This window comes from Pseudopipra pipra, chromosome W, assembly GCF_036250125.1.
Source record: "Pseudopipra pipra isolate bDixPip1 chromosome W, bDixPip1.hap1, whole genome shotgun sequence".
In the NCBI taxonomy this organism is placed as follows: Eukaryota; Metazoa; Chordata; class Aves; order Passeriformes; family Pipridae; genus Pseudopipra; species Pseudopipra pipra.
The window spans coordinates 42,121,622-42,569,372 of record NC_087580.1 but is presented as its reverse complement, the minus strand read 5'-3'; the positions used below and the strand labels follow the sequence as shown (position 1 = coordinate 42,569,372).

Below are 447,751 nucleotides of genomic sequence, written 5' to 3'. Positions count from 1 at the left end.
GGCCACGGCTTTGAAGGTTTTGCTTCCTGCACAGCCCTAGGGAATAGGCACAGCATCTCCCTTCCTTCTTCTCAGGATGACAGGATATCCTTGGGATGAGCCCAGTGTTGGAAGAGTTAAACATTAACCTGGCTGTGCCCTGGGCACTCTCATCTGGCTAAATGAAAAGTTCTGGAACACTGGAGAAATCCTGAGTTGCAGCTCTGTGATTAAGTACAGTCTTCTTTAGAAGCTGAAGCTCCAGCCCCTGAGGGGAGGATCCTTCCCACCACTTCTCCCACTGACAGTCCCCCTAAGCAATAAAATATCAAACATAAAAGGACAGTGGCATTCATCCTCCACAAAGACAGGACCAAATCCTGCAGCCAATTTGATGACAGAAAAAAAATTTAAAAGGAAATAAAGAATACACAGAAAATTTCTTGATCCTTAGTTACATTTCCAGTATATGAAGAACTACACAAACTGTCAGTAGAATAGTGCTCAGAGTACATAAAGGAGTGTTAAATATTGGTTTTACTAGATTTTCACATCTTGTATTTCTTTGAAAATATTCACGTGTGAGATTGAAAAAGTGTTTCTTTCAAAAACAGCTCTAGAAACCAACCCAGAATTAGGGGGAGAGGGGTGAAAGAGCAGCAGTCACACGTACAAGAATGGTCTGAATAAATCAAGTCACCTCCTGCCCACCCATCCTGGCACCTGATGGGAAGGAATTTTGCAAATGCTTAGGAACAAGCCAGCACTACATTTTAGATATGACTTTTTCATCTCTACATCTACAGGGCTTTAAACTGTTTCATGTCTGTAAGGGGGGTACTTTTGGATTAGATGATCAATGGAGCATAGAGGCGTGAGAAAGAAATCATATTAGGATGTGAAACCAGCCAGAGTATGGTACAATGTAACTTATGGCACATGCGAATTGTAAGGTCCATTGTGCTTTTTAGCAAGTCAGCTTGATATCCCCTATTATCAGAGCTGAGTTCTTCCTTGGTTTTGCTACATATTGCAAGATAGATACATCTACCCTTGAAACACAGTGGTAGAGGTCATACATAGGGGTGAGAAAGATGATGATGGGAGGAAGATTCTGTGGGCAGGGGTCACTCGCCCCTTGCCCTACAGCAGGGCATGCACAGACTGTTGCTATCAGGTGATGAACAGGCGGGGTTTGGCTGCCACTCAGGCATCACCTTATACTGTGTACTGGCCCTACGTGGTGCAATGTAGAGATGATAAAATGGGGTGTCAGGACTGCTGGGGTGAGCGATCCTCATCCTGCCATGGAGACTGTGTTGTTCTACCGGGACGCCTGCTAAGCACAGGCACCGACCAGCTGCTGCAGATCCTGGCAGCCCTGGCCTGTCTGTGTGGGTAAGCACAGTTTATTGAGAGGAAACAATTGAGAAAGCCACTGTTTTATATCCTTTTTTGATATCCTTTTAATTCCCTTTTTACTAGTTAATACTGTATTAAAAGCCACTCGTAGTATTGTTTTAATATCCTTTAAATTTTCCCTTAATTCCCTTTTTACTAGTTAATACTATAATAAAAGCTGTTCATAGTATTCAGAAAGTGCATTGCCATATCTGACTTGGCCATGCTGATCCTCATGGCGTGAGATGATCATTTTAAGGAATTTAGGGGGACAACCTAAACATTCCAAAATCTGCCACAGACCTTTTCTGCTCGCAGTATTGAAAGCCTTGGTGAGGTGCCGTTTCCTTTGATAATGCACACAGGATCACTCTTGAGGAGAAAAGACAATGCAGAAAGAATCGTATCCTGCTGAATACACCACCTAAGGAGTCTTTCTGCTGTGCCTTTTGCAATCAGACATGTCTATCTCATATTGGCCTCATAAGTCACCAGCGTGTCTGTAACAAACGTGGATAGTGCCTTCCTAAATCTTCGTTCACAAAGCCCAGCCATGACTATATGACTGACTATCATAGTATTCTGTGAATGCCAACCGATAAAGCAGTTTTTTTGTATTCTTTTTTAGCTTTTGATTCTCTTTGCTAGTTTTTTATTCTTACTGCAATAAAAGATTTTTTGTAGTGTTGGAATGTCTGTTGTACTTGTCTTTATTCTGGGCATGTATTCAAATGAACTAATACACAGGGGCACAGCTCTTTGGGGCAGGAGACGAGCAGCACCCTTGCCAGGACTCGGGGCAGTGGCAGGTCTCCTTGGGCCAGGACTTGCCAGAGCTGCTGATTTGGGTGCAGCCCTGGCCAAAGGGCTCCCAGCAGCACTGGTGCCCTTGCCCACACCTTCCTTCTTGGTGTCAGCCCCCCTGTTTAGGATGGCCACCAGCCAGCACTTCTCCCAAGGAGGCCGTGCCAGCTTGTGTGGAAGGCCCCGTGCCCTTCCCGCTGCGACTGAGTCGGCAGCCGAGTGGGCTCCTTGTGCTGCCGTGAGCAGGCACAGGAGGGGAGTGTTTGCTCATTTCTTGAGCCGTTCCTACAGTTCAGGTCCAGCCAGATTAGATACTTCAGAGAGTGGATTCCCTCCAAGGTGGGGCAGGTTGGCGGGGCTGGGGGAGGCCCCAGGCCACGTGGCACTGTGTCCCAGGGCCCTTTGTGACACGCTGGGCATGGTCGGTGGGATGGAAGGGGGCAGGGTGTCCAAGGGCCCTTTATGACCCGCGGTGACAGAGGTGCTGCTGGTGACACGGCCACAGTGTCAACAGTGCTCCTCGGAGCAGGCGACGGGACAGGACGGGACAGAGCGGTGCTGTGCGGAGCCCCCGCGCAGCCAACTCGTGCCTTACTGACCCGGAGCGTTTTAGAGGATTTTCTCGTTTCCAGGTGACCTCGAGGCATTTCCACAGGATTTGGAGACCCGGAGTTTCTCCAAGGTGTCTCTAATTCCTGTGGCAGGTGCCCTTGAGACCCTTTTGCAGGACTTGGAGACCCGGAGCTTCTCCGAGGTGTCTCCAATCCCTGCGGCAGGTGGCCTCAAGGCCATTCTTCAGGACTTAGGGCCCGGAGTTTCTCCGAGGTTCTCTTTCTCTCTTGCAGGTGCCCTGGACACCAGACTGTGGCATGGCAGGGAGACGCTTCAGCCTGCTCAGGCTGTTCCGGAGGAAGAAGGAGGAGGAAAGCCCTGGGGCTGCTCCAGCACAGCAGCCTGAAGAGGTGCAGCAGGTGCAGCCCCCGCAGGAGGGTGAGTGCTGGAGCTGGGCCACAGGGCTGGTGGCTGCAGCCCCCTTGGACTCATCCTGTCCCATCCCCTCTGGACATGCCCAGGGAAAGGGAGGGGGGCAGAGGGGCTGAACTCCTGGCAGCCGTGCTCCATCCACTGGGCATCTCAGAGCTGGCCCTGCCTGCTCCTGGAGCCCAGGCCTGGGCTGTGTTCTCCGGCCTCTCCCGCACACCCTCAGCTCTGAGCACGCTCGCTCTTTGCCAGATGCAGTCCAGGAGCGGACAGAAGAGCAGCTCCGTGCCCGTGGCCGCTTCCGCAGGGCAGCACAGGTACCTGCAGCCATCCCCGCCTGGGCTGGGCCTGCTCTCACTGCTCAGCCCAGCACCGCTGTCGCGGCCCTCCAGGGGAAATCCCTCTCTTCCCTGCCCTTCTTTCTCCTGCAGACATTTATGAAATTCATGGGCAGTCGGCGTAGAAAGGCCAGGATCACACCAGCTGATGTCCAGGCCCAGCCTGACACCATCCCGACCCAGCTGACAAAGCCTGATGTCAGCACCGCGTCGACTGCTGTCCCAGCAAAGTGTGACACCGCAACCAGTGATCACACAACCCACTGGGACACCACGTCCATCGATGATGAGTCAAACTGTGACTCTGTGCTGCCTGGTCTCACAGAGGAGGCCGACGCCACGACGGAGGGCGTGGTGAGCACTGATGCCGCGCCTGTTCAGCGCCTGGCCGATACCCCCAGCCTGGAGTTTCTTGAGGAGAGAGCTGTCTCTGCTGAAGTAAGCAGCCTGTGGCCCCCCAAGCTGGGTGCGCTGGGCCCCCTCAGCCTTTGAGGCTGGCACAGTGTGCTGGGAAGGGAAGCATTTCTCAGGGGAAGCTGGGCAAGTTGCTCACTCTGGCAGCTCTCCACCTCTCCCCTGTGCATCCTCCAGGCCAGACTGTGGGACCTGGGGACCTGGGGCTGCTCAAGGCATCTCCAGTCCCTGGGGCAGGTGCCCTTGAGGCCAGACAGTGGGACTAGATGAGGCGAGGCATTTCCCAGGCTTCTCTCTTGCAGCTGCCTTCAAGGCACGACTGCAGGACTTGGGGAGCCAAAGCTTTTCCATGGCATCTCTGCTGCAGGTAGCCATAATGCCAGATGGAGACATGCAGCAGAGACCCCCTACGGTGCCCAAGCTGGCCTGGGTGAAGGAGGAGGAGAAGGAGGAAAGCCCTAGGACTGCTCCAGCACAGCAGCCTGAAGAGGTGCAGCAGGTGCAGCCCCCGCAGGAGGGTGAGTGCTGGAGCTGGGCCACAGGGCTGGTGGCTGCAGCCCCCTTGGACTCATCCTGCTCATCCCCTCTGGACATGCCCAGGGAAAGGGAGGGGGGCAGATGGGCCAGGGCTGATCTCCCGGCAGCCATGCTCCATCCACTGGGCATCCCGGGGCTGGCCCTGCCTGCTCCTGGAGCCCAGGCCTGGGCTGTGTTCTCCGGCCTCTCCCGCACACCCTCAGTTCTGAGCACGCTCGCTCTTTGCCAGATGCAGGCCAGGAGCAGACAGAAGAGCAGCTCCATGCCCATGGCCGCTTCCGCAGGGTAGCACAGGTACCTGCAGCCATCCCCGCCTGGGCTGGGCCTGCTCTCACTGCTCAGCCCAGCACCGCTGTCGCAGCCCTCCAGGGGACATCCCTCTCTCTTCCTTGCCTTTCTCCTGTAGCTGGTTTGCAGATTCATCAGGTGCATTTGGCGTGAAGAGGCCACTTTCATGGCCACTGGGGACACGGCAAACTCGGACCTCTTCAATGCCCAGACCAGCGCTGCCCTGCTGGATATGCTGGTGGAGAACGGTGTCTACAAAGCAAAGCAAGTAAGCAGCCTGTGGCCAGGGCTCGAGTCCCCCAGGGATGCTGTGGCCCCTCACGTCGGCTGCGCTGGGCCCCCTCAGCCTTTGAGACCAGCAGAGATTGGTGGCAAGGGGAGCACTTCTTGGGGGAAGCTGGGCAAGTTACTGGCTCTGGCAGCTCTCCAGCTGTCCCCCGTGTCCCCTCCAGGTGCCGGCCATAGTCAGGTGCATCCACCAGTGGCTCACATCCAATGTGTCTGATGAGCACAGGCTGGACAAGACTCTGGTCCTGCTGACCGAGGCACACCCCACGGATGTTGCAGTGACCCTGCTGCGCTCTGCCCCAGCCTGTGACAGGTATGGGGCCCACCTGCCTTGAAGGCTCACCTGCCTTTAGACCCCATCCCCCTGGACAGCCTGTCCCAAATGGTGTGCCAGAGACATGGAGACTTCCAGGACACTCCAGCTCCTCTCTTTGCCAGCTTTGGCATGTCAGCCTCCAATCCTGAGGCCAGCCTGCCTCCCTGCCCCACAAGGCACCGTGGCTCTGTCACCTGGGCCCCGCAGCTGCCCAGGCCACAGAGCTGTGTTCCAGACCCCCCTGAGCCAGAGCTGTGACTCCACAGAGCTGCTCGTACCATGTGGAAGACACTCATCTCCTCCAGATGGACTAAGGAGCCGGTGCTGCAGATCCTTTTCCGTGTGCTGGAATACTGGCCAGCGCACAGGAGACGCACCTCTGATGGGGATGAGAGGGATGTCTTTGCCCTGGCTGTGAGTTTCTTGAGCTGGCCTCTGCTCGCCCCCAGGTTGCCTCTGGGACGCCTTTCCATCCTCCCTCACCACTGCTTCTCCCTGCCCCAGGCACTGGGCTGCAAGCCTGGCTTAGGGGCAGGTTCAGGGACACCAGGCTGGGGGATCCTCCTGTGTCTCCCCTGGCCTGTCCCTGCCACGCTTGGGCCCTGCCACATGGACATCTGGGCCCTGAGAGCTGTCTCTGGGTGCTTTGTCTTTGGCAGGCAACTGTGGCACTCTGGGAGATCCTCCAGCTGTCCCACTCCTGGTGCCCAGGGGGAGTGAAGGACAATTTCCCGCGCCTCCTTCTGACTCTGCTCTTCCAAGTTTTCATCAGCACAGAGGAGATGTCAGAGGAGGTCGAGACCTTCTGGAGGCGATGCCGGGAGCAGCGCAGCCTTCCCCCCAACCCCAACAGGTGCTCCATCCCAGTCCCCTCTCCCTGCCACGCCCTTGGGGCTGAGGCCAGGGCTCTGTGCCTGACCTGGGCTGTGCTCTGCACACAGGTTTGCAGTGCAGACCGTTAGAGCCCTGCTGCGCCAGCTGCTGGATGAGGACGTGCTGATGGCGATCGGTCGCAAGTGTGGCTGGGACATGCTCCTCAAGGCTGACAGCCACCACTATGCAGTGGGTCTGCTGGCCAGGTGAGAGCCCTTTCTCCCCACTGCCCCACACCCCCACAGGTCATTTCTGCCCTGTGCACAGGCCACCCCTCACAGTGCCCGTGCTGCTGGGCCAGAGGGCCTTGGCAGCCAGGGATGGCTGAGCAGAGTGGAAAAGGCAGAGAGGGGCGGCTGCACAGGAGGAGCCACCTCCCAAAGTGCCCACGTCCTCTCCTGGGCTGGTGGCCAAAGACCAGGCCTGTGTGAGTCAGTCCCAGGAGAGCTTTGCCCACCTGGCTCAGGGTCTCTGGCACCTTTATTCCCCCTTGCAGGGAGCTGTGCCGTGTCTCCTGCTCCTTCAGTCGCAGCATCGCCGTCCGCCTGCTCCCACGGCTCAGCAGGGGAGAGCCCCTGTGGGAACTGCCTGCCCTGGCGTTCCTGGTGGAGGTGAGCCTGATGGCGAGCGCTGCCTGGCCCAGCTGCCTCCCCCTCTCTGCCCTCTCACAGCCACAGCTGCCCGGGACGGTGCCTGCACCCTGTGCTGCTGCCTGGGCCCAGCCCCGGGCGGGTCCGGGCTCCTGCCGGCCGGGCACCCTGTCACTGCTCCCTGCCTTTCAGGTCCTGCACTGCCTGAACCCCAGACAATATGGGCCCAGCGTCCTGCAGATTATTTCCAGGCACCTGCGCAGTCAGTGCCCGGAGAGGCGTCGCCTGGCGCTCCGAGGCCTTGTGGTGCTCAGCAGGGATCCCGCAATGGTGAGCAGGGGGCAGGGGCTGAAGCCGGGCCGGCAGCGTGCGGCTGTGCAAGGCAGTAGCTTGGCCTTGGCTGGCCTTTGGCAGCTGTGGCAGCTGCTCCCAGCTCTCCTCCTCCCCGTTCAGCTGCCCGACTCCTTTGGGATGCACCTTTGGCCTCTGGGCCCCGCGGCAGCAGCGTGGGGCTGCACCACAGCATTGTGTTCCACACAGGCTAAGAGCATCCGGAGCCTGAGTGAAAGCCTCCTGGAGCTACTGCAGGATGCAGACACAGATACGGTTCAGATGACCCTCTCCGCGTTCATCAACGTGCTGCACTTCCAAATCGTCAAAATATCCAGCCCAATAGCCCTGAAGTTGCTTGAGGCGCTGCGGCCACTCTTTGACAACGTAAGGCTCTGTGCCCCTCACTGTGGGCACTGAGTGCTGCCAGGAAACTTTGGGCCCAATGTCTTTTCAGGCCTGTGCCCCAGTGGGCCTGGAGAAGCCAGTTCTGAGGTCTTTTCCTCTTCCTTTGCACCAGGAGCACAGCCAGCTGCAGCAGCTCTCCATGCTCCTCTTCCAGGAGCTGATGGAGGCGACAGAGAGGAGCAGGAGCCTAAAGCCACACGTGTACCTGAGTCTGGTGCCATTCTACTTCAACTGGCACAATGAGAACCGGCGTGTGGCAGAGGTGAGGACTCGTGGGCTCTGTTGTCCCCATGGCAGGAGGCTGCTGTGCCTCCTGCCCTGGCCCATGGTCGCCTGCAGCCTCCTCCTGGCCTTGGTGCAGGGATGCGGGTGCTGTGCCCTGGGCTGCGGTGCCATGGCCCGCTCTCTGTTGCTGTGCAGGCCTCTTGGAGAGCACTGTTTGGTGCAGCCAGGTTCCTGAAGTGGTGGGATCTTGAGGACTTGGTGACCATGGAGCAGCCGTGGAGGTTTCCCGAGTGCCTGGTAAGGACGGCCCCAAAGCCCCAGCCCCTGATGCCCAATGTGTGGGGCTGGCAGGGTGCCTGTGTCCACTGCTGCACCCACAGACACCAGCCTGTGCCCCACACACTGCTCCCTTCCCTGGGGCGTGCGGGCTCTTTTCCAGGCTCCCTTGCCCCCGCAGCCAGGCTGCCATGGAACTCCGGCCCAGCTGGGCTGTGGGGCAGGGCTGCCCCACGGCTCCCCGGGAGCACCCAGCCCTCTGCTCCCCCCAAAGCCCGGCCCCAGCAGCTGCTGACCAGGCCTCAGGGCTCTGTGGGCAGGGGAGCCCCGTGCTGGGGGCAGGGAGCGCCCGGCCAAGGGGCAGAGCCTGAGCCCAGCCTTCCCTCCGTGCCCTGGCGCTCTTTGCAGCTGGAAAAGGACAGGAGCCGAGTGGGCCAGTACGTGCGCCAGGCCCTGCCGTTCCTGGAGAGCCCAGAGGAGCCCCTGCGAAAGCTGGCCATCAAGTTTCTGGGTGAGCCACAAGGCCGGGGTCCCTCCCCACCCCGCTGCAGCTTGGCCCCAGCCCCGGCTGCTGCAGCGGCAGCAGGATGCGGCCCAGGGCATGTGGAGCCCCGAGTGGCCCCGAACGCCTGCTGCCGCCCTGTGCCAGCCCAGCCCTGGGGCGTCCCCATGCGGGAAGGCCCCGGGCTCAGCCCTGCCAGGGCAGGAGGCCGTGTGGCCGGGCTGGCAGCGCCGCTGCGGGGGACCTGTGCCTCTGGGGCCTGACAGGCTCTGTGTTCCCAGGGATCGCCGCCAGGTCCATGAAGCAGGAGCAGCCAGAGCTGCAGCTCATCTGCCAGGGTGAGCGAGGGCACCTTCCAGCTGATCCCCTTGGGCCCTGCTCCCTCCTGGCCATGGCAAGAGCTGGCTGGGATGGCCCTGGCAGGAGGGGCTCCTCACGTCACCACACCACTGGCCTCTCACCTTGGCTCTCTTCCTTTCTCTTTCAGCCCTTCAAGACATGACTGATGACAGCCCTGCCGTCTCAAACCTGGCCATTGAAACGCTCCACATCATCAGAGCTGTACGGAGAACTTCATTCTTCCCATTCTGGTAGTCTCCGTTGCTGCCTCTTCCAGCCCGTAGAGGCATGACAGAAGACATCAGACTCGCCATGGCAGGCCTGGCAATTCAACACTGCTACGTGCTGAGAGCTGTACAGAGGGCTCCCTACTGCAGATTCCAGCAGCTCCAAGACTGGCTGTGCTGAGCATGGCAGGCCCGGCCTTTTCTGCAGGGCAGTGTCTGCCTGTGCTGCTGCAGCTCTGTGGAGAACTGATGCAGGAAGCTCCTGTCCAATCTAATTGTCCTGTGAAACTCAGCAGCTGATGGTGGTTTTGTGCTGCTGCTAATCACTTCCACCCAAAAATCATGCCAGGAAGGAGCAACAGCTTCTGACAGATGACAAGTCTTGCCACTAATTGCTCCAGCTGCCGCTCCCAACAGCCACCTGCAAGAGGGCAGACCTCAGTGCCCCTTGGCTTTGGCTGCCCTCTGGTAGTGAAGTCCCCCGGGGGCACAGCTCTTTGGGGCAGGAGACAGGCAGCAGCCCTGAATCCAAAAAATCGGTCTGAAAAACTGCTCAGAGACTTTTTTATCTTTAAGCAGCAAGGCATTTTTTTATTCAACGTTGGGAGCAAGCCAGCTCGCGCTGGACAAACTTGCTCGCCGGCTCCTCAGAAAATCAACACTTTTATACAATTTTCAGATATGATTAAATGCATATTCAAGTGATTACAACATCTATCAATGCATATTAATAATAGGCGGAGTATAGGTGGAGCTCAGGCGGGGCTTGGGGCGGTGCTTCTCTTGGCTCCCCATTTCGGAGGGTAGTTCCCATCTTCCTCCATAGGGGAGGGGGCTTCAACTCATCTTCCTCAGCTTGACCCTTCTTCTTTTCCATTGTTCTTGACCCGCTCACTGAAGCTTGGAAAAAGCCCTGGCTCCAGGCCTATTTCTCCTATTCAAATGTCTACCTTATCCTACTGCATTTCTAATTTATCACCTCTAGGCCTATTACATGTTCCTGTACTATTCTCTTAAGCTTTGGTCCAGTAAGTAGAACAGAACGAGCACAGATCATTTTGGATGTTGGTAGCTTGTTAGCAGGCCCAAATTTCTTAGTTAACTCTTTTGGGCCTAACCTCCTGTTTCATTCCCCCCTTTTTGTTTAGAATTTACGAATTCTTTCGACAAGTTCCAATGGATTTTGATAGGTATTCATCACAGCCCACATTATCTGCATCCTTCTAACCATGATGCTTGATTTGTACCATAGCCAAACAATTAGGACCAGTAGTAGAATCATGCTAGCTCCTAATACCAATATTGGATGTATCAAATAGTGGAACACTTGTGATGCTGTAGGGGAGTATCCTGTAAAGATGTCTCACCAGTGGTGCTCTCCCACTTTTTCTACTTTGGTTAGAACAGTTTTTATGCTCTCAGTGTCATGTTCTACTTGCCAGAGCATTCGTTTAGTCGTTCTGTTTACTTCCTGGACCAGTTTTTCTATATCAGGATGTTTAAGCATTGCTTTAGAAGATTAATGTTCATTCCTATCTGCAATTTCGGCACATCATGATACATTGTATAATCAGCTTCAATCAGTTGTCTAGTAGTCACTAGAATGATATAATCAAAGTCACAGCCTATTATTTTAGTAAAACAAAAAAATTAGTACCACTGACTACTTCATGTCAAGTATCTATGGTAAAATTAACACAAAAGGTTCTAACACATCCACAACTATTTCCTACATAATAGACTTGTGATTGGGTTTTAGTATGGGGAAGCATTTCAAAGGTACACACACTATCTTCAGCATCTAAGCATAAATCTTCATTTCCTACTACAGCATTTTCACAGATATATCCTAATTGTCCTTTAGGAATACATGCCTCAGGACTGACTGATTGTCACTTTTTCTTGGTGTGATCATAACTTGCCCAAACATTATGGTCTATGGGTCTGACAATTACATTTTGGTGTATGGCTCCTAATGTCAGGATAGGAAAGATGGTCTTTTCTTTAGCTGCACTGATAATGAGTACATAAGCTTCAATTTGTTCATGTTGAGGGTTGTAAGTGAAGTTCACTAACTGCCACCATGCTTGGTAATTTTTCTCAAATTGTGTAGTAGAACTGTTTCTAGCTATTATTTCTCTTACTTCTTGTGGTAATATTCCTGAGGTTCCTTCCCTTAATATTCTTGCAGCTACAGATTGTACCCACTGTTGAGTTTGGAGACATTGTATTGCAAATGCAAACCTTTTATGGATGACACCAGCATTGTCAATAATCTTGGTGAAATCCTTTGCAGTATGGTTAGCTACTAATGTTAACAATTTAACTGCCAATGATTGTGTTTCTGCCAAAGTGAGCAAAGATGATCTCAAAGGGACTTTGAATTTTCCTAGATCAGATGTGACAGCACTTAGTTTATTCACTAATACTTCTTGATCTATGGTGTTTAATACACCTAATCCTGTGCCAAACCATCCGGTTACATCTCTTTGAATTCTGGTACGAGGGGATCTGGCCATCATCTATGCATGCCAGCCTTTAAGGCTTTGTTGAATACAGGGCTCACAATCTTTTTGTATGTTTGATATGTTTACTTGAAGGTTTATTCGAACCCTCTTCAGTGAATATGTGGGATCTAACAACAGCTTCTACTCATTTGAGTGTCTAATCATGTAAGGTCCAGCATAAGTTAAATTGTGGACACTCTCACAGGCTAAAGAAGGAGTTGTAGAACTGGTGGTGGTCTTAGTCAATGGGGTGGTAGGAGATTTGCTGGTTGGAAATCTCCTGGTTATATTTCCTTCCCTGAATGTCCACTGACACATCACAGAAACTGATTTATCTAGAGTGAAGGTGTGCCAACACTGATCAGCCACTAATTACATTTCACAGTAACGTCAATTTTGGGTGACCATCTGATCTGTGCCTATTAAAACACTTGCATCGTATGGGGTACCAGGATTTTACCAATTATTCAGTACCCTCGTTCCTTGGAGGACTATAACAGATGCATTGTATTGGTTCAGTTCAGATGAATTCAGAATATCTGTATTTATAGCAAATCATAGACTAGAATTCCCATTATAGGCCTGAGACCATAATAATTTTTGGGCAAGAGTTTGATTTAACACCAGTGTACTTATCAGTCCAAAGATCAGCATTGAGGAGGCTTGATAGTAGATGATTCTTCTCCCGAGGTCCATGCTTCCTCTGGAACTCTCTTGACTCAAGAGTAGTGGATCCACGTGGGTTTCTCTTTCACCCAGATCACTGTGAAGGTGGTCATCAGCACCTGCTGGGGTCCGTCCCACTTCTCCCGTAGTGGATCTCCTGAAAGATTCTTAACATATACCTGATCACCAGGGTTGAATGGATGTAACTCACAATCAGGCTGCTTGGGTTGGTGTTCTAACACCACTGTAGCATTTTTCTGCAATTGTTTTCCTACAGCCATAACATGATCACACACATATTGATTACTGATTTGATCTACAGGTTCACTATTCACAGCTTGCATCATGTAGGGTCTGCCCAATAGAATTTCAAATGGACTCAGTTTCTCTTTTGATCTTGGCTTGACCCTTAGCCTGATTAAAGCAATAGGTAAAGCTTGATACCAATGAAAATTTGACCCTTAGCCTGATTAAAGCAATAGGTAAAGCTTGATACCAATGAAAATTTGTTTCTTGACATATTTTAGATTCATCTTTTCTACTTGCCCACTTACTTGCAGTGTGTAGGGCATATGCAGTTGCCAATTGATTTTTAGTGCTTTACTTATTGCTTGTACAATTCATGCACAAAAGTGTGAACCTCTATCTGAAGAGATGCTCTTAGGCATTCCAAACCATGGTATAAGCTCATTCAACAAGACTTTAACCAGTCCTTTTGATTCATTTTTTTTCTACATGGGAAAGCTTCAGGCCATCCAGAAAATGTGTCAGTCAAAACTAAGAGATAACAGGACTCTCTCCCCTTTTCTTGGGAGCTCAGAGAAATTAATTTGCCAAATTTCACCTGGGAAATGCCCTTTACTTATTGCCCTTTGGTGTATTTCTGTTCCAGTATTTCAGACAAAGATCACATTGAGATGTGACTTGCTCTATTGTGGTAAATAAATTTGGTCCTGCTACTCTAGTCCTTAAATGCTAATAGAGTGAGTCTAAGCCCCAATAGTTTTATCATGTTTTACTTTTACAAATTGCCACACTAATTTTTCTAATAGTATTAACTGACCTGTTGTTAATTAACCTCACCCATTGTCTAACACCTTACCTTCATTTTCATGTATCCACTTAAGTTTTTTGATATTCTACCTGTTGATCTGTGTCTAGTTCTTCTAGCACTAAAGCTGCTACTGATAGTTCTTTACTTCTTGCAGCAGCTAATTCAGCTTCTGCATCAGCTTTTCTGTTTCTTATTTCCAGGACAGTGTTACCTTTCAAGTGTCTTTGGCAGTGCATAATTGCCACCTGAGAGGGGAGTTGTACAGCTTCTAATAATCATAGAATTTCTTCAGTATATTCCACAACTTTTCCTTGAAGAGTTAAAAGTCCTCTTTTTTCCAAATTGCTCCATGAGTGTGAACTATGCCAAAGGCATATTTGGTACTGTCCATTGAACACATTCTCCTTATTTTTCAGTAACAATCAATAGATCATTCACATATTATAAAAGTACACCCTTTCCTGGTGGTGACTGCCATTGTTCCAATTCTTTAGCTAATTAATTCCCAAAATTGTGGGAATATTTTCTAACCCTTAAGGTAACACTGTCCAAATGAGATGAGTTTTCCTTCCTGTGGTGGGATTTTCCCACTTGAAGGCAAATATCCTTTGACTTTCCTGTGTTAAGGGAAGGCAGAAAAAGGCATCTCTTAAGTCTAATACTGTGAACCAAATTACACTTTCTTTTAATATTGTTAATAAGGTATATAGGTTTGCAACAGCTGATGTATGTTTTAGCTATTTTATTTACTGCTCTTAAATCCTGAGCCAACCTATGTGTTCCATTTGTCTTTTTGACTGGTAAAATTGGCGTGTTGCAATCCGACTCACACTCTACTTAACCTTAATTTCAAAAAGTTGTCTATTATTGGCTCAATTCCTCTTCTATCTTCCAGCTTCAGTGCATATTGCTTCCTAACTACTGGGTTTGCTCCTGTCTGTAATTCTGCTTCAATGGGAGCTGCTCTTTTTGACTTTCCTGGTGTTTCAATAGCCCAAACTCCTGGGTATACCTGATCTAAAATTTGATTGACATTTGAATTACCCTGGCTTGGCTCCACATAGCTCATTGCTAAACTCAGAGCTGCTATTAATTGTTCTTCCTTTACCTTAAGTTCAATTTTACCTTGTTTGAATTCTATTACAGCTCCCAGATTTTCTAGTAGGTCTCTGCCCAATACCAGTTTGGATAAATTTGGTAAATACCAAAACTGATGCACTCCCATTTGTTTTCCAATTTTGAACTTTAGGGATTTCAAAAGAAAGCTTTTCTGATTGGCCAGTGGCACCCACGACTTAAACATATTTATCACTTTTAGGTATTAATTCAAAACAGAAAATGTAGCCCCAGTATCAATTAGAAAATCTAATTCTTCTTTTTCTTCCCCTAGCTTAATTTTTACCAGCAGGTCCCCTAGCACTGGCCTGCAGGCCCCCCCCTTCACTCAGTACTCTGTAAGCAACAACAGCCTCTCCTGTGCCTGTATTTCCACCTGTTAGTTCAGGGCATTCTTGTTTCCAGTGTCCCTCTTTTCTGCAATATGCACACTGGTTCTACCCAACCTTGTCTGTCGGGGAGGCAAACCTTACATCTGTTACACAAGGCTCATACATATAACTAACAATTGCAAAACTGACAAATCTTAATTCTAGGTCTTATCCAAAGTGATGTGCTTATAGTTAACTCTTCAGCACTACCTCTCGTATGGCAACTCTTAGCATGATAATACCTTTAACTATGTGCTCCTGGATGTTTCAAGGTAAGCAAGATATATCAGGTACACAATAACAATACTTGGCCAAATACAAACAAAACCAGACCAGAACACCAGACTAGAGGGGATATTCCCCTGGGAGAGCGTCCTCTCCCGTGTCCCCTGCGAGACGGCGTCCCGCCTCGACTCACGGGTATCCAGAACCAGAATAAACAAAACCAGAAACCAGATACAAATACCTTTTATCAATAGGCAGTGTTCTTGTCCAGCCCCCGCAAGAAGCCACCAAAGAAGGGAGCCCCTTCGGGTAAAAAGACTTACCCGAGGGCGCTCAGGGGGGGTCCCGTCCTCCGGGGGATTCCGCAGCCGGGTGGAGAAGGTGTGTGCTGCTGCAGGTCGCCAAATGAATCCGAAAAATCGGTCCGAGAAACTGCTCAGAGATTTTTTTTTATCTTTAAGCAGCAAGGTATTTGTTTATTCGATGCTGGGAGCAAGGCAGCTCACGCTGGACAAACTTGCTCAAAGGCTTCACACAAAATCAGCATTTTTTATACAATCTTCAGATGTGATTAAATGCATATTCAAGTGATTACAACATCTATCTACGCATAGTAATAATAGGCAGAGTATAGCTGGAGCTCAGGCGGGGCTTGGGGCGGTGCTTGTCTTGGCCCTCAATTTTGGTTGGTCTGGGGGCTTAAACTCATCTTCTTCAGCCTGACCCTTCTTCTCTTCCATTGTTCTTGACCCGCTCACTGAAGCTTGGGAAAAGCCCTGGCTCCCGGCCTATTTCTCCTATTCAAATGTCTACCTGATCCTGTTATAATTCTAATTTATTGCTTCTAGGCCTATTACATGTTCTTGTACTATTCTCTGAAGCTTTGGTCCAGTAAGTAGAACAGAACGAACACAGATCGTCTTGGATGTTGGTAGCTTGTTAGAAAGCCCAAATTTCTTACTTAACTCTTTTGGGCCTGGCCTCCTGTTTCAGTGAGATCGGCCATTGCAGCGCAGGGCAGAAAAAAGGGAACAGCAGCTCTTTCCAACAGGAAAAAAAGACTGGAAGCTTTGGCTTTGAGGTGCAGTTGTTGGGGCAGCGTGGGGCACTTCTTGGGCAGGAAGAGTTTTCTGTAGTGGCACCTTTTGTCTGGCAGGAATCTTCAGCTGGATTCCATTTTCCAGGAGGTGGGACAGGCCATTCCAGCGCAAAGGGCTGAAAAAAGGGAACAGCAGCTCTTTCCACCAGGAAAAAAAGTCTGGGAAGCTTTGGCTTCAGGTGCTGTTGTTGGGGCAGCCTGGGCACTTCTTGGGGCAGCAAAGAACTTTCAGTGGTGGCACCTTTTGTCTGGCAGGAATCTTCATTTGGAGTAAATTTTCCAGGAGGCGGGGAGCGGTCATTGCAGCGCACGCCTGAAAAAAGGGAACAGCAGCTCTTTCCACCCGGAAAAAGTCTGGAAGCTTTGGCTTTGAGGTGGTGTTGTTGGGGCAGCCTGGGCACTTTTTGGGCAGGAAGAGTTTTCTGTGGTGGCACATTTTGTCTGGCAAGAATCTTCATTTACATTAAATTTTCCAGGACGTCAGAAAAGCCATTGCAGAGCAGGGCTGAAAGAAGGGAACAGCAGCTCTTTCCACCAGGAAAAAAGTCTGGAAGCTATGGCTTTGAGGTGCAGTTGGTGGGGCAGCCTGGGCACTTTTTGGGTAGCAAGAGCTTTCTGTGGTGGCAACTTTTGTCTGGCAGGAATCTTTATCTGGAGTCTATTTTGGGCGTTACTTTGGCCTATTCAGGAGTGGGCTAAAAAAAACGGAATTAGCAACCCTTTCCCTTAGGAAAACTAGTCTGGAAGGTTTGACTTTGAGGTTCAGGTGGTGGGGCAGCCTGGGCACTTCTTGGGCAGCAAGAGCTTTCTGTGGTGGCAACTTTTGTCTGGCAGGAATCTTCAGTTGGAGCCTATTTAAGAAGTTACTGTGGCCTTTACAGGAAAGGGCTAAAAAAAAGGGAATTAGCAGCTCTTTCCCTAAGGAAAAAAAGACTGGAAGCTTTGGCTTCAGGTGCAGTTGTTGGGGCAGCTTGGGCACTTCTTGGGCAGGAACAGTTTTCTGTGGTGGCACCTTTTGTTTGGAAGGAATCTTCATTTGGATTGAAGTTTTCAGGAGGTGGGACCGGTCATTGCAGCGCAGGGCTGAAAAAAGGGAACAGCAGCTCTTTCCACCAGGAAAAAATGTCTGGAAGCTTTGGCTTTGAGGTGCTGTTGTTGGGGCAGCCTGGGCACTTCTTGGGTAGCAAGAGCTTTCTGTGGTGGCACCTTTTGTCTGGCAGGAATCTTCAGTTGGATTCAATTTTTCAGGAGCTGGGACCGGTCATTGCAGCGCAGGGCTGAAAAAAAAAGGAAGAGCAGCTCTTTCCACCAGGAAAAAAAGTCTGGAAGCTTTGACTTGGAAGTTCAGTTCGTGGGGCAGCCTGGGCACTTCTTGGGCAGCAAGAGCTTTTTGTGGTGGCATCTTTTGTCTGGCAGGAATCTTCAGTTGGATTCAATTTTTCAGGAGGTGGGACCGGCCATTGCAGCGCAGGCCTGAAAAAAGGGAACAGCAGCTCTTTCCACCAGGAAAAAAAGTCTGGAAGCTTTGGCTTTGAGGTGCAGTTGTTGGGGCAGCCTGGGCACTTCTTGGGTTGCAAGAGCTTTCTGTGGTGGCACCTTTTGTCTGGCAGGAATCTTCATCTGGAGTCTATTTAAGGAGCTACTGTGGCCTTTACAGGAAAGGGCTAAAAAAAAGGGAATTAGCAGCTCTTTCCCTAAGGAAAAAAAGACTGGAAGCTTTGACATCAGGTGCAGTTGTTGGGGCAGCCTGGGCACTTTTTGGGCAGGAACAGTTTTCTGTGGTGGCACCTTTTGTTTGGAAGGAATCTTCATTTGGATTGAAGTTTTCCAGGAGGTGGGACCGGCCATTGCAGCGCAGGGCTCAAAAAAGGGAACAGCAGCTCTTTCCACCAGGAAAAAATGTCTGGAAGCTTTGGCTTTGAGGTGCAGTTGTTGGGGCAGCCTGGGCACTTCTTGGGCAGCAAGTGCTTTCTGTGGTGGCACCTTTTGTCTGGCAGGAATCTTCAGTTGGATTCAATTTTTCAGGTGCTGGGACCGGTCATTGCAGGACAGGGCTGAAAAAAAAAGGAACAGCAGCTCTTTCCACCAGGAAAAAAAGGCTGGAAGATTTGGCTTTGAGGTGCAGTTGTTGGGGCAGTCTGGGTACTTCTTGGGTAACGAGAGCTTTCTGTGGTGGCACCTTTTGTCTGGCAGGAATCTTCAGTTGGATTAAATTTTTCAAGGGTTGGGACCGGTCATTGCAGCGCAGGGCTGAAAAAAAAAGGAACAGCAGCTCTTTCCGCCAGGAAAAAATAACTGGAAGCTTTGGCTTGGAGGTGCTGTTGGTGGGGCAGCCTGGGCACTTCTTGGGCAGCAAGAGCTTTCTGTGGTGGCATCTTTTGTCTGGCATGAAATCTTCATTTGGATTGAAGTTTTCCAGGAGGTGGGACTGGCCATTGCAGCGCAGGGCTGAAAAAAGCAACAGCAGCTCTTTCCACCAGGAAAAAAAGGCTGGAAGCTTTGACTTCAGGTGCTGTTGTTGGGGCAGCCTGGGCACTTCTTGGGCAGCAAAGAACTTTCAGTGGTGGCACCTTTTGTCTGGCAGGAATCTTCATTTGGAGTAAATTTTCCAGGAGGCGGGAGCGGTCATTGCAGCGCACGCTTGCAAAAAGGGAACAGCAGCTCTTTCCACCAGGAAAAAGTCTGGAAGCTTTGGCTATGAGGTGGTGTTGTTGGGGCAGCCTGGGCACTTTTTGGGCAGGAAGAGTTTTCTGTGGTGGCACATTTTGTCTGGCAAGAATCTTCATTTACATTAAATTTTCCAGGACGTCAGAAAAGCCATTGCAGAGCAGGGCTGAAAGAAGGGAACAGCAGCTCTTTCCACCAGGAAAAAAAGTCTGGAAGCTATGGCTTTGAGGTGCAGTTGGTGGGGCAGCCTGGGCACTTTTTGGGTAGCAAGAGCTTTCTCTGGTGGCACATTTTGTCTGGCAGGAATCTTCATTTGGATTCAATTTTTCAGGAGGTGGGACAGGTCATTGCAGCGCAGGGCTGAAGAAGCTGAACAGCAGCTCTTTCCACCAGGAAAAAATCTGGAAGCTTTGAGGTGCAGTTGTTTGGGCAGCCTGAGCACTTCTTGGGCAGCAAAGATATTTCTGTGGTGGCACTTTTTGTCTGGTAGGAATCTCCATTTGGATTCAATTTTTGAGGAGGTGGGACAGGCCATTGCAGAGCAGGGCTGAAAAATGGAACAGCAGCTCTTTCCCTAAGGAAGAAAAGACTGGAAGCTTTGAGGTGCTGTTGTTGGGGCAGCCTGGGCAGTTCTTGGGCAGCAAGACCTTTTTGTGGTGGCACCTTTTGTCTGGCAGGAATCTTCAGTTGGATTCAATTTTTCAGGAGCTGGGACCGGTAATTGCAGCTCAGGGCTGAAAAAAAAAGGAACAGCAGCTCTTTCCACCAGGAAAAAAAGTCTGGAAGCTTTGGATTGGAGGTGCTGTTAGTGTGGCAGCCTGGGCACTTCTTGGGTAAGCAAGAGCTTTCTGTGGTGGCAACTTTTGTCTGGCAGGAATCTTTATCTGTAGTCTATTTTGGGCGTTACTTTGGCCTATTCAGGAGTGGGCTAAAAAAAACGGAATTAGCAACCCTTTCCCTTAGGAAAACTAGTCTGGAAGGTTTGACTTTGAGGTTCAGGTGGTGGGGCAGCCTGGGCACTTCTTGGGCAGCAAGAGCTTTCTGTGGTGGCAACTCTTGTCTGGCAGGAATCTTCAGTTGGAGCCTATTTAAGAAGTTACTGTGGCCTTTACAGGAAAGGGCTAAAAAAAAGGGAATTAGCAGCTCTTTCCCTAAGGAAAAAAAGACTGGAAGCTTTGGCTTAAGGTGCAGTTGTTGGGGCAGCCTGGGCACTTCTTGGGTTGCAAGAGCTTTTTGTGGTGGCACCTTTTGTCTGGCAGGAATCTTCATTTGGATTCAATTTTTCAGGAGGTGGGACCGGCCATTGCAGCGCAGGCCTGAAAAAAGGGAATAGCAGCTCTTTCCACCAGGAAAAAAAGTCTGGAAGCTTTGGCTTTGAGGTGCAGTTGTTGGGGCAGCCTGGGCACTTCTTGGGTTGCAAGAGCTTTCTGTGGTGGCACCTTTTGTCTGGCAGGAATCTTCATCTGGAGTCTATTTAAGGAGTTACTGTGGCCTTTACAGGAAAGGGCTAAAAAAAAGGGAATTAGCAGCTCTTTCCCTAAGGAAAAAAAGACTGGAAGCTTTGGCATCAGGTGCAGTTGTTGGGGCAGCCTGGGCACTTTTTGGGCAGGAACAGTTTTCAGTGGTGGCACCTTTTGTTTGGAAGGAATCTTCATTTGGATTGAAGTTTTCCAGGAGGTGGGACCGGCCATTGCAGCGCAGGGCTCAAAAAAGGGAACAGCAGCTCTTTCCACCAGGAAAAAATGTCTGGAAGCTTTGGCTTTGAGGTGCAGTTGGTGGGGCAGCCTGGGCACTTCTTGGGCAGCAAGAGCTTTCTGTGGTGGCACCTTTTGTCTGGCAGGAATCTTTATCTGGAGTCTATTTTGGGTGTTACTTTGACCTATTCAGGAGTGGGCTAAAAAAAGGGAATTAGCAGCCCTTTAAACCAGGAAAAAAAGTCTGGAAGCTTTGGCTTGGAGGTGCACTTGTTGGGGCAGCCTGGGCACTTCTTGGGCAGCAAGAGCTTTCTGTGGTGGCACCTTTTGTCTGGCAGGAATCTTCATTTGGATTCAATTTTCCAGGAGCTGGGACCGGTCATTGCAGCGCAGGGCTGAAAAAAAAAGGAAGAGCAGCTCTTTCCACCAGGAAAAAAAGGCTGGAAGATTTGGCTTCAAGTGCAGTTGTTGGGGCAGCCTGGGCACTTCTCTGGCAGCAAGAATTTTCTGTGGTGGCACCTTTTGTCTGGCAGGAATCTTTATCTGGAGTCGATTTTGGATGTTACTTTGACCTATTCAGGAGTGGGCTAAAAATAAGGGAATCAGCAGCCCTTTCCCTGGGGAAAAATAGTCTGGAAGGTTTGACTTTGAGGTTCAGTTGTTGGGGCAGCCTGGGCACTTCTTGGGCAGGAAGAGTTTTCTGTGGTGGCACCTTTTGTTTGGCAGGAATCTTCATTTGGATTGAAGTTTTCAGGAGGTGGAACAAGTCATTGCAGCGCAGGGCTGAAAAAAGGGAACAGCAGCTTTTTCCACCAGGAAAAAAAGGCTGGAAGCTTTGGCTTCAGGTGTAGTTGGTGCAGCCTGGGAACTTCTTGGGCAGGAAGAGTTTTCTGTGGTGGCACCTTTTGTCTGGCAGGAATCTTCATTTGGATTCAATTTTCCAGGAGGTGGGACCGGCCATTGCAGAGCAGGGCTGAAAAAAGGGAACAGCAGCTTTTTCCACTAGGAAAAAAAGTCTGGAAGCTTTGGCTTTGAGGTGCAGTTGGGGCAGCCTGGGCACTTCTTGGGCAGCAAGAGCTTTCTGTGGTGGCACCTTTTGGGCGGCAGGAATGTTCAGTTGGAGTAAATTTTCCAGGAGCTGGGACAGACCATTGCAGCGCAGGGCTGAAAAAGGGGAACAGCAGCTCTTTCCATCAGGAAAAAAAGTCTGGAACCTTTGAGGTGCAGTTGTTGGGGCAGCCTGGGCACTTCTTTTTTAGCAGAGATATTTCTGTGGTGGTACCTTTTGTGTGGCAGGAATCTTCAGTTGGATTAATTTTCCAGGAGGTGGGACAGGCCATTGCAGTGCAGGGCAGAAAAAAGGGAACAGCAGCTCTTTCCCTAAGGAAAAAAAGTCTGTAGCTTTGGCTTCAGGTGCAGTTATTGGGGCAGCCTGGGCACTTTTTGGGCAGCAAGACTTTCTGTGGTGGCACCTTTTGTCTGGCAAGAATCTTCAGTTGGATTCAGTTTTTCAGGAGGTGGGACCGGCCATTGAAGCAAAAGCCTGAATAAATGGAACAGCAGCACTTTCCACCAGGAAGAAAGGTCTGGAAGCTTTGGCTTCAGGTGCAGTTGTTGGGGCAGCCTGGGCACTTCTTGGGCAGGAAGAGTTTTCTGTGGTGGCACCTTTTGTCTGGCAGGAATCTTCATTTGGATTCAATTTTCCAGGAGGTGGGACCGGCCATTGCAGAGCAGGGCTGAAAAAAGGGAACAGCAGCTTTTTCCACCAGGAAAAAAAGTCTGGAAGCTTTGGTTTTGAGGTGCAGTTGTTGGTGCAACCTGGGCACTTCTTGGGCAGCAAGACCCTTCTGTGGTGGCACCTTTTGTCTGGCAGGAATCTTCATTTGGATTCATATTTTCAGAAGGTGGGACAGGCCATTGCAGAGCAGGCATGCAGAAAGAGAACAGCAGCACTTTCCACCAGGAAAAAATGTCTGGAAGCTTTGGCTTTGAGGTGCAGTTTTTGGGGCAGCCTGGGCACTTCTCTGGCAGCAAGAGCTTTCTGTGGTGGCACCTTTTGTCTGGCAGGAATCTTTATCTGGATTCGATTTTGGATGTTACTTTGACCTATTCAGGAGTGGGCTAAAAATAAGGGAATGAGCAGCCCTTTCCCTGAGGAAAAATAGTCTGGAAGGTGTGACTTTGAGGTTCAGTTGTTGGGGCAGCCTGGGCACTTCTTGGGCAGGAAGAGTTTTCTGTGGTGGCACCTTTTGTTTGGCAGGAATCTTCATTTGGATTGAAGTTTTCAGGAGGTGGAACAAGTCATTGCAGCGCAGGGCTGAAAAAAGGGAACAGCAGCTCTTTTCCCCAGGAAAAAAAGGCTGGAAGCTATGGCTTCAGGTGTAGTTGGTGCAGCCTGGGAACTTCTTGGGCAGGAAGAGTTTTCTGTGGTGGCACCTTTTGTCTGGCAGGAATCTTCATTTGGATTCAATTTTCCAGGAGGTGGGACCGGCCATTGCAGAGCAGGGCTGAAAAAAGGGAACAGCAGCTTTTTCCACTAGGAAAAAAAGTCTGGAAGGTTTGGCTTTGAGGTGCAGTTGTTGGTGCAACCTGGGCACTTCTTGGGCAGCAAGACCCTTCTGTGGTGGCTCCTTTAGTCGGGCAGGAATCTTCATTTAGATTCATATTTTCAGGAGGTGGGACGCGCCATTGCAGCGCAGGGCTGAAAAAAGGGAACAGCAGCTATGTCCAACAGGAAAAAATGACTGGAAGCTTTGAGGTGCAGTTGTTGGTTCAGCCTGGGCACTTCTTGGGCAGGAAGTGTTTTCTTTGGTGGCACCTTTTGTCTGGCAGGAATCTTCAGCTGAGATAAATTTATCAGGAGGTGGAACAAGTCATTGCAGCGCAGGGCTGAAAAAAGGGAACAGCAGCTCTTTCCCTAAGGAAAAAAAGTCTGGAAGCTTTGGCTTCAGGTGCAGTTATTGGGGCAGCCTGGGCACTTTTTGGGCAGCAAGACTTTCTGTGGTGGCACCTTTTGTCTGGCAAGAATCTTCAGTTGGATTCAGTTTTTCAGGAGGTGGGACCGGCCATTGAAGCGAAAGGCTGAATAAATGGAACAGCAGCTCTTTCCACCAGGAAAAAATGTCTGGAAGCTTTGGCTTCAGGTGCAGTTGTTTGGGCAGCCTGGGCACTTCTTGGGCAGGAAGAGTTTTCTGTGGTGGCACCTTTTGTTTGGCAGGAATCTTCATTTGGATTGAAGTTTTCAGGAGGTGGAACAAGTCATTGCAGCGCAGGGCTGAAAAAAGGGAACAGCAGCTCTTTCCACCAGGAAAAAATGTCTGGAAGCTTTGGCTTCAGGTGCAGTTGTTGGGGCAGCCTGGGCACTTTTTGGGCAGGAACAGTTTTCTGTGGTGGCACCTTTTGTTTGGAAGGAATCTTCATTTGGATTGAAGTTTTCCAGGAGGTGGGACCGGCCATTGCAGCGCAGGGCTCAAAAAAGGGAACAGCAGCACTTTCCACCAGGAAAAAATGTCTGGAAGCTTTGGCTTTGAGGTGCAGTTGGTGGGGCAGCCTGGGCACTTCTTGGGCAGCAAGAGCTTTCTGTGGTGGCACCTTTTGTCTGGCAGGAATCTTTATCTGGAGTCTATTTTGGGTGTTACTTTGATCTACTCAGGAGTGGGCTAAAAAAAGGGAATTAGCAGCCCTTTAAACGAGGAAAAAAAGTCTGGAAGCTTTGGCTTGGAGGTGCACTTGTTGGGGCAGCCTGGGCACTTCTTGGGCAGCAAGAGCTTTCTGTGGTGGCACCTTTTGTCTGGCAGGAATCTTCATTTGGATTCAATTTTTCAGGAGCTGGGACCGGTCATTGCAGCACAGGGCTTAAAAAAAAAAGGAACAGCAGCTCATTCCACCAGGAAAAAAAGGCTGGAAGATTTGGCTTTGAGGTGCAGTTGTTGGGGCAGTCTGGGCACTTCTTGGGCAGGAAGAGTTTTCTGTGGTGGCACCTTTTGTGTGGCAGGAATCTTCATTTGGATTCAATTTTCCAGGAGCTGGGACCGGTCATTGCAGCGCAGGGCTGAAAAAAAAAGGAAGAGCAGCTCTTTCCACCAGGAAAAAAAGGCTGGAAGATTTGGCTTCAAGTGCAGTTGTTGGGGCAGCCTGGGCACTTCTCTGGCAGCAAGAATTTTCTGTGGTGGCACCTTTTGTCTGGCAGGAATCTTTATCTGGAGTCGATTTTGGATGTTACTTTGACCTATTCAGGAGTGGGCTAAAAATAAGGGAATCAGCAGCCCTTTCCCTGGGGAAAAATAGTCTGGAAGGTTTGACTTTGAGGTTCAGTTGTTGGGGCAGCCTGGGCACTTCTTGGGCAGGAAGAGTTTTCTGTGGTGGCACCTTTTGTTTGGCAGGAATCTTCATTTGGATTGAAGTTTTCAGGAGGTGGAACAAGTCATTGCAGCGCAGGGCTGAAAAAAGGGAACAGCAGCTCTTTTCCCCAGGAAAAAAAGGCTGGAAGCTATGGCTTCAGGTGTAGTTGGTGCAGCCTGGGAACTTCTTGGGCAGGAAGAGTTTTCTGTGGTGGCACCTTTTGTCTGGCAGGAATCTTCATTTGGATTCAATTTTCCAGGAGGTGGGACCGGCCATTGCAGAGCAGGGCTGAAAAAAGGGAACAGCAGCTTTTTCCACTAGGAAAAAAAGTCTGGAAGGTTTGGCTTTGAGGTGCAGTTGTTGGTGCAACCTGGGCACTTCTTGGGCAGCAAGACCCTTCTGTGGTGGCTCCTTTAGTCGGGCAGGAATCTTCATTTAGATTCATATTTTCAGGAGGTGGGACACGCCATTGCAGCGCAGGGCTGAAAAAAGGGAACAGCAGCTATGTCCAACAGGAAAAAATGACTGGAAGCTTTGAGGTGCAGTTGTTGGTTCAGCCTGGGCACTTCTTGGGCAGGAAGTGTTTTCTTTGGTGGCACCTTTTGTCTGGCAGGAATCTTCAGCTGAGATAAATTTATCAGGAGGTGGAACAAGTCATTGCAGCGCAGGGCTGAAAAAAGGGAACAGCAGCTCTTTCCCTAAGGAAAAAAAGTCTGGAAGCTTTGGCTTCAGGTGCAGTTATTGGGGCAGCCTGGGCACTTTTTGGGCAGCAAGACTTTCTGTGGTGGCACCTTTTGTCTGGCAAGAATCTTCAGTTGGATTCAGTTTTTCAGGAGGTGGGACCGGCCATTGAAGCAAAAGGCTGAATAAATCGAACAGCAGCTCTTTCCACCAGGAAAAAATGTCTGGAAGCTTTGGCTTCAGGTGCAGTTGTTTGGGCAGCCTGGGCACTTCTTGGGCAGGAAGAGTTTTCTGTGGTGGCACCTTTTGTTTGGCAGGAATCTTCATTTGGATTGAAGTTTTCAGGAGGTGGAACAAGTCATTGCAGCGCAGGGCTGAAAAAAGGGAACAGCAGCTCTTTCTACCAGGAAAAAATGTCTGGAAGCTTTGGCTTCAGGTGTAGTTGGTGGGGCAGCCTGGGAACTTCTTGGGCAGCAAGAGTTTTCTGTGGTGGCACCTTTTGTCTGGCAGGAATCTTCAGTTGTATTGAATTTTTCAAAAGGTGGGACCGGCCATTGCAGCGCAGGGCAGAAAAAAGGGAACAGCAGCACTTTCCACCAGGAAAAAAAGTTTGGATCCTTTGGCTTCAGGTGTAGTTGATGGGGTAGCCTAGGCACTTTTTGGGCAGCAAGACCCTTCTGTGGTGGCACCTTTTGTCTGGCAGGAATCTTCATTTGGAGTAAAGTTTTCTGGAGGTGCGACCGGCCATTGCAGAACAGGGCAGAAAAAAGGGAACAGCAGCTCCTTCTACCTGGAAAAAATGTCTGGAAGCTTTGGCTTGGAGGCGCTGTTGGTTGGGCAGCCTGGGAACTTCTTGGGTAGCAAGAGCTTTCTTTGGTGGCACCTTCTGTCTGGCAGGAATCTTTATCTGGAATCTATTTTGGGCGTTCCTTTGGCCTATTCAGGAGTGGGCTAAAAAAAAGGGAATTAGCAGCCCTTTCCCCCAGGAAAAATAGTCTGGACGGTTTGGCTTTGAGGTTCAGTTGGTGGGGCAGCCTGGGCACTTCTTGGGCAGCAAGAGCTTTCTGTGGTGGCAACTTTTGTTTGGAAGGAATCTTCATTTGGATTGAATTTTCCAGGAGGTGGGACCGGCCATTGCAGAGCAGGGCAGAAAAAAGGGAACAGCAGCTCTTTTCCTAAGGAATGAATGTCTGGAAGCTTTGGCTTTGAGGTGCACTGTGTGGGAAAGACTGGTCACTTCTTGGGTAGCAAGAGGTTTCTGTGGTGGCACCTTTTGTCTGGCAGGAATCGTCATTTGAATTTTTTGTCATTGAATTTCGTCATTGAATTTTTCAAAAGGTGGGCCCAGCCATTGCAGAGCAGGGCTGAAAAGATGGAATCAGCAACCCTTTCCCCCAGTAAAGAAAGTCTGGATCCTTTGGCTTCAGGTGCAGTCGTTGTGGCAGCCTGGGCACTTCTTGTGCAGCAAGAGCTTCCTGTGGTGGCACCTTTTGTCTCAGAGGTGTTTGTTCCCTGTTAGCAAGTCCCTTATGGCATCAATCACAGAACACTGGGACTGCTCACAGGGCATGAGGAAGGAATACAGCAGCAGTGCGGAAAGAGGAGGTAGAAAAATACATTCCTGTATCTAATATACTTCCTCAATTAGAGAAATTGCTAATCTTGTCACATGATTTGTACTGGACCCTTCTAAGGATGTACTTTTACCCAGACCCTTTGCTCCAGATGTGCCAGCTACACCAAAGGAAACCAGAGAGAATCTCAGCGAAGCCAAAAATCAGCTCTTATGGCACTTGGCACTCTATGGGGTTTAGCACTGGAGCTCAATCTCTCTGGGATGGCTGGTCCAGAACAGTTCATTTAATGAATGGTGCTGTTGCTGAACTTCCCTGGGCATGTTGCAATTGGCTACTGAGGCTGAAAGGTTTCCTGTAAGGATTTTTATCTTTTGAAACTACAGGCTGAATTTGAGGGATAAACTCCAGTATTCTGTAAGTGGAAAGTTGATAAAACAGAAAAGAGTGTTTCTTCTACAACAGATTTGAAATAGTCCACTTGTAAAAATCACAAAGCTTGAAGCCTACTCAGCAGAGCTGATTCCTCATCTGCACTGATCATCAGCAACTGGACTCTCTCCTACTTCAGGGTCTCATCTGTGTACACTGGATTAAGGCCTCGTAACTTCTCAAGAAAAGTAGTGTTATAAGCTCACAGTTCTGGCAAGGTTTCCTTAGCAGATGGGTTGAAAAGCAAAACTTTGTTGCCATGACCAACAAATGCAGAGCCCAAGGTTGTTTGTGGTGCTAGCTTTGCTCCACTCTCTAATAACTTCTGTCCAGATCAGTGCTGGCAACAAGAATTCCAGGTTAACGCTTGTTTCATTTTTCAGGCTTTGCATTTCAAGAATGGGGAGTTGTTATTGGAAACTCTGCCATGGCTGTCAGTAACAGCCTCGGAAAACAGTTTGTCTTATTTCTGAGGGAGAAGTTTCCAACCCAGCTTTAGAGTATGCAAATAGCTGAATGACTTGTTGTACAATTGGAAATAAAAATCAATACATTTGCTCTGATTAAGGTCTTAATTTATATTTGGCTTAAGAGTTCTTTTCTTGATACCTTCTTTAAAAAATAGAACCCACAAGCAGAAAGGTGATCTCCTAAAGTGTTGTAACCATTTAAGTCCACCTGTTGCCACACAACAATAGCATGCCAATATCACATCCAAAGATACAGAATCTTACAGAGATACACACAAATATATACCTATACATATCTATGTATGTATATCTACCTACCTATACATATCTATACATATCTATACAAATACACACAAGAAAGTTTGGGGTTCCTGATGAGAGTTCTACATGGGTAACAGCGGACTGGTTTGATGTGTCATACAACTGTGGAGACCATGAACGTATGTTCTGAGCTTTGATTTACTGTCCTGGTTTGTAACTGCCTGCCTTCCCTTTGGGGGGAACACAGGCCTCTATTTTGCACGGTCTGTTTTGTTTTACTTGGCAGTGTAGACTAGGGGCAGAAGAGTTTTTGGAGCCAAACAGCTCGATGCAGATTCAGTTCCTTTAGTGGTGCCTAAAACTCAGGAGCTGGACTCCACGGTGCCGGTGGGACCCTCCCAACTCAGCATGTTCCATGATTCCATCAAGTCCAACTGTCAGCCCAGCACTGCCCCAGCAACCCCCAAACCACTAAAGCCTGTCAACCATGGCCAGATGCAGGCGCCTCTGAAACACCTGCCGGGGTGCTGGCTCCGCCCGGGCAACCCATTGCAGTGCCCGAGCCCCCCCGAAAAACACAGGGAGAAACCTTTCTCCAGGAGCTGACCTGAAGCTCCCCTGCCTCAGCCTCGGGCCACGTCCCCCGCTCCTCCCAGCGCAGGCTCCTTTCCAGCAGCCCCCTCGGCAGAAGGCGGCTCAGGGCTCCCCTCTGCCCCCCCGGCCGGCTCCGCTCCGGCCCCGCTCCCGCCACGGCCCCGCTCGGCTCTGCACGGGGAAGGAACGCGCCCAGCCCCGGACAGACACCCCCGGGGGCCGCGCACCGGGGGTCCCTGCCCGGGGGTCACTTGCCAGGGGTTGTTCACCGCGGGTCATTCACCGGGGGTCCCTCCCCGGGGGTCACTTGCCAAGGGTTATTCACCGCGGGTCGCTCACTGGGGCTCCCTCCCCAGGGGTCACTTACCGGAGCTTCTTCCCCGCGGGTCGCTCACTGGGTGTCACTTACTGGGGGTCGCTCACCGGGGGTCGCTCACCAGCGGCCACTCGCCGGGGGGCCGCGCACCGGGGGTCCCTCCCCCGGGGCCGCGCACCGGGGACCACTCGCCGGGGGTCTCTCCCCCGGGGGTCGCTGCCCGGGGGCCGCTCAGCAGCAGCGCTCCCAGCCCCGCCCGCTCCCACCCAAACCCCACCAACCGCCCCTCTCGGCCCCGCCCCCGCCCCGCCCAATCCCCGCCTCGCCCCGCCCACTCCGCCGCCTCCCATTGGCTGCGCACGTTCGGCCCTGGAGCGAGGAGCGCGCGGGGAGCGTTGCCTGGAAACCGCCGAGGGAATCCCGGGAATCCTCGAGGCGCCGGCGCTGCCCCCCCACTCCTGGAGCGAGCGACCGTGCCCGCCCGGGAGCGGGCACTCAGCGCCTGGCTGCGGCCGCCACAACGGGCAGGGAAGCAGGCGCGCGGAAGGCGGGCTTCGGGCCCCGGGCAGCGAGGAGCCCTAAAAAGAACAAAAGTGTTGAAAGAGAGGGAACTCATCGCACCATCACAGAACATGCTGACCACAAGGAGCGTCGAGTCCAAGCCTTTGTCCGGCACAGCACCGACCCCAAGAGTCACACCGTGTGCCTGAACTCTGCCAGCCTTGGTGCTGTGACCACTGCCCTGGGGAGCCTGGTCCAGTGCCAACCACCCTCGGAGGGAAGAACCTTTCCCAAATATCCACCCTCACCCCACGTGAAAAAAACCTATTTGCAACCAAAAACAAAAGTTTCTATTTTCTTCCTTCCCCTTCTCCTTATTTAGTGTTTACACAGCAGTACTGCAGTGCCCTACTGGCTCCAAACTGAAATACTTGAAGTCCTTGCTGTATAGGCTGGATTTTGTCCCTTAGGCAGAGGCTTATCTGCCTGCAGTCCACCAGGACTGCCAGAGCTTGGGGAAGGGATGGAGGCTATCGCAGGACGGAACAGAGATGCGGAGATATTCCCTGATATTCTACTCTAGAGGCGGCTCAAGAGACAGCCCTGGAGTTGGAAGCACTTGCCTTTGTCACTGGACGATCTTGTCCAGCACCACCGGTCAGATGTGTGGGGTTTATGTCCCACAGCAAATTAAAAACACCACAGCCATTATGTAAATGTGTATTTGTTTGAGTATTCACCCTGATGGTGTTCAGGCAGTTAGGCTGAGGTACTTTGTGGATTTTTGGAACAGAAATAACATCTTTTAATGGTGTCTGTGACCGGCTGAGGTGCAGGATGTGGCCTCTCTATTTTAAGCATCTGCTGGTACGCCCATCTGTAATGAGAAAACATCCTGTGAGTGTTAATTTAGGTGATGCAACCTTTTAAGTCTGGAGAACTACTTCCTTCTTCAAAGCTTGCTAATTCTCATGAAAGAAATAAAGAGAATTTCATGACAGTGACCTATTTTTCACTTTGAATATCCCAACTATTGGTGAGCATTTACATTAAAATATTTGAAGTTTAATAAGTTTTGCAAAATGTCCTGGATGTTGAGGGATGTAGTGATGAACTGAGAATTAGAAAGTGGAGATTGTCTTCTTTTTCTTTGAAGCTCACAGGCCTATAAAAAAAAAAGCTTTCTAGAGAAACTTAAATTTTTTTATCTAATTTGTACACATTTCTACAATTAGGACAGCTGCAGGTTCACCCCTAGCAAAATCTCTCTGCTGGTAACCCAGCCACATGCTGATTAATCCTTATTTCATGTTCAAGTGACCATGATATTTTGGTCAGCTGGCGACAGAGCGGTCCAGGTGGTAAAGGAACAAGGACTGAACAGTATGAGCAGCATTTGCCTTTTTCTCTCCTCCATCCCCCTTTTCTACATATTATACTTTGCCACTTTCTCTGCTCAGCGCACAGGAACTTGCTGGATGCATCCATGAATGCAGAACCCACTGGAATCACGACATTTGTTCCAAAGGATCCAGCTAGTGCCAGGGAAGCAGAAGTTATGACTGTGTAACAACCACACTGTGAGGAGGAACAAGACTGAAAACCACATTCCGTAAAGGGAAGGATTTGAACTGGTGTTGGAGATGTGCAAGGCTCTGTTCTTCTCCCTCCTTAAGTTGTTGACAGGACACAGTCCCCTCTCTTACCTGTCATTGAAAGGTCCTTCTAGTTACACTTATGGCAGTGTAACTTTGTACCAACATCAGCCGTGCACTGTAAGGCTGCTGAGGTTTCCAAAATCCACCTTTTTTATTTCTGCTAGTTCTGCTTCGTATCCTTCAAGCCAGTACACAAGAACAAAGCTTCAGCAAAGCCTACCTAACATTTCCTTTTGTTTCTGACATCATTAGCCAACGTAAACCAAACCATTAACGGGCATCTAAAAATATTTCTGGAAGTTTTCACGTGCTCGGTGAGGATTCCAAAGTTTTCTTTGAGGGAGACTCAGGGAGACTCTAGAAGAAGATTTTTGGTCCAGGAAAAAAAAAATAAATAACGCAGCTGAAGCCCAGGCACCGTCGCATGAAGCAGATTGATTAACCTTAGTGCTGCTGCATTCCCACTGGAATACACACTGGAATGACACTGGAATGCCGCCGGATTTCCTACTGGCCGCCCGGAAGCGGCTCCTCCCGTGACTCCCAGCGCGGCAGGACCGCCTCCCGCTTCCAGCCGGCACATCCTGCCTGGCCTTGCCTCCCCTCGCCCGCCCCGATCCATCCCGGCCCGCCCCGATCCCACGCGATCCTCCCTCCTGCCCGGGTGAGTGCAGGGCCGCGGGACGGGAAGGGGCTGGATGGAGGCGGCGGGAGCCGGGAGGGGGGAGCGGGGACACCGCGTGTCCTCGGAGCCGCTGTGCCCGGCGGTATTCCCGCTGTGCCCGGCAGTATTCCCGCTCTGCCCGGCGGTATTCCCGCTCTGCCCGGCGGTATTCCCGCTGCGCCCGGCGGTATTCCCGCTGCGCCCGGCGGGATTCCCGCTGTGCCCGGCGGGATTCCCGCTGTGCCCGGCGGTGTTCCCGCTGTGCCCGGCGGTATTCCCACTGCCCAGGAGTTAGTGGGCCAGCAAGGGTGTCCTGCTGCACAGAAGAACTTAGTACTGCATGTAAATACCAGAACTGGAGTTTAAGTTTCAAAATACGGGATCTGTGTAAATAAAAGTATCTCAACAAATTGATAGCATTTCCTATCAAATGGGTGTAGGGAGTAGAGCTGTCATTTTTACTTAGAAATTATGGCATCAGCACGTTCAAACTTCTCAGGTGTTGGCTTTCCAGACTTGCACAGTTACCTACCGTTACTTGATTTTCCCCTTAACTTTCCTGAGAATTTGGCAGCCAAACCATTTGTAGATCAACTTCTTTATTTTTGCATAATGGTACACAATCATACTATCTACCTGGGAAAAACAAAGTAAATGACTTCCAGCTTTAAAATGAAATGTCTGTGCTTGTATGAAAGAATTCTTTTTGTTCTACATAAACAAAGTTTGACAGCTCGACAGGACTGAAAGCAGAATCTTGGCCTTTTAGTCCTTAAACTGGTAAATTTTACAAGTTTTAAACTTGTAAATGTAGTAATTACAGGGCATCAACAGGAAGGCCTAACAATGTTCCCTGTCTTCTGTAAACTGTTAATGCTTTGGAGCAAATAGTGAGGCTCTGAAACCAGAGCTGTTCCCGGGATACTCTGATATCCCACTGGGTAGGGTAAGAGTTGTTGCTCTGGGCCCGTGAGCTCCTGAGGTTGTGTTGCTGGTTGATTGTTTTGGTCCTCTCTCCTCTTGAACAGGAACCATGCCCAAGAAAGGAGGGAAGCATGCTGAAATGGGAAAAGAAACACAGGCACAGTGTAAACGAGCAAAGCTGGAAGCAGCTTGTTCTCCCTCAGTCCTGAGTTTTGAGAACCCAGACAGCCTCTTCGGGAGCTTGATCTCCCCCATCAAAGAAGAGGTGTTTTTCAAGGAGTACTGGGAGCAAAAGCCACTGCTCGTCCAGAGCAATGATCCCCTGGTGGCTGCTTACTGCCTGTCCCTGTTCCAGCTGTCAGACTTGAAGGAGCTGTGCAGCCAGGGCCTGTACTATGGGCGAGAGGTGAATATCTGCAGGTGTGTGAATGGAAAGAAGAAGGTTTTAAATAAAGAAGGCAAAGTGAATTACATGCAGCTGAAGAAGGATTTTGACCAGAAAAAGGCAACAATGCAGTTTCATCAGCCTCAGAGATTTAAGGTGGGATTGTTTCACTGGATATAATTGATGCTGGCTTAATAATGTGGTGTGTTTTGCTTGAGTTGCACTAGACATGGCTTCATCTCTGTCCCCAGGGGAAGTGGTTGACATTGATGACCTGCTGAAATCTTTACATGAGCTGTATTAAAACACAGTTTATACTTTTGCACTGTCCATCATGTTTCACTGCTCTGCAGTAAGAACAAAATCTGATTCATGCTATAATATGTATAATAATATATTCTTTTTAAAATTTTGCTCTGTCACATAAAAGTTTGGAAACAAAAACAAATGCACAAAATTGATGATTAGGCATCCATGCTTAAATTATCCCTTCTGCCCCACTGTTTCCTTGTGCAAACTTTGTGGCTTTTGAGCCACTTCCCTTTAATGGAGGGTAAGGTGTGAAACCATGTGAAATATTTCCAGTGTTCTTGCCAGTGAATTGCACCATGGAAAGGTACCAGCCCATTTTAGCTGAGTGTTCTCAGTCCTTGAGTTTGAGAACGAGACAGTGGTGCTGCACAGTTGTGTAAAGGACTTGGATTCTTGGAGGTGCTTTGATTCAGGTAGTCTTGAAGGTGTCAACACAATTGAATTGTGAGGTGGACCCAAATAAGATCCCAGATACAAGCTGAGTCCCAGGTATAGTGTTCCTGGCTGATGTCAGCTTTAATGGCCAAGCTGCACTTGTGTGGATCTGGTACTTGGCACGTTCTGCTGTTTCCCTTCGGTGCCTTGTCTGTCACATGTGGGGTGTGGATGAGTCAAGTTTGGTTTTGAATATTCCCAAATGATTGGAGTAACTGATGAAAGGTCTCTAACCTCTGTATGTTCTCTCTGTTGAGAGAATGCAGGTCCTGCATGTGCTTATTGTCTTATGGTGTTTTGCTGTTTGTGGGATTATTTTCCTCTGTTCAGCCTTGTCTGTCTGGTTGTGCAGCCTAAAGATGGCACAGGGAAGAGAACAAACCCAGGATGGGCCACCAGACTTTTTGGCTTAGCAATGACTCTCATGGCAGATCCCCTTTGCATCTCCAGTGCTCTCCTTCAGGAGAAACACTGGTACAGAGCACCTTCCTTCCCAGCCTCTGTGTCCCTGAAGTGATCATTCTTCCCAAGCCATCGGGAGGATGTGGGCTGGGCTTGGCTGAGCTCTTCAGCAAGTAACAGCATCTTTTTTTTTTTACAGGAGGAGCTGTGGAAGATTCAGGAGAAGCTGGAGTGCTCCTTTGGGTCTCTGGTGGGGTCCAATGTTTACATCCCTCCCCAGGGATCCCAGGGCCTTCCTCCTCACTATGATGATGTTGAGGTAGGACAGCACAACCTTGCCTGTGAAATTGTGCATGGGCTTTTGCTGATGGCAGTGTTTGCTGTTGTGTGTGTGCTTCTAACCCTCCCCCCCACTAAACATTATAGGAAAATGTTTTTTTTTTTTATTTGTGTTTCCTTGTAGTCGTTTTTCTTACGTATTTTTGCTGAAAATTTACTAATAGTAATATCTAATCATAATATCATGTAAACTGGGTTTTCCAGACCTGGTATTTCCATTAGATAAAAAGAGAAGTTTGTTTTCACAGCTGCAGAAGCTTTCTAGCACCTGTTTTTTCATTTTCACTTCATTCAGGCCCCAAGAATTTACAAGTCCTTTTTCCTTTACTAAGTACTTGCTCTTTCTTCAGCTGGACTGTAACAGCAGACTGGTTGTGCTTGTTGGTCCTGCTGTTTTTAAGAAGTTTCTGATATGATGAATTCCTGTGGTCCAAATGCATTTTAAATCAGCTTCTAAAAGAAACATACAAATATACACTGCGTTATAAAGAAAAAAATTGGACTATCCCACTTAAACCAAATCAAAAAATCCAATCCTTATTTGTATATTTTGCTTTTTAATATTTTCATTTCCATTAAATACACCTGGAGTTTCATTTTCCTTATCCTTGTTATTCAGCAGCCTCACATCCAGCATTTCTAACTCATGCCATCTACCCCCATTGGGCACCCTGTAGAGGTTTCTGATGCTCTGTTGGGGATAAGCCTCTTTCACCTGAAATTTTGGATATTTGTGTGGCAGATGTTCCTTTTGGGTTAGTTCTCTAGCACTTACTTAAGTGACTGGAGAGAAACAGGGATTTCCAAATGCCTGCCTTAGGATAAAACAGATCCCACTTCACAACTCCTCTGTCTGTTGTCTCTAAATAGAGACAAAAAAAATTAGTTCAAATTTAAATTTCTCTGAATTGTAGCTATCTAAAAATTAATGTGAAAGGAATTACTTCCTTATGGATTTGGATTTATGGTCTTTTGCAGGTGTTTATCCTTCAGCTGGAAGGCGAGAAACACTGGCGGCTCTATAAACCAAGGGTGCCTTTAGCTCGGGAATATGATGTGGAATCAGAAGATAGGATTGGGAATCCCACACATGAGTTCATATTAAAGGTATGAGAATTTCATTGCCTTAGGTGGTCTGGGCTGTGATTGCCAGAAAAGTTAAAAGTGGTCCATTTCTTGAAGGCAGTGATTGTGGTTGTGAAACTGAGGGGAGGGTTTGCACACTGCGAGCACGAGAAATTTGGGTGATAGTTGTCTGTATCCTTTTTTAAAGGTATCCTTTGCTTCTAGTATTTAAATAATGGGCCAAAACCCCCAGTTATTTCTGTAAATTGACTAGTACTCTCCAGGTTGGGCACCCTGACTCCTAGGTCATGTTTGTGGAGTTGTGTGCAGAAAAAACACTGGGTTTGTGTATGGTTCTAAAACATTTTTATGCTTTTACATGCTGCCTGTAATCCCTCAGGCTAATCCTTCTGTGCACTGAGACTTACTGCTGCACTGAACCTTGTCACTGTTCTGGTGAAGGAGATTTAAATCTGATAAAGAAAAGCATGAACCAAACCCCATATAAACTTGCTGTATTAATTGCTCTTCCTTTTTCCAAACGTGAAATTCAAGTGTTTGGTTGGTGGTTGATTTTTGGAATAAAAGGAACATTTCATGAAGATTACTGAGTGTCAGCAGGGAATCTGGTGCTTGTCCTGTTCTGTTTGACCTGCTTTTGAAGTGTTACTTGTCCAGCTGGTGGTGCTGCTCCATGTTGGAATCCTCAGGAGTTTCTCTGCCTTTTGGCCTGTTATGGAGCCTCTCTCTGCTCTTCTCAGTGTCCAGAGCTGCATTTGGGTGTAGGTGTTTTAGGAATAGTGTGACATGTTGGATGGTGTAGGTGTTTTAGGAATAGTGTGACACATTGGATGGGATGCTGACATCATGAGCTGTGTTGTTTGACAGAGGGGAATATTCAGTCGTCATCGTGTTCTGGGTAATGCAAAGTCTAGTAAATTACAGTTCCCTTTTTCATTTCTGGAATATTTTGGACCAGACTTCAGTGCCTTTCATTTTTATGGAATAATGATGGGCTTAAAAGTTATCCAAGTTTTTAATTTATTTTTCTTCTGTTTGCTGTTGTTCACTTCCTGTGACCCAATTCTTCTGGGTGGCTGGTGTCAAAGTTTGGTTGTCTCTTTGTGGCTGCCTCTGAGAGGGATGCTGTTGTTTGACTCTATTTCCTCCCTAAACATCTTTCTAGAATATTTCCTTTCTCCATCTTTCAAATGAAGAGAATTCAGAATACTCTTGGTTGGTGTAGTCCCCACTCTGGTAAGGAAGGCAGTTTTCTTTGACTGTGCTGTCCAACTCTATAGGTGTTTACAGGACAAGCCATAAGTAAACTTTTATTTCCTTCTTGGAGGCAATTTTATGTGCTTTACACCTTTCTTGCCTTGACTTTCCTTATCTAGGTTTTTTTCAGTGTGGAGTTTTAATTTACACAGGTGAGAAGAAAGATAGGGAGGAGGAGGAGGAAGGTCATACCTGTTTTTTAAGTGCTTTAACTGAAAATCTCAGACAACAGTATTGTAACAGATTACCATTTTTACAGAATATTTGGCTTTTCTCGTGGAATACTAGCCTTTTCTTTTGATGTGATCTGACCAAATCCCCATTTCACTGCTCCTCTGCCAGCCCACTGTGTTGCCAGCAGGTCCATCTCAGCTGCTTCTTTGTCCTCTTCCTGCAGCTCAGTGGGAGTCTGTGTGTTCTGTGATGTTAAAAAGCTTGTTTCACGTTTTCAGTAAATATTGACAGCAGGTTGGAAAGTTTAAGGTTCTGAACTTCTGGGTTGGTGTTCTTTATGTTATTAAAGTGTACATTGCAGGACTGCTCCATTTTGTGATTCTAAAGGATATATATTGTCAGACTGTCTGCTCAGAGAGTATTTTCTCTGACTGCAGTAAGGTTTGACCTGGTGCCCTAAACATATCAATTTTCTTGCAGCCAGGTGACTTCCTGTACTTCCCAAGAGGGACCATCCACCAAGCTGACACTCCTCTTGGGACCTCCCATTCAACACACGTGACCATCAGTACCTACCAAAACAAGTAATTATTCTTTATCTTTTGTTTTGTGTGGCTTTCCTCTGCCAAGTGATGTGTGTGAGTAGTACAGACCTGAGATGTGGTGAAGTTTTGGGGCTTGGGGGAAGGAGCGGAGCAAGAAGACTGTTGTTGTTTGAAGCAGCCTGTTTGAGAGGTTTTCCTGCAGCAAGCTTGATTGCTTTTTAATTGCTTATTTTATTATTTACCAGCTGTAGGCTTTAATGTGGAAAATGCTACAACTGCAAACTCACTTCTGTATTTAAAAAAATCTCTCATCAGTGGCTGAAGTTACTGTTCATTTCATAGCTCAGATAAAGAGTCATGAGTTACTCCTTTCATCATGTTTTCTCCTGTATTTGATAGCCACCTGCACTAATCTTCTGACAGATTTGCTGCCAATTCTTCCTTGCAAACATTTTCTGCTTATCTGTGTTTTTTTTTACCTCCTACCCCATGTATGCAAGTCAGATTTCTTATGACACACTCCCAGTCCTTGTGCCCACACTGTTATCACACAGGGAAATGTTCTTGCCAACCTAATCAGCCTCCCAGATGCTGGGTTTGGAGCCATTGGTCTGAGTTAGGAATTAGGAAGGGCAGAACAAGTTTGGGCATATTCTAGATAACTGTGAGATGAATCTCTGACCACCAGCTGTGCCATTCTGGAAGCCAGGATGGGCTGGTAACTCTTCATCTGGCCACTCCTCCAACATGGAGAGAGGGTTAAGAGGAAGCTGCTCAAAGGTGTCAGTCTTCTTAAAAGTTGGGTTCAGATTATTTCAATTTACACATGTGTTCTTTTATTCAGAAGGTAAAAAAAAACTAACCCCCAAAAACAGGAGAGGAAAAGGAAAAGCTGCTCTTCTTCCAAGGTTAAAAAGTGGAGTCATCCCCCGTTAAGGCTGTTGGTAATGAAGTGCTGACATCCTGCCTCTGCACCTCCTGTCAGCAAGTGCAGGGAAAACAAGCAGGAGTCCTGGTGCAGGCTGCTGTTCTGACTTGTAGATGGAAGTATGATCTGGAAGCATTTCCTTGGCAAATTGAAGAGAAATCCTTGAAAGCAGCTGTGGAGGAAGTGCTGGTGGAGGTGGCACTTTCAGGTATTTTCAGGTTTGTCTGGGCCAGATCCCAGCAGGAGAGAAGTGTGCACATGCGGGATAAGCAGGGCAGTTTGGAAAAGCAGTCCCTTCAAAGCCCGGCTCCCCCCAGCTCCCTTTGGGGGTGACCCCCCGCCCCTCGCGCTCCCTTTGGGGTCCCCCCCGCTCTTTCCCCCCCGCCGCTTTCCCGCCGTGCCCGCCCCGCTCACCCGACAGGGCGGGGCCGGCAGGGACGGGGCGGGGACGGGCCGAGCGCTGATTGGCTGCGGCGGGGGCTCGAGAGGCGGGGCGTGCGCAGAGCGCCATGTTGTCTGCGGGGCAGCGGTAGCGGTGGAGGTGCGGCTGCGCTCGGAGAGCGCGATTCTGGGGATCCGCTCGGGGCTGCGGGGAGCGCGGCTGTGGATGGAAAGGCTGGAGGGCTCGGGAGGGTTTAGCCGAGGGGTTCGGGGGTTCCCGAGGGTCAGAGCGCGGGGCCTGGAACCCGCGTCGGGGGGGTGGGGCTGTCCCAGCGCCCTGGCTGGACTGCGCAGGCGCGCCGGCGTTACCCGCCGGCATGACCCGCGACCCGCCATTACCCCTCCCGCAACAGCGCCCCCTGCCGGCCCGGCGGACCGACCCCAGGGAAAGGGGATCCCAATGCCCCCCCGAACCCCAGAGACCCCCAACACGCAGCACACAGAGACCCCAAAGGGACTGGGGCCCGGGGTCCCCTAAAGCCCAGCAGTGGGGTTCAGGGGATCTCCCAGCCCCCAGGGGAAGGAGTCCTGGGGGTGCCCCCCAAAGTCCGGGGGGGAGATGTACCACATCTGGGTAAGGGGATCCCAGTGCCCCTCAGTACGGCCCAGTAACCCCCTCAGTGACCAGCCAGTGTGTCCCAGTGACCTCCCACTGCCCCCCAGGATGGCCCAGTGATGTTCCAGTGAGCACCCAATAGCCCCCAGTATGGCCCAGTAACCTGCCAGTGTCTCTCCCTCTGTCCTGATAATCCCCCAGTAACTCTCCAGTCCCTCCCAGTGCCCTCCCAGGATCCCTCAGTAACCCTCTAGTCCCTCCCAGTGCCCTCTGGTTCCCCCCAGTGTGTCCCAGTATCTTCCAGTAATCACCCAGTGCCCTGCAAAGCCCCCCAACTGTCCCCAACGTGTCTGCAGATGCCCTTGTCCTTTCTGTGAGCGTGTGGGGGGGCATTTTTGGGGTCAAAAGGGCCAGGGGGGGCTCCTGGGGTGAGATGGAGGGTTGGGGACATCAGGGATGGGCTTGGGGCCAGTGGAATTGGGGGTGTCAAGGGGGGAATAATGGCAGTGGGGAGGCCCTGGGGACACTGGAGACACCAGGCTTGTCTTGGAGTGTCAAGGGGGAATTAGGAACACCAAGAGGGTCTTGGGGACACCGGGGAGGTCTCAGGACTCAGCTGCTCTTGGTGCAGCCCCTCATCTCCCCCCCCAGACCTCTTTAACCTCCCCATATGTCCCTTAACCTTCATTTTCCCTTTAGTCCCCTCCCCCCACAGATCCCTTTGATGCCCAAAGGCCCCCAAAACCTGTTTTAACTCCCCCAAATACACCCAAAAGACCCCTAAACGCCCCCAATTCCCCATCCAAACCCCCAGATCCCTTCAAAGCTCCCCCAGCCCCCCCCTCAACTCCATTCCAACCTCCCCAAAGAGGGGGGCACCCTGGCACCCTGGAACAGGAACACAGTGGGCTGTACTGGGGGCACTGGGCTGTACTGGGAGGGCACTGGGGGGGGGCTCAGGTGTCCCAGGACAATGTGGCCCAGCTCCAGGAGAGATCTGGGGAGCAGTGAGGAGGTACTGGTCTGTACTGCTCTGTCCTGGTCTGTCCTGGTTTGTACCCCCAATCCCCAAAGCCCCTCCCCAGCTCCCCCAGGACCCTCCCGCACCCCAAAGCCCCCCAGGCCCCTGAGTTGGTCCTGCTGCCCCTTGAGCATCTGCAGCTGCTGCAGAACCAGGCATTTCATCAGCAAATGTGCAGGTGACACCAAGCTGGGGGTGTGTTGATGTGCTGGAAGGCAGGAGGGCTCTGCAGAGGGACCTGGCCAAGCTGGATCCATGGGCTGATTGCAAGGGGATGAGGTTCAAGCAGGCCAAGGGCCGGGTCCTGCCCTTTGGCCACAAGAAGCCCCGTCAGCCCCCCGGGCTGGGGCCAGAGTGTCTGGAGAGCAGGCAGGCAGAAAGGGAGCTGAGAGTGTGGATGGACAGGAAGCTGAACAGGAGGCAGAGTGTGGCCAGGTGGCCAAGAGGGCCAGTGGATGGTGTCCTGTGTATGGAAGAGTGTGTCAGCAGGAGCAGGGAAGTGATTGTTGGGCTGGACTGAGCGCTGGTGAGGCCACCCCTGGAGTGCTGTGTCCAGCTCTGGGCCCCTGAGTTGAGGAAGGCCCTGGAGGGGCTGGAGCAGGTGCAGAGAAGAGCAGCGAGGCTGGGGAAGGGAGTGGAGCACAAGTGGTGTAAGGAGAGGCTGAGGGAGCTGGGGGTGTTGAGGCTGGAGAAGACGAGGCTCAGGGGAGACCTCCTGACTGTCTGCAAGTCCCTGCCAGGAGGGTGTAGCCAGGTGGGGGTGGGGCTGTTCTGGCAGGAAGCAGCAGTAGGACAAGAGGGCTGGGTCTTGAGCTGTGCCAGGGGAGGTTTAGGTTGGATATTAGGAAGCAATTTTTTTGCTGAGAGAGTAATCAGGCCTTGGAATGGGCTGGGCAGGGAGGGGGTGGAGTCAGTGTCCCTGGAGGTGTTGAAGGTGAGAGTGGATGTGGCCTCAGTGCCATGGTCTGGGAAGCACGGCGGGGTTGGATCCAGGGTTGGACTTGATGATCTTGGAGGTCTTTTCCAACGTGGCTGATTCTGTGATTCTGTGATTGCCATTCCTATGGCAGCACATGCTTGACGCTCTATCCCCAGGGTGATAGAGATGTCTGTCCATATATATCTCCAAGGTTAGTCTGTAAATGTGTGGTGTTAGAAAAGCAGGCTAAGTTCTGGGCTGGTTCTAGAAAGAAAAGGAACCCCACAGACCAGTGCAAGCAGGCAGCCCTGAGCTTGCACATGATGTCCCCTCCCTGCAGGTTCCTGTCCTTGAGCCCAGGCCCTGAGGTGAGGCTGAGAATAAGTGCAAGGCAGAGGTGCTGCTGAGGAAGGACAGCCCTGTGGTTGGGAAGAAGACAAAGCTGTGAGTGCCCATCCCTGAGAAGGTGCTGTCTCCATCCCCTGTGTGCCAGGTGAGCTGGGGCTTTGCTGCAGAGCTGTGGGCGCTGATTTGAGCGTCTCCAAGTGCTGAGATGGTGGGCACCCAGGAACACAAACTGTGCCTGGCCACGGAGCCTGCAAGGAGGGGCAGAGAGAGCCGTGGCAGTGTGGGGGGCCAGGTTGTCCCTGTGCCTTCCCCTACAGGCCCTGGCTGTCCCTGCTGGGCCCCTGTCCATCCCCATCAGGTTCCTGCCCGTCCCCCCCGGGCTGAGCTCCCCCCAGGAAGTGCCGTGGAGCTGAAGCTGCTGCCATCCCCCCCTGCAGCCGCTGCCCCAGCCAAGGGAGCAGCAAAGGCAGGGCCAGGAGCAGAGGCAGCAGCAGGGGAGCCCTGGGGGGGCCAGGAAGCTCCTGTGTGGGTCACGAAAGAGGCGCTGGGCACGAGGCCGGGGCTGTGCTGAGCAGGCCCAGCCCTCACATCCCCCCAGCCAACGCCGGCTGCCCGGGGGGCTTGGGAGGGACCCCCAGCCCGTGTGCCTCACACTGAGCTGGCAGAGGGAGAGCCAAGGGACAGGGCCACGGGCAGGGCCACGGGGGAGGGACAGGCAGGGCCATTGCAGGGCCACGGTGAGGGCACAACCTGTGGCAGCAGAGCTGCCCAGGGCCGGGGGCAGCCGGGGGGGTTGATACCAGGCAGTGGTGGGGCCGAGCAGAGCAAGAGGCCTCTTGCAGACCCCTGGAGCAGCCTCCCACTTGCCAACCCCGCCCTGGTGGGGTGACACTGTCCCCTCCCTACAGGAGACTCCCCCCTGAAATCTTCGTGGGGGCCTTTTGTGTCTATTCCTGGTTGCTGATTGATTCTGGGGACCTGAGGGAGCCTCTGCCATCCCATGCGTGGGACACAATCTCCTCTGCAGAGCTTGACTCACTGCAGACTTTGCAGGGAAATCTGTGCTGGCAGCCCGAGTATGTCCCGATCCCCCACGCTCTCTCCAGGATATTCAGCATGAGTTCCTCTATCCGCGGGCTGGCAGGGGGTGATTGTTCTCCTGCTGTTGCTGCTCCACCCCTGTCCCTGCCCTTCCTGCCACTGTCGGGTGAGCAGAGTAGCCATGATGGGAAAGGGGCAAGAGAAGCGAAAAGAGCGGGTGGGACCCCCAAAGGGAGCGTGAGGGGCAGTGGGTCACCTCCAAAGGGAGCTGGGGGGAGCCGGGGTTTGTGGACCGATGGGAACAGGGTTGGAGAGGGGAGCTAAGGGGTGGGAGGAGAGCGGGAGTTGGGTTGCCGTGGGGGTCACTGTCTCCATGCCTTGATCCTTGGAGAGCGGGGGAGGCTGAAGAGAGGGGGGAGCTGCGAGAGCCTGGAGAGGGGGGAGCTCGGGCCCCCTGTGCCGAGCCAGCGGTCGGGGCCGGGCTGTTGGTGCCAAATTGCCCCTGGTCAGGCTGAACCCAGAGCCCGCCCACGTGTCAGGGGGCCCGATCCACTCCCTGCTCTCGTTGCCCTGGCGAAGCCTCTGGTGTCCCCCTGCCTGTGGGGCTGTTGGGTTGCCTTGGGCACAGCCGGCCCTTGTGCAGGGCTGTGCCCTTGGGGGCTCTTGGGGGTGGGCAGGAGGTGTTTTTTGGGGTGCTGGGCTGGGATGGCGTCAGAGCCCCGGCGGTGGGCGGGGGGATGCAGGTACCCCCACGGTGGGGGTTGGTGTTGCTGGGTCAGGCCCCGCCGGCTCCATTGTCAGCCCGGTGCCGGCGGGGGGGACACAGCGGGTTTGGGGCCCCCTGGGAGTGCCGGGGGTGGGTGTGGAGCCCGGGAGCTGCTGAGTGTGGAGGGCGGAGTGGGGCGATGGTGGAGCTGGGGGACCCCCGGCAGCCTGGAGGGGGGAGCACGGAGAGGGAGGAGCCCTGGGACCCCCGGGAGCCTGAAACGGGGGGCGTGGAGAAGGGGAAGCCTGGACAGTGGGGACCCCTGGGATCCCTGGGACAACAGAGTGGAGAACCTGGAGAGGGGGATCGTCTGGGAATGTGGCATCTCAAAGGTGAGAGGCAGAGGAGAAGGGACCGTTGGGACCCCCAACACTGCCAGCATTCCTAAGTGGGACCCCCAGCATTCCAGACTGGGGAGACCCTCTAAACCCCAGAGGGGAGGGACCAAAGGGGGAACTTCTGGGAGAGATTTTTTTAAATTGAATCTTCATATTTTGGAGTATTTTTTATCTGAATCTCATATTTTTGCAGTTTGGGGGGACTGGGGTCTTCTCGCTATTTCTGAGGGGTTTTTTTCCTGAGTCTCTGTGTTTTGGGTTTTTCTGGGCTGAATCTTGGTTTTTTGGAGGATTTTATGGACACAGGATGCTCGGTGAGTTCTAGAGATGGACTTGGGCAGGAAGAACCCCCAAGCCAACGTGCTCAGCCCTTGTTTTCCCCTCATCAGGATTTGTCCTTCCCAAAGCTTGGGTGGATGGAGGAGGAGGCTGCGAGGAAGAGGAAGATGCCTTGGGCCCCCCAGGCAGGTGAGGAGGAAGTCAGTGTCCCTTTGGGCGGGTGTTGTGCTGGCTCTGTCAGCCGAGCATGGCCCCGGCTGCAGGACAACCCCGCTGGCGCCGCCGTCCTGCCGGGGCCGGAGTTGGGGGGATGTCCTTGGCCTTCCCTGTGGGCCGGAGGCAAATCCCCTGCCTGTCCTTCTTGCTTCCTGCCCCAGGCCCCGAGCTGAGGACGGAGAGCCCGGAGGACAAATCCCCCCATGAGACCCTGGTGGGAGAGGCCGTTTTGAAGGGCTCCCCGGCGCAGGAAGGCAGCGGGGAGGGAAAGGGCTGGAGATCCCCCCTCAGGAGGGGCTCCAAAGCCATCCCAGGAAGCTCTGAGGAGGAAAGAGCCAGCCTGTGCCGGGAAGGCAGCTGGAGCTTGAACCAGAGCTCTGAGCTGGTGGTCCCTGATCAGCCTCCCAGCAGGGAGAAGCCCTTCAGGTGCTTGGAATGTGGGAAGAGCTTCAGGAAGAGCACCAACCTCCTCACCCACCAGCACATCCACACTGGAGAACAGCCCTACACGTGTGGGGAATGTGGGAAGAGCTTCAGGGACAGTTCCACCCTCCGCAGACACCAGATGATCCACACTGGTGAATGTCCATACATGTGTGGGGAATGTGGAAAGAGTTTCAGTGTCAGCTCCACCCTTTGCAAACACCAGCGCATCCACACTGGGGAACGTCCCTACATATGTGGAGAATGCGGGAAGAGCTTCAGGCAGAGTTCCAAACTCCACACCCACCAGCGCATCCATACCGGGGAACGGCCCTACTTGTGTGGGGAATGTGGGAAGAGCTTTAGCCAGAGCTGCAGCCTCCGCACCCACCAGCACATCCACACTAAGGAATGGCCCTACAAGTGCTTGGAATGTGGGAAGATGTTTAGGACCATCTCATATCTCCTCAGGCATGAACAGATACACACGGATGAGAGGCCCTTCTGCTGCACTGACTGCGGGAAGACCTTCAATGAGAACTCCAACCTTGTCACCCACCGGCGCATCCACACTGGGGAACGGCCCTACACGTGTGGGCAATGTGGGAAGAGCTTTAGCCAGAGCTCCAACCTCCACACTCACCAGCTCATCCACACTGGAGAACGACCCTACAAGTGCTTGCAATGTGGAAAGAGGTTTCAGACCAGTGGGAATCTCCTCCTGCATGAGCGGACGCACACGGATGAGAGGCCCTTCCGCTGCACCGACTGCGGGAAAGCAGAACTCCGCCCTCGTCACCCACCGGCGCATCCACACCGGGGAGAGGCCGTACAAGTGTGGGGAGTGTGGGAATAGCTTCACCCACAGCTCTGCCTTGACCAGACACCAACAGACCCACCAGTAGGGGAAGCTCTACCTGTGCCCCAACTGCGGGAAGAGCTTCGGCCACTTCTTCCACCCCAAATGAACCCCCTGATGGGCAGGCAACCCCTGGAGTCCAGTGACTGTCAGTCCATCCCTTTCAAACAGAAAGGGCCAGTCCCCTTTCACCACCAGAACCCTTCTTGGGGTGTGGGTGGAGATTCCTGGTGACCCCCCCAAGGTCACTGATGGAGGTTGAGAGCAGAGATCTCCCCATGAGCATTGCATCCGTCTCTGATTAAGAATTACTGGGTTTTACCAGGTCTAGTAGAATTGCTTCAATAATTGCTTGAGCACCATCCTATCTTATCCTATACTCCTGGTAGTTTTAGTGTTTCTATTGTGCAGTAAATAATTCTGATGAAGATCTTTTGTCAGATCATTTGTGACCCTAAATAAATTCATTTCTATCAATAGATGTGATTTGCTACCATTAAACATGTGGGACAAAAGTGGTTCACTCACACCTCTGTAATTCCTCTAAACTGCAACTGCTGGCATAATGTAAGGCTGAGATTGGATCCTGCAGCCCCCAGCACCCCACAGCAAGTTGGGAGCTCAAGGGGCCACTCCCCCTTCCCAACCCCTTTATGCCCAAAGACCCCTATGGGACTGTCGGATCCGCCAGACCACCCCCTCTTTTCCACTCTTCTCCCTGTTCCTTGCACTTTCCCATTGTCCCCTCAATCCCCATTTTCCCCCTGAACAGTTTTGGGGTCTGAACCCCCATTTTTTACCCCCTTTCCTTTGGTTGTTGAAGGATAAAATGAGTCTGCACACACAGAGTTCCATTGCAGGACTTGTTTGCCGACACTTTTCTGTGTCCCCTTTTATTCCTCTTCTCTCGTGAGCAGCACCCAGTGTTTGTCTTTTAGTCCACCAGAATTCCCAGCATGGCCCCAAAGCAGTGCCCTGATCCCACACATTCCCCTGGCCTCATGTGCTGGCTGTGTTCAGCCACCAGAGAAAAGCACACCCTGGTCATGCAGGCTGGTTCAAGTGCATTTCCACTTGGAGAAACAACCTTCTCTCTCTCCAAGCACTCAGCCAAGGACCATCCTCCCTTTGCATTCCCAGGAACTCAGGGCAGGTGCAGAGTGACTCCGCTTGGTCCCACCTCTGCCCCTGTTTTGTTTGGACACTCAGAGTTCACGGCCAAGAGGGCCAGGACCTGGGCTTCTTGTCTTGGGGCTTGTCCCATATGCTCCCAGAGGACTTGGAATATTGAAACCAGGCAGATTCTAAAACCCCTGCTCCTGATGCTGCCACAGTGCCCATACACTGGCATTGCAGGCATGGCCTGCACTGAATGGCCAGTGCAGCAGGAGCCGTGGCTGCGGCAGCTGCCGTGATTGCTGCAGAGATGATCCAAGCAATCAGCCATCCACTGAGGATTTCTGCATTTCACAGTTTCCTTCATTCACTGTATCCTGCATCATCCTCCCAGCTTCTGCTTAGGTTCCCTGGGAGCCACAGTTTGGCTCTTCTGCCCATGGGAATTATTAATAATAAATGGAGGGCAGATACGTTTTGATCTTTGATACAACTAAAATAACAAGGAATATTTACAGGGATGTTAAAGGTATTGTCAGTCACATGAATCACAACATCAGGTGCGGCCAAGAAGGGATCTGAGTGACAAGGACACACCATGGCTGAGTCAATAAGCCAGTCAGTAAGAGTTGGTAGACCCAGTGAATTCCCCCTAGAACAGTGTCTTCCAGATGGGACATCCAGGTAGAGCTTGCTCTGCTCAGCATTCCCTGCCTGCTCCTGGGATTCTTGAGGGACAGCCTCTGGCAAGTCCTGGCCCAAGGAGACCTGCCACCGCCCTGAGTCCTGGCAAGGCTGCTGCCTGTCTCCTGCCCCAAAGAGCTGTGCCCCTGGGGGACTTCTCTACCAGAGGGCAGCCAAAGCCAAGGGGCACTGAGGTCTGCCCTCTTGCAGGTGGCTGTTGGGAGCGGCAGCTGGAGCAATTGGTGGCAAGACTTGGCATCTGTCAGAAGGCAGAAGCTGTTGCTCCTTCCTGGCATAATTTTTGGGTGGAAGTGATTAGCAGCAGCACAAAACCCCCATCAGCTGCTGAGTTTCATTGGACAATTAGATTGGACAGAGAGACTCAAGCTTCCTTGTGTTCTTTTTGCTTGTTTTTTTGCCTTCTGGAAAAAAAATCAGCCCAGTCTCGCATGTTCAACACTCCAGTGTCTGTGTGCTCAGCTGTGGCCAGCAGCTGATGTCCAGTCCATTGGGGAAGTTCAGGGGACAGGGAGAAGTCTGGGATGAGAAGCTGTTGTGTGTCTCCCCTGAAGGTGCCACCCGCCTGAAGGAGCAGCCAAGAGAAGTGCTGGAAGCAGAGACATTCTGCCAGTTTCTGCTCTCAGGTGGACACAGGGCCCACTTGTTGCCAGGGGTCCCGGAGATTGGATCCAGGAACAAGGCAGGGCCGTGCACTGGTAGGGAATGGGCTCCAGCAGGACCAAAGGAGGAACATCCAGCAGCAAAGTGTGAGCTGGTGAACTGGGCCATCTCTTCAGCAGACACCACGGTGCTTACTTCCCTCCATCCCTGAAGCTCCGCCACATGAGGCCCTGCTTTGCTTCAGCTTCTGCCGATTCTTCCTTTGTTGCCCTCAAGTGCTGGACGTAGAGTTTAGAAGCCCATGGCCGTGTTTTGAAGGTGCCTGCGTGGAGGAGAGGTTGAACAGCTGCAGCCCAAGGCTGGTGTCCCAGCAGAGTCTCTAAGGATGGCACCAGTGGTGCTGGCTGGGGACAGCTGAGTGTGGAAGGTGTGTCCAGCCTCAAACAGGGCCACTGAAGTCAGTCAGGATGTCAGGCTGCAGCTCAAGCTGCCAAGGGTTGCTGTGAGGCTGGGGAGTCACTGGAAAGCTGTGGTGGCCACTTGCCCTGAAGCCTTTTGCCAAAGTGGGTGCAATTGTGCCCACAGTCTGCCCACTTTTGGTGTCCTGGCGGGTGTGGGTGCCTGGGTGAGGAGGCCCAGGCGTTGTGGGTGCTGCTGCTCCTGGGCAGCCTCTGGTGCTGTTGTCTGTGGGGCGCGGAGCCGCTTGGGCAGCAGCGAGTGCGCAGCCCTGCCCGAGGAGCCCAGCGCCCTGGCCGTGGTGGCAGCAGCTCTGCGGGCCCAGAGCTCTGGCTCTGGGGGGTGTCGGCCACAGCCCCGTGGCCTGGGCAGCCACGGGGGCCCGGGCTGGCCGCCAACCCTGCCTGTGCCACTGCTCCTCACCGGCAGCACCCGGCGGACGTGCCCTGGCAGGGCCCCCTTGCCCTCCTTGTCCCCAGCCAGGCCAGCCTGGCCCCCTTGGGGGTGTGCCCACCCTGCTGCTGAGGCCTGGCCTCCAGGGCTTCTGCCACAGGGCTGGGAGAGGCCTCAGGAAAGCACCAGAGCAGCCGGCTGGCAGGGAAGGAGGTGGCTGCCTGGGGGCTGCTTATGGCCTCTGCCCCCCAAAGTCCTGGGGGCTTTTCCCTCCACCCTGCCCCTTGGGGCCTGCGCCCAGTCTGTCCCCTCACAGCCTTCTGCCACCCACCCCCTCACAGATTCCCCTCAAGGCTTCCTGCTCCCTTGTCCCATCAGGGCCTCCACAGCACCTCACCCCTTCCTGGCCTCCCAGCGCCCCCTCCCCTGCTGGTCTTTTGCTGGCACGCTGCACAGCGGGGCAAGTGTAGCTGAGCACAGGGAGCTATTTTCCCCTCTTCCCCAAGGCCCTGTGCACAGTGGACATCAAAAAAAAACTCCTGGGCCTCTGTGCGTGATAACATGTTGGTCATGTTCCCATGCTGGGCTTAAAGGAGGTGCTTGCAGGGAAGAGGCATCTTCCCCACAGGCTCAGGTGGCCCCAGGAGATGGAGCTTCCTGCATCAGTTCTCCACAGAGCTGCAGCAGCACAGGCAGACACTGCCCTGCAGAAAAGGCCGGGTCTTCCACGCCCTGCACAGCCAGTCTTGGAGCTGCTGGAATCTGCAGTAGGGAGCCATCTGTACAGCTCTCAGCACGTAGCAGTGTTGAATTGCCAGGCCTGCCATGGCGAGTCTGATGTTTTCTGTCACACCTCTACGGGCTGGAAGAGGCAGCAACGGAGACTACCAGAATGGGAAGAATGAAGTTCTCCGTACAGCTCTGATGATGTGGAGCGTTTGACGGGCCAGGTCTGAGATGGCAGGGCTGTCATCAGTCATGCCTTGAAGGGCTGGAAGAGAAAGGAAGAGAGCCAAGGTGAGAGGCCAGGGGTGTGGGGATGTGAGGAGCCTCTCCTGCCAGGGCCATCCCAGCCAGCTCTTGCCATGGCCAGGAGGGAGCAGGGCCCAAGGGGATCAGCTGGAAGGTGCTCTCGCTCACCTTGGCAGATGAGCTGCAGCTCTGGCTGCTCCTGCTTCATGGACCTGGCGGCGATCCCTGGGAACACAGAGCCTGTCAGGCCCCAGAGGCACAGGTCCCCCGCAGCGGCACTGCCAGCCCAGCCACACAGCCTCCTGCCCTGGCAGGGCTGAGCCCGGGGCCTTCCCGCATGGGGACGCCCCAGGGCTGGGCTGGCACAGGGCGGCAGCAGGCGCTCGGGGCCACTCGGGGTTCCACATGCCCTGGGCCGCATCCTGCTGCCGCTGCAGCAGCCGGGGCTGGGGCCAAGCTGCAGCGGGGTGGGGAGGGACCCCGGCCTTGTGGCTCACCCAGAAACTTGATGGCCAGCTTTCGCAGGGGCTCCTCTGGGCTCTCCAGGAACGGCAGGGCCTGGCGCACGTACTGGCCCACTCGGCTCCTGTCCTTTTCCAGCTGCAAAGAGCGCCAGGGCACGGAAGGAAGGCTGGGTTCAGGCTCTGCCCCTTGGCCGGGCACTCCCTGCCCCCAGCACGGGGCTCCCCTGCCCGAAGAGCCCTGAGGCCTGGCCAGCAGCCACTGGGGCCGGGCTTTGGGGGGAGCAGAGGGCTGGGTGCTCCCGGCGAGCCAGGGGCTGGGGCTTTGGGGCCGTCCTTACCAGGCACTCAGGAAACCTCCATGGCTGCTCCATGGTCACCAAGTTCTCAAGATCCCTCCACTTTAGGAACCTGGCTGCACCAAACAGTGCTCTCCGAGAGGCCTGCACAGCAACAGAGAGCGGGCCATGGCACCGCAGCCCAGGGCACAGCACCCGCATCCCTGCACGAAGGCCAGGAGGAGGCTGCAGGCGACCATGGGCCAGGGCAGGAGGCACAGCAGCCTCCTGCCATGGGGACAACAGAGCCCACGAGTCCTCACCTCTGCCACACGCCGGTTCTCATCGTGCCAGTTGAAGTAGAATGGCACCAGACTCAGGTACACGTGTGGCTTTAGGCTCTTGCTCCTCTCTGTCGCTTCCATCAGCTCCCGGAAGAGGAGCATGGAGAGCTGCTGCAGCTGGCTGTGCTCCTGGTGCAAAGGAAGAGGAAAAGACCTCAGCACTGGCTTCTCCAGGCCCACCGGGGCACAGGCCTGAAAAGACACTGGGCCCAAAGTTTCCTGGCAGTACTCAGTGCCCACGATGAGGGGCACAGAGCCTTACGTTGTCAAAGAGTGGCCGCAGCACCTCAAGCAACTTCAGGGCTATTGGGCTGGATATTTGGATGATTTTCAAGCCCAGCACATTGATGAACACGGAGAGGGTCATCTGAACTGTGTCTGTGTCTGCATCCTGCAGTAGCTCCAGGAGGCTTTCATTCAGGCTCCGGATGCTCTTAGCCTGTGTGGAACACAATGCTGTGGTGCAGCCCCACGCTGCTGCCGCGGGGCCCAGAGGCCAAAGGTGCGTCCTAAAGGAGTCGGGCAGCTGAACGGGGAGGAGGAGAGCTGGGAACAGCTGCCACAGCTGCCAAAGGCCAGCCAAGGCCAAGCTACTGCCTTGCACAGCCGCACGCTGCCGGCCCGGCTTCAGCCCCTGCCCCCTGCTCACCATTGAGGGAGCCTTGCTGAGCACCACCAGGCCTCGGAGCGCCAGGCGACGCCTCTCCGGGCACTGACTGCGCAGGTGCCTGGAAATAATCTGCAGGACGCTGGGCCCATATTGTCTGGGGTTCAGGCAGTGCAGGACCTGAAAGTCAGGGAGCAGTGACAGGGTGCCCGGCCGGCAGGAGCCTGGACCCGCCCGGGGCTGTGCCCAGGCAGCAGCACAGGGTGCAGGCACTGTCCCGGGCGGCTGCGGCTGTGAGAGGGCAGAGAGGGGGAGGCAGCTGGGCCAGGCAGCGCTCGCCATCAGGCTCACCTCCACCAGGAACGCCAGGGCAGGCAGTTCCCACAGGGGCTCTCCCCTGCTGAACCGTGGGAGCAGGCTGATGGCGATGCTGCGACCGAAGGAGCGGGATACACGGCACAGCTCCCTGCAAGGGGGAATAAAGGTGCCAGAGACCCTGAGCCAGGTGGGCAAAGCTCTCCTGGGACTGACTCACACAGGCCTGGTCTTTGGCCACCAGCCCAGGAGAGGACGTGGGCACTTTGGGAGGTGGCTCCTCCTGTGCAGCTGCCCCTCTCTGCCTTTTCCACTCTGCTCAGCCATCCCTGACTGCCAAGGCCCTCTGGCCCAGCAGCACGGGCACTGTGAGGGGTGGCCTGTGCACAGGGCAGAAATGACCTGTGGGGGTGTGGGGCAGTGGGGAGAAAGGGCTCTCACCTGGCCAGCAGACCCACTGCATAGTGGTGGCTGTCAGCCTTGAGGAGCATGTCCCAGCCACGCTTGCGACCGATCGCCATCAACACATCCTCATCCAGCAGCTGGCGCAGCAGGGCTTTAACAGTCTGTACTGCAAACCTGTGTGCAGAGCACAGCCCAGGTCAGGCACAGAGCCCTGGCCCCAACCCCGAGGGCATGGCAGGGAGAGGGGACTGGGATGGAGCACCTGTTGGGGTTGGGGGGAAGGCTGCGCTGCTCCCGGCATTGCCTCCAGAAGGTCTCGACCTCCTCTGACATCTCCTCTGTGCTGATGAAAACTTGGAAGAGCAGAGTCAGAAGGAGGCGGGGGAAATTGTCCTTCAATGCACTTGGGCACCAGGAGTGGGACAGCTGGATGATCTCCCAGAGTGCCACAGTTGCCTGCCAAAGACAAAGCACCCAGAGACAGCTCTCAGGGCCCAGATGTCCATGTGGCTGGGCCCAAGCGTGGCAGGGACAAGCCAGAGGAGACACAGGGGGATCCCCCAGCCTGGTGTCCCTGAACCTGCCCCTAAGGCAGGCTTGCAGCCCAGTGCCTGGGGCAGGGAGAAGCAGTGGTGAGGGAGGATGGAAAGGCATCCCAGAGGCAACCTGGGGGCGAGCAGAGGCCAGCTCAAGAAACTCACAGCCAGGGCAAAGACATCCCTCTCATCCCCATCAGAGGTGCGTCTCCTGTGCGCTGGCCAGTATTCCAGCACACGGAAGAGGATCTGCAGCACCGGCTCCTTAGTCCATCTGGAGGAGATGAGCGTCTTCCACATGGTGCGAGCAGCTCTGTGGAGTCACAACTCTGGCTCAGGGGGGTCTGGGACACAGCTCTGTGGCCTGGGCAGCTGCAGGGCCCAGGTGACAGAGCCACAGCGCCTTGTGGGGCAGGGAGGCAGGCTGGCCTCAGGATTGGAGGCTGACATGCCAAAGCTGGCAAAGAGAGGAGCTGGAGCGTCCGGGAAGTCTCCATGTCTCTGGCACACCATTTGGGACAGGCTTTCCAGTGGGATGGGGTCTAAAGGTAGGTGAGCCTTCAAGGCAGGTGGGCCCCATACCTGTAACAGGCTGGGGCAGAGCGCAGCAGGGTCACTGCGACATCCGTGGGGTGTGCCTCGGTCAGCAGGACCAGAGTCTTGTCCAGCCTGTGCTCAGCAGACACATTGGACGTGAGCCACTGGTGGATGCACCTGACTGTGGCCGGCACCTGGAGGGGACATGGGGGACAGTTGGAGAGCTGCCAGAGCCAGTAACTTGCCCAGCTTCCCCCAAGAAGTGCTCCCCTTGCCACCACACTCTGCTGGTCTCAAAGGCTGAGGGGACCCAGAGCAGCCAGCGTGAGGGGCCACAGCATCCCTGGGGGACTCGAGCCCTGGCCACAGGCTGCTTACTTGCTTTGCTTTGTAGACACCGTTCTCCACAAGCAAATCCAGCAGGGCAGCGCTGGTCTGGGCATTGAAGAGGTCCGAGTTTGCCGTGTCCCCAGTGGCCATGAAAGTGGCCTCTTCATGCCAAATGCACCTGATGAATCTGCAAACCAGCTACAGGAGAAAGGCAAGGAAGAGAGAGGGATGTCCCCTGGAGGGCTGCGACAGCGGTGCTGGGCTGAGCAGTGAGAGCAGGCCCAGCCCAGGCGGGGATGGCTGCAGGTACCTGTGCTGCCCTGCGGAAGCGGCCACGGGCACGGAGCTGCTCTTCTGTCCACTCCTGGACTGCATCTGGCAAAGAGCGAGCGCGCTCAGAGCTGAGGGTGTGCGGGAGAGGCCGGAGAACACAGCCCAGGCCTGGGCTCCAGGAGCAGGCAGGGCCAGCTCTGGGATGCCCAGTGGATGGAGCACGGCTGCCAGGAGTTCAGCCCCGGCCCCTCTGCCCCCCTCCCTTTCCCTGGGCATGTCCAGAGGGGATGGGACTGGATGAGGTCAAGGGGGCTGCAGCCACCAGCCCTGTGGCCCAGCTCCAGCACTCACCCTCCTGCGGGGGCTGCACCTGCTGCACCTCTTCAGGCTGCTGTGTTGGACCAGCCCTAGGGCTTTCCTCCTTCTCCTCCTCCTTCACCCAGGCCGGCTTGGGCACCGTGGGGGGTCTCTGCTGCATGTCTCCATCTGGCATTATGGCTACCTGCAGCAGAGATGCCATGGAAAAGCTTTGGCTCCCCAAGTCCTGCAGTCGTGCCTTGAAGGCAGCTGCAAGAGAGAAGCCTGGGAAATGCCTCGCCTCATCCAGTCCCACTGTCTGGCCTCAAGGGCACCTGCCCCAGGGACTGGAGATGCCTTGAGCAGCCCTAGGTCCCCAGGTCCCACAGTCTGGCCTGGAGGATGCACAGGGGAGAGGTGGAAAGCTGCCAGAGTGAGCAACTTGCCCAGCTTCCCCGGAGAAATGCTTCCCTTCCCAGCACACTGTGCCAGCCTCAAAGGCTGAAGGGGCCCAGCGCACCCAGCTTGGGGGGCCACAGGCTGCTTACTTCAGCAGAGACAGCTCTCTCCTCAAGAAACTCCAGGCTGGGGGTATCGGCCAGGCGCTGAACAGGCGCGGCGTCAGTGCTCGCCACGCCCTCCGTCGTTGTGGCGTCGGCCTCCTCCGTGAGACCAGGCAGCACAGAGTCACAGTTTGACACATCATCGATGGACGTGGTGTCCCAGTGGGTTGTGTGATCATTGGTTGCGGTGTCACACTTTGCTGGGACAGCAGTCGACGCAGTGCTGACATCAGGCTTTGTCACCTGGGTCGGGATGGTGTCAGGCTGGGCCTGGACATCAGCTGGTGTGATCCTGGCCTTTCTACGCCGACTGCCCATGAATTTCATAAAAGTCTGCAGGAGAAAGAAGGGCAGGGAAGGGAGGGATTTCCCCTGGAGGGCTGCGACAGTGGTGCTGGGCTGAGCAGTGAGAGCAGGCCCAGCCCAGGCGGGGATGGCTGCAGGTACCTGTGCTGCCCTGCGGAAGCGGCCACGGGCACGAAGCTGCTCTTCTGTCCGCTCCTGGCCTGCATCTGGCAAAGAGCGAGCGTGCTCAGAGCTGAGGGTGTGTGGGAGAGGCCGGAGAACACAGCCCAGGCCTGGGCTCCAGGAGCAGGCAGGGCCAGCTCTGGGATGCCCAGTGGATGGAGCACGGCTGCCAGGAGTTCAGCCCCTCTGCCCAACTCCCTTTCCCTGAGCATGTCCAGAGGGGATGGGACAGGATGAGGCCAAGGGGGCTGCAGCCACCAGCCCTGTGGCCCAGCTCCAGCACTCACCCTCCTGCGGGGGCTGCACCTGCTGCACCTCTTCAGGCTGCTGTGCTGGAGCAGCCCCAGGGCTTTCCTCCTCCTTCTTCCTCCGGAACAGCCTGAGCAGGCTGAAGCGTCTCCCTGCCATGCCACAGTCTGGTGTCCAGGGCACCTGCAAGAGAGAAAGAGAACCTCGGAGAAACTCCGGGCCCTAAGTCCTGCAGAATGGCCTTGAGGCCACCTGCCGCAGGGATTGGAGACACCTCGGAGAAGCTCCGGGTCTCCAAGTCCTGGAAAAGGGTCTCAAGGGCACCTGCCACAGGAATTAGAGACACCTCGGAGAAACTCCAGGTCTCCAAATCCTGTGGAAATGCCTCGAGGTCACCTGGAAATGAGAAAATCCTCCAAAATGCTCCGGGTCAGCAAGGCACGAGTTGGCTGCGCGGGGGCTCCGCACAGCACCGCTCTGTCCCGTCCTGTCCCGTCGCCTGCTCCGAGGAGCACTGTTGACACCGTGGCCGTGTCACCAGCAGCACCTCTGTCACCGTGGGTCATAAAGGGCCCTTGGACACCCTGCCCCCTTCCATCCCACCGGCCGTGCCCAGCGTGTCACAAAGGGCTTTTGGACACAGTGCCACGTGGCCTGGGGCCTCCCCCAGCCCCGCCAACCTGCCCCACCTTGGAGGGAATCCACTCTCTGAAGTATCTAATCTGGCTGGACCTGAACTGTAGGAACAGCTCAAGAAATGAGCAAACACTCCCCTCCTGTGCCTGCTCACGGCAGCACAAGGAGCCCCCTCAGCCGCAAACTCAGTCGCAGCGGGAAGGGCACGGGGCCTTCCACACAAGCTGGCACGGCCTCCTTGGGAGAAGTGCTGGCTGGTGGCCATCCTAAACAGGGGGGCTGACACCGAGAAGGAAGGTGTGGGCAAGGGCACCAGTGCTGCTGGGAGCCCTTTGGCCAGGGCTGCACCCAAATCAGCAGCTCTGGCAAGTCCTGGCCCAAGGAGACCTGCCACTGCCCCGAGTCCTGGCAAGGCTGCTGCTCGTCTCCTGCCCCAAAGAGCTGTGCCCCCATGTATTATTTCGTTTGAATACATGCCCGGAATAAAGACAAGTGCAACAGACATTCCAACACTACAAAAAATCTTTTATTGCAGTGAGAATAAAAACTAGCAAAGAGAATCAAAAGCTAAAAAAGAATACAAAATAACTGCTTTATCGGTTGGCATTCATACAATACTATGAACAGCTTTTATTATAGTATTAACTAGAAAAAGGGAATTAAAGGAAAATTTAAAGGATATTAAAACAATACTATGAGTGGCTTTTAATACAATATTAACTACTAAAAAGGGAATTAAAAGGATATCAAAAAAGGATATAAAACAGTGGCTTTCTCAATTGCTTCCTCTCAATAAACTGTGCTTACCCACACAGACAGGCCAGGGCTGCCAGGATCTGCAGCAGCTGGTCGGTGCCCGTGCTTAGCGGGCGTCCCGGCAGAACAACACAGTCTCCATGGCAGGATGAGGATCGCTCACCCCAGCAGTCCTGACACCCCATTTTATCAGCTCCACATTGCACCACGTAGGGCCAGTACACAGTATAAGGTGATGCCTGAGTGGCAGCCAAACCCCACCTGTTCATCACCTGATAGCAACAGTCTGTGCATGCCCTGCTGTAGGGCAAGGGGCGAGTGACCCCTGCCCACATAATCTTCCTCTCACCATCATCTTTCTCACCCCTATGTATGACCTCTACCACTGTGTTTCAAGGGTAGATGTATCTATCTTGCAATATGTAGCAAAACCAAGGAAGAACTCAGCTCTGATAATAGGGGATATCAAGCTGACTTGCTAAAAAGCACAATGGACCTTACAATTAGCTTGAGCCATGAAGTTACATTGTACCATACTCTAGCTGGTTTCACATCCTAATAGGATTTCTTTCTCACGCCTCTATGCTCCATTGATCATCTAATTCAAAAGTACCCCCCTTACAGACATGAAACAGTTTAAAGTCCTGTAGATGTAGAGATGAAAAAGTCATATCTAAAATGTAGTGCCAGCTTGTTCCTAAGCATTTCCAAAATTCCTTCCCATCAGGTGCCAGGATGGGTGGGCAGGAGGTGACTTGCTGTATTCAGACCATTCTTGTACCTGTGACAGCTGCTCTTTCACCCCTTTCCCCCTAATTCTGGGTTGGTTTCTAGAGCTGTTTTTGAAAGAAACACTTTTTTCAGTCTCACACGTGAATATTTTCAAAGAAATACAAGACACAAAAATCTAGTAAAACCAATATTTAACAAAATGGTGAAATCACACTCCTTTATGTACTCTGAGCACTCTGCTACTGGCAGTTTGTGTAGTTCTCCATATACTGGAAATGTAACTAAGGATCAAGAAATTTTCTGTGTATTCTTTATTTACTTTTAAATTTTTTTCTGTCATCAAATTGGCTGCAGGATTTGGTCCTGTCTTTGTGGAGGATGAATGCCACTGTCCTTTTATGTTTGAGTTGATATTTTATTGCTCAGGGGGACTGTCAGTGGGAGGGGGTGGTGGGAAGGAGCCTCCACTCAGGGGCTGGAGCTTCAGCTTTTAAAGAAGGTTGTACTTAATCGAAGAGCTGCAACTCAGGATTTCTCTGGGCCTTCCAGAACTTTTCATTTAGCCAGCTGAGAGTGCCCAGGGCACAGCCAGGTTAATGTTTAACTCTTCCAACACTGGGCTCATCCCGAGGATATCCTGTCATCCTGAGAAGGAGGAAGGGAGATGCTGTGCCTGTTCCCTAGGGCTGGGCAGGAAGCAAAATCTTCAAAGCCGTGTCCCTTCTGGAGGAGTTGATCTTGTGTTAATCCTCAGTAGTCAGCACTGAAAATTCTGTATCTGAGACACTGAATGAAAAGGAGAGTTGCTGAGAGGCTTGTTTGGGGGAGGGTGTTTTTTTGGTTTGTTTTTGTGGGGGTCTTTTAGTGCCAAATGAAGGTTGGGTCATGAAAATCAGTCTTGTCACTGACAAAAACTGTAAAGGCATTTAAATGCTTTCAGACCCTGTTACCATTTTCCTTTCTTTCACTTTCTCACCCCTTGCAAATCAGAGACAATTCCTAGAGGACAGGAGAATGAAATAAACAAAAAAAAGAAATTATTTTTCTACTCTTGAGGCCTGTGTCAGCTCTGTTTTGAATGCATTTGAATCCTGCTGCTTCCATGCTCTTTTTAAAGTAGCACCAGATAAATACCTATGAACTGCTGAGATGAGAGTGATCATTTTTACTCCACAAAATGTTTCTCTTTTTTTTTCCTATCCTGTGTCCCCTTTGTGTTACATGCTATGGAGTGACAATACTTTTGTTCTAAGCTAATTCACTGCTGCTGTTTTGGGTACAACTAATGTCAAACAGAAAACCTGTAACATGCCAGAAACAGGCTACAGTGGGTTGAAGACACAGCTTATGTTTGATGGTGTGTAAATACAGAGAGTTAGTTGGGTTTATCTGATAGCCTGGCAGAAGGAGAGAGGAGCAGGACAAACTGTTTTCAGTAACTGTGCTGTTCAGACACCTGATAAGATGGAGAGTGCTTTGGAACTACTGATGTGCTTTGAATAAGAAAAGAATAATCAGGTCCATTGGCACTGGCTTATCAGGAAGGAAGTAAAATGCCAGCACTTTTACCTGAGCAAAAGGAAATGTTTTAGACATTTTTGGCCATTTTTCCATTGACATTAAATAGCAGGGTGCTTTTGAGTGTGCTGTAAGGAGTGGAATGATTTATTACCTTGACAGAATTACAGGTGAAGGTGTTTAGAGAGGAGTTCTCAGCAACAAGAACAGCTCTTTGGATAAGTGGCCACATCTATTCATGCTTTTTTTGGTAGAGATTCAGTATTTATTTATTTATCTACTCTCACCCACAGATGATGATAGTCCAGCTTTGGAATCAGCAACACACTTCAGCCACTAATACAAGGCAATATGTGAGCTGCTGCCACTTCCAAAATGCAGTATCCTGGCATTTCAGTCAACTTTATAATCAGGCAAAAACCCACTTGGCAATCTTAAAATCTAGCTTCTGAAGCACTTTTATATCTGAAAGCTTTTGATGTCTTTTTATATCTTTTTAGCATATATTGAATTTCTTGGGAGCAGTGGCCAGGATGTTCACTTGATGGATGACTGGGGTGGGGACTCTCCCCCCACCTCCTGCTTTTTTTTCCCTCCCCTTTGATTTTAAAAAGAGGTGTGATAATTGTGCATTAGGTAAGGCTGGAACGTGAATCCTGCAGATGCAGCTGTTTGACGACATTAAAGTGGGGGGTTTGTACCATTGTTAGGTAATTTAGCAGAGATTTTCCAAGCTGAGAAGGACAGCCTGCTGCCAAGCTCTGGCATCTCTCTTAAGAAATCTTTTGCTTCAAGAATGCCCAGAGGAAAATGATGACCGGATACTTTTCTGAAGGCACAAATGGCCTGTTTTCTCTTCCATAGCATTCAGAATGGGACTCCTTGGTCCAGACTGCCTGCTCAGGTTTTTGTGGTGCTGGGTCAGGGTTTTCATGTGGTTTTTCTCCTGGGATAAAGTTGTGTACAGTGAATATTTATTATTCATCCCATGTCTGGTTCACTGTCTACATCTTGAATTTGACCCAGAGTCTGGGTAAATGAGGAATGCGTTGAAACAAAGTCAAGGATCCTTCAGTGACTTGTTTTTGTGAGTTCAATCTTCTGAGACCTCTGATGAGTCTGGCAGGGCAGTGCCTGTGTGCAGAGGGGCAGGGAAAGAGAGTCCCAGCACAGCAGCAGTGCCAGGGAGCAGCAGCATTTGGCCTGTTGAGAGCTGCTCTTTTTCTCCTGCCACCCTCCCCTTCTGGGCCTCGGCTGAGGCCTCAGTGCTCTGGGCCTTGGTCCCTGGGCTGGGCTGGGTCAGTCCTGTGGCCATGGCACTGCTGGCATGAACTGGGCTCCACTGCACTCTTTCCACCACACAAGGGGCTCCATTTGCTCCAGGTACAGCCTGAAGCCTCAGCTCTTCTTCTCAAGGGCTCTCAAGGAGAAGCCCAAGGACCAGGCTCTCCAGAGGGTCCTTGCCTTGCTGGTTTCTCCCTGGAGTCCGTGTGCTGCCCTCAGGGTCCCACTGTGGGGGCTGGAGGGGCTGAGGCTGCTGCAGCTGGTGCTGGTGGTGGCCAGTGCCCCTGGAGATGGCAAATGGGGCCTGAGGAGCCCGGGGCCGATTCTCTGCTGCTGTGCTGGGGAGCGGGGCTGGCCCTGGGGCTGCAGGAGCTGCCTGAGCTGATGATGTGCTGAGCATTGCAGACCCAGAGGGCCTGTCCCTGAGCTCCATGGCCTCCATGTCCTGCTGCAGGGTCAGACCTGAGTGTGCTGCTCTGCTGGGCTGGGGCAGGGGCAGGGAGATGGGGGGACCAGGGAGGGGCTGGACTGGGCAGTGCCAGGGAGGGGAAAACCCCAATGTTGAGCTGAAGTGTGTGAGTGGGCAGGGTGGGGGCTCTGCCCCACCTAGGGCACCTCTGGAGTCAGCGTTTCCTTTGGCAGCACACCTTATCTAAGACCAAGTAGTTTTCCAGAGTTGGCTTTTCTCTCTCTTTGTCATGGTTTTCTTTTTTGTTTTCAGTTCCCCTGTCGGGAAAAGGGGGAAGGGAAGCACATGTTGATCCCTGGGTTTATCTGTATACAAAAGGGAGTTGGGGCGGAGGAGACAAAGGGATTTCTCTCTCTATTCTCTCTCTTTTATCCCATTCCCGCCTCCCTCGCCACACCCCGGGCGACTGTTTCACCGCCGCCCCTCCTCGCCCGTCCCGCGGGGCAGCTCTTTTAGCTCCGGGGCGGCGGAGACTCCCCCGGCGCGGCCCTTTGGTTTTCCTTGGTTTATTCTCCGGAGCTGATTCCGTTCCGAGCTCGCCCCCCCTCTCTGGCGACCCCCGCCAGGGCCCGTCCCGGGGCGGCTCCTTCAGTGCCACGGGCGGCGGGGACCCCTCGGGGCGGCTCCCCCAGGGCCCCGCCCGCCGCCGCCGCTCCCCGGGGCCCTCCCCGCTTCCTGCCGGGATCGGACACCGCCGGCGGCCCCGGCCCTGCCGGGCTCCATCAGCCTGAGCAATTGCTGCCAAGGAGGGGCCGGGGGCTTCCTCTTGGCCTTCGTCTCCCTGGCGCTGGGGCTCGGCTTCTACCTGTGCCAGAAGGTGAGGGGGGTCCCAGGGGGGTCGTGTGTCCCCCCCAGAGCGTCTGTGCCCCCCCGGGGACCCCCCACCCCGGTGTCACCCCCTTTTCTCTCCCCACAGAGCTCCTGAGCCGGCGGCGGCCGCAGCCCCTCCCCAGGGCCTCGGGCCCAGCCTGGACCCCTCCTGTCCCTGTGAGGATTTTGGAGGGTCGTGTTTTCCCCCCTCCCCTCCTGTCACTCTGCCTCCACCCGGCTGCTCCCAGTGATCCCAGTAAAGCTTCCCAGTTCTACCCAGTCCTGGTTATTGGGGGGCAGTATGGGGGACTCCGAGGGGTGGAGCCGAGTTCGGGGGGGGCAGAATTGGCCCCAGGATGGATCGGGAATGGGGACCCCCCTGTGATTTCCCCTCTCAATAGGCACCCAGCACACCCCAAAACGTGCCAGGATACCCTGAAAGCTTCCCCAGAGCTCCCTAAGGACCCCCAAACACACTCAAAGCCCACCCAGGACCCAACCCAGCCTTTTTTCTGGGGAGACTTCTCTGGGCATTGGTGATGCTGGGAGGCCCCCCTGGCTGCAGGTGAGGAGCTCTCGGGTGAACAGGGGTTGAGAAGGGGGAGGTCACTGGGAAAAGCAGGGGTCAGAGGGGATAAAGGGGTGGTGGGACCTGAAACTGAGCATGAGAGGGCGGGGGACTGGAGAAATGATATGGAATTGGTGAGAGAAAGGGAAAAAAATAGGGGTTAGGACCCCTAATCTGCTCGGTGGGGGGCTGGGGATGAGGGGACCATGAAAAGGTGGAAGGAACAGGGAGAAGGGTGGAAAACGGGGGGGGGGGGGGTCTGGTGGGTCTGACAGTCCCATGGGGGTCTTTGGGCAGAGAGGGGCTGGGAAAGGGCGATGGCCCCCTGAGCTCCCAACTTACTGTGGGGTGCTGGGGGCTGCTGGATCCAATCTCAGCCTTGCTTTATGTCAGCAGTTTCAGTTTACAGGAATTACAGAGCTGTGACTCAACAACTTTTGTTTCCCAAGTTTTAATGATGGAAAATCAGATTTATTGATAGAAATGAATTTTTTAGGGTTCCAAATGATCAGACAAAAGATCTTCATCAGAATTATTTACTGCACAATATACATACTGAAACTACCAGAATTACAGAATAAGATAGGACAGTGTTACAGTGTTCTACACTAAAGCAATTGTGAAAGCAATTCTACTCAAGTTAGCCCAAAGCAATAATTCTTAATTAGAGATGCATGGAACTCCCCCAGAACAATCCTCTTGTATGGCCTCTCCCGGGTGTGGATGCGCCGGTGGTGGAGTTCCATTTGAATCCCTTCCCACAGTAGGTGCAGTGGAAGGCCCACTCCCCTGTGCAGTGGAAGGCCCACTCCCCTGTGTGTGTCGGCTTGTGCTTCAGGAGATCGTAGCTGGTCTGAAACCCCTTGCCACATTCCCCACACTTGTAGGGCCATTCCCCAGTGTGGATGTGCTAGTGTCTAAGCAGGTTGAAGCTGTCCCTGAAGCTCTTCCCACATTCCCTACAGGTGTAGGGACATTCACCAGTGTGGATGTGCTGGTGTCTGAGCAGGTTGAAGCTGTCCCTGAAGCTCTTCCCACATTCCAAGCACCTGAACGGCTTCTCCCTGCTGGGAGGCTGACCAGGGACCACCAGGTCAGAGCTCCCCCTCAACCTCCGGCCACCTTCCCAGCACAGGCTGGCTCTTTCCTCCTCAGAGCACCCTGGGATGGCTTTGGAGCCCCTCCTGCGGGGGGATCTCCAGCCCTTTTCCTCCCGCTGCCTTCCTGCGCCGTGGAGCCCTTCAAAACGGCCTCTCCCACCAGGGTCTCACGGGGGGATTTGTCCTCCGGGCTCTCCGTCCTCAGCTCGGGGCCTGGGGCAGGAAGCAAGAAGGACAGGGAGGGGATTTGCCTCCGGCCCACAGGGAAGGCCAAGGACATCCCCCCAACTCCGGCCCCGGCAGGACGGCGGCGCCAGCGGGGTTGTCCTGCAGCCGGGGCCATGCTCGGCTGACAGAGCCAGCACAACACCCGCCCAAAGGGACACTGACTTCCTCCTCACCTGCCTGGGGGGCCCAAGGCATCCTCCTCTTCCTCGCAGCCTCCTCCTCCATCCACCCAAGCTTTGGGAAGGAGAAATCCATCTGGAGGGGAAAACAAGGGCTGAGCGCGTTGGCTTGGGGGTTCCTCCTGCCCAAGTCCATCTCTAGAACTCACCGGGCATCCTGTGTCCATAAAAACCTCCAAAACACCAAGATTCAGCCCAGAAAAACCCCAAACCACCGAGATTCACACAAAAATCCCTCAGAAATTGCAAGAAGACCCTTAGCCCCTCAAACTGTAAAAAGTTGAAATTCAGCTAAAAAATACTCCAAAATATGAAGATTAGCCAAAAAAATCTCTCCCAAAAGTTTCCCCTCTCTGGTCTCTCCCCACTGGGGTTCGGAGGGTCTCCCCTGTCTGGGATGCTGGGGGTCCCACTTAGAAATGCTAAAAGTGTTGGGGGTCCTAAGGGTTCCTTCTCCTCTGACCCTCGCCTTCGGGGTGCTGCGTTCCCAGACATTCCCCCTCTCCAGGTTCTGCACTTCATTGTGCCGGGGATCCCAGGGGTCCCCACTGTCCAGGCTTCCCCTTCTCCATCCCCCCTTTCAGGCTCCTGGGGCTCCTCCCTCTCCATGCTCCCCCCTCCAGGCTGCCGGGGGTCCCCCAGCTCCAGCATCTCCCCGTTCTGCCCTCCACACTCCGCAGCTCCCAGGCTCCACACCCACCCCCAGCACTCCCGGGGGGCCCCAAACCCGCTGTGTCCCCCCTGCTGGCACCGGGCTGACAATGGAGCCGGCGGGGCCTGACCCAGAAACACCAACCCCCACCGTGGGGGGGACCCGCATCCCCCTGCCCACCGCCGGGACTCTGCCACTAACCCAGCCCGGCACCCCCAAAAAATACCTCCTGCCCACCCCGAAGAGGCCCCAAGGGCACAGCCCTGCACAAGGGTCGGCTGTGCCCAAGGCAACCAAACAGCTCCACAGGCGTTGGCTGGGGGGATGTGAGGGCTGGGCCTGCTCAGCACAGCCCCGGCCTCGTGCCCAGCGCCTCTTTCCTGCCCCACACAAGAGCTTCCCGGCCCCCCCAGGGCTCCCCTGCTGCTGCCTCTGCTCCTGGCCCTGCCTTTGCTGCTCCCTTTGCTGGGGCAGCGGCTGCAGGGGGGGATGGCAGCAGCTTCAGCTCCACGGCACTTCCTGGGGGGAGCTCAGCCCGGGGGGGACGGGCAGGGACCTGATGGGGATGGACAGGGGCCCAGCAGGGACAGCCAGGGCCTGCAGGGGAAGGCACAGGGACAACCTGGGCCCCCACACTTCCAGGGTTGTCTCTGCTCCTCCTTGCAGGCTCCGTGGCCAGGCACAGTTTGTGTTCCTGGGTGCCCACCATCTCAGCACTTGCAGACGCTCAAATCAGCGCCCACAGCTCTGCAGCAAAGCCCCAGCTCACCTGGCACACAGGGGATGGACACAGCACCTTCTTGGGGATGGGCACTTACAGCTTTGTGTCTTCCCCACCACTGGGCTCTCCTTCCTCAGCAGCACCTCTGCCTTGCACTTATTCAGAGCCTCACCTCAGGGACAGCTCTGGGCTCACCTCCGCGCCACTTCTCAGCCTCACCTCAGGGCCTGGGCTCAAGGACAGGAACCTGCAGGGAGGGGACATCAGGTGCAAGCTGAGGGATGCCTGCCTGCACTGGCCTCTGGGCTTCCTTCTCCTTCTACAACCAGCCCACAACTCAGCCTGCTTTTCTAACACCACACATTTACACACTAACCTTGGAGATATATATGGACAGACATCTCTATCACCCTGGGGATAGAGCCTCAAGCATGTGCTCCCATAGGAATGGCAATCACAGAATCACAGAATCAGTCACGTTGGAAAAGACCTCCGAGATCATCAAGTCCAACCCTGGATCCAACCCTGCTGTGCTTCCCAGACCATGGCACTGATGCCACATCCACTCTCACCTTCAACACCTCCAGGGACGCTGACTCCACCCCCTCCCTGCCCAGCCCATTCCAAGGCCTGATGACTCTCTCAGCAAAAAATTCCTTCCTAATATCCAACCTAAACCTCCCCTGGCACAGCTCAAGACCCAGCCCTCTTGTCCTACTGCTGCTTCCTGGGAGAACAGCGCCACCCCCACCTGGCTCCAACCTCCTGGCAGGGACTTGCAGACAGTCAGGAGGTCTCCCCTGAGCCTCCTCTTCTCCAGCCTCAACACCCCCAGCTCCCTCAGCCTCTCCTCACACCACTTGTGCTCCACTCCCTTCCCCAGCCTCGCTGCTCTTCTCTGGATCCTCTGACCCCAAAAACGCTCCCCCTCCCATAGAAAGGCCAAGGGCATCTGGGGAAAGTTGGGGGGCTTTGTGGGGCACTGGATGATTACTGGGGGATACTGGGACACACTGGGGGGAACCAGAGAGCATTGGGAGGACTGGGGGGTTACTGAGGGACACTGGGAGGGCACTGGGAGGGACTGGGGGGGAACTGGGGCACACTGGGGGGCACTGGCATTGAACTGGGGAGTTAGTGGGGGATACCCGGACAACGGGGGGGATACTGGCAGGTTACTGGGCCATACTGGGGGTTATTGGGTGCTCACTGCAGGATCACTGGGCCATACTGGGGGGCAGTGGGAGGTCACTGGGACACACTGGCTGGTCACTGAGGGGGTTACTGGGCCATACTGAGGGTAACTGGGAGGTCACTGGGATATACTGGGGGCACTGGGATCCCCTTACCCAGATTTGGTACATCTCCCCCCCTGGATTTTGGAGGGCATCCCTAGGTCCCCTCCCCTGGGGGCTGGGGGACCCCTTGAACCCCACTGCTGGGCTTTAGGGGACTCCCTAAAATCCCCTCAAAACCCCTGAAATCCCCCCCTCGATCCATCGAAACCTCCTCAAGGGCCCCTCATCCCTCCCCAGCACCCTCTAAACCCTCTCAGTGACCCACAAAACCCACCTGAGACTCCCCAAGCCCATTCAGGGACCCCCAACTACCCCCACGGGCCCTCCAAACTGTCTGGGACACCTTAAACCCCCTAGAGACCCCAAAGCTGCCTCAAAGGTCCCCGCAAAGCCTCCCAGGAACCCCAAACCTCCCCAGAGACCCCCAAAGCCCACCTGGGACACCCCAAATCTTCTCAGAAAACAAAACCCCCATCAGAGCCCCCCAAAACCTTTAAGGGACCTTCACCCTCCCCCCCGAGTCCCTTCAGGGACCCCTCAAAACGTCCCCGGGAACCCCTGAACCCCCCGCGCTAAACCCTCCCGAGCCCTCCAGCCTTTCCACCCACACCCGCGCTCCCCGCAGCCCCCGAGGGGATCCCCAGACCCCGCTCTCGCCCCCCCCCCGCCAACTCACCCAGCGAAGTGCAGCGGCCGCAGGCGAGTCCTCCTCACTCCCGACCACGAGGCCAAAATGGCGCCCGCTCCGCGCGCCCTCCACCTTTACAGACCCGCCCCGCAGCCAATCAGCGCGCGGCCACGGCCCCTGCCCGCCCTTCGCCACGCCCCCACCTGCGCGGTGCATTGTGGGAGTTGTATTTCCTGCGGTGGGGGAGGACCGGACTTGTTGGGGTTTAGTTTTTCTGTCTTCTTTTATTTTCTCTTTTTTATTTCTTTCTTTTCTTTATTTTTTCTTTCTTCTTTCCTTTTTCTCTACTGTTTTGTTTTCTATTTCTTTTTTGGTTTTTTTCTCTGTTTTCTTTGTTTTTCTTTTTTTCCTATTTCTCCTGTATTTTTCTTTTTTTTCTCTTTTTTCTCCTTTTTTCTCTTTTTTCTTCATTTTCTTCTTTTTCCTTTTTTTTTCTTTTTTTATTTTTCTTTTTATTTTTTCATTGTTTTCTATCCATTGTATTTTAAAGGAAGATTTAAACACATATCAAAACAATCTCTAGGTACATATCGTACAAGAACAGATAATCCGCCATTGTTCCAGGTTTGTGAGGATTCCCAAGATCAGAAACACTGAGACACCAAGGGTGGAAGTGAAGCAACTTTATCCTGTCCCTCGCCACAGGCTTCAATCCACACCCAGCCCTGGATTTCTGCAAAGCCCCTGGGCAGGAGCAGGAGATGGAGCTGGTGCTCGGCGGGAGGGGCAGCAACAACAAACCTGTGTCTTTGGCACAGGGGAAGGAATTTAGTGCTTGAGGGGTTACATTCCACAGGCTGCCCTGGGGATCAGCTTATGCTGGGACAGTGAGAACAGCAAGAACATTCCTAATAAAAATGCCAGAGGGAAGGGAGCGGAGGGGGAGCAGGGGCAGGAAAAGGAAGCAGAGCGATGGAAGATGGGCTGGGGCGGTCGGGGCTGGGGGAAGGCAGGCTGGACAATGCCTTGTTTGGTCCAGCAGCTGGACCAGCTCCAGGGCAGATGTCGGGGGAGCCTCTGCCACAGGGACATGGACAAACAGACGCTACAAAAGCTCTCAGAGGGGTTGGGGGCTCTGGGCGGGGCTGCGCTCTCGCCTCAAGCCAGGATATCCCAGGACAGTGGAACAGCAATTCCTGTCAGCTCCCAGCAAAGATTATTGGGGTTTGCACTGGGGAAATATTGACGCTCCAGCTTCTTCTTCTCTTTTTAGAACTTTGAGCTTGCAGTCGGGTAGAAGGGCTGGTGGGGGAGTGGGAAGAGACCCATGAGGGGCACATCTCATCCTTCAGTTAGATGGAGCTAAACCCCTAATCTTGCTTAGGAATAGCTGCTGATGCTCAGTTGTCTTCTTTCCCTTCTGCTTTAGTGGGATATTACATTTCCCTGCAGTATTGGTGATAGAATGCTATGTCAGCTGGAATGGTTTGGTTCTCACAGAAAGCATAAATGCATTTTAAGGAAGGTATTTTTAAATAGGGGAAGCCTCAAAAAAAAAAAAAAAACAAACAAAATCCCAAAGGTAATATAAGTGCAGAATCAAGTGAACTTTGGGGTTTCCTTTTTAATTCTTGGGTAGAAAAGCCATCCCAGTCAGGGACAGCAATTTCTTGCATTGCTGAAAAAAAACCCATCAACAAACAAAAAAAGAAATCTGAATTTGTTCTCCTTCAGATTTGGTTTTGATCATAAGAATCCTTCTAGTGAAAAGGGCTAATTTACTCTTTCTAGAGGAATATTTTAAGTGTGATTATCATAATATCACAGCTGCTGACAAGGTCTAAAATAGGACATTGACCTTGAACGTGTTCCTGCGTTTAGGATGTGGTGCTTAACATTCAAGAAACAATAGAACTGCAAATCATTTATTAAGGTATCATCTCAAAATGTTCACTCTTGCTCTGTAAAGACATGCCACAAGGATTGTAGAAAGCTTGCAGTACTCCATGAAGTACATGTGGTATTTTATCAGTCTAAATATGCATAAGATTTTCAAGATTTCTGCTGGCAATACTCCATAACTAAAGTAAGTTTTCCCTTTGCTACTGCACTAGTTTATGATTTAGTTGTTACTGACATTCCACCAATCATATTATTAGCTTCACCAAATGAAAGGGAAATAATCCTGTATTAATTAAAGAGAGCAACTGAATTCCCTCAGTCATCTTATCCTTGGCTGTCTGAGACAGGAATGCACTTCAGTTTCCCTACAGAAACTTCCACTAAAAAAGAGCTTGGGGTGATAGTGAGAGATCCATATTGAAGGGTGTGCCTGAATTATCTTTAGGGAGGAGACTATTTTTGGTGGGTGACAGGCAATGTGCCTATGGCTCCTTTTTTCTGCCTGGGTTTTTTTTTCTCTTTCTTTTTGTCAGAGGCTTTGGAAAAGGTGTTTTGTCAAGAGAATAATATTCATTTATAGCCATGTGAATGGTTTCTATGCTGTACCAGTGAAGGCAGTCACCTAAATACCCATACCCATGCCCTTGGAAATAAAACAAGGAGAAAACAGGGAGTGTTTGTTTGAGACCAGATACATTGAATGTAGTTCAGTAACATGGAAAGGCAATTGCTGTTATTTCACAGAGACATTTCTTTGTATACTGGAACTGAGAGTAGCAGCAAAAGCTAAAAGCCTTGCTCTGTGTCTTGTGAACACACTGTGGATAAGTTCAAAGGAGCATTCAGAGATTGTGTTGTGTGAGCCTTTTTCCCTCAGATCAAAACAAGGAGAAATTAATGTTAAATACAGCAGGTGGCTCTCAAGTAATAACTTGGTCCAGTTTGTCCAACTGTGTCCAAACAGGTGAGGAAAATCTGGAACTTTAGAAGGGTTAGTTTTTTACCTCATTAGCAGGATATCCAGGGGTGCACCAAGTGCCTGCCAGTGTGGAGCACAAGAGACAAATAGACAGTGACAATATTGTTCTAATGTTGATCTCACTGGAGCACAGAGTGAGGTCACTTCTGAGTTATGTTTCTTTAATTAGTGATTGGGAATAAAGAGAAAATCACATATTTGATGACACTTTAGGATTTATTTCACACTTTTAACAAGAAGGTATTTTCCAGCTGGACTTTGAATAAGGTTCCATGGTATATTGCAAATTTCTACCTCAAGTTAACAGTCTACTTCTTCCCAAAGAAATTCTCAGCAGCTGACACCCTTCCATCATCTGGCTCTTTCCCTGATGCCTTGAGCTTGTTGCTCCTTTGGGTAAATACCCATTTGACACAATGCACTGGGCAGCTTCTGCCAAGTGCCACTGAATCTCACTTCTTCCCTTGCCTTGAGGTAGTTGTGCTTTAAGAATCTGGCTGTTCAGATGCCCTGAAATGTCTATAGTATTTCAATGGGAAGAAGCTTAATGATGTGCTGTTTGGCACACATGAAAAATGACCTGCCCAGAGAGCCATGGAAATGTAGGTGCTGCTCAGTAATGCCCCTTGACTGGGACAGGCACTGCTGATGATGTTTTCTTTTCCCTCTCTGATTCCACTCCCACTGTTTTCTGCAGACTCCTTGTGGTCAGATTTTGCACTGTACAGTTTGAGAAGTTAGTGCAGATGTGTGTTTGCAGGCATGTTCTTATTCTGTATTCCCTGATCAAATTCAGTAAACTGATACCTGGCTTGAGCTTTTTTTTTCCTCCATGGTACTATATTTATTTCTAGAGAACAGCTGGAGAAAATGAAGGTACACTTAGCCCCAGTTTACTTGCTGCTATAATCTCTTCACCTTTTTTTCTTTTCCCCTCCCCCAAACTGATGGGTAACTGTGAAACCCAAGGTCAGGAATGTGGTTGGAATTCCAGGCCCCAGTCTGGGGGAGGTGACACTTTTAGTCCCCAAGGGAAGAAGCCACTGCTTTGTTTATCAACAGGCAAAGGACAGCCCAGGATTTCTGGCTCTCCAAGCAGAGTAGCAGGAGTAGCCTGAGAGGTCTGGAAGGGGGGTGTCAGAGCTGGTGGAGCTTTTCTTCCTGTCAGAAAACAGCCTAAGAAAGAACTAGTGCCACCAAGGGCAGTTGGGGTGGCCTAGACTGGGGACAAGAAGTCAGAAATTTCCCTCTGAGGTCAGTGTTGTGGTGCAATATGTCACAAAGAAGAAGTCTGGATGAGCCCAAGTCTTTGTGTGTGCAGGAAGAGCCAGGGAGGACACAGAGATGTCAGTGCAGGAAGGTGCCAGCCAGGTGGGGCAGCCGGGGGGATGACGACAGCCTGCAGGGAAAGGGGCAGGGCATGGACACCGTAGGACAGCCTGGGCTGGAGAGGAGACAGGGATGGGGAGAAGCTGAAAGGCCCTGACAGAGCCACCTTCTGCAGGCCTTTGGCCAGGGCTGCTGTCTGTGCCCCTGATGCCAGGAGGAGGGGAGTGGCCCTTGCAGCCCTGGGGCCTCATGGCCTCCTTGTCCCTGCTCAGCAGCCTGGCAGGTGCCACACCTTGCTTGTCCATCCTTGTCATCACTGTCTGCAGTTTTCTGCTCTAACTGGAACCTGGGGACACATTCTCATTTGTGTTCCTCAGTGAGACTCATTAGCACTACAGGAAACTTTCCTGTTTCAATCTCACTTAGACTTCTTGAGAAGTTGTTTGAACTTACTCTCAGGGACTGAGTCTCATGTAAACAACATCAAATCCCCCTGAGGGTCATGAAATGCCTAGGGCTGTTGCTGTGCTGCTGAGCTGGGCCGGGCTCCTGGCACACAGGGAACTCCTGGCAAGCAAGAAGAGCTTCAAAGAGACAGCTCTGCTGGTGAGCAGCTCCTCTGCACAGCCCAGCAGGGCTGAGGGCACTGCCAGGGCAGCTCAGGGACACCAGCAGGGCACAGACAGAGCTTCAAGGGGCTCAGCACTGGCAGGAGGACTGAGAGCTCCCTGCAGGAGGAATCTTGGCAGGGCTGCACATGGTGAGTCTGTGGCTGCAGGGCAGTGCAGGGGCAGCTCCTGGAGGCATCTCCTAAAGCTGTCCCAGCCCCAGCTGATGGGATGGGTGAGCAGGGGCTGTTTTGGGGCAGTTTGGAAGAGCTGTGAAGCCAGGGGTGCAGGCAGGGGTGCCCAGGGCTGTGGGGCAGGGCCCTGCAGCCCAGGGTGCTGTGCTGGGCAGGGACTCTGCTGCCTGCCAGGGGCAGCTCTCAGCCGGCCCGGGGAGCTGCTGCCAGGGCTGGGAGAGAAGGGCTGTGGGCAAGGAGCAAACCTGGCAGCTGAAGGAGGATCTTTTCCATGTATCGCTGCAGAAAAGACAGGGGCTACAGGAAAGGAATTAGTCCTGAGGTGTGTTTCCTGCTTAGGCATTGTAGCATAGACATTGTTCTCTCCATTCAGGAAGCTGCACTGAAATTCAAACTTTTACTCTCAGAGGTGAATATTTCAGGCAGTGTCAGAAATGAGCACAGGATCCTGGGCAGTGCTGAGCCTTCCCTTGGGGGTGGGCACTCTCCTGTCCCAGCCCTTGGCTTCTCTGTGGGAGGGCTCCTGTCCTGCTCTGTCCAGCACAGCTGCACCTCTGGGCTGGCACAGGGGACACTTCACAGAGCTGCCCTTTCAAGCAGCGCTGTCCTGCTCTCAGCACAGATCTTGGTGGGGTTTTTAAAGATGAATCTGTGTGTGAAGTCATCTTCAAGGCAGCCCAAGGGAAAGTGCAGGGCAGATGAGAAACAGACTGAGAGGCACTGCAGCTCTCCTGGCTCTGCAATAAGCAACGGAGAGCTCAGCCCTTCTGCCTGTCCTGGCTCAACACTCTTCAGATTTGTCATCAGAAAAATTTGCCCCTAAAAAAACACCCCCAGGTGTTATCATTGTAACCAAAAAACCCAGTGAAAATTATTTTAAGGATACTCTGTGCCTCTCTTCTGCAGCCCAAATTACTCCAAGACAGCAGCACAGGATTTTAACTTTTCCATCAAAGCTGGATTCCATGTGACATCCCCTGTGATCATGAGAGCTGTCACAAACCAGTTCAGTGTCTGCACTGCAGCAGAGCAAAGCTGACTCCTTGGCAGCACATGGGCAGAGCTCCTGCTCCTCACAGCACCCTCAGAGAGCACAAACCAGAGAAAAGAAATGCTATAACTTGGAGGGGATTTCCCTGAAAACTGCACTGGCTTTGCTGAGAGGGGGCTGTCTTAATAGTTCCCTGTGCTTTCCTTTTCAGAACAGACCCTGTCTTATAGAGCAGCAAATGCCCAACAGCAGCTCCATGCCCCAGTTCCTCCTCCTGGCATTCGCAGACAGGCGGGAGCTGCAGCTCCTGCACTTCTGGCTCTTCCTGGCCATCTCCCTGGCTGCCCTCCTGGCCAACGGCCTCATCCTCAGTGCCGTAGCCTGCGACCACCACCTGCACACCCCCATGGGCTTCTTCCTGCTCAACCTCTCCCTCACAGACCTGGGCTGCATCTGCACCACTGTCCCCAAAGCCATGCACAATTCCCTCTGGGACACCACAACCATCTCCTACACAGGATGTGCTGCACAGCTCTTTTTCTTTCTATTTTTCATCTCAGCAGAGTTTTCCCTCCTCACCATCATGTGCTACGACCGCTACGTTGCCATCTGCAAACCCCTGCACTACGGGACCCTCCTGGGCAGCAGAGCTTGTGCCCACATGGCAGCAGCTGCCTGGGCCACAGGGTTTCTCGATGCTCTGCTGCACACAGCCAACACATTTTCCCTGCCCCTGTGCCAGGGCAATGCCCTGGGCCAGTTCTTCTGTGAAATCCCACACATCCTCAAGCTCTCCTGCTCACACTCAGGCTACCTCAGGGAAATTCGGCTTCTTATGGTTATTGCCTGTTTAGTGTTCAGTTGTTTCATTTTCATTGTTTTCTCCTATGTGCAGATCTTCAGGGCTGTGCTGAGGATCCCCTCTCAGCAGGGACGGCACAAAGCCTTTTCCACGTGCCTCCCTCACCTGGCTGTGGTCTCCCTGTTTGTCAGCACTGTCCTGTTATCCCACCTCAAACCCCCCTCCATCTCCTCCCCATCTCTGGATCTGGCACTATCAGTTCTGTACTCGGTGGTGCCTCCAGCACTGAACCCTGTCATCTACAGCCTCAGGAACCAGGAGGTCAAGGATGCCATAAGAAAAATGATGATTGGATGCTTTTCAGGAGCAATTATGTGCCAGGTTTCTGATGTGTAGCATTCAGAATGGGACTCCTTAATGGCCCAGCCTTCCTGCTCAGGTTTGTTGTGGAGGTCATCAGGTTGTTCTTGCAATAATTATCTGTGCAATGAAATATTATTATGCATCTGCCTTCTAATTTCATGTCTACCCATTGAATTTGACCCAGAGATGTATAAATGATGAATTGTACTGACTGAGTATTTAAACAAAATAAAGAACCCTGCAGTGCCTTCTTTGTCCAAGACCCTTCTTCTCAGATGTTCCTAAAGGACAGCACACTGCAGGACAGGGTGTATTTGCAAACTGGGAAGGGGACAATAATCCCAGCCCAGCAGCACTGCCAGGGAGCAGCAGGGCTTGGTCTTTGCAGAGCTGCTCTCTTGCCACTTCCACACTGTCCTCCTGAGCCCCTTTCTCGCTGTAAGGCCTGAGTGCTCTCTGAGCACAGTCCTGTGGGCTGGAAGCCCTTGGAGCACGTAGGGACAGACCCTGGGAACTTGTGAAGCAGAGCTGGGCTCCCTTCCAGCATCTCCAGGATGCTGTGGGATCTTCTGAGGGCAGTGCATGTACTGGGTCACTTCTTCTGTGACCTTGCTCCAGGGCTGGAACTCTCCTGCAGTGACACCATGAAACTCCTGCTCTCTGCTTTCCAGGTTTCATTTTTAGATCCAGTCTTCCTCTCCTGTTCACAGGGACATCCTGTGAGTGCTTCAGAGCTGCCATCCTGGGGCAGCTCCTGCCCAGTGTTGGCAGGCACAAGGTCTCTCCACCTGCTCCTCTCACCTCCCCAGTGCCACTGTTTTCTGCAGCCTCCTCATCCTTGCCCAGCACAGCCCTCCTGGCACAGTTGGACACAGCCCTTGTTCTACACCCTTCTCAGGCACCTGCCCAACCCCCTCAGCTCCAGCCTGATGGCCAGAAACCTTCAGGGCAGGGAGGCACCAGGGAAAATGGTGAGCAAACCTTTCAGCTGCACTCAAATCCAATTAGAGGGGTTGGTCTCTAGGAAGAAATCCCTTCTAATCCTCCAGAACCACCAGGACAACCTGTGTTGTGTCCTAGGCACTCCTCCGGAAGTGTGGGATATGGAAAAGGTTTTGGTGTCAGGGATACTGAGAAGGCTGGGCAGTGTCCAGACCTCTCCCAAACCCTTGGAAAGGCCAGAGCCATCCCAGAGCTTCCTGGGGCCTCAGCAAAGGCAGACATGGAACCAGTCTGCAAACAGGGCAGTAAGGAGGGTTGGGAGAGTTCCAGACTGCTCAGGCTCAGTAGGAAAGGGGATAGGGCAAGTCCTCCTGCAGCCATTGCCAGGCATTGAAAGGACAAGGCAGGGATTGCAGAACCCCTGTGGGAGGGAAAAGAAAGGGATGTTTTGTGCCCAGACTTTATCAAGGCCTTTGATATTGTCTGCTGTGATCTCCTTATGGCCAGACTGGTGAGAGCTGGACTGAAGAAGTGGAAGATGTAGTGGATGGGATGTTGGCTGAATGAAGAGTGTCCAATAAAATCCATGGTACAAAAGCCTCTTGTCAGCAACTTCTGGATGAAATCCCTCAGTGACCAACACCTTGAACACCACTGTAGAACATCTTTATTAGCTCTCTGTACATTGGGACAAAATGTGTTTTCAAGTCCTTTGTGAATGATGCCAAATTTCAGGGAGCTCTTGAGCAACCTGTCCTGGTTTAAAGACACATACTGGGGCAGGAAGTCCAATGAAATGAACTCACTCCCTTTTTATTCCCCACCACTACAGGGAGACAAAATACAAGGAGATATAAGTGAAAACAATAAGAGTTTACTGACAGGAAATATAGCAGCAAAAACAGCAATACCAACAGAACTATTCAAAGCAACAGCAGAGAGAGAAATTGTCTCCTCTCTCCCCCCCTACCCCAACTCTCTTTTGTTGGGAGATGAAACAGGGATCAACACGTGCCTCCCTTCTCCCTTTTCCCCCTGAATGAACAAAGAACAAAAAACAAAACCACAGGAAAGAAGGGGCAAAGCAAAATGTGGGCAACTCTCTGGTCTGAGATCAGTTGTGCTGCCCAAGAACACACTGACTCCAGAGGTGTCCAAGCGGGGCAGAGCCGGCGACTCCGGTCCGTGCGGTGGCAGGGGGGAGGCAGCGGCTCTGCTTGATTCCATGGAGTTCTGGGGAGGCACAGTGGCCCCTTGGTTCCAGGAGGTTCTGAGATATCTCAGGGTTCCTTTTATTTCAAAGAGACCCCGCATGTCACAATGGTCCCTTGGTTCCATGAGATTCCACAGTGTCCCTGCATTCCTTTGGTTCCATGAGGCCCTGCAGTGTCAGGATGCCATTGATTCCATGACCTTACAAAGAATCAGAATGGCCCCTTGATTTAAGGCCAACTGCACATGGGGCTGCCTTGGGGGGAGCGTGGCCATCCAGACAAGGGAGTTGTCACCCCCCTGGACTCAGCCTTTGGGTCACCACATCTGGACTGGTCTGTCTGTCTGTGAGGTTCCCCATTCTGGAGGAATGAGGAAGAACTGGAGAGGGTCTAGAGGAGATTTGACAGGATGGAGCTTTTGTTCATATTGGAAATAGAATGAAATCTCCACAAAGAGTAGCATGGAAGGTTCAGACTGAAGGTGAGGAAAAAGAAAGGTCACTCAATGGGGACCCTTGTGGTGCAAGAGGTCACCCAGAGGGAGTCAGGATCAGCCCATGGCTTTGTGTTCCAGGGAACAGCCAGAGCTGGTGCAGAGACATCAGGGAGGGTCTAGAAATGCTGCTGGAAGGGGGTGGGAAAGCAGGAGGGGTGTGTGCAGCCTGCAAGGCCAGAGCAGCAGCAGGGCCAGGGCAGGACAGCCTGCAGGAGAGATGGCCAAGGGCTCTGGCAGGGCTGCAAGGCCCAAAGGCACCCAGGCCTTTGTCCCCTTGCCTCTGGCAGCTGCCTCTGCCACTCAGGCCACCACAACCAACTTGCCTGGCAGGTTCTGCACTTGGTTTCTGCCTCGCCCCTCCCTCAGGAGCCTGGCAGGGGTTGCCCAGTTTTGGCCTTTGTTGTTCCTCCCCCTCCCATCCCAGTGCCCCCCAAACAGCCCTGAGCCAGCCGGGAGGGACAGGATCTGCTGGGCCAGGGCCTGGGGCTCAGGCCTTGGCCTTTGTGCTCCACAAAACCAAGGCAGGCTTTGCTCAGCATTGCAGGGGCCTGCCCAGAGCCTTTGTCTGCCTGCACTCCTGGACTCCAAGGAGCTGCTCCAAGGAGTCCCTGGGGAGGCTTTGTCAGGGCCTGCCCTCAGTGGGGCCCAGCAATGCTTCAAGGCACTTGGAGTTTGGCTTCTGACTTCTTCAGCAGCTGCTTCAATCTTCTCTCAGTACCTCAGGATCATGGGCTGGGCTGCAAACACACCGTGGGGCTCATTAAATTCCAGAAATCCCTCAGGATCTCTTTGTCTTCCTTAAATTGTCTTCAAGGCAATTTCAAAACAAGTCTTTAAAGTTTGTACTTTTTTTTTTTAATTCAAGGAGAAATATTTTGTAGTTCAGAGAAGAGGTGATAGAGGTGTTCTCCAAGTGATCTTGATGCTGAATGTCTCCTCAGAAGATCCACACTGACCATGTATGATCAACATTTCTCCTCATCCCCCAACCTCACCAGTTCTGACATTGCCCATCTTGGACTGACAGCTGATGCAACTCCAAACACACTGTGGGACCCATTAAAACACTGAAAAACAAATTATTTTCATTCCTTTAATTGCCTTCAAGTCTTCAAGACTTCTAGAGCTAATTGGAGTTGTTTTGTAGTTTAGCTAAGGAGGAAGATTTTAAAGTGAACGTCATGAAAAATATATATTTTTTGATGAAAGGGAAAGACATTAGTAGCACTTAATCATTGACCAATTGAACAGTTATCAGTGATTCAATAGCATGTGCTACAATTTTAACAGTGACTGAATTATAGATTCACAAGAACAACATTCCCACCACAGTCAATTCACACCCACACCCAGGCAGAGATGTGTGGACAGATCAATAGCTGGGGGTGGAAAGGTCCCTCTCCCAAATTCTCCTTGTTGTCAGGGAAACACTCCCCCAAATCCCTTTGTGTTTGCCAACAGACAAGGGTCACAGCTGGAGGAGTGTTTGTGGAGGGGGATCAGAATTGTCCTGGGCATCAGTGAGGGTCTTTGGAGTGTTGCAAACTGGAGGGTTCCCAAGCTGGGAGAGGCTGCCAGAGGTGTCCCACTGAGAGGGAGGTGCTGGGGAGCTGCCAGGGCCTCCCTCAGCCCTGCTGGTTGTGGGCTCCCAAGGGGACTGGCTTTAGTGATCTGCTGAATTTCCATCCTGGTGTCAGGAATGACTGGAGTTTCCAAACTGTTTAGGAATTGGATCCAAACTGTTCCATTTGGGTTCTGATTCAGGCAGGGAGCGTTCAAAGGTTTTCAGGGGATGAGTCATTATCCTGTATACCCCAGTTCTTACACCCATCCCAGTCAGCTGGATGGTTTATTGACAATGTGTCCCGAGGGGCAGCACCTCTGATGCCATAGAAACCCCTCCCCCTGGATTAGGAAACATTTGGAATTCAGGAGGTGTTCCAGTGGAGCATGACAATGAACAGCAACTTTCCTAAAGCCCAGACCCCAGCAGAACAAAGCCAGGCCCCATCAGTGGCAGAGCAAAGGTCCCCCATCCCTGTGTCCCTGTGGCCGCTGAGGCGGCAGCGCAGGCCCGAGGCGGTGCCGGGTCCCGGTGCAGCCGGGGCAGAGCGGCGGCTGCGCGAGCGGCAACCCCGGCGGTGAGTGCGGCAGCCCCGTGGGAGCGGCGGCTCCGGGCACAGACGCCGGCGGCAGCCGCTGTGGCGGCGGAGCAGCGACTCCGAGGCGCTGCAGGAGCGCCGGCTCCGCTCGCAGGCGCCGGCAGTGTTGGGAAGCCGGTCCCGGGCGGCTGCGGGGCAGCGCAGGCCAAAAGCGGCAGCGGCGGCAGCCTCGTGGCAGCGGCGGCTCCGGGCAGACACGGCCCCGCTCCAGCGCTGCCGCCTCAGCGGCGCTCAGGGGACGGCGCGGCGGCTCCGGGGGCAGGGCCGGGGACTCCCTCTCGGGGCAGCCCCGGGCACCAAAGAGGACCAGGGCCCGCCGTGTTCTCAGCTCGCTTCTCTGCAGTTCTCACGGCATCTGAGCACAGCAGGGGATGGGGAAATTGAGCTCAACCACAACAGGAGCTCCTGGAACCGAGTGGCCATTGGGACACTGCAGGGCCTGCTGGAATCCAGGGGCCGGTGGGACACTGGGGAGCCTCTTGGAGCCAAGGGAACCCTGGGATATTTTGGAACATCCTGGAATCAAGGAGCCATTGTGACACTGCAGGGCCTCATGGAACCAAAGGAGCTCTCAGAGTTTTTGCAACCTCATGGAATCAAGGGGCCATTTCTGGAAGGATGCTCTGCTCTGACAGTACCTAAACAATGGTCAGAGAATGCAAACAATGCAAACTGTGATGAGTTACTGCTGCTGTCAATATGCTGTTTTTAATGTTGAATTATGCTAAACCCAAAAGGCTTCATGAAACTTCAAACACACATCCTGCTTTCTGAAGCAGGATTTGACAGTTAAGCTGCTCCCTGGCCTGCAAATATGTCTGGCAGTCAAACCCTTGATAACACTAAAAGCCCTGTCCAACTGTCATGTGGTAGATTCTTCCACAGACTTCCTTGAAATGTGTGGAGCTTCTGCCATGAAGCAGGGACAGCTCTTCATGGTCACTGCCCAGGGGTTGGGTGGAAGAAAAAAGAACTACCCCCTGTCGTTGTGGGATGAGTTACCTCAATCTCTGCTTCAGGATTGTTTCTTTTTGCTGGCTTTGATCCAATTGCTTTAATAGAGTTACTTTGATAGACTCCACTGTCTTATCTTACACTATACTACTAGGGGTTTTTGGCTTTTATACTGTGTAGGAAATAATTCTCTTTAAGGTCTTTCATCTGTTCACTTTTCTGATCAATTTTTTGTTCATTTGTCATAATAAATCATTGTTTTTATAGAAATATTTCTGATTTGCCATCACTAAAACCTGCAGGACAAAGTGATTGAATCACACCTCTAGAATTCCTTCAATCGAAACCAAAATCTGGGCCTGAGATTGGATCCAGCCACCCCCAGGCTCCTCTCTGAGAAGGAATTTAGAAAGCAAGGGGGTCCTTTCTGCCCCTCGTAGCTCAACGAGACGGCTTCTGCCACAACTTTGTCTAAGCCTTCCACCCCCCAGCCCCAAGCCGTGACACATGGGCATGTCTTGAGCATGCAGTGCAAACATGGACTCCTGAGCTGGTCATTTGATGTCCCTCCTTGGAGGGAAGAACCAGCCCAATGGCCTGGGGTGAGAGGCTAGTGCTGGGAGCGGCGCTGGCTGTGCCAGGGCACTGCTGGGTGCCCCCACCCTGAGCACTCCCACCCTTGTGCTGGTCACTGCTGTTTTCCTCTGCAGGGCGTTGTGTTGGGCACATCCTGGAGAGCAAAGTGGAAAGCAGATGGAAGCTTTGAGGCCCTGGCCTGAGGAGATGCCCCTGCAGGATGGCAGTGCTGCTGCAGAGGTCAGCTCTGTGCCAGCAGTGCCCGTGGCTGTCCCTGCCTGCAGTCCCTGGACAGTCCTGCAGCAGGACTGGGACCGACTGCCAGAGCACTGAGGCCTCCAACAACACAGGGCTCTGCAGGACAGTGTGGAAGGGAAGGGAGAGGAGGCCACGCAGGAGAAGGGCTGCTGCTCCCTGGCAGTGCTGCTCTGCTGGGACTCTTTTCTGGCCCAGCTCTGCACAGAGGCACCGACCCTGCAGCTGCAGAGAAGTCAGAGAGGAAAGATGTCAGGCAAACAAGCCAATGCAGAGTTCTTTATTTGGTTTAAGCACACAGAGAGTACAATTCCCAATTTGTACAACCTCTGGGCCAGGCTAGAAAGGCAAACACTGAATTGAAAATGGTGTTTATATACATAAAGACAGAAACATATATCCTTATAGATATATTTATAGATATAAAGAATTTTTGATGTGAACAAATTCTCACAAAAATAACACTCCTATCAGGAGTAAAAAAATCAAAGAAGACATGGTGGGCCTTAAATGAAGTCCATAACAGGATTGGCCTTTAATGAGGAACATAACATGCAGAAGAAGGAGAGTTTATTGCTTCTGAAAAACACCCAGTTATGAGTTTCCTCAGGGCATCCTTGATCTCCTGATTCCTCAGGCTGTAGATGAGGGGGTTCAGTGTTGGAGGCACCACTGAGTACAGAACTGACACCACTAGATCCAGGGATGGGGAGGAGATGGAGGGAGGCTTCAGGTAGGCAAAGAATGAGGTGCTAATAAACAGGGAGACCACGGCCAGGTGAGGGAGGCAGGTGGAAAAGGCTTTGTGCCGTCCCTGCTGAGAGGGGATCCTCAGCACAGCCCTGAAGATCTGCACATAGGAGAACACAATGAAAACAAAACCACCAAACATTAAACAGCCAATAACCACAGTGAGCCCAATTTCCCTGAGGTAGCCTGAGTGTGAGCAGGAGAGCTTGAGGATGTGTGGGATTTCACAGAAGAACTGGCCCAGGGCATTGCCCTGGCACAGGGGCAGGGAAAATGTATTGGCTGTGTGCAGCACAGCACTGAGAAAGCCAGTGGCCCAGGCAGCTGCTGCCATGTGGGCACAAGCTCTGCTGCCCAGGAGGGTCCCGTAGTGCAGGGGTTTGCAGATGGCAACGTAGCGGTCGTAGCACATGATGGTGAGGAGGGAAAACTCTGTTGTAAGCAAGAAGACAAGCAGAAAGACCTGTGCAGCACATCCCATGTAGGAGATGGTTGTGGTGTCCCAGAGGGAATTGTGCATGGCTTTGGGGACAGTGGTGCAGATGGATCCCAGGTCTGTGAGGGAGAGGTTGAGCAGGAAGAAGCCCATGGGGGTGTGCAGGTGGTGGTCACAGGCTATGGCGCTGAGGATGAGGCCGTTGGCCAGGAGGGCAGCCAGGGAGATGGCCAGGAAGAGCCAGAAGTGCAGGAGCTGCAGCTCCCTCTTGTCTACCAATGCCAGGAGGAGGAACTGGGGCATGGAGCTGCTGTTGGACATTTGCTGCTTCCCAGCACAGGGACACTGTTCAGAAACATGAAAGGACAGGGAGAAGTTAAGACAGACTCCTCTAAGCAAAGCCACTTTATGTCTCACTGAAATCTCCGAACTAAGAGGTTTTTCCTTTCCCTTTTTTGTGCTGGCTGAGAGTGCTGTGAGGAACAGGAGCTCTGCTCATGTGCTGCCAAGGGCTCAGTTTTCCCCTGCTCCAGTGGGGACATGGAGCTGCTCTGCCACAGCATCAAACCTTCCCAAGGGATGTCAGGCATCATCCACCTTGAATGGAAAAGTTCAGTCTCCACTCTCAAGACATGGAGCAGTGTGGGCTTAAGTGGGAAGGCTTAGCATGCCCTTAAAATAATGTTATCTGTGTTTATTATTTTTGATGGTTTCATCTGGTACCTGTTCTTGTCAGGAGTACAAATCCTCATTTTTATGATACAAAATGTAACAAAACTTTAAACAGGAGAGGACAAACAGCTCAGCTCTCTGTAGCTTAGTGCAGAGCCAGGAGAGCTGCAGTGTCCCTCTGTCTGTTCCCATCTGCCCTCTGCTTTCCCTCGTCCTGCCTGAACATAACTTCACATGCAAATTAATTTTTAATAAACCCAAATACCTACAGTCTGATGAGTGCAGGGCAGCACTGTTTAAAAGGGCAGCTTTGTTAAATCTTCTCTGTTTCAGCCCAGCAATGCAGCGTTGCCCAGGGGAATCTCTGGCTGTGCAGGCTCTGATGGCAACATGAGAGCAACCCTGAGGAGGCTGGAAAAGTGACCCAGAGCTACATATAATACACAGATGTGGGGATTTCTGCTACTGCCTGGTCTCTTCTCCTCTAAGAGGAATAGATTTGGCGTTTCAGTGCCTCCTCCTGAACTGTAAGATTAATTTTTATGACCAATTTCCCACCCAGAAAACACATATTTGAAGATGGAAAGAACAGGATCCTACATTGTCACGTATCCCATGACTTGCGGTGCTTTCTTAAAACTCCTCTGAGAAATGTTCTGTAATGACCTGGAGCTGTGAGGAGTCCTCACAACCTGCAGCCTATTCTAAAAAAGTTAAGAGTCCTTCCCTGCCCTCCCAGGGATTGCTCCTTGCCCCAGCCCTTGTGCCCCAGCCCTGGGAGCAGCTCCCCGGGCCGGCTGAGAGCTCCCCCTGGCAGGCAGCAGAGTCCCTGCCCAGCACAGCGCCCTGGGTTGCAGGACCCTGCTCTGCCCCACAGCCCTGGGCACCCCTGGCTGCACCCCTGGCTTCACAGTTCTACCAAAGTGCCCCAAAACATCTCCCTGCTCACCCATCCCATCAGCTGGGGCTGGGCCAGCTTTAGGAGATGCCTCCAGGAGCTGCCCCTGCACTGCCCTGCAGCCACAGACTCACCCTGCGCAGCCCTGCCAAGAATCCTCCTGCAGGGAACTCTCAGCCATCCTGCCAGTGCTGAGCCCCTTGAAGCTCTGTCTGTGCCCTGCTGGTGTCCCTGAGCTGCCCTGGCAGTGCCCTCAGCCCTGCTGGGCTGTGCAGAGGAGCTGCTCACCAGCAGAGCTGTCTCTTTGAAGCTCTTCTTGCTTGCCAGGAGCTCCCTGTGTGCCAGGAGCCTGGCCCAGCTCAGCAGCACAGCAACAGCCCCAGGCATTTAGTGACCTCAGGGGGTTTGATGTTGTTTACATGAGACTCAGTCCCTGAGAGGAAGTTCAAACAACTTTTCAGAAGTCAAAATGAGATTGAAACATTGAAGTTTCTTGTAGTGCTAATGAGTCTCACTGAGGGACACAACTGAGAACGTGTCCCCAGGTTCCAGTTAGAGCAGAAAACTGCAGACAGTGATGACAAGGATGGACAAGCAAGAGAAAGGTGGCTCTGATGCTGAGGAAAACTGGACTTATTTTCTTAATCCAAAAGGCTAAGCCCTGACCTTCAGCCCCTGGGAAGGCAGATCCTGTCCCTGCCTCATTCCTCAGGGCTCTTCCTGGGGCACTGGGATGTGGGATGTGCAATGCCAAGGGCATTGCCATGGGGTGGCACCAGCCCATTGCCCAATTGCAATGCCGAGGGCAATGCAATGCCATGGGGTGGCACCTGCCACGCTGCTGAGCAGGGACAAGGAGGCCATGAGGCCCCAGGGCTGCAAGGGCCACTCCCCTCCTCCTGGCCTCAGGGGCACAGACAGCAGCCATGGCCAAAGGCCTGCAGAAGGTGGCTGTGTCAGGGCCTTTCAGCTTCTCCCCATCCCTGTCTCCTCTCCAGCCCAGGCTGTCCTACGGTGTCCATGCCCTGCCCCTTTCCCTGCAGGCTGTCGTCATCCCCCCGGCTGCCCCACCTGGCTGGCACCTTCCTGCACTGACATCTCTGCGTCCTCCCTGGCTCTTCCTGCACACACAAAGCCTTGGGCTCATCCAGACTCCTCCTGGGTGACGTGTTCCAGCACAGTGTTTTCCATGGAGTGAAATTCCTTTTTCCTCATGTCCACTCAGGACCTCCCCAGCTGCACTTGGCATTAATTCTTTCTTTCTCATGCTCCTTTCTGCTCTGACAAAAGGATCCACCATCTCTAAATCCTCCCTTCAAGCCCTCTCAGGGCGATCCTGTGTTGTCCTCAGTCTCCACACCATTGAGACCACAGCTCCTCAGCCCCTGTTTAGTGCTCATGTGCTTGAGAACTTTAAAGCCCATCTTGGGAGATCTCTGGGCACTCATTAATGTTTTTGCAGATGAAAATATCGTGCTCAAAGGCTAAGTAAATCACAGTTGCCATGACAACCAGCATGCATTCCCACTGCTATGGTCAGTTACCATGGCAAATAGAATACATTCCCATTGCCACCGTCAGTTACCATGGCAACCATAATACATTGTCATTGCTATGGTCGGTTACCACGGCAACCATAATTGCTACAGTCAATTACTGTGGCAAACAGCATACTTCCCACTGCTGTGGTCAGTTACCATGGCAAACAGCATATATTCTCATTGCCACGGTCAGTTACCACAGCAACTACCATACATTCCCATTGCTAAGGTCAGTTACCGTGGCAACCATCACACATTTCCATTGCTACAGTCAGTTACCGTGGCAACGATCATACATTCCCACTGGTATTGTTGGTTACCATGACAACCAGCATACAGTCTCATTGCCATGGTCAGTTACCACGGCAACCATCATACATTGCCATTGGTACAGTCAGTTACCTTGGCAACTATCATACATTCCCGTTTCTACGGTCAGTTACTACAGCAACCATCATACTTCACACTGGTACAATCGATTACCATGGCAACCGTCACACATTCCCATTCCTACAGTCAGTTACCATGGCAAATATCATACATTCCCATTGCTACACACAGGTACCATGGCAACCATCACACATTCCTATTGCTATGCTTGGTTACCATGGTAACCATCATACATTCTTGTTGCTATGGTCAGTTACCATGGCAACCATCATACATTCCCATTCCTACTGTCAGTTACCATAGCAAACATCATACATTGCCATTTCTAGGGTCAGTTACCCTGGCACCTATCATACAGTCCCACTGCTACTGTCATTTACCATGGCAACCATCATACAGTCACGTTGCTACGGTCGGTCACTATGGCAACCAGCATACAATCAAATTGCTATGGTCGGTTACCATGGAAACCATCATACATTCCCATTCCTACAGTCAGTTTCCAAGGCAATCATTGTAAAGTCCCATTGCTATGGTCAGTTACCAAGGCAATCATCATACATTCCTGTTGCTACGGTCAGTTACCACGGAAACCACCATACATTCCCACTGTTACGGTCGGTTACTGTGGCAACCATCACACATCCCCATTGCTGTGGTTGGTTACCATGGCAACCATCATACAGTCCATTGCTACAATCCGTTACCATGGCAACCATCATACAGCAGCATTGCTACGATCAGTTAGCATGGCAACCATCTGAATTCCAGGTTCTATGGTCAGTTACCATGGCAACCATCATACATTCCCGTTCCTACTGCCAGTTACCATGGCAACATCATACATTCCCATTGCTACAGTCGGTTACCATGGCAACCATCATTCATTCCCATTCCTATGGTCAGTTACCATGGCAACCATCATAGTTCCCACTGCTGCGGTCAGTTACTATGGCAACCAGCATACATTCCCATTCCCATGGTCAGTTACTATAAGAACCACCATACATTCCCATTGCTACAGCAGGTTACCATGGCAACCATCATACATTGTCATTGCTATGTTCAGTTACCATGGCAACCATCATACAGTCACTTTGCTATGGTCGGTTACCATGGCAACTAACCTACATTCTCGTTGCTACGGTTACTTCCCACAGAAAACACCATACGTTCCCATTGCTACAGTCAGTTACCATGGCAACCAACATACTTTCCACTAGTACAGTTCGTTACCATGGCAACCAGCATACATTGACATTTCTATGGTCAGTTACCATGGCAACCATCATTCATTCCCGTTGCTACAGTCAGTTACCATGGCAACCAAGAAACTCTCCACTAGTACAGTCCGTTACCATGGCAACCACAATACATTGTCATTTCTATGGTCAGTTACCATGACAACCATCATACATTCCCGTTGCTACAGTCAGTTACCATGGCAACCATCATACTGCCCCTCTGCTACGGTCAGATACCGTGGCAAACAGCATACATTCCCATTGCCATAGTTGGTTACCATGGCAACCATCTTACATTTCCATTGCTATGGTCTGTTAACATGGCAACCATCATTCATTCCAGTTGCTATAGTGAGTTACCATGGCAATCATCATAGTTCCCACTGCTGCGGTCAGTTACTATAAGAACCACCATACATTCCCATTGCTACAGCAGGTTACCATGGCAACCATCATACATTAGCATTGCTATGGTCAGTTACCATGGCAACTAACATACATTCTCTTTGCTATGGTCAGTTCCCACGGAAAACACCATACATTCCCATTGCTACAGTCAGTTACCATGGCAATCAACATACTTTCCACTGGTACAGTCCGTTGCCATGGCAAACAGCATACATTGTCATTTCTATGGTCAGTTACTGTGGCAACCATCATACTTCCCACTGCTATGGTCAGATACTATGGCAAACAGCATACATTCCCATTGCCATAGTTGGTTACCATGGCAACCATCATTCATTCCAGTTGCTAGGGTCAGTTACCATGGCAAACATCACACATTCCCCTTACTACAGTCAGTTACCATGGCAACCATCACACATTTCCATTGCTTTGGTCTGTTACCATGGCAACTATCACACATTCCAGTTGCTAGGGTCAGTTACCATGGCAACCATCATACATTCTTATTGCTATGGTTGGTTACCATGGCAACCAGCATACATTTCCATTGCTACGGTCAGTTACCACAGGAACCATAATACTTCCCGCTGGTACAGTCAGTTACCATGGCAACCATCATATAGTCTTATTGCTATGGTCAGTTACCATGGGAAGCATCACATATTTCCCACTGCAAAGGTCAGTTACTATGGAAACCATCATACAGTCCCATTGCTATGGTCAGTTACTATGGCAACCAGCATACATTCCTGTTTCTACAGTCAGTTACCATGGTAACCATCATACTTCCCACTGCTACGGTCGTTTACCATTGTAACCATCATACATTCCGGCTTCTATGGTCGGTTACTATGATAACCATCATACATTCAAATTGCTACGGTCAGTTACCATGGCAACCATCATATTTTCCTTTGGTGCAGTCTGTTACCATGGCAACCAGCATACATTGTCATTGCCATGGTCAGTTACCATGGCAACCATGACACATTCCCATTGCTACGGTCGGTTACCGTGGTAAGCATCAATCATTCCCATTGCTACAATCACCATGGCAACCATCACACATTTCCATTGTTACGGTTTGTTACCATGGCAACCATCATAGATTCGCATTGCTATGCTCGGTTACCACGGCAACCATCATAAAGTCACATTCCTATGGTTGGCTACCGTGGTAACAAGGATACATTCCCGTTGCTACAGTCAGTTACCACAGGAACCATCATACTTCCCACTGGTACAGTCAGTTACCATGGCAACCATCATACATTCTCATTGATAGTATCAGTTACCGTGGGAACCATCATAACTCTCACTGGTACAGTCAAATACCATGGCAACCATCATACATTGCTGTTCCCATGGTCAGTTACCATGGCAACCATCATTCATTCCCATTACTATGGTCAGTTACCATAGCAACCAGCATACATTTCTGTTGTTACACTCAGTTACCATGGTAACCATCAGACATTTCCATTGCTATGGGCAGTTACTATGGTAACCTCTTGATTCCTCTTGGAGAGAAGCAGATGCAGATGAGCCTCCCTGTCTTCCACCAACCTGGCAGTTGTGCTCTAAAGGCCTGTGTCCCAAGGGGTGTCTTCACCAAGACCCTGCACAAACCTCTGGGACTCTTTGCATCCTGTCGTGGTGCCTTTCCAGTGAATTCCAGGGTTATCAAAGACAACTGGAATGGGCTCTTTGTCTCACTCCACAAGGTCACCCAAACCACTCTCTCCTCAGACCCTCACCCACAAAAGTTCACCCAATTTCTTCATCTCCTACAGCATCTTCACAGGTCCAAGAAGCTCCTTCCCGCTGAGGACACCTCTCTCCTGCTCTTTCTCTCCAGTGTCTCCTTGGCCTTCTCTCCCAACCCATCACAGCCCTGCAACCTGGGAACTGTCTCAGCAGGCCTGGGCTGTTATTGCCTGCAAGTGGAATGAAGAGAGACTTGGGGCTGCAGCTCCTCCTGCCTGTGCCCCACACGCAGGGCATTGGGGCCTGTCTGGCTGCAGTCCCTCAGTGGGGCACCGGGGGTAAGAACAGACTTGCAGTGGGGAAAGCTGCTCTGAAAGCCCCGAGAGCTGGGCTGTGCAGAGGCTTTGCTGACAGTGGCCTTGGAGGTGGACGTGCTGGGACTCAGGCCCAGGGGGAAAATCACAGGCCTGATCCCTGAGGAGATCAGCACATGCTGCTGAAATGCTAGGGGAGAGAAGAGCCAGCAGAGGGAGGAAACAAGTGGGGACAGCCTGGGCTGATGTGCTTTGGACTCGTGCCTGGCCCGGCCTTGGCTGGGCAGAGAAGGGACAGCCTTTGTGTCCCTGCAGGGCTGGGATTCACTCCCTGCCCCAAAGGCCCCCAATGTGTCTGATGATCCCTGGGTGGTGCCTCTCACAGAACTGCTGGGAATGGGGATGGGGTTCCTGCACAGGCCCTGTGCTGTCCAGGGCAGCTGCTGCACTTGTGCTGCAGAGCCCGGGCACCTCCCCTGGCACTACAGGCCCCTCTTTGGCTGTTCAATCCAGGCTCTGCTGCCCTGAATTAGGTTCAGCAGTGAAGGCATGTCCAGGAGAAAACTGCCATTGTACTCTGAGGACATGTAGAAAATGCCCTGATAAAGAACAGGAGAGAGATCTCTCTCCCTGTGCCACCTGACTCCATTTGGTCACCTGAACACCTCTAGGGGCTACCCTGGACAGAAGGAACAGTGACAGGTTCCCCTGTTCTACATATGGGCCTCTTCTGCCACTGAAGTTGGCCAAAGCAATGTCCCAGCAGCCTCCAAGAAGATCCCACAGCTGCTGCCCTGTCCCTAGGAACTGCTCCATTGGAGCCTGCAGTTCCCAGCAGGAATCTCGGTCACCTCTGGCCCCTCAGAAGGAACCAGGGCTTTGTGTCCCAGCAGGTCACTCCTGGCTTTGGTCTTCATTCATTGCCATGGGAGCTGGGACAAGGAGTCACCTGCAGGGGCCTGTTTTGTGCCCACTGAAGTGGGGCAGGAGGAATCCCAGCCCATGGGGGTTGTGGAGGGAGCTGAGTGTCCTTGTGGCTCCAGGTCTGCAGAGCCACAAGGAGACACCTCTGTTGACTCAGCTGAGTCCCTTCCCTCAGTGCAGGTGAAAGAGATCCCTCCTGGGCACTGTCTGAGTTTCCTGTCTAATGATGGGACATGAAAAGGGGACTCTTGGACTTAACTCTGTGTGTGTTTGGAGAAATGACAGTGCTGAAAGAAGTGTCTGTGCCCAGCTGAGAGAAGGAACATCATTATTTCCTTCAGCTGTGTGCCAGCAGGTTCCCCTGGAGCCCCAGGGACAGCTGGAGGGAGCCCAGAGGGGCAGAGAAAGGGCTGCCTGGGGCTGTTGCCGTGCTGCTGAGCTGGGCCGGGCTCCTGGCACACAGGGAGCTCCTGGCAAGCAAGAAGAGCTTCAAAGAGACAGCTCTGCTGGTGAGCAGCTCCTCTGCACAGCCCAGCAGGGCTGAGGGCACTGCCTGCAGCACCCGAGGCACAGGAGAGAAGGCAGAGAGATGAGAGGCAGCCAGGCCTGGGAGGTGACTGAGCTCTCACTACAGAAGAAACCTTCCCAGGATTTGAAGGAAGAATTCTCTGGCTGTAGGAAAGTTCAACTTGCCTTCCTGGAGGCATCTCCTAAAGCTGCCACATCCCACAGCTTCCAGGATCTTTCAGCAGGACTCTCCCAGTTGCTGCAGTGCAGGGGAAGTGGCCATATGGCAGAGCAGGGCAGGAGCTGCAGGCAGCAAGGGCAGAGAGGAGAAGGGAGCAGGAGGTTCAAGGGATCCTGGGGTGGGAGGACAGGGCAGAGCTGCTCAGGGCAGGAACCTTGCCAGCCCTTTGCCATGGTCAGGCTGTGGCTGCAGAGCAGTGCAGGTGAGTTCCTGCAAGTGCCTCTCCCAGCTGCCAAATGCTCCCAGTGGCAGGAGCTGTCAGGATGGCTCTGCTGGATTTGCTGGGGTGCAGCAGGAGAAGCTGCTGCAGAGCAGGACTTGCTGCTGCCCCATCAGAGGCCCAGGGCCAGAAGGTTCCCTGTGCCAGGGCTGGCTGTGGGGTGGGAAGGTGGGGGTGCAGCCAGGGGTGCCCAGGGCTGTGGTACAGAGCAGGGTCCTGCCCCCAGGGCTCTGTGTGCTGGGGCAGGGACTCTGCTGCCTGCCAGGGTCAGCTCTCAGCCCGGCCAAGGAGCTGCCACGGGGCTGAGGGAGAAGGGCTGTGGGGAAGGAACAACTCCTGGGAGGGCAGAGCAGGGCAGAGTCCTTCTGATCTCCAAAGTGGGCTGCAGGGATGAGGGCTGGTCACAGCTCCAGATCAAAGCAGGAAATTTCCCAGAAGGTATTTGCAGGAGGCACAGACAGACAGGGGGTACCTTCAAGAGAAGGAACCAGTTCTTTCAGTGTTATACTCTGGGTTGTCTGGGTGCTGACTGTGACAGGGAAATGAATCTCTGAGCACAGGAGGAGACACTGAAACTTGAACTCTGTTAGATTAGAGGGGATTGAACCTGACAGTATTAGACATCAAAACTGTCTTATAGACAGCAGCAGTGTCACTTTTCCAGCCTCCTCAGGGTTGCTCTGACATTGCCATCAGAGCCTGCCCAGCCAGAGATGCCCCTGGGCAGTGCCCTGTGCTGCTGGGAGGGCTCTGCAGGGCAGAGTTGAGCCCCCAGGGCTGGGATGGGCTCTGGCAGCACTGCCAGGGCCCAGCCCTGGGCCCAGAGAAGCAGCTGCTGGCAGGGACAGCTCCAGGCAGCAGACCCCTGGGCAGTGAGTGGGGGGCAAGAGCCCCCAAGGCCTGGGGGAGGGGGTGTTCAGGCAACTCTGCTGGGCACTGTGTGCTGGGCCATAGAAATGAGGATTCCTGCAGTGGAAAAGAACCTTCCCCAGATGTGATGATAAAAATAGAAAACACAGGTACAATATTCTAAGCACAGACTAAGCTTCTGCTCTGTAGCTCCAGCTCTTCTGAATCATGGGTGTAGAGAGGGAACTTTTGTATTCAAGATGCGTTACAACTGACATTCCTTGTGTGTGTGAGAGCTCTACAAAAAAATTCCATGTCCCACTGCAGCAGAGCAAAACTGACTCATGGCAGTGCATTTGGTGACATTTGACACATCTATTTCTTTTAAAAATGGAGTTGCTCTTTCACAGAGGTCTGTCTTAACCGTTCCCTGCCCTTTCCTTTTTTGAACAGACCCTGTGCTAAGAAGCAGCAAATGCCCAACAGCAGCTCCATGCCCCAGTTCCTCCTCCTGGCATTTGCAGACAGGCGGGAGCTGCAGCTCCTGCACTTCTGGCTCTTCCTGGCCATCTCCCTGGCTGCCCTCCTGGCCAACGGCCTCATCCTCAGCATCGTAGCCTGTGACCACCTCCTGCACACCCCCATGGGCTTCTTCCTGCTCAACCTCTCCCTCACAGACCTGGGCTGCATCTGCACCACTGTCCCCAAAGCCATGCATAATTCCCTCTGGGATACCACAACCATCTCCTACACAGGATGTGCTGCACAGCTCTTTTTCTTTTATTTCTTCATCACAGCAGAGTATTTCCTCCTCACCGTCATGTGCTACGACCGCTACGTTGCCATCTGCAAACCCCTGCACTACGGGACCCTCCTGGGCAGCAGAGCTTGTGCCCACATGGCAGCAGCTGCCTGGGTCACTGGGTTTCTCTATTCTCTGCTGCACACAGCCAGTATATTTTCCCTGCCCCTGTGCCAGGGCAATGCCCTGGGCCAGTTCTTCTGTGAAATCCCACACATCCTCAAGCTCTCCTGCTCACACTCAGGCTACCTCAGGGAAATTGGGTTCATTGGGGTTAGTGTCTGTTTAGTGTTTGGTTGTTTTGTTTTCATTGTTTTCTCCTATGTGCAGATCTTCAGGGCTGTGCTGAGGATCCCTTCTGAGCAGGGACGGCACAAAGCCTTTTCCACGTGCCTCCCTCACCTGGCCGTGGTCTCAATCTTTGTTAGCACTTCGTTTTTTTCTCACCTGAAGCCCCCCTCCGTTTCCTCCCCATCCCTGGACCTTGTGGTGGCAGTTTTGTACTCAGTGGTGCCTCCAGCACTGAGCCCTCTCATCTACAGCCTCAGGAACCAGGAGCTAAAGGATGGCCTGAGGACAATAATGAGTGGATGTTTTTCAGCAACAATAAGCTCTGTGCTTTCTTCTGTCCAGCATTTAAAATGCAACTCATGAGAGTCCCAGCCTGCCTTCTCAGCTTTTTAGTGGTGGTCACTGGGTTCCTCTTCTCATAATTTTGTGCTCAAAGAAATTTTATTATTCATCCCCCACCTCATTCACTGCTTACCTCTTGAATTTGATCTAGAAACTCTGCAAATGATGAACTGTATATTCATCTATTTCTGTGTTTTAAACAAAATAAACTACCATTCAGTGCCTTGTTTATCTAGGATCCTAACTCTGAGAACAGCATGAAGTTATAGGGAAGGAAAAATGTCCCAGCACAGCAGCACTGCCAGGGAGCAGAGGGGCCATGGAAAGAGGCTGCCCTGGCCCTGGAGCAGCAGGAGCTGCCTGAGGAGCCCGGGGCCGATTCTCTGCTGCTGTGCTGGGGAGCGGGGCTGGCCCTGGGGCTGCAGGAGCTGCCTGAGCTGATGATGTGCTGAGCATTGCAGACCCAGAGGGCCTGTCCCTGAGCTCCATGGCCTCCATGTCCTGCTGCAGGGCCAGACCTGAGTGTGCTGCTCTGCTGGGCTGGGGCAGGGGCAGGGAGATGGGGGGACCAGGGAGGGGCTGGACTGGGCAGTGCCAGAGAGGGGAAACCCCAATGTTGAGCTGAAGTGTGTGAGTGTGCAGGGTGGGGACTCTGCAGTGTCCTCACAGAACCAGCCCTCCTGGGAGGGATGTGAAGGAGCAGCAGAGCAGGGTCTGGTCTGTTCCATGTGCTGGACACCCTGGGAAAGCTCTCCCAGGACAGTGGTCCCAGAGCAGCCAAGAACAATCACAATTGCCTTGTCCATCCCTCAGGCCATGGGGCATCTCAGACTAGGCAGAGCAGGCGACACCTTGCAGGGCTGAGGGGCCTCCAGCCCCTGGCAGTGGCAGCAGGAGCCAGGCAGACACTGCCCCTGCTGCCAGGAACTGGGGGTGTGTGTGCAAGGGAAGGACTCCTGTCTCTGCACAGCCCTGGGGGGGTGAGCAGGGCAGGAGCCCAGCTCAGCTCCGGAGCCCTCTCAGAGCCCTGACACTTCTGGGGTGACTCCAGGAACAGCCTTCACTGGCCCAGGGACATTCATCTCCCCAGCCTCACACACATCCCCTGCAAATGGCCCTGTCTCCTCCATCCCCCTCCTCTGCCTTTCTGGTCTGGCCCTTTCATTCCACACCAGCAAAGCAGCCTGGGCACCATCTCACCGGGGCACTCAGAGGGGTTCTGGGACCAGGACTGGCGCTATTCTTGAGAACATTTATCCCCTTTCCCATGGCACAGGGCACAGCTCACTGGTATGACAACACTGCCAGGGACACATACCTTGGAGAGACCTTTGACAGAAAAAATAGGGAGATGAAGAGCAAAAGAGGCAAAATTAGAGATATGAAATGTGTTCAAAAAAATTCAGCAGCTCCTCTGAGCAATATTTCTTCATTTGAATCATTGGTAGGAAATTTATTTTACTAAATAGCTGTACAAAGTTGTTCATTCAGTGAGTGAATCAGGTCATAGAATATGGGTTTGGTTTTTCAGTGAAAAAAACCTATGAAACAATTATAAAAATTTAGAAAAATAAAAAAAATAACTCTTGAAATGCTGAACAGGAAACCTTCAGCAATTACCAAGAGTCCTGTTCTGCAGAGGTTTCCACTCTCTCCTAAATTCCACACTCGTGGCTTCAGGCCATGACTTGCCAGAGCAGTCCCAGAGCTGGCCACTGCCCAGAGATGCCCTGGGGCAGCTCCAGTGCCCAAGTGGGACAAGTGGCCCAGGGTGTGTGGGAGCCCTTTGGAGCAGGAGCTGGTGGGCAGGAAGGGCCCATCTGGGGAGGGGTAGGGAATCCCCCCCCTGCAGCCCTGCTGCCCAGGCTGAGGAGGGTCCTCTCCAGCCCACAGCCCATCGTGTGCCCTTGGGGGCTGCGCTGCCAGGGCTGTTACCAGGAACTGACTGGCCAAGGAGGGCAGGCAGATGCTCAGGAGTCCTGAGGGTCATCACAGAGCTGAGCCCATCCAGATGAAAGGTTTTGGGGAGGTAAGGAGAACTGAGAAAAAATGGATGGGATATTTGGATGAGGAAAAAGCAGATGGCAAACAGAGAAGAAAGATTTTGATGAGGTAAAACCAGGTTCAGTTAATGCTGAAGGTGCTGAAACACTGAGTGTGAAAACCCTCCTGGTAGGCCTTTACCCTCTTTGTAACCTCAAACCCCAACGCTACCCAGAAGTGCTGCCCCTCCCAAGGAAAGCAATCCACTGCTCTAATTCCAAACCAGAAAAAGCCCAAACTCAGAACTCCAGACTCTTATTTGTCCTCTAATGCCCACCCCAATCCCAAAACTGTATTACCAGTGTGAAAAGTCAAGCTTTAATGCTAACCCAGCGCAAAAAGCTCTTCCCCTAATCCTGAACCAGACACTGCCAGCAGAACAACAAACCTCCCAAAGTTCTGCCTAATCCCCACCCTGAGCTCTAAACCCCAAGCCCTGACCATTAAGCACCCCCACAGCCCTTGGGAGCAGGGCAAGGACCTGGAGGGCCCAGAGCAGGCCCAGGGGGTTGGCAGAGGAATGGGAGGTGACCTGGATCTACTCAGATCTGGAGTGACCCCCAGGAGAAGGGCCTGGGCTCTGGGAGGGATGTCCTGTGGCACAGGGGCTCAGGATCCAAGGTAATAAGGCCAAGTGCACATGGCAACAGCCAGAGCTGGTGCAGAGACATCAGGGAGGGTCTAGAAATGCTGCTGGGAGGGGGTGGGAAAGCAGGAGGGGTGTGTGCAGCCTGCAAGGCCAGAGCAGCAGCAGGGCCAGGGCAGGACAGCCTGCAGGAGAGATGGCCAAGGGCTCTGGCAGGGCTGCAAGGCCCAAAGGCACCCAGGCCTTTGTCCCCTTGCCTCTGGCAGCTGCCTCTGCCACTCAGGCCACCACAAGCAACTTTCCTGGCAGGTTCTGCCCTTGGTTTCTGCCTCGCCCCTCCCTCAGGAGCCTGGCAGGGGTTGCCCAGTTTTGGCCTTTGTTGTTCCTCCTCCTCCCATCCCAGTGCCCCCCAAACAGCCCTGAGCCAGCCGGGAGGGACAGGATCTGCTGGGCCAGGGCCTGGGGCTCAGGCCTTGGCCTTTGTGCTCCACAAAACCAAGGCAGGCTTTGCTCAGCATTGCAGGGGCCTGCCCAGAGCCTTTGTCTGCCTGCACTCCTGGCCTCCAAGGAGCTGCTCCAAGGAGTCCCTGGGGAGGCTTTGTCAGGGCCTGCCCTCAGTGGGGCCCAGCAATGCTTCAAGGCACTTGGAGTTTGGCTTCTGACTTCTTCAGCAGCTGCTTCAATCTTCTCTCAGTAGCTGAGGATGATGGACTTGTCTCTAAACACACTGGAGCTCATTAAAACATAGAAAAACAATTTCCTTCTCTTCCTTTAATTATCTTCATATCTTCAAGACATCAACAACTAATTAGAGTTGTTTTGTAGTTTAGCTAGGCAGGAAGATTTCGAAGTGGACATCACAAAAAATATATTTTTTTTATGAAAGGGACTGATTTACACAAAGCCTTGGGATGCAAGAGGATCAGGTGCAAAGGATTTTGAGTCAAAGATAAGGGGGCAAAAGAGATTAGTAGCATTTAATTACTGACCAGTTTAACAGTTATCAAGTGATTCAATAGCATTTGCTACAATTTTAACAGTGACTGAATTATAGATTCACAATAACAACATTCACACCACAGTCAATTCACACCCACAGCCAGGCAGAGATGTGTGGACACATCAATAGCTGGGTGGGTAAAGGTCCCTCTCATTAGCATGGGACCCTTGTATAACAAGGAATGATTGATGCTCCTCGTGCGATGGTGTGGTCAAAGAGAGTTTATTCAAACTCGCGCGCTCTTTTATCCTTACATACCATGTGACTTTCTTAGCCAACCAGCTTACTAACTCTGGGGCATGCTCCTTGGGCTCTGTACCTGGGCACATCCTCTGTGCCACCTTGACCCGCCCCTACACATCCCCTCTTTTAATTATATTAAGAAGTCACAAAAACAGTATGAACAAAAATGCAAACAACAATGCAAACAACAATTTTAACAATCAGAACATTATAAAACTACTAAGCTTCGCAGTGATCCGGCACATTGCTTGCTCAGTTGCTTAACTCTAATGTAAACCTTTTTAAAACCTTCTTATATTCCTATAGGGTAGTGCAACTTGGATAATTACTTTATTAACTGGGGGCTTATCTTAACTGTGTATAAACTTATAACTTTTTTAATCTGAGGGTTTTTTAATAACTGGGAATTTCAAACTTTATTTAAGAACAGGGTAATCTTAGCAAACTACAATTCCTTAAAAGCGACCTGTGGCTGAGGTAGTGTTATTTGTGAGGTGTTTGTCTTTTATTATTTGACCAATTACACAACCATTTTCATTCACACACTCATATCATACATCGGTGGCCACCGCACACTGCACACACACATGAACACACACACACACACACATTCCAGAGACTGCTTTTCACCACGTTGGTCATTTCCTAATGTAAACTTGAAAACATAACATAACTCTTTTCCAAACTTCTGCGTTGCTCTGGTTCCTGCTGCTGTGGTCACGTAGTTGAATAGGGTTTTACACACCTGGAAGAAACCTGCTTGAGTTCTTTCTTATAACTTTTAGGCATAGCTTTCTCTCCATGTCACAAACCTAGGTATTTCATCCATCGTCCTGAAATCAAATCTTACTATGATTAGCAACTTGGGAGAAACAAACGCCTGAGGTGTGTGCTGCTTTTCAGACCTGCTTCTTTCAGCACTGTCACAACTCAAAAATTGATAACATACATGGCTTTATACAGATGTTCTTACAGGTTACACCAGTTCTCCCCCCTTTTATTTAAACTTAGCACGTGTTTCAATATGTGTCTTTACTGTTTTATGGATTAGTGTGAAATGCTTGACGTGAGAATTTTCCTATTTCATAGGAAGTAAGAGCTTATTATTAATGTTAATCCATTTTAGAGTACCAAAGGTTTGCTAAGCAACTAACTCATGTGTTTTACACTTTTGTGTTTTGTCTAGTGAATGTAGTAGCAGTTATGTTTTGTGAATGTATATCTATTTGCATGTACAATTTCAATATGTCCAATTCAAAAATGTATATCTCTGATCGCCAAGCCTCATTTGCTATTAACTCTCTAGGGTGGTTTCCTGACAGTGTGGCATACTTTGATGATGTAGCTTTATTGATTGTTATTTTGAATGGTCTCTTAGAGAACCTGTATTCTGATGGAGAATGAATGAGGCAATTGCTTGCCTTAAAACTCTGGGTATGGTGTTAAACATTGCTGCTTTAGCAGCTTTTCAGTTTCTGTCAGTCATTGGCTGTGGCAGGTCAGGATGTGATTTTGCGTGCATTTGTATACAAATCATACCTTTTGTAACTCACAGGAACCAACTAGAACGCATTTCAAAAAAAAAACAGGTAAGGGTTAACAATATCTCAAGGAAATTAACTTTCAAAACAGATTATCAACCTCATAGTATAATAAGCACAATCATAACATCAAAGGATTGTTTTAAAATTTTCCCAAGGTAATGACAATCAGTCCAGAACTATACAGAAGCTTAGTTCATGGCTTGTAGTTTTCTCACTGTTCCGTGGCAGGATTTATTTAAGTCTATTGCAGCATATTGTGTTTTCCTAGATGCATGTGTGAAGGCCCTGAGGCCTTTCATTGGTTCAGTTTTGCATCTGGTGTGGCCTTTAAAGGTAAACTGTTGATTTCTGCCACAATCTGTGCTTAAGGAGATGGATTAAAATATTACCACCAAAACTTGCCAGGGCATCTTGAAATCCAGCGTCCTCAGCTGTCATCCTATCCAAATTGTCCTTTCAAGGCTGGAATGTTGGTAAAGGCAGGATTTCTTCTGTCCAGATCCTCAGTCGTGCTCTGCCCTAAATGACAAGCTTACAAACTCAATAGCAACTTACACAGATTTAGGTGGTGGGGTATGACTGAAAGAGCTGTTTTAGAACTAACAGCGGCTTCTCTCAGTTTGATCCCACTGAAACAAAGCTGCAATGCTTCATACCTGCTGGAAACAAAAACTAGGCAGATTTGCCTTTCAGGATCTCTTCTGATTTGTTTGCTTTTCATTACCTCGGTGTAATTCTCTAACATTTGGTTTGCCTCTGTAATCAACAATTTGTCAGACTTTAAGTTGGAGTTCTCCCCTAGCAACACAAAGAGAGGGTGTAGGTTCCCTCTGTTTATGGCTAAAACCGGTTTTAAGCAACTGGTAGTTCTCTGAGGTTTCTGCAACTCCTGTAAACACAAATGTTTTTTACCTCGAGCTGTGTCACCTGTGTAGAGCTTTTTTGCTGTGTTGTCTTGTCCATGGCAAGTCCAGAATTGTGGTTGTTGGATTCTTCCTGAAACAAACTGAAGATCTGCACCTTGGGCAGTTTTGGTTAAAACAGCAGGAACAATTAGCAGTTCATTTTTTGTGGCATTGGTTATTAATGTGTCCTCTGCATAATGATGTATTATGGCTGTCTGATACTTCATCGAGGTATTTTGCATCTCCCGAGGAGGTACAGCCCAGCAGTGAGTTTGAATAGTCTGTGCACTGCTTAAAACCATGATGGGAAAGAGGGGTTTCTGGGCATCCTCAGGGTGACAGAGAATGGTAAAGGAATTGTTTTTTGAATCAGTTACCACTTGTGACAAATTTGCTAGAAACCCTTTAAATAGAGGCAGTCCAATCTGCAAGGCTTCTGCATGTGTTTTGACTGCGTGTTCTGCTGTTAGCATCTGCAATGTTTTCCACCTGTCACCTTTCTTTGGGGTACAGGGTACATGGTTATTTTGGGGGCTGGTTATTGGTATATTGTGGCTTGCCTTAAGTAGTTTTCTCTTTTGCACATGAACAGTAGTGCTAAAAAAGAGTACAGCTAGCAATACTATTACAAGCAATACAATACTTGTAGCATATCTTTTGTTTTGCGTACGGCACCCTTGGTACAACTGAGTCATTTCTCTGCTGCTAGGGTGTTGTCGTGGTTTGGACCTTGTTTTCCCCCAGAGGCCAAGAGAAGTGGTAGACCCCAAGGGGTGGAAACCCTTGGAAGTTTTGAAGTTCTGCCCAATGGGCGCTCCTGCAGAAATGTAAACATATCACAACCAGACCGGAAGAGAAGAGTTGTAGTTTTGGTTGTTGTAGGAGAGGTGGCCATGTTGTGAGCCACGAGGAAGGGGCTCTGTGCCCCTTGGGGCCTCTGGCCCCCTCCCAGCCCCGGCTGGGGGGCTGCAGGGACCTGGAACAGCATAAAGCTGGGCTAGGTGCCTGTAGTTATGCCGGGAGAATGTTTTTCTCCATGGGCACAGAACAGCAGCCGGGACTGACCAGAGAAACGGTGGCAGAGAGCCAGAGAGATAAGACCTGAACTGAAGAAGCAGCAGAAACATGCAGCACCGCAGAGAAGACTCCTGGAAGACAGAGCCAGGAGAAAGAGAGCCAGCAGCTGAGAGACAGAGTTTGGGGTAAGAGACTGTACCAGATTCCCCAAAACTCCCTTGGAGACCCTCTTGGAGAAGAGGGACATGGACTCCTATTTAGGAGAAGAGTTTTAGACATGCAGCACCGGAGAGAGAGGAGCTGAGAAGCTCAGAGCGTCCCGGAGCTGGACCGGGACGGCCAGATGGAATGTAGGGGGAGTTGACCTTGGCTCCCCCCCCTTGCACTGCTGCCGCGGTGGCAGCCTGAGAGACAGGGCACAAAGGCCCTGCAAGCAAGGAGCTGAGTCTCCTGCAAGAGATACCAGACCGTCACGGAGATCCCCCTGTGTCTTCGTGATATGACGTGGTGATACGACCTTGTCTGGGGTTACGAAGTCCACGGAAGACCCCTCGGTTGAGGCGATGGGGCCGAGGGAATTTGATATCTCCCTCGTTGAATGCTGGAAGAAAGCCAGCTATCAGCTGCTGCATGTGGAGAAGACAGACAGACTGCTGCCTCAGAAGATGCTGCTGCTGCTTAAGGACTGGAAGGGATCTGTCCTTCTTTCCCTCCTGGACTTTTATTTGGAGGGGAGAAGAGATCTGGTCCATTGTAAATACTATATGTCATGGTAGAGATAGCTGTGATCATGTGTATAATGTGATATGGTATTTATTTGTACAGTCATTGTAATATATTCCCTTTCCCCCACTTTGAGTTTGGTGTGTTTTGTCTGGAAAAGCCCATCTCACATTGGGTTGAGATGTGGAGGGGGGATGGAACTAGGGAATTGGATTTCGGGACTATCTCAAACCATGACAGGTGTTTATGGAATGTTGCAATTAGGGGTTTCCAGGGACAATTCTCCTGATAGTGATTCATTTCTCCACAACTAAAACAACTAGTTGTGTGTCTGACTTCTTTGTGTTTTCTTATCTGGGCATCTAAAGCTGCAGCTAGAGAGGCAGGTAGCTGCTTCTCAGAGCTAGCCTTTTGATAGGGTTGCACTAGCTCAGTAAAGTCACAGTTCTCACTTGCGGGAGAGCTCTGCAAAGCTCTTGCATTTTCTCTTTCAAAAGCCAATTGCTTGTACAGCATCTCTCTGGCTTCATTGTATTCAATTTGCTTATTTAAAGTCGACTGCAGCTGGTCCAAACATCTTAAATTCAACTCAGTGTAACCTTGTAACTCTTCACTGTTGGACAGATAATCATTTTGATCTGCAGTGATAATGTTTTCCATAGCCTTTAGGGCTTGCCTGGCTATCTCTTTATGGTATTTTGATTGTGAATCTAAATTATAATTTGCTTTTCCGCCTGATTGATGTGCCGTGGTGTCTGCCTGTAGGTATTTAATATGAATAGAGCAATTTTTCTGGAAATCAGCTAACCAGACTGTATATTGGGTGTCACTGAGAACTAGTTTTATTAGTTCTTTCCAGTCATATGTAGTGAGTGGGTAGATGTGACTCAATGCCTCCAAATATTTTAAAATATTGGTTAAGGACAGACCATAGCCTCTTACCAAATGCCTCAGGTTTTCTGTGGCCATATACAAGGCTTGACTCTGAGGGGGCTGGCTTTGGCTCATATCGTCTGGGCATGCTTGATTAGGTTCTCCATTCGAATTACCTTGTCCAGACATTGTTCCCACATGTTAGCTGAAATCTCCCCCTGTGCCCTATTGATCCCTCCCGTTGGAACTATGTTTGGCTCTTTCTCCCCCTCCTTCTCCCCTTCCTTCTCCCCCTCCCCCCATTCTTCCCATTCCTCCCATCTCTCCCCCCTTGCGGTCTCGGCAAAACTGGTTCCTTGTGGGGGGATGGTGGGCGGTGCAGGCGGCGAGTGGGGGGCGGGGTTGGGCTCTCGGCCGGGAAAGAAAGGTTGGAGTTCAGTTTGTGTGGGGGAGGAAAATGGCTGCGGCCATGGCTGGCCACGTGGTCGCTGTGCATTTGCAGCGAAAGGGGATGAATACATTAAATTACTCTCCCCATCACTGTAACAGGACTGCCTTGTGTGGACCCGGGGGTCAGAAGTTCGCATGGCAGTGTCTGTCTCTTCCCAGCGACCTGTTTTACGTGGCTCCCGTGTCTCCCGGTATGATCCCTGAGTTTGTATTACCATGTTGTGCTGTGCTTGCTTTCAGCAGTGTGTGTGGGGGGGTGTGGTGTGGGCTGTTTTGTCTTTCTCTGTGTGCCTCGTGCAGGCAGAGTTTATCAGAGTAAAACTGCTTTATGTTGCAAAGTTTAGCAAAGCGCTAGAGTCTGAGTTTTGTTTCAATGTATCAGAGGTTTCTATGGAAACAGGTGTCTTATGTTACCTTATCTCCAGCGGTTGGGAGCACACGTTTTGAGTCCTTTTGTAGCAGATTGGGCTAACTGCAGTCTTTTTTCTGCTGCTTTGGGAGGTCCGGGCTGTGTCGGCTGCGGTGCAGGGGTGCGCTGTGTTTCTCCGGCAGCGTGGGCGGTTCTGCACACGGCTGGGGGCAGCTGCAGCTCTGGGCAGGTCCCGGCGCGGGGGCAGGCTCGGCAGATGCTGGTTCGGCGATGGCAGGCCGTGGGGTTCCGGCGCTGGTGGCTGGTGTCCCGGTGCGGCTGCAAACTGCGGGCTCGGGACAGCGGCGGCGGCGGGCCAGGGCAGGACCCGCGCGGGCAGCCCCGGCGGCGTGCTCGGGGCCGCGGCGGTCCTAGCACTGGGCCGGCGGCGAAAAGCGGCGAAAAGCGGCGGAAAGTTCTTTTGGGGTTTCCGCGGTTTCTGAAAGGGTTTTCCTCAACTTGAAGGGTCTACACTGTTCTCACAAACAGGCAGGGGTCCGCAGGAGGCGGCCAGACTCCTCCGGTGCGCAAGACGGCGCAGGGGGCGGCCAGCACACGTGCTTGGCTCGGCTGCTTCTCGGGTACTTTCAAACTACGGGTTTAGTAGTTGCTAGGCAACAGGCACTAGGTGCCAGGCCGGCGGTGCAGCGGCACGGAGCTTTGCGCTTTCCGCTAGGCAGAAAGGCAATGCGGGGGTCGCGCGGTGGGGCTGGGATGGTACGGGCGGCAGCGAAAGCTTCTCGCACGTGATCCAGCAGCAGTCGGTAGCGGAATACCGCTTTTACCAGATGACCGACACTTAGGGAATCAACAGGCTTTTCCCTGACGATCTTAAGGTACTCCGCAGCTCGGGGCTCCGAGCTGCAGCCACGTCTCGCCCAGGGATCAGTCTTAGACGTGCGGGTTTGTTCCAGACAGACTCACCGCTTTTGATGTTGCATGGACCCTCTCTGCACTCTCCGGCTGCCTGCTCTGACCTCTCGGCTTCTTCCTTAACTCTTTCTTCTCTTCTTCCGTGCACTACCTAATCTTTTTCGAGCTCGCTAACTAACTATCCGTCTCTTAGATGCCACTAAGACCACGGGGTTTACTGACGTCAAAGTTTTTTGTGGTCAAAGATTCCCAAGTCAAACTAATAGACCTGATAACCGGAAACTACCACTTATATACCTGATCCAGGGTGAAATATCTCGCTTAATATAAGCTAAATTTGTCCCTGTTCGGGCGCCATATTAGCATGGGACCCTTGTATAACAAGGAATGATTGATGCTCCTCGTGCGATGGTGTGGTCAAAGAGAGTTTATTCAAACTCACGCGCTCTTTTATCCTTACATACCATGTGACTTTCTTAGCCAACCAGCTTACTAACTCTGGGGCATGCTCCTTGGGCTCTGTACCTGGGCACATCCTCTGTGCCACCTTGACCCGCCCCTACACCTCTCCAAAATTCTCCTGGTTGTCAGGGAAACACTCCCACAAATCCCTTTGTGCTTCCCAGCAGACAAGGTTCCATGAGACCCTGCAGTGTCACAAAGGCCTCTTTATTCCCTGAGATTCCACAGTGTCACAATGACCCCTTGATGCCATGAGTTTCTGTGCTTTCCATGTTACCTTTGGTTCATAGAGAACCTTCATTGTTTCACTGGGCTCTTGACTCTGCGAGGTTTGGCAGTTTCACAATGGTCCCTTCAGCTCCATAAGGCCCTGCAGGGTCACAATGGCCCTTTGATTCCATGGGATTCAGCAGTGTAATAATGGTCCCTTCATTCCATGAGTTTCCAGTGTCACAATGGCCCCCTTGACTCCATATGGCCCTGGAGGGTCACAATGTCCTTTTATTCCAGGAGATTCCTCAGGATGACACCTGGGAGGTCACCATGGAGCCCTGTGACATCCAGTGACCTCATGGCTCTTTAGGAGCCCAGAGAACTTCCACAGGGGGAAATGCCGGATTCTGCCCTGGGATGGGGCAACCCCGCATGGACGGACAGACTGGGAAGGAGAGGCTGGAAAGCAGTGGTGGGAAAGGGCCCTGGGGGTGCTGGTGGGTGGCCAGTTGGCCCTGAGTCAGCAGTGCCCTGGCAGCCAGGAGGGCCAAGCCTGTCCTGGGGGCATCAGGCCCAGCATGGCCGGCCGGGCCAGGGAGGGGATTGTCCCGCTCTGCTCTGCCCTGGGGCGGCCTCACCTGCACCATTGGGGCAGTTTGGGGGACACAATGGAAGGGAGAAATTGAGCCATTAGAGAGTGTCCAAAGGAGGGCAAGGAAGATGGGGAAGGGCCGTGGGGGGAAGGCGTGTGAGGACACTGAGGGCACTTGGTGTGTTCAGCTGGAGAAGAGGAGACTGAGGGGAGACCTCACTGCAGGTCCAACTTCCTGGGGAGGGGCAGAGGAGGGGCAGGCCCTGAGCTCTGTTCTGGGGAGACCAGGGACAGGACTGAGGGAATGGCCTGGAGTTGTGTCAGGTCAGGGTCCGGTTGGGTCTTAGAAAAAGATTCTTCCCCCAGAGGGTGCTTGGGCACTGACCAAGCTCCCCAGGGCAGTGGGCACAGCACCAAGGCTGACAGAGCTCAAGAAGTGTTTGGATGATCCTCTCAGGCTCATGGTGTGACCCTTGGGGATGGTCCTGTGCAGGGCTTAGGGTTGGACTGGATGATCTTTGTTGGTCCCTTCCAACTCAGCATATTCTGTGATTCTGTGATTATCAACCCTGTGTTCAGCACAAACCAAAACACAGCCCTGCACCAGCCACAGGGAAGAAATTTAACTGTACTCCCCCTGAAACCAGAACAGCCTTTAGGGGCTCTCCCAGAAACATCCCACAGTCCATTTGCCACCTGTAACCAGTGACTCTGAGTTCCTGCTTCCCCAGCCCCAGAGATGGTCTCCTTGTCTGCTCATTCCTCCACACTCTATTTTCAGTGTTGGCATCTTAAGCAGACAAGCCCCTTGGAGATAATTTACTTGTAAGTCTTCATTTCTTTTGTGGTTAATTAGATCTCAGAATCTCAGAAGTGCATTCAAAATAAATATATTGTATTAAAGAAGAAATGAGAAAATACTTCCTTTTTTTGTGGCCTGTTTACATTTTTCCTGTTTATACATTGATATCAGCCATCTCCATTTGATATTGATCCCAGGCATGTCCCAGTTCAGCCTGAATAGATAAGAAAATCAAGACCCTTTTATGTCTGACAATCCATCAGACTTTATCCCTATCCCCACCCCACCATTCCCTCATCAAACCCCTGGCACTCAAAGCAGCCTTGGGCAAATCTCAGCTTCCTCCACTCAAGGCTGGACCTGCAGGTTTCAGCTCCTTGGCACCAACTCCCACCTGCTTGGCTTGGAGAAAGAGCTGCCCAAGACACAGAGGGATGTTCATTTATGGCCAGCAAACAAAAACAGAGGAAGGCACAGCTCAATAAAAAACAGAAATCCTTCCCATGCTATATATTAAGTCCACATGGCCTCCACTGAAGTCCACTTTGCACAGTAGATAGTCTTAGACCAATGGCAAACACCTTCTGTGCCAAGCACAGATCCCAAGATCCCCCCAGCACTCCCTGCCCTGGATTCTGTCCATATTTGCCCTTTGCACACAGTGAATCACACACTGAAGTCACAAGTTCCCTTGATCCACAGAGGGAGGAAAAGAGAAAATGAATGAATTTCTGTGTTGTGCAGAGTTAAATCTCCATTTATTCCAATATTCTGGGGCTACAGAAAAGTTATCAAACATCCTCTGTAGTATCTGTTCACTGGGGAAACATCTGTGTGGATGGCCAGGCCCAAGGAGTGGTCAGATCTACCTGAGACACTTTCATCTGGTCAGTCCCATCCCCCTGTCCAGTGTTGGATGTCACTCAGGAGCCCAACTCTTGGCTCCCTGTGCATCTCCAGGATGGACTTTCACAGCCAACCTCTCGACCCGGGTGGCAGGAGGGCCTACCCTGATAAGGCCTAAAATCCCATCAGACAATGCCAACAGTGCCAGCTCTCATGCAAGCTGTCTGTGAGATCTGGGAATGGTTTTGGTGTTGGATGATGCTCAAACCAGCCTGGTTCACCCAACTCCAAACACACATCCTGCTTTTGGAAGTTGGATGGGACAGAGAAGCTACTAACTGGCCTGTCCATTTGTGAGGAGCAGTCAATCCCTTCATCCTATAGAAGTCCAGTCCCCTTTCATCCAGGTAGGTTCTTCTAACATAGCCCTTCTTGGGGTAGATGTGTGGAGATTCCTGCCTTGGGTGGGGACGCCCTCCAAGGACACTCCTCAAGGCTGAGCAAAAGAAATCTCCCCATTACTGTTGGTCTGGGTGAGTTACATCAGATCTCTACATAATAATTATTTCTTTTGTCTAGTTTTAATATAATTGTTTCAAAAATTGCTTCAATATAGTGCACTATCCTATCCTGTACTGCACTACTAGTAGTTTTAGCTTTTCTATTGTGTAGTAAATTATTCTGATTAAGATCTTTTGTCTGATCACTTGTAACAATAAATGATTCATTTCATATAAATATTCTCATTTTGCCAATCATTAAAACCTGTGGGACAAAAGTGGTTCAATCACACTTCTGTAATTCCTTAAATTTAATTTGTTTGAAAAAATCTGAGGCAAAGATTGGATCCCTTATTCCTTGAGGCTCCGCAGTACCACAATGGCTCCTTGATTCCATGAGGTTGCACTGTTTCTCAGTGTTCTTGGGCTCCATAAAGCCCCACAGTGTTGCAATGGCCCACTGATTTCATCATTTCCCCCACTGTCACAGTGGACCCTTGATTCCATGAGGTTTCCCAGTGTCACAATGGTCCCTTTGACTCCAGAAGGCCTTGCAGAATCATAATGGCCCCTTGATTCTGTGAGGTTCCAAAAGGTCACAATGGACCCTTGATTCCATGAGATTCTACAATGTCCCATTGGTTCCCTTTGGTTCCAAAGGTTCTGGGATGTCACACTGGTCCCTTGATTCCCTCACATTCCGCAAAGTCCCAAGGTCCTTTTGATTCCATGAGGTTCCGCAGTGTCCCATGTTCCCTTTGGTTCCAGGAGGCCCCAGTGTATTCCAATGGCCCCTGGATTCCATGAGATTCCACAGTGTCCTGGGGTTCCCTTGTCTCCCTGAGTTTTGGCAGTGTCCCGGGGTCCCTTTGTTCCCAGGAGGTTCCTTTGTTTCCATCAGGTCCTTCCACATCCCAGACTCCCTTTGGTTCAATCAGGTGCTGCAGGGTCACAATGTCCCCTTTATTCCATGAGATTCTGCCATGTCCCAGGGTTCCTTTGGATCCATGGGATTCCACAGGGCCCAAGCTCCCTGCTTCTTATCCTTCCAACATTTGTGGGCCCATTCTATCCCTGCCTGGGATGGAGCACCATTGTGTTTCTGCAGGAATGGATCCATGGCCATCCTGCCACTGCCCCAATTTAATGCTGCAAAAATGTCACTGCAGGCCCGACCCTGGATGCAGGAACAGTCTGGGAACTCCAGGCCTGCTCCCATTCAGCAGAGCCAGTCGGGGTCACAAAGAGCACAAGTGATTGACTGCAACCCCTGCAGGTCTCTGGCATTGCTGGGGACAAACGCAGGAACTGCCAGGAGCTCTGCAGAGCCCTGACAGTGCCACTGCAATCCCAAGCTGCATTGCCCGGGGCAACCCTCAGCACAGCCAAGGCCACAACCCTTCCTGAAAGGTGTCCCTTCTGGGCAGGGCCAGGGGGACAAACCCCTCCATCTGTCCCTGCACATGTTGTGTCCAATTCTCAGCCCCCACTTAGGGACAAAGTCAGGCTACATTGGGTGTTTAGCTTTGCATTTGCTTCACTCTTTTCTGCTTCCAACACACACCCCCCAGTCTGGGCAGAGTCTGGCCCCCCAAAGAACACCAGACCTGACTAGTTGTGGCTCCTGCTGCAGTGGCTGCAACTTGGGCCACAATCTGTGTCAGGAGCAGAGAGGTCCCTGGACAGAGAAACTTCTTGGCAATGGAGTTCTTAAGAAAATGGGACAGGGTGTGGGGATCACTTGCAGGGCACAGCCAAGGATATGTCTTGACCAGCCTCCTGTTTAACATGACCAGCTTCTTCAGCCTCTTTTCTCTCTGTTTTCTCATGCTTGTTCCTCCAGAAACCACTGTGATCCTACCCTTGCTTTGGTTCTTTCCTAGACATCCCATGACAAGTCTTGCCCACTCCCCAAATCCCTTTTCTGGCTGCCCATCATGAGTCTCAGAGCCCAAGGCCGAATCCCCCCTCCTCAGCTGCAAGGTCACCCTCAGAGGTTCTGCCATTGACCCACTTGCTCAAAGTTTCATACAGATACCTTGGAACTTCCTTGGAATTAATTTGTTACCTTTTGGGCTTAGAATGGTTTCTCCAAGACTTGGCAATTCATGTCCTAGAAATGGAAATTCTTTGGAGAAGGAGTTTGGGACTCAAAGAATCACAGAATGGTTTGGGTTGGAAGGGAGCTAAAAGGTCATCTGGTCCAAATCCCTGGAGGTGGGCAGTGACATCTTTTACTCATTGAGGTTACTCACACACCGTGACCTTGGACAAATGCAGGGATGGGACATCTACTTCTCTGAAAACCTCTTCCAGTTCTTGCTGCCCTTATTGTTAAATCTTTCCTCCTGTTATCCAGTATAAAACTCTTCTCTTTCAGTTCAAAGCCACTGCCCCATGTTCTGCCACTACAGGCCTTGGTAAAAAGTATCACTGAGATTTCCTTAGACTAGGAGCATGACATTTTCATCTGCAAAAACATCTGTGAGTGCCCAGAGATCTCCCAAGATGGGCTTTAAAGGTCTCAAGCACATGAGCACTAGAGAGGGGCTAAGGAGCTGTGGCCTCACTGGTGTGGAGACTGAGGACAGTACAGGACAACCCTCAGAGGGCTTGAAGGGAGGATTTAGAGATGGTGGATCCTTTTGTCGGAGAAGAAAAGAGCATGAGAAAGAAAAAATTAATGCCAAGTGCAGCTGGGGAGGTCCTGAGTGGACATGAGGAAAAAGGAATTTCACTCCATGGAAAACACTGTGCTGGAACACGTCACCCAGGAGGAGTCTGGATGAGCCCCAGGCTTTGTGTGTGCAGGAAGAGCCAGGGAGGACGCAGAGATGTCAGTGCAGGAAGGTGCCAGCCAGGTGGGGCAGCCGGGGGGATGACGACAGCCTGCAGGGAAAGGGGCAGGGCATGGACACCGTAGGACAGCCTGGGCTGGAGAGGAGACAGGGATGGGGAGAAGCTGAAAGGCCCTGACACAGCCACCTTCTGCAGGCCTTTGGCCATGGCTGCTGTCTGTGCCCCTGATGCCAGGAGGAGGGGAGTGGCCCTTGCAGCCCTGGGGCCTCAGGGCCTCCTTGTCCCTGCTCAGCAGCCTGGCAGGTGCCACCCCATGGTCCTGCCCTTGGCATTGCACATCCCACATCCCAGTGCCCCAGGAAGAGCCCTGAGGAATGAGGCAGGGACAGGATCTGCCTTCCCAGGGGCTGGGGATCAGGGCTTGGCCCATTGGATTAAGGAAACAAGTCAAGGTTTATTCAGCATCAGAGCCACCTTTCCCTTGCTTGTCCATCCTTGTCATCACTGTCTGCAGTTTTCTGCTCTAACTGGAACCCAGGGAGACATTCTCAGTTGTGTCCCTCAGTGAGACTCATTAGCACTACAAGAAACTTCAGTGTTTCAATCTCATTTTGACTTCTTGAGAAGTTGTTTGAACTTCCTCTCAGGGACTGAGTCTCATGTAAACAACACCAAACCCCCCTGAGGGTCATGAAATGCCTGGGGTTGTTGCTGTGCTGCTGAGCTGGGCTGGGCTCCGGGCACACAGGGAGCTCCTGGCAAGCAAGAAGAGCTTCAAAGAGACAGCTCTGCTGGTGAGCAGCTCCTCTGCACAGCCCAGCAGGGCTGAGGGCACTGCCAGGGCAGCTCAGGGACACCAACAGGGCACAGACAGAGCTTCAAGGGGCTCAGCACTGGCAGGAGGACTGAGAGCTCCCTGCAGGAGGAATCTTGGCAGGGCTGCACATGGTGAGTCTGTGGCTGCAGGGCAGTGCAGGGGCAGCTCCTGGAGGCATCTCCTAAAGCTGGCCCAGCCCCAGCTGATGGGATGGGTGAGCAGGGGGCTGTTTGGAGGCCCTTTGGAAGAGCTGTGAAGCTGGGAGTGCAGGCAGGGGTGCCCAGGGCTGTGGGGCAGAGCAGGGTCCTGCAGCCCAGGGCACTCTGCTGGGCAGGGACTCTGCTGCCTGCCAGGGGCAGCTCTCAGCCCGGCCTGGGGAGCTGTTCCCAGGGCTGGGGCAGAAGGGCTGTGGGCAAGGAGCAAACCTGGCAGGGGAGGGAGGTTCTTTTCCATGTCTTGCTGTTGCAGGGTCAGACCTGCTCAAAGCTCCGGATCACTGCAGCATATTGAATGGAGAATGTTTTGCAAAGCTCAGAAAAGACAGGGGCTACAGGAAAGGAATTAGTCCTGAGGTGTGTTTCCTGCTTGGGCATTGTAGCATAGACATTGTTCTCTCAGTTCAGGAGGCTGCACTGAAATTCCAACTCTTTTACTCTCTAAGGTGAATATTTCAGGCAGGATCAGAGATGAGTACAGGATCCTGGGCAGTGCTGAGCCTTCCCTTGGGGGTGGGCACTCTCCTGTCCCAGCCCTTGGCTTCTCTGCGGGAGGGCTCCTGTCCTGCTCTGTCCAGCACAGCTGCACCTCTGGGGTGGCACAGGGGACACTTCACAGAGCTGCCCTTTCAAGCAGCGCTGCCCTGCTCTCAGCACAGATCTTGGTGAGGTTTTTAAAGAATAATCTGTGTGTGAAGTCATCCTCAAGGCAGCACAACAGAAACTTCAGGGCAGAAGGGAAACAGACTGAGAGGCACTGCAGCTCTCCTGGCCCTGCAATAAGCCATGCAGAGCACAGCCCTTCTGCCTGTCCTGTCTCAAGACTCTTCAGATTTGTCACCAGAAAAATTTGCCCCTAAAAAAACATCCCCAGGTGTTATGATTGTAACCAAAAAACCGAGTCAAAATTATTTTAAGGATACTCTGTGCCTCTCTTCTGCAGTACAAATTGCTCCAAGACAACAGTACAGGAATTGAACTTTTCCATCAAAGCTGGGTTCCATGTGACATCCCCTGTGATCATGAGAGCTGTCCCAAACCAGCTCCATGTCTGCACTGCAGCAGAGCAAAGCTGACTCCTTGGCAGCACATGGGCAGAGCTCCTGCTCCTCACAGCACCCTCAGAGAGCACAAACCAGAGAAAAGAAATGCCTTGACTTGGAGGAGATTTCCCTGAAAACTGAGATGGCTTTGCTGAGAGGGGGCTGTCTTAATTGTTTCCTGTGCTTTCCTTTTCTGAACAGACCCTGTCTTATAGAGCAGCAAATGTCCAACAGCAGCTCCATGCCCCAGTTCCTCCTCCTGGCATTTGCAGACAGGCGGGAGCTGCAGCTCCTGCACTTCTGGCTCTTCCTGGCCATCTCCCTGGCTGCCCTCCTGGCCAACGGCCTCATCCTCAGCGCCATAGCCTGTGACCACCACCTGCACACCCCCATGGGCTTCTTCCTGCTCAACCTCTCCCTCACAGACCTGGGCTGCATCTGCACCACTGTCCCCAAAGCCATGCACAATTTTCTCTGGGACACCACAACCATCTCTTACATGGGATGTGCTGCACAGGCCTTTCTGCTTGTCTTCTTCATTGGAGCAGAGTTTTCCCTCCTCACCATCATGTGCTACGACCGCTACGTTGCCATCTGCAAACCCCTGCACTACGGGACCCTCCTGGGCAGCAGAGCTTGTGCCCACATGGCAGCAGCTGCCTGGGCCGCTGGCTTTCTCAGTGCTGTGCTGCACACAGCCAATACATTTTCCCTGCCCCTGTGCCAGGGCAATGCCCTGGGCCAGTTCTTCTGTGAAATCCCACACATCCTCAAGCTCTCCTGCTCACACTCAGGCTACGTCAGGGAAATTGGGCTCACTGTGGTTACTGCCTGTTTAATGTTCGGTTGTTTTGTTTTCATTGAGTTCTCCTATGTGCAGATCTTCAAGGCTGTGCTGAGGATCCCCTCTCAGCAGGGACGGCACAAAGCCTTTTCCACCTGCCTCCCTCACCTGGCCGTGGTCTCCCTGTTTATCAGCACCTCGTTCTTTGTCTACTTGAAGCCCCTCTTTTTCTCCTTACCATCCCTGGATCTGACCCTGTCAGTTCTGTACTCAGTGGTGCCCCCAGCTCTGAACCCCCTCATCTACAGCCTGAGGAATCAGGAGATCAAGGATGCCTTAAGGAAACTGAAAACTGGGTGTTTTTCAGAAGAAATAAACTTTCGTTCTGCTGCATGTTATCTTCCTCATTAAAGGCCAATCCTGTTATGGACTTCATTAAAGGCCCAGCATACCTTCTCTATTTTTTGCTCCTGATAGGAGTGTTATTTTTGTGAGAATTTGTTCACATCAAAAATTCTTTATATCTATAAATATATCTATAAGGATATATATATATCTGTTTATATATAACCACCATTTTCAATTCAGTGTTTGCCTTTCTAGCCTGGCCCAGAGACGGTAAAAACTGGGAAATGTACTCACTGTCTGCTTCAACCAAATAAAGAACTCTGCATTGGCTTGTTTGCCTGACATCTTTCCTCTCTGACTTCTCTGCAGCTGCAGGGTCGGTGCCTCTGTGCAGAACTGGGCCAGAAAAGAGTCCCAGCAGAGCAGCACTGTCAGGGAGCATCAACTCTTCTCCTCCATGACCTCCTCTCCCTTCCCTTCCACACTGTCCTGCAGAGCCCTGTGTTCCTGGAGGCCTCAGTGCTCTGGCAGTCGGTCCCAGTCCTGCTGCAGGACTGTCCAGGGACTGCAGGCAGGGACAGCCACGGGCACTGCTGGCACAGAGCTGACCTCTGCAGCAGCACTGCCATCCTGCAGGGGCATCTCCTCAGGCCAGGGCCTCAAAGCTTCCATCTGCTTTCCACTTTGCTCTCCAGGATGTGCCCAAAGCAATGCCCTGCAGAGGAAAACAGCAGTGACCAGCACAAGGGTGGGAGTGCTCAGGGTGGGGGCACCCAGCAGTGCCCTGGCACAGCCAGCGCCGCTCCCAGCACTGGCCTCTCACCCCAGGCCATTGGGCTTGTTCTTCCCTCCAAGGAGGGACATCAAATGACCAGCTCAGGAGTCCATGTTTGCACTGCATGCACAAGACATGCCCATGTGTCACGGCTTGGGGCTGGGGGGGTGGAAGGCTTAGACAAAGTTGATGGCAGAAGCCGTCTCTTTGAGCTACGAGGTGCACAAAAGACCCCTTTGCTTTCTAAAGTCCTTCTTAGAGAGGAGCCTGGGGGTGGCTGGATCCAATCTCAGGCTCAGATTTTGGTTTCAACTGAAGGAATTCTAGAGGTGTGATTCAATCACTTTGTCCTGCAGGTTTTAGAGATGGCAAATCAGAAATATATCTATAAAATGAATGATTTATTATGACAAATGAATAGACAATTGATCAGACAAGTGAACAGACAAAAGACCTTAAAGACAATTATTTCCTGCACAGTATAAAAGCCAAAAACTCCTAGCAGTATAGTGTAAGATAGGACAGTGCAGTCTATCAAAGCCATTCTATTAAAGTAATTGGATCAAAGCCAGCAAAAAGAAACAATCCTGAAGCAGAGATTGAGGTAACTCATCACACGACGACAGGGGTAATTCTTTTTCTTCCACCCAACCCCTGGGCAGTGACCATGAAGAACTCTTCCTGCTTCATGGCAGAAGCTCCAGACACTTCAAGGAAGTCTGTGGAAGAATCTGCCACATGACAGTTGGATGGGGCTTTTATAGTTATCAATAATTTGACTGCCAGACATATTTGCAGGCCAGGGAGCAGCTTATCTGTCAAATCCTGCTTCAGAAAGCAGGATGTATGTTTGAAGTTTCATGAAGCATTTTGGATTTAGCAGAATTCAACATTAAAAACAGCACCTTGACTCCAGCAGTAACTCATCACAGAGAGCTTGCATTGTTTGCATTCTCTGACCATTTTTTAGGTATTATCAGAGCAGAGCATCCTTCCAGAAACGGCCCCTTGATTCCATGAGGTAGCAAAAACTCTCAGGGTTCCTTTGGTTCCGTGAGGCCCCTGCAGTGTCACAATGGCTCCTGGATTCCATAACGTTCCAAAACATCCCAGGGTTCCCTTGGCTCCAAGAGGCTCCCCAGTGTCCCACCGGCCCCTGGATTCCAGGAGGCCCTGCAGTGTCCCAATGGTCACTCGGTTCCATGAGCCACAGCGGCTGCCGCCGGCGTCTGTGCCCGGAGCCGCCGCTCCCACGGGGCTGCCGCACTCACCGCCGGGGTTGCCGCTCGCGCAGCCGCCGCTCTGCCCCGGCTGCACCGGGACCCGGCACCGCCTCGGGCCTGCGCTGCCGCCTCAGCGGCCACAGGGACACAGGGATGGGGGACCTTTGCTCTGCCACTGATGGGGCCTGGCTCTGTTCTGCTTGGCTCTGGGCTTTAGGAAAATTGCTGTTCATTTTCATGCTCCACTGGAACACCTCGTGAATTCCAAATGTTTCCTAATCCAGGGGGAGGGGTTTCTGTGGCATCGGAGGTGCTGCCCCTCGGGACACATATCAATAAACCATCCAGCTGACTTGGATGGGTGTAAGAGCTGGGGAACAGGATAAAGAGTCACCCCATGAAAACCATGGAATATTCCCTACCTGAATCAGAACCCAAATGGAATAGTTTGGATCCAATTCCCAAATAGTTTGGAAACTCCAGTCATTCCTGACACCAGGATGGAAATTCAGCAGATAACTAAAGCCAGTCACCTTGGGAGCCCACAACCAGCGGGGCTGAGGGAGGCCCTGGCAGCTCCCCAGCACCTCTCTCTCAGTGGGACACCTCTGGCAGCCTCTCCCAGCTTGGGAACCCTCCAGTTTGCAACACTCCAAAGACCGTCGCTGATGCCCAGGACAATTCTGATCCCCCTCCACAAACACTCCTCCAGCTGTGACCCTTGTCTTGTGGCAAACACAAAGGGATTTGGGGGAGTGTTTTCTTGACAACAAGGAGAATTTGGGAGAGGGACCTTTCCACACCCAGCTATTGATGTGTCCACGCATCTCTGCCTGGGTGTGGGTGTGAATTGACTGTGGTGGGAATGTTTTGATGGTGAATCTCTAGTTCAGTCACTGTTAAAATTGTAACAAATTCTATTGAACCACTTGATAATTGTTCAATTGGTCAATGATTAAATGCTACTAATGTATTTTGCCCCCTTGTCTTTGGATAAAAATCCTTTGCTCTTGACCCTCTTGCATCTCAAGGCTCTGTGGAAATCACTCCCTTTCATCAAAAAATATATATTTTTCATGACTTTCACTTTAAAATCTTCCTCCTTAGCTAAACTACAAAACAACTCCAATTAGTTGTTGATATCTTGAAGACAATTGAAGAAAGAAAAATAATTTGTTTTTCAATGTTTTAATGGGTCCCACAGTGTGTTTGGAGTTGCATCAGCTGTCAGTCCAAGATGGACCATGTCAGAACTGGTGAGGCTGGGGGGTGAGGAGCAAGGCTGATCATACAGGGTCAGTGTGGATCTCCTGAGGAAACACTCAGCATCAAGATCACTTGGAGAACACCTCTATCACCTCTTCTCTGAACTAAAAAATATCCATAATTGAATTAAAACAAAAAAATTACAAACTTTGAAGACTTGTTTTGAAATTGCCTTGAAGACAATTAAAGGAAGACAAAGAGATCCTGAGGGATTTCTGCATTTTAATGAACCCCACAGTGTGTTTGCAGCCCAGCCCATGATCCTGAGGTGCTGAGAGAAGATTGAAGCAGCTGCTGAAGAAGTCAGAAGCCAAACTCCAAGTCCCTTGAAGCATTCCCGGGCTCCACTGAGGGCAGGCACTGACAAAGCCTCCCCAGGGACTCCTTGGAGCAGCTCCTTGGAGGCCAGGAGTGCAGGCAGACAAAGGCTCTGGGCAGGCCCCTGCAATGCTGAGCAAAGCCTGCCTTGGTTTTGTGGAGCACAAAGGCCAAGGCCTGAGCCCCAGGCCCTGGCCCAGCAGATCCTGTCCCTCCCGGCTGGCTCAGGGCTGTTTGGGGGGCACTGGGATGGGAGGGGGAGGAACAACAAAGGCCAAAACTGGGCAACCCCTGCCAGGCTCCTGAGGGAGGGGCGAGGCAGAAACCAAGTGCAGAACCTGCCAGGCAAGTTGGTTGTGGTGGCCTGAGTGGCAGAGGCAGCTGCCAGAGGCAAGGGGACAAAGGCCTGGGTGCCTTTGGGCCTTGCAGCCCTGCCAGAGCCCTTGGCCATCTCTCCTGCAGGCTGTCCTGCCCTGGCCCTGCTGCTGCTCTGGCCTTGCAGGCTGCACACACCCCTCCTGTTTTCCCACCCCCCTCCCAGCAGCATTTCTAGACCCTCCCTGATGTCTCTGCACCAGCTCTGGCTGTTCCCTGGAACACAAAGCCATGGGCTGATCCTGACTCCCTCTGGGTGAGCTCTTGCAGCACATGGGTCTCTGTTGAGTGATATTTCTTTTTCCTCACCTTCAGCCTGAACCTTCAATGTTACTCTTTGTGGAGATTTCATTCTATTTCCAATATGGAGAAAAGCTCCATCCTGTCAGATCTCCTCTAGACCCTCTCCAGTTCTTCCTCATTCCTCCAGAATGGGGAACCTCACAGACAGACAGACCAGTCCAGATGTGGTGACCCAAAGGCTGAGTCCAGGGGGGTGACAACTCCCTTGTCTGGGTGCCCACACTCCCCCCAAGGCAGCCCCATGTGCAGTTGGCCTTAAATCAAGGGGCCATTCTGATTCTTTGTAACGTCACGGAATCAAGTGGCACCGTGACACTGCAGGGCCTCATGGAACCAAAGGAATGCAGGGACACTGTGGAATCTCATGGAACCAAGGGACCATTGTGACATGCGAGATGTCTTTGGAACAGAAGGAACTCTGAAACATCTCAGAACCAAGGGCCCACTGTGCCTCCCCAGAACTCCATGGAATCAAGCAGAGCTGCTGCCTCCCTGTTTCCATCTGTTTACAATAGGGAGTCCGGGGGGGGAGAGAGAGGAGGCAATTTCTCTCTCTGCTGATGCTTTGAACTGTTCTGTTGGTATTGCTGGTTTTGCTGTTATATTTCTTGTCAGTGAACTGTTATTTTTGTCACTTGTACCTCCTTGTATTTTGTCTCCCTGTAGTGGTGGGGAATAAAAGGGGAGAGAGTTCATTTTATTGGAGTTCCCACCCCAATATGTGTCTTTAAACCAGGACAGGTTGCTCAAGGGCTCCCTGAAATTTGGCATCATTCACAAAGGACTTGAAAATACATTTTATCCCACTGTACAGAGAGATAATAAAGATGTTCTACAGTGGTGTTCAAGGGCTGATCACTGAGGGATTTCACCAGGAAGTTGCTGCCAAGAGGACTTTGTACCATGGATTTTATTGGACACTCTGCATTCAGCCAACTTCCCACCCACCACATCTTCCACTTCTTCAGTCCAACTCTCACCAGTCTGGCTCTAAGAGACCACAGGAGACCATGTCAAGGGCCTTGATAAAGTCTGGGCATACAACATCCTCTTCTATTCCCTCCCACAGCGGTTCTGCAATCCCTGCCTTGTCCTTCCCATGCCTGGCAATGGCTGCAGGAGGACTTGCCCTATCCCCTTCCCCGCTGAGCCTGAGCAGCCTGGAACTCTGCCAACCCTCCTTGCTGCCCTGTTTGCAGACTGGTTCCATGTCTGCCTTTGCCAAGGCCCCAGGAAGCTCTGGGATGGCTCTGGTCTTTCCAAGGGTTTGGGAGAGTTCTCCCAGTGACACTGCCCAGCCTTCTCAATATCCATGACACCAAAACCTTTTCCATATCCCACACTTCCAGAGGAGTGCCTAGAACACAACAGAGCTTGTCCTGGTGGTTCTGGAGAATGAGAAGGGATTTCTTCCTTGATGCCAACCCCTCCAATTGGATTTGAGTGCAGCTGAAAGGTTCCCTCAGCATTTTCCCTGGTGCCTCCCTGCCCTGAAGGTTTCTGGTCATCAGGCTGGAGCTGAGGGGGTTGGGCAGGTGCCTGAGGAGGGGGTAGAACAAGGGCTGTGTCCAACTGTGCCAGGAGGGCTGTGCTGGGCAAGGATGAGGAGGCTGCAGAAAACAGTGGCACTGGGGAGGTGAGAGGAGCAGCTGGAGAGACCTTGTGCCTGCCCACGCTGGGCAGGAGCTGCCCCAGGATGGCAGCTCTGAAGCACTCCCAGGATGTCTCTGTGAACAGGAAGGGAAGACTGGATCTGAAAATGGAACCTGGAAAGCAGAGAGCAGGAGTGTCATGGGGACACTGCAGGAGAGTTCCAGCCCTGCAGCAAGGTCACAGCAGAAGTGACCCAGTACATGCAGTGGCCTCCGAAGATCCCACAACATCCTGGAGATGCTGGAAGGGAGCCCAGCTCTGCTTCACAAGTTCCCAGGGCCTGTCCCTGCCTGTGCTCCAAGGGCTTCCAGCCCCCAGGACTGCGCTCAGAGAGCACTCAGGCCTCACACCGAGAAAGGGGCTCAGGAGGACAGTGTGGAAGTGGCAAGAGAGCAGCTCTGCAAAGACCAAGCCCTGCTGCTCCCTGGCAGTGCTGCTGGGCTGGGATTATTGTCCCCTTTCTGTTTGCAAATACCCCCTGTCCTGCAGTGTGCTGCCCTTTAGGAACATCTGAGAATAAGGTTCTTGGACAAAGAAGGCACTGCAGGGTCCTTTATTTTGTTAAAATACTCAGAGAGCACAATTGATCATTTATACATCTCTGGGTCAAATTCAATAGGTAGACACTAAATTAGAAAGCAGAAGGACAATAATATTTCATTGCACAGAATATTATTGCAAGAAGAACCTGATAACCTCCTTGAAAGCTGAACTGGAAGGCTGGTCCATTAAGGAGTCCCATTCTGAATGCTAGCCACCAGAAAACCAGAACTTTATTGCTCCTGAAAAGCATCCAGTCATCATTTTCCTCAGGGCATCCTTGAGCTCCTGATTCCTGAGGCTGTAGATGAAGGGGTTCAGTGCTGGAGGCACCACCGAGTACAGAACTGACAGGGCCAGATCCAGGGATGAGGAGGAGATGGAGGGAGGCTTCAGGTGGGAAAACACGACAGTGCTGACAAAGAGGGAGACCACAGCCAGGTGAGGGAGGCACGTGGAAAAGGCTTTGTGCCGTCCCTGCTGAGAGGGGATCCTCAGCACAGCCCTGAAGATCTGCACATAGGAGAAAACAATGAAAATGAAACAACCAAACACTAAACAGGAACTAACCACAGTGAACCCAATTTCCCTGCGGTAGCCTGAGTGTGAGCAGGAGAGCTTGAGGATGTGTGGGATTTCACAGAAGAACTGGCCCAGGGCATTGCCCCGGCACAGGGGTAGGGAAAATGTATTGGCTGTGTGCATCAGAGCATTGAGAAAGCCAGTGGCCCAGGCAGCTGCTGCCATGTGGGCACAAGCTCTGCTGCCCAGGAGGGTCCTGTAGTGCAGGGGTTTGCAGATGGCAACGTAGCGGTCGTAGCACATGGTGGTGAGGAGGAAATACTCTGCTCCAAGAAAGAAGACAAGCAGAAAGGCCTGTGCAGCACATCCCATGTAGGAGATGGTTGTGGTGTCCCAGAGGGAATTGTGCATGGCTTTGGGGACAGTGGTGCAGATGGAGCCCAGGTCTGTGAGGGAGAGGTTGAGCAGGAAGAAGCCCATGGGGGTGTGCAGGTGGTGGTCACAGACTACGGCGCTGAGGATGAGGCCGTTGGCCAGGAGGGCAGCCAGGGAGATGGTCAGGAAGAGCCAGAAGTGCAGGAGCTGCAGCTCCCGCCTGTCTGCGAATGCCAGGAGGAGGAAGTGGGTGAAGGAGCTGCTGTTGGACATTTGCTGCTTCTTAGCACAGGGTCTGTTCAGAAAAGGAAAGCACAGGGAACAATTAAGACAGTCCCCTCTTAGGAAAGCTGGTGCAGTTTTCAGAGAAATCCCCTCCAAGTCAAAGGCATTTCTTTTCTCTGGTTTTTGTTTTCTGAGGGTGCTGTGAGGAGCAGCAGCTCTGGTCATGTACCGCCAAGGACTCAGTTTATAGTGCCCACCCCCAAAGGGAAGGCTCAGCACTGCCCAGGATCCTGTGCTCATTTCTTAACCTGCCTGAAATATTCATGTCTGAGAGTAAAAGAGTTGGAATTTCAGTGCAGCTTCCTGACCTGAGAGAACAATGTCTATGCTACAATGCCTAAGCAGGAAACTACCAGCAGGACTAACTCCTTTCCTGTAGCCCCTGTCTTTTGTGAGCTTTGCAAAAAATTCTGCATTAAATATGGTGTAGTGGTCTGGAGCTGTGAGCAGGTCTGACCCTGTAACACTGAGACATGGAAAAGATCCTCCCTCCCCTGCCAGGTTTGTTCCTTCCCCATAGCCCTTGTGCCCCAGCCCTGGGAGCAGCTCCCCGGGCCAGCTGAGAGCTGCCCCTGGCAGGCAGCAGAGTCCCTGCCCAGCACAGCACCCTGGGCTGCAGGGCCCTGCTCTGCCCCACAGCCCTGGGCACCCCTGGCTGTACCCCCGGCTTCACAGCTCTTCCAAAGTGCCCCAAAACAGCCCCTGCTCACCCATCCCATCAGCTGGGGCTGGGCCAGCTTTAGGAGATGCCTCCAGGAGCTGCCCCTGCACTGCCCTGCAGCCACAGACTCACCATGTGCAGCCCTGCCAAGATTCCTCCTGCAGGGAGCTCTCAGCCATCCTGCCAGTGCTGAGCCCCTTGAAGCTCTGTCTGTGCCCTGCTGGTGTCCCTGAGCTGCCCTGGCAGTGCCCTCAGCCCTGCTGGGCTGTGCAGAGGAGCTGCTCACCAGCACAGCTGTCTCTTTGAAGCTCTTCTTGCTTGCCAGGAGCTCCCTGTGTGCCAGGAGCCCGGCCCAGCTCAGCAGCACAGCAACAGCCCCAGGTATTTCATGACCCTCCAGGGGGGTTGATGTTGTTTACATGAGACTCAGTCCCTGAGAGGAAGTTCAAACAACTTCTCAAGAAGTCAAAATGAGATTGAAACATTGAAGTTTCTTGTAGTGCTAATGAGTCTCACTGAGGGACTGAGAACATGTCCCCAGATTCCAGTTAGAGCAGAAATCTGCAGACAGTGAGGACAAGGATGGACAAGCAAGGGAAAGGTGGCTCTGATGCTGAATAAACCTTGACTTGCCTTCTTAATCCAAAGGGCCAAACCCTGACCCCCAATCCCTGGGAAAGGACATCCTGTCCCTGCCTCATTCCTCAGGGCTCTTCCTGGGGCACTGGGATGTGGGATGTGCAATGCCAAGGGCAGGACCATGGGGTGGCACCTGCCAGGCTGCTGAGCAGGGACAAGGAGGCCATGACGCCCCAGGGCTGCAAGGGGCACTCCCCTCCTCCTGGCATCAGGGGCACAGACAGCAGCCATGGCCAAAGGCCTGCAGAAGGTGGCTGTGTCAGGGCCTTTCAGCTTCTCCCCATCCCTGTCTCCTCTCCAGCCCAGGCTGTCCTACGGTGTCCATGCCCTGCCCCTTTCCCTGCAGGTTGTCGTCATCCCCCCAGCTGCCCCACCTGGCTGGCACCTTCCTGCACTGACATCTCTGCGTCCTCCCTGGCTCTTCCTGCACACACAAAGCCTTGGGCTCATCCAGATTCCTTCTTTGTGACATATTGCACCACAACACTGACCTCAGAGGGAAATTTCTTCTTGTCACCAGTCTAGGCCACCCCAGCTGCCCTTGGTGGCACTAGTTCTTTCTTAGGCTGTTTTCTGACAGGAAGAAAAGCTCCACCAGCTCTGACACCCCCCTTCCAGACCTCTCAGGCTACTCCTCTACTGTCCTCAGTATTTGCACCACTGACCCCTGAGTCCTCAGCCTCCATATACAGGTCATGTGCTTGAGGCCCCAAATTCCTTCCTGAGGGATCTCTGGGACCTCTCCAAGGTTTTGGAAGATGACAATAGAGTGCTCTAATCCCAGTAAACACAGACTGACACTTTTTTCCAAGGGTTGTCTTGGCAGAATGAGGCACAATATCTTTAAACTTTCTGGGACAAGGGAGCTCTGAGCTCTGGGTACGGAGGGAGGTCCAAGTGCCAACCACTGGAGTGGGAGCTACAAATCATCAGGGCTTGTGTTCTTTGGAGGGCCAGACACTGGTGAGAGTGGGGTGTGTGTGCACATGGAAGGACTTGAAGGGCACAATGAACTGTCTCAAAACACTGTCAAAGAAGGAAAATCCCATAAGGCACCACAACACACAAGCACTGGTGGCAAACAGGAAGGCCTTTAATTCCAAGGCCTAAACACAGGTGAAGCTTTGGAAGTAGCCCCCAGGACAGAACCGCACTGTGCAGACTGTGGGAAAGAGCAGACAGCCCCAACAGGAAGCCAGGGCTGGTAAGGCAGGTCTGGGGAACCCCTCCAGACAAAGATTCCCACCTGCAGACTGGAAGCACAGCAGGCAAAACTCCCACCATGGTAAGTTGTGGGAAAGGAAGCAAGTCCTTGTAGATGTGCCAGCCGAAGCTGTGGGAACAGCATCTACCCCCCTGAATACCCGGAGCTTGGGCTGGATAAAAGTGATAGCCCAGAAGCACAACTTGGGGACCCTCCACCGAGCAGAGCAGGGTGAAGAAGGACCGATGGGAGCCTCAGGGATCTCCATGGTGTGATACATTTACTTCATCTCTGTCTCTCTCTCACTGACTTCCCACCACCCCCTTCTTCTCTCTCTTTCTACTTCTTTCTCTTTCTCTCCCTCCTAATTACTGTTAAATCAAAGCTGGACTGCTGACTTTGGCACAGGATCTCCTTTGCAGCTGAATTTGGGCAGAGGCATCTTTTAATAATGGGAACTTGAGAGTATCCATGAGGTTTTACAGTGTAGGAATGGCCACTAGATTCCATGAGGTTCCACAGAGTCGCAGGGTCCATTTGGCTTCGTAAGGCTCTGTAGTGTGATAATGAACCCTTGATTCCATGAGTTTGCAAAATGTCTCAGGACTCCTTTGGTTCTAGGAGGCCCCACATGTCACAGTGACCCTTTGTTCCATGAGATTCCACAGTGTCCCAGGAATCCTTTGGTTCCATGAGCCCTGCAGTGTCAGAATGGCCTATTGTTTCCATGAGGTTCCACAGTGTCACAATGGCCCCTTGATTCCATGAGGTTCCACAATGTCACAGGGATTCCTTTGCATCCATGGGACCCTGCAGTGTGACAATGGCCCGTTTATTCCATGGGGTTCCACAGTGCCAATACGGGCCCTTGATTTCCTGAGGTCCACAGTGTCCCAGGGTCCCTTTGTCTCTATGATGCTCTGCAGTGTCACAGTGGCCCCTTGATTCCATGAGGTTCTGAAAAGTCTCAGGGTTCCTTTGGTTCCATGAGGCCCTGCAGTGTCACAGTGGCCTTTGAGTCCCCGAGGTTCCTCAGTGTCACAATAGCCCCTGATTCTATGAGGTCCCGAAATGTCTCAGGGCTCCCTTGTTTCCATGAGGCCCTTCATGTCACAATGCTCCCTTGATTCCATGAGATTCCACAGTGTCCCAGGGTTCCTTTGGCTCCAGAAGGCCCTACAGTGTCACAATGGCCCCTTTACTCCAGGAAGTTCCACAGTGTCCTTGCTGGAACACACATGGCTGTAATGTTGTCACCCCTGCAGAGCTGCCTCCAGCTCTGGGCTCCAGCACAGGAAGGACATGGATCTGTTGGAGAGAGTCCAAAGGGGAGCAGCAAGAGGATCAGAGGGATGGAGCAGCTCTGCTGTGAGGAAAGGCTGAGAGAATTGGCATTGTTGAGGCTGGAGAAAAGAAGGCTTTGGGGTGACCTAATTGTGGCCTTCCAGTGCCTGAAGGGAGCCAACAAGAAAGATGGAGAGAGACTTTGGACAAGGGCCTGGAGTGACAGGACAAGGGGAATGGCTTCACACTGAGAAAGGAAAGGGTTAGATGGGATATTACGAAGAATTTCTGGACTGTGATGGTAGTGAGATCCTGGCACAGGCTGCTCAGAGAAGTTCTGGCTGCCTCATCCCTGGAAGTGTTCATGGCCAGGCTGGATGGGGCTCTGAGCTCTGGGTCTAGTGGAAGGTGTCCCTGCCCATGGCAGGGGGTTGGACTGAGATGCTCTTTAAGGTCCCTTCCACCCAAACCATTCCATGATTCTGTGACTGGTGGGGGATGTGGTGGTCGGAGCCGATGGGCACAGAGACCCCAAAATGATGGAGTTTTCCATTCTGGGTGGAGGAGGGAGGGGGCAGCAGAACTGACACCTTGGACTGCTGGTGGTCAGAGTTTGTCCTGTTTGGGAGACTGACTAAGCTGGGTGTGAGTGTGGATGTGCTGGAGGGCAGGAAGGCTCTGCAGAGGGATCTGGACAGGCTGGATCAATAAGGCCAAGTGTCAGGGCCTGCCCTTGGGTCCCAACAACCCCCTGGAACGCCCCAGGCTGGGGGCAGAGGGGCTGGTGAGCTGCTCAGCAGGAAGGGACTTGGGGGTGCTGCTTGACAGGGGCTGGATATGAGGCAGAGTGTGTCCAGGGGGGCAAGAAGGTCAAGGGCATCGTGGCCTTTGTGGAGAAGAGTGTGGCCAGCAGGAGCAGAGAAGTGATTGCCCCTCTGTGCTGGGCACTGGGGAGGCCCCAGCTGGAGTGCTGTGTCCAGTTCTGGCCCCTCAGTGCAAAAAGGCCCTTGAGGGGCTGGAGCGTGTCCAGAGAAGGGAACGGAGCTGGGGAAGGCTCTGGAAAACATGTCTGCTGAGGGACGGCTGAGGGAACTGGGCTTGTTGAGTCTGGAGAAAGGGGAGGCTCAGGAGGACAAATAGCTCTCTACAAGGCTATTTGAGAAGTGGCTTGTAATTTTTATAATCTGTGTATATAGATACATATGCCTTGTATTTGTGGAAAATAAATCCATTTCATTCAATGTCCCATTTCACCAGTGAGAACCTGTGTTAAACTTTGATTGTATTTTGTACTTAATGAGTTCGTATCATTAAGGGTTGGAATATTGTAGAACTCACATTTGACAACAGTAACAGCAGTAACAGGAGACTTCAGGTATTTGTAGAGGAGATTTTTGGGGCCTGTTTCTTGGTTTTGGGAACCCAAAGGCTGATGGTTGGCAAGGATAGAATATTGGTATTGTAGTGTAGGTCACATTTTTATGTATTGATGGATGTCCTGCAGCAAACAGGGCTGATGTGCAAATGTGTGTGTCAGTGTGTTCTGGAACTTGGTTGTGTAACTGATGGGATCTGTGAGAACTAAGAGTTGATGTTTAGAAATGATCTCATACCTTGAGAACAACAGAGCATATCTGAAATCCCATGGGAATTTTCAGTTTAGAGGGTCAAACCCATAGATATTGCACAGTCTGTTACAATGAAGGCAAGACCAGTCTGATGTAATGAGGGGACTCAGCCTGTGAGACCCAAGACTTGTGTTCCTAATGTTAAATCCTGAAATGTCTAAAGCTGCAACTTTTAACTGACCTGCCCTTTAAAAAATAGCAAAATTAAAGATTAAAATTAAACCCCGCAGTGTCAGGAGCAGATCTTGGCTGACCTGCATGTTCCATGCTAAATACAAAATTGAGCACTTCAGTCATAATGGTCTGCACCTTTCCTGTATTGCCCTGATGCTGTTTGTGCTGAACAGGTGTTACAATAAAGGCAGTTTTACCTGTCCCTTGTTTACTTTTCTGAGCTCTTTGGAGCTGTCTTTTCTTGTAAGAGCAATATGTGGTTATCTATGTTTGTCTGGTGGTAATTTCTCAAGGGATTTGTGTACAGGACTGGGCCTGAATTTCTTGGGTGGCTTGCACAGGTTCTTTGATAACACATTCCCTGGTGATACTTGAAAGTTTTTTATAAAATGTCTTTTGTAGCATATGCTGTCATCTATAATGCTTGTTTGTTTTTTTTTCATTCAGGGATGGGACTTGTGTAATACTCAGAGGCTAATGCTTGGTCCTTAGGATTTCTTTATTAGTTTTAATTTTAATTCAAGTGTTTTAGTATCCCATTTTCCCTACAGATGTGTGGAGCAATTGATTTGCTCACTGTAAGCAAAATAGCTGCTCTTGGTTGAAGGGTTTGGTAAGTTGTAATTCCTAATAACATTTACTTTTTAGCTTTTTAAAAACACCCGGTGAAGCAGACAAGGCTCTAACATTGAACTGGCTGCAGCTTTTGGTTGAATACAGTCAGTAACTGTCTCCTGTTCTACAGTTGTTCTGTTGCTGTTTTTCATTCACAAAGGTCTGGCTTTGCCCAAAATGATCTGTAATGCCAGGACAGTTTGGTATTTGTTTGGTTTTGTTTTTTTTTAAATTAAACTGCTGGCTGATAGACTTCAGATCATTCCTCACATAGTCAAAAAAACCACAACATTGGCAGGCTTGAGTAGAAAAAATAAAATTTAAATTAATAATTAAAAAATTATTCATCTCTACTGGATGAATACGGGAACAGAATCTTTTCCAGTTTCCTGAACTAAAAGGAATTTGGTCTTGACCTTTTGTTGTCCCTGGCACATTTTGTGACTTTGGACCAGTTTTATCACCAAGTTCAGTCCCGAAGCAAAAAAGTGGAATTCATGAATTGGAGGAATTCAGTTTTTAATGTGTGTCCATGAGCTTAGTTTTGATGTTTTTTGGCAAGTATTGAATCTCTTCTGCTCCTGGGCTCTGTGAGTTTTACTACTTTGTTCCTTCAGAAGTCTTAAACTGTTTTTCCCACTTGCAGGTCTGTGTAGAACAGCAGATTTCTTGCCATGTTTCTCCTTCCTGCTCTTCCTCAAAACTCTTCCTGCGCTATCCACTGACGCCTTTCTAGCCCCCAGTCATCTGCTCGAATCTCTAAAACATGTGACTCCTGTTCCATTTTTATATTCATCTTCACATGACTCCTAAATCTTTCTGTATGCATTTTTGTTTGTTTTCTCACTGGGTTGTAAATGAGCTATTGTGACATTTGGTTTCTTGGGTAGGACTTTGGCCTTTCAGTTACACACCGAGCAATTCTTCCCTCCTTTTCTGCTTTATAATCCTTACCTAATGGAAGGGGGTGAATGTGAAAGCCTTAATTTACTTAATGCAACAGTTGTCTACAAAAGAAGTTGCTTCAAACACCAATTGCAAAAGCATCCAAATGTGTGGATCCTGAAAGATCTAGTATTGCCCTCTCTGGTTAGCGTAGATAATGTTTAGTTGAAGCACTGATGTTTATTTTCCATTTTTTTAAGAGAAGAGGGAAAATACTTGAAAACACCAGGAGCTTTATTGAAGTGGACATACTTTGCTTAAGGCAATACAGTTTATTATTTCAAAATAACACCCAAAAAAGAGTGCATCTGTGAATAAAGTCACATCTTACTGGGAATTCCTCTCTAAATCTGAGAAACCTGGCAAACAGCCTTAGCTAAAAATACCCAAACCTACGTGAGTTGTGCTTTGACTGCTGTGCTTACAGAACATCTGATGGTGGTAAAAGCAGAACTAGGGCTGTCCAGAGCACTCATGTTCTGTGCAGTCTCTGACAGGAACTCGTGATGGACTTTGCTGGCCAGAAAGGACACGTCTGCTCTTTCCTGCAGTGTCAAAGTTACCAGGGATGTGTCTTTGAGACTAAAACCTTGCTTTAATGGACTTTGAGAGGCAGACCTTGAGGTTTGGTTTGTTCACAGCCTCATTCTGTCCATTCAGCTCCCTCTGTTGGAGGCAATTCAATTTCCAGGGGAGGTCACCTCAGTTTTAAAGTTGAAGCCTCAGATTTCACTCTGGAAAACTTGGTCAATGTGTTGGTGTCATGCATGGGTGTTGTACATGTTGGATTTCAGTCTCCCACTTGAGGAACAGAAGGTTTCAATAGACCTCAAGTGGCTGAAGCCCTGGGTTTGGCCATCAGGCCTTGTCTTTCACTGCTGTGGTCTTTTAATAGAGCAACAGAGAATTGCAGCAAAAAACTGAAGAGAAAAACTTTGTAAATTTTGTTTCAGAATCGTTGCCTTGAACCTTTGGTCGAGGTTGGGAATGGTTTGTCTCCCTTGGCAGGGGGTGTCAGTACTCTTTGTCATTCTGACATGACTGCCCAGGTCCCTGATTTTATCGTGGCCAAAATACTGGGCTTGGAAACCAAAGCAGGAGCTGGTAGATAACAGCAGCTTGAAAAATGGGCTGATGCCTAATTGATGTGACAGAAGGAATGAAAGACTCGTGACAGCTAAGAAAAAAATTGGGCTTTTCAGTGCCTACCTCAGGTTAGGAAGACTGCCTGTGTCTTAGTGGAGGAAGATGTTTTTGTAACTTTATTGAAACTTGTTAGTAAAATGTGCCTTAATTCCTAAGGAAACAACCACTGTGAAATCTTTTAAACCAAATGGAGATTTCCAAAGAGTAGAGGTTGCTATTAATATTTTGGCCTTTCTGTGGCATCTTTTTGGTGTATGAATGACTTTGAGAACAAGAACGTGTTCTTAATTATAACACATTGTCAGGTCTGTTTACTGCTAATTATTTTACAAGGTTGAGAGAAGAGTTTAAGATGAAAGTTGTGGGGTTACTTGCAAAGTTTTTGGTACAACCAATGCGGTTGAACCTGGTGGGGAAATTTGCCCTTAAATTGGTTTTGGCAGATCTCATGAGTGTCTAAGGCAGAGGCCAATCCAACTGGAAAGAGCCTTTCAAGGGTGACTAAGATGTAACTAAATTACCTTTTTGGGAGGTGGGGAAAGCTGATGTCAGTAATTAAATTTCCTTATGTTAAGCTTAGTAAAAAATAATAATATACAAATATTAAAATTATTTTAATGGTCTTATTTATGGGGTTTTAACTGCACTCGTTAGTACTTCTGAGTGTTTGATTGTGACAATAATGGACAGTTTCGTGGTGGTTTTTTTTTTTTTATTTTTCATGTTTTGATTCTTTGTTCAAGGCATTAACATTAAAAATCATTCAAAATTTTAATTCATCTTCAAACACCGAAATAGATTTGAAATGAGGTTAATGAGAACAGTGAGGGGGGAAAAAAAAAACCTGAGCCCAAAACCAAAACAACCCCAAAAACTGTTCATTTTTCCATTGTATTTTAAACAAGGAAGTCTGTAGAGCAGCAGAAAACAGGACACGTGGGCAGGTGTGAAAGTCAGACTGGGGCTTGTTGCACTGGTTCCAGTGCTCTTTGCTTCAGTGTAACTGGTCATTTTGAGATGAGACCGGGGAAACTGGGCTGCCAGGGCAGAGACCACTGGCTGGCCCCACTGGTTTTTGCTGGGCAGTGGGTAATTTCTGCCTCACTTGTCAGAATCAGCCCACGGTTATCAGGAAACGGGGTAGTGGTGAATTTGGCTTTCAGACTAAAATGAGATTAAACTTACACATATTCAAAAGAATAAACTGATGTTGGAGTGCAGATACTCAAAATCCCAAAGACCTTTTGAAACATTTTTTGTGTGTCAGTCCTACGGCCGAAGCTCTTCCCGCAGTCGGGGCACTGGTAGGGCTTCCCTTACTGGTGGGTCCGTTGGTGTTTAGTGAAGGAAGAGTTCTGGGTGAAGCTCTTCCCACACTCCCCACACTTGTAGGGCCTCTCCCCGGTGTGGATGCGCCGGTGGGTGATGAGGTTGCAGTTCTGCTTGAAGCCCTTCCCGCAGTCAGTGCAGCGGAAGGGCCTCTCATCCGTGTGTGTCCGCTCATGCCTGAGGAGATGTGAGCTGGTCTGAAACCTCTTCCCACATTCCAAGCACTTGTAGGGCCGTTCCCCGGTGTGGATGCACTGGTGGGTGCAGAGGCTGGAGCTCTCACTGAAGCTCTTCCCACATTTCCCACACGTGTAGGGCCGTTCCCCAGTGTGGATATGCTGGTGGGTGAGGAGGTGGGAGCTCTTCCTGAAGCTTTTCCCACATTCCAAGCACCTGAAGGGCTTCTCCCTGCTGGGAGGCTGCTCAGGGATCTCCAGGTCAGAGCTCCCCCTCAAGCTCCGGCCGCCTTCCCGGCACAGGCTGGCTCTTTCCTCCTCAGAGCACCCTGGGATGGCTTTGGAGCCCCTCCTGTGGGGGGATCTCCGGCCCTTTTCCTCCCCGCTGCCTTCCTGCACTGGGGAGCCCTTCAAAACGGCCTCTCCCACCAGGGTCTCACGGGGGGATTTGTCCTCCGGGCTCTCCGTCCTCAGCTCGGGGCCTGGGGCAGGAAGCAACAAGGACAGGCAGGGGATTTGCCTCCGGCCCACAGGGAAGGCCAAGGACATCCCCCCAACTCCGGCCCCGGCAGGACGGCGGCGCCAGCGGGGTTGTCCTGCAGCTGGGGCCATGCTCGGCTGACAGAGCCAGCACAACACCCGCCCAAAGGGACACTGACTTCCTCCTCACCTGCCTGGGGGGCCCAAGGCATCTTCCTCTTCCTCGCAGCCTCCTCCTCCATCCGCCCAAGCTTTGGGAAGGACAAATCCTGATGGGGGGAAAACAAGGGCTGAGTGCGTTGGCTTGGGGGTTCCTCCTGCCCAAGTCCATCTCTAGAACTCACCGGGCATCCTGTGACCATAAAAACCTCCAAAACACCAAGATTCAGCTCAGAAAAACCCAAACCACCAGGATTCAGGCAAAAAACCTTCAGAAATAGCAAGAAGACCCTCGCTACCCCAAACTGCAAAAAGTTGAGATTCAGCTAGAAAATACTCCAAAATATGAAGATTCAGCCCAAAAAAAGGTGATGGGGACTGAATTTAACCCTCCAGCAGGAAAGTCATTTCATTTCAAGCTTGACTTCAAGGGGTGCCCTGGGATTGGAGCCTGGGCTCTAATTAACCTCTCCTGTGCTGCCAAACAGCAGGAGCTGTATGGCCAAGGGACAAACTCTGTGATCCCTGTCAGTGTCCATGGCCCCTGTCAGTGTCCTTCAGGGAAACTGAGAGTAGGAAATGAAGAAACCGGTTTGGAACTAAACCACCTGTGCTGGTTTCTTTGGACACTCGTGTTCCTTCAGAGAGCCCCTGGAAACACTCTGCTGTTCACTCCCAGTGCCACCAGTGCCTGGGTCCTGTCTGCAGCAGCAGATTGCAGTGGGAGAGGAGAAATGCTTTTCTGAGCCCTTGGGCTGGACACAGGCACAGCCTGACCCTGAACCCAAGGGAAACAAAGACAAATTCCACAGCTTTAGCTGGAGCAAGGCTGGGGGGGTTTCCTAAGGGCAGCACTACACCAGACTCTTTGTGTGTGTGTGAGACAGGCAGAAGCACAAATGCCTGCACAGCCCAGAGCAGTCAGTGTGGGGTTGTGCTTGCTGCTGCAGAGACCCCCAGGGAACAAACCCAGGCAGGAGTTTGGGGGGTGGTGGGTGTGTGTCCCTAAGGAGGACACTTGCCTTATTACTGCTTATTATTTGTAATATCTTACAGATCTATCATACAACACCTAAGGATGGACTCTGTAGAATATGTGCCATATATATGATACAGAATATATCTGATTATTGCTTTATCTGTCTGTCCAGACAGATATTGTGTATGCACAGAGATTGTATTTGAGGGATATGTTCCTCTCAACACCCTGTGAGCTCCACTCCCAAGGCGAGCAAATTCCTGAAGCTCCCCCTTCTGTGCCCTGCAGGTTTTGGCAGATTTGCAAGAGCAGGGGAATCATTCCCTGCAGCCCCTTTGCACTGTAGGAAATGGGAGCACTGTGCATATCCTGCTGCCTCCAGATTCCATTCTGGGTGTGGGAAAGACCCTGTGGGGAGCAAAGAAATGCCTGGTTCTGCAGCAGCTGCAGATGCTCAAGGGGCAGCAGGACCAAGTCAGGGGCCTGGGGGGGCCTGGGGGGCTTTGGGGTCCAGGAGGGTCCTGAAGGAGCTGGGGAGGGGCTTTGGGGATTGGGGGTACAAACCAGGACAGACCAGGACAGACCAGTACCTCCTCACTGCTCCCCAGATCTCTCCTGGAGCTGGGCCACCTTGTCCTGGGACACCTGAGCCCCCCCAGTACAGCCCAGTGCCCCCAGTACAGCCCACTGTGTTCCTGTCCCAGGGTGCCAGGTGATCCCTCTTTGGGGGGGTTGGAAGGGATTTGAGGGGGGGCTGGGGGAGATTTGAAGGGATCTGGGGGGGTTGGATGAGGATTTGAGGGGGGTTGGGGGTGTATATGGGGGAGTTAAAAAGGGTTTTGTGGGCATTGGGGCATCAAAGGGATCTGTGGGGGGAGGAGATTAAAAGGAAAATTGAGGTTAAGGGACATTTGGGGGGAGTTAAAGAGGTCGGGGGGGGGAGGGGCTGCACCAAGAGCAGGTGATTCCTGTGACCCTCACTGGTGTCCCCGAGACCTTCTTGGTGTCCCCAGATCCGCCCTGGACACCCCGAGACCCCCCTGGTGTCTCCAATGTTCCCAGGACCTCCCCATGGCCCCAATTCCCCCCTTGACACCTCCAATTCCACTGTCCCCAAACCCCTCCCCACTGTCCCAAACCCCATCCCTGATGTCCCCAACCCTCCATCTCACCCCAGGAGCCCCCCCTGGACCCTCTGACCACAAAAACGCCCCACACACACACTCACAGAAAGGCCAAGGGCATCTGGGGACACGTTGGGGGCAGCTGGGGGGCTTTGGGGGGCACTGGGTGATTACTGGGGGATACTGGGACACACTGGGGGGAAACAGGGGGCACTGGGAAGGACTGGGAGGTTACTGAGGGACACTGGGAGGGCACTGTGAGGGACTGGGGAGTTACTGGGGGATTACCAGGACACAGCGGGGGACACTGGCAGGTTACTGGGCCATACTGGGGGTTACTGGGTGCTCACTGCAGGATCACTGGGCCATCCTGGGGGGCAGTGGGAGGTCACTGGGACACACTGGGTGGTCACTGAGGGGTTACTGGGCCATACCGAGGCTTACTAGGAGGTCATTGGGATATACTGGGGGCACTGGGATCCCCTTACTCGGATGTGGTACATCTCCCCTCCCGGATTTTGGGGGGCATCCCTAGGACCCCTCCCCTTGCAGATGGGGGACCCCCTGAACTCCACTGCTGGGCTTTAGAGGACACCCCAAAATCCTCTCAAAACCCCTGAAATCCCCCCCTCGACCCATCGAAACCTTCTCCAGGTCCCCTCAAATCCCCTCAGAGATCTCATCCCTCCCCCGGACCCCCCAAACCTTCTCAATGACCCGCAAAACCCACCTGGGACCCCTCAAGCCTATTCAGGGACCCCCCACTCCCCCTCAGGGACTCTCAAAAACGTCTGGGACCCCGTAAACCACCTAGAGACCCCAAAACTGGCTAAAAGGTCCCCAAAAATCCCCCAGGACCCCCAAGCCCCCTCAGAGACCCCCAAAGCCCATCTGGGACACCTCAAATCCCCTCAGAAACCAAAACCCCCTCGGAGACTCTCAAACCCCTTCAGGGACCTTCAAACTCCCCCCTGAGTCCCCTCAGGACACCGAACCCCCTCAGGGACCCCTCACAAAGACCCCGGGAACCCCCGAACCCCCGCGCTAAACCCTCCCGAGCCCTCCAGCCTTTCCACCCACACCCGCGCTCCCCGCAGCCCCCGAGGGGATCCCCAGACCCCGCTCTCGCCGCCCCCCCCCCCAGCACTCACAGCTCAGCGCAGCGGACGCCGCCTCTTCCCCACTCGTTTCCACGCGGACAAAATGGCGCTCGCTCTGCGCGCGCATCGTCCTTAGAAACCCGCCCCGCAGCCAATCAGCGCGCGGCCACGGCCCCTGCCCGCCCTCTTTGGGCTTCCGCCCCGCGCGGTGCATTGTGGGAGTTGTAGTCCTTGCGGCGAGAAAGGATAGGACTTTTGGGGTTTAGTTTTTCTGTCTTCTTTTATTATCTCCTTTTTCTTTCTTTCGTTTCTTTCTTTTTTTATTTCTCCTTTTTTTATTCCTCCTTTTTTTATTCCTCTTTTTTCTTTTTTCTTTCTCTTTTTTTTTTCTCTTTTTTCTTTGTTCTTTGTTTTGTTTTGTTTTGTTTTGTTTTTTTCTTATTTTTTCCTGTTCCTTCTTTCTCTTTTTTCTCTAAAGTCTAGACAACTTTAGGAATAAATTTAAAAGCCAACACAGTGCCACACATGTAGGATGTGAACGTAATGAAGTAGTAATGAAATCTTTGGCAAGACTTCAATCATACTGTGCTCACTAATACTTATCACATCATAAAAATCTGCTTTCTTAAAAATGTTAGAACACAGTTGATCCAGGGAATAAAACTTATGAGCTGGGAAGACAAGAACAGAAAAGCCCTCCTTCTGAAACAGTCACAGAAAAGGCAAATAACGGAGACACAAATATGAAGTGATGAAAGGGAGGTCACACAAAGAAATATTTTACATATATGCAGAAGAATTACAAGCATTGCCCCATTTTCACTAATTCTTCCTTACTTTATTTGCTGTGATAAATAGCACAACTCCCTGCTTAAAACTGGGAGAATTTTACTCATTAATACACTACAGACTATGGAGAGTTTGTGTGCCAGTTCTGCTTCTCACTTGTTCAGTAAAGCTGAGCAGAATTTCTGATTATACAGAAATCCCAAGTGGCTGCAGACTGGGCTAGAAGGGAGCAAATCACCATGAAAAACAAAGTCCCAGTGCTCCCTGGGAGTGCAGAAGAGCAGGGACGGTGTCAGGAAAGACACCTCCTGAGAGGAACACAAACTGAACTCAAGTCCAGTTTTCTTTTTCCTTCTATCAAAGTTATTTGGGAGACAGTTGTGACAGTTTTTCTATAAAATGCAGGGAAAAGGCCAAATCTTGATTTCCTTGGCTTTGGCATGACTGACATATTTGGGCACTTTTTCATTCCCTCACTTCAATTATATGGCAAGACAGCAGAGAACTCTGGAAAAAGGTTCTTTAACACAAGTTGAAAATTAAGAGGTTATTTTTAGTTGGAAAAAACATTGTACTCTTCGCTTATTTTGCATAAAGGTCATATTCACTCACCTGATGACAGTAAAAAAGCCAACAAACAACATCAGAAATCTCAGACATTAAGGTATGTTGGGCAAGTATCATTACTATGGAAAAGAATAAACTGCTGTATCTTCCCTTTCTCTCTCCTTTTCTCTCTTCACTCTCAGTGGCCTTTCTGTCTCACTGTTGTAGCATGGGTCCTTGTATAACAAGGAATGAAGACGCTCCTCGTGCGGTGGTATGGTCAAAGAGAACTTTTATTCAAATTTCCCACTCTTAAATCCCTGTGTACCATGTGACTTCTTCAGCCAATAGAATTGTATGTGACTGCGCATGTCCCCTCGGGCCCCTCGGCCTGGCACATCCCCTGTGCATCCAGACATGCTCCCCACACATCCCCTCTCTCAAATATTTAAAGAAGTCACAAAAACCAGTGTAAAAAACAGTGCAAACAACCAGAACATTGTAAACTACCAAGCTTCGCAGCGACCCAGCGCATTGCTTCGCTTAGCTTCTAACATGAACCTTTTAAAACCTTATATTCCTATAGGGTAGTGCAACTTGGATAACTATTTTATTAACTTGGGGCCTTTAGCCCAACTGTGTGTAAACTATAACTTTTATTAATCTGAGGGTTTTTTAATAACTGGGGATTTCAACTTTATTCAAGAAACAGGGTAAGCATATCAAAACTCAATTCTTTCAAAGTGACCTTGTGGTGTAGGTAATGTGGTTTTGTGAGGTATTCTGTGTTTTTATGTTTTCCAGTCACACAATTCTCTTATTCATTCACTCAACTCACACACGACGGCCGTCATCATTCACACACAAACATACACACACCAATATTTGCAGTTTGCTTGTCACCACATTGGTCATTAACATAAACTGAAACATAACATAACTGTTTTTAAACTCCTGAGTTATCTGGTTCCTGCAGCTGTGATTGTGTATTCAAATAGGGCTTTACACACCTGGAGGGAATCCACTTCAGTTCTTTTCCTGTTGCCACACAAGCGTAACCTCTCCCCCAAGTCATAAGATCTAAAGGTCCTGTCCACTGTCCCGAAATCAAATCTTTTACCATGACTAGTGGCCTGGGAGAGGCAAACGCCTGAGATTTGTGCTGCTTCTCATATCTGCTTCTTTCAGCACTGTCACAATTTAAAAAATTGATAACATATGTGGCTTTCCACAAACGTTCTTGCGGACTACATAGCTTCTCCCCCCCTCTTTGTTTTATTAGCATCTCTTTCAGTGTGCGGTGTGCTCTTTCTACAATTGCTTGTCCCGTAGGTGAGTGAGGAATTCCTGTAATATGTGAAATTCCCCATTCTGATAGGAAGTTCCTTACCTTTTCAGAGACGTATGCTGGTCCATTATCACTTTTAATTTGTTTTGGAGTGCCAAGGGTAGCAAAACAGCTTAGCCAGTGTCTTATTACATCCTTGGCTTTCTCACCTGTGTGTGCTGTAGCAGTGATGTACTGTGAATGTGTGTCTACAGTTACATGTACATATTTCAAGGGGCCAAATTCTGGGATGTGTGTAATATCTGATTGCCATATTTCATTGGATACTAACCCTCTGGGGTTAACACCTTCCTGAGATGGCATAGGGGTGATTTTTTGACAGTCTGGACAAGACAATATGATATCTCGGGCTTGATTGATAGTAATTTTGAATTGTCTCTTTAGAGAGCGTGCATTCTGGTGAAAAAATGAATGGGACAATTTTGCTTGCTCAAGGGTCCTAGGTACTGTGTTGAACATTGCTGCTTTGTCAGCTTCCCGGTTCCCTTCAGCTATTGGCCCTGGCATGTCAGTGTGAGACCTGATGTGCATTATATAGAAATCAAACTTTCTGTGATTGACAAGGAACCAAATAGAACGCATTTCAAACAACAAATGAGGGTTAGAAACATCCCGAAGAAATGAACATTCTAGACGTGAAACTAACCCTGCAGCATAACAAGAATCAGTGACAATATTAACAGGTTGTTCAGAAAACTTTTCCAAGGCAATACGAATAGCAGCCAGTTCCAGAACCTGTACAGAGCATTGGTTCATGACCTGCACTTTTTGTTCCCATTGTCCTGTATCAGGATTCACCCAAGTCACTGCAGCCTTTTGTGATCGTCCAGATGCATCTGTAAAAACTGTGAGGCCTTTTATTGGCTCACTCCTGCATCTAGTCGTGGTTCTTAAAGGTAAATTACCGATTTCTGCCCAAAGTTTGTGCTTAGGGAGATTAACTGAAATGTTACCATCAAAACCTGCTAAGGCAGCTTGGAACTCGGTGTCCTCAGCCAGCATCCAAGCTAAATTGTCCTTCGTGGCTGGAATGTAGATGACCGCTGGATCCCTTCCATCTAGTTCCTGTAGTCGAGCTCTGCCTTTAATAACAAGCTTAGCAAACGTTTCATTAATTGTCCATACAGTTTTATGTGGGGTGTGGGGCAGAAATAGCCATTCTAGAACCAGCAGTGGGTCCTTTTCAGTCTGGTCCCACTGAAACAAGACTGCAAATGGCTGGTACCTGCTGGGAACTAAGGCCAGGCAGATTTGCAGTTCAGGATTTCTCCTTCTGCTCTGCCTAGATTCTATTGCCTTGGCACAAATGTCCAACGCCTGTTTTGCCTCTGCTGTCAGAGACCTGTTAGACGTTAGATCAGAGTCCCCCTTCAGTAACACAAAGAGAGGGTGTAGCTCCTCTGTGGTTAAGCCTAGAATAGGCCTTAACCAATTAATAGCTCCCAGGAGTTTTTGCAACTCATTTAAGGTTAAAGTGTCCTTTACCTCGAGTTGCAGTGGCTGTGGGGAAATCTGTTGCTGCGTGATTCTCCATCCAAGATAGGTCCAGGGCTGCGATCGCTGGATTTTCTCTGCTGCAACCTGCAAGCCTGCTTCTTGGACAGCATTAGTCAAGGCAGTAACAACAATTTGCAGTTCATTTTCTGTGGCCATGCTTATTAGAATATCATCCATAAACTGATATATTATTGCAGAGGGGAAACGCTTTCTAATGGGTTGAATAGCTTTTGCAACTACTGTTTGGCATATGGTTGGACTGTTCTTCATCCCTTGAGGGAGAACAACCCAGTGATACCTTTGCATAGGCTGTGAGTTGTTTAATGCTGGAATGGAAAATGCAAACCTTGGGGCATCCTCGGGGTGCAGGAATATGGTAAAAAAGCAATCCTTTAAATCAATTATTGTCAGAGGCCAGTTTGCTGGGAGCATCGCAGGTGAGGGTAATCCTGGTTGCAATGTTCCCATAGGTTCAATGACTGCATTTACTGCTCTGAGATCCTGAAGCATCCTCCATTTGCCAGATTTCTTGGGAATGCAAAATACAGGAGTGTTCCAGGGACTATTTGTTGGCACAATGTGTCCTGCTTCTAATTGTTCCTCTACAAGCATTTTTAAATGATCAAGCCTTTCTTTTTTCATGGGCCACTGGTCTACCCAGACCGGCTGGTCACTTTTCCAGACCAGCTTAATCGGTGCTTGGGACGGCTGACCAATGGCCCCTATTGAAAAACCTGGCTGCTTGCAGGAGGTATTTGCATGACTGTGCCAAACTGTGAAAGTATATCACGTCCCCACAGAGAGCAAGGGATTGGAGCTATGAATGGAGCTACCTTTGCTAATTGTCCCTCCGGCCCCAAGACAGTGAGTATTTGAGCACTCTGTCTGGTTCTTTGTGTACCTCCTACCCCTTGAATGGTTGCAGCTGGGCAAACAGTGGGCCAGTCAAGTGGCCACTCCGAGTCCCTTATGATGGAAATATCGGCTCCCGAATCCACAAGGCCTGTAAATCGGTGCCCATTAACCTGGCACGTCATGAGCGGCTGTGTGGCTGTGATGGCTGTTGCCCAGTAAACTTGTGGTTGTCCCGTGCTACCAAAGGCCCCTGAACCCCGCTCCCTCCCCCCCTCCCCTGCAGGCGACGCACTGTAGAAGGGAATTAACTGAGCAAGCTTCTGTCCTTTCGGGATGAAGCAGGGGGGTGAAGGGGTCCATGCCATTATTAGAATCTCACTATGAGAATCTGAATCTATTACACCTGGCAGCACAAACAAACCCATTCTGGTAGTGGAGGACCTTCCAATCAGTAGTGCATGTACCCCTGGATTAAGGGGACCCCAACACCCAGTCGGGATTAGCACTACTTCAGTGGAAGTTATGAGGACTGTGTCCCTGTTGGATAAGTCCAGCCCAGCGCTGGCTGCGGTGGAGGAACGCAGATTGCTGGCTGGGGTGTAGGGGCACAGAGCGCTGGCTGAGCTGGGGGGGCGCAAATCGCCAGCCTGTTCCCTTGTGTCGCATGTGATTGCTGTAGCGGGGCGTGCGACAGCGCCCCTCGCCTCCAGTTTTTTGGCATCCTCCTTGCTTTGGTTTGCTTTCGAGGTACCAATGCTAGGGGTCCCTGAGGGCAGTCCCTTTGGAAATGGTCGGGGGCCCCACAAATGAAGCAACCTTCTCTGGGTCTGGCCCCCTGCTGTGTCCTTAACTGAGTACTCAGTGCTACTGCTAGCAAATCTGATTGATGTGTTAAAGAACCTACCTCCTGGCAGGCACGAACTAATTCTGAGATACTGCAAGTTTCCCTCTTAGGAAGGGTTTGCAGAACTCTCTTACAATCCACATTAGCATTTTCAAAAGCCAGTCTTCTGCTAAGGATTTCTCTGGCTTCCTCATTTTCAATCTGCCTATCCAGAGCAGATTGCAGCCGATCTAGGAATTTTGTATAAGATTCTGTTGGGCCCTGTACTATTTTTGTAAATGACAAGTTTGCGTCTCTGTCTGATGAGGGTAATTTCCTTATTGCCCGCAGGGCATGCTTTGCAATGACTTCGTATACCTCTCTATTGTAGCCGGTTTGTGCGTCTATGGAACGATAGTTACCATCCCCTGTGAGTTGGTGTGCTGATACCCCTGCTTGTGGGTCATTAGCATAGGCAGAACAGATTTCTCTAAAATCGTTCAGCCATACATGTGTGTTAGAAAGGCTTATTTGTAACAGGGTTCTCCAGTCATGAGGCATGAAGATATATGTGGAACTTAGTGATTCTAAAAATGCAAGCGTGTTAGGGGATGAAACACCCGTTTCTCTTATTAACTGTCTCAGTTCTTTGGTTAGTTCATGTGGTAATGGTTGGAATCTGCGGCTTTGACGTGGGCCGATAATTACTGGACATGCTTGTATAACTTGTAAGTCCCCAGTACGCAATGCCTCTTCCCTACATAAAGCCCACCTATCAATTGTGCCCTCTCGGTATGTCGCTTCATCCTTTGCCGGCGGAGCTATCCCGAAATCCCCCTCCTCCTCCCCCCACTCCTCCCAATCCCCCCCCCCTGCAGCTCCGGCGAAAGCGGCTGCCTGTGGGTGGGTGGTGGTGGTGGTTGGGGAAGACGGCGCAGGGGCGGGGAAGGATGGGTCAGCGTCCGTATCGCGTGGCGGGCGAGATGGTGGTGCCCGCCCCTGGGCGCGTACTCGGCGTTCATACGCGGGATGGGTTGGCAAGTATGTTGGGCTAGCCCCCCCACCCCCGTCACGGGACCCCCTGCTGCTGTCCCACGGACTGGAACTTCGCATTTGAGGTCCCGCTCCCTCCCGCCGGTCCGTGTCCCTTGGGTTTCCTGTTCCCTTCCCCAGAGTTGAATTGTGAACGGCTCCACCCCCTCCCCCCGCCGCAGTTTGTGTGTTTGAATTGCGGCGCGTAAAAGTGGGGCGGCTGGTTGCAGCGTGAGTGGGGGTGTATGAGTTCGTCGTTCTTTTATGGGATCTGCTTAATGCAGTCATTATAGCTTGCCAGGCTGGATAAGCATTGTTTGCCTGGGAATCTCCTCCCTGAGCCCTGAGTTTGATAAGGTTGCCTATTTTGTCCCATATGTGAATGTTGAGGGCTTCAACTAGAGGCAGTTCTGGTACGGCTGCTTTAATGAGCCGCACCAACTCTGAGAGTTCAGCCCTTGTAACCTGAACATAGTAAGGATTCAGCAGAGCAGCCAGTGCTTCTGTGTCTCGTGATAGTTCGGTAGGGAAAAAGTTTCCCATGTTACCTTTGAGCCTCGGCGCTGCTGGGGTGCGCTGCTGAAGAGGGTCTGTCGGTTTGTGGATTTGTGTTGGCTCACTGTCGGCTGGGCTGTGGCGTCCCGTCGGCGGCGGCTGATGTCCCGGTGCAGGCGGCAGACGGCAAGCGGCGGCGGCGGCACGGGCAGCTGTAGCGACGGACGCGGGGGCTGGCTGTAGAGGCGGTGACTTGGGGTTGCGGCGATCGGCGTGCGCGGGCTGCAAGCGGCGAACAAAGCGGCGGCGCTGGCGGCGGCCTCTCAGTCACGTGGCGACGGCTCGGCGTGGTCCCGGCTCCGTCTCCGGTGAGCGCGGCGTTCGCAGCGGTGGCAGCGGCGGCTCCGGGGGCTCCCGCGGTTCGCTGGGCGGCGCGGGGGTCGGAGCGCGCTGTATTGGAAGGCGCGGCTCGGCGCCTTGGTAAAGCCCGCGCGGTCTGAACACGGCGCAAGGGCTTTTTGCTGGCAGTGCTTTTTAAGCACGCCGCAGGGTCAGTCAGCAGCAACGAGCAGGCGGGGAGCCGCGGCCAGTTTCTGCAGGACAGAAAACTGGAACGGGGCTCCGCGGGGGTCAGCGGTGGCTGGGGTTGCTAGGACGCGGCAGCGGCAAGCCGCTTTTGCACGTGGTCCACACAGTCGGTAGCGAAGGGTCGCTTTATCAAAAATGACCGACACTTAGGGAACAAACAGGCCTTTCCCTGACGATCTTAAGGTGCTCCGCAGCTCGGGGCTCCGAGCTGCAGCCACGTCTCGCCCAGGGATCAGTCTTAGACGTGCGGAATGCGTTCCAGACAGACTCACCGTCTTTGATGTTGCTTTGACCTTCTTCGCTCTCTCGGTGGCTGTTTTGACCTCTCGGTTTCTTCTTCAACTTCTTTCTTCTCTTCTTCTGTGCACTATCTTACTATTTTTGAGCTCACTAAACTAAACTGTCCGTCTCTTAGATGCCACTAAGACCACGGATTATTGACGTCAAGGTTTTTTGCGGTAAAGACTCCCGTCTCCGAAAAATCGAGACGATCCCGGAGTCACCGGCTAATCTCCTGATCCAGGATATTTATCTCACTTAATATAAGCTAAAAATGTCCCTGTCGGGTCGCCATTTGTAGCATGGGTCCTTGTATAACAAGGAATGAAGACGCTCCTCGTGCGGTGGTATGGTCAAAGAGAACTTTTATTCAAATTTCCCACTCTTAAATCCCTGTGTACCATGTGACTTCTTCAGCCAATAGAATTGTATGTGACTGCGCATGTCCCCTCGGGCCCCTCGGCCTGGCACATCCCCTGTGCATCCAGACATGCTCCCCACACACTGTCTCAGAATTTTGCAGGGATTTACATTTTCCACACCTTACAGCACAAGGATATCCCCTTTGACATGGTAGCCAAGCTAATGTTTGCTTGGAAACAAGCTATATGAAGGAAAAATATTTTAATTATGCAAAGGGTTTCCAGAATTCAGATATAAAATTTCAGATTTTTAAAATTCAATTTCAGCTCTTTTTCAAAACTACAGAGAAAAATCCCACAGAGTAATTTTTAACTGTGCATAGAACCAGCAAAAAAAGCAAAAGCACTTTTATGGCTGTCATGTTTAAGAAAGATCATCTGTTTTTTTCCCCAGCTAAAGATGGGAACAAAGCAGTGATTTGATTCCCTCTACATTTCAGTCTCAGCAAGATCTTAAAAGAACCTTCACTTTCCCCCACTTAGGCTTTTTTTTTTTCCCCCCTAATCTGGAAAAGTGATGAAAATGTAACAGGGTGACAGAACTTTGCTGGAGGAACACAGAGTTCATTGCAAGCAGAGGAACTTCAAAGCTTCCTCAGCTGTGCAAAGTGGCTCAAACCTTCAAACCCTGTCCCTTTACTCAAGTGCTTTATGATGACCAGGCTCACTTCCATAATCCAGATGCTTCAAGTGCAAAAAATACAGAATGACATGACAAAAAAACCCCCAACCAACCAACAAACAACTCACAGACATTTGCCTTTGCTGACAGTTAAAATGCCATTTTATTCTGAAAACTGTAGGGGCAGGAGTTGTCAAAAATAAAAAATATTAAAAAGTGAGCTTTTTAGAAAAGCAGTGCAAATCACAGGAGTAAAGTAACATTAAAACTGATCCAATTCCTAATACTTACATATATGTGGAAAATGGTTCTAAAGAGAAATTTCAAAGTGTGATTTTCCAAATGTCTTCTGTAGATTTTCACCAGGAATTTCAGTGTCATTTTATTGTAAAATTCCTTCAGCAGAAGAACCTAACTTGTCACATAAATAAGGTTGACTTTAATTACAGTACTGAAAAGTCCAGTTGATTTACACAGAATGAAAAGAAAAACCAAAACAAAAAACCCTAAGCATGAATACTCTTGAGATTATATAAAAATGGCATACTTCATCTAAATTGTGTCCTTTTCTGTATAAAATTGAAATTGGTCTAAAATAGGTTAATGTGATTGTGGGTAGTAATTTTAAGTAATAATCTACAGCTAGATTTCACATGACCCTGGATCTCATGCCAAGGTTGAGGTTTTGGAAAGACCTGGAGTGAGACCTCTACAATGAGGTGAATTCCCTGCTCACAGATGATCAGTCAGCTCTTCCAAGCTGTTGTGCAGTTTTCCCTTTCTCACCTGGCTCTCCCTAAGCAAGCAAAACCATCCATGTTCTCCCAGGCAACTCCAACTGCTGTTTGGATCTTCGTGTCCCAACTGTCTCCTGCAGCTCCAGAAGACAGAAAGCAACCCCAAAGCTGATCAGTGCAGGTGCCACATGTCTGCAGCATGGAAAGGGCCCAGCTGGAGCTGGGGGAGATCTGCCCAGCCCCAAAAGCACAGGGGGTGGAGGCAAAGGGAAGGAGGGAATCGGAAGAGAAGGACACAGTTGGAGTGTCACTGCCTGCTGGAAAAACTCTGCAGTTTGATGAGCAGGGACTTCCATTAAGCCTCAGTTTAAAGCAACCTTGAGGTGGCCCTTTATGATGTGTGGTGTTGGGCTGAGCCCCAGCTGGCTGCAGTTTAGGAAAGGGAGCAGCAAAGAGGGCACCTCTGTGCCTCCCACTGCCAGAGGCTGAAGACACAACTGTTCAGGAAGGAGACTCACTCCTCTCCTCTCTTGCCCTCCACAACACCCCCCCAAAACCAAGAACAGACACAGGGTGACCTCACTGAAAGATGTGCTGAACAGCCTGGGAGAGGGAAGAAAAGAAGAAAGTACACTGAGGAAAATGACAATCAGTTCAATACTGCAGAGCTTAGAGAAGAATTATGGTTTCATTAGAACAACTCCTAATTTTCCACATAGGCACTTTTGCAATCCTACCCTTGTATCCCCATGAAATCATCTTTCTGGACAAAAGGAACTGGAATGGACAATGCACAGCTTGCCACTGACACTATTTAATTAGCTGGGTCACTGATGAGAGATGTAGGAGAGCTCTTTCCTCCTCCCTGCTCTATCCTGCTGTCCCCTTAAACTGCCTCTAGAAAAGAAATGGTCACAATTTTTCATTTAAGAACTTTGTTTCAAACATTTCCTGCTCTTCATCAAAATCAGAGATTATATTATTCTGAAGTTAGATAGACATCATGCAAATGTTTGAGAATTTGGAATATATTTAAATGTGATTTTTTTCACAAGGAGCTTTTAATTTTTCTTTTCATTTTTAAATTCACATGAAGTAACATAAGAAAGTGTAAGAGAAGAAAAATGAAAAAGAAACAGAAGACATAGAATAAAACAAATCCCATTGGAAAAGAATCCTGGTGGAAAGAAGGAAAGAAGCAAAGAAGAGAAAAAGAAGAGAGAGAGAAGAAAGATGAGAGAGGAGAGAGAGAGAGAGAGAGAAAGGAGGGAAAGAAGAGAGAGAAAAGAGAGAGAGAAAAAGAAAGAGGAGGAGGAGAGAGAATAACAACTGTTGTATCCAAAGGACTGAAATTTGACATAAAGGAAATCTTTCAAAAAAAAGTTTTGTGATGTGACTCTCAATGCAATATTAAGCAAAATGGAAAAAACAAATCTGTCTCACAGGGAAAAATCTCGTATATCCAGGCTTGATCTTTTCTCCTAATTAATTCTGACCTAACATCAGTTTGCTGTGTTTACTGAATACTCATTCCTCTAAGGAGGTCTGTTGGCTTCAGTGATCCACTTGCATGAACAAATTCTTTCAGATGCAAATATAAGCTGTATGATAGGATTCCTACTTGTTTCCATGATTAGATCAGGGATCCTATGATGGGGTTCAACATCCAATCCCAGAGGTGTTGCTGCCTAAACTAACAGTGGTTGAGATCCCCTGGCTGCAGGAACCATCTCCTGTAGAGATTGAACCAACAGCAGCAGCTACAGGTCCGTAGGGTCAATGTTGGCTGCTGGGAACAAGCCCAAACCCACAGGCAGAGGCAGTGCAGTATTCCATAGGCAGAGGCAGTGCAGTATTCCATAGGCAGAGGCAATGCAGTATTCCATAGGCAGAGGCAGTGCAGTATTCCATAGGCAGAGGCAGTGCAGTATTCCATAGGCAGAGGCAGTGCAGTATTCCATAGGCAGAGGCAGTGCAGTATTCCATAGGCAAGGGCAATGCAGCATTCCATAGGCAGTGCAGGATTCCATAGGCAGAACCAATGCACTATTCCATAGGCAAACAGGCGGACAGGAAAGGGCAGGTGCTAAAGAGTCCAAAGCAAAATCTCACATCTCTCACTGCTGAACATTCCCGTGTTGTGCAAATCACACACAGAGCACATGAGAGCTTAAAGAAGCACTTCACTGCTCAGGCCATTCTTTTTTCAGAGTATCTTCCCTTTTTCATATCTTCTCTGAGCCTTGCCTGATGCAACTTCAGGTCATTTCCTCTCTTCCTGTCACTAAAGGCTTTGCAGAAGAGACCAACCCCCACCCCACTAAAACCTCCTTTCAGGTCACTGTAGAGAGCAATGAGGTCCCCCTTGAACCTCCCCTTCTCCAGACTCAACAAGCCCAGTTCCCTCAGCCGTCCCTCAGCAGACATGTTTTCCAGAGCCTTCCCCAGCTCCGTTCCCTTCTCTGGACACGCTCCAGCCCCTCAAGGGCCTTTTGGCACTGAGGGGCCAGAACTGGACACAGCACTCCAGGTGGGGCCTCCCCAGTGCCCAGCACAGAGGGGCAATCAGTTCTCTGCTCCTGCTGGCCACACTCTTCTCCACAAAGGCCACGATGCCCTTGGCCTTCTTGCCCCCCTGGGCACACTCTGCCTCATATCCAGCCGTTTTCAAGCAGCACCCCCAAGTCCCTTCCTGCTGAGCAGCTCTCCAGCCCCTCTGCCCCCAGCCTGGAACGTTCCAGGGGGTTGTTGGGACACAAGGGCAGGCCCTGACACTTGGCCTTATTGATCCGGCCTGTCCAGATCCCTCTGCAGAGCCTTCCTGCCCTCCAGCACATCCACACTCACACCCAGATCAGTCAGTCTCCCCAAAAGACCATAGTCTGACCACCAGCAGTCCAAGGTGTCAGTTCTGCTGCCCCCTCCTTCCTTCACTCAGAAAGGAAAACTCCATCATTTTGGGGTCTCTGTGCCCAAGACAGTTTCGACCACCACATCCTCCACCACAGAATCATGGAATGGTTTGAGTGGGAAGGGACCTTAAAGACCAACTTGTTCCAACCCCCTGACACTACACAAGGTTGTTCTGAGACCCATCCAGCCTGGCCTTCAACACTTCCAGGGATGGGGCAGCCACAGCTCCTCTGAACAACCTGTGCCAGGATCTCAACACCCTCACAGTCAAGAATTTCTTTCTAATATCCCATCTAACCCTTTCCTCTGTCAGTGCGAAGCCATTCCCCCTTGTCCTGTCACTCCAGGACTTTGTAAATAGTCTCTCTCCATCTTTCTTGTTGGCTCCTTCAGGCACTGGAAGGCCACAATTAGGTTACCCTGGAGCCTTCTCTTTTCCAGCCTGAACAATCCCAATTCTCTCAGCCTTTCCTCACAGCAGAGCTGCTCCATCCCTCTGATCCTATTGCTGGTCCCCTTTGGACTCTCTCCAACAGGTCCATGTCCTTCCTGTGCTGGAGCCCAGAGCTGGAGGCAGCTCTGCAGGGGTGACAACATTACAGTCATGTGTGTTCCAGCAAGGACATTGTGGAACCTCCTGGAGTAAAGGGGCCATTGTGACACTGTAGGGCCTTCTGGAGCCAAAGGAACTCTGAGACACTGTGGAACCTCATGGAACCAAGGGTTCATTGTGCCATGAAGGGCCTCATGGAACCAAGGGAGCCCTGAGACATTTCAGGCCCTCATAGAATCAAAGGGCCATTGTGACACTGAGGAACCTCGGGGACTTATGGAACCAAAGGAACCCTGGGACAATGTGGAACCACATGGAATTATTAGGCCACTGTGAAACTGCAGGGCCTCATGGAACGAAAGGAACCCTGAGACTTGTCAGAACCTCATGGAATCAAGGGGCCACTGTGACACTGCAGAGCATCATGGAGAGAAAGGGACCCTGGGACACTGTGGACCTCAAGAAATCAATGGCCCATATTGGCACTTTGGAACCTCATGGAATCAAGGAGACATTCTTATGCTGCAGGGTATTATTGAGCCTAATTGACCACTGTGACACTGTGGAACCTGATGGAGTCAAGGGGCCTTTGTGACATGCGAGGCCTCATGGAACCAAAGGAACCCTGGGACATTGTGGAACCTCATGGAATCAAGGGCCAATTGTGACACTGTGGAACCAAATGGAATTACTAGGCCACTGTGACACTGTAGGGCCTCACAGAACCAAAGGAACTATGAGACATTGTGGAACCTCATGGAACCAACGGGCCATTGTGACACTGCAGGGCTCATGGAACCAAAGGATTCCTGGGACACTGTGGAATCTCATGGAACCAAGGAGACACTGTCAAATGTAGGGCCTCCTAGAACCGAAGGAGTCCTAAGACATTTTGCAAACTCATGGAATCAAGGGTCCATTATCACACTGCAGAGCCTTACGAAGCCAAATGGACCCTGCGACTCTGTGGAACCTCATGGAATCCAGTGGCCATTCCCACCCTGTAAAACCTCATGGATACTCTCAGGTTCCCATTATTAAAAGACGCCTCTGCCCAAATTCAGCTGCAAAGGAGACCATGTGCCAAAGTCAGCAGTCCAGCTTTGATTTAACAGTAAATAGGAGAGAGAGAAAGAAAGAAATAGAGAGAGAGAGTGAGAAGAAGGGGGTGGTGGGAAGCCAGTGAGAGGGAGACAGAGATGAAGTAAATGTATCACACCATGGAGATCCCTGAGGCTCCCGCCGGTCCTTCTTCACCCTGCTCTGCTCGGTGGAGGGTCCCCAAGTTGTGCTTCTGGGCTATCACTTTTATACAGCCCAGGCCCCAGGTATTCAGGGGGGTAGATGCTGTTCCCGCAGCTTGGGCTGGCACGTGGACAAGGACTTGCTTCCTTTCCCACAGCTTGCCACGGTGGGAGTTTTGCCTGCTGTGTTTCCAGTCTGCAGGTGGGAATCTTTGTCTGGATGGGTTCCCCAGACCTGCCTTACCAGCCCTGGCTTCCTGTTGGGGCTGTCTGCTCTTTCCCACACTCTGCACAGTGCAATTCTGTCCTGGGTGTTACTTCCAAAGCTTCACCTCCCTTTAGGCCTTGGAATTAAATGCCTTTCTGTTTGCCACCAGTGCTTATGTGTTGTGGTGCCTTCTGGGATTTTCCTGCTTTGACAGTGTTTTGAGACAGTTCATTGTGCCCTTCAAGTCCTTCCATGTGCACACACACCCCACTCTCACCAGTGTCTGGCCCTCCAAAGAACACAAGCCCTGATGATTTGTAGCTCCCACTCCAGTGGTTGGCACTTGGACCTCCCTCCATACTCAGAGCTCAGAGCTCTCTTGTCCCAGAAAGTTTAAAGATATTGTGCCTCATTCTGCCAAGACAACCCTTGGAAAAAAGTGTCCCTCTGTGTTTCCTGGGATCAGAGCACTCTACTGTCATCTTCCAAAACTTTGGAGAGGTCCCAGAGATCTCCCAGGAGGGAATTTGGGGCCTCAAGCACATGACCCATATATAGAGGCTGAGGACTCAGGGGTCAGTGGTGTGAAGATTGAGGACAGTAGAGGAGTAGCCTGAGAGGTCAGGAAGGGGGGTGTCAGAGCTGGTGGAGCTTTTCTTCCTGTCAGAAAACAGCCTAAGAAAGAACTAGTGCCACCAAGGGCAGCTGGGGTGGCCTAGACTGGTGACAAGAAGCAAGAAATTTCCCTCCAAGGCCAGTGTTGTGGTGCAATATGTCACAAAGAAGGAGTCTGGATGAGCCCAAGGCTTTGTGTGTGCAGGAAGAGCCAGGGAGGATGCAGAGATGTCAGTGCAGGAAGGTGCCAGCCAGGTGGGGCAGCCGGGGGATGACGACAGCCTGCAGGGAAAGGGGCAGGGCATGGACACCGTAGGACAGCCTGGGCTGGAGAGGAGACAGGGATGGGGAGAAGCTGAAAGGCCCGGACAGAGCCACCTTCTGCAGGCCTTTGGCCATGGCTGCTGTCTGTGCCCCTGATGCCAGGAGGAGGGGAGTGGCCCTTGCAGCCCTGGGGCCTCATGGCCTCCTTGTTCCTGCTCAGCAGCCTGGCAGGTGCCATCCCATGGTCCTGCCCTTGGCATTGCACATCCCACATCCCAGTGCCCCAGGAAGAGCACTGAGGAATGAGGCAGGGACAGGATGTCCCTTCCCAGGGCCTGGGGGTCAGGGCTTGGCCTGTTAGATTAAGGAAACAAGTCAAAGTTTATTCAGCATCAGTCACCTTTCCCTTGCTTGTCCATCCTTGTCATCACTGTCTGAAGTTTTCTGCTCTAACTGGAACCTGGAGACACGTTCTCAGTTGTGTCCCACAGTGAGACTCATTAGCACTATGACAAACTTTAATGTTTCAATCTCACTTTGACTTCTTGAAAAGTTGTTTGAACTTCCTCTCAGGGACTGAGTCTCATGTAAACAACACCAATCCCCCTGAGGGTCATGAAATGCCTGGGGCTGTTGCTGTGCTGCTGAGCTGGGCCGGGCTCCTGTCACACAGGGAGCTCCTGGCAAGCAAGAAGAGCTTCAAAGAGACAGCTCTGCTGGTGAGCAGCTCCTCTGCACAGCCCAGCAGGGCTGAGGGCACTGCCCGCAGCACCCAGGGCACAAAAGCAAGGCAGAGAGAGGTTACACACAGCCTGAGCTGTGAGGGAAGTCAAGAGGAAGATCCACTGGAGGACAAATCTTTCCAGGCTTCCTCACGGTAAGTCAGCATGAAGGGCAATGTGTCTGCAGCTGGTGCAAAGATCTCCTAGTGCTGGCACATCCCACTCCCTGCTGCACCATCCCAGGCACATCCCAGCAGGGTTTCCTTCTCCCAGGGATGGCTGCAGGGTTGTGAAACTGGGCTGTGCCACCCAGGCTGCCCCAAGCTGTCCTGCAGAGCAGGGTCCTGCAGCCCAGGGCTGTGCCGGGGCAGGAGCTCTGCCACTGCCAGGGGCAGCTCTCAGCTGGGCTATGGAGCTCCCTCAGGGCTGGGCAGAGGCTGGGGGTGGAAAGAGCAAAGCCTGGCAGGGCAGGGCAGGTTTCTTCTGCTATCAAGCAAGACTTCCATGGATCAGGGCTGCTCACAGAACCAGAGCACCCCAGGATATTTTCCAGGGGATACTTCAAGGGGAAGGTCCAAGGAGGGATTTCTCTCAAGCTCTCAAGCCACATGCTTGGTGGTTTGAGTTGCAGAGGGAAGTGTGAGGAGCTGCTCAGGGCTGAGAACAATTTGCTGGTACTGTTGGTGTCTGGGAGGTGGCCCAGCTGGCTCAGGGTGATGCTGCCCTGATGCCCAGTGGGCTCTGCACTGGCCTCTCCCAGCTGGACCCTCCCTGTGCGTTTCCTTGGTTCTCAGCTTGCCCCTGGTCCTGAGGTTGTTCCCTCCTTCTCTCAGTCAGGCTCACTGGGAGGGGAGTTCAAGGTACACAGTCCAACACTGATCCTGGGATTCCCCTATGGCAGGTGTGTCCCTGGGAATGAGACATTCCACTTGTCTTCTGCCCTGTGGGATGTGGGCAGTGAAGTCTGTGGGCCTGGGTAAGGAGCTCTTTTTCCCTCAATCAGACCCCGTCATTAGGACACTTGGCTCTTTTCTGAAGTGTCCTTCCAAGCTGGGAGCTGCCCTCGAGAACGCAAATCATCCTCACAGCACAGCTCCCTTTTGCACTGGGAGCAGTTTCATCTGACACAGCTGCACACCAGGACGGGCCCCTGTCCCCACCATGGCCATGACCCCACCAGTGCAGAGCAGGGCTGACCCCTCACAGCCAGTGGGCAGAGGGTCTGCTCCTCATGGAAGATGTAATGAGCCCCAATCAGGGCTCCAGCCCTGGAGCTGAAGGAGAGACTCCTAGAAAAGGAAAACCAATGGAGCAGTGAGAGGGGTGCTGGAAAGCAGCTTTGATTTTTCTTAGAATGTTCTGCCCTAACTTGTCACTGTTATTTCCTCCTTGAACAGGTCCCCGTGTCCAGAGGCAGCAAATGCCCAACAGCAGCTCCATGCCCCAGTTCCTCCTCCTGGCATTCGCAGACAGGCGGGAGCTGCAGCTCCTGCACTTCTGGCTCTTCCTGGCCATCTCCCTGGCTGCCCTCCTGGCCAATGGCCTCATCCTCAGCGCCGTAGTCTGTGACCACCACCTGCACACCCCCATGGGCTTCTTCCTGCTCAACCTCTCCCTCACAGACCTGGGCTGCATCTGCACCACTGTCTCCAAAGCCATGCACAATTCCCTCCATAACACCACAACCATCTCCTACATGGGATGTGCTGCACAGCTCTTTTTCTTTTTCTTCTTCCTTGGAGCAGAATTTTCCCTCCTCACCATCATGTGCTACGACCGCTACGTTGCCATCTGCAAACCCCTGCACTACGGGACCCTCCTGGGCAGCAGAGCTTGTGCCCACATGGCAGCAGCTGCCTGGGCCACTGGCTTTCTCTATTCTCTTCTGCACACAGCCAATACATTTTCCCTGCCCCTGTGCCAGGGCAATGCCCTGGGCCAGTTCTTCTGTGAAATCCCACACATCCTCAAGCTCTCCTGCTCAGGTTACCTCAGGGAACTTGGACTCATTGGGGTTAGTATCTGTTTAGGATTTGGTTGTTTCATTTTCATTGTTTTCTCCTATGTGCAGATCTTCAGGGCTGTGCTGAGGATCCCCTCTCAGCAGGGACGGCACAAAGCCTTTTCCACGTGCCTCCCTCACCTGGCCGTGGTCTCCCTATTTGCCAGCACTGGCATATTTGCCTACCTGAAGCCCCCCTCCATCTCCTCCCCATCCCTGGATCTGATTGTGTCAGTTCTGTACTCGGTGGTTCCTCCAGCACTGAACCCCTTCATCTACAGCCTCAGGAACCAGGAGCTCAAGGATGCCCTGAGAAAAATGATGACTGGATGCTTTTCGGGATCAATAAAGTGCCGGGTTTCTGGTGTGTAGCATTCAGAATAGGACTCCTTAATGGCCCAGCCTACCTGCTCAAGTTTTTCGTGGATGTCATTGGGTTTTCTTGCAATAATTTTCTGTGCAATGAAATATTATTATGCATCTGCTTTCTAAATTAGTGTCCACCTTTTGATTTTGACACTGATACTGTATAAATGATGAATTGTGCTCACTGAGTATTTAAACAAAATAAAGGACCCTGCAGTGCCTTCTTTGTCCAAGACCCTTCTTCTCAGATGTTCCCAAAGGACAGCACACTGCAGGACAGGGTGTATTTGCAAACAGGGCGGGGACAATAATCCCAGCCCAGCAGCACTGCCAGGGAGCAGCAGTGCTTGGTCTTTGCAGAGCTGCTCTCTTGCCACTTCCACACTGTCCTCCTGAACCCCTTTCTCAGTGTGAGGCCTGAGTGCTCTCTGAGCACAGTCCTGGGGAGTGGAAGCTCTTGGAGCACAGGCAGGGACAGGCCCTGAGAACTTGTGAAGCAGAACTGGGCTCCCTTCCAGCATCTCCAGGATGCTGTGGGATCTTCTGAGGGCACTGCATGGACTGGGTCACTTCTTCTTGTGTGACCTTGCTCAAGGGCTGGAACTCTCCTGCAGTGACACCATGACACTCCTGCTCTCTGCTTTCCAGGTTTCATTTTCAGATCCAGTCTTCCCTTCCTGTTCACAGGGACATCCTGGGAGTGCTTCAGAGCTGCCATCCTGGGGCAGCTCCTGCCCAGCGTGGGCAGGCACAAGGTCTCTCCACCTGCTCCTCTCACCTCCCCAGTGCCACTGTTTTCTGCAGCCTCCTCATCCTTGCCCAGCACAGCCCTCCTGGCACAGTTGGACATAGCCCTTGTTCTACCCCCTCCTCAGGCACCTGCCCAACCCCTTCAGCTCCAGCCTGATGACCAGAAACCTTCAGGGCAGGGAGGCACCAGGGAAAATGCTGAGGGAACCTTTCAGCTGCACTCAAATCCAATTGGAGGGGTTGGCATCAAGGAAGAAATCCCTTCTCATTCTCCAGAACCACCAGGACAAGCTCTGTTGTGTTCTAGGCACTCCTCTGGAAGTGTGGGATATGGAAAAGGTTTTGGTGTCATGGATATTGAGAAGGCTGGGCAGTGTCACTGGGAGAACTCTCCCAAACCCTTGGAAAGACCAGAGCCATCCCAGAGCTTCCTGGGGCCTTGGCAAAGGCAGACATGGAACCAGTCTGCAAACAGGGCAGCAAGGAGGGTTGGCAGAGTTCCAGACTGCTCAGGCTCAGCGGGGAAGGGGATAGGGCAAGTCCTCCTGCAGCCATTCCCAGGCATGGGAAGGACATGGCAGGGATTGCAGAACCCCTGTGGGAGGGAATAGAAGAGGATGTTGTGTGCCCAGACTTCATCAAGGCCCTTGACATGGTCTCCTGTGGTCTCTTAGAGCCAGACTGGTGAGAGCTGGACTGAAGAAGTGGAAGATGTGGTGGGTGGGAAGTTGGCTGAATGAAGAGTGTCCAATAAAATCCATGGTACAAAGTCTTCTTGGCAGCAACTTCCTGGTGAAATCCCTCAGTGATCAGCCCTTGAACACCACTAGAGAACATCTTTATTATCTCTCTGTACAATGGGATAAAATGTATTTTCAAGTCCTTTGTGAATGATGCCAAATTTCAGGGAGCCCTTGAGCAACCTGTCCTGGTTTAAAGACACATATTGGGGTGGGAACTCCAATAAAATGAACTCTCTCCCCTTTTATTCCCCACCACTACAGGGAGACAAAATACAAGGAGGTACAAGTGACAAAAATAACAGTTCACTGACAAGACATATAACAGCAAAACCAGCAATATCAACAGAACAGTTCAAAGCATCAGCAGAGAGAGAAATTGCCTCCTCTCTCTCCCCCCCCCCGGACTCCCTTTTGTAAACAGATGGAAACAGGGAGGCAGCAGCTCTGCTTGATTCCATGGAGTTCTGGGGAGGCACAGTGGGCCCTTGGTTCTGAGAGGTTTCAGAGTTCCTTCTGTTCCAAAGACATCTCGCATGTCACAATGGTCCCTTGGTTCCACGAGATTCCACAGTGTCCCTGCATTCCTTTGGTTCCATGAGGCCCTGCAGTGTCACGGTGCCACTTGATTCCGTGAGGTTACAAAGAATCAGAATGGCCCCTTGATTTAAGGCCAACTGCACATGGGGCTGCCTTGGGGGGAGTGTGGGCACCCAGACAAGGGAGTTGTCACCTCCCTGGACTCAGCCTTTGGGTAACCACATCTGGACTGGTCTGTCTGTGTGTGAGGTTCCCCATTCTGGAGGAATGAGGAAGAACTGGGGAGGGTCTAGAGGAGACATGAACGGATGGAACTTTTCTCCATATTGGAAATAGAATGAAATCTCCACAAAGAGTAGCATTGAAGGTTCAGACTGAAGGTGAGGAAAAAGAAATATCACTCAACAGAGACCCTTGTGCTGCAAGAGCTCACCCAGAGGGAGTCAGGATCAGCCCATGGATTTGTGTTCCCAGGAAACAGTCAGAGCTGGTGCAGAGACATCAGGGAGGGTCTAGAAATGCTGCTGGGAGGGGGGTGGGAAAGCAGGAGGGGTGTGTGCAGCCTGCAAGGCCAGAGCAGCAGCAGGGCCAGGGCAGGACAGCCTGCAGGAGAGATGGCCAAGGGCTCTGGCAGGGCTGCAAGGCCCAAAGGCACCCAGGCCTTTGTCCCCTTGCCTCTGGCAGCTGCCTCTGCCACTCAGGCCACCACAAGCAACTTTCCTGGCAGGTTCTGCCCTTGGTTTCTGCCTCGCCCCTCCCTCAGGAGCCTGGCAGGGGTTGCCCAGTTTTGGCCTTTGTTGTTCCTCCCCCTCCCATCCCAGTGCCCCCCAAACAGCCCTGAGCCAGCCGGGAGGGACAGAATCTGCTGGGCCAGGGCCTGGGGCTCAGGCCTTGGCCTTTGTGCTCCACAAAACCAAGGCAGGCTTTGCTCAGCATTGCAGGGGCCTGCCCAGAGCCTTTGTCTGCCTGCACTCCTGGCCTCCAAGGAGCTGCTCCAAGGAGTCCCTGGGGTGGCTTTGGCAGTGCCTGCCCTCAGTGGGGCCAAGCAATGCTTCAAGGCACTTGGAGTTTGGCTTCTGACTTCTTCAGCAGCTGCTTCAATCTTCTCTCAGTACCTCAGGATCATGGGCTGGGCTGCAAACACCCCGTGGGGCTCATTAAATTCCAGAAATCTCTCAGGATCTCTTTGTCTTCCTTTAATTGTCTTCAAGACATTTTCAAAACAAGTCTTCAAAGTTTGTACTTTTTTTTTTTTATTCAAGGATGGATATTTTGTAGTTCAGAGAAGAGGTGATAGAGGTGTTCTCCAAGTGATCTTGATGCTGAGTGTCTCCTCAGGAGATCCACACTGACCCTGTATGATCAGCCTTGCTCCTCACCCCCCAACCTCACCAGATCTGACATTGCCTATTTTGCACTGACAGCTGATGCAGCTCCAAACACACTGTGGGACTCATTAAAACATTGAAAACCAAATTATTTTTCTTTCTTTAATTGTCTTCAAGACGTCAACAACAAATTGGAGTTGTTTTGTAGTTTAGCTAAGGAGGAAGATTTTAAAGTAGACGTCACGAAAAATATATATATTTTTATGAAAGGGAATGATTTACACAGAGCCTTGGGATGCACGATGGTCAGGGTGCAAAGGATTTCGACAAAAAGATAAGGGGGCAAAAGAGTTTAGTAGCACTTAATCATTGACCAATTGAACAGTTATCAAGTGATTCAATAGCATTTGCTACAATTTTAACAGTGACTGAATTATAGATTAACAACAAGAACATTCACCCCACAGTCAATTCACACCCACACCCAGACAGAGATGTGTGCACACATGAAGAGCTGGCTGTGGAAAGGTCCCTCTCCCAAATTCTCCTTGTTGTCAGGGAAACACTCCCCCAAATCCCTTTGTGTTTGCCAACAGACAAGGGTCACAGCTGGAGGAGTGTTTGTGGAGGGGGATCAGAATTGTCCTGGGCACCAGTGAGGGTCTTTGGAGTGTTGCAAAGTGGAGGGTTCCTGAGCTGGGAGAGGCTGCCAGAGGTGTCCCACTGAGAGGGAGGTGCTGGGGAGCTGCCAGGGCCTCCCTCAGCCCTGCTGGTTGTGGGCTCCCAAGGTGACTGGCTTTAGTTATCTGCTGAATTTCCATCCTGGTGTCAGGAATGACTGGAGTTTCCAAACTATTTGGGAATTGTGTCCAAACTGTTCCATTTGGGCCACGATTCGGGTAAGGAATGTTTCAAGGTTTTCATGGGATGACTCATTATCCTGTGTTCCCCAACTGTTCCACTTCAGATTGTTCCTACCTTTATGATCCAGGAGCAGCTGGTCCAGTCCAGGGACACTTTCCCACAAACCCTGGTAGTCCAGGGACACTTCACCACAGCCTGGTCCAGTCCAGGGGCTCTTCATTGCTCAGCTGGTTTGGTCAAGGCTTGTCAGGAGCTCCTGAGATCATAATTATAAGAAGGATGGGAACAGACTTAGTTGTAATTAGACAAGTGATAATGGTTTTCAACTAAAAAAGAGCAGATTGGAACTAGATATAAGGAAGAACTTTTTTACACTAAGGTGATGAAACACTGGCACAGGTTGCCCAGAGAGGTCATAGATGCCCCACCCTTGGAAACATTCAAGGCCAGGTTAGAAAAGGCTGTGAACAATCTGATCTAGTTGAACATGTCCCTGTTCATTGCATGGTGGTTGGATTAGATGTCCTATAAAGGTCCCATCTGATTCAAACTATTTAGGATTCTATAGTTCTTTCCTACAGAGCCAAGGTTGACAAAGATCACACAGGTTTCAGACCCAGCTGAGCATCCCCTTTGATGCCCCATCAGGCAGCTCTGCTAAAAAGCTGCTGCAAAGAACCTCCAGACCTAAAGGAGCTTTGTGCTGGGCTCAGCTGTGGCTCTCAGGGCTGGGGGTTGGCTTTTGGCTGCCAGGTCCCCACCAAGGCTCTCTCTTACTCCTCCTTCTTCTCCACTCCCCTTGGTGCCTGCAGGGTTGTTTCTCCCGCATTTCTCTCACTCCTCTCTGGGCTACAGCACCCTGGATTTTATCCTTTCTCCAAAGGGTTATCACAGAGGTGCCTCTGGAATTGCTTTTTGGCTCAGCTTTGGGCACTGGCTGGTCCATTTTGGAGCCACCTCAAACTGGCTCTCTCTGACACAGAGTCAACTCTTGATCTCCTCTTCCCTGAGGGAAACCTGCAGCCCCCTCCCTGCTACCAAACCTGATCCACAGGGTCATTCAAGTGCCCAGGAATACAGGAGGTCTTTGATCCCATTATTCCTCAGGCTGGTCAAACAAGACTTTGTCCTCTTCCTGTCCCTCACTGCAGGTTCTTTCTGTCAGAGCAGAGCTGTGACTGGACCTCAGCCGTGCTTTGCTCCAGAGCCTACTGGGGTGGGGGCAGATGGCAATGGAAGAGTTGGGTTGGACTGGATGATCCTTGTGGGTCCCTTCCAGCTCAGCATATTCTGTCATTCTGTGTTTGTTTGGGTTTGGTTTGGTTGTGTTTGGTCTTTTTCCCTCCTTTTGATTTTCCTTTCCTCTGATCCATGAGTTTTTTCTTCATTGTCTTGGGCCTTGCTGGGCACCTGATGACAAGACAAGTTTATCCAACTCAGTCATCTTGACCACATTTTTTGTACAAGTCACCATTAACTAGACGAGGTTTCTCACAGACTCGCTGCAACTTGGCATCATCCACAAAGGAGTGGAAAGTGCATTTCATCCCATCATCCAGAGACATAATAAAGATGTTCCACAGGAATGGTCAAGGGCTGGTCCCTGATGGATGTCACCTGGGAGTTGCTGCCAAGAGGAATTTGTGCCATGACTTTTTACCCTCATCAGTCATTCAACTTCCCACTCACCACATGTTTCAGTTGTCCAGTCCAGCTGTCACCAGTCTGGCTCTAAGGAGACACAGGACACCATGTCAAAGGCCTTGAAAAAGTCTAGGCACAGAATATCCACTTCTTTTTCTGCCCACAAGTGTTCTGCAATCCCTGCCTTGTCCTTCCCATGCCTGGGAATGGCTGCAGGAGGACTTGCCCTATCCCCTTCCCTGCTGAGCCTGAGCAGTCTGGAACTCTCCCAACCCTCCTTGCTGCCCTGTTTGCAGACTGGTTCCATGTCTGCCTTTGCCAAGGCCCCAGGAAGCTCTGGGATGGCTCTGGCCTTTCCAAGGGTTTGGGAGAGGTCTCCCAGTGACACTGCCCAGACTTCTCACTATCCCTGACTCCAAAACCTTTTCTATTATCCCACAGTTCCAGATTAGTGCTCAGGACTCAACACATATTCTCATGGTTTTTCAGGAGAAAATTAGAAGTAGTTTCATTATAGAGGTCAACTGGTGGAGCAGCCCAGTCTGGTCTGGCCCCACAGCAGTGCCCAGCCCAGGGTGCTGCAGAGCTCTGGGCACTCCCCCCACAACCCCAGCCCCTCTGAAGCGCACAGCAGCTCCTGGGGCACAGAGAGGAGTCTCAGCATCCCCATCAGCTCAGGGGCTGGACACTCAGCATGGCAGGAGGAAATGGTGGTCAGGGAAACTGCAGGAGCCCTGGTGTCACCTCCAGGAGATGCCCAGCACAGCCTGACTGTGCCCCTCAGTGCCAGCCCCTCTGCCCAGCCCAGCACAGAGTCCTGGCCCAGGGACAGAGCAGCCTGTCCCCAGGGGGGGCTGCAGAAAGAGGTTTCTCTGTGTCAGGGATTCCTCTCTGCAGGCCCAGAAATGCTCCCTTGCTCTTCTCCAGGGACATCCCTTTGCCCAGGTCAGTGTGTCCAGGCTGCCTTGGCCAGTTGCAGATCCCAGCCTGGGATCCCTGCAGGGCCCTGAACTGGAGGTGCTGCTCTGCACATGGAGAGGCTGTGGCACCCAGGGCTGACCCTGCACTGGCCATGCTGGTCAGGGTGGGGAGCAGACCCAGCAGGATGGGGATCACTCCTCTCCACCCTCTGCCATAGTCCTGGGAGGCTCAGTAGCCAAGAACAAGGCTGGGCAGGACCATGGGCTGTTTCCAATGGCACAAAGGGCAGGGCAGGGCTCCACTCCATGCAGCCTGAGGGCTGGAGAGTTCTTCAGGACACCCTCCTGGAAAGCCCACCCCTGGCTCTGGTACAGCCCCCCCTGAACTGGGGAGGCACAAGGGGAGTTCACTGTGGGTGAGACAAATCACTGGCCAGAGTCCTTTCTCTGTTCCTGCTGCGGCCCCTGGGGTTGCAGAACTCTCCTTTACCAGTTCACAGGGAGATTTAGAACTTGATCTCTGGTAACTCCACCCTGGGCAGGATTCTGCTCCAGGGCTCCATTCCCTGCTGACTGGATGGGACGGGCTGTCCCTGCAGATCCTCTGTGCTCTCCTGCACTTCCTGAGTTCCTACAGACAAGTCCTCACCTGCCATCAGAGCCCTCACAAGCTGCAGAGCCCCAGGCAGGTGACTTGGAGACCATTTGTCACTGGCCACCAGCACAGAACATCTGAACCAGCCCTCAGTCCCTCAAGTACCCCAGTGAGTCACTTCTCTCACTGCAGGGACTGAATGGGGAAACAAGCAAAGCAATGAGACTTTGCAGAGTCTATTCCTTGGCCTTGTTCTTTACACCAACCTTTCAAAAGAACAAAGTCTTCAGGAACTGCCCATGGGGATCCCCTTTCCTGATGGAAATGATGTCAAGGAGCCCAGCTCTGTACCAGTAGTGCCCAGGGCCTGTCCCTGCCCATGGTCACAGGACTGACACACAGCAGGGACTGAGCTGCCAGAGCACTCAGGCCTTGGGCAAGGAGCAGAAAGGAGAGGGAGGCAGTGGAAAAAGAGCATCTCTGAGAAGGCCAAGAGCTGCTGCTCCCTGGCAGTGCTCCTGTACCAGGACTCTTTACCCCTTCTCCTCTGCACACAGGCACTGCCCTCCAGCTTCAGGGAAGTTCTTGCAGTGAGAATCTGCATTCAAAGAAAAAGAATTCAAGTCCTTTATTCTACTCAGAGATTGTGATTCCTCATGTACAGAATAACAAAGACAGAATGTTTGACAAAGAAGACAAAGGAATATTTATTTTGTTTAAGTGCACACAGAGAATGATTCCTCATTTACACAATTGTGGGTCAAAACAAAGAGGTAAAGAGTGAATTAGGTATGAGATGAAGAATAAATTTCTGTGTTAACAACATCAAACGATTAAAAAAAAAAAAGTAGGAAATCCCCACCACCACCACTCTCAAAAGCTTTAGAAGACAGGCTGGGTCAGTAAAGGGTTCACAATGAGTGCTCTGCAGAAGGAAAGAGGCAGGTTGTTGCTCCTGAAAAGCATCTAGTCATCATTTTCCTTATGGCATCCTTGAGCTCCTGGTTCCTGAGGCTGTAGGTTAGGGGGTTCAGTGATGGAGGAACCACCGAGTACAGAACAGACACCACAAGGTCCAGGGATGTGGAGGAGATGGAGGGAGGTTTCAGCTGAGAAAAAATACCAGTGCTGACAAAGACTGAGACCACGGCCAGGTGAGGGAGGCACGTGGAAAAGGCTTTGTGCCGTCCCTGCTGAGAGGGGATCCTCAGCACAGCCCTGAAGATCTGCACATAGGAGAAAACAAGGAAAATGAAACAACCAAACACTAAACATACAGTAACCCCAATAAGCCCAATTTCCCTGAGGTAGCCTGAGTGTGAGCAGGAGAGCTTGAGGACGTGTGGGATTTCACAGAAGAACTGGCCCAGGGCGTTGCCCTGGCACAGGGGCAGGGAAAATGTACTGGCTGTGTGCAGCAGAGCATTGAGAAAGCCAGTGGCCCAGGCAGCTGCTGCCATGTGGGCACAAGCTCTGCTGCCCAGGAGGGTCCCGTAGTGCAGGGGTTTGCAGATGGCAACGTAGCGGTCGTAGCACATGATGGTGAGGAGGGAAAACTCTGCTGATATGAAGAAATAAAAGAAAAAGAGCTGTGCAGCACATCCCATGTAGGAGATGGGTGTGGTGTTCTGGAGGGAATTGTGTGTGGCTTTGGGGACAATGGTGCAGATGCAGCCCAGGTCTGTGAGGGAGAGGTTGAGCAGGAAGAAGCCCATAGGGGTGTGCAGGTGGTGGTCACAGACTACGGCGCTGAGGATGAGGCCATTGGCCAGGAGGGCAGCCAGGGAGATGGCCAGGAAGAGCCAGAAGTGCAGGAGCTGCAGCTCCCGCCTGTCTGCGAATGCCAGGAGGAGGAACTGGGGCATGGAGCTGCTGTTGGACATTTGCTGCTTCTTAGCACAGGGTCTGTTCAGAAAAGGAAAGCACAGGGAACATTTAAGACAGCCCCCTCTCAGCAAAGCCAGTGCAGTTTTCAGGGAAATCCCCTCCAATTCAAGGCATTTCTTTTCTCTGGTTTGTGCTCTCTGAGGGTGCTGTGAGGAGCAGGAGCTCTGGCCATGTGCTGCAAAGGACTCAGCTTTGCTCTGCTGCAGTGCAGACACGGAGCTGGTTTGGGACAGTTCTCATGATTACAGGGGATGTCACATGAAATCCAACTTTGATTGAAAAGTTCAATTCCTGTACTGTTGTCTTGGAGCAATTTGGGCTGCAGAAGAGAGGCACAGTATCCTCAAAATAATTTTGACTGGGTTTTTTGTTTGCAATCATAACACCTGTTTTTTTAGGGGTAAATTTTTCTGATTACAAATCTGACGAGTGTTGAGACAGGAGAGGCAGAAGGGCTGAGCTCTCCGTTGCTTATTGCAGATCCAGGAGAGCTGCAGTGCCTCTCAGTGTGTTTCTCATCTACCCTGAACTTTCCCTTGGGCTGCCTTGAAGAGGACTTCACACACAGATTCATCTTTAAAAACCCCACCAAGATCTGTGCTGAGAGCAGGGCAGCGCTGCTTGAAAGGGCAGCTCTGTGAAGTGTCCCCTGTGCCAGCCCGGAGGTGCAGCTGTGCTGGACAGAGCAGGACAGGAGCCCTCCCGCAGAGAAGCCAAGGGCTGGGACAGGAGAGTGCCCACCCCCAATGGAAGGCTCAACACTGCCCAGGATCCTGTGCTCATTTCTGACACTGCCTGAAATATTCACCTCTGAGAGTAAAAGTTTGAATTTCAGTGCAGCTTCCTGAATGGAGAGAACAATGTCTATGCTACAATGCCTAAACAGGAAAAACATCTCAGGACTAATTCCTTTCCTGTAGCCCCTGTCTTTTCTGCAGCGATACATGGAAAAGATCCTCCTTCAGCTGCCAGGTTTGCTCCTTGCCCACAGCCCTTGTGCCCCAGCCCCAGCAGCAGCTCCCTGTGCCGGCTGAGAGCTGCCCCTGGCAGGCAGCAGAGTCCCTGCCCAGCACAGCACCCTGGGCTGCAGGACCCTGCTCTGCCCCACAGCCCTGGGCACCCCTGGCTGCACTCCTGGCTTCACAGCGCTTCCAAAGTGCCCCAAAACAGCCCCCTGCTCACCCATCCCATCAGCTGGGGCTGGGCCAGCTTTAGGAGATGCCTCCAGGAGCTGCCCCTGCACTGCCCTGCAGCCACAGACTCACCATGTGCAGCCCTGCCAAGATTCCTCCTGCAGGGAGCTCTCAGTCCTCCTGCCAGTGCTGAGCCCCTTGAAGCTCTGTCTGTGCCCTGCTGGTGTCCCTGAGCTGCCCTGGCAGAGCCCTCAGCCCTGCTGGGCTGTGCAGAGGAGCTGCTCACCAGCAGAGCTGTCTCTTTGAAGCTCTTCTTGCTTGCCAGGAGCTCCCTGTGTGACAGGAGCCCGGCCCAGCTCAGCAGCACAGCAACAACCCCAGGCATTTCATGACCCTCAGGGGACGTTGAGGTTGTTTACATGAGACTCAGTCCCTGAGAGTAAGTTCAAACAACTTTTTAAGAAGTCAAAGTGAGATTGAAACACTTAAGTTTCTCGTAGTGCTAATGAGTCTCACTGAGGGACACAACTGAGAATGTCTCCCTGGGTTTCAGTTAGAGCAGAAAACTTCAGACAGTGATGACAAGGATGGACAAGCAAGGGAAAGGTGGCTCTGATGCTGAATAAACCTTGACTTGTTTCCTTAATCCAGAAGACCGAGGTCTGACCCCCAGCCCCTGCGAAGGCAGATCCTGTCCCTGCCTCATTCCTCAGCACTCTTCTTGGGCCCTGGGATGTGGGATGTGCAGTGCCAAGGGCAGGACCATGGGATGGCACCTGCCAGGCTGCTGAGCAGGGACAAGGAGGCCATGAGGCCCCAGGGCTGCAAGGGGCACTCCCCTCCTCCTGGCATCAGGGGCACAGACAGCAGCCATGGCCAAAGGCCTGCAGAAGGTGGCTCTGTCAGGGCCTTTCAGCTTCTCCCCATCCCTGTCTCCTCTCCAGCCCAGGCTGTCCTACGGTGTCCATGCCCTGCCCCTTTCCCTGCAGGCTGTCGTCATCCCCCGGCTGCCCCACCTGGCTGGCACCTTCCTGCACTGACATCTCTGCGTCCTCCCTGGCTTTTCCTGCACACACAAAGCCTTGGGCTCATCCAGACTCCTCCTGGGTGACGTGTTCTAGCACAGCATTTTCCATGGAGTGAAATTCCTTTTTCCTCACATCTACTTGGGACCTCCCCAGCTGCACTTGGCATTAATTCTTTCTTTCTCATGCTCCTTTCTGCTCTGACAATTAGATCCACCATCTCTAAATCCTTCCTTCAAGCCCTCTGAGGGCTGTCCTGTGCTGTCCTCAGTCTCCACACCAGTGAGGCCACAGCTCCTTAGCCCCTGTTTAGTGCTCATGTGCTTGAGACCTTTAAAGCCCATCTTGGGAGATCTCTGGACACTCACTAATGTTTTTGCAGATGAAAATATCATGCTCATGGTCTAAGGAAATCACAGTTGCCATGAAAACCAGCATGCATTTTCATTGTTATGGTCAGTTACCATGGCAAAGAGAATACATTCTCATTGCCACAGTCAGTTACCATGGCAACCGCAATACATTATCATTGCTATGGTCGGTTACCATGCCAACCATAATACATTCCCATTGCTACAGTCATTTACTGTGGCAAACAGCATACTTCCCACTGCTACAGTCAGTTTCCATTGCAACCATAATACTTCCCACTGATACAGTCAGTTACCATGGCAACCAGCATACATTCCAATTGCTATGGTCAGTGACCATGGCAACCATCATACATTCCCATTGCTATGGTGAGTTACCATGGAAACCATCATACAGTCGCATTGATACGGTCGGTTACCACGGCAACCATCATACATTCCCACTGCTATGGTTAGTTACCATGGCAAACAGCATATATTCTCCTTGCCACAGTCAGTTACCACTGCAACTACCATACATTCCCATTGCTAAGGTCAGTTACCATGGCAACCATCAGACATTCCCATTCCTACAGTCAGTTACCATGACAAACATCACACATTCCCACTGCTACACACAGCTACTATGGCAACCATCACACATTCCCGTTACCACAGTCAGTTACCATGGCAACAAACATACTTCCCACTGCTACAGTCAGTTACCATGGCAACCGGCATACATTACAATTGCCAAGCCCGTTACCATGGCAACCAGCATACATTCCCATTGCTATGGTCGGTTACCATGGTAACCAGCATACATTCCCATTGCTATGGTTGGTTACCATGGCAACCATCAGACATTTCCATTGTTATGGGCAGTTACCATGGAAAACAGCATACATTCTCATTGCTGCAGTCGGTTACCATGGCAACCATCATACTTCCCACAGGTACAGTCAGTTACCAATGGCAACCAGCATATATTCCCATTGCTACAGTTAGTTACCATGGCAACCATAATACATTGCCATTTCCACAGTCAGTTACCCTGGTAACCACCATACATCCCAACTGTTACAGTCGGTTACCATGGCAACCACCATACATTCCCTTTGCTATGGTCGGTTACCATGGCAACCATCACAAATCCCCATTGCTGTGGTTGGCTACCATGGCAACCATCATACGGTCCACTGCTACAATCAGTTGCCATGGCAACCATCATACAGCCACATTGCTATGATCAGTTAGCATGGCAACCATGCGAATTCCAGTTTCTATGGTCAGTTACCATGGCAACCATCATACAGTCATCTTGCTACAGTCAGTTACCATGGCAACATCATACAGTCCTGTTCCTACTGTCAGTTACCATGGAACCATCATACATTCCCATTGCTACAGTCAGTTACCATGGCAACTAGCATACATTCCCATTGCTACAGTCAGTTATCATGGCAATCATCCTACTTCCCAGTGCTGCCGTCAGTTACTATGGCAACCAGCATACATTCCCATTCCCACGGTCAGTTACCATAAGAACCACCATACATTCCCATTGCTACAGTAGGTTAACATGGCAACCATCATACATTAGCATTGCTATAGTCAGTTACCATGGAAACCATCATACAGTCGCGTTGCTATGATTGTTTACCATGGCAACTAACATACATTCTCATTGCTACGGTCAGTTCCCACGGAAAACATCACACATTCCTATTGCTACAGTCAGTTACCATGGCAAACAACATACTTCCTACTGGTACAGGCCGTTATCATGGCAACCACAATACATTTTTGTTTCTATGGTCAGTTACTGTGGCAACCATCATACATTCCTGTTGCTACAGTCAGTTACCATGGCAAACATCATACTTCCAGTTGCTACAGTCAGTTTACCATGGCAACCACGACACATTTCCATTGCTACGGTCAGTTACCGTGGCAATCATCATACTTCCCACTGCTATGGTCAGTTACCATGGCAACCATCATACATTCCCATTGCTACGGTTGGTTACAACGGCAAGCATCAATCATTTCCGTTGCTACAGTCACCATGGCAACCATCACACATTTCCATTGCCACAGTTTGTTACCATGGCAACCAACCATCATAGATTCATATTGCTATGCTCGATTACCATGGCAACCATCATAAAGTCACATTCCTATGGTCGGTTCCCATGGCAACAAGCATACATTCCCATTACTATGGTCAGTTACCACAGGAACCATCATACTTCCCACTGGTACAGTCAGTTATCATGGCAACCATCATACATTCTCATTGCTACTATCAGTTACCATGGGAACCATCATACCTCTCACTGGTACAGTCAAATACCATGGCAACCATCATACATTGCTGTTCCCATGGTCAGTTACCACGGCAACCATCACACATTCCCATTGCTATGGTCGGTTACCATGGAAACCAGCATACATTTCCATTGATACAGTCAGTTACCATGGCAACCTTCAGACATTTCCATTGCTATGGGCAGTTAACATGGCAACCAGCATACATTCCTGTTGCTACAGTCGGTTACCATGGCAACCATAATACATTCTTATTGCTACAGTCATTTACCATGGCACCCAGCATACATTCCCATTTCTACAGTCAGTTACTATGGTAATCTCTTGGTTCCTCTTGGAGAGAAGCAGATGCAGATGAGCTTCCCCCTTGTCCACCAACCTGGCAGCTGTGCTCTAAAGGCCTGTGTCCCAAGGGCTGTCTTCACCAAGACCCTGCACAAACCTCTGGGACTCTTTGCATCCTGTCATGGTGCCTTTCCAGTGAATTCCAGGGTTATCAAAGACAACTGGAATGGGCTCTTTGTCTCACTCCACAAGGTCACCCAAACCACTCTCTCCTCAGACCCTCACCCACAAAAGTTCACCCAATTTCTTCATCTCCTACAGCATCTTCACAGGTCCAAGAAGCTCCTTCCCGCTGAGGACACCTCTCTCCTGCTCTTTCTCTCCTGTGTCTCCTTGTTCTTCTCTCCCAACCCATCACAGCCCTGCAACCTGGGAACAGTCTCAGCAGGCCTGGGCTGTTATTGCCTGCAAGTGGAATGAAGAGAGACTTGGGGCTGCAGCTCCTCCTGCCTGTGCCCCACACGCAGGGCATTGGGGCCTGTCTGGCTGCAGCCCCTCAGTGGGGGCACCGAGGGTAAGAACAGACTTGCAGTGGGGAAACTGCTCTGAAAGCCCCGAGAGCTGGGGTGTGCAGAGGCTTTGCTGACAATGGCCTTGGGGGTGGACGTGCTGGGACTCAGGCCCAGGGGGAAAATCACAGGCCTGATCCCTGAGGAGATCAGCACATGCTGCTGAAATGCTGGGGGAGAGAAGAGCCAGCAGAGGGAGGAAACAAGTGTGGACAGCCTGGGCTGATGTGCTTTGGACTCGTGCCTGGCCCGGCCTTGGCTGGGCAGAGAAGGGACAGCCTTTGTGTCCCTGCAGGGCTGGGATTCACTCCCTGCCCCAAAGGCCCCCAATGTGTCTGAGAAGCCCTGGGTGGTGCCTCTCACAGAACTGACTCCATTTGGTCACCTGAGCACCTCTAGGGGCTGTCCTGGACAGAAGGAACAGTGACAGGTTCCCCTGTCCTACATGTGGGCCTCTTCTGCCACTGAAGTTGGCCAAAGCAATGTCTCAGCAGCCTCCAAGAAGATCCCACAGCTGCTGCCCTGTCCCTAGGAACTGCTCCATTGGAGCCTGCAGTTCCCAGCAGGAATCTCGGTCACCTCTGGCCCCTCAGAAGGAACCAGGGCTTTGTGTCCCAGCAGGTCACTCCTGGCTTTGGTCTTCCTTCATTGCCATGGGAACTGGGACAAGGAGTCACCTGCAGGGGCCTGTTCTGGGCCCACTGAAGTGGGGCAGGAGGAATCCCAGCCCATGGGGGTTGTGGAGGGAGCTGAGTGTCCTTCTGGCCCCAGGTCTGCAGAGCCACAAGGAGACACCTCTGTTGACTCAGCTGAGTCCCTTCCCTCAGTGCAGGTGAAGGAGATCCCTCCTGGGCACTGGTTGGGTTTCCTGTCTAATGATGGGACATGAAAAGGGGACTCTTGAACTTAACTCTGTGCCTGTCTGGAGAAATGACCCTGCTGAAAGAAGTGTCTGTGCCCAGGTGAGAGAAGGAACTTCATTATTTCCTTCAGCTGTGTGCCAGCAGGTTCCCCTGGAGCCCCAGGGAAAGCTGGAGGGAGCCCAGAGGGGCAGAGAAAGGGCTGCCTGGGGCTGTTGCTGTGCTGCTGAGCTGGGCTGGGCTCCTGGCACACAGGGAGCTCCTGGCAAGCAAGAAGAGCTTCAAAGAGACAGCTGTGCTGGTGAGCAGCTCCTCTGCACAGCCCAGCAGGGCTGAGGGCACTGCCTGCAGCACCCAGGGCACAGGAGAGAAGGCAGAGAGATGAGAGGCAGCCTGGGCTGGGAGGTGACTGAGCTCTCACTACACCAGAAACCTTCCCAGGATTTGAACGAACAATTCTCTGGCTGTCGGAAAGTTCAACTTCCCTTCCTGGAGGCACCTCCTAAAGCTGCCACATCCCACAGCTTCTAGGATCTTTCAGCAGGACTCTCCCAGTTGCTGCAGTGCAGGGGAAGTGGCCATATGGCAGAGCAGGGCAGGAGCTGCAGGCAGCAAGGGCAGAGAGGAGAAGGGAGCAGGAGGTTCAAGGGATCCTGGGGTGGGAGGACAGGGCAGAGCTGCTCAGGGCAGGAACCTTGCCAGCCCTTTGCCACGGTCAGGCTGTGGCTGCAGAGCAGTGCAGGCGAGTTCCTGCAAGTGCCTCTCCCAGCTGCCAAATGGCAGCAGTGGCAGGAGGTGTCAGGATGGCTCTGCTGGATTTGCTGGGGTGCAGCAGGAGAAGCTGCTGCAGAGCAGGACTTGCTGCTGCCCCCTCAGAGGCCCAGGGCAAGAAGGTTCCCTGTGCCAGGGCTGGCTGTGGGGTGGGAAGGTGGGGGTGCAGCCAGGGGTGCCCAGGGCTGTGGTGCAGAGCAGGGTCCTGCCCCCAGGGCTCTGTGTGCTGGGGCAGGGACTCTGCTGCCTGCCAGGGTCAGCTCTCAGCCCGGCCAAGGAGCTGCCATGGGGCTGGGGGAGAAGGGCTGTGGGGAAGGAACAACTCCTTGGGAGGGCAGAGCAGGGCAGAGTCCTTCTGATCTCCAAAGTGGGCTGCAGGGATGAGGGCTGGTCACAGCTCCAGATTAAAGCAGGAAATTTCCCAGAAGGTATTTGCAAGAAGCACAGACAGACAGGAGGTACCTTCAAGGGAATGAACCAGTTCTTTCAGTGTTATACTCTGGGTTGTCTGGGTGCTGACTGCGACAAGGGAAATCAATCTCTGAGCACAGGAGGAGACACTGAAACTTGAACTCTGTTAGATTAGAGGGGATTGAACCTGAGAGTGTCAGACATTAAAACTGTCTTTTAGACAGCATCAGTGTCACTTTTTCAGCCCTGGGCCCAGGGAAGCACCTACTGGCAGGGACAGCTCCAGGCAGCAGAGCCCTGGGCAGGGAGTGGGGTGCAAGTGCTCCCAAAGGCCTTGGGGAGGGGGCATTCAGGCAGCTCTGGGGGCCCTTCCCTGCAGCTCTGCTGGGCACTGTGTGCTGGGCCATAGAAATGAGGATTCCTGCAGTGGAAAAGAACTTTCCCAGGTGTAATGGTAGAAATAGAAAACACAGGTACAATTATTTAAAGCTCAGACTAAGCTGCTGCTCTGCAGCCCCAGATCTTCTGAGTCATTACTGTAGAGATGGAACTTTTGTATTCAAGGTCTCTTACATCTGACATTCCTTGTGTGTGTGAGAGCTCTACCGAAAAATTCCATGTCCCCCTGGACCAGAGCAAAACTGACTCCTTGGCAGTGCATTTGGTGACATTTGACACATTGATTACTTGTAGAAATCGAGTGGCTTTTTCACAGAGGTCTTAACTGTTCCCTGTCCTTTCCTTTTTTGAACAGACCCTGTGCTAAGAAGCAGCAAATGCCCAACAGCAGCTCCCTCACCCACTTCCTCCTCCTGGCATTCGCAGACGGGCGGGAGCTGCAGCTCCTGCACTTCTGGCTCTTCCTGGCCATCTCCCTGGCTGCCCTCCTGGCCAACGGCCTCATCCTCAGCGCCGTAGCCTGTGACCACCACCTGCACACCCCCATGGGCTTCTTCCTGCTCAACCTCTCCCTCACAGACCTGGGCTCCATCTGCACCACTGTCCCCAAAGCCATGCACAATTCCCTCTGGGACACCAGAACCATCTCCTACATGGGATGTGCTGCACAGGCCTTTCTGCTTGTCTTCTTTCTTGGAGCAGAGTATTTCCTCCTCACCACCATGTGCTATGACCGCTACGTTGCCATCTGCAAACCCCTGCACTACAGGACCCTCCTGGGCAGCAGAGCTTGTGCCCACATGGCAGCAGCTGCCTGGGCCACTGGCTTTCTCAATGCTCTGATGCACACAGCCAATACATTTTCCCTACCCCTGTGCCGGGGCAATGCCCTGGGCCAGTTCTTCTGTGAAATCCCACACATCCTCAAGCTCTCCTGCTCACACTCAGGCTACCGCAGGGAAATTGGGCTCACTGTGGTTAGTTCCTGTTTAGTGTTTGGTTGTTTCATTTTCATTGTTTTCTCCTATGTGCAGATCTTCAGGGCTGTGCTGAGGATCCCCTCTCAGCAGGGACGGCACAAAGCCTTTTCCACGTGCCTCCCTCACCTGGCTGTGGTCTCCCTCTTTGTCAGCACTGTCGTGTTTTCCCACCTGAAGCCTCCCTCCATCTCCTCCTCATCCCTGGATCTGGCCCTGTCAGTTCTGTACTCGGTGGTGCCTCCAGCACTGAACCCCTTCATCTACAGCCTCAGGAATCAGGAGCTCAAGGATGCCCTGAGGAAAATGATGATTGGATGCTTTTCAGGAGCAATTATGTGCCAGGTTTCTGGTGTGTAGCATTCAGAATGGGACTCCTTAATGGACCAGCCTTCCTGCTCTGGTTTTTCGTGGAGGTCATCAGGTTCTTCTTGCAATCATTTGCTATGGAATTAAATATTATTTTGCATCTGCCTTCTAATATAGTGTCTCCTCATTGAATTGGACCCAGAGATGTATAAATGATGAATTGTGCTCTCTGGGTATTTAAACAAAATAAAAGACCCTGCAGTGTCTTCTTCGTCCAAGACCCTTCTTCTTAGCTGTTCCTAAAGGACAGCACACTGCAGGACAGGGTGTATTTGCAAACGGGAAGGGGACAATAATCCCAGCCCAGCAGCACTGCCAGGGAGCAGTAGTGCTTGGTCTTTGCAGAGCTGCTCTCTTGCCACTTCCACACTGTCCTCCTGAGCCCCTTTCTCGCTGTAAGGCCTGAGTGCTCTCTGAGCACAGTCCTGTGGGCTGGAAGCCCTTGGAGCACAGGCAGGGACAGCTCCTGGGAACTTGTGAAGCAGAGCTGGGCTCCCTTCCAGCATCTCCAGGATGCTGTGGGATCTTCTGAGGCCACTGCATGGACTGGGTCACTTCTTCTGTCACCTTACTCCAGGGCTGGAACTTTCCTGCACCATGACACCATGACACTCCTGCTCTCTGCTTTCAGGTTTTATTTTTAGATCCAGTCTTCCCCTCCTGTTCACAGGGACATCCTGGGAGTGCTTCAGAGCTGCCATCCTGGGGCAGCTCCTGCCCAGCGTGGGCAGGCACAAGGTCTCTCCAGCTGCTCCTCTCACCTCCCCAGTGCCACTGTTTTCTGCAGCCTCCTCATCCTTGCCCAGCACAGCCCTCCTGGCACAGTTGGACACAGCCCTTGTTCTACCCCCTCCTCAGGCACCTGCCCAACCCCCTCAGCTCCAGCCTGAGGGCCAGAAACCTTCAGGGCAGGGAGGCACCAGGGAAAATGCTGAGGGAACCTTTCAGCTGCACTCAAATCCAATTGGAGGGGTTGGCCTCTAGGAATAAATCCCTTCTCATTCTCCAGAACCACCAGGATAACCTGTGTTGTGTCCTGGGCACTAAACAGGAACTGTGGGATATCGCAAAGGTTTTGGTTTCAGGGCTATTGAGAAGGCTGGGCAGTGTCACTGGGAGACCTCTCCCAAACCCTTGGAAAGGCCAGAGCCATCCCAGAGCTTCCTGGGGCCTTGGCAAAGGCAGACATGGAACCAGTCTGCAAACAGGGCAGCAAGGAGGGTTGGCAGAGTTCAAGACTGCTCAGGCTCAGCAGGGAAGGGGATAGGGCAAGTCCTGCTGCAGCCATTCCCAGGCACTGGAAGGACAAGGCAGGGATTGCAGAACCCCTGTGGGAGGGAAAAGAAGGGAATGTTTTGTGCCCAGACTTTATCAAGGCCCTTGACATGGTGCCCTGACCTTATGGCCAGACTGGTGAGATCTGGACTGAAGAAGTGGAAGATGTGGTGGATGGGAAGTTGGCTGCATGAGGAGTGTCAAATAAAATCCATGGTACACAGTCCTTTTGGCAGCAACTTCCTGGTGAAATCCCTCAGTGATCAGCCCTTGAACACCAATGCTGAAGAGCTCTCTATATAATGGGACAAAATGCATTTTCTAGTCCTTTGTGAATGATTGCAAATTGCAGGAAGCCCCTGAGCAACCTTTCCTGGTTTAAAGACATGTATTGGGGTGGGAACTCAAATAAAATGAACTCGCTCCTCTTTTATTCCCTACCACTACAGGGAGACAAAATACAAGGAGGTATAAGTGAAAAAAATAAGAGTTGACTGACAAGAAATATAGAAGCAAAAACAGCAATAATAACAGAACAGTTCAAAGCTACAACAGAGAGAGAAATTGCCTCCTCTCTACCCCCCTGGCCCAACTCCCTTTTGTAAAGAGATAAAAACCAGGGATCAACACGTGCCTCCCTTCCCCCTTTTCCTCCTGAATGAACAAAGAACAAAAAACAAATCCACGGGAAAGAGGGGCAAAGCAAAATGTGGGAAACTCTCTGGTCTGATCTCAGTTGTGGTGCCCAAGAACACGCTGACTCCAGAGGTGTCCAAGCAGGGCAGAGCCGGCGACTCCGGTCCGTGCGGCGGCGGGGGGGAGGCAGCGGCTCTGCTTGATTCCATGGAGATCTGGGGAGGCACAGTGGCCCCTTGGTTCCATGAGGTTCTGAGATGTCCCAGGATTCCTTTTGTTCCAAAGAGACCCTGCATGTCACAATGGTCTCTTAGTTCCATGAGATTCCACAGTGTCCCTGCATTCCTTTGGTTCCATGAGGCCCTGCAGTGTCACGGTGCCACTTGATTCCGTGATGTTACAAAGAATCAGAATGGCCCCTTGATTTAAGGCCAACTGCACATGGGGCTGCCTTGGGGGGAGTGTGGGCACCCAGACAATGGAGTTGTCACCTCCCTGGACTCAGCCCTGGGGTCACCACATCTGGACTGGTCTGTCTGTCTGTGAGGTTCCCCATTCTGGAAAAATGGGGAAGAACTGGAGAGGGTCTAGAGGAGATCTGACAGGATGGAGCTTTTCTCCGTATTGGAAATAGAATGAAATCTCCACAAAGAGTAGCATGGAAGGTTCAGACTGAAGGTGAAGAAAAAGAAATGTCACTCAACAGGGACCTTTGTGCTGCAAGAGGTGACCCAGAGGGAGTCAGGATCAGCCCATGGCTTTGTGTTCCAGGGAAAAGCCAGAGCTGGTGCAGAGACATCAGGGAGGGTCTAGAAATGCTGCTGGGAGGGGGTGGGAAAGCAGGAGGGGTGTGTGCAGCCTGCAAGGCCAGAGCAGCAGCAGGGCCAGGGCAGGACAGCCTGCAGGAGAGATGGCCAAGGGCTCTGGCAGGGCTGCAAGGCCCAAAGGCACCCAGGCCTTTGTCCCCTTGCCTCTGGCAGCTGCCTCTGCCACTCAGGCCACCACAAGCAACTTTCCTGGCAGGTTCTGCCCTTGGTTTCTGCCTCGCCCCTCCCTCAGGAGCCTGGCAGGGGTTGCCCAGTTTTGGGCCTTTGTTGTTCCTCCCCCTCCCATCCCAGTGCCCCCAAACAGCCCTGAGCCAGCCAGGAGGGGCAGGATCTGCTGGGCCAGGGCCTGGGGCTCAGGCCTTGGCCTTTGTGCTCCACAAAACCAAGGCAGGCTTTGCTCAGCATTGCAGGGGCCTGCCCAGAGCCTTTGTCTGCCTGCACTCCTGGCCTCCAAGGAGCTGCTCCAAGGAGTCCCTGGGGAGGCTTTGTCAGTGCCTGCCCTCAGTGGGGCCCAGCAATGCTTCAAGGGACTTGGTGTTTTGCTTCTGACTTCTTCAGCAGCTGCTTCAATCTTCTCTCAGTACCTCAGGATCGTGGGCTGGGCTGCAAACACACGGTGGGGCTCATTAAATTCCAGAAATCTCTCAGGATCTCTTTGTCTTCCTTTAATTGTCTTCAAAGCAATTTCAAAACAAGTTTTCCAAGTTTGTACTTTTTTTGTTTTAATTCAATGATGGATACTTTTTAGTTCAGAGAAGAGGTGATAGAGGTGTTCTCCAAGTGATCTTGATGCTGAGTGTCTCCTCAGGAGATCCAGACTGACCCTTTTTGATCAACATTTCTCCTCACCTCCTAGCCTCACCAGTTCTGACATGGCCTATCTTGGACTGACAGCTGATGCAACTCCAAACACACTGTGGGACCCATTAAAACACTGAAAAACAAATTATTTCCCTTTCTTTTATTGCCATCAAGTCTTCAAGACTTCTACAGCTAATTGGAGTTGTTCTGTAGTTTAGCTAAGGAGGAGGATTTTAAAGTGGACGTCACAAAAAATATATATTTTGATGAAAGAAAATTATTTACACAGAGCCTTGGGATGCAAGAGGGTCAGGGCACAAAAGAATTGAATCCAAAGACAAGGGGGCAAAAGAGATTAGTAGCATTTAATTATTGACCAATTGAACAGTTATCAAGTGATTCAATAGCATTTGCTAATATTTTAAAAGTGACTGAATTATAGAGTCACAATAACAACATTCACACCACAGTCAATTCACACCCACACCCAGGCAGAGATGTGTGGACGCATCAAGAGCTGAGTGTGGAAAGGTCCCTCTCCCAAATTCTCCTTGTTGTCAGGGAAACACTCCCACAAATCCCTTTGTGTTTCCCAACACACAAGGGTCACAGCTGGAGGAGTGTTTGTGGAGGGGGATCAGAATTGTCCTGGGCATCACTGAGGGTCTTTGGAGTGTTGCAAACTGGAGGGTTCCCAAGCTGGGAGAGGCTGCCAGAGGTGTCCCATTGAGAGGGAGGTGCTGGGGAGCTGCCAGGGCCTCCCTCAGCCCTGCTGGTTGTGGGCTCCCAAGGGGACTGGCTTTAGTTATCTGCTGAATTTCCATCCTGGTGTCAGGAATGACTGGAGTTTCCAAACTATTTGGGAATTGTATCCAAACTGTTCCATTTGGGTTAGGATTCAGGTAGGGAATTTTCCAAGGTTTTCAGGGGATGACTGATTATCCTGTGTTCCCCAGCTCTTACACTCATCCGAGTCAGCTGGACAGTTTATTGACAATGTGTCCCAAGGGCAGCACCTCCGATGCCATAGAAACCCCTCTCCCTGGATTGGGAATCATTTGGAATTCAGGAGGTGTTCCAGTGGAGCATGAAAATGAACAGCAATTTTCCTAAAGCCCAGAGCCAAGCAGAACAAAGCCAGGCCCCATCAGTGGCAGAGCAAAGGTCCCCCATCCCTGTGTCCCTGTGGCCGCTGAGGCGGCAGCGCAGGCCCGAGGCGGTGCCGGGTCCCGGTGCAGCCGGGGCAGAGCGGCGGCTGCGCGAGCGGCAACCCCGGCGGTGAGTGCGGCAGCCCCGTGGGAGCGGCGGCTCCGGGCACAGACGCCGGCGGCAGCCGCTGTGGCTCATGGAACCGAGTGGCCATTGGGACACTGCAGGGCCTCCTGGAATCCAGGGGCCGGTGGGACACTGGGGAGCCTCTTGGAGCCGAGGGAACCCTGGGATGTTTTGGAACATCAAGGAAACAAGGGTCCATTGTGACAGTGAGGGGCCTCATGGAACCAAAGGAACCCTGAGAGTTTTTGGAACCTCATGGAATCAAGGGGCCATTTCTGGAAGGATGTTCTGCACTGATAATACCTAAAAACTGGTCAGAGAATGCAAACAATGCACACTCTCTGTGGTGAGTTACTGCTGGTGTCAAGGTGCTGTTTTTAATGTTGAATTATGCTAAACCCAAAATGCTTCATGAAACTTTAAACACACATCCTGCTTTTTGAAGCAGGATTTGACAGAGAAGCTGCTCCCTGGCCTGCAAATATGTCTGGCAGTCAAAGACTTGATAACTATAAAAGCTCCGTCCAACTGTCATGTCTCCGATTCTTCCACAGACTTCCTTGAAGTGTGTGAAGCTTCTGCCATGAAGCAGGAAGAGCTCTTCATGGTCACTGCCCAGGGGTTGGGTGGAAGAAAAAGAATTACCCCCTGTCATGTGATGAGTTACCTCAATCTCTGCTTCAGGATTGTTTCTTTTTGCTGGCTTTGATCCAATTGCTTTATAGAATTACTTTGATAGACTGCACTGTCCTATCTTACACAATACTGCTGGGAGTTTTTGGCTTTTATACTGTGTGGTAAATAATTCTCTTTAACGTCTTTATTCTGTTCATTTGCCTGATCAATTGTCTATTCATTTGTAATAATAAATCATTCATTTTATAGAAATATTTCTGATTTGCCATCACTAAAACCTGCAGGACAAAGTGATTGAATCACACCTCTATAATTCCTTCAGTTGAAAGCAAAATCTGAGCCTGAGATTGGATGCAGCCACCCCCAGGCTCCTCTCTGAGAAGGAATTTAGAAAGCAAGAGGGTCCTCTCTGCACCTCGTAGCTCAATGAGACGGCTTCTGCCATCAACTTTGTCTAAGCCTTCCCCCCACCCAGCCCCAAGCCGTGACACATGGGCATGTCTTGTGCATGCAGTGCAAACATGGACTCCTGAGCTGGTCATTTGATGTCCCTCCTTGGAGGGAAGAACAAGCCCAATGGCCTGGGGTGAGAGGCCAGTGCTGGGAGCGGCGCTGGCTGTGCCAGGGCACTGCTGGGTGCCCCCACCCTGAGCACTCCCACCCTTGTGCTGGTCACTGCTGTTTTCCTCTGCAGGGCATTGTGTTGGGCACATCCTGGAGAGCAAAGTGGAAAGCAGATGGAAGCTTTGAGGCCCTGGCCTGAGGAGATGCCCCTGCAGGATGGCAGTGCTGCTGCAGAGGTCAGCTCTGTGCCAGCAGTGCCCGTGGCTGTCCCTGCCTGCAGTCCCTGGACAGTCCTGCAGCAGGACTGGGACCCACTGCCAGAGCACTGAGGCCTCCAACAACACAGGGCTCTGAAGGACAGTGTGGAAGGGAAGGGAGAGGAGGCCACGCAGGAGAAGGGCTGCTGCTCCCTGGCAGTGCTGCTCTGCTGGGACTCTTTTCTGGCCCAGCTCTGCACAGAGGCACCGACCCTGCAGCTGCAGAGAAGTCAGAGAGGAAAGATATCAGGTAAACAAGCCAATGCAGAGTTCTTTATTTGGTTTAAGCACACAGTGAGTACAATTCCCAATTTGTACAGCCTGTGGGCCAGGCTAGAAAGGCAAACACTGAATTAAAAATGGTGTTTAAAGATTTTTTGATGTGAACAAATTCTCACAAAAATAACACCCTTCCCAGGAGCAAAAAATAGAGAAGATATGGTGGGTCTGTAATCCATAACAGGATTGGCCTTTAATGAGGTCCATAACATGCAGAAGAAGGAGAGCTTATTGCTTCTGAAACACACCCAGTTATGATTTTCCTCAGGGCATCCTTGATCTCCTGGTTCCTCAGGCTGTAGATGAGGGGGTTCACTGTTGGAGGAACCACCAAGTACAGAACTGACAGGACCAGATCCAGGGATGGGAAGGAGATGGAGGGGGGCTTCAGGTAAGTAAACAAGCCAGTGCTGGTAAACAGAGAGACCACAGCCAGGTGAGGGAGGCAGGTGGAAAAGGCTTTGTGCCGTCCCTGCTGAGAGGGGATTCTCAACACAACCCTAAAAATCTGCACATAGGAGAACACAATGAAAACAAAACAACCAAATGCTAAAGAGCAACTAACCACAATAAGCCAAATTTCCCTGATGCTGGAGTGCGAGCAGGAGAGCTTGAGGATGTGTGGGATTTCACAGAAGAACTGGCCCAGGGCATTGCCCCGGCACAGGGGCAGGGAAAATGTATTGGCTGTGTGCAGCAGAGCATTGAGAAACGCAGTGGCCCAGGCAGCTGCTGCCATGTGGGCACAAGCTCTGCTGCCCAGGAGGGTCCCATAGTGCAGGGGTTTGCAGATGGCAATGTAGCGGTCGTAGCACATGATGGTGAGGAGGGAAAACTCTGCTGACATGAAGAAGAAGAAGAAAAAGAGTTGTGCAGCACATCCCATGTAGGAGATGGTTGTGGTGTTATGGAGGGAATTGTGCATGGCTTTGGGGACAGTGGTGCAGATGCAGCCCAGGTCTGTGAGGGAGAGGTTGAGCAGGAAGAAGTACCTGGGGGTGTGCAGGTGGTGGTCGCAGGCTACGGTGCTGAGGATGAGGCCGTTGGCCAGGAGGGCAGCCAGGGAGATGGCCAGGAAGAGCCAGAAGTGCAGGAGCTGCAGCTCCCTCCTGTCTGCGAATGCCAGGAGGAGGAACTGGGGCATGGAGCTGCTGTTGGACATTTGTTGCCTCTAGATGTGGGGCACTGTTCAAGGAGGAAATAACAGTGACAAGTTAGGGCAGAACATTCTGAGAAAAATCAAAGCCACTTTCCAACACCCTTCTCACTGCTTCATTGGTTTTCCTTTTCTAGGAGTCTCTCCTTCAGCTCCAGGGCTGGAGCCCTGGTTGAGGCTCACTACATCTTCCATGAGGAGCAGACCCTCTGCCAACTGGCTGTGAGGGGTCAGCCCTGCTCTGCACCAGTGGGGTCATGGCCATGGTGGGGACAGGGGCCCGTCCTGGTGTTCAGCTGTGTCAGATGAAACTGCTCCCAGTGCAAAAGGGCTTGTCAGCATCTGCACTCCCAGTTTCTGAGAAAAACCAGGACAGCAGAAGGCAGTGTCACAGGTGTGTTTTGTTTGGGTTTGTTTTGGTTTTTTTTTCTACTCCCTCATCTCTACTGAGGAGTGTTCCTGGATGTCAGAACCCCTCAGTACTACTGATGCACTCAGGGAGAACAGAGCAGGTCCTGCAAGGCAGGAGGATTCTCTGGGGCTTAGTGCAGAGTGAGGGGAGCTGGTCTGTCCCTCTCTCTTGTTCCCAACTGCCCTGGCTTTGCTTCTTCCTGATTTGGAGATTGATCACACTCCCTTTTTGGTCTGAAAAGCCACCAGACACTGTTGAGAGCAGAGGGATCCATCCCAGACCCCTCAATGTCCCAGCCTGTCTGAAGGGCACAGCAACCCACTTGGAGCCAAGGACACCCGTGGCTCATCTCCCCAACCCAACAGCGTCTCCTGGCACGGGCACAACATCTCTGCCCCTCTCCACTGGGGCTTTCAGAGAACACAGCTGTGCTGGGAGGATGATTTGCATTCTCCAGGGCAGCTCCCAGCTTGGGAGGACACCTCAGAAAAGAGCCAAGTGTCCTAATGATGGGGTCTGATTGAGGGAAAAAGAGCTCCTTACCCAGGCCCACAGACTTCACTGCCCATATCCCACAGGGCAGAGGACAATGGGAATGTCTCATTCCCAGGGACACACCTGCCTGGGGGGAATGCCAGGATCAGTGTTGGACTGTGTACCTTGAACTCCCCTCCCCAGTGAGCCTGACTGAGAGAAGGAGGGAACAACCTCAGGACCAGGGGCAAGCTGAGAACCAAGGAAACGCACAGGGAGGGTCCAGCTGGGAGAGGCCAGAGCAGAGCCCACTGGGCAGTCAGGGCAGCCTCACCCTGAGCCAGCTGGGCCACCTCCCAGACACCAACAGTACGAGCAAATTGTTCTCAGCCCTGGGCAGCTCCTCACAGTTACCTCTGCAACTCAAACCAGCAGGCATGTGGCTTGAGAGCTTGAGAGAAATCCCTGCTTGGACCTTCCCCTTGAAGTATCCCCTGGAAAATATCCTGGAGCGCCCTGGTTCTGTGAGCAGCCCTGACCCATGGAAGTCTTGCTTGATAGCAGAAGAAAACTGTCCTGCCCTGCCAGGCTTTGCTCTTTCCACCCCCAGCCTCTGCCCAGCCCTGAGGGAGCTCCACAGCCCGGCTGAGAGCTGCCCCTGGCAGTGGCAGAGCTCCTGCCCCGGCACAGCCCTGGGCTGCAGGACCCTGCTCTGCAGGACAGCTTGGGGCAGCCTGGGTGGCACAGCCCAGCTTCACAACCCTGCAGCCATCCCTAGGAGAAGGGAACCCTGCTGGGATGTGCCTGGGATGGTGCAGCAGGGAGTGGGATGTGCCAGCGTTAGGAGATCTTTGCACAAACTGCAGACACATTGCCCTTCATGTGACTCACCGTGTGGAAGCCTGGAAAGATTCGTCCTCCAGTGAATCTTCCTCTTGACTTCCCTCACAGCTCAGGCTTTGTGTAACCTCTCTCTGCCTTGCTTTTGTGCCCTGGGTGCTGCAGGCAGTGCCCTCAGCCCTGCTGGGCTGTGCAGAGGAGCTGCTCACCAGCAGAGTTGTCTCTTTGAAGCTCTTCTTGCTTGCCAGGAGTTCCCTGTGTGCCAGGAGCCCGGCCCAGCTCAGCAGCACAGCAACAGCCCCAGGCATTTAGTGACCCTCAGGGGACTTTGAGGTTGTTTACATGAGACTCAGTCCCTGAGAGGAAGTTCAAACAACTTTTCAAGAAGTCAAAATGAGATTGAAACACTAAAGTTTCTTGTAGTGCTAATGAGTCTCACTGAGGAACACAAATGAGAATGTGTCCTCAGGTTCCAGTTAGAGCAGAAATCTGCAGACAGTGATGACAAGGATGGACAAGCAAGGGAAAGGTGGCTCTGATGCTGAATAAACCTTGACTTGTCTTCTTAATCCAGAGGACCAAGCCCGGACCACCAGCCCCTAGGAAGGCAGATCCTGTCCCTGCCTCATTCCTCAGAGCTCTTCCTGGGGCACTGGGATGTGGGATGTGCAATGCCAAGGGCAGGACCATGGGGTGGCACCTGCCAGGCTGCTGAGCAGGGACAAGGAGGCCATGAGGCCCCAGGGCTGCAAGGGCCACTCCCCTCCTCCTGGCATCAGGGGCACAGACAGCAGCCATGGCCAAAGGCCTGCAGAAGGTGGCTCTGTCAGGGCCTTTCAGCTTCTCCCCATCCCTGTCTCCTCTCCAGCCCAGGCTGTCCTACGGTGTCCATGCCCTGCCCCTTTCCCTGCAGGCTGTCGTCATCCCCCCGGCTGCCCCACCTGGCTGGCACCTTCCTGCACTGACATCTCTGCATCCTCCCTGGCTCTTCCTGCACTCACAAAGCCTTGGGCTCATCCAGACTCCTGCTTTGTGACATATTGCACCACAACACTGACCTTGGAGGGAAATTTCTGAATTCTTGTCACCAGTCTAGGCCACCCCAGCTGCCCTTGGTGGCACTAGTTCTTTCTTAGGTTGTTTTCTGACAGGAAGAAAAGCTCCACCAGCTCTGACACCCCCCTTCCAGACCTCTCAGGCTACTCCTCTACTGTCCTCAATCTTTGCACCACTGACCCCTGAGTCCTCAGCCTCTATATACAGGTCATGTGCTTGAGGCCCCAAATTCCTTCCTGGGAGATCTCTGGGTCCTCTCCAAAGTTTTGGAAGATGACAATAGAGTGCTCTGATCCCAGGAAACACAGAGGGACACTTTTTTCCAAGGGTTGTCTTGGCAGAATGAGGTACAATACCTTTAAACTTTCTGGCACAAGGGAGCTCTGAGCTCTGGGTACGGAGGGAGGTCCAAGTGCCAACCACTGGAGTGGGAGCTACAAATCATCAGGGCTTGTGTTCTTTGGAGGGCCAGACACTGGTGAGAGTGGTGTGTGTGTGTGCCCATGGAAGGACTTGAAGGGCACCATGAACTGTCTCAAAACACTGTCAAAGCAGGAAAATCCCATAAGGCACCACAAGACATAAGCACTGGTGGCAAACAGGAAGGCCTTTAATTCCAAGGCCTAAAGGGAGGTGAAGCTTTGGAAGTAGCCCCCAGGACAGAATTGCACTGTGCAGACTGTGGGAAAGAGCAGACAGCCCCAACAGGAAGCCAGGGTTGGTAAGGCAGGTCTGGGGAACCCATCCAGACAAAGATTCCCACCTGCAGACTGGAAGCACACCGGGCAAAACTCCCACCGTGGCAAGCTGTGGGAAAGGAAGCAAGTCCTTGTAGATGTGCCAGCCCAAGCTGTGGGAACAGCATCTACCCCCCTGAATACCCGGGCCGTGGGCTGTATAAAAGTGATAGCCCAGAAGCACAACTTGGGGACCCTCCACCGAGCAGAGCAGGGTGAAGAAGGACCGGTGGGAGCCTCAGGGATCTGCATGGTGTGATACATTTACTTCATCTCTGTCTCTCTCTCACTGGCTTCCCACCACCCCCTTCTTCTCTCTCTTTCTATTTCTTTCTCTCTCCCTCCCTCCCTGCTATTTACTGTTAAATCAAAGCTGGACGGCTGACTTCGGCACATGGTCTCCTTTGCAGCTGAATTTGGGCAGAGGTGTCTCTTAATAATGGGAACCTGAGAGTATCCATGAGGTTTTACAGTGTGGGAATGGCCACTGGATTCCATGAGGTTCCACAGAGTCACAGGGTCCATTCGGCTTCGTAAGGCTCTGCAGTGTGATAATGGACCCTTGATTCCATGGGTTTTCAAAATGTCTCAGGACTCCTTTGGTTCTAGGAGGCCCCACATATCACAGTGGCCCCTTGGTTCCATGAGATTCCACAGTGTCGCAGGAATCCTTTGGTTCCATGAGCCCTGCAGTGTCAAAATGGCCCGTTGGTTCCATGAGGTTCCACAGTGTCACAATGGCCCCTTGATTCCATGAGGTTCCACAGTGCCAATATGGGCCCTTGATTTCTTTAGGCCCACAGTGTCCCGGGGTCCTTTGTCTCCATGATGCTCTGCAGTGTCACAGTGGCCCCTTGATTCCATGAGGTTCTGAAAAGTCTCAGGGCTCCCTTGGTTCCATGAGGCCCTGCAGATTCACAGTTGCCTCTGAGTCCCCAAGGTTCCTCAGTGTCACAATGGCCCCTGATTCTACGAGGTCCCAAAATGTCTCAGGGCTCCCTTGGTTCCATGAGGCCCTTCATGTCACAATTCTCCCTTGATTCCATGAGATTCCACAGTGTTCCAGGGTTCCTTTGGCTCCAGAAGGCCCTGCAGTGTCACAAGGGTCCCTTGGTTCCATAAGGTTCCACAATGTCCTTGCTGCAACACACATGGCTGTAATGTTGTCACCCCTGCAGAGCTGCCTCCAGCTCTGGGCGCCAGCACAGGAAGGACATGGACCTGCTGGAGAGAGTGCAGAGGAGACCATCAAAGTGATCAGAGGGATGGAGCAGCTCTGCTGTGAGGAAAGGCTGAGAGAATTGGGATTGTTGAGGCTGGAGAAAAGAAGGCTTTGGGGTGACCTAATTGTGGCCTTCCAGTGCCTGAAGGGAGTCAAGAAGAAAGATGGAGAGAGACTTTGGACAAGGGCCTGGAGTGACAGGAGAAGGGGCAGTGGCTTCACACTGAGAAAGGGAACGGTTAGATGGGATATTAGGAAGAATTTCTGGACTGTGATGGTAGTGAGATCCTGGCACAGGTTGCTCAGAGAAGTTTTGGCTGCCCCATCCCTGGAAGTGTTCCTGGCCAGGCTGGATGGGGCTCTGAGCTCTGAGTCTAGTGGAAGGTGTCCCTGCCCATGGCAGGGGGTTGGACCGAGATGCTCTTTAAGGTCCCTTCCCACCCAAACCAGTCCATGATTCTGTGACTGGTAGGGGATGTGGTGGTTAGAGCTGATGGGCACAGAGACCCCAAAATGATGGAGTTTTCCATTCTGGGTGGAGGAAGGAGGGGGCAGCAGAAGTGACACATTGGACTGCTGGTGGTCAGGCTTTGATCTGTTTGGGAGACTGACTGATCTGGGTGTGAGTGTGGATGTGCTGGAGGGCAGGAAGGCTCTGCAGAGGGATCTGGACAGGCTGGATCAAGAAGGCCAAGTGTCAGGGCCTGCACTGGGGTTCCAGCAACCCCCTGGAACGCTCCAGGCTGGGGGCAGAGGGGCTGGAGAGCTGCTCAGCAGGAAGGGACTTGGGGGTGCTGCTTGACAGTGACTGGATATGAGGCAGAGTGTGCCCAGGGGGGCAAGAAGGCCAAGGGCATCGTGGCCTTTGTGGAGAAGAGTGTGGCCAGCAGGAGCAGAGAACTGATTGCCCCTCTGTGCTGGGCACTGGGGAGGCCCCACCTGGAGTGCTGTGTCCAGTTCTGGCCCCTCAGTGCCAAAAGGCCCTTGAGGGGCTGGAGCGTGTCCAGAGAAGGGAACGGAGCTGGGGAAGGCTATGGAAAACATGTCTGCTGAGGGACGGCTGAGGGAACTGGGCTTGTTGAGTCTGGAGAAGGGGAGGCTCAGGGGGGACCTCATTGCTCTCTGCAATGACCTGAAAGGAGGTTTTAGTGGGTGTGGGGGTCGGTCTCTTCTGCCAAGGCTATAGTGAAAGATTGTGAGGGAATGGCCTTAAATTGCTTTGGGCAAGGTTCATATTAGATATTAAAGTAACCTTTTTCCACAGAGAGTGTTCAGGCATTGGAACAAGTAGCCCAGGGAGGTGGTGCAGTCTCTGGAAGTGTTCAGATGAGTGGTGGGTTGACCTTGGCTGGACACCAGGTGCCCTCCCAGCCGCTCTATCACTCCCCTTCTCAGCAGGACAGGGGAGAGAGTGAGGTGGGAAAAAAAATAACCGGTGGGTAGAGATAAGGCAGTTTATTTAAAGCAAAAGATAGCAGGGTTTGTTCTCTACTCTCCATGAGCAGCCATGGTCGGCCACTCCCGAGGAGCAGGGCTTGGGTCCGCGGGACGGTTCCTCAGCAGGCAGCCATTAGACAATGAATGCCCCCCTCCTGCTCCCTGCCTCAGCTTTTAGAGCTGAGCTGACCTCCCATGGTCTGCAATGTCCCTTGGGTCAGTTGGGCTCAGCTGGCCTACTTGGGTCCCCTGCCAGGCTCTTGGCCTCAGCTAAGGAAGGAATGTCCCATTGTTGGTGCTGTGTTCAGCAGTGGCCAAAACACTGGGGTGTTTTCAACCCCCTTCCAGCTGCCAATGCCAAGCCCAGCCCTGGGAGGGCTGCTGTGGGGAACTGAACTGCAGCTCAGCCAGACCCAACCCAAATATCTATGGCACATATTCTATAGAATCCATCCTTAGGTGTTGTGTGATAGATCTGTAAGGTATTACAAATAAGAAGCAAGAATAAGGCAAGTGTCCTCCTTAGGGACACACACACAGCCCCCCAAACTACTCGCTGGGTTTGTTCCCTGGGGGTCTTTGCAGCAGCAAGCACAGCCCCACACTGACTGCTCTGGGCTGTGCAGGCATTTGTGGTTCTGCCTGTCTCACACACACCCCAACCTTGGGATGGATCTGGATGCGACTGGCTGTGATGTCACAGGGGAGATGTGATGTCATATCATGGATGTGATGTCACAGAGGAGCCTTGATGTCACAACAAGGATGTCATATCACAGGGGAGGTGTGACAGTCCCATGGGGGTCATTGGGCACAGGGGGGTTGGCAAAGGGGGGTGACCCCCCTGAGCTCCCAACTTACTGTGCGGTGCTGGGGACTGCTGGATCCAATCTCAGCCTTGCATTATGACAACAGCTTCAGTTTAGAGGAATTACAGAGGTGTGACTGAAACAGTTTTGTTCCCCAGGTTTTAATGATGGAAAATAAAATCTATTTATAGAAATGAATTATTTAGGGTTACAAATGATCAGACAAAAGATCTTCATCAGAATTATTTACTGTACAATACAAACACTAAAACTACCAGAGTACAGGATAAGACAGGACAGTGCTCTACACTAAAGCAAATGTTGAAACAATTCTACTCAAGCTGGCACAAAAGCAATAATTCTTAATTAGAGATCGATGGAACTCCCCCAGACCAATGCTCATGGGGAGATCTCTGCTCTCAACCTCCAGCAGTGACCTTGGGGGGGTCCCCAGCCAGGGCAGGAATCTCCACACACCCCCCAAGAAGGGTTCTCTTGTAAGAAGCAGACCCTGTGAAAGGGGACTGGCCCTTTGTGGTAGAAAGGGATGCACTGACAGTCACTGCACTCCAGGGGTTGCCTCACCATCAGGGGCTTCATTGGGGTGGAAGCAGCGGCCGAAGCTCTTCCCGCAGTCGGGGCACTGGTAGGGCTTTTCTTACTGGTGGGTCCGTTGGTGTTGGGTCAAGGTAGAGTTCTGGGTAAAGCTCTTCCCACACTCCCCACACTTGTAGGGCCTCTCCCCGGTGTGAATGTGCCGGTGGGTGACGAGGTGGGAGTTCTGCTTGAAGCCCTTCCTGCAGTCGGTGCAGCGGAAGGGCCTCTCATCCGTGTGCGTCCGCTGGTGAACGAGGAGAGTGGAGCTGGTCTGAAACCCCTTCCCACATTGCAAGCACTTGTACGGTCGTTCCCCGGTGTGGATGAGCTGGTGGATGTGGAGGCTGGAGTTGTGCCAGAAGCCCTTCCCACATTCCCCACATGCATAGGGCCGTTCCCCAGTGTGGATGCGCTGGTGTCTGCGGAGGTTGGAGCTCTGAGGGAAGCTCTTCCCACATTCCCCACACGAATAGGGCCGTTCTCCAGTGTGGATATGCTTGTGCAGGATCAGGTTGGAGCTGTCACAGAAGCTCTTCCCACATTCCCCACATGAGTAGGGCCCTGCCCCAGTGTGGATGCGCTGGTGTTTGCAAAGGGTGGAACTCTGCCTGAAGCTATTCCCACATTCCCCACACGTGTAGGGCCGTTCCCCAGTGTGGATGTGCTGGTGGCGAAGGAGGGTGGTGCTCGTCCTGAAGCTCTTCCCACATTCCAAGCACCTGAAGGGCCTCTCCCTGCTGTGAGGCTGCTCAGGGATCTCCAGGTCAGAGCTCCCCCTCAAGCTCCGGCCGCCTTCCCGGCACAGGCTGGCTCTTTCCTCCTCAGAGCACCCTGGGATGGCTTTGGAGCCCCTCCTGTGGGGGGATCTCCAGCCCTTTTCCTCCCCGCTGCCTTCCTGCACCGGGGAGCCCTTCAAAACGGCCTCTCCCACCAGGGTCTCACGGGGGGATTTGTCCTCCGGCTCTCCGTCCTCAGCTCGGGGCCTGGGGCAGGAAGCAAGAAGGACAGGCAGGGGATTTGCCTCCGGCCCACAGGGAAGGCCAAGGACATCCCCCCAACTCCGGCCCCGGCAGGACGGCGGCGCCAGCGGGGTTGTCCTGCAGCCGGGGCCATGCTCGGCTGACAGAGCCAGCACAACACCCGCCCAAAGGGACACTGACTTCCTCCTCACCTGCCTGGGGGGCCCAAGGCATCTTCCTCTTCCTCTCAGTCTCCTTCATCTGGCCAAGCTTTGGGAAGGACAAATCCTGATGGGGGGGAAAACAAGGGCTGAGCACGTTGGCTTGGGGGTTCCTCCTGCCCAAGGCCATCTCCAGAACTCACTGGGCATCCTGTGACCATGAAAACCTCCCAAACACCAAGATTCAGCCCAGAAAGACCCAAATCACTGAGATTCAGGTAAAAACCCCCTCAAAAGTAGCAAGAAGACCACCACCCTCCCAAACTGCAAGAAAATGAGATTCACCTAAAAAAAATACTTCAAAATATTAAGAGCAGCCAAAAAATCTCTCTCAGAAGTTCCCCCTCTCTGATCTCTCCCCTCTGGGGTTCAGAGGGTCTCCCCTGTGTGGGATGCTGGGAGTGGTGGGGGTCCCAAGGATCCCTGTTCCTCTGTCTCTCGCCTTTGGGGTGCCGCGTTCCCAGACATTCCCCATCTCCAGGTTCTGCACTTTGTTGTCCCAGGGATCCCAGGGGTCCCCACTGTCCAGGTTTCCCCTTCTCCATTCTCCCTGTTTCAGGCTCCTGGGGGTCCCGGGGCTCCTCCCTCTCCGTGCTCCCCCCTCCAGGCTGCCGGGGGTCCCCCAGCTCCGCCATCTCCCCGCTCCGCCCTCCACACTTGGCAGCTCCCGGGCTCCACACCCACCCCCGGCACTCCCGGGGGGCCCCAAACCCGCTGTGTCCCCCTCGCCGACACCGGGCTGACAATGGAGTCGGCGGGGCCTGACCCAGCAACACCAACCCCCACCATGGGGGGAACCCGCATCCCCCCACCCACCGCCGGGGCTCTGCCACCAACCCAGCCCGGCACCCCCAAAAAACACCTCTTGCCCACCCCCAAGAGCCCCCAAGGGCAAAGCCCTGCACAAGGGCCAGCTGTGCCCAAGGCAACCAAACAGCCCTACGGGGGGAGGACACCAGAGGCTGCCCCAGGGCAACGAGAGCAGGGAGCGGATCGGGCCCCCTGACACGTGGGCGGGCTCTGGGTTCAGCCTGACTAGGGCAACTTGGCACCAACAGCACGGCCCCAACTGCTGGCTCGGCACAGGGGGCCCGAGCTCCCCCCTCTCCAGGCTTTTGGGGCTCTCGCAGCTCCCCGTTCTCTCCAGCCCCCCCCTGCTCTCCAGGGATCAAGGCATGGAGACACAGAGGCACCCCCACGGCAACCCCACTCCTGCTCTTCCCTCTTCCCCTTAGCCCCTCTCTCCCACCCCTTTCCCTGGCTGTTTCCTTGTGTGGATGCGCTGGTGTTGGATCAGGTGGGAGCTCTGTCTGAAGCTCTTTCCACATTCCCCACACAAATAGGGTCGTTTCCCAGTGTGGATGCGCTGGTGTCGGATCAGGGTGGAGCTGTCCCTGAAGCTCTTCCCACATTCCCCACACGTGTAGGGACGTGCCCCAGTGTGGATGTGCTGGTGGCGGAGAAGCTGCGTGCTCTTCCTGAAGCTCTTCTCACATTCCAAGCACCTGAAGGGCTTCTCCCTGCTGGGAGGCTGCTCAGGGATCTCCAGGTCAGAGCTCTGCCTCAAGCTCCAGCCACCTTCCCGGCACAGGCTGGGTCTTTCCTTCTCAGAGCACCCTGGGATGGCTTTGGAGCCCCTCCTGCGGGGGGATCTCTGGCCCTTTTCCTCCCCGCTGCCTTCCTGCGCCGTGGAGCCCTTCAAAACGGCCTCTCCCACCAGGGTCTCACGGGGGGATTTGTCCTCTGGGCTCTCCGTCCTCAGCTCGGGGCCTGGGGCAGGAAGCAAGAAGGACAGGGAGGGGATTTGCCTCCGGCCCACAGGGAAGGCCAAGGACATCCCCCCAACTCCGGCCCCGGCAGGACGGCGGCGCCAGCGGGGTTGTCCTGCAGCCGGGGCCATGCTCGGCTGACAGAGCCAGCACAACACCCGCCCAAAGGGACACTGACTTCCTCCTCACCTGCCTGGGGGGCCCAAGGCATCTTCCTCTTCCTCTCAGTCTCCTTCATCTGGCCAAGCTTTAGGAAGGAGAAATCCTGATGGGGGGTAAAACAAGGGCTGAGTGCGTTGGCTTGGGGGTTCCTCCTGCCCAAGTCCATCTCTAGAACTCACTGGGCATCCTGTGTCCATAAAAACCTCCCAAACACCAAGATTCAGCCCAGAAAAAACCCAAACCACCAAGATTCAGCAAAAAACCCTTCAGAAATAGCAAGAAGACCCTCGCTACCCCAAACTGCAAAAAGTTGAGATTCAGCTAGAAAATACTCCAAAATATGAAGGTTCAGCCCAAAAAAAGGTGATAGGGACTGAATTTAACCCTCCAGCAGGAAAGTCGTTTCATTTCAAGCTTGTCTTCAAGGGGCGCCCTGGGATTGGAACCTGGGCTCTAATTAACCTCTCCTGTGCTGCCAAACAGCAGGAGCTGTATGGCCAAGGGACAAACTCTGTGATCCCTGTCAGTGTCCATGGCCCCTGTCAGTGTCCTTCAGGGAAACTGAGAGTAGGAAATGAAGAAACCGGTTTGGAACTAAACCACCTGTGCTGGTTTCTTTGGACACTCGTGTTCCTTCAGAGAGCCCCTGGAAACACTCTGCTGTTCACTCCCAGTGCCACCAGTGCCTGGGTCCTGTCTGCAGCAGCAGATTGCAGTGGGAGAGGAGAAATGCTTTTCTGAGCCCTTGGGCTGGACACAGGCACAGCCTGACCCTGAACCCAAGGGAAACAAAGACAAATTCCACAGCTTTAGCTGGAGCAAGGCTGGGGGGGTTTCCTAAGGGCAGCACTACACCAGACTCTTTGTGTGTGTGTGAGACAGGCAGAAGCACAAATGCCTGCACAGCCCAGAGCAGTCAGTGTGGGGTTGTGCTTGCTGCTGCAGAGACCCCCAGGGAACAAACCCAGGCAGGAGTTTGGGGGGCGGTGGGTGTGTGTCCCTAAGGAGGACACTTGCCTTAGTATTGCTTATTATTTGTAATATCTTACAGATCTATCATACAACACCTAAGGATGGATTCTATAGAATATGTGCCATATATATGATACAGAATATATCTGATTATTGCTTTATCTGTCTGTCCAGACAGATATTGTGCATGCAGAGAGATTGTATTTGAGGGATATGTTCCTCTCAATACCCTGTGAGCTCCACTCCCAGTGCCAGTAAATTCCTGAAGCTCCCACTTCTGTGCCCGGCAGGTTTTGGCAGATTTGCAAGAGCAAGGGAATCATTCCCTGCAGCCCCTTTGCACTGTAGGAAATGGGAGTCCTGGGCACATCCTGCTGCCTCCAGATTCCATTCTGGGTGTGGGAACGACCCTGTGGGGAGCAAAGAAATGCCTGGTTCTGCAGGAGCTGCAGATGCTCAAGGGGCAGCAGGACCAAGTCAGGGGCCTGGGGGGGCCTGGGGGGCTTTGGGGTCCTGGAGGGTCCTGGGGGAGCTGGGGAGGGGCTTTGGGGATTGGGGAGACAGACCAGGACAGACCAGCACAGACCAGTACCTCCTCACTGCTTCCCAGATGTCTCCTGGAGCTGGGCCACGTTGTCCTGGGACACCTGAGCCCCCCCAGGGCCCTCCCAGTACAGCCCAGTGCCCCCAGTACAGCCCACTGTGTTCCTGTCCCAGGGTGCTGGGTGATCCCTCTTTGGGGGGGGGGGTTGGAAGGGATTTGAGGGGGGGGCTGGGGGAGATTTGGGGCGATCTGGGAGGGAGTTGGATGAGGATTTGGGGGGTTTTGGGGGGATTTGGGTGCATTTCAGGGAGTTCAAAGCGGTTTTGGGGGTTCAAAAGGATCTGTGGGGAGAGGGAATTAAAGAGAAAATGGGGGTTAGGTGACATTTGGGGGAGGTTAAAGGGGCCTGTGGTGGGAGAGGAGGGGCTGCACCACAAGGAAGTGAGTCCTGAGACCTCCCCTGGTGTCCCCAAGACCCTCCTGGTGTCCGCAGTCCCCACCTCTGACATCCTGAGACTGCTCTGGAGTCTCCAGTATCCCCAGGGCCTCCCCATGGCCATTATTCCCACCTTGACACCCCCAATTCCACTGTCCACAACCCCCTCTCCACTGTCCCCAAACCCCGTCCCTGATGTCCCCAACCCTCCATCTCCTCTCAGGAACCCCTCTGGACCCTCGGACAAAAACGCCCTCCCCACTCACAGAAAGGCCAAGGGCATCTGGGGACATGTTGGGGACAGTTGGAGGGCTTTGCGGGGCACTGGGGGATTACTGGGGGATACTGGGACACACTGTTGGGGAACCAGGGGGCACTGGGAGGGACTGGGGGGTTACTGGGGGATTACCAGGACACACGGGGGGACACTGGGAGGTTACTGGGCCATACTGGGGGCAGTCGGAGGTCACTGGGACACACTGGCTGGTCACTGAGAGGGTTACTGGGCCATACTGAGGGTCACTGTGATATACTGGGGGCACTGGGATACCCTTACCCAGATGTGGTACATCTGTCTGCAGCAGCAGATTGCAGTGGGACGGGAGAAATTCTTTTCTGAGCCTCTGGGCTGGACACAGGCACAGCCTGACCCTGAACCCAAGGGAAACAAAGACAAATTCCACAGCTTTAGCTGGACCAAGGGGGGGTGGGGGGGTTCCTGAGGGCAGCACTACACCAGACTTCTCTGTGTGTGTGTGAGACAGGCAGAAGCGCAAATGCCTGCACAGCCCAGAGCAGTCAGTGCAGATTTTTGGGGGCATCAACAGGACCCCTCCCCTGAAGGCTGGGGGACCCCCTGAACCCACTGCTGGGCTTTAGGGGACCCCCAGGCCCCCTTCCCTGTGGGGTCTCTGTGTGCTGAGTTTTGGGAGTCTCTGAGGCTCAGGGGGGGAATTGGGATCCCCTTTCCCTGGGGTCAGTCCACCGACATAGAGACCCCATAAAGTCCCCTCAAAACCCCTGAAATACCCTCCAAAATCCACCTCTGAACCCATCCAAACCTCTTTAAGGACCCCACAAATCCCCTCAGAGACCTCATCCCTCCCCAGCACCCCCTAAACCCTCTCAGTGACCTGCAAAACCCACCTGGGACCCCCCCAGGCCCTTTCAGGGACCCCAAAAAACCCCTCACGGACCCTCAAAACTGTCTGGGACTCCCAAAATCACACTAGAAACCCACAAAACTGCTTCAAAGACACCCCCAAAGCCCCCCAGGATCACTCAATTCCCTCGGAGACTCCAAAACTCCCTCAGGGACCGTCAACCTCCCCCTTAAGTCCCCTCAGGACACTAAACCCCTTCAGAGACCCCCCAAAACCTCCTCAGGGACCCCCCAGGGACCCCAAAACCACAGAACAGCAGAAGAGCTTTCTGTAAAGGAAGGGAGCAGAAAATCTGAGAAGGAGGAGACCAAGGAAAAACTGAAGCAAAGCAATAAAATCATCCTGGCTCTTGCAGTTTTTCCTTCACCTTTTTCTCACTTTTCCTTTTTTTAGGGTTCTTTTTTTCGTTGGGTGGTTTTGATTTTTTTTTTTCCGAGGGACTTTCTCGGCAATCGAATCCAACATCCGGGTTCTTGGGAGGTCCCCGGGCCCCGCGGCCCCCGACAGGGTTGCAATCCCGCGCTCTGCCTCTCGGGAACCCCCGAACCCCCCGCGCTAAACCCTCCCGAGCCCTCCAGCCTTTCAACCCACAGCCGCGCTCCCCGCAGCCCCCGAGGGGATCCCCAGACCCCGCTCTCCCGCACTCCCCGCCAGCTGACACAGACAAAGGCCCCGCCGCCATCACCGATTCCCGCTCTGCGCGCGCACCGCCTTTAGAGAACACCGCCGCAGCCAATCAGCGCGGGCCACGCCCCCTTACGTCTGCCGTCACTCCTGCGCGCCGCGCGGGGCAGCATGGGAGTTGTAGTCCTTGCGGCGGATCATAGCGGCCCTTTGCAAGTGAGCGGAGGGAGCATAATACTTTTTTGGTTTTATTGTTTTTCTGTCTTTTTTTTTCCTTCTGTTTTCTCTTTCTTTTTTTTCTTTTCTTTTTTCTTTCTGCTTCCTTTTTTTCTCTTTTTTTCTTTTTTCACTTTTTTCTTTTTTCTTTCTTTTTATTATTTGTCTCATTTTTTCCTGTTTTTCTGTGTTTTTTTCTCTTTTTTCTCCTTTTTCTCTTTTTCCTCCCTTTTTTTCTTCATATTGGCTTTTTCCTCTTTTTTTTTTCTTTTCCCTTTTTTTTTTTTTACATTGCTTTCTATCCGTTGTTTTTTCAAAGAAGATTTAAACACAGATCAAAACAATCTCCAGGTACAAATCTCACAACAACAGATAATCTGGCATTGTTTCAGGTCCAAGAGGATTCCCAAGATCACAAACACTGAGACACGAAGGGTGCCCACACAAAAAACAGCTTTCCCTGCTTTTTTCCACAGGTAAAGCAAGTGTGGAAGGGGCACTTGGCCCCAGGCAAGATGCTTTTACAGCCACTTTAAGCAGCCCAGAGTGGATCTGGCTGGCAAATGGGATTATGCCCATGCTTTCCTGGAGGATTTGCAGAGTACATTGAGGGGAAACATTGAGGGCCATTTCTTCATGTCCTGAAGGGATGAGAAGAGGGGGGAGCAGGTGCTGTGGCCCCAGAGCTTCTCTCTGCTTTGGGGACACTTCTGTGTGTTCCTCTGTCCATTGAATTTCCAACAAAGAAGGAAAAAGCTACAGGAACTCCAGTCTGGAGTGCTCAGGACATGTGGAAGCAGGGGAATTTTTCTTCCCAGCTGGGATTGAGAGTGCAATTTCACACTCCTTTGGAGAGCATCGACTAAAACATCCCACACACACCCACAGCCACTCAGACACAGCCAAACACACCCACACCCACTCACACCCACACAAGCAGCTCATCCTGCACTTCAGTAGGATGAGCCCTGACCGAGCAGAGGGACCCAAATCACCTGGAAACACACCCCAGGGACCCCAAAACACAGTCAAAACACACCCAGATCACCCCAAAACACACCTGGGGGGCCCCCAAAACACACCCAAACACACCCAAACACAGCAGCTCATCCTGCATTTCAGCAGGACGGCCCTGACCGAGCAGAGGGACCCAAAATGCACCCAGATCACCCCAAAACACACCCCGGGGACCCCAAAATACACTCTGGGGATCCCAAATCTCTGGGAGACCCCAAACCCCCAAACACACCAGATGGCCCTGACTGAGCAGAGGGACCCAAAATGCACCCAGATCACCCCAAATCCCACCAGGGGGACCCCAAAACCCCAAATCCCACAAAATAGCACTGGGGGAGTGGGGACAACCAAAACCTGGGTGGGGACCCCAGAATCCCACCGGGGTGGGTGTTGGGGGTAACCCCCACCCCTGGGGCCCCTCCTGGGGGGCTGTGGGGGGTCCCTGCCCCCCCCAACCTGTGCCCCCCCCCCAAATCCCACAGGCAGCTGAAGCAGAATCACCTGTACACGGCCTACGCTGGCATCATGGCCAAGGTGGGACCCCCAAAAATGGGGTGGAGGGGTTTGAGGGGGGCCCTGGGGTTTGGGGGATCCCCAGGAATTCGGGCGAGGTGATATTGGGACTGGGGGGGGAGGGTCCCCAGAATTTGGAGGGGGAACCTGGAGATTGGCGAGGGTGTTCCCAGGGGTTTTGGGGGTCCATGGAGGTGGGGGGTCCCCAGAGATATTTTGGGAAGGATCCAGAGACTGGAGGGTCCCCAGAAGTTGGGGGGGGGCAGTGATTGGGGGGGTCCCCAGAGACTGGGGGGGTTCCCAAGGGTGGGGGTCTCAAAGATGAGGGGACTGTGGGTGGGGGACAGGAACTTTGGGGGTCCCCAGGAATTGGGGGGTTTCCATGGTTATTTTGGGCATCCCCAGAGATTTGGGGGTCCCCCCAAAAGGCTGGTTGGGGGGGCTAATTTGGGGAGCCCCCCTTTAAATTCCCCCCTCCTCCCCCCCGAGCTGTCACACGGGGGAAGGGGAGGAGGAAGAGAAGGAGGAAGAGGGCAAGGAAGAGGCCGAGGACTTGTTCAAGGTGAGGGGTGGACCCCAACACCTCCCTTGACCCAACCTGACCCTTGTGACCCCCCTGACACCCCCATGCCCCCCCAGGAGAAGGAGATGGAGAAGCAGAAGCTGCTGAACCTCCCCCTGTGACCCCTCAACCCCCAACCCCTGACACCCCCTGACCCCTGTGACTCCTCCTGTGCCCCCCAGGAGAAGGAGAAGCAGAAGCTGCTGTCCCAGCAGGCCCGGTTGCACACACAGGGGGCGGCCGAGATGGTGCTGCAGATGATCAGTGCCTGCAAGGGTGAGACCCCCGGGGAGAGACCCCTGAGAGACCCCCCTGTGTGAGAGAGACCCCCAGGAGACCCTTGGGAGAGATCCCTGTGAGGGTGAGACCCCCCCAGGAGAGACTCCTGACAGACCCCTGGGAGAGACCCCTGAGAGACCCCTGTGTGAGAGAGACCCCTGGGAGAGAGACCCCTGGGAGACCCCCCTTTGTGAGAGAGACCCCCAGGAGACCCCTGGGAGAGATCCCTGTGAGGGTGAGACCCTCGGGAGAGACTCCTGACAGACCCCTGGGAGAGACCCCTGAGAGATCCCTGTGTGAGAGAGACCCCCAGGAGACTTCTGGGAGAGATCCCTGTGAGGGTGAGATGCCCAGGAGAGATCCCTGACAGACCCCTGTGTGATAGAGACCCCAGGGAGAGAGACCCCCAAGAGTTCCCCTGGCACGTGACCCTCGTGTGACACACACATGTTGTCCCCAGGTGAGCAGTGGGGCCGTGGGGGGGCTGTGACACACACATGACACACACATGACACGTGTGTCCCCAGGTGAGCGGGGGGGCCACGAGGGGGCTGTGACACACACACACACACACACACACACACACAGGGATGCTCCAGGGGTAACTAAATCCGGGCTGTGGGCAGGTCCCTGCAGGGGCAGCAGCTTCCTCTGCACACTTGAGGTGATAAAGCTGCTCTAAACCTGCACTCCAACTACTCCACAGCTCTGGGCTCACCTCCACACCACTTCTCAGCCTCACCTCAGGGCCTGGGCTCAAGGACATGAACCTGTAGGGAGGGGAGATGATGTGCAAGCTGAGAGCTGCCTGCTTGAACTGGCCTCTGGGCTTCTTTGTCTTTCTAGAATCATCCCAGAACCTATTCTGCTTTTCTAACATCACACTGGGCACACACTGCCTCCTCTTCAGCTTCCTGTCCATCCACACTCCCAGCTCCCTTTCTGCCTGCCTGCTCTCCAGACACTCTGGCCCCAGCCCGGGGGGCTGACGGGGCTTCTTGTGGCCAAAGGGCAGGACCCAGCCCTTGGCCTGCTGGAACCTCATCCCCTTGCAATCAGCCCATGGATCCAGCTGGGCCAGGTCCCTCTGCAGAGCCCTCCTGCCTTCCAGCACATCAACACACCCCCAGCTTGGTGTCACCTGCACATTTGCTGATGAAATGCCTGGTTCTGCAGGAGCTGCAGATGCTCAAGGGGCAGCAGGACCAAGTCAGGGGCCTGGGGGGACCTGGGGGGCTTTGGGGTGCGGGAGGGTCCTGGGGGACCTGAGGAGTGGCTTTAGGGGATTGGGGGTACAGACCAGGACAGACCAGTACCTCTGCACTGCTCCCCAGATCTCTCCTGGAGCTGGGCCACGTTGTTGTAGGACACCTGAGCCCCCCCAGTGCCCTCCCAGTACAGCCCAGTACCCCCAGTACAGCCCACTGTGTTCCTGTCCCAGGGTGCTGAGTGATCCCTTTTTGGGGGGGGTTGGAAGTGATTTGGGGGGGGGGGTGCTGGGAGAGATTTGAAGAGATCTGGGAAGGGGCGGATGGGGATTTTGGGGGGGTTGGGGGTCTTTGGGAGCATTTGGGGTGTTAAAATGGGTTTTAGGGGCATTGGGGCATCAAAGGGATCTGTGTGGGGAGGGGATTTAAGAAAAAATGGAGGTTAACAGACATTTGGGGGGGTAATGGGGCTTTAGGGGGGGAGGGGCGGGGCAGCTCCATGAACAGGTGAGTCCTGAGACCCCCCCTGGTGTCCCCAAGACCTTCTTGGTGTCCCCAGTTCCCCCCTTGACACCCCAAGACCCCCCTGGTGTCTCCAATGTCCCCAGGACCTCCCCATGGCCCCAGTTCTCTCCTTGACATCCCCAATTCCACTGTCCCTAAACCCCTCTCCACTGTCCTCAAATCCCATCCTTGATGTCACCAACCCTCCATCTCACCCCAGGAGCCCCCCCTGGACCCTCTGACCCCAAAAACGCTCCTCCCCCCCCACGCTCACAGAAAGGCCAAGGGCATCTGGGGACACATTGGGGACAGTTGAGGGGCTTTGGGGGGCACTGGGTCATTACTGGGGGATACTGGGACACACTGGGGGGAACCAGGGGGCACTGGGAGGGACTGGGGGGTTACTGAAGGACACTGGGAGGGCACTGGGAGGGACTGGACGTAAACTGGGGCACACTGGGGGTCACTGGCAGAGAACTGGGGAGTTACTGGGGGATTACCAAGACACATGGGGGGACACTGGGAGGTTACCAGGCCATACTGGGAGTTACTGGCTGCTCCCTGGGATACACTATGTGGTCACTGGGGGGTTACTGGGCCATCCTGAGGGTCACTGGGAGATCATTAGGATATACTGGGGGCATTGGGATCAGCTTTACCCGCATGTAATATATCCACCTCCTCCGATTTTGGGGGGCACCCCTAGGACCCCTCCCCTGGGGCTGGGGGACCCCCCAAACCCACTGCTGGGCTTTAGGGGACTCCACAAAATCCCCTCAAAACCCCTAAAATCTCTCTCTCGACCTACTGAAACTTCCTCGAGGTCCCCTCAAATCCCCTCAGAGACCTCATTCCTCCTCAGCACCCCCAAAACCCTCTCAGTGACCCGCAAAATCCACCTGGGATTCCCCAAGCCCATTCAGGGACCCCCCAGTCCCCCTCAGGGACCCTCAAAACCGTCTGCGACCCCTTAAACCCGCTAGAGACCCTAAAACTAGCTAAAAGGTCCCTGTAAAGCCCCCCCGGACGCCCAAACCTCCTTAAAAACCCCTAAAGCGCATCTGGGACACCCCAAATCTCCTCAGAAACCAAAACCCCCTTCAGAGACTCTCAAACCCCCTCAGGGACCTTCAAACTCCTCCCTGAGTCCCCTCAGGACACCGAACCCCCTCAGGGGCCCCTCACAACGTCCCCGGGAACCCCCGAATCCCCCCGCTAAACCCTCCCGAGCCCTCCAGCCTTTCCACCCACAGCCGCGCTCCCCGCAGCCCCCGAGGGGATCCCCAGACCCCGCTCTCGCCGCCCCCCCCGCCCGCACTCACAACAAAGGAGAGACCCCGCCGCCATCACGGATTCCCGACAGCCAACATGGCGCTCGCTCTGCGCGCGCACCGCCGTTACTGACCCGCCCCGCAGCCAATCAGCGCGCGGCCACGGCCCCCGCCCGCCCCCCTGCCACGCCCCCACCCGCGCGGGGCGGGTCTCTGAAGGCGGAGGGCGGGTAGAGCGGGCGCCATGTTGGCCGCGTGAGAGCGGTAGGGGAGGGGGTGGCGGTCGCTGCGCTCGCTGTGTGCGCTGGCAGGGGTTTCGGTGAGAGCGGATCTCTGGGGATCCCCTCGGGGGCTGTGGGGAGCGCGGCTGTGGGTGGAAGGGCTGGAGATCTCGTGGAGGCTTAGCGGAGGAGTTCGGGGGTTCCCGAGGAGGTTTTGAGGGGTCCCTGAAGGGATTCAGGGGGGAGGTTGAAGGTCCCTGAAGAGGTTTGGGCGTCTCTGAGGGGGTTTTGTTTTCTGAGTAGATTTGGGGGGGTCCCAGGTGGGCTTTGGGGGTCTGTGAGGAGGTTTGGGGTTCCTGGGGGGCTTTGAGGGGACTTTTTCGGCACTTTTGGGGTCTCTAGGGGGTTTAAGGGGTCCCAGATGTTTTTGAGGGGCCCTGAGGGGGCTTGGGGGGGTCCCTGAATGGGCTTGGGGGATCCCAGATGGGTTTTTCGGGTCACTGAGAAAGTTTAGGGGGTGCTGGGGAGGGATGAGGTCTCTGAGGGGATTTGAGGGGACCTTGAGGAGGTTTCGACGGGTCGAGGGATGGATTTCGGAGGGTATTTCGGGGGTTTTGAGGGGATTGTGAGGGGTCCCCTAAAGCCCAGCAGTGGGGTGCAGGGGATCCCCAGCCCCCAAGAGAAGGGGCCTTGGGGTGCCCCCCAAAATCCAGGGGAGGAGATGTACCACATCTGGGTAAGGGGATCCCAGTGCCCCCAGTATATCCCAATGACCTCCAAATGACCCTCAGTATGGCCCAGTTACTTGCCAGTGTCCCCCCATGTGTCCTGGTAATCCCCCAGTAACTTCCCAGTTCTCTGCCAGTGACCCCCAGTGTGCCCCAGTTCACCTCCAGTCCCTCCCAGTGTCCTTCAGTAACCCCCCAGTCCCTCCCAGTGCCCCCTGGTTCCCCCCAGTGTGTCCCAGTATCCCCCAGTAATCCCTCAGTTCCCCTCAAAGCCCCCCAACTGTTCCCAATGTGTCCCCAGATGCCCTTGGCCTTTCTGTGAGCGTGGGGAGGGGGCGTTTTTGGGGTCAAAAGGACCAGGGGGGGCTCCTGCGGTGAGATGGAGGGTTGGGGACATCAGGGATGGGGTTTGGGGAACTGAGATGGGGTTTGTGGACAGTGGAATTGGGGGTGTCAAAGGGGGGAATTGGGGCCATGGAGAGGCCCTGGGGATGCTGGAGACACCAGGGGGGTCTCGGGATGTCAAGGGGGAAATTAGGGACACCAAGAAGGTCTGGGGGACACCAAGGGGGATCTCAGGGTTCACTTGCTCATATTGCAGCCCCTCCTCTGCCCGCCCAGGCCCCATTAACCCTTCCCAAATGTCCCCTAACCCTCATTTTCCCTTTAATCCCCTCCCCCCACAGATCCCTTTTACCCCCTGATTGCCCCGAAGACCTCTTTTAACTTCCCTAAATGCACCTAAAGCCCCCCCAAAATCCTGAAATCCCCATCCAAACTACCCAGATCCCTTCAAATCTCCCCCAGCCCCCCCTCAAATCCCTCCCAACCCCCCCCCCAAAGAGGGATCACCCAGCACCCTGGGACAGGAACACAGTGGGCTGTACTGGGGGCACTGGGCTGTACTGGGAAGGCACTGGGGGGGCTCAGGTGTCCCAGGACAATGTGGCCCAGCTCCAGGAGAGATCTGGGGACCAGTGAGGAGGTACTGCTCTGTCCTGGTCTGTCCTGATCTGTACCCCCAATCCCCAAAGCCCCTCCCCAGCTCCCCGAGGACCCTCCCAGACCTCAAAGCCCCCCAGGCCCCCCCAGGCCCCTGACTTGGTCCTGCTGCCCCTTGAGCATCTGCAGCTGCTGCAGAACCAGGCATTTTATCAGCAAATGTGCAGGTGACACCAAGCTGGGGGTGTGTTGATGTGCTGGAAGGCAGGAGGGCTCTGCAGAGGGACCTGGCTGAGGAAGAGTGTGTCAGCAGGAGCAGGGAAGTGATTGTTGGGCTGGAGTGAGCGCTGGTGAGGCCACCCCTGGAGTGCTGTGTCCAGCTCTGGGCCCCTGAGTTGAGGAAGGCCCTGGAGGGGCTGGAGCAGGAGCAGAGAAGAGCAGCGAGGCTGGGGAAGGGAGTGGAGCACAAGTGGTGTGAGGAGAGGCTGAGGGAGCTGGAGGTGTTGAGGCTGGAGAAGAGGCTCAGGGGAGACCTCCTGACTGTCTGCAAGTCCCTGCCAGGAGGTTGGAGCCAGGTGGGGGTGGGGCTGATCTGGCAGGAAGCAGCAGTAGGACAAGAGGGCTGGGTCTTGAGCTGTGCCAGGGCAGGTTTAGGTTGGATATTAGGAAGCAATTTTTTGCCAAAAGAGTCATCAGGCCTTGGAATGGGGTGGGCAGGGAGGGGGTGGAGTCAGCATCCCTGGAGGTGTTGAAGGTGAGAGTGGATGTGGCCTCAGTGCCATGGTCTGGGAAGCACGACGGGGTTGGATCCAGGGTTGGACTTGATGATCTCAGAGGTCTTTTCCAACGCAGCTGATTCTGTGATTGCCATTCCTATGGCAGCACATGCTTGAGGCTCTATCCCCAGGGTGATAGAGATGTCTGTCCATATCTATCTCCAAGGTTAGTGTGTAAATGTGTGGTGTTAGAAAAGCAGGCTAAGTTGTGGGCTGGTTGTAGAAGGAGAAAGAAGTCCAGAAGCCAGTGCAAGCAGGCAGCCCTCAGCTTGCACCTGATGTCCCCTCCCTGCAGGTTCCTGTCCTTGAGCCCAGGCCCTGAGGTGAGGCTAAGTGCAAGGCAGAGGTGCTGCTGAGGAAGGAGAGCCCACTGGTGGGGAAGAAGCTGTGAGTGCCCATCCCCGAGCAGGTGCTGAGTCCATCCCCTGTGTGCCAGGTGAGCTGGGGCTTTGCTGCAGAGCTGCGGGCGCTGATTTGAGCGTCTCCAAGTGCTGAGATGGTGGGCACCCAGGAACACAAACTGTGCCTGGCCACGGAGCCTGCAAGGAGGAGCAGAGACAGCGGTGGCAGTGTGGGGGTCCAGGTTGTCCCTGTGCCTTCCCCTGCAGGCCCTGTCTGTCCCTGCTGGGCCCCTGTCCATCCCCATCAGGTCCCTGCCTGTCCCCCGGGCTGAGCTCCCCCCAGGAAGTGCCGTGGAGCTGAAGCTGCTGCCATCCCCCCCCTGCAGCCGCTGCCCCAGCCAAGGGAGCAGCAAAGGCAGGGCCAGGAGCAGAGGCAGCAGCAGGGGAGCCCTGGGGGGGCCAGGAAGGTCTCGTGTGGGGCAGGAAAGAGGCGCTGGGCACGAGGCCGGGGCTGTGCTGAGCAGGCCCAGCCCTCACATCCCCCCAGCCAACGCCGGCTGCCCGGGGGGCTTGGGAGGGACCCCCAGCCCGTGTGCCCCACACTGAGCTGGCAGAGAGAGAGCCAAGGGACAGGGCCACAGGCAGGGCCCCGGGTGAGGGACAGGCAGGGCCATTGCAGGGCCACGGTGAGGGCACAGCCTGTGGCAGCAGAGCTGCCCAGGGCCGGGGGCAGCCGGGGGTGTTGGTACCAGGCAGTGGTGGGGCCGAGCAGAGCACGAGGCCTCTTGCAGAGCCCTGGAGCAGCCTCCCACTTGCCAGCCCTGCCCTGGCAGAGTGACACTGTCCCTTCCCTACAGGACACTCCCCCCGAAATCTTCGTGGGGGCCTTTTGTGTCTATTGGTGGTTGCCGATTCCTGCTGGGGACCTGAGGGAGCCTCTTCAATCCCATCCATGGGGCACAATCCCCTCTGCAGAGCTTGACTCACTGCAGACTTTGCAGGGAAATCTGTGCTAGCAGCCCGAGTATGTCACGACCACCCGCACACTCCCCAGGATATTTGGGATGAGTTCCCCTTCCAGAGCACCCATGAGATGGGGGGGGAGGTGCTGGTTTTGCTGCTGTTCGTGTTCCTGCTCCACCCCTGTCCCTACCGTTCCTGCAGCTGTCGGGTGAGCGGAGCGGCCACGATGGGAAAGGGGCGAGAGAAACGACCCAGGAGCCTGAGACGGGGGAGAGGAGAAGGGGAAGCCTGGACCGTGGGGACCTCTGGGATCCCTGGGACAACACAGTGGAGAATGTGGAGAGGGGGAATGTCTGGGAACACGGCACCCGTAAGACGAGAGTCACAGGAGAAGGAACCCTTTGGACCCCCAACACTCCCAGCATCCCTCAGTGGGACCCCCAGCATCTCAGACAGGGGAGACCCTCTGAACTCCAGAGGGTAGAGACCAGAGAGGGGGAACTTCTGGGAGAAATGTTTTGGCTAATCTTCATATTTTGGAGTATTTTTAGCTGAATTTCAACTTTTTGCAGTTTGAGGGACTAAGGATCTTGCTATTTCTGAAAATTTTTTGCCTGAATGTCAGTGGTTTGGGTTTTTCTGAGCTGAATCTTGGTGTTTTGGAGGTTTTTATGGTCACAGGATGCCCAGTGAGTTCTAGAGATCGACTTGGGCAGGAGGAACCCCCAAGCCAACGCGCTCAGCCCTTGTTTTCCCCCTCATCAGTATTTGTCCTTCCCAAAGCTTGGGCGGATGGAGGAGGAGGCTGTGAGGAAGAGGAAGATGCCTTGGGCCCCCCAGGCAGGTGAGGAGGAAGTCAGTGTCCCTTTGGGTGGGTGTTGTGCTGGCTCTGTCAGCCGAGCATGGCCCCGGCTGCAGGACAACCCCGCTGGCGCCGCCGTCCTGCCGGGGCCGGAGTTGGGGGGATGTCCTTGGCCTTCCCTGTGGGCCGGAGGCAAATCCCCTCCCTGTCCTTCTTGCTTCCTGCCCCAGGCCCCGAGCTGAGGACGGAGAGCCCGGAGGACAAATCCCCCCTTGAGACCCTGGTGGGAGAGGCCGTTTTGAAGGGCTCCCCGGCTCAGGAAGGCAGCGGGGAGGAAAAGGGCCGGAGATCCCCCCGCAGGAGGGGCTCCAAAGCCATCCCAGGGTGCTCTGAGGAGGAAAGAGCCAGCCTGTGCCAGGAAGGCAACTGGAGCTTGAGCCAGAGCTCTGACCTGGTGGTCCCTGAGCAGCCTCCCAGCAGGGAGAAGCCCTTCAGGTGCTTGGAATGTGGGAAGACCTTCAACAGGAGCAACACCCGCCTCACCCACCAGCACATCCACACTGGGGAACGGCCCTACCCTTGTGGGAAATGTTGGAAGAGCTTCAGGCAAAGTTCCAACCTTATCCAACACCAGTGCATCCACAGTGGGGAATGGCCCTACACGTGTGGGGAATGTGGGAAGAGCTTCAACTGCAACTCCAACCTCATCACCCACCAGCGCATCCACACTGGAGAACGTCCCTACACATGTGGGGAATGTGGGAAGAGTTTCAGACACAGCTCCACCCTCCACTCCCACTGGCACATCCGCACTGGGGAACTGCCCTACACGTGTGGGGAATGTGGGAAGAGCTTCAACTGCAGCTCCAACCTCCTCACCCACCAGCACATACATACTGGGGAGCGGTCCTACATGTGTGGGGAATGTGGAAAGAGTTTCAGTGACAGCTCCAATCTTCACGCCCACCAACGCATCCACACCAAGGAACGGCCCTACACGTGTGGGAAATGTGGGAAGAGGTTTCAGACCAGCTCTCATCTCCTCAGACATGAGCGGACGCACACGGATGAGAGGCCCTTCCGCTGCACCGACTGCGGGAAGGGCTTCAAGCAGAACTCCACCCTCGTCACCCACCGGCACATCCACACCGGGGAAAGGCCCTACAAGTGTGGGGAGTGTGGGAAGAGCTTCACCCAGAGCTCTGCCTTGACCTCACACCAACGGACCCACCAGTAAGAGAAGCCCTACCAGTGCCCCGACTGCGGGAAGAGCTTCGGCCGTAGGACTGACACACAAAAAATGTTTCAAAAGGTCTTTGGGATTTTGAGTATCTGCACTCCAACATCAGTTTATTCTTTTGAATATGTGTAAGTTTAATCTCATTTTAGTCTGAAAGCCAAATTCACCACTACCCCGTTCCCTGATTACCGTGGGCTGATTCTGACAAGTGAGGCAGAAATTACCCACTGCCCAGCAAAAACCAGTGGGGCCAGCCAGTGGTCTCTGCCCTGGCAGCCCAGTTTCCCCAGTCTCATCTCAAAATGACCAGTTACACTGAAGCAAAGAGCACTGGAACCAGTGCAACAAGCCCCAGTCTGACTTTCACACCTGCCCACGTGTCCTGTTTTCTGCTGCTCTGCAGACTTCCTTGTTTAAAATACAATGGAAAAATGAACAGTTTTTGGGGTTGTTTTGGTTTTGGGCTCAGGTTTTTTTTTTCCCCCCTCACTGTTCTCATTAACCTCATTTCAAATCTATTTCGGTGTTTGAAGATGAATTAAAATTTTGAATGATTTTTAATGTTAATGCCTTGAACAAAGAATCAAAACATGAAAAATAAAAAAAAAAAAAACCACCACGAAACTGTCCATTATTGTCACAATCAAACACTCAGAAGTACTAACATAAGCACATTGTAAACCTCATAAATAAGACCATTAAAATAATTTTAATATTTATGTATTATTATATTTTTACTAAGCCTAACATAAGGAAATTTAATTCCTGACATTGGCTTTCTCCACCTCTCAAAAAGGTAATTTAGTTACATCTTAGTCACCCTTGAAAGGCTCTTTCCAGCTGGGTTGGCCTCTGCCTTAGACACTCATGAGATCTGCCAAAACCAACTTAAGGGCAAATTTCCCCACCAGGTTCAACCGCATTGGTTGTACCAAAAACTTTGCAAGTAACCCCACAACTTTCATCTTAAACTCTTCTCTCAACCTTGTAAAATATTTAGCAGTAAACAGACCTGACAATGTGTTATAATTAAGAATACGTTCTTGTTCTCAGAGTTGTTCATACACAAAAAAGATGCCACAGGAACGGCCAAAATATTAATAGCAGCTTCTACACTTTGGAAATCTACATTTGGTTTTTAAAGATTTCACAGTGGTTGTTTCCTTAGGAATTAAGGCACATTTTACTAACAAGTTTCAATAAAGTTACAAAAACATCTTCCTCCACTAAGACACAGGCAGTGATCCTAACCTGAGGTAGGCACTGAAAAGCCCAATTTTTTTCTTAGCTGTCACGAGTCTTTCATTCCTTCTGTCACATCAATTAGGCATCAGCCCATTTTTCAAGCTGCTGTTATCTACCAGCTCCTGCTTTGGTTTCCAAGCCCAGTATTTTGGCCACGATAAAATCAGGGACCTGGGCAGTCATGTCAGAATGACAAAGAGTACTGACACCCCCTGCCAAGGGAGACAAACCATTCCCAACCTCGACCAAAGGTTCAAGGCAACGATTCTGAAACAAAATTTACAAAGTTTTTCTCTTCAGTTTTTTGCTGCAATTCTCTGTTGCTCTATTAAAAGACCACAGCAGTGAAAGACAAGGCCTGATGGCCAAACCCAGGGCTTCAGCCACTTGAGGTCTATTGAAACCTTCTGTTCCTCAAGTGGGAGACTGAAATCCAACACGTGCAACACCCACGCATGAGACACCAACACACTGACCAAGTTTTCCAGAGTGAAATCTGAGGCTTCAACTTTAAAACTGAGGTGACCTCCCCTGGAAACAGAATTGCCTCCAACAGAGGGAGCTGAATGGACAGAATGAGGCTGTGAACAAACCAAACCTCAAGGCCTACATCTCAAAGTCCATTAAAGCAAGGTTTTAGTCTCAAAGACACATCCCTGGTAACTTTGACACTGCAGGAAAGAGCAGACGTGTCCTTTCTGGCCAGCAAAGTCCATCATGAGTTCCTGTCAGAGACTGCACAGAACATGAGTGCTCTGGACAGCCCTAGTTCTGCTTTTACCACCATCAGATGTTCTGTAAGCACAGCAGTCAAAGCACAACTCATGTAGGTTTGGGTATTTTTAGCTAAGGCTGTTTGCCAGGTTTCTCAGAGAGGAATTTCCAGTAAGATGTGACTTTATTCACAGATGCACTCTTTTTTGGGTGTTATTTTGAAATAATAAACTGTATTGCATTAAGCAAAGTATGTCCACTTCAATAAAGCTCCTGGTGTTTTCAAGTATTTTCCCTCTTCTCTTAAAAAAATGGAAAATAAACATCAGTGCTTCAACTAAACATTATCTACGCTAACCAGAGAGGGCAATACTGGATCTTTCAGGATCCACACATTTGGATGCTTTTGCAATTGGTGTTTGAAGCAACTTCTTTTGTAGACAACTGTTGCATTAAGTAAATTAAGGCTTTCACATTCACCCCCTTCCTTTAGGTAAGGATTATAAACCAGAAAAGGAGGGAAGAATTACTTGATGTGTAACTGAAAGCAGCAGCAGCTAGAGAGAGGGAGAAAGGAGCTGAAAACCCGGAGTTGTCCTGAGAGCTGAGCCAGGACGGAATGCGGAGGAGGTGGCCGTGCCCTCTGCTGCTGCTGTTGCTGCTTCTATTCTGCTACTGAGCTGAGACAGAGCAGAAGAGCTTTGGTAAGACTGAACTGAAAGCTGCCTTCAATGTTCTAACCCAAGAGGAGTGAAGATCTACAAGGAAATTCCCCAAAGGCTTGGGCTCAGGGTTGAAATTTCCACAAAGTAAGAACAAAAATCCTAACTGCTATATTTAAATCTGCTGCCCTTGGAAAAATGGAGGACACTAACCAGTGCCACAAAAACCTGAAATGAAGGAACTGTGCCCTGAGAAGTGATAAAAAGACTCTTTTCTTCTTGGACTTTTATTGAAAAAGAGGAGAAATTTAATTTAATGTAAATATATATGTGGGTGTAAATAAACCTCTGTAAATATTTTCCCCTTCCCCCAATAACGAATGGTTGTGTTTTGTCTGAAAACTCTCTCCATGGGGTGAAAAAGATATCAAGTCCATACCATCACTAAACCCTCTCACAGGGGCAAACTGTGGGAGGGGGGCTTGAACTTAAAAATTAGATTTTGGGAGTTTCAAACCACCACAACCTCACACCAAGGGACCCACAGTAAGAGAAGCCCTTCGAGTTCCCCGACTGCAGGAAGAGCTTTGGCTGCTGCTCCAACTCCATCAGCCATCGGAGGTCCCCATTGGATGATCCACAGGGACCCACGTTGGGCACAGACCTGGTGACCCACGGTCCAGGTGGTCCATGCTGGGCAGTGTATTGGGTTTTAGATGGCCATGTTTTGGTTCCTGGGGGGCTCCAGGGGTGGGTTTTGTGAGCAGCTGCCAGAAGCTTCCCCCGTGTCCAGCCCCTGTCCCGACCCCCTGACAGTGAGGGTGACTCAGGGTCTTCTTAACTGATCTCTTGGGGCAGATTAGAGTTAGTTTATCTATATCTATGTCTGTATTTATATCTATCTATATATGTAGGGTTTAGTTTAGAACAATTTTGTCTCCATGCAAAGTAGGTTTGGGGCAGTTTTGGCTCCTGTCTATAGTGATATAAAAACACAAAAATAGCACTTCCTCTCTCTGGCTCCAAGCCCAGCCTGTCCCCTCCAGGGGTGGGTGTTCCCCCCTCTGCCCCGGGCGGTTCCATTGCCCTTGGGCAGCAAAGCCCCCACTGCTTCTGCAACTGGAGAGTGTTGGAGCCATGGACCATTAACATTCCAGTTTCTCTCAGCTCTGCATCCCAAAAGTCGAGAGGGATCAATCTGTCACCTCAAAGTGGATCAATCCCCCTGAAAATGGCTCAATCCCATCCAAAAATTCCTCTGTTTCTTATTTTCCCTATGTAATTCTGGGGCTGCCGGTGCCACCTCTCAGCTTTCCACAGGCTGAGGGTTGGCCTTGCACTTTTGCCTTTGCTGGATTTCTTCATCAAATATTCTTCTCTCCCTGAAAACAAAAATATGGAAGGTTTTCAATAATCTGGACATCTTTAGACCATCTGGACAAATTACAGGTTGCAGTGTTGGAACGGAACATTTTCCACGTTTAATCATTTGTTCCCATCCCTCCCAGGAGGGAGGACACTGAACTCTTCCACAGAAACAGAAAACTAGTAACAGAAATTCAGAGACTACTGAAAATGAAAAATACCTTTTGCTCACAGGTGGCCCTTTCATGTCCTTCTCTTTTGCCTTCTTACAGTCGATGTTATCCGTGGCAGCAGTTGCCTAGATGATGGCCAAAAAGCATTTAATTAATTTAGAATCATTCCAGAAAACTGAATCACAACTGGGGATTTGAAACTGCCTCAGGGGAGCACATTTGGAGAAAAGGGTTCCTCAGTCACTTAGAAAATTTGGCTGAAACTGCTCGTTGTGGGCCTGAAACTCTTAAATGAATAATACCAACTCATCCTACCTCCTTCCCAGGGGAATATTTTTATCCCCAGATTAAGATATTCTCCAGGGATTTTGTCTCTACACAAATCAATGTTCTCCTGGGAAAAGCACCAAGTATGTGAGACAAGTAACTGTAAAAACAAGCAACCCACCCACCCCACACACAAAGAAAAGCCCAAGAAAACCCCAAGAACTTGCCAAATTAAATAAACCCCTGAAAACCAGGCTTTGAAGCATTTCAGAAGTAATAAAAATACATGAGAAATCAGTCCTTCCGCATTCAAAAGCAACAAAGTGCCTCAAGCTTCTCCTTTCTGTGCTTAAAAATCAGCATTTCAGTGACTCAGGCTGTAGACAGGTATGAACTTTGCTGCCCAGCTCAGCCACCAGTGCCCCTAAAGGTCCCCCAGAAAAGGGGATTGAGGGGGTCCTGGGTGGGCTCTGGATGGATTTAGGGGGTCCTTGGGGATCTGAGGGGTGGTCCTGGCACCTTTTCGAGTGAGCTGGATGCCCACTGAGGGGGAGGTGCCCTCTCAAAGCCCCCCAGAGCAGGTTGACACAGGGGAACACAGGGGGGGTCCCATTCCTGTTCCATTCTGGGGCCAGTTTTGCCCTCCCCAACCTCGGCTCCTCCCTGCGTGACATTATTATATGACATCACATCCTCCTCTGTGACATCACATCTTGTCTATAACATGATATCACACCTCTTCCGTGACATCACATCTTCCTCGGTGCCATCACATCCTCCATGTGACATCACATCATCCTCTGTGACATCACATCCTTCTCTGTGACATCTCAGCTCTGCTGTAACATCACATCCTTCCTGTGACATCACGTGCTTCCTGTGGCATCACATCCTCCTCTGTGACATCGCATGTCTCTGATGACATCATATCCTCCTCTGTGACATCAGAGGATATGATGTCATCAGAGCTCCCCTATGACATCACATCCTTTTTTGTGACATCACATACTCCTCTGTGACATCGCATGTCTCCTATGACATCACAGCTCTCCTGTGACATCACATCCTCCACTGTGACATCACATCCTCCTCTGTGACATCACATCCTCCTCTGTGACATCGCATTTCTCCTATGACTTCACAGCTCTCCTATGACATCACAGCTCCCCTGTGACATCACATCCTCCTCTGTGACATCACAGCTCTCCTATGACATCTCACCTCTCCTGTGACATCACATCCTTCCTGTGACATCACATCCTCCTCTGTGACATCACAGCTCTCCTATGACATCACAGCTCTCCTGTGACATCCCACCCCTCTCTGTGACATCACAGCTCTCATGTGACATTCCATCCTCCTCTGTGACATCGCATGTCTCCTAATGACATCACATCCTTCCTAATACATCACATCCTCCTCTATGACATCACATCCTCTTCTGTGACATCACAGCTCCCTGTGACATAACATTCTTCTCTGTGACATCACATCCTCCTCTGTGACATCACAGCTCTCCTATGACATCCCATCCTCCTCTGTGACATCACATTCTTCCTATGACATCTCAGCTCTCCTATGACATCACATCCTCCTCTGTGACATCACAACTCTCCTGTGACATCACATCCTCCTCTGTGATCTCTTCTCTGTGACATCGCATGTCTCATGTGGCATCACATCCTCCTCTGTGACACCACAGCTCCCCTGTGACATCACATCCTCCTCTGTGACATCACAGCTCTCCTATGACATCACAGCTCTCCTGTGACATTTTATCCCCTCTGTGACATCGTATGCTTCCTGTGACATCACATCCTCCTCTGTGACATCACAGCTCTCCTATGACACCACAGCTCTCCTGTGACATCACATCCTCCTCTGTGTCATCACATGCTCCTCTGTGACATCACATCCTTCTCTGTGACATTAAATTCTCCTCTGTGACATCACATCCTCTTCTGTGTTATCGCATGCCTCATCACCGTCTATAACTACCTGAAGGGAAGTTCTAGCCAGGTGGGGGTTGGTCTCTTCTCTCAGGCACTCAGCAATAGGACAAGGGGACACAGGCTTAAGCTCCGCCAGGGGAAATTTAAGTTGGATATCAGGAGAAAATTCTTTACAGAGAGAGTGATCAGGCATTGGAATGGGCTGCCCAGAGAGGTGGTGGATTCACCATCCCTGGAGATTTTTAAACGCAGATTGGACGTGGCACTGAGTGCCATGATCTAATAAATGGACTGGATTTGGACCAAGGGTTGGACTCGATGATCTCGGAGGTCTTTTCCAACCCAATCGATTCTATGATTCTATGATTCTATGATTCTATGATTCTATGACATAACATCCTTCTCTATGACATCACAGCTCCCCTGTGACATCACATCCTTTCTGTGACATCACATCTTCCTCTGTGACATCACATCCCCCTCTGTGACATCGCATGTCTCTTATGACATCACATCCTCCTCTGTGACATCACATCCTCCTCTCTGACATCGCATGTCGCCTATGACATCACATCCTCCTCTGTGACACCACAGCTCTCCTATCACATCACAGCTCTCCTGTGACATCACATCCTCCTCTGTGACATCACATCCTCCTCTGTGACATCACATCCTCGTCTGTGACATCGCAGGTCTCCTATGACATCACATCCTCCTCTGTGACCTCACAAAACTCCTGTGACATCACATCCTCCTCTGTGACATGACATCCTCCTCTGTGACATCACAGCTCCCATGTGACATCACCCCTCGCCTGTGACATCACATCCTCCTCTGTGACATCACAGCTCTCCCATGACATCTCATCCTCCACTGTGACATCACATCTTCCTCTGTGACATCGCATGTTATTTATGACATCACAGCTCCCCAGTGACATCACAGCTCCCTGTGACATCACATCCTCCCTATGGCATCACATCCTCCTCTGTGACATCACAACCTCCCATGTGACATCACATCCTCCTCTGTGACATCACAGCTCCCCTATGACATCACATCCTTTTCAGTGACATCACATCCTCGTCTGTGACATCGCATGTCTCCTGTGACATCACATCCTCTTCTGTGTTATCGCATGTCTCCTATGACATCACATCCTCCTCTATGACATCACAGCTCCCATGTGACATCACCCCTCACCTGTGACATCACATCCTCCTCTGTGACATCACATCCTCCTCTGTGATATCACATCCGCCTCTGTGACATCACAGCTCTCCTATGACATCACATCCGCCTCTGTGACATCGCATGTCTCCTATGACATCACATCATCCTCTGTGACATTAAGTTCTCTTCTGTGACATCACATCCTCGTCTGTGACATCGCAGGTCTCCTGTGACATCACATCCTCTTCTGTGTTATCGCATGTCTCCTATGACATAACATCCTCCTCTATGACATCACAGCTCCCTGTGACATCACATCCTCCTCTGTGACATCACAGCTCTTCTGTGACATCACATGCTCCTCTGTGACATCATATCCTCCTCTGTGACATCACAGCTCCCTGTGACATCACATCCTCGTCTGTGACATCACATCCTCCCTGTGACATCGCATCCTCCTCTGAGACATCACAGCCCCCTGTGACATCACATCTCTCCTGTGACATCACATCTCTCCTTTGATATCGTATCATCCCTGTGACATCATCCCTGGTGGCTGCCTGGGGAATTTTCCAGTAGTAGATGTTATCACAAAAAAGAAACTGTCTTTTTTACAGGCAGGAAAACTGGAATCCTGATGCCTTCAAATCTTCAGCAAAATCCACGATTCAAACTACTAGCACTGCTCTTCTGTTCCCACTGAGCCAGTTGGAGGCGGCTGTGATTTAGTAAAGCAGCAACAACGGGCCCAAACCCATGGTGTCCTTCAGATGTGCTGTGCCCTGAGCAGACTGAGTCCTGCTTGTCCTGTCCTGGTGCCTCCAGGACAACTTCCCCCTCGGCACACCCCCAGCCCCAGCCTTGTTTGGGAAGTTGAACTCTGGCTGAGCCTTTCCCCAGGAGAAGCCTCATTTGTCTCTCCTCAGGGCAGTCCTCCCAGCACCCAGCCAGGATAGGGCACAGAATGAGTGGCCCCAGCTCTGCCTCCCCAGGGGTGTCCAGGCATCCCACGAGCCGTCTGCTGTTGCTGCATCACCACCTCCCCTCACCAGAATGGATTTGGAAGGCTTTCCAAGCACAGGGAGCCAGAGGAGACCAGAAGGAAACCTCAGGGCTCCCAGAGGGACTAGAGGACAAACAGGGAGTCTGGGTCACCGCCCCCAGGGCAGAGGATGGGCCTCCGCTGTCCCTCTCTTGCACCAGTAGCATGTTTCCATCTTTTCTGCCCTGGGGGAAAAGAAGTATCCTTTGACTTGGAAGAGCTGATTAGCATCATCTTGTGATGCCCTGGGAGGGGATTAGTTTTGACGGAATCACCTACAGGAAAGTTTGGAGACCTCCCTCAGTGTGCCCTGTGCCGGTGCTGAGCACATGGAGGGAAACACACCAGGAGTCAGACGGGAGCTTCCCTGTGACATCACATCAGCCCTGTGACATAACATCTCCCATATGACATCACATCCATCATATGACAACACATCTCTCCTGTGATGATATATCATGCCTCTGACATCACGTGCTCCTTTGTGACATCACACCTGCCCTGTGACATCACATCATTATTGTGACAAGGGGCATCTGTGACGCCAGGTCATCCCCTGTGACGTCACAGCTCTCCTGTGACATCACATCCTCCTCTTTGACATCATATCTCCTCTATGTCCTTGCATCCATCATATGACATCACATCCTCCCTGTGACATCACACCTCCCCTGTGACAGCACATCCTTGTTGTGACATAACATCTCCCCTATGATGGCACATACATCACATGACATCACACCTCTCCTGTGATATCATATCATCTCTGTGACATCACGTATCCTCGTGATATCACATCCTCCACGTGACATCACAGCTCCCCGTGTCATCACATCCATTTTGTAACTACACACCCTTCCTGTAACATACCATCTTCCCTATGATGTCATATCCATCATATGACATCACATCCTTCATGTGACATCACATATTCTCTATGACGTCACATCCATAATATAACATCACACCTCTCCTGTGATATCATATCATCCCTGTGACGTCACATTCTCCCCTTGTGACTACACAACATCCCTTTGACATCACAGCTCCACTATGATATCACACCTTCCCGTGACATCACAGCTCCCCTGTGACATCACATCCTTATTGTGACATCACATCTCCTCTGTGACATCACATCCTTGTTGTGACATCAAGGCTCCTCTATGACGTCACATCCATCATATGACATCACAGCTCCCCTGTGACATCACATCCAGTGACATCCAGATCCATCCCAAGGCTCTGTGTGTGTGTGAGACAGGCAGAACCACAAATGCCTGCACAGCCCAGAGCAGTCAGTGTGGGGCTGTGCTTGCTGCTGCAGAGACCCCCAGGGAACAAACCCAGGCAGTAGGTTGGGGGGGTGGGTGTGTCCCTAAGGAGGACACTTGCCTTATTATTGCTTATTATTTGTAATATCTTACAGATCTATCACACAACACCTAAGGATGGATTCTATAGAATATGTGCCATAGATATTTGGGTTGGGTCTGGCTGAGCTGCAGTTCAGTTCCCCACAGCAGCCCTCCCAGGGCTGGGCTTGGCATTGGCAGCTGGAAGGGGGTTGAGAACGCCCCAGTGTTTTGGCCACTGCTGAGCACAGCACCAACACTGGGACATTCCTTCCTTAGCTGAGGGCAAGAGCCTGGCAGGGGACCCAAGTAGGCCAGCTGAGCCCAACTGACCCAAGGGACATTGCAGACCATGGGAGGTCAGCTCAACTCTAAAAGCTGAGGCCCGGAGCAGGAGGGGGGCATTCATTGTCTAATGGCTGCCTGTTGAGGAACCGTCCCGCGGACCCAAGCCCTGCTCCTCGGGAGTGGCCGACCATGGCTGCTCATGGGAAGCAGAGAACAAACCCTGCTATCTTTTGCTTTAAATAAACTGCCTTATCTCAACCCACAAGCTGTTTTTTTCTTCCACCTTACTCTCTCCCCTGTCCTGCTGGGAAGGAGAGCAATAGAGCGGCTGGGAGGGCACCTGGTGTCCAGCCAAGGTCAACCTACCACACACCTGAAGACTTCCAGAGACTGCACCACCTCCCTGGACTGCTTGTTCCAGTGCCTGAACACTCTCTGTGGAAAAAGGTTACTTTAATATCTAATATGAACCTTGCCAATGCAATTTAAGGCCGTTTCCTCTCTTCCTGTCACTAAAGGCTTTGCAGAAGAGACCAACCCCCACCCCACTAAAACCTCCTTTCAGGTCATTGTAGAGAGCAATGAGGTCTCCCCTGAGCCTCCCCTTCTCCACACTCAACAAGCCCAGTTCCCTCAGCCGTCCCTCAGCAGACATGTTTTCCAGAGCCTTCCCCAGCTCCGTTCCCTTCTCTGGACACGCTCCAGCCCCTCAAGGGCCTTTTGGCACTGAGGGGCCAGAACTGGACACAGCACTCCAGGTGGGGCCTCCCCAGTGCCCAGCACAGAGGGGCAATCAGTTCTCTGCTCCTGCTGGCCACACTCTTCTCCACAAAGGCCACAATGCCCTTGGCCTTCTTGCCCCCCTGGGAACACTCTGCCTCATATCCAGTCCCTGTCAAGCAGCACCCCCAAGTCCCTTCCTGCTGAGCAGCTCTCCAGCCCCTCTGCCCCCAGCCTGGAGCGTTCCAGGGGGTTGTTGGGAGCCAAGGGCAGGCCCTGACACTTGGCCTTATTGATCCAGCCTGTCCAGATCCCTCTGCAGAGCCTTCCTGCCCTCCAGCACATCCACACTCACACCCAACATGGTGTTGTCCACGATTTTCCTGAGGGGGTACTCGATCCCCTGGCCCAGATCATCCACAACAATGTTAAACAGGAGCAGCCCCAACCCTGAGCCCTTGGGAACCCCACTAGTGACCAGCCTCACCTGGATTTCCTTCCATTCCACACCACTCCCTGGGCCATCAGCCACTTCGTCACTCAGCAAACAGTTCTCCAGGCAAGCCATGAGCAGCCAGTTTGTGCAGGAGATGCTGGGGGAGATGGTGCCAAAGGCTTTCTGGAATTCCAGAGAGACACATCCCCAGCCTTTCCCTCAGCTGCTGAGTGGGTCCTTTGTCAGAGAAGGAGATGAGGTTGGTCAGGCAGGACCTGCCTTTTCCCAACCCCACGCTGGCTGGGCCTGATCCCCTGGTTGTCCTGCCCCTGCCATGGGATGGCTCTGAGGAGGATCTGCTGCATGGACTTCCCTGGTCCTGAGGTCAATGGGACAGGCCAGGAGTTCCCCAGATCCCCCTTTTGGCCCTTCCTGTGCATGGGCATCCCATTTGCTTGTTGCCAGTCAGCTGGGACTTGTGCAGTTCTGCAGCACTGCTGGAGATTTACTGAGAGTAGCTTGGCCAGCTCTTTCTCCAGCTCCCTCAGGACTCTTGGCTGCATCCCGTGTGGGCCCAGGCACTTGGGGGGGTCTCATTGGCAGAGCAGGTCACTGACCATTTCCTCCTGCATTGTGGGGGCTTCACTCAGCTCCCCATCACCAGCTTCCAGCCAAAGCCTGCCTGCCAGGTGTCCAAGGGGTCAGTTCTGCTGGCCCCTCTTTCCTTCCCCCACAATGGAAAACTCCCTCATTTTGGGTCCCTGTGCCCCAGACGGCTCCAACCACCACCTCACCCACCAGTCCCACAATCATGGAATGCTTTGGCTTGGGAGGGGCCTTAAAGAACATTTCAGCACCCTCAGACTCCTGAATTCCTTCCTACTATCTCCTCCAACCCTTCCTTCTAGGCATGTGAAACCACTGCCCCTTCTCCTGTCACTCCAGGCCCTTGTCCAAAGTCTCTCTTCATCTTTCTGGTTTGCTCCCTTCAGGCACTGCAAGGCCACAATTAGATCACCCTGGAGCCTTCTCTTCTCCAGGCTGAACAACCCCAATTCTCTCAGCTTTTCCTCACAACAGAGCTACTTCATCCCTCTGATCCCTTTCGTGGTCTCCTCTGGAATCGCTCCAACAGATCCATGTCCTTCCTGTGCTGGAGCCCAGAGCTGGAGGCAGCTCTGCAGGGGTGACAACATTACAGCCATGTGTGTTCCAGCAAGGACATTGTGGAACCTCCCGGAGTAAAGGGGCCATTGTGACACTGTAGGGCCTTCTGGAGCCAAAGGAACTCTGAGACACTGTGGAACCTCATGGAACCAAGGGTTCATTGTGCCATGAAGGCCCTCTTGGAACTAAGGGAGCCCTGAGACATTCTGGGACCTCATAGAATCAAGGGGCCATTGTGACACTGAGGAACCTCAGGGCCTCATGGAACCAAAGGAACCCTGGGACAATGTGGAACCACATGGAATTACTAGGCCACTGTGACACTGCAGGGCCTCATGGAACGAAAGGAACCCTGAGACTTTTCAGAACCTCATGGAATCAAGGGGCCACTGTGACACTGCAGAGCATCATGGAGACAAAGAGACCCCGGGACACTGTGGACCTCAAGAAATCAAGAGCCCATATTGGCACTGTGGAACCTCATGGAATCAAGGGGCCATTGTCACACTGCACTGTCCCATGGAAGCAAAGGAATCCCTGTGACATTGTGGAAACTCATGGAACCAACGGGCAATTGTGACACTGCAGGGCTCATGGAACCAAAGGATTCCTGGGACACTGTGGAATCTCATGGAACCAAGGGGCCACTGTGATATGTGGGGCCTCCTAGAACCAAAGGAGTCCTGAGACATTTTGCAAACTCATGGAATCAAGGGTTCATTATCACACTACAGAGCCTTATGAAGCCAAATGGACCCTGTGACTCTGTGGAACCTCATGGAATCTAGTGGCCATTCCCACACTGTAAAACCTTCATGGATACTCTCAGGTTCCCATTATTAAAAGACAGCTCTGCCCAAATTCAGCTGCAAAGGAGATCATGTGCCAAAGTCAGCAGTCCAGGCTTGATTTATTAGTAAATAGGAGGGAGAGAGAGAGAAAGAAACAGAAAGAGAGAGAGAAGAAGAGAGTGGTGGGAAGCCAGTGAGAGAGAGACAGAGATGAAGTAAATGTATCACACCATGGAGATCCCTGAGGCTCCCACTGGTCCTTCTTCACCCTGCTCTGCTCGGTGGAGGGTCCCCAAGTTGTGCTTCTGGGCTATCACTTTTATACAGCCCAAGCCCCAGGTATTCAGGGGGGTAGATGCTGTTCCCACAGCTTGGGCTGGCACGTGGACAAGGACTTGCTTCCTATCCCACAGCTTGCCATGGTGGGAGTTTTGCCCAGTGTACTTCCAGTGTGCAGGTGGGAATCTTTGTCTGGATGGGTTCCCCAGACCTGCCTTACCAGCCCTGGCTTCCTGTTGGGGCTGTCTGCTCTTTCCCACAGTCTGCACAGTGCAATTCTGTCCTGGGGGCTACTTCCAAAGCTTCACCTCCCTTTAGGCCTTGGAATTAAATGCCTTCCTGTTTGCCACCAGTGCTTATGTCCTGTGGCGCCTTATGGGATTTTCCTTCTTTGACAGTGTTTTGAGACAGTTCATTGTGCCCTTCAAGTCCTTCCATGTGCACACACCCCCCACTCTCACCAGTGTCTGGCCCTCCAAAGAACACAAGCCCTGATGATTTGTAGCTCCCACTCCAGTGGTTGGCACTTGGACCTCCCTCCATACCCAGAGCTCAGAGCTCCCTTGTCCCAGAAAGTTTAAAGATGTGCCTCATTCTGCCAAGACAACCCTTGGAAAAAAGTGTCCCTCTGTGTTTCCTGGGATCAGAGCACTCTATTGTCATCTTCCAAAACTTTGGAGAGGTCCCAGAGATCTCCCAGGAAGGAATTTGGGGCCTCAAGCACATGACCCGTATATAGAGGCTGAGGACTCAGGGGTCAGTGGTGCAAAGACTGAGGACAGTAGAGGAGTAGCCTGAGAGGTCTGGAAGGGGGGTGTCAGAGCTGGTGGAGCTTTTCTTCCTGTCAGAAAACAGCCTAAGAAAGAACTAGTGCCACCAAGGGTAGTTGGGGTGGCCTAGACTGGTGACAAGAAGTCAGAAATTTCCCTCCAAGGTCAGTGTTGTGGTGCAATATGTCACAAAGCAGGAGTCTGGATGAGCCCAAGGCTTTGTGTGTGCAGGAAGAGCCAGGGAGGACACAGAGATGTCAGTGCAGGAAGGTGCCAGCCAGGTGGGGCAGCTGGGGGGATGACGACAGCCTGCAGGGAAAGGGGCAGGGCATGGACACCGTAGGACAGCCTGGGCTGGAGAGGAGACAGGATCTGCCTTCCCAAGAGCTGCGGGTCAGGGTTTGGTCCTTTGGATTAAGAAAACAAGTCAAGGTTTATTCAGCATTAGAGACACCTTTCCCTTGCTTGTCCATCCTTGTCATCCCTGTCTGCAGTTTTCTGCTCTCACTGGAATCTGGGGACACTTTCTCAGTTGTGTCCCTCAGTGAGACTCATTAGCACTACAGGATACTTTAGTGTTCCAATCTCACTTTGACTTCTTGAGAAGTTGTTTGAACTTAGGGACTGAGTCTCATGTAAACAACGACAAACCCCCCAGGGGGTCATGAAATGCCTGGGGTTGTTACTGTGCTGCTGAGCTGGGCCGGGCTCCTGGCACACAGGGAGCTCCTGGCAACCAAGAAGAGCTTCAAAGAGACAGCTCTGCTGGTGAGCAGCTCCTCTGCACAGCCCAGCAGGGCTGAGGGCACTGCCAGGGTAGCTCAGGGACACCAGCAGGGCACACACAGAGCTTCAAGGGGCTCAGCACTGGCAGGAGGGCTGAGAGCTCCCTGCAGGAGGAATCTTGGCCGGGCTGCACATGGTGAGTCTGTGGCTGCTGGGCAGTGTAGGGGCAGCTCCTGGAGGCATCTCCTAAAGCTGTCCCAGCCCCAGCTGATGGGATGGGTGAGCAGGGGCTGTTTTGGGGCACTTTGGTGGAGCTGTGAAGCCAGGGGTGCAGCCAGGGGTGCCCAGGGCTGTGGGGCAGAGCAGGGTCCTGCAGCCCAGGGTGCTGTGCTGGGCAGGGACTCTGCTGCCTGCTAGGGGCAGCTCTCAGCCGGCCCGGGGAGCTGCTGCCAGGGCTGGGGGAGAAGGGCTGTGGGCAAGGAGCAAACCTGGCAGCTGAGGGAGGATCTTTTCCATGTATCGCTGCAGAAAAGACAGGGACTACAGGAAAGAAATTAGTCCTGAGGTGTGTTTCCTGATCAGGCACTGTAGCATAGACATTGTTCTCTCCATTCAGGAAGCTGCACTGAAATTCAAACTTTTACTCTCAGAGGTGAATATTTCAGGCAGTGTCAGAAATGAGCACAGGATCCTGGGCAGTGCTGAGCCTTCCCTTGGGGGTGGGCACTCTCCTGTCCCAGCCCTTGGCTTCTCTGTGGGAGGGCTCCTGTCCTGCTCTGTCCAGCACAGCTGCACCTCTGGGGTGGCACAGGGGACACTTCACAGAGCTGCCCTTTCAAGCAGCGCTGTCCTGCTCTCAGCACAGATCTTGGTGGGGTTTGTAAAGATGAATCTGTGTGTGAAGTCATCTTCAAGGCAGCCCAAGGGAAAGTGCAGGGCAGATGAGAAACAGACTGAGAGGCACTGCAGCTCTCCTGGCTCTGCAATAAGCAACGGAGAGCTCAGCCCTTCTGCCTGTCCTGGCTCAACACTCTTCAGATTTGTCATCAGAAAAATTTGCCCCTAAAAAAACACCCCCAGGTGTTATCATTGTAACCAAAAAACCCAGTGAAAATTATTTTAAGGATACTCTGTGCCTCTCTTCTGCAGCCCAAATTACTCCAAGACAGCAGCACAGGATTTTAACTTTTCCATCAAAGCTGGGTTCCATGTGACATCCCCTGTGATCATGAGAGCTGTCCCAAACCAGCTTCGTGTCTGCACTGCAGCAGAGCAAAGCTGAGTCCTCGGCAGCACATGGGCAGAGCTCCTGCTCCTCACAGCACCCTCAGAGAGCACAAACCAGAGAAAAGAAATGCTATAACTTGGAGGGGATTTCCCTGAAAACTGCACTGGCTTTGCTGAGAGGGGGCTGTCTTAATAGTTCCCTGTGCTTTCCTTTTCAGAACAGACCCTTTGCTAAGGAACAGCAAATGCCCAACAGCAGCTCCCTCACCCAGTTCCTCCTCCTGGCATTCGCAGACAGGCGGGAGCTGCAGCTCCTGCACTTCTGGCTCTTCCTGGCCATCTCCCTGGCTGCCCTCCTGGCCAATGGCCTCATCCTCAGTGCCATAGCCTGCGACCACCACCTGCACACCCCCAGGTGCTTCTTCATGCTCAACCTCTCCCTCACAGACCTGGGCTGCATCTGCACCACTGTCCCCAAAGCCATGCACAATTCCCTCTGGGGCACCACAACCATCTCCTACACAGGATGTGCTGCACAGCTCTTTTTCTTTCTATTTTTCATCTCAGCAGAGTTTTCCCTCCTCACCATCATGTGCTACGACCGCTACGTTGCCATCTGCAAACCCCTGCACTACGGGACCCTCCTGGGCAGCAGAGCTTGTGCCCACATGGCAGCAGCTGCCTGGGCCACCGGGTTTCTCGATGCTCTGCTGCACACAGCCAACACATTTTCCCTGCCCCTGTGCCAGGGCAATGCCCTGGGCCAGTTCTTCTGTGAAATCCCACACATCCTCCAGCTCTCCTGCTCACACTCAGGCTACCTCAGGGAAATTCGGCTTCTTATGGTTATTGCCTGTTTAGTGTTTGGTTGTTTCATTTTCATTGTTTTCTCCTATGTGCAGATCTTCAGGGCTGTGCTGAGGATCCCCTCTCAGCAGGGACAGCACAAAGCCTTTTCCACGTGCCTCCCTCACCTGGCCGTGGTCTCCCTGTTTGTCAGCACTGTCCTGTTATCCCACCTCAAACCCCCCTCCATCTCCTCCCCATCCCTGGATCTGGCACTATCAGTTCTGTACTCAGTGGTGCCTCCAGCACTGAACCCCTTCATCTACAGCCTCAGGAACCAGGAGGTCAAGGATGCCATAAGAAAAATGATGACTGGATGCTTTTCAGGAGCAATTATGTGCCAGGTTTCTGATGTGTAGCATTCAGAATGGGACTCCTTAATGGACCAGCCTTCCTGCTCAGGTTTGTTGTGGAGGTCATCAGGTTGTTCTTGCAATAATTTTCTGTGCAATTAAATATTATTATGCATCTGCCTTCTAATTTCATGTCTACCCATTGAATTTGACCCAGAGATGTATAAATGATGAATTGTACTGGCTGAGTATTTAAACAAAATAAGGAACCCTGCAGTGCCTTCTTTGTCCAAGACCCTTCTTCTTAGCTGTTCCTAAAGGACAGCACACTGCAGGACAGGGTGTATTTGCAAACGGCAAGGGGACAATAATCCCAGCCCAGCAGCACTGCCAGGGATCAGCAGTGCTTGGTCTTCCCAGAGCTGCTCTCTTGCCACTTCCACACTGTCCTCCTGAGCCCCTTTCTCACTGTAAGGCCTGAGTGCTCTCTGAGCACAGTCCTGGGGGCTGGAAGCCCTTGGAGCACGTAGGGACAGACCCTGGGAACTTGTGAAGCAGAGCTGGGCTCCCTTACAGCATCTCCAGGATGCTGTGGGATCTTCTGAGGCCACTGCATGTACTGGGTCACTTCTTCTGTGTCCTTGCTCCAGGGCTGGAACTCTCCTGCAGTGACACCATGAAACTCCTGCTCTCTGCTTTCCAGGTTTCATTTTTAGATCCAGTCTTCCTCTCCTGTTCCCAGGGACATCCTGTGAGTGCTTCAGAGCTGCCATCCTGGGGCAGCTCCTGCCCAGCGTGGGCAGGCACAAGGTCTCTCCACCTGCTTCTCTCACCTCCCCAGTGCCACTGTTTTCTGCAGCCTCCTCATCCTTGCCCAGCACAGCCCTCCTGGCACAGTTGGACACAGCCCTTGTTCTACACCCTTCTCAGGCACCTGCCCAACCCCCTCAGCTCCAGCCTGATGGCCAGAAACCTTCAGGGCAGGGAGGCACCAGGGAAAATGGTGAGCAAACCTTTCAGCTGCACTCAAATCCAATTGGAGGGGTTGGTCTCTAGGAAGAAATCCCTTCTAATCCTCCAGAACCACCAGGACAACCTGTGTTGTGTCCTAGGCACTCCTCCAGAAGTGTGGGATATGGAAAAGGTTTTGGTGTCAGGGATATTGAGAAGGCTGGGCAGTGTCCAGACCTCTCCCAAACCCTTGGAAAGGCCAGAGCCATCCCAGAGCTTCCTGGGGCCTCAGCAAAGGCAGACATGGAACCAGTCTGCAAACAGGGCAGTAAGGAGGGTTGGGAGAGTTCCAGACTGCTCAGGCTCAGTAGGAAAGGGGATAGGGCAAGTCCTCCTGCAGCCATTCCCAGGCATGGGAAGGACAAGGCAGGGATTGCAGAACCCCTGTGGGAGGGAAAAGAAAGGGATTTTTTGTGCCCAGACTTTATCAAGGCCTTTGATATGGTCTGCTGTGGTCTCCTTATGGCCAGACCGGTGAGAGCTGGACTGAAGAAGTGGAAGATGTAGTGGATGGGATGTTGGCTGAATGAAGAGTGTCCAATAAAATCCATGGTACAAAAGCCTCTTGTCAGCAACTTCTGGATGAAATCCCTCAGTGACCAACACCTTGAACACCACTGTAGAACATCTTTATTAGCTCTCTGTACATTGGGACAAAATGTGTTTTCAAGTCCTTTGTGAATGATGCCAAATTTCAGGGAGCTCTTGAGCAACCTGTCCTGGTTTAAAGACACATACTGGGGCAGGAAGTCCAATGAAATGAACTCACTCCCTTTTTATTCCCCACCACTACAGGGAGACAAAATACAAGGAGATATAAGTGAAAACAATAAGAGTTTACTGACAGGAAATATAGCAGCAAAAACAGCAATACCAACAGAACTTTTCAAAGCAACAGCAGAGAGAGAAATTGTCTCCTTTCTCCCCCCCTACCCCAACTCTCTTTTGTTGGGAGATGAAACAGGGATGAACACGTGCCTCCCTTCTCCCTTTTCCCCCTGAATGAACAAAGAACAAAAAAAAAAACCACAGGAAAGAAGGGGCAAAGCAAAATGTGGGAAACTCTCTGGTCTGAGATCAGTTGTGCCGCCCAAGAACACGCTGACTCCAGAGGTGTCCAAGCAAGGCAGAGCCGGCGACTCCGGTCCGTGCGGCGGCGGGGGGGAGGCAGCGGCTCTGCTTGATTCCATGGAGTTCTGGGGAGGCACAGTGGCCCCTTGGTTCCAGGAGGTTCTGAGATATCTGGAGATATCAAAGAGACCCCAAATGTCACAATGGTCCCTTGGTTCCATGAGATTCCACAGTGTCCCTGCATTCCTTTGGTTCCATGAGGCCCTGCAGTGTCACGGTGCCACTTGATTCCGTGACCTTACAAAGAATCAGAATGGCCCCTTGATTTAAGGCCAACTGCACATGGGGCTGCCTTAGGGGGAGCGTGGCCATCCAGACAAGGGAGTTGTCACCACCCTGGACTCAGTCCTGGGGGCACCACATCTGCACTGGTCTGTCTGTCTGTGAGGTTCCCCATTCTGGAGGAATGAGGAAGAACTGGAGAGGGTCTAGAGGAGATCTGACAGGATGGAGCTTTTCTCCATATTGGAAATAGAATGAAATCTCCACAAAGAGTAACATTGAAGGTTCAGGCTGAAGGTGAGGAAAAAGAAATATCACTCAACAGAGACCCATGTGCTGCAAGAGCTCACCCAGAGGGAGTCAGGATCAGCCCATGGCTTTGTGTTCCAGGGAACAGCCAGAGCTGGTGCAGAGACATCAGGGAGGGTCTAGAAATGCTGCTGGGAGGGGGGTGGGAAAGCAGGAGGGGTGTGTGCAGCCTGCAAGGCCAGAGCAGCAGCAGGGCCAGGGCAGGACAGCCTGCAGGAGAGATGGCCAAGGGCTCTGGCAGGGCTGCAAGGCCCAAAGGCACCCAGGCCTTTGTCCCCTTGCCTCTGGCAGCTGCCTCTCCCACTCAGGCCACCACAAGCAACTTTCCTGGCAGGTTCTGCCCTTGGTTTCTGCCTCGCCCCTCCCTCAGGAGCCTGGCAGTTTTGGCCTTTGTTGTTCCTCCCCCTCCCATCCCAGTGCCCCCCAAACAGCCCTGAGCCAGCTGGGAGGGACAGGATCTGCTGGGCCAGGGCCTGGGGCTCAGGCCTTGGCCTTTGTGCTCCACAAAACCAAGGCAGGCTTTGCTCAGCATTGCAGGGGCCTGCCCAGAGCCTTTGTCTGCCTGCACTCCTGGCCTCCAAGGAGCTGCTCCAAGGAGTCCCTGGGGAGGCTTTGTCAGTGCCTGCCCTCAGTGGGGCCCAGCAATGCTTCAAGGGACTTGGAGTTTGGCTTCTGACTTCTTCAGCAGCTGCTTCAATCTTCTCTCAGTACCTCAGGATCATGGGCTGGGCTGCAAACACACCGTGGGGCTCATTAAATTCCAGAAATCCCTCAGGATCTCTTTGTCTTCCTTTAATTGTCTTCAAGGCAATTTCAAAACAAGTCTTCAAAGTTTTTACTTCTTTTTTTTAATTCAAGGAGAAATATTTTGTAGTTCAGAGAAGAGGTGATAGAGGTGTTTTCCAAGTGATCTTGATGCTGAGTGTCTCCTCAGGAGATCCACACTGACCCTGTCTGATCTACCTTGCCCCTCACCCCCCAATCTCACCAGTTCTGACATGGCCCATCTTGGACTGACAGCTGATGCAACTCCAAACACACTGTGGGACCCATTAAAACACTGAAAAACAAATTATTTTCATTCCTTTAATTGTCTTCAAGTCTTCAAGACTTCTAGAGCTAATTGGAGTTGTTTTGTAGTTTATCTAAGGAGGAAGATTTTAAAGTGGAAGTTAAGAAAAAAAAATATTTTTTGATGAAAGAGAATGATTTACACAGAGCCTTGGGATGTAAAGGACACAAAAGATTTGGATCCAAAGACAAGGAGGCAAAAGAGATTAGTAGCACTGAATCATTGACCAATTGAACAGTTATCAAGTGGTCCAATAGCATTTGCCACAATTTTAACAGTGACTGAATTATAGATTCCCAAGAACATTCACATCCCAGTCAATTCACACCCACACTCAGGCAGAGATGTGTGGACACATCAAGAGCTGGGTGTGGAAAGGTCCCTCTCCAAAATTCTCCTTGTTGTCAGGGAAACACTCCCCCAAATGCCTTTGTGTTTCCCAACAGACAAGGGTCACAGCTGGAGGAGTGTTTGTTGAGGGGGATCAGAATTGTCCTGGGCACCAGCGAGGGTCTTTGGAGTGTTGCAAACTGGAGGGTTCCTGAGCTGGGAGAGGCTGCCAGAGGTGTCCCACTGAGAGGGAGGTGCTGGGGAGCTGCCAGGGCCTCCCTCAGCCCTGCTGGTTGTGGGCTCCCAAGGGGACTGGCTTTAGTGATCTGCTGAATTTCCATCCTGGTGTCAGGAATGACTGGAGTTTCCACAGTATTTGGAAATTCCATCCGAACAGTTCCATTTTGGTTATGATTCAGGCAGGGAATGTTCCAGGTTTTCAGGGGATGACTCATTATCCTGTGTTCCCCAACTGTTCTTACACCCATCCCAGTCAGCTGGACGGTTTATTGACAATGTGTCCCGAGGGGCGGCACCTCCGATGCCATAGAAACCCCCCCCCTGGATTAGGAAACCTTTGGAATTCAGGAGGTGTTCCAGTGGAGCATGAAAATGAACAGCAATTTTCCTAAAGCCCAGACCCCAGCAGAACAAAGCCAGGCCCCATCAGTGGCAGAGCAAAGGTCCCCCATCCCTGTGTCCCTGTGGCCGCTGAGGCGGCAGCGCAGGCCCGAGGTGGTGCCGGGTCCCGGTGCAGCCGGGGCAGAGCGGCGGCTGCGCGAGCGGCAACCCCGGCGGTGAGTGCGGCAGCCCCGTGGGAGCGGCGGCTCCGGGCACAGACGCCGGCGGCAGCCGCTGTGGCTCATGGAACCGAGTGGCCATTGGGACACTGCAGGGCCTCCTGGAATCCAGGGGCCGGTGGGACACTGGGGAGCCTCTTGGAGCCAAGGGAACCCTGGGATGTTTTGGAACATCGTGGACTCAAGGAGCCATTGTGACACTGCAGGGCATCATGGAACCAAAGGAATTCCTGGAGAGACAGTGGAAACTCATGAAATCATCAGGGCCACTGTGACACTCCAGAACTTCATGGAACCAAGGGTCCGTTGTGACACTGAGGGACCTCATGGAACCAAATGAACCCTGAGAGTTTTTGTAACCTCATGGAAATCAAGGGGCCGTTTCTGGCAGGATGCTCTGCTCTGATAATACCTAAAAACTGGTCAGAATGCAAACAATGCAAGCTCTCTGTAGTGAGTTACTGCTGGTGTCAAGGGGCTGATTTTAATGTTGAATTAGGATAAACCCAAAATGCTTCATGAAACTTCAAACACACATCCTGCTTTTTGAAGCAGGATTTGACAGATAAGCTGCTCCCTGGCCTGCAAATATGTCTGGCAGTCAAATCCTTAATAACTGTAAAAGCCCTATCCAACGTCATGTGGCTGATTCTTCCACAGACTTCCTTGAAGTGTGTGACGCTTGTCTCATGAAGCAGGAACAGCTCTTCATGGTCACTGCCCAGGGGTTAAGTGAAAGAGGGAGAACTACCCCCTGTTCTTGTGGGGTGAGTTACCTCAATCTCTGCTGCAGGATTGTTTCTTTTTGCTGGCTTTGATCCAATTGCTTTAATAGAGTTACTTTGATAGACTCCACTGTCCTATCTTACACTACACTACTAGGAGTTTTTGACTTTTATACTGTGCAGTAAATAATTCTGTTTAAGGTCTTTCATCTGCTCACTTTTCTGATCAATTCTTTGTCCATTTGTCATAATAAATCATTGTTTTTATAGAGTTATTTCTGAATTGCCATCACTAAAACCTGCAGGACAAAGTGATTGAATCACACCTCTATAATTCCTTCAATCTAAACCAAAATCTGAGTCTGAGATTGGATCCAGCCACCCCCAGGCTCCTCTCGAGAAGGAATTTAGAAAGCAAGGGGGTCCTTTGTGCACCTCATAGCTCAACGAGTTTAGCACAGAATCCCCCTGCACACACACAAACACACAGGCATGGGAATCTACACACACACTCCTGTTCATCCCTACACAGACACAACCCAGACAGACTCGCAGGGGAACTCCACACACCATTCCCACATCACAACATGAGAACGGTTAGAAAAACATAAAATATGTACACCAACCATCACTGCACTGCAGCATTCACAGGATGTGACACCTGTGTCCACTTTTGAAATGTTACAGCCATTCTACACAACCTTTATTTCCTGTCAGCTGAGTATTCTATCAGGTGCATTCTAAGATGAAACTCCAGGCACATGAACAGCTGAATTTGTTCCACATTTAAACGCTGTTGCACATTTTTAAATGGAGAAAGTAGGGAAACTGCTCAGTGTTCAAATGAATGAAACACAGTGAGCCACAAAAGGCAAATGTACATAGTGTGCAGCAGCTTTCTGGAGTTACAGATCTGCTCAATTTTTTATGTTTGGCATTCAGAGACCATGTTTACATTTATTAAACTACTCTCGTTCTGCCCCCCCCCCCCTTTTTTGGAGTGTTTCAATTGCCTTTCCTTTTCCAACAGCTGTGACAACTGTTAAAACAGTCAGTAAAATAAAGTCCCCTCTATAATCCTTTTGTCAATGTCACATTTTAATCAGAGGTTGAGGAAGATTTCCTGTTACAAGTGCACTGATTCATTTAAAATTATTAAACTGACACATATGTCAAAATGAGCAGATACATTTATTGCATGTTACCTCATTAAATATTAGTAATTATTAGTGCTATTGTTATTGCTGAAAAAGCAAAAATTCAAGACTCCAGTTGGCTAAAAGTTACTGCACTCTTTAACATGCTCTACCTTAAAATCAAAGCATACCTAGTGATGGTCAGACAGATGTCTCTGCACTCTCAAAATGTTCAGACAATTTTTAGCTCGAATCCTCTCTACCCTCACCCATAACACAAGAACTGCAGAAACTACAACACCTATTTCCTATGTCCTTATGCTCACATGTGCATATGCAGGTCACAATATATTGTCAAATCACAATTGCTATGGATATTATTAATGTGTCAAACTGTGGGATATATTAATTAAGTCAGAGAAGCAGATATGTTTCTGAATGTTAGTTCTTTCTCTGTGTCCACACAATCCCACACACCTCAAGCCCTGTACTCACACAATATATTGGCACTGGAAGGGCTTCCCTTACCGGTGGGTCCGTTGGTGTGAGGTCAAGGTAGAGCTCTGGGCAAAGCTCTTCCCACACTCCCCACACTTGTAGGGCCTGTCCCCGGTGTGGATGCGCCGGTGCCTGACGAGGGTGGAGTTCTGGTTGAAGCCCTTCCCGCAGTCGGTGCAGCGGAAGGGCCTCTCATCCGTGAGCGTCCGCTCATGCTGGTAGAGACTGGAGCTGGTCATAAACCTCTTCCCACATTCCAAGCACTTGTAGGGTCGTTCCCCACTGTGGATGCGCTGGTGGGAGCGGAGAGTGGAGCTCTGCCTGAAGCTCTTCCCACATTCCCCACACGTGTAGGGCTGTTCCCCACTGTGGATGTGCTGGTGGGTGCGGAGATTGGAGCTGTCACTGAAGCTCTTCCCACATTCCTCACACGTGTAGGGCCGTTCTCCAGTGTGGATGCGCTGGTGGTTGAGGAGATCAGAGCTGTCTCTGAAGCTCTTCCCACATTCCCTACACATGTAGGGCCGTTTCCCTGTGTGGATCTGCTGGTGCCGGATCAGGTGGAAGCTGTTCCTGAAACTCTTCCCACATTCCAAGTACCTGAAGGGCTTCTTTCTAGTGGGATGTTGCCTTGGGGCCACGACCTTGGAGTTCCTGCTCAAGCTCCTGCCACCTTCCCGGCACAGGCTGCTGGCTCTTTCCTCCTCAGAGCACCCTGGGATGGCTTTGGAGCCCCTCCTGCGGGGGGATCTCCGGTCCTTTTCCTCCGCGCTGCCTTCCTGTGCCGTGGAGCCCTTCAAAACGGCCTCTCCCACCAGGGTCTCACGGGGGGATTTGTCCTACGGGCTCTCCGTCCTCAGCTCGGGGCCTGGGGCAGGAAGCAAGAAGGACAGGCAGGGGATTTGCCTCCGGCCCACAGGGAAGGCCAAGGACATCCCCCCAACTCCGGCCCCGGCAGGACGGCGGCGCCAGCGGGGTTGTCCTGCAGCCGGGGCCATGCTCGGCTGACAGAGCCAGCACAACACCCGCCCAAAGGGACACTGACTTCCTCCTCACCTGCCTGGGGGGACCAAGGCATCTTCCTCTTCCTCGCAGCCTCCTCCTCCATCCGCCCAAGCTTTGGGAAGGACAAATCCTGATGGGGGAGGGGAAAACAAGGGCTGAGCGCATTGGCTTGGGGGTTCCTCCTGCCCAAGTCCATCTCTAAAACTCACCGGGCATCCTGTCTCCATAAAAACCTCCCAAACACCACGATTCAGCCCAGAAAAACCCAAACCAATGAGATTCAGGCAAAAAACAATGAGATTCAGAAACAGCAGGAAGACCCCTGCCCCCCCAAATTGCAAAAAATTGAGATTCAGCTAAAAAATACTCAAAATTATGAAGATTAGACCAAAAAAAATCTTCCAAAACAAAATTGGGGTGAGCGGCGACACCCTGGGAAACCAGGGCTTTGCTCCCATGGCTCGGCAGGGGCTTACCACGGGCTCTCAGCCTCCTTTGGGCATCCCCTGCTCCAGCGTGGGCTCCTCCCGGGCTGCAGGGGGGTCTCTGCTCCATCCTGGACTCATCCACAGGTCACAGACACTTCAGCTCAGGGTCACCCAGAGCTCCAGCTGGTTCCATGGAGCAGCGATCCCCTGGTCCCCTGACAGTGTGGGCACCTCGCCAGGGCTGTTCCTCGAGGTTATCTGGCCCCCTGCCAGCCCAGGGCTGTTTCTCCAAACCACCAAACCACGTGTGCCAAACGCCCTGGTTGGTCAGTGCCGGCTGGGGGAGCGGGCACTCGGTGAGGGGATGAGAAAACTGCACCCAGGGCTGGGCTGAAAGAGGCTTCAGCACCACTTCTCATGGCCCAGGGGCAGCATCTGGCTTCTCCCAAACAGAGAGATGGCACTTGTTCCTCTGCAGGGAGTCAAGGGCAGCAGGGTGACTCCTGCTGCATGGATGGAGTGGCAGAGGATACCCTGGGTACCCAGGATGGATCAGCACTCGGGGATACAAACTGCCCTTGGACTCAGGATGCAGCTGCCAGCACAGATTTCTCTGCAAAGTCTGCGGGGAGTCAAGCTCTGGAGAGGAGATTGTGCCCCATGGATGGGATTGCAGAGGCTCCCTCAGGTCCCCAGAAGGAATCAGCAACCAGGAATAGACACAAAAGGCCCCCCCGAATATTTCAGGGGGAGTGTCCTGCATGGAGGGGACAGTGTCACCCCACCAGGGCAGGGCTGGCAAGTGGGAGGCTGCTCCAGGGGTCTGCAAGAGGCCTCTTGCTCTGCTCGGCCCCAGCACTGGCTGGTACCAACACCCCCGGCTGCCCCCGGCCCTGGGCAGCTCTGCTGCCACAGGCTGTGCCCTCACCGTGGCCCTGCAATGGCCCTGCCTGTCCCTCACCCGTGGCCCTGCCCGTGGCCCTGTCCCTTGGCTCTCTCTCTGCCAGCTCAGTGTGGGGCACACGGGCTGGGGGTCCCTCCCGTGCCCCCCGGGCAGCCGGCGTTGGCTGGGGGGATGTGAGGGCTGGGCCTGCTCAGCACAGCCCCGGCCTCGTGCCCAGCGCCTCTTTCCTGACCCACACAAGACCTTCCCGGACCCCCCAGGGCTCCCCTGCTGCTGCCTCTGCTCCTGGCCCTGCCTTTGCTGCTCCCTTGGCTGGGGCAGCGGCTGCAGGGGGGGGATGGCAGCAGCTTCAGCTCCATGGCACTTCCTGGGGGGAGCTCAGCCTGGGGGGGATGGGCAAGGACCTGACAGGGATGGACAGGGGCCCACCAGGGACAGCCAGGGCCTGCAGGGGAAGGCACAGGGACAACCTGGCCCCCCACACTGCCAGGGCTATCTCTGCTCCTCTTTGCAGGCTCCGTGGCCAGGCACAGTTTGTGTTCCTGGGTGCCCACCATCTCAGCACTTGGAGACGCTCAAATCAGCGCCCGCAGCTCTGCAGCAAAGCCCCAGCTCACCTGGCACACAGGGGATGGACACAGCACCTTCTCGGGGATGGGCATTCACAGCTTTGCCCTCTTCCCCACCACGGGGCTCTCCTTCCTCAGCAGCACCTCTGCCTTGCACTTATTCTCAGCCTCACCTCAGGGACAGCTCTGGGCTCACCTCCGCGCCACTTCTCAGCCTCACCTCAGGGCCTGGGCTCAAGGACAGGAACCTGCAGGGAGGGGACATCATGTGCAAGCTCAGGGCTGCCTGCTTGCACTGGCCTCTGGGCTTCTTTCTCCTTCTACAACCAGCCCAGAACTCAGCCTGCTTTGCTAACACCACACATTTACAGACTAACCTTGGAGATAGATATGGACAGACATCTCTATCACCCTGGGGATAGAGCCTCAAGCATGTGCTGCCATAGGAATGGCAATTACAGAATCACAGAAGCAATCAGGTTGGAAAAGACCTCCGAGATCATCAAGTCCAACCCTGGATCCAACCCTACTGTGCTTCCCAGACCATGGCACTGAGGCCACATCCACTCTCACCTTCAACACCTCCAGGGACGCTGACTCCACCCCCTCCCTGCCCAGCCCATTCCAAGGCCTGATTACTCCCTCAGGAAAAAATTGCTTCCCAATATCCAACCTAAACCTCCCCTGGCACAGCTCAAGACCCAGCCCTCTTGTCCTACTGCTGCTTCCTGGGAGAACAGCCCCACCCCCACCTGGCTCCAACCTCCTGGCAGGGACTTGCAGACAGTCAGGAGGTCTCCCCTGAGCCTCCTCTTCTCCAGCCTCAACACCCCCAGCTCCCTCAGCCTCTCCTCACACCATCTGTGCTCCAACGCCCTCCTGCCTTCCAGCACATCAACACAGCCCCCAGCTTGGTGTCACCTGCACATTTGCTGATGAAATGCCTGGTTCTGCAAGAGCTGGAAACACTCAAGGGGCAGCAGGACCAAGTCAGGGGCCTGGGGGGCTTTTCGTTCTGGGAGGGTCCTGGGGGAGCTGGGGAGGGGTTTTGGGGATTGGGGGTACAAACCAGTACAGACCAGTGCAGACCAGTAGAGACCAGTACCTCCTCACTGCTCCCCAGATCTCTCCTGGAGCTGGGCCATGTTGTCCTGGGACACCTGAGCCCCCCCAGTGCCCCCAGTACAGCCCAGTGCCCCCAGTACAGCCCACTGTGTTCCTGTCCCAGGGTGCCAGGTGATCCCTCTTTGAGGGGGATTGGAATGGATTTGAGGGAGGGGCTGGGAAAGATTTGGGGGGACCTGGGGGGGTTGGATGAGGATTTGGGGGGGGTTGGGGGTCTTTGAGTGTATTTGGGGGAGTTAAAAAGGGTTTTGGTGGCATTGGGGCATCAAAGGGATCTGTGGGGGGAGGGGATTAAATGGAAAATTGAGGTTAAGGGACATTTTGGGGGGGTTAAAGAGGCCTGGGGGGGAAGAGGAGGGGCTGCACCAAGGGCAGGTGAGTCCTGAGACCCCCCCAGGTGTCCCCAAGAACTTCTTGGTGTCCCCAGTTCTCCCCTTGACACCTCGAGACCCCCCTGGTGTCTCCAATGTCCCCATGGCCTCCCCAACCCCAACTCCCCCCTTGACACCCCCAATTCCACTGTCCCCAAACTTAACCCCACTGTCCCCAAACCCCATCCCTGATGTCCCCAACCTTCCATCTCACCCCGAGGAGCCCCCCTAGACCCTCTGACCACAACCCCCACCACCACCCTACTCACAGAAAGCCCAAGGGCATCTGGGGACATGTTGGGGACAACTGGGGGGCTTTGTAGGGCACTGGGGGATTACTGGGGGATACTGGGACACACTGGGGGGAACCAGGGGGCACTGGGAGGGACTGGGGAGAACTGAGCGATGCTGAGAGGGACTGGGAAGTTGCTGGGGGATTACCAGGACACAGTGGGGGACACTGGGAGGTTACTGGGCCATACTGGGGGTTCCTGGGTGCTCACTGGAGGATCACTGGGCCATACTGGGGGGCAGTGGGAGGTCACTGGGACACACTGGCTGGTCACTGAGGAGGTTACTGGGCCATACTGAGGGTCACTGGGAGGTCACTGGGCTATACTGGGGGCACTGGGATCCCCTTCGTCAGTTCTGCTCCCCCAGGACTTTTGGGGGCATCCCCAGGACCCCTCCCCTGGGGTCTGGGAGATCCCTGAACCCCACTGCTGGGCTCTAGGGGACACCCAGGTCCCCCTTCCTTTGGGGTCTCTGTGTGCTGAGTTTTGGGGGTCTCTGGGGTTCGAGGGGGAATTGGGATCCCCTTTCTCTAGGGTCAGTCCGCTGGGCTGGCAGAGGCGCTGTGGTGGGATGGGAAATGCCTCATAGGAGTTTTATTTGGCCGTGGCCAGACAGGACTGACACTGTGACCCCCCAAAATCCAGGCAAAACCCCAGAAACCCCCTCAGAAATCCACTTCTGGATCCATCAAAACCTCCTCAAAAACACCCCAAATCCCCTCAGAGACCTCATCCACCCCCAGGACCCCCTAAACCCTCTCAGTGACCTGCAAAACCCACCTAGGACCCCCAAGCCATTTGAGGGACCTCAAAAACCCCCTCTGGACCCTCAAAACTGTCTTGGACTCCCGAAATCCCCCTAGAAACCCACAAAACTGCTTCAAAGACACCCCCCCAAAACCCCTAAGGACCTCTCAATTCCCTTGGAAACTCCAAAACTCCCTCAGGGATTCCCAAACCCCTTCAGGGACCTTTAACCTCCCCCCTAAGTCCCTTCACGACACCAAACCTCTTCAGAGACCCCCCAAAACCTCCTCAGAGACCTCTAAAAGCCCCTAAGGGACCACAAAACCACAGAACAGCAGAAGAGCTTTCTGTAAAGGAAGGGAGCAAAGAATCTGAGAAGGACGAGACCAAGGAAAAACTGAAGCAAAGCAATAAAATCATCCTGGCCCTTGCAGTTTTTTCCTGACCTTTTTCTCACTTTTCCTTTTTTTAGGGTTCTTTTTTTGGTTGGGTGGTATTGAATTTTTTTTCCGAGGGACTTTCACAGGAATCGAATCACCCTTCCGGGTTCTTGGGAGGCCTCCGGGCCCCGCGGCCCCCGAGAGGGTCCTCCGAACCTCCGAACCCCCCGCGCTAAACCCTCCCGAGCCCTGCAGCCTTTCCACCCTCACCCGCGCTCCCCGCAGCCCCCGAGGGGATCCCCAGATCCCGCTCTCCCGCACCCCCCGCCTGCACTCAGAGCTCACCAACCGACCCGCCACCATCACCGATTCCCGGCAGCCAACACGGCGGGGGCGGGTCTGCGGGGGCGTGGCCGCGCGCTGATTGGCTGCGGCGGCGTTCTCTGAACGCGGTGCGCGCGCAGCCGGGAATCGGTGATGGCGGCGGGGCCTGCGGTTCGCTCTGAGTGCTGTGAGTCCCCCCGGGGGGGCTCGGGAGGGTTTAGCGGGGAGGTTCGGGGATTCCCGAGGAGGTTTTGAGGGGTCCCTGAGGGAGTTCGGTGTCCTGAGGGGACTCAGGGGGTGGTTGAAGGTTCCTGAAGGGCTTTGGGGGTCTCTGAGGGGGTTTTGGTTTCTGAGGAGATTTGGGGGGTGCCAGGTGGGGTTTGGGGCTCTCTGAGGATGTCTGGGGGTCCTGGCGGGACCTTTTAGGCAGTTTTGGGGTCTCTAGGGGGTTTACGGGGTCTTAGACGGTTTTGAGGGTCTCTGAGGAGGATTGGGGGGTCCCTAAAGGAGACTGGGGGGTCCCAGGTGGGTTTTGCGGGTCACTGAGAGGGTTTAGGGGGTGCTGGGGAGGGATGAGGTCTCTGAAGGCATTTGAGGGGACCTTGAGAAGGTTTTGATGTGTCGAGGGGGGGCTTTCAGGGCTTTTGAGGGCATTTTGGGGGATCCCCTCAAGCCCAGCAGTGGGTCCAGGGGGTCCCCCAGCCCCAAAAAGAAGAGGTCCTAGGGATGGCCCCCAAAATCCGGGGGGGGGGGAAATGTACCACATCCGGGTAAGGGGATCCCTAGACCCCAGTATATCCCAGTGACTTTCCAGTGACCCCTTCAGTGACCACCCAGTGTGTCCCAGTGACCTCCCACTGCCCCCCAGGATGACCCAGTGATCCTCCAGTGAGCACCCAGTAACCCCCAGTATGGCCCAGTAACCTCCCAGTGTCTCCCCGTGTGTCCTGGTAATTTCCCAGTAACCCCCCAGTCCCTCCCAGTGTCCCTCAGTTCCCCCCAGTGTGTCCCAGTGTCCCCCAGTAATCACCCAGGGCCCTGCAAAGCCCCCCAGCTGTCCCCAATGTTTCCCCAGATGCCCTTGGCCTTTCTGTGAGTGTGTGTGGGGGTGTTTTTGTGGTCAGAGGGTCCAGGGGGGGCTCCTGGGTTGAGATGGAGGGTTGGGGACATCAGGGATGGGGTTTGGGGACAGTGGGGAGGGATTTATGGACAGTGGAATTGGGGGTGCCTAGGGGGGAATTAGGGCTATGGGAAGTCCCTGGGAACATTGGAGACACCAGGGGGGCCTCGGGGTGTGAAGGGAGGAACTGGGGACACCAAGAGGGTCTTGGGGACACCGGGGGGGGGTCTCAAGACTCACCTGCTCTGGTGCAGCCCCTCCTCTGCCCGCCCAGGCCTCATTAACCCCTCCCAAATGTCTCCTAACCTCCATTTACCCTTTAATCCCCTCCCCCCATAGGTACCTCTGACCCCCCAATGTCCCCAAGACCTCTTTTAACTTCCCTAAAGGCACTCAAACCCCCCAAATCCCCATCTAAACTCCTCAGATCACCCCAAATCTCCCACAACCCCCCCTCAAATCACTTCCAACCCTCCTAAAGAGGGATCACCCACACCCTGGGACAGGAACACAGTGGGCTGTACTGGGGGCACTGGGCTGTACTGGGAGGGCACTGGGGGGGCTCAGGTGTCCCACAACAAGGTGGCCCAGCTCCAGGAGAGATCTGGGGAGCAGTGAGGAGGTACTGGTCTGTGCTGGTCTGTTCTTGTCTTTACCCCCAATCCCCAAAGCCCCTCCCCAGCTCCCCGAAGACCCTCCCACACCCCAAAGCCCCCCAGGCCCCCCCAGGCTCCTGACTTGGTCCTGCTGCCTCTTGAGCATCTGCAGCTCCTGCAGAACCAGGCATTTCTTTGCTCCCCACAGGGTCATTCCCACACCCAGAATGGAATCTGGAGGCAGCAGGATGTGCACAGGGCTCCCATATCCTACAGTGCAAAGGAGCTGCAGGGAGTGATTCCCCTGCTCTTGCAAATCTGCCAAAACCTGCAGGGCACAGAAGGGGGAGCTTCAGGAATTTGCTGGCATTGGGAGTGGAACCAACTGGGTATCGAGAGGAACATATCCCTCAAATACAATCTCTCTGCATACTCAATATCTGTCTGGACAGACAGATAAAGCAATAATCAGATATATTCTGTATCATATATATGGCACATATTCTATAGAATCCATCCTTAGCTATTGTATGATAGATCTATAAGATATTACAAATAATAAGCAATAATAAGGCAAGTGTACTCCTTAGGGACACACACTTCAGAAGGGAACTTGCACTTGCCCCCCCCCTCTCTTCAGCTTTGAGCCACCTGGTGCCACAGAGGGGGACAGAGCTCCTGTGGAACATTCTATTGCACTGACACAGAGCAAGGAATAAACCCAAACTATTGCCTGGGTTTGTTCCCTGGGGGTCTCTGCAGCAGCAAGCACAGCCCCACACTGACTGCTCTGGGCTGTGCAGGCATTTGTGGTTCTGCCTGTCTCACACACACACAAAACAGTCTGGTTAGTGCTGCCCTCAGGAAACACCCTGAGCCTTGGTCCAGCTAAAGCCATGGAATTTGTCTTTGTTTCCCTTGGGTTCAGGGTCAGGCTGTGCCTGTGTCCATCCCAGAGGCTCAGAAAAGCATTTCTCCCGTCCCACTGCAATCTGCTGCTGCAGACAGGACCCAGGCACTGGTGGCACTGGGAGTGAACAGCAGAGTGTTTCCAGGGGCTCTCTGAATGAACACAAGTGTCCAAAGAAACCAGCACAAGTGTCCACAGAAGTCCCACTCCTTCATCCCTGAATGAGCTTGTTCAGCCCAGGAAAAATTAAGTTTTATTTCCATGGAAGGAGGTTTTTCCCACTTTAACACCAGTTTAGTTCCAAACCGGTTTCTTCATTCCCTCCTCCCAATTTCCCTGAAGGACATTGACAGGGACCATGGACACTGACAGGGATCACAGAGTTTGTCCCTTGGCCATACAGCTCCTGCTGTTTGGCAGCACAGGAGAGGTTAATTAGAGCCCAGGCTCCAATCGCAGGCCATGCCTTGAAGACGAGCTTGAAATCAAACAACTTTCCTGCTGGAGGGTTAAATTCAGTCCCCATCACCTTTTATTGGGCTGAATTTTTGTATTTTGGAGTATTTTTTAGCTGAATCTCAGCTTTTTGCAGTTTGGGGTGGCGAGGGTCTTCTTGCTATTTCTGAGGGTTTTTTGCCTGACTCTGGTTGGTTTGGGTTTTTTCTGGGCTGAATCTTGGTGTTTTGGAGGTTTTTATGGTCACAGGATGCCCGGTGAGTTCTAGTGATGGACTTGGGCAGGAGGAACCCCCAAACCAACGCGCTCAGCCCTTGTTTTCCCCCCAACAGGATTTGTCCTTCCCAAAGCTTGGGCGGATGGAGGAGGAGGCTGCGAGGAAGAGGAAGATGCCTTGGTCCCCCCAGGCAGGTGAGGAGGCAGTCAGTGTCCCTTTGGGTGGGTGTTGTGCTGGCTCTGTCAGCCGAGCATGGCCCCGGCTGCAGGACAACCCCGCTGGCGCCGCCGTCCTGCCGGGGACGGAGTTGGGGGGATGTCCTTGGCCTTCCCTGTGGGCCGGAGGCAAATCCCCTGCCTGTCCTTCTTGCTTCCTGCCCCAGGCCCCGAGCTGAGGACGGAGAGCCCGTAGGACAAATCCCCCCGTGAGACCCTGGTGGGAGAGGCCGTTTTGAAGAGCTCCCCGGTGCAGGAAGGCAGCGGGGAGGAAAAGGGCCGGAGATCCCCCCGCAGGAGGGGCTCCAAAGCCATCCCAGGGTGCTCTGAGGAGGAAAGAGCCAGCCTGTGCCGGGAAGGCGGCCGGAGCTTGAGGGGGAGCTCTGACCTGGTGGTCTCTGAGCAGCCTCCCAGCAGGGAGAAGCCCTTCAGGTGCTTGGAATGCGGGAAGAGCTTCAGGGGGAGCACCCACCTCCTCACCCACCAGCACATCCACACTGGGGAGCGTCCATACACGTGTGGGGAATGTGGGAAGAGCTTCAGTGACAGCTCCAACCTGAATCGACACCAGCACATCCACACTGGGGAACGGCCATACCCATGTGAGGAATGTGGGAAGAGTTTCAGGGTCAGCTCCGACCTGATCCAACACCAGCACATCCACACTGGAAAATGGCCTTACACATGTGGGGAATGTGGGAAGGGCTTCAGTGACAGCTCCAGACTCCGCAAACACCAGCGCATCCACACTGGGGAATGGCCCTACAAGTGCTTGGAATGTGGGAAGAGGTTTCAGACCAGCTCACATCTCCTCAGGCATGAGCAGGCACACACGAATGAGAGGCCCTTCCGCTGCACAGACTGCGGGAAGGGCTTCAACCAGAACTCCGCCCTCGTCAGGCACCGGCGCATCCACACCGGGGACAGGCCCTACAAGTTTGGAGAGTGTGGGAAGAGCTTCACCCGCAGCTCTAACTTGACCAGACACCAACGGACCCACCAGTAAGAGAAGCCCTACGAGTGCCCTATCTTCGGCCGCTGCTTCCACCCCAAATGAAGCCCCAGATGTTGAGGCAACCCCTGGAGTCCAGTGACTGTCAGTCCATTCCTTTTGACCAGAATGGGCCAGTCCCCTTTCCCAGGGGCAGCTTCTTCCAACAGAACCCTTCTTGGGGATGTGTGGAGATTCCTGCCTTGACTGGGGACCCACTAAGGCCACTCCTTGAGTCTGAGAGCAGAGATCTCCCCACCAGTGTTGGTCTGGGGGAGTTCCATCCATCTCCAATTAATAATCATTGCTTTTGTGGCAGCTTTAGTAGAATTGCTTCAACAATTGCTTTAGTGTAGAGCACTATCCTATCTTGTCCTGTGCTCGTGGTTGTTTTAGTGTTTGTATTGTGCAGTAAATAATTCTGATGAAGATGTTTTGTGTGATCATTTGTAACTCTAAATAAATTCATTTCTATCAATAAATCTGATTTGCCATCATTTAACCTGGAGTACAAAAATGATTCAGTCACACCTCTGTAATTCCTTTAAACTGAAAGTGCTGGCATAATCCAAGGCTGAGATTGGATCCAGCACCCCTCAGTATGTTGGGAGCTCAGGGGGGCCACCTCCCTTTCCCAACCCCTTTGTGCCCAAAGACCCCCATGAGACCATTCGACCCACCAGACCACCTCCCCTTTTCCACCCTTTCCCTGTTCCTCCCACTTTCCCATTGTCCCCTTAATCCTCATTTTCCCCTCAAATCGGTTTTTGGGTCCCAACCCTCACTTTTTGCCTCCTCTCCTGTGGGTGCTGAAGGAGAAAATGAGGCTGCACACACAGAGTTCCATTGCGGGACTTGTCCGCCCATCTTTCCGGTGTCCCCCTTTCATTGGGGTTCCTTTGGAAACAGCTTCTTGAGTTTGTCTTTTAGTCCACTGGAATTCCCAGCATGACCCAAAAGCAGTGCCCTGATGCCACACATTCCCCTCCCCTCATGTGCTGGCTGTGTTCAGCCACCAGAGAAAAACACAGGCTGCCATGCAGAGCGTTCCAAGTGGTTTCTACTTCGGCAAACAGCACTCTCTGGATGGAAAACACCAGTCAAGGCCAAAACACTCCTTGATGATTCTGATTAACTGAATGCAGCTGCTGCTGCCTTAACTTGTTCCCACAGACATTCTCAGGGTTCCTTTGCTTCCAGGAGGCCCCACATGTCACAACGGCCCCTTGATTCCATGAGCTCCCACAGTCTCCAAAGGTTCCTTTAGGTCCATGAGGCCCTGCAGTCCCCAAATGCCCTTTGGATTCTCGGAGATTTCTCACTGTCCCAGGGTCCCTTGTGCTTCAGAAGTAGCTGCAGTGGGACAGTGGCCCCTTGGTTCTGTGAGCTCTGCAGTGTTCCAGGAATCTTTGGGTTCCAGGAGAGCCTGCAGTTTCACAAGGAGCACTTGAATGCAGGAGGTTCTGCAGGGTCCCAATGGCCCCTGGATTCTGGGAGGTTCAGAAATATCTTAGGGCTGAGATAACTGGGATTGTTCAGGTTGGAGAAGAGAAGTCTTTGTGCTGACCTGATTGTGGCCTTCCAGTGCCTGAAGGGAGCCAACCAAAAAGATGGAGAGAGACTTTGGACAAGGGCCTGGAGTGACAGGACAAGGGGCAGTGGCTTCACATGGATAGAGGGAAGGGTTGGAGGAAATAGTAGGAAGGAATTCTTTTCTATGAGGATGTTGAGATGCTCTTTAAGGCCCCTCCCAGGCCAAAGCATTCCATGATTGTGGGACTGGTGGGTGAGGTGGTGGTCGGAGCCGTCTGGGGCACAGGGACCCAAAATGAGGGAGTTTTCCATTGTGGGGGAAGGAAGGAGGGGGCAGCAGAACTGACCCCTTGGACACCTGGCAGGCAGGCTTTGGCTGGAAGCTGGTGATGGGGAGCTGAGTGAAGCCCCCACAATGCAGGAGGAAATGGTCAGTGACCTGCTCTGCCAGTGAGACCCCCCCAAGTGCCTGGGCCCACATGGGATGCAGCCAAGATTCCTGAGGGAGCTGGAGAAAGAGCTGGCCAAGCCACTCTCACTCATTCCCCAGCAGTGCTGCACAACTGCACAAGTCCCAGCTGACTGGCAACAAGCACATGGGATGCCCATGCACAGGAAGGGCCAAAAGGAGCATCTGGACAACTCCTGGCCTGTCCCATTGACCTCAGGAGTGGGGAAGTCCATGCAGCAGATCCTCCTCAGTGCCATCCCATGGCAGGGGCAGGACAACCAGGGGATCAGGCCCAGCCAGTGTGGGGTTGGGAAGGGCAGGTCCTGCCTGACCAACCTCATCTCCTTCTCTGACAAAGGACCCGCTCAGCAGCTGAGGGAAAGGCTGGGGATGTGTCTCTCTGGAATTCCAGAAAGCCTTTGGCACCATCTCCCCCAGCATCTCCTGCACAAACTGGCTGCTCATGGCTTGCCCAGGGAACTGTTTGCTGGGTGACAAAGTGTCTGATGGCCCAGGGAGTGGAGGGGAATGGAAGGAAATCCAGGTGGGGCCGGTCACTAGTGGGGTTCCCAAGGGCTCAGGGTTGGGGCTGCTCCTGTTTAACATCATTACTAATGACCTGGGCCAGGGGATCGAGTGCCCCCTCAGGAAAGTCGTGGACAACACCACGTTGGGTTTGAGTGTGGATGTGCTGGAGGGCAGGAAGGCTCTGCAGAGGGATCTGGACAGGCTGGATCAATAAGGCCAAGTGTCAGGGCCTGCCTTTGGCTCCCAACAACCCCCTGGAATACTCCAGGCTGGGGGCAGAGGGGCTGGAGAGCTGCTCAGCAGGAAGGGACTTGGGGGTGCTGCTTGACAGGGGCTGGATATGAGGCAGAGTGTGCCCAGGGGGGCAAGAAGGCCAAGGGCATCGTGGCCTTTGTGGAGAAGAGTGTGGCCAGCAGGAGCAGAGAACTGATTGCCCCTCTGTGCTGGGCACTGGGGAGGCCCCACCTGGAGTGCTGTGTCCAGTTCTGGCCCCTCAGTGCCAAAAGGCCCTTGAGGGGCTGGAGCGTGTCCAGAGAAGGGAACGGAGCTGGGGAAGGCTCTGGAAAACATGTCTGCTGAGGGACGGCTGAGGGAACTGGGTTTGTTGAGTGTGGAGAAGGGGAGGCTCAGGGGGGACCTCATTGCTCTCTGCAGTGACCTGAAAGGAGGTTTTAGTGGGGTGGGGGTTGGTCTCTTCTGCAAAGCCTTTAGTGACAGGAAGAGAGGAAATGGCCTAAAGTTGCATCAGTTGAGGCTCAAATTTGATTTTAAAAAAACCCTTTTTCCACTGAGAGAGTGTTCAGGCATTGGAACAAGTAGCCCAGGGAGGTGGTGGAGTCTCTGGAAGTGTTCAGGTGTGTGGTGGGTTGACCTTGGCTGGAGACCAGGTGCCCACCCAGCCGCTCTATCACTCCCCTTCCCAGCAAGACAGGGGCGAGAGTAAGGTGGAAAAAAAAAACAACTCATGGGTTAAGACAGTTTATTTAAAGAAAAAATTAAAGTGATGCGCACGCAGAAGCCAAAGATAGCAGGGTTGAGATAAGGCAGTTTATTTAAAGCCAAAGACAGCAGGGTTTGTTCTCTGCTTCCCATGAGCAGCCATGGTCGGCCACTCCCGAGGAGCAGGGCTTGGGTCCGCGGGACGGTTCCTCAGCAGGCAGCCATCAGACAATGAATGCCCCCCTCCTGCTCCGGGCCTCAGCTTTTAGAGCTGAGCTGACCTCCCATGGTCTGCAATGTCCCTTGGGTCAGTTGGGCTCAACTGGCCTACTTGGGTCCCCTGCCAGGCTCTTGCCCTCAGCTAAGGAAGGAATGTCCCAGTGTTGGTGCTGTGCTCAGCAGTGGCCAAAACACTGGGGTATTCTCAACCCCCTTCCAGCTGCCAATGCCAACCCAGCCCTGGGAGGGCTGCTGTGGGGAACTGAACTGCAGCTCAGCCAGACCCAACACCAATATCTATGGCACATATTCTATAGAATCCATCCTTAGGTGTTGTATGATAGATCTATAAGATATTACAAATAAGAAGCAATAATAAGGGAGATGTGACGTCATAGGAGAGATGTGATGTCACAGGGGAAGACGTGATGTCACAGGGACTATATGATATCACAGGAGAGGTGTGATGTCATTTGATGGATGTTATGTCAGCTGGAATGTCATAGGGGAGGTGTGATGTCACAGGGGAGATGTGATGTCATATGCTGGTTGTGACATCATAGGGGAGAACGTGATGTCATAGATGAGGATGTGATGTCACAGGGATATTGTGATGTCCCAGGGATGATGTGATGTCACAGGGATGATATGATATCACAGGAGAGATGCGATGCCATATTATGGATGTGACATCATAGGAGAGATGTGATGTCACAGGAGATATGTCACAGGGGAGGATGTGACATCACAGGGATGATATGGTATCACTGCAGAGATGTGGTGTCATATGATGGATGTGAAGTCATAGGGGAGATGTGATGTCAAGGGGAGGTGTGATTTCACAGGAAGGATGTGATGTCACAGGGAGCATGTGATGTCATAGAGGAGTGACACATCCTCCCCCCAACCTTTCTCCAGCTAAAGCCGTGGAATTTCTTTGTTTCCCTTGGGTTCAAGGTCAGGCTCTTTTATTTCCATGGGTGTCTAGAGATGAGTTAAGGGGAGCTCAGACCTTTTGGTGAGGAAGGAGTTGTTTACTCTGGAGCATTTGAACTCAGCCTTTGTTCCTGGTTTCTTCCCACTCTTTCAGAGCAGTTCATTTCCCAGGGGGAAAGCTCTGATTCCCCAGCACAGTCAGGTTCTCCTGAGCTCGGGATCTTTCACTGGTCTCATTTTTCTCCGGTATTAATTCTGTGCCAAATTCTTGCTTCCTAGGTCAGTGAAATGTTAGAAGAGAGAGAATCTCACCTTGATCTTGCACAGAACACTTATAGACTTCTTTATTCTCTTGAATTCTTCCTTTACAGTTATGGATGTCAGGATACCCATGTGGAAAAGTCCCTTTTCAGGTTTTCAGGACTTAAAAGAGATTCTTTTCTGAGGTCGGTATTTATTGTGGTGTTATTTATTCAGCTGCAAGGGTTGAATTGAGTGTTTCTTGCACCTTTAATCTATTGTTTTAAAAACCATGCATTAGACGTCAGACGACATACAGACAGCAAAGGGATTTCCAAGGCTTTGTTCCAAGGCTGGGCGCACATGGACTGGGGAGAACTTTGCCTGCCGGAGCCGCTCTCCCTGCACCGCCAGGAAGAGCAGGGACCGCATCGCCCCGGCCGCAGCGGCGCAGAGGCTGCTCGGCAGGTGACAGTGTGCTAGAGGGAGATGCCCACTCGCTGTCCTTACTGCCTGCACAGCGCAGGGCTGGGGGGAATTGAACCAGGCAGGAAAAGGGAATGGCGGCCATCGCACGGTGCTGAAACGATACGGGAAGTAGCAAACAGCCTGGCTGGGGGGAGCACAGTTTGGGAAGGGGGTGCAGGGAAAACCCACCGCGATGTTCCGGGGTAAATAACAGAAAATAAACAGAGGAGGGTCCCCTTTCAGATATAGTTTATAGATCAGTGCACTGTGTATAGTGTAAGAGAGCTTCAGAAATGTTAGAATGCAGTTTCTACAGCTTTTACTACAGTGACATGTTTTTTTATAAAATATGTAAAGAGACGATAAGTTGGGTGTTAGGTTGGGCTTTTTTTGGTGGGTTTTTTTTGGTTTTTTTTTTTTTTTTGTGGATGCTTTTTCCCCCCAAGCCTCCCCAAAGGAGTTTTCTTGAATGTACCTTCTCATAGCTAATTTGAAGGATTAGTTTAGATAAACCTCTCAGAATAGATGCATTTCAATTAAATTGGGGCACGTGTCTTTTTGGCTCTGGTGCAAGATTCAAACTAACTTTTTTCTTCCTCTTTGGCTCAATTAAAAGCCATCTTAAAACACCCCCAGTATATTGTGTGAGTGCAGGGCTTGAGGCGTGTGGGATTGAATGGACACAGAGAAAGAACCAACATTCAGAAACATATCTGCTTCTCTCTCTCAATTAACAAACCCCACAGTTTGACACATTATTAATATCCATAGTAATTGTGATTTGACTATATATTGTGACAGGCATATGCACATGTGAGCATAAGGACATACGAAATAGGTATTGTAGTTTCTGCAGTTCTTGTGTTATGGGTGAGGGGAGAGAGGATTCGAGCTAAAAATTGTCTGAACATTTTGAGAGTGCAGAGACATCTGTCTGACCATCACTAGGTACGCTTTGATTTTAAGGCAGAGCATGTTAAAGAGTGCAATAACTTTTAGCCAGCTGGAGTCTTGAATTTTTGCTCTTTCAGCAATAACAATAGCACTAATAATTACTAATATTTAATGAGCTAACATGCAATAAATGTATCTGCTCATTTTGACATATGTGTCAGTTTAATAATTTTAAATGAATCAGTGCACTTGTAACAGGAAATCTTCCTCAACCTCTGATTAAAATGTGACATTGACAAAAGGATTATAGAGGGGACTTAATTTTACTGACTGTTTTTACAGTTGTCACAGCTGTTGGAAGAAGGAAAGGCAATTGAAACACTCCAAAAAAGGGGTGGGGGGGCAGAACAAGAGTAGTTTAATAAATGTAAACATGGTCTCTGAATGCCAAACATAAAACATTGAGCAGATCTGTAACTCCACAAAGCTGCTGCACACTATGTACTTTTGCCTTTTGTGGCTCACTGTGTTTCATTCATTTGAACACTGAGCAGTTTCCCTACTTTCTCCATTTAAAAATGTGCAACAGCGTTTAAATGTGGAACAAATTCAGCTGTTCATGTGCCTGGAGTTTCATCTTAGAATGCACCTGATAGAATACTCAGCTGACAGGAAATAAAGATCGTGTAGAATGGCTGTAACATTTAAAAAGTGGACACAGGTGTCACATCCTGTGAATGCTGCAGTGCAGTGATGGTTGGTGTACATATTTTATGTTTTTCTAACCGTTCTCATGTTGTGATGTGGGAATGGTGTGTGGAGTTCCCCTGCGAGTCTGTCTGGGTTATGTCTGTGTAGGGATGAACAGGAGTGTGTGTGTAGATTCCCATGCCTGTGTGTTTGTGTGTGTGCAGGGGGATTCTGTGCTAAACTCGTTGAGCTACGAGGTGCACAAAGGACCCCCTTGCTTTCTAGATTCCTTCTCAGAGAGGAGCCTGGGGGGGGCTGGATCCAATCTCAGGCTCAGATTTTGGTTTCAATTGAAGGAATTCTAGAGGTGTGATTCAATCACTTTGTCCTGCAGGTTTTAGTGATGGCAAATCAGAAATATTTCTATATAATGAATTATTTATTATGACAAATGAACAGAAAATTGATCAGAAAAGTGAACAGATGAAAGACCTTAAAGAGAATTATTTACTTCAAATTATAAAAGCCAAAAACCCCTAGTAGTATAGTGTAAGATAGGACAGTGGAGTCTATCAAAGTAACTCTATTAAAGCAATTGGATCAAAGCCAGCAAAACCAAACAATCCTGAAGCAGAGATTGAGGTAACTCATCCCACAACAACAGGGGTAATTCTTTTTTCTTTCACCCAACCCCTGGGCAGTGACCATGAAGAGCTGTCCTTGCTTCATGGCAGAAGCTCCACACACTTGAAGGAAGTCTGTGGAAGAATCTGACACATCAAAGTTGGACAGGGCTTTTAGAGTTATCAAGGGTTTGACTGCCAGACGTATTTGCAGGCCAGGGAGCAGCTTAACTGTCAAATCCTGCTTCAGAAAGCAGGATGTGTGTTTGAAGTTTCAGGAACCATTTTGGGTTTAGCATAATTCAACATTAAAACCAGCACCTTGACAGGAGCAGTAACTCATCACAGTGTGCATTGTTTGCATTCTCTGACCATTGTTTAGGCATTGTCAGAGTAGAGCATCCTGCCAGAAATGGCTCCTTGATTCCATGAGGTTGCAAAAACTCTGAGAGCTCCTTTGGTTCCATGAGGCCCTGCAGTGTCACAATGGCCCATTGATTCCAGGATGTTCCAAAATATCCCACAGTTCCCTTGGCTCCAAGAGGCTCCCCAGTGTCCCACCGGCCCCTGGATTCCAGGAGGCCCTGCAGTGTCCCAATGGCCACTCGGTTCCATGAGCCACAGCGGCTGCCGCCGGCGTCTGTGCCCGGAGCCGCCGCTCCCACGGGGCTGCCGCACTCACCGCCGGGGTTGCCGCTCGCGCAGCCGCCGCTCTGCCCCGGCTGCACCGGGACCCGGCACCGCCTCGGGCCTGCGCTGCCGCCTCAGCGGCCACAGGGACACAGGGATGGGGGACCTTTGCTCTGCCACTGATGGGGCCTGGCTTTGTTCTGCTTGGCTCTGGGCTTTAGGAAAATTGCTGTTCATTTTCATGCTCCACTGGAACACCTCCTGAATTCCAAAGGTTTCCTAATCCAGGGGGAGGGGTTTCTATGGCATCGGAGGTGCTGCCCCTCAGAACACATTGTCAATAAACCATCAACCTGACTGGGATGGGTGTAAGAGCTCCAGAACACAGGATAAGGAGTCATCCCCTGAAAACCAAGGAATATTCCCTACCTGAATCCTAACCCAAAGAGAAGAGTTTGGATACAATTCCCAACTATTTTGGAAACTCCAGTCATTCCTGACACCAGGATGGAAATTCAGCAGATAACTAAAGCCAGTCCCCTTGTGAGCCCACAACCAGTGGGGCTGAGGGAGGCCCTGGCAGCTCCCCAGCACCTCCCTCTCAGTGGGACACCTCTGGCAGCCTCTCCCAGCTCGGGAACCCTCCAGTTTGCAACACTCCAAAGACCCTCCATGATGCCCAGGACAATTCTGATCCCCCTCAACAAACACTCCTCCAGCTGTGACCCTGGTCTGTTGGCAAACACAAAGGGATTTATGGCAGTGCTTCCCTGACAACAAGGAGAATTTGGGAGAGGGACCTTTGCACACCCAGCTCTTGATGTGACCACACATCTCTGCCTGGGTGTGGGGGTGAATTGACTGTGGTGGGAATGTTGTTGTTGTGAATCTATAATTCAGTCACTCTTAAAGTTGTGGCAAATGCTATTGAATCACTTGATAATTGTTCAATTGGTCAATGATTAAGTGCTACTAATCTCTTTTGCCTGCTTGTCTTTGGATCCAAATCCTTTGTGCTCTGACCCTCTTGCATCCCAAGGATCTGTGTAAATCATTTTCTTTTTTCAAAAAATATATATTTTTCTTAACTTCCACTTTAAAATCTTCCTCCTTAGCTAAACTACAAAACAACTCCAATTAGCTGTAGAAGTCTTGATGACTTGAAGACAATTAAAGGAAGGGAAATAATTTGTTTTTCAGTGTTTTAATGAGTCTCCTAGTGTGTTTGGAGTTGCATCAGCTGTCAGTCCAAGATGGGCCATGTCAGAACTGGTGAGGTTGGGGGGTGAGGAGCAAGGCTGATCATACAGGGTCAGTGTGGATCTCCTGAGGAGACACTCAGCATCAGGATCACTTGGAGAACACCTCTATCACCTCTTCTCTGAACTAAAATATATCCATTCTTTGATTTCAAAAAAAGGTACAAATTTTGAAGACTTGTTTTGAAATTGCCTTGAAGACAATTAAAGGAAGACAAAGAGATCCTGAGGGATTTCTGCATTTTAATGAGCCCCACAGTGTGTTTGCAGCCCAGCCCATAATCCTGAGGTACTGAGAGAAGATTGAAGAAGCTGCTGAAGAAGTCAGAAGCCAAACTCCAAGTCCCTTGAAGCATTGCTGGGCCCCACTGAGGGCAGGCCCTGACAAAGCCTCCCCAGGGACTCCTTGGAGCAGCTCCTTGGAGGCCAGGAGTGCAGGCAGACAAAGGCTCTGGGCAGGCCCCTGCAATGCTGAGCAAAGCCTGCCTTGGTTTTGTGGAGCACAAAGGCCAAGGCCTGAGCCCCAGGCCCTGGCCCAGCAGATCCTGTCCCTCCCGGCTGGCTCAGGGCTGTTTGGGGGGCACTGGGATGGGAGGGGGAGGAACAACAAAGGCCAAAAACTGGGCAACCCCTGCCAGGCTGCTGAGGGAGGGGCGAGGCAGAAACCAAGGGCAGAACCTGTCAGGAAAGTTGGTTGTGGTGGCCTGAGTGGCAGAGGCAGCTGCCAGAGGCAAGGGGACAAAGGCCTGGGTGCCATTTGGCCTTGCAGCCCTGCCAGAGCCCTTGGCCATCTCTCCTGCAGGCTGTCCTGCCCTGGCCCTGCTGCTGCTCTGGCCTTGCAGGCTGCACACACCCCTCCTGCTTTCCCAACCCCTCCCAGCAGCATTTCCAGACCCTCCCTGATGTCTCTGCACCAGCTCTGGCTGTTGCCATGTGCACTTGGCCTTCTTAACTTGGATCCTGAGCCCCTGTGCCACAGGACATCCCTCCCAGAGCCCAGGCCCTTCTCCTGGGGGTCACTGCAGAGCTGAGCAGATCCAGGTCACCTCCCATTCCTCTGCCAACCCCCTGGGCCTGCTCTGGGCCCTGCAGGTCCTTGCCCTGCTCCCAAGGGCTGTGGGGGTGCTTAATGGTCAGGGCTTGGGGTTTAGAGCTCAGGGTGGGGATTAGGCAGAACTTTGGGAGGTTTGTTGTTCTGCTGGCAGTTCATGATTAGGGGAAGAGCTTGTTGAGCTGGGTCAGGATTAAAGCTTGGCTTTTCATACTGGTAATACAGGTTTGGGAATGGGGTGGGCACTGGAGTACAAATAAGAGTCTGGAGTTCTGGGATTGGGTTTTTTCTGGCTTGGAATTAGAGCAGTGGATTCCTTTCAATGGGAGGGGCAGCACTTTTAGGTAGTGTTGAGGCTTCAGGTTACAAAGAGAGTAAAGACCTACCAGGAGTGTTTGCACAGTCAGTGTTTCAGCACCCTCAGCATTACCTGAACCTGGTTTTACCTCATCAAAATCTTTCCTCTCTCTTGGCCATGCCCCTCTTTCCTTCCCAATTATCTTATCCTTTTTGTTCCAGTTCCTCCCAACCTCCTCAGAACTTTCATCAGGATGGGCTCAGCTGGGTGATGATGCTGTGCAACCTCATGGAATCAAGGAGCCACTGTGGAACTGCAGAACCTCATGGAATTACGGGGCCATTGTGACACTGGGGAAAGCCATGGAATCCAGAGGCCACTGGGACACTCCAGGGCCCCATGGAGCCAAAGGAACCCAGGGACAGTGGGCAACCTCCTGAAATAAAGGGGCCATTGTGACACTGCAGAAACCCATGGAATCAGGAGGCCATTGTGGCACTGCAGGGCCTCTTGGAAACAAAGAAACCCTGGGCCACAGTGGAATTTCATGAAATCAAGAGGCCATTGTGACACTGGAGAACCTCATGGAACAAAAGGAATCCAGGGACACTGTGGGACTTCATGGAATCAATGGGCAGTTGTGACACTACAGGTCCTTATGGATCTAAGAGAACACAGGGAAACTGTGGAATCTCGTGGAACCAAGGGACACGCGGGACCTCATGGAAGAAAAGGAACCCTGAGACATTTTGGAAGCTCATGGAACAAAATGTCCATTGTGGCACTGCATGGCCCCATGGAAATGAAAGAACACAGGGACACTGAAATCTGGGGGAACTAAGGGGCCGTTTTGACATGTGGGGCCTCATGGAAACAAAGGAACCCTGAGACATTTTGTAACCTCATGGAACCAAGGGACCATTCTGACACTGAGGAACCCCATGGACTCAAGGGGCCACTGTGACACTCCAGGGCCTCCTGGAACCAAAGGGGAGGTTCCTTTCAGGAGACATTTCAGAGCCTCATGGAACCAAGGGGCCACTGTACCTCCCCAGAACTCCATGGAATCAAGCAGAGCCGCTGCCTCCCCCCCGCCGCCGCACGGACCGGAGTCGCCGGCTCTGCCCCGCTTGGACACCTCTGGAGTCAGCGTGTTCTTGGGCAGCACAACTTAGATCAGAGAGTTTCCCAGATTTTGCTTTGCCCCCTCTTTTCCCCAGGGACAGGGCAGCCTCTTCCCATGGCCCCTCTGCTCACACAGGGTGTCCTGCTCTTCTCCTGGCACATCCCATCTCCCCACAGAGCCTTTCTCCAGGGGAACACATCTGTGCTGGCCTGAGCAGCCCTTTCTGCACCCCCTACCCGTGCTCCCCACAGCCCCCGAGCTGGGGGGGCTGCTCTGCAGAGCACGGGGGCTGTGGGGCCTGGGGCCATGGGGGACTCTGTTGGGCTGTGCTGCTCCAGCTGGGAGGCAAAGCCAGCTGATGGTGCTCCCTGCCACTGACCACCTCCCACAGAGGCTCCTGTGTGGCCATGGAGGGGGCTCAGAGGGGCCCTGCCTTGTTCCAGAGCTGGGACATGGCTTTGGGGGCTGATCTTGATTGACCTGTGAAAGTTCACTGAGGGCAAGAGAAGTCACTGGCAAGAGTTTTCCCTGTACCTGCTGTGTCCCCTGGGTTTGCAGAACTCTGTTTGCCACTTCACAGCAAGATTTAGTACTTGATCTCTGGTAACTCCACCCTGGGCAGGATTCTGCTCCAGGGCTCCATTCCCTGCTGACTGGATGGGACGGTCTGTCCCTGCAGATCCTCTGTGCTCTCCTGCACTTCCTGAGTTCCTACAGACAAGTCCTCACCTGCCATCAGAGCCCTCACAAGAGCCCCAGGCAGGTGACTTGGAGATCATTTGTCACCTCCATTGGCCATCGGCCATCAACACACAACATGTGAACCAGCCCTCAGTCCCTGCAGTCCCAGTGGGTCCCTGACCTCACCGCACTGTCTCCATGGAGAAACAAGCAAAGCAACAAGACTTTTGAGAGTCTAATCCTTGGACTTCTTCTCGATACCAGTGTTGGGAAAAAACCTCAGCCTTCAGGAAGTGCCTGGAGGGGAACCCCTTTGCTGCTGGAACTGCTGTTGTGGAGCCCAGCCCTGTCCCAGCAGTGCCCAGGGCCTGTCCCTGCCTGTGCTCACAGGCCTGACCCACAGCAGGACAGTGACTGAGCTGCCAGAGCACTCAGGCCTTGGGCACGGACAGGAAAGGAGAGGGTGGGAGTGCAAAGAGAGCAGCTCTGAACAGACCCAGTTCTGGTGCTCCCTGGCAGTGCTGGGACTCTTTTCCCCTCCACATCTGCAAACATGGAAATGCCCTCCAGCTTCAGGGGAGGTGTTGGAGGAAGAATCTGGAAAAAAGAATTTGTGTCCTTTCTTACACTTAGAGATTGTGATTCCTCATGTACAAACTATCACAGGGAGGATGTTTGACAAATATCTTTCTGCACAAACTTTTATTTTGTTTAAATGCACACAAAGCATGATTCCTGATTTCTACATTTTGTGGGTCAAAAAGAAAAAAGAGATAGACAGTGAAATCTATATGGGATGACGAATAAAATTTCAGCCTTAATGACATCAACAGAAGTAAAAAAAACCAGGAAAATGCCCCCCCCCCACCACTATTAAAAGCTTTAGAAGGCAGGCTGGGCCCAAAATGAGTTATACAATGAGTGTTCTGCAGAAGAAAAGATGGAGTTTAGTGCTTCTCAAAAAACATGTAGTCATCATTTTCCTTATGGCATCCCTGAGCTCCTGGTTCCTCAGGCTGTAGATGAGGGGGTTCAGTGCTGGAGGCACCACCGAGTACAGAGCTGAAACCACCAGATCCAGGGATGGGGAGGAGATGGAGGGAGGCTTGAGGTAGGCAAATGTGGCAGTACTGAGAAACAGGGAGACCACGGCCAGGTGAGGGAGGCACGTGGAAAAGGCTTTGTGCCGTCCTTGCTGAGAGGGGATCCTCAGCACAGCCCTGAAGATCTGCACATAGGAGAAAACAATGAAAATGAAACAACTAAATGATAAACTGGCAGTAACCCCAATGAGCCCAATTTCCCTGAGGTAGCCTGAGTGTGAGCAGGAGAGCTTGAGGACGTGTGGGATTTCACAGAAGAACTGGCCCAGGGCATTGCCCTGGCACAGGGGCAGGGAAAATGTGTTGGCTGTGTGCAGCAGAGCATTGAGAAACGCAGTGGCCCAGGCAGCTGCTGCCATGTGGGCACAAGCTCTGCTGCCCAGGAGGGTCCCGTAGTGCAGGGGTTTGCAGATGGCAACGTAGCGGTCGTAGCACATGATGGTGAGGAGATAATACTCTGCTAAGATGAAGAGGAAAAAGAAAAAGAGCTGTGCAGCACAACCCTTGTAGGAGATGGTTGTGGTGTTACGGAGGGAATTGTGCATGGCTTTGGGGACAGTGGTGCAGATGCAGCCCAGGTCTGTGAGGGAGAGGTTGAGCAGGAAGAAGCCCATGGGGGTGTGCAGGTGGTGGTCACAGGCTACGGCGCTGAGGATGAGGCCGTTGGCCAGGAGGGCAGCCAGGGAGATGGCCAGGAAGAGCCAGAAGTGCAGGAGCTGCAGCTCCCGCCTGTCTGCGAAGGCCAGGAGGAGGAACTGGGCCATGGAGCTGCTGTTGGACATTTGCTGTTTCTTAGCATAGGGTCTGTTCAAAAAAGGAAAGGACAGGGAACAGTTAAGACACACCGCTGTGAAAAAGCAACTCCATTTCTAAAAGAAATCAATGTGTCAAATGCCACCAAATGCACTGCCAAGCAGTCAGTTTTGCTCTGCTCCAGGAGGAAATGGAATTTTTTGGTAGAGTTCTCACACACACAAGGAATGTCAGATGTAACAGACCTTGAATACAAAAGTTCCACCTCTACACTCATAACTCAGAAGACCTGGGGCTGCAGAGCAGAAGCTTAGTCTGAAGTTAGAATAATTGTACCTGTGTTTTTTATTTTTACCATCAGACCTGGGGAAGGTTCTTTTCCACTGCAGGAATCCTCATATCGACAGCCCAGCACACAGTGCCCAGCAGAGCTACAGGGAAGGGCCCCCAGAGCTGCCTGAACACCCCCTCCCCCAGGCCTTGGGGGCACTTGCCCCCCACTCCCTGCCCAGGGCTCTGATGCCTGGAGGTGTCCCTGCCAGCAGCTGCTTCCCTGGGCCCAGGGCTGAAAAAGTGACACTGATGCTGTCTATAAGACAGTTTTGATGTCTGATACTCTCAGGTTCAATCTCCTCTAATCTAACAGAGTTCAAGTTTCAGTGTCTCCTCCTGTGCTCAGAGATTAATTTCCCTGTTTCAGTCAGCACCCAGACAACCCAGAGTATAACACTGAAAGAACTGGTTCATTCTCTTGAAGGTACCTCCTGTCTGTCTGTGCCTCTTGCAAATACCTTCTGGGAAATTTCCTGCTTTGATCTGGAGCTGTGACCAGCCCTCATCCCTGCAGCACACTTTGGAGGTCAGAAGGACTCTGCCCTGCTCTGCCCTCCCAGGAGTTGTTCCTTCCCCACAACCCTTCTCCCCCAGCCCCGTGGCAGCTCCTTGGCCGGGCTGAGAGCTGACCCTGGCAGGCAGCAGAGTCCCTGCCCCAGCACACAGAGCCCTGGGGGCAGGACCCTGCTCTGCACCACAGCCCTGGGCACCCCTGGCTGCACCCCCACCTTCCCACCCCACAGCCAGCCCTGGCACAGGGAACCTTCTGGCCCTGGGCCTCTGATGGGGCAGCAGCAAGTCCTGCTCTGCAGCAGCTTCTCCTGCTGCACCCCAGCAAATCCAGCAGAGCCATCCTGACAGCTCCTGCCACTGCTGCCATTTGGCAGCTGGGAGAGGCACTTGCAGGAACTCACCTGCACTGCTCTGCAGCCACAGCCTGACCGTGGCAAAGGGCTGGCAAGGTTCCTCCCCTGAGCAGCTCTGCCCTGTCCTCCCACCCCAGGATCCCTTGAACCTCCTGCTCCCTTCTCCTCTCTGCCCTTGCTGCCTGCAGCTCCTGCCCTGCTCTGCCATATGGCCACTTCCCCTGCACTGCAGCAACTGGGAGAGTCCTGCTGAAAGATCCTAGAAGCTGTGGGATGTGCCAGCTTTAGGAGATCCCTCCAGGAAGGCAAGTTTAACTTTCCTACAGCCAGAGAATTCTTCCTTCAAATCCTGGGAAGGTTTCTGGCATAGTGAGAGCTCAGTCACCTCCCAGCCCAGGCTGCCTCTCATCTCTCTGCCTTCTCTCCTGTGCCCTGGGTGCTGCAGGCAGGGCCCTCAGCTCTACTGGGCTGTGCAGAGGAGCTCCTCCTGGGCAGAGCTGTCTCTTTGAAGCTCTTCTTGGTTGCCAGGAGCTCCCTGTGTGCCAGGAGCCTGGCCCAGCTCAGCAGCACAGCAACAGCCCCAGGCAGCCCTTGCTCTGCCCCTCTGGGCTCCCTCCAGCTGTCCCTGGGGCTCCAGGGGAACCTGCTGGCACACAGCTGAAGGAAATAATGATGTTCCTTCTCTCAGCTGGGCACACACACTTCTTTCAGCACTGTCATTTCTCCAGACAGGCACAGAGTTAAGTTCAAGAGTCCCCTTTTCATGTCCCATCATTAGACAGGAAACCCAACCAGTGCCCAGGAGGGATCTCCTTCACCTGCACTGAGGGAAGGGACTCAGCTGAGTCAACAGAGGTGTCTCCTTGTGGCTCTGCAGACCTGGGGCCAGAAGGACACTCAGCTCCCTCCACAACCCCCATGGGCTGGGATTCCTCCTGCCCCACTTCAGTGGGCCCAAAACAGGCACCTGCAGGTGACTCCTTGTCCCAGTTCCCCTGGGAATGAATGAAGACCAAAGCCAGGAGTGACCTGCTGGGAAACAAACCCCTGGTTCCTTCTGAGGGGCCAGAGGTGACCGAGATTCCTGCTGGGAACTGCAGGCTCCAATGCAGCAGTTCCTAGGGACAGGGCAGCAGCTGTGGGATCTTCTTGGAGGCTGCTGGGACATTGCTTTGGCCAACTTCAGTGGCAGAAGAGGCCCACATGTAGGACAGGGGAACCTGTCACTGTTCCTTCTGTCCAGGACAGCCCCTAGAGGTGCTCAGGTGACCAAATGGAGTCAGTTCTGTGAGAGGCACCACCCAGGGCTTCTCAGACACATTGGGGGCCTTTGGGGCAGGGAGTGAATCCCAGCCCTGCAGGGACACAAAGGCTGTCCCTTCTCTGCCCAGCCAAGGCCGGGCCAGGCACGAGTCCAAAGCACATCAGCCCAGGCTGTCCCCACTTGTTTCTTCCCTCTGCTGGCTCTTCTCTCCCCCAACATTTCAGCAGCATGTGCTGATCTCCTCAGGGATCAGGCCTGTGATTTTCCCCCTGGGCCTGAGTCCCAGCACGTCCACCCCCAAGGCCATTGTCAGCAAAGCCTCTGCACACCCCAGCTCTCGGGGCTTTCAGAGCAGTTTCCCCACTGCAAGTCTGTTCTTACCCCGGTGCCCCACTGAGGGGCTGCAGCCAGACAGGCCCCAATGCCCTGCGTGTGGGGCACAGGCAGGAGGAGCTGCAGCCCCAAGTCTCTCTTCATTCCACTTGCAGGCAATAACAGCCCAGGCATGCTGAGACAGTTCCCAGGTTGCAGGGCTGTGATGGGTTGGGAGAGAAGGCCAAGGAGACACAGGAGAGAAAGAGCAGGAGAGACGTGTCCTCAGCAGGAAGGAGCTTCTGGGACCTGTGCAGCTGCTCTAGGGGATGAACAAATTGGGTGAACTTTTGTGGATGAAGGTCAGAGGAGAGACTGGTTTGGGTGACTGTCGCTGTTGGAACAGACCGCAACACAAAATATTCAGCAAGAAAGTTTATTGGAAAGAAAAGGAAGCAGCAGCAGCCACAGAGCTGCAGTTTACAGTTCTTTAAATACAGCTCTTTAGGCATACGTATATTACACAGATAGGTCAATTCAAATACACAAACTATAATTCTTGCGGCTAATAGGTGGACTTTCTTAGTTCTACTTTCTCATAACATCTCTGCACATCTGTTCTTGTTTTCCTTTAATGTTTATATTTTTCTCAGCCACTTTGTTCAAAATAAGTCCTTGTTCTCATGGGACAGCTTTCTCCTAGTGTTTTTCTCCTCTTCTCAGGGTGCATCAACATGTTGTCAGGACCAAGGCCTCCATTCTCAGTCGGCTTTTTTTTCCATCTTAGAGTCTTGGTCCAGTTGAAATTCCCCACAATTCCCCCTGTCTGTAATTAAAGCAATTACTTCAGGGCACCATACATCCTCTCCACAATAGCCTGTCCTGTAGGAGAATGTGAAACAGCCGTAACATGAGTGACCTTCCACAAGGCAAAGAAAACTTGGACAGATTTACAGACACAAGGTAGTTCATTGTCCACCTGCACCCGAGCGGGCACTTCAAATGCAGCAATGACACCATGACCTTTTGTTTAGTATGTGTATTAGTAACCACCACATGGGAAGACATGCCAATGGACACATGGACATGGTCCAAATTACCAATTTCATTGACTTGAATATCATCCGATTGCCAAATCTGTAAGGCTGTAAGACCTCAAGGGTTAGTACTAGAATAGACAGGAGTACAGGCACTACGACAATCTGGACAAGAGACAACAACTGAGCGAGCAATAGAATGAATCAAGCTAAATCAACATCAGAAGGCTTCTGCATGCTGTGCTCTGTCCTCAGCTCCCACAGGGACCACAAGATCATCAGTTTGGAGGAGGCTTTTGGCAAACCACAGCGTGTTTTTCCCAAAACTCTAAAAGAGGTGAAAAACCATAAAGCTGCGCTGGATCGAAGCATAGCAAACCTGCTGGAACAAGCCTCTGCAAAGGAGTTCTTTAGAGTACAAACAACGTTTGAAAAATAAGACCTGGAAATGGACAATACAACACCACCTGATCAAGTCACTGTAACAAATTAACAACATATGCAGAGTCAGTAATAACATTTAAAGACCGAATAGAAAATAACTGAAAAGCAAGAGTTACAGCTCGACATTCCATAATTTGAGGAGAACCCTCTTGATGAACAATTTGATGTTGTCATCCACATTCTGCTTTCCACACTACTGCAGCTTCACTTGTCTTCCTCGAGCTGTCTGCAAAGACTGTAAGGCCATCAAGGGGCTCTGCGCTGTGTAATGTTTTTGTCCAATTGGAATTGCCCTAAAAAAAAATCTTAAGAAGGGAATGTGAAGGTAAATGATAAGAAATTTGGCCGTGGAACCCAGCTAAAGCAGCTTGCAATTCACATTTGTTTTCAAGGCACCACTCAAAGTAACGAGATTGTACAGGTACAACAATGCGTGCTGGATTTCTGCCAGAACACTCTACACACCTTTTTCTAACCTCAATGATGATTTGAGCTATGAGCTCAAACAATCCAGGAGCAGTTTTTTGAGCCAGATAAGGCAAAAAATAGCCACTCTATGATGTGCAGTAGATCAGACCAATGGTCAAACCACTGTACCAATGCCCCAAAAGGAACACTGTGATCTGCAAAAATAAAAAAATAAAAAATTAGACAATTTAACAATGATCAATTCGTGAAACAAATTTAGAATGTAAAACCTGCTCTACTCGCTGGATGGTTTGAACTGCTCTTTTAGTCAGTTCCCTTGGTTCCTGAGGATTGTCAGAATGTTTGAGTAGGTCAAATAGAGGTGCCAGCTGGGCGTTTGCCATTTCCAAATAGGACCTAATCCAATTCAAAGACCCTAATAGCTTTTGTACGTCAGTAAGAGTTTTGACATCAGTATCCAATTGAACTGGCTGAGGAATAACTACTTTCCGTGTAATTTTGAACCCTAAATACTTCCAGGGTTCCTCTCGCTGCACCTTCTCAGGAGCAACTACTAGGCCAAAGGATTGTAGACTCTTTCTGGTTTCAGTTTCCAACACACCCAACTGATCCTCAGTGGCCACAGCCAGCAGAAATATTACCTATATAATGACAACAAAAGACAGTCAGAAAATTACAGGAGACAATGTTGGAATCATAAACCACTGACAAATTATAGGAATATTGTCATTTCCTGGGAGAGGGTTTTCTATGTATAACACTTGTAGGGTTCTGCACGATTAATAGATGGAACTGAAAATGCGATTTTTTTCCTTCTCTATAACTGGGGTCTAACTGGATTGTGAAAAAGCAACCTGTCAAATTAATAATAACAATGGGTTATTCAGCAGAAAGCATAGAAGGGGTCAATAAACCAATACTGACATGGTAACCATGACCGCCCCACCCGTCTGAGACCATACAACAGCCTTCATTTCACAGATTTTTTCTTCATCACAAAGACAGGGGTGATTAAAGAATTCTGAGATGGTTCAATGTGATCAGCATCAAACCGGTCTTTAACAAGCTGTTGCAGAGCCAACAGCTGTTCTGTAGGTATGAGCCACTGCTGAAATCACACAGGATCTGTATGTTCTAAAAGAAAATTCTGAGCAGTACCTCCTAGTCTCACAACCCAAACCCCTGACGTGAGCACAGGCCAGGAGGCCGCCCAGGATGTCCGTGCAATGATAGTTACGTCAGGTCCCGAATGCAGAAGTTCGTCCGCCTGGACAACAGACAGCAAGCTTCGAGTATCGTAGAGAGCGCAGGTCAGCTGTGGACGTTGTGCAGAGATTGGCACCGACCAAAAGACTTGTGGTGCATCAGTAGAACCAAATCCTCCATCCCGACGCTCACGAGGCTCTGCTTGGGGAACACAACTCAGAAAAGATACCAATTGAGCTATTCGTGTCCCTTTAGGAATTGTCACTGAAGGATAAGGTGTGGAGACCATAGCACAAATCTGCCTCGTACAGTTAGCATCAATGACTGCAACATGAACAAAAAATCCCCAAATCCCGCAATTGTGCTACTAGAATGGCTGATTAACAAGGCACTTAACCCACGCTGCCTTCGTACAATGCTAAACACCCACCAGTCAGATTATGTGATCAGTACGTCTGGTACAGAACAAGCAGCAGTCACAAGCATTGAGGACATTTTTCTGAAAACACAGCTGCCACAGGCAGGGCACGTCCCAAGGATGAAGGACGAGCTGTTTCACAATGAATATTGTCACCAGCTGCCGCATGAAAGGAGCCCCGAAGAGAAGACACAAGGACTCCCTGAAACGACATCACAGCCCTGGCCACACTGATCAACATAACTGGTGTACTCTGGTCTCCAGTCAGGAGGCCTAGAGACACACTATCTGTAACACTGTAGATGCTTCTGAGAAAGGACGCAGGATGGCCCTGACAGTCTGCAGGGCCCCCCCCAACAGGCTGATCAAGCAGGGCAGCAACATCGATAACCCTTGATTTAAACCCTGGAAAACACAGAAAAGTTCAAACGACCCTGCCTCCTGCACAGCCCACACAGCTACAGCCCATGGGCAGCATGACACATGAAAAAAACCAGCACCAGGGGAAAGGCTCCACCTGAGATTTAACCACTATAAACCTTTGAAACAAGGCTGAAATAGAACACCAAATTTGTGTAAAATCTCTTATTTAACTTCAGTCCTGATCATATGGCTAGCCAGACAGGGCTAGTCTTGAAATAACTAAAACCTCACCAGTCTTCCTAAGAGTGGAATTAGTCATGGTGGGAATTTGAAGAATTCATATACCATTCAGAATAAGGAGTCACTATGGTTCAACAGAATCATGTTACACATCCCTAAAATCTTGACACCAGCAGAAAGTATTTGTAAGTTTACACAGTTACACCTTCATGCAGCTTCTCTCTCTCACACAGTGTTTTTCCAATCATGCATTCAGGTGGCCACCTCAAACACTCTCCTCAATCACACAGATTTCAAGCAGTTATTGGCTGTGTAGTTCTCATCAGTCTCACAACTTAAAGGGCATTTATGGCATATTTGCTAATATTAACTTGTAAATCTTGTACAACTCTCCATGCAAAAGACAAAGACGACGGGAACGGACAGGATATTACCTTGAAAATTTTCAACCTTTTTCATAGAGCAAGGACACTCTATTTGTCATAACGCAACAGAACCACTTCTGCATTTTGTCCTCCCTTCTTCACCTCTTCCCGCCCTCTGCCCCCCCTGCGTCTCCTGGTTCTCTTGAGCACTCGGCCCCCCTAGAAGCAAGTATTGCTTCGTTAAGGGAGCTTTCACTAGCACTTGTCGGAGGACGGGGGAAAGGGAGGGAGGGAGGGGGAGGAGGGGGAATAGATGTCGGATTTTTTCGGAGAAAAATCAGGAAAAGAAGTCAAATTGCCTTTGCTCTCCTTATGTTGCAAGTTATCTACGTGGTCTGCTGAGAAAGAATGATACACAGGAGGGAAGGAACGGCTGCAGATGGACACGTTCTGGGGAGGAGGAAGGGGAGGGTTTGGGGGGGGTGTAAAACAGGGGAGAACACAGACAGCCCCCCCACTGCACCGCCTGACACCGCGGCCGCCACTACCAGCCCGCTACCCCCCCACAACACCGCTCGGGACCGCCGGACCCGGCGCCGCTCCGCAGGCACCCACAGTGGGCGGACCAGACACGGCTGCGCAGGCACCCGGCGCCGGGTACACAGGCGCGGCACCGTCCTGAGGAGACGTAGAAAGCTCCTTACGGTGGAATTCAGCCACTGTGTTCACAAGATCGTCTCCCGGTCCATCAGCAGCACATTCATGCCGTAGCTGTCCTTGGTTATCTTGGACAAGTGCTGCCGAGTCGCTAGCAGTGCGTCCATTTTGGCGGGGCCGCTCGGCTGCTCCTGGCCCCGCTCCGCAATGTCTGATCCCACTTCGGCTCCCTTTGGCTCCGCCCGGCCCCTCTTCTTTAGCACTCTAATGTCCTCCCAGGCAAAGCAGCCTTTCTCTCAGTCCGAAGACACAAAAGTAACAAACGACATAACTTAGCTTTGTCGGTCTAACACCAAAATGCTGTAACAAAGCTTTCCAGGCGATAAACACACGCCTGTCGTTTGCACACATGGTCTGCCCCATGGTGACTTAGAAAAAGTGCTCAGGAGCCCACCTGCGCCTGACAAGTGCCAAATGCACCCAGGCTCCCCAGGTAACTCGTGCCTTCCAAGTGCGGCAGAAACACTTGTGTGCAGGTGTAGAGAAAATCAGACCCGGGTCCTGCAGTGCACCCCGCTGCTATACAGCTCCTGAGTACCGAGACCCTGCTGCACCTCCCCCTGCAGCTCTCACCTGCCTCCGGCCGATATACCCCTACAACCCAGGCAATAGTCGACAGTCTTTTCTTTCTGTTCGTCTGGTCCACCGGGGCACCAACTGTCGCTGGGTATCTGTCGAAGGTCTCGGTCCTAGGGGGGGAAGAATGACAGATGACAAACGAGGATGGTGAGACAAAGAGATGTCAGCCTGCTCAGCGCAGCAGGCAGCTTTTTTATTCAGTTCTCCCACCTCTACTTTCCCATACACAACACAAACATATTCTTACAACAACATCCAGGAATGCAGCACGGGCACATAGCCACACAGCTCAAGGCTGTGTCCATGGGAACTATCTAATACCTCCACTGATCCCATAGGAAATGACCCAACACACTGCAACACTACAAATCCTTCAAATTACATTTCTGGGCCTGTGACTTCAACTCACAAGGTGGGACCGGCCATTGCAGTGCAGGGATGAAAAAAGGGAACAGCAGCTCTTTCCCTAAGGAAAAAAAGTCTGGAACCTTGGGCTTCAGGTGTAGTTGGTGCAGCCTGGGCACTTCTTGGGCAGCAAGACCTTTCTGTGGTAGCACCTTTTGTCTGGCAGGAATCTTCATTTACATTCCATTTTCCAGCAGGTGGGACAGGCCATTGCAGCGCAGGGCTGAAAAAAGGGAACAGCACCTCTTTCCACCAGAAAAAAAGTCTGGAACCCTTGGCTTCAGGTGTGGTTGGTGCAGCCTGGGCACTTCTTCGGCAGCAACAACTTCCTGTGGTGGCACCTTTTGTCTGGCAGGAATCTTCATTTAAATTCCATTTTCCAGCAGGTGGGACCAGCCATTGCAGGACAGGCCTTAAAAAAGGGAACAGCAGCTCTTTCCACCCGGAAAAAAAGTCTGGAACCTTTGGCTTCAGGTGTATTCAGTGCAGCCTGGGGACTTTTTGGGCAGCAAGAGTTTTCTGTGGTGGCAACTTTTGTTTGGCACAAATCTTCAGTTGGATTCAATTTTCGAGGAGGTGGGACAGGCCACTGCAGCGCAGGGCAGAAAAAAGGGAACAGCAGCTCTTTCCAGCAGGAAAAAAAGTCTGGAACCCTTGGCTTCAGGTGTGGTTGGTGCAGCCTGGGCACTTCTTGGGCAGCAAGAGTTTTCTGTGGTGGCACCTTGTGTCTGGCAGGAATCTTCAGTTGGATTTAATTTTTCAGGAGGTGGGACAGGCCATTGCAGCGCAGGGCTGAAAAAAGGGAACAGCAGCTCTTCCCACCAGGAAAAAAAGGCTGGAAGCTTTGAGGTTCAGTTGTTGGGGCAGCCTGGAAACTTCTTGGGAAGCAAGAGCTTTCTGTGGTGGCAACTTTTGTCTGGCAGGAATTTTTATCTAGAGTCTATTTTGGGTTTTACTTTGACCAATTCAGGAGTGGGTTAAAAAAAAGGGAATTAGCAGCCCTTTCCCTCAGGAAAAATAGTCTGGAAGGTTTAACTCTGAGGTACAGTTGTTGGGGCAGCCTGGGCACTTCTTGGGCAGCAAGACCTTTCTGTGGTGGCACCTGTTGTCTGGCAGGAATCTTCAGTTGGAGTGAATTTTTGGCGAGGTGGGAGCGGCCATTGCAGCGCAGGGCAGAAAAAAGGGAACAGCAGCTCTTTCCACCAGGAAAAAAAATCTGGAAGCTTTGGCTTCAGGTGCCATTGTAGGGGCAGACTGGGCACTTCTTGGGCAGCAAGAACTTTCTGTGGTGGCACCTTTTGTCTGGCAGGAATCTTCATTTGGATTCAATTTTTCAGGAGGTGGGACAGGCCATTGCAGCGCAGGGCAGAAAAAAAGGAACAGCAGCTCTTTCCACCAGGAAAAAAAGTCTGGAAGCTTTGGCTTTGAGGTCCAGTTGTTGGGGCAGCCTGGGCACTTCTTGGGCAGCAAGAGTTTTCCGTGGTGGCACCTTTTGTCTTGCACGAATCTTCATTTATATCCAATTATCCAGGAGGTGGGACCGGCCATTGCAGAGCAGGGCTGAAAAAAGGGAACAGCAGCTCTTTCCACCAGGAAAAATAGTCTTGAACCTTTGACTTCAGGTGCAGTTGGTGCAGTCTGGGCACTTCTTGGGCAGCAGAGTTTTCTGTGGTGGCACCTTTTGTCTGGCAGGAATCTTCATTTGGATTCAATTTTCAGGAGGTGGGACCGGCCATTGCAGCGCAGGGCTGAAAAAAGGGAACAGCAGCTCTTTCCACCAGGAAAAAAAGTCTGGAAGCTTTGGCTTTGAGGTTCAGTTGTTGGTGCAGCCTGGGCACTTCTTGGGTACCAAGAGTTTTTTGTGGTTGCACCTTTTGTCTGGCAGGAATCTTCAGTTGGATTCAATTTCCCAGGAGGTGGGACCGGCCATTGCAGAGCAGGGCAGAAAGAAGGGAACACCAGCTCTTTCCAGCAGGAAAAAAAGTCTGGATCCTTTGGATTCAGGTGCAGTTATTGGGGCAGACTTGGTACTTATTGGGCAGCAAGAGTTTCCTGTGGTGGTACCTTTTCATTAGGAAGAAACTTCATTTGGATTCAATTTTCCAGCAGGTGGGTCAGGTCATTTTAGCGCAGAGCTGAAAAAAGGGACCAGCAGGTGTTTCCATTCAGGAAAAAAAGTCTGGAACATTTGGCTTTGAGGTGCAGTTGGTTGGTGCAGCCTGGGCACTTCTGGGGCAGCAAGAGTTTTCCGTGGCGGCACCTTTTGTCTGGCAGAAATCTTCATTTGGATTAAATTTTCCAGGAAGTGGGATGGGCCATTGGAGAACAGGGCAGAAAAAAGGGAACAGCAGCTCTTTCCCTAAGGAAAAAAAGTCTGTAAGCTTTGGCTTCAGGTGCAGTTGTTGGGGTAGTCTGGGCACTTCTTGGGCAGGAAGAACTTTCTGTGGTGGCACCTTTTGTCTGGCAGGAATCTTCATTTAGATTCAATTTTTCAGGAAATGGGACAGGCCATTGCAGCGCAGGGCTGAAAAAAGGGAACAGCAGCTCTTTCCACCAGGAAAAAAGTTTAGAAGCTTTGGCTTCAGGTGCAGTTGTTGGGGCAGCCTGGGCACTTCGTGGGCAGCAAGAATTTTCTGTGGTGGCACCTTTTGTCTGGCAGGAATCTTCAGTTGAATTCAATTTTTTAAAAGGTGGGACCGGCCATTGCATAGCAGAGCTGAAAAAAGGGAACAGCGGCTCTTTCCACCAGGAAAAAAAGTCTGGAAGCTTTGGCTTAAGGGGCAGTTGGTGCAGTCTGGGCACTTCTTGGGCAACAAAGAGCTTTCTGTGGTGGCACCTTTTGTCTGGCAGGAATATTCAGTTGGATTCAATTTTTTAGGACATGGGACAGGCCATTGCAGCGCAGGGCAGAAAAAAGGGAACAGCAGCTCTTTCCACCAGGGAAAAAAGTCTGGAAGCTTTGGCTTCAGGTGCAGTTGGTGCAGTCTGGGCACTTCTTGGGCAGGAAGAGTTTTCTGTGGTGGCACCTTTTGTTTGGCAGGAATCTTCATTTGGATTGAAGTTTTCAGGAGGTGGGAGCGGCCATTGCAGCACAGGGCAGAAAAAAGGGAACAGCAGCACTTTCCACCAGGAAAAAAAGTCTGGAAGCTTTGGCTTTGAGGTGCAGTTGGTGGGGCAGCCTGGGCACTTCTTGGGCAGCAAGAGCTTCCTGTGGTGGCAACGTTTGTCTGGCAGGAATCTTCAGTTGGATTCAATTTTCCAGAAGGTGGGACAGGCCATTGCAGTACAGGGTTGAAAAAAGGGAACAGTAGTTTTTTCCACCAGGAAAAAAAGTCTGGAAGCTTTGGCTTCAGGTGTAGTTGGTGGGGCAGCCTGGGCACTTCTTGGGCAGCAAGAACTTTCTGTGGTGGCACCTTTTGTGTGGCAGGAATCTTCATTTGGATTCAATTTTCCAGAAAGTGGGACCGGCCATTGCAGCACAGGGCTGAAAAAAGGGAACAGCAGCTCTTTCCACCAGGAAAAAAAGTCTGGATCCTTTGGCCTTGAGTTGCAGTTGTTGGGGCAGCCTGGGCACTTCTTGGGCAGCAAAGAGCTTTCTGTGGTAAGACATTTGTCTGTCAGGAACCTTCATTTGGATTCAATTTTTCACAAGGTGGGACAGGCCATTGGAGCGCAGGGGAGAAAAAAAGGAACAGCAGCTCTTTTCCTAAGGAAAAAAAGTCTGGAAGCTTTGGCTTTGATGTGCACTTGTTGGGGCAGCCTGAGCACTTCTTGGGCAGCAAGAGCTTTCTGTGGTGGCACCTTTTGTCCGGCAGGAATCTTCAGTTGGAGTAAATTTTTCAGGAGGTGGGACTGGCCATTGCAACGCAGGGCTGAAAAAAGGGAACAGCAGCTCTTTCCACCAGGAAAAAAATCTGGAAGCTTTGGCTTTGAGGTGCAGGTTTTGGGGCAGCCTGGGCACTTCTTGGGCAGCAAAGAGCTTTCTGTGGTAAGACATTTGTCTGTCAGGAATCTTTATCTGGACTCTATTTTGGATGTTACTTTGACCTATTCATGACTGGGCTAAAAAAAAAAAAAATTAGCAGCCCTTTCCACCAGGAAAAAAAGTCTGGAAGGTTTGACTTTGAGGTTCAGTTGTTGGGGCAGCCTGGGCACTTCTTGGGAGGAAGAGCTTTCTGTGGTGGCACCTTTGTTTGGAAGGAATCTTCATTTGGACTGAAGTTTTCAGGAGTTGGGACCGGTCATTACAGCGCAGGGCAGAAAAAAGGGAACAGCAGCTCTTTCCCTAAGGAAAAAAAGTCTGGAAGCTTTGAGGTGCAGTTGTTGGTGCAGCCTGGGCACTTCTTGGGCAGCAAGAACTTTCTGTGGTGGCACCTTTTGTCTGGCAGGAATCTTCATTTGGATTCAATTTTCCAGGAGGTGGGACTGGCCATTGCAGCGTAGGGCATCAAAAAAGTAACAGCATCTCCTTCCACCAGGAAAAAATAGTCTGGAAGCTTTGGCTTTGAGGTGTTGTTGTTGGGGCAGCCTGGGCACTTCTTGGGAGGAAGAGCTTTCTGTGGTGGCACCTTTGGTCCGGCAGGAATCTTCAGTTGGATTCAATTTTTAAGGAGGTGGGACCGGCAATTGCAGAGCAGGGGTGAAAAAAAGGGAACAGCAGCTTTCCCTAAGGAAAAAAAGTCTGGAAGCTTTGGCTTCAGGTGTAGATGTTGGGGCAGCCTGGGCACTTCTTGGGCAGCAAGAGCTTTCTGTGGTGGCACCTTTTGTCTGTCAGTAATCTTCAGTTGGATTCAATTTTTCAGGAGGTTGGTGCGGCCATTGCAGCGCAGGGCATGCAAAAGGTAACAGCAGCTCTTTCCACCAGGAAAAAGAGTCTGGAAGATTTGGCTTTGAGGTGCAGTTGTTGGGGCAGGCTGGGCACTTCTTGGGCAGCAAGAGCTTCCTGTGGTGGCACCTTTTGTCTGGCAGGAATCTTTATCTGGAGTCTATTTAAGGAGTTACTTTGGCCTATACAGGAAAGGGCTAAAAAAAAGGGAACAGCAGCTCTTTCCACCAGGAAAAAAAGTCTGGAAGCTTTGGCTTCAGGTGCACTTGTTGGGGCAGCCTGGGCACTTCTTGGGCAGGAAGAGCTTTCTGTGGTGGCACCTTTTATTAGGCAGGAATCTTCATTTGGATTGAAGTTTTAAGGAGGTGGGACCGGCCATTGCAGTGCTAGCCTGAAAAAAGGGAATACCAGCTCTTTCCATCAGGAAAAAATGTCTGGAAGCTTTGGCTTCAGGTGTAGTTGGTGGGGCAGCCTAGGCACTTCTTGGGCAGGAAGACCTTTCTGTGGTGGCACCTTTTGTCTGGCAGGAATCTTCAGTTGGATTGAATTTTTCAGGAGGTGGGACCGGCCATTACTGCGCAGGCCTGCAAAAAGGGAACAGCAGCTCTTTCCACCAGGAAAAAAAGTCTGGAAGCTTTGGCTTCAGGTGTAGATGTTGGGGCAGCCTGGGCACTTCTTGGGCAGCAAGAACTTTCTGTGGTGGCACCTTTTGTCTTGCAGGAATCTTCAGTTGTATTCAATTTTTCAGGAGGTTGGTGCGGCCATTGCAGCACAGGGCAGAAAAAAAAGGAACAGCAGCCCTTTCCCCCAGGAAAGAAAGTCTGGATCCTTTGGCTTCAGGTGCAGTCGTTGTGGCAGCCTGGGCACTTCTTGGGCAGCAAGAGCTTCCTGTGGTGGCACCTTTTGTCTCGGAGGTGTTTGTTCCCTGTTAGCAAGTCCCTTATGGCGTCAATCACAGAACACTGGGACTGCTCACAGGGCATGACGAAGGAATACAGCAGCAGTGCGGAAAGAGGAGGTAGAAAAATACATTCCTGTATCTAATATACTTCCTCAATTAGAGAAATCGCTAATCTTGTCACATGATTTGTACTGGACCTTTCCAAGGATGTACTTTTGCCCAGACCCTTTGCTCCAGATGTGCCAGCTACACCAAATGAAACCAGAGAGAATCTCAGCGAAGCCAAAAATCAGCTCTTATGGCACTTGGCACTCTGTGGGGTTTAGCACTGGAGCTCAATCTCTCTGGGATGGCTGGTCCAGAACAGTTCATTTAATGAATGGTGCTGTTGCTGAACTTCCCTGGGCATGTTGCAATTGGCTACTGAGGCTGAAAGGTTTCCTGTAAGGATTTTTATCTTTTGAAACTACAGGCTGAATTTGAGGGATAAACTCCAGTATTCTGAAAGTGGAAAGTTGATAAAACAGAAAAGACTGTTTCTTCTACAACAGATTTGAAATAGTCCACTTGTAAAAATCACAAAGCTTGAAGCCTACTCAGCAGAGCTGATTCCTCATCTGCACTGATCATCAGCAACTGAATTCTCTCCTATTTCAGGGTCTCATCTGTGTACACTGGATTAAGGCCTTCTAACTTCTTAAGAAAAGTAGTGTTATAAGCTCACAGTTCTGGCAAGATTTCCTTAGCAGATGGGTTGAAAAGCAAAACTTTGTTGCCATGACCAACGAATGCAGAGTCCAAGGTTGTTTGTGGTGCTAGCTTTGCTCCACTCTCTAATAACTTCTGTCCAGATCAGTGCTGGCAACAAGAATTCCAGGTTAACGCTTGTTTCATTTTTCAGGCTTTGCATTTCAAGAATGGGGAGTTGTTATTGGAAACTCTGCCATGGCTGTCAGTAACAGCCTCGGAAAACAGTTTTTCCTATTTCTGAGGGAGAAGTTTCCAACCCAGCTTTGGAGTATGCAAATAGTTGAATGACTTGTTGTACAATTGGAAATAAAAATCAATACATTTGCTCTGATTAATGTCTTAACTTATATTTGGCTAAAGAGTTCTTTTCTTGTTACCTTCTTTAAAAAATAGGACCCATAAGCAGAAAGGTGATCTCCTAAAGTGTTGTAACCTTTTAAGTCCACTTGTTGCCACACAACAATAGCATGCCAATATCACATCCAAAGATACAGAATCACACAGAGATACACACAAATATATACCTATACATAGGTACGTGTATATATACATATCTATACAAATACACACAAGAAAGTTTGGGGTTCCTGATGAGAGTTCTACATGGGTAATGAACAGAGGACTGGTTTGATGTGTCATACAACTGTGGAGACCATGAATGTAAGCTCTGAGCTTTGATTTATTGTCCTGGTTTATAACTGCCTGCCTTCCCTTTGGGGGGAACACAGGCCTCTATTTTGCACGGTCTGTTTTGTTTTACTTGGCAGTGTAGACTAGGGGCAGAAGAGTTTTTGGAGCCAAACAGCTCGATGCAGATTCAGTTCCTTTAGTGGTGCCTAAAACTCAGGAGCTGGACTCCAGGGTGCCAGTGGGACCCTCCCAACTCAGCACGTTCCATGATTCCATCAAGTCCAACTGTCAGCCCAGCACTGCCCCAGCAACCCCCAAACCACTAAAGCGTGTCAGCCATGGCCAGATGCAGGCGCCTCTGAAACACCTGCCGGGGTGCTGGCTCTGCCTGGGCAACCCATTGCAGTGCCCGAGCCCCCCCCGAAAAACACAGGGAGAAACCTTTCTCCAGGAGCTGACCTGAAGCTCCCCTGCCTCAGCCTCGGGCCACGTCCCCCGCTCCTCCCAGCGCAGGCTCCTTTCCAGCAGCCCCCTCGGCAGAAGGCGACTCAGGGCTCCCCTCTGCCCCCCCGGCCGGCTCCGCTCCGGCCCCGCTCCCGCCACGGCCCCGCTCGGCTCTGCACGGGGAAGGAACGCGCCCAGCCCCGGACAGACACCCCCGGGGGCCGCGCACCGGGGGTCCCTGCCCGGGGGTCACTTACCGGGGCTTGTTCCCCGCGGGTCGCTCACCGGGGGTCCCTCTGCAGGGGTCACTTACCGGGGCTTCTTCACCGCGAGTCGCTCACCGGCTGTCACTTACTGGGAGCCGCTCAGCAGCGGCTACTCGCCGGGGGCCGCGCACGGGGGGTCCCTCCCCCGGGGCCGCGCACCGGGGACCACTCGCCGGGGGTCTCTTCCCCGGGGTCGCTGCCCGGGGGCCGCTCAGCGGCAGCGCTCCCGCTCCCGGCCCCGCCCGCTCCCACCCAAACCCCACCAACCGCCCCTCTCGGCCCCGCCCCCGCCCCACCCAATCCCCGCCTCGCCCCGCCCACTCCGCCACCTCCCATTGGCTGCGCACGTTCGGCCGTGGAGCGAGGAGCGCGCGGGGAGCGTTGCCTGGAAACCGGCGAGGGAATCCCGGGAATCCTCGAGGCGCTGGCGCTGCCCCCCCACTCCTGGAGCGAGCGGCCGTGCCCGCCCGGGAGCGGGCACTCAGCGCCTGGCTGCGGCCGCCACAACGCGCAGGGAAGCAGGCGCGCGGAAGGCGGGCTTCGGGCCCCGGGCAGCGAGGAGCCCTAAAAAGAACAAAAGTGTTGAAAGAGAGGGAACTCATCGCACCATCACAGAACATGCTGAGGTGGAAGGGACCCACGAGGAGCGTCGAGTCCAAGCCTTTGCCCGGCACAGGGTCGGCCCCAAGAGTCACACCGTGTGCCTGAACTCTGCCAGATCACAGTCCAGCATCAGCTTCATGTGCCGTGAGGCCCCCCGTGTGTGTTTGCTCCCCGTGTCTAGTGGGAGAGATGACACTCCCTTAGAGTGGAATAAAGATTATCCTAGACTGGAACTGGCAGCTGTGATAAACTGTATCCCGAGAGCATTTAACCAGTAGCAGTTTTCCCTGGGCTCTAGCTTGCTATTTATTATAGTTATTTGCAGACAGGAAAGGTGAGAGAATTAAAAAATCTCTTTCTCCTTGCCCCCTCCACAACAAGTTGGAGGACATGTGGGTGTTGAAACATAGCTTAACAAACAGTCCAGCCTTGAGAGAGTGGGGAGAGCACAGGGGGGCTCAGTTTAACCGTTTGTCTGGTTTTCTTCCTTTCTAAGGAGGATTTATTTTTCTTAGGTGGGAAATTGCCAAAAATAGACAGCAAAATCAGACTGCAGTTCAGAGATCACACTCTCATCTCTGTGGAACCAGATCAAGAGAATGCTGTGGGTACAGTGAAGCCCCCTCTGTACATTTGGGGTGGGCTGGGGAGTGCATGTGAGGCATGTGAGTTGTTGCTCTCCTCTGCAAAAGGTCTGTAAGGGTCATGCAGTTACACTGAGCTGGATCCTGCATCCCATTAGGATTTGTTAGGATACTGTGGGGTTGTTTGTTGAGTGATATGGCACATTCCAACCTTCTGGAGGGGGGGCTTCAAAACTAAATTCAGCCTAGGATTCTGTATGGGAGGTACATGGCTTTTGTCTCAGGTTTGATGGGGTAGATCATTACAGCAGCTAAATGGCCTCTACAGGTCTTGATACTAGGTTTTTTTTCTATTCTTTGTATTTAAGAACAGGAATAATTTATAAAAATAGGTTTTCTCAAGAGAGGGAATTCTGCTGGTTGCAGCTGCTGCTGTGGCTGCATTTAGTCTTCACTTCTGGGTTATCTCTGTATCCAAGCAGGTGCCAGGGGCACTACTAAGTTGTTCCACAACATTGATCCATGCATCTTGCATTATGCTGTGTTTATACTGCTTCTTATCCATGAAGGTTTTTTAGTATGAAATTGTAGAAGTGCTTTTTATCTCACTTTAAAAAAAAAAAAAAGGGGGGGGCGGGACACACAGCAAAGATTATCTTGTACAGTTTGGGGTTTCTTTGGATGAATTGAATGTTTCCCAAGAAAAACACACCATAACTTTCTGATTTTTTCCTCCATCTTGCTTGTGTCCATATTGAGACTGTGTAGGTTTTGGAGACTTTTTCCCCCCAGTTTTTGGGCCACCTTGCCTTCTGATGTCACACAGATCAACCCAGGATGGCAGAACACATGGAAGACTTGTGTCCACAAATTCCATGTGCAACCTGCCCAGAGAGCTCTGAATTGCTTTGCACAGCTCTGACCAAGGTCTGATGATGAGCATGTGATTTTTAAGAAACAGATCAGTATCAGACTGGAAATGTGTTGAGGCACACCTGTTCATTACTACTTTCCCTTAAATGGCCTGTTTTCTGTACAGCATCACTCCTGGGACTCTAGCAGGGGCAGTTTTAAGGCAGAAGATGATTGTAAATAAATTTTCAGAGGTGTTTTGGAGAGTCCCTTATTGCTGTCGGAGGTGGCTGTTGGAAAATTCCTTTGGGAGGGTGACTTGCATGCTTTGTTGTAAGAGTGACTCCAGAATTAAGGAGCATTGGCAAGTGCAGTGAGATGAGTCTGAGGCTGTGGATCACATGTAACTGTTTCCTCCCTGCTGTCTTTTAGGATGAAATTCGCAGGGAGATGGTTTATGTGTATCATTCCTTAAGGAACAGGAGAGACACTCCCATGATGGGGACAGATGACACTGCCAGTGAGGATGGCACGGCCCAGGTTTGTTCCTGCAGACACACCAAAAATTATCTTTCCATGGTGGGTTTTGCTGCCTGAGATGAGCTTGCCCAAAATGGCAGCAGGGCCTGGGTTCTGCCGTGATCCTCAGCACCCAGAGCCTTTCTGCCCAGCCCTGCAGTGCCCAGATGAGCTGAGGCTGCACCACAGAGGCAGTTTAACAGTGGAACTGAGTAATGTGATCTCATGCTTAATTAAACACTGGAGATGTTAACAGGATTTCTGGTGCATGCCTTATGGCCCAGTGAGCAAAGCTACTGGAGCAACTAAAGGCAGCTCTTACTGGTGTGTCCTTAGCACATCCTCTACTGAGGCTACTGGATAGGCCAGCAGATATTCCCTAGGGATCACTGCCATGCTAAACCCATGTTAGATTCTGTATCCAATGGAACACACTGCAGGGGTGTTCATTTTAGGGTAGGGTGGGTCAGCACTGTGAGTAAAGACCTACCTTGTTCTGAAATGTACTTTTCAGGTCGTCTCTGTTCCTGCTTGCAGGTACAGTGTGCTTTTGCTGGGTCATAAATCCTTCCTGAGCATGGCTTTGAGCTCTGGAACCTTTATTTCTGCTTTTTTGGCAGTGAGATGCTGTGTCTTAGCTCTGTGATCCGAAACACTCGAATGGCAAAACAGGGCACAGTCTGTCCTTGTCTTGGTAATTACAGCCAGGCTTTTTGCCTGGCACTTATTTTTCTTTGGAAGTGAATCTCACTGGTCCTCCAGAGCTGAGGTTGTACACTGGCACCTGAACAACATGTGCAGATCCCAGAATATTCCTTCTTGCCCTTGAAGACTCCAGGCCTGGGAATGGAGCTCCTCTGTGGTTGTGTCAAACTATATCCAAAGACTGCGTGTGGCAGCTAGAAATAAACTTCTGTGAGCTTCCAAAAATCATGGGTTGGGCTAGGCAAGAGTGTAAGTTTAAGGCTATTTAATTCTTCCATGTGTAAACCACAGGAGAAAGCCACATGCTGTAAACATCCCCACCTCAAAAAGCGTGCTAGAACACGGAATAGAGTTCAGCATTTTCCCTACGAAGATAAAACAGGCCTGGATAAAACCGAGTCTTCTGGAGAATGCTCTCAGTGACACCAGTGCCATGTGGGAAGGGAGCACATTCCTGCTGCTCCCTACCCACAGCCTCACACACTGCTGTGCAATAAGGACACTGCTCTCAGCTGAAGGATTTTTTTTCTGTTTCTTCTTCCCCAGCAGACTCACGGGCTGCGCTTTCCTTTGTCATACTTGGAAGCACTGAAGCAGATTTGGAGTAGCAGCACTGTTCATGTTAAAGAGCTTAACCTCACCTCAGATGAAGAGAAGGAAAACCTTGCCTTGTCCCTGTGGAGTGAATGTCTGATTGAAGTTCTTTGATGCTTCTGTGAATTAGCTGCTCCTCTAAAGGAGTGTTTCTGTCTATTAAGCATCTCCTGAGAGCGAGGCTTATTAAATTACTTTTTTATCCATCCAGCCTCTGGTTTGTGGTGCTGTCTAAACAAATACTTGCTTTTCTTTCCTCAGTTTTAGGAAACTGGGCATGGGGAAAAACAGCTAAGGTGCTCACTGTCTAGTGAGCTACAGCTCCATGTCTGGGGATGCACAAAGTCACTCCTAGTAACACCAATGCTGTGGTATCCCCTTCCATCTGGAGAGCTGCTAAAGTTATACATGGGGCAGGATCCAGAACCTTGGGCATAGAACAGTAACTTGTTTTTTTTCATTTGTAAAGTTCAGCAGCAAGAAAACACGTTTGTTCAGTTTGACTGCCCTGACAGGACAGAAGCTTCTCAGTAGAAGCTGTGTGTGTGTAACAGTTCATTTGGATACATGTCCGGAATAAAGACAAGTGCCAGAAATATTCAAACACAGAAAATATCTTTTATTACAGTGAGAATAATAATAATAGTAATAAACTTAGCAAGAGGAATTAAAAACTAAAAAGGATACAAAATAACTACCTTATTGGGTGGCATTAAAACAAATACTACAAACAGCATTTAATACAGTATTAACTAGTGAAAAGGGATACCAAAAAAGGATCTTAACACAATATTATGGATAACACAATATTGGTTAGTGAAAAGGAAAACTAAAGGAAAAATACTATAAACATAAAAGGGGAATTAAAGGAACACTAAAAGGATATTAAAAAGTTTGTTCTCTCAGTTGCTTCCTCTCAATAAACTGTGCTTACCCACACAGACAGGCCAGGGCTGCCAGGATCTGCAGCAGCTGGTCGGTGCCCGTGCTTAGCGGGCATCCCCACAGAACAACACAGTCTTCATGGCAGGATGAGGATCGCTCACCCTTGCAATCCTGACACCTCATTTTATCAGCTCTACATTACACCACGTAGGGCCAGTACACAGTATAAGGTGATGCCTGAGTGGCAGCCAAACCCCGCCTGTTCATCACCTGATAGCAAGTCTGTGCATGCCCTGCTGTAGGGCAAGGGGCCAGCGACCCCTGCCCACAGAATCTTCCTCCCATCATCATCTTTCTCACCCCTATGTATGACCTCTACCACTGTGTTTCAAGGGGAGATGTATCTATCTTGCAATATGTAGCAAAACCAAGGAAGAACTCAGCTCTGATAATAGGGGATATCAGGCTGACTTGCTAAAAAGCACAATGGACCTTACAATTCGCTTCTGCCATAAGTTACATTGTACCATACTCTGGCTGGTTTCACATCCTAATATGATTTCGTTCTCACGCCTCTATGCTCCATTGATCATCTAATTCAAAAGTACCCCCCTTACAAACAGTTGCAATTTAGAGGAATTACAGAGGTGTGACTGAAAAACTTTTGTCCCCCAGATTTTAATAATGGCAAAACAGATCTATTGATAGAAATGAGTTAGTTATAGTTACAAATGATCAGACAAAAGATCTTCATCAGAATTATTTACTGCACAGTACAAACACTAAGACTACCAGGAGTACAGGATAAGATAGGACAGTGCTCTACACTAAAGCAATTGTTGAAGCAATTCTACTCAAGCTGGCACAAAAGCAATAATTGTTAATTAAGGATGGATGGATCTCCCCCAGACCAATGCTCGGGGGGAGATCTCTGCTCTCAACCTCCAGAACTGACCTTGGAGGGTCCCAAGCCAAGGCAAGAATCTCCACACACCCCCCAGGAAGAGTTCTCTTGGAAGAAGTTGCCCCTGGGAAAGGGGACTGGCCCTTTGTGGCCGAAAGGGATGGACTGACAGTCACTGGACTTCAGGGGTTGCCTCAAGCATCCGGGGGTTCATTCGGGCTGGAAGCAGCGGCCGAAGCTTCTTCCGCAGTCGGGGCACTGGTAGGGCTTCCCTTACTAGTGGGTCTGTTGGTGTTTGGTCAAGTTAGAGCTCTGGGTGAAGCTCTTCCCACACTCCCCACACTTGTAGGGCCTCTCCCCGGTGTGGATGCGCTGGTGGGTGACAAGGTGGAGTTCTGCTTAAAGCCTTTCCCGCAGTCAGTGCAGCGGAAGGGCCTCTCATCTGTGTGTGTCCGCTGGTGCAGGAGGAGATCTGAGCTGGTCTGAAACCTCTTCCCACATTCCATACACGGATACGGCCGTTCCCCAGTGTGGATGTGCTGGTGGGTGTGGAGGTTGGAGCTCTGCCTGAAGCTCTTCCCACATTCACCACACATGTAGGGACGTTCCCCAGTGTGGATGTGCTGGTGGGTGAGGAGGTTGAAGCTTTTCCTGAAGCTCTTCCCACATTCCAAGCACCTGAAGGGCTTCTCCCTGCTGGGAGGCTGATCAGGGACCACCAGGTCAGAGCTCCCCCTCAAGCTCTGACTGCCTTCCCGGCACAGGCTGGCTCTTTCCTCCTCAGAGCACCCTGGGTTGCTTTGGAGCCCCTCCTGCGGGGGGATCTCCGGCCCTTTTCCTCCCCGCTGCCTTCCTGCGCCGGGGAGCCCTTCAAAACGGCCTCTCCCACCAGGGTCTCACGGGGGGATTTGTCCTCCGGGCTCTCCGTCCTCAGCTCGGGGCCTGGGGCAGGAAGCAAGAAGGACAGGCAGGGGATTTGCCTCCGGCCCACAGGGAAGGCCAAGGACATCCCCCCAACTCCGGCCCCGGCAGGACGGCGGCGCCAGCGGGGTTGTCCTGCAGCCGGGGCCATGCTCGGCTGACAGAGCCAGCACAACACCCGCCCAAAGGGACACTGACTTCCTCCTCACCTGCCTGGGGGGCCCAAGGCATCTTCCTCTTCCTCGCAGCCTCCTCCTCCATCCGCCCAAGCTTTGGAAAGGACAAATCCTGATGGGAGGGGAAAAGAAGGGGTGAGTGCGTTGGCTTGGGGGTTCCTCCTGCCCAAGTCCATCTCTAGAACTCACCGGGCATCATAAAAACCTCCAAAACACCAAGATTCAGCCCAGAAAAACCCAAACCACCGGGATTCAGGCAAAAAATCTCTCAGAAAGAGCAAGATAAAGCCCCCCCCCCCACAAACTGCAAAAAGTTGAGATTCAGGAAAAAATACTCAAGAATATGAAAATTCTGCCTTAAAAAGCGCTCCCACGACTTCTCCCATTGTGGTCTGCCCCCTCTGGGATTCAGAGGGTCTCCCCTGTCTGGGATGCTGGGGGTCCCACTTTGGGATGCTGGGAGTGTTGGGGGTCCCAAGGCTCCCTTTTCCTCTGACTCTTGCCTTCGGAGTGCCGCGTTCCCAGACATTCCCCCTCTCCAGTTTCTCCAGTTCGTCGTCCCAGGGATCCCAGGGGTCCCCACTGTCCAGGCTTCCCCTTCTCTGCCCGCCCCCCCCTGGTTCTGGACTTTGCTGTCCAAAGGATACCAGGGGTCCCCACTGTCTTACAGTGCTGCTCTGAAACAGCAGAGCACTTGGAGAACAGATGGTGGTAAAGTGTGGTCAGTGCCAACTGTTTTAGGGCTCTTTGGCCCAAAGAAATGTCTGTGCCCTGAGAATACAGCTGGCAAGTGGGAGGCTGCTCCAGGTGTGTTGAAGAGGCCTCATGCTGTGCTCGGCCCCAGCCGTGCCTGGTACCAACACCCCCGGCTGCCCCCGGCCCTGGGCAGCTCTGCTGCCACAGGTTGTGCCCTCACCGTGGCCCTGCAATGGCCCTGCCTGTCCCTCACCCGTGGCCCTGCCCACGGCCCTGTCCCTTGGCTCTCTCTCTGCCAGCTCAGTGTGGGGCACATGGGCTGGGGGTCCCTCCCGTGCCCCCCGGGCAGCCGGCGTTGGCTGGGGGGATGTGAGGGCTGGGCCTGCTCAGCACAGCCCTGGCCTCGTGCCCAGCGGCTCTTTCCTGACCCACACAAGACCTTCCCAGCCCCCCCAGGGCTCCCCTGCTGCTGCCTCTGCTCCTGGCCCTGCCTTTGCTGCTCCCTTGGCTGGGGCAGCGGCTGCAGGGGGGGATGGCAGCAGCTTCAGCTCCACGGCACTTCCTGGGGATACCTCAGCCCGGGGGGGACGGGCAGGGACCTGACGGGGATGGACAGGGGCCCAGCAGGGACAGCCAGGGCCTGCAGGGGAAGGCACAGGCACAACCTGGCCCCCCACACTGCCACCGCTGTCTCTGCTCCTCCTTGCAGGCTCCGTGGCCAGGCACAGTTTGTGTTTCTGGGTGCCGACCGTCTCAGCACTTGGAGACGCTCAAATCAGTGCCCGCAGCTCTGCAGCAAAGCCCCAGCTCACCTGGCACACAGGGGATGGACACAGCACCTGCTCGGGAATGGGCACTCACAGCTTTGTCTTCTTCCCCACCACAGGGCTCTCCTTCCTCAGCAGCACCTCTGCCTTGCACTTATTCTCAGCCTCACCTCAGGGACAGCTCTGGGCTCACCTCCGTGCCACTTCTCAGCCTCACCTCAGGGCCTGGGCTCAAGGACAGGAACCTGCAGGGAGGGGACATCAGGTGCAAGCTCAGGGCTGCCTGCTTGCACTGGCCTCTGGCCTTCTTTCTCCTTCTACAACCAGCCCACAACTCAGCCTGCTTTGCTAACACCACACATTTACACACTAACCTTGGAGACATATATGGACAGACATCTCTATCACCCTGGGGATAGAGCCTCAAGCATGTGCTGCCATAGGAATGGGAATCAGAGAATCACAGAATCAGCCAGCCACGTTGGAAAAGACCTCTGAGATCATCAAGTCCAACGCTTGATCCAACCCCGCCGTGCTTCCCAGACCATGGCACTGAGGCCACATCCACTCTCACCTTCAACACCTCCAGGGACGCTGACTCCACCCCCTCCCTGCCCAGACCATTCCAAGGCCTGATGACTCTCTAGACAAAAAATTGCTTTTTAATATCCAACCTAAACCTCCCCTGGCACAGCTCAAGACCCAGCCCTCTTGACCTACTGCTGCTTCCTGGCAGAACAGCCCCAGCCCCACCTGGCTCCAACCTCCTGGCAGGGACTTGCAGACAGTCAGGAGGTCTCCCCTGAGCCTCGTCTTCTCCAGCCTCAACACCCCCAGCTCCCTCAGCCTCTCCTCACACCACTTGTGCTCCACTCCCTTCCCCAGCCTCGCTGCTCTTCTCTGCACCTGCTCCAGCCCCTCCAGGGCCTTCCTCAACTCAGGGGCCCAGAGCTGGACACAGCACTCCAGGGGTGGCCTCACCAGCGCTCACTCCAGCCCAACAATCACTTCCCTGCTCCTGCTGACACACTCTTCCTCACACAGGACACCATCCATTGGCCCTCTTGGCCACCTCTGCCTCCTGTTCAGCTGCCTGAGTGTGGCCACCTCTGCCATTGGCCACACTCTGCCTCCTGTTCAGCTTCCTGTCCATCCACACTCCCAGCTCCCTTTCTGCCTGCCTGCTCTCCAGACACTCAGGCCCCAGCCCGGGGGGCTGACGGGGCTTCTTGTGCCCAAAGGGCAGGACCCGGCCCTTGGCCTGCTTGACCCTCATCCCCTTGCAATCAGCCCATGGATCCAGCTTGGCCAGGTCCCTCTGCAGAGCCCTCCTGCCTTCCAGCACATCAACACACCCCCAGCTTGGGGTCACCTGCACATTTGCTGATGAAATGCCTGGTTCTGCAGCAGCTGCAGATGCTCAAGGGGCAGCAGGACCAAGTCAGGGGCCTGGGGGGGCTTTGGGGTGCGGGAGGGCCCTGGGGGAGCTGGGGAGGGGCTTTGGGGATTGGGGGGTACAGATCAGGACAGACCAGGACAGACCAGCACAAACCAGTACAGACCAGTACAGACCAGTACCTCTGTACTGCTCCCCAGATCTCTCCTGGAGCTGGGCCACATTGTCGTGGGACACCTGAGCCCCCCCAGTGCCCTCCCAGTACAGCCCAGTGCCCCCAGTACAGCCCACTGTGTTCCTGTCCCACGGTGCCAGGTGACCCCTCGTGGAGGGGGGTTGGAATAGATTTGAAGGGGTGGCTGGGGGAGATTTGAAGGGATCTGGGGGTTTGGATGGGGATTTGGGGGGGTTTAGGGGTCTTTGGGTGTATTTGGGGGAGTTAAAACAGGTTTTGGGGGCATTGGGGCATCAAAAGGATCTGTGGGGGGACAGGGACTAAAGGGAAAATGGAGGTTAAGGGACATATGGGGAGGTAAAAGAGGTCTTGGGGGGAGATGAGGGGCTGCACCAAGAGCAGGTGAGTCCTGAGACCTCCCCGGTGTCCCCAAGACCCTCTTGGTGTTCCTAATTCCCCCCTTGACACTCCAAGACAACCCTGGTGTCTCCAATGTCCCCAGGGCCTCCCCATTGCCATTATTCCCCCCTTGACACCCCCAATTCCACTGGCCCCAAGCCCCATCCCTGATGTCCCCAACCCTCCATCTCACCCCAGGAGCCCCCCCTGGACCCTTTGACCCCAAAAATGCCCCCCCACACGCTCACAGAAAGGCCAAGGGCATCTGCGGACACGTTGGGGACAGTTGGGGGGCTTTGCAGGGCACTGGGTGATTGCTGGAGGATACTGGGACACACTGGGGGGAACCAGAGGGCACTGGGAGGGACTAGAGGCTTACTGAGGGATCCTGGGAGGGCACTGGGAGGGACTTGGGAGTTACTGGGGGATTATCAGGACACAGGGAGAGACACTGGCATGTTACTGGGCCATACTGGGGGTTACTGGGTGCTCACTGGAACATCACTGGGCCATCCTGGGGGGCAGTGGGAGGTCACTGGGACACACTGGCTGGTCACTGAGGGGGTTACTGGGCCGTACTGAGGGGCACTGGGATCCCCTTACCCGGATGTGGTACATCTCCCCCCCGGACTTTGGGGGGCACCCCCAGGACTCCTTCCCCTGGGGGCTGGGAGATCCCCTGAACCCCACTGCTAGGCTTTAGGGGACCCCCGGGCCCCAGTCCCTTTGGGGTCTCTGTGTGCTGCGTGTTGGGGGTCTCTGGGGTTCGGGGGGGGCATTGGGATCCCCTTTCCCTGGGGTCGGTCCGCCGGGCCGGCAGGGGGCGCTGTGGCGGGAGGGGTAATGGCGGGTCGCGGGTCATGCCGGCGGGTAACGCCGGCGCGCCTGCGCAGTGCAGCCAGGGCGCTGGGACAGCCCCCCGCCCCCCGCGCGGGTTCCAGGCCCCGCGCTCTGACCCTCGGGAACCCCCGAACCCCTCGGCTAAACCCTCCCGAGCCCTCCAGCCTTTCCACCCACAGCCGCGCTCCCCGCAGCTCCGAGCGGATCCCCAGAATCGCGCTCTCCGAGCGCAGCCCCACCTCCACCGATACCGCTGCCCCGCAGACAACATGGCGCTCTGCGCACGCCCCGCCTCTCGAGCCCCCGCCGCAGCCAATCAGCGCTCGGCCCGTCCCCGCCCCGTCCCTGCCGGTCCCGCCCTGTCGGGTGAGCGGGGCGGGCACGGCGGGAAAGCGGCGGGGGGGAAAGAGCGGGGGGGACCCCAAAGGGAGCGCGAGGGGCGGGGGGTCACCCCCAAAGGGAGCTGGGGGGAGCCGGGCTTTGAAGGGACTGCTTTTCCAAACTGCCCTGCTTATCCCACATGTGCACACTTCTCTCCTGCTGGGATCTGGCCCAGACAAACCTGAAAATACCTGAAAGTGCCACCTCCACCAGCACTTCCTCCACAGCTGCTTTCAAGGATTTCTCTTCAATTTGCCAAGGAAATGCTTCCAGATCATACTTCCATCTACAAGTCAGAACACCAGCCTGCACCAGGACTCCTGCTTGTTTTCCCTGCACTTGCTGACAGGAGGTGCAGAGGCAGGATGTCAGCACTTCATTACCAACAGCCTTAACGGGGGATGACTCCACTTTTTAACCCTGGAAGGAGAGCAGCTTTTCCTTTTCCTCTCCTGTTTTTGGGGTTTAGTTTTTTTTACCTTCTGAATAAAAGAACACATGTGTAAATTGAAATAATCTGAACCCAACTTTTAAGAAGACTGACACCTTTGAGCAGCTTCCTCTTAACCCTCTCTCCATGTTGGAGGAGTGGCCAGATGAAGAGTTACCAGCCCATCCTGGCTTCCAGAATGGCACAGCTGGTGGTTAGAGATTCATCTCACAGTTATCTAGAATATGCCCAAACTTGTTCTGCCCTTCCTAATTCCTAACTCAGACCAATGGCTCCAAACCCAGCATCTGGGAGCCTGATCAGGTTGGCAAGAACATTTCCCTGTGTGATAACAGTGTGGGCACAAGGACTGGGAGTGTGTCATAAGAAATCTGACTGGCATACATGGGGTAGGAGATAAAAAAAAACACAGATAAGCAGAAAATGTTTGCAAGGAAGAATTGGCAGCAAATCTGTCAGAAGATTAGTGCAGGTGACTATCAAATACAGGAGAAAATGTGATGAAAGGAGTAACTCATGACTCTTTATCTGAGCTATGAAATGAACAGTAACTTCAGCCACTGATGAGAGATTTTTTTAAATACAGAAGTGAGTTTGCAGTTGTAGCATTTTCCACATTAAAGCCTACAGCTGGTAAATAATAAAATAAGCAATTAAAAAGCAATCAAGCTTGCTGCATGAAAACCTCTCAAACAGGCTGCTTCAAACAACAACAGTCTTCTTGCTCCCCTCCTTCCCCCAAGCCCCAAAACTTCACCACATCTCAGGTCTGTACTACTCACACACATCACTGGCAGAGGAAAGCCACACAAAACAAAAGATAAAGAATAATTACTTGTTTTGGTAGGTACTGATGGTCACGTGTGTTGAATGGGAGGTCCCAAGAGGAGTGTCAGCTTGGTGGATGGTCCCTCTTGGGAAGTACAGGAAGTCACCTGGCTGCAAGAAAATTGATATATTTAGGGCACCAGGTCAAACCTTACTGCAGTCAGAGAAAATACTCTCTGAGCAGACAGTCTGACAATATATATCCTTTAGAATCACAAAATGGAGCAGTCCTGCAAGGTACACTTTAATAACATAAAGAACACTAACCCAGAAGTTCAGAACCTTAAACTTTCCAACCTGCTGTCAATATTTGCTGAAAACGTGAAACAAGCTTTTTAACATTACAGAACACACAGACTCCCACTGAGCTGCAGGAAGAGGACAAAGAAGCAGCTGAGATGGACCTGCTGGCAACACAGTGGGCTGGCAGAGGAGCAGTGAAATGGGGATTTGGTCAGATCACATCAAAAGAAAAGGCTAGTATTCCACGAGAAAAGCCAAATATTCTATAAAAATGGTAATCTGTTACAATACTGTTGTCTGAGATTTTCAGTTAAAGCACTTAAAAAACAGGTACGACCTTCCTCCTCCTCCTCCCTATCTTTCTTCTCACCTATGTAAATTAAAACTCCACACTGAAAAAAAACTAGATAAGGAAAGTCAAGACAAGAAAGGTGCAAAGCACATAAAATTGCCTCCAAGAAGGAAATAAAAGTTTATTTATGGCTTGTCCTGTAAACACCTATAGAGTTGGACAGCACAGTCAAAGAAAACTGCCTTCCTTACCATAGTGGGGACTACACCAACCAAGAGTATTCTGAATTCTCTTCATTTGAAAGATGGAGAAAGGAAATATTCTAGAAAGATGTTTAGGGAGGAAATAGAGTCAAACAACAGCATCCCCCTCAGAGGTAGCCACAAAGAGACAACCAAACTTTGACACCAGCCACCCAGAAGAAATGGGTCACAGGAAGTGAACAACAGCAAACAGAAGGAAAATAAATTAAAAACTTGGATAACTTTTAAGCCCATCATTATTCCATAAAAATGAAAGGCACTGAAGTCTGGTCCAAAATATTCCAGAAATGAAAAAGGGAACTGTAATTTACTAGACTTTGCATCACCCAGTACACGATGACGATTGAATATTCCCCTCTGTCAAACAACACAGCTCATGATGTCAGCATCCCATCCAATGGGTCACACTATTCCTAAAACACCTACACCATCCAACATGTCACACTATTCCTCAAACACCTACACCCAAATGCAGCTCTGCACACTGAGAAGAGCAGAGAGAGGCTCCATAACAGGCCAAAAGGCAGAGAAACTCCTGAGGATTCCAACATGGAGCAGCACCACCAGCTGGACAAGTAACACTTCAAAAGCAGGTAAAACAGAACAGGACAAGCACCAGATTCCCTGCTGACACTCAGTAATCTTCATGAAATGTTCCTTTTATTCCAAAAATCAACCACCAACCAAACACTTGAATTTCACGTTTGGAAAAAGGAAGAGCAATTAATACAGCAAGTTTATGTGGGGTTTGGTTCATGCTTTTCTTTATCAGATTTAAATCTCATTCACCAGAACAGTGACAATGTTCAGTGCAGCAGTAAGTCTCAGTGCACAGAAGGATTAGCCTGAGGGATTACAGGCAGCATGTAAAAGCATAAAAATGTTTTATAACCATACACAAACCCAGTGTTTTTTCTGCACACAACTCCACAAACATGACCTAGGAGTCAGGGTGCCCAACCTGGAGAGTACTAGTCAATTTACAGAAATAACTGGGGGTTTTGGCCCATTATTTAAATACTAGAAGCAAAGGATACCTTTAAAAAAGGATACAGACAACTATCACCCAAATTTCTCGTGCTCGCAGTGTGCAAACCCTCCCCTCAGTTTCACAGCCACAATCACTGCCTTCAAGAAATGGACCACTTTTAACTTTTCTGGCAATCACAGCCCAGACCACCTAAGGCAATGAAATTCTCATACCTTTAATATGAACTCATGTGTGGGATTCCCAATCCTATCTTCTGATTCCACATTATATTCCCGAGCTAAAGGCACCCTTGGTTTATAGAGCCGCCAGTGTTTCTCGCCTTCCAGCTGAAGGATAAACACCTGCAAAAGACCATAAATCCAAATCCATAAGGAAGTAATTCCTTTCCCATTAATTTTTAGATAGCTGCAATTCAGAGAAATTTAAATTTGAACTAATTTTTTTGGTCTCTATTTAGAGACAACAGACAGAGGAGTTGTGAAGTGGGATCTGTTTTATCCTAAGGCAGGCATTTGGAAATCCCTGTTTCTCTCCAGTCACTTAAGTAAGTGCTAGAGAACTAACCCAAAAGGAACATCTGCCACACAAATAGCCAAAATTTCAGGTGAAAGAGGCTTATCCACAACAGAGCATCAGAAACCTCTATAGGGTGCCCAATGGGGGTAGATGGCATGAGTTAGAAATGCTGGATGTGAGGCTGCTGAATAACAAGCATAAGGAAAATGAAACTCCAGGTGTATTGAATGGAAATGAAAATATTAAAAAGCAAAGAATACCTATAAGGATTGGATTTTTTGATTTGGTTTAAGTGGGATAGTCCAATTTTTTCTTTATAACGCAGTGTATATTTGTATGTTTCTTTTAGAAGCTGATTTAAAATGCATTTGGACCACAGGAATTCATCATATCAGTAACTTCTTAAAAACAGCAGGACCAACAAGCACAACCAGTCTGCTGCTACAGTCCAGCTGAAGAAAGAGCAAGTGCTTAGTAAAGGAAAAAGGACTTGTAAATTCTTGGGGCCTGAATGAAGTGAAAATGAAAAAACAGGTGCTAGAAAGCTTCTGCAGCTGTGAAAACAAACTTCTCTTTTTATCTAAGGGAAATACCAGGTCTGGAAAACCCAGTTTACATGATATTATGATTAGATATTACTATTACTAATATTTCAGCAAAAATATGTAAGAAAAACGACTACAAGGAAACACAAATTAAAAAAAGAATTTTTTTCCTATAATGTTTAGTGGCGGGGAGGGTTAGAAGCACACACACAACAGCAAACACTGCCATCAGCAAAAGCCCATGCACAGTTTCACAGGCAAGGTTGTGCTGTCCTACCTCAACATCATCATAGTGAGGAGGAAGGCCCTGGGATCCCTGGGGAGGGATGTAAACATTGGACCCCACCAGAGACCCAAAGTAGCACTCCAGCTTCTCCTGAATCTTCCACAGCTCCTCCTGTAAAAAAAAAAGATGCTGTTACTTGCTGAAGAGCTCAGCCAAGCCCAGCCCACATCCTCCCCATGGCTTGGGAAGAATGATCACATCAGGGACACAGAGGCTGGGAAGGAAGGTGCTCTGTAGCAGTGTTTCTCCTGAAGGAGAGCACTGGAGATGCAAAGGGGATCTGCCATGAGAGTCATTGCTAAGCCAAAAAGTCTGGTGCCCCAACCTGGGTTTGTTCTCTTCCCTGTGCCATCTTTAGGCTGCACAACCAGACAGACAAGGCTGAACAGAGGAAAATAATCCCACAAACAGCAAAACACCATAAGACAAGAAGCACATGCAGGACCTGCATTCTCTCACCAGAGAGAACATACAAAGGTTAGAGACCTTTCACCAGTTACTCCAATCATTTGGGAATATTCAAAACCAAACTTGACTCATCCACACCCCACATGTGACAGACAAGGCACCGAAGGGAAACAGCAGAACGTGCCAAGTACCAGATCCACACAAGTGCAGCTTGGCCATTAAAGCTGACATCAGCCAGGAACACTATACCTGGGACTCAGCTTGTATTTGGGATCTTATTTGGGTCCACCTCACAATTCAATTGTGTTGACACCTTCAAGACTACCTGAATCAAAGCACCTCCAAGAATCCAAGTCCTTTACACAACTGTGCAGCACCACTGTCTCGTTCTCAAACTCAAGGACTGAGAACACTCAGCTAAAATGGGCTGGTACCTTTCCATGGTGCAATTCACTGGCAAGAACACTGGAAATATTTCACATGGTTTCACACCTTACCCTCCATTAAAGGGAAGTGGCTCAAAAGCCACAAAGTTTGCACAAGGAAACAGTGGAGCAGAAGGGATAATTTAAGCACAGATGCCTAATCATCAATTTTGTGCATTTGTTGTTTTTTTTTCCAAACTTTTATGTGACAGAGCAAAATTTTAAAAAGAATATATTATTATACATATTATAGCATGAATCAGATTTTGTTCTTACTGCAGAGCAGTGAAACATGATGGACAGTGCAAAAGTATAAACTGTGTTTTAATACAGCTCATGTAAAGATTTCAGCAGGTCATCAATGTCAACCACTTGCCCTGGGGACAGAGATGAAGCCATGTCTAGTGCAACTCAAGCAAAACACACCACATTATTAAGCCAGCATCAATTATATCCAGTGAAACAATCCCACCTTAAGTCTCTGAGGCTGATGAAACTGTATTCTTGCCTTTTTCTGGTCAAAATCCTTCTTCAGCTGCATGTAATTCACTTTGCCTTCTTTATTTAAAACCTTCTTTCCATTCACACACTGCAGATATTCACATCTCGCCCATAGTACAGGCCCTGGCTGCACAGCTCCTTCAAGTCTGACAGCTGGAACAGGGACAGGCAGTAAGCAGCCACCAGGGGATCATTGCTCTGGACGAGCAGTGGCTTTTGCTCCCAGTACTCCTTGAAAAACACCTCTTCTTTGATGGGGGAGATCAAGCTCCCAAAGAGGCTGTCTGGGTTCTCAAAACTCAGGACTGGGGGAGAACAAGCTGCTTCCAGCTTTGCTCGTTTACACTGTGCCTGTGTTTCTTTTCCCATTTCAGCATGCTTCCCTCCTTTCTTGGGCATGGTTCCTGTTCAAGAGGAGAGAGGACCAAAACAATCAACCAGCAACACAACCTCAAGAGCTCACGGGCCCAGAGCAACAACTCTTACCCTACCCAGTGGGATATCAGAGTATCCCGGGAACAGCTCTGGTTTCAGAGCCTCACTATTTGCTCCAAAGCATTAACAGTTTACAGAAGACAGGGAACATTGTTAGGCCTTCCTGTTGATGCTCTGGAATTACTACAGTTACAAGTTTAAAACTTGTAAAATTGACCAGTTTAAGAACTAAAAGGCCAAGATTCTGCTTTCAGTCCTGTCGAGCTGTCAAACTTTGTTTATGTAGAACAAAAAGAATTCTTTCATACAAGCACAGACATTTCATTTTAAAGCTGGAAGTCATTTACTTGGTTTTTCCCAGGCAGATAGTATGATTGTGTACCATTATGCAAAAATAAAGAAGTTGATCTACAAATGGTTTGGCTGCCAAATTCTCAGGAAAGTTAAGGGGAAAATCAAGTAACGGTAGGTAACTGTGCAAGTCTGGAAAGCCAACACCTGAGAAGTTTGAACGTGCTGATGCCATAATTTCTAAGTAAAAATGACAGCTCTACTCCCTACACCCATTTGATAGGAAATGCTATCAATTTGTTGAGATACTTTTATTTACACAGATCCCGTATTTTGAAACTTAAACTCCAGTTCTGGTATTTACAGGCAGCACTAAGTTCTTCTGTGCAGCAGGACACCCTTGCTGGCCCACTAACTCCTGGGCAGTGTTTCATCAGCAGCTCCTGCACAGCCTGTCCCTCAACAGTAACCGAGGGTCACCTCAGCCCTGCAGGAGGGAATTCACATCACCTCCTTCCTGAGAGAATGAACATTCCCAACTGCAGCATGAGGCAAGGGAATGCGTACAAAATTAAAGACTGAAAATCAGTCCCTGACTGACAGCAAGATCTGAAGATGCTGCTGAAGGCACCAAGATCTAAAGCTGACATCCCCAAATGACAGCAACACAAATGCAACCAAGCCTGGATTAATAGTTTTGAATTCCAGACCTAAATCCATTGTACCAACCTCTCAGCTCATTCACACTGATTTAAAGAAGTTACATTCAGATATTTACTATTCATAGAACGCAGCTTCATTTACAACACGGGCTGTTCTGTAGCGTTCTGCTGGTTATTACAGCTGTTCCAAGCCCCCTGCCATGGGCAGGGATACCTTCCACAAGATCTAGTTGCTCAAAACCCCATCCAACAGGATCCAACCAGGCCTTGAGCACTGCCAGGGATGGGGCATCCACAGCTTCTCGGGGCAACCTGAGCCAATGCCTCACCACCCTCCAGCAGAAAAAAATTCTCCCTTACATTTAGTCTAAACCTAAACCGTTCAGCTTAAACCCATTGCCCCTTGTCCTGCAGCTACAGGCCCTCATAAAAAGTCCCTCTCCATCTTTCTTGCACCACTTAAGTCCTGACAGGCTGCAAGGAGGTCTCCACAGAGACTTCTCCAGATTGAGCCATCCCAACTCTCCCAGCCTGTCTCCGCAGCTGCTCCATCCCTCTCATCATCTTCCTGGCCTTCCCTGGACTTGATCCAACAGGTTTGTGCCCTTCTCACGCTGGGAGCTCCAGAGCTGGATGCAGCGCTCCAGGTGGAGAATCACCAGAGCGCGGCAGAGGGGCAGAACCCCCTCCCTCACCCACGGCCCGCTGAATGGGATGCAGGATACGCCCGGATTTCTGGGCTGGGAGCTCAGCGCCAGCCTAGCCCCAACTTTCCATCCACCAGCACCCCCAATTCCTTCCGTGCCGGGCTGGAGGACAAACCCCAGCGCAGAACCCCACACGGGAGCAGCTGCTCCCCGCCGGGGCTGTTCCCTCCCACACCACGGCAGCTCCCTGGGAAGCGGCGGGAATACCGCCGGGCACAGCGGGAATACCGCCGGGCACAGCGGGAATACCGCCGGGCACAGCGGCTCCGAGGACACGCGGTGTCCCCGCTCCCCCCTCCCGGCTCCCGCCGCCTCCATCCAGCCCCTTCCCGTCCCGCGGCCCCGCACTCACCCGGGCAGGAGGGAGGATCGCGTGGGATCGGGGCGGGCCGGGATGGATCGGGGCGGGCGAGGGGAGGCGAGGCCAGGCAGGATGTGCCGGCTGGAAGCGGGAGGCGGTCCTGCCGCGCTGGGAGTCACGGGAGGAGCCGCTTCCGGGCGGCCAGTAGGAAATCCGGCGGCACTCCAGTGTCATTCCAGTGTGTATTCCAGTGGGAACGCAGCAGCACTAAGGTTAATCAATCTGCTTCATACAACGGTGCCTGGGCTTCAGCTGCGTTATTTATTTTTTTTTCCTGGACCAAAAATCTTCTTCTAGAGTCTCCCTGAGTCTCCCTCAAAGAAAACTTTGGAATCCTCAGCGAGCACGTGAAAACTTCCAGAAATATTTTTAGATGCCTGTTAATGGTTTGGTTTACGTTGGCTAATGATGTCAGAAACAAAAGAAGATGTTAGGTAGGCTTTGCTGAAGCTTTGTTCTTGTGTACTGGCTTGAAGGATACGAAGCAGAACTAGCAGAAATAAAAAAGGTGGATTTTGGAAACCTCAGCAGCCTTACAGTGCACGGCTGATGTTGGTACAAAGTTACACTGCCATAAGTGTAACTAGAAGGACCTTTCAATGACAGGTAAGAGAGGGGACTGTGTCCTGTCAACAACTTAAGGAGGGAGAAGAACAGAGCCTTGCACATCTCCAACACCAGTTCAAATCCTTCCCTTTACAGAAAGTGGTTTTCAGTCTTGTTCCTCCTCACAGTGTGGTTGTTACACAGTCATAACTTCTGCTTCCCTGGCACTAGCTGGATCATTTGGAACAAATGTTGTGATTCCAGTGGGTTCTGCATTCATGGATGCATCCAGCAAATTCCTGTGTGCTGAGCAGAGAAAGTGGCAAAGTATAATATGTAGAAAAGGGGGATGGAGGACAGAAAAAGGCAAATGCTGCTCATACTGTTCAGTCCTTGTTCCTTTACCACCTGGACCGCTCTGTCGCCAGCTGACCAAAATATCATGGTCACTTGAACATGAAATAAGGATTAATCAGCATGTGGCTGGGTTACCAGCAGAGAGATTTTGCCAGGGGTGAACCTACAGCTGTCCTAATTGTAGAAATGTGTACAAATTAGATAAAAAAATTTAAGTTTCTCTAGAAAGCTTTTTTTTTCATGGGCCTGTGAGCTTCAAAGAAAAAGAAGACAATCTCCACTTTTTAATTCTGAGTTCATCACTACATCCCTCAACATCCAGGACATTTTGCAAAATTTATTAAACTTCAAATATTTTAATGTAAATGCTCATCAATAGTTGGGATATTCAAAGTGAAAAATAGGTCACTGTCATGAAATTCTCTTTATTTCTTTCATGAGAATTAGCAAGCTTTGAAGAAGGAAGTAGTTCTCCAGACTTAAAAGGTTGCATCACCTAAATTAACACTCACAGGATGTTTTCTCACTACAGATGGGCGTACCAGCAGATGCTAAAAATAGAGAGGCCACATCCTGCACCTCAGCCGGTCACAGACACCATTAAAAGATGTTATTTCTGTTCCAAAAATCCACAAAGTAACTCAGCATAACTGCCTGAACACCATCAGGGTGAATACTCAAACAAATACACATTTACATAATGGCTGTGGTGTTTTTAATTTGCTGTGGGACATAAACCCCACACATCTGACCGGTGGTGCTGGACAAGATCGTCCAGTGACAAAGGCAAGTGCTTCCAACTCCAGGGCTGTCTCTTGAGCCGCCTCTAGAGTAGAATATCAGGGAATATCTCCGCATCTCTGTTCCTTCCTGCAATAACCTCCATCCCTTCCCCAAGCTCTGGCAGTCCTGGTGGACTGCAGGCAGATTAGCCTCTGCCTAAGGGACAAAATCCAGCCTATACGGCAAGGACTTCAAGTATTTCAGTTTTGAGCCAGTAGGGCACTGCAGTACTGTTGTGTAAACACTAAATAAGGAGAAGGGGAAGGAAGAAAATAGAAACTTTTTTGTTGTTGTTGCAAATAGGTTTTTTTCACGTGGGTTTAGGGTGGATATTTGGGAAAGGTTCTTCCCTCCGAGGGTGGTTGGCACTGGACCAGGCTCCCCAGGGCAGTGGTCACAGCACCAAGGCTGGCAGAGTTCAGGCACACGGAGTGACTCTTGGGGTCGGTGCTGTGCCGGACAAAGGCTTGGACTCGACGCTCCTCGTGGGTCCCTTCCACCTCAGCATGTTCTGTGATGGTGCGATGAGTTCCCTCTCTTTCAACACTTTTGTTCTTTTTAGGGCTCCTCGCTGCCCGGGGCCCGAAGCCCGCCTTCCGCGCGCCTGCTTCCCTGCCCGTTGCGGCGGCCGCAGCCAGGCGCTGAGTGCCCGCTCCCGGGCGGGCACGGCCGCTCGCTCCAGGAGTGGGGGGGCAGCGCCGGCGCCCCGAGGATTCCCGGGATTCCCTCGGCGGTTTCCAGGCAACGCTCCCCGCGCGCTCCTCGCTCCAGGGCTGAACGTGCGGAGCCAATGGGAGGCGGCGGAGTGGGCGGGGCGAGGCGGGGATTGGGCGGGGCGGGGGCGGGGCCGAGAGGGGCAATTGGTAGGGTTTGGGTGGGAGCGGCCCCCGGGCAGCGGCCCCCGGGGGAGGGACCCCCAGCGAGCGGCCCCCGGTGCGCGGCCCCGGGGGAGGGACCCCCGTGCGCGGCCCCCGGCGAGTGGCCGCTGGTGAGCGACCCCCAGTAAGTGACAGCCGGTGAGCGACTCGCGGGGAAGAAGCCCCGGTAAGTGACCCCTGCGGAGGGACCCCCGGTGAGCTACCCGCGGTGAACAACCCCTGGCGAGGGACCCCCGGTGAGCGACCCGCGGTGAACAACCCCTGGCTAGTGACCCCCGGGCAGGGACCCCCGGTACGCGGCCCCCGGGGGTGTCTGTCCGGGGCTGGGCGCGTTCCTTCCCCGTGCAGAGCCGAGCGGGGCCGTGGCGGGAGCGGGGCCGGAGCGGAGCCGGCCGGGGGGGCAGAGGGGAGCCCTGAGCCGCCTTCTGCCGAGGGGGCTGCTGGAAAGGAGCCTGCGCTGGGAGGAGCGGGGGACGTGGCCCGAGGCTGAGGCAGGGGAGCTTCAGGTCAGCTCCTGGAGAAAGGTTTCTCCCTGTGTTTTTCAGGGGGGGCTCGGGCACTGCAATGGGTTGCCTAGGCGGAGCCAGCACCCCGGCAGGTGTTTCAGAGGCGCCTGCATCTGGCCATGGCTGACACGCTTTAGTGGTTTGGGGGTTGCTGGGGCAGTGCTGGGCTGACAGTTGGACTTGATGGAATCATGGAACGTGCTGAGTTGGGAGGGTCCCACCGGCACCGTGGAGTCCAGCTCCTGAGTTTTAGGCACCACTAAAGGAACTGAATCTGCATCGAGCTGTTTGGCTCCAAAAACTCTTCTGCCCCTAGTCTACACTGCCAAGTAAAACAAAACAGACCGTGCAAAATAGAGGCCTGTGTTCCCCCCAAAGGGAAGGCAGGCAGTTACAAACCAGGACAATAAATCAAAGCTCAGGGCTTACATTCATGGTCCCCACAGTTGTATGACACATCAAAACAGTCCTCTGTTCATTACCCATGTAGAACTCTCATCAGGAACCCCAAGCTTTCTTGTGTGTATTTGTATAGATATGTAGAGATATGTATAGGTAGATAGATATACATAGATAGATATGTATAGGTATATATTTGTGTGTATCTCTGTGTGATTCTGTATCTTTGGATGTGATATTGGCATGCTATTGTTGTGTGGCAACAAGTGGACTTAAAAGGTTGCAACACTTTAGGAGATCACCTTTCTGCTTGTGGGTCCTATTTTTTAAAGAAGGTATCAAGAAAAGAACTCTTTAGCCAAATATAAGTTAAGACATTAATCAGAGCAAATGTATTGATTTTTATTTCCAATTGTACAACAAGTCATTCAACTATTTGCATACTCCAAAGCTGGGTTGGAAACTTCTCCCTCAGAAATAGGAAAAACTGTTTTCCGAGGCTGTTACTGACAGCCATGGCAGAGTTTCCAATAAGAACTCCCCATCCTTGAAATGCAAAGCCTGAAAAATGAAACAAGCGTTAACCTGGAATTCTGGTTGCCAGCACTGATCTGGACAGAAGTTATTAGAGAGTGTAGCAAAGCTAGCACCACAAATAACCTTGGGCTCTCTAGCACCGCTCTGCATTCATTGGTCACGGCACCAAAGTTTTGCTTTTCAACCCATCTGCTAAGGAAACCTTGCCAGAACTGTGAGCTTATAACACTACTTTTCTTAGGAAGTTAGGAGGCCTTAATCCAGTGTACACAGATGAGACCCTGAAGTAGGAGAGAGTCCAGTTGCTGATGATCAGTGCAGATGAGGAATCAGCTCTGCTGAGTAGGCTTCAAGCTTTGTGATTTTTACAAGTGGACTATTTCAAATCTGTTGTAGAAGAAATAGTCTTTTCTGTTTGATCAACTTTCCAGTTTCAGAACACTGGAGTTTATCCCTCAAATTCAGCCTGTAGTTTCAAAAGATAAAAATCCTTACAGGAAACCTTTCAGCCTCAGTAGCCAATTGCAACATGCCCAGGGAAGTTCAGCAACAGCACCATTCATTAAATGAACTGTTCTGGACCAGCCATCCCAGAGAGATTGAGCTCCAGTGCTAAACCCCATAGAGTGCCAAGTGCCATAAGAGCTGATTTTTGACTTCGCTGAGATTCTCTCTGGTTTCCTTTAGTGTAGCTGGCACAACTGGAGCAAAGGGTCTGGGCAAAAGTACATCCTTTGAAGGGTCCAGTACAAATCATGTGACAAGATTAGCAATTTCTCTAATTGAGGAAGTATATTAGATACAGGAATGTATTTTTCTACCTCCTCTTTCCGCACTGCTGCTGTATTCCTTCGTCATGCCCTGTGAGCAGTCCCAGTGCTCTGTGATTGACGCCATAAGGGACTTGATAACAGGGAACAAACACCTCCGAGACAAAAGGTGCCACCACAGGAAGCTCTTGCTGCCCGAGAAGTGCCCAGGCTGCCACAACGACTGCACCTGAAGCCAAAGGATCCAGACTTTCTTTCCTGGGGGAAAGGGCTGCTGATTCCCTTTTTTCAGCCCTGCGCTGCAATGGACGGTCCCACCTTTTGAAAAATTGAATCCAGCTGAAGATTGCTGCCAGACAAAAGGTGCAACCACAGAAAAATCTTACTGCCTAAGAAGTGCCTAGGCTGCGCCAACATCTGCACCTCAAAGCCAAAGCTTCCAGACTTTTTTTCCTGGTGGAAAGAGCTGCTGTTGCCTTTTTTCAGCCCTACGCTACAACAGCCTGTCTCACCTCCTGGAAAATTGAATCCAGCTGAAGATTCCTGCCAGACAAAAGGAGCCACCAAAGAAAACACTTCCTGCCCAAGAAGTGCCCACACTGCCCCAACAACTACACCGGAATTAAAGGTTCCAGATTTTTTTTCCTGGTGGAAAGAGCTGCAGTTCCCTTTATTTAGCCCTGCTCTGAAATGGCCGGTCCCACCTTTTAAATATTGAATTGAAATGAAGATTCCTGCCAGACAAAAGGTGCCACCACAGAAAGGTCTTGCTGCCCAAGAAGTTCCCAGGCTGCCCCAACAACTGCACCTGAAGCCAAAGCTTACAGATTTTTTTCCTTAGGGAAAGAGCTGCTGTACCCTTTCTTCAGCCCTGCGCTGCAATGGACAGTCCCACCTCCTGAAAAATTGAATCCAGCTGAAGATTCCTGCCAGACAAAAGGTGCCACCACAGAAAGCTCTTCCTGCCCAAGAAGTGCCCAGGCTGCCCCAACAACAACACCTCAAAGCCAAAGCTTCCAGACATTTTTTCCTAATGGAAAGAGCTGGTATTCCCTTTTTTCAGGCCTGCGCTGCAATGGCCGGTCCCACCTCCTGAAAACTTCAGTCCAAATGAAGATTCCTTCCAAACAAAAGGTGCCACCACAGAATGTTCTTCCTCCCAAGAAGTGCCCAGGCTGCCCCAACAACTGAACCTCAAAGTCAAACCTTCCAGACTATTTTTCCTGAGGGAAAGGGCTGCAAATTCCCTTTTTTTTAGCCCTCTCCTGAAGAGTTAAAAATAACACCCAAAATAGACTCCAGATAGAGGTTCCTGACAGACAAAAGTTGCCACTACAGGAAGCTCTTCCTGCCCAAGAAGTGCCCAGGCTGCCCCACCAACTGCACCTCAAAGCCAAAGCTTCCAGACTCTTTTTCCTGGTGGAAAGAGCTGCTGTTCCGTTTTTTCAGCCCTGTGCTGCAATGACTTGTCCCACCTCCTGAAAAATTGAATCCAACTGAAGATTCCTGCCAGACAAATGTCTTACCACAGAAAGGTATTCCTGCCCAAGAAGTGCCCAAGCTGCCCAAACAACTGCACCTCAAAACCAAAGCTTCCAGACTTTTTTTCCTGGTGGAAAAAGCTGCTGTTCCCTTTTTTCAGCCCTGTGCTACAATGGCCTGTCCCACCTCCTGAAAAATTTTCTCCAGCTGAAGATTCCTGCCAGACAAAAGGTGCCAACACAGAAAACGCTTCCTGCCCAAGAAGTGCCCAGGCTCCCCCACCAACTACACCTGAAGCCAAAGCTTCCAGCCTTTTTTTCCTGGTAGAAAGAGCTGCTATTTGGTTTTTTCACCCCTGCGCTGCAGTGGCCACTCCCATCTCCTGAAAAATTGAATCCAAATGAAGATTCCTGCCGGACAAAAGGTGCCACCACAGAAAGTTCTTCCTGCCCCAGAAGTGCTCAGGCTACCCCACACACTGCACCTCAAAGCCAAAACTTCCAGCCTTTTTTTCCTGGTGGAAAGAGCTGCTGTTCCCTTTTTTCTGCCCTGCGCTACAATGGCCAGTCCCACCTTCTGGAAAATTGAATCCAAATAAAGATTCCTGCCAGACAAAAGGTACTACCACAGAAACCCTTCCTACCCAAGAAGTGCCTAGGCTGCCCCACCAACTACACCTGAAGCCAAAGCTTCCAGACATTTTTTCCTGATGGAAAGAGCTGGTATTCCCTTTTTTCAGGCTAGCACTGCAATGGCCGGTCCCACCTCCTTAAAACTTCAATCCAAATGAAGATTCCTGCCTAATAAAAGGTGCCAGCACAGAAAACTCTCCCTGCCCAAGAAGTGCCCAGGCTGCCCCAACAACTGCAATTCAAAGCCAAAGCTTCCAGACTTTTTTTCCTGGTGGAAAGAGCTGCTAATTCCCTTTTTTTTAGCCCTTTCCTGTATAGGCCAAAGTAACTCCTTAAATAGACTCCAGATGAAGATTCCTGCCGGACAAAAGGTGCCACCACAGCAAGTTCTTGCTGCCCAAGAAGTGCCCAGGCTGCCCCACCAAATGAACTCAAAGTCAAACCTTCCAGACTATTTTTCCTGAGGGAAAGGGCTGCTAATTCCCTTTTTTTTGGCCCACTCCTGAATAGGTCAAAGTAAAACCCAAAATAGACTCCAGATAAAGATTCCTGCCAGACAAAAGGTGCCACCACAGGAAGCTCTTGCTGCCCAAGAAGTGCCCAGGCTGCCCCAACAACTGCACCTCAAAGCCAAAGCTTCCAGACTCTTTTTCCTGGTGGAAAGAGCTGCTGTTACCTTTTGCATGCCCTGCGCTGCAATGGCCGCACTAACCTCCTGAAAAATTGAATCCAACTGAAGATTCCTGCCAGACAAAAGGTGCCAGCACAGGAAGCTCTTGCTGCCCAAGAAGTGCCCAGGCTGCCCCAACATCTACACCTGAAGCCAAAGCTTCCAGACTTTTTTTCCTTAGGGAAAGCTGCTGTTCCCTTTTTTTCAGCCCTGCGCTGCAATGGCCGGTCCCACCTCCTGGAAAATTGAATCCAACTGAAGATTCCTGCCGGACCAAAGGTGCCACCACAGAAAGATCTTGCTGCCCAAGAAGTGCCCAGGCTGCCCCAACAACTGCAACTCAAGGCCAAAGGATCCAGACTTTTTTTCCTGGTGGAAAGAGCTGCTGTTCCCTTTTTATTCAGCCCTGCTCTGCAATGGCCAGTCCCACCTCCTGGAAAATTGAATCCTACTGAAGATTCCTGCCGGACAAAAGGTGCCACCACAGAAAGCTCTTGCTGCCCAAGAAGTGCCCAGGCTACCCCAACAACTGCACTTCAAAGCCAAAGCTTCCAGCCTTTTTTTCCTGGTGGAAAGAGCTGCTGTTCCCTTTTTTCAGCCCTGTGCTGCAATGGCCTGTCCCACTTTCTGGAAAATTGAATCCAAATAAAGATTCCTGCCAGACAAAAGGTGCCACCACAGAAAATTCTTGCTGCCCAAGAAGTGCCTAGGCTGCCCCACCAACTACACCTGAAGCCAAAGCTTCCAGACATTTTTTCCTTAGGAAAAGAGCTGCTGTTCCCTTTTTTCTGCCGTGCGCTGCAATGGCCAGTCCCACCTCCTCAAAAATTGAATCCAACTGAAGATTCCTACCAGACAAAAGGTGCCACCACAGAAAGTTCTTGCTGCCCAAGAAGTGCCCAGGCTGCCCCACCAACTACACCTGAAGCCAAAACTGCCAGACTTTTTTTCCTGGTGGAAAGAGCTGCTGTTCCCTTTTTTCAGCCCTGTACTGCAATGGCCTGTCCCACCTTCTGGAAAATTGAATCCAACTGAAGATTCCTGCCAGACAAACGTTGCCACCACCGGCAGCTCTTGCTGCCCAAGAAGTGCTTAGGCTGCCCCAACAACTGCACCTCAAAACCAAAGCTTCCAGAGTTTTTTTCCTGATTGAAGGAGCTGCTGTTCCCTTTTTTCTGCCCTGTGCTGCAATGGCCGGTCCCACGTCCTGAATAACTGAATCTAAATGGAGATCCTTGCCAGAGAAAATGTGCCACCACAGAAAGGTTTTCCTGCCCAAGAAGTGCCCAGGCTGCGCAAAAACTGCACCTCAAAGCCAAAGCTTCCAGCCTTTTTTTCCTGGTGGAAAGAGCTGCTGTTCCCTTTTTTCTGCCCTGCGCTGCAATGGCCGGTCCCACCTCCTGAAAACTTCAATCCAAATGAAGATTCCTGACAGACAAAAGGTGCCACCACACAAAGTCTTGCTGCCCAAGAAGTGCCCATGCTGCCCCTCCAAATGAACCTCAAAGTCAAACCTTCCAGACTTTTTTTCCTGGTGGAAAGAGCTGCTAATTCCCTTTTTTTTTTGGCCCACTCCTGAATAGGTCAAAGTAACACCCAAAATAGACTCCAGATAAAGATTCCTGCCAGACAAAAGGTGCCACCACAGGAAGCTCTTGCTGCCCAAGAAGTGCACAGGCTGCCTCACCAACTACACCTGAAGCCTAAGCTTCCAGACATTTTTTCCTTAGGAAAAGAGCTGTTATTCCCTTTTTTCTGCTGTGCGCTGCAATGGCCGGTCCCACCTCCTCAAAAACTGAATCCAACTGAAGATTCCTGCCAGACAAAAGGTGCAACCACAGAAAGTTCTTGCTGCCCAAGAAGTGCCCAGGCTGCCCCAACAACTACACCTGAAGCCAAAGCTTCCAGACTTTTTTTCCTGGTGGAAAAAACTGCTGTTATCTTTTTTGAGCCCTGTACTGCAATGGCCTGTCCCACCTTCTGGAAGATTGAATCCAAAGAAAGATTCCTACCAGACAAAAGTTGCCACCACAGAAAACTCTTCCTGCCCAAGAGGTGCCCAGGCTGCCCCAACAACTGAACCTCAAAGTCAAACCTTCCAGACTATTTCACCTGAGGGAATGGGCTGCTAATTCCCATTTTTTTAGCCCACTCCTGAATAGGTCAAAGTAACATCCAAAATAGACTCCAGATAAAGATTCCTGCCAGACAAAAGGTGCCACCACAGGAAGCTCTTTACTGCCCAAGAAATGCCCAGGCTGCCCCAACAACTGCACATCAAAGCCAAACGATCCAGACTTTTTTTCCTGGTGGAAAGAGCTGCTGTTCCCTTTTTTCTGCCCTGCGCTGCAATGGCCGGTCCCAACTCCTGAAAACTTCAGTCCAAATGAAGATTCCTTCCAAAAAAAAGGTGCCACCACAGAAAGATCTTGCTGCCCAAGAAGTGCCCAGGCTGCCCCAACAACTGAACCTCAAAGTCAAACCTTCCAGACTATTTTTCCTGAGGGAAAGGGCTGCTAATTCCTTTTTTTTTAGCCCACTCATGAATAGGTCAAAGTAACACCCAAAATAGACTCCAGATAAAGATTCCTGACAGACAATGTCTTACCACAGAAAGCTCTTTGCTGCCCAAGAAGTGCCCAGGCTGCCCCAACAACTGCACCTCAAAGCCAAAGCTTCCAGCCTTTTTTTTCCTGGTGGAAAGAGCTGCTGTTCCCTTTTTTCTGCCCTGTGCTGCAATGGCCTGTCCCACCTCCTGAAAAATTTACTCCAACTGAAGATTCCTGCCGGACAAAAGGTGCCAACACAGAAAACTCTTCCTGCCCCAGAAGTGCTCAGGCTGCCCCAACAACTGCACATCAATACCAAAGCTTCCAGACTTTTTTTCCTTAGGAAAAGAGCTGCTGTTCTTTTTTTTTTGCCCTGCGCTGCAATGGCCGGTCCCACCTTCTGGGAGATTGAATCCAAAGAAAGATTCCTACCAGACAAAAGGTGCCACCACAGAAAACTCTTCCTGCCCAAGAGGTGCCCAGGCTGCCCCAACAACTGAACCTCAAAGTCAAACCTTCCAGACTATTTCACCTGAGGGAAAGGGCTGCTAATTCCCTTTTTTTTAGCCCACTCCTGAATAGGTCAAAGTAAAATCCAAAATAGACTCCACATAAAGATTCCTGCCAGACAAAAGTTGCCACCACAGGAAGCTCTTTACTGCCCAAGAAGTGCCCAGGCTGCCCCAACAACTGCACCTCAAAGCCAAAGGATCCAGACTTTTTTTCCTGGTGGAAAGAGCTGCTGTTCCCTTTTTTCTGCCCTGCGCTGCAATGGCCGGTCCTACCTCCTGGAACAATTTACTCCAAAAGAAGATTCCTGCCAGACAAAAGGTGCCACCACAGAAAGCTCTTGCTGCCCAAGAAGTGCCCAGGCTACCCCAACATCTGCACCTAAAGCCAAAGCTTTCAGACTTTTTTTCCTGGTGGAAAGAGCTGCTGTTCCCTTTTTGATGCCCGGCGCTGCAATTGCCTGTCCCACCTCCTGGAAAATTGAATCCAACTGAAGATTCCTGCCAGACAAATGTCTTACCACAGAAAGCTCTTTGCTGCCCAAGAAGTGCCCAGGCTACCCCAACAACTGCACCTCAAAGCCAAAGCTTCCAGACTTTTTTTCCTGGTGGAAAGAGCTGCTGTTCCATTTTTTCAGTCCTGCGCTGCAATGGACGGTCCCACCTCCTGAAAAACTGAATCTAAATGAAGATCCTTGCCAGACAGAATGTGCCACCACGGAAAGGTCTTCCTGCCCAAGAAGTGCCCAAGCTGCCCCAACAACTGCACCTGAAGCCAAAGCTTTCAGACTTTTTTTCCTGGTGGAAAGAGCTGCTAATTCCCTTTTTTTGGGCCCACTCCTGAAAAGGTCAAAGTAACACCCAAAATAGACCGCAGATAAAGATTCCTGCCAGACAAAAGGTGCCACCACAGGAAGGTCTTGCTGCCCAAGAAGTGCCCAGGCTGCCCCAAAAACTACACCTGAAGCCAAAGCTTCCAGACATTTTTTCCTGGTGGAAACAGCTGCTGTTCCCTATTTGCAGGCCTGCGCTGCAATGGCCTGTCCCAGCTCCTGGAAAATTTAGTCCAACTGAAGATTCCTGCTGGACAAAAGGTGCCAACACAGAAAACGCTTCCTGCCCAAGAAGTGCCCAGGCTGCCCCAACAACTGCACTTCAAAGCCAAAGCTTCCAGACTTTTTTTCCTTAGGAAAAGAGCTGCTGTTCCTTTTTTTCTCCCCTGCGCTGCAATGACCGGTCCCACCTCCTGAAAAATTCAATCCACCTGAAGATTCCTGCCAGACAAAAGGTGCCACCACAGAAAGTTCTTGCTGCCCAAGAAATGCCCAGGCTACCCCAACAACTGCACTTCAAAGCCAAAGCTTCCAGCCTTTTTTTCCTGGTGGAAAGAGCTGCTGTTCCCTTTTTTCAGCCCTGTGCTGCAATAGCTGGTCCCACCTCCTGGAACATTGAATCGAAATGAAGATTCCTAGAGAAAAGGTACCACCACAGGAAACTCTTGCTGCCCTAGAAGTGCCCAGACTGCAACAACTGCACCTGAAGCCAAAGCTACCAGACTTTTTTTCCTGGTGGAAATGGCTGCTGTTCACTTTTTACAGCCCTGCTCTGCAATGGCCTGTCCCATCTCCTGGAAAATTGAATCCAACTGAAGATTCCTGCCAGACAAAAGGTGCCAGCACGGAAAACTCTTTTTTGCCCAAGAAGTTCCCAGGCTGTACCAACTACACCTAAAGCCAGAGGTTCCAGACTTTTTTTCCTTATGGAAAGCTTCTGTTCCCTTTTTTCTGCCCTGCGCTGCAATGGCCTGTCCCACCTCCTGAAAAATTGAATCGAAATGAAGATTCCTGCCAGACAAAATGTGCCACCACAGAAAGTTCTTCCTGACCAAGAAGTGCCCAGACTACCCTAACAACTGCACCTCAAAGCCAAAGCCTCCAGACTTTTTTTCCTGGTGGATAGAGCTGCTGTTCCCTTTTCTCAGCCCTGTGATTTAATCGCCGCTCCCACCTCCTCAAAAATTGAATCCTACTGAAGATTCCTGCCAGACAAAAGGTGCCACCACAGAAAGCTCTTGCTGCTCCAGAAGTGCCCAGGCTGTCCCATCAACTGCACCTGAATCCAGAGGATCCAGACATTTTTTCCTGGTGGAAAGAGCTGCTGTTCCCTTTTTGCAGGCCTGCGCTGCAATGGCCGATCTCACTGAAACAGGAGGCCAGGCCCAAAAGAGTTAAGTAAGAAATTTGGGCTTGCTAACAAGCTACCTACATCCAAGACGATCTGTGTTCGTTCTGTTCTACTTACTGGACCAAAGCTTCAGAGAATAGTACAAGAACATGTAATAGGACTAGAAGCAATAAATTAGAAATATAATAGGATCAGGTAGACATTTGAATAGGAGAAATAGGCCGGGAGCCAGGGCTTTTCCCAAGCTTCAGTGAGCAGGTCAAGAACAATGGAAGAGAAGAAGGGTCAGGCTGAAGAAGATGAGTTTAAGCCCCCAGACCCACCAAAATTGAGGGCCAAGACAAGCACCGCCCCAAACCCCAGCTGAGCTCCAGTTATACTCCGCCTATTATTACTATGCGTAGATAGATGTTGTAATCACTTGAATATGCATTTAATCACATCTGAAGATTGTATAAAAATGCTGATTTTGTGTGAAGCCTTTGAACAAGTTTGTCCAGCGCGAGCTGCCTTGCTCCCAGCATCGAATAAACAAATACCTTGCTGCTTAAAGATAAAAGAAAAAATCTCTGAGCAGTTTCTCGGACCAATTTTTCGGATTCACTTGGCGACCTGCAGCACCACACCTTCTCCACCCGGCTGCGGAATCCCCCGGAGGATGGGAACCCCTGGGCGCCCTCGGGTAAGTCTTTCTACCCGAAGGGGCTCCCTTCTTCGGTGGCTTCTTGCGGGGGCTGGACAAGAACACTGCCTATTGATAAAAGGTATTTGTATCTGGTTTCTGGGTTTGTTTGTTCTGGTTCTGGATACCCGTGAGTCGAGGCGGGACGCCGTCTCGCAGGGGACATGGGAGAGGACGCTCTCCCGGGGGAATATCCCCTCTGGTCTGGTCTGGTCTGGTTTTGTTTGGATTTGGCCCAATATTGTTATTGTGTACCTGATATATCTTGCTTAGCTTGAAACATCCAGGAGCACATAGTTAAAGGTATTATCATGCTAAGAGTTGCTATATGAGAGGTAGTGCTGAAGAGTTAACTATAAGCACATCACTTTGGATAAGACCTAGAATTAAGATTTGTCAGTTTTGCAACTGTTAGTTATATGTATGAGCCTTGTGTAACAGATGTAAGGTTTGCCTCCCCGACAGACAAGGCTGGGTAGAACCAGTGTGCATATTGCAGAAAAGAGGGACACTGGAAGCAAGAATGCCCTGAATTAACAGGTGGAAATACAGGCACAGGAGAGGCTGTTGTTGCTTACAGAGGACTGAGTGAAGGGGGGGCCGGCAGGCCAGTGCTAGGGGACCTGCTGGTAAAAATTAAACTAGGGGAAGAAAAAGAAGAATTAGATTTTCTAATTGATACCAGGGCTACATTTTCTGTTTTGAATTAATACCTAAAAGTGATAAATATGTTTAAGTTGTGGGTGCCACTGGCCAATCAGAAAAGCTTTCTTTTGAAATCCCTAAAGTTCAAAATTGGAAAACAAATGGGAGTGCATCAGTTTTGGTATTTACCAAATTTATCCAAACTGGTATTGGGCAGAGACCTACTAGAAAATCTGGGAGCTGTAATAGAATTCAAACAAGGTAAAATTGAACTTAAGGTAAAGGAAGAACAATTAATAGCAGCTCTGAGTTTAGCAATGAGCTATGTGGAGCCAAGCCAGGGTAATTCAAATGTCAATCAAATTTTAGATCAGGTATACCCAGGAGTTTGGACTACTGACACACCAGGAAAGTCAGAAAGAGCAGCTCCCATTGAAATAGAATTACAGACAGGAGCAAACCCAGTAGTTAGGAAGCAATATGCACTGAAGCTGGAAGACAGAAGAGGAATTGAGCCAATAATAGACAACTTTTTGAAATTAAGGTTTTGTAGAGTGTGAATCAGATTTCAACACCCCAATTTTACCAGTCAAAAAGACAAATGGAACACATAGGTTGGCTCAGGATTTAAGAGCAGTAAATAAAATAGCTAAAACATACATGCAGCTGTTGCAAACCTATATACCTTATTAACAATATTAAAAGAAAGTGTAATTTGGTTCACAGCATTAGACTTAAGAGATGCCTTTTTCTGCCTTCCCTTAACACAGGAAAGTCAAAGGATATTTGCCTTCAAGTGGGAAAATCCCACCACAGGAAGGAAAACTCATCTCATTTGGACAGTGTTACCTTAAGGGTTAGAAAATATTCCCACAATTTTGGGAATTAATTAGCTAAAGAATTGGAACAATGGCAGTCACCACCAGGAAAGGGTGTACTTTTATAATATGTGAATGATCTATTGATTGTTACTGAAAAACAAGAAGAATGTGTTCAATGGACAGTAAACCTCTTAAACTTTATGGACTTAAATGAGTATCGAGTCTCTCAACAGAAAGCACTTCCAGTGCAGAAACAAGTGGTGTACCTGGATTACAAAGTATCTGAAGGACAATGATCACTGGGGACAACAAGAAAGGAAACTGTCTGCCAGACACCGAAACCACAGATGGTGAGAAACCTTCAAGCCTTTCTAGGAATGACAGGTTGGTGCTGTTTATAGATATATCAGTATGGGCTAATTGCAAAGCCTTTATATGACCTGCTGAAAATGACTCAGAGCAACCTCATCTGGACCCCCGAAGCAAGTGGAGCCTTCAAACAACTGAGATGAGAACTCACAAGGACTCCGGCGTTGGGTTTGCCTGACGTAACGAAGCCCTTTTGGTTGTTCTCGTGTGAATGACAAGGAATGGCTCTGGGGGTCCTGGCTCAGCTGGAAATAAAACAGAAAAGCTGATGCAGAAGCTGAATTAGCTGCTGCAAGAAGTAAAGAACTATCAGTAGCAGCTTTAGTGCTAGAAGAACTAGACACAGATCAACAGGTAGAATATCAAGAAACAGATTATAAGTGGATACATGAAAATGAAGGTAAGGTGTTAGACAGTGGGTGAGGTTAACTAAAAACAGGTCAGTTAATACTGTTAGAAAAATTAGTGTGGCAATTTGTAAAAGTAAAACATGATAAAACTATTGGGACTTAGACTCACTCTATTAGCATTTAAGGACTAGAGTAGCAGGACCAAATTTATTTACAACAATAGAGCAAGTCACATCCCAATGTGAACTTTGTCTTTAATACTGGAACAAAAATACACCAAAGGGCAATAAGTAAAGGGCATTTCCCAGGTGAAATTTGGCAAATTAATTTCTCTGAGCTCCCAAGAAAAGGGGGGGGGTCCTGTTATCTCTTAGTTTTGACTGACACATTTTCTGGATGGCCTGAAGCTTTCCCGTGTAGAAAAAAATGAATCAAAAGGAGTGGTTAAAGTCTTGTTGAATGAGATTATACCATGGTTTGGAATGCCTAAGAGCATCTCTTCAGACAGAGGTTGACACTTTTGTGCATGAATTGTACAAGCAATAAGTAAAGCACTAAAAATCAATTGGCAACTGCATATGCCCTACACACTGCAAGTAAGTGGGCAAGTAGAAAAGATGAATCATCTCATTAAACAACAAATTGCTAAAATATGTCAAGAAACAAATTTTCATTGGTATCAAGCCTTACCTATTGCTTTAATCAGGCTAAGGGTCAAGCCAAGATCAAAAGGGAAACTGAGTCCATTTGAAATTCTATTGGGCAGACCCTACATGATGCAAACTGTGAATAGTGAACCTGTAGATCAAATCAGTAATCAATATGTGTACGATCATGTTATGGCTGTAGGAAAACAATTGCAGAAAAATGCTACAGTGGTGTTAGAACACCAACCCAAGCAGCCTGATTGTAAGTTACATCCATTCAACCCTGGTGATCAGGTATATGTTAAGAATCTTTCAGGAGATCCACCACGAGAGAAGTGGGATGGACCCCAGCAGGTGCTGATGACCACCTTCACAGTGATCTGGGTGAAAGAGAAACCCACGTGGATCCACTGCTCTCGAGTCAAGAGAGTTCCAGAGGAAGCATGGACCTCGGGATAGGAATCATCTACTATCAAGCCTCCTCAATGCTGATCTTTGGACTGATAAGTACATTAGTGTTTGATGAAATTCTTGCCCAATAATCATTATGGTCTCAAGCCTACAACGAGAGTTCTGGTCTACAATTTTATATAGACCCAGAACTTCCAGTTCACCCAGGCAAGCTGAACCAATACAATGCATCTCTTATAGTCCTCCAAGGAACAAGGGTACTGAATAATTGGTAAAATCCTGGTACCCCATACGATGCAAGTGTTTTAATAGGCACAGATCAGATGGTCACCCAGAATTGACGTTACTGTGAAATGTAATTAGTGGCTGATCAGTGTTGGCACACCTTCACTCTAGATAAATCAGTTTCTGTGATGTGTCAGTGGACATTCAGGGAAGGAAATATAACCAGGAGATTTCCAACCAGCAAATCTCCTACCACCCCATTGACTAAGACTACCACCAGTTCTACAACTCCTTCTTTAGCCTGTGAGAGTGTCCACAATTTAACTTATGCTGGACCTTACATGATTAGACACTCAAATGAGCAGAAGCTGTTGTTAGATCCCACATATTCACTGAAGAGGGTTCGAATAAACCTTCAAGTAAACATATCAAACATACAAAAAGATTGTCAGCCCTGTATTCAACAAAGCCTTAAAGGCTGGCATGCATAGATGATGGCCAGATCCCCTCGTACCAGAATTCAAAGAGATGTAACCGGATGGTTTGGCACAGGATTAAATGTATTAAACACCATAGATCAAGAAGTATTAGTGAATAAACTAAGTGCTGCCACATCTGATCTAGGAAAATTCAAAGTCCCTTTAAGATCATCTTTGCTCACTTTGGCAGAAACACAATCATTGGCAGTTAAATTGTTAACATTAGTAGCTAACCACACTGCAAAAGATTTCACCAAAATTATTGACAATGCTGGTGTCATCCATAAAAGGTTTGCATTTGCAATACAATGTCTCCAAACTCAACAGTGGGTGCAATCTGTAGCTGCAGGAATATTAAGGGAAGGAACCTGAGGAATATTACCACAAGAGGTAAGAGAAATAATAGCTAGAAACAGTTCTACTACACAATTTGAGAAAAATTACCAGGCGTGGTGGCAGTTAGGGAACTTCACTTACAACCCTCAACATGAACAAATTGAAGCTTATGTACTCACTATCAGTGCAGCCAAAGAAAAGACCATCTTTCCTATCCTGACATTAGGAGCCATACACCAAAATGTAATTGTCAGACCCATAGACCATAATGTTTGGGCAAGTTATGATCACACCAAGAAAAAGTGACAGTCAGTCAGTCCTGAGGCATGTATTCCTAAAGGACAATTAGGATATATCTGTGAAAATGCAGTCGTAAGAAATGAAGATTTATGCTTAGATGCTGAAGATAGTGTGTGTACCTTTGAAATGCTTCCCCATGCTAAAACCCAATCACAAGTCTATTATGTAGGAAATGGTTGTGCATGTGTTAGAATCTTTTGTGTTAATTTTACCATAGATACTTGACATGAAGTAGTCAGTGGTACTAATTTTTTGTTTTACTAAAGTAATAGGTTGTGACTTTGATTATATCATTCTAGTGACTACTAGACAACTGATTGAAGCTGATTATACAATGTGTCATGATGTGCCAAAATTGCAGACAGGAATGAACATTAATCTTCTAAAGCAATGCTTAAACATCCTGATATAGAAAAACTGGTCCAGGAAGTAAACAGAATGACTAAACGAATGCTCTGGCAAGTAGAACATGACACTGAGAGCATAAAAACTGTTTTAACCAAAGTAGAAAAAGTGGGAGAGCACCACTGGTGAGACATCTTTACAGGATACTCCCCTACAGCATCACAGGTGTTCCACTATTTGATACATCCAATATTGGTATTAGGAGCTGGCATGATTCTACTACTGGTCCTAATCGTTTGGCTATGGTACAAATCAAGCATCATGGTTAGAAGGATGCAGATAATGTGGGTTGTGATGAATACCTATCAAAATCCATTGGAACTTGACGAAGGAATTCGTAAATTCTAAACAAAAAGGGGGGAATGAAACAGGAGGCCAGGCCCAAAAGAGTTAACTAAGAAATTTGGGTCTGCTAACAAGCTACCAACATCCAAGACGATCTGTGCTTGTTCTGTTCTACTTACTGGACCAAAGCTTAAGAGAATAGTACAAGAACATGTAATAGGCCTAGAGGTTATAAATTAGAAATGCAGTAGGATAAGGTAGACATTTGAATAGGAGAAATAGGCCGGGAGCCAGGGCTTTTCCCAAGCTTCAGTGAGCGGGTCAAGAACAATGGAAGAGGAGTCAGGCTGAGGAAGATGAGTTTAAGACCCCAGACCCACCAAAATTGAGGGCCAAGAGAAGCACCGCCCCATATTAATATGCATTGATAGATGTTGTAATTCATTGAATATGCATTTAATCACATCTGAAGATTGTATAAAAATGCTGATTTTGTGTGAAGCCTTTGAGCAAGTTTGTCCAGCGTGAGCTGGCTTGCTCCCAACGTTGAATAAACAAATACCTTGCTGCTTAAAGATAAAAAAGTCTCTGAGCAGTTTCTTGGACCGATTTTTCGGATTCATGACATCATACCATTTCTGTGACATCACACTTCCCATGTGACATCACAGCTCCCCTGTGACATCACATCTTTGTTGTGACATCAAGGATTCTCTGTGACATCACATCCATCATATGACATCACATCATATCATCCCTGTGAAATCACATCCTCCCCATGACATCACAGCTCTCCTGCGACATCACAGCTCCCCTGTGACATCATGTCTTTCCTGTGTCATCACATCTCCCTCATGACGTCACAGTCATCATATGACATCACATCTCTCCTGTGATATCATATAATTCCTGTGATGTCACATCCTCCCCTGTGACATCACAGCTCTCATGTGACATCACATCTCCCCATGGCATCACATCTTCCCCGTGACATCACAGCACCCCTCTGACATCACACCTCCACTGTGACATCACAACTCCCCTATGACATCACAACCATCAAATGACATCACACCTCTCCTTTGATATCGTATCCTCCCTGTGACATCATATCCTTCTTGTGACATCACATCATCCCTGTGATGTCACATCCATCATATGACATCACATCCTTTCTGTGACATCACATCTCTATGACTTCACATCCATCATATGACATCACACCTCTCCTGTGATATCACATCCTCCCTTGTGACATCACACTGTCCCTGTGACATCACAGCCAGTGACATCCAGATCCATCCCAAGGTTGGGGGGGTGTGTGAGACAGGCAGAACCACAAATGCCTGCACAGCCCAGAGCAGTCAGTGTGGGGCTGTGCTTGCTGCTGCAGAGACCCCCAGGGAACAAACCCAGCGAGTAGTTTTGGGGGGGGGGTGTCCCTAAGGAGGACACTTGCCTTATTATTGCTTATTATTTGTAATATCTTACAGATCTATCATACAACACCTAAGGATGGATTCTATAGAATATGTGCCATAGATATTTGGGTTGGGTCTGGCTGAGCTGCAGTTCAGTTCCCCACAGCAGCCCTCCCAGGGCTGGGCTTGGCATTGGCAGCTGGAAGGGGGTTGAGAACACCCCAGTGTTTTGGCCACTGCTGAGCACAGCACCAACAATGGGACATTCCTTCCTTAGCTGAGGGCAAGAGCCTGGCAGGGGACCCAAGTAGGCCAGCTGAGCCCAACTGACCCAAGGGACATTGCAGACCATGGGAGGTCAGCTCAGCTCTAAAAGCTGAGGCAGGGAGCAGGAGGGGGGCATTCATTGTCTAATGGCTGCCTGCTGAGGAACCGTCCCGCGGACCCAAGCCCTGCTCCTCGGGAGTGGCCGACCATGGCTGCTCATGGGAAGCAGAGAACAAACCCTGCTGTCTTTGGCTTCTGTGTGCACAAGCTTTGTTCTGCTTTTTGCTTTAAATAAACTGCCTTATCCCAACCCACTGTTTTGTTTTTCCCACCTTACTCTCTCCCCTGTCCTGCTGGGAAGGGGAGCGATAGAGCAGCTGGGAGGGCACCTGGTGTCCAGCCAAGGTCAACCCACCACACACCTGGACACTTCCACAGACTCCACCACCTCCCTGGGCTACTTGTTCCAATGCCTGAACACTCTCTCAGTGGAAAAAGGGTTTTTGAATATCTAATCTAAGCCTCACCTGATGCAATTTAAGGCCATTTCCTCTCTTCCTGTCACTAAAGGCTTTGCAGAAGAGACCAACCCCCACACCCACTAAAACTTCCTTTCAGGTCATTGCAGAGAGCAATGAGGTCCCCCCTGAGCCTCCCCTTCTCCACACTCAACAAGCCCAGTTCCCTCAGCCGTCCCTCAGCAGACATGTTTTCCAGAGCCTTCCCCAGCTCCGTTCCCTTCTCTGGACACGCTCCAGCCCCTCAAGGGCCTTTTGGCACTGAGGGGTCAGAACTGGACACAGCACTCCAGGTGGGGCCTCCCCAGTGCCCAGCACAGAGGGGCAATCAGTTCTCTGCTCCTGCTGGCCACACTCTTCTCCACAAAGGCCACGATGCCCTTGGCCTTCTTGCCCCCCTGGGCACACTCTGCCTCATATCCAGCCCCTGTCAAGCAGCACCCCCAAGTCCCTTCCTGCTGAGCAGCTCTCCAGCCCCTCTGCCCCCAGCCTGGAGCGTTCCAGGGGGTTGTTGGGAGCCAAGGGCAGGCCCTGACACTTGGCCTTATTGATCCAGCCTGTCCAGATCCCTCTGCAGAGCCTTCCTGCCCCCCAGCACATCCACACTCACACCCAACTTCATGGTATCAACAAATGTACTGAAGGGGCACTTGATCCCCTCATCCAGATCACCCATAATGATGTTAAAAAGGAGCAGCCCCAACCTTGAGCCCTTGAGAACCCCACTAGTGACCATGCACACCTGGATTTCCTTCCATTCCCCACCACTCCCTGGCCCATCAGCCACTTTGTCACCCAGCAAACAGTTCCCCGGGCAAGCCATGAGCAGCCAGTTTGTGCAGGAGATGCTGGGGGAGATGGTGCCAAAGGCTTTCTGGAATTCCACAGAGACACATCCCCAGCCTTTCCCTCAGCTGCTGAGCGGGTCCTTTGTCAGAGAAGGAGATGAGGTTGGTCAGGCAGGACCTGCCCTTCCCAACCCCACACTGGCTGGGCCTGATCCCCTGGTTGTCCTGCCCCTGCCATGGGATGGCACTGAGGAGGATCTGCTGCATCGACTTCCCTGGTCCTGAGGCCAATGGGACAGGCCAGGAGTTGCCCAGATCCCCCTTTTGGCCCTTCCTGGGGATGGGCATCCCATGTGCTTGTTGCCAGTCAGCTGGGACTTGTGCAGTTGTGCAGCACTGCTGGGGAATGAGTGAGAGTGGCTTGGTCAGCTCTTTCTCCAGCTCCCTCAGGACTCTTGGCTGCATCCCATGTGGGCCCAGGCACTTCAGGGGATCTCACTGGCAGAGCAGGTCACTGACCATTTCCTCCTGCATTGTGGGGGCTTCACTCAGCTCCCCATCACCAGCTTCCAGCCAAACCCTTCCTGCCAGGTGTCCAAGGGGTCAGTTCTGCTGCCCCCTCCTTCCTTTCCCCACAATGGAAAACTCCCTCATTTTGGGTCCCTGTGCCCCAGACGGCTCCAACCACCACCTCACCCACCAGTCCCACAATCATGGAATGCTTTGGCTTGGGAGGGGCCTTCAAGAGCATCTCAGCACCCTCCAAGTCGAGAATTCCTTCCATCTCCTCCAACCCTTCCCTCTATCCGTGTGAAGCCACTGCCCCTTGTCCTGTCACTCCAGGCCCTTGTCCAAAGTCTCTCCATCTTTCTTGTTGGCTCCCTTCAGGCACTTGAAGGCCACAATTCGGTCACCCCAAAGCCTTCTCTTCTCCAGCTTCAACAATCCCAATTCTCTCAGTCTTTCCTCACAGGAGAGCTGCTCCATCCCTCTGATCCTCTTGCTGCTCCCCTCTGCACTCGCTCCAGCAGGTCCATGTCCTTCCTGGGCTGGAGCCCAGAGCTGGAGGCAGCTCTGCAGGTGGGGCAGCATTACAGCCACGCATGTTCCAGCAAGGACATGGTGGAACCTCATGGAACCAAGGACCATTGTGACACTGCAGGGCCTTCTGGAGCCAAAGGAGCCCTGGGCAATCTCATGGAATCAAGGCAGCACTGTCACCCTGGCAAAACTCAGGGAATTCAGGGCCCATTGTGACACTGCAGCTCCCCATGGAACAAAAGAAACCCTGGGACGCTGCAGAAACTCATGGAACCAAGGGACCATTGTGACATTGAGGGGGCTGATGGAATCAGGAGTCCATTGGGACAATCCAGGGCCTCATGAAATCAAAGGAATTCTGGGACACTGTCGAGCCTCCTGGAACCAAGGGTTCCTGGTGACATGTGAGGCCTCCTGGAACCAAGGGAGCCCTGAGATATTTCTGAACCTCCCAGAATCCAGGAACCATTGTGACCCTGCAGAACCTCCTGCATTCAAGTGATCCTTGTGAAACTGCAGGCTCTCCTGGAACCCAAGGATTGCTGGAACACTGCAGAGCTCACGGAACCAAGGGGCCACTGTCCCACTGCAGCTCCTTCTGAAGCACAAGGGACCCTGGGACAGTGGGAAATCTCCGAGAATCCAAAGGGCATTTGGGGACTGCAGGGCCTCATGGAACTAAAGGAACCTTTGGAGACTGTGGAAGCTCATGGAATCCAGGGGCCATTGGGACATGTGAGGCCTCCTGGAAGCAAAGGAATCCTGAGAATTTTTGTGGGAACAAGTTAAGGCAGCAGCAGCTGCATTCAGTTAATCAAGATCCAAAAGGAGTGTTTTGGCCTTGACTGGTGTTTTCCATCCAAAGAGTGCTGTTTGCCAAAGTGGAAACCACTTGGAACGCTCTGCATGGCAGCCTGTGTTTTTGTCTGGTGGCTGAACACAGCCAGCACATGAGGGGAGGGGAATGTGTGGGATCAGGGCACTGCTTTTGGGCCATGCTGGGAATTCCAGTGGACTAAAAGACAAAGCCCAGGTGCTGTTTCCAAAGGAACCCCAATGAAAGGGGGATGCTGGAAAGATGGGCGGACAAGTCCCAAAATGGAACTCTGTGTGTGCAGCCTCATTTTCTCCTTCAGTGCCCACAGGAGAGGGGGCAAAAAGTATTGGTTGGGACCCCTAAACTGTTTGGGGGGGAGAAATTGGAGATTGAGGGGACAGTAGGAAAGTGGGAGGAACAGGGAAAAGGGTGGAAAAGGAGGGATAGTCTGGCAGGTCCCACAGTCCCATGGGGGTCTTTGGGCACAAGGGGGCTAGGAAAGGGGGGGGCAGGCCTTGAGCTCCAAACTTCCTGTGGGGTGCTGGGGGCTGCTGGATCCAATCTAAGCCTTGGATCATGCCAACAGTTTCAGATAAGAGCAATTACAGAGGTGTGACTGAATCACTTTGGTCCCCCAGGTTTTAATGATGGCAAATCAGATCTATTGCTAGAAATGAATTTATTTAGAGATACAAATGATCAGACAAAAGATCTTCATCACAATTAGTGCACAATATACACACTAAAGCTACCAGGAGTAGAGGATAAGATAGGACAGTGCTCTACACTAAAGCAATTGTTGAAGCAATTCTACTCAAGCTGCCACAAAAGCAATAATTCTTAATTAGAGATGGATGGAACTCCCCCACACCAACACTCGTGGGGAGATCTCTGCTCTCAACCTCCAGCAGTGACCTTGGGAGTCCCCAGCCAAGGCAGGAATCTCCACACACACCCCAAGAAGGGTTCTGTTGGAAGAAGCTGCCCCTCTGAAAGGGAACTGGCCCTTTGTGGTCAAAAGAGATGGACTGACAGTCACTGGACTCCAAGGGTTGCCTCACCATCAGGGGCTTCATTTAGGGTGGAAGCAGCGGCCGAAGCTATTCCTGCAGTCGAGGCACTGGAAGGGCTTCCATTACTGCTGGGTCTGTTGGTGTTTGGTCAAGTTAGAACTCTGGGTGAAGCTCTTCCCACACTCCCCACACTTGTAGGGCCCCTCCCCAGTGTGGATGCGCCGGTGGGTGATGAGATGGGAGTTCAGTTTGAACCCCTTCCCACAGTCGGTGCAGCGGAAGGGCCTCTCATCCGTGTGCGTCCGCTGGTGCAGGAGGAGATTGGAGTTGGTGTGAAACCTCTTCCCACATTCCAAACATGTGTAGGGCCGTTCCCCAGTGTGGACGTGCTGGTGTAGAATAAGGTTGGAGATTTGTCTGAAGCTCTTCCCACATTGCCCACACGTGTAGGGCCGTTCCCCAGTGTGCATACGCTGGTGGGTCAGGAGGTGGGAGCTCTCCCTGAAGCTATTCCCACATTCCCCACAGGTATAGGGACGCACCCCGGTGTGGATGTGCTGGTGGGAACGGAGGTGGGAGTTTCGGTTGAAGCTCTTCCCACATTCCCTACAAGAATAAGGCCGTTCCCCAGTGTGACTGCGCTGGTGGGTGTGGAGGTGGGAGCTCTGGCGGAAGCTCTTCCCACATTCCCCACATGAGTAGGGCCGTTCCCCAGTGTGGATGTGCTGGTGGGTGAAGAGGTTGGAGCTACACCTGAAGCTCTTCCCACATTTTCCACATGTGTAGGGCCGTTCCCCAGTGTGGATGTGCTGGTGGCAGATCAGCTGGGACCTCTGACTGAAGCTCTTCCCACATTCCAAGCACCTGAAAGGCTTCTCCCTGCTGGGAGGCTGCTCAGGGACCACCAGCTCAGAGCTCCCCCTCAAGCTCCGGCCGCCTTCCCGGCACAGGCTGGCTCTTTCCTCCTCAGAGCACCCTGGGATGGCTTTGGAGCCCCTCCTGCGGGGGGATCTCCGGCCCTTTTCCTCCCCGCTGCCTTCCTGCGCCGTGGAGCCCTTCAAAACGGCCTCTCCCACCAGGGTCTCACGGGGGGATTTGTCCTCCGGGCTCTCCGTCCTCAGCTCGGGGCCTGGGGCAGGAAGCAAGAAGGACAGGCAGGGGATTTGCCTCCGGCCCACAGGGAAGGCCAAGGACATCCCCCCAACTCCGGCCCCGGCGGGACGGCGGCGCCAGCGGGGTTGTCCTGCAGCCGGGGCCATGCTCGGCTGACAGAGCCAGCACAACACCCGCCCAAAGGGACACTGACTTCCTCCTCACCTGCCTGGGGGGCCCAAGGCATCTTCCTCTTCCTCACAGCCTCCTCCTCCATCCGCCCAAGCTTTGGGAAGGACAAATCCTGACGGGAGGGAAAACAAGGGCTGAGCGCGTTGGCTTGGGGGTTCCTCCTGCCCAAGTCCATCTCTAGAACTCAGCAGGCATCCTGTGTCCATAAAAACCTCCAAACCACCAAGATCCAGCTCAGAAAAATCCAAACCACTGAGATTCAGGCAAAAACCCCACAGAAATAGTGAGATCAACCCCCCAAAACTGCAAAAAGTTGAGATTCAGCAAAAAAAGATTTCAAAATATGAACGTTACCTTAAAAAAATCTCTCCCAGAAGTTCCCCCTCTCTTGTCTCTCCCCTCTGGGATTCAGAGGGTCTCCCATGTCTGGGATGCTGGAGGTCCCACTTAGGGATGCTGGGAGTGTTGGCACCCCACCTTTGGGTTGCCGCGTTCCCAGACATTCCCCCTCTCCAGGGTTTCCACTCTGTTGTCCCAGGGATCCCAGGGGTCCCCACTGTCCAGGCTTCCCCTTCTGTGTGCCCCCCCGTTTCAGGCTCCCGGGGCTCCTCCCTCTCCATGCTCCCTCCTCCAGGCTGCCGGGGGTCCCCCAGCTCTGACATGTCCCCCATCCGCCCTCCACACTCGGCAGCTCCCGGGCTCCACACCCACCCCCGGCACTCCCAGGGGGCCCCAAACCCGCTGTGTCCCCCCCGCCGGCACCGGGCTGACAATGGAGCTGGCGGGGCCTGACCCAGCAACACCAACCCCCACCATGGGGGGGACCCACATCCCCCCGCCCACCGCCAGGGCTCTGCCGCCAACCCAGCCGGAAACCCCCAAAAAACACCTCCTGCCCACCCCCAAGAGCCACCAGGGGTGGAGCAGGAACAGCAACAGTAGGAGAACAATCACCCCCCATCCCATGGGTGCCCGGGAAGGGGGAACTTGTACCAAATATCTTGGGGGGAGCGTGGGAGGTCAGGACATACTTGGCCTGCCAGCACAGATTTCCCTGCAGTCTGCAGGGAGTCAAGCTCTGCAGAGGAGATTGTGCCCCATGGATGGGATTGTAGAGGCTCCCTCAGGTTCCCAGCATCAATCAGCAACAAAAACGACCCCCCTGAAGATTTCAGGGGGAGTGTCCTGGAGGGAGGGAACAGTGTCACCCCACCAAGGCAGGGCTGGCAAGTGGGAGGCTGCTCCAGGGGTCTGCAAGAGGCCTCGTGCTCTGCTCGGCCCCACCACTGCCTGGTACCAACACCCCCGGCTGCCCCTGGCCCTGGGCAGCTCTGCTGCCACAGGCTGTGCCCTCACCATGGCCCTGCAATGGCCCTGCCTGTCCCTCACCCGTGGCCCTGCCCGTGGCCCTGTTCCCTTGGCTCTCTCTCTGCCAGCTCAGTGTGGGGCACACGGGCTGGGGGTCCCTCCCAAGCCCCCCGGGCAGCCGGCGTTGGCTGGGGGGATGTGAGGGCTGGGCCTGCTCAGCACAGCCCCGGCCTCCTGCCCAGCGCCTCTTTCCTGACCCACACAAGAGCTTCCCGGCCCCCCAAGGGCTCCCCTGCTGCTGCCTCTGCTCCTGGCCCTGCCTTTGCTGCTCCCTTGGATGGGGCAGCGGCTGCAGGGGGGGGATGGCAGCAGCTTCAGCTCCACGGCACTTCCTGGGGGGAGCTCAGCCTGGGGGGAACAGGCAGGGACCTGATGGGGATGGACAGGGGCCCACCAGGGACAGAAAGGGCCTGCAGGAGAAGGCACAGGGACAACCTGGACCCCCACACTACAAAGGCTGTCTCTGCTCCTCCTTCCAGGTTCCGTGGCCAGGCACAGTTTGTGTTCCTGGGTGCCCACCATCTCAGCACTTGGAGACGCTCAAATCAGCGCCCGCAGCTCTGCAGCAAAGCCCCAGCTCACCTGGCACACAGGGGATGGACACAGCACCTGCTCGGGGATGGGCACTTACAGCTTTTCCTCTCTTCCCACCACAGGGCTCTCCTTCCTCACCAGCACCTCTGCCTTGCACTTATTCTCAGCCTCACCTCAGGGACAGCTCTGGGCTCACCTCCACGCCACTTCTCAGCCTCACCTCAGGGCCTGGGCTCAAGGACAGGAACCTGCAGGGAGGGGACATCAGCTGTAAGCTGAGGGCTGCCTGCTTGTACTGGCCTCTGGGCTTCTTTCTCCTTCTACAACCAGCCCAGAACTCAGCCTACTTTGCTAACACCACAGATTTACACAGTAACCTTGGAGATAGATATGGACAGACATCTCTATCACCCTGGGGATAGAGCCTCAAGCATGTGCTGCCATAGGAATGGCAATCAGAGAATCACAGAATCAGCCCGGTTGGAAAAGACCTCCGAGATCATCAAGTCCAACCCTGGATCCAACCCCGCTGTGCTTCCCAGACCATGGCACTGAGGCCACATCCACTCTCACCTTCAACACCTCCAGGGACGCTGACTCCACCCCCTCCCTGCCCACCCCATTCCAATCAGGTCCATTCCAAGGCCTGATTACTCTCTCGGCAAAAACTTGCTTTCTAATATCCAACTGAAACCTCCCCTGGCACAGCTCAAGACCCAGCCCTCTTGTCCTACTGCTGCTTCCTGGCAGAACAGCCCCACCCCCACCTGGCTCCAACCTCCTGGCAGGGACTTGCAGACAGTCAGGAGGTCTCCCCTGAGCCTCGTCTTCTCCAGCCTCAACAACCCCAGCTCCCTCAGCCTCTCCTCACACCATCTGTGTTCCAGAGTCCTCCTGCCTTTCAGCACATCAACACACCCCCAGCTTGGGGTCACCTGCACATTTGCTGATGAAATGCCTGGTTCTGCAGCAGCTGCAGATGCTCAAGGGGCAGCAGGACCAATTCAGGGGCCTGGGGGGGCCTTGGGGGATTTGGGGTCCAAGAGGGTCTTGGGGGAGCTGGGGAGGGGATTTGGGGATTCGGGGTACAAACCAGCACAGACCAGTACAGACCAGTACCTCCTCACTGCTCCCCACATCTCTCCCGGAGCTGGGCCATGTTGTCCTGGGACACCTGAGCCCCCCCAGTGCCCTCCCAGTGCCTCCAGTACAGCCCACTGTGTTCCTGTCCCAGGGTGCCGGGTGATCCCTCTTTGGTGGGTTGGAAGGGATTTGAGGGGGGGGGGCTGGGGGAGATTTGGGGGGATCTGGGTGGGGGGGAGGTTGGATAGGACTTTGGAGGGTTTTGGGGTGCTTTGGGTGCATTTAGGGGAGTTAAAAGGGGTCTTGGGAGGGCAAAGGAATCTGTAGGGAGAGGGGATTAAAAGGAAAATGGGGTTTGGGAGACATTTGGGGGGGTTAATGATGTCTAGGGGGAAAGAAGAGGGGCATCACCAAGAGCATGTGAGTCCTGATACACCCCTGGTCTTTCCAAGACCTTCTCGGTGTCCCTAAATCCCCCCTTAACACCCTGAGACCCCCCTGGTGTCTCCAATGTCTCCAGGGCCTCTCCATGGCCATAATTCCTCCTAATTCCACTGTCCCCTTACCCCACCCCACTGTCCCCAAACCCCATCCCTGATGTCCCCAACCTTCCATCTCACCCCAGGAGCCCCCCCGGACCCTCTGACACCAAAAATGCCCCCCCTCCCCCCGCTCACAGAAAGGCCAAGGGCATCTGGGGACACACTGGGGACAGTCTGGGGGCTTTGGGGGGCACTGGGGGATTACTGGGGGATACTGGGACACATTGGGGGGGACCAGGGGGCACTGGGAGGACTGGGGGGTTACTGAGGGACACTGGGAGGGCAGTGGGAGGGACTGGGGGGGAACTGGGGCACACTGGGGGGCACTGGCAGAGAACTGGGGAGTTACTGGGGGATTACCAGGACACACGGGGGGACACTGGGAGGTTACCGGGCCATACTGGGGGTAACTGAGTGCTCACTGGGATACATTCTGTGGTCATTGGGGGGTTATTGGGCCATCCTGAGGGTCACTAGGAGTATATTGGGATATACTGGGGGCACTGGGATCCCCTTACCTCGATGTAGTATATCTCCCCCCTCTGATTTTGGGGAGCATCCCTAGGACCCCTCCCCTGGGGGCTGGGGGACCCCCTAAACCCACTGCTGGGCTTTAGAGGACTCCACAAAATCCCCTCAAAACCCCTGAAATCCCCTCAGAAATCCATCCCAGGACCCATCGAAACCCTCATCAAGGCCCTGCCAGCTCCCCGAAGAGACCTTATCCCCCCCCCCCGGACCCTCTAAACCCTGTAGTGAACCGCAAAACACACCTGGGACCCCCCAAGCTTATTCAGGGATCCCCCCAGTCCCCCTAAGGGAGACTCAAAGCTGTCTGGAACCACCTAGAGACACCAAAAAACTGCTGCAAACGTTCCCGCAAAACCCACCCAGGACACCCAAACCCTCTCAGAGATCCCCCCAAGCCCACCTGTGACTCCCCAGTCTCCTCAGAAACCAGAACTCCCTCAGGGACTCCCAAACCCTTTCAGGGACCTTCAACCTCCCCCCTCGAGTCCCCTCAGGACACTGAACCCCCGCAGGGACCCCTCAAAATCTCCTCGGGAACCCCTGAACTCCTCTGCTAAGCCCTCCCGAGCCCTCCAGCTTTCCACCCCCAGCCGCGCTCCCCGCAGCCCCCGAGGGGATCCCCAGACCCCGCTCCCCCCGCAGACCCCCCCAGCTCACACTCCCAAGCGCAGCTTTTCCCGGGGCCGCCGCCCCCGAATCCTCCACGCGCCAAAGATGGCGCCCTTCGCGCGCTGCGCATGGAGACACCCCCGCCGCAGCCAATCAGTGCGCGGCCACGCCCCCTGCCCGCCCTCCGCCCCGCCCCCGCCTCGCGCGGGGCACCCCGGGAGATTCCCCAGTCAGTGCCCGGGAACAGCCCCGGCAGCGCAGCCCCCAAGGGCACACGATGGGCTGTGGGCTGGAGAGGACCCTCCTCAGCCTGGGCAGCAGGGCTGCAGGGGGGATTCCCTGACCCTCCCCAGATGGGCCCTTCCTGCCCAACAGCTCCTGCTCCAAAGGGCTCCCACACACCCTGGGCCATTTGTCCCACTTGGGCACTGGAGCTGCCCCAGGGCATCTCTGGGCAGTGGCCAGCTCTGGGACTGCCCTGGCAAGTCATGGCCTGAAGCCACGAGTGTGGAATTTAGGAGACACTTGAAACCTCTGCAGAACAGGACTCTTGATAATTGCTGAAGGCTTCCTGGCCAGCATTGCCAGACCTTTATTTTCTTTTTTTTTTTTAATCTCAACAATTTTTCTCCATTTGTTTCCATTGACAACACCTTCTATATATTCTATTAAGCTGATTCTTTCATTGTCTACATGAATAGTTTTGTGCAGCTACTTATCAAAGTAAATATCCCATCAGTGATTCAGTTATGGAAACCTGGCTCAGAGGAAGCTCCTGATTTTTGGGGCTGCTTTCATCTCTCTAATTTTGCCTCTTTTCTTCTTCCTCTCCCTATTTTTGTCTTCAAAAAGCTCTCCAGGATGTGTGTGCCTGGGAGTATATTCATCCTCTGAGCTGTGCCCTGTGCCATGGGACAGGGGACAAATGCACCTTCCAGAGAAATCTGCCCCTCCTGCTCACAGAAGCCCTCTGAGTGCCCAGGTGAGATGGTGCCCAGGCTGCTTTGCTGGTGTGGAATGAAAGGGCCAGGCCAGAAAGGCAGAGGAGGGTGATGGAGGAGACAGGGCCATTTGCAGGGGATGTGTGCGAGGCTGGGGAGATGAATGTCCCTGGGCCAGTGAAGGCTGTTCCTGGAGTCACCCCAGAAGTGTCAGGGCTCTGACAGGGCTCCAGAGGGCATCCTCAGTGCCCCTCCTCCCTCCACTTTTGGGGGGTCCCACTCCTCTCCCACTCAGTTTGGGGTCCCACCACCCCTTCTGTCCCTCTGACCCCCCTTTTCCCACTGACCGCCCCCTTCCCACCACCCGCTCACCCGAGAGCTCCTCGCCCGCAGCCGGGAAGGCTCCCAGCACCACCAGTGCCCAGAGAAGTCCCCCCAGAGAAGGGGTTGGGTGGGATCCTGGGTGGGCTTTGAGTATGTTTAGGCAGTCCTCCAGAGCCTGTGTGGAGGTTTAGGGGGTGCCCAGCACCTTTCTAAGTGTGCTGGGTGCCTTATTGAGGGGCAGGTGCCCTCCCAGAGCCCCCCCAGAGCGGGCTGACAGGGGGGAACACAGGGGGATCCCCATTCCCGATCCATCCCGGGGCCGGTTCTGCCCCCCCCAAACTCGGCTCCACCCCTTGGGATTCCCCCAAGCCCCTTCCCCACTGCCCCCCAATAACCGGGACTGGGGAGAACTGGGAAGCTTTCCTGGGATCAGGAGTGGCAGCAGGGGAGGGGGGGACACATGACCCCCCAAAATCCTCACAGGGACAGGAGGGGTCCAGGCTGGGCCCGAGGCCCCGGGGAGGGGCTGTGGCCGCCGCCGGCTCAGGAGCTCTGTGGGGAGAGAAAAGGGGGTGACACCGGGGTGGGGGGTCCCCGGGGGGGCACAGACGCTCTGGGGGGACACACGACCCCCTGGGACCCCCCTCACCTTCTGGCGCAGGTAGAAGCCGAGCCCCAGCGCCAGGGAGACGAAGGCCAAGAGGAAGCCCCCGGCCCCTCCTTGGCAGCAATTGCTCAGGCTGATGGAGCCCGGCAGGGCCGGGGCCGCCGGCGGTGTCCGATCCCGGCAGGAAGCGGGGAGGGCCCCGGGGAGCGGCGGCGGCGGGCGGGGCCCTGGGGGAGCCGCCCCGAGGGGTCCCCGCCGCCCGTGGCACTGAAGGAGCCGCCCCGGGACGGGCCCTGGCGGGGGTCGCCAGAGAGGGGGGGCGAGCTCGGAACGGAATCAGCTCCGGAGAATAAACCAAGGAAAACCAAAGGGCCGCGCCGGGGGAGTCTCCGCCGCCCCGGAGCTAAAAGAGCTGCCCCGCGGGACGGGCGAGGAGGGGCGGCGGTGAAACAGTCGCCCGGGGTGTGGCGAGGGAGGCGGGAATGGGATAAAAGAGAGAGAATAGAGAGAGAAATCGCTTTGTTTCCCCCCTCCCTCCCCACCCGAGCTCCCTTTTGTATACAGATAAACCCAGGGATCAACATGTGCTTCCCTTCCCCCTTTTCCCGACAGGGGAACTGAAAACAAATAAGAAAACCATGACAAAGAGAGAGAAAAGCCAACTCTGGAAAACTATCTTGTCTAAGATAAGTTGTGCTGCCAAAGGAAACGCTGACTCCAGAGGTGCCCAAGCGGCAGCAGAGCCCCCACACTGCCCACTCCCACACTTCAGCTCCACATTGGGGTTTTCCCCTCCCTGGCACTGCCCAGTCCAGCCCCTCCCCGGTCCCCCCATCTCCCTGCCCCTGCCCCAGCTCAGCAGAGCAGCACACTCAGGTCTGGCCCTGCAGCAGGACATGGAGGCCATGGAGCTCAGGGACAGGCCCCTCTGGGTCTGCAATGCTCAGCACATCATCAGCTCAGGCAGCTCCTGCAGCCCCAGGGCCAGCCCCACTCCCCAGCACAGCAGCAGAGAATCGGCCCCGGGCTCCTCAGGCCCCATTTGCCATCTCCAGGGGCACTGGCCACCACCAGCACCAGCTGGAGCAGCCTCACCCCCACAGCCCCCACAGGGGGACCCTGAGGGCAGCACACGGTCTCCAGGGAGAAACCAGCAAGGCAAGGACCCTCTGGAGAGCCTGGTCCTTGGCCTTGTTCTTGAGAGCCCTGGAGAAGAAGAGCTGAGGCTTCAGGCTGTGCCCGGAGCAAATGGAGCCCCTTGTGTGGTGGAAAGAGTGCAGTGGAGCCCAGCTCATGCCAGCAGTGCCATGGCCACAGGACTGACCCAGCCCAGCCCGGGGACCAAGGGCCAGAGCACTGAGGCCTCAGCCGAGGCCCAGAAGGGGAGGGTGGCAGGAGAAAAAGAGCAGCTCTCAACAGACCAAATGCTGCTGCTCCCTGGCACTGCTGCTCTGCTGGGACTCTCTTTCCCTGCCCCTCTGCACACAGGCACTGCCCTGCCAGACTCATCAGAGGTCTCAGAAGATTGAACTCACAAAAACAAGTCACTGAAGGATCCTTGACTTTGTTTCAATGCATTCCTCATTTACACAGACTCTGGGTCAAATTCAAGATGTAGACAGTGACCCAGACATGGGATGAATAATCAATATTCACTGTACACAACTTTATCCCAGGAGAAAAACCACATGAAAACCCTAACCCAGCACCACAAAACCCTGAGCAGGCAGGCTGGACCAAGGAGTCCCATTCTGAATGCTATGGAAGAGAAATCAGGCTGTTTGTGCCTTCAGAAAAGCATCCAGCCATCATTTTCCTCAGGGCATCCTCGAAGCAAAAGATTTCTTAAGAGAGATGCCAGAGCTTGGCAGCAGGCTGTCCTTCTCAACTTGGAAAATCTCTGCTAACTTACCTAACAATGGTACAAACCCCCCATGTTAATGTTGTCAAACAGCTGCATCTGCAGGATTCATGTTCCTGCCTCACCTAATGCACAGTTATCACACCTCTTTTTAAAATTAAAGGGGAGGAAAAAGAAAAGCAGAGGGTGGGGGGAGTCTCCCCCCCCCAGTAATCCATCAAGTGTACATCCTGGCCACTGCTCCCAAGAAATTTAATATATGCTAAAGAGATATAAACAGACATCAAAAGCTTTCAGAAATGAAAGTGCTTCAGAAGCTAGATTTTAATATTGCCAAGTGGGTTTTGGCCAGATTATAAAGTTGACTGAAATGCCAGGATACTGCATTTTGGAAGTGGCAGCAGCTCACATATTGCCTTGTATTAGTGGCTGAAGTGTGTTGCTGATTCCAAAGCTAGACTATCATCATCTGTGGGGGAGAGTAGATAAATAAATAAATAAATAAATAAATAAATAAATAAATACTGGCAATCCCTACCCACCTTGCTACCTTGAAGCACTCTTTTCAAGTGAGGCCTCCACAGGAAAAAACAAGTTAAGACCACTTTATTTTGATTATAGTGCTTTCCCCAGGCAGGAATTTTTATTTCAGTTAGAATCTTTGAACCATTACATTTTCAGTGAGGCATTTTTACATTTACAGTTGACATCTTCAGAGAAGAATGAAACCTTTGAGCAACAGCTCTAAAGCATGAAGGTTGCCTGCAGGAAATACTTAAATTATTTTACATCCCAATGGAGCCTGTTGTTTTTAGCTAAAATTTAATAAACCTTAGATCAATGACCTTTCTTTCACTGAAAGCCTGCCCTTTGGAAAACTAACTTTCCCAAGAAACATATTTGGGTGAATAAATGCCAAACAAAGGGCTATTGAAATCTAAACATTTTCTCCATTTATAGCTTCTGAACATTTAGTTCCTAAATTCCCAACTGCTACCTAATGTAGAGAACAGTGGTGCCTTGGTCGAATCACATATCATTGATTTCAGAGTGTCACAGGGACAGGAATCAATTAGAATCCAAAATCAATCAAATATGTTCATGCACTATCATTCATCGAATTTGAATATCCCCAAATTAACTGTAAGCATGTGAAAGAACCTAGAAATAAATTTTGAAAAGGTACAGAAATAAAAATCAGTCAACTTTGAGAAGATAATAGTGCATCTGAGCATGTTTCATGCCTGCTGGGGTAAGTTAATGGTGAATCACACCTTCCCTTCCCAGCACAGGCTGAGATATATTCTTTTTGGAACATGAAAATACGCAGTGACTGAAGGCAGAGGACACACCAGTCAATGATCCAGCATTATTTTATGAACAGCCTGTTACACGCCCAATATCAAACATGCTGCCAGGATATTACAAAATGCACAAGTGTGTTACACTCTGAAAAACTGCACATTGTAAGTGAGCCACTGCACTGCATGGAGAAAGGAGAGAATTACTGAATCTCTACCAAAAAAAGCAGGAATAGATGTGGCCACTTATCCAAAGAGCTGTTCTTGTTGCTGAGGACTCCTCTCTGAACACATTCACCTGTCATTCTGTCAAGGTAATAAATCCTTCCACTCCTTACAGCACACTCAAAAGCACCCTGCTATTTAATTTCAGTGGAAAAATGGCCCAAAGTGTCTAAAACATTTCCTTTTGCTCATGTAAAAGTGCTGGCATTTTACTTCCTTCCTGATAAGCCAGTGTCAATGGATCTGATTATTTTTTTCTTATTCAAAGCACATCAGTAGCTCCAAAGCACTCTCCATCTTATCAGGTGTCTGAACAGCACAGTTACTGAAAACAGTTTGTCCTGCTCCTCTCTCTTTCTGCCAGGCTATCAGATAAACCCAACTAACTCTCTGTATTTACACACAATCAAACATAAACTGTGTCTTCAACACACTGTAGCCTGTTTCTGGCATGTTACAGGTTTGCTGCTTGACATTAGTTGTACCCAAAACAGCAGCAGTGAATTAGCTTAGAACAAAAGTATTGTCATGCCATAGCAGGGAACAGAAAAGGGACACAGGATAGGAAAAAAAAAAAAAGAGAAACATTTTGTGAAGTAAGAATGATCACTCTGATCTCAGTAGTTCACAGGTACTTATCTGGTGCTACTTGAAAAAGAGCATGGAAGCAGTAGGATTCAAATGCATTCAAAACAGACCTGACACAGGCCTCAAGAGTAGAAAAAAATTTCTTTTTTTGTTTATTTTATTCTCCTGTCCTCTAGGAACTGTCTCTGATTTGCAAGGAGTGAGAAAGTGAAAGGAAGGAAAATGGTTACAGCATCTGAAAGCATTTAAATGCCTTTACAGTTTTTGTCTGTAACAAGACTGATTTTCATGATCCAACCTTCATTTGGCAGTAAAAGACCCCCAGAAAAACAAACCAAGAAAACACTCTCCCCCAAACAACCCTCTTGGCAACTCTCCTTTTCATTCAGTGTCTCAGATACAGAATTTTCAGTGCTGACTACTGAGGAATAACACAAGATCAACTCCTTCAGAAGGGCCACAGCTTTGAAGGTTTTGCTTCCTGCCCAGCCACAGGGAATTGGCACAGCATCTCCCTTCCTTCTTCTCAGGATGACAGGATATCCTCGGGATGAGCGCGGTGTTGGAAGAGTTAAACATTAACCTGGCTGTGCCCTGGGCACTCTCATCTGGCTAAATGAAAAGTTCTGGAACACTGGAGAAGTCCTGAGTTGCAACTCTTTGATTAAGTACAGCCTTCTTTAGAAGCTGAAGCTCCAGCCCCTGAGGGGAGGATCCTTCCCACCACTTCTCCCACTGACAGTCCCCCTGAGCAATAAAATATCAAACAAAAAGACAGTGGCATTCATCCTCCACAAAGACAGGACCAAATCCTGCACCCAATTTGATGACAGAAAAAAAAAATTAAAAGGAAATAAAGAATATACAGAAAATTTCTTGATCCTTAGTTACATTTCCAGTATATGGAGAACTACACAAACTGTCAGTAGCAGAGTGCTCAGAGTACATAAAGGAGTGTGATTTCACCGTTTTTTTAAATATTGGTTTTACTAGATTTTCACATCTTGTATTTCTTTGAAAATATTCACGTGCGAGAATGAAAAAGTGTTTCTTTCAAAAACAGCTCTAGAAACCAACACAGAATTAGGGGGAAAGGGGTGAAAGAGCAGCAGTCACAGGTACAAGAATGGTCTGAATAAAGCAAGTCACCTCCTGCCCACCCATCCTGGCACCTGATGGGAAGGAATTTTGGAAATGCTGAGGAACAAGCTAGCACTACATTTTAGATATGACTTTTTCGTCTCTACATCTACAGGACTTTAAACTGTTTCATGTCTGTAAGGGGGGTACTTTTGAATTAGATGATCAATGGAGCATAGAGGTGTGAGAAAGAACTCATATTAGGATATGAAACCAGCCAGAGTATGGTACAATGTAACTTCATGGCACAAGTGAATTGTAAGGTCCATTGTGCTTTTTAGCAAGTCAGCTTGATATCCCCTATTATCAGAGCTGAGTTCTTCCTTGGTTTTGCTACATATTGCAAGATAGATACATCTACCCTTGAAACACAATGGTAGAGATCATACATAGGGGTGAGAAAGATGATGATGGGAGGAAGATTCTGTGGGCAGGGGTCGCTGGCCCCTTGCCCTACAGCAGGGCATGCACAGAGTGTTGCTATCAGGTGATGAACAGGCAGGGTTTGGCTGCCACTCAGGCATCACCTTATACTGCGTACTGGCCCTACGTGGTGTAATGTGGAACTGATAAAATGGGGTGTCAGGACTGCTGGGGTGAGCGATCCTCATCCTGCCATGGAGACTGTGTTGCTCCGCAGGGACGCCCGCTAAGCACGGGCACCGACCAGCTGCTGCAGATCCTGACAGCCCTGGCCTGTCTGTGTGGGTAAGCACAGTTTATTGACAGGAAGCAACTGAGAAAGCAAATGTTTTATATCCTTTTTTGATATCCTTTTAATTCCCTTTTTACTAGTTAATATTGTATTAAAAACCACTCGTAGTATTGTTTTAATATCCTTTAAATGTTCCTTTAATTCCCTTTTTACAAGTTAATACTATAATAAAAGCCGTTCATAGTATTGTATGAATGCCAACTGATAAAGCAGGTTTTTTGTATTCTTTTGTAGCTTTTGATTCTCTTTGCTAGTTTTTTATTCTTACTGCAATAAAAGATTTTTTTGTACTGTTTGAATGTCTGTTGTACTTGTCTTTATTCCGGGCATGTATTCAAATGAACTAATACACAGGGGCACAGCTCTTTGGGGCAGGAGACGGGCAGCACCCTTGCCAGGACTCGGGGCAGTGGCAGGTCTCCTTGGGCCAGGACTTGCCACAACTGCTGATTTGGGTGCAGCCCTGGCCAAAGAGCTCCCAACAGCATTGGTGCCCTTGCCCACACCTTCCTTCTCGGTGTCAGCCCCCCTGTTTAGGATGGCCACCAGCCAGCACTTCTCCCAAGGAGGCCGTGCCAGCTTGTGTGGAAGGCCCCGTGCCCTTCCCGCTGCGACTGAGTCGGCGGCCGAGGGGGCTCCTTGTGCTGCCATGAGCAGGCACAGGAGGGGAGTGTTTGCTCATTTCTTGAGCCGTTCCTACAGTTCAGGTCCAGCCAGATAAGATACTTCAGAGAGCGGATTCCCTCCAAGGTGGGGCAGGTTGGCGGGGCTGGGGGAGGCCCCAGGCCACGTGGCACTGTGTCCCAGGGCCCTTTGTGACACGCTGGGCACGGCCGGTGGGATGGAAGGGGGCAGGGTGTCCAAGGGCCCTTTATGACCCGCGGTGACAGAGGTGCTGCTGGTGACACGGCCACGGTGTCAACAGTGCTCCTCGGAGCAGGCGACGGGACAGGACGGGACAGAGCGGTGCTGTGCGGAGCCCCCGCGCAGCCAACTCGTGCCTTGCTGACCCGGAGCGTTTTAGAGGATTTTCTCATTTCCAGGTGACCTCGAGGCATTTCCACAGGATTTGGAGACCCGGAGTTTCTCCGAGGTGTCTCTAAGCCCTGTGGCAGGTGCCCTTGAGACCCTTTTGCAGGACTTGGAGACCCGGAGCTTCTCCGAGGTGTCTCCAATCCCTGCGGCAGGTGGCCTCAAGGCCATTCTGCAGGACTTAGGGCCCGGAGTTTCTCCGAGGTTCTCTTTCTCTCTTGCAGGTGCCCTGGACACCAGACTGTGGCATGGCAGGGAGACGCTTCAGCCTGCTCAGGCTGTTCCGGAGGAAGAAGGAGGAGGAAAGCCCTGGGGCTGCTCCAGCACAGCAGCCTGAAGAGGTGCAGCAGGTGCAGCCCCCGCAGGAGGGTGAGTGCTGGAGCTGGGCCACAGGGCTGGTGGCTGCAGTCCCCTTGGCCTCATCCTGTCCCATCCGCTCTGGACATGCCCAGGGAAAGAGAGGGGGCAGAGGGGCTGAACTCCTGGCAGCCGTGCTCCATCCACTGGGCATCCCGGGGCTGGCCCTGCCTGCTCCTGGAGCCCAGGCCTGGGCTGTGTTCTCTGGCCTCTCCCGCACACCCTCAGCTCTGAGCACGCTCGCTCTTTGCCAGATGCAGGCCAGGAGTGGACAGAAGAGCAGCTCCGTGCCCGTGGCCGCTTCCGCAGGGCAGCACAGGTACCTGCAGCCATCCCCGCCTGGGCTGGGCCTGCTCTCACTGCTCAGCCCAGCACCGCTGTCGCGGCCCTCCAGGGGAAATCCCTCCCTTCCCTGCCCTTCTTTCTCCTGCAGACATTTATGAAATTCATGGGCAGTCGGCGTAGAAAGGCCAGGATCACACCAGCTGATGTCCAGGCCCAGCCTGACACCATCCCGACCCAGCTGACAAAGCCTGATGTCAGCACCGCGTCGACTGCTGTCCCAGCAAAGTGTGACACCGCAACCAGTGATCACACAACCCACTGGGACACCACGTCCACCGATGATGTGTCACACTGTGACTCTGTGCTGCCTGGTCTCACGGAGGAGGCCGACGCCACAACGGCGGAGGGCGTGGCGAGCACTGACGCCGGGCCTGTTCAGCGCCTGGCCGATACCCCCAGCCTGGAGTTTCTTGAGGAGAGAGCTGTCTCTGCTGAAGTAAGCAGCCTGTGGCCCCCCAAGCTGGGTGCGCTGGGCCCCCTCAGCCTTTGAGGCTGGCACAGTGTGCTGGGAAGGGAAGCATTTCTCGGGGGAAGCTGGGCAAGTTGCTCACTCTGGCAGCTCTCCACCTCTCCCCTGTGCATCCTCCAGGCCAGACTGTGGGACCTGGGGACCTGGGGCTGCTCAAGGCATCTCCAGTCCCTGGGGCAGGTGCCCTTGAGGCCAGACAGTGGGACTGGATAAGGCGAGGCATTTCCCAGGCTTCTCTCTTGCAGCTGCCTTCAAGGCATGACTGCAGGACTTGGGGAGCCAAAGCTTTTTTAATGGCATCTCTGCTGCAGGTAGCCATAACACCAGACGGAGACATGCAGCAGAGACCCCCTACGGTGCCCAAGCTGGCCTGGGTGAAGGAGGAGGAGAAGGAGGAAAGCCCTAGGGCTGCTCCAGCACAGCAGCCTGAAGAGGTGCAGCAGGTGCAGCCCCCGCAGGAGGGTGAGTGCTGGAGCTGGGCCACAGGGCTGGTGGCTGCAGCCCCCTTGGCCTCATCCTGCCCATCCCCTCTGGACATGCCCAGGGAAAGGGAGGGGGGCAGAGGGGCCGGGGCTGATCTCCTGGCAGCTGTGCTCCGTCCACTGGGCACCCGGGGCTGGCCCTGCCTGCTCCTGGAGCCCAGGCCTGGGCTGTGTTCTCCGGCCTCTCCCACACACCCTCAGCTCTGAGCACGCTTGCTCTTTGCCAGATGCAGGCCAGGAGCAGACAGAAGAGCAGCTCCGCGCCCGTGGCCGCTTCCGCAGGGCAGCACAGGTACCTGCAGCCATCCCCGCCTGGGCTGGGCCTGCTCTCACTGCTCAGCCCAGCACCGCTGTCGCAGCCCTCCAGGGGACATCCCTCTCTCTTCCTTGCCTTTCTCCTGTAGCTGGTTTGCAGATTCATCAGGTGCATTTGGCATGAAGAGGCCACTTTCATGGCCACTGGGGACACGGCAAACTCGGACCTCTTCAATGCCCAGACCAGCGCTGCCCTGCTGGATATGCTGGTGGAGAACGGTGTCTACAAAGCGAAGCAAGTAAGCAGCCTGTGGCCAGGGCTCGAGTCCCCCAGGGATGCTGTGGCCCCTCACGCCGGCTGCGCTGAGCCCCCTCAGCCTTTGAGACCAGCAGAGTGTGGTGGCAAGGGGAGCACTTCTTGGGGGAAGCTGGGCAAGTTACTGGCTCTGGCAGCTCTCCAACTGTCCCCTGTGTCCCCTCCAGGTGCCAGCCATAGTCAGGTGCATCCATCAGTGGCTCATGTCCAATGTGTCTGCTGAGCACAGGCTGGACAAGACTCTTGTCCTGCTGACCGAGGCACACCCCAGGGATGTTGCAGTGACCCTGCTGCGCTCTGCCCCAGCCTGTGACAGGTATGGGGCCCACCTGCCTTGAGGGCTCACCTGCCTTTAGACCCCATCCTCCTGGACAGCCTGTCCCAAATGGTGTGCCAGAGACATGGAGACTTCCAGGACACTCCAGCTCCTCTCTTTGCCAGCTTTGGCATGTCAGCCTCCAATCCTGAGGCCAGCCTGCCTCCCTGCCCCACAAGGCACCGTGGCTCTGTCACCTGGGCCCCGCAGTTGCCCAGGCCACAGAGCTGTGTCCCAGACCCCCCTGAGCCAGAGTTGTGACTCCACAGAGCTGCTCGCACCATGTGGAAGACGCTCATCTCCTCCAGATGGACTAAGGAGCCGGTGCTGCAGATCCTCTTCCGTGTGCTGGAATACTGGCCAGCGCACAGGAGACGCACCTCTGATGGGGATGAGAGAGATGTCTTTGCTCTGGCTGTGAGTTTCTTGAGCTGGCCTCTGCTCGCCCCCAGGTTGCCTCTGGGACGCCTTTCCATCCTCCCTCACCACTGCTTCTCCCTGCCCCAGGCACTGGGCTGCAAGCCTGGCTTAGGGGGAGGTTCAGGGACACCAGGCTGGGGGATCCCCCTGTGTCTCCCCTGGCCTGTCCCTGCCATGCTTGGGCCCTGCCACATGGACATCTGGGCCCTGAGAGCTGTCTCTGGGTGCTTTGTCTTTGGCAGGCAACTGTGGCACTCTGGGAGATCCTCCAGCTGTCCCACTCCTGGTGCCCAGGGGGAGTGAAGGACAATTTCCCGCGCCTCCTTCTGACTCTGCTCTTCCAAGTTTTCATCAGCACAGAGGAGATGTCAGAGGAGGTCGAGACCTTCTGGAGGCGATGCCGGGAGCAGCGCAGCCTTCCCCCCAACCCTAACAGGTGCTCCATCCCAGTCCCCTCTCCCCGCCACGCCCTCGGGGTTGGGGCCAGGGCTCTGTGCCTGACCTGGGCTGTGCTCTGCACACAGGTTTGCAGTGCAGACCGTTAAAGCCTTGCTGCGCCAGCTGCTGGATGAGGACGTGTTGATGGCGATCGGTCGCAAGTGTGGCTGGGACATGCTCCTCAAGGCTGACAGCCACCACTATGCAGTGGGTCTGCTGGCCAGGTGAGAGCCCTTTCTCCCCACTGCCCCACACCCCCACAGGTCATTTCTGCCCTGTGCACAGGCCACTCCACACAGTGCCTGTGTGCTGGGCCAGAGGGCCTTGGCAGCCAGGGATGGCTGAGCAGAGTGGAAAAGGCAGAGAGGGACGGCTGCACAGGAGGAGCCACCTCCCAAAGTGCCCACGTCCTCTCCTGGGCTGGTGGCCAAAGACCAGGCCTGTGTGAGTCAGTCCCAGGAGAGCTTTGCCCACCTGGCTCAGGGTCTCTGGCACCTTTATTCCCCCTTGCAGGGAGCTGTGCCGTGTCTCCCGCTCTTTCGGTCGCAGCATCGCCGTCAGCCTGCTCCCGCGGCTCATCAGGGGAGAGCCCCTGTGGGAACTGCCTGCCCTGGCGTTCCTGGTGGAGGTGAGCCTGATGGCGAGCGCTGCCTGGCCCAGCTGCCTCCCCCTCTCTGCCCTCTCACAGCTGCAGCCGCCCAGGATGGTGCCTGCACCCTGTGCTGCTGCCTGGGCCCAGCCTTGGGCGGGTCCGGGCTCCTGCCGGCCGGGCACCCTGTCACTGCTCCCTGCCTTTCAGGTCCTGCACTGCCTGAACCCCAGACAATGTGGGCCCAGCGTCCTGCAGATTATTTCCAGGCACCTGCGCAGTCAGTGCCCAGAGAGGCGTCGCCTGACGCTCCGAGGCCTGGTGGTGCTCAGCAGGGATCCCGCAATGGTGAGCAGGGGGCAGGGGCTGAAGCCGGGCCGGCAGCGTGAGGCTGTGCAAGGCAGTAGCTTGGCCTTGGCTGGCCTTTGGCAGCTGTGGCAGCTGCTCCCAGCTCTCCTCCTCCCCGTTCAGCTGCCTGACTCCTTTGGGACGCACCTTTGGCCTCTGGGCCCCGCGGCAGCAGCGTGGGGCTGCACCACAGCATTGTGTTCCACACAGGCTAAGAGCATGCGGAGCCTGAGTGAAAGCCTCCTGGAGCTACTGCAGGATGCAGACATGGACGCAGTTCAGATGACCCTCTCCGCGTTCATCAACGTGCTGCACTTCCAAATTGTCAAAATATCCAGCCCTACTGCCCTGAAGTTGCTTGAGGCGCTGCGGCCACTCTTTGACAACGTAAGGCTCTGTGCCCCTCATCGTGGGCACTGAGTACTGCCAGGAAACTTTGGGCCCAGTGTCTTTTCAGGCCTGTGCCCCGGTGGGCCTGGAGAAGCCAGTGCTGAGGTCTTTTCCTCTTCCTTTGCACCAGGAGCACAGCCAGCTGCAGCAGCTCTCCATGCTCCTCTTCCAGGAGCTGATGGAGGCGACAGAGAGGAGCAAGAGCCTAAAGCCACACGTGTACCTGAGTCTGGTGCCATTCTACTTCAACTGGCACAATGAGAACCAGCGTGTGGCAGAGGTGAGGACTCATGGGCTCTGTTGTCCCCATGGCAGGAGGCTGCTGTGCCTCCTGCCCTGGCCCATGGTCGCCTGCAGCCTCCTCCTGGCCTTGGTGCAGGGATGCGGGTGCTGTGCCCTGGGCTGCGGTGCCATGGCCCGCTCTCTGTTGCTGTGCAGGCCTCTTGGAGAGCACTGTTTGGTGCAGCCAGGTTCCTGAAGTGGTGGGATCTTGAGGACTTGGTGACCATGGAGCAGCCGTGGAGGTTTCCCGAGTGCCTGGTAAGGACGTCCCCAAAGCCCCAGCCCCTGATGCCCAATGTGTGGGGCTGGCAGGGTGCCTGTGTCCACTGCTGCACCCACAGACACCAGCTTGTGCCCCACACACTGCTCCCTTCCCTGGGGCGTGCGGGCTCTTTTCCAGGCTCCCTTGCCCCCGCAGCCAGGCTGCCATGGAGCCCCGGCCCAGCTGGGCTGTGGGGCAGGGCCGTCCCATGGCTCCCCAGGAGCACCCAGCCCTCTGCTCCCCCCAAAGCCTGGCCCCAGTGGCTGCTGGCCAGGCCTCAGGGCTCTGTGGGCAGGGGAGCCCCGTGTTGGGGGCAGGGAGTGCCCGGCCAAGGGGCAGAGCCTGAGCCCAGCCTTCCCTCCATGCCCTGGCGCTCTTTGCAGCTGGAAAAGGACAGGAGCCGAGTGGGCCAGTACGTGCGCCAGGCCCTGCCGTTCCTGGAGAGCCCAGAGGAGCCCCTGCGAAAGCTGGCCATCAAGTTTCTGGGTGAGCCACAAGGCCGGGGTCCCTCCCCACCCCGTTGCAGCTTGGCCCCAGCCCCGGCTGCTGCAGCGGCAGCAGGATGCGGCCCAGGGCATGTGGAGCCCCGAGTGGCCCCGAGCGCCTGCTGCCGCCCTGTGCCAGCCCAGCCCTGGGGCGTCCCCATGCGGGAAGGCCCCGGGCTCAGCCCTGCCAGGGCAGGAGGCCGTGTGGCCGGGCTGGCAGCGCCGCTGCGAGGGACCTGTGCCTCTGGGGCCTGACAGGCTCTGTGTTCCCAGGGATCGCCGCCAGGTCCATGAAGCAGGAGCAGCCAGAGCTGCAGCTCATCTGCCAAGGTGAGCGAGGGCACCTTCCAGCTGATCCCCTTGGGCCCTGCTCCCTCCTGGCTATGGCAAGAGCTGGCTGGGATGGCCCTGGCAGGAGGGGCTCCTCGCGTCCCCACACCCCTGGCCTCTCATCTTGGCTCTCTTCCTTTCTCTTCCAGCCCTTCAAGATATGACTGATGACAGCCCTGCCGTCTCAAACCTGGCCCAGGAAACGCTCCACATCATCAGAGCTGTACGGAGAACTTCATTCTTCCCATTCTGGTAGTCTCCGTTGCTGCCTCTTCCAGCCCGTAGTGGTGTGACAGAAGACATCAGACTCACCATGGCAGGCCTGGCAATTCAACACTGCTATGTGCTGAGAGCTGTACAGATGGCTCCTTACTGCAGATTCCAGCAGCTCCAAGACTGGCTGTGCAGGGCGTGGAAGACCCGACCTTTTCCGCAGGGCAGTGTCTGCCTGTGCTGCTGCAGCTCTGTGGAAAACTGATGCAGGAAGCTCCATCTCCTGGGGCCACCTGAGCCTGTGGGGAAGATGCCTCTTCCCTGCAAGCACCTCCTTTGAGCCCAGCATGGGAACATGACCAACATGTTATCACGCACAGAGGCCCAGGAGCTTTTTTTTGGTGCCCACTGTGCACAGGGCCTTGGGGAAGAGGGGAAAAGGGCTCCCTGCGCTCAGCAACACTTGCCCCGCTGTGAGGGTGCCAGCAAAAACCCGCAGGGGAGGGGGCACTGGGAGGCCAGGAAGGGGTGAGGTGCTGTGGAGGCCCTGATGGGACAAGGGAACAGGAAGCCTTGAGGGGAAACTGTGAGGGGGTGGGTGGCAGAAGGCTGCAAGGGGACAGACTGGGCGCAGGCCCCAAGGGGCAGGGTGGAGGGAAAGGCCCCCAGGACTGGGGGGGCAGAGGCCATAAGCAGCCCCCAGGCAGCCACCTCCTTCCCTGCCAGCTGGCTGCTCTGGTGCTTTCCCGAGGCATCTCCCAGCCCTGTGGCAGAAGCCCTGGAGGCCGGGCCTCAGCAGCAGGGAGGGCACACCCCCAAGGGGGCCAGGCTGGCCTGGCTGGGGACAAGGAGGGCAAGGGGTCCCTGCCAGGGCACGTCCGCCGGGTGCTGCCGGCCAGGGGCAGTGGCACAGGCAGGGTTGGCGGCCAGCCCGGGCCCCCGTGGCTGCCCAGGCCACGGGGCTGTGGCCGACACGCCCCTGAGCCAGAGCTCTGGGCCCACAGAGCTGCTGCTACCACGGGCAGGGTGCTGGGCTCCTCGGGCAGGGCTGCGCACTCGCTGCTGCCCAAGCGGCTCCGCCCCACAGACAACAGCACCAGAGGCTGCCCAGGAGCAGCAGCACCCACAACGCCTGGGCCTCCTCACCCAGGCACCCACACCCGCCAGGACACCAAAAGTGGGCAGACTGTGGGCACAGTTGCACCCACTTTGGCAAAAGGCTTCAGGGCAAGTGGCCACCACAGCTTTCCAGTGACTCCTCAGCCTCACAGCAACCCTTGGCAGCTTCAGCTGCAGCCTGACATCCTGACTGACTTCAGTGGCCCTGCTTGAGGCTGGACACACCTTCCACACTCAGGTGTCCCCAGCCAGCACCACTGGTGCCATCCTTAGAGACTCTGCTGGGACACCAGCCTTGGGCTGCAGCTGTTCAACCTCTCCTCCACGCAGGCACCTTCAAAACACGGCCATGGGCTTCTAAGCTCTACATCCAGCACTTGAGGGCAACAAAGGAAGAAGCAGCAGAAGCTGAAGCAAAGCAGGGCCTGGTGTGGTGGAGCTTCAGGGATGGAGGCAAGTAAGCACTGTGGTGTCTGCTGAAGAGATGGCCCAGTTCACCAGCTCACACTTTGCTGCTGGACGTTCCTCCTTTGGTCCTGCTGGAGCCCATTCCCTACCAGTGCACGGCCCTGCCTTGTTCCCGGATCCAATCTCCTGGACCCCTGGCAACAAGTGGGCCCTGTGTCCACCTAGAGCAGAAACTGGCAGAATGTCTCTGCTTCCAGCACTTCTCTTGGCTGCTCCTTCAGGCGGGTGACACCTTCATGGGAGACACAGAACAAGCTTCTCCTCCCAGACTTCTCCCTGTCCCCTGCACTTCCCCAATGGACTGGACATCAGCTGCTGGCCACAGCTGAGCACACAGACACTGGAGTGTTGAACATGCGAGACTGGGCTGATTTTTTTTCCAGAAGGCAAGAAAACAAGCAAAAAGAACACAAGGAAGCTTGAGAGTCTCTCTGTCCAATCTACTTGTCCTGTGAAACTCAGCAGCTGATGGTGGCTTTGTGCTGCTGCTAATCACTTCCACCCAAAAATCATGCCAGGAAGGAGCAACAGCTTCTGACAGATGCCAAGTCTTGCCACTAATTGCTCCAGCTGCCGCTCTCAACAGCCACCTGCAAGAGGGCAGACCTCAGTGCCCCTTGGCTTTGGCTGCCCTCTGGTAGAGAAGTCCCCTGAGGACACAGATCTTTGGGGCAGGAGACGGGCAGCAGCCTTGCCAGGACTCGGGGCGGTGGCAGGTCTCCTCCGGCCAGGACTTGCCAGAGGTTGTCCCTCAAGAATCCCGGGAGCAGGCAGGGAATGCTTAGCAGAGCAAGTCCTGCCCAGATGTCCCATCGGGAAGACACTGCTCTAGGGGGAATTCACTGGGTCTACCAACTCTTCCTGACTGGCTTAATGACTCAGCCATGGTGTGTCCTTGTCACTCAGATCCCTTCTTGGCCACACCTGATGTTGTGATTTGTGTGACTGACAATACCTTTAACACCCCTGTAAATATTCCTTGTTATTTTAGTTGTATCACAGATCAGAATGTATCTACCCTTGATTTATCATTAATAATTCCCATGGGCAGAAGAGCTAAACTGGGGCTCCCAGGGAAACAGAAGCTGGGAGGATGAGGCAGGATACAGTGAATGAAGGAAACTGTGAAATGCAGAAATCCTCAGTGGATGGCTGATTGCTTGGATCATCTCTGCAGCAATCCCGGCAGCTGCCGCAGCCACGGCTCCTGCTGCACTGGCCATTCAGTGCAGGCCATGCCTGCAGTGCCAGTGTATGGGCACTGTGGCAGCATCAGGAGCAGGGGGTTCAGAATCTGTCTGGTTTCAATATTCCAAGTCCTCTGGAAGTACATGGGACAAGCCCCAAGACAAGAAGCCCGGGTCCTGGCCCTCTTGGCCGTGAACTCTGCATGTCCAAACAAAACAGGGGCAGAGGTGGGACCAAGCGGAGTCACTCTGCACCTGCACTGAGTTCCTGGGAATCCAAAGGGAGGATGGACCTTGGCTGAGTGCTTGGAGAGACAGAAGGTTGTTTCTCCAAGTGGAAATGCACTTGAACCAGCCTGAATGACCAGCCTGTGTTTTTCTCTGGTGGCTGAACACAGCCAGCACATGAGGGGAGGGGAATGTGTGGGATCAGGGCACTGCTTTGGGGCCATGCTGGGAACTCTGGTGGACTAAAAGACAAACACCGGGTGCTGCTCACGAGAGAAGAGGAATAAAAGGGGACACAGAAAAGTGTCAGTGGACAAGTCCCAAAATGGAACTCTGTGTGTGCAGCCTCATTTTCTCCTTCAACTCCCACAGGAGAGGAGGCAAAAAGTGCGTGCTGGGACCCCAAAACTGTTCGTGGGGGAAACTGGGGACTGAGGGGACAATGGGAAAGTGGCAAGAACAGGGAGAAGGGTGGAAAAGGGGGGTGGTCTGGTGGGTTCAACGGTCTCATGGTGGTCTGTTGGCACAGAGGCGTTGGCGTAGGAGGGTGGCCCCCTGAGCTCCCAACTTACTGTGGGGGCTGAGGGCTGCTGGATCCAATCTCAGCCTTGGATTATGCCAACACTTTCAGTTTAGAGGAATTACAGAGATGTGACTGAAACACTTTTGTCCCCCAGGTTTTAATGATGGTAAATCAGATCTATTGATTGAAAGGAATTTCTTTAGGGTTACAAATGATCAGACACTACATGTTCATCAGAATTTTTTACTGCACAAAATACACACTAAAACTACTCTTAGTACAGGATAAGATAGGATGGTGCTCAAGCAATTGTTGAAGCGATTCTACTAGACCTGGCAAAACCCAATAATTCTTAACTAGAGGTGAGGGGGGACTCCCCCAGACCAACGCTCAGCGGGAGATCTCTGCTCTCAACCTCCAGGAGTGACCTTGGGGGGTCCCCAGCCAAGGCAGAAATTTCCACACCCCCTCCCCCAGGAAGGCTTCTGTTGGTGAAAGGGGACTGGCCCTTTCTGGTCAAAAGGGATGGACTGACAGTCACTGTACTCCAGGGATTGCCTCACCATCAGGAGCTTCATTCGGGGTGGAAGCAGTGGCCAAAGCTCTTCCCACAGTTGAGGCACTTGTAGGCTTCCCTTACTGGTGGGTCTGTTGGTGTCTGGTCAAGGCAGAGCTGTGGGCGAAGCTCTTCCCACACTCCCCACACTTGTAGGGCCTCTCTCCGGTGTGGAAGCGCCGGTGGGTGACGAGGTGGGAATTCAGTTTGAAGCCCTTCCCACAGTCGGTGCAGCGGAAGGGCCTCTCATCCGTGTGTGTCCGCTCGTGCAGGAGGAGATTCCCGCTGGTCTGAAACCTCTTCCCACATTCCAAGCACTTATAGGGTCGTTCCCCAGTGTGGATGAGCTGGTGAGTGCGGAGGTTGGAGCTCTGGCTAAAGCTCTTCCCACATTGCCCACACGTGTAGGGCCGTTCTCCAGTGTGGATGCGCTGGTGGGTGACAAGACTGGAGTTCTCATTGAAGCCCTTCCCGCAGTTGGTGCAGCAGAAGGGCCTCTCATCCGTGTGCGTCCGCTGGTGCAAGAGGAGATATGAGCTGGTCCTAAACCTCTTCCCACATTCCAAGCACTTGTAGGGCCATTCCTCAGTGTGGATGTGCTGGTGGGTGCGGAGGCTGCAGCTCTGGCTGAAGCTCTTCCCACAGTCCCCATATCTATAGGGACCTTCCCCAGTGTGGATGCGCTGGTGGGTGCGGAGGTGGGAGCTGTCCCTGAAGCTCTTCCCACATTCTCCACACGTGTAGGGACGTTCCCCAGTGTGGATGTGCTGGTGTCGGATCAGGTTGATGCTCATCCTAAAGCTCTTCCCACATTCCAAGCACCTGAAGGGCTTCTCCCTGCTGGGAGGCTGCTCAGGGACCACCAGGTCAGAGCTAAGCCTCAAGCTCTGGCCGCCTTCCCGGCACAGGCTGGCTCTTTCCTCCTCAGAGCACCCTGGGATGGCTTTGGAGCCCCTCCTGCGGGGGGATCTCCGGCCCTTTTCCTCCCCGCTGCCTTCCTGCGCCATGGAGCCCTTCAAGACGGCCTCTCCCACCAGGGTCTCACGGGGGGATTTGTCCTCCGGGCTCTCCGTCCTCAGCTCGGGGCCTGGGGCAGGAAGCAAGAAGGACAGGCAGGGGATTTGCCTCCGGCCCACAGGGAAGGCCAAGGACATCCCCCCAACTCCGGCCCCGGCAGGACGGCGGCGCCAGCGGGGTTGTCCTGCAGCCGGGGCCATGCTCGGCTGACAGAGCCAGCACAACACCCGCCCAAAGGGACACTGACTTCCTCCTCACCTGCCTGGGGGGCCCAAGGCATCTTCCTCTTCCTCGCAGCCTCCTCCTCCATCCGCCCAAGCTTTGGGAAGGACAAATCCTGATGGGAGGGAAAACAAGGGCTGAGCACGTTGGCTTGGGGGTTCCTCCTGCCCAAGTCCATCTCTAGAACTCACCGGGCATCCTGTGTCCATAAATTCTCCAAAACACCAAGATTCATCTCAGAAAAACCCAAGCCACCCAGATTCAGGCAAAAAGCCCCTCAGAAACAGTGAGATGAACCCCTCCCCAAACTGCAAAAAATTAGGATTCAGCCAAAAATACTCCAAAATATGAAGATTCAGCCAAATAAAAAGTGTTTAATTGGGAGGATTAGGAGAGAGAGGACATTTCATGAGCACTTGATTGAGTTGCTATATATTAATCAAAAGCTGAATTAATTTAGTCTCACTAAAACTCAATTTTTTTTCTTCCTAGTTTCAGTGTAGAGAATAAATATGAAATCACTGGACTTCAGGCCTGGATCATTACCCCTGTGCTTTGGTGTGCAAATGCTTCCTCCTTCCACTTCTCCCCTGCCATCATTTCTGTCAACTGGACTCCTCTGCTGTGCTGTGCCAATATCCTGGGATGTGCAGTTTCCACGTTTGCAAAGATTAAAGGCTACTTTTGCCTACCAGTGCCAAAGGCTGGTCTGTGAAGTTCAGTGTGAGAGAATACTGGGCAATCAGACACTGAAATTGTTGAGCTTCAATGGGCCATGCAAATGGAATGACAGAATCCATTCTGCTGGCCCAGACACAGAAGCCAATATCTGGCTGTGGCTCTTTGCCTCACTGGCACCATCCTCTGTGGTTCCTGCTGCCCACCATGGCACTGGCAGCCCCGGGGCACAGGTACGTCCATCCTGTACATGAAGTCAGAGTCAGACTGTCCACAAATGTTAGCAGGATTAAAACACTGCACTGCTGATCTTCTCGAATTTATCTCTATTAATGTCTGGCTTCACGTGGTCAATCTGTGTTCTCTTGCACAGCATTACGTGGGTTTATGATTTTTATTATCACTGCACCAAATTAATCTGGAATGTGTGGTCAGAACAGTAATTACCTGTATTTGTGTATAACAGTGTGCTCTTCTACTTTTCATGCTTTCTGGCAAATTCACTGACAACTTCTTTCATGACTACATGATGGGGCCTGAATTTAAGGTTGGGGGGTTTTCCTGAGGGCAGCACTAACCAGACTTTTGTGTGTGTATGAGACAGGCAGAACCACAAATGCCTGCACAGCCCAGAGCAGTCAGTGTGGGGCTGTGCTTGCTGCTGCAGAGACCCCCAGGGAACAAACCCAGGCACTAGTTTGGGTTTATTCCTTGCTCTGTGTCAGTGGAATAGAATGTTCCACAGGAGCTCTGTCCCCCTCTGTGGCACTGGGTGGCTCGAAGCTGAAGAGGGGGGGGTGTCAAGTGCAAGTTCCCTTCTGAAGTGTATGTCCCTAAAAAGGACACTTGCCTTATCATTGCTTATTATTTGTAATATCTTACAGATATATCATACAATAGCTAAAAATGGATTCTGTAGAATATGTGCCATTGATATGACACAGAATATATCTGGTTATTGCTTTATCTCTCTGTCCAGACAGATATTGTGTCTGCAGAGAGATTGTATTTGAGGGATATGTTCCTCCCAATACCCTGTGAGCTCTACCCCCAAGGCCAGCAAATTCCTGAAGCTCTCCCTTCTGTGCCCTGCAGGTTTTGGCAGATTTGCAAGAGCAGGGGAATCATTCCCTGCAGCCCCTTTGCACTGTAGGAAATGGGAGCACTGTGCACATCCTGCTGCCTCCAGATTCCATTCTCGGTGTGGGAATGACCCTGTGGGGAGCAAAGAAATGCCTGGTTCTGCAGCAGCTGCAGATGCTCAAGGGGCAGCAGGACCAAGTCAGGGGCCTGAAGGGGGCCTGGGGGGCTTTGGGGTCCGGGAGGGTCCTGGGGGAGCTGGGGAGGGGCTTTGGGGATTGGGGGTACAGACCAGGACAGATCAGGACAGACCAGAACAGACCAGGACAGACCAGTACCTCCTCACTGCTCCCCAGATCTCTCCTGGAGATGGGCCACCTTGTTGTGGGACACATGAGCCCCCCCAGTGCCCTCCCAGTACAGCCCAGTGCCCCCAGTACAGCCCACTGTGTTCCTGTCCCAGGGTGCTGGGTGATCGCTCTTTGTGGGGGTTGGAAGTGATTTGAGGGGGGGCTGGGGAAGATTTGGGGGAGATCTGAAGAGTTTGGATGGGGATTTGGGGGTTTTTAGTGCCTTTAGGGAAGTTAAAAGAGGTCTGGGGGACATTGGGGGGTCAGAGGTACCTATGGGGGGAGGGGATTAAAGGGAAAATGGAGGTTAGGAGACATTTGGGAGGGGTTAAAGAGGCCTGGGCGGGCAGAGGAGGGGCTGCACCACGAGCAAGTGAGTCTTGAGACCCCCCTGGTGTCCCCAAGACCATCTTGGGTGTCCCCAGTTCCTCCCTTCACACCCCGAGGCCCCCCTGGTGTCTCCAATGTTCCCAGGGCCTCTCCATAGCCATAATTCCTCCCTAGGCACCCCCAATTCCACTGTCCACAAACCCCTCCCCACTGTCCCCAAGGCCCATCCCTGATGTCCCCAACCCTCCATCTCACCCCAGGAGCCCCCCCTGGACCCTCTGACCACAAAAACACCCCCACACACATTCACAGAAAGAACAAGGGCATCTGGGGAAACACTGGGGACAGATGGGGGGCTTTGCAGGGCACTGGGCGATTACTGGGGGATACTGGAACACACTGGGGGGAACTGAGGGACACTGGGAGGGCACTGGGAGGGACTGGGGAGTTACTGGGAAATTACCAGGACACAGCGGGGGACACTGGCAGGTTACTGGGCCATACTGGGGGGCAGTGGGAGGTCACTGGGACACACTGGGTGGTCACTGAAGGGGTCACTGGAAAGTCACTGGGATATACTGGGGTCTAGGGATCCCCTTACCCAGATGTGGTACATTCCCTCCCCCGGATTTTGGGGGCCATCCCTAGGACCCCTTCTTTTTGGGGCTGGGGGACTCCCTGGACCCACTGCTGGGCTTTAGGGAACCCCCCAAAATGCCCTCAAAACCCCTGAAATCCCCCCTCGACACATCAAAACCTTCTCAAGGTCCCCTCAAATGCCCTCACAGACCTCATCCCTCCCCAGCACCCTCTAAACCCTCTCAGTGACCCGCAAAACCCACCTGGGACCCCCCAGTCCCCTTTAGGGACCCCTCAATCCCCCTCAGAGACCCTCAAAACCATCTAACACCCCGTAAACCCCCTAGACACCCCAAAACTGCCTAAAAGGTCCCGCCAGGACCCCCAAACCTCCTCAGAGACCCCCAAAGCCCACCTGGCACCCCCCAAATCTCCTCAGAAACCAAAACCCCCTCAGAGACCCCCAAACCCCTTCAGGAACCTTCAACCATCCCCTGAGTCTCCTCAGGACACCGAACTCCCTCAGGGACCCCTCAAAACCTCCTCGGTTATCCCCGAACCCCCCCGCTAAACCCTCCCGAGCCCCCTCCGGGGGGACTCACAGCACTCAGAGCGAACCGCAGGCCCCGCCGCCATCACCGATTCCCGGCTGCGCGCGCACCGCGTTCAGAGAACGCCGCCGCAGCCAATCAGCGCGCGGCCACGCCCCCGCAGCCCCGCCCCCGCCCCTGCCGCGTTGGCTGCCGGGAATCGGTGATGGCGGCGGGTCGGTCGGTGAGCTCTGAGTGCAGGCAGGGGGTGCGGGAGAGCGGGGTCTGGGGATCCCCTCGGGGGCTGCGGGGAGCGCGGCTGTGGGGGGAAAGGCTGGAGGGCTCGGGAGGGTTTAGCGCGGGGGGTTCGGAGGTTCGGAGGACCCTCTCGGGGGCCGCGGGGCCCGGAGGCCTCCCAGGAACCCGGAAGGGTGATTCGATTGCCGAAAAAGTCCCTCGGAAAAAAAATTCAAAACCACCCAACCGAAAAAAGGACCCTAAGAAAAGGAAAAGTGAGAAAAAGGTGAAGGAAAAACTGCAAGGGCCAGGATGATTTTATTGCTTTGCTTCAGTTTTTCCTTGGTCTCCTCCTTCTCAGAATCTTTGCTCCCTTCCTTTACAGAAAGCTCTTCTGCTGTTCTGTAGTTTTGTGGTCCCTTAGGGGCTTTTAGGGGTCCCTGAGGAGGTTTTGGGGGGGTCTCTGAAGGGGTTTGGTGTCTTGAGGGGACTTAGGGGGGAGGTTGAAGGTCCCTGAAGGGGTTTGGGAATCCCCGAGGGAGTTTTGGAGTCTCCGAGGGAATTGGGAGGTCCTGGGGGGCCTTCTGGGGAGGGGTCTTTGAAGCAGTTTTGGAGGTTTCTAGGGGGATTTCGGGAGTCCCAGACGGTTTTGAGGGTCTCTGAGGTAGTTTTTGGGGTCCCTGAAAGGGCCTGGGGGGGCCCAGGTGGGTTTTACAGGTCACTGAGAGGGTTTAGGGGGTCTTGGTAGGGGGAATTAGGTCTCTGAGGGGATTTGTAGGGGTCCTTGATGAGGTTTGGATGGGTCCAGAGGTGGATTTCTGAGGGAATTTCAGGGGTTTTGAGGAGATTTTATGGGGTCTCTATGTCGGTGGACCGACCACAGGGAAGGAGGATCCCAATTCCCCCCCTGAGCCTCAGAGACTCCCAAAACTCAGCACACAGAGACCCTAAAGACAGAGGGGCCCAGGGGTCCCCTAAAGCCCAGAAGTGGGGTTCAGGGGGTCCCCCAGCTCCCAGGGGAGGGGTCCTGTTGGTGCCCCCAAAAATCTGGGGAGGGGGATGTACCACATCTGGGTAAGGGGATCTCAGTGCCCCAGTATATCCCAGTGACCTTCAGTATAGCCCAGTAACCCCCTCAGTGACCATCCAGTGTGTCCCAGTGACCTCCCACTGCCCCCCAGGATGGCCCAGTGATCCTGCAGTGAGCACCCAGTAACCCCCAGTATGGCCCAGTAACCTCCCAGTGTCTCCTCGTGTGTCCTGGTAATCCCCCAGTAACCCCCCAGTCCCTCCCAGTACCCCCTAGTTTCCCCCAGTGTGTCCCAGTATCCCCCAGTAATGACCCAGTGCCCCCCAAAGCCCCCCAGTTGTCCCCAGCATGTCCCCAGATGCCCTTGGCCTTTCTGTGAGTGGGGGAGGAGTGTTTTTGGTCAGAGGGTCCAGGGGGTGCTCCTGGGGTGAGATGGAGGGTTGGGGACATCAGGGATGGGGTTTGGGGACAGTGGGGAGGGGTTTGAGGACAGTGGAATTGGGGATGCCAAGGGGGGAACTGGGGACACCGAAAGGGTCTTAGGGACACGAGGGGGGTCTCAGGACTCACCTGCTCTTGGTTCAGGCCCTCCTCTCCCCTTCTAGGCCCCTTTAACCCCCTCAAATGTCCCCCAACTCCCCTTTTTTTCGTTTAATCTCCTTCCCCTAAGATACTTTTGATCCCCCAATGCCCCCAAGACCCTTTTAACTCCCCCAAATTCACCCAAAGCCCCTCAAAATCCCCCAAATCCCCATCCAACCGCCCCCCAGATCCCCCCAAATCTCCCCCAGTCCCCACCTCAAATCCCTTCCAACCCCCCCAAAGAAAGATCACCCAGCACCCTGGGACAGGAACACAGTGGGCTGTACTGGGGGCACTGGGCTGTACTGGGGGCACTAGAGGGGGCTCAGGTGTCCCAGGACAACGTGGCCCATCTCCAGGAGAGATCTGGGGAGCAGTGAGGAGGTACTGGTCTGTACTGGTCTGTCCTGGTCTGGGCTGGTTTGTACCCCCAATCCCCAAAGCCCCTCCCCAGCTCCCCCAGGACCCTCCCGGACCCCAAAGCCCCCCAGGTCCCCCCCGGCCCCTGACTTGGTCCTGCTGCCCCTTGAGCATCTGCAGCTGCTGCAGAACCAGGCATTTCATCAGCAAATGTTCAGGTGACCCCAAGCTGGGGGTGTGTTGATGTGCTGGAAGGCAGGAGGGCTCTGCAGAGGGACCTGGCTGAGGAAGAGTGTGTCAGCAGGAGCAGGGAAGTGATTGTTGGGCTGGAGTGAGCGCTGGTGAGGCCACCCCTGGAGTGCTGTGTCCAGCTCTGGGCCCCTGAGTTGAGGAAGGCCCTGGAGGGGCTGGAGCAGGAGCAGAGAAGAGCAGCGAGGCTGGGGAAGGGAGTGGAGCACAAGTGGTGTGAGGAGAGGCTGAGGGAGCTGGGGTTGTTGAGGCTGGAGAAGACGAGGCTCAGGGGAGACCTCCTGACTGTCTGCAAGTCCCTGCCAGGAGGTTGGAGCCAGGTGGGGGTGGGGCTGTTCTGCCAGGAAGCAGCAGTAGGACAAGAGGGCTGGGTCTTGAGCTGTGCCAGGGGAGGTTTCGGTTGGATATTAGGAAGCAATTTTTTCCCAAGAGAGCAATCAGGCCTTGGAATGGTCTGGGCAGGGAGGGGGTGGAGTCAGCGTCCCTGGAGGTGTTGAAGGTGAGAGTGGATGTGGCCTCAGTGCCATGGTCTGGGAAGCTTGGCGGGGTTGGATCCAGGGTTGGACTTGATGGCCCCAGAGGTCTTTTCCAATGTGGCTGATTCTGTGATTCTGTGATTGCCATTCCTATGGCAGCACATACTTGAGGCTCTATCCCCAGGGTGATAGAGATGTCTGTCCATATCTATCTCCAAGGTTAGTCTGTAAATGTGTGGTGTTAGAAAAGCAGGCTAAGTTGTGGGCTGGTTGTAGAAAGAGAAAGAAGCCCAGAGGCCAGTGCAAGCAGGCAGCCCTGAGCTTGCACCTGATGTCCCCTCCCTGCAGGTTACTGTCCTTGAGCCCAGGCCCTGAGGTGAGGCTGAGAAGTGGCGCGGAGGTGAGCCCAGAGCTGTCCCTGAGGTGAGGCTGAGAATAAGTGCAAGGCAGAGGTGCTGCTGAAGGAGAGCCCTGTGGTGGGGAAGAGAGGAAAAGCTGTAAGTGCCCATCCCTGAGAAGGTGCTGTGTCCATCCCCTGTGTGCCAGGTGAGCTGGGGCTTTGCTGCAGAGCTGCGGGCGCTGATTTGAGCATCTCCAAGTGCTGAGATGGTGGGCACCCAGGAACACAAACTGTGCCTGGCCACGGAGCCTGCAAGGAGGAGCAGAGACAGCCCTGGCAGTGTGGGGGGCCACGTTGTCCCTGTGCCTTCCCCTGCAGGCCCTGTCTGTCCCTGCTGGGCCCCTGTCCATCCCCCTCAGGTCCCTGCCTGTCCCCCCCGGGCTGAGCTCCCCCCAGGAAGTGCCGTGGAGCTGAAGCTGCTGCCATCCCCCCCCTGCAGCCACTGCCCCAGCCAAGGGAGCAGCAAAGGCAGGGCCAGGAGCAGAGGCAGCATCAGGGGAGCCCTGGGGGGGCCGGGAAGCTCTTGTGTGGGTCAGGAAAGAGGTGCTGGGCACGAGGCCGGGGCTGTGCTGAGCAGGCCCAGCCCTCACATCCCCCCAGCCAACGCCGGCTGCCCGGGGGGCTTGGGAGGGACCCCCAGCCCGTGTGGCCCACACTGAGCTGGCAGAGAGAGAGCCAAGGGACAGGGCCACGGGCAGGGCCACGGGTGAGGGACAGGCAGGGCCATTGCAGGGCCACGGTGAGGGCACAGCCTGTGGCAGCAGAGCTGCCCAGGGCCGGGGGCAGCCGGGGGTGTTGGTACCAGGCAGTGGTGGGGCCGAGCAGAGCACGAGGCCTCTTGCAGACCCCTGGAGCAGCCTCCCACTTGCCAGCCCTGCCCTAGTGGGGTGACACTGTCCCCTCCCTACAGGACACTCCCCCCAAATCTTTGTGGGGGCCTTTTGTGTCTATTCCTGGTTGCCGATTCCTGCTGGGGACCTGAGGGCCCCTCTGCAATCCCATCCATGGGGCACAATCTCCTCTCCAGAGCCTGACTCCCTGCAGACATTGCAAGGAAATCTGTGCTGGCAGCCCGAGTATGTCATGACCACCCGCACTCTCCCCAGGATATTTGGGACGAGTTCCCCTTCCCGGGTGCCCGTGGGATGGGGGGGAAGGCACTTGTTTTCCTGCTGTTCATGTTCTTGCTCCGCCCCTGTCCCTGCCCTTCCTGCAGCTGTCGGGTGATTGGGAAAGGGGCGAGAGAAGCCCCAAGAGCCTGAGACGGGGGAGAGGAGAAGGGGAAGCCTGGACAGTGGGGACCTCTGGGATCCCTGGGACAACAGAGTTGGAGAACCCTGGAGAGGGGGAATGTGTGGGAACACAGCACCCGTAAGGCGAGAGTCACAGGAGAAGGAACCCTTGGGATCCCCAACACTCCCAGCATCCCTACGTGGGACCCCCAGCATCTCAGACAAGGGAGACCCTCTGAACCCCAGAGGGGAGAGACCAGAGAGGGAGAACTTCTGGGACAATTTTTTGGGGTAATCTTCATATTTTGGAGTATTTTTAGCTGAATTTCAACATTTTGCAGTTTGAGGGACTAAGGGTCTTCTTTCTGTTTCTGAAGGTTTTTTTCCTGAATCTCGATGGTTTGGGTTTTTCTGAGCTGAATCTTGGTGTTTTGGAGGTTTTTATGGACACAGGATGCCCGGTGAGTTCTAGAGATGGACTTGGGCAGGAGGAACCCCCAAGCCAACGCGCTTAGCCCTTCTTTTCCCCCCCATCAGGATTTGTCCTTCCCAAAGCTTGGGCGGATGGAGGAGGAGGCTGCGAGGAAGAGGAAGATGCCTTGGGCCCCCCAGGCAGGTGAGGAGGAAGTCAGTGTCCCTTTGGGCGGGTGTTGTGCTGGGTCTGTCAACCCAGCATGGCCCCGGCTGCAGGACAACCCCGCTGGCGCCGCCGTCCTGCCGGGGCCGGAGTTGGGGGGATGTCCTTGGCCTTCCCTGTGGGCCGGAGGCAAATCCCCTCCCTGTCCTTCTTGCTTCCTGCTCCAGGCCCCGAACTGAGGATGGAGAGCCCGGAGGACAAATCCCCCCGTGAGACCCTGGTGGGAGAGGCCGTTTTGAAGGGCTCCACGGCACAGGAAGGCAGCGGGGAGGAAAAGGGCCGGAGATCCCCTCGCAGGAGGGGCTCCAAAGCCATCCCAGGGTGCTCTGAGGAGGAAAGAGCCAACCTGTGCCCGGAAGGTGGCTGGAGCTTGAGGCGGAGCTCTGAGCTGGTGGTCCCTGAGCAGCCTCCCAGCAGGGAGAAGCCCTTCAGGTGCTTGGAATGTGGGAAGAGCTTCAGTAGGAGCAGCACCCTCCTCACCCACCAGCACATCCACACTGGGGAACATCCCTACACGTGTAGGGAATGTGGGAAGAGCTTCAGCCAGAGCTCCACCCTCCGCACCCACCAACGCATTCACGCTGGGGAACGGCCCTACAAGTGCTTGGAATGTGGGAAGAGGTTTCAGACCAGCTCATATCTCCTCCTGCATGAGCGGATTCACACAGATGAGAGGCCCTTCTGCTGCACCGACTGCGGGAAGGGCTTCAACCAGAACTCCACCCTCATCAGGCACCGGTGCATCCACACTGGGGAGAGGCCCTAGAAGTGTGGGGAGTGTGGGAAGAGCTTCACCCAGAGCTCTAATTTGACCAAACACCAACGGACCCACCGGTAAGAGAAACCCTACCAGTGCCCCGACTGTGGGATAAGCTCATTGCTTCCACCCCGAATGAAGCCCTTGATTGTGAGGCAACCCCTGGAGTCCAGTGACTGTCAGTCCATCCCTTTTGACCAGAAAGGGCCAGTCCCCTTTCACAGGGGCAGGTTCTTTCAACAGAATCCTTCCTGGAGGATGTTTGGAGATTCCTGCCTTGGCTGGGGCCCCCCCAAAGTCACTGCCGGAGGTTGAGAGCAGAGATCTCCCCCCGAGCGTTGGTCTGGGGGAGTTCCATCTATCTCTAATAAAGAATTATTGCTTTTGTGCCAGCTTGAGTAGAATTGCTTCAACAATTGCTTTAGTGTAGAGCACTGTCCTATCTTATGCTGTACTCCTGTTAGTTTTAGTGTGTATTTTGTGCAGAAAATAATTCTGATGAAGATCTTTTGTCTGATCATTTGTAACCCTTAATAATTCATTTGTATCAATAGATCTGACTTGCCATCATTAAAACCTGGGAAACAAAAGTGGTTCAGTCACACCTCTGTAATTCCCCTAAACTTAAAAGTGTTGGCATGATCGAAGGCTGAGATTGGATCCAGCAGCCCCCAGCACCCCACAGTCAGTTGGGAGCTCAGGGGGGCCACCCCCCTTTTGCCCACCCCCCTGTGCCGAAAGACCCCCATGGGACCGTCAGACTGGTCAAACCACCCCCCCTTTTCCACCCTTCTCCCTATTTCTCCCACTTTTTCATTGTCCCCTCAATCCCCCATTTCCCCCCTGAACACTTTTGGGGTCCCAACCCCCACGTTTTGCCCTCTCTCCTGTGAATGCGGAAGGATAAAATGAGGCTGCACACACAGAGTTCCATTTTGGGTCTTGTCCGCCCATCTTTCCGGCATCCCCCTTTCATTGGGGTTCCTTTGGAAACAGCACCTGGGCTTTGTCTTTTAGTCCACTGGAATTCCCAGCATGGCCCCAAAGCAGTGCCCTGATCCCACACATTCCCCTCCCCTCATGTGCTGGCTGTGTTCAGCCACCAGACAAAAACACAGAGAAAAAACCATGCAGGGCATTCCAAGTGGTTTCCACTTTGGCAAACAGCACTCTCTGGATGGAAAACACCAGTCAAGGCCAAAACACTCTTTGGTGATCCTGATTAACTGAATGCAGCTGCTGCTGCCTTAACTTGTTCCCACAAAAATTCTCAGGGTTCCTTTGCTTCCAGGAGGCCCCACATGTCCCAATGGCCCCTGAATTCCATGAGCCTCCCCAGTCTCCAAAGGGTTCCTTTAGTCCCACGAGGCCCTGCAGTCCCCAAATGCCCTTTGGATTCTCGGAGATTCCCCATTGTCCCAGGATCCCTTGTGCTTCAGAAGGAGCTGCAGTGGGACAGTGGCCCCTTGGTTCTGTGAGCTCTGCAGTGTTCCAGGAATCTTTGGGGTCCAGGAGAGCCTGCAGTTTCACAAGGAGCACTTGAATGCAGGAGGTTCTGCAGGGTCACAATGGCCCCTGGATTCTGGGAGGTTCAGAAATATCTCAGGGCTCCCTTGGTTCCAGGAGGCTCGACAGTGTCCCAGAATTCCTTTGATTTGATGAGGCCCTGGATTATCCCAATGGACTCCTGATTCCATCAGCCCCCTCAATGTCACAATGGTCCCTTGGTTCCATGAGTTTCTGCAGCGTCCCAGGGTTCCTTTTGTTCTATGGGGAGCTGCAGTGTCACAATGGTCCCTGAATTCCAGGAGGTTTCCCAGGGTGACAGTGCTGCCTTGATTCCATGAGATTCCATAGTGTCCCAGGGCTCCTTTGGCTCCAGAAGGCCCTGCAGTGTCACAATGGTCCTTGGTTCCAGGAGGATCTACAGTGTCCTTGCTGGAACATGCGTGGCTGTGATGCTGCCCCACCTGCAGAGCTGCCTCCAGCTCTGGGCTCCAGCCCAGGAAGGACATGGACCTGTTGGAGCGAGTGCAGAGGGGAGCAGCAAGAGGATCAGAGGGATGGAGCAGCTCTGCTGTGAGGAAAGGCTGAGAGAATTGGCATTGTTGAGGCTGGAGAAGAGAAGGCTTTGGGGTGACCTAATTGTGGCCTTCCAGTGCCTGAAGGGAGCCAACAAGAAGGATGGAGAGACACTTTGGACAAGGTCCTGGAGTGACAGGACAAGGGGCAGTAGCTTCACACGGATCGAGGGCAGGGTTGGAGGAAGGAGTAAGAAGGAATTCTTTCCTCTGAGGGTCCTGAGATGCTCTTGAAGGCCCCTCCCAACCCAAAGCATTCCATGATTGTGGGACTGGTGGGTGAGGTGGTGGTCGGAACCGTTTGGGGCACAGGGACCCAAAATGAGGGAGTTTTCCATTGTGGGGGAAGGAAGGAGGGGGCAGCAGAACTGACCCCTTGGACACCTGGCAGGCAGGCTTTGGCTGGAAGCTGGTGATGGGGAGCTGAGTGAAGCCCCCACAAGGCAGGAGGAAATGGTCAGTGACCTGCTCTGCCAGTGAGACCCCCCCAAGTGCCTGGGCCCACATGGGATGCAGCCAAGAGTCCTGAGGGAGCTGGAGAAAGAGCTGACCAAGCCACTCTCACTCATTCCCCAGCAGTGCTGCACAACTGCACAAGTCCCAGCTGACTGGCAACAAGCACATGGGATGCCCATGCACAGGAAGGGCCAAAAGGAGGATCTGGGCAACTCCTGGCCTGTCCCATTGACCTGAGGACCAGGGAAGTCGATGCAGCAGATCCTCCTCAGTGCCATCCCATGGCAGGGGCAGGACAACCAGGGGATCAGGCCCAGCCAGTGTGGGGTTGGGAAGGGCAGGTCCTGCCTGACCAACCTCATCTCCTTCTCTGACAAAGGACCCGCTCAGCAGCTGAGGGAAAGGCTGGGGATGTGTCTCTGTGGAATTCCAGAAAGCCTTTGGCACCATCTCCCCCAGCATCTCCTGCACAAACTGGCTGCTCATGGCTTGCCCGGGGAACTGTTTGCTGGGTGACAAAGTGTCTGATGGCCCAGGGAGTGGTGGGGAATGGAAGGAAATCCAGGTGGGGCCAGTCACTAGTGGGGTTCCCAAGGGCTCAGGATTGGGGCTGCTCCTGTTTAACATCATTATTGATGATCTGAGACACGGGATCGAGTGCCCCTTCAGGAAAGTCGTGGACAACACCACGTTGGGTGTGAGTGTGGATGTGCTGGAGGGCAGGAAGGCTCTGCAGAGGGATCTGGAAAGGCTGGATCAATAAGGCCAAGTGTCAGGGCCTGCCTTTGGCTCCCAACAACCCCCTGGAATACTCCAGGCTGGGGGCAGAGGGGCTGGAGAGCTGCTCAGCAGGAAGGGACTTGGGGGTGCTGCTTGACAGGGGCTGGATATGAGGCAGAGTGTGCCCAGGGGGGCAAGAAGGCCAAGGGCATCGTGGCCTTTGTGGAGAAGAGTGTGGCCAGCAGGAGCAGAGAACTGATTGCCCCTCTGTGCTGGGCACTGGGGAGGCCCCACCTGGAGTGCTGTGTCCAGTTCTGGGCCCTCAGTGCCAAAAGGCCCTTGAGGGGCTGGAGCGTGTCCAGAGAAGGGAACGGAGCTGGGGAAGGCTCTGGAAAACATGTCTGCTGAGGGACGGCTGAGGGAACTGGGCTGGTTGAGTGTGGAGAAGGGGAGGCTCAGGGGGGACCTCATTGCTCTCTGCAATGACTTGAAAGGAGGTTTTAGTGGGGAGGGGGTTGGTCTCTTCTGCAAAGCCTTTAGTGACAGGAAGAGAGGAAATGACCTAAAGCTGTATCAGGTGAGGTTCAGATTAGGTGTTAAAAAAACCCTTTTTCCACTGAGAGAGTGTTCAGGCATTGGAAAAAGTAGCCCAGGGAGGTGGTGAAGTCTCTGGAAGTGTTCAGGTGTGTGGTGGGTTGACCTTGGCTGGAGACCAGGTGCCCTCCCAGCCGCTCTATCACTCCCCTTCCCAGCGGGACAGGGGCGAGAGTAAGGTGGAAAAAAAAAACAACTCGTGGGTTAAGACAGTTTATTTAAAGAAAAAATTAAAGCGATGCGCACGCAGAAGCCAAAGATAGCAGGGTTGAGATAAGGCAGTTTATTTAAAGCAAAAGATAGCAGGGTTTGTTCTCTGCTTCCCATGAGCAGCCATGGTCGGCCACTCCCGAGGAGCAGGGCTTGGGTCCGCGGGACGGTTCCTCAGCAGGCAGCCATTAGACAATGAATGCCCCCCTCCTGCTCCCTGCCTCAGCTTTTAGAGCTGAGCTGACCTCCCATGGTCTGCAATGTCCCTTGGGTCAGTTGGGCTCAGCTGGCCTACTTGGGTCCCCTGCCAGGCTCTTGCCCTCAGCTAAGGAAGGAATGTCCCAGTGTTGGTACTGTGCTCAGCAGTGACCAAAACACTGGGGTGTTCTCAACCCCCTTCCAGCTGCCAATGCCAAGCCCAGCCCTGGGAGGGCTGCTGTGGGGAACTGAACTGCAGCTCAACCAGACCCAACCCAAATATATGGCACATATTCTATAGAATCCATCCTTAGGTGTTGTATGATAGATCTGTAAGATATTACAAATAATAAGCAATAATAAGGCAAGTGACCTCCTTAGGGACACACCCACCCCCCCAACCTACTGCCTGGGTTTGTTCCCTGGGGGTCTCTGCAGCAGCAAGCACAGCCCCACACTGACTGCTCTGGGCTGTGCAGGCATTTGTGGTTCTGCCTGTCTCACACACACCCCCAGCCTTGGGATGGATCTGGATGTGACTGGATGTGATGTCACAGGGGAGCTGTGATATCATGGGGAGGTGTGATGTCACAGGGACGATGTGATGTCACAGGGGAGGATGTGATATCACAGGAGAGGTGTGATGTCATATGATGGATGTGAAGTTATAGAGATGTGACGTCACAGAAAGGATGTGATGTCATATGATGGCTAGGACATCATAGGGAGGATATGATGTCACAGGAAAGATGTGATGTCACAGGGGAGCCGTGATGTCACATGGGAAGTGTAATGTCACAGAAATGGTATGATGTCATGAATCCAAAAAATCGGTCCAAGAAACTGCTCAGAGACTTTTTTATCTTTAAACAGCAAGGTATTTGTTTATTCAACATTGGGAGCAAGCCAGCTCACGCTGGACAAACTTGCTCAAAGGCTTCACACAAAATCAGCATTTTTATACAATCTTCAGATGAGATTAAATGCATATTCAATGAATTACAACATCTATCTATGCATATTAATAATAGGCGGAGTATAGGTGGAGCTCAGGTGGGGCTTGGGGCGGTGCTTCTCTTGGCCCTCAATTTTGGGGGGTCTGGGGGCTTCAACTCATCTTCCTCAGCTTGACCTTTCTTCTCTTCCATTGTTCTTGACCCGCTCACTGAAGCTTGGAAAAAGCCCTGGCTCCAGGCCTATTTCTTCTATTCAAATGTCTACCTTATCCTACTGCATTTCTAATTTATCACCTCTAGGCCTATTACATGTTCTTTTACTATTCTCTTAAGCTTTGGTCCAGTAAGTAGAACAGAATGAGCACGGATCGGTTTGGATGTTGGTAGCTTGTTAGCAGGCCCAAAATTCTTAGTTAACTCTTTTGGGCTTAGCCTCCTGTTTCATTCCCCCCTTTTTGTTTAGAATTTATGAATTCTTTCGTCAAGTTCTAATGGATTTTGATAGGTATTCATCACAGCCCACATTATCTGCATCCTTCTAACCATGATGCTTGATTTGTACCATAGCCAAACAATTAGGACCAGTAGTAGAATCATGCCAGCTCCTAATACCAGTATTGGATGTATCAAACAGTGGAACACTTGTGATGCTGTAGGGGAGTATCCTGTAAAGATGTCTCACCAGTGGTGCTCTCCCACTTTTTCCACTTTGGTTAGAACAGTTTTTATGCTCTCAGTGTCATGTTCTACTTGCCAGAGCATTCGTTTAGTCATTCTGTTTACTTCCTGGACCAGTTTTTCTATATCAGGATGTTTAAGCATTGCTTTAGAAGATTAATGTTCATTCCTGTCTGCAGTTTTGGCACATCATGATACATTGTATAATCAGCTTCAATCAGTTGTCTAGTAGTCACTAGAATGATATAATCAAAGTCACAGCCTATTATTTTAGTAAAACAAAAAATTAGTACCACTCCCTACTTCATGACAAGTATTTATGGTAAAATTAACACAAAAGATTCTAACACATGCACATCCATTTCCTACGTAATAGACTTGTGACTGGGTTTTAGTATGGGGAAGCATTTCAAAGGTACACACACTATCTTCAATATCTAAGCATAAATCTTCATTTTCTACTACAGCATTTTCACAGATATATCCTAATTGTCCTTTAGGAATACATGCCTCAGGACTGACTGACTGTCACTTTTTCTTGGTGTGATCATAACTTGCCCAAACATTATGGTCTATGGGTCTGACAATTACATTCTGGTGTATGGCTCCTAATGTCAGGATAGGAAAGATGGTCTTTTCTTTGGCTGCACTGATAGTGAGCACATAAGCTTCAATTTGTTCATGTTGAGGATTGTAAGTGAAGTTCTCTAACTGCCACCACGCCTGGTAATTTTTCTCAAATTGTGTAGTAGAACTGTTTCTAGCTATTATTTCTCTTACTTCTTGTGGTAATATTCCTGAGGTTCCTTCCCTTAATATTCTTGCAGCTACAGATTGTACCCACTGTTGAGTTTGGAGACATTGTATTGCAAGTGCAAACCTTTTATGGATGACACCAGCATTGTCAATAATCTTGGTGAAATCCTTTGCAGTGCGGTTAGCTACAAATGTTAACAATTTAACTGCCAATGATTGTGTTTCTGCCAAAGTGAGCAAAGATGTTTCCTAGATCAGATGTGACAGCACTTAGTTTATTCACTAATACTTCTTGATCTATGGTGTTTAATACACTTAATCCTGTGCCAAACCATCTGGTTTCATCTCTTTGAATTCTGGTACGAGGGGATCTGGCCATCATCTATGCATGCCAGCCTTTAAGGCTTTGTTGAATACAGGGCTGACAATCTTTTTGTATGTTTGATATGTTTACTTGAAGGTTTATTCGAACCCTCTTCAGTGAATATGTGGGATCTAACAACAGCTTCTGCTCATTTGAGTGTCTAATCATGTAAGGTCCAGCATAAGTTAAATTGTGGACACTCTCACAGGCTAAAGAAGGAGTTGTAGAACTGGTGGTGGTCTTAGTCAATGGGGTGGTAGGAGATTTGCTGGTTGGAAATCTCCTGGTTATATTTTCTTCTCTGAATGTCCACTGACACATCACAGAAACTGATTTATCTAGAGTGAAGGTGTGCCAACACTGATCAGCCACTAATTACATTTCACAGTAACGTCAGTTCTGGGTGACCATCTAATCTGTGCCTATTAAAACACTTGCATTGTATGGGGTACCAGGATTTTACCAATTATTCAGTACCCTTGTTCCTTGGAGGACTATAACAGATGGATTGTATTGGTTCAGCTTGCCTGGGTGAACTGGAAGTTCTGGGTCTATATAAAATTGTAGACCAGAACTCTCGTTGTAGGCTTGAGACCATAATGATTCTTGGGCAAGAATTTCATCAAACACCAATGTACTTATCAGTCCAAAGATCAGCATTGAGGAGGCTTGATAGTAGATGATTCCTCTCCCGAGGTCCATGCTTCCTCTGGAACCCTCTTGACTCGAGAGTAGTGGATCCACGTGGTTTTCTCTTCCACCCAGATCACTGTGAAGGTGGTCATCAGCACCTGCTGGGGTCCATCCCACTTCTCCTGTAGTGGATCTCCTGAAAGATTCTTAACATATACCTGATCACCAGGGTTGAATGGATGTAACTTACAATCAGGCTGCTTGGGTTGGTGTTCTAACACCACTGTAGCATTTTTCTGCAATTGTTTTCCTACAGCCATAACATGATCACACACATACTGATAACTGATTTGATCTACAGCTTCACTATTCACAGCTTGCATCATGTAGGGTCTGCCCAATAGAATTTCAAATGGACTCAGTTTCCCTTTTGATCTTGGCTTGACCCTTAGCCTGATTAAAGCAACAGGTAAAGCTTGATACCAATGAAAATTTGTTTCTTGACATATTTTAGATTCATCTTTTCTACTTGCCCACTTACTTGCAGTGTGTAGGGCATATGCAGTTGCCAATTGATTTTTAGTGCTTTACTTATTGCTTGTACAATTCATGCACAAAAGTGTGAACCTCTATCTGAAGAGATGCTCTTAGGCATTCCAAACCATGGTACAATCTCATTCAACAAGACTTTAACCACTCCTTTTGATTCATTTTTTTCTACATGGGAAAGCTTCAGGCCATCCAGAAAATGTGTCAGTCAAAACTAAGAGATAACAGGACCCCCCCCCTTTTCTTGGGAGCTCAGAGAAATTAATTTGCCAAATTTCACCTGGGAAATGCCCTTTACTTATTGCCCTTTGGTGTATTTTTGTTCCAGTATTAAAGACAAAGTTCACATTGGGATGTGACTTGCTCTATTGTGGTAAATAAATTTGGTCCTGCTACTCTAGTCCTTAAATGCTAATAGAGTGAGTCTAAGCCCCAATAGTTTTATCATGTTTTACTTTTACAAATTGCCACACTAATTTTTCTAACAGTATTAACTGACCTGTTTTTAGTTAACCTCATCTATTGTCTAACACCTTACCTTCATTTTCATGTATCCACTTATAATCTGTTTCTTGATATTCTACCTGTTGATCTGTGTCTAGTTCTTCTAGCACTAAAGCTGCTACTGGTAGTTCTTTACTTCTTGCAGCAGCTAATTCAGCTTCTGCATCAGCTTTTCTGTTTCTTATTTCCAGGACAGTGTTACCTTTCAGGTGTCCTTGGCAGTGCAGAATTGCCACCTGAGAGGGGAGTTGTACAGAATCGTAGAGTTTCTTCAGCATATTTCACAACTTTTCCTTGAAGAGTTAAAAGTCCTCTTTCTTTCCAAATTGCTCCATGAGCATGAACTATGCCAAAGGCATATTTGGAGTCAGTCCAGGTGTTAATTTGTTTTCCTTCTGCCAATCCTAAAGCTCGAATGAGAGCCATCAGTTCTGCTTTCTGGACTGAGGTTCCTGCAGGCAAAGGATTTGATTTGATTACCTCAGTAGTGGTGGTCACAGCATAGCCAGCCATCTTCACACCTTGTCTTATGAAACTGCTGCCATCAGTAAACCAGTCTTCTGCATCCAGGGGTGGTTCTTCTTTAAGGTCCAGGCAGCTGGAGTGCACTGCTTCAATGGTTTCCAGGCAGTCCTGCATGACAGGTGCAGCCGAGATTCTTCCTTCTAGGAATGAAGCTGGGTTAACAGTGTTAGTCACCTGAATGGTTATGTCATCTGATTCAGCCAGGATTACCCGATATTTCAGAAATTGGGAGGGTGACAGCCAATGATTTCCTTTCTGTTCCAGTACTGTAGATGCTGTGTGGGACACTAACACAGTCATTTTCTGTCCCATTGTAAATTTCCTGGCTTCTTCTATATTTATGATCATTGTTGCTACTGCCCTTAGGCAGGTGGGCCATCATTTGCTTACTTCATCCAATTGCTTGGAGAAGTAGGCTACTGTTCTTTTGTATGGCCCTTGTTGCTGAGCCAGGACCCCCAGAGCCATTCCTTGTCGTTCACACGAGAACAACCAAAAGGGCTTCGTTACGTCAGGCAAACCCAACGTTGGGGTCCTCATGAGTTCTCATCTCAGTTGTTTGAAGGCTCCACTTGCTTCGGGGGTCCAGATGAGGTTGCCCTTAGTCATTTTCAGCAGGTCATATAAAGGCTTTGCAATTAGCCCATACTGATATATCTATAAACAACACCAACCTGTCATTCCTAGAAAGGCTTGAAGGTTTCTCACCATCTGTGGTTTCGGTGTCTGGCAGACAGTTTCCTTTCTTGTTGTCCCCAGTGATCATTGTCCTTCAGATACTTTGTAATCCAGGTACACCACTTGTTTCTGCACTGGAAGTGCATTTAAGTCCATAAAGTTTAAGAGGTTTACTGTCCATTGGGCACATTCTTCTTGTTTTTCAGTAACAATCAATAGACCATTCACACATTATAAAAGTACACCCTTTCCCGGTGGTGACTGCCATTGTTCCAATTCTTTAGCTAATTAATTCCCAAAATTGTGGCAATATTTTCTAACCCTTAAGGTAACACTGTCCAAATGAGATGAGTTTTCCTTCCTGTGGTGGGATTTTCCCACTTGAAGGCAAATATCCTTTGACTTTCCTGTGTTAAGGGAAGGCAGAAAAAGGCATCTCTTAAGTCTAATACTGTGAACCAAATTACACTTTCTTTTAATATTGTTAATAAGGTACATAGGTTTGCAACAGCTGCATGTATGTTTTAGCTACTTTATTTACTGCTCTTAAATCCTGAGCCAACCTATGTGTTCCATTTGTCTTTTTGACTGGTAAAATTGGGGTGTTGAAATCTGATTCACACTCTACAAAACCTTAATTTCAAAAAGTTGTCTATTATTGGCTCAATTCCTCTTCTATCTTCCAGCTTCAGTGCATATTGCTTCCTAACTACTGGGTTTGCTCCTGTCCGTAATTCTATTTCAATGGGAGCTGCTCTTTTTGACTTTCCTGGTGTTTCAGTAGCCCAAACTCCTGGGTATACCTGATCTAAAATTTGATTGACATCTGAATTACCCTGGCTTGGCTCCACATAGCTCATTGCTAAACTCAGAGCTGCTATTAATTGTTCTTCCTTTACCTTAAGTTCAATTTTACCTTGTCTGAATTCTATTACAGCTCCCAGATTTTCTAGTAAGTCTCTGCCCAATACCAGTTTGGATAAATTTGGTAAATACCAAAACTGATGCACTCCCATTTGTTTTCCAATTTTGAACTTTAGGGATTTCAAAAGAAAGCTTTTCTGATTGGCCAGTGGCACCCACGACTTAAACATATTTATCATTTTTAGGTATTAATTCAAAACAGAAAATGTAGCCCTGGTATCAATTAGAAAATCTAATTCTTCTTTTTCTTCCCCTAGTTTAATTTTTACCAGCAGGTCCCCTAGGCACTGGCCTGCCGCCCCCCCCTTCACTCAGTACTCTGTAAGCAACAACAGCCTCTCCTGTGCCTGTATTTCCACCTGTTAATTCAGGGCATTCTTGCTTCCAGTGTCCCTCTTTTCTGCAATATGCACACTGGTTCTGACCCAGCCTTGTCTGTCGGGGAGGCAAACCTTACATCTGTTACACAAGGCTCATACATATAACTAACAGTTGCAAAACTGACAAATCTTAATTCTAGGTCTTATCCAAAGTGATGTGCTTATAGTTAACTCTTCAGCACTACCTCTCATATAGCAACTCTTAGCATGATAATACCTTTAACTGTGTGCTCCTGGATGTTTCAAGGTAAGCAAGATATATCAGGTACACAATAACAATACTTGGCCAAATACAAACAAAACCAGACCAGAAGACCAGACTAGAGGGGATATTCCCCCGGGAGAGCGTCCTCTCCCATGTCCCCTGCGAGACGGCGTCCCGCCTCGACTCACAGGTATCCAGAACCAGAATAAACAAAACCAGAAACCAGATACAAATACCTTTTATCAATAGGCAGTGTTCTTGTCCAGCCCCCGCAAGAAGCCACCAAAGAAGGGAGCCCCTTCGGGTAAAAAGACTTACCCGAGGGCGCCCAAGGGGGTCCCGTCCTCCGGGGGATTCCGCAACCGGGTGGAGAAGGTGTGCTGCTGCAGGTCGCCAAATGAATCCGAAAAATCGGTCTGAGAAACTGCTCAGAGACTTTTTTTATCTTTAAGCAGCAAGGTATTTGTTTATTCAATGTTGGGAGTAAGCCAGCTCACGCTGGACAAACTTGCTCAAAGGTTTCACACAAAATCAGCATTTTTATACGATCTTCAGATGTGATTAAATGCATATTCAAGTGTTACAACATCTATCTATGCATATTAATAATAGGTGGAGTATAGCTGGAGCTCAGGCAGGGCTTGGGGCGGAGCTTCTCTTGGCCCTCAATTTTGGTGGGTCTGGGAACTTAAACTCATCTTCTTCAGCCTGACCCTTCTTCTCTTCCATTGTTCTTGACCAGCTCACTGAAGCTTGGAAAAAGCCCTGGCTCCCGGCCTGTTTCTTCTATTCAAATGTCTACCTGATCCTGTTGTATTTCTAATTTATTGCTTCTAGGCCTATTACATGTTCTTGTACTATTCTCTTAAGCTTTGGTCCAGTAAGTAGAACAGAACGAGCACAGATCATTTTGGATTTTGGTAGCTTGTTAGCAGGCCCAAATTTCTTAGTTAACTCTTTTGGGCCTGGCCTCCTGTTTAAGTGGGATCGGCCATTGCAGCGCAGGGCTGAAAAAAGGGAACAGCAGCTCTTTCCACCAGGAAAAAAAGTCTGGAAGCTTTGGCTTCAGGTGTAGTTGGGACAGTCTGGGCACTTCTTGGGTAGGAAGAATTTTTGTGGTGGTACCTTTTGTCTAGAAGGAATCTTCAGTTGGATTCAATTTTCCAGGAGGTGGGACCGGCCATTGCAGAGTAGAACTGAAAAAAGGGAACAGCAGCTCTTTCCACCAGGAAAAAAAGTCTGGAAGTTTTGGCTTCAGGTGTAGTTGGGGCAGCCTGGGCACATCTTGGGCAGGAAGAGTTTTCTGTGGTGGCACCTTTTGTCTGGCAGGAATCTTCATTTAGAGTAAATTTTTTCCAGGAGGCAGCACCGGCCATTGCAGAGTAGGGCTGGAAAAAGGGAACAGCAGCTCTTTCCACCAGGAAAAAAAGTCTGGAGGCTTTGGTTTCAGGTGCAGTTGTTGGAGCAGCCTGGGCACTTTTTGGGTAGGAAGAGTTTTCTGTGGTGACACCTTTTGTCTGGCAGGAATCTTCAGTTGGATTCAATTTTCCAGGAGGTGGGACCGGCCATTGCAGCGCAGGGCAGAAAAAAGGGAACAGCAGCTCTTTTCCTAAGGAAAAAAAGTCTGGAAGCTTTCGCTTTGAGGTGCAGTTGTTGGGGCAGCCTGGGCACTTTTTGGGCAGCAGGAGTTTTTTCTGTGGTGGCACCTTTTGTCTGGCAGGAATCTTCAGTTGCATTCAATTTTCCAGGAGGTGGGACCGGCCATTGCAGTACAGGGCAGAAAAAAGGGAACAGCAGCTCCTTCCACCAGGAAAAAAAGTCTGGAAGCTTTGGCTTTGAGGTGCAGTTGTTGGGGCAGCCTGGGCACTTCTGGGGCAGCAAAGAGTTTTCTGTGGTGGCACATTTTGTCTGGCAGGAATCTTCATTTAGAGAAAATTTTCCAGGAGGTGGGACCGGCCATTGCAGCGCAGGCTTGAAAAAAGGGAACAGCAGCTCTTTCCACAAGGAAAAAAAGACTGGAGGCTTTGGCTTTGAGGTGCAGTTGTTGGGGTAGCCTGGGCACTTCTTGGTCAGGAAGAACTTTCTGTGGTGGCACCTTTTGTCTGGCAGGAATCTTTATTTACATTCTATTTTCCAGGAGGTGGGACAGGCCATTGAAGCGCAGGGCAAAAAAAAGGGAACAGCAGCTCTTTCCCTAAGGCAAAAAAAAGACTGGAACCTTTGGATTCAGGTGCAGTTGGTGCAGCCTGGGCACTTCTTGGGCAGCAAGAACTTTCTGTGGTGGCACCATTGTCTGGCAGCAATCTTCATTAAGAGTAAATTTTCCAGGAGGTCGGACAGGCCATTGCAGTCCAGGGCTGAGAAAAGGGAACAGCAGCTCTTTCCACCAGGAAAAAAAGTCTGGATTCTTTGGTTTCAGGTGCAGTTGTTGGGGCAGCCTGGGCACTTCTTGGACATCAAAGAGCCTTCTGTGGTGGCAACTTTTGTCTGGCAGGAATCTTCATTTATATCCAATTTTCCAGGAGGTGGGACCGGCCATTACAGAGCAGGGCTGAAAAAAGGGAACAGCAGCTCTTTCTGCCAGGAAAAAAAGTCTGGAACTTTTGGCATTTAAGTGCAGTTTTTGGGGCAGCCTGGGCACTTCTGGGGCAGGAAGAGTTTTTTCTGGCGGCATCTTTTCTCTAGGAGGAATCTTCATTTGGATTCAATTTTCCAGGAGGTGGGACTGGCCATTGCAGCGCAGGGCAGAAAAAAGGGAACAGCAGCTCTTTCCACCAGGAAAAGAAGTCTAGAAGCTTTGGCTTCAGGTGTAGTTGGTGAGGCAGCCTGGGCACTTTTTGGGCAGGAAGAACATTCTGTGGTGGCACCTTTTGTCTGGCAGGAATCTTCATTTAGAGTAAATTTTCCAGGAGGTGGGACAGGCCATTGCAGAGCAGGGCTGAAAAAAGGGAACAGCAGCTCTTTCCCTAAGGAAATAAAGTCTGGAACCTTTGGCTTCAGGTGTAGTTGTTGGGGCAGCCTGGGCACTTCTGGGGCAGCAAGAGTTTTTTCTGGTGGCACCTGTTATCTAGGAGAAATCTTCATTTGGATTCAATTTTCCAGGAGGTGGGACTGGCCATTGCAGCGCAGGGCAGAAAAAAGGGAACAGCAGCTCTTTCCACCAGGAAAAAAGTCTGGAGGCTTTGGCTTTGAGGTGCAGTTGTTGGGGTAGTCTGGGCACTTCTTGGTCAGGAAGAACTTTCTGTGGTGGCACCTTTTTTCTGGCAGGAATCTCTATTTACATTCAATTTTTCAGGAGGTGGGACCGGCCATTGCAGAGTAGGGCAGAAAAATGGGAACAGCAGCTCTTTCCACCAGGAAAAAAAGTCTGGAACCTTTGGCTTCACGTGTAGTTGGTGAGGCAGCCTGGGCACTTCTTGGGCAGCAAGAAATTTCTGTGGTGGCACCTTTTGTCTGGCACCAATCTTCATTTAGAGTAAATTTTCCAGAAGGTGGGACAGGCCATTGCAGCGCAGGGCTGAAAAAAGGGAACAGCAGCTCTTTCCACCAGGAAAAAAAGTCTGGAGGCTTTGGCTTTGAGGTGCAGTTGTTCGGGTAGTCTGGACACTTTTTGGGCAGGAAGAACTTTCTGTGGTGGCACCTTTTGTCTGGCAGGAATCATTATTTACATTCTATTTTCCAGGAGGTGCGACAGGCCATTGAAGCGCAGGGCAGAAAAAAGGGAACAGCAGCTCTTTCCTTAAGGAAAAAAAGTCTGGAACCTTTGGCTTCAGGTGCAGTTGGTGCAGCCTGGGCACTTCTTGGGCAGCAAGAGTTTTCTGTGGTGGCACATTTGTCTGGCAGGAATCTTCATTTAGAGTAAATTTTTCAGGAGGTGGGACCGGCCATTGCAGCGCAGGCCTGAAAAAAGGGAACAGCAGCTCTTTCCACCAGGAAAAAAAGTCTGGAAGCATTGGCTTTAGGTGTAGTTGTTGGGGCAGCCTGGGCACTTCTTGGGCAGCAAGAGTTTTCTGTGGTGGCACCTTTTGTCTGGCAGGAATCTTCATTTACATTCTATTTTCCAGGAGGTGGGACTGGCCATTGCAGCGCAGGGCAGAAAAAAGGGAACAGCAGCTCTATCCACCAGGAAAAAAAGTCTGGAAGCTTTGGCTTCAGGTGCAGTTGTTGGGGCAGCCTGGGCACTTCTTGGGCAGCAAAGAGTTTTCTGTGGTGGCACTTTTTGTCTTGCAGGAATCTTCAGTTGGATTCAATTTTCCAGGTGGTGGGACCGGCCATTGCAACGCAGGGCAGAAAAAAGGGAACATCAACTCTTTCTGCCAGAAAAAAAAGTCTGGAACTTTTGGCATTGAGGTGCAGTTGTAGGGGCAGCCTGGGCACTTCTGGGGCAGGAAGAGTTTTTTCTGGTGGCACCTTTTGTCTAGGAGGAATCTTCGTTTGAATTCAAAATTCCAGGAGGTGGGACCGGCCATTGCAGAGCAGGGCAGAAAAAAGGGAACAGCAGCTCTTTCCACCAGGAAAAAAAGTCAGGAACCTTTGGTTTCAGGTGCAGTTGTTGGGGCAGCCTGGGCACTTCTGGGGCAGCAGGAGTTTTTTCTGTGGTGGCACCTTTTGTCTGGCAGGAATCTTCATTTGGATTCAATTTTCCAGGAGGTGGGACAGGCCATTGCAGCACAGGGCTGAAAAAAGGGAACAGCAGCTCTTTCCACCAGGAAAAAAAGTCTGGAGGCTTTGGCTTTGAGGTGCAGTGTTTCGGGTAGTCTGGGCACTTTTTGGGCAGGAAGAACTTTCTGTGGTGGCACCTTTTGTCTGGCAGGAAACTTTATTTACATTCTATTTTCCAGGAGGTGGGACAGGCCATTGAAGCGCAGGGCAGAAAAAAGGGAACAGCAGCTCTTTCCTTAAGGAAAAAAAGTCTGGAACCTTTGGCTTCAGGTGCAGTTGTTGGGGCAGCCTGGGCACTTCTGGGGCAGCAGGAGTTTTTTCTGTGGTGGCACCTTTTGTCTGGCAGGAATCTTCAGTTGGATTCAATTTTCCAGGTGATGGGACCGGCCATTGCAGCGCAGGGCAGAAAAAAGGGAACAGTAGCTCTTTCCACCAGGAAAAAATGTCTGGAAGCTTTGACTTTGAGGTGCAGTTGTTGGGGTAGTCTGGGCACTTCTTGGGCAGCAAGAGTTTTCTGTTGTGGCACCTTTTGTCTAGGAGAAATCTTCATTTGGATTCAAAATTCCAGGAGGTGGGACAGGCCATTGCAGCGCAGGGCTGAAAAAAGGGAACAGCAGCTCTATCCACCAGGAAAAATAGTCTGAAAGCTCTGGCTTTGAGGTGCAGTTGTTGGGGCAGCCTGGGCAATTCTGGGGCAGCCGGAGTTTTTTCTGTGGTGGCACCTTTTGTCTGGCAGGAATCTTCAGTTGGATTCAATTTTCCAGGAGGTGGGACTGGCCATTGCAGCGCAGGGCAGAAAAAAGGGAACAGCAGCACTTTCCACCAGGAAAAAAAGTCTAGAAGCTTTGGCTTCAGGTGTAGTTGGTGAGGCAGCCTGGGCACTTCTTGGGCAGCAAGAACTTTCTGTGGTGGCACCCTTTGTCTGGCAGCAATCTTCATTTAGATTAAATTTTCCAGGAGGTGGGACAGGCCATTGCAGAGCAGGGCTGAAAAAAGGGAACAGCAGCTCTTTCCCTAAGGAAAAAAAGTCTGGAACCTTTGGCTTCAGGTGTAGTTGTTGGGGCAGCCTGGGCACTTCTGGGGCAGCAAGAGTTTTTTCTGGTGGCACCTTTTATCTAGCAGAAATTTTCATTTGGATTCAATTTTCCAGGAGGTGGGACCAGCCATTGCAGCGCAGGGCAGAAAAAAGGGAACAGCAGCTCTTTCCCTAAGGAAAAAAAGTCTGGAACCTTTGGTTTTTAGGTGCAGTGTTTCGGGTAGTCTGGGCACTTTTTGGGCAGGAAGAACTTTCTGTGGTGGCACATTTTGTCTGGCAGGAATCTTCATTTACATTCAATTTTTCAGGAGGTGGGACAGGCCATTGCAGAGTAGGGCAGAAAAAAGGGAACAGCAGCTCTTTCCACCAGGAAAAAAAGTCTGGAGGCTTTGGCTTTGAGGTGCAGTTGTTTGGGTAGTCTGGACACTTTTTGGGCAGGAAGAACTTTCTGTGGTGGCACCTTTTGTCTGGCACCAATCTTCATTTAGAGTAAGTTTTCCAGGAGGTGGGACAGGCCATTGAATCGCAGGGCAGAAAAAAAGGAACAGCAGCTCTTTCCTTAAGGAAAAAAAGTCTGGAACCTTTGGCTTCAGGTGCAGTTGGTGCAGCCTGGGCACTTCTTGGGCAGCAAGAGTTTTTTGTGGTGGCACATTTGTCTGGCAGGAATCTTCATTTAGAGTAAATTTTTCAGGAGGTGGGACCGGCAATTGCAGCGCAGGGCAGAAAAAAGGGAACAGCAGCTCTTTCCACCAGGAAAAAAAGTCTGGATTCTTTGGCTTCAGGTGCAGTTGTTGGGGCAGCCTGGGCACTTTTGGGGCAGCAAAGAGCCTTCTGTGGTGGCACGTTTTGTCTGGCACGAATCTTCATTTATATCCAATTTTCCAGGAGGTGGGGCCGGCCATTACAGAGCAGGGCTGAAAAAAGGGAACAGCAGCTCTTTCTGCCAGAAAAAAAAGTCTGGAACTTTTGGTTTTGAGGTGCAGTTGTTGGGGCAGCCTGGGCACTTCTGGGGCAGGAAGAGTTTTTTCTGGTGGCACCTTTTGTCTAGGAGGAATCTTCATTTGAATTCAAAATTCCAGGAGGTGGGACCGGCCATTGCAGAGCAGGGCAGAAAAAAGGGAACAGCAGCTCTTTCCACCAGGAAAAAAAGTCTGGAGGCTTTGGCTTTAGGTGTAGTTGTTGGGGCAGCCTGGGCACTTCTGGGCAGCAAGAACTTTCTGTGGTAGCACCTTTTGTCTGGCAGGAATCTTCATTTACATTCTATTTTCCAGGTGATGGGACCGGCCATTGCAGCGCAGGGCAGAAAAAAGGGAACAGCAGCTCTATCCACCAGGTAAAAAAGTCTGGAGGCTTTGGTTTCAGGTGCAGTTGTTGGGGCAGCCTGGGCACTTTTTGGACATCAAAGAGTTTTCTGTGTTGGCACCTTTTGTCTGGCAGGAATCTTCAGTTGGATTCAATTTTTCAGGAGGTGGGACCGGCCATTGCAGAGCAGGGCTGAAAAAAGGGAACAGCAGCTCTTTCCACCAGGAAAAAAAGTCTGGAAGCTTTGGCTTTGAGGTGCAGTTGTTGGGGCAGCCTGGGCACTTCTTGGGCAGCAAAGAGTTTTTTGTGGTGGCACCTTTTGTATGGCAGCAATCTTCATTTGGAGTAAATTTTTCCAGGAGTTGGGACCGGCCATTGCAGCACAGGGCAGAAAAACGGGAACAGCAGCTCTTTCCACCAGGAAAAAAAGTCTGGAAGCTTTGGCTTTGAGGTGCAGTTGTTGGGGCAGCCTGGGCACTTCTTTGGCAGCAAAGAGTTTTTTGTGGTGGCACTTTTTGTCTGGCAGGAATCTTCATTTGGAGTAAATTTTTCCAGGTGTTGGGACCGGCCATTGCAGCACAGGGCAGAAAAAAGGGAATAGCAGCTCTTTCCACCAGGAAAAAAAGTCTGAAAGCTTTGGCTTTGAGGTGCAGTTGTTGGGGCAGCCTGGGCACTTCTTGGGCAGGAAGAGTTTTTTCTGTGGTGGCACCTTTTGTCAGACAGGAATCTTCAGTTGGATTCAATTTTCCAGGAGGTCGGACCGGCCATTGCAGCGCAGGGCAGAAAAAAGGGAACAGTAGCTCTTTCCACCAGGAAAATAGTCTGGAAGCTTTGGGTTTGAGGAGCAGTGTGTGGGAAAGACTGGTCACTTCTTCAGCAGCAAGACTTTCTGGGGTGGCACCTTTTGTCTGGCAGGAACCTTCATTTGGATTCAATTTCTCAAAACATGGGACCTGCCATTGCAGCACAGGACTGAAAAAAGGGAACAGTAGCTCTTTCTACCAGAAAAGAAAGTCTGGATCCTTTGGCTTCAGGTGTAGTCATTGGGGCAGCCTGGGCACTTCTTGGGCAGCAAGAGCTTTCTGTGGTGGCACCTTTTGTCTTGGAGGTGTTTGTTCCCTGTTAGCAAATCCCTTATGGCATCAATCACAGAACACTTGGACTGCTCACAGGGCATGATGAAGGAATACAGCAGCAGTGCGGAAAGAGGAGGTAGAAAAATACATTCCTGTATCTAATATACTTCCTCAATTAGAGAAATCGCTAATCTTGTCACATGATTTGTACTGGACCCTTCTAAGGATGTACTTTTGCCCAGACCCTTTGCTCCAGATGTGCCAGCTACACCAAAGGAAACCAGAGAGAATCTCAGCGAAGCCAAAAATCAGCTCTTATGGCAACTTGGCACTCTATGGGGTTTAGCACTGGAGCTCAATCTCTCTGGGATGGCTGGTCCAGAACAGTTCATTTAATGAATGGTGCTGTTGCTGAACTTCCCTGGGTATGTTGCAATTGGCTACTGAGGCTGAAAGGTTTCCTGTAAGGATTTTTATCTTTTGAAACTACAGGCTGAATTTGAGGGATAAACTCCAGTATTCTGGAAGTGGAAAGTTGATAAAACAGAAAAGACTGTTTCTTCTACAACAGATTTGAAATAGTCCACTTGTAAAAATCACAAAGCTTGAAGCCTACTCAGCAGAGCTGATTCCTCATCTGCACTGATCATCAGCAACTGGACTCTCTCCTATTTCAGGGTCTCATCTGTGTACACTGGATTAAGGCCTCCTAACTTCTTAAGAAAAGTAGTGTTATAAGCTCACAGTTCTGGCAAGGTTTCCTTAGCAGATGGGTTGAAAAGCAAAACTTTGTTGCCATGACTAACGAATGCAGAGCCCAAGGTTGTTTGTGGTGCTAGCTTTGCTCCACTCTCTGATAACTTCTGTCCAGATCAGTGCTGGCAACAAGAATTCCAGGTTAACACTTGTTTCATTTTTCAGGCTTTGCATTTCAAGAAGGGGGAGTTGTTATTGGAAACTCTGCCATGGCTGTCAGTAACAGCCTTGGAAAACAGTTTTTCTTATTTCTGAGGGAGAAGTTTCCAACCCAGCTTTGGAGTATGCAAATAGTTGAATGACTTGTTGTACAATTGGAAATAAAAATCCATACATTTGCTCTGATTAATGTCTTAACTTATATTTGGCTAAAGAGTTCTTTTCTTGATACCTTCTTTAAAAAATAGGACCCATAAGCAGAAAGGTGATCTCCTAAAGTGTTGCAACCTTTTAAGTCCACTTGTCACACAACAATAGCATGCCAATATCACATCCAAAGATACAGAATCTTACAGAGATACACACAAATATATACCTATACATATCTATGTATGTATATCTATCTACCTATACATATCTCTACATATCTATACAAATACACAGAAGAAAGTTTGGGGTTCCTGATGAGAGTTCTACATGGGTAATGAACAGAGGACTGTTTTGATGTGTCATACAACTGTGGGGACCATGAACGTAGGTTCTGAGCTTTGATTTATTGTCCTGGTTTGTAACTGCCTGCCTTCCCTTTGGGGGGAACACAGGCCTCTACTTTGCACGGTCTGTTTTGTTTTACTTGGCAGTGTAGACTATGGCAGAAGAGTTTTTGGAGCCAAACAGCTCGATGCAGATTCAGTTCCTTTAGTGGTGCCTAAAACTCAGGAGCTGGACTCCACGGTGCCGGTGGGACCCTCCCAACTCAGCACGTTCCATGATTCCATCAAGTCCAACTGTCAGTCCAGCACTGCCCCAGCAACCCCCAAACCACTAAAGCGTGTCAGCCATGGCCAGATGCAGGCGCCTCTGAAACACCTGCCGGGGTGCTGGCTCCGCCCGGGCAACCCATTGCAGTGCCCGAGCCCCCCCCAAAAAACACAGGGAGAAACCTTTCTCCAGGAGCTGACCTGAAGCTCCCCTGCCTCAGCCTCGGGCCACGTCCCCCGCTCCTCCCAGCGCAGGCTCCTTTCCAGCAGCCCCCTCGGCAGAAGGCGGCTCAGGGCTCCCCTCTGCCCCCCCGGCCGGCTCCGCTCCGACCCCGCTCCCGCCACGGCCCCGCTCGGCTCTGCACGGGGAAGGAACGCGCCCAGCCCCGGACAGACACCCCCGGGGGCCGCGCACCGGGGGACTGTCCCCGGGGCTCACTAACCGGGGTCCCTCCTCGGGGGTGACTTACCGGGGCTCCCTCCCCGGGGGTCACTTGCCAGGGGTTGTTCACCGCGGGTCATTCACCGGGGGTCCCTCCCTGGGGTTCCCTCCGCAGGGGTGTCTTACCTGGGCTTGTTCACCGCGGGTCGCTCACCGGGTGTCACTTACTGGGGGTCGCTCACCGGGGGCCACGCACGTGGGGGTCCCTCCCCCGGAGCCGAGCACCGGGGACCACTCGCCAGGGGTCTTGGGGCCGCTGCCCGGGGGCCGCTGCCCGGGGGCCGCTCAGCGGCAGCGCTCCCGCTCCCGGCCCCGCCCGCTCCCACCCAAACCCCACCAACCGCCCCTCTCGGCCCCGCCCCCGCCTCGCCCTGCCCAATCCCCGCCTCGCCCCGCCCACTCCGCCGCCTCCCATTGGCTGCGCACGTTCGGCCCTGGAGCGAGGAGCGCGCGGGGAGCGTTGCCTGGAAACCGGCGAGGGAATCCCGGGAATCCTCGAGGCGCCGGCGCTGCCCCCCCACTCCTGGAGCGAGCGGCCGTGCCCGCCCGGGAGCGGGCACTCAGCGCCTGGCTGCGGCCGCCACAACGGGCAGGGAAGCAGGCGCGCGGAAGGCAGGCTTCGGCCCCCGGGCAGCGAGGAGCCCTTAACTTATATTTGGCTAAAGAGTTCTTTTCTTGTTACCTTCTTTAAAAAATAGAACCCACAAGCAGAAAGGTGATCTCCTAAAGTCTTGTAACCTTTTAAGTCCACTTGTTGCCACACAACAATAGCATGCCAATATCACATCCAAAGATACAGAATCTTACAGATATACACACAAATATATACCTATACATAGGTATGTGTATATATACATATCTATACAAATACACACAAGAAAGTTTGGGGTTCCTGATGAGAGTTCTACATGGGTAACAGCGGACTGGTTTGATGTGTCATACAACTGTGGGGACCATGAATGTAAGCTCTGAGCTTTGATTTATTGTCCTGGTTTGTAACTGCCTGCCTTCGCTTCGGGGGGAACACAGGCCTCTATTTTGCACAGTGTGTTTTGTTTTACTTGGCAGTGTAGACTATGGCAGAAGAGTTTTTGGAGCCAAACAGCTCGATGCAGATTCAGTTCCTTTAGTGGTGCCTAAAACTCAGGAGCTGGACTCCACGGTGCCGGTGGGACCCTCCCAACTCAGCATGTTCCATGATTCCATCAAGTCCAACTGTCAGCCCAGCACTGCCCCAGCAACCTCCAAAGCACCAAACCGTGTCAGCCATGGCCAGATGCCGGCGCCTCTGAAACACCTGCCGGGTGCTGGCTCCGCCTGGGCAACCCACTGCAGTGCCCGAGCCCCCCCCGAAAAACACAGGGAGAAACCTTTCTCCAGGAGCTGACCTGAAGCTCCCCTGCCTCAGCCTGGGGCCACGTCCCCCGCTCCTCCCAGCGCAGGCTCCTTTCCAGCAGCCCCCTCGGCAGAAGGCGGCTCAGGGCTCCCCTCTGCCCCCCCGGCCGGCTCCGCTCCGGCCCCGCTCCCGCCACGGCCCCGCTCGGCTCTGCACGGGGAAGGAACGCGCCCAGCCCCGGACAGACACCCCCGGGGGCCGCGCACCGGGGGACTGTCCCCGGGGCTCACTCACCGGGGGTCCCTCCTCGGGGGTGACTTACTGGGGCTCCCTCCCCGGGGGTCACTTGCCAGGGGTTGTTCACCGCGGGTCGCTCACTGGGGGTCCCTCCGCAGGGGTCACTTACCGGGGCTTGTTCACCGGGGGTCGCTCACCAGCGGCCACTCGCCGGGGGGCCGCGCACGGGGGGTCCCTCCCCCGGGGCCGCGCACCGGGGACCACTCGCCGGGGGTCTTGGGGCCGCTGCCCGGGGGCCGCTGCCCGGGGGTCGCTGCCCGGGGGTCGCTCAGCGGCAGCGTTCCCGCTCCCGGCCCCGCCCGCTCCCACCCAAACCCCACCAACCGCCCCTCTCGGCCCCGCCCCCGCCTCGCCCTGCCCAATCCCCGCCTCGCCCCGCCCACTCCGCCGCCTCCCATTGGCTGCGCACGTTCGGCCCTGGAGCGAGGAGCGCGCGGGGAGCGTTGCCTGGAAACCGGCGAGGGAATCCCGGGAATCCTCGAGGCGCCGGCGCTGCCCCCCCACTCCTGGAGCGAGCGGCCGTGCCCGCCCGGGAGCGGGCACTCAGCGCCTGGCTGCGGCCGCCACAACGGGCAGGGAAGCAAGCGCGCGGAAGGCGGGCTTCGGGCCCCGGGCAGCGAGGAGCCCTAAAAAGAACAAAAGTGTTGAAAGAGAGGGAACTCATCGCACCATCACAGAACATGCTGAGTTGGAAGGGACCCACGAGGAGCGTCGAGTCCAAGCCTTTGCCCGGCACAGCACCGACCCCAAGAGTCACACCGTGTGCCTGAACTCTGCCAGCCTTGGTGCTGTGACCACTGCCCTGGGGAGCCTGGTCCATTGCCAACCACCCTCGGAGGGAAGAACCTTTCCCAAATATCCACCCTCACCCCGCGTGAAAAAAACCTTATTTGCAACCAAAAAAAAAAGTTTCTATTTTCTTCCTTCCCCTTCTCCTTATTTAGTGTTTACACAACAGTACTTCAGTGCCCTACTGGCTCAAAACTGAACTACTTGAAGTCCTTGCCGTATAGGCTGGATTTTGTCCCTTAGGCAGAGGCTAATCTGCCTGCAGTCCACCAGGACTGCCAGAGCTTGGGGAAGGGATGGAGGCTATCGCAGGAAGGAACAGAGATGCGGAGATATTCCCTGATATTCTACTCTAGAGGTGGCTCAAGAGACAGCCCTGGAGTTGGAAGCACTTGCCTTCGTCACTGGACGATCTTGTCCAGCACCACCGGTCAGATGTGTGGGGTTTATGTCCCACAGCAAATTAAAAACACCACAGCCATTATGTAAATGTGTATTTGTTTGAGTATTCACCCTGATGGTGTTCAGGCAGTTATGCTGAGGTACTTTGTGGATTTTTGGAACAGAAATAACATCTTTTAATGGTGTCTGTGACTGACTGAGGTGCAGGATGTGGCCTCTCTAGTTTTAGCATCTGCTGGTACGCCCATCTGTAGTGAGAAAACATCCTGTGAGTGTTAATTTAGGTGATGCAACCTTTTAAGTCTGGAGAACTACTTCCTTCTTCAAAGCTTGCTAATTCTCATGAAAGAAATAAAGAGAATTTCATGACAGTGACCTATTTTTCACTTTGAATATCCCAACTATTGGTGAGCATTTACATTAAAATATTTGAAGTTTAATAAATTTTGCAAAATGTCCTGGATGTTGAGGGATGTAGTGATGAACTCAGAATTAAAAAGTGGAGATTGTCTTCTTTTTCTTTGAAGCTCACAGGCCTATGAAAAAAAAAGCTTTCTAGAGAAACTTAATTTTTTTAATCTAATTTGTACACATTTCTACAATTAGGACAGCTGTAGGTTCACCCCTGGCAAAATCTCTCTGCTGGTAACCCAGCCACATGCTGATTAATCCTTATTTCATGTTCAAATGACCATGATATTTTGGTCAGCTGGCGACAGAGCGGTCCAGGTGGTAAAGGAACAAGGACTGAACAGTATGAGCAGCGTTTGCCTTTTTCTCTCCTCCATCCCCCTTTTCTATATATTATACTTTGCCACTTTCTCTGCTCAGCACACAGGAATTTGCTGGATGCATCCATGAATGCAGAACCCACTGGAATCACGACATTTGCTACAAATGATCCAGCTAGTACCAGGGAAGCAGAAGTTATGACTGTGTAACAACCACACTGTGAGGAGGAACAAGACTGAAAACCACTTTCCGTAAAGGGAAGGATTTGAACTGGTGTTGGAGATGTGCAAGGCTCTGTTATTCTCCCTCCTTAAGTTGTTGACAGGACACAGTCCCCTCTCTTACCTGTCATTGAAAGGTCCTTCTAGTTACACTTATGGCAGTGTAACTTTGTACCAACATCAACCGTGCACTGTAAGGCTGCTGAGGTTTCCAAAATCCACCTTTTTTATTTCTGCTAGTTCTGCTTCGTATCCTTTGTGAGAAATAGAAACCCAATCGGGCAATTTCCAATCAGAATTTTATTATATGATAAAAGCAATTTCAGCGCTGGGTGATCAGGGAAGGGGTCCAACAACTCCCAACGCCTGTCACACCCAAAGAAGATAGTTGTCCTACATTTATTTCCAGCTACTTCATGAATATTCATTATACATAAGCATAAACATTACACATTGTTGAGTCAGACATTCAACAGATGTTTTTGCTACAAAGTTATAACTTTCAAGAAAGGTCCTATTATCTAGCATCCATAATATATTGTCAAATCAGACACTCTGCAGATGTTTGCTTGCTACAAAGTTATAAATTTCAAGAAAGGTCCTATTATCTATCTAACTAAACAAAATTGTCTCACTATAAATCCTACACAAGGTAAAAGGGAGGTAACTTGTTTTATCTCTTTATAGGGGCCCAATTAAGTTTTACGACTTGTTTTTCTTTTCTCTCGAGGTCATATTGACCCTTCACTGTTTCCTCTTAATCAACTCGAATTATTTTCTCAATTTATCACAATCCCTCCCCTCTTTCTATAAAATCATTAATTCGAGTTTTTTGCTCTAATCTGGACAATATTAATTTGACATTTTCTTCGTCCCGAGAAGGTGGAGTTTTGGTGACTAACAGTACTTTGGCACTTTGAGCCGTCTTTGGATCTATCAGCATTGCTGATATTTGCATTCCTTGTACCACAGAAACTATCAATCTAATGAAACAAGGGCTGTCATCAAAGGTCCATTACAAATCCAGCACTTAGGTAAATTTAAGGTTTGAATAATATGTTCCATTAGATCAATATATAGGTTAGTTCCATAACTCGGGAGTTGCCAATCTTCTCCTAGCTTGTCTTTCAATTTCTGGTATAAGTCACTTGTGTTGAAAGGCTTTCCTTGTGCCGTTTTTTAATGAAGTTTGCACCCTCTGTTTTATTATTTCCTCCCTTTTCATGTCCTGCCTTCCACCACCGTCAGAAATGTCCCAATGGCCTTCTTGAGTGGAACAAATCTATTCCTCTTCCTTAGGACAACTAAGTCCCAGCCTGGTTCCCCCTTTTATTAATTTTTGCTACCCATAGTTGCCGAGAACCCGTGTTGCAAGTGTTCAGTTGTCTAGAGCCATAGCAGACTTTGTTGACAAATGAGTGGTAGCTTAAGCTTTGAATCATACGGCCTTTATATCGTGTAATTTGGTAGCATTTTGTACACTCGTCAGACTGGACGTGAGCTTAAAAGCAGCAGAGTATCCAAAAGGGTCCAGCATAACTTAAGCCTCCACGGCCCATGCCCAAACGGGGTTGCATCCCGTGGCTGGCTGTCAGTGGCAGGTTCAGAGGTTAACCTGGTCTTGCCCCTTTTAGATTTTCTAATTTAATTAAGGCCCAGTTTTTCCGTTTCCAGGTAAAGGTTCACTTTATCTCACAACAACGGATTCTGTCAACAAAATTATTCCCACTAATTAGTCAATATATAAATTGCTAGCCATTGTGACATTCTTTACATGGGATCTATAAAGTTAAAGTCATCCAGCGGGCAGTCAATTTGGGCTGTTTCTTCAGAGAATTTCTTCGCACTGTATCTTAATGCTGCATACCAGTCAGTTTCAAATATTTCCCAATTTACTGGTAATAACAGTTCTCACCCACAGAACAGCTTATTTATCTGTACTGACTCCAATTGGGGTTGACCTCCTTGTGTGTCACGACACACAGGGCAATGTATATGTCGGTTAAAGGCCACACAGGACCATTTACGGTGACAGTGCCTACACTGACACTCTACCCAACCATCATGCTGAGCCCACGGATGTTTTATACAGCGTATGCGATCTGGTGGTGGTGGTCCAGGAGTTAGGGGATCTTCTTTTTCAAGGTCACAAGCTAACGCCAGGATTAGGTTAACTAAACGATTAGTAAAATATGCACCTGCCCCTCCACTCTGCCAGGGGATGGCTCCTTCTTTCCAGGAAACAAAACGCTGTCTCCTAAGAATTTGTCCTGGGACTAATTGAAACTAAGATCTCAGGCTAGGTTTTATACAGAAACTTTCAGGAAATACTTCTCGGGTCTTTAAGTCTCTTTGTTCTGGGGATAACTCATTCCAGCCTTCGATATGTTTTCTCCATTCAGGTGATGGATTCATAAAGGTCCTTTTTGGAGTTTAAGTCGTAGGTCCCCAGGCGCTGACGACACAGTCCACTCTTTCAGAGGTGATGGAGCAACAAGTCCCTTCACTCTGGTCGCGTGTTTGCATTTGCAGTTGAGACACGTGTCTACTCCTGCATAAAAGTTGTTCTCTTGGCTTCTCAGTTTGAATTTTAGTGGTACAGCTTCCAGGGTTGTTTGCTGGAACAAACTGCCTGTGAACATTTAACTCCCGACACATTGTTAGTTTACATTTAAGACAAAACTCCTTTCCGAGTTAGGGTAGGAAATATTCTTTCACAAGTTATGAGCCTGCAGCAGTTTTAAAAGACAGGGGATGCAAGGGTTAGTAAATAGTTTCTTTTCCTTTAGATAGTTCTCACAGTTTTCAAAGCATCACCTTATTACCTTATGATATATATATTGCACCGGTGGGTTTTAGTTTTTGTGTTCGCCGGGAATTTACACTGCTTTTGTCTTCCCTCCCCTTTCGGTCTGATGGGGGAGCGGAGGGTCCCGAGTTAGACTGGACTGGGACTCTAGCTACTGCCACCGCTCTTTTGTTCTCTTGCAGCCTCTGCCCCCCAGCCGATCTCTTGCTCGCAGCCGCTAAGGTGTTATGAGTTGCTCCGCTCGTGTTGGCCACAGCCAGGGAATAATTTGCCTTTGCCCCTGCTACGGCCCCCGCTGTGTCTGCGAAGGTGGCAGCAGCTCCTGTACTAAACTTAGATTTTGCCTGTCCCACAGTTGGATTTATCCTTTCTGTGCGCGTGGTTAACGCTGTCCCGGCACTCGCATCTGCTGTCTCTGCCTGGACCACAATAGCAGGAACTAAAACTTCTTCACTAGTCAGAGCAACAACTAGGACTAGCTTTTCCTGTCTTCGCTTTATTGTGCTCGCCACAGTTTTAAACTTCGGGATTGCTTTCTGCTCTAATTTCGCTCTCTCTGTCCCCAGATCTTTTCCTGTCACATACATTCCCACTGTATCACACACAGGTAACACTTTTTTTTTCTTCACGGCGCCAGCCAGTTCTGTCGCCATGGTAATGGCCATTCCGGAAGCCTCCCCTGCTCTCTGAGCCGGGAGTTCTGTTGCCGCAGTAACGGCTGTTCTTATAATCGCCTCACCGTCCACCGTACTAACTTTCTGCTTTCTGTTCTGATATACTGCCCAAGCTATCTCTAATAATTTCTTCTTTATATCGTTTGTGGACTGCCCCACAAACAGGTATACCAGCTGTTTCTTTCCCAAGTCTGATTCTAAATCAATATCAATATATTTTCTAACAGCATCTTTCAATCTGCTCAAAAAGTCTGTGGGCTTTTGCTTTTGCCTGGTTTCATACATTTTGACCCAACTTATTTCTCTTGTCGTTTCCTCTACAACAGTACAGCCCGCAGCAAACTTTGGGGTCTCTCTTGCACTTTCTTACACTCTCTTGCACTCTCTTACACTCTCTTGCACTTTCTTACAGCTCTCATATCAGTAGCGTCACCAACAGAATCAACTGCCTGAGCACCCATCAGTGGTGCTGGGCTACTCGTTCTCAGAAACACCTCTACATTTGGGGCCGTCGCCCCCCCTGGGGCCGACGCCTTCTCTTCACTGCTACTGATACAACTATCAACCTTAGCTGTTACTAGTTTCTCTACTTTTGAGCTCACTTCTGCCGTTGTTATGGCAACTTTATCTACCCCGGCAAAGCTGCCAGCTGCTGCAGAGCTACAGACTGCTTCTCTGCTAGGTGGAACAGACAGGGCAGACCCCGCAGCCATTGCCCCTGTGGGGCCGGGAGTTTCTCTTGCTGTTACTCCCGTTGCAATCAAACTAGATGTTATTTCTGGGCTAGCCAGCCCCGCAGCGTCCGCGTAAGCCTCCCTCTGCTCTGCCGCGCTGAAAGCGGCTTCAACAAAAGTTGATTTCACCTGCACCTCTGTGCGTACTCCAACTAAATCGACAGGACCCACTCCCGCTGGACCCGAGCTAACTTCTCCAGAGGCTTTAATTTGCCTAATCCCTCCCGGTGCAGCCAGATCCGCACCAGGGGGTCCTTCAATGGCTCCTTCCTGCTCAGCCAGAGCCGGTCCAGGAGGAGCAACCACCACCCCGGCAGCTCCAGCCCCCCCCACCGCTGCTGCAGCAGGGAGTTCGATTTGTGGAACTCCCGGGCTACTCTCTCTCCTGTCAGGTGATATCAACATATCTAAATCATCCTCTCTGGTGTTCTTAAATAGGATTTGTGGGATAGGAGCAGCTTTGACTCGATCTTTCTTTTTCCCTCTTTTTCTAACTCTATTTCCGATTTTTCTGCCTTTTCTGAGCTTCCATTTCTCTTACCTTCCACCCCCAATCCAGGGCGTGTTAATAGGAACAAAAACAACTCTGCGTATCAAATTTCCCGCCACCTCTGTTCTACATGTAAAAGCGAGATTAACTGAAACACTGTGTTCAGTTCAAACGGACCAAATTCCGGCCATGCTACTCCTCTCATTTGTCCAAACAACGGCCAAGCATTTAGAGACAGCCTACACAGCTCTTCCTTCTTTAAAGATGTCTCAGAACCAGCTAACGTCTTTCAATGTTTTAAAACCAAACTCAGGGGGGATTCTTTAGGGATCTTAAATTTTGAATCCACACCACCCATGCTTGCAAAACAAAAGCAAACCACAGTCACACACTGGGTTTCAAACTTGCTACCTTTAGGTTACAAGGCTGTTTCGCAACCTCTCGGCTATTTACCGAGTCACACCGACTGCAGAGCCCCACTGGCTCTCCCATAGCGTCAGAGCACCGGAGGGCGTCCCCTCCAAACCACACAGCCCTAGGCTGACCCGCTCTGACCTGGGTAACTGGCAAACCCCCGTTCGCCTCCCCTGAAAATTGACTCTCTAGACTGTTCCGAGGGCCCAAGTCAAATTTTTCAGGAATCCGTGCCCCCTATCCCGGGACACAAAACTTTCCCGCAGCTGCTAACTAACCAGATAGGTACCGTTTCCTTATTTTTCTTTAGTCCACCCAATCATGCAGTACTGAATCATTTTTGGTTTTTCTTTATTTTTAGTACTCTCCCTCTTTTCTCAGTTTAAAATCCTTACCCCTAGCGGACTGTCTAAGGGTATATCCGGCAATGCCTGCCTGCTCCTTTCCTTCCTGGGGCAACTTAATTTACTAATTCCCTGCCCCATATTCCCGAGGTCCCTTCTAAAGTTTTCCTACCTTTCCACCGATCCTCTGGGATCCCCTCTAAGATTTTTCACCGACTCAGTGGTCCCTTCTGAAAAACTCCCACCGACCCCAGAGGTCCACTCATCAATTCAACCGCTTCGTCCCTTCACCTGCCGCATTCCTCACGGAAAAACGGAAACGAGGTTAGAAGGACTCCACTATCGTGTCACAGCTACGCTGCGTCTCATTCATCATTCACTCCGACCTCTTTATCCGCCCCCCGAAGTGATACTCACAGTCCGTTGTTCTCACTCGGGTCTTCGTGCACAAGAATTATGGGCTTTTTGCTGCAGCACTCCAGGAGCTTTTAATTCCTTGCTTTTATCATATACATGTGTTACCCTTGGTCCTTGTTGAAATATTAGGCCTGTGAATAGGCCGCTGAAAAGCAGCGGGCGCGCTCCTATCTCAGGCGCTAAGTATCTCCCAGAACACAAAGGGTATCACGTCGGGCGAAGTCACCAAGTTTGTGAGAAATAGAAACCCAATCGGGCAATTTCCAATCAGAATTTTATTATATGATAAAAGCAATTTCAGCGCTGGGTGATCAGGGAAGGGGTCCAACAACTCCCAACGCCTGTCACACCCAAAGAAGATAGTTGTCCTACATTTATTTCCAGCTACTTCATGAATATTCATTATACATAAGCATAAACATTACACATTGTTGAGTCAGACATTCAACAGATGTTTTTGCTACAAAGTTATAACTTTCAAGAAAGGTCCTATTATCTAGCATCCATAATATATTGTCAAATCAGACACTCTGCAGATGTTTGCTTGCTACAAAGTTATAAATTTCAAGAAAGGTCCTATTATCTATCTAACTAAACAAAATTGTCTCACTATAAATCCTACACAAGGTAAAAGGGAGGTAACTTGTTTTATCTCTTTATAGGGGCCCAATTAAGTTTTACGACTTGTTTTCCTTTTCTCTCGAGGTCATATTGACCCTTCACTGTTTCCTCTTAATCAACTCGAATTATTTTCTCAATTTATCACACCTTCAAGCCAGTACACAAGAACAAAGCTTCAGCAAAGCCTACCTAACATTTTCTTTTGTTTCTGACATCATTAGCCAACGTAAACCAAACCATTAACAGGCATCTAAAAATATTTCTGGAAGTTTTCACGTGCTCGCTGAGGATTCCAAAGTTTTCTTTGAGGGAGACTCAGGGAGAGTCTAGAAGAAGATTTTTGGTCCAGGAAAAAAAAATAAATAACGCAGCTGAAGCCCAGGCACCGCTGTATGAAGCAGATTGATTAACCTTAGTGCTGCTGCGTTCCCACTGGAATACCCACTGGAATGACACGGGAATGCCGCCGGATTTCCTACTGGCCGCCCGGAAGCGGCTCCTCCCGTGACTCCCAGCGCGGCAGGACCGCCTCCCGCTTCCAGCCGGCACATCCTGCCTGGCCTCGCCTCCCCTCGCCCGCCCCGATCCATCCCGGCCCGCCCCGATCCCACGCGATCCTCCCTCCTGCCCGGGTGAGTGCGGGGCCGCGGGACGGGAAGGGGCTGGATGGAGGCGGCGGGAGCCGGGAGGGGGGAGCGGGGACACCGCGTGTCCTCGGAGCCGCTGTGCCCGGCGGTATTCCCGCTGTGCCCGGCGCTATTCCCGCTGTGCCCGGCGGTATTCCCGCTGTGCCCGGCACTATTCCCGCTGTGCCCGGCGGTATTCCCGCTATGCCCGGCGTTATTCCCGCTGTGCCCGGCGGTATTCCCGCTGTGCCCGGCGCTATTCCCGCTGTGCCCGGCGGTATTCCCGCCGCTTCCCAGGGAGCTGCCGTGGTGTGGGAGGGAACAGCCGTGGCGGGGAGCAGCTGCTCCCGTGTGGGGTTCTGCGCTGGGGTTTGTCCTCCAGCCCGGCACGGAAGGAATTGGGGGTGCTGGTGGATGGAAAGTTGGGGTTGAGCTGGCGCTGAGCTCCCAGCCCAGAAATCCGGGCGTATCCTGCATCCCATTCAGCGGGCCGTGGGTGAGGGAGGGGGTTCTGCCCCTCTGCCGCGCTCTGGTGATTCTCCACCTGGAGCGCTGCATCCAGCTCTGGAGCTCCCAGCGTGAGAAGGGCACAGACCTGTTGGATCAAGTCCAGGGAAGGCCAGGAAGATGATGAGAGGGATGGAGCAGCTGCGGAGACAGGCTGGGAGAGTTGGGATGGCTCAATCTGGAGAAGTCTCTGTGGAGACCTCCTTGCAGCCTGTCAGGACTTAAGTGGTGCAAGAAAGATGGAGAGGGACTTTTTATGAGGGCCTGTAGCTGCAGGACAAGGGGCAATGGGTTTAAGCTGAACGGTTTAGGTTTAGACTAAATGTAAGGGAGAATTTTTTTCTGCTGGAGGGTGGTGAGGCATTGGCTCAGGTTGCCCCGAGAAGCTGTGGATGCCCCATCCCTGGCGGTGCTCAAGGCCTGGTTGGATCCTGTTGGATGGGGTTTTGAGCAACTAGATCTTGTGGAAGGTATCCCTGCCCATGGCAGGGGGCTTGGAACAGCTGTAATAACCAGCAGAATGCTACAGAACAGCACGTGTTGTAAATGAAGCTGCGTTCTATGAATAGTAAATATCTGAATGTAACTTCTTTAAATCAGTGTGAATGAACTGAGAGGTTGGTACAATGGATTTAGGTCTGGAATTCAAAACTATTAATCCAGGCTTGGTTGCATTTGTGTTGCTGTCATTTGGGGATGTCAGCTTTAGATCTTGGTGCCTTCAGCAGCATCTTCAGAGCTTGCTGTCAGTCAGGGACTGATTTTCAGTCTTTAATTTTTTACACGTTCCCTTGCCTCATGCTGCAGTTGGGAATGTTCATTCTCTCAGGAAGGAGGTGATGTGAATTCCCTCCTGCAGGGCTGAGGTGACCCTCGGTTACTGTTGAGGGACAGGCTGTGCAGGAGCTGCTGATGAAACACTGCCCAGGAGTTAGTGGGCCAGCAAGGGTGTCCTGCTGCACAGAAGAACTTAGTGCTGCATGTAAATACCAGAACTGGAGTTTAAGTTTCAAAATACGGGATCTGTGTAAATAAAAGTATCTCAACAAATTGATAGCATTTCCTATCAAATGGGTGTAGGGAGTAGAGCTGTCATTTTTACTTAGAAATTATGGCATCAGCACGTTCAAACTTCTCAGGTGTTGGCTTTCCAGACTTGCACAGTTACCTACCGTTACTTGATTTTCCCCTTAACTTTCCTGAGAATTTGGCAGCCAAACCATTTGTAGATCAACTTCTTTATTTTGGCATAATGGTACACCATCATACTATCTGCCTGGGAAAAACAAAGTAAATGACTTCCAGCTTTAAAATGAAATGTCTGTGCTTGTATGAAAGAATTCTTTTTGTTCTACATAAACAAAGTTTGACAGCTCGACAGGACTGAAAGCAGAATCTTGGCCTTTTAGTTCTTAAACTGGTCAATTTTACAAGTTTTAAACTTGTAACTGTAGTAATTCCAGAGCATCAACAGGAAGGCCTAACAATGTTCCCTGTCTTCTGTAAACTGTTAATGCTTTGGAGCAAATAGTGAGGCTCTGAAACCAGAGCTGTTCCCGGGATACTCTGATATCCCACTGGGTAGGGTAAGAGTTGTTGCTCTGGGCCCGTGAGCTCTTGAGGTTGTGTTGCTGGTTGATTGTTTTGGTCCTCTCTCCTCTTGAACAGGAACCATGCCCAAGAAAGGAGGGAAGCATGCTGAAATGGGAAAAGAAACAGTGTAAACGAGCAAAGCTGGAAGCAGCTTGTTCTCCCTCAGTCCTGAGTTTTGAGAACCCAGACAGCCTCTTCGGGAGCTTGATCTCCCCCATCAAAGAAGAGGTGTTTTTCAAGGAGTACTGGGAGCAAAAGCCACTGCTCGTCCAGAGCAATGATCCCCTGGTGGCTGCTTACTGCCTGTCCCTGTTCCAGCTGTCAGACTTGAAGGAGCTGTGCAGCCAGGGCCTGTGCTATGGGCGAGATGTGAATATCTGCAGGTGTGTGAATGGAAAGAAGAAGGTTTTAAATAAAGATGGCAAAGTGAATTACATGCAGCTGAAGAAGGATTTTGACCAGAAAAAGGCAAGAATACAGTTTCATCAGCCTCAGAGATTTAAGGTGGGATTGTTTCACTGGATATAATTGATGCTGGCTTAATAATGTGGTGTGTTTTGCTTGAGTTGCACTAGACATGGCTTCATCTCTGTCCCCAGGGGAAGTGGTTGACATTGATGACCTGCTGAAATCTTTACATGAGCTGTATTAAAACACAGTTTATACTTTTGCACTGTCCATCATGTTTCACTGCTCTGCAGTAAGAACAAAATCTGATTCATGCTATAATATGTGTAATAATATATTCTTTTTAAAATTTTGCTCTGTCACATAAAAGTTTGGAAAAAAACCCAAATGCACAAAATTGATGATTAGGCATCTGTGCTTAAATTATCCCTTCTGCCCCACTGTTTCCTTGTGCAAACTTTGTGGCTTTTGAGCCACTTCCCTTTAATGGAGGGTAAGGTGTGAAACCATGTGAAATATTTCCAGTGTTCTTGCCAGTGAATTGCACCGTGGAAAGGTACCAGCCCATTTTAGCTGAGTGTTCTCAGTCCTTGAGTTTGAGAACGAGACAGTGGTGCTGCACAGTTGTGTAAAGGACTTGGATTCTTGGAGGTGCTTTGATTCAGGTAGTCTTGAAGGTGTCAACACAATTGAATTGTGAGGTGGACCCAAATAAGATCCCAAATACAAGCTGAGTCCCAGGTATAGTGTTCCTGGCTGCTGTCAGCTTTAATGGCCAAGCTGCACTTGTGTGGATCTGGTACTTGGCACGTTCTGCTGTTTCCCTTCGGTGCCTTGTCTGTCACATGTGGGGTGTGGATGAGTCAAGTTTGGTTTTGAATATTCCCAAATGATTGGAGTAACTGGTGAAAGGTCTCTAACCTTTGTATGTTCTCTCTGGTGAGAGAATGCAGGTCCTGCATGTGCTTATTGTCTTATGGTGTTTTGCTGTTTGTGGGATTATTTTCCTCTGTTCAGCCTTGTCTGTCTGGTTGTGCAGCCTAAAGATGGCACAGGGAAGAGAACAAACCCAGGTTGGGGCACCAGACTTTTTGGCTTAGCAATGACTCTCATGGCAGATCCCCTTTGCATCTCCAGTGCTCTCCTTCAGGAGAAACACTGCTACAGAGCACCTTCCTTCCCAGCCTCTGTGTCCCTGATGTGATCATTCTTCCCAAGCCATGGGGAGGATGTGGGTTGGGCTTGGCTGAGCTCTTCAGCAAGTAACAGCATCTTTTTTTTTTACAACAGGAGCTGTGGAAGATTTTCAGGAGAAGCTGGAGTGCTACTTTGGGTCTCTGGTGGGGTCCAATGTTTACATCACTGCCCAGGGATCCCAGGGCCTTCCTCCTCACTATGATGATGTTGAGGTAGGACAGCACAACCTTGCCTGTGAAATTGTGCATGGGCTTTTGCTGATGGCAGTGTTTGCTGTTGTGTGTGTGCTTCTAACCCTCCCCCCCACTAAACATTATAGGAAAATGGGGGTTTTTTATTTGTGTTTCCTTGTAGTCGTTTTTCTTACATATTTTTGCTGAAAATTTACTAATAGTAATATCTAATCATAATATCATGTAAACTGGGTTTTCCAGACCTGGTATTTCCCTTAGATAAAAAGAGAAGTTTGTTTTCCCAGCTGCAGAAGCTTTCTAGCACCTGTTTTTTCATTTTCACTTCATTCAGCCCCCAAGAATTTACAAGTCCTTTTTCCTTTACTAAGTACTTGCTCTTTCTTCAGCTGGACTGTAACAGCAGACTGGTTGTGCTTGTTGGTCCTGCTGTTTTTAAGAAGTTACTGATATGATGAATTCCTGTGGTCCAAATGCATTTTAAATCAGCTTCTAAAAGAAACATACAAATATACACTGCGTTATAAAGAAAAAATTGGACTATCCCACTTAAACCAAATCAAAAAATCCAATCCTTATATGTATATTTTGCTTTTTAATATTTTCATTTCCATTCAATACACCTGGAGTTTCCTTTTCCTTATGCTTCTTATTCAGCAGCCTCACATCCAGCATTTCTAACTCATGCCATCTACCCCCATTGGGCACCCTATAGAGGTTTCTGATGCTCTGTTGTGGATAAGCCTCTTTCACCTGAAATTTTGGCTATTTGTGTGGCAGATGTTCCTTTTGGGTTAGTTCTCTAGCACTTACTTAAGTGACTGGAGAGAAACAGGGATTTCCAAATGCCTGCCTTAGGATAAAACAGATCCCACTTCACAACTCCTCTGTCTGTTGTCTCTAAATAGAGACAAAAAAAAAAAGTTCAAATTTAAATTTCTCTGAATTGCAGCTATCTAAAAATTAATGTGAAAGGAATTACTTCCTTATGGATTTGGATTTATGGTCTTTTGCAGGTGTTTATCCTTCAGCTGGAAGGCGAGAAACACTGGCGGCTCTATAAACCAAGGGTGCCTTTAGCTCGGGAATATGATGTGGAATCAGAAGATAGGATTGGGAATCCCACACATGAGTTCATATTAAAGGTATGAGAATTTCATTGCCTTAGGTGGTCTGGGCTGTGATTGCCAGAAAAGTTAAAAGTGGTCCATTTCTTGAAGGCAGTGATTGTGGCTGTGAAACTGAGGGGAGGGTTTGCACACTGCGAGCACGAGAAATTTGGGTGATAGTTGTCTGTATCCTTTTTTAAAGGTATCCTTTGCTTCTAGTATTTAAATAATGGGCCAAAACCCCCAGTTATTTCTGTAAATTGACTAGTACTCTCCAGGTTGGGCACCCTGACTCCTAGGTCATGTTTGTGGAGTTCTGTGCAGAAAAAACACTGGGTTTGTGTATGGTTCTAAAACATTTTTATGCTTTTACATGCTGCCTGTAATCCCTCAGGCTAATCCTTCTGTGCACTGAGACTTACTGCTGCACTGAACATTGTCACTGTTCTGGTGAATGAGATTTAAATATTTATCCTTGGCTGATAAAGAAAAGCATGAACCAAACCCCACATAAACTTGCTGTATTAATTGCTCTTCCTTTTTCCAAACCTGAAATTCAAGTGTTTGGTTGGTAGTTGATTTTTGGAATAAAAGGAACATTTCATGAAGATTACTGAGTGTCAGCAGGGAATCTGGTGCTTGTCCTATTCTGTTTGACCTGCTTTTGAAGTGTTACTTGTCCAGCTGGTGGTGCTGCTCCATGTTGGAATCCTCAGGAGTTTCTCTGCCTTTTGGCCTGTTATGGAGCCTCTCTCTGCTCTTCTCAGTGTCCAGAGCTGCATTTGGGTGTAGGTGTTTGAGGAATAGTGTGACATGTTGGATGGTGTAGGTGTTTTAGGAATAGTGTGACCCATTGGATGGGATGCTGACATCATGAGCTGTGTTGTTTGACAGAGGGGAATATTCAATCGTCATCGTGTACTGGGTGATGCAAAGTCTAGTAAATTACAGTTCCCTTTTTCATTTCTGGAATATTTTGGACCAGACTTCAGTGCCTTTCATTTTTATGGAATAATGATGGGCTTAAAAGTTATCCAAGTTTTTAATTTATTTTTCTTCTGTTTGCTGTTGTTCACTTCCTGTGACCCATTTCTTCTGGGTGGCTGGTGTCAAAGTTTGGTTGCCTCTTTGTGGCTGCCTCTGAGAGGGATGCTGTTGTTTGACTCTATTTCCTCCCTAAACATCTTTCTAGAATATTTCCTTTCTCCATCTTTCAAATGAAGAGAATTCAGAATACTCTTGGTTGGTGTAGTCCCCACTCTGGTAAGGAAGGCAGTTTTCTTTGACTGTGCTGTCCAACTCTATAGGTGTTTACAGGACAAGCCATAAGTAAACTTTTATTTCCTTCTTGGAGGCAATTTTATGTGCTTTACACCTTTCTTGCCTTGACTTTCCTTATCTAGCTTTTTTTCAGTGTGGAGTTTTAATTTACATAGGTGAGAAGAAAGATAGGGAGGAGGAGGAGGAAGGTCGTACCTGTTTTTTAAGTGCTTTAACTGAAAATCTCAGACAACAATATTGTAACAGATTACCATTTTTATAGAACATTTGGCTTTTCTCGTGGAATACTAGCCTTTTCTTTTGATGTGATCTGACCAAATCCCCATTTCACTGCTCCTCTGCCAGCCCACTGTGTTGCCAGCAGGTCCATCTCAGCTGCTTCTTTGTCCTCTTCCTGCAGCTCAGTGGGAGTCTGTGTGTTCTGTGATGTTAAAAAGCTTGTTTCACGTTTTCAGCAAATATTGACAGCAGGTTGGAAAGTTTAAGGTTCTGAACTTCTGGCTTAGTGTTCTTTATGTTATTAAAGTGTACATTGCAGGACTGCTCCATTTTGTGATTCTAAAGGATATATATTGTCAGACTGCCTACTCAGAGAGTATTTTCTCTGACTGCAATAAGGTTTGACCTGGTGCCCTAAATATATCAATTTTCTTGCAGCCAGGTGACTTACTGTACTTCCCAAGAGGGACCATCCACCAAGCTGACACTCCTCTTGGGACCTCCCATTCAACACAGGTGACCATCAGTACCTACCAAAACAAGTAATTATTCTTTATCTTTTGTTTTGTGTGGCTTTCCTCTGCCAAGTGATGTGTGTGAGTAGTACAGACCTGAGATGTGGTGAAGTTTTGGGGCTTGGGGGAAGGAGGGGAGCAAGAAGACTGTTGTTGTTTGAAGCAGCCTGTTTGAGAGGTTTTCATGCAGCAAGCTTGATTGCTTTTTAATTGCTTATTTTATTATTTACCAGCTGTAGGCTTTAATGTGGAAAATGCTACAACTGCAAACTCACTTCTGTATTTAAAAAAATCTCTCATCAGTGGCTGAAGTTACTGTTCATTTCATAGCTCAGATAAAGAGTCATGAGTTACTCCTTTCATCACGTTTTCTCCTGTATTTGATAGCCACCTGCACTAATCTTCTGACAGATTTGCTGCCAATTCTTCCTTGCAAACATTTTCTGCTTATCTGTGGGTTTTTTTATCTCCTACCCCATGTATGCCAGTCAGATTTCTTATGACACACTCCCAGTCCTTGTGCCCACACTGTTATCACACAGGGAAATGTTCTTGCCAACCTAATCAGCCTCCCAGATGCTGGGTTTGGAGCCATTGGTCTGAGTTAGGAATTAGGAAGGGCAGAACAAGTTTGGGCATATTCTAGATAACTGTGAGATGAATCTCTGACCACCAGCTGTGCCATTCTGGAAGCCAGGATGGGCTGGTAACTCTTCATCTGGCCACTCCTGCAACATGGAGAGAGGGTTAAGAGGAAGCTGCTCAAAGGTGTCAGTCTTCTTAAAAGTTGGGTTCAGATTATTTCAATTTACACATGTGTTCTTTTATTCAGAAGGTAAAAAAAAAACTAAACCCAAAAAACAGGAGAGGAAAAGGAAAAGCTGCTCTCCTTCCAAGGTTAAAAAGTGGAGTCATGCCCCGTTAAGGCTGTTGGTAATGAAGTGCTGACATCCTGCCTCTGCACCTCCTGTCAGCAAGTGCAGGGAAAACAAGCAGGAGTCCTGGTGCAGGCTGGTGTTCTGACTTGTAGATGGAAGTATGATCTGGAAACATTTCCTTGGCAAATTGAAGAGAAATCCTTGAAAGCAGCTGTGGAGGAAGTGCTGGTGGAGGTGGCACTTCCAGGTATTTTCAGGTTTGTCTGGGCCAGATCCCAGCAGGAGAGAAGTGTGCACATGTGGGATAAGCAGGGCAGTTTGGAAAAGCAGTGAGTAGCTGAAGACAGTTGCTGGCAGATGGAGACTGGGGGCAAAAAAAGGGAAGTAGTGAGGAGTAGATGTCTAATTCCTTTCACTGGCCAGAGTTCTTCCCTCCCACTGTGTAGCAGACAGTGGAACACTTGAGTGGAGATGATAAAAAAATATTGAGAGTACAAAAAGTGGCACTTTTTCTTTTTCCTAAACTAAAGTAGTGTCTAGAGATCAGAGCTGACAGCCAGGAGTGCTGAGGGAGAACAAGAGCAGAGGGTGAAGTGTATGTTGGAGGACAGGCCCTGCCCTGCTGCCTGCCCTGGGTGGGTGGGAGTTCTGCTGGCAGCCCTGGATGTTTGTCCATTAAATCAGCCTCAGGATGTTGGGAGGGAAGAAGGTCACCCATGGACAGGGCAGCACTTTGGCGTGAGCCTCTTCCTGCCCAGGTCGACTCAAGCTGGGCCCAGAAGGTGCAGGCAGGAGTAGGATCCTCCCTCTCCTCCTCTGGTTTATTGTTACAAGTGGGGAACAGAAGCACAGGGATCAAAGCCAATGTTTTTGGTTAAGTATGTAGGCTAAGAATGGGGATTTAATGCAAACAAGACACCTACAAACTGCCTGTCAGGTGTCATTAAAATCCCTGCAGGCATCTTGGTTTTGGGGTCGTAATTAAGTTTCTAGTCAAGCTGAAAACTGATGCCCTGTTGGATTTGATAACCCTGGGTACGTTTCCTCCTTCAATAGAAATGTCTCAAAAGCACATGAAGTGACAAAACCAACCCCACCCACTTCACTGTGTGCAGTGGGGCTGTATGTGCCTGTGGCTGGATGATAAAGACCCCAGGAGGAATTCATCAATCACTTCAGCTGCAGTCACTGATAAATGGCAAGCACCTGGAAGCAGAAGAAACTGGACCCTTCTCAAGCCAGTTCCTTCCCTCTGTAGAAGTGCCACTGACCTGAGGGTGGTGAGGACACACATGTGCAGAAGCCTTTGCCTGAGGCTACAGAGCAGTAATGGGAGGGCCAAAGGCACTAAGCAGATTTGGAATTCTCGGGGTTTCCAGCCCATGACACCAGTTGTGATGTCTGTTTTATTTCAGTGCAGCTATTTCAGGAACTTTTTGTTTGTTTGTTTCTTGCTGTCCATCAGCTCTTGGGGAGATTTCTTGCTGGATGCAATTCCTGGCCTGGTGTTTGACACAGCAAAAGATGACGTGGCGCTGCGGACGAGCATCCCGAGGCAACTGCTGATGGTAGGTAGGTGGGACTGAGGGAATAATGGTGCACCCTGGTGGAACTTCAGCACTTGATCTGCTCTGAAGGCTCAGTGCAATGGCACTGCCTTGTCTAGCAGCCCAGCCACTTCTTTTGAAGTCTTCAGGATGACTCTTCTGAGGTTGGCTCCATCTCAAGCATTGCCTAATTCATTACACTGCTTTTCTTTCCTGTCACAGTGTCCTTGTATGGCTTGTTTCCTTCTAAAAGTAATGCTATTTGCTTGGGATCTGTCAGACAGGCATAATTCCTCTGAGGCCAAGCTTTTCAGTCTTTAAAAGTTAGTGGATATGTAAATTGTTGTGTGACCTCTTTATGGTGATCCTGTCGTGCTGATCAGCTCCAGGAGGAACAAGTGTCTCTTCAACTGCATTTGCTTGTCCTTTAGCATTGCAGTAGCCCCAGAGCAAGGGAAAGTGAGCTTTCATGGGGAATGTGTGAAACAAACCAAGGTGGTTGTTTTGGGACTAAGTGTTAACCTTGGAAAGATAAAAGAGGAGTGTCCAGAGTTTTACAGCATTTCTGTACTGGCTTAGGCCTGATCTGTGCAACTTGAATTCATGTGTGGATATTTAGCAGGTGAATGCAGCTGACTCCACCAAAAAGCTGAGCAGCCTTTTGAGGAGGCTTGCAGACCACCTGGACCACACCAGGGAACTGAGGTCATCTGACATGAAGAAGGACTTCATTGTGCACCGGCTGCCGCCTTGCTTGGGATGTGACTCCGATTCCTTGACTCCAGGTGGGTTTTGAAGTTACTAAACTGGCTGATGCCATGGTAGAGCTGTTGCTAACTCTGCTCCTCTTGGGACTTTTAGTATTTTATGGTATGCAAAGATCCCAGTCCAGCATCAGCTTCATGTGCCGTGAGGCCCCACGTGTGTGTTTGCTCCCCGTGTCTAGTGGGAGAGATGACACTCCCTTAGAGTGGAATAAAGATTATCCTAGACTGGAACTGGCAGCTGTGATAAACTGTATCCCGAGAGCATTTAACTGGTAGCAGTTTTCCCTGGGCTCTAGCTTGCTATTTATTATAGTTATTTGCAGACAGGAAAGGTGAGAGAATTAAAAAATCTCTTTCTCCTTGCCCCCTCCACAACAAGTTGGAGGACATGTGGGTGTTGAAACATAGCTTAACAAACAGTCCAGCCTTGAGAGAGTGGGGAGAGCACAGGGGGGCTCAGTTTAACCGTTTGTCTGGTTTTCTGCCTTTCTAAGGAGGATTTATTTTTCTTAGGTGGGAAATTGCCAAAAATAGACAGCAAAATCAGACTGCAGTTCAGAGATCACACTCTCATCTCCGTGGAACCAGATCAAGAGAATGCTGTGGGTACAGTGAAGCCACCTCTGTACATTTGGGGTGGGCTGGGGAGTGCATGTGAGGCATGTGAGTTGTTGCTCTCCTGTGCAAAAGGTCTGTAAGGGTCATGCAGTTACACTGAGCTGGATCCTGCATCCCATTAGGATTTGTTAGGATACTGTGGGGTTGTTTGTTGAGTGATAGGGCACATTCCAACCTTCTGGAGGGGGGGCTTCAAAACTAAATTCAGCCTATGATTCTGTAGGGGAGGTACATGGCTTTTGTCTCAGGTTTGATGGGGTAGATCATTACAGCAGCTAAATGGCCTCTACAGGTCTTGATAATAGGTTTTTTTTCTATTCTTTGTATTTAAGAACAGGAATAATTTATAAAAATAGGTTTTCTCAAGAGAGGGAATTCTGCTGGTTGCAGCTGCTGCTGTGGCTGCATTTAGTCTTCACTTCTGGGTTATCTCTGTATCCAAGCAGGTGCCAGGGGCACTACTAAGTTGTTCCACAACATTGATCCATGCATCTTGCATTATGCTGTGTTTATACTGCTTCTTATCCATGAAGGTTTTTTAGTACGAAATTGTAGAAGTGCTTTTTATCTCACTTTAAAAAAAAAAAAGGGGGGGGCGGGACACACAGCAAAGATTATCTTGTACAGTTTGGGGTTTGTTTGGATGAATTGAATGTTTCCCAAGAAAAACACACCGTAACTTTCTGATTTTTCCCTCCATCTTGCTTGTGTCCATATTGAGACTGTGTAGGTTTTGGAGACTTTTTCCCCCCAATTTTTGGGCCACCTTGCCTTCTGATGTCACACAGATCAACCCAGGATGACAGGACACATGGAAGACTTGTGTCCACAAATTCCATGTGCAACCTGCCCAGAGAGCTCTGAATTGCTTTGCACAGCTCTGACCAAGGACTGATGATGGGCATGTGATTTTTAAGAAACAGATCAGTATCAGACTGGAAATGTGTTGAGGCACACCTGTTCATTACTACTTTCCCTTAAATGGCCTGTTTTCTGTACAGCATCACTCCTGGGACTCTAACAGGGGCAGTTTTAAGGCAGAAGGTGATTGTAAATAAATTTTCAGAGGTGTTTTGGAGAGTCCCTTATTGCTGTCGGAGGTGGCTGTTGGAAAATTCCTTTGGGAGGGTGACTTGCATGCTTTGTTGTAAGAGTGACTCCAGAATTAAGGAGCATTGGCAAGTGCAGTGAGATGAGTCTGAGGCTGTGGATCACATGTAACTGTTTCCTCCCTGCTGTCTTTTAGGATGAAATTCGCAGGGAGATGGTTTATGTGTATCAGTCCTTAAGGAACAGGAGAGACACTCCCATGATGGGGACAGATGACACTGCCAGTGAGGATGGCACGGCCCAGGTTTGTTCCTGCAGACACACCAAAAATTATCTTTCCATGGTGGGTTTTGCTGCCTGAGATGAGCTTGCCCAAAATGGCAGCAGGGCCTGGGTTCTGCCGTGATCCTCAGCACCCAGAACCTTTCTGCCCAGCCCTGCAGTGCCCAGATGAGCTGAGGCTGCACCAGAGAGGCAGTTTAACAGTGGAACTGAGCAATGTGATCTCATGCTTAATTAAACACTCGAGATGTTAACAGGATTTCTGGTGCATGCCTTATGGCCCAGTGAGCAAAGCTACTGGAGCAACTAAAACCGGCTCTTACTGGTGTGTCCTTAGCACATCCTCTACTGAGGCTACTGGATAGGCCAGCAGATATTCCCTAGGGATCACTGCCATGCTAAACCCATGTTAGAATCTGTATCCAATGGAACACACTGCAGGGGTGTTCATTTTAGGGTAGGGTGGGTCAGCACTGTGAGTAAAGACCTACCTTGTTCTGAAATGTACTTTTCAGGTTGTCTCTGTTCCTGCTTGCAGGTACAGTGTGCTTTTGCTGGGTCATAAATGCTTCCTAAGCATGGCTTTGAGCTTTGGAACCTTTATTTCTGCTTTTTTGGCAGTGAGATGCTGTGTCTTAGCTCTGTGATCCGAAACACTCGAATGGCAAAACAGGGCACAGTCTGTCCTTGTCTCGGTAATTACAGCAAGGCATTTGCCTGGCACTTATTTTTCTTTGGAAGTGAATCTCACTGGTCCTCCAGAGCTGAGGTTGTACACTGGCACCTGAACAACATGTGCAGATCCCAGAATATTCCTTCTTGCCCTTGAAGACTCCAGGCCTGGGAATGGAGCTCCTCTGTGGTTGTGTCAAACTATATCCAAAGACTGCGTGTGGCAGCTAGAAATAAACTTCTGTGAGCTTCCAAAAATCATGGGTAGGGCTAGGCAAGAGTGTAAGTTTAAGGCTGCTTAATTCTTCCATGTGTAAACCACAGGAGAAAGCCACATGCTGTAAACATCCCCACCTCAAAAAGCGTGCTAGAACACGGAATAGAGTTCAGCATTTTCCCTACGAAGATAAAACAGGCCTGGATAAAACCGAGTCTTCTGGAGAATGCTCTCAGTGACACCAGTGCCATGTGGGAAGGGAGCACATTCCTGCTGCTCCCTACCCACAGCCTCACACACTGCTGTGCAATAAGGACACTGCTCTCAGCTGAAGGATTTTTTTCTGTTTCTTCTTCCCCAGCAGACTCATGGGCTGCGCTTTCCTTTGTCATACTTGGAAGCACTGAAGCAGATTTGGAGTAGCAGCACTGTTCATGTTAAAGAGCTTAACCTCACCTCAGATGAAGAGAAGGAAAACCTTGCCTTGTCCCTGTGGAGTGAATGTCTGATTGAAGTTCTTTGATGCTTCTGTGAATTAGCTGCTCCTCTAAAGGAGTGTTTCTGTCTATTAAGCATCTCCTGAGAGCGAGGCTTATTAAATTACTTTTTTATCCATCCAGCCTCTGGTTTGTGGTGCTGTCTAAACAAATACTTGCTTTTCTTTCCTCAGTTTTAGGAAACTGGGCATGGGGAAAAACAGCTAAGGTGCTCACTGTCTAGTGAGCTACAGCTCCATGTCTGGGGATGCACAAAGTCACTCCTAGTAACACCAATGCTGTGGTATCCCCTTCCATCTGGAGAGCTGCTAAAGTTATACATGGGGCAGGATCCAGAACCTTGGGCATGGAACAGTAACTTGTTTTTTTTCATTTGTAAAGTTCAGCAGCAAGAAAACACGTTTGTTCAGTTTGACTGCCCTGACAGGACAGAAGCTTCTCAGTAGAAGCTGTGTGTGTGTAACAGTTCGTTTGGATACATGTCCGGAATAAAGACAAGTGCCAGAAATATTCAAACGCACAAAATATCTTTTATTACAGTGAGAATAATAATAATAGTAATAAACTTAGCAAGAGGAATTAAAAACTAAAAAGGATACAAAATAACTACCTTATCGGGTGGCATTAAAACAAATACTACGAACAGCATTTAATACAGTATTAACTAGTGAAAAAGGGATACCAAAAAAGGATCTTAACACAATATTATGGATAACACGATATTGGTTAGTGAAAAGGGAAACTAAAGGAAAAATACCATAAACATAAAAGGGGAATTAAAGGAACACTAAAAGGATATTAAAAAGTTTGTTCTCTCAGTTGCTTCCTCTCAATAAACTGTGCTTACCCACACAGACAGGCCAGGGCTGCCAGGATCTGCAGCAGCTGGTCGGTGCCCATGCTTAGCGGGCGTCCCCACAGAACAACACAGTCTCCATGGCAGGATGAGGATCGCTCACCCCAGCAGTCCTGACACCTCATTTTATCAGCTCTACATTACACCACGTAGGGCCAGTACCCAGTATAAGGTGATGCCTGAGTGGCAGCCAAACCCTGCCTGTTCATCACCTGATAGCAACAGTCCGTGCGTGCCCTGCTGTAGGGCAAGGGGCCAGCAACCCCTGCCCACAGAATCTTCCTCCCATCCTCATCTTTCTCACCCCTATGTATGACCTCTACCACTGTGTTTCAAGGGTAGATGTATCTATCTTACAATATGTAGCAAAACCAAGGAAGAACTCAGCTCTGATAATAGGGGATATCAAGCTGACTTGCTAAAAAGCACAATGGACCTTACAATTCGCTTGTGCCATGAAGTTACATTGTACCATACTCTGGCTGGTTTCACATCCTAATATGATTCCTTTCTCACGCCTCTATGCTCCATTGATCATCTAATTCAAAAGTACCCCCCTTACAGACATGAAACAGTTTAAAGTCCTGTAGATGTAGAGATGAAAAAGTCATATCTAAAATGTAGTGCCAGCTTGTTCCTAAGCATTTCCAAAATTCCTTCCCGTCAGGTGCCAGGATGGGTGGGCAGGAGGTGACTTGCTTTATTCAGACCATTCTTGTACGTGTGACTGCTGCTCTTTCACCCCTTTCCCCCTGTTTCTGGGTTGGTTTCTAGAGCTGTTTTTGAAAGAAACACTTTCAATCTCACACGTGAATATTTTCAAAGAAATACAAGACACGAAAATCTAGTAAAACCAATATTTAACAAAATGGTGAAATCACACTCCTTTATGTACTCTGAGCACTCTGCTACTGACAGTTTGTGTACTTCTCCATATACTGGAAATGTAACTAAGGATCAAGAAATTTTCTGTGTATTCTTTATTTCCTTTTCAATTTTTTTTCTGTCATCAAATTGGCTGCAGGATTTGGTCCTGTCTTTGTGGAGGATGAATGCCACTGTCTTTTTATGTTTGATATTTTATTGCTTAGGGGGACTGTCAGTGGGAGGGGGTGGTGGGAAGGAGCCTCCACTCAGGGGCTGGAGCTTCAGCTTCTAAAGAAGGCTGTACTTAATCAAAGAGCTGCAACTCAGGATTTCTCCTGGCCTTCCAGAACTTTTCATTTAGCCAGCTGAGAGTGCCCAGGGCACAGCCAGGTTAATGTTTAACTCTTCCAACACTGCGCTCATCCCGAGGATATCCTGTCATCCTGAGAAGAAGGAAGGGAGATGCTGTGCCTATTCCCTAGGGCTGTGCAGGAAGCAAAACCTTCAAAGCTGTGGCCCTTCTGAAGGAGTTGATCTTGTGTTATTCCTCAGTAGTCAGCACTGAAAATTCTGTATCTGAGACACTGAATGAAAAGGAGAGTTGCTGAGAGGCTTGTTTGGGGGAGAGTGTTTTTTTGGTTTGTTTTTGTGGGGGTCTTTTAGAGCCAAATGAAGGTTGGATGATGAAAATCAGTCTTTTTACAGACAAAAACAGTAAAGGCATTTAAATGCTTTCAGACGCTGTAACCATTTTCTTTTCTTTCACTTTCTCACCCCTTGCAAATCAGAGACAGTTCCTAGAGGACAGGAGAATAAAATAAACAAAACAAGAAATTGTTTTTCTACTCTTGAGGCCTGTGTCAGGTCTGTTTTGAATGCATTTGAATCCTGCTGCTTCCATGCTCTTTTTCAAGTAGCACCAGATAAGTACCTGTGAACTACTGAGATGAGAGTGATCATTCTTACTTCACAAAAGGTTTCTTTTTTTTTTTTTTCCTATCCTGTGTCCCTTTTGTGTTCCATGCTATGGAGTGACTGTATTTTTGTTCTAAGCTAATTCACTGCTGCTGTTTTGGGTACAACTAATGTCAAACAGAAAACCTGTAACATGCCAGAAACAGACTACAGTGTGTTGAAGACACAGCTTATGTTTGATGGTGTGTAAATACAGAGAGTTAGTTGGGTTTATCTGATAGCCTGGCAGAAGGAGAGAGGAGCAGGACAAACTGTTTTCAGTAACTGTGCTGTTCAGACACCTGATAAGATGGAGAGTGCTTTGGAACTACTGATGTGCTTTGAATAAGAAAAGAATAATCAGGTCCATTGGCACTGGCTTATCAGGAAGGAAGTAAAATGCCAGCACTTTCACATGAGCAAAAGGAAATGTTTTAGACACTTTGGGCCATTTTCCCATTGAAATTAAATAGCAGGGTGCTTTTGAGTGTGCTGTAAGGAGTGGAAGGATTTATTACCTTGACAGAATGACAGGTGAATGTGTTCAGAGAGGAGTCCTCAGCAACAAGAACACCTCTTTGGATAAGTGGCCACATGTGTTCATGCTTCTGGTAGAGATTCAGGAATTCTCTCCTTTCTTTCTCCCTGAAGTGCAGTGGCTCACTTACAATGTGCAGTTTTTCAGAGTGTAACACACTTGTGCATTTTGTAATATCCTGGCAGCACGTTTGATATTGGGGGTGTAACAGGCTGTTCATAAAATAATGCTGGATCATTGACTGGTGTGTCCTCTGCCTTCAGTCCCTGGGTATTTTCATGTTCCAAAAAGAATATATCTCAGCCTGTGCTGGGAAGGGAAGGTGTGATTCACCATTAACTTACCCCAGCAGGCATGAAACATGCTCAGATGCACTATTATCTTCTCAAAGTTGACTGATTTTTATTTCTGTACCTTTTCAAAGTTTATTTCTAGGTTCTTTCACATGCTTACAATTAATTTGGAGATATTCAAATTCGATGAATTGTAGTGCAAGAACACATTTGATTGATTTTGGATTCTAATTGATTCCTGTCAATGAGATCCCTGTGACACTCTGAAATCAATGATATGTGATTCAACCAAGGCACCACTGTTCTCTACATTAGGTAGCAGTTAGGAATTTAGGAACTAAATGTTCAGAAGCTATAAATGGAGAAAATGTTTAGATTTCAATAGCCCTTTGTTTGGCATTTATTCACCCAAATATGTTTCTCAGGAAAGTTAGTTTTCCAAAGTGCAGGCTTTCAGTAAAAGAAAGGTCATTGATTTAAGGTTTATTAAATTTTAGCTAAAAACAACAGGCTCCATTGGGATGTAAAATAATTTAAGTATTTCCTGCAGGCAACCTTCATGCTTTAGAGCTGTTGCTCAAAGGTTTCATTCTTCTCTGAAGATGTCAACTGTAAATATAAAAATGACTCACTGAAAATGTAATGGTTCCAAGATTCTAACTGAAATAAAAATTCCTGCCTGGGGAAAGCACTATAATCAAAATAAAGTGCTCTTAACTTTTTTTCCTGTGGAGGCCGCACTTGAAAAGAGTGCTTCAAGGCAGCAGGGTTGGTAGGGAATGCCAGTTTTTATTTATTTATTTATCTACTCTCCCCCACAGATGATGATAGTCCAGCTTTGGAATCAGCAACACACTTCAGCCACTAATACAAGGCAATCTGTGAGCTGCTGCCGCTTCCAAAATGCAGTATCCTGGCATTTCAGTCAACTTTATAATCTGGCAAAAACCCACTTGGCAATATTAAAATCTAGCTTCTAAAGCACTTTTATATCTGAAAGCTTTTGATGTCTTTTTATATCTTTTTAGCATATATTAAATTTCTTGGGAGCAGTGGCCAGGATGTACACTTGATGGATGACTGGAATGGGGAATCTCCCAACAACCCCTGCTTTTTTTTTCCCTCCCCTTTCATTTTAAAAAGAGGTGTGATAACTGTGCATTAGGTAATGCTGGAACATGAATCCTGCAAATGCAGCTGTTTGACAACATTAACATGGGGGGTTTGTACCATTGGTAGGTAAGTTAGCAGAGATTTTCCAAGCTGAGAAGGACAGCCTGCTGCCAAGCTCTGGCATCTCTCTTAAGAAACCTTTTGCTTCAAGGATGCCCTGAGGAAAATGATGACTGGATGCTTTTCTGAAGGCACAAAGGGCCTGTTTTCTCTTCCATAGCATTCAGAATGGGACTCCTTGTTCCAGCCTGCCTGCTCAGGTTTTTGTGGTGCTGGGTTAAGGTTTTCATGTGGTTTTTCTCCTGGGATAAAGTTGTGTCCAGTGAATATTGATTATTCATCCCATGTCTAGTTCACTGTCTACATCTTGAATTTGACCCAGACTCCGTGTAAATGAGGAATGCATTGAAACAAAGTCAAGGATCCTTCAGTGACTTGTTTTTGTGAGTTCAACCTTCTGAGACCTCTGATGAGTCTGGCAGGGCAGTACCTGTGTGCAGAGGGGCAGGGAAAGAGAGTCCCAGCACAGCAGCAGTGCCAGGGAGCAGCAGCAGCATTTGGCCTGTTGAGAGCTGCTCTTTTTCTCCTGCCCCCCTCCCCTTCTGGGCCTCGGCTGAGGCCTCAGTGCTCTGGCCCTTGGTCCCTGGGCTGGGCTGGGTCAGTCCTGTGGCCATGGCACTGCTGGCATGAGCTGGGCTCCACTGCACTCTTTCCACCACACAAGGGGCTCCATTTGCTCCGGGCACAGCCTGAAGCCTCAGCTCTTCTTCTCCAGGGCTCTCAAGAAGAAGGCCAAGGAGCAGACTCTCCAGAGGGTCCTTGCCTTGCTGGTTTCTCCCTGGAGACCGTGTGCTGCCCTCAGGGTCCCCCTGTGGGGGCTGTGGGGGTGAGGCTGCTCCAGCTGGTGCTGGTGGTGGCCAGTGCCCCTGGAGATGGCAAATGGGGCCTGAGGAGCCCGGGGCCGATTCTCTGCTGCTGTGCTGGGGAGCGGGGCTGGCCCTGGGGCTGCAGGAGCTGCCTGAGCTGATGATGTGCTGAGCATTGCAGCCCCAGAGGGCCTGTCCCTGAGCTCCAGGGCCTCCATGTCCTGCTGCAGGGCCAGAGCTGAGTGTGCTGCTCTGCTGGGCTGGGGCAGGGGCAGGGAGATGGGGGGACCAGGGAGGGGCTGGACTGGGCAGTGCCAGGGAGGGGAAAACCCCAATGTTGAGCTGAAGTATGTGAGTGGGCAGGGTGGGGGCTCTGCAGGGCTGGGGGCACCTCTGGAGTCAGCGTTTCCTTTGGCAGCATAACTTATCTCAAACAAGATAGTTTTCCAATGTTGGCTTTCCCCCCTCTTTCCCAAGGTTTTCTTTTTTGTTTTTTGTTCCCCTGAGGGAAAAGGGGGAATAGAAGATCACATGCTGATAGAGATCACATGCTGATCTCTGGTTTTATCTGTATACAAAAGGGAGCTGGGGTGGGGAGGGAGGGGGGAGACAAAGCGATTTCTCCCTCTATTCTCTCTCTTTTATCCCATTCCCGCCTCCCTCGCCACACCCCGGGCGACTGTTTCACCGCCGCCCCTCCTCGCCCGTCCCGCGGGGCAGCTCTTTTAGCTCCGGGGCGGCGGAGACTCCCCCGGCGCGGCCCTTTGGTTTTCCTTGGTTTATTCTCCGGAGCTGATTCCGTTCCGAGCTCGCCCCCCCTCTCTGGCGACCCCCGCCAGGGCCCGTCCCGGGGCGGCTCCTTCAGTGCCACGGGCGGCGGGGACCCCTCGGGGCGGCTCCCCCAGGGCCCCGCCCGCCGCCGCCGCTCCCCGGGGCCCTCCCCGCTTCCTGCCGGGATCGGACACCGCCGGCGGCCCCGGCCCTGCCCGGCTCCATCAGCCTGAGCAATTGCTGCCAAGGAGGGGCCGGGGGCTTCCTCTTGGCCTTCGTCTCCCTGGCGCTGGGGCTCGGCTTCTACCTGCGCCAGAAGGTGAGGGGGGTCCCAAGGGGTCGTGTGTCCCCCCAGAGCGTCTGTGCCCCCCCGGGGACCCCCCACCCCGGTGTCACCCCCTTTTCTCTCCCCACAGAGCTCCTGAGCCGGCGGCGGCCGCAGCCCCTCCCCGGGGCCTCGGGCCCAGCCTGGACCCCTCCTGTCCCTGTGAGGATTTTGGGGGGGTCGTGTGTCCCCCCCTCCCCTGCTGCCACTCCTGATCCCAGGAAAGCTTCCCAGTTCTCCCCAGTCTTGGTTATTGCGGGGCAGTGGGGAAGGGGCTTGGGGGAATCCCAAGGTGTGGAGCCGAGTTTGGGGGGGGCAGAACAGGCCCCGGGATGGATCGGGAATGGGGACCCCCCTGTGTTCCCCCCTGTCAGCCCGCTCTGGGGGGCTCTGGGAGGGAACTAACCCCTCAATAAGACACCCAGCACACTTAGAAAGGTGCTGGGAACCCCCTAAACCTCCACACAGGCTCTGCAGGACTGCCTAAACATACTCAAAGCCCACCCAGAATCCCACCCAACCCCTTCTCTGGGGGGACTTCTCTGGGCACTGGTGGTGCTGGGAGCCCCCCCCGCTGTGGGCGAGGAGCTCTCGGGTGAGTGGGGGGTGGGAAGGGGGCGGTCAGTGGGAAAAGGGGGGTCAGAGGGGACAGAAGGGGTGGTGGGACCCCAAACTGAGTGGGAGGGGAGTGGGACCCCCCAAAAGTGGAGGGAGGAGGGGCACTGAGGATGCCCTCTGGAGCCCTGTCAGAGCCCTGACACTTCTGGGGTAACTCCAGGAACAGCCTTCACTGGCCCAGGGACATTCATCTCCCCAGCCTCGCACACATCCCCTGCAAATGGCCCTGTCTCCTCCATCACCCTCCTCTGCCTTTCTGGCCTGGCCCTTTCATTCCACACCAGCAAAGCAGCCTGGGCACCATCTCACCTGGGCACTCAGAGGGCTTCTGTGAGCAGGAGGGGCAGATTTCTCTGGAAGGTGCATTTGTCCCCTGTCCCATGGCACAGGGCACAGCTCAGAGGATGAATATACTCCCAGGCACACACATCCTGGAGAGCTTTTTGAAGACAAAAATAGGGAGAGGAAGAAGAAAAGAGGCAAAATTAGAGAGATGAAAGGTACCCCAAAAATCAGCAGCTTCCTCTGAGCCATGTTTCCATAACAGAATCACTGATGGGATATTTAGTTTGATAAGTAGCTGCACAAAACTATTCATGTAGACAATGAAAGAATCAGCTTAATATAATATATAGAAGGTGTTGTCAATGGAAACAAATGGAGAAAAAGTGTTGAGATTAAAAAAAAAAAAAATCAAAGGTCTGGCAATGCTGGCCAGGAAGCCTTCAGCAATTATCAAGAGTCCTGTTCTGCAGAGGTTTCAAGTGTCTCCTAAATTCCACACTCCTGGCTTCAGGCCATGACTTGCCAGAGCAGTCCCAGAGCTGGCCACTGCCCAGAGATGCCCTGGGGCAGCTCCAGTGCCCAAGTGGGACAAGTGGCCCAGGGTGTGTGGGAGCCCTTTGGAGCAGGAGCTGGTGGGCAGGAAGGGCCCATCTGGGGAGGGTCAGGGAATCCCCCCCTGCAGCCCTGCTGCCCAGGCTGAGGAGGGTCCTCTCCAGCCCACAGCCCATCGTGTGCCCTTGGGGGCTGCGCTGCCGGGGCTGTTCCCGGGCACTGACTGGGGAATCTCCCGGGGTGCCCCGCGCGAGGCGGGGGCGGGGCGGAGGGCGGGCAGGGGGCGTGGCCGCGCACTGATTGGCTGCGGCGGGGGTGTCTCCATCCGCAGCGCGCGAAGGGCGCCATCTTTGGCGCGTGGGGGATTCGGGGGCGGCGGCCCTGGGAAAAGCTGCGCTTGGGTGTGTGAGCTGGGGGGGTCTGCGGGGGGAGCGGGGTCTGGGGATCCCCTCGGGGGCTGCGGGGAGCGCGGCTGTGGGTGGAAAGGCTGGAGGGCTCGGGAGGGCTTAGCAGAGGAGTTCAGGGGTTCCCAAGGAGATTTTGAGGGGTCCCTGAGGGGGTTCGGTGTCCTGAGGGGACTCGGGGGGGGGGAGGTTGAAGGTCCCTTAAGGGGTTTGGGAGTCCCTGAGGGAGTTTTGGTTTCTGAGGAGATTAAGGGCTCACAGGTGGGCTTGGGGGATCTCTGAGGGGGTTTGGGGGTCCTGGGTGGGTTTTGCAGGGACGTTTGCAGCAGTTTTTGTGGTCTCTAGATGGTTCCAGACGGCTTTGAGTCTCCCTTAGAGGGACTGGGGGGATCCCTGAATGGGCCTGGGGGGTCCCAGGTGTGTTTTGCGGGTCACAGAGAGAGTTTAGGGGGTACGGGGGGGGGATGAGGTCTCTTAGGGGAGTTGGGGGGTCCTTGAGGAGGTTTCGATGGGTCCTGGAATGGATTTCTGAGGGAATTTCGGGGGTTTTGAGGGGACTTTTTGGAGTCCCTTAAAGCCCAGCAGTGTGTTTAGGGGGTCCCCCAGCCCCCAGGGAGGGGGTCCTAGGGATGCTCCCCAAAATCAGAGGGGGGAGATATACTGAATCCGGGTAAGGGGATCCCAGTGCCCCCTGTATATCCCAATAACCTCCCAGTGACCCTCAGGATGGCCCAGTAAGCCCCCAGTGACCACCCAATTTATCCCAGGGAGCACTCAGTTCCCCCCAGTATGGCCTGGTAACCTCCCAGTGTCCCCCCGTGTGTCCTGGTATCCCCCAGTAACTCCCCAGTTCTCTGCCAGTGACCCCCAGTGTGCCCCAGTTCCCTCCAGTCCCTCCCAGTGCCCTCCCAGTGTCCCTCAGTAACGCCCCAGTCCTCCCAGTGCCCCCTGGTCCCCCCCAATGTGTCCCAGTATCCCCCAGTAATCCCCCAGTGCCCCCCAAAGCCCCCAGACTGTCCCCAGTGTGTCCCCAGATGCCCTTGGCCTTTCTGTGAGCGGGGGGAGGGGGAAGATTTTGGTGTCAGAGGGTCCAGGGGGGGCTCCTGGGGTGAGATGGAAGGCTGGGGACATCACAGCTGGGGTTTGGGGACAGTGGGGTGGGGTAAGGGGACAGTGGAATTAGGAGGAATTATGGCCATGGAGAGGCCCTGGGGACATTGGAGACACCAGGGGGGTCTCAGGGTGTTAAGGGGAGATTTAGGGACACCGAGAACGTCTTGGGAACACCAGGGGGGTATCAGGACTCACATGCTCTTGGTGCTGCCCCTCCTCTTTCCCCCTAGACATCATTAACCCCCCCAAATGTCTCCCAACCCCCATTTTCCTTTTAATCCCCTACCCCTACAGATTCCTTTGCCCTCCCAAGACCCCTTTTAACTCCCCTAAATGCACCCAAAGCACCCCAAAACCTCCCTACTTCCTATCCAACCTCCCCACCAAATCTCCCCCAGCCTACCCTCCAATTCCATTCCAGCCCCTCCCAAAGAAGGGGTCACCCGGCACCCTGGGACAGGAGCACACTGGGCTGTACTGGGGGCACTGGGCTGTACTGGGAGGGCACTGGGGGGGCTCAGGTGTCACACGACAACATGGCCCAGCTCCAGGAGAGATGTGGGGAGCAGTGAGGAGGTACTGGTCTGTGCTGGTCTGTCCTGGTCTGTACTGGTCTGTCCTGTTTTGTACCCCCAATCCCCAAAGCCCCGCCTCAGCTCCTCCAGGACCCTCCTTGACCCCAAAGCCCCCCAGGCCCACCCAGGCCCCTGACTTGGTCCTGCTGCCCCTTGAGCATCTGCAGCTGCTGCAGAACCAGGCATTTCATCAGCAAATGTGCAGGTGACCCCAAGCTGGGGGTGTGTTGATGTGCTGGAAGGCAGGAGGGCTCTGCAGAGGGACCTGGCCAAGCTGGATCCATGGGCTGATTGCAAGGGGATGAGGTTCAAGCAGGCCAAGGGCCGGGTCCTGCCCTTTGGCCACAAGAAGCCCCGTCAGCCCCCTGGGCTGGGGCCAGAGTGTCTGGAGAGCAGGCAGGCAGAAAGGGAGCTGGGAGTGTGGATGGACAGGCAGCTGAAGATGAGGGAGAGTGTGGCCAGGTGGCCAAGAGGGCCAATGGATGGTGTCCTGTGTGAGGCAGAGTGTGTCAGCAGGAGCAGGGAAGTGCTTGTTGGGCTGGAGTGAGCGCTGGTGAGGCCACCCCTGGAGTGCTGTGTCCAGCTCTGGGCCCCTGAGTTGAGGAAGGCCCTGGAGGGGCTGGAGCAGGTGCAGAGAAGAGCAGCGAGGCTGGGGAAGGGAGTGGAGCACAAGTGGCGTGAGGAGAGGCTGAGGGAGCTGGGGGTGTTGAGGCTGGAGAAGACGAGGCTCAGGGGAAACCTCCTGACTGTCTGCAAGTCCCTGCCAGGAGGTTGGAGCCAGGTGGGGGTGGGGCTGTTCAGCCAGGAAGCAGCAGTAGGACAAGAGGGCTGGGTCTTGAGCTGTTCCAGGGGAGGTTTAGGTTGGATATTGGGAAGGAATTTTTTGCTGAGAGAGTAATCAGGCCTTGGAATGGGCTGGGCAGGGAGGGGGTGGAGTCAGCGTCCCTGGAGGTGTTGAAGGTGAGAGTGGATGTGGCCTCAGTGCCATGGTCTGGGAAGCACAGCGGGGTTGGATCCAGGGTTGGACTTGATGATCTCGGAGGTCTTTTCCAACATGGCTGATTCTGTGATTCTGTGATTGCCATTCCTATGGCAGCACATGCTTGAGGCTCTATCCCCAGGGTGATAGAGATGTCTGTCCATATCTATCTCCAAGGTTAGTCTGTAAATGTGTGGTGTTAGAAAAGCAGGCTAAATTCTGCCGATGGTTGTAGAAGGAGAAAGAAGCCCAGAGGCCAGTGTAAGCAGGCAGCCCTCAGCTTGCACATGATGTCCCTTCCCTGCAGGTTCCTGTCCTTGAGCCCAGGCCCTGAGGTGAGGCTGAGAAGTGGCGCGGAGGTGAGCCCAGAGCTGTCCCTGAGGTGAGGCTGAGAATAAGTGCAAGGCAGAGGTGCTGCTGAGGAAGGAGAGCCCGTGGTGGAGAAGAGAAAAATTGTGCCCATCCCCGAGAAGGTGCTGTGTCCATCCCCTGTGTGCCAGGTGAGCTGGGGCTTTGCTGCAGAGCTGCGGGCGCTGATTTGAGCGTCTCCAAGTGCTGAGATGGTGGGCACCCAGGAACACAAACTGTGCCTGGCCATGGAGCCTGCAAGGCGGAACAGAGAGAGCCCTGGCAGTGTGGGGGTCCAGGTTGTCCCTGTGCCTTCCCCTGCAGGCCCTGTCTGTCCCTGCTGGGCCCCTGTCCATCCCCATCAGGCCATGGGTGAGGGACAGGCAGGGCCATTGCAGGGCCACGGTGAGGGCACAGCCTGTGGCAGCAGAGCTGCCCAGGGCCGGGGGCAGCCGGGGGTGTTGGTATCAGCCAGTGCTGGGCTGAGCAGAGCACGAGGCCTCTTGCAGAGCCCTGGAGCAGCCTCCCACTTGCCAGCCCCACCCTTGTGGGGTGACACTGTCCCCTCCCTACAGGACACTTCCCCTGAAATCTTCAAGGGGGTCGTTTTTGTTGCTGATTGATGCTGGGGACCTGAGGGAGCCTCTGCAATCCAATCCATGGGACAGAATCTCCTGTCCAGAGTTTGACTCACTGCAGACTTTGCAGGAAAACCTGTGCTGTCAGCCCAAGTATGTCCCAAACCCCAACGCTTACCCCAGGATATTTGGGACAAGTTCCACCTTCCCAGGCCCCTGCACGATGGGGGAGCGATTGTTCTCCTGGTGTTCCTTTTGCTGCTCCGCCCTTGGTGGCTCTTGGGGGTGGGCTGGAGGTGTTTTTTGGGGGTGCTGGGCTGGGTTGGCGGCAGAGCCCCGGCGGTGGGTGGGGGGATGCGGGTTCCCCCCCCACGGTGGGGGTTGGTGTTGCTGGGTCAGGCCCCGTCGGCTCCATTGTCAGCCCGGTGCCGGCGGGGGGGACACAGCGGGTTTGGGGGCCCCCGGGAGTGCTGGGAGTGGGTGTGGAGCCCAGGAGCTGCTGAATGTGAAGGGCGGAGCGGGGTGATGGCGGAGCTGGGGGACCCCTGGCAGCCTGGAGGGGGGAGCACAGAGAGGGAGGAGCTCCGGGACCCCCGGGAGCCTGAAATAGGGGGTGCAGAGAAGGGGAAGCCTGAACAGTGGGGACCCCTGGGATCCCTGGGACAACAAAGTGGAGAATCTTGAGAGGGGGAATATCAGGGAATGTGGCACCTGAAAGCGAGTCAGAGGAGAAGGGAACCTTGGGACCCCCAAAACTTCCAACATCCCAGACAGGGGAGACTCTTTGTACCCCATAGGGGGGAAACCAGAGAGGGGTAACTTCTGGGAGAGATGTTTTGGGCTAATCTTCATATTTTGGAATATTTTTTACCTGAGTCTCAACTTTTTGCAGTTTGGGGGCGGTAGAAGTCGTCTTGCTTTTTCTGATGGGGTTTTTTCCTGAATCTTGGTGGTTTGGGTTTCTTTAGGCTGAATCTTAGTGTTTTGGAGGGTTTTATGGACACAGGAAGCCTGGTGAGTTCTAGAGATGGACTTGGGCTGGAGGAACCCCCAAGCCAACGCGCTCAACCCTTTTTTTCCCCCTCATCAGGATTTGTCCTTCCCAAAGCTTGGGCGGATGGAGGAGGAGGCTGTGAGGAAGAGGAAGATACCTTGGGCCCCCCAGGCAGGTGAGGAGGCAGTCAGTGTCCCTTTGGGCAGGTGTTGTGCTGACTCTGTCAGCCGAGCATGGCCCCGGCTGCAGGACAACCCCGCTGGCGCCGCCGTCCTGCCGGGGCCGGAGTTGGGGGGATGTCCTTGGCCTTCCCTGTGGGCCGGAGGCAAATCCCCTGCCTGTCCTTCTTGCTTCCTGCCCCAGACCCCGAACTGAGGACGGAGAGCCCAGAGGACAAATCCCCCCGTGAGACCCTGGTGGGAGAGGCCGTTTTGAAGGGCTCCCCGGCGCAGGAAGGCAGCGGGGATGAAAAGGGCCGGAGATCCCCCCACAGGAGGGGCTCCAAAACCAGCCCAGGGTGCTCTGAGGAGGAAAGAGCCAGCCTGTGCCGGGAAGGTGGCCGGAGCTTGAGGGGGACCTCTGAGGTGGTTGTCCCTGATCAGCCTCCCATCAGGGAGAAGCGCTTCAAGTGCTTGGAATGTGGGAAAAGCTTCAGGCAGAGCACCCACCTCCTCACCCACCAGCACATCCACACTGGGGAACGGCCCTACCCATGTAGGGAATGTGGGAAGAGCTTCAGGAGCAACTCCAGCTTGATCCAACACAAGCACATCCACACTGGAAAACGGCCCTACACATGTGGGGAATGTAGGAAGAGCTTCAGAGACAGGTCCTACCTCCTCAAGCACCAGTGCATCCACAGTGGGGAACAGCCCTACACATGTGGGGAATGTGGGAAGAGCTTCATGTACAGAAGCAGTCTCCACAAACACCAGCGCATCCACACGGGAGAACGGCCCTACATGTGTGGGGAATGTGGGCAGAGCTTCATCCATAGTTGCCACCTCTTTTCCCACCAGCGCATCCACACTGGGGAGCGGCCCTACAAGTGCATGGAATGCGGGAAGAGGTTTCAGACCAGCTCCAATCTCCTCATGCATGAGCAGACACACACGGATGAGAGGCCCTTCCACTGCAGCGACTGCAGGAAGGGCTTCAAGCGGAACTCCCACCTTGTCAGGCACCGACGCATCCACACTGGGGAACGGCCCTACAAGTGTGGGGAGTGTGGGAAGAGGTTTCAGACCAGCTCAGATCTCCTCCTGCATGAGCGGACGCACAGGGATGAGAGGCCCTTCCGCTGCACCGACTGCGGGAAGGGCTTCAAACTGAACTCCACCCTCGTCACCCACCGGCGCATCCACACCGGAGAGAGGCCCTACAAGTGTGGGGAGTGTGGGAAGAGCTTTACCCAGAGCTCTACCTTGACCTCACACCAACGGACCCACCAGTAAGAGAAGCCCTACCAGTGCCCCGACTGCGGGAAGAGCTTCGGCCGCTGCTTCCACCTCGAATGAAGCCCCTGATGGTGAGGCAACCCCTGGAGTCCAGTGACTGTCACTCCATCCCTTTCGACCACAAAGGGCCAGTCCCCTTTCCCAGGGGCAGCTTCTTCCAACAGAATCCTTTTTGGGGGTGTGTGTGGAGATTCCTGCCTTGGCTGGGGACCCCCCAAGGTCACTGCTGGAGTCTGAGAGCAGAGATCTCCCCATGAGCGTTGGTTTGGGGGAGTTCCATCCATCTCTAATTGAGAATTATTGCTTTTCTGCCAACTTGAGTAGAATTGCTTCAACAATTGCTTTAGTGTAGAGCACTGTCCTGTCTTATCCTGTACTCTGGTAGTTTTAGTGTTTCTATTGTGCAGTAAATAATTCTGATGAAGTCTTTCGTCTGATCATTTGTAACCCTAAATAAATTTCTTTCTATGAATCGATCTGATTTGCCATCATTAAACCTGGAGGACAAAAATGATTCAATCACACCTCTGTAATTCCTCTGAACTGAAAATGTTGTCATTAATTCAAGGCTGAGATTGGATCCAGCAGCCCCCGACACCCCACAGTCAGTTGGGAGCTCGGGGGGCCAGCCCCTTTTGCCAACTTGCCTGTGCCCAAAGACCCCCAATGGGACCGTCAGACCCACCAGACCACCCCTCCTTTTCTACCCTTCTCCCTGTTTCTCCCATTTTCCCATTGTCCCCTTAATCCTCATTTTCCCCCCTGAACAGTTTTTGGGTCCAAATCACCACTTTTTTCCCCCTCTCCTGTGGGTGCTGAAGGAGAAAATGAGGCTGCACACACAGAGTTCCATTCCGGGACTTGTCCCCCCATCTTTCCGGCATCCCTCTTTCATTGGGGTTCCTTTGGAAACAGCGCCTGGGCTTTGTCTTTTAGTCCACTGGAATTCCCAGCATGGCCCCAAAGCAGGGCCCTGATCCCACACATTCCCCTCCCCTCATGTGCTGGCTGTGTTCAGCCACCAGACAAAAACACAGGCTACCATGCAGAACGTTCCAAGTGGTTTCCACTTTGGCAAACAGCACTCTCTGGATGGAAAACACCAGTCAAGGCCAAAACACTCCTTTTGGATCCTGATTAACTAAATGCAGCTGCTGCTGCCTTAACTTGTTCCCACAGAAATTCTCAGGGTTCTTTTGGTTCCAGGAGGCCCCACATGTCCCATTGGCCCCTGGATTCCATGAGCCTCCCCAGTCTCCAAAGGTTCCTTTAGTTCCATGAGGCCCTGCAGTCCCAAAATGCCCTTTGGATTCTCGGAGATTTCCCATTGTCCCAGGGTCCCTTGTGTTTCAGAAGGAGCTGCAGTGGGACAGTAGCCCCTTGGTTCCGTGAGCTCTGCAGTGTTCCAGGAATCCTTGGGTTCCAGGAGAGCCTGCAGTTTCACAAGGAGCACTTGAATGCAGGAGGTTCTGCAGGGTCCCAATGGCCCCTGGATTCTGGGAGGTTCAGAAATATCTCAGGGCTCCCTTGGTTCCAGGAGGACACACATGTCAGCAGGAACCCTTGGTTCCAGGAGGTTCAACAGTGTCCCAGAATTCCTTTGATTTGATGAGGCCCTGGATTGTCCCAATGGACTCCTGATTCCATCAGACCCCTCAATGTCACAATGGTCCCTTGGTTCCATGAGTTTCTGCAGCATCGCAGGGTTCCTTTTGTTCCATGGGGAGCTGCAGTGTCACAATGGGCCCTGAATTCCCTGAGTTTTGCCAGGGTGACAGTGCTGCCTTGATTCCATGAGATTGCCCAGGGCTCCTTTGGCTCCAGAAGGCCCTGCAGTGTCACAGTGGTCCTTGGCTCCATGAGGTTCCACCATGTCCTTGCTGGAACATGCGTGGCTGTAATGCTGCCCCACAGGCAGAGCTGCCTCCAGCTCTGGGCTCCAGCCCAGGAAGGACATGGACCTGTTGGAGCGAGTGCAGAGGGGAGCAGCAAGAGGATCAGAGGGATGGAGCAGCTCTGCTGTGAGGAAAGGCTGAGAGAATTGGGATTGTTGAGGATGGAGAAGAGAAGGCTTTGGGCTGATCTAATTGTGGCCTTGCAGTGCCCGAAGGGAGCCAATCAGAAAGATGGAGAGAGACTTTGGACAAGGTCCTGGAGTGACAGGACAAGGGGCAGTGGCTTCACACGGATAGAGGGAAGGGTTGGAGGAGATAGTAGGAAGGAAATCTTGACTCTGAGGTTGCTGAGATGCTCTTGAAGGCCCCTCCCAACCCAAAGCATTCCATGATTGTGGGACTGGTGGGTGAGGTGGTGGTCAGAACCGTCTGGGGCACAGGGACCCAAAATGAGGGAGTTTTCCATTGTGGGGGAAGGAAGGAGGGGGCAGCAGAACTGACCCCTTGGACACCTGGCAGGCTTTGACTGGAAACTGGTGATGGGGAGCTGAGTGAAGCCCCCACAATGCAGGAGGAAATGGTCAGTGACCTGCTCTGCCAGTGAGACCCCCCCAAGTGCCTGGGCCCACACGGGATGCAGCCAAGAGTCCTGAGGGAACTGGAGAAAGAGCTGGCCAAGCCACTCTCACTCATTCCCCAGCAGTGCTGCACAACTGCACAAGTCCCAGCTGACTGGCAACAAGCACATGGGATGCCCATGCACAGGAAGGGCCAAAAGGGGGATCTGGGCAACTCCTGGCCTGTCCCATTGACCTCAGGACCAGGGAAGTCCATGCAGCAGATCCTCCTCAGTGCCATCCCATGGCAGGGGCAGGACAACCAGGGGATCAGGCCCAGCCAGCGTGGGGTTGGGAAAGGCAGGTCCTGCCTGACCAACCTCATCTCCTTCTCTCACAAAGGACCCGCTCAGCAACTGAGGGAAAGGCTGGGGATGTGTCTCTGTGGAATTCCAGAAAGCCTTTGGCACCATCTCCCCCAGCATCTCCTGCACAAACTGGCTGCTCATGGCTTGCCTGGGGAACTGTTTGCTGGGTGACAAAGTGTCTGATGGCCCAGGGAGTGGTGGGGAATGGAAGGAAATCCAGGTGGGGCCGGTCACTAGTGGGGTTCCCAAGGGCTCAGGGTTGGGGCTGCTCCTGTTTAACATCGTTGTGGGTGACCTGGGCCAGGGGATCGAGTGCCCCCTCAGGAAATTCATGGACAGCACCACGTTGGGTTTGAGTGTGGATGTGCTGGAGGGCAGGAAGGCTCTGCAGAGGGATCTGGACAGGCTGGATCAATAAGGCCAAGTGTCAGGGCCTGCCCTTGGCTCCCAACAACCCCCTGGAACACTCCAGGCTGGGGGCAGAGGGGCTGGAGAGCTGCTCAGCAGGAAGGGACTTGGGGGTGCTGCTTGACAGCGGCTGGATATGAGGCAGAGTGTGCCCAGGGGGGCAAGAAGGCCAAGGGCATCGTGGCCTTTGTGGAGAAGAGTGTGGCCAGCAGGAGCAGAGAACTGATTGCCCCTCTGTGCTGGGCACTGGGGAGGCCCCACCTGGAGTGCTGGGTCCAGTTCTGGCCCCTCAGTGCCAAAAGGCCCTTGAGGGGCTGGAGCGTGTCCAGAGAAGGGAACGGAGCTGGGGAAGGCTCTGGAAAACATGTCTGCTGAGGGACGGCTGAGGGAACTGGGCTTGTTGGGTCTGGAGAAGGGGAGGCTCCGGGGGGACTACATTGCTCTCTACAGTGACCTGAAAGGAGGTTTTAGTGAGGTGGGGGTTGGTCTCTTCTGCCAAGGCTATAGTGAAAGATTGTGAGGGAATGGCCTTTAATTGCGTTGGGCAAGGTTCATATTAGATATTAAAGAAACCTTTTTCCACTGAGAGAGTGTCGAGGCATTGGAACAAGTAGCCCAGGGAGGTGGTGGAGTCTCTGGAAGTGTTCAGGTGTGTGGCGGGTTGACTTTGCCTGGACACCAGGTGCCCTCCCAGCCACTCTATCAATCCCCTTCCAAGCAGGACAGGGGAGAGCGTAAGGTGGATGTCATAGGAGAGCTGTGATGTCACAGGGACGATGTGATGTCACGTGAAGGATGTGATGTCACAGGGGAGCTATTATGTCACAGGGAGTATGTGATGTCATAGTGGAGCACGTGACGTTACAGGGGTGACATGATATCACAGGAGAGGTGTGATATCTTATGTGACATCATAGGCGGGATTTGATGTCACAGGGGAGATCTGATGGCACAGGAATGATGTAATGTCACAGGAGAGCTGTGATGTCACAGGGGAGGATGTGAAATCACAGAGATTATATGATATCACAGTAGAGGTCTGATGTCATATGATGGATGCGACATCACAGAGGAGATGTGATGTCACACGCGGGATGTGATGTCATGGGGTATGTGATATCATATGAGACCTGTGATGTCACTGGGCAGGTGTGATGTCACAGAGAGGATGTGAGGTCACAGGGGAGCTGTGATGTCACAGGAAGGATGTGATTTCACAGGAACGATCGGATGTCACAGGAGACCTGTGATGTCACAAGGGAGGACATGACATCACAGGGATGATGTGCTATCATAGGAGAGGTGTGATGTCGTATGGTGCACGTGATGTCACAGGGGAGCTGTGATGTCAAAAAAGAGGATGTGATGTAACAGAGGAGGATGTGATGTCACAGGAGAGCTGTGATGTCACAGAGGAGGATGTGATGTCACAGAGGAGGATGTGATGTCAGAGGGGAACTGTGATGTCAGAGAGGCGGGTGTGATGTCATAGAAGACATGCAATATCACAGAAAAGGATGTGATGTCATAGGAGAGCTGTGATGTCACAAAACAGGACAAGATGTCACAGGAGACCTGCGATGTCACAGAGCAGGATATGATATCTCAAGGGAGCTGTGATGTCACAGATGACGATGTGCTGTCACAGAGGAGGATGTGATGTCATAAGAGACATGCGATGTCACAGAGGAGGATGTGATGTCACAGGAAAATTGTGATGTCACAGAGAAGGATGTGATATCATATAAGAGCTGTGATGTCATAGAGGAGGATGTGATGTCACAGAGGAGAATGTGATGTCACAGGGAGCTGTGATATCATAGGAGAGCTCTGATGTCACAGAGGAGGATATGATGTCATAGGAGAAATGTCGTGTCACAAAGGAGGATGTGATGTCACAGGAGAGCTGTGATGTCATAGGAGAGCTGTGATGTTACAGAGCAGGATGTGATGTCACAGGGGAGCTGTGCTGTCACAGAGGAGGATGTGATGTCACAGAGGAGGATGTGATGTCACAGGAGAGCTGTGATGTCACAGAGAAGGATATGATGTCACAGGGAGCTGTGATGTCACAGAGGAGGATGTGATGTCACAGGGGAGCTATGATGTCACAAGGGAGGATGTGATGTCACAGGAGAGCTATGATGTCACAGAGGAGACCTGCGATGTCACAGAGGAGGATGTGATGTCACAGGGAGCTGTGATGTCACAGAGGAGGATGTGATGTCAAAGAGGAGGATGTGATGTCATAGGAGACATGTGATGTCACAGAGCAGGATGTGATGTCACAGGAAGAATGTGATGTCACAGAGGAGGATGTGATGTAACAGATAAGGATGTGATGTCATAGGAGAGCTGTGATGTCATAGAGTAGGATGTGATGTCACAGGGGAGCTGTGATGTCACAAAGGAGGATGTGATTTCACAGAGGAGGATGTGATGTCATAGGAGACATGCGATGTGACAAATGAGGATGTGATGTCACAGGGAGCTGTGATGTCACAGAGCAGGAATTGATCTCACACAGCAGGATGTGATGTCATGGTAGACATGCGATGTCACAGAGGAGGATGTGATGTCAGAGAGGAGGATGTTATGTCATAGGAGACTTATGACGTCACATAGGAGGATGTGATGTCATAGGAGACCTGTGATGTCACAGAGAAGGATGTGATGTCATAGAGAAGCTGTGATGTCACAGAAGAGGATGAGATGTCACAGAGGGGGATGTGATGTCAGTGGAGAGCTGTGAAGTCACAGAGGAGGATGTGATGTCACAGAGGAGGATTGATGTCACAGGAGAACTGTGATATCATAGGAGAGCTCTGATGTCACAGTGGAGGATGTGATGTCACAGAGGCAGATGTGATGTGACTGGGGAGCTGTGAGGTCACAGAGGCGGATGTTATGTCACAGAGGAGGATGTGATGTCACAGGAGAGTTATGATGTCATAGGAGAGCTGTGATGTTATAGGATAGCTGTGATGTCACAGAGGAGGATGTGATGTCATAGGATAGCTGTGATGTCACAGAGGAGGATGTGATGTCACAGAGGAGGATGTGATGTCACAGGGAGCTGTGATGTCACAGAGGAGGATGTGATGTCACTGAGAGAATGTGATGTCATAGGAGATGTGATGTCACAGAGCAGGATGTGATTTTATGGGGAGGGTGTGATGTCACAGAGGAGGATGTGATTTCACAGGGAGAGTGTGATGTCACGGGGAGCTGTGGTGTCACGGGAGAGGTGTGATATCATGTTATAGATGAGATGTGATGTCACAGAGGAGGATGTGATGTCATATGATAAATGTGACTCAGGGAGAAGCCAAGGTTGGGGAGGGAAAAACCGGCCCCAGAATGGATCGGGAATGGGGAGCCCCCCTGCGTTCCCCTGTGTCAACCTGCTCTGGGGGGCTTTGGGACAGCACCTCCCCCTCAATGGTCATCCAGCTCACCCTAAAGGTGCCAGGACCACCCCACAGACCCCCAAGGACCCCCTAAATTTATCCAGAGCCCACCCAGGACCCCCTCAATCCCCTTTTTGGGAGGACCTTTAGGGGCACTGGTGGCTGAGCTGGGCAGCAAAGTTCATACCTGTCTACAGCCCGACTCACTGAAATGCTGGTTTTTAAGCACAGAAAGGAGAAGCTTGAGGCAGTTTGTTGAAGGCAGAAGGACTGATTTCTCATGTATTTTAATTACTTCTGACATGCTTCAAAGCCTGGTTTTCAGGGGTTTATTTAATTTGGCAAGTTCTTGGGGTTTTCTTGGGTTTTTCTTTGTGTGTGGGGTGGGTGGGTTGGTTGTTTTTACAGTTACTTGTCTCATATACTTGGTGCTTTTCCCAGGAGAACATTGATTTGCGTAGAGACAAAATCACTGGAGAATATCTTAATCTGGGGATAAAAATACTCCCCTGGGAAGGATGCAGGATGAGTTGGTATTATTTATTTAAGAGTTTCAGGCCCACAATGAGCAGTTTCAGCCAAATTTTCTAAGTGACTGAGGAACCCTTTTCTCCAAATGTGCTCCCCTGAGGCAGTTTCAAATCCCCAGTTGTGATTCAGTTTTCTGGAATGATTCTAAATGAATTGAATGCTTTTTTTGGCCATCATCTAGGCAACTGCTGCCACAGATAACATCGATTGTAAGAAGGCAGAAGAGAAGGACATGAAAGGCCACCTGTGAGCAAAAGGTATTTTTCATTTTCAGTAGTCTCTGAATTTTTGTTACTAGTTTTCTGTTTCTGTGGAAGAGTTCAGTGTCCTCCCTCCTGGGAGGGATGGGAACAAATGATTAAATGTGGAAAATGTTCCGTTCCAACACTGCAAACTGTAATTTGTCCAGATGGTCTAAAGACGTCCAGATTATCAAAAACCTTCCATATTTTTGTTTTCGGGGAGAGAAAAACATTTGATGAAGAAATCCAGCAAAGGCAAAAGTGCAAGGCCAAGCCTCAGCCTGTGGAGAGCTGAGGGGTGGCACTGGCAGCCCCAGAATTACATAGGGAAAATGAGAAACACAGGAATTTTGGGGTGGGATTGAGCCATTTTCAGGGGGATTGATCCACTTTGAGGTGACAGATTGATCCCTCTCGACTTTTGGGATGCAGAGCAGGGAGAGACTGGAATGTTAATGGTCCATGGCTCCAACACTCTCCAGTTGCAGAAGCAGTGGGGGCTTTGCTGCCCAAGGCCAAAGGAACCGCCTGGGGCAGAGGGGGGAACACCCACCCCTGGAGGGGACAGGTTGGGCTTGGAGCCAGAGGGAGGAAGTGTTATTTTTGTGGTTTTATATCACTATAGACAGGAGCCAAAACTGCCCCAAACCTACTTTACATGGAGACAAAATTTTTCTAAACTAAACCCTACATATATAGATAGATATAAATATAGACATAGATATAAACTAACTCTAATCTGCCCCGAGGGATCAGTTAAGAAGACCCTGAGTCACCCTCACGGTCAGGGGGTCGGGACAGGGGCTGGACACGGGGGAAGCTTCTGGCAGCTGCTCACAGACCCCACCCCTGGAGCCTCCCAGGAACCAAAACATAACCATCCAGACCCAATACAGTGCCCAGCACGGATCACCTAGAGTGTGGGCCACCAGGTCTGTGCTCAACGTGGGTCCCTGTAGATCATCCAATGGGGTCCTCTGATGGCTGATGGAATTGGAATAGCGGCCGAAGCTCTTCCCGCAGTTGGGGCACTCGTAGGGCTTCTCTTACCGATGGGTCCATCAGTGTGAGATCAAGGCAGAGCTGTAGGTGAAGCTCTTCCCACACTCCTCACACTTGTAGGGCCTCTCCCCGTTGTGGATGTGCCGGTGGGTGACAAGGGTGGAGTTCCGGTTGAAGCCCTTCCTGCAGTCAGTGCAGTGGAAGGGCCTCTTATCCGTGTGTGTCCGCTGGTGCTGGAGGAGATGTGAGCTGGTCTGAAACCTCTTCCCACATTCTCCACATATGTAGGGCTGTTCCCTGGTGTGGATGCACTGGTGTTGGATCAGGTGGGAACTGTAACTGAAGCTCTTCCCACATTCCCTACACTTGTAGGGCTTTTCCCCAGTGTGGATGCACTGATGGGTGACGAGGTGGGACCTCTGGCTGAAGCTGTTTCCACATTCCCAACACATGTAGGGACATTCCCTGGTGTGGATGTGCTGGTATTAGATCAGGTTGGAGCTGTCACTGAAGCTCTTCCCACATTCCCTACATGTGTAGGGCCACTCTCCAGTGTGGATGCGATGGTGTTGGATCAGGTTGGAGCTGTACCTGAAGCTCTTCCCACATTCCCTACACTTGTAGGGCCGTTCCCCGGTGTGGCTACGCTGGTGGTGCATCAGGTGGGAGCTGTCCCTGAAGCTCTTCCCACACTCCCCGCACGTGTAAGGCCGTTCCCCAGTGTGAATGCGCTGGTGTCGGATCAGGCTGGATCTGTCCCTGAAGCTCTTCCCACATTCCCCACATGTGCAGGGCTGTTCCCCAGTGTGGATCATCTGGTGTCGTATCAGGTTGGTGCTCTGGCTGAAGCTCTTCCCACATTCCCCACACGTGTAGGGACGTACCCAAGTGTGGATTTGCTGGTGTCGGATGAGGTTGGTGCTCATCCTGAAGCTCTTCCCACATTCCAAGCACCTGAAGGGTTTCTCCCTGCTGGGAGGCTGCTCAGGGACCACCAGCTCAGAGCTCCGCCTCAAGCTCCGGCCCCCTTCCCAGCACAGGCTGGCTCTTTCCTCCTCAGAGCACCCTGGGATGGCTTTGGAGCCCCTCCTGTGGGGGGATCTCCGGCCCTTTTCCTCCCCGCTGCCTTCCTGCGCCGGGGAGCCCTTCAAAACGGCCTCTCCCACCAGGGTCTCACGGGGGGATTTGTCCTCCGGGCTCTCCGTCCTCAGCTCGGGGCCTGGGGCAGGAAGCAAGAAGGACAGGCAGGGGATTTGCCTCCGGCCCACAGGGAAGGCCAAGGACATCCCCCCAACTCTGGCCCCGGCAGGACGGCAGCGCCAGTGGGGTTGTCCTGCAGCCGGGGCCATGCTCGGCTGACAGAGCCAGCACAACACCCGCCCAAAGGGACACTGACTTCCTCCTCACCTGCCTGGGTGGCCCAAGGCATCTTCCTCTTCCTCGCAGCCTCCTCCTCCATCCACCCAAGCTTTGGGAAGGACAAATCCTGATGGGAGGGAAAACAAGGGCTGAGCACGTTGCCTTGGGGGTTCCTCCTGCCCAAGTCCATCTCTAGAACTCACCGGGCATCCTGTGTCCATAAAAACCTCCAAAACACCAAGATTCAGCCCAGAAAAACTCAAACCACCCATATTCAGACAAAACACCCCTCAGAAATAGCAAGAAGACCCTCATCCACCCAAACTGCAAAAAGTTGAGATTCAGCTAAAAAATACTCCAAAATATGAAGATTAGCCCAAAAAAAGGTGATGGGGACTGAATTTAACCCTCCAGCAGGAAAGTTGTTTGATTTCAAGCTCGTCTTCAAGGCGTGCCCTAGGATTGGAGCCTGGGCTCTAATTAACCTCTCCTGTGCTACCAAACAACAGGAGCTGTATGGCCAAGGGACAAACTCTGTGATCCCTGTCAGTGTCCATGGCTCCTGTCAGTGTCCTTCAGGGAAACTGAGAGCAGGAAATGAAGAAACCGGTTTGGAACTAAACTGGTGTTAAAGTGGGAAAAAGTTCGTTCCATGGAAATAGAATTTAGACAGTTTTTCCTGGGCTGAACGAGCTCATTCAGGGATAAAGGACTGGGAGTTCTGTGGACACTTGTGCTGGTTTCTTTGGACACTTGTGTTTGTTTAGAGAGCCCCTGGAAACACTCTGCTGTTCACTCCCAGTGCCACCAGTGCCTGGGTCCTGTCTGCAGCAGCAGATTGCAGTGGGACGGGAGAAATGCTTTTCTGAGCCTCTGGGCTGGACACAGGCACAGCCTGACCCTGAACCCAAGGGAAACAAAGACAAATTCCATGGCTTTAGCTGGAGCAAGGGTGGGGGGTTTTCCTGAGGGCAGCACTAACCAGACTGTTTTGTGTGTGTGTGAGACAGGCAGAACCACAAATGCCTGCACAGCCCAGAGCAGTCAGTGTGGGGCTGTGCTTGCTGCTGCAGAGACCCCCAGGGAACAAACCCAGGCAGGAGTTTGGGTTTATTCCTTGCTCTGTGTCAATGGAATAGAATGTTCCACAGGAGCTCTGTCCCCCTCTGTGGCACCGGGTGGCTCGAAGCTGAAGAGGGGGGGGGGCAAGTGCAAGTTCCCTTCTGAAGTGTGTGTCCCTAAGGAGGACACTTGCCTTATTATTGCTTATTATTTGTAATATCTTGTAGATCTATCATACAACCCCTAAGGATGAATTCTATAGAATATGTGCCATATATATGATACAGAATATATCTGATTATTGCTTTATCTGTCTGTCCAGACAGATATTGTGTATGCAGAGATATTGTATTTGAGGGATATGTTCCTCTCAATACCCTGTGAGCTCCACTCCCAGTGCCAGCAAATTCCTGAAGCTCCCCCTTCTGTGCCCTGCAGGTTTTGGCAGATTTGCAAGAGCAGGGGAATCATTCCCTGCAGCCCCTTTGCACTGCAGGAAATGGGAGCACTGTGCACATCCTGCTGCCTCCAGATTCCATTCTGGGTGTGGGAAGGACCCTGTGGGGAGCAAAGAAATGCCTGGTTCTGCAGGAGCTGGAGATGCTCAAGGGGCAGCAGGACCAAGTCAGGGGCCTGAAGGGGGCCTGGGGGGCTTTGGGGTCCGGGAGGGTCCTGGGGGAGCTGGGGAGGGGCTTTGGGGATTGGGAGTACAGACCAGGACAGACCAGGACAGACCAGGACAGACCAGTACCTCCTCACTGCTTTCCAGATCTCTCCTGGAGCTGGGCCACCTTGCTGTGGGACACATGAGCCCCCCCCAGTGCCCTCCCAGTACAGCCCAGTGCCCCCAGTACAGCCCACTGTGTTCCTGTCCCAGGGTGTGGGTGATCCCTCTTTAGGAGGGTTGGAAGTGATTTGAGGGGGGGCTGTGGGAGATTTGGGGGGATCTCAGGAGTTTGGATGGGGATTTGTGGGTTTTGAGTGCCTTCAGGGAAGTTAAAAGAGGTCTTGGGGACATTGGGGGGTCAGAGGTACTTATGGGGGGAGGGGATTAAAGGGAAAATAGAGGTTAGGAGACATTTGGGAGGGGTTAATGAGGCCTGGGCGGGCAGAGGAGGGGCTGCACCAAGAGCAGGTGAGTCTTGAGACCCCCCCTGGTGTCCCCAAGACCCTCTTGGTGTCCCCACTTCCTCCCTTCACACCCCGAGGTCCCCCTGGTGTCTCCAATGTTCCCAGGGACTTCCCATAGCCCTAATTCCCCCCTAGGCACCCCCAATTCCACTGTCCATAAATCCCTCCCCACTGTCCCCAAACCCCATCCCTGATGTCCCCAACCCTCCATCTCACCCCACGAGCCCCCTCTGGACCCTCTGACCACAAAAAAACACCCCCCACACACTCACAGAAAGGCCAAGGGCATCTGGGGAAACATTGGGGACAGTTGGGGGGCTTTGCAGGGCCCTGGGTGATTACTGGGGGATACTGGGACACACTGGGGGGAACTGAGGGACACTGGGAGGGCACTGGGAGGGACTGGGGACTTACTGGGAAATTACCAGGACACACGGGGAGACACTGGGAGGTTACTGGGCCATACTGGGGGTTACTGGGTGCTCACTGGAGGATCACTGGGCCATCCTGGGGGGCAGTGGGAGGTCACTGGGACACACTGGGTGGTCACTGAAGGGGTCACTGGAAAGTCACTGGGATATACTGGGGTCTAGAGATCCCCTTACCCAGATGTGGTACATTTCCCCCCCGGATTTTGGGGGCCATCCCTAGGACCCCTTCTTTTTGGGGCTGGGGGACCCCCTGGACCCACTGCTGGGCTTTAGGGAACCCCCCAAAATGCCCTCAAAACCCCTGAAATCCCCCCCTCGACACATCAAAACCTTCTCAAGGTCCCCTCAAATGCCCTCAGAGACCTCATCCCTCCCCAGCACCCTCTAAACCCTCTCAGTGACCCGCAAAACCTACCTGGGACCCCCCAGTCCCCTTTAGGGACCCCCCAATCCCCCTCAGAGACCCTCAAAACCGTCTAAGACCCCGTAAACCCCCTAGAGACCCCAAAACTGCCTAAAAGGTCCCGCCAGGACCCCCAAACCTCCTCAGAGAACCCCAAACCCCACCTGGCACCCCCCAAATCTCCTCAGAAACCAAAACCCCCTCAGAGACCCCCAAACCCCTTCAGGAACCTCCAACCACCCCCTGAGTCCCCTCAGGACACCGAACTCCCTCAGGGACCTCTCAAATCGTCCTCGGTTATCCCCGAACCCCCCCGCTAAACCCTCCCGACCCCCCCCCGGGGGGACTCACAGCACTTAGAGCGAACCGCAGGCCCCGCCGCCATCACCGATTCCCGGCTGCGCGCGCACCGCGTTCAGAGAACGCCGCCGCAGCCAATCAGCGCGCGGCCACGCCCCCGCAGACCCGCCCCCGCCCCTGCCGCGTTGGCTGCCGGGAATCGGTGATGGCGGCGGGTCGGTTGGTGAGCTCTGAGTGCAGGCGGGGGGTGCGGGAGAGCGGGGTCTGGGGATCCCCTCGGGGGCTGCGGGGAGCGCGGCTGTGGGTGGAAAGGCTGGAGGGCTCGGGAGGGTTTAGCGCGAGGGGTTCGGAGGTTCGGAGGACCCTCTCGGGGGTCACGGGGCCCGGAGGCCTCCCAAGAACCCGGAAGGGTGATTCGATTGCCGGGAAAGTCCCTCGGAGAAAAAAATTCGAAACCACCCAACCAAAAAAAGAACCCTAAAAAAAGGAAAAGTGAGAAAAAGGTGAAGGAAAAACTGCAAGGGCCAGGATGATTTTATTGCTTTGCTTCAGTTTTTCCTTGGTCTCGTCCTTCTCAGATTCTTTGCTCCCTTCCTTTACAGAAAGCTCTTCTGCTGTTCTGTGGTTTTGGGGTCCCTGAGGAGGTTTTGGGGGGTCTCTGAAGGGGTTTGGTGTCCTGAGGAGACTTAGGAGGGAGGTTGAAGGTCCCTGAAGGGGTTTGCGAATCCCTGAGGGAGTTTTGGAGTCTCCGAGGGAATTGGGAGGTCCTGGGGGGCTTTGGGGGTAGGGTTTTTGAAGGAGTTTTGGAGGTTTCTAGGGGGATTTAGGGAGTCCCAGACGGTTTTGAGGGTCCGTGAGGGGGTTTTTGGGGTCCCTGAAAGGGCCTGGGGGGTTCCAGGTGGGTTTTGCAGGTCACTGAGAGGGCTTAGGGGGTCCTGGGGGGGAGATGAGGTCTCTGAGGGGATTTGGGGTGTTTTTGAGGAGGTTTTGATGGGTCCAGAGGTGGATTTCTGAGGGGATTTCAGGGGTTTTGCGTGGATTTTATGGAGTCTCCGTGTCAGTCCTGTCTGGCCACGGCCAACTAAAACTCCTGTGAGGCCATTTCCTGTCCCACCACAGCGCCTCTGCCAGCCCAGCTGACCAACCCTAAGGAAAGGGGATCCCAATTCCCCCCTCGAACCCCAGAGACCCCCAAAACTCAGCATACAGAGACTCAGCATACAAAGACACCCTTTAGGTGTCCCCTAAAGCCCAGCAATGGGGTTCAGGGGATCTCCCAGCCCCCAGGGGAGGGGTCCTGCGGGTGCCCCCAAAAGTCCAGGGGGAAGATGTAGCAGAACCGACTAAGGGGATCCCAGTGCCCCCAGTATATCCCAATGACCTCCTACTGGCCCTCAGTATGGCCCAGTGACCCCCTCAGTGACCAGCCAGTGTGTCCCAGTGACCTCCCACTGCCCCCCAGTATGGCCCAGTGATCCTCCAGTGAGCACCCAGTAACGCCCAGTATGGCCCAGTAACCTGCCAGTGTCCCCCTGTGGGTCCTGGTAATCCCCCATTAACCCCCCAGTCCCTCCCAGTGCCCCCCCAAAGCCCCCCAACTGTCCCCAACGTGTCCCCAGATGCCCTTGGCCTTTCTGTTACTGTGGGGGGAGAGAGCATTTTTGTGGTCAGAGGATCCAGGGGGGGCTCCTGGAGGGAGATGGAGGATTGGGGACATCAGGGATGGGGTTTGGGGACAGTGGGGACAATGAGGAGGGGTGTGGGGACAGTGGAATTGGGGGGAATTATGGTAATGGGGAGGCCCTGGGGACATTGGAGACACCAGGGGGGTCTCAGGGTGTTAAGGAAGAAATTAGGGACACCAAGAAAGTCTTGGGAACCCCAAGGGGGTATCAGGAGTCACCTGCTCATGGTGCAGCCCCTCCTCTTTCCCCCTAGACATCATTAACCCCTCCCAAATGTCTCCTAACCCCCCTTTTCCTTTTAATCCCCTCCCCCTACAGATCCTTTGACCTCCCAAGACCCCTTTTAACTCCCTTAAATGCACCCAAAGCACCCCAAACCCCCCCAAATTCCTATCCAACCACCCCCCCAAATCTCCCCCAGCCCCCCCTCAAATCACTTCCAACTCCCCCCAAAGAGGGATCACCCGGCACCCTGGGACAGGAACACAGTGGGCTGTACTGGGGGCACTGGGCTGTACTGGGAGGGCACTGGGGGGGGGCTCAGGTGTCCCAGGACAACGTGGCCCAGCTCCAGGAGAGATCTGGGGAGCAGTGAGGAGGTACTGGGCTGTACTGGTCTGTCCTGGTCTGTACTGGTCTGTGCTGGTTTGTACCCCGAATCCCCAAATCCCCTCCCCAGCTCCCCCAAGACCCTCTTGGACCCCAAAGCCCCCCAGGCCCCCTTCAGGCCCCTGACTTGGTCCTGCTGCCCCTTGAGCATCTGCAGCTGCTGCAGAACCAGGCATTTCATCAGCAAATGTGCAGGTGACACCAAGCTGGGGGTGTGTTGATGTGCTGGAAGGCAGGAGGGCTCTGCAGAAGGATCTGTCTGAGGAAGAGTGTGTCAGCAGGAGCAGGGAAGTGATTGTTGGGCTGGAGTGAGCGCTGGTGAGGCCACCCCTGGAGTGCTGTGTCCAGCTCTGGGCCCCTGAGTTGAGGAAGGCCCTGGAGGGGCTGGAGCAGGAGCAGAGAAGAGCAGCGAGGCTGGGGAAGGGAGTGGAGCACAAGTGGTGTGAGGAGAGGCTGAGGGAGCTGGGGTTGTTGAGGCTGGAGAAGACGAGGCTCAGGGGAGACCTCCTGACTGTCTGCAAGTCCCTGCCAGGAGGTTGGAGCCAGGTGGGGGTGGGGCTGTTGTGCCAGGAAGCAGCAGTAGGACAAGAGGGCTGGGTCTTGAGCTGTGCCAGGGGAGGTTTAGGTTGGATATTAGGAAGCAATTTTTTGCTGAGAGAGTAATCAGGCCTTGGAATAGGCTGGGCAAGGAGGGGATGGAGTCAGCGTCCCTGGAGGTGTTGAAGGTGAGAGTGGATGTGGCATCAGTGCCATGGTCTGGGAAGCACAGCAGGGTTGGATCAAGGGTTGGACTTGATGATCTCGGAGGTCTTTTCCAATGTGGCTGATTCTGTGATTCTGTGATTGCCATTCCTATGTCAGCACATGCTTGAGGCTCTAACCCCAGGGTGATAGAGATGTCTGTCCATATATATCTCCAAGGTTAGTCTGTAAATGTGTGGTGTTAGCAAAGCAGGCTAAGTTCTGGGATGATTGTAGAAGGAGAAAGAAGCCCAGAGGCCAGTGCAAGCAGGCAGCCCTCAGCTTGCACATGATGTCCCCTCCCTGCAGGTTCCTGTCCTTGAGCCCAGGCCCTGAGGTGAGGCTGAGAAGTGGCTTGGAGGTGAGCCCAGAGCTGTCCCTGAGGTGAGGCTGAGAATAAGTGCAAGGCAGAGGTGCTGCTGAGGAAGGAGAGCCCTGTGGTGGGGCAGAGACAAAGCTGTGAATGCCCATCCCTGAGAAGGTGCTGTGTCCATCCCCTGTGTGCCAGGTGAGCTGGGGCTTTGCTGCAGAGCTGCGGGCGCTGATTTGAGCGTCTCCAAGTGCTGAGATGGTGGGCACCCAGGAACACAAACTGTGCCTGGCCACGGAGCCTGCAAGGAGGAGCAGAGACAGCCCTGGCAGTGTGGGGGGCCAGGTTGTCCCTTTGCCTTCCCCTGCAGGCCCTGTCTGTCCCTGCTGGGCCCCTGTCCATCCCCATCAGGTCCCTGCCCGTCCCCCCCGGGCTGAGCTCCCCCCAGGAAGTGCCGTGGAGCTGAAGCTGCTGCCATCCCCCCCCTGCAGCCGCTGCCCCAGCCAAGGGAGCAGCAAAGGCAGGGCCAGGAGCAGAGGCAGCAGCAGGGGAGCCCTGGGGGGGCCGGGAAGCTCTTGTGTGGGTCAGGAAAGAGGCGCTGGACACGAGGCCGGGGCTGTGCTGAGCAGGCCCAGCCCTCACATCCCCCCAACCAACACCGGCTGCCCGGGGGGCTTGGGAGGGACCCCCAGCCCGTGTGCCCCACACTGAACTGGCAGAGAGAGAGCCAAGGGACAGGGCCACGGGCAGGGCCACGGGTGAGGGACAGGCAGGGCCATTGCAGGGCCACGGTGAGGGCACAGCCTGTGGCAGCAGAGCTGCCCAGGGCCGGGGGCAGCCGGGGGTGTTGGTACCAGGCAGTGGTGGGGCCGAGCAGAGCACGAGGCCTCTTGCAGACCCCTGGAGCAGCCTCCCACTTGCCAGCCCCGCCCTGGTGGTGTGACAGTGTCCCCTCCTTACAGGACACTCCTCCCAAAATCTTCCTAGGGGCCTTTTTTTGTGTCTATTCCTGGTTGCTGATTGATTCTGGGGACCTGAGGGAGCCTCTGCAATCCCATCCCTGGGGCACAATCTCCTGTGCAGAGCTTGACTCAGTGCATACTTTGCAGGGAAATCTGTACTGGCAGCCCAAATATGTCACGACCTCCTCGCCCTCCCCCCAGGATATTTGGGACAAGTTCCCCCCTCTTGGGCACCCGTGGGATCGGGGGGACGATTGTTCTCCTGCTGTTGCTCTTGCTGCTCCACCCCTGTCCCTGCCCTTCCTGCCGCTGTCGGGTGAGCGGAGCGGCCACGATGGGAAAGGGGCGAGAGAAGCGAAAAGAGCGGGTGGGACCCCCAAAGGGAGCGTGAGGGGCGGTGGGTCACCCCCCAAGGGAGCTGGGGGGAGCCGGGGTTTTGGGGGGCAGGTAGGAAAGGGGTGGGAGAGGGGGGCTACGGGGAGGGAGAGGGGGCTAATCTTCATATTTTGGAGTATTTTTCAGCTGAATTTCAGCTTTGTGCGGTTTGGGGGGATGAGGATCTTCTTACTATTTCTGAGGGATTTTTTTGCCTGCATCTGGGTGGTTTGGGCTTTTCTGGGCTGAATCTTGGTGTTTTGGAGGTTTTTATGGTCACAGGATGCCGGGTGAGTTCTAGAGATGGACTTGGGCAGGAGGAACCCCCAAGCCAATGCGGTCAGCCCTTGTTTTCCCCCCATCAGGATTTGTCCTTCCCAGAGCTTGGGGGGATGGAGGAGGAGGCTGCGAGGAAGAGGAAGATGCCTTGGGCCCCCCAGGCAGGTGAGGAGGAAGTCAGTGTCCCTTTGGGCGGGTGTTGTGCTGGCTCTGTCAGCCGAGCATGGCCCCGGCTGCAGGACAACCCCGCTGGCGCCGCCGTCCTGCCGGGGCCGGAGTTGGGGGGATGTCCTTGGCCTTCCCTGTGGGCCGGAGGCAAATCCCCTCCCTGTCCTTCTTGCTTCCTGCCCCAGGCCCCGAGCTGAGGACGGAGAGCCCGGAGGACAAATCCCCCTGTGAGACCCTGGTGGGAGAGGCCGTTTTGAAGGGCTCCCCGGCGCAGGAAGGCAACGGGGAGGAAAAGGGCCGGAGATCCCCCCGCAGGAGGGGCTCCAAAGCCATCCCAGGGTGCTCTGAGGAGGAAAGACCCAGCCTCTGCTGGGAAGGCAGCTGGAGCTTGAGGGGGAGCTCTGAGCTGGCGGTCCCTGAGCAGCCTCTAAGCAGGGATAAGCCCTTCAGGTGCTTGGAATGTGGGAAGAACTTCAACCGTAGCTCCACCCTGCTCCAACACCAGCACATCCACAGTGGGGAACGACCTTACACGTGTGGGGAATGTGGGAAGAGCTTCAGCCGTAGCTCCAATCTCTCTACCCACCGTCGCATCCACACTGGAGAACGGCCCTACAAGTGCTTGAAATGTGGGAAGAGGTTTCGGACCAGCTCAAATCTCCTCCTCCATGAGCAGACACACACGGATGAGAGGCCGTTTCGCTGCATGGACTGCGGGAAGGGATTCAAGCGGAACTCCAACCTCCTCACCCACGGGCGCATCCACACTGGGGATAGGCCCTACAAGTGTGGAGAGTGTGGGAAGAGCTTTAGCCGAAGCTCTCATCTGCTCCGGCACAAGCACAGCCACACTGGAGAACAGCCCGGGAAAGGGGTGGGAGAGGGGGGCTAGGGGGAGGAGGGAGAGTGGGAGTGGATGTGCTGTGGGGCTGCCTTGTTGTGGCTGCCTTGTTGTCCCCATGACTTGATCCTTGGAGAGCGGTGGAGGCTGGAGAAAGGGGGGAGCTCGGGCCCCCTGTGCTGAGCCAGCGGTCAGGGCTGTGCTGTTGGTGCCAAATTGCCCCTGGTCAGGCTGAACCCAGAGCCCGTCCCTGTGTCAGAGGGCCCAATCCGCTCCCTGCTGTCATTGCCCTGGGGCAACCTCTGGTGTTCCCCTGCCTGTGGGGCTGTTTGGTTGCCTTGGGCACAGCTGGCCCTTGTGCAGGGCTGTGCCCTTGGGGGCTGTTGGGGGTGGGTGGGAGGTGTTTTTTGGGGGTGCTGGGTTGGGTTGGGGGCAGAGCCCCAGCGGTGGGTGGGGGGATGCAGGTCCCCCCCACGGTGGGGGTTGGTGTTGCTGGGTCAGGCCCCGCCGGCTCCATTGTCAGCCCGGTGCCGGCGGGGGGGACACAGCGGGTTTGGGGCCCCCCGGGAGTGCCGGGGGTGGGTGTGGAGCCCGGGAGCTGCCGAGTGTGGAGGGCGGAGCGGGGAGATGGTAGAGCTGGGGGACCCCTGGCAGCCTGGAGGGGGGAGCATGGAGAGGGAGGAGCCCCGGAACCCCCGGGAGCCTTAAACCGGGGGCACAGAGAAGGGCAAACCTGGACAGTGCGGACCCCTGGGATCCCAGAGAAAACAGAGTGGAGAACCTGGAGAGGGGGAATGTCTGGGAATGCGGCACCCAAAGGCGAGAGTCACTGGAGAAGGAACCCTTGGGACACCCAACACTCCCAGAATCTCTAAGTGGGACCCCCAGCATCCCGAAAAGGGGAGACCTTTCGGACCCCAGAGGGGAGAGACCAGAGACAGGGAACTCCTGGGAGATATTTTTTGGGTAATCCTCGTATTTTGGAGTATTGTTTGGCTGAATTTCAGCTTTTGGAAGGTGGTGGACTTCTTGCTATTTCTGAGGGCTTTTTTGCTAATTCTGGGTGGTTTGGGTTTTTCTGGGCTGAATCTTGGTGTTTTGGAGGTTTTTATGGTCACAGGATGCCCGGTGAGTTCTATAGATGGACTTGGGCAGAAGGAACCCCAAAACCAATGCGCTCTGCCCTTGTTTCCCCCCCATCAGGATTTCTCCTTCCCAAAGCTTGGGTGGATGGAGGAGGAGGCTGCGAGGAAGAGGAAGATGCCTTGGGCCCCCCAGGCAGGTGAGGAGGAAGTCAGTGTCCCTTTGGGCGGGTGTTGTGCTGGCTCTGTCAGCCGAGCATGGCCCCGGCTGCAGGACAACCCCGCTGGCGCTGCCGTCCTGCCGGGGCCGGAGTTGGGGGGATGTCCTTGGCCTTCCCTGTGGGCCGGAGGCAAATCCCCTGCCTGTCCTTCTTGCTTCCTGCCCCAGGCCCCGAGCTGAGGACGGAGAGCCCGGAGGACAAATCCCCCCGTGAGACCCTGGTGGGAGAGGCCGTTTTGAAGGGCTCCCCGGCGCAGGAAGGCAACGGGGAGGAAAAGGGCCGGAGATCCCCCCGCAGGAGGGGCTCCAAAGCCATCCCGGGGTGCTCTGAGGAGGAAAGACCCAGCCTGTGCTGGGAAGGCGGCCGGAGCTTGAGCCAGATCTCTGAGCTGGTGGTACCTGAGCAGGCTCCCAGCATGGAGAAGCCCTTTAAGTGCTTAGAATGTGGGAAGAGCTTCAGGCAGAGCACCCACCTCCTCAACCACCAGCACATCCACACTGGGGAACGACCCTACACGTGTGGGGAATGTGGGAAGAGCTTTAGTGACAGCTCCAACCTCCGCAGTCACCGTCGCATCCACACTGGGGAACGGCCCTACTCATGCTGGGAATGTGGGAAGAGCTTCAGGGAGAGCTCCACCCTCCATGTCCACCAGCGCATCCACAGTGGGGAAAGGCCCTACAAGTGCTTGGATTGTGGGAAGAGGTTTCAGACCAGCTCATATCTCCTGAAGCACAAGCAGACACATACAGGGATGTGGGCCTTCCACTGCACCGACTGGGAAGGGGTTCAACCAGAACTCCAACCTTGTCACCCACCAGCACATCCACACTGGGGAGAGGCCCTACAAGTGTAGGGAGTGTGGGAAGAGCTTTACCCAGAGCTGTCACTTGACCAGACACCAACGGACCCACCGATAATAGAACCCCGGTGAGTGCCCCGACTGTGGGAAGAGCTTCGGCTGCTGCTTCCACCCCAAATGAAGCCCCTGATGGTGAGGCAACCCCTGGAGTTCAAGGACTGCCAGTCCATCCTTTTCGACCACAAAGGGCCAGTCCCCTTTCCCAGGGGCAACTTCTTCCAACAGAACCCTTCTTGGGGTGTCAGTCCTGGAAGTTTAGAGCAGAGATCTCCCCACCAGCGTTGGTCTGGGGGAGGTCCATCCGTCTCTACTTAAGAATTACTACTTTTTTGCCAGCTTCAACAATTGGCTTCAACAATTGCTTTAGTGTAGAGCACTGTCCTATCTTATCCTGTACTCCTGGTAGTTTTAGTGTGTCTATTGTGCAATAAATAATTCTGATGAAGATCTTTTGTCTGATCATTTGTAACCCTAAATAAATTCATTTCTATCAATAGATCTGTTTTGCCATCATTAAAACCTGGGCGACAGAAGTTTTTCAGTCGCACCTCTCTAATTCCTCTAAACTGAAACTGTTGGCATAATTGAAGGCTGAGATTGGATCCAGCAGCCCCCAGCACCCCACAGGAAGTTGGAAGCTCAAGGCCTGGCCCCCCCTTTCTTAGCCCCCTTGTGCCCCTAGACCCCCATGGGACTGTAAGACCTGCCAGACTATCCCTCCTTTTCCACCCTTTTCCCTGTTCCTCCCACTTTCCCATTGTTCCCTCAATCCCCATTTTTCCCCTCCCGAACAGTGTAGGGGTCCCAACCCGCACTTTTTGCCCCCTGTCCTGTGGCTGCTGAAGGAGAAAATGAGGCTGCACACACAGAGTTCCATTGCGGGACTTGTCCTCCCATCTTTCCGGCGTCCCCCTTTCATTGGGGTTCCTTTGGAAACAGCACCTGGGGTTTGTCTTTTAGTCCACTTGAATTCCCAGCAGGGCCCCAAAGCAGTGCCCTGATCCCACACATTCCCCTCCCCTCATGTGCTCCCTGTGTTCAACCACCAGAGAAAAACACAGGCTGCCATGCAGAGCGTTCCAAGTGGTTTCCACTTTGGCAAACAGCACTCTCTGGATGGAAAACACCAGTCAAGGCCAAAACACTCCTTTTGGGTCCTGATTAACTGAATGCAGCTGCTGCTGCCTTAACTTGTTCCCACAGAAATTCTCAGGGTTCCTTTGCTTCCAGGAGGCCCCACGTCACAATGGCCCCTGGATTCCATGAGCTTCCCCAGTCTCCAAAGGTTCCTTTAGTTCCATGAGGCCCTGCAGTCCCAAAATGCCCTTTGGATTCTTGGAGTTTTCCCATTGTCCCAGGGTCCCTTGTGCTTCAGAAGGAGCTGCAGTGGGACAGTGGCCCCTTGGTTCCGTGAGCTCTGCAGTGTTCCAGGAATCCTTGGGTTCCAGGAGAGCCTGCAGTTTCACAAGGACCACTTGAATGCAGGAGGTTCTGCAGGGTCACAATGGCCCCTGGATTCTGGGAGGTTCAGAAATATCTCAGGGCTGAGATAAATGGGATTGTTGTGGCTGGAGAAGAGAAGGCTTTGGGGTGACCTGATTGTGGCCTTGCAGTGCCTGAAGGGAGCCAACAAGAAGGATGGAGAGACACTTTGGACAAGGGCCTGGAGTGACAGGACAAGGGGCAGTGGCTTCACACGGATCGAGGGCAGGGTTGGAGGAAATAGTAGGAAGGAATTCATTTCTATGAGGATGTTGAGATGCTCTTGAAGGCCCCTCCCAAGCCAAAGCATTCCATGATTGTGGGACTGGTGGGTGAGGTGGTGGTTGGAGCAGTCTGGGGCACAGGGACCCAAAATGAGGGAGTTTTCCATTGTGGGGGAAGGAAGGAGGAGGCAGCAGAACTGACCCCTTGGACACCTGGCAGGCAGGCTTTGGCTGGAAGCTGGTGTTGGGGAGCTGAGTGAAGCCCCCACAAGGCAGGAGGAAATGGTCAGTGACCTGCTCTGCCAGTGAGACCCCCCCAAGTGCCTGGGCCCACATGGGATGCAGCCAAGAGTCCTGAGGGAGCTGGAGAAAGAGCTGGCCAATCCACTCTCACTCATTCCCCAGCAGTGCTGCACAACTGCACAAGTCCCAGCTGACTGGCAACAAGCACATGGGATGCCCATCCCCAGGAAGGGACAAAAGGAGGATCTGGGGAACTCCTGACCTGTCCCATTGACCTCAGGACCAGGGAAGTCCATGCAGCAGATCCTCCTCAGTGCCATCCCATGGAATGGGCAGGACAACCAGGGGATCAGGCCCAGCCAGCGTGGGGTTGGGAAAGGCAGGTTCTGCCTGACCAACCTCATCTCCTTCTCTGACAAAGGACCCGTTCAGCATCTGAGGGAAAGGCTGGGGATGTGTCTCTGTGGAATTCCAGAAGGCCTTTGGCACCATCTTCCCCAGCATCTCCTGCACAAACTGGCTGCTCATGGCTTGCCCGGGGAACTGTTTGCTGGGTGACAAAGTGACTGATGGCCCAGGCAGTGGTGAGGAATGGAAGGAAATCCAGTTGGGGCCAGTCACTAGTGGGGTTCCCAAGGGCTCAGGGTTGGGGCTACTCCTGTTTAACATCGTTCTGGGTGACCTGGGCCAGGGGATCGAGAGCCCCCTCAGGAAAGTCGTGGACAACACCACCTTGGGTGTGAGTGTGGATGTGCTGGAGGGCAGGAAGGCTCTGCAGAGGGATCTGGACAGACTGGATCAATAAGGCCAAGTGTCAGGGCCTGCCCTTGGCTCCCAACAACCCCCTGGAACGCTCCAGGCTGGGGGCAGAGGGGCTGGAGAGCTGCTCAGCAGGAAGGGACTTGGGGGTGCTGCTTGACAGGGGCTGGATATGAGGCAGAGTGTGCCCAGGGGGGCAAGAAGGCCAAAGGCATCGTGGCCTTTGTGGAGAAGAGTGTGGCCAGCAGGAGCAGAGAACTGATTGCCCCTCTGTGCTGGGCACTGGGGAGGCCCCACCTGGAGTGCTGTGTCCACTTCTGACCCCTCAGTGCCAAAAGGCCCTTGAGGGGCTGGAGCGTGTCCAGAGAAGGGAACAGAGCTGGGGAAGGCTCTGGAAAACATGTCTGCTGAGGGACGGCTGAGGGAACTGGGCTTGTTGAGTCTGGAGAAGGGGAGGCTCAGGGGGGACCTCATTGCTCTCTACAGTGACCTGAAAGGAGGTTTTAGTGGGTATGGGGCTTGGTCTCTTCTGCCAAGGTTTTAGTGAAAGGTTGTGAGGGAATGGCCTTAAATTGCTTTGGGCAAGGTTCATATTAGTTATGAAAAAATCCTTTTTCCACTGAGAGCCTTTTGAGGCATTGGAACAAGTACCCCGGGGAGGTGGTGGAGTCTCTGGAAGTGTTCAGGTGGCATCTGGATCTGGGACATTGGTATGGGGTTGTATTAGGGAGGGGTTTGAACATGCTGAAGTTTGAAAACCAAGACACCGTTGCAAGCTCAAAAGCCAATATTTATTACCAAGAGGTGGCCAACAAAATGAACAAACCCAAAAGGAAGGAACGAGGAGAGGAATAAGCCCCCAGCACGATCTCCCCAGTTACCCAGCTGTTGCCCATAAAGTTATCTTCCCAACCTAGCATACCTATAATTACCCAGAGCAGAAGCTGCATCCTCGGAGAGTTAGTAAGTTAACAAGCTGATAAGCGCCAAAAGGCAACGTTGTCCTTGAAGTAAACTAGCTCTCGCCAAGGAAGCACTATCTGCTTTTATAACAATTAATTGAGAGACCACAACCTCCCCAGGTGTGGCCAGCACCGCCCCGCCAGAGGCCCTCAGTCCCACCTCCCGGTTATGTCAGTGCATCTCTTCTGTGCGTGCGTGAGAACTTCGGAAATCCACACACGCATGCGCAGAGTGTTTTGGGGGTCTATCTTAATTGAGTCTGGGGTCGAGCCTTCCTCACTTCATCATCACTTTCTCCTCCAAATGTCCTTGACGGAAAAGTAACCAATCATAGAACACCAATTTAAACAGTTTATACAAAAAGCTCTCAAGGACAACTTTCCTGCTTATCAGTGCTTGTTTTCCCATAACTTGGCAGGGAAAGAGCAAAGCTTTCACAGGTGGCAGGGCCAAACACAGACCAAAAGTATCAGCATAAATTCCCCCTGGTACTCATGAGGAAAAAAGGAATTTCACTCCATGGAAAATGCTGTGCTGGAACACGTCACCCAGAAAGAGTCTGGATGAGCCCAAGGCTTTGTGTGTGCAGGAAGAGCCAGGGAGGACGCAGAGATGTCAGTGCAGGAAGGTGCCAGCCAGGTGGGGCAGCCGGGGGATGACGACAGCCTGCAGGGAAAGGGGCAGGGCATGGACACTGTAGGACAGCCTGGGCTGGAGAGGAGACAGGGATGGGGAGAAGCTGAAAGGCCCTGACAGAGCCACCTTCTGCAGGCCCTTGGCCATGGCTGCTGTCTGTGCCCCTGATGCCAGGAGGAGGGGAGTGGCCCTTGCAGCCCTGGGGCCTCATGGCCTCCTTGTCCCTGCTCAGCAGCCTGGCAGGTGCCACCCCATGGTCCTGCCCTTGGCATTGCCCATCCCACATCCCAGTGCCCCAGGAAGAGCCCTGAGGAATGAGGCAGGGACAGGATCTGCCTTCCCAGGGGCTGGGGGTCAGGGCTTGGCCCGTTAGGTCAAGGAAACAAGGTTTATTCAGCATCAGAGCCACCTTTCCCTTGCTTGTCCATCCTTGTCATCACTGTCTGCAGTTTTCTGCTCTAACTGGAACCTGGGGACACATTCTCAGTTGTGTCCCTCAGTGAGACTCATTAGCACGCAAGAAACTTTAGTGTTTCAATCTCACTTTGACTTCCTGAGAAGTTGTTTGAACTTCCTCTCAGGGACTGAGTCTCATGTAAACAACATCAACCTCCCTGAGGGTCATGAAATACCTGGGGCTGTTGCTGTGCTGCTGAGCTGGGCCGGGCTCCTGGCACACAGGGAGCTCCTGGCAAGCAAGAAGAGCTTCAAAGAGACAGCTCTGCTGGTGAGCAGCTCCTCTGCACAGCCCAGCAGGGCTGAGGGCACTGCCAGGGCAGCTCAGGGACACCAGCAGGGCACACACAGAGCTTCAAGGGGCTCAGCACTGGTAGGAGGGCTGAGAGCTCCCTGCAGGAGGAATCTTGGCAGGGCTGCACATGGTGAGTCTGTGGCTGCAGGGTAGTGCAGGGGCAGCTCCTGGAGGCATCTTCTAAAGCTGGCCCAGCCCCAGCTGATGGGATGGGTGAGCAGGGGCTGTTTTGGGGCACTTTGGAAGAGCTGTGAAGCCAGGGGTGCAGCCAGGGGTGCCCAGGGCTGTGGGGCAGAGCAGGGTCCTGCAGCCCAGGGCGCAGTGCTGGGCAGGGACTCTGCTGCCTGCCAGGGGCAGCTCTCAGCCGGCCCGGGGAGCTGCTGCCAGGGCTGGGGCAGAAGGGCTGGGGGCAAGGACAGTGACTTGGATGGCTAAGTCCTTGGCAGCACATGGCCAGAGCTCCTGCTCCTCACAGCACCCTCAGAGAGCACAAACCAGAGAAAAGAAATGCCTTGACTTGGAGGGGATTTCCCTGAAAACTGCACTGGCTTTGCTGAGAGGGGGCTGTCTTAATCGTTCCCTGTGCTTTCCTTTTCTGAACAGACCCTGTCCTAAGGAACAGCAAATGTCCAACAGCAGCTCCATCTCCCAGTTCCTCCTCCTGGCATTTGCAGACAGGAGGGAGCTGCAGCTCCTGCACTTCTGGCTCTTCCTGGCCATCTCCCTGGCTGCCCTCCTGGCCAATGGCCTCATCCTCAGCGCCGTAGCCTGTGACCACCACCTGCACACCCCCATGGGCTTCTTCCTGCTCAACCTCTCCCTCACAGACCTGGGCTGCATCTGCACCACTGTTCCCAAAGCCATGCACAGTTCCCTCTGGGGCACAAGGACCATCTCCTACACAGGATGTGCTGCACAGCTCTTTTTCTTTCTGTTCTTCATCTCAGCAGAGTTTTCCCTCCTCACCATCATGTGCTACGACCGCTACGTTGCCATCTGCAAACCCCTGCACTACGGGACCCTCCTGGGCAGCAGAGCTTGTGCCCACATGGCAGCAGCTGCCTGGGCCTCTGGGTTTCTCAGTGCTTTGCTGCACACAGCCAATACATTTTCCCTGCCCCTGTGCCAGGGCAATGCCCTGGGCCAGTTCTTCTGTGAAATCCCACACATCCTCAAGCTCTCCTGCTCACACTCAGGCTACCGCAGGGAAATTGGGCTTCTTGTGGTCAGTGGCTGTTTAGTGTTCAGTTGTTTCATTTTCATTGTTTTCTCCTATGTGCAGATCTTCGGGGCTGTGCTGAGGATCCCCTCTCAGCAGGGACGGCACAAAGCCTTTTCCACGTGCCTCCCTCACCTGGCCGTGGTCTCCCTGTTTGTCAGCACTGGTATTTTTTCTCAGCTGAAACCTCCCTCCATCTCCTCCCCATCCCTGGACCTTGTGGTGTCGGTTCTGTACTCAGTGGTTCCTCCATCACTGAACCCCCTCATCTACAGCCTGAGGAACCAGGAGCTCAAGGATGCCATAAAGAAAATGATGACTGCATGTTTTTCAGGAGCAACAACCTGCCTCTTTTCTTCTGAAGAACACTCATTGTGTAACTCTTTACTGGCCCAGCCTGCCTTCTAAAGCATTTGAGAGTGGTGATGGGGGCCATTTCCTACATTTTTTCCTCTTTTAATATTGTTAACACAGAAATTTATTCTTCATCTCATACCTAATTCACTCTCTACTTCTTTGTTTTGACCCACAATTGTGTAAATGAGGAATCATTCTCTGTGTGCATTTAAACAAAATAAAAGTTCCTTTATCTTCTTTGTCAAACATTCTGTCTTTGTTATTCTGTACATGAGGAATCACAATCTCTGAGTATAATAAAATACTTGAATTCTGTTTTCCTGATTTTCCCTTAGAGAACTTCCCTGAAGCTGGAGGGCAGTGCCTGTGTGCAGAGGAGAAGGGGTAAAGAGTCCTGGTACAGGAGCACTGCCAGGGAGCAGCAGCTCTTGGCCTTTTCAGAGATGTGTTTTTCCACTGCCTCCCTCTCCTTTCTGCTCCTTGCCCAAGGCCTGAGTGCTCTGGCAGCTCAGTCCCTGCTGTGTGTCAGTCCTGTGACCATGGGCAGGGACAGGCCCTGGGCACTGCTGGGACAGAGCTGGGCTCCTTAACATCATTTCCATCATGAAAGGGGATCCCCCTGGGCAGTTCCTGAAAACTTTGTTCTTTTTGAAAGGTTGATATAAAGAACAAGGCCAAGGAATAGACTCTGCAAAGTCTCATTGCTGTGCTTGTTTCCCCATTCAGTCCTTGCAGTGAGAGAAGTGACTCACTGGGGTACTCGAGGGACTGAGGGCTGGTTCAGATGTTGTGTGTTCGTGGCCGATGGCAAATGGTCTCCAAGTCACCTGCCTGGGGCTCTGCAGCTTGTGAGGGCTCTGATGGCAGGTGAGGACTTGTCTGTAGGAACTCAGGAAGTGCAGGAGAGCACAGAGGATCTGCAGGGACAGCCCGTCCCATCCAGTCAGCAGGGAATGGAACCCTGGAGCAGAATCCTGCCCAGTGTAGAGTTAGCAGAGATCAAGTACTAAATCTGCCTGTGAACCGGTAAAGGAGAGTTCTGCAACCCCAGGGGACGCAGCAGGAACAGAGAAAGGACTCTGGCCAGTGACTCGTCTGACCCGCAGTGAACTCCCCTTGTGCCTCCCCAGTTCAGGGAGGGCTGTACCAGAGCCAGGGGTGGGTTTTCCAGGAGGGTGTCCTGAAGAACTCTCCAGCTCACAGGCTGCATGGAGTGGAGCCCTGCCCTGCCCTTTGTGCCATTGGAAACAACCCATGGTCCTGCCCAGCCTTGTTCTTGGCTACTGAGCCTTCCAGGACTATGGCAGAGGGTGGAGAGGAGTGATCCCCATCCTGCTGGGTCTGCTCCCCACCCTGACCAGCATGGCCAGTGCAGGGTCAGCCCAGGGTGCCACAGCCCCTCCCTGTGCAGAGCAGCACCTCCAGCTCAGGGCCCTGCAGGGATCCCAGGCTGGAATCTGCAACTGGCCAAGGCAGCCTGGACACACTGACCTGGGCAAAGGGATGTCCCTGGAGAAGAGCAAGGCAGCATTTCTGGGCCTGCAGAGAGGAATCCCTGACACAGAGACACCTCTCTCTGCAGCCCCCCCTGGGGACAGGCTGCTCTGTCCCTGGGCCAGGACTCTGTGCTGGGCTGGGCAGAGGGGCTGGCACTGAGGGGCACAGTCAGGCTGTGCTGGGCATCTCCTGGAGGTGACACCAGGGCTCCTGCAGTTTCCCTGACCTCCATTTCCTCCTGCCATGCTGAGTGTCCAGCCCCTGAGCTGATGGGGATGCTGAGACTCCTCTCTGTGCCCCAGGAGCTGTTGTGCCCTTCAGAGGGGCTGGGGCTGTGGGGGGAGTGCCCAGAGCTCTGCAGCACCCTGGGCTGGGCACTGCTGTGGGGCCAGAGCAGACTGGGCTGCTCCACCAGTTGACCTCCATAATGATATCACTTCTAATTTTCTCCTGAAGAACCATGAGAATATGTGTTGTGTCCTGAGCACTAAACTGGAACTGTGGGATAATAGAAAAGGTTTTGGTGTCAGGGATATTGAGAAGGCTGGACAGTGTCACTGGGAGACCTCTCCCAAACCCTTGCAAAGGCCAGAGCCATCCCAGAGCTTCCTGGGGCCTTGGCAAAGGCAGACATGGAACCAGTCTGCAAACAGGGCAGCAAGGAGGGTTGGCAGAGTTCCAGACTGCTCAGGCTCAGCAGGGAAGGGGATATGGCAAGTCCTCCTGCAGCCATTCCCAGGCACTGGAAGGACAAGGCAGGGATTGCAGGACCCTTGTGGGAGGAAAAAGAAGGGGATGTTGTGTGCCCAGACTTCAGCAAGGCCTTTGACATGGTCTCCTGTGGTCTCCTTAGAGCCAGACTGGTGAGAGCTGGACTGGACAAGTGAGACATGTGGTGAGTGGGAAGTTGAATGACTGATGAGGGTCAAAAGTCATGGCACAAATTCCTCTTGGCAGCAACTCCCAGGTGACATCCATCAGGGACCAGCCCTTGACCACTCCTATGGAACATCTTTATTATGTCTCTGGGTGATGGGATGAAATGCACTTTCCACTCCTTTGTGGATGATGCCAAGTTGCAGCGAGTCTGTGAGAAACCTTGTCCAGTTAATGGTGACTTGTACAAAAAATGTGGTCAAGATGACTGAGTTGGATAAACTTGTCTTGCCATCAGGTGCCCAGCAAGGCCCAAGACAATGAAGAAAAAACTCATGGGTAAGAGGAAAGGAAAATCAAAAGGAGGGAAAAAGACCAAACACAACCAAACCAAACCCAAACAAACACAGAATGACAGAATATGCTGAGGTGGAAGGGACCCACAAGGATCATCCAGCCCAACCCAACTCTTCCATTGCCATCTGCTCCCACCCCAGCAGGCTCTGGAGCAAAGCACGGCTGAGGTCCAGCCCAGCTCTGCTCTGACAGAAAGAACCTGCAGTCAGGGACAGGAAGAGGACAAAGTCTTGTTTGACCAGCCTGAGGAATAATGGGATCAAAGACCTCCTCTGTTCCTGGGCACTTGAATGACCCTGTGCATCAGGTTTGGTAGCAGGGAGGGGGCTGCAGGTTTCCCTTAGGGAAGAGGAGATCAAGAGTTGACTCTGTGTCAGACAGAGCCAGTTTCAGGTGGCTCCAAAATGGACCAGCCAGTGCCCAAAGCTGAGCCAAAAAGCAATTCCAGAGGCACCTCTGTGATCACCCTTTGGAGAAAGGATAAAATCCAGGGTGCTGTAGCCCAGAGAGGAGTGAGAGAAATGTGGGAGAAACAACCCTGCAGGCACCAAGGGGAGTGGAGAAGGAGGAAGAGGGAGAGAGAGCCTTGGTTGGCACCTGGCAGCCAAAAGCCAACCCCCCATCCCTGAGAGCCACAACTGAGCCCAGCACAAAAGCTCCTTTAGGTCTGGAGGTTCTTTGCAGCAGCTTTTTAGCAGAGCTGCCAGATGGGCCATCAAAGGGAGTGTACATCTGGGTCTGAAACCTGGATGATCCTTGTAAACCTTGGCTCTGTAGGAAAGAACTATAGAATCCTAAATAGTTTGAATCAGATGGGACCTTTATAAGACATCTAGTCCAATCTCCCCACAATGAACAGGTTCACGTTCAACTAGATCAGGTTGCTCAGAGCCCTTTCTAACCTGGCCTTGAATGTTTCCAAGGGTGGGGCATCTATGACCTCTCTGGGCAACCTGTGCCAGTGTTTTATCACCTTCAGTGTAAAAAATTTCTTCCTTATATCTAGTTCCAATCTGCTCTTTTTTAGTTGAAAACCATTATCACTTGTCTTATTACAACTAAGTTTGTCCCCATCCTTCTTATAGGTATGGTCTCAGGAGCTCCTGACAAGCCCTGACCAAACCAGCTGAGCAATGAAGAGCCCCTGAACTGGACCAGGGTGTGGTGAAGTGTCCCTGGACTGGACCAAGGGTGTGGTGAAGTGTCCCTGGACTGGACCAGGTGCTCCTGGATGATAAAGGTGGGAACAATCCAGAGTGGAACATCTGGGGAACACAGGATAATCAGTCATCCCATGAAAGCCTTGGAACATTACGTGCCTGAATCACAGCCCAAATGGAAAAGTTTGGATACAATTCCCAAATAGTTTGGAAACTCCAGTCATTCCTGACACCAGGATGGAAATTCAGCAGATCACTAAAGCCTGTCACCTTGGGAGCCCACAAGCAGCGGGGCTGAGGGAGGCCCACACATCTCTGCCTGGATGTGGGTGTGAATTGACTGTGGGGTGAATCTATAATTGTTGCGAATCTATAATTCAGTCACTGTTAAAATTGTGGCAAATGCTATTGAATCACTTGAAAACTGTTCAATTGGTCAATGATTAAGTGCTACTAATGTCTTTTGCCTCCTTGTCTTTGGATCAAAATCCTTTGTGCCCTAGCCCAAGGCTCTGTGTAAATCATTCTTTTTCATTAAAAAATATATTTTTTTCGTGACTTCCACTTTAAAATCTTCCTGCTTAGCTAAACTACAAAACAACTCCAATTAGCTCTAGAAGTCTTGATGACTTGAAGACAAATAAAAGAAAGAGAAATAATTTGTTTTCCTGTGTTTTAATGGTCCCAAAGTGTGTTTGGAGTTGCATCAGCTGTCAGTCCAAGATGGGCCATGTCAGAACTGGTGACGCTGGAGGTGAGGAGCAAGGTTGATCATCCAGGGTCAGTGTGGATCTCCTGAGAAGACACTCAGCATCAAGATCACTTGGAGAACACCTCTATCACCTCTTCTATGAACTTAAAAATATCCATAATTGATATAGTACAAAAAAAGTACAAACTTGGAAGACTTGTTTTGAAATTGCCTTGAAGACAATTAAAGGAAGACAAAGAGATCCTGAGGGATTTCTGGAATTTAATGAGCCCCACGGTGTGTTTGCAGCCCAGCCCATGATCCTGAGGTACTGAGAGAAGATTGAAGCAGCTGCTGAAGAAGTCAGAAGCCAAACTCCAAGTGCCTTGAAGCATTGCTGGGCCCCACTGAGGGCAGGCACTGCCAAAGCCTCCCCAGGGACTCCTTGGAGCAGCTCCTTGGAGGCCCGGAGTGCAGGCAGACAAAGGCTCTGGGCAGGCCCCTGCAATGCTGAGCAAAGCCTGCCTTGGTTTTGTGGAGCACAAAGGCCAAGGCCTGAGCCCCAGACCCTGGCCCAGCAGATCCTGTCCCTCCCGGCTGGCTCAGGACTGTTTGGGGGCACTGGGATGGGAGGGGGAGGAACAACAAAGGCCCAAAACTGGGCAACCCCTGCCAGGCTCCTGAGGGAGGGGCGAGGCAGAACCCAAGTGCAGAACCTGCCAGGAAAGTTGGTTGTGGTGGCCTGAGTGGCAGAGGCAGCTGCCAGAGGCAAGGGGACAAAGGCCTGGGTGCCTTTGGGCCTTGCAGCCCTGCCAGAGCCCTTGGCCATCTCTCCTGCAGGCTGTCCTGCCCTGGCCCTGCTGCTGCTCTGGCCTTGCAGGCTGCACACACCCCTCCTGCTTTCCCACCCCCCTCCCAGCAGCATTTCTAGACCCTCCCTGATGTCTCTGCACCAGCTCTTGCTGTTCCCTGCAACACAAAGCCATGGGCTGATCCTGACTCCCTCTGGGTGACCTCTTGCACCACAAGGGTCCCCATTGAGTGATATTTCTTCTTCCTCACCTTCAGTCTGAACCTTCCATGCTACTCTTTGTGGAGATTTCATTCTATTTCCAATACAGAGAAAAGCTCCATCCTGTCAGATCTCCTCTAGACTCTCTCCAGTTCTTCCTCATTCCTCCAGAATGGGGAACCTCACAGACAGACCGACCAGTCCAGATGTGGTGACCCCAGGGCTGAGTCCAGGGGGGTAACAACTCCCTTGTCTGGGTGCCCACACTCCCCCCAAGGCAGCCCCATGTGCAGTTGGCCTTAAATCAAGGGGCCATTCTGATTCTTTGTAACATCACGGAATCAAGTGGCACCGTGACACTGCAGGGCCTCATGGAACCAAAGGAATGCAGGGACACTGTGGAATGTCATGGAACCAAGGGACCATTGTGACATGTAGGGTCTCTTTGGAACAAAAGGAACCCTGAGACATCTCACAGCCTCACAGAACCAAGGGGCCACTGTGCCTCCCCAGAAC

At 52.0% G+C, this 447,751-nt stretch overlaps 13 protein-coding genes, 2 long non-coding RNA genes and 2 pseudogenes across 18 annotated transcripts; 8 read left to right on the top strand and 9 right to left on the bottom strand.

Moving 5' to 3' along the window:
* Window positions 1–5,625: 5,625 nt before the first annotated feature.
* LOC135404730 (maestro heat-like repeat-containing protein family member 7) lies at window positions 5,626–9,246 on the top strand. The gene is made up of 11 exons (XM_064639472.1): window positions 5,626–5,760; window positions 6,006–6,199; window positions 6,288–6,425; window positions 6,716–6,830; window positions 7,002–7,139; window positions 7,350–7,526; window positions 7,660–7,809; window positions 7,968–8,069; window positions 8,457–8,559; window positions 8,832–8,888; window positions 9,038–9,246. Exons 1-11 carry the CDS (start codon window positions 5,626–5,628, stop codon window positions 9,142–9,144), a joined length of 1,416 nt encoding a protein of 471 aa, XP_064495542.1. The 3' UTR covers window positions 9,145–9,246.
* Window positions 9,247–45,311: 36,065 nt separating this feature from the next.
* Window positions 45,312–45,998, top strand: LOC135405057 (gastrula zinc finger protein XlCGF7.1-like). Its single transcript, XM_064639775.1, has one exon. It carries the CDS (start codon window positions 45,312–45,314, stop codon window positions 45,996–45,998), a length of 687 nt encoding a protein of 228 aa, XP_064495845.1.
* Window positions 45,999–49,867: 3,869 nt separating this feature from the next.
* On the bottom strand, window positions 49,868–50,860 carry LOC135405228 (uncharacterized). The gene is made up of 3 exons (XR_010425810.1): window positions 50,741–50,860; window positions 50,412–50,468; window positions 49,868–50,262 (listed from the first exon to the last, which is right to left on the bottom strand). It is a non-coding gene; the product is annotated as an uncharacterized LOC135405228 (long non-coding RNA).
* Window positions 50,861–51,091: 231 nt separating this feature from the next.
* On the bottom strand, window positions 51,092–55,513 carry LOC135405055 (uncharacterized). The gene is made up of 11 exons (XM_064639774.1): window positions 55,175–55,513; window positions 54,681–54,831; window positions 54,367–54,431; window positions 54,105–54,254; window positions 53,772–53,920; window positions 52,690–52,827; window positions 52,285–52,399; window positions 51,976–52,113; window positions 51,589–51,765; window positions 51,296–51,455; window positions 51,092–51,147 (listed from the first exon to the last, which is right to left on the bottom strand). Exons 1-11 carry the CDS (start codon window positions 55,505–55,507, stop codon window positions 51,092–51,094), a joined length of 1,632 nt encoding a protein of 543 aa, XP_064495844.1. The 5' UTR covers window positions 55,508–55,513.
* A 75,153-nt stretch (window positions 55,514–130,666) lies between these two features.
* Window positions 130,667–234,625, bottom strand: LOC135405222 (zinc finger protein 239-like). Of its 3 annotated transcripts, none has more exons than XM_064639896.1 (3): window positions 234,224–234,625; window positions 189,283–189,358; window positions 130,667–131,793 (listed from the first exon to the last, which is right to left on the bottom strand). In XM_064639896.1, the coding sequence occupies exons 1-3, from the start codon at window positions 234,266–234,268 to the stop codon at window positions 131,123–131,125; spliced, it is 792 nt and encodes a 263-aa protein (XP_064495966.1). In that variant the 5' UTR covers window positions 234,269–234,625; the 3' UTR covers window positions 130,667–131,122. The 3 variants fall into 3 exon arrangements, 2 of the variants coding, with proteins under 2 accessions (XP_064495966.1, XP_064495968.1); XM_064639898.1 differs by having other exon boundaries at window positions 234,349–234,625; XR_010425806.1 differs by lacking the exon at window positions 130,667–131,793 and adding an exon at window positions 188,972–189,094.
* Window positions 153,126–154,079, top strand: LOC135404729 (olfactory receptor 14C36-like). Its single transcript, XM_064639471.1, has one exon. It carries the CDS (start codon window positions 153,126–153,128, stop codon window positions 154,077–154,079), a length of 954 nt encoding a protein of 317 aa, XP_064495541.1.
* LOC135404728 (olfactory receptor 14J1-like) lies at window positions 162,366–163,361 on the bottom strand. The gene has a single exon (XM_064639470.1). The coding sequence runs from the start codon at window positions 163,335–163,337 to the stop codon at window positions 162,366–162,368; it is 972 nt and encodes a 323-aa protein (XP_064495540.1). The 5' UTR covers window positions 163,338–163,361.
* LOC135404727 (olfactory receptor 14A16-like) lies at window positions 179,565–180,610 on the bottom strand. The gene has a single exon (XM_064639469.1). It carries the CDS (start codon window positions 180,531–180,533, stop codon window positions 179,565–179,567), a length of 969 nt encoding a protein of 322 aa, XP_064495539.1. The 5' UTR covers window positions 180,534–180,610.
* On the bottom strand, window positions 188,051–188,874 carry LOC135404726 (zinc finger protein 239-like; the record flags this gene model as incomplete). Its single annotated transcript, XM_064639468.1, has 1 exon — window positions 188,051–188,874. A coding segment is annotated over one exon (702 nt), but the record flags the coding sequence as incomplete, so codon positions are not given.
* LOC135405223 (zinc finger protein 239-like) lies at window positions 203,597–432,925 on the top strand. The gene is made up of 3 exons (XM_064639899.1): window positions 203,597–203,634; window positions 240,830–240,908; window positions 432,188–432,925. Exons 2-3 carry the CDS (start codon window positions 240,857–240,859, stop codon window positions 432,892–432,894), a joined length of 759 nt encoding a protein of 252 aa, XP_064495969.1. The 5' UTR covers window positions 203,597–203,634; window positions 240,830–240,856; the 3' UTR covers window positions 432,895–432,925.
* LOC135405224 (olfactory receptor 14J1-like) lies at window positions 255,289–256,064 on the bottom strand. The gene has a single exon (XM_064639900.1). It carries the CDS (start codon window positions 256,024–256,026, stop codon window positions 255,397–255,399), a length of 630 nt encoding a protein of 209 aa, XP_064495970.1. The 5' UTR covers window positions 256,027–256,064; the 3' UTR covers window positions 255,289–255,396.
* LOC135405227 (uncharacterized) lies at window positions 273,999–277,199 on the top strand. 2 transcript variants are annotated; one of them, XR_010425809.1, is made up of 3 exons: window positions 273,999–274,343; window positions 275,608–275,715; window positions 276,946–277,199. It is a non-coding gene; the product is annotated as an uncharacterized LOC135405227 (long non-coding RNA). The 2 variants fall into 2 exon arrangements; XR_010425808.1 differs by lacking the exon at window positions 273,999–274,343 and having other exon boundaries at window positions 275,284–275,715.
* Window positions 316,988–343,776, bottom strand: LOC135405220 (zinc finger protein 883-like). The gene is made up of 2 exons (XM_064639895.1): window positions 342,508–343,776; window positions 316,988–318,242 (listed from the first exon to the last, which is right to left on the bottom strand). Exons 1-2 carry the CDS (start codon window positions 343,638–343,640, stop codon window positions 317,483–317,485), a joined length of 1,893 nt encoding a protein of 630 aa, XP_064495965.1. The 5' UTR covers window positions 343,641–343,776; the 3' UTR covers window positions 316,988–317,482.
* LOC135404725 (maestro heat-like repeat-containing protein family member 6) lies at window positions 331,987–339,922 on the top strand. Its single transcript, XM_064639466.1, has 17 exons — window positions 331,987–332,414; window positions 332,657–332,721; window positions 332,836–333,183; window positions 333,528–333,678; window positions 333,926–333,990; window positions 334,103–334,252; window positions 334,437–334,585; window positions 334,855–335,002; window positions 335,248–335,441; window positions 335,530–335,667; window positions 335,957–336,071; window positions 336,243–336,380; window positions 336,591–336,767; window positions 336,901–337,050; window positions 337,209–337,310; window positions 337,698–337,800; window positions 339,792–339,922. The coding sequence occupies exons 1-17, from the start codon at window positions 332,294–332,296 to the stop codon at window positions 339,920–339,922; spliced, it is 2,445 nt and encodes an 814-aa protein (XP_064495536.1). The 5' UTR covers window positions 331,987–332,293.
* On the top strand, window positions 385,588–399,346 carry LOC135405225 (ribosomal oxygenase 2-like; annotated as a pseudogene).
* On the bottom strand, window positions 422,167–423,487 carry LOC135405221 (zinc finger protein OZF-like; annotated as a pseudogene).
* Window positions 432,926–440,859: 7,934 nt separating the features above from the next.
* On the top strand, window positions 440,860–441,693 carry LOC135405054 (olfactory receptor 14J1-like). The gene has a single exon (XM_064639773.1). It carries the CDS (start codon window positions 440,860–440,862, stop codon window positions 441,691–441,693), a length of 834 nt encoding a protein of 277 aa, XP_064495843.1.
* Window positions 441,694–447,751: the final 6,058 nt, after the last annotated feature.

Coding starts and splice junctions, on each gene's coding strand:
- LOC135404730 (XM_064639472.1), top strand. CDS start 5,626: ATGTGGAAGACACTCATCTCCTCCAGATGGACTAAGGAGCCGGTGCTG. Junction 6,200..6,287: donor CTTCCCCCCAACCCCAACAG/GTGCTCCATCCC, acceptor CTCTGCACACAG/GTTTGCAGTGCAGACCGTTA. Junction 7,810..7,967: donor AGAACCGGCGTGTGGCAGAG/GTGAGGACTCGT, acceptor GTTGCTGTGCAG/GCCTCTTGGAGAGCACTGTT.
- LOC135405057 (XM_064639775.1), top strand. CDS start 45,312: ATGTGTGGGGAATGTGGAAAGAGTTTCAGTGTCAGCTCCACCCTTTGC.
- LOC135405055 (XM_064639774.1), bottom strand. CDS start 55,507: ATGGGCAGTCGGCGTAGAAAGGCCAGGATCACACCAGCTGATGTCCAG. Junction 53,921..54,104: donor GTGTCTACAAAGCAAAGCAA/GTAAGCAGCCTG, acceptor TGTCCCCTCCAG/GTGCCGGCCACAGTCAGGTG. Junction 52,828..53,771: donor TCTGCCCCAGCCTGTTACAG/GTATGGGGCCCA, acceptor CTCTGCACACAG/GTTTGCAGTACAGACTGTTA.
- LOC135404729 (XM_064639471.1), top strand. CDS start 153,126: ATGCCCAACAGCAGCTCCATGCCCCAGTTCCTCCTCCTGGCATTCGCA.
- LOC135404728 (XM_064639470.1), bottom strand. CDS start 163,337: ATGTCCAACAGCAGCTCCATGCCCCAGTTCCTCCTCCTGGCATTCGCA.
- LOC135404727 (XM_064639469.1), bottom strand. CDS start 180,533: ATGTCCAACAGCAGCTCCATGCCCCAGTTCCTCCTCCTGGCATTCGCA.
- LOC135405222 (XM_064639896.1), bottom strand. CDS start 234,268: ATGCCCATCCCCGAGAAGGTGCTGTGTCCATCCCCTGTGTGCCAG. Junction 189,359..234,223: donor GTCCATCCCCTGTGTGCCAG/GTGAGCTGGGGC, acceptor CCCCCCCATCAG/GATTTGTCCTTCCCAAAGCT. Junction 131,794..189,282: donor GCCTTGGGCCCCCCAGGCAG/GTGAGGAGGAAG, acceptor TTCCTGCCCCAG/GCCCCGAGCTGAGGACGGAG.
- LOC135405223 (XM_064639899.1), top strand. CDS start 240,857: ATGGAGGAGGAGGCTGCGAGGAAGAGGAAGATGCCTTGGTCCCCCCAG. Junction 240,909..432,187: donor GCCTTGGTCCCCCCAGGCAG/GTGAGGAGGCAG, acceptor TTCCTGCCCCAG/GCCCCGAGCTGAGGACGGAG.
- LOC135405224 (XM_064639900.1), bottom strand. CDS start 256,026: ATGTGCTACGACCGCTACGTTGCCATCTGCAAACCCCTGCACTACGGG.
- LOC135404725 (XM_064639466.1), top strand. CDS start 332,294: ATGGCAGGGAGACGCTTCAGCCTGCTCAGGCTGTTCCGGAGGAAGAAG. Junction 334,586..334,854: donor TCTGCCCCAGCCTGTGACAG/GTATGGGGCCCA, acceptor GTGACTCCACAG/AGCTGCTCGCACCATGTGGA. Junction 337,051..337,208: donor AGAACCAGCGTGTGGCAGAG/GTGAGGACTCAT, acceptor GTTGCTGTGCAG/GCCTCTTGGAGAGCACTGTT.
- LOC135405220 (XM_064639895.1), bottom strand. CDS start 343,640: ATGGCCCCGGCTGCAGGACAACCCCGCTGGCGCCGCCGTCCTGCCGGG. Junction 318,243..342,507: donor AGACACCAACAGACCCACCA/GTAAGGGAAGCC, acceptor GCAGCCTCCCAG/CAGGGAGAAGCCTTTCAGGT.
- LOC135405054 (XM_064639773.1), top strand. CDS start 440,860: ATGGGCTTCTTCCTGCTCAACCTCTCCCTCACAGACCTGGGCTGCATC.